This window comes from Petromyzon marinus, chromosome 14, assembly GCF_048934315.1.
Source record: "Petromyzon marinus isolate PM22_M1 ecotype Great Lakes invasive population chromosome 14, UKy_Petmar_22M1.pri1.0, whole genome shotgun sequence".
Lineage (NCBI taxonomy): Eukaryota > Metazoa > Chordata > Hyperoartia > Petromyzontiformes > Petromyzontidae > Petromyzon > Petromyzon marinus.
Window position 1 is genome coordinate 816274 of NC_133680.1, and position 495561 is coordinate 1311834.

The 495561-nt window shown below is 54.4% G+C and overlaps 12 protein-coding genes across 33 annotated transcripts; 8 read left to right on the top strand and 4 right to left on the bottom strand.

Moving 5' to 3' along the window:
• Window positions 1–568: 568 nt before the first annotated feature.
• On the top strand, window positions 569–113808 carry EXOC4 (exocyst complex component 4). Its single transcript, XM_032954491.2, has 18 exons — window positions 569–882; window positions 9424–9613; window positions 10428–10622; window positions 11330–11514; window positions 12640–12734; window positions 17392–17641; window positions 18727–18904; window positions 25279–25427; window positions 28492–28580; window positions 45335–45431; window positions 69064–69283; window positions 98208–98344; window positions 101718–101891; window positions 105754–105932; window positions 107181–107334; window positions 107911–108089; window positions 108556–108715; window positions 111126–113808. The coding sequence occupies exons 1-18, from the start codon at window positions 806–808 to the stop codon at window positions 111361–111363; spliced, it is 2946 nt and encodes a 981-aa protein (XP_032810382.1). The 5' UTR covers window positions 569–805; the 3' UTR covers window positions 111364–113808.
• A 29452-nt stretch (window positions 113809–143260) lies between these two features.
• LOC116942490 (phosphatidylinositol 4,5-bisphosphate 3-kinase catalytic subunit gamma isoform) lies at window positions 143261–158038 on the top strand. 2 transcript variants are annotated; one of them, XM_032954489.2, is made up of 13 exons: window positions 143261–143415; window positions 145953–148544; window positions 150051–150221; window positions 150717–150782; window positions 151050–151275; window positions 151639–151733; window positions 151896–152042; window positions 152776–152866; window positions 153471–153601; window positions 154573–154684; window positions 154925–155082; window positions 155555–155737; window positions 156440–158038. In XM_032954489.2, the coding sequence occupies exons 2-13, from the start codon at window positions 146316–146318 to the stop codon at window positions 156530–156532; spliced, it is 3702 nt and encodes a 1233-aa protein (XP_032810380.2). In that variant the 5' UTR covers window positions 143261–143415; window positions 145953–146315; the 3' UTR covers window positions 156533–158038. The 2 variants fall into 2 exon arrangements, with proteins under 2 accessions (XP_032810380.2, XP_075923090.1); XM_076066975.1 differs by having other exon boundaries at window positions 150717–151275.
• A 952-nt stretch (window positions 158039–158990) lies between these two features.
• On the top strand, window positions 158991–166358 carry NAPEPLD (N-acyl phosphatidylethanolamine phospholipase D). 4 transcript variants are annotated; one of them, XM_032954487.2, is made up of 7 exons: window positions 158991–159089; window positions 162001–162283; window positions 162990–163327; window positions 163743–163925; window positions 164065–164196; window positions 164710–164824; window positions 165595–166358. In XM_032954487.2, exons 2-7 carry the CDS (start codon window positions 162029–162031, stop codon window positions 165727–165729), a joined length of 1158 nt encoding a protein of 385 aa, XP_032810378.2. In that variant the 5' UTR covers window positions 158991–159089; window positions 162001–162028; the 3' UTR covers window positions 165730–166358. The 4 variants fall into 4 exon arrangements, with proteins under 4 accessions (XP_032810378.2, XP_032810379.2, XP_032810377.2 ...); XM_032954488.2 differs by having other exon boundaries at window positions 159006–159089; window positions 162004–162283; XM_032954486.2 differs by lacking the exon at window positions 158991–159089 and adding an exon at window positions 159218–159685.
• A 110-nt stretch (window positions 166359–166468) lies between these two features.
• Window positions 166469–218936, bottom strand: RELN (reelin). The gene is made up of 65 exons (XM_076066974.1): window positions 217290–218936; window positions 213247–213366; window positions 212679–212814; window positions 212041–212111; window positions 211831–211863; window positions 211272–211344; window positions 211026–211122; window positions 207936–207987; window positions 207247–207355; window positions 206674–206923; window positions 206019–206203; window positions 205011–205165; window positions 204729–204841; window positions 204023–204231; window positions 202841–202969; window positions 202252–202361; window positions 201489–201555; window positions 200935–201064; window positions 200183–200286; window positions 199831–199992; window positions 199112–199348; window positions 196524–196758; window positions 195952–196064; window positions 195413–195610; window positions 194479–194683; window positions 193895–194106; window positions 193437–193611; window positions 192532–192738; window positions 192056–192324; window positions 191551–191723; window positions 188113–188341; window positions 187485–187561; window positions 187104–187262; window positions 186665–186865; window positions 186088–186457; window positions 185568–185714; window positions 185285–185462; window positions 182807–182891; window positions 182435–182662; window positions 181926–182130; window positions 180945–181047; window positions 180594–180832; window positions 180100–180323; window positions 179636–179789; window positions 179160–179418; window positions 178432–178681; window positions 177920–178088; window positions 177303–177443; window positions 176696–176873; window positions 176304–176497; window positions 175510–175775; window positions 174657–174823; window positions 173944–174167; window positions 173052–173229; window positions 172767–172948; window positions 172133–172227; window positions 171584–171835; window positions 171307–171491; window positions 170922–170998; window positions 170446–170607; window positions 169691–169893; window positions 168726–168960; window positions 167871–168068; window positions 167522–167620; window positions 166469–166900 (listed from the first exon to the last, which is right to left on the bottom strand). The coding sequence occupies exons 1-65, from the start codon at window positions 217498–217500 to the stop codon at window positions 166810–166812; spliced, it is 10944 nt and encodes a 3647-aa protein (XP_075923089.1). The 5' UTR covers window positions 217501–218936; the 3' UTR covers window positions 166469–166809.
• A 17477-nt stretch (window positions 218937–236413) lies between these two features.
• KMT2E (lysine methyltransferase 2E (inactive)) lies at window positions 236414–264364 on the top strand. Of its 5 annotated transcripts, XM_032954461.2 has the most exons (28): window positions 236415–236874; window positions 239948–240127; window positions 240608–240719; window positions 242442–242668; window positions 243709–243789; window positions 245429–245487; window positions 248001–248072; window positions 249295–249476; window positions 250438–250476; window positions 251071–251193; window positions 251443–251622; window positions 252064–252212; window positions 252735–252852; window positions 253054–253163; window positions 253935–254220; window positions 254716–254817; window positions 256089–256298; window positions 257370–257780; window positions 258193–258489; window positions 258700–258856; window positions 258953–259461; window positions 259590–259649; window positions 259739–260338; window positions 260749–261032; window positions 261320–261426; window positions 261532–261729; window positions 262084–262178; window positions 262480–264364. In XM_032954461.2, exons 2-28 carry the CDS (start codon window positions 240057–240059, stop codon window positions 263821–263823), a joined length of 6183 nt encoding a protein of 2060 aa, XP_032810352.2. In that variant the 5' UTR covers window positions 236415–236874; window positions 239948–240056; the 3' UTR covers window positions 263824–264364. The 5 variants fall into 5 exon arrangements, 4 of the variants coding, with proteins under 4 accessions (XP_032810348.2, XP_032810350.2, XP_032810352.2 ...); XM_032954457.2 differs by having other exon boundaries at window positions 236414–236874; window positions 258700–259461; XR_004402789.2 differs by having other exon boundaries at window positions 236417–236874; window positions 258700–259461; window positions 262084–262288; window positions 262480–262584.
• An 827-nt stretch (window positions 264365–265191) lies between these two features.
• Window positions 265192–294027, bottom strand: SRPK2 (SRSF protein kinase 2). 4 transcript variants are annotated; one of them, XM_032954471.2, is made up of 17 exons: window positions 293760–294027; window positions 293069–293135; window positions 291360–291395; window positions 275694–275818; window positions 275265–275373; window positions 274443–274530; window positions 274004–274091; window positions 273602–273708; window positions 272972–273163; window positions 272360–272470; window positions 271471–272038; window positions 269834–270169; window positions 268909–269009; window positions 268434–268541; window positions 267856–267925; window positions 266940–267032; window positions 265192–266071 (listed from the first exon to the last, which is right to left on the bottom strand). In XM_032954471.2, the coding sequence occupies exons 1-17, from the start codon at window positions 293773–293775 to the stop codon at window positions 265887–265889; spliced, it is 2400 nt and encodes a 799-aa protein (XP_032810362.2). In that variant the 5' UTR covers window positions 293776–294027; the 3' UTR covers window positions 265192–265886. The 4 variants fall into 4 exon arrangements, with proteins under 4 accessions (XP_032810362.2, XP_032810361.2, XP_032810358.2 ...); XM_032954470.2 differs by lacking the exon at window positions 293760–294027 and adding an exon at window positions 280807–281886 and having other exon boundaries at window positions 271645–272038; window positions 293069–293141; XM_032954467.2 differs by lacking the exon at window positions 293760–294027 and adding an exon at window positions 280807–281886 and having other exon boundaries at window positions 293069–293141.
• A 1423-nt stretch (window positions 294028–295450) lies between these two features.
• AP4B1 (adaptor related protein complex 4 subunit beta 1) lies at window positions 295451–305082 on the top strand. Its single transcript, XM_032954474.2, has 10 exons — window positions 295451–296401; window positions 297063–297196; window positions 297764–297911; window positions 298235–298537; window positions 299132–299331; window positions 299451–299534; window positions 299886–299989; window positions 300101–300308; window positions 300757–301050; window positions 301151–305082. The coding sequence occupies exons 1-10, from the start codon at window positions 296061–296063 to the stop codon at window positions 301702–301704; spliced, it is 2370 nt and encodes a 789-aa protein (XP_032810365.2). The 5' UTR covers window positions 295451–296060; the 3' UTR covers window positions 301705–305082.
• A 1294-nt stretch (window positions 305083–306376) lies between these two features.
• Window positions 306377–319130, bottom strand: RAD52 (RAD52 DNA repair protein). Of its 4 annotated transcripts, XM_032954480.2 has the most exons (13): window positions 318782–319130; window positions 315103–315195; window positions 313811–313944; window positions 312668–312769; window positions 312284–312377; window positions 311962–312029; window positions 310836–310954; window positions 310328–310403; window positions 308877–309160; window positions 308500–308636; window positions 307737–307811; window positions 306940–307176; window positions 306377–306814 (listed from the first exon to the last, which is right to left on the bottom strand). In XM_032954480.2, the coding sequence occupies exons 3-13, from the start codon at window positions 313871–313873 to the stop codon at window positions 306753–306755; spliced, it is 1317 nt and encodes a 438-aa protein (XP_032810371.2). In that variant the 5' UTR covers window positions 313874–313944; window positions 315103–315195; window positions 318782–319130; the 3' UTR covers window positions 306377–306752. The 4 variants fall into 4 exon arrangements, with proteins under 4 accessions (XP_032810371.2, XP_032810370.2, XP_032810372.2 ...); XM_032954479.2 differs by lacking the exon at window positions 318782–319130 and having other exon boundaries at window positions 315103–317776; XM_032954481.2 differs by lacking the exons at window positions 315103–315195; window positions 318782–319130 and adding an exon at window positions 314799–315064.
• A 14746-nt stretch (window positions 319131–333876) lies between these two features.
• LOC116942482 (ELKS/Rab6-interacting/CAST family member 1-like) lies at window positions 333877–434652 on the top strand. 5 transcript variants are annotated; one of them, XR_004402790.2, is made up of 22 exons: window positions 333877–334355; window positions 335342–335662; window positions 338029–338138; window positions 339437–339809; window positions 353224–353307; window positions 354022–354096; window positions 354994–355149; window positions 356033–356200; window positions 356445–356612; window positions 361746–361883; window positions 362777–362917; window positions 366597–366737; window positions 371404–371585; window positions 379087–379216; window positions 382067–382198; window positions 386156–386212; window positions 389960–390120; window positions 404820–404976; window positions 409649–409750; window positions 410602–410672; window positions 418926–419186; window positions 430671–434652. XR_004402790.2 is itself a non-coding variant. In XM_032954472.2 (21 exons), exons 1-20 carry the CDS (start codon window positions 334011–334013, stop codon window positions 410626–410628), a joined length of 3168 nt encoding a protein of 1055 aa, XP_032810363.2. In that variant the 5' UTR covers window positions 333877–334010; the 3' UTR covers window positions 410629–410672; window positions 430671–434652. The 5 variants fall into 5 exon arrangements, 1 of the variants encoding a protein (XP_032810363.2); XR_004402791.2 differs by lacking the exon at window positions 386156–386212; XR_004402792.2 differs by lacking the exon at window positions 353224–353307.
• Window positions 434653–434694: 42 nt separating this feature from the next.
• LOC142924561 (protein Wnt-5b-like) lies at window positions 434695–447535 on the top strand. The gene is made up of 5 exons (XM_076066977.1): window positions 434695–436868; window positions 440198–440277; window positions 440787–441037; window positions 442260–442552; window positions 443941–447535. The coding sequence occupies exons 1-5, from the start codon at window positions 436857–436859 to the stop codon at window positions 444397–444399; spliced, it is 1095 nt and encodes a 364-aa protein (XP_075923092.1). The 5' UTR covers window positions 434695–436856; the 3' UTR covers window positions 444400–447535.
• Window positions 447536–460824: 13289 nt separating this feature from the next.
• LOC142924562 (uncharacterized) lies at window positions 460825–472023 on the top strand. Its single transcript, XM_076066984.1, has 6 exons — window positions 460825–461087; window positions 466389–466505; window positions 467568–467911; window positions 469322–469385; window positions 469904–470004; window positions 470299–472023. Exons 1-6 carry the CDS (start codon window positions 461027–461029, stop codon window positions 470605–470607), a joined length of 996 nt encoding a protein of 331 aa, XP_075923099.1. The 5' UTR covers window positions 460825–461026; the 3' UTR covers window positions 470608–472023.
• Window positions 472024–472260: 237 nt separating this feature from the next.
• On the bottom strand, window positions 472261–493470 carry MKLN1 (muskelin 1). 4 transcript variants are annotated; one of them, XM_076066979.1, is made up of 20 exons: window positions 493341–493470; window positions 491159–491228; window positions 490700–490842; window positions 490291–490379; window positions 489851–489960; window positions 489110–489323; window positions 488314–488391; window positions 488139–488204; window positions 487263–487375; window positions 485099–485311; window positions 482712–482945; window positions 481579–481708; window positions 480917–481064; window positions 479691–479808; window positions 479051–479190; window positions 478814–478916; window positions 478048–478102; window positions 473905–477397; window positions 473451–473713; window positions 472261–473380 (listed from the first exon to the last, which is right to left on the bottom strand). In XM_076066979.1, the coding sequence occupies exons 1-18, from the start codon at window positions 493448–493450 to the stop codon at window positions 477276–477278; spliced, it is 2256 nt and encodes a 751-aa protein (XP_075923094.1). In that variant the 5' UTR covers window positions 493451–493470; the 3' UTR covers window positions 472261–473380; window positions 473451–473713; window positions 473905–477275. The 4 variants fall into 4 exon arrangements, with proteins under 4 accessions (XP_075923094.1, XP_075923095.1, XP_075923093.1 ...); XM_076066980.1 differs by having other exon boundaries at window positions 472261–473713; window positions 489110–489302; XM_076066978.1 differs by having other exon boundaries at window positions 472261–473713.
• Between the last annotated feature and the right edge of the window lie 2091 nt (window positions 493471–495561).

Genomic DNA, 495561 nt, shown 5'->3' on the forward strand with positions numbered 1-495561 from the left:
GTCTACATTATAGACTGTCAGTACACTCACCAAACTTAACCATTACTACAGTTTACATTATAGACTGTCAGTACACTCAGTTTAATAAACAGGCTACAGTCTACATTATAGACTGTCAGTACACTCACCAAACTTAATAACCAGGCTACAGTCTACATTATAGACTGTCAGTACACTCACCATACTTAATAACCAGGCTACAGTCTACATTATAGACTGCCAGTACACTCACCAAACTTAATAACCAGGCTACAGTCTACATTATAGACTGCCAGTATACTCCGATTTAGAACCAGGTTACAGTCTACATTCGTGTTTTTTAGTTTTTTCATTAACTTTATTTAAAATTTTCCATCTACGTGACTTTACCGAAATAACCAAAGAATATGCTTTACAGTACCTCGGTTTAAATTTTTAACTACGCCGAAAGCACAAATCGGTTCGTCACGTATTTGCTGTCTCTGTTGCTGTCTCTGAGTAAAAGTTGTTATATTTCCAGTTCTTCGTGAATTGCACGTTAATTTATTAAGCGTTAACTCTAATTAATAATTATTCGCGCTGAGATTTTGCTCGCAACTTTCTGAGCGAATTTCCAAACGGCCGGGGCTGCCGTCCCGTCGTGAACCGCCTCATCCGTGAGGCGAGAGACGTCCGCCTCTCGTCGTGGGGCAACGCCGCCACGACCCACGCAGCCCAGCAGTGGAGAGAGCCTGCCCCGGCCGTTAAGTTAAAATTATCGACGATTTAGGGGGACAAATTAAAGAAATAAAGAGGTTTTCACCGGGGTTTGAGCATAGAGGGCGCAATGGCGAGCGACGTTCGATACCGCAGCGCCGTCAGCAAGTCCAAGGACCCCTCAGGCCTCCTCATCTCTGTCATTCGGTAAAGAATGTTGTCGTCGTTTCTTCGTCGTCTTGTTTTGTTATTGTTGTTGTTTTGGTTTAGTTAATTGGGGTTCGCTAGAGATCAGCGGTGGCTCCGGTGTGAGGGGCGGTGCGGCCTAGTGGGATGCGCCTCGCCTGGAGGCCTGAGGCCTGGATCTCTGCCGTCTCTGTTGCTAAATGTGAAACATTAAAATGTGAAAACTTCAAATGTCGGGCGCTGCAAGTCACATTCGAATATTGTTCGCGAGATTTGTAGCGCTGCATGTGAACTAGAGACCCTGTCGCGGTTCGTCGCGGCATCGCGAGCGGCGATTTTCGGAAGGCCTTCATCCAGCAGTGGATGAACCCTGGCTGCTGCTGATGGACGCGATGTGTCCTGTGTGCGCGCAAAGTTCGCGTATTGTCAGTCGTTTAAATAATGCGGAATTCTGTATTTATAATAGAGAAACATCAAGTCATTAACCGGGGACTGCTTGTCTGTGTTGAGGGCGACGTCACGGAGTCGGCTCTGTTCACTCGTCAAACTGTTAATCGTGTCCAGCAGACCTCTTATCCATCCACTGCTAGCCCATCCCCTTCATTGCGTCGGTCATGTTGGTTTGACCATACTTCACCATTCTGGTCACTGAAGGTAGGGTCCGAGAATCACCGCAGAATTTAACTCGTGTTGCCACCGCTCCGCAGTTTATTATTATTAAACTCTACTGTATGTTGTTATTCAGTTTCAATCGAATCATCGTTATAATCGTCAGATGATTCAAGCATCCAATCATGGGTTATCCTCGTTACGGTTATTGACTCTGCACTGGTGGCTGAAGACTCCCTCATCACCATCAATAACAATTTCCAGTCGCAATGTCATCCATCAGTTATTTTCCATCCACTGCTGGATGAAGGCCACCGCATCCCGTGGTAGTCCCTCCTTGGACTCCTCTTCAGTCACTCGACGTCTCTGTCAACGTCCCATCCAGCAACGGTGCCCTGCACAAGCCCACAATTACTATTCTTAGCTATTCTTAACTGTTAATAGGATGTCTCTGAAGGGGATTTATTCGCTGGTCCATGTGCTGCCGCTTGCTCTTTCTGTCTCGGTGTAATTCCGAGGATGCGTCTCGCCACGCTTCGTTGCACACTTTTCAGATTGTCCTATCTCTAGGTCGGTGTCCCATGTTTTTCATTCGTGTGCCATATTTTGGCGGTGTGTGCCGATTTAAAACTTGTCTGCGAAAAACAACGGCACGTTGCTTCTCGGTATCAAGTTCAGCTCTCTTGTTGTTATCATTGTTGAATATATGATGTTGATTGTCGTCATTGTTGTTGCTTCTAGTGTAACCTAGTTGTGAGCACTTTCTATGAGCCAGCAGCCAGAGAAGGCTGCTACTCAAATGCAACGGTTTCTGTAATAAATTATAAAAACCCACAGCAGCAACAGTAGAATGCGTGCAGGCTGGATTCAAACACGTTAATACCACGCAGAGGTGTACAGCAAAAAGGCATCATGCCTGGCCTGAATATTTTATGATTACCACATCGCATCTACAATGCTCTCAGCCTTGTCTAAACCACCAGAGTAAAAGTTTGGCTGTGTTGTCGTTTAGGCCACCCACTCAAGATGAGCCTCGGCTTAGGCAATGCTGAGAGTATTATACATGCATGCAGTGTAGTCATCACATGACATACATGTGTTGCGGCGTAATCCACAACTCCGAAGCAGATTGCGGTTAGGAGCTCACGCCACGTTTATTAAGGGCTTATGCCAAAGTGTGTTAGGGGCTTACGCCAAAGTGTGTTAGGGGCTTACGCCAACCCACCCCCCTAGCCGATAACTCCCCAGGGGACAGGGGTACAAGGATCCCTACAACCCCGGCTAACTCGGTTCTCCTCCCTGCCCCGGGCCGGGACTACCCCAACCTCGGCCGGTCGGGCGGAGTAGCCTCCCTTAGCCTCGGGTGAGAATCAGCTCCCCTTAGTCCCCACTCCTACCCCTGACGACCCCCCGTTACATCCCGGGTCCCCCTTTAAATACCCCCCCTGGAGCATGACGTCACCGTCCCCCCAGGGTCCGCCTGACGTCACGTTCTGCGACGCCACTCCGAGGGCGAGCGTGACGTGACGTCACCCACTACCCTACACATGCAAGGCATGATGGAAGCTGCTCCTTTTGTGAGCACACATTTGTTTGTTGTTGAAATCTGAAGGCTGCCATGTTTTTGTCCCGACGAAGGGTGCTATAAGGAAACACGGCTTCTTGTTAATGAGTCATCAGTCACGTGCCACACCTGCGGTCATCTGACACACATTGTCTGCCTCGCCTGCATTTGTTTATGCAGGGATACGATAATCATTTGACCTGGCACTACAACATCCTAGCGTGCCGGCTTCCAATTACAAGCAGGATATAACACTCCCATTACACAAATCACAAAAAATCCTTATTCGCCACATTTTAAATGCATCCATTAAATAAATGGATGTTGCCACAGTGTAATGGTCAGCGCACTGGATGTGTAATCCAGAGGTCGCCGGCTTGATCTTCCAGCGCGGAAGTTGAAACAATGGGGGCAATTTTCTTAATCCCCTGCCCCCACCGCCTCTGTCCACCCAACAGTGTAAAAAGGTTCAACCACAGCTAGTCAATCGGCATGCCGCATTCACATTGGGTGGAGTAAAGTGTGGATACTCCAGCATCTTCCAAGACATCTAGCCAGCATGGAAGAGTAGGCCATATCCATATATAGAGGGGCTCTATAGAGCTCATTCGAGTGGAGGCCCCTTCTTCTAGCAGAACGGATAAATGTATGGCGTGTGGCCAATAGCATATAACTGTATTTCCTCAACTCCATTTCTTGTGACCAACCATGGCACATCTTTCTAAGTTTTCCATTTTTTTTTTCAAATACACATTAAATTCTTACAGCATGATGATTATTGCCAAACATACTCATGTGATGTATAGAGCTCTGATTAACTTGCCATCTCTCATTTACATGCCCCAACTATATCCCAAATCAGTGTACAGGAATCAGCAGATGTTTATTAAATGTTTATGTAGCATTGAAATGCCTCAATCATGGAATCATGCCTCGTTCTTTCTAAATCAAAAGGAGACAACTGACTTTAAGACTGACATATCCCTTTAGCCTCCTATCATGCATATATCAAATGCATGAAGGTAATTTAAAACTGAACAATTTACAATCTAGAGGGCCATCAATCAAATAAACATGCTGGGTTTAGGAAAGTTTTTTTTTTATCATCCATCACATACATGCAATCAATCAGATCTAATAACGTTATGTTTAGCATTTGCAGACTCCGAAAATGCATTTGAAGTGGTGGAAATGATGCAGCTATCGAAGCACTCTCAAACCTATGTACAGTGAGGGAAAAAAAGTATTTGATCCCCTGCTGATTTTGTACGTTTGCCCACTGACAAAGAAATGATCAGTCTATAATTTTAATGGTAGGTTTATTTGAACAGTGAGAGACAAAATAACAACAATATCCAGAAAAACGTATGTCAAAAATGTTATTAATTGATTTGCATTTTAATGAGGGAAATACGTATTTGACCCCTCTGCAAAACATGACTTAGTACTTGGTCGCAAAACCCTTGTTGGCAATCACAGAGGTCAGACGTTTCTTGTAGTTGACCACCAGGTTTGCACACATCTCAGGAGGGATTTTGTCCCACTCCTCTTTGCAGATCTTCTCCAAGTCATTAAGGTTTCAAGGCTGACGTTTGGCAACTCGAACCTTCAGCTCCCTCCACAGATTTTCTATGGGATTAATGTCTGGAGACTGGCTAGGCCACTCCAGGATCTTAATGTGCTTCTTCTTGAGCCACTCCTTTGTTGCCTTGGCCGTGTGTTTTGGGTCATTGTCATGCTGGAATACCCATCCACGACCCATTTTCAATGCCGTGGTTGAGGGAAGGAGGTTCTCACCAAAGATTTGACGGTACACGGCCCCGTCCATCGTCCCTTTGATGCGGTGAAGTTGTCCTGTCCCCTTAGCAGAAAAACACCCCCAAAGCATAATGTTTCCACCTCCATGTTTGACGGTGGGGATGGTGTTCTTGGGGTCATAGGCAGCATTCCTCCTCCTCCAAACACGGCGAGTTGAGTTGATGCCAAAGAGCTCCATTTTGGTCTCATCTGACCACAACACTTTCACCCAGTTGTCCTCTGATTCATTCAGATGTTCATTGGCAAACTTGAGACTGGCATTTATATGTGCTTTCTTGAGCAGGGGGACCTTGCGGGTGCTGCAGGATTTCAGTCCTTCACGGCGTAGTGTGTTACCAATTGTTTTCTTGGTGACTGGTCCCAGCTGCCTTGAGATCATTGACAAGATCCTCCCGTGTAGTTCTGGGCTGATTCTTCACCGTTCTCATGATCATTGCAACTCCACGAGGTGAGATCTTGCATGGTTCCCCAGGCTGAGGGAGATTGACAGTTGTGTTTCTTCCATTTGCGAATAATCGCACCATCTGTTGTCACCTTCTCACCAAGCTGCTTGGCAATGGTCTTGTAGCCAATTCCAGCCTTGTGTAGGTCTACAATCTTGTCCCTGACATCCTTGGAGAGCTCTTTGATCTTGGCCGTGGTGGAGAGTTTGGAATCTGATTGATTGATTGCTTCTGTTGACAGGTGTCTTTTACAGGTAACAAGCTGAGATTAGGAGCACTGCCTTTAAGAGTGTGCTCCTAATCTCAGCTCGTTACCTGTATACAAGACACCTGGGAGCCATAAATCTTTCTGAATGAGAGGGGGTCAAATATTTATTTCCCTCATTAAAATGCAAATCAATTTATAACATTTTTGTCATGTGTTTTTCTGGATGTTTTTGTTATTATTCTGTCTCTCACTGTTCAAATAAACCTACCATTAAAATTATAGACTGATCATTTCTTTGTCAGTGGGCAAACGTACAAAATCAGCAGGGGATCAAATACTTTTTTCCCTCACTGTATAAATAAAATAAAACAATCAGAATGATGAAAACTATTCATAAGGATGTAACAGCAGCACAGAGATTACATTTAAAAAGTAACAAAATACAAATCACAAGATGAGCTTGGCAAGGGGATTTTAGGGAATGATTGAAGAACCTAATAAAGACATTTTAACAGTTTTTTGCGACTAATATCCATAATAGAGGGTTTTTTTGGATTAGATCACGTAAATATATCAATGTGTCATTAAAAGCCGCCACCATCCGACACAGCCAATTAGTAAGGGTTGTCACGTAAACAGAACGTGCCAATTCGTCACTAGTACAGCATTACCTGTGTGTTGGAGAGCCAAGCCACAACATTTACAATCTGAGTACGATGTTTTGCCAATAATTACAACTAGCTGCATCAGGCGACAGCCAGATTTGTGGATAAGTCTAATTGTTTCATTCCTTATATAGAGGCGTAGATATGGTGACCATGCTTCTGCGCTCTGGCGCCACGGAGGGGGGGGGGGATTACTGAGGCAACGTACATTATGCATTACGTGAGGCCTTTGAACTTGACCTTCCTGTATATTGTATGTATTCAAATAGCCGTACCAACGGTAATCCCTATTGAAGTATGCTGCCCTTTGTAGGCATGCATTTAAACAATGTATTATTTGATTATTCGCTTCCACGCAGCACTATGGTGGTAGCTATTCGAACGGTTAAAGTTATTTTAATTTTTCGTTTTAAAGCTTTTGTGACTGCAGGGATTCATCTTCTTGGTTATTTCGGTAAAGTCACGTAGAAGGGAAATAATAAAATAATAAAAATAAAACAATCAAATTATCACAGCGCTCCAATGTCATTCCGACAGCTCTGTTTCTTCACCTGAGGACGGCTTCTTGTGTTGTGGCCGAAACGTCGTGAGAATTTTATTTAATGTTTTATTTTTATTATTTTATTATTTCCCTTCTACGTGACTTTACCGAAAGAACCAAGAAGATTATTTTTATTTCTTTCAATTTCGATAGATTATCTAATTAGTCTTGGCCAGTAGTAGCTAATTTTTCACAGAATTTCAACATCAAAATCAATTGAGTGTCCTTGTTGGCACGCATGTTCTGCTACTGCTGACAGTTGTATTTGGGAGAATTTAATATTTCTGATGTTCTTTTAGTCTCTTGCTGATCATTCGTCCTGTTTGCCCAACATAACATTTACCACACGTGCAGTTAATCCTGTACACACCTTCTGTTGATAGCATCGGTAATACATAATTTGTACCAGATATTAATTTATCTTTTTTATGTACCGTGCCAAACATCTGGCTAGTTTATCAGTTACTTCCGCAATGTATGGTATTTTGATCATTTTAATTACTTGGGCAGTTTCAATTCCCGTGTTATTTCATTTGGTTTTGGCATTCAATATCCTGTTGATTTGTGCATCATTGTAACCGAAGTGCTGCAAACGAGCGAATCATCAAATAATAAATGATTTAAATGCATGCCTACAAAGGGAAGCATACTTCAATAGGGATTACCGTTGATACGGCTATTTGAATACATACAATAGACAGGAAGGTCAAGTTCAAAGGCCTCACGTAATGCATAATGTACGTTGCCTCAGTAACCCCCCCTCACGTAGCGCAAGAGCGCAGAAGCGTGGTCACCGCATCTACGCCTCTATATAAGGAACGAAACAGATTTCTCCACAAATCTGTCTGACACATCTGTAGTGGGTTCACTGAAAGACACACAAAATCAGGAGGCAACACGTTTATTCTATGGACCACAACGGGATAACGACATAAACCGGGTCAGGACAGTCGGCACATTGCCTGACCCACGATGCCGAGCACGAAGACTGAAGACCCAGGGGAAGACGTAGCACGGAGGACTCCATTCCAGCAGACAGCCCCAACCCAGCCTCGGGACCTCCCTTTTATGCCCCCCAGCATGGCCTGGTTCCGCCCTCGGCCACGCCCCCTTCAGGAACCTCCAGAAGGTTCTGGGCCATACCCCACGTGTCCCTTCTGTCACCTTTGGCCCACATCCTTACCCTGGCCTATCACGTGCCCTTGCCAGCCAACCGGGGTTGCTATGTCCTCAGATGCCCCCTCTCTGCCAACCACCAGCACTACGCCCCCTAGGGACCCGTTCCATGACATTGCATGCCCTACTGGCAGAGAAGGCTACTACACTCCCAGTTCCCCTCTCTTATCAGTAACTGGCGCGAGGCGCCGTAGTGACCCATTCTATGTCACTACACATCTACGACTCTATATAAGGAACGAAACAGTTAGACTTCTCCACAAATCTGACTGTCGCCTGATGAAGCTAGTTGTAATTACTGGCGAAACATCGTACTCAGATTGTAAATGTTATGGCTTGGCTCTGCAACACACCGGTGTGCTGTACTAGTGACGAATTTGCACGTTCTGTTTACGTGATAACCCTTACTAGTTGGCTGTGTTGGGTGGTGGCGGGTTTTAACGACACATTTATATATTTCGGCGATCTAACACAAAAAAACCCTCTACTAATAAAGACAGCTGGAGAGTTGGGCTCAAGATTAATATGAGAAAAACAAAAGTCGTGTAAAACAAGTTCCATGAAAAAATTAAGGCATTTGTCGGAGAGACAGGATGCATTGGAATAAGTAAACTAAGGACAGCTTCGAAGGGTGACTGGGATAACCAAAATGATGATGTTGAGTCGAGCAGGTAGGAGTGCTTTTGCAAGTTGATAATGAAAGCAACACATCATTGTGGCTCAAGTAGAAAGTTTTCAGTCGGTGCTTATTACCCGTCGTGACATGGATTGGAAACACGGACACCGACGTGGAACGTGAGCGGGCAGTTGTGCAGAGCAGCGTGGAGGGGATCGCGTTTGGTGTTGCGCTGAGAGGCAAGAAAGAGAAACGCTGAGATCACATAACAAATGCAAATTAAATTATCGTATCGACTGAAGAAAACGTTTGTGTAACCCTGCTTAAATTCAAGAATCCTATTAACTGTCGTCTATTATATCTTAAATGGTGCTCTTTATCGCTGGCCACTTGATGATTTGGGCCTTTTGTGCTCAGCCACCATTTGTAAAAAAATGTGTTACACCGATGGCGACAATCAAGTTAAACAAGTTTGATGATTAAAAAAAAACTTTAAGAATGAAAACCAGGTCGAACAATAATACATATGCATTAACTATTTAATGCTTTCCAACATGTGTTTGATTGGAAAGCGTTTAATTAGCAGTACAGAAGCTGATGGGTTGTGTTCAAGGCAAAATACGTTTGGCTATTTATAAATCGTTCTTTTGGCTCTGGCTTGTGTCTCCAAGTGTTGGGCAACGTTACAATCAATTGATATGAGTTTCAAAAATGCAAGTTTCTAAAAGCTGTGCAACGTTGTACGAAAAGTTCAGTTAATATTGAATAATTATTTGAAAAACAATCTTGATCCCATGTTGCATATAGACAGACAAATAGACGCACCGAGCCGATGCATCGACACTTTCACCCATAGTTGGAAAGCGTTGATAAATGATGACAACCATGTTGATAATGGTGATGGTCACGATGGTATGGGCAGGACCCTCTCGACCAGCGATGATGTTCACGACCGGGAGGCAGAGAAGCAGCGGCTGGAAGAGGCATACGACCGCTGTGACCACGAGCTGGACGACAAGATTGTGCAGCACTACACGGAGCTCACCACTGCCATCCGCACCTACAACTCCATCACCGAGCGCATCGCCGCCTCGCGCTCGCGCATCCGGCAGGTACACGAGCGCGCTCGCAGTTTCGCACGAGCGGTGCAACTTGGGTTTGCCGCAATATAATTGTTCGCGACCGGACATTCAATTTGTAGAAGTTGTGTTTCACATTTTGGTCGTGTTGTTTTCGTGTTTTAGTGTACTTCCAAGAATTTATTACGTAGGGTTTCCCGACCAATGTTAGATTTTTGTGTTAGGCCACGTGTGTCATTATGATCCTCCACCCCAATACGGTTGGCACGGTTGACTTCGTCAGGTGGTGGAGGGTTTCCAATGACAGATTTGTTCAGATCATCATTACAAACTCCAAATTGTTTATGAATTGCTTCAAGTACGAATAGAGGTGGCTTGAAAGTTATTCAACGCGGGTTCACTCAACATACGTCTTCTCGTCATTGCAACGTTATGATATATCATGCTTACAACTCGAATGTTGTCAGAAAGTGATGACGTCATGGCGTTAATTACTCTAGGAAACGCTGTAGAAAACACTCATCGAATGCGTAATAGCTTGCTTTTTTACTTTAATGAGCATGGTGAACTTTAATTACTGTTCTTTCGTAAATATTTCATCAGGAAATTAATCAAGAAATGAAATATTTAAGAGAGATTAAAAAAGCGACGATAAATCACTCATCCACCTTCGCCGCAATTTTGTCGACACATCAGAATGTTACGCGAGCCTCGCCCAAAATCAATCACGGATGGTAACGGCTGCAGTACCCCTGCTCGGTGAACGACGACGTCACCGGTTCGACCCACGTCGTCGCATGCCCCCCCCCCCACAACCACATAATTTCCCACCCCATGCTGGCGGCAGGTGCGAGAGAACCTGCTGTCGTGCAAGACGCTGCTGCAGTGCAAGCGGCATGAGCTGCGCAAGCTGTGGGTGGAGGGCGTGGAGCACAAGCATGTGCTCGCCCTCCTCGACGAGATAGAGGACATCCGCCAGGTCCCGCAGCGGCTCGACCGTGCCATGGGCAGCAAGCACTACCTGCGCGCCACCGACATGCTGGTGAGGAGCGCTCTGGCACTCGCCGGCTGCCACGGCAACCGGCCGGCTCGCCGCTTCCTGACAGTGTACGGCCCACCGCCACCGCTTGTCTTGCTGGTTTTACCCATCGTGTAACATTCATGGCTCTCCAAGTGAAGACAGACGAGAGATGGATGAGAGACCTGGAGACAAGAGGTAGACATTGATTGTCACGTGCGGGGACGTTGTGACGTCACGTGGTCCGCCAGCATGCTAATTTTATTATGTAGCCCGCATAAAGTACTATTGAGGAACTCTGTTTTTCCCAGCAAACCTACACGTGCAGCCTACCGTACTATTCTAGTGTGGCGGTCCCCAACTTTGTGGTCCCTTTACTATTGGCGCTCCCCAAGGCCGTGGGAAGGGGTTGCAGATGTCACAATTTTTTTTGCAAAACGCTACATCTTTTTCTGCCCGTTGCATGAGCAATCTCATTTATACGAGTCAATAAAAAGCAAGTACAGTCATTTTTATGTTTTTTTAATTAACATTTTTATCGCGCCTTTAGATAGTTTCAATTTGCAAAAATATGTTATTGGTGCACAGAATTTCCTGAGGGGTGACAGTGATCCAGGGGCTCGGAAAGGTTGGGAACCACTTTCCTCTCGTATATATTTCCTATAAATCCCAGCTCCGTCACGTACTATGCACCTCGAGCCGTGCCCGGTCGCCCGCGCGTGGCCGTACAGGTGTCGGCCGTGGAGGCGCTGGACGGGCACCTGCGCCAGGTGGAGGGGCTGAGCGAACTGCGACTGGAGCTGCACGCCAAGAAGATGACGCTACACATAATGCTTATCGACGAGCTCCACCGCCACCTCTACATCCGCTCCACGGGCCATGCCGCACACCACGCGCCACCGTCGCACCTCCCCGGGTACGGCGCAACTTTACGTGCGCGCTCTGACATACACGGGGGGGATAACGAGCGTGACGTGTAGCACGTGGGATTTGCGACGCGTCGCGTGACGCGGTAGAACGCGGCGCTCAAGAGCTGACGCCCGTAACGGTGTGTCACGCAACAAGAATCAAACTCCTGATGTGACACACGTGACGTGACAACCACATCGGTAGCCGCCATTCACCGACAACGTGGGGGTGACGTCACCGCAGCACTTGTGTCAGGCTAGGTGCACTTTTGGGCCATCATTTGAAGTGTTAAAGGCTTACTGCTCGTAGGAAGTCACGGGAGAGACTCAGGTGTTATGGGTTGAGCAAGATAAACTGACAGATGCACCTCCCGTGCTCCGTTCATTGTGAGCGTTGCTCTTCCGTCTCCAACTACGCAGCAGCGTCCTTCACGAGACTCCTCCACAGAGGCCGATCTGGTGACAGTCGTTGGAAAGTTTGCACGTGTGGCGCGTATAGAATTACACACGTAACGTGACACGCACAACGTGACTTGCACCGCATGACACCACGTGACACACACGGTCAATGCACATGGCCGCACACTGTTCTACAAGGGCGGCGGTGACCACAGACGTGACCTGTAAACCAGCACTGTGGAGGCGAGTGTTGGTGGATGGCACAAATCTTGTGAAACTCCTTTCCCGTGGGCATCGAGGAGCCATGCCCTGGCTCGCTAAGAGAAGGCGGTCGAGCAAAGTGTAGACTATCATCTGTTCCATCTGTAACGGTAGTGTGTTGCCCCCTAACACGCGTGGGTTTTCTCATGGCGATCCGGTTTTCCTCCCACATGTAAAAACACTCATTCATTGGCTGAAACATCTTAATATTTAGAGGACTGGGGAACTTGGGCAATTGTTGGTAGCACCAGCTCACCGCCTGGCTGACCTCCCGTTTGTCTGCGGGTCGTCGGCGATTGTGAGGTGCCATTTGCTTAAAAGGTGACAGTACTCTATGAACATTTCATTAGTATTATTTAGCACACAGGGGGCTCGTTGATGAGTTTGTGGCACGGGTATTAATTTGTGCTCGATGCACAAGTCACCTTGAGTGGTGTTGCCTCTGATGACTCTGCCAATGCCGCCACCCTCAGGTCTCTGGGCAAGGAGACCGGGACGCCCCACCAGCACACAGATGTCACAAGCCCCCCCGCGCCGAGGAAGGCCCCAGACTCTGCCTCTTCGCACGGTAGGGGGCCAGGCGTGGCGATCTAACCCCCCCCCCCCATCCCCTGTTACATCCGCGCACCCTGCCGGGGCCCCACCGGTGCGCGGTTGAGAGCGATGGCATCAGCCGGCCTCGTACGCAGTGCCCGCATCTTCTGCTGGCCGCCCCGAGGAGACAGATGGGCCCAGCAGTGCTCGCTGGCAATGTTAGGGTGAGCATGTGTATTAACACGAACAAAGATGCACCACTCGGCCTTACAGGGTGTAAGAGTAAATGTAAGTGACGTCATTACCCTGCTTGTGCCAGGCTAGGTCCACTGCATGTAGGTGTTGCAGTCTTGCTGGCAGGAGGTCACGGGACAGGCCCAGCGGGTGTTACGTGTTAACAGACACATGTACACACAAAGACAAAGTCACCCCATATAGTCCACACAGACTGTAGGGGTAAGTATTAGTGAGCAGCTGTTAAGGCCCACATGGTGCACGTGGAGGTTTTGTAGCGAGTATCACACACGGCAGCCTTTGTCTCCCCAGAGCTGATGCTTATCCACTGCTCCAGGTACTCGTCTAAGTGGGAGTCCAGGACAGGTTTTGATATCGTGTGCCATTGGTGTTATTTATGCTGTCAACCCCAGGTTACAGGTATCTTGGCACAGTGAACTTAAGCACTGCACATGCATGCAGATACATACACACACAGCAGCAGGGCACATGGTAAATAAATCATCTGGTGAGGATAGAAGGGAAAATACAAACTAAAAACACAATCGGAATTCAAAACCGTAACTTGGAAAAATGAATTACGCGTATCATTACATACGGTGGATTTTTGGAAGTCAACAAGCATGCTCGTTAAAAAAATCAAATCACACTTACATCCATAATAACAATAATCATCGTCTTTGCAGAGCAAATATTATAATCACACATCATCGTTATTACAATCACTCACGAGTCATCATTAGCATCGTCATCATTACGCTAATAATAGTAATGATAATAATTGCGATCCTACACGCTAACAATCCAACTAATCATAACAGCCGTCAAAATAAGTGGCCCCCTTTTATTTTCGCTGGCTGTGCAGAGCGAACTCGTGAGTGTGTGCGGCTCGGCGGCTCCCCAGCGGGCTCTTGCCAAGAGCTTACAGCGCTCCCTCCATTACCCCGTGAAAAATGATTAGCTCGCCTTGCATTTAAAAACCCATTTAGCCGCATTTCGCCCGCCGCACCGTAATGGACTGCTTCGGCATCCATAAATTTAACCCCCTCCCACCGGCCCCCCGCTCCCGCAGAGCTCCCGTGCTGCCAGGACAGCACGGTGCAGGTTCCGAGTCGCTCCGCTCTCTCTCTCTCCGCTGCTGGGGGCGCGAAGGCTCCCGCCATTAGTCCCGCGCGTGAAGTGTGCGCGTTGATATTTATGCGCGCGCGCGTGCGCTCGTGTGCACTGTACGGCGCGGAGGTGCGCCTGAGGGCGCGCGGCGAATTTAGCGTCGGTCTTCGTTCGGGGGAGCGTCTGGCCACGTGGCTCAGTGGCAGAGTGAGCGCCTTGCAATGGAAAGGTTGCGAGTTCAAATCCTGGTCGGGGGTTGATGCGGTCCATCATCAATCCTCCGAGGTTGATGAAATGCTTGTTGAATGTGTTAACTCTTTTTTCTCCTTACTTTGTGGTTGTCCTCTAGATAGACCCATCCTTGCCCGAGCTTTGTGGAATTTCTGTCAGCGGCTCAGGGCTGTAAACAGATGAGCACTGCCTCAATACTCATTTTGTACAGGAAATTACTTCGACTTTGTTTTCACTTCAGTGGAGGGGTTGTAACATCGGTGCACTCATGTGCGTGCAGTAAATCGTCCTTTGTATTTTAACCCTCTTCGTTCCGGGCCTGTATGACCCAGGTCTCCCCGGTTAAATACCCATGTGTTGTCTCAGTGGCTTTTCATTCCTGGCTTTAATGATGGACCTGGCATTCTTTGATTCATATTGATTTTTAAGTTTGCAACGTGTGCATTGAATCGCGTGTGTAATAATGGCTTTGTTTAGATTTGTATAGTCTATGTAATGGGTTGGAGGTGCTACACTTCATTGTAAATATAAAACAAATCTAATTGATTCTTGAATAGAATTGCGAGCCTGCAAGTAATGGTGGGTGGGGGTGGTGAATTATCGCACCCAAAGTGTACAGGTAAATATATTGAGTTTACGAGTGAATATATCTGCAGTGTATGATGTGAAATAAATAAACATATTGATTTACAGACCTTCGCCAATGCACTGCTGATTGAAGGGCTCCCCCACACTGCGGGGGTGGTAGGGGGTTTATTTTTACCATACTTCACCATGCTGGTCAGTGCCGGTTGGTGAAGGGTGTACCCGGCACCGGTTGAGGTATCACTCGCCACTGACGATAGCCTTGGCTAGGAATCAAACTCAAGTCGCCAGGTTCTTGAAACAGTGCTCTGTATATATCCACTGTATGTGTATACATGAGATATACACCGAGCACTGCGCTGTGTTTTTATTGTTGCCACATCAGAAACCGTGCACATTTGATTTGAGTAAAATAATAACCTCTCTAGCTGATGCGCACACGTGGCAACCAGTCAATATCAACGGTAGAACGCGCAAACGCTTGTCAAAGGCATAAATGCGCGTGCCACGTAGATAAACACGCTATAAGAAATCTGCGGCTCCGGTTGAGGGTCAGGCGGGGGCCAAATAGCTGCAAATTTTTGGGCTCCGGGGAGACGGGCCCACAAGCTGATGGCACACTTAAACGGTCGCCAGGCCCCCGGCATTACAGAGTCCCGTCACGCGGCCGGGGCGGCACAGAACGAACGAGGACGCGGCGAGATATTTCACCTGCCGTCTGGAAGTAAATGCCAGCATGATTTGCAGCGTTCGGTCACGGCTAAATTGAGACCACATTACAAAAACGTCGCCGCGGTCGGCGGTGTGTATTTTGCAGGATGACGGGTTTATGCCTCTCCACCGCACCACCCACCCCCGTCCCTCCCAGGCAGCGCGGGCAGCTCGCCGCTCGTTATTGTTATGAGTTTTCGCGTGCCGTTTCACGCGCCGCCGCACGGCGGATTTTCCAGGGCGTCGGAAGCGACGGGTTTGAGCCGGCTAAACCCACACGGCCAAATAGCAGCGGGGTTTTTTCTTTGGGCGAGGGAACGGGAAGGCATTAGCGTGATGTGTTGGCAGTTTCCCCGGCGCACAAAACCAACATTTACATTTAAAGCCAAGTGCATGCACAGTACTGAGCCAACAGCTGTGCACGCAGCTTTGTTATTGGCCGGGACATTTACACAGTGCAGGCTGCACATATTACACACAAATAACAGTTGTTAAGTGTGTATGTGTACTTGCGAAAAGTAATGTGGGTCCCTTAAAAAGGCCTATGTGTGTGTACAATAATACTATGCTCAGAAATCACTGGGTTGTGGCTGCTGCGCTTGCTGTTTCTGCCGCTGTGCTGTGGGTGCGTAGTAGCACGCATGCCGCGTCGCTTGGTGTTCTATGACAAACAGTCGGAGCAAAGAGTGTAAACAGTCCTGGCATTTTTCGGGTCACATTTTCGTGTTTCTAACAAAGTCGGCGTGAATCCCAACGTAAGCTGTGCAGCGATCAGTTTAAAAAAACAAAAAACAATTCTTTGAATCAGGATTGAAGAGGAATCATGCGTGTTGATTTTTACTTATTAATGAAGTACATGTCGGTGAAGATGCGTCACTCATTATTACACGTATTTGAACAGACAAAGACCATTAAATGTTACATGTAAACGAGCATAATTAGAAATGCGTTGCATGCATACGGGCTGGTTCGCCGTAAATCCTCGATCAGGCGCTCCCCCCGCTTGGGCCAGAGCCGTTGGTGGTGAGAACTGCGGTCATTTAGATGCTCCTGCAATGTTAGTATATCTGGCATTCTTTATACATTGGTGGTAATGTTTTCACTGGGGTAATATTTACTACTCAACCAGGGTTTGGCAGATGCAGTCCAACATTTTATGTTATTTTATTTATTCATCCCAATCGTGCTATCGGCGTCATGTTATCAAGAGACGAAGAATCCAATTGTATCTCTCGCAGAGCAGTGCGTAAACCCTTTGTGTTAGAAAACGGCCCACCTCTGGCCTACATAGTATTGGGCATAGTAATATTCATCGCATGACGGTCAAACTGATGTTTTAAAATTATCAGGTCTGGAATTTAACCACGTGATGTTATTGTTTTCTCTTGGTGAAGTCGTCAACTCACTGTTTTAGGACCCAGTTTAGTCACGATCTCTGCAGTGTCAGCTCGGCCTTCTGACATCTGAACAACCTTGGATTTGTACTCCAGAGGTCACTGGTTCGGTTCAATCTCCCGGTACGGTAGCGGAAACAATGGGAAAGTTTCTCAAATCATCCCACCTCCGGTCCAAAACAAAATAAGGTCCGAATTCGAAATTGCTCTTTAAAATTAGTTAATTGGAATAACCAATAGCAATATTGCCCCCCAACTGATGCCCATGTTGCATCACCTTGTACGGCACAGAGACATCTGGCATTGGGGGGGAGGGCGGGGGTGGGTCACCTAAGCTACAGAAACATAAACACGAGAGTTTGGCATTGGAATAAATGTAAATGCCTTAATTTTCGAATTTACCCTAACATCTGGTGGCGGCGGCAGGCAAGGAGGTGGGCGTGGAGATGGTGACGGAAAACCCAGAGGAGCGTGACCCCGAGGAGGACAGCGCCCGCTTCATGGCGGTGTTGGTGGCGGCCCTGGCCAAGCTCGGAAAAATCCCCGACGCCATCAAGGCCATAAAGGAGCGCTTTGAGCGCGAGCTGCAGGCCATCGTGCGCCGCTCCACCACGCAGGTGGCCGACTCGGCCTACCAGCGCGGAGAGAGCGCCGCCCCGCGCGACGCACAGCCCGGGTGAGGCCGCGCAGACTAAACACACTCGTACATACACGTCCCAACCCCTGTGACAATTGCACACTCGTAACGTCACTGTCGTGTCCCTTGACCAGGGAAAACATTTTTTCACCCAGCACATAACATCCAGTATAACTCTAGCTATGGGCTGTGGATTATAGTCACGTGCCAGCTGCTCCAGTCTTCTGTCAGCGACTCGGAAAATATGCAGTGGGAAGTTAAGCCCTGGACATTGCGCGCCGGTTGTTTGTGTTGTTGGTGCACAGCTGTACCTCACCGATGATTCCCACTGGGTTCACACACACACACGCGTGTATCGCAGGCAGCGCTACAGTTACGTCAGGCATTCAATGCATTAAAAAAAAGATTCTCGCGTCGCGTTGAATGTTTAAACTTAATGCTTAATATTACGCGTGGCAATTTTGCCGCACAGAATTGCCACGCGGTCAATAAAGCTAATCAGAATAGCTGTTGTCCTTTTTATTGTAAGTTTTTGTACAGTGTTTCAAAGCAGTATTGCAGTGAAAATGGGAGCCTTCGGCACCGTGGCTCAGCGGAAGAGCCAGCAGCTCGTAATCGGACGGTTGCGAGTTCAAATCCTGGTTGGGGGTTGACTCAGCCCATCATCCCTCCATTGTTACTAAAAATAGTATATCCTTGGAGGGAAGTCAACAGTGTTTGTTTTATGGGTAGACTCACCCCTACCAATGTATTGTGGAATTTACACCACTCATGGCTTTAAATAGGGGATGTGCTCATTTGGGCTTGAAATTACTTTTCCCTTTATCGAAGTTACTCATGGATTCAACATCATGTTGCATTTTACCTCCTGAAAAGGCTCAGAAGGCACATGCTTCTTGTTTCACTCCAGAACTTGTGCCATGAACAAGTCGCGACGCATTCAGATAACGCGGTGGCGCTGTGCTTGACGACCCCCTGCCCTTGGCCCTGCTTGGCCTCCGAGCCACATTCAGGCATCTTGTGGTTTAGTTCTGGCTCGGCCTGCCAAATAGCCCCAGTGTAAAACCGCTCGTTCCATGGAAGGGATGTCTGGTCAATAACGTCGCTCCTACTCCTTCCTGCAGGCTGCTGTTGGAGCTGATGGAGCTGCTGTTTGACAAATTCCGCTGCGTGGCCGATGCACACAGTGTGGTGCTCGCGCATCTCAAGCAGGCGGTAGGGCCGGGCGGGGCCGGGCGTGCCGGCGACGTGAAGCTCTACGACATGGCCGACGTCTGGGCCAAAATCCAGGCCGTGCTGCAGGTAAATGCACCATGAAATTGGGAGCAGTGGCGGGCGTGCGGGCTCGTACGCACGTACGCGCGCGTACTCGAGCACGCGCGTATAGACATGGTTGCGTGCGTGCCTGCACGCACGCACACTCGTGTTAAGGAGGGCCCATCAATTTCGGCAGAGGTGATGGTCAAGAACACGAATTTCCAACCAAAGTTTTTTCGGCACGCAGGAGCGTGTGCATGCTTACGTGCCAAAGCTTGTCATGCCAACGAGCGTGTTGCAGCATGTTCGCGCGACGTCTCGTCTCGACAACGCACCCATGCATTTATTTTTTTGTGCCTTCACCAAGCGGAACATTGGGTGCATTTGCGTTCGCTTGTACATACATGGCTCGGCTCCGTAGCAATGCACGCATGGAATGCCTGGCAAAATGCACAACTTAACCGCGTGCCGTCGCAGAGATACATGTCGCCATCAATCATGGGACAACGGAAACTAAATGACTCAGCAGTACAAGCTGGAAGCAGAAAATAAATAAATATGAGCCGCTTAATTAACTTGTTTTGCGTGGGCTTGTGTTTATTAATAACAAGGAAGAAATGCATTTTGAGCACCGCTGCCTTGGGGAGCTCAATTTGTCGGTAGGATAAACTTGACGGAGCGGAGCAACGGATCGACATGCCGGCGATGTACAAACACGACGCGGTGCCCGACAGCGGTGACGAGCGTCGTGCGTGAGCCGTACCGACGGGGTAATCTTGTTACAAAGCCACGAGCGGACTCGCATGTGCGCCCGCTTGTTTACGCGAGCGAGAGCAACGCCGCCGCATATTGGTTGCGCCGCTGCGCGATGCCCCCGTCGTAACCACCCAAATACTTTGGGCGCCCCCCCGACTCCCTTCTGTGTCACGGGCGAGGGAGCGACGCCGTCAAGGATGTTTTGAATAAGATGCTTTTTCTCCGTCTGCGGAACGTAACGAGACAAAGTGCGGCGGGAAACATTTTTTAGCGCGACGCATGCGAGCGTGCCGCCGGATTCATTTTTCTTGCAGATCATCTGTCACCGCGAACGGGGGCGGCAGGGGCGGTTGTGGCGGCGGCGGTGGGGGGCGTCCATCCGTGGAGATAAATGACGTCGTGCACCAACAGCTGATAGCAATCAAACCCAATAATGTGCCTGGAGCCCTCGTGATCCGTTCCAACATAATAATTTGACAAATGTTTTCGCGCAAGATTTTACAAGATGAATCAGCCCTGCCCTCCCAGCCTTAGCATATACATTTATCTTTTTTTTACTCTCCCTCCGCTCTCTCTCGTGGTTCCACTCTCTCGTCCGCCCGCTCTCACTTTTACTCGCGCACTCTCTCCCTCTCGTGCCGTCATGCATATTGCAATTTGTGGTTGTGGCTTTCTTTACACGATGGGGAGGGGGGTAGAGTGCCTGGAGTGTAAAATGGGAAGTGAAAAAGGTTTAACATTAAAAATGGATAGAAAGAGCCATCGCAGCCTCAGGCAGCAACCACAGTTCTCGTTGGCAGCCATTGGCTCTTAGCCGCAGTAATCGTGATATGCTCCAACTCTTAAATATTAAGCTTAACAAATAGGCTCCACTTACAATGGAATGATCAGCCTTCAGTACAGAAGCCGGAGTCCCTACCCACCACCCCCCTACCGGTTTCGCCACTCCATCACGTAATGTTCCCTTTGTCCATGCTGCAGATTTTCTCGTCTAAATACGTCTCCCAGCACATTGATTCATCTCGGCAAAGACGTTGTTTGTGGCGGTGTTTGGAATCAGCAGGTGGTGCATGGGACAATCTTTATTTATCCACGGGCAGGTTTACGTGGAATTTGTCGGAAGCTTGTGTGCGGCACGCGCATGCATATTTAACCCAACTGCCGGCTACATCATCATTCTTCTTTGTGTTGTATTAATAACATTGACCTTTGCCCAGGAAAGCCTCACTTTGTCACAAGAAGTTTTACTGTTATTGTCACCGAAATGAAGACTTTTCCACGAAGGCCACGCACTGGGATGTTTGGCCAGTCCCATAAATGAGAGTTTTGATTAGTCGCCTTGTATTATCGCTAACCTCACAAACCTTCATCAGCGCTGTTTTGTTCATCTGGTGTTTTGGCCTTTGGGCCTGTGCTCAGCAACTGTTATATAAAAAAAGCCTATATACCTGTCACGCCTTCTTATCTTCCCATGATAAATATACATTTTGGAGAAACATTCGTGAATATTCATTTGTGTCAGAGAACAGAGCTTGTTAATACTAATTAAGCTTGTGCCAGTGTTGAACTGCATGGCCCTGCGAGTCGGCTCGTAATCGTGTCACCTCTTCGCACCGTGCCCCTGTGCCGAGAGGCAGGCACGCCGCGACGTCTGCAGATAATTAATTGGCGCGGTGTCACTCTGTGTGCCGCCGGCCTTGGCGGCGTTTGTGGCTCCGCTGTCAGTGCCAGATATTCTTCGAGGCGGAACACCTTCCCCGTCTCGCACATTCATGGAGGGGGCAAGTCGACAGAGGGAAACTTGGAGATCGCTATTTATCCGTCCATCCGACGGTCGTTGTTATTCATACGTGCTGGAGTCGAACGAGGTCCGTCAAGTGGCGGTCCCTGGGCTACATGTGGCCCTTGAAAGGCCTCAGGTGTGGCCTCCCGAGCTATGGCCCGCCGAGAGATATTGCTCGCAGAGGCATGGAGAGCTATGGATTAGTGAGATGGAAAAGAGACAAAGCAAGATACAGACATGAGAGCTGTAGGAAAGAGATAAAGATTATTGACATGAAAAAGATAAATAATTGAGATAAGAGAGCTGCAGACAAGAGATAATGATTTGTGATATGAAGGAGAGATGAACAATGGATAGAGATAAGAGAGCTGCAGACAAGATATGATGATTAGTGAGATGAAAGTGAGATAAACCCGATAAGAGATGAGATACCTGGAGGCATGCAGTACAGATTAGTGGTCAGGTATATACAGTGAGGGAAAAAAGTACTTGAACCCCTGATGATTTTGTACGTATGGCCACTGACAAAGAAATGATCAGTCTATAATTTTAATGGAAGGTTTATTTGAACAGTGAGAGACAGAATAACAACAACAAAATCCAGAAAAACGCATGTTATAAATTGATTTGCATTTTAATGAGGGAAATAATATTTGACCCCTCTGCATACCATGACTTAGTACTTGGTGGCAAAACCCTTGTTGGCAATCACAGAGGTCAGACGTTTCTTGTAGTTGGCCACCAGGTTTGCACACATCTCAGGAGGGATTTTGTCCCACTCCTCTTTGCAGATCTTCTCCAAGTCATTAAGGTTTCGAGGCTGACGTTTGGCAACTCGAACCTTCAGCTCCCTCCACAGATTTTCTATGGGATTAATGTCTGGAGACTGGCTAGGCCACTCCAGGACCTTAATGTGCTTCTTCTTGAGCCACTCCTTTGTTGCCTTGGCCGTGTGTTTTGGGTCATTGTCATGCTGGAATACCCATCCACGACCCATTTTCAATGCCCTGGCTGAGGGAAGGAGGTTCTCACCGAAGATTTGACGGTACATGGCCCCGTCCATCGTCCCTTTGATGCGGTGAAGTTGTCCTGTCCCCTTAGCAGAAAAAACACCCCCAAAGCATAATGTTTCCACCTCCATGTTTGACGGTGGGGATGGTGTTCTTGGGGTCATAGGCAGCATTCCTCCTCCTCCAAACACGGCGAGTTGAGTTGATGCCAAAGAGCTCCATTTTGGCCTCATCTGACCACAACACTTTCACCCAGTTGTCCTCTGAATCATTCAGATGTTCATTGGCAAACTTCAGACGGGCATGTATATGTGCTTTCTTGAGCAGGGGGACCTTGTGGGCGCTGCAGGATTTCAGTCCTTCACGGCGTAGTGTTACCAATTGTTTTCTTGGTGACTATGGTCCCAGCTGCCTTGAGATCATTGACAAGATCCTCCCGTGTAGTTCTGGGCTGATTCCTCACCGTTCTCATGATCATTGCAACTCCACGAGGTGAGATCTTGCATGGAGCCCCAGGCCGAGGGAGATTGACAGTTATTTTGTGTTTCTTCCATTTGCGAATAATTGCACCAACTGTTGTCACCTTCTCACCAAGCTGCTTGGCAATGGTCTTGTAGCCCATTCCAGCCTTGTGTAGGTCTACAATCTTGTCCCTGACATCCTTGGAGAGCTCTTTGGTCTTTGCCATGGTGGAGAGTTTGGAATCTGATTTATAGACTGATCATTTCTTTGTCAGTGGGCAAACGTACAAAATCAGCAGGGGATCAAATACTTTTTCCCTCCCTGTACATCACGACACCATGTGATGCCACGTGGCCGCCAGCACACGACAATGTTATTATGTGGCCAGCCGGAACGTGGTTGAAGAACCCTCCAACGTTCCAGTGTCTTGCATTTTAGAGTGGGCCACTGTTTTGAGTTGTCGTCTACCGCGTGTCAGCTTCGTAGCCAAGTTAAAGTGCTCACAGAAATGAATATGTTGCACTATATTTTGTGCGCGGTTGCATTTAATTTTGCTCACTCTGTGTTAGCCGCTGAGGTCATGACGGCTTAATTTATTTTTTTATTCCTGTTGCTCTATGCCCCCTGTAGCGTTCCCGTTCTGCTGTAATGTGGACTGATGCCTACTTTGTTGACGGCGATATTGGCACGTAAAATAAAGATTGATTGATTATTGAACATGTGTTCCTACAGTAGACGTAATGAACCCCCATTGGGTCTCATTCAGATAAATAAGGGACGCGGATCAGAAAGCCTGACACTCGCTGGAGTACGATCGGGTGCAGGAGATCGGCGTGTGAGATGGCAGAGAGATGCGGCAGAGTGAGGGTTTGTGTCTGTGACACCTCCTGACCTTATTTGATCACTTTGTTGTTGTATTTTCAACGTCGTGTCAAAATACGCAGAAGCGTCCGTAACTCCCGCGGAGGATTGGAACCATTTGTGACGGAGAACGGTCCGTGGAAGCATATGTCACAGAGCTATCTATGAGATCCCTTCAGGTGACTCTTGTTCCATGCATTAGGGAGCAGCACTTTTCCACCCGCTTTGGATGTTTGAATAATGTTCAGTCAAAGCAATATTTTAAATTTCAGAGCTGGTTTTTGCCCAAATTAAGTGGCAAACAAACGTAACTTCATGCGTTTTTGTTGTACGGTGATTGGTGACTGGGCTGAGACGAATTATTTCCACTTGAGAACCACAGTTAATCACAATGGGCTGAAAACTGGATTCGAACCCAGGTTGTCAGCGCTTCCAACTCGGCGTCTCTGACCTCTGAGCCATCCAGCCACCTCGGCCGCTCCTGATTCTCAGCCGGAGACCGGAGCCGGCTCCTTTGGAGCAAGCGGAGTTTTGCTGCGCCGCTCTTATCTCCGCGCGTCAATAGACGTGACGACGCGACGAGACGGACGCTCGTTTTCGTTTCCCGCCGAGGTTGATGGATTGTCCGAGCCAATCTAACGGACAGAGAGAAGAGGCCAAAAAAAAGGCAAAAAAACATGCCGGCGCTTGCTCCGGCGACGCGCGCGGCCGTGTTCTGGCTATCCTGCCCGATAGAGTATCGGCGCACGTGCACGTCAGGGCGACAGATAACCCGCGCGGGGCGGGGAAGCGGAGGAGAAGGCGCACAACCGCAATCGCCTCCCAGCTGCATCGCCGCGCCGCGGTCTCTCCGCTCCACCCAGTGGAAACGCTGGCTCCCGAAGCCGTCTGCTGGGCCGGGCTGGTGTAATCGATGGCGCTGCTGTGATGAGAGTGGTGATTACGGATGACTAAGGATGGTGATTGATGATGATGGCGGCGGTGATATCCGTGTTGGCGGTGATATTGACGGTGCTGCTGGCGGTGGTGATAATGGCGAAAGTGATGTTTGCGGCTGTCAGGGTGGTGGTTATGGCGATATTGATGGTTTGGGGAGATGGTGGTGATAATGCAGGCGTTCGTGATGACGATGGTGAAAGAGACAGCTGTGGCTGTGTTAGTGATGATGATGTTGTTTATTCCTGGAGTGATGATAATATGGGCGATTGTGGATGATGGTGACGGTAATTGCTGGAATGTAAATTGTTGCGACAGTGACGGTGACATAGATCGTGCAGAGTGATAATGTTGCTTATGATTATGATGATTCCAGTGGCGACTCCCATAGCAGTGATGGTTGCAGCGATATTTAGATGGTTGCTTGAACGCAGATCGTGTGTGCATTGTTTACGATTGTTGATCATGAAGATGGTTGTCGTGATAATGTAAGCACTGGTGATCGTGACGTCGATGGTGGAGTTGGTGAAGATTGTGCACGTGTCGGTGGTGGCAATATATCATCGGTTGCTTTTCGTGGTGATAGTGATTTGACGATGGCTCCTTCGCAGATGTTGCTCACGGATTACCTGGATGTGAAGAACACTCGAGCTGCCGGAGCAGAGCCCTCGGCCCAGCTCCCCTACCCCAGTTCTGGTGGAGACTTCTCCTCGTTCTTCGTGAAGAAGAAGCAGCAACGACAGCGGCCATCGCTGTTCAAGTGAGACCGGCACCGCATCGAAAACCATCATCGCTAACACTCGCTGCCATCGCCACGATCGTCTTATCGATCATCGCCGTCACTGCGATCATCGCAACAGTCATCCCCGTTGCTACTATCATCACAACAATCATCGCCATCACTACTATTATCGCAGCTATCGCAGTCGTCATGGCAACACTTAACAGCCATTATGGCAGCACTTATCCCCATCGCCAACATCGTCACAACTGTCTGGTCTCAACATCATCACAGTGCATCCGTCGCTGCCATCACCATCTTGACAATACTTAACATAGCGCACATCACCACCATCACAGCACTCAACTCCACCATCATCATCAAAAACCTCAATTATGGATCATCACAACCGTCAACGCAACACTCGGCGTATACATCTTCACAACCGTCATCACAACACTCCAATAACCATCACCACAAGAATGTTACACAACACAGGATCGCAACCATCATCGCCATTGTTGCCACCCCTGCCTCAGCCATGACTCTCACGCTTGAGTGGAGCGCACGCAACGCAGCAGCTGAACTGTGGCGTAACGGCACCATTTTACGGACAGGAAGCAGCCTTATTAATCACAGATGACGAATACAACAATATGCCATGCATTTCCATCGTACACAACACCACAATAAAAAATATCACAGCAACGCGTTCCGCAGCGACGGTTCTCAAAAAAACACGGAGCGACTTGACAGTTGACAGTTGTCAAAACGATACTCGTCTTCGGTCAATGGACGTTGTTGCCGCAGCAACGGTAAAGGTCCCTCCCTCCGTGTCTTATTCTTGGCTTTGGAAATATTTGTTTTAACAAAAAAAAAACAGTTGGCTGATTTGGGAAACGACAAACCCTGATATCTTAGGAGGAAGGATATGATTTTATATATTTTTTTATGTTTAGGATGAAACGATTTTTCTTTCGGTGCCGCCACCAGCAACAGAGTGGACGAGCGATTCGGAGAAAATAAAAATGTCAGGAATCAATGCAGAGCCTGCGGAGGTGGTGTCAGCGGCACCTTGCCTTTTTTTTTGTAAAGCCTTTTAATTCAGCGGCAGATTGTTGTGGCCGCGCGCAAGCATTTCCTTTTGCAAATTGTCTGTCCTGTGAAATTGTTTCAATTTGTGCCTGCCAGTCCATCGATTTGTCTTTGAAATGGACGCCGCCGCCACTTGGAATCGGGAGTGCGTGTTATGGAAAATAAAGCATTTAATCTGGAGCGTTATTAAATTTGAAGCGGTATAAGGGACAGTGAGTGATGGCGGAGGATGTGTCCGTGATATTTTACGGGGGAATATCTCTCTTTCTCGCGCGGTAACGCATAATTATTTCGACATGTAAACACCTCCGTGCGGGGAAAAAGTGCAACGCATCTCAGCCCCCACCATTTAATTCCAGATAAAAGCTGCATTGCCACCTGGGTGTCCTGTGAAGCCAGAGGCAAATCAACGTTATCACCATATACCTTGCTCTCTCCACCGCTGGATGAAGCCCTTTCCAAGACCAGTCGCCATCTCTCACCGATTTGCAATGCAACAAGCCCCACCCGGCTCTTCTCACGACTTTTCCTGCCCAAGCCCATTTATTTTGTTATTCATCAGTCAATATGATGCCTGGAATTTGCATATGTTCTCTGAGTCGTGAATTTATCTGCCTGTCTATCAGTGTAATCCTAAACATGCCACACCTCTCTCTTGACAGCTTTTTATTTGTCTTCGGCTGGACAGATGACTTATCTTTTAAAGAAAGTTGCAGGCCAAAAAAGCGAAAGACGATGTTTAGGTTTATATCAAGTCGGTGTTATTCATGCAATTTCCATCTACCTATCGCTGAGAAACTATGGGCAAGTGAGAAGGCGCTGAGCCTCTGCCAATAATTGCCCAAGCTCTACAGTCCTCTATATATAGATATGTCTTCAGCCAATTAATGGGTGTTCTTATCTTGCAGTTACACACCTGGGCTGTGTGTTGGGCTGTCATGCAAGCGTTTAAAGGTTCATTCATTAAAATGTCAGATGCTTCCCGATTGCACTTTGGTGATATTGTTGAACAAAATAAACACAATTTAATTGCTATCAGCCAAACATCCCATTGTTGAAAAAATACCTGCCATCTACTAAATTGGGATTACACATAGCCACAACATCTTGGCAGGACCCTCCTAATAAAGAGTCTTGAGACTCAGTGAGGTTTTCCAGGGCAAACAAGCGTAGTGATAATAATACTGCATCATCGCTCCTGTACTGTTTAATGTGACATCACTGCAGTCAGAGACCACCTGACTCTAACTTTAAGGTCTTTTTTTTCTCATACAGCGTATCTTCAAACGTACGTATCGGACAAGTGAAACGCGCGCACCGTAGGTATTTTGCTTCAAGGCAAGATACTTTTGTGTTTAGGCATGCACCTTATTTTAATTTTAACGCGACTGTGTGTGGGCTTGCACATGCAGCGAGCGAGCGACGCGTGGGCATGGGTGAGACTCCGCGCGGCGCGCACTGCAGCGACGTTAATCGCACTCTCGCACCATTTGTCACGCGGGGCCCAGTGTTGTGGGCCCCTGCCGTTGTTTCGACTCGCAAATTTGTTATACGATGCTCGCGGACCGGTGATGGTGATGCCGATAATGACGATGAAGGGTAGTGATGTTGGAGCACCCCCGGCCCCGTTGGCAGCTATCGTGAGCCGTTGCGTTTGCTTGTGTCATCTTTTTTATTTGCCCGCCCCATCCAGCCGGGATGGCTCGGCGGCAGAGTGAGCGGCTCGCGATCGGAGTCCAATTCCTAGTTAGTGATTGGCAGCCGTGCATCCCTCCGGGGTCGATAAAATTAGCATTGCTCTGTGGTGAAATCAACGGTGGTTGTCCTATGGATAGAATGACCCGATGACGACGACCATGGTGCTGACGATCACGACGACGAGTGGTGACAGCTGACCACGACCCGTTCCATTGGCTTTCGCCCTTGCCGTGCGTGCTTGCCACCCACCGCCGTGTTCAGCAGCGCCACCGTGCGCGCCCCATCTGCCCTCTCCCCTCCACGCCGGCAGGTTCGAGTCGTCGTCCCACGCCATCAGCATGAGCACCTACCTGCGCGAGCAGCGGCAGGCGCTGTACATCAAGAGCGGCGCCCTGCAGGGTGAGTCGGAGGCCTGGAGAAGCTGGCGCAACTCGCACCACCACACCTGTGACACTTCGAAGGCAAAGCGGGTTGGTGGAGCGCATAACGACTTGCGAAACTCCCAAACCTGCTTGGAGATGTTTTTTATATGTATATAAAATATTAAAAACAGTTACTTAGTACAGGCCCAATTCACAAAGTAGCCAGTAACAAACAGCACTTTCTAAGTTGTAAATAGAGACGATGGGACTGACTTCCACAGTGGCGCAGTGAGACGAAAGAAGCAAAATAGAAGTGCTGTTGTGACCTGCAGTGTGGCGGTGGAAAACAGTTTGCATGCAAGATAGCAGTGTATTTGTGAACCCATATGTGTGGATCTTAAGTGTCATCCCATCCGGCATGTTAAACCCCTCGGTGCGTGGATGTGCGACCACCATGCATGGCAGGCTGTTATAGGTTGCGGAACCACTTGGTGGGTGGCAGAGGGTTTGCCATAAAATCAGATGAGAACCAGGACACTTCTCACTTGCAAGGGCGACCTGGGGCGTTAGTCTGCCAGCAGGAGGTGATGATCGCCGCTGTGTGTGTGTGTGTGAGATCCCAATTGGATAATTTGCCTGCAATTTTCTAATTTGGCAAATTTGGACTTTTGACGCCGGCACACGATAGCCCAATCTTGCGAATTATGTCGCAGGGATCTTTAAAGTCGGCTGTGAAGCGGATGGAGAGTGGCGTTGTTATCACACCCGCAGTGTTAATCGGAGTGGCCGCTGGGTTCGAATCGTGACCATCGGCAACAAGCGTCGAACGCGAGGCAACGTCACCAGCCATAGATGCCTTCCTGGATAAATGAGTGCCATTATGGGCAGTATTATTGTTCCCATCAATCATATGGCATTGTGAAATTACATATTCAAATTAATTAGAGAGCCTGTTGAGATTTGTATGTGTTCGACTGGGAAGAGGTGGGAAAGAACGTGTGATGGGATATGGGTGCTATTTGACATCTGTTGGATGAATGTTGGGCTGAGTGGACACTAACATTTACATTCGTTACAAAACTGTCACAATTCAATACACTGCAACACTCTGCAATGCCCTGCAATGCGGTGTAATAGCTGAAACACTTTGTTGCACTGAATTACATAAATACGCCGCTATGCTCTACGCTGCACTGCAATGCACTTCCATAACTACAACACCATACAATGCATTGCAGTGGCACCAACACACTATAACAATGCGACGAAAGCACAGTACTCTGGAATGTGTTTCGCTTCGTATCGAAATGCGGGCGCACGCGCGCCCACACGTGCGTGCGTGCGTTGAGGTGCGAGTGGCGTTCGTCTTTGTCCGTTGATCAGTTCCACCGCCTGTAAAGGTTGCCCTGCGCCCGTGGTATTTGCATGCCGTAATTGCACTTGTTACTCGGCGCCTCTGCGTAAATAAGCAAGGCACGTTTTAAATTAAACCCTCTTAAATAGGCGTTCGCGGGCGTGTCGAGAAAGCACCGTTCCGGCATTATCGAAGGCTCAGGCAGGAAGCTTAAAGTGTTTTTGTAAAAAAAAAATGTTTGCAATTTACATTATGAGTGAGTTGATAAGCACGGTGAGTTTTAATACACCAACACCGCTGCCGCCACCCTGTGCCGACATTCTCGCATGGCCCGGCCGCTCCCGGCTCGGTGCTAATAGATCATCCCCCTCCATCGCAGCTGCCACCAGGGAGCCCAGCTCACCGTATCACCGGGCCAATTCTGTTTGACTTTGTAATGTATATTTTATGCCCGGGCAATATTCCACACCGCCCATTAGGGGCACAGGAAGCGAGCAAACGCGCGCCCCCATGTCACGTCCTGGAGTTACGGTTTATTTTTCATTCCCCTCACTAAGTGGATAATTATCGCTTGGCGAGGGTTTATTAATTAATTTATCTCCATAAAAAGTTGCTATCGTTTATCAACTTCCTCCCTTTTATTTTATTGCGGCTCGGTCATTTCGAATTTTTATCAATTGAGGGCCGATCCTCGATTCGATACCTAATTCACGCCCCTGAATGAACAGCGCAGATTTATCTGTTACGAAGAGCGATGGCTCTTTTTGCGGGCATGTGCGTTTATATCGGTATTTATTTGTGTGAATCAGTAAGCCAGCGTATTGCATGAGCTGACACGGCGTGTGTGCGTGCGTGCGTACGGGCGTGCGTGAGGTGTTCGGGAGCCTCGTGTTTGCCAGTCAGGGGTAATACACTTTTACCGGCTCCTTAATCTGTACGGATACCGCACCACGGCTCAATTTGCAAGCTCGGCAGTAAACGCTCGTGAAATAAATATATTTCACTACAAGCGGCATTACATGGATTTCATCTCAAAACATGTAATTACCCCCTCCACCCTCCACTCCCACTGACTTCCCCCCAAAAAAAGCCAGAGGAGGGTGTAGATTGATGGCTTGTCAGTGTAAATTATGCATAACGAATGGAGAGTGTTTTGGCTGTGATGGATGGCAGTGGCGCATGCAGCTCCGTCGCCCCTTCTCCACCGTCGTCACAAGAGCCCCGGCTGCGTGGCTAGTGCCGCCGCCACCGCGGCAACTTGGCGCCGGCCCACTGCCGGATCGCGTCGCTTTAACGTTGATGAATTGGCGAGCGCCGGGTGGCATGCCCCTTTCACCCCGCGCAGACACCGTTCCCAGGCTGGCGCTGGATGATTTCTCGGTGGCTCGCTGGTGCTTGCACGCGCCGCAGGTCGCCCCCCACACCCTTGCAGCAGGAAGTGACCAGCACCCACTCCGTCGCCTCTACCCCGTGTTCTGTTTGCTCGCGCCCAGCCTGCTTCTCTCTTGCCTGTCGCTGAATCGACCGCTACCTCCCCGCTCCCTCTTCCTGTTTTGCGTCTTCTCCACCTCTCTCGTTCGCTCCACTTGTGCGTGAGGGGTCAGTGTTTGTCGGCGCCGTGGTGAGAGTGATGGGGGCGCCCACTGCTCTTCGATGCACATTGAGCTGGTGATTGCTTACCACTCCCAGCTCACTCTAACACTCAACACTTCCTTCCGCTCACTGCTCTCACTCAGCCCAGTGACCCCATGAATCCGAAAGCTTCAAATGCTTTGAATTCTTGGCCAAAATGTTGTTTTACATGAAAACAAATGTGAGTGTTGTCAAAGTACCACGAATTATATATAGTCTTTTTAGTCTATTTCGTACTAGCTTTACTACCCGGCTTCGCCCGAGACTTGGAATCTTGTCTTGGATAAATACACGGCCTACGCTGAGGGTGGGGGGGGGATGCGTGACGTCAGCAGGCACACTGCGTGACACTGCCGGGTGACATCGCAGATGTGACGTCATCGCTCACTTGCCGTGCAAAATATATCCATTATTGCGCCCCCCCAATACAAAAGTCTATTTTTATACTTTTTGCATTATGTAGTGTACAATCTGGAAGCTGCCCACATGCCACATTTCAAGTTTGTTGCATGTTGGGAAGTATGCTAAACATTTGGAACAGACACACATATTCACAAATTTCCCTTTTATATATATTAGGCATGTGGGAGAATGGTTGTGCAGTTGTTCTATGTACCCAGCCGTGGCTCACATCTGTAGCGAGTGATATCTGAACTGATCCTCGGCCTCCACCAACCCATGCTGATCAGTGTATGGTCAAACAACCTTCATGACGAATGTGGCATGGGAAGACCCTCATCCAGCAGTGGATTGAGATGGGGCTGTACATGTGCATACTTGGAATGCAATTGGTTTCCTTTCTCACCCACCGGGCCAAATGAACTCACCAGTTTTTGAAATTCCACCTGCCTGTGATGGGGGTAAGTTGTACACACATATATTAGAGAGACGTGAGTTTAAACAAGTACAGCAATACCCCGGTTTACGTGCTGAAGCGTGCAACGAATATCGTGCCGACGTAAATAAAAGTGATTGACGGGGTAGGTGGAGGCGAAGGCTGAGGCGACGGACACGAGCAAGGACGGACGATGCTGTCAGCGGCGTGAGTGTGGGGTTGAGGCGACGCAAATCGGGTCGCGGTGTTGATAATAAAGTGAGGACGTATTTGCGAAACGACATAAAAGGGGGAGACGTCATTTGGGGCGTGATCATACAGGGGAACAGCTAGTCAATCGATTGATCGCACAACCGCTGCTGTTGTGCTCATTTTATGTACTGTACAGGACCTGATTAATTCCGCGTCCTCGAGGCAGAAACGTCCTTGTGGGAGCGCGATGATAATTTTGGTTTGTAAAGCGAGCGTCGAGGCACTGCACCAGCTGCAGTGCGTTTCCTGTTGTTGCGGTTGAGCGTTGAGAGTCGGGACTGACATCAATCAGGTTTATACGCGGAGCCAGGTGAGAGCCCATCGAGAAACGATGCCTCTCTCCTGGAAAACGGCTGCCTCCTGGGTTAAGGGCTAAAGCGCAGTATAATTCGCCGTTGATGTCGCGCGCGCGCGCCCTGTTGAAGTGATAGCGTGTAGCCGGCTTGGCTACCAAAGGCGTACACTCGTACCGGTGTACAGATTATTATCATCATCATTATTACTCTGCTTGTTCACTGAGTCTCATGACTCTTGTTTCTGAAAGGGTCCTGCCAAGTTGTTGTTTTTTTCAGTTCGGGTTGGTGGTTGCTGTGTAGATTACAATATGCAGATTATTTTTCATTTGAGCAAATTTGGACCATGAAGCCGGTGGTACACAGTGGTCAGCTCTCGCGAATCACGGAATCATCAATCTCGCTGTGAGTGAAGCAGACTGCGCATCCTTATAGTTGTATGGTTAATACACAGCTGCGAATAACCACGCGGTTCTCCGGGTTTGTAATGCAGTGCGCTCACCTATATACACACTCCCGTACCGCTGGTTCCACCGTTCTTTGTCGGTCGGAGGCAGCAGGGGCCACTTAAGGCGATTCCGGGTCGCTCATAAATCACCGTGAGGCTCCGTGCTGCTGGAGCGTAAGTAAATGTTTTCTATCTGAGCCAGAGTTTGGTTTCTTTGCCCAGGGGATGTTTTTAATGATCTCAATTCTGGCCGAACGCTTCTCCCCCCTCTCCTCTTCACCCCTTGCCTGCCCTACCCCCTGCTCAGCGACCACACAACCAAACCCATCTCGTGGCGTGTCACCCTACCTTACCTGCGTGCCATGGAAGGATAACGCATCCCGCTGGGGGGCAAGGGAAGTGGAGGTGCAGATGGGGGTGTGAGTGTGTGTTTATGTTGCACCGTGCAGATGGGGGTGTGAGTGTGTGTTTATGTTGCACCGTGCAGATGGGGGTGTGAGTGTGTGTTTATGTTGCACCGTGCAGATGGGGGTGTGTGTTTGTGTTGCGCCGTGCAGATGGGGGTGTGAGTGTGTGTTTGTGTTGCGCCGTGCAGATGGGGGTGTGAGTGTGTGTTTGTGTTGTACCGTGCAGATGGGTGTGAGTGTGTGTTTGTGTGTATTTGTGCTGCACCGTGCAGATGGGTGTGAGTGTGTGTTTGTGTTGCACCGTGCAGATGGGTGTGTGAGTGTGTGTTTGTGTGTATTTGTGCTGCACCGTGCAGATGGGTGTGAGTGTGTGTTTGTGTTGCACCGTGCAGATGGGTGTGAGTGTGTGTTTGTGTATTTGTGTTGCACCGTGCAGATGGGGGTGTGAGTGTGTGTTTGTGTTGCACCGTGCAGATGGGTGTGAGTGTGTGTTTGTGTGTTTGTGTTGCACCGTGCAGATGGGGGTGTGAGTGTGTGTTTGTGTTGCGCCATAGTGTAGCGGTTGGCTCGCTATGAACCCGGTGACCCAAGTTCGATTCCTGCCCACGGCCACCACCTGTGACGATTGTCTGAACCGGTCCTGGGCTACCCCTAGGTCGACTCACTTCAAATGAGTACCTGGTGCGGTGTGTTAACATCGCCACAAGGGAGACAAAGCTCGCTTGGGTGTGGTGCTGGCCACCCACCCCCTCGTGTGCCATGCCAGCTATCGTAGGTCCTCGCTTAATAGCATTTTCGCCAACCGTCTGTTCAAGTCATATGGGGGATCTTTGGGTGTGTGTGGACACGGTAGGGGCTTTGTGCGTGTCATTGTATGCGTAGTGCAGTGGTTGCCAATGCACTAGTTGTTTCTGGTGTGGTCTGTAAACAAAAGCACTAGCATTGGGGAGACAAAGGCAGTCAAAGGTGACGCTGGCCACCCACCCCCCCTGTTGGCCTTAATAGATGCCCACTAAGAAGACTTGCCCTAATAGTCTAAATGTCTTTATGGGTGGTCTTTGTACATGAGGGAATAGGGAGCGGTGGTGCAGGGGTTAACACACTGCAATATGAACCCAGCGACCCCGGCTCTGGATGATCTCAGTGGTGAGTGATATCACAACCAGTCCTACTCGCTTATTTGTGTGTCTGAGTAATTGTGATTGTGTATTTATGTGTTTGTATTTGCCCGAATGTATAGCTCTGTGTGTCTTGCTACCATATCAGGCCATTTAGCCTGGGTCCCGATTGAAAAAAAGAGAGCATCTTAGTTCAATGGGCCTTACCCCAAATTGACTGACAGGCTGCATGTGTGTATGCACATGAGTGTGTGTAATTGAGTGTGTTTATGTGTATGCATGGGTGTGTGCATTTGAGCGTGTATTTCAGTGTGATTATGTGTACGCGCCCGTGCGAGCATGCGTTCGAGCGTGTTTACGTGTATGCGTGGGTGTGTGTGTTTATACCGTGTGTGTGTGTTTTCGTGTTCACTGGATATCCTCGTGGTCAACGCACTCACTACGATGCTCAACGTGTATTTGGTCGAGAGGTCAATTTTCACCACAGCCCAGTCATTGCTGTGGGTCATTACAATGGTCGTGCCTCCTGTAGAGTGGACAATAAACATTCCGTAATGCCATAGCCAATACAATTATTTTTAAATAAATTGTTTAAAATCTTTACCTCTAATATATATTTTTATATTAATTTGCATTAATTAGAGATTACATCTAAATGAGCTCTCACCTGGATAAATAATGCAGCTAAATTGGGAAGTGATATTGAATCACAATGAGCTCTCAGCTTGTTAAATAAAACACTTTTTAACGAGCCTAAACGTTAAACTTTTGACCAATGAGTGGGGCGTGCGCGAGCGGAGGAAGGCGACCAGATCTGTGAGGCAGGGCTAGAGTTTCACCAACCCATCATGGTGGACCACAGACCAATCAACTCCTTAACCTTGAGGCCGTTTCCTCTGATACCCGCATAAAAGTTTCATGCTGGTACGAAACGTCACACCGACAGCCCGGTCCCATGAGGCCCCTTACTGAGCTGCACCCCTCCCTTGCTTTCTCACTCCCCCTCCACCCCCACCCAAACTCCCCCTCCCCTCACCTTCCGCCCACTCTACTCATCCCTGGGTCTACGAGGGGGAGGTGGGCCGGCATCTTCCCGTCATCTCCCCGTCATCTCCGCCCGTGCTGGGCGGATGATTTGGCGGGTGTTGGCGGCCGGTGGCGGCCGATGGCAGCGTGCTAATAAACAATTCATGTGCACTTACCGCGCCTCGATAGCTTTACATCGACGGCGGTGCCCTCGCCTGATTGATACATGCCCTCCATTTCATAACACGGCTCCCGTACAATTGATATTGTTTGGTGTCAGTCATTCCGAGGCCTCCTCACGCCTCCCACGCAATCCGCGCTCTACGATGTCGCGTCACGCGGTCGTGGTGGGGTGGGCGGCGGTTGATGGTGGGGGGGGGAGGGAATAACAAAAAATGCTCAACTGATGTTAAAGGGAGCTCGCGTAAGTCATTCAGAACAACGCGCCGGCTAGTTGGGCTAGCGCGAGCCGAGCGATCTAGAAAATTGGCCTAATTGCAGACACGTCCCTGTGTCGGCAGCATGAAGGGCGGCGCTGGTTCCAGACGGAAGCCATGTCTTAAACGGCAGGGTCTCGCCGGCAGGCCATCAGATTTCCCGCGATGAAGACGGGAGCGCGGGTCTTTGATTTCGTCCCGGAAAGACGGATTGTGTGGCCGAGCGTACGGAACCTAAAAATGTCATGAAGACCTTTCAGCGGCTGACACAAGTCTCGTATAACTACGAGGGAGAAATTAGTTTAGGATGCCTTGAAAGAAAAAGGATTGTGGCTTAAAGTGCTGTCGCTTTGATGAAACGCGGGCGCACAAAATCATTCCGAGAGTTTGCGAGAGGTTGGCGCTGGGGGTTCAAAGAGCGCAGTGGAGCTGCAGTCTCTGTTCCGCTCGAGTAAAGCAAAACAGATCTCTGCCAAAGTAATTCCCACAGACCAACGGACGGTAAATTGCATTTAAGCGGTTCGGCAGAGAAAATTCATCCCAAACAGACGCCAACAATTTTAACGAGCCCCATTTCCATCTGTCTCCCTATCATCTCGCGGCGAGACGCGGCGAGCGCGTGAGCAAGGGGCGGCGCTGCCGGCCTTGCACCCGTGGCGCCAACCCTGCGTGGTGCCGCATAAATTAACGACGCCGGCATAGAGAGACCAACGGCTCGGTCTAACGGTGCAGAGTAGCGGCGCCGTCCCCCACCTCCCGCTTCTTAGAGAATCTCGCTCGCGCGAAGCCAATTCCAAGTTCGTTACGGCCGCGCACGGGGCTGCCGGGGGGCGGGGAGGGGGAGTGGGGGGGGGCGCGTCGATTGCGCGCCCCGCGACGCTGCCAGACCCCCACCAGTGGATGAAAGTGCCGAGCGCGGAGCGAGCGAGCGCGGGCACTACTAGTTTCATGAAAGAAAATTGAAAAAAAGAGGCCTTAGCCCCTTCCACTAAATATTTAACGTAATTCTGAGAAACGCTCGCCTCCCACAGGCAGAGGTTATCAAATGTTACCAATTTACTGTGAAACATACATTAGTGTGGCTGCGATTGTTGTTGCGCTGCACGTACCGCTGGTTACATGACAAGTTTCGCTCATTTAAAATATGTTGAAAAGTTAATCTGCAGGCCTGCTCTTCATTCGTTCTCAAGTTTTACTTCCCATTGTTGCTTCCTTTTCAGCCTCGCGGCCGCCAGCTGCAGATTACGTTTCAGGATTTCAACTTTGCAAGCTATCGGAGGGAGAGAGAGCGAGCGCACTTTACCTACTTGTCATCCTTGCGTGTAAAAAAAAAACTCATCAGTGAGGGTTGCTCTGCTCATTGAGAAGAGTACTCAGCCAAGGTCTCTGCCAATTGAAAATTCCTTCTTTGATTAGTTTTTTTTTCAAAACCCGTTGACGCATTTTACGTGTCCTTCTCGTGCCACCTCGCACGTGACTCGCGATGATTCTTTTTATTTCGTCGCGCGCCTCGAGGTGCCCGTTTTGCACTCTTTAGCCAGGTGCTCATTTTCTGGTATGACGTTTGCGTGTCCGTTCCACGTGTCGCCTGGCTCCTCGCTCACCCACCACCCCATTCTCTGCTCTGCCCTCCCCCATGCTCTGCTACGCCCCCCCCCCCATCCCATCAAAGCCTTGGTAATCCACGCATGCCGCCGCATAACCCCAGCCACATTAGGCGGTGGCTCGGCCGGCTAAGCCGTTGACGTGCGTTCAATTATAATGTGTTTTGTTTGCGCCGCCCCCTCCGTCGTGTGACTGACCTGACGATGTCCCGCTGAGGATGGGACCTACACTGCTAGGGCGCTGGCTTCCTGAGGCCTTCACTGCTAGGCTGGTGACATGGCCAATAAGGCCTTCACTGCTGGGCTGGTGAGATTCCCTTTGTCGCAGAGGTTCGTGGTTAGGCTGCCCAGGCTAACACTACCCCTATGTTAAAATTTCCATGGCGTTATTCAATAAGGAGTGGTATTTTGCTGGGATCGCGGTCCAAAATTTGTCACATTTTATATTTCTTACCCGCAAATTGCTTAATTACTATTCAACACACAAGCAAACTATACGTGTCTGTGAAACATATAGCACCTTGCACTATAAGAATGGTGTGAAAACACTTGAAAAATCAGATTAATCATAACGCAAAGCGATTTTCTGTTGACTTCATCACACAGATCTTTAGTAATTGTATCGATCCCGAAGGAATGATGCGCTGACTCAAACCTCAACGAGGATTTAAAGTCGTAAGTTTTCATAACCCGACAAATGAAATTGCCACACGTGTGTACAAGCGGTTCAAGTGCCAATTACAGTATTATTGTTTTTGCTCACCGGTGAGTTGAAGAAAAATTCTCACAACCAAATTGTAGCAAGTCGGTCTGACGTATCGCTTGAAATTGTGGCAAGCATCTTCAGGTAATAAAAAAGTAAGTCAATGTAATCATATTAAACCCCACGGCGAGGTGGCCCGCAGAAAGGGGCACGGCCGCTGGCGTTAACAGGGGCACTAACGGAGTGCTGACAGGCAGACGTGGGGGGGCGCGCCACTGTCAGGCGGGACGGCTCTGTGTTCTCGGGAAATATTATCTCGACGTCAAATAAATTGCCAGCGGGCGCGTGACAGAGCGAGGCGTTGCGAAGGCGCAGGGTCTTTGGAGGTCACCGCACCCACGGGAGAGAGAATCTTCCAACTCACTCGCGGGGAATTTTGTCAGCGTCACAGCGAGTGAGAAAGCCCCCCCCTTCCGCACGCCCCCCTCCTCCCGTTCCATTATCTGTCGGTGTCGAGAACTGGACTTCGTCGGGCCCTGGCTTTGTACCCGACCCCTGTCCTCATCCCACCCTCGATGGAGCGTGTGAGTAGGCGTCCAAGACGGTTGGTCCCTCTCTCTGCGGGTGTTCGCTGACGCGAGAGCGGACACGTGCATGTACGCCCAAGGATCGCCTAAGTCCCGCGTTCGCGTGGGTGCGGGAGGATCTTTGGCCATGGCCAACGGGGTCCGGTCTAGATTTGGGGAATAGAGGGCCCTAGGCGCAGTGAGTGAGAGAAGATTGACAGAGAGGGAGCGACAAGGAGACAGGAACGAGAGATACACGGAGAGACAAGCGCATGAGCACGTGCAGATGAATCACACGAAGATGCAGAGAGAAAGATGGAGAATGTTGGATACCCTTAAAGAAGATTGAACAATTATTGGCTAAATTAAAAAAAAAACTGGATTGAGGATTATGATTTTGTAAGGCCAATGAAGAGCAACGATTAGAGATTCAAATTAATTAGAATTGTAATAAGGCCAAGTAATGAAGGTGAAATGCATTTTAAACATTTAAAATATTCAATAAATGTAATGTGGGGTGGAGTGGTTCCAGTGGTTGGCGCACACTGCACATTACAACTAGCAACCTGAATTTGATTCCTGGCCACGGCTAATATCTGCCTCAGGTGATATCTGAACTTGATCCTGAACTCCCACCTCCACCAACCCACACTGACCACCGTGGTGAAGCTATGGACAAGCAATCCCCATCACCGACATGCCAAGGAGTGGCCTTCGTCCAGCAATGGATAGCCAAAGGATTGTGAATAATTTTACGTTTTATTATTAGAGATTTTGAGGGTTTTCCGTTTCCCATTGAGCGGGAGACGCACACGCTTGAAGACGGCGTTCGGCTTGAGACAAGCGTCGGCGTCCATCTTTTCCGCGGCAGCTTTGTGTTTTTTTAATTGCCAGCGCGCGTCCTATCTCGGCTACGGAATGGATTTCCGCCATTACGGTGTCATTCAACCATCAGTGCCGCCCCACCCCCTCCACCTCCTCCTGGCTCCTGGCAGATCCGCCATTAGTATTGACCTTGGCACGCAGCATCGCCGCGCTGCGGTGTGCACCTGACTGATGGCTTCTGAATGTGTCTCCTCTCTTTGCTGGACCGATCTGTGACTCCCTCCGCAAATGAAAATTAGCCCCCATGTGGAGGTGGCCGAGTGGCTCGTGGGGGGCGGGGGGGGAGGACGGTTGCTGTGTGCAGAGGCGCTGAGCCGGCACGTGATGAGACCCTGGATTTCAATCCGGATTTCGTCCGGCCTGGCGGCTTAGCGGTAGACCGAGCGGTTCACCATCAGAAGGATGCGAATTCAACACTTGGTTGGCGGGGGGAGGGGTTGACTCTCAGCCCATCATCCCTCCTCTCTGGGATCGATAACACGAGTCCCAATTTTCGTGAAAGTCAAGGGCGGTTGTCTTCTGGCAATACTCGTCCCCGCCATATGATAGTAGAATTTCCACCACCGGCTCTGGGCTGTAAACTGGAGACCGAGCACCACTTCAATGTTAATTTGAGCCGTGAATCACGTTCACTTTTCGTTGGTAAATAAACCGGATTTTCAAGTGTAGCGAGTTGATGATCTCAGCCCTGTCACCAATAATTGCGCAAAAAACAGTATGCTTAGTTTGTCACTTTGGCAGATTTGAGGTCCGTGCACAATTATTTTTAGCCATGCACAGGGTAATGAGTTTGTGGTCTGAGGCCAGGATCTGACTGCATCCACCAAACAAACGCATCGTATGTTTATTTTGGCTTATACTGGCTTTGATCATTACGTTAATTAGTTCAGTTGGCACGCAGTGAACCCTCTTTGCAGGACATATGGCATAAAACATGTGCCCCTGGCATGGTGAAGTGACTTGAGATATATTCCCGGAACATCGTTTTCTAGTTTCCACTCTCTGACACAGGGTGGTGCGCTGTTATCTGTGACAGTTTAAAATGGCAATATCCTTTTTCATCACATGATACGGCAACTAATAGTGTAATAAATAGGATTTTGTAGTGGGGAGTAGGGGTGGGTGGAGGTGTTGTGTGAATTGGGGAGGGGGCCAGGGGGGTGGTAAGCGTGGCAGTGGCAAAAGCAAATAAAGAAAAAAAATAAAGAAAATTCGCTCCTCCGCAGCATCCCAGGAGAATGAAGACCCGGCTCGATTCCGCCGAAGAGAGATTGCGGTTTCTCCGGGCTTATCCCGGCGACGATGGCCGGCAGTGCAGCTCTGGTGCCACGGGGCAGAGGCTGGCGGAGAGAGAGTGACAAGTCTGTAAAGAGGCTGATCTGTCGTCACCGCCACGGCCGACACTTATTTAATTTTAACGATCCCTTTATCAGAGCCGAAGTCACCGTGACACGTGGGTAATGCTGGGGCGACTGCGGCACATCTGCGCGGGAGTGAATTAACGTTGATTTATGCCCGTGATGCCACGTGCGCACGCACCGGTGGAATGTTAGAAACTTGCAATTTTCCGCTATGTGTTCGCAAAACGTTGGGGTGCATTGTAGCTGTTGCGCCTGTGCATTACTGAAGCGCGTTTATTTTGAATGCAATGCATGGCTTTTCTCCGTGTCCAACTTTGACGAGAAATATTTTTTATTTAGGCTTTTTAGCGACCCAAATGTAATCGGTACCGGCAAAGTACAGCAACACAAGGGTCAACGCATGGGCAAGGCACAATCCGTTGTAGCGCCAGGCCGTGGAGTAGGGAAATTAAGGAAGAGCCAATGAGCTCGGCGAGCGATGGGGCAGCAGCGGAGGAAAGGGAAGGAGACTCTGGCTGGATGTCCCACTTACCGGAGGTTTCTGCTTTTTGATTTGCCAGCTTGATTTATCAGATGTTCGGCATCCTGCTTTAAATCCGCGCTGTCAGGTCTGGATTAAGGGCACGCGTGACTCTGAGACAGGGATAGTGTTATGGGCCAGCCCTACGGCCCCAATAAATGAAGTGTGCTGCCATCTTCCTGCTCTCCCACAATGGTCCTGGTATCCGCAGGCTTACACCCAGCTGCAGGCATGCATTAATCGGCCTCTGATGATGAACAGCGAACTCTGGGGTCGGTCTGTCCCTGAGACAATTACAGTCGGCAGTGAAGATGTGCTCAGAGAGAATTTCTACTCCAAGCGAGAGTTTCCAAGAAGTGTGATGAGAAGGAAGGTGGCGTATGTGGGGCACGTCCTGAGAGGCATGAAGATGATAGCCCCAGAGACAGTGGAAGGAGGGAAAGGGCGGACAAGGAAGGGAATGGATCGATTGGTGGGACAGTGTGAGACAGTTGGGACAGTGTGAGACAGTTGGGACAGTGTGAGAAAGCCGGTAGGACAGTGCAAAGCTGTTGGTGGGATACTCTTAGGCGGTTGGACGAGGTTCTCCGTGGGAGACGCTGAAAGATAGCGAAAGTTGGAACGCATCCATCATGCTCATCTTCAATCATGAGGATGACTAGATAGACAATTCAAATGTATTCTCCTCAAGATAATGCTCTGATATATTTCTGTGAGCATTAATAATTTGGTATTTATGCAATTAGGGTGATAAGGGGAATGATATTGTACAAATGAGTTGGGGGCAATGACAAACAAGAAATGGTAAAAGAAGAGATTTCAAAAGTAATCGATTGCTCTTTGAATTGAACTCTCACCTCTTGGCCGTGCCAGCCGAGGCAAGCACCGCATAAAGGCCACGAGCTTTTGCACTCGCTGGACCCCCCGCTTTGGATCTCACTTCTTCCGAAGCTACTGAAGGACAAAGACGTCTCTTTCTCTCTCAAAATTCAAACGTGACCTAAACACTCGCCTTTTACCTCGCAGATGCGTGGTGCGCGAGAGATGTTTTTTGACGTGACGGCAGCTTCTTTAAATGTCTGATTGTTTTGTTTGAATCTAAACGTGACAATTCATCGAAGGGCCGTTGGTGGGTGGCGATGCGGGTGGAGAGTTTTTTTACGCGATTATAAATAATATCTCCTTGTGTTCATCAAGCGATTCGGAAATTAGCAAAACCATCAAGAGGGTGGCAGCACTCGTGCGCGTGCGTAGCGTGCGTTCGCTCATGCACGCGCGCACACGCGGGAGGGGGACGGGTGTGTGCGCTCGCTCGCTCGCTCTTGCACGCGTGGGCCTCACGTTAAATATTGAAGCATATTCGTAATATTTCAAGGGAAGCCAGTGGAGGCGCGGCAAGAAAGGAGAGGAGACGGCAAAACGCCCATTGCAGGAAATCACGGCGTATTAAAATGATCTGCTCGCACCGCGCTCCGCCTCTCGCCTTTGTCACCGGCTATACCGTTGCGGCTTCTATCTTGACAGCACAACATTTCTTCACTTTCCATTATAACCGTGTTCGGCGCCAGCATTTGTTTAGCCCCTGTCTGTCCTCGCCATCGCAGAGACGGTATCGCTTCGTGCCGAGCCGCTCGGGGACTGTCATTTAAGAGTGTCACTCCGATTCTTAATTCCTGTTTTTGTTTATTTTCGTCGTTCGTCTTTGGCACAATGAACGGCTGATTATCCATCCCGCGAGTCGGGGCGACCACAACCTTGGCTCGTGAGAGCGAAATAAATAAAATAAAAAACGCGGCGTTATAGCGTTAACCCCTTGCGTGTCGCAGGGACGTGCGCTGCCGCGTCCCCCTACGATCCCGTGGGAGAGAGCGGGCCGCTCGTCCCCCGAACCTCCGCGCGCGTCGCACCAAGGTCGGACAAATTTAGCGGAACGGGTTTTAGCGCCGGAGCGAGCAAGACTCCGTCGACCCTGCCGGTGCTCGCGCGACGTCCGTTGGGGGCGGCCGAGACGCGTGTGTCGCGCGCTGGCCGAGGCCCACCGGGTTTCGGTAATTGCCCCTCGCCCAGTGCCCAACGCCCCGTCGAGTCGCAGTCTCGCTTGCGCCACCGCCGTCCACTGGCGCGTGACGGTTTCAAGGTGAAAAAGCGGAGGTCGCAGGTGGAGAGTGAATACACGAGACCCTTTTTTTTAGGAGTGTTTTTTTTTATGTTTTCTACGTAAAATTTAAAAAAGAAATAAATTCCAGTGAAGCGCAACTCCCAGGGGTTCGCCTGTCAGTCGGGTCGCGACACGTGTTTTGTAAGTGCGCGTGAAGTTGTGAATATTCATGGAAGATTTTTTTTGTCAAGCTTCAAAGCCCTTCCCCCCACCTCCTCCGCCGCCACCCTCCTACCTCCCACTCATCCACCTTGTTTGAAGGTTATTGTCTTGCGCGGTGGAGGAGGGGGGGAAATATATAATAAATAAACACAACAAGACTAGACAAAACAATCGGCTACGGAAATTCTAAATGACCTAGCCGTGTATCTCCGTCGTTCCCCGTGTCCCCGCTGGAACCGGCAACAAAGCGAATTATTGCCATTGTAATAAACACATTTCATGTCGCGCAATCGCGTACGGGCCCGTTCCACTCCGACCTCATTAAATCAGAATTTACACATTTCATTTCCCCAGCTCCACCCACGGGGGCTTTACCGCCACGTGCCACGGGGCCGCGCCGCCACTCGCCCGCCCGCCCGCCCGCCCGCGTACACCACGAGATATTGCCTCTGGATTTTTTTTGCCCTTTTTTTCACCGCGCGCAGTTTTTTTTTTGGGGCCGCTGTAATTATCAGCGCTGATGAGTCCTCGGCCGGAGCACCGGGGGCAGGGCATCGAGCCTTATCGCCCATCCCCACGTGTGCCCCCTCTGACACATCCAATTTCCACGGGTTTGGAGCAAAAGGGACCCCGGCGTGTGCGATAGGTGAGACCGTGTGTTTTGTTTAGCACCGGCTCGCGCCCGGACCCTCGGCATCTAGACGCCGGGGCTGCGATGGTTTCCGCAGCGCCGAGCGCCGGTCTGCGGCGCCGGTCAGGGATGCGCGGCCCCCGTCATGACCCGCGTCCCCCCCCCCTTCCCCCTCACTTAAACAACCACCGTGGTGAGGGCCTCTTAGCCACTGGAGACGTGTGAGAGACAGCTACTGCTGCAGCCGATAGCAAAAGATTACAGCTTGTATTCCCAGAGTGAAGGTGCGGAGAGTGTGCACAGCTGCCCCCGCACACCTCCGCCCGCCTCTGTGCTCACCTCCACTAAACATCACCCTTTTCTCTGCTCCCTCCCTCCCACACGCCCTCCCCGCTTCAGGTGGAGCGGATGACAACCTGATCGAAGGCGGAGGGGTGCAGTTTGTGTGCAAGCCAGGCGCACGGAACATCACCGTCATCTTCCACCCACTCATGAGGTGAGAGATAGGCTCCCTCCCTCCCTCGCTAACGCTCACACATACCGACGTGCGCACTTAGACCTCGCACTGACTGCATGGTAGCCACTGGGGAGGCAGATGGTGAAACGGATGTGGAAACACGTGCACACGTGTGCACACACCATAGCCATAGCATCACACATGACAAAGATCCCCTGTGTACTTCTTCACAGGCTGTTACGACAAAGTGGTTTCAGTGAGTGAAGGTGGTTTTGGAACCAACGCCATGCTTGGCCGCATTTATCTCCCCAGTGGTGGCGTTTGTTTACACAGCACATCAGGTACCTTTTTTGGGCTGAGTTCACCTCGGGGGTGGCCAGGAGAGGTTCACGTACCACTTGGCACAGATGTTATCCTTGGCCCGGAATTGGAATGATGAGGTCACTGCGTTCATCATGCTGTGCACGAGTGATTGCCCCATCGCTCCCCGCATACACACAAGACAAAGATCCCCCATATAACCATAGCAAACTGTAGGAGCAAGTGCTATTAGTGGGCACCTATGAAGACTGGCATGGCACACGATGGGGCGGTGGCCAGGACCATGCCAGCCACCTTCTTCTTCTGAGTAGTGATGTTTACATTTTGCACAAAGTACTTATTTGAGGCTGAGTCGACCTAGGGGAGGCCCAGGACCGGTTCAGGTAATCGTCACTGGTGTTAGCCGTGAACGAGGATCGAACTCGGGGTGCCACCACCCCCACACACACACAAACACACACACAAACATACTTAATCCTGCATTATGTGAGCAGACGAAATCACGTAATTACACCTTCACGCGTGTTTTGAGAATCCACACAACGTGCGCGGAGGCACTGAGCAGAGCAGCCCATGAATGTTATTAAAAGTGCCTTGGTCTCCTCCCGCGTTTAAACGTACATAGTATACCACGGTAGCAATGCTATAAATCTTTCATTGTGGTGGTGGGGATTTAGACTGAATACCTCAACAATTGTGGGTGAGGAAAGACCTCGCCAAGACGACGCTTCCCCAGCCCGGGTGATGTCATATCTGGCCCTTCCGAATACCGCCGGCGGTATTGATAGTGACAGCGGTCGTGGTCGTAGTAGCAGTGTCCTTTATTTAGCTAGGAGATGGGATGCAGACCCCTTGTGTTACGTCAAGTCACAGAAAGTTTTAAAACATTTTAAATCCAACTAAATCTAGACTATATTCAGCAATTGCAAGTGACATTGTTAGAGGATAAGCAGAAAAGGTGAAATTCACTCAAAAAAGTGAAACATACAAGAAATTGAATGTGGGGTGGAGCGGTGGCGTGTTGGTTGGCTGAGTTCAGTTTCTTTTCAAGGCCAACATCAGTGGCTTGTTTTATCTGAACCAGTCTAGGGTTCCAATCCATTCTCAGCACGCACTGACCAGCGTGGTGAAGTATGGTCAAACAATCCCCATGACCGAAACAATCGGTGAGGCCTTTATCCAGGAGTGGATTGATAAAGGAATGTAAATAATATTTTTTCATTATTTTCACTCATTATCATGAATACTTCTACTGAGCTGTGTTTGTAATGAGAGCACTTGGGATTCCAGGCAGACTAGGTTCATATCTCTGAGGCTGGGATTAAAGCCAGACATATCCAACAAAACTAACCTCTCTCACTTAGTTTGCCTGTAGGGGTTTATGATTTATATGTTTAATCCCAATCGAGTAATTTTCAAATTGGTCAAATGTGGACCCTGACACCGGCAGACAATGGCCTACTGCTGTGTGGAGCAGACGGCGCATATTCACACAGCAGTTACACCACAGTAATAACTAGGGCGGGCCACCGGGGTCGAACCGTGAACCACTGCAACATACCACTCGCAGCATACCACTCATTCAGCTGAGTTGAGCTCGTGGTCTGGGTAAGCCTAAGAGCTTTTATACACACATTGCTGCATGCTTTTGTGTGTAGTTAAATCTACCAGCATGGGTGTGCATCTTTAGTACACATCAATACAAATCCGAGACCTTTGTGCTTTTAAGTTAAGTTTCATGCAAGGCCGCAGCTCGTATCTCTAGCCGTGTCACCGGGCCTCCCCACGCCCCCCTCCCCCCCTCGCAGTTCCACGGCCCCCACCCCTGCCGAGTGATGGAGCCGACATTAATTTGCGTTTTAATGAGCTTAGGATTGGGGGAAGATTTCATTACATCCTCATTAAAGCCCTTCTCCGTGCGGGTGACCATGGGATGACGAGACTGCGGTGCAACAGGTTTAACCCCTCGCTCGCCGCAGCCGGTGCTACTGGGAACCAAGGCGGCGGTGGAACCTGGCAGGGGCTGCATGGCGGCCGGTCGCTCGGTGGCGTCCCCTCATCCAGCAGCGGACTGTAGAAAGGGCCGCACTTATTCATTATGGCATTCATTACAGTATAAGTATATATGATATATTTATTTGTATGTGTATGTTTGTCTCTATATATGTATACCCGGGCTGTATGTTGCATCTGTGTGACACCAGTTCAAAGCGTGTTACTCATGAGAAGAGTGACGGTGAGGTTTGGGTGGGCCAGCCACGACGTTACGGCACTCGAGTGATGTCACTGACGTCACTGCCCCACAGCTTTATAACTCGTTACTGCAGCAGCAATGTCGCTCAAATGGCTTTGATGGACCTCCTAACAACGGTTTCAAATAATTTTTTGCATTAACGAAGCTGTAGACCGGTATATGCGCAGCCTGTTAGGTGGATATTCTGCAAGGTCATAGCTTTCGGTTGTTTGGGTTTAAACTGTTTTCAATGATAAATCGTTGAAATATTGCTCACCCGGCATCATCGGCACAAGAGTCGTTTGTTTGTCATTGAAAAAAAAACAATGGGTGCATTTGTAGCCGTCTGTGTTGAGTTCGGAGAATCAATTCGATGGCACCTGGGGTCATCAGACAGATTCCATTTGTGCCTGGTGCAGAAGCGTGCGGGATTGGGCAATGACCGGTGATGTGAGTGATGGATCGCACCACTTAAAAAGGAGACTCGCATAGAGGCCCAAATTCTCACATAAAGAGCAACAGACTTCCATAGAGACCCATGCATTAACAGAGACCCAGAGACGCATTTCGACATAGAGACCCATGCATTCACAGAGACCCAGAGACGCATTTCGACATAGAGACCCATGCTATGCAGCACAATGTGATGCTGCATAGCACTTCACCGCAGTCACAATTAGGCAACTCTCAATATCCCCCACTTAAGGAGGAGGTAGCCGCTCCTGCCACATGTCGTTCTAACACGGTGGTTAACTGCAGAGTCCAGGGAATTGGAGACTAGGAGAAGCTGGGAATTTCTATCACTGACGTGCATTCAGGTAACACTATTCAGTTTCTGCAAAAGCTACTAGCACATAGGGTGAACTGTCGGACAACGTGGCGTCGAACAGTACGTGGCGCTACAAACCCAACACATGTCGGGGAGCCATAGAGCACAACCACAAACACCTGCGCAGTAGGGGCGGTTCTTGCGTTGGATATTTATGCCCAAGGGAGTCGTTGGATCCTGAGTGGCGGCTGCTCGCTTGCTCTCCGGGTGCCCTGGCCTGGCCCCGGTGTGGGTGGCAACTCAGCCGGGAGTCTCTCCGCCTTCTCGCGTCTTGTTCGTGAGCGGCCGTGGTACAACTTCCTCGAGGAGAGGTCGCGAGAAGCGCAGGGCACCGACGACAACGGTGAGCGATGTGGTTCACGTGGCAACGATGGCGATGATGATGATGATGGCATGGTGCCCGGAGAGAGGAGCACGGGGAACGAAGGAGTTAAAGTCTTAATGAGTAAAGCTGCCGGCCTTTGGCCTGGGATGAGAATTTTCACTTAGATTGCAAATGGCTTTTTTTTCACCCAAGACATTCATCAATGAGTGATTGTTTTGCTGATGAGCAGAGAAAGGTAGAGGCGTGAGACCCAACCAGGAATAAATGAAGATTAAGAAGGTAAGGTGAAAGTTTTTTTCCACTTCCCCCCCAGCCCCCCGATCCCCTCTCCCTTTTGGATGAAGATTAAAAACAATGGCTTTAATCAAGCACATTGTCGAGGAGAAAATGCCACCAGATGCTCATTACGCCGACGCTTTCGCGCAGCGGAGTTGGTCCCGTTGGATTACCCGCGTGTGTGCGCGGCTTGCGTTGTTTTTGTTCCCTCGTCTCGCCCCGAGCAATCCTCTCGTTCCGTGGGCGACGTGGCCCATTGCTTGGGTGGCGCAGGCCAGCAGTGGTATCTGTAATCCCCCCCCCGCCCACCGGCGGAGAGCACAGGATGAAAAAGAGAAACTCTTTACTCTTCAAGGCCCCAAGCCAAGGCGCCCCGAATGCGAAAAACGTGAAGATGAAAAGCTGTTCCCTTCCCTATTCCAGTTTATTTATTTTCTCGAAGAATTAAGGGGACAGATTGGGCCTCATTACCACACTACATACCTGACTTGATAACATTTAATCAAAAGAGCAGTGCGAACTGGGAAACGTTAGATGTGTTGAATAAATAACATACATAATGAAATTATACAAAATAAGAAATAATTGTATTATATTAATTTATAAATAAACTGCTTACAAATGTGTGAGAACGTATCAAAGATATTTCAAATGTGAGATAGAAATCCATGTTTAAACAGAAAATCGCCGGGAGGCACACTTTGCTCCCCTTGCAGTACTTTCAAGATTGGTGTTTGTAATAATAATATTACGCAGCAATCATCTCTGCCGGGGGCCGGCTATTCAAAAGCCCCGGCGCCCCTGTCCATCAGTCAGCCGCGACGCCGTCCCTTTCAAACGGCGCCTCCCGCCGCCGCAGGTGAGGAGGAGTTGTGCCGCCGCTCGGGGCTAGCGGCGCGCCGAGCGAGAGCAAACCAGTCGATCCGTTCATCTCCGCCCAGGGCCTGTATGCTCGACAGCGTTCGCACTACACTCTATTTATTTCTGCGATGGCCAACTTTCTCCCCTCCCCCTCCCCTCCCCTCTCCGCTCCCTCTGCCTCCACTGCTTCCTTCTACCCCCCCCCCTTTCCCCCGCGCACCCTCTGCCTCGTGGTTTCTCTCCCAGTAACTTTGTTGCTCGTGCCCTCCGTGCACTTCCCCTCCTGCCTGCGGCTGTGTGGATGCGTGCCGCGTGGAACAGCCAATTTACCGTGAAATCTAGGTCTTGTTTTGCGCTGAGGTTGAGGGGTCTGTGCCGCGGGAGGGAGAGAGCGGTCTGTGGGGTTTTTTTTTTATCCATTTTTGTCTGTTTTTTTTTCTTCTAAAATTATTTGATGCACATTAGAGGGAACAGCTTGTATAAAGTGGGAGACATATGTCCACTAAAAGGCAAAGTGTTCCCGCATCCTCAAATCCTGGTGCCCGCCGGTGCCGCTTTTGTTTTTCCATTGTGCACGCATCCGGTAGCACTTGTAGGCCAGTGCTGTACGTTGAGCACTTGCTGTGAGTCCACAGTTGCTTGTGTCAATGTGGATTCGTGTGCTGGGCACGGAGAACACACGGCTGTCCGAGTCTTTGTTCGGTCTTCTCACAGTCGGCTCGGACTTCACTTGCGGCCGCTAATAAAAAATGCGCCACTTGAGGTGGCGCGGTGGCTCCAGGGGTCAGAGGGTGAGGGTTTGAACGCGATCAGAAACCCGTGATCACAGCCGCTCTCTCGGGGAGCGGCCAGTCGATGCTCTCTGCCCAGTCGCGAAGTAGCGTGCACGTCGTCATCGATTATATTGATTGTTTGATCTCCTTCATTTGTAATCGAAGGATCGCAGAAGTTTAGGACTCTTGGAACGGAATCCGGTTCGGTTTCAGTGGCGATTGAGCCAAACCGATGGGCACGTGCACGCACAGTGCATTCCGCAGTGATGAGTCACGTGGTTTCCGTTGCCAGGCACCAACGGCAGGGCTCGGTGGTCATTGCGTAGTCCATTCAAATAGACACGAAGACGCACACACACACGGGGATGAACTATCTTATTTTTTTATTAGAGATTTCAAAATCTTAGGCAAAGCAATAATTGACTTTTATATATAATTGCTTTACATCCGATTAACTGCCGTGCAGAAAAATGCAAATTGACAACTCTAGTTATAAAGGGTAATCCATTTGTAGATACAGTGAGGGAAAAAAGTATTTGATCCCCTGCTAATTTTGTACGTTTGCCCACTGACAAAGAAATGATCAGTCTATAATTTTAATGGTAGGTTTACTTGAACAGTGAGAGACAGAATAACAACAACAAAATCCAGAAAAACGCATGTCAAAAATGTTATAAATTGATTTGCATTTTAATGAGGGAAATAAGTATTTGACCCCTCTGCAAAACATAACTTAGTACTTGGTGGCAAAACCCTAGTTGGCAATCACAGAGGTCAGACGTTTCTTGTAGTTGGCCACCAGGTTTGCACACATCTCATGAGGGATTTTGTCCCACTCCTCTTTGCAGATCTTCTCCAAGTCATTAAGGTTTCGAGGCTGACGTTTGGCAACTCGAACCTTCAGCTCCCTCCACAGATTTTCTATAGGATTAAGGTCTGGAGACTGGCTAGGCCACTCCAGGACCTTAATGTGCTTCTTCTTGAGCCACTCCTTTGTTGCCTTTGCCGTGTGTTTTGGGTCATTGTCATGCTGGAATACCCATCCACGACCCATTTTCAATGCCCTGGCTGAGGGAAGGTTCACACCCAAGATTTGACGGTACATGGCCCCGTCCATCGTCCCTTTGATGCAGTGAAGTTGCCCTGTCCCCTTAGCAGAAAAACACCCTTAAAGCATAATGTTTCCACCTCCATGTTTGACGGTGGGGATGGTGTTCTTGGGGTCATAGGCAGCATTCCTCCTCCTCCAAACACGGCGAGTTGAGTTGATGCCAAAGAGCTCCATTTTGGTCTCATCTGACCACAACGCTTTCACCCAGTTGTCCTCTGAATCATTCAGATGTTCATTGGCAAACTTCAGACGGGCATGTATATGTACTTTCTTGAGCAGGGGGACCTTGCGGGCGCTGCAGGATATCAATCCTTCACGGCGTAGTGTGTTACCAATTGTTTTCTTGGTGACTATGGTCCCAGCTGCCTTCAGATCATTGACAAGATCCTCTCGTGTAGTTCTGGGCTGATTCCTCACCGTTCTCGTGATCATTGCAACTCCACGAGGTGAGATCTTGCATGGAGCCCCAGGCCGAGAGAGATTGACAGTTCTTTTGTGTTTCTTCCATTTGCGAATAATCGCACCAACTGTTGTCACCTTCTCAACAAGCTGCTTGGCAATGGTCTTGTAGCCCATTCTAGCCTTGTGTACGTCTACAATCTTGTCCCTGACATCCTTGGAGAGCTTTTTGGTCTTGGCCATGGTGGAGAGTTTGGAATCTGATTCATTGATTGCTTCTGTGGACAGGTGTCTTTTATACAGGTAACAAGCTGAGATTAGGAGCACTCCCTTTAAGAGTGTGCTCCTAATCTCAGCTCGTTACCTGTATAAAAGACAACTGGGAGCCAGAAATATTTCTGTTTGAGAGGGGGTCAAATACTTATTTCCCTCATTAAAATGCAAATCAATTTATAACATTTTTGACATGCGTTTTTCTTGATTTTTTTGTTGTTATTCTGTCTCTCACTGTTCAAGTAAACCTACCATTAAAATTATAGAATGCTAATTTTTTTGTCAGTGGGCAAACGTACAAAATCAGCAGGGGATCAAATACTTTTTTCCCCTCACTGTACCCTGCTAAAATATTACTGGAGACATTCTAGAGACATCAACATTTTTATTTCAAAGCCTCTACACTACTCCCACCGATATGAATACACGTATTACTTGATTATCTATACGCTTTTTCACCGAGGAAAGCCTCACCGAGTCTCAAGGCTCATTTTTCAGGAGGGTCCTGCCCAGTGTTTGCAGTCGAGTGCGCGACGTTGCTGTGTTTACTCCCAAGCGAGGGATTTGCAGGGAATTTTTCAAAATTGGGATGCATTGGGATGTTTTGTGTGTTTACGAGCTAGAGGAGGAAACCGGAGAACCTGAAGAACACCCATGCAGAGGGGGAAAATATACAAACCTTGTGAAGAAAAGTGTCTGAGTTGGGAATCTAGCCCAGGAATTCTTGCTGCGAGGCACAAGTGTTACCACTGCGCCACCACCCTACCGCTCTTTAAATAATTTCCCGGCCACCTCTGTAGGATACGTAGCCATCGCTTTCACGATATCAGTGACTTGTTGAGATGAAAATCAGAGAGGATCATTAGCATTCGGTGGGAGCCCTGTGAACAGACCAAACCGTGGTTGATATTATTTTTTCGTTCCTCCTGCCTCCCACATCGAGCGCTCAGGCGAACGAACCGACCGAACGTCCACGCTCGCGTCTTTCAGCGCGCAGAGCTCCCCCCGCTTTACGGGAAGACTTAAGACGGCCGCTTCCGCTGGTACAGCGGTGGCGGCACGATGAATCACGCGGTTCCTCTCCCGCGCCAGAGTAAACGTGGAGCGGGAGCCAAGGGCCGAGATGGAAGCGCTCGTCCTGCGAGGCTGTCGAGAAATTCATACCAGATGCCAGCGCCGATACGCATTAATAACAACCGCACGACGTCCGATCCAACCCACCGCCATCCATTTGTTATGTAATAATAATAAATGATATAATGCTCCTGTGTAGAGCTTCTTTGGTCCATCCACTGCTCATTGAGGGCATTGATCATTGCCAACTTGTCTTTGGCTTCCGACAGGATGAGGCTACCTCGTGTCATCTGTACCCTTTCTTTAACCAGGAGACGACACAAACCCAGTGATACGCATGACACAGCAGTGGCTCTCTTGCAAGGGTGAGCTGCATTACGTCGATACCTGGGGTGTCTCTGATTTGTTTCTTTGTTTTATTTACACCGTTGCTGCGCATTATGCACAAATTACCAAGTGGCCGTCAACAAGCTGTGCCGTCAAAGTGCTAGTAAGAGTGAAGCACCGTTTCTTGAATTGAGCAAGATTTTTATAAAAGCTTGGGGGGAAAGCGACGGTGAACGTGGATTCAGTTAATCATCCTTACAAGACGACAGTCTCCCAGCTCTCCCTGTGCCAGAGACCAAGAGACTCAAGGAAGTTCTTTATCAATACACTGCTGGATGAGGGCCTCCCCACGCCGTGCGGGTCGCCAGAGTTAGTTTATCTTATACCGCAGCCACGCTGGTCAGCACGGGCTGGTAATGGTGGGAAACATAGTCGTGGGCACGCACAAGTGCAGTACAGCATTAGATCGGTCGCGTCTGACGGTGGTTAAATATTTGAACCGTGATAAGCAGGAGATGCATATGAAATGTTACCCAAAAGAACACAAAAAGTGACAGGCGGCCCTGGCATATAAAATGTAACAATATCACATCAATTAATATTCATGTGCAGGGTACAAATGCCCGATATGCGGGCGGCGTAATGCTCACAAATGGGAACGCATCTCATTGATAACTTGCGCGCTGTAATGGATTATTTTGTAAATCGGTTCATTAAACTGAGCTCCGTATTGACTCCTAAAGAAGCAGCCGTGAGCTTTTTATTAATTTTTTTTCATTCTCAGCTGCTACAGAAAAAGAGACGGAACTACTTGTGCGAGAGACGAGGTCACGGGAGCAGCACAGACTTTAAATTCGCAGAATCCCGCGCACCGTGTCCTAATTAGTGGAGCCAGTGGAAAACTTTTTTCCGCACGGCAAGGTAGGGGGTGTTAGGGCAAAAGCGCAGCCCTGCAACGGCTCTCTCGCGCCACCGCTGGTGGAAGCAAGTCAAGCCAATTTTATTTTTGTTTACATACGTGGCATCTTTGTGGCACACACCTGCCACTCAAAGCGCCATCACATTAAAAGTCAACACAAACAATAAATATAGATTTGCATGCTATCTACAATTCAAAGGGACCTCCATTGCAGGGAGCTCTAGAGAGGGACCATCTGGAGGGTATATGTGGCCTACTCTTCTATGCTGACCCAGACATCTTGGAAGAGGTGGCAGTACCCACACTTTACCCCACGTGACTTACTGATCGACCACCTATACTGTTGGGTGGACAGAGGCGGTGGGCAGAATTTAAGAAACTTGCCTGGAGAAAATACAACTCCTACACACCATGGGATTCATAAGGTCACCTAAAATGGGTTCATGAACCTACTTTCTATATTGGCATCTATTTTCCACCTTTGCGGTGAGGCATCCGCAGCAGGTTTGGAAATTTTAACGAATGTCTACGTATTTATGATCCAGCGGTTACTGATTCGTTCCACTCACTCACCGGCGGTCAGTCACCTCCTTATCACTCTTCTGTCACTACTACTACCATGGTCACTGTTACAGTGAACTTCACTCGTTGATTCCTGCTCCCATTTTGAGAACTCATCCACCACAGTGCAGGGCACAGCAACACACTCAACCATCCACTCACCTGCTTACATTCTCAACCACTCACCCACTAACCCACTCACGCATTCACCCACCCACTTACCCACCTACTCACCACACTGCAGGTCACAACACGTCTCTCTATCTGCTTCTTCTTTTGCATTGCACTGCTCCACTTCAGAATTTCCTCCCAACATCCCTTTTTCCAAGCTCTTCAAAAATAACTTTTTTTTTCATTCAAGAAAAGTATTAACTCTCACTTTTTAGAACTTTGATGGTGCTGTTTGTTGCTGGTGGCTTTACGTTTGGGCCTGTGCTAAGCAACATTGTTAAAGGATTTTGTTTTACCCTTGCCTCCAAAGCATTCTGTGTGCCCCCATTACTATTAACAGGCTTCATGCTCCACCTCCGCTAGTTGCTACCCCCCCCACCACCGTCCCCCCCCCCCGTTTGCCCCGCCCCCGGCCCCCCTCCGCATCGCCAGAATTATTCTCACTTCTGTGCCCACTTAGCGTGGCTCCCATCAACATCCTGCGCCCATGACTATGTAATTGTTAATTTAATCTGCTTTTACAGTGTTATTAATATGGCTGCTCTTATTGTTGTTGATGCTGTCTCGTTGCGAGCTGGTGTTAGTTATTTTTAATGAGCGACCGTCGCGAATATTAACGACCCCGAGAGAGCGAACGAGCGGTGCGTTTACGCGTTTGCCACAACGCCGCTTCCAACTGCGGTTGAACGTGCCGACGGATTTTGTTCCATCCGTCCGTCTGTCGATGTTGTCCGTCTGTCGATGTTGTACGTCTGTCGATGTTGTACGTCTGTCGATGTTGTCCGTCTGTCGATGTTGTACGTCTGTCGATGTTGTACGTCTGTCGATGTTGTACGTCTGTCGATGTTGTACGTCTGTCGATGTTGTACGTCTGTCGATGTTGTACGTCTGTCGATGTTGTACGTCTGTCGATGTTGTACGTCTGTCGATGTTGTACGTCTGTCGATGTTGTACGTCTGTCGATGTTGTACGTCTGTCGATGTTGTCCGTCTGTCGATGTTGTACGTCTGTCGATGTTGTCCGTCTGTCGATGTTGTACGTCTGTCGATGTTGTCCGTCTGTCGATGTTGTACGTCTGTCGATTTTGTACGTCTGTCGATGTTGTGCGTCTGTTGATGTTGTATGTCTGTCGATGTTGTACGTCTGTCGATGTTGTCCGTCTGTCGATGTTGTACGTCTGTCGATGTTGTCCGTCTGTCGATGTTGTACGTCTGTCGATGTTGTACGTCTGTCGATGTTGTACGTCTGTCGATGTTGTGCGTCTGTCGATGTTGTACGTCTGTCGATGTTGTACGTCTGTCGATGTTGTACGTCTGTCGATGTTGTCCGTCTGTCGATGTTGTACGTCTGTCGATGTTGTCCGTCTGTCGATGTTGTACGTCTGTCGATGTTGTACGTCTGTCGATGTTGTGCGTCTGTCGATGTTGTACGTCTGTCGATGTTGTACGTCTGTCGATGTTGTCCGTCTGTCCGTGTAACAATAGGCCACGGTAACTTGCCTAAAGATAAACTAATAGGAACTAAATTGTAGGATTGGTTTGTGTAGCTATTATGGACTTAGCCGAGAAAATATCGGTTCATCTGTTTGCAGGGTCGTCCAACTTGGAAATGAAGGATTATGCATGGTGGGCAGGAAGATGGCGTAAATCCGCACGATGTCACCCCGTGAAGTCGCATGCTAAAAAAAATAACGAACCGTGCTTTTATTGTAAACGGCCTCTGGACGCTTGCTTTCCTGCGCGCCGAGTGCAGGCACTCCCGTTTTTATCGCTAATTAAATACCTCCTTGATCAAACCGCATGTCCAAAAGTGTTAAAGAACTCATGCATTAGCACGATTTGTTGTTTTATTTTTTGTTCGTGTTGCGTCATCGCATTTCATCACGACTCGGCGACGTTCCTCCTTTTTCCTGTCGGCTCCGTCGCCCCGTGGGTCTCAAGTGGAGCCTGCCGGGGGAGATGGGGCTGGTACTAAGTGCTGGAATTGCAAGCGGAGGGCAGGGTGCGATGCCAACCTCTGCCAACACGCATTTGAGTCGCGCCCCCCGCGCTCTCACTTGTTGGGTGGCGGGATTCGGACCCACGTCTCGGCGGCACTGGCTCGGTGCTTCCACGGTGCTACCACGTGACATCTCCGAGCCAGGGAATGCATTCATCCAGCAGTGGATTGACATGGCTATAACCCAGATTCGCACATTTCAGTAAGCCGGGGCATCGCTTTGCAGGCAGATGAGCAGGGTTCACTTGCCGTGAGCTTCATGTGACGTCTATATTTAGCACAGAGCTTTTAACTGCCTCCAAATAAAGGTCATTGATTGAGTTTTGAAGGTGATGTTACTGAAGACAGATTGGCTGCCTAGTCTGGTTTAAAAAAAAAATCCCTTATGGCAACAGACAGCAAATCATTTTTTTTACTTCACCCAGTTAGTACTGTACGTGTTATGAATCGCTGCTGATTGTGTAATTCACGAGGTTTCAAGGGTCCAGTTTTATAATTGACAGATGCGAGTGAACACAGGCGATTGGTGTGCCTTAGCGGTTCTGAAATCTCCCCGAACGGGCGTTAACGAAGACGCAACTGACCCAACCAATCCGCGCTTGCATCTCCCACCTCCCACAGCCATGAAATTCATTAAGGGCCCCAAATTAGCCAAACTGCTCCTGCGTCGCAGGCACTTCAACATCACCTTTGCTTTCACCCCGTGAGTTTGTGAGCGCGAGACGCGCGCTTTAAGTGATCAGCGGACGAGATGAGCTTGGGCAGGAGGCGGGCTCGGATCTTTATTATCGAAGTTAGTGGAGAGAGGAGGGCTGTGTGTTTCACCTTGCCTTTTCATGGTGACAACTGAATTCCTCCGTGAGGCCACCACCTGTTTGTATCGTGACGACCGTGTAGAGACATTGAGAAACAAAGACGAGAACTTTAGTGTTTGCGATGAAGCCGTTCCACATGTGCCGCGGTTTTTGGTTTGCCAGCAATGCCTATGGAAAGTAAAATGTAATAGATTTAAAATCACACGAGGCACCCTCTGTGTATTAGTGTATTTTGAACTTATTTGTCACTGTACGTAGCCAACCGTGCTAATCGGAGGTACGAAATCTGATGGTTAACCGTGACCAATTAATCCGGATTGTGCCCTGTCAGATGTCGGAAACTAAGCAGCTTCGAGCCTGGCGAGTGCTCGGATAAGTGACTGCCACGCACACAAGGGTGCTGTAGACTGCTGCCTGGCTACATAGGCGAGCAGCAGAGGACAGTGCAGTTGAAGCCATTGTTGTACTGCACTTCTGACCAACGTGGTGAAGTGTGGTCTATAACCATCATGGTGTGGAGATGACTTCATCCAGCAGTGGATTGACAAAAGGGCTGTGCATTGCATTTATCGATTCCGGATAGTGAAACAAACTTGAGTCCTGGAAGGAACATGATTTGCCATTTGCGGTAGCTGCTGCTGGTAACAATACTCACACTTTGGGTCACGTGCCTCTCAGCATGCCTCAGAAGCGGCGGCCGTGTGTTGCGAGGGGATGGGGAGGCCTCGCCTCCACAGTTTGTCATCAAAGTTTCTTGCGTGGGGTGAAGGGGGTGTGAGGGGTGGGGAACAGCCGTTGCCAGAGTTATAGATCTTCGTTTTCACCTCAAAGTGGAAAGTGGAACGATGCCTCATCATAATTTATTACGACGGCCGTGTTAAGGTCAGCGGTGTGCACGGCCCATCAACTTGGAACAACGTCCGGCGTAGCGGCGCTTTTATTTTATTTTTTTTGTCTCTTTCAATCACGTGCCGGGCGCGTTTATAGGGCGACAGAGACGACCCTGTCCTTGAAAAACTATTGACGCCACAAGCCAGTGGAGCATGCCGACTGAGAAAAACCACACAAAGGAGAGAGAGAAAAAAATAAAATAACACCTCCCTGGCCCAGTGTGATCGAAATGAACGACCCACGATTTCGACATTCCCTCCAAAGCTGGGGGATGGGGGGGCCCTTCTACACAGGGGTTGCCCCCTCCCCCCCTTTCACATGGGGAGGACTTCGTTCCCCCCGGCTTGGATACACTAAACGAATTGCATTGTGGGTACGGACGGTGCCAGCCTTCCACCCACCAGCGATTCGCTCGGAAAGTGAAATCTCCAGGAGTGGCCACCAGCGCACCTTTCCGCCACGTTTTAAATGTTGGTTCAAATAGATAACGGCGGCTAATGGGCACTAGCGGGGGCGTCGACTCGGAGTAGAACAAGCAGGGAAGCTTTGGGATGACGTGGCATCGAACAAAGTATTGTAGGCTTGGCAGGCTCCCGACTCTCTGCTTCTCATCTGTTTGTGTGGCTCCGTACGAAGTGCCCCCATTCTCACCCCTGCCGAGCGGTCCTCTCGTTTCCCTCTGTACTTTCTATCAGTCTACGGCTAACTCCGCTGTGTCCGTTGATAACGTACAATAACACTATGAAAATCCCTATTTAGTTTATCTACAAACGCGCGCCACCTCATTTGTACAGCGTCTTGAAATGGGGCCCGCTATTAGAAGCCTCACAAGTCTGACTTGTATTGGCATTGCGATAAAATGAGTCGTAGCGGTGGGAAAACTTGTAATTCGCCTTGAGACGTTAAGATGCACACACAGCACCGTCTGCTTCCGTGACGATGTCTACACCGCTCCGTACCCCCCCCCCCCACCACTGCCCCCCCCCATCCTACCCGGGCCACTGATAATGGGGTTTTGGGAGTTGACCCCCAATCTCAACCCTTGACCTGAGCCTTTAATGGTCGCTGGGCTTCCACGGTGGAGCCTGAGGGCCCAGCTACTTGCCGTGACGTTGCTCAAACCAGCCAAGTGTGCAGACAGATCATCGCCATCATCAGCAGTGACCTTTCCACTGCTGAATGAAAGCCTCCTTCCCAAGCTGTTACCACCTCTGACATTTGATACCTTATAAATCCTAATTGTATATTGTTAATAACAATTATAAATTTTAACTTCATTCGGGCCATAACATGCCAAGCCATCACAAAGGTGCTGTTGTGGTAATCTTTAGTCGAGTCAAGGAGCCCCCAAGCTAAGCTGGTGTGGTTCATTTATCTATAGGCAGCCTTAACCAGTGGTGTAATTCCACATTGCTGTGGCAGGAGCAGTTTATTAACAGGAAGACCACATTTGTATTTAATTCGTCATCCTTCCCCCGCACCTCCGATTAGTATGGTTGGTTATGTACGGTGCGATAGAAGTTCAACATACATAGCATGCTTACATTTGACTTCCGGCAGCGTGATAGTCGTTTTGATAATGGGCTCGAGTTGAGCCCGGCTGGGGTTTGACCTCGTAATTGAGTGACGAGCCCTCGGACACCGCGCCGCTCACCCCCGTAGAATCGCAGCGATTAGTATGCTTGTTCACAGTGAGTCTCCTGCCACGTCTTCGCAGTCGGAGCAAACGCTGCCACGTGTAATCCAAATTTCAGCATTGGAATGTTTGGCCAGCACCGGTTACATTTGCAGGTTTTTGTAGATGTAGCTGTGGAAGGAACCCGGAGGACCCCATGCAGAACAGGGGACAACATTCAAACTCCACGCAGAAAGGCAGCCAAGTGGGGAATCGAACCCTTGCCCCTTGTTGCTGCGAGGAACAAGTGCTACCACTGCGCCACACCGCCGCCCGTCATAGCGGTAGCAGCTCAGGTAGCATTGTTTGCACCGACCGTCAAAGGACACATTTTACCGTCCGTTTCGCCTGCCAGCTCAGACGTGAACAAAAAAAATAGTGATCGGTGGGGTCAATGAGTCCCTCAGGGCGCACTCTCTCTCTCTCCGCTATTCCAAAACCTCTCGTGCAAATCAAACCCCCAGGGGGAGCGGTGACAGCAAATTTATCTTCTCTGAACCCCAAGCATCACGAGAGACGCTGGCGACGCAGTGATGGCCGCGCCGTGAAGTCTTCCCCCCTCTTCCGCTGGAGAAGCTGCAGGTTTCAAGCGCTGTTTGTGGACCACTGCTGATTTCAATTCACGAGGAGTGGACAATGTTGTGGTGACAGAAGTTTTTTTTTTACCTGGGTCCCTTGATAAACTTGCTAATTAAATAAGGTCATTGCATAATTCACTTTTATTGAGTGATGTAAATATCATGGTACAAGTTGTACAAGCAAGTGAAATATTTGGTCTCTGCCTTTGGCCTAATACCTGTTGAGATGAAAGCTGGTCTCACACCCACTACAGTCACACGTGAGTGTTTGTATTTTACTTGGGCACTAAATTCTATTCCTGGATATGGCAATATATTCAGGAGCTAAATGCCGATGTTGACGTCTGCTCGTCACGAGAAGGCCGCGGAAGAGATTTCGTCCAGTATTGCTATTCCTCCATTGAAAGAGCGCAGACTACAGTGGTTTACTATATGGTGCCATAGTTTGGGTTGCATAGCCACAATCGCACTGCTGTGGCTCGTGTCTTTAGTTTCCATCTGTGAAGGAGATGTGCGCATCATTGACCTGTTGATCTTCTGATATGGTTCATGGTTCCACCAGTGTCTTAGAGGCGGCGGAGGAGGAATGTCAGAGCCAGGAGGACCTTTGGGTCTCGAATGAGGAGGTGTTTCTTCTGGACCACCTCCACGTTGTTCCACTCTGTTGGTCAGCGTTTCTAATGATCAGCCCACCGCACGAGTGGATGCATCTCCACCATTATGGCTCACAGTTCGATTCAGCACCTCGCTGTCATTGTCTGCCTCCTCGGCGGCACGCTGGCTCGCGTGCCATGATACCGTCGTACCGCCTGTGCGTTCAATAGTTGCGCCGCTGCATCTAACCCTCACGCAGTCATAACCCTTAACCTGAATGCACACACACGTACCGATGACCCGTGCGCCTTCTGTTATTCCACGCTCACGGGTGTCCTCCGTGAGCGTAAACTGAGACCCGACGTTTGCCAATTATTGGGAAGGTGGCTTGGCTGTACCGAGCTTGCCACGTTCCCATCGGCGCTGTTGTGCGCGAGCGTGAGCGACGTTCCGAGGGATCCGTCCCGACCCGGTCCCCATCCGGTGCTCGTGCGAGAAACAGTTAACAAGCGCTTGCTTATTACACGTAATTAAAATGTCATTTAGATCAGCCCTCCTGTAATTGAATGCCTTCTGCCTCCCATTACTTATGAGAGTCGTAAATTAGGGCCTAGGCCGGCGGGCTGGCCCCACTAGCCGCCTCCCGGACCGCAGACTCTCTCCGGGTTCCGCCACCGTCCCCCGGCGAAAAATCTTCGAGCAGCCGTAGAAAGGGCAATCAGAAAGAACGTTGAGATGATGACACGGAGCTGATGAGTGCTTGTGATGAGGCTCTACCACAGCTGAGCTGCCGTGATGAAGAGGCAAGAAAATTAAAGATATGGTTAGAAGTCGAAGTGGGCTCCTGATAATCCTGGTCTCTCGAGTTTTCCCCTGGTGAAACAAAATTAACTTGCACTAGCAGGTACCATTCACTGATTTAAAAACCTTCTATGAACGAGTGCTGGAAATTCCACATTGCTGTGTTGGAGGCATTTAAATCCATACGGGCAGACATTGATGACCATCCACAAAACACTACTTGTTATATCTGCCCCCAGAAGGCTGAATGTCTGAGTTCACCCCCGAGGGTCACGTGAATTCTCAGCCGTACGACAGCAATCCGCGCACTTGTGACCACGGCGCCCAGCTGGCGGATGCGCAAATAATGTAAAATCGAGTTAATAAGTAACGAATTTGTGACCAATGTTTCTTCCCCGCGGTGAGTTATTCTCTTATTGTCTGCAGATGAAACAGTTTCGCAGCATTCAATGCCTGGAAATTGGGCGGGGGTGTGAATTGACTTTGCGAGCTCGATCGTTTTTTTGTGATCTTCTCAATTTGGGGGCGGGGACGCCCCTCCAGCACAATTGCTGCTGCTGCCGCTTTAATCCGGCAATCACAAACTCGCGACGACACAGCCGGGTAAATATGCACATTTGTGAAGCGCCGCCTGGGTTTGGCTTTTTATAAGAAACCTCGTTTTGAAATTGCTTCCATATTGGGAGAATTAAAAAAAGAGAACATAAAGAAGCCTCATTGTACAAAGGTTTGCAGATTGTTTAGACTCGGATGTGCGGTGGGAGCGATCTGGGGTGCGGGTATCTCTCCCTCGGGCAGCGAGCAGTAAGTTATCTCGTTCCTGCATTGGGATTTCTGATTAAAGCCGAAATTGAGAAAGCAAGACAATGTGGGGCTGAAAGGCTGTTTGGCGAGTGCTCTGAAAATTGCTAAATCCGTTATCTGTCCGTCCGTCAGACTGTCTGCCCGCTTTAATTCACGCCGCCGCGAGATGCCGTCGGGGATGTTCTGAAAGCAGGGAGATGTGATCGTTCCAGACACTGCGGCAGGCTGCACATTTACTTCCTTAATTCCCTTCCAATCGCCCTGTGCTCTCCTCTTTTTGCTGTTCCATCTCCTCTCCTGCCTCTCTTTGGCTCAGCTTTCTCTCTCCCTCTGCCTTCCTGTGGCTGCCCATTGCCCCCCCCCTTCCCACCTCCTGACCTCCCTCCACCTCCCCATGCCTCGTTTGAGTTCGCTCAGTCTGACTTTTCTAAATCGAGTCTGGAAACTCGCTTTCGGGAGCAACGGTAATAATTGTGCGAATTACTCAATTGGGATCACACAGCAGCAGCAGCATCACCCCCTGCTGCGAAAACTTAGCAGGACCCTTCTAAAAAAGAGTATTGAGACTTTCCTGGGTAAGCAAGCAGAATTTAACTAAGTAATAAAGCTCAAACTGGGTTTTAAAACTGTTTGCTGTACTGTCATCTCTTGGTCATCTGCTAGCCTAGCAGATGTTTGAGTTTCACAAATCTATACGTAAGCCTCCAGCCCTTGCCTCCAAAGCGCCGAGTCACGCTCTTGCCTTTCTTTCACATTAATCTCAATTCACACTCCCTCTGTTGTTAGCTATCTTATGCTGGTTGTATTAATGAAAACAAATTACAGTACAATCGATTGCTTCTGGAGCTCAACACATTCTCTTCTGCTAACACTTCCATGGAACAGAAGAATACATAACAAGCTCAGTGTTTCAGACACTCGCTGTTTTTGTGAGTACTATTTATGTATGTAAGCCACACGATGAGCGTATTTTATATGTGCCGGTGCAACACTGCCAACACATTCTCGCAACGTTGTTTTTGTTCTTATTGTGTAATTTCCCACTGCTGTGAATCTGTGGGTCTCTGAATCTATGGTTTTCTTAGTGAGTCTGTAGGTCTCCGTGTCATTCTATGGGTTTATTGGTACATCTTTGGGTCTCAGTTTGTATCTGTGGGTCTATATGTGAGTCTACAGGTCTCTGTGAGTCTATGGGTCTCCGTGAGTATACGGGTCTCTGTGTGAGTTTATTCATCTCTGTCTCTTGGTCTCTGTGAGTCTATGGGTCTCTTTGTGAACCTATGGCTCTCTGTGTGAGTCTATGGGTCTCTATGTGAGTCTGGGTCTCTATAACTGTCTGTTGTTGTTGTCGACCTGTATCTTCCCACTGCTGGGTAAAGGCCTCCAACAATTACTTTGATTTATTTTCCTCATTTTAGCAAAAAGAAATCTAATTTTGTATTTTGAACAGCAACACAAACAACTGAAGAAGGGCACACACTGTCCAGATGACTTGCATTAACATGCGTAATGGTCGAGGTCCCTAGTTAGGATCTAGGAAACAATGTGGGCCACGGTTGATCTCTTTATGTCAGCTGTGCGCTTGGAAGTGTCTCTCCACACCATTCTGCTCAGTCCGCTATACATATAAATATCTAGGCAGTGGATGGTGGTGTATCCGCTGCCATTTTGGTGGTTATAACATCAAGGGATGCTCTTAAACTCACTCTTAATGCCACACTTGCAACCGTGACTTGCAACTCTGAATCTGCGGGTGTTATTTTTCTCATCTTCGTATGATGGTTTAACAATTTCTGTTATTTTTATTTTCCTCTCTATCATTCTGTTGTTTTGTTTGAGTTTGCGTACGATTGTTCAATTCATCTGACCGTGTAACTTCCTCCGTAATCTTCCGTCATTGGTGACCCCATCTTGGGGGGGTGGGGGGGGCTGGACACCTGAAACCGGAGTCTCGTAGCTCATCAGCCTCTTCCAGCCAACATCAAATACCTCGCTGTCTGTGTGCAGCTGGGGTGAAAGGCTCAAGGTAAAATAAATCAAGCGGGCTCTTTCTGGGAACTTGTTACATAGCGGAGAGCTTCGTGTTTTGTGTTCGCGATGACCCTCAGCCACGCAGCGCTGCCTGGCTCCTCGCGTCTTCTTAATCGCCGCGACACCACCGCTCGTTTGCGCTGTGCCAGCTATACCGCTCCCTCCTTATTAGACGAATCATGGTTCTTTGTGTTGAATCATCTTCACTGATTTTTTTTTATCCTGATTTGTGCTATCGTCGTCATGTCGCTAGATGGAGCATCCGCCATCCGTCCGTTCGGATCTCTCGCTTCGAAGTGAGACCCGTTTGCATTTGAGAACAATGACCCATGCCAGCTGGGTGGCACAAAGCAACCTATCTAAGATGCCTTCAAGTGACCCAAGTTTCACACAGCGGTGGGCAACATTCTCGCACCCACTCTGCCACATGATAGAGTAATTATTCGTCACAGGGTAGTAAGAATGGATACTTTTGGTTCTTTAGGTAAAGTCACGTAGGTATAAAATAAAATAAATCACGACGTTTTCGATTGCAACACAAGCAATCATCATCAGGTGGGAAAAGTGGGAGAGAGATGCCGTGGTAAGAGGTTATATAGGTTAGAGAGGGGGGAGGGGCAAGGGGGGAGAGAGAGGGGGGGTGGTGTGGGGAAGGGTGAGGGGAGCGTTGCGTGGACGCGAGGAGAGGGACATGAAGCTGGACGGGGGGATTTGGGCGGGGCTGGAAGTGGGAGGCCGAGTGAGCTGGGGATGCGAGGGGGGGGGAAGTTAACTCGAAAAAATAGAACAGTACCCTGCAGATATGATAGACAACAACCATAAAGCACTTAGGGTTTTACCTGGCTAATAACATCCTTCCAATGATTTCTCAATTTGTATCCATCTTCTCGGTTGAAGTTACGTCTATGTTTATATATCTGGATGGCTTCATGAACAAACCTTTGATAGTAGCCCGAAGGTTTGCAGAGTACCTTGGTCTCAGAAAACACAATATCATGCCAGCCCACAGCGTTATAACAATGGTCAGCCACGGCAGAGGTATTGGTTCTGCCGTGTTTCAGATCTGCCTTGTGTTCGCGGACACGGTCCGAAACATGTCATTTCGTTTCCCCGATGTAACTGCTGCCGCAGGTACAACTCAGTTTGTAAACTCCAGGATATTGCATGTCAGGAATGACATCCTTCACAGATGGGATTAGATCACGGATTTTGTGTACTGTATTGAATCGGACCTGGGTCTTGTGTTTATTTAAGATTTTGGAAATCTTTTTGGTAACACCTGTTATGTATGGTAACATGATGGTTTTGATTGGCTTCTCAGGGGGAGAAACAGCTTTGCGAATAATGCGGTCCGAGTACCCATTCATCTTGAGGGCCTGGTGTACGTGTTCCAGTTGACTGGCTAGGTGGTGTTGGTCGGAAATGCAGTGGGCCCTGTGGTGCAGTGTTTTGATGAGGGAATTCTTCTGTGCCGGATGGTGGTGGGAATCAGGTTTTAGATAGGAATCTGTGTGGGTGGCTTTCCTGTAGACAGTGTCCCAATAAGCCATCAGGTCTCTTCTCAAACAAAACATCAAGGAATGGTAGCTTACCATCCTTCTCCACTTCCATGGTGAATTTGATGTATGGGTGTATGGAATTTATGTGGTTGAGAAATTGGTTCAAAGCTGGCAGGCCATGTGGCCAAATGACGAAAATGTCATCCACATATCTCTTCCACAAGGAAGGATGTAGGGTGGATGCCTGGATGGCATCTGTTTCAAGTTTCTCCATGAAAACATTTGCTATCACTGGTGATAAGAGGGAACCTATGGGGGTACCTTCATTTTGTTTGTAGAAAGTACCATTCCAGGTGAAGTAAGTGTTGGTAAGGCAGTGCCTAACCAAAGTAGGTACATCAGGATTCAGTCCATGTTGGACGCAGTCTTCAATTATTGCTAAGGTGTCAGGTACAGGAACCTTGGTGAACAGAGAAACTACATCAAAGCTGACGAGCAAATCAGCTGGGGAGAGTGAAATGCCCTTGATTAGCGAGACCAAGTGAGCTGAGTTACGTACTGCTGAGGTAGTCTTGCCTGTGAATGGAAGCAAGGTGTCCCTCTCCTAGCATCCACGCAGCGCTCCCCCTACTCTCCCCCCTTCTCTCTCCCCCTTGCCCCTCCCCCCATACCTATATAACCTCTTACCACAGCATCTCTCTCCCACTACAGCAAAAAAAAAATATTGCTGTGGGTTTCCCACCTGATGGTGATTGCTTGTGTTGCAATCGAAACATCATGATTTATTTTATTTTATACCTACGTGACTTTACCGAAAGAACCAAAGAGTATGGATTCCTACAGTCAATGAAAGCTTCAAATCTAGATTAAAAATGAATAGTTTTACTTTACAGTGTTGACAACGAGCGAAATTAAGTGCACAACCAGATTTAATGTGATGGGATGTTTTTGTGCCGTCATTCGTGACCGGGCTGGGACTATCAACTGGCTATACCTGGGAACCCGTTTTAATCCCAGGTCGGTTGATACCTGGATTGGAACCCAGGCTCTCATCGGTGCCGGTTCACCGCTCTGACCTCTGACCTCGCACAGCTACCTCTAGTTTGAATGATTCTTTAGATGTATGGAATCATGCGTGTGAGAATCAGTAATGTTTGTATTTGCCTCACTGGTGCGCAATGGCTACGCGTGGCCCCCTGCAGCCACTAGATACGCTCCAATTCACCGCAATGTAAACAAAAGTAAATTTATTGGATAGAATCGTGACGGAATCAGGACAGCTGATCGAATGTCTGTGAGGGTGATTCAGTCCACGTTCGCTCCAACAACTATTGGGATGGATCTTTTTAGCGGCGCTTTTCTCTGATCTCGTGGTGGTGGGGGGGCGGGGGAGTTCAAGGGTTTTAATGACGGTTGACTCTCGTCCCGTCCGCCCGTGACGCCCGACTGCTCGCCCACCCGCGTCGCCGCGTCAACCGTCGAGTCCACCTTCCTCCCCCGACTCTCTCCCGCGTGTCTCCTCTCGCGCGAAGGTTCATCAAGGAGACGGAGCAGGCGATGGGCTACGGGCCTGGCAAGCAGTGCACCCTGCGCGAGTTCCTCACGCAGTACGTCAAGAACATCTTCCTCAACCAGGTGCACCTGGAGATCAACAAGGAGATTGAGGCCGTCACCAAGGTGGCCGATCCCCTCAAGATGCTGGCCAACGCCGACACCATGAAGGCCCTCGCCGTGCAGAGGCCTTTGCTGCAGGTGAGTCGCGGCCTCGCGCCCCCGGTCACTCGGGCGAATGCGACTCCTGCATTGGGTCCTTGAGTTCTCAGCTGGTCCAACAAAATCAACTCGGACTTTAAACGTCTGCCCATGTGCTTGCAATGGGGTTTATGTTTATTTCATTTTTAATTAAATTTGTCTCTGTAATAGCATGTGTGTGTATATATTGTTTAATTCGTTCCTGCATTGTGCCTGAATTTGTCCTTATCTCTTCACACCACGCAGCATTCAGGTAGGTTATCTTCTCGTGTAATTTACTTACCCTGTACGTGTGTTACATTTGTAAGCGCACGATCGTGTGCGTCTGTGCACGTGTCTGTACGTGCGTGCGCGTATGTTTAACCTTGAGTGTTGTTTACGAGTTCAAGACATTTGCCGAAGAGGAACAAATAGCCACTCTTCCCAAGGCATATTCGCTTAATGTTTTCATTACATTGTATCAACAGACACACACACATCGACATGTCTTTCTACGCTATAGGTAATATATATATATATAAATGTTCCTTTTAACAAAACCCACATTTGCCAAAGACATTCATAACGGCATACTCTTAGCATTTAAATATACGACACCCATAAAATTAACTTGGTAAATGGTTCCACGTGTGACTGCCAGCGGCGCGATGTGGAGGAGTGCGATGGGTGGGTGGGGGGAGGTGTTGGGAGAATGGAGGCGTCGGGTAGAGTGGGGCGGGGGGTCACTGGGGAGAGAGGCGGTGGTGGGGAAACTGGGCTGGGTTCTAGCATGGGTGGTGGTGGAGGAGGAGGTTGGAGATCGACTGAGGGTGGAAAAGAGATAACGATTTCCCTCGCTCATTCCAGTAGTACCAGGCAGAGTGAAGGAGCAGTTTTCTCGTTAGAGGCGCCACCGCTGCCTGTCGACCGAGTCTCAGCCCGGCTTGCCGTACGTGGGGCTCTGCTGAAAAGTTCTCGCACTGGTCGACGTCATGAGGTCATTGTGTGGTCAACCAGATGAGTTGGGGCTTTCGGAGAAGCCTCAAGTGGGATTGTGGACAGAAGCGTTTTCTGGTTGTACCGAGTGTACGACGTTTCATTCCATGTGCTTAAAGCTTCTTTAGTTCAGTTGCTGAAGAAGCTGGCAACGCGTGAACCGAACCGTCCGACATCACTCCGAGCGGCAAGCGTTGCAACCAGATAATGCGTGGGAGAGCCATATAGCACGAACACCTGCGTGGTATGCACAGGCTGTGATTCATATCGTGAAGGAGGAGGATTGGTGTCTGAGCAGACTCGATTGAAGACTCTGATCACTGAACACTGCAGATGGTGACACTGTGGCCTAGCCTAGCCATGCACACTTACACCGGCAGAAGAAGTTATACCAGAAAAACCACCGCGGCAGAGAGGAACGATATTTCTGGTTACCCAGCGAGTTGCGCCGGCTCGGTTACGTGGCCAGCACCAGCGAGCAAGTGGGTAAACCATCTCACCCGACACGTTGCCCCGGCCGCCCCAGCAGCGTCACCCTCATCGCCGTCTCTGCGGACAGTGCTGAAAAGCGTGCAGCGCAGCTCCTGCGCCCTCACAAGCCGTGCGTCGCTCCCAGTGGGCGATGCGAGCCGTCCGACACGGTGGCTGCTGCGGCGAGGAAACAAAACCCGGGGCCGCTCAACCGTGCGGCTGCTCAGAAAGCCGCTTGCGCTGTGGCTTGGTGGTTCTTGTAGGACGAAGGCCTAGGAGAGTGGGGGGGGCGGTACTGTGTCGCGTACGTTGGCGGAAAAGCGTTCGATGCGCCGTCGTGAAAAAATACGCGATTGATAAGCCGCGCATCCGATTTCCACGCATCCAATTTCGCGGCTCACATCTCCATTGTACGGCTTCCTTCGAGGCAAGATGTATTCTGAGCCCCCGTGTCAAAACACCACATTGTTCCACACAAAACGCGCCTCTTGCGACCTCTATCGTGAGCAATAACTGTGTAATTTGCTGCGCGGGAGCGGCGGTGATTCCGTGTTCCTCCGGCATGCATAACGATAAAAAGCCGCTCCCTCTGCCATCTGCTCGCACGCGTCACGATGGCTGCCGCGCGGTCCCTCTCTCGCCCGTTAACTTCGCCCGCACGCCGCGGTTCGAGCAGCCGCGGCCAGCTGTCGCGCACGATCGGCATGAAGCCGACGCGCTTTCTTGAACAAGGAAAACACGGAGCGGGGTTAAACAGGCGTTTCATATTTGCTTTGCCACCGAGCGACCCCACCCCCCCCCCCCCCCCGCGGATGCGTGCGAGCGAGCGTGCTATTGTGCACGAGCGTACGCGTGTACACGAGGAGGCTCGTTGGCGAGCCACAACGTTATAGTGAGCCACGTGCAATGCGTGGCTCGCTGCAGCGAGCCACAGGACCCGCTGCAGCGAGCCACAGGACCCTTACAGGCTTTTTGCGGTGACCCATCCGACCGGCCCAGCCAATACCAATAACCCGTATATACCCGACACAGCCCAAACCAGTAAGCCACACAACCTATAGAAGCTGTCAGTGAGCCACACAGCCCTTCACAGTGAGCCGCGTGTCCCTACTCGTCACCGTCTCTGTTGCTGCTTCCTGCTCTGTGTGGGGGTTCCGTGTGCAGCAAATCTCACTTCAAGCCAAGCAGCTCAATTTGTTACTCCTGGCATCTGTTTTCCTCCCGTCACCGTGAGTCATTTATGTATTTATTTTGTTGTTTTTCATTACACATTTTACCGAGTCAGCAGCGCCCCCCCCCCGTCCCCCATGGGGGGTCGCCGCAAGCGTGTGCCGATGGTGCGGCACGGCACAGCGGCCGTGCCAATGGCCCCGGTCTCCCCGCACACTTAGAACAATTATTTATTTATTTCTAAATGACTCGATGCCAATTGCGCTATCAGCAAGATGTCACGAAGTGAGAAGTCGTCTTTGAATTCTCACAGATGCGGTGCGATATCCGCTGTTGTTAGAGAACGGCCACGCATGGGTGATGTCACGGATCTAATTATAACCCTGAGGTCCCTTCATCGTTATCATCGCCGTCACCCACGTTAATCCACTGCTGGATGGAGGGCTTCCCAATCTAGGAGGGGCCTAGGAATGAATGGTGCATGGCTGATGATGTTGTTGGTCCAGACAGAGAGGAGCGGTGGCGTGGTGGTGAGCGCACCGCGCTGTGAACCCAGGAACCTGAGTTCAATATCTGCACACAGCCAGCATCCCTGCCACGGTGATATCCGAACTGGTACTGGATGCCGTCCAATTCACCAGCCCTTATGACTGACCAACGTGGTAAAGTATGGTCAATCAACCTTTATAATCAACATGGGCATGAGGAGGCTTTCATCTAGCAGTGGATTGAGAAAGGTCTGTACAATACGGTGTTCTCATTGTCGAAAATGCCATCTCCTTTTATCACTGAAGGGTGGCGGCTACCAATCACTCCGTCGCACCCTTCACGAGCCTCTCTCTCGTTTTGAAGGGGCTGATCCAGACACGGCTGGCACGAGCCGTAGGCAGCTCCGACGAGTTCCAGGTCGACCTGTGCCAAATACGTTCACCTTTTCTCCATCCGACGCCGCACCCCGCCATTCCCTGCTGTCGCACGCGGGACTGATAAGCTCGGCATGTGCAATAATACGCCGTTCACTTGGACGGTAAACCCTCGCGCGGAGATATACTCTTGCACTTCTTCATTATCGCTAATGAAAGAAATGCCTCCCAGCTGTAGCGCATTAATTGTGTGCCAAGATTCACCTCTTCCCCCCCCCACTCCCAGCTCATCGATCACCGAGATTCACGTGTGAGCGTACGGCGCTGCCGAGTGTCACCGCGTGCCCCGGCACTGATTAACGTCCTCCTTATCCGGAGAGAGAGGAGGGGGAGGCGCGGGCGTTGTACAGGCCAAGATCCACATTCCCGCAGTCGGCGTCGTCATCCTCGCTGATTCTTAGCCTCCACCGCCTGCCCCCCGTGCGAACGTGTCTGCTGTGCCATGTGCCTGAAGTGTTGTACGGACGGAGTGGAACCTCGTGAGATGTGCCCACACGAAAGAACAAAATGGGCCGAGAGCAGGCCCAAAGATCCCAAACGTGAAATGGCCAGCAATGAACGGCACCTGGCAAAGTTGTGACATGTAACACGTTTCTTAAATTCGGACAGGTTATCTTATTATTCTCAAGAGCTTTGGGGAAAAAGGCGATTCCAAATTGGAGCAGCAGTGCAAGTAAATAAACAAAAACAGAATCATTTGAGAGTTCTGGATCATCAATCACGCTGACTGAGTAGTATCCAGGCCTCTGCGCAGGGATGCAAATTCATGAAACGTTGCATAAACAAAATACTCACGAGATGACCCTTCTCTTTGCCACCACCCCTTTTACTTAGCCTTGTAAGGATTCTGTGATTAGAATCCTCTCTTACAATCACGATCATCGTCATACGCCATAATCTATCCACTGTTGGATGAAGCCTCCCCAATTCGTCACCATCCCTCGTGGCCTGTAGATACACAATCCGCCTGGCTCCTGCACGCAAGCTGACTTTGTTGCTCCATCTCCGCACTGGGTGTGTTATTGGGCGTTTCCTCATTTGGCTGCTACTCTGTTGTTAGTCTCGACTACCGTCCGTCATTCTCTCCAGCGACGTGGCCTACCCAAGCCCATTTATTCTTCTGAACATTTAAAACTCTTGCTCTAATTTGTTTATGTTCTCCTTTTGACGCATTCCCCTTCTCCTTGCATTCACCTCGCCAAGTTCAGCGTTTGATCTTTGTGGATGTTCGTGTATTCTAATCCTCAGGTCATAGCAGGTAATCTGCACTCCTCGCACGGTACATGCATCGAATTTTCCTGGCAAGAATCAGTGACTGATTTACAATGAATACAAGTTGTGTGTCACTCATTGAAGAAAACTGCAGATTCAGATAACAGTAATAACAATAATGCCAGTTATTTACCTAGGAAATCCTCCTGGAGCCTCAAAACTCGTGTTCAGGAGGGTCCTGCATTGGGATGTTTGGCCATTGCCGTGAATTATAGTTTGTCTTCGTGTGAGACAGAAGCAGAGAACTCGGCCACACCTCGCAGTCCCATGCCTAAAATACCTGGCAAGCCCTGTTGGTCACCAAACAAGTACTAACCAGGCTGCACCTTGCTGAGCCTCCCAAAATTCAACAACGTCGGTCACGTTTACGGCAATACGATGGTTGGTCGATATGAAGCCTGTAGATTCTCCATGAACCACCTCAACCGCAAACATAATAACCACTGCAATTCATCGACGTTGAATCATGAGGCAAGAGGTAGTTAGTGGGGCCAGGTGTTACAAGTGGATGTCCACTCACGCCCACATGCAAACACTATCCCTGGCCAGCGCCTCTTGTCTCCCGAGCCAACACAGATGAAATTAAAACCTTCACCATGTGAAAAACCCACTTCGTTGTCTGATTGATTTGTTTAATCAGCTGCCTGATTGCTTCAATCTGTGCCTGGGGTTGCAAATTGATGGCATGAATCTTCATTGTACCATCTTCTCTGGGGTTACCTTTTCCCCACCGATTAGCTGCCGGCAGGATTTGGCCACCGGTGCTCGCTTCTTCTCGGCGGCACACGCCCGCGTGCCGATCCGCGGTGCTTGCGAGCGGCGTAGCAAGCAGGTAGCAGAGTTTGTTGCCGTTCCTACTGGCCGGCAAACACCACCCCCCTCCCCTGCCCTCTGGGACCAGGCCACCGCACCGTCGACACAGCCGCGACGGCACCACCACTGCTTTTAGCGCCGATCTCTTGGGACACGGAGATTGCGCTTAAACTCAGCTCATGAATAATTCAGGGAGCGCTGTTCACCTGTGCCTGGGATAGCGTTGGCTTAGCCAGAGCTGGAGACGGGACAGCCGGCAATTGGGGGGTTAAACCCGGGTCGCCGGAGCCAGCGTGAGACCGCCGGTGCCGGGTGGCTTGCGTTAAGCGCGGGCGTCGCGGAGAGGATGGGTGGGGGGGGAAATGTGGGGTCGTAAAGGGGGTCGGAGACAGAGGATTGGGGGGCGGGGGGGAGAATGTAGACGGATTGATAGAGAGCTCTTGAGCGAGGTTCTGGCCTTGCCGGGGGGTTGAGGGAGGGGCTGCGGGAAGGCAGAGGGATTTGGGTCGTGCGAGATTTGGGCGAGATAGTGGCATGAGTTCCGGCGCGTCTGCCACAAACGATCGGCGGAAATAATCTGGTTTGACAGGTGTCTGGGCCGATCGCGACGTGGAGGCGCGGAGTTTTCTCTCGCAGTGCTGGCACAAGTTGGGGGGGGCGGGGTGCAGTTCGTGCCTTGTCTAAAGCGAGCTTGGGAGGCAAGGGAGAGAGGCGGAGGCCTCGGCCTGTCCCTTGCCCTGCTCCGAGCTCTCATCCCGTGCTGTAGGGGAGCAGCTGTTTTACCAATGGGCAGTGGGGGAGTTTGCTGGGCAAATCTTAGCATGCACACTTGCCCTGAGCAGCAGCACAGTGTGTCAGTTCAGCGCTTGTTTCTTTACTCCGGACACCGCTGCAGGCTTGCGGGAACACACTTGTTTTTTTTCCGTCCTTCGTTGACATCGTAGTTAGTTCGACATATGTTATTATAATTGTTATTATTTGCCCTCTGTCAGTCAAAACATTGCCTTTTTTGTAGTACAGCGTAAAGTGCAGGACGACTCCTACACTCTTTTCTCCGATCTCGATCTCCATAAACGGCCAGTTTGTTGTGACGGTTGATGAATGGAACTGTGGACGTTGTGCCTCCGCGATCCCTCCAACCTCTCGGGTTGTGCGGTGAGTGCATGCTCACCACCGGCTAACGGCCCCGAAAAATCCTCGTCCACCCGCCAATCATCAGCACTTTCGACCGGTCGAGGCTGCCTGCGGTACAACCCAGGGTTTCTAGCTGTGGCTGCTAGCCACATGCCTGCTCACCCAGTCCACCAGCAACCCGGTTAATTTAAACTCTCAAAGTAAGCCCCTCGTACAGCAGTGGATTTACTGCACTGCCCTCTGCTGCCCCTAGAGTAACTTTACAGCCCTGTGATAACCTGTTGTGCCTAGTGGTCACCCGTACAAGACAAATCCAGACGCAACCTTGCTTCGCTTCCGAGATCTCACGAGATGGGACGCCTTGCAGGGGATTTGGTCATGGCGAAATGGTGGCTCAGCAACTGACCCCGATAGAGAATGTGTCATTGTCATTCGTATTCGCAGCAGCAGCAACAGTCAACATCAATTCAAAGCACCTCGCTGTTCAAACAAGCGTGCAACGCCGCTCCTCTCCATTCACAGCCCTGAGCCAGTGTGAGAGATTCCACGTTTCCACATCAGGAACCAGACAATCCATCGGACGAGAGCTCTCTGCTTCCCACAAACACGACGTTAATTTTATTGCGTCGGGAACAGAGGGACGATTGCCGAGTTTTAAACACGCAGCCTTGCGACTGTCCACGCGGCCGTATTCGTAGCAGCGGCAACTGCGGTGGCGTTATTAATATTGTAATGAAGCGTGTGAAGCGCCGCTTGATTGACAGCGGTGGCGGTTATGGGGGCGGGGTGCGAGGTGCGGTGTCTTGCGGTTGTGTCGTGAATGAGCCCTCGCCGCGGTGCAGGCTCGGCCACCTCGGCGTGCCGGAAAACGCTGAGCGGCACTGAACCTGCCGGCTCCCTCCGACACTGTCAGCTCACGTGTCCACTGACCTTTTCAAGTGTGTGTTTTCGGCACACTTTGCCAGACCGTGTCATCTTCATGCTGTGCCCTTAAGGAGGGACGGGCGCTTACATTTATTATTTTGTCGGCCGGCCAGCCGGCTGGTCGCTCTTTGTGTGTGTGGTTTTTTTCCTCCGTTTTTGTTGTTGTTGCCGTTTGGGTATTTATTTATTTATTTCGGTCGGCCTCTCCGTCACAGCTCGCTCGGCTGACAAGCGTAATTGATTGGAGCTATTGCCGGCGTTATAGAAAACTGCCGCAGGTTCCAGGTCCGAGCCGCGCTCCGACACGCCGAGTTAATCGCGTAGTTCATCATATTTTCGGTGATTAGTCAACCCCAGTCTTTGCTGAGCCCGCTGGCACCACGTCCACCCGCGGCCTTCGCCACACCGGCACTTTGCCTCCCAGCGCCGGGCACCGCTCGCTCGCTCGGAATACTGAGGGATGGCCTTGTTTAAAAATTTAAAAGGTTTTGGCTCATTAGCACGGGGCCTGAAATATACAACATGGAGAAGAGGCGTCGTGATATGGTATATTTATAAGAATGATGCCCCCATCCCCATTATTATGTATCACGCCGTGGTTAGGGGTGCGGGGGCGAAGGGGGGTTCCAAACCCTACCCCGGTGTGCGCGACTCCCGTCGTTCCCGTGAATTATTATGACGTGTCCGTCGAGAGCAGTGGGCGGGAGATTCTCGCCCTCCCTCCCTCCCACAATTTGATGGATTATCACGGTTCAGGAATCGCGATTCTGTGCAAGAATTGTTTCTTCACTGTCCTTGTGGCACGTCAAGGATCTGTGTTGCCCGCAGCATCTCCAAGAACCGCTCGCAGAAAACACGAGTAGGTGCAAGTAAGCGCTTCTCATGTGCACAATCCGAGGTATGTGTTGCGGTTGCTGTGGCGAATCTATGGGGGAGATTGCGGTGGGGGGGGGGGCGTGCTCCTCTAAATAAAATCAGTGCCCCCCATTCAAAGGCAGCTCCTAGGGGTGGCTGGGAAGCACTCAAGTGCAAGAGGTCATCAAATCCATTTCCGATAATGCCACCGCACCTCACCATCGCTTCTTACAAGAGAGAGGAGAGGTAGGGGAGTGTATGGAGCGGGGTGTAGAGTGAGATGAGGGGGAGAGGTAGGCAGGGGTTTTTCCATGGAGAAACGCACACGTACCCATGTGTGGGGTCAATGTCAGATACGCAAATAGAAAATGGTCCCAAGAGATCACGAAATTCCACTGCCAATTTTTCTCTGTGTCAGCAAGCAGCTTTCTTTATAAGCTCCAGTGCTGCGCTTTGCAGTCTCTATGATTATATATTCGTGGCTGATGTCCCTGTACTCCCTTCACCCTTGTAGAGAAGCATCAGAATAAATGTAGAAATATTGTCTACCTACAAATATGATGGTATGATCAAATCATCCGGGATGCGCCATGCCGGCTTTCATTGGTGCTCGCTAACCACGCATACACACGGGGAGGGGGGGGAGAGAGTGGGAACACACAGTTCCCTACAGATAGATTCGAGAATCTACGGCTCTACTGGCACGTACTGGGGGTAACGCTCAACGCTGTGACCTGCTGTCCACCTTGCAGCCCTGCGCTTACAACACCTGGCAAACCCTGGCGGTCAATGTTACGGTAAAATAACTAACGACCGCCACGACATTGGGCACTGCGTTGGGAGGCTCTAATCCAGCAGTGGATTGACAAAAAGTGGCACTCGCGTACGCTCGTGTGCACCTATTGCGTGTCTCGCGTGAGTTATTTCGCAGATGAGATTTGGAAGCCAGCAAGCGGGCGCGGTAATTGGCAGAACACGGAGGCCGCTGAGTGGCCAATCTGTTCACGGTCGATTCCCCGGGCTGCCCGGGCGGCCGGTGCATCTGCAAACGCGGCGGCTGTGCTCGTCGGCGACGGTGTTTAGCCAGGATCCCCGCGCGCTGCCTCGTTTGTAAGGAAATGAACACGCAGGAAAAAAACGCCAAACAAATAACCGCCTCGCTCTCACGACGGGCTTTCGGGTTGCACCGGCGTGCGGTTTGGCACTGCGACCGGGAGCTTGTTCAGGAAGCGAACTTTGACCCTGCCTCTCCGGCCTCTCTGCTCTGAAGAAGGGACGTTGCCCAAAACGTCATCTATTATATACTTTTATAGCCACAGTGTTCCTGATTAATGTCTTTAGTTTCTTTTCATCTATATGTATTCGTCCTTGTGCACCACTGCCAACGCAGCACAATAATTTGTTTAAAATGTAAAAATCATCTAAATAATACGCATGCTGTCATTTTTAAAGTGGTCATCGTTTTATTAGTTCCAGAAGAAGCTCCCGACATGCGGAACGACCCAGAAACACCCTGGAGCACTACGCCTAGCGATGCGGCCGTGTTACCCGTCTGGCTAAGGAGGCTCCGATGAAGCTCCGTTTTTCTTTACTTGCCAAAGCCTCGTTCTCTCGGAGCCATTATCACTGCTGCTGCACAAAACACAGAATCGGTTGCAGTTGGAATCCTGCTTCTGTCATATCTGGGGGGAAGCACCCAGTTCCTACCTCCCGGCACTGGACAGAATTCAGAGTAAAGCAGTCCGGATGATTGATGGTCCAGCACTCGTGGATTCGCTCGCTCGCTCACCAGCGGGCGGTCGCCTCCGTATCGCTCTGCTATCACTACTACCATTGTTACTTGTCTACCAGACGCTGACTGTTTTCTCTCATCCAAACTGTGTTCAACCACCACACTGCGGGTGACAATAACACGCTCACTTACTCACCCAACCACTCGCTCATCCACTCGTACATCGCGGGTCAGGAAGCTTCCCTCTCTCTGCTTCTTCCCTTGCACTGCTTCACTTTGTAATTCCCTTTCCCATCATCATCATCATCATTGTCTCTTCTCTCAAGCTCTTACAATAATAACCTCGCTCAAGTCAAGAAACGGCTGATACTCTTTCTCAATCGCAACGTTGATTGTGCTGTCTGGTGCTGGCCGCCTGATGTGGACCATTGGACCTGTGTTCAGCAATGGTGTTCAAATTAACAAAGACAACACAACCGCAAACACCAGCACAGTTGTGAATAAGTAACCACCTTTCTTAATCGACATGAGGTGACGTCAGAGCTTGCTCGAGAAGCCACTCTCCTGGCCCTTTCCTCGCCGGCGCCGCCACCGACGGTTTGTGAGAAATTACGACAATTCGAGACTTCGACAGCCACCACTCCTACACATCTGCCTCGAATTAGTGCGGCCCACGGTGCCGCTTTGCGACGCGTTGCTGGAGGAACGTCGGCCGCCCACTGCTGTGAATCGCGCTGCTCTCTACGCTGCTCTCCACGCTGCTCTGGAGAGAACAACGCTTGACTCCACAACGTCGTGGAAGGGTGACGCGCTCGGCGGCAGGGCAGCAGGGTGGCGCGGTAGTTACACTTGTGCCTCACGGCAAGAAGGTATTGGGTTCTGTATGGAGTTGAACTAGGGTTCAACTCACTGAGGCTTTACAATCCACGGCTACCGAGCACTCCTTGGCGGATTTTCTCTGAGATGCCTTCCAGGCCTTAACTGCCACTGCATGATTATTGTTGACTATTGTTAGGCGACCTCACAGTGACAATGTCATAATCACCCTAATCGTACCTATGGGGGTGTCATGAAGGTCGTTATCTGTAGTCGAGCACTCACGTTTCCCTCACCACACACTACTCAGCACACACAGTCTCACAGATCTCACTACACGTGTGACATGTCTCGCCACACACACACACAGTCTCACAGATCTCACTACACGCGTGACATGTCTCACCACACACACACACAGTCTCACAGCTCTCACCACACGCGTGACATGTCTCACCACACACACACACACAGTCTCACAGCTCTCACCACACGCGTGACATGTCTCACCACACACACACACAGTCTCACAGCTCTCACCACACACGTGACATGTCTCACCACACACACACACAGTCTCACAGATCTCACACGCGTGACATGTCTCACCACACACACACAGTCTCACAGCTCTCACTACACGCGTGACATGTCTCACCACACACACACAGTCTCATAGCTCTCACTACACGCGTGACATGTCTCACCACACACACACACAGTCTCACAGCTCTCACACGTGTGACATGTCTCACCACACACACACACAGTCTCACAGATCTCACTACACGTGTGACATGTCTCACCACACACACACAGTCTCATAGCTCTCACTACACGTGTGACATGTCTCACCACACACACACACAGTCTCACAGCTCTCACCACACGCGTGACATGTCTCACCACACACACAGTCTCACAGATCTCACACGCGTGACATGTCTCACCACACACACACAGTCTCACAGATCTCACAGCTCTCACCACACGCGTGACATGTCTCACCACACACACACACAGTCTCACAGCTCTCACCACACGCGTGACATGTCTCACCACACACACACACACAGTCTCACAGCCCTCACTACACGCGTGACATGTCTCACCACACACACACACAGTCTCACAGCTCTCACCACACGCGTGACATGTCTCACCACACACACACAGTCTCACAGATCTCACAGCTCTCACCACACGCGTGACATGTCTCACCACACACACACACAGTCTCACAGCTCTCACCACACGCGTGACATGTCTCACCACACACACACAGTCTCACAGATCTCACCACACGCGTGACATGTCTCACCACACACACACACAGTCTCACAGATCTCACTACACGTGTGACATGTCTCACCACACACACACACAGTCTCACAGCTCTCACCACACGCGTGACATGTCTCACCACACACACACACACAGTCTCACAGATCTCACTACACGTGTGACATGTCTCACCACACACACACACAGTTTCACAGATCTCACCACACGCGTGACATGTCTCACCACACACACACACAGACCACCTCAGTCACCACATACTATCGAACCTCTCGCCACGTACTCATCTCTCATCATGCTCATGCATCACATACGTGCATCACGCATCGCCACTGACCGCACACATCGCTTGCCACACACACGCCTCTCACCACACGCACATGCACGCACACACTTGTGTCCCTCACCACGCATGTAGCTCACCACAAACATCACAGTGCACATGTAACCCGTTGAAGTACGCATGCCACTCGTGCCACACAGTCCTCACCACGCACACGAGGTGAGAAACTCAAGAGGCCACGATGTGAGTCTCATTCGCAAGAGCGATCTGGGCTCAGGCACATTTCTAAAGAAGAAAACCCCCCACACAGACTCACCACACACAGACTCGCCACTCCACACGCTCGCCACGTGTGGCGGTGGGCACGGGGGGGTGGGGGGGGTTGTGCCACCGGGCTGCCCGTGGGCCGAGACGGACGGTGCCCCCCCCCCCCCGTGACGATGCCGGATTAAGCAGCTGCTCATCCCGGGGGCATGTTCTTATTTACTGCAAATTACACGGCGCCGCTCATCATAACAAACCACGGCAGATGTTGTCATGATTTAATAACGCCGACTGGAAACTGTTTCAGAATTGCCCACACCCGATAAGTGACCAGACTAATCAGCCTGGCATATTTCTAGCGTGCTCTAAATTGTAGCGTTGGTGCGTGCGTGTCTGCGTGCGTGACTGTGTGTTTGTGCATGCCACTGTGCGTGTCCGTGCCTCGATTGCATGTGCGAATGACTGCGTGTGTATTTGTTCATGCCTGTGTGCGGTTTTGTGTCGTGTGAATTAACATGCCTTTGTACTTGCGGGTGTGCGTGTCTCACCGGTTAGCGTGCTGCACTACAAACCCGAGTTCGATTCCCTCTCGTGGCCAACACCATTGAGGATTATCTGAACCCGTCAACTGATGAGTACCTGGTGCGGTGCATAAACATTTCCACTCGGGACACAAAGGCGACCAGGCGTGGTGCTAGTTACCCATTGCCTCGTGTGCTGTGTTGTGCTTCATAGGTGCTACTCACTCACAACACTTTGCTCCTACAGTCTCTTAAGTCTTTAGGGGGGGGTCTTTGCTGTTTATGTTGTCTGTATTGCCATTGTGTGAATGATCGCATGTGTATATGTGCATGCTTTTGTGCAGCCTCTGTCTGTGTGTGTGGCTGCCTGTGTGTATGTGTGCGTGTCTGCCTCCCGTCAGTGTGCGAATGACTGTGTATTTATGCTGGCTTGTATGTATGTGTCTCTCCACGTATTAATCACTGAATGCATAGCTATGCATGCTTGCGTGTGCAGTCATGTGTGTGTGCATGTCTGTACATGCCTGTGTTTGCATTCGTGTGCATGTTCCTATCTGCCTTTATGCGTGTGTGAGAATACGTTTGAGTGCGTGCGTGTGAGAGTACGTATGAGTGCGTGCGTGTCAGAGTACGTATGGGTGTGTGCGTGTGAGTGCAGGTTTATGCATGACTGCGTGTATTTGATCATACGTTTGTGTGCATGTGTTTTTGTACAATACCCATGCATGTTCATAGCTACACATGCATGTGCATGATTTCATGAGTATGTGTTTATATGAATACATACATGTGTGTGTATGTGTGCACGTGCATGCACACTTATGTCTACGGGGGTATGTCTGCCTGTACACGAGTGTGTATTCATTCACCTCAAACTGCACCTAGCCTGGCACGAGCACTACGGTGATACCACCGCCAGTTAGTGGCGAATGGCGGCATATTTTTTTCCTCATTCATATATGCGCAAGGCTCTTATGTGAATGCACGGACGCATTTGCAAGCGTGTCTGTGCGTGTATTTGAATACGTGCGCGTGCCCGTGTATGCGTACGCGCGAGTGTGAGAGAGAGTGGAAGCACACACACACATGCAGCAGAGGCTGCTTAGCGTCAAACCCTTGGACTGCCTACGTGAGGTTGACGCTGACAGGGCGAGAGCACCGTGTGCCGCCTGTGCGCCGCGGCGACCGCAGACGCGTTCCAACGAAACGGAGAACGCCAGCCGCAGCGCGCCGTAATGACGACAACAACAACGACAACAACAACGACAACAACGACAACAACGACGACAACGACAACAACGACAACAACGACGACGACAACGACGACAACGACGACAACGACGACAACGACGACGACAACGACGACGCGCGTGTAATCGCAACGCGGACGGCGCGACACGCGTCAGATGGACGGAGCGCGCGAGCGCGAGCGGTGATCGCGGAGACCAATGGGAAACGAACTTCGGGAAGCGGCCGCTGCGGCCCGGCTCGTCGTTTAATAATAATAATGATTTCAACTCGTTCGCTCTCGAATGGAGAGGATGATATGGAGGTGCGAGGAGGAACCGCAGACGGACGGGAAGGCAGCCACGCGATAGCCGGCACCAACAATTGCCCAAGCTCTACGGTCCTCAATATATTGAGGTGTTATTGAGGAAAACGCACGTGTGCAAGGGTGGAAACGCTCTATCCCAGACAGACGGCACAGGTGGAGTCCGCATTCTGCCGAGCTCTTCTAGGAAAAACAAGTCCAACGCAAGCCCCTTTACAATATCTCAGCATCCCGCTGTTGGGTCATTTACGCGGCACGTGGGTAAATCCTGTCCCGCAGGGTTCCAGATGGGGGGTACACTTACCCTAATGGCCAATTTTGCGATAGATTAAAAAGGAATAATAACAGCGTGTTCACTGCGCTCTCCTGCCAGCATCTTCTGCACAATATCACCCCTCCTCCTTTTCCATTTCAAGGTTTCTTTGTTTGCTTTAGAAGCTGCGCTTGGATGGGATCCACGCGGTAATCCTGCCGCGAGACAGCTTGGCCACATCTTGGGCTCGTCGTGAGACCACGGCCCCCCCGCTCCGCCTCCAAGCCCCGGGGTTTATCTTTGTGGGGGGGCCTGGTGGCCGTCCCGATGAGCCGGCCGGCTCGAGAGCTTGCTTGCGAGAGAGAGAGAGAGTGGTGAAGCTGGCCGGCCAGTTGGCCGGCCGTCGTGAACCGTCACCACGCGGAGCTCGCAGGATGAGGGGGGCGGTGAAGGGGAATTGCGCACGGCCGACATGAGAGGGAGAGAATGAAAGAACCAGTCTCATTTCGCACTTTTCATTAACAGTTTGAAGTAATTGGGTTAACGAACAAAAATAGCGTTCGCTCTCCTGAATCAAAATTTGAATAGCAGTTTCTCATTCTAAGGAGAGAGGGAGAGAGAGCACGGCGGGGGGGGGGGGGGTGTATGCAGGAAGCTAAAGCTGCTGCAGATTACAGATTTCCACTCTCGCTGGCCCTGACTCAAATATTGTGGAGGGGGGGGGGGGTGGTTGGCTTGCTGGAGGGCCTAAGACCCCGCGTGTGTGCGTACATGTGCACGTACGTGTGCGCGTACGTGTGCATGCGTGTGTGTGTGTGTGTGTGCATATGTACGAGCTCTTTCGTGCCAGCCAGTACGTGCTTCTGGTCCGAGACAATTAGGGCCATTTTCTCAGTAATCCGAAAAAAAATGTGGAGCCTTTAAAAAAAGACTGCATTATGAGCGCTTCTTTTTCGCATCAAGCGTGCAAGGGAGACACACTCGCCTCCCTTGCACACACAAAGACACGGGCTGTTAGCGAGCACCTATGATGGCAGACACTGCACGCAGTGGTGATGTTTACACACCACACCAGGTACTCGTTTAAGGTTGAGTCAACCTAGGAGAGGTCCATGACCGATTCAGATATCTGTCGCTAATGTTGGTCACGAGCGGGAATCAAACTCGGGGTCACCAGGTTCGTAGCACAGTGCGCTAACCACTACACCACCGCTCCCCATAGAAAAATCATTCACATGTAGGTGTGTATATCACATGTCCATTCACACTCGCATGTACACACATTTGTACACGCATGCACTCGCACACTCGCTCACACATCACTACAAAGTGATTCAGTCGGCGATCTCCATTCGCAGGGCGCCTAACGAAAGCCGCTCGTACCGCACGGCCAGCGAGCAAATGCTGCTCGCCATTTCGCGAGACATGGCGCAATCACAGCGCTCCTTTGTTATCGCCGCTGCCCTATTTATAAAATGTCCCACGGCAAAAATGAACAAAACAGAAAAGAGAATCAACCCGCCGCGATGCCGAGCTTTTTGTAGCATCAACGGCTTCTTGGGCCGTGAAGACACCTTGACCTTGACGGCGACAACGGCGGTAACGGCGGTAACGGCGGCTCGGCAACGTCACGATGCGCCGCGGCGTTCCATGCTGTGCGGACGCTACCGTGAGCCAGGGCAGATGCCCGGGGTCTTCGGAGCCACGTGGTGCTCCGTGGGACGGCCACGTGAGTGTTGGCGATGGGCACGGGGTTCTCGCCTTCTGCCAGAAGGCATTTTGCACTTGGCGCATCGTGCGTTGAGCGCGCCAACGAGAAGCGTGCCGCGCACGCGGGAGGTGCACGCGGGCGAGCGCCGCCGTCCGATTATTTAAGTCACCGATGCTGCTTCCGATTTATCGGTTCGATTTTTCGACTGCCCGGATGACACGAAAAGCCTCGGCTCTTCGTTTTCATTTGGCCCGTGTAATCGGCCACCAAAACAGTAATCGATTGCATCGGCGGCCGAGCAATCGACTCAATTCATCGTTTAATCATGCCAGGCGAGGCCGTGCCACACCCGCTGTCGGGCCGTAACGTGGCATGTGATGGTAGGGGGCACGGCGCAAACCTTCCTTACACCCCCCCCCCCCACCTTACGCCACCGCCAGGCACGGATTGGAACCGCCATGCCGTGCCAGCCTCCCTTGTGGCCACAGGAGTGTGTGAATGAACCACTGCTGGATTACACAACCGTGACTGGTGGGAGGCAGGGGGGGCGGGGCTAGATGAGGGGATGGGGGTGCTCCCAACGTCCCTTTTTAATTTTCATTCTGCGGGGCGGCGGCAGGTGTGGTGACGGCGAGCGCTGTAGGGGAGTTCCCGTCGCTCGCTCGCTCGCTCGCTCGCTCTGGAGGGATGATGGCAGCTTCTTGTGTCTCGTCGCCACGCACGGGCAGCGCTCGTGATGTTTACAGGGCCACGTTCCCCACGGAACCTTTCCCCGCACGGTAAAGTTAAAGCGCCGTAGGACTTCAACTGTGAACCTAACCCACGTGACAATGTTTGTCGGTGGCTCATCCACAACCACCTCACCAAGGGCGGCCTTGGTTTTTGGACGCTTATCACAGGATCCTGAGAGATGGCGTTGGCTTTGGGTAAGATTTCATCCAACAGTGGATTATTAATGTTGCTCTGCTTCCATAATATAGGGGTTTTTTTCGGTTAGATCGCGTAAATATAAATGTGTGGTTAAACCCGCCACCAACCGAAAACCAATTAGGAAGGTTTGTCACGTAAACATAACGTGCCAATTCGTTACTAGTACAGCACACCAGTGTGTTGGAGAGCAAATCCACAACATTTACGACGTTTTATTTATGCGATCCAACCCAGAAAACCTATATTATGAATGATATTGGTCGCGAAAGCTTACGTGTTAAGTTGTTCTGCTTGTTTACCCAAGAAGGCCTCGGTATTTCAGGAGGGTCCTGCAAGGTTTTGACAGTAGTTGGTGGTGTTGCTGCTGTGACTGATCCTAATTTGTAGTAATTTGCAGGTACATTTTTTAGCATTTCGATATTTGGCCTATACCAACAAACACATGGCAAACGATGACGGCCGATGACGATGATGATGATGATGACAATCAATGGAGTTCCCCAGCTGCCCCTCCGCCCCCCACCTAAAAATTGTCCACCCCGGGTGGCCGGACTGCGGCCCGACGTGCTTTGTTTGGTAATCCCGATAGAAGTTGTCACCCTGCTGGAAGCCCAAGCGCGCCCCGGCTAATCCCGGATCCCAGGCTTCGGAAAGGGGGGGGGGGGGCCGTACCTTATCTCGCAAGACACCCACGAAAATATAATTTCTCGGGCGGCCCTCGGGTCAGACAACGCGACACCCGCCTTTGGCATTGTTGGTAATTTAATTTTCTGCCACGCGCTCGGCCGGATGAATCCCCCCCCCCCCCGCCGCTAACAGCCCGAGTCAGCTTCGTATCATCGGCACTCCCCAGACTCTTGGCTCGCCGGCTGCCCCCCGCGACCGGAGGAAGCCAATTCGTTTAAAGCGTCAACGAAGAGCCCAGGTGCGATACCATCCCTCCGGCGTGACCGCGGCCGCGTGCTACAGACGACCTCTCGTCAAATTAATTTTGACGGCACGACCTCCGGAGTCGAGGAGTCGAAACGTCTCGCCGCTCCAACAAGCGATCAGTCCAAATTTTATCAGCAGCCCTTAGAGAGTGGTGCCAACAGAGTTGTACTCGCTAAGAGTTAACACGTGTGACTCATACACATGCATAGACTAAGATGCCATATACACACACATTGCGAGATTTTAAGAACTCGGGTAAAATAATGGATGGGAGGGAATTCCAAAGTGGAGCAGTGTGAGGGAAGATAAGTGTTGCTTGGACGGTTGTTGAACACGGTGTAGATGAGACAGAATGGTCGGGTCCTCAATGTGGGTGGAGAAATGAATGAGTGAAGTTCACACAGTAACCATAGCAGTAGCAATAGAAGAGTGATAAGGAGGTAGCTGACCGTTGGTGAGCGAGTGACCGAGTTGGTGCCGGATCATGAATCGTGGTGCGTGCGCGATCTTGAATAAAAACCGAATTCCACTGTGCACGTAAGACTCGTGACAAGCATCTCATGCCAGAAGCGCGAGATGATTGACATCAAACCCGAATGCGACCACGCTGACTTGATAAGAGGTCCTGTGCTTGACGTTAAACCACTACAAAGTGTTCAGACGACTACTCATCTAGACGGGTGGCACCTGCATGAGCACACCTGCATGAGCACACCTGCAAGCAAGCCAGCTTCCTTGGGACTTGCATTACAAAAGACAGCAGTGCCATGGTGATGTTCAGGTGCTAAACGTTCAGGTCACGCTTGTAACCGAGGCACAAGGAGTGCGTTCGCTGGAGAGCTTTTGCGTCGGAAATCCATACCGCCCGCTCTGAGCAGCCCTCGCGTTTCCGTCCTCCCTGCCACTGCCATGCCAGCCTCACCTCGCTGAACCCCGGTACGGTCTCACGGTCCCGTCAACTTACATCGGTGAGCGCCCTATTGTCACCGAGCGGCGGTGGCGGCACCGGCACAGCCTGTGGCGAGCGATTGAGACGATGGCACTGAGACAAAAGGGCGACGCAATGCCAATTTTAGCAACTCCCCCACGGAGCGCATCTCCGCACTGATTAGTTGCTCACCGCTGCCGGCTGACTAGCATCTCAATTTTACGCCCTTGGATGGCGGCCTGGTATGCCGGACCACTCGGCACGGCGAAACCGAAGATGAATCTCATTTACCGGGGTTTTTTATTTCTCCTTCCTTTCGCACGCAGTCAACGTAATTTTTATCACGAACTGCTGTCGACGAGAACCACCGAGGGCCTCGCTCGGCCGGATCAATGCGGCCGGCAGCCTCCACGTGTGGCCCCTCACAAGAACGTTCATTATCTCGCAGAGACACCGCCATTTAAATTGAGAGCTCAATGCGCCGCGCGCCAAGCCCTGCCGAGCCGGCGCTCAGCTTGCGATGCTCGTTACCGAGCGGCCGTCATTATCGGAACAAAACACCGCGGGCGAGCCGCTGTCACTCCGCCTCGCAGCGGAGAGAGCTACGCCGCCGCGATTCCCATCTGCGCTCGCTGTGTTTCCAGCTGTAGATATTATTCAGACACAAAATAGATTAAAATCGCGCGTGATTTTTGGTTGCGATTCTCTCCCCCCCCACCCTCTCTCTCTCTCGTGCTCATTTTTCTTGTTTCGCCGTCGAGAGGGAAAAAGAGCGAGCCGTTATGTATTGTTTGGATTACGCGTCCCGTCCCAGTGCTGCGCTCCGATAATTTCCACTCTGCCAAATCTGGACTCCTTTAGCCGCCCCAAGCAGTGAAAGTGTTGGCAGGATTTTTATTTTATTTGTTATGCAATCCTGTGTTCCCTGCAACGGCTCTTGCTCTGTGTGGAGAGCGACGCAATTTCTCATGGTTTTTTCTTCACCACCTTAACCCCACATCCACAAGGCCGTCTTCACCGACGGCAAGCGGCATCAAACAGAGTCTCCCCCATTTCCCCATCCCCCCCACCGCCCGCCCGCTTGCCCACTCGCCCACCCGCCCACCCTCGCGCCATCTCTTTGTTAGCGAGCGGCACGGGCTGACAAGCCCTGAAAGCGAATCGGTGGCTGTGGCATGAGCTGGGGAGGGAAACAGGAAGGAGGCGTGCAGGGGAAAGGGCTCTCCTTGTTTAACCCACGCAGCTTCAACCGCCGCTCCGTGGCCACGACTGGACGTTGCAAAGGCCCCGGCTGCGCGGTGCAGCTTCCCTTGCAGCGGGCGATGCGGTTCGTTCATTGGGAGGCGACGGGACTCGCGGCGGCGCACACCGCCGCTACCGGAACCTGCGCTGCTCAAGCGTCCGCCCTCCGCGGCCACACCTTGCGCGGCGGTTGCCAAGGTGGCGGCCGTGAGCAATCGGGCAGTGGGGCCGTGCCGAGGAGCGTTAATAACGCCACGGAACCAAGTTTCGACCCAACTATCGTGCAAAGCTGGTTAGAGCGGGCAGCATTGTGACAGCTACTTGACAGCGCCTCCCCTCTCCCCCCTGCCTCCCCCGTCCACCCGCCTCAAAAGGCCTGAGTTAATAGGCTGCCAGAGAGGACTGTCCACTCACAAAAACCTATTCACCTTTCTCTTCCAATTTACGGGAGCTTGTAGCCGCTCGGCAACCCCTCACCTCGCCCTCGCGTCTCTCCCCCCCCCACCCCGCCCCCCGCTGTAACGTTCGCTCAAGTGTTAGGCCATGGAGCCATGAGATTTAGTGCATGCGAAATCCGTGGGCCCCCGTCGTGCGCGTACGTGTGCGAGGTTGCAGTTGTGCTTGTGAATTTTGAGTGTGAGCTCGTGAATGTGTACCTGTGGGCGAGCGTGCGCGTGTGTGTGAGTCAGCCCCGTGCCTGATAAGAGTACATGCGGGTGAGCATATGCGCGCGTCTGTACGCGTACGCACAGACGCGCGCATATGCGTGTGTGGGAGCGCGTCCCCATGCCGCTCACGTGTCAATTTGTGTTTGTTTGTGTACGTCCTTATGAATATGAGGGCATGTGAGTCACGATGCAGATGCATGAGTTTTCATGTGCCTGTGCACCGGTGTCAGTGCGTGTGTACTATATTATTCTGTGTTAGTATGATATCTTAGTCTATACATGTGCACGAGTCTGTGAGTGCGTGTGCGTATACTTTATTACGTGCGTGTCTCCATTTCCGCCCTGCTGTGTGTATATGTACATATGTGTACAAGTGGGGGATCTTTGTCTTTATATTATTCTGTGAGTACGTGCACACGCTCGTCTGTGTGTGGCCAAAGAGGCAGGCGTCGAGTGAAACCTCTGGGGAGCGCTGGTGCTGGCGACGTCCCCGCAGGCCGCCAGCGCCAAACATTTGCCAGGCCCTATCACTGCTACCCGCCACCTCAGCCGGCGTCTTCCCGTGCCGGGCTGTGCCCTGCTGTGGCCTACGAAGCTGTAAATATTTCTCGCAAAACCCCGGAATCCGTGCCCCGTTCGGCGCCGTCCATCCACCGGAACATAAACGCCGGCGGTGGTTTATGGCTGCTTGCGGCAAATCTGAGTCCCATCGCTCGATCTCAATCTGTCCGCATCTCGCTGCGAGTGACGCGGATCTGTACACAGCCGGGGTCCCACGGGCTTCACGCGATGAGAGGGCAATGGGTGGCCGATCAGACTTAATTGATTTTTTTATTTAACTTTTTTTACCCAGTTACTGAGCACTGGCCCAAAGGCTCAAATTGCCAAGCGGCATACAACAAACAGCGCTATCGAAGTTGTAATATATCAGAGTGCGACACGTTTCTTGAATAGAGCGAGGTTATGAATATTATTTCAGGAGTTTTGGAAAGCGACGATGATCGGGAGGCAGTTCCAGAGTGGAGCAGTGCAAGGGAAGAAGCAGAGTGAGAATAAATAAGAGATTTGTGTCAACGCCACTCAAATTTTTCATCTTTATATATTTTTTTCTGGCTCCTAATTAATTAGGTTTTTGTGCAGTGAGCGCCTTGCCACAAGATTATGAACATTCGGTTTGGAACCCTCGCAGAAAGCAGTGCAGCGTCCATACAGCATATCGAAGAATGGTCTTTTGACCATGCCGCCACAGACTTACAATTGCGTCTTAAGCCAAGTAGGTCGTGCCTGCCACCTGACAACATACCCTGCTGTAGATGTGTTCACCACTTGTCTCATTAGTTCACGCAGCTGGACGATGGCCAAGTCAAGTGAGAACTCGCCGTGCTGGAGAACCCGGCTTAATCACGTGCGGCTGAAAATCGGATTCGAACCCAGGATCTCAACGGTGTGTGCTGGCTCGGTGTCTCCGACACGGCCATTATAAGCCCTTGAGTCAATCCGGCCACTCATCACCATTACTTCACAGCCCCTTCGAGTGCTGCCCGCTCACCCAGCGTGGCCCGGCAAAGCTCGTCACCACCCACGTCGGCACTTTGGCGAAAAGAGCCGGCATCGTGGAACAGTTAATTCATTACACGGCTGGCCGGTATAAATATTTAAGAGGCCTGGCGATAGTGATAAAAGGTCTAACTCTTTCTGAAATGCAATGTAAGGGAGATCGGTCCGTATGAGCCTCTCTTTAAATCTTAATGAACAAGTAAAAGACTGCGGCATTACGCCGCTCGCTACGGACCGCCGTAATGCGCGCGGCTAACGAGGATGGAAAAGGCCAGCGATTGGGCCGGCTTATTACTCATCGGGCCTCTTGACTTTCAAATAACTTTCAAGCATTCTCCAGGCGTGGTTGCCGGAGAGAGAGCATCTTCAGAGGGCGACGTTGCACGTAATGCGCTTGCCGCGTCCTGGAGAGAGCGAGGGAGAGAAAGTCATGCACATTGCCGGATGGGGTCGGGGTGCCGCTTGTTGTGGATGTAGCGAGCCTCGTCAAGCCCAGCGGCGGCTCCAAGCGCCACTTAGAGGAGGGAACAAAGCATGCCGCGGGTTTTGAAATCGGGGGAGGCACGGAATGGTGGATTCAGCGAGATTCTGGAATGCGACAATGGTGATGATACTGCGGCAGCTGGTGCAGCACGACCGCCAGCGCCAGCACCAGCAGCAGGACCATTGTCACCACGAGCAGCACGTGCAGTACCAGCAGCGGCACGAGCACCACCAACAGCGCCAATCGCCTTTGCGCTCCACCTACCAGACCGGGTTCTCCTGGGAAACTGCATTCTCCTCGTAGGGTCTGGATATCATAGATGACGGAGGCTCTGCCCGCGCATTCCAGTTTCTCGACAAATTCATCTGCACGTGCAACTTGAGACCAGAAAGTTGCTGCTTGCCTCACGGTTTGTCGCCTCCTCGATCGGGAACCAGCCGAGCCATCATTTCCCTTGCACGTTTCACCATCGTCGGAAGCGCTACCGAAACCAGGCACGCTACCAACCCACCACGCCGACCAGTTCGCTGGAACACGGAAGAGGTCTTGGCCGAGTCATCTCCCAGACGAGCGCCTTATCACTCGGGGATTGACCGCCTGCCTGAGCCAGCACCGCTGTTCACACACCCGGAACCTGGCACCGTGCCACCTGCTCCCACCGCCGCGACTTTGGCAGTAAACGGGCGGGTGGGCGGGCGGGCGATGAGTTCGTAAATCAGAACGTCTTCCTCAAGACCGGTATTCATGTTTTCCTCCGTAAGTGGTACTGAGCCACTGATGGAAATTCCGAATTTCCATCAGTGTCTATTCATTTTGTGGCACTTAAATTACAAATTGTGTTGAAACCAGCTGACAGCAGGACACACAATGAGGAAATACTGGAAGAGAAAATGGTAGCTGAGTGTTGCAGGCAAAACGTTTTTGCTGGGTGGAACGTGTGCTCAGGATGGAGAAGGGCCAGTCACCAAGACAGCCATTGAAGTGGTCTCCATGGATCCGGTGACCAAGGGGAAGAGCATAGAGTAGATGGTGGGATGCTCTTAGGGCAGATCTTGAAGACCATGCGTCTACTGTACACCAGCTGCAGATCTGGGGTAGGGTATAAAGCGTTGGCAAGGTGCGTGGCATCAACATCCTTGGCCACGGTGACGTCTTGATCTTGACTCTTGTTTAGCGTGCGTGCGGTTTGTGGGCCGAGTTTCACGCACACAGCCCGACGGACCACAAAGCCTCCTGCGGTTCACTCGCCGGTCTTGAAAAGCGCGCGTTCTGCGTCCCCATCTGAGCTGCTTGTTGCATTATCCGCCAACTCTCAACCCAGCCTGGCGGTGCTGAGTTTGCCAGGGAGAAAGAAGAACGTAGGCCGTGTGGGGGGGTGGCCGCTACACCGGGGCCGTCGCGAGCGGCGGTGAGGCGCGCGGGGACGCGCCGTGCCCTCGCCACGCTCGCCCGTCGCCGTTGTTTTGCTTGAGCGTGGGCGCGAACGATCGCGTTTCTGGAAGGCAGCGGGTGTCCCCCCCCCGCCTCGCCGACCGGTGCTCCCGAATTCCCCGCGCCCCGCGCGGAGACCTCGCACCCGCCTAATTGGCCGTCTGAGCCGGTGGCGTCCCCTCGCGCCACGTTCCCCGGAGCGACACTCAGGGGCCGATGATCCCGCTGCCCCCTTCCCACCCCCTGCCCCCCCCCCACCGCCCTTTCGCCTCTCCAGCTCCTCACCCCGACCATTGATTTTTCACAAATTAGAGACACGCGACTCGCTACACGTAGCGTCTCTGCTTTGATGTGAGCATTCGCTCGTGAGCGAGTTTATGTTTACGTTGTGTTCTGTTTATACAAGCGTGGTAGGAATTATCCCTCTTGGTGAGGGGTGCGTGTTTACGCAGCAGAGATTTAAAATTCAAAACGTGGGTCGTGACTCTTTTTTTTTTAAGCCTCTGCCCAGTGGCAGGTCCTCGGCTCAAATGCCCACCGCCATTTCTCTCCACGCAACCCCCCAATTTTTCCCTGACGTCACCCAGCAATGGCGCAGAACATCTCGGGTAAATACAGTACAGATTTCATTTCTTTCGCAAAATCTAATGTGACGTTAAATGAATTGATGTGTGTTCGTTCCGAACACAGGTGCCTTCGTGTTCCACTTCCATACGACGCAACCCGCGTGGCGCATCGCGTCACACGGCTTCGAGACGCCATGGCCATCTCTCGCGCTGCACGACAAGCGGACTTATTTTCAAGTCGTACCACGGGCTGTTCGGCAAGATGTTCCACGTTCCGCTCCATGTGCTGGGAGGTTGTTCAGGATCTGAATAGCTACCCGAAGCTCCCAGGACAAGGAGAAAAACGTCGGGCATCGTGCCGAACGGCACGCGGCACAACCCGAAAGGACACCACGAGAGCTGTGCGACGCAACCGCCGACAGCCGCGTGCACAGCAGTGTCCTCGTTCGACTTGTTAGTCTTCAGAGGCCTCTAGTGGGAGAGCGCCGCTATTGCAAGCGATGCTTTCCCTTTCGCTTGACCTCGGCGTTTTCTCTGCTCCGTCGATGGTGACCTTGGCTTGCGCGACGGTGCGAGATGGGACGTGAAGGTGGCAGGGGTTAGGGGTGACGTTCCCCCTGGAGGAGTGAGCGGTCTTGCGGACGGGCGTGATTTAGCGGCGCCACAAAAGTCCAATTTGTTTCCAGAAGCCGGCTGCGTGAGCCTGGCCTTCTTTCAATATCGGCAGAGCTTTGAACCACCGTGAAAAGAATGCATCTTACAATGTAATACAATTTGGAGCTCAAGATGATTGTGTGGACACAGTGGGGATTTCATTTTATCGGGAGAGGCAGTCGATGTGTCACTGTGTGAGTTAATGGGTCTCTGTGTTATCGTGGGTCTATGGGTTTCTACATGGCGATGGGAATATATGTGGGTTTAGTGGCATCTGTGCGAGTCTGTAGAATACAAGTGGGATTTCTATTGCGTATAAATGCGACCGCTTGTCAAGATGCTGTATGAGCACTGTGGGCATGTTTTATAAAACGAGGCAGTCAATCATAGAGACTAAACTAACAGAGCGACCCATAGACTCACATAGACCCACAGGGAGCCATCGACTTTTGATAGAGATCAACAGATTTGCATAGAGACCCACAGACTCGCATAGGGACCCACATATTGACATACAATCAAATTTTGGATTTATACAGGGGGAGTCTAAAACGTGACCGTCTAAACAGCGGCAAACTTATTGAGCGAAGAGCGCTGACGTGCTGAGGTGTTGTAGAGGTGCGTTTGAAGATGGGACAAGAAATAAATTAACGGTTTTCGCTCTGACGGCGGGTACAAAAGTGATGGACCGGCACCCGGCTGCCCAAGGCGACGAGTCTGCGGACGCAAAACAAAACGCGGACACAGCGTGGCCACGCTGTAACCTCGCATCAAATCGGCAAAAATGAGAGATTTTGGTCGGGCCGGGTGGAAAATCGCGCGGAGGAACGTGCCTCCCGAGACACCTCCTCCCTGTCGGTGTGCTGTGTGCTGTGCTGCGTTCGCGTGTGCGTGCTGCGTGTGTGCTGCGTGCGTGCTGCATGCTGCGTGCGTGTGTGTGCTGCATGCTGCGTGCATGTGTGTGCTGCGTGCGTGCTGCGTGCGTGTGTGTGTGTGCTGCGTGCGTGCTGTGTGCTGTGTGTGTGCTGCGTGCGTGCTGTGTGCTGCGTGCGTGTGTGTGCTGCGTGCGTGCGTGTGTGTGCTGCGTGCGTGCTGCGTGCGTGTGTGTGTGTGCTGCGTGCGTGCTGTGTGCTGTGTGTGTGCTGCGTGCGTGCTGTGTGCTGCGTGCATGCGTGCTGCGTGCTGCGTGCGAGCGTGCGTGCTGCGTGCTGCGTGCTGTGTGCTGCGTGCGTGCTGTGTGCTGCGTGCGTGCTGCGTGCGTGCTGCGTGCGTGCTGCGTGCTGTGTGCTGCGTGCTGTGTGCGTGCTGCGTGCGTGCTGTGTGCGTGCGTGCTGTGTGCTGCGTGCGTGTGTGTGTGCTGCGTGCGTGCTGTGTGCTGCGTGCGTGCTGCGTGCGTGTGCTGCGTGCGTGCTGCGTGCGTGCTGCGTGCGTGCGTGCTGTGTGCTGCGTGCGTGCTGCGTGCGTGCATGCTGCGTGCGTGCATGCTGCGTGCGTGCTGCGTGCGTGCTGTGTGCTGCGTGCGTGCGTGCGTGGTGCGTGCGTGCATGCTGCGTGCGTGCGTGCTGCATGCGTGCTGCGTGCGTGCTGCGTGCGTGCGTGCTGCGTGTGTGCTGTGTGCTGCGTGCGTGTGTGCTGCATGCATGCGTGTGCACGCGTCAGGCGCATGTTCCCTAAGGGCGTTAATTCACGAGCGTGCGTCTGTGTGCGCATGTGTGTCTGCAGTAGCGCAACGGTTAACACTACAAACCCGGGGACCCAAGTTCGATTTCCGCTCATGGCCAACACCAGTGACAATTATCTGAACCGGTTCTGGGCCTCCCCTAGATCGACGCAGCCTCAAATAGGTACCTGGTGCGGTGTATAAAAAGCATCACCACTTGAAAGGCAAAGGCAATCCGCGTGGTGCTGGCCACCCACTCCTTCGTGTGCCGTTCCGACCTTCATAGGTGCACGTGAACAGGACTTTCCACAACATTCTCTTAAGGCTATATGGGAATCTTTGTCTTTATTTATGTGTGCACGTGCGTTCTTGTGTCTGCTTATGTGTTCGCGTGAAATGCGGGTATGTACATGTGTATTTTTTTTTTTATGTTCGTATACGTACTAACAGGCGTGTTTGTGTGTGCGTTCATGCGTATATTTACGTGTCCATTCGTGTGTGTGTGTTCATGTTGCTCTCCGGGTGTGGGGAGCGGTGGCGAAGTGGTTAGCACACTGCTATGCAAATCCAGAAACCCGAGTTTGATTCCTGCTCATGAACAAAATCAGTTCCGATTATATGAACTAATTATGATCCTCCCTTAGGTAGATTCAGCCTTAAACGAGTACCTAATATGTGTGTAAAGATCGGTACTGGGGAGAATCCCTACCCTCTCGTGTGCCGTGCCGGCCTTAATAGGTGCTCGCTGACAGCACTTGCCCCCAACAGCCTGTTCAAGTCTACACGAAGAATCCTTGTCACTGTCGTTTGTATATGTGCGCGTGCATGAGTGCGGTCGCACGCGCGTGTGTATGTGTGTACATCCACATGTGTGTGCGCGCCTGTGCGTGTTGTCCCCAGGGTGCCGTGGTTGTGGAGAAGTCAGTCCAGGACCTCATGAACCTGGTGCATGACCTCAGCGCCTACTCGGACCAGTTCCTGCACATGATCTGCATCAAGCTGCAGGAGTACCGCGCCATGTGTCACGCGGCATACAGGTGCGGTGTGCCATGTGTTCTACAGGTGCCGTGTGCCACGCGGTGTGGGTAGAGGTGCCGTGTGCTGCTGTGTAAAGAACTTGACTTACGATTGGATGCATTACCTGGATCACTGTTGTGCGAAGAGAACTCAATATTGGACAAAGCACATGGCTCACTGTTAAGCAGCGAGCTCACTACTGAAAGGTATGGAAGCCGGCTAACAATCGGGCAGCCGGTATATCGTTCAGCTCAGCAACATGTAAACACGATGTGCTTCATGATTAACGGTCGCCGTAGTGGAAGGAGAGCAGACGCAACAGCAGCAATTAATCTGTCATTACACTAACTCGGCTTTTGTCGTGACTGTGCCCTTCTGATTAACGGCCACGGTTAGCACGCCCGGCGCTCCCCCCGTCCCCCCCCCCCCCCCGGCGGCAAGGCCCCTGTAACCTGGCACGCAACAAGAGGTGTGCGGTCGCATTGCATCTTCTCTCCAAGTTGTTCGCCGCTCGAGTCTGTGAACGAATGTGTTGGGCCCGGCAGTCGGGCGGAACGTGACTCGCCAGTGCTCGGCTCACTCGTTCAAATCCCTGTCGGGGGTCAACTCAGCCAATCATCCCTCCCAGAGTAGATTCAACAAGTACCTCTTTGTGAGACGTCTGTTTTGCTGGATAGACTGGCCTTTATCATAGGAATGTGGAATTTTCACTGATATGAGAACCCCCCCCCCCCTACCAGTGCTGCTAGTGGGTGGCTACTGCCGGTAGTGCCCGGGTACCCAGAGGCATTGCATTAACGGGCTGTGACCTGCTGATCAAACTTGCAGCCACTTCCAAGATTTCCACGTTTATACAATGCCATTAAGAAGCATTGATTTGGAAAGCCCACAGGATTTTAGATTAAATTATTTATTCGTCTTCCGGGGATTAAACACCTTTTTTTACATGTATACATTTGTAATAAATTGTCCCTGCTCCATTGGCCCATACGTATGTTTGATTACATTACAATAATTAAATCAGGAGTGCGCTTTATTTGGTCGCAGAAGGATTCCGGTGCCAACAGCCTCGCCGCACGCCTTCACGGCGGCCATTAACAACGACCCCCGTCGTGGTCGTTGGCTAGAGCCGGCCATCGTGCGCCTGCGTCACGACCCACATTTGATAAAATCACCTGCGGGCACCGCCGTGATGAAAGGCAGCGGCCGACACGCCGGGCGATAAGGCGGCCGTCGCCGCCGACATTTTAACACGCATTATTTATTTACTCCGCGCGTTTTAAGAGCGCCGCTTTTAACGAAGCTCTCGGAGTGGCACGCAGGAGGCAGCGGGGCGGGGGCTGTCTGGAGGCCCCGGGGGCGGCCGTGGGCCCCACTCGTCGATCGCGCCCCGCCGTGAGTGCCCGCCTCTCAAGGTTACGCGCCGCCTGAAGGCCGCGCCGCTATCTCTGTAACGGGATATGTCACTGAAGCTAAAGGTTAGCTCCATTAGCGGCAGCCTCTATCGGTTATTGGATTAAGAGCCTGGCGAGGACCGGGCGGTGGGGTGGGGAGGAGCGGACTTAGCCTCGGCCTAATTGACTGAAAAGAAGTAGCTCAACTCCGAAACAATTTACTTACCGGCTGTCATTTTCCGGCGCATCTTATTATGCCGTACGTACGGCATCATTTTGCCAGGATGAGCCACTCGCTCCGTAACACAATTAAAGCGCACGAAATGAAACCAATTACAGCTCGTTGAGCCCGCTCCCCGCTTTATTAACCCCGCGAGCGACGCCCCGTCGCGGGGTGCCACGGGCCGTTCCGACGGCGATACCCGACGGACGCGATGCTCGTTTTTTCCCAGCGGCGGGCGGGCCCGCGGGCATGCCAGGGCACGGGTCCCTGCCACCTCTGCCGAGGGCCGCCGCTGTCGGAAAGCGTGTAGTTGATCTGGCGAGGGCCTCACGGATCGCGGCGGCGCCAGACTATGGCGTGGCGGCAGTTGCGGCGGTGACGTGGTTAATTCGAAGGCGTGTGATTCTCATTAAAAGCCTGTCTCGCTGCTAATCCGTCAGGAGTCGCGTGTTTGTTACTTTGCTGTGAGGAGCGGCGGGGCCTGGACTTATCCGCATCGACAAGGGGATTATCGAGATCACGACGCACATTTAAATTCACACGCATTTATTTATTTAATCTTTTTGTTCGTTCCGTTAAAGCCGCTGTCCCGGGCGCTGTGCGACATGTCGCTCGAGTGCATGTAAAGGGCGCGGGCGCTTGCGCGCGCATGCGGTGTACATTTACTGCGGGCTGCGGGAATGTTTCTGCTGGAGACGGCGTAATGAGCGCATCATTTGTAACCTAATGGAGAAATGCAGGCCGCTAATGTTGGCCGTTAGAATTAAATGTGACTGAAATTATGTTAATGATGATTGTAGCGACCTTAATGAGAGCGCTGTTTTCAGAATTAATGGCACCGCTAATGAAAACACACGTACGCGTCGAGTATCTGGTGCAAGCCTCCGACTGAGCTGTGAATCCAAAACCAGCCGGGGACTGGAACAAATAATCGGTAGAACCGTCGGTGCAAATATGTTCGGCGACAATCTGAAACGTTCCCTAGATATTTAAAGACATCTGCAGGCATCATTAGGCATTCACAGACGTGTAAGTCTATCCAGAGACACCGTAAAACATTCACAGACGTTATTGCACTTTCAGCGACATCCACAGACATTTTCAGACATTGCAAAATAATCACAGACAATCGGACATTTAGATAATTCAGAAACGTCCATAGACATGTTGACAGGTTGAGAGACATTCACAAACTTTCAGACACTTTCAGAGACATAGCTCAAAAACTTTCCTGAAAGATGGCTGAGACATTAAATTACTCCCAACCCACTCACATTAGTCACCATTTGTTCGCCACTCAATAATTGTGCTATGGTTAGCCTGGCACCCACCATAGGAATGTGGAATTTTTGTGAACAGGAGAATGAGTGCCATTCCATGTTAATTTGAACAGCTGTACCATGCCATGTCTTCTCCACACTCCATAATGCATCGACAAGCTCACCAAAGCAGCAGCAGCACGAGTGAAATTGTACGCTCTTGCTGGGCCACCAAGGCTCGCTCCCAGGATCACCACCCTCAACAAGAGGGCGATATACGACGCTCTCGACAAGATTAAAATCCCCAGTCTTGTCAGTTTCATTGTAACGATTAAAAGATTCTACTACTCGGGATGATGTTTTTTTACACGTAGCGCCTCCCCTCTTCCGTTCTTGTCGGACATTCTTCTTCCCATGAAATATTCCAGTTTTTTTTGCGTACCTTAGAGGTGGTGCTCTCCGACTGACCTCTGTTCCGACCCCCTGCCACCCCGTGCCGCCCGCACGGCGGTAACAGGAACATCGTGGCGGTTCACTCGGAGGACCGGCTCGTGATCAGTGCCTCCTGGGCCAAGGACGATGACATCACGCGGCTGCTCAAGTCTCTGCCCAACTGGACCAACCTGGCGCAGGCCAAGCAGCCCCGCGCTCGCGGGCAGCAGGGCGACACCAACGAGGAGGAGTACACGCGGTGAGTGCGCGGCTACAAAGGCAAAAATCCCCCCTATAGCGTTTAACAGTGTTTGGGAAAGTGCTGTTAGGGAGCACCTGTTGTTAACGCGGTGCTCAAGGGGATGGTGGGGTATGGCCAGCACCACACTGGCCACTCGTTGAAGCCAAGGGAGGCCCAGAATCAATTCAATGCAGATATCACTTTCCGCCAATATAAGCCTTGACTCGGAATCAAATTCAGGTCACTCAAAAAGTGACAGACGAGTCGTTATCCAGATGATGTCATGCTGTGGGTGTCACTTGCAAATGTTCTCATGCAAAATGTCCGCAGTGACATCACTAACATCATCGTGACAGATCACCGGACTGTAAAACTTAAGTCTCTTCTTCCCCATTAACCAAACTTCACACTTGTATTTGACAGTTTTGGGACATTCAATCTGGGTGATCATTTCGGAGAAGAGTTTATTTAATTTTTTCCCCCACAGTTTTGTCCAAATCGCGTGCCATTGGCATCACGTCATCCGATGCAGAATCTGAAACTCTCACGGAAGCGGATATGACAGAGCTACCTCCGAGATCCCGTTGTGATCGTTGTTCAACACAGTAAGGAGGGGGCGCGGGGAAGCCGCTCCGCCACCGCCGGCCTGCGTTTAAATCCTCACTGGTCGTGCGGAGCAGTGTAGGTTGACTGGAAGACTTCCGCCTCACCGTGTCCACAAAGACAAACATCCCCCGATAGCCTTAGCAGAGACTGTAGGCCAGTTCTGTTACTGAGCACCTATGAAGGCCGGCACGGCACCCAAAGCGGGTGGGTGGCCGGCACCACGCCCGACCGCCTTAATCTACCCAATGTCGATGTTTACGCATCGCACCAGATTCTCATTTGAAGCTGAGTCGACCTAAGGGAGGCCCAGAACCGGTTCAGATAATTGTCACTGGCGTTGGCCGTGAGTGGGAATCGACATCGGGTCGCCGGGTTCATAGCCCAGCGTGCTAATCACTACACTTCCACTGCCTATGCGCACGCACACATTGATCACGTCCTGCCAAACGCTCGCAAGTTGTTCAGAGGGGCACAGGGGCCCGGTGTTTGTAAGCCAGCAAAATAAACTTGGAGCTGGCTGCAGACTAATGAGGGTTGCTCATTACAGGCCGAGGCTGCCCTTCCTACCGCTGGTGCTGCTGCTACATACTAACTACGCTTTAATCATCAGGTTTTTCTTTAAATAATATCAGTTTATTTTTTCTGAAAGCTGCGAATGAATTGGCCATTTTTACACAAGAACTAAATGAGTTTTGGGTGCAGGACGATATCCTAAATTTGACGAATTGGATTTAATTACCTCTCCCTCCATGGCTGCAAAGCCCTCATGAGCTCTCTCGGCCTGTCTCCGAGACACGGATCGTTATTGTGAATCATCACCATTAGCGCGATTGATACCGGGAAACTTGAGCGAGGCAATTAATGCACGACGAAGGTGAGACAAAGGGTTGCTCCTCAGCGGCTCCAATTATGGAAGATTAATGGTGGAACCGGGGAGGTATGCAACCCTGCTCGCGCACGACTGAGCTCCGACGTTACATTAACCGGTCGGCGGGCGCGCGGCAGCGCAGGCGCGCGGGCCGTGCCATCCGGTTCGCGCCTCCTGCTGCGCCGGCAGCCGACGGCCTCCCCCGTGGGGTCGCTGCGAAAGTCCGGAGCGGCGCGGCTCGGCAGGGGCGCGGTGACGGCCGGGAGGCCGAGGGCCGCCACCCTCCCCCGCCGGATGCTCGATCGTTACCCCGCGGTTCGCGCGACACGTAGGGGCGACGGAAAACCGGCCCGTCGGACCGGAACAGCGGCGCAGCCGAGAGGGCAGTCTCGTTGAGGGGAGCGTTAAACTGTCCGATTGTTTCGCCGTCCCCCAGATGGATTCCCTCCGTCGAGGCCGCGTTGCGGCTAGCAAATAGCAATTTTACAATGTAATTAAATTGAAGATGGGGGTCAGGCCGCGGGTAGGGGGAGGTGACGGGGAGGGAAACGGGCAGAGGAGGAGACCGTCCTTATGGCGCGTGAAAAAAAGATTAATTTTCATAATGTTCTGGCCGCCGCCTTAATTGTAATTGTATTGGTGCCGAGCGTGGGAGACGCGCTCCCCATCGTTAATAACGGCGGGGCGCTACGATTATTCGTGCTTAAGAAGCCGCGGTTGGCAGAGTACTTCTGTTCCTCGTTATAAATAGTGGTAATTGGACTTTACGAGGTTTTAAAAGGCATAACTTTAAAGGGTTTTGCTTGTCCCCACAAGCGCTCCACTCGTTCACTTCGCTACGCCGGCACTTCTCACAACGCCAAGCGCGTGTACCTGCTCCTGGTCCTATACCACGATGTTTCCGCAGAGGGGAAACGGCAGTAAATGTGAGAGGCTTAAAGTGTCAGTGTGTGTGAGAGTGTAAGAGTGTGTGTGAGCCAGTGTTTGTGTGACCCGCCTCCTCGTGTGCCGTGCCGGCCTTCATAAGGGCTCGCTAACTGCACTTGCCCCAAAAGTCCGTGAAGGCTATAAAGGGGACCTTAGTATTTGTTTGTGTCAGTAAACATTGCTGCTGCAGGATCAATAGGTGTCATTCCGTGACATCCACATTTACATTGCGACCACTGCTTACATCCGCACGTTTGTTTTGCTGTGCTCGTACGAGTGGGAGGTGTCCTCCAGGGAGGGGCTCCGGGGGGGGGGGGGGGGGGAGATTTACGCTCGCTCGCACCACGCACGCCAAAACAAACAGACAAATCGCTCAAAACAAAACAAACCTTCTTCGGGAATTCAATTAAATTACCGGTAAGCAAAATGTGCATCATTGGGTCCATTTGTCAGGCCAATTATCCTTGTCACCGGCTTGCCATTAATTACCAACGAAACGTTAGCGGAGCGGTTATCGGTGTGGCGGATGTCAATTTACGTGATGTTCGAGCGACGGCGCACGGCCGATTGAGCGCATAAGAACAAATTCAACGTTCGCCTTCATCTGGCCGTGTTTGACCCCGGCCCGTCGCCGCCTCCTTCGTCTGCGACCGTAAACCTCCCGCGGAAATTCCACGTTCTCATGGCGAGGGTTAGTCGGGCGTAAAGACGACCATTGCAGAATCGCGACGAAAGGTTCTAGCCAGCGTAGCCATTGCCCGTCTCCCTCGTGCACGGCCTCTGTCTCGGTGAGGTTATTGATTTGTGTTGAAATTTTTCACTTCAGTTTGTAAAGTGATCTCACTTGCAATTGAAATGTTTCTTTATAGCGTTTGACATTCCTGTGTTTTACAATTGTTAACGGTTTTTGCAACCCAGGTCTCCCTTAATAGAGCGGCGTTTAGCGTAATTGGGCTGTCTACGTGGCTCTGTCAATCCACTGCTAGATGAGGGCCTCCTCACACCGCACCGATTGTGGTGGTTATATTACCATCCCGCACCGCAATGGTCAGTGCGGCTTGGTGAAGGCAGGGATAACTCAACGTGGAGTCATAGCAGTACAGTAACGACAATAGATGTTGCTGAACTGCCGTGCACTTCCCACCATATAGTACCACGCGCTATAATGCCCCTGCTTAGCTTCTGAGATCTGACGAGATCGGTCGCATTCCAGATGATTTGGTCGGAGGATTTCTCATAAACATCGTCTCTACCACTGCGTGGGATGTTGCGGCCGTGCTGCGCCGTAGCTCTCCGGCACACTTGTGGGTCGTACGTCGTTGGGCACGATGTCCAACGTCTCGCTCTACGTGCCCGGACCTTCTTCATTACTCCCAAATGAATAAATTGCCGAGTCGACCCTTGACCGGGATTTGAACTCTTCACGTTCCGTCCACGAATCCGGCTTGCTTACCGCCGTTATCGTTTGACCGCCTCCAGCGCCATCAACGCGAAGGAGTCGGACGTGCTGACGGGGAACCTGGGGGAGCAGCTCATCCCGGAGCAGGCCATCCTGCGCGACCCCGGCGACCTCAAGGCCCTCGCCAACCTCCACGAGAGCCTCGAGTGGCTCGCCAGCCGCCTCAACGGCTTCCTGGCCGACATCCCCGCGGCCCCCGGTACGCGAGGACGTGGCCGTGAGGCGTGCTGGCGGTGCAACCGTGCCGGGCGGGCGGGGGATGGGCCACTTGCAGGGTGTTTGTTGGGGCCAGTCAATTGTCCAGGGGACGGGGGCCCCGTTTAACTCCCTGCACCGGCGCCCATGGCGACTTCGCTATGGAGCACTGTGAGGGCACGCACGGCGAGGAAGTGCACGCGCGTCACACGCTCGCCACACGCAAGCCGCACACACGCGCACCGCTGCTAACGCGCACTAGACAAAGATCCCCCCTATAGTTCCTAAACGGACTTTTGCGGCAAGTGTTGTTAGCGGGTAGCACCTATGAAGGCCGGCACGGCACACTAGGAAGTGGGTGGCCAGCACCAAGCCCGCCCGCCTTTGTCTTCATTGGTACCTACAATCCAACGTCATCATGAACCCCAATTTATGCACTGCAGGATTAACGTATTTTCGCAAAACATCATCCCTTACTGTGGCGCCACAATCCACCTCGCTCATACACATGACGCGCGCACACGCGCACCTACACGATTGTTGTGACCTGCAGCATGTAACGTGAGCGGGAACCCTTCTTGCACATCACCGTGAGCATTGACACCTCTGCGCTGTTATTTACTCACTTAGTCTCGGCTGTTGAGCTGAGAGAGGCAGCCAGCCTTTACACTGACGCGCTCGCCTGTGAATGGATCACGCGTCTCTGGGAACGTAGCGCCTTTTGAGTGGAATGGATGGATATTTTGCCAGCTTGTGTTCATGTCAACAAGCATCTATACCCTTCCCAACGCTGCAAACAAGTCCCCCCATCGGCGTCACCGGGAATCCAATCCCCGTGTCCGAATGCACACCATCGTTTGTTCCCTTGTGCCTCTGTGTCTCCGTGTCCCCGTGTCCCAGTGTTCCGTGCCCCTTTGTTCCTCGTATCCTAACTCCGTGTTTCCATTTCACCGTATCCCCGTGCTCACATTAACCCCATGCCCCTATGTCCACATATCCTCGCACCCCTGTGTCTCATTCTCTCTGCGCCCTCGCGGCCCTGTGTTTGTTTAGCCTCACGTCCTCCGTGTCTCCACATCGCCGTGTCCCCTCTATCCCAGCGCCGCCGTGCCTCCGCTTCACCACGACCACGTGTCCCCCTGTCCCCATGCCTCCATATCTCTGTGCCCCTATACAAAACCATCACCTTGTCCCTGTGCCCCCATGCCCTCGTGTCCCCACGTCTCCTGCCCGTGCCCGCGTCGCCCCCCAGTCCAGGATACGATGTCTCCCGCTGGCTCGGAGTCGAGCCCCGACAAGGACCTCCTGTCAGTGCCCGAGCAGATCCTGAACACGCTGTGGGGGCTGACGCGCGAGTTCCAGGACATGGCCGATCGCTGTCTGCTCGTGCTGCACCTGGAGGTCAGGTGAGCGGCCGCCACCTTCTCCACCCGCCCCGCCGGTCCTCCGCTGGACTCCGCCGGTGCCACGTACGCAGCTTGTCGTTGCGGGATCGAGAGGGATGGTCCCGGCTCGGGAAGGCCTCCGACCAGCGGTGGATTGATCGTGGCTGGTGATGACGATACAGCTCGTCATCAATCTACTGCGGAGTGTTACCGTGCCACGTCACTTCCAATCCCGACACTGTAGGAGTGCCAAGGCCTTGGTGCTCCGATAGGTCTGAGATCAATCAACCATTGGCTTGTGTGAACAGCCAATATTTACAATCCATTGCTGGATGAGGGTCTGCCCTCCACCATTCTAACGATTGTGGAATGCCTCTCGTGCAAGTCGGGTTCAGTGGGGTAAAGTGTGGGTACTCCCACCTCTTCCAAGACATCTGGCCAGCGTGGTGGAAGAGTAGGCCAAATACCCTCTAGAGGCACTCGTCGAGCTCCCCCTAGTGGAGGCCCTCCCACCAGCAGCAGCGTGAGCAAGCATTTGCTGGGCTCCGCCTTGACCTCTCGTTTGTACGTGTGCGTGCGTGCGTGCATGTTTCCCAGGGTGCACTGCTTCTATTACCTGATCCCCCTGGCGAAGCAGGGCAACTACGCGATTGTGGCGAACGTGGAGAGCATGGACTATGACCCGCTGGTGGTGCGGCTCAACAAGGACATCTGTGCCGTCGAGGAAATGATGAATGCCAGCCTGCAGCTCCACAAGTTCCAGTACATCTTCGAGGGTGAGGCAGCGTGTGCACGAGCATGCGTGCGAGCGTGCAAATGGGGGTGGGGTCTTCACAGATTGTCTTACCCAAAATGTGTTAAATTATCACATTTCGGGGTCACAAGTTTGGAGAAGTAGGCTTCAAAGAAGAGCCGGCGCATGCAGACTGCAAAACTTTGTTCATTACGAGCGAATACGTTTCAACGGAGGTTGAAAGCGTCAACGCGTCAGTTCGTCTGTCTGAGACGGGGGGGGGGGGAGGTCACGATAACTCTCGTACAGCTGATGACTCTCACACGCACGATTCTCTGCGTGTATCCTAAACGTAAAAATGCATTTGAATCCGTGAATCGGCACCGCATCACCGCACGCCGCGATAGACAAACCCGGCGGGGTGGGGGGGGCGGCGGTGGCTCGTCACGTTCGCTGCGTCCCCCGCATCCCCCGCATTCCGTAACCTCTTCCGCTCTCGTCGCCCGCAGGCTTGGGTCACCTCATCTCCTCCATCCTGATCAACGGCGCCCAGCACTTCAAGCGCATCAGCGAGTCTGGCATCAAGAAGATGTGCCGCAACATCTTCGTGCTCCAGCAGAACCTGACCAACATCACCATGTCGAGGGAAGCCGACCTCGACTTTGCGCGGTGAGCGGCCAGGGTTCAGCGACCTTTTGCCGCGTCCCATCGACGGCAAAGTGCGGGCGGTTGGTATGCGGCGCTCTGTGTCAGCGATCGTAATGCCCAGCGCAACAAAGGCGGGGATTGCTCGCTCGCGAGCGGTAAGTTTTTAGAATTAACGCACGCAGAGGTGTGCACAAACGTACATTTCTGGCGTGCGTAAAGCGCACACAGCGAAATCCATCGGCATTTCCTAAAGTGCATCATGGTCCTCTCGTCCTATCTCACCAAAATACATTTGATCGCAGTAGCAGTGATAGACAACTGTGGAGCGCATACTGCGTTGCCAGTGTTGCACAAGCACAATTAAAACATTAATCACCTATTGATTGTGATTCTGCTTATTTACCCAAGAAAGCTTCACTGAATCTCAAGACTATTTTTCAAGAGGGTCCTGCCAAGTTGTCGCAGTAGGGGGGCGATTTTGCTGCTGCCGTGTGTGATCCCAAGTGAGTAATATTCAGGCAATGTTTCAGCATTGGGATGGGTGGCCAATACCGGTTGCATTGTTTTTGTTTAGCTATGGGAGGAAACCGGAGAACCCAGAAGAAACCCATGCAGAACAGGGGGGAGAATATACGAATTCCACACAGACAGGCGCCAGAGTCGGGAATCAAACCCAGGCTCTCGGTTGTTTAACAACTGTGGCCCGCAAAAGAAAAACGTAATTGGCGACGTGATGTAAAATGGCTCTCGTTCACAGCGTAACGTATTTACAAGAGAAGAGTTGTTTGTTTCTTGGCTTGCTCTTTAAGAGGGAAGGCTTCTGATGCTAATGAGCTGATTTACATTAAGGTTCAGACCAAGGTAGAGAGAGATGGGGGAGGTGTGTGGGTGGGGGGGGGAGGTGAATCTTGCGAGCAGCCGGCTAACGGCACCGCTTTAAATTTTAAGCGCAATTTCAAAAACGTTTTTTTGCGTCAAACCCCACGGGAGCCGCCTCCACCGCGCCCCCGCCCGCGCCCCATTTGGCCGGGGGTTACAAACGGCAGCCCGTGTTCGCACTCCATGCCGCATCACCCACGCGGAACGCGGCCTCCTGCGCGCTACCGGTGGGGTGGGGGGGGGGGGCACACTCGGTGAGCCGCGCAAATCACCTCGAGCGCGGAGGCTCGTTACGCCGCTCTGCGCTCGAGCCACGGGCACTGAGCAAACGTATAAAAGACGAGCAGCGGCGCAGCGGCGGAGCGGCGGAGCGGCGGAGCCCACGTGCGGCGAGGCACGGCACTTTTCGCGTGGCGAGGGTCGGCGGGTCGCGTAGAGATTCGTGAGACTCTCAAGTATACAAGTTGGCCAGGACAATGGCGGTCCAGCGAGTGGATGGAGTCCATGTGCACGGAGCTCCGAGTGTTACCTACTCATGATTCGCCGTGGGTTTTCTCCGGTTTCCTCCCTCACGAAGCCAAACTCTCATCAATCGTGGAATTGGCCAAACAAGCGCAGTGTTGCAGGACCCTCCTGGAATGAGTCTTGGGACTGGGTGAGGTCTTCGTGGATGAACAAGGGACATTGTTGTCGTCGTGGTTACAGCCGAGCGGTTCCTCCACCGCCTCCACGACCGGGAGCCGTGGTGGGCGTTTCGTCGGGTGCGTGACGAGGGAGGCTGGACGGGGTAGGGGCATCTGGACAGGGGACCCCACGTGCTAACGAGCGACAGGCCACACTAATGACGCTCACGTGATGCGCGTCAATGATAACGACACGCGCGGGGAGGCGTTCGCCCAGCTGTGGATTGAGAATGGCTCGTGATAAGATGTAAGTTGATGACGATTATGATGATGATGTTGCAAAGCATAATTGTGTAAATGCGGTGTAATTGCGTATGTGCGGAGCACCCATGTGAAAACTGGAATTATATTTTAAAAAAACAATATAACAATAATAATTATATATATAGGGTACATATAATCAATGCTGTCACTGATAATCGCCGTGACAATGGTGGTGCCGACATTGCTGACACCGCTAATGATAGTGAGGCTGTAACGGCGTTGTGTGCGATGCGTATGCCTGTCCAGGAAACACTCTCGCGTGACGCGCGCAATGCACGTGCGTGTGTGTAGTGGGGAGCGGTGGCAGAGCGGTTAGCGAGCTGCGCTACAAACCCGGCGACCCGAGTTCGATTCCCGCTCAACACCAGCGACGATTATCTTAACCGGTCCTGGGCCTCCCCTAGGTCGACTCAGCCTCAAATGAGCACCTGGTGCGGTGTATAAATATCGCCGCTCGGGATGTAAATGCGGCCGGACAAGGTTGGTGCTTGCCACCCACCCCCTCGTGTGCCGTGCCGGCCTTCATAGGTGCTGCTCGCTAACAGAAATTGCCGCCACAGTCTGGCATAGCCTAACCTGCGGTGGTGACGCGTGCGCGTGTGTAGGCAGTACTACGAGATGATGTACACCACTCCGGACGAGCTGCTCAGCGTGCTGGTGGACCAGGGCGTCCGCTACTCGGAGCTCGACTACATCAACGCGCTGGCGCTGCTGCAGCGCAGCCAGGCGGGCGTGGGCGACCAGACGGTGCAGAACGGGCGCATGCAGCGCCTTAAGGAGATCATCCGCGAGCAGAACGCCATCAAGCAGGCGGCCAAGGACAAGAAGATCACCACCGTCTAGGGGCCGCCGGCGTGAGTGACCGTGTCGGCTCGGCCGAGACCAAGGCGTTGTGCCGCGCCGGTATCGGGGGTTGCAGCCGTACGTAGTCCCGTGTTTGTCTGGTTAGGGTTAAGGCTGCAGCCCTTGTACATCAGGGCAGACTCTCGACGGACGGATTGGCGGAGCGGTGGCGCAGAGATCACCGCACTGCGCTACGAATCCCCGTGATCCGAGTTGATTCCGGACCACGGCTAACATCAGTGGCGAGTGATATCCGAACCGGTTCTGGACCCCCTTCTTCACCAACCTGTTCCAAGCCGGTGTAGCCGCGTGTTGGGCAAGACAAGGTGTTGGGATCGTCCGAGCCGGTGTAGGTTCACGCCGGGCTGGTTCACGGTGAGGTTCTAGTTCATCGTTACGGAGCTACAGATTCCTCTGGCTCGGCGTCTCTCGTGGGAACTCGGTTTACGTTCGGTCGCGGCTAACGCTGAAGCCACGGCCCTGACCCCGTCTCTCCCCTCGTGTTTGTGCGGAGAGGACCACCCGCTTTCTCCATCGTTAATGTGGTGGCCGTGTCAAATAAGGACCCCCGACTTACCCTCGTCGCGTCTCTCAATATATCCGAGTTTGGAGCGCGCGCGACTACCCCCCCTCTGCTGTCCCTGCTGTCCCCGCTGAAGCTGCTGAAGCTGCTGCTCACCCCCCTCGTCTCGCCGCCGGGTCGCGGCACGACGCTTCGAGTCCACGCCGGGCCTCTCAATTATGTAAATGGCCGGAGAGAAAAAAACTCAACGTGTTTGCTCTTTTATTTCGTGCTAAAAAATAGTCGACCGTGACTCCATCTGGCGTCTCTTTTGACAGTTCCCGCTTTCTCCCTGCCTCCTGCCACCGTTGCCGTGAGAGTTGGGAGGGGGGGGGGGGGAGCCCCACCGCCACCATCGCACGCCCCCCCACCCTAAACCTAAAACCCGCGATCGCCCCCGATCGCGGGAGGCAGTCGGGCACTGCCGTGCGGCCAGAGAGCAAAAGCAATCAAAAAATCACAGCAGCGGTTGATTAGTTTAATTAAGCGAACATTACACAGTAATTTCAACGTGAAATCAAGCCGCATTAGAATTTACTCAAAGCCAGCATCATTCCAATCAAGAAATGCTAATTCAGCAGAGGCGCGTCGCGCTGAATAAATTACCTCGCGGCCTCTCTGCGCTGCCCTGCGGTTTGACCGTCGCTGCAGGCGTCGCTGGGTTCGACACGGGTATGGGGGGTCACGGGGAGTCCCGGAGTAAGATCACGTGGTGTGGTTGATGAGACTCGGGCAGTCACAGCAGAGGAACAGCCGGGCCACAGGCGTCCCTTGCCACTGGGTGGATTTATGGACCCCCCCCCTCTCTTGGAAGGGGGGTTGGGGGGGGTCACGGTACTACCCACGGTTATTACGGGGGGGGGGAGGGGTCCCTTGTGAAATCAATGGGAACCGTCACCGTACCCCCAACATGGGGGTCCGTGTGTGGTGGCGTGCATTCATATAGACTCTGCCTTTGGCATGTGTAACTTGCGCAACGTTGTTTAGTGCTGCTGTAGGAATCGTCGTGTGGGACACTTTTTTTTCCAGGGGAGTACTTAACTCCGCGACTGGGGTACCAATCAATCCGCAATCAGTGCTACTCCGCGATGTCAAAACGCCACACAGCATAAAAAATCCGTTATCGAAAGATTCAACTTTGAATAGTGCATCGTGTACAGCTCGTCGAGATGAGTCGATTGCTGCATCGCCGACCATCAACAGACTAAAAATTACTGCATCACGGACATTATGTGAGAGCCGGGGTACTATGGTACCCCAGGGTACCGCCATAAGGTTCAAATGTCGCCACCGGGGAGACAAAGGCGGCCGGGCGTGGCGCTGGCCACCCACCCCCTCGTGTGCCGTGAGGGCCTTCACAGGTGCTCGCTAACAGCACTTGCTCTAACAGGTAAGGCTATACGGGGTGTCTTTGTCTTGTGTCCGCACCCGTCTTTAAAAGTGGGCGGTGACAGTAAATATTTGAACCGGTCCTGGGCCCTCCCCTAGGTCGACTCAGCCTCAAACAAGTACCTGGTGTGATGTGTAAACATTTCCACTAGGGAAACAAAAGCGCCCGGGCGCTGTTCTAGGCACGCCACCCCCTTGTGTGTCGTGCTGCCCTTCACAGGTGCTTCTCACCGACGACAGCACTCGCCCCAACAGTCTGCTAAGGCCGTACGGGGATCTTCTTGTCCAGCATTCACGAACGTGCGTGTGACCGCGCACGTCCTGGATGTGTGACAACCGGGTGTGCGTGTGAGCGACTTTCCAGGAGCGTGTCCTATGTCCCGTGTCGTGTCCTGTGTCCCGTATCGCCAAGCCCCCCCCCCCCCCCTCCAGATGTAACGCTTTGTGAACAGCACGATCGATTGCGGCAAATAAAGATTTTTACCTGCAGACAACCACCGTGCACCGCTATTGACTCGCACAGCCAGACAGGCTGCGGCTCGCAACAACAACAGCAATCCTTCCCGCATCAACCACGGTAACCGCATGGATAGCTACAGACCCGAGGGAAGGTGGACATGATGGCAGGCGAGACGGTGTAGTGCGGTGTTCTTCATTGCAAGGCCTGCGGGCCATTGGCCGCCCCTGGTGACTTTTAGTGCTGCCCCTGACGTGTGGCACCCGACACACAAGTGAAAGCTTCCCTTGCAGGCGGAGTGGCGGCCCTCACACTAACGATGTCCTAACGGCGAAAGTGGCCCCCCTCTCAAAATTATTGTGGAACATTGCTGTAATGGCTCTTGGGGCTCATGATGACGGTGTCAGGGACACTGAGCTGCTTCTCCTGAGATCCTGCGTTCAAATCCGAGTCTTGATGGCGTTCTCGTGTGGAGCGGTCTCAGCCCAGTCACCGGTGGTATAGACTATAGAGAGAGACCCATTGGCTAGCATCTACTTGTGGTTAAACGGGGTTCTCAAGTGTAGCGAGTTGATGGTTTTACAGTGAGGGAAAAAAGTATTTGATTCCCTGCTGATTTTGTACGTTTGCCCACTGACAAAGAAATTATCAGTCTATAATTTTAATGGTAGGTTTATTTGAACAGTGAGAGACAGAATAACAACAACAAAATCCAGAAAAACGCATGTCAAAAGTGTTATAAATTGATTTGCATTTTAATGAGGGAAATAAGTATTTGACCCCTCTGCAAAACATGACTTAGTACTTGGTGGCAAAACCCTTGTTGGCAATCACAGAGGTCAGACATTTGTTGTAGTTGGCCACCAGGTTCGCACACATCTCAGGAGAGATTTTGTCCCACTCCTCTTTGCAGATCTTCTCCAAGTCATTAAGGTTTCGAGGCTGACGTTTGGCAACTCGAACCTTCAGCTTCCTCCACAGATTTTCTATGGGATTAAGGTCTGGAGACTGGCTAGGCCACTCCAGGTCCTTAATGTGCTTCTTCTTGAGCCATTCCTTTGTTGCCTTGGCCGTGTGTTTTGGGTCATTGTCATGCTGGAATACCCATCCACGACCCATTTTCAATGCCCTGGCTGAGGGAAGGAGGTTCTCACCCAAGATTTGACAGTGCATGGCCCCGTCCATCGTCCCTTTGATGCGGTGAAGTTGTCCTGTCCCCTTAGCAGAAAAACACCCCCAAAGCATGTTTCCACCTCCATGTTTGACGGTGGGGATGGTGTTCTTGGGGTTATAGCCAGCATTCCTCCTCCAAACACGGCGAGTTGAGTTGATGCCAAAGAGCTCCATTTTGGTCTCATCTAACCACAAGACTTTCACCCAGTTGTCCTCTGAATCATTCAGATGTTCATTGGCAAACTTCAGACGGGCATGTATATGTGCTTTCTTGAGCAGGGGGACCTTGCGGGCGCTGCAGGATTTCAGTCCTTCAAGGCGTAGTGTGTTACCAATTGTTTTCTTAGTGACTATGGTTCCAGCTGCCTTGAGATCATTGACAAGATCCTTCCGTGTAGTTCTGGGCTGATTCCTCACCGTTCTCATGATCATTGCAACTCCACGAGGTGAGATCTTCCATGGAGCCCCAGGCCGAGGGAGATTGACAGTTGTTTTGTGTTTCTTCCATTTGCGAATAATCGCACCAACTGCTGTCACCTTCTCACCAAGCTGCTGGCAATGGTCTTGTAGCCCATTCCAGCCTTGTGTAGGTCTACAATCTTGTCCCTGACATCCTTGGAGAGCTCTTTGGTCTTGGCCATGGTGGAGAGTTTGGAATCTGATTGATTGATTGCTTCTGTGGACAGGTGTCTTTTATACAGGTAACAAGCTGAGATTAGGAGCACTCCCTTTAAGAGTGAGCTCCTAAACTCAGCTCGTTACCTGTATAAAAGACACCTGAGAGCCAGAAATCTTTCTGATTGAGAGGGGGCCAAATACGTATTTACCTCATTAAAATGCAAATCAATTTATAACATTTTTGACATGCGTTTTTCTGGATTTTTTGTTGTTATTCTGTCTCTCACTGTTCAAATAAACCTACCATTAAAATGATAGACTGATCATTTCTTTGTCAGTGGGCAAACGTACAAAATCAACAGGGGATCAAATACTTTTTTCCCTCACTGTATGTAGTTAGCTTTGTAACGGCTCAAAGGATTAAACATTCTTCCCGTTTTATTTCAGACTGCAGAAAAAAGCCATAATTGTAAGGTTCTATTTTGATATGGCTAATTACACAATGTTACAGGTATTGATAAACCTTCTGAAAAAAGAGTATTTGGTCTCTTTGTGGCGCTCCTGGGTAAATAATCATAACAGCTCGACAAAAAGTGAATTTATTTCCTTGCGATGAACACTTCTCTCCATGGCAGGGCGCGTGAGAAGGCGACAGTACCAGGCACGTCGAAAGGAACTCGAAAGTAGTTCTGTGATGTCATGTTCCACAGGCCGTTCTCTAACACATGGAGATACAAATTGCCGCTCCTTTTGACACGCGATTCCTGGAGCGAAATTGGAATATGAGAAGACAAACACAGCAGCACCAGGACGCGTCGGTAACTGTGGCAGTGTGGTGGGTAGGCTCTTGCGAAAGTGAAGGAAGGGTTCCATTTAGCAGTGGATGGAGACAGGTACATGATGGGCGAGGTTGGTTTGCCGTGACCGATTTCGAAGGGGTTTGTCCATCGGTGGTTAATGAGCGCATGCTCTAGTGAACATTAATTTTTGGTTTAAATTGACAAACCTGTGAGTGAGCATCAACTTAATTGGCTCCAATGTGGTGCCATTAATTCACAACCAGACTTATGGGGGGGGGGGGGGTTACTCTCGCGAGTCCTTGACTCTGGTGAGTAGGAAACTCTGCACTGTGTGTGTTGGTGCGTGTGTGTGTGCATGTGTCTGTGTGTGTGTGTCTGTGTGTGTGTCTGTGTGTGTGTGCACGTGTGTGTGTGCACTCCGCGTGTTGGTACGTGTGTACGTGTGTGTGCACGTGTGTGTGTGCACTCCGCGTGTTGGTGCGTGTGTGTGCGCACGTGTGTGTGTGTCTGTGTGTACGTGTGTGTGCACGTGTGTGTGTCTGTGTGCACGTGTGTGTGTGCACGTGTGTGTGTGCACTCCGCGTGTTGGTACGTGTGTGTGTGCACGTGTGTGTGTGCACTCCGCGTGTTGGTGTGTGTGTGTGCGCACGTGTGTGTGTGTGTGCACGTGTGTACTGTGTGTGTGCACGTGTGTGTGTGCACGTGTGTGTGCACGTGTGTGTGCACGTGTGTGCGTGTACGTGTGTGTGTTGGTGTGTGCGTGCACGTATGTGTGTGTGCACGTGTGTGTGTGTGCACGTGTGTGTGTGCACATGTGTGTGTGCACATGTGTGTGTGTACACTCCGCGTGTTGGTGTTGGTGTGTGCACGTGTTTGTGTGGGTGCACGCGTGTGTGTGTGTGTGCACGTGTTTGTGTGTGTGTGCACTCCGCGTGTTGGTGTGTGCACGTGTGTGTGTGTGCACGTGTGTGTTTGTGTGTGTGTGCACGTGTGTGTGTGCACGTGTGTGTGTGCACATGTGTTTGTGCACGTGTGTGTGTGCACATGTGTGTGTGTGCACGCGTGTGTGTGTGTGCACGTATTTGTGTGTGTGTGCACTCCGCGTGTTGGTGTTGTGTGCACGTGTGTGTGTGTGTGCACATGTGTGTGTGCGTGTCTGTGCTGTGTGTGTGCACGTGTGTGTGTACGTGTGCACGTGTGTGTGCACGTGTGCGTGCACGTGTGTGTGCACTCCGCGTGTTGGTGTTGGTGTGCACGTGTGTGTGTGCACGTGTGTGCACGTGTGTGTGCACGTGTGTGTGTGTGCACGTGTTTGTGTGTGTGTGCACGTGTGTGTGTGCACTCGTGTGTGCACGTGTGCGTGTCTGTGCTGTGTGTGTGCACGTTTGTGTGTGTGTGTGCACGTGTGTGTGCACGTGTGTACACGTGTGTGTGTGTGCATGTATGTGTGCGCGTGTGCGTGTCTGTGTGCGTGTGTCTGTGTGCACGTGTGTGTGTGCATGTGTGTGTGCACGTGTGTGTGCACGTGTGTGTGCACGTGTGTGTGCACGTGTGTGTGCACGTGTGTGTGCACGTGTGTACACGTGTGTGTGCATGTGTGTGCGTGTCTGTGTGCGTGTGTCTGTGTGCACGTGTGTGTGTGTGTGTGCACGTGTGTGTTGGTGTGTGTGCACGTGTTTGTGTGTGTGCACGTGTGTGTGCACGTGTGTGTGCGCACGCGTGTGTGTGCACGTGTGTGTGTGTGTGCACGTGTTTGTGTGTGTCCACGTGTGTGTGTGCACGTGTGTGTGTCCACGTGTTTGTGTGTGTGTGTGTGCACGTGTGTGTGCACGCGTGTGTGTGCACGTGTTTGTGTGTGTGTACACTCCGCGTGTTGGGGTTGGTGTGTGCACGTGTGTGTGTGCACGCGTGTGTGTGTGTGCACGTCTTTGTGTGTGTGTGCACTCCGCGTGTTGGTGTTGGTGTCTGCACGTGTGTGTGTGCACTTGTGTGTTGGTGTGTGTGTGCACGTGTGTTTGTGTGTGTGCACGTGTTTGTGTGTGCACGTGTGTGTCTGCACATGTGTGTGTGCACGCGTGTGTGTGTGCACTCCGCGTGTTGGTGTTGTGTGCACGTGTGTGTGTGCACGTGTGTGTGTGCACGTGTGCGTGTCTGCTGTGTGTGCACGTGTGTGTGTGTGCACGTGTGGGTGTGCACTCCGCGTGTTGGTGTGTGCACGTGTGTGTGTGTGCACGTGTGTGTTGGTGGGGAGCGGTAGTGTAGCGGTTAGCGCGCTGCGCAATGAACCTGGCGACCCGGGTTCGATTCCAGCTCACGGCCAACACCAGTGACGATTATCTGAACCGGTCCCGGGCCTCCCCTAGGTCGACTCAGCCTCAAATGAGTACCTGGTGCGGTGTGTAAATATCGCCACTAGGGAGACAAAGGCGGTCGGGCGTGGTGCTGGCCACCCACCCCATTGTGTACTGTTCTGGCCTTCATAGGTGCTCGCTAACAGCACTTGCCCCTACAGTCTGTTAAGGCTATACGGGGGATCTTTTCTTTGTTGGTGTGTGTGCACGTGTGTGTGTGCACGTGTTTGTGTGTGTGCACGTGTGTGTGTGCACGTGTTTGTGTGTGTGCACGTGTGTGTGTGCACGTGTTTGTGTGTGTGCACGTGTTTGTGTGTGTGCACGTGTGTGTGTGTGTGCACGTGTGTGTGTGTGTGCACGTGTGTGTGTGCACGTGTGTGTGTGCACGTGTGTGTGTGCACGTGTGTGTGTGCACGTGTGTACACGTGTGTGTGTACACGTGTGTGTGTGCACGTGTGTGTGTGTTTGTGTGTGCAAGTGGGGAGCGATAGTGTAGCGGTTAGCGCGCTGCGCTATGAACCCGGTACACGGGTTCGATTCCCGCTCACGGCCAACACTAGTGACGATGATCTTAACCGGTCCCGGGCCTCCCCTAGGTCGACTCAGCCTCAAAGGAGTACCTGGTGCAGTGTAAACATTACCACTAGGGAGACAAAGGCGGTCGGGCGTGGTGCTGGCCACCCACCCCCTCGTGTACCGTTACCGGCCTTCATAGGTGCTCGCTAACAGCACTTGCCCCCACAGTCTGTTAAGGCTATATGGGGGATCTTCATCTTTGTCGTGTGTGTGCACGTGTGTGTGTGCACGTGTGTGTGTGCACGTGTGTGTGTGCACGTGTGTGTGTGCACGTGTGTGTGTGTCTGTGAGGGGAGCGCAGCCGGGTTCAATTCCCGCTCACGGTCAACACCACCGGGTGGCGATAATGTGAACCGGTCCTGGGCCTCCCCTAGGTCGACTCGGCCTCAAATGAGTACCTGGTACGGTGTATAAATATCACCACTGGGGAGACAAAGGCGGTCCGGCGTGGTGCTGGACACCCACCCCCTCGTGTGCCGTGAGGGTCTTCATAGGTGCACGCTTAACAGCACTTGTCCCAACAGTCTGTTCAGGCTACACGGGGGATCTTTGTCTTTGTGTGGAGGGATTGGTGGTGCAGAGGTGAACCCTCCACATCTGGCTGTGTCACGTCTCCCATTGTCTCACTCCTATGTCCCTGCTGTTGCCTCTCTGGCTCTCCTCTGTCTTTTTTTTCCCAAGCGAATTCTCCCGCGGTCTCACGGCCTCCGTGTCTCTCTTTAGCGGGCGGGGAGAGGAGCCGGAGCAGTGGAGCTGGTAGGAACGCGAATTTTATTTTTGTATTTTTAATGAAAAATGAAAAGGACCCGTCAAATGAAATTGCTCTGACAAGAGTGTGGAAGTGTGTGGTTGGTGGCTGGGACGCGGCCCTGATGGTGTGAAATGAGATTTCAAAAGAGCGACAGTGCTGAGCGTCCCTCCCCTCCACCCCACTACCCCCCCCAATTTGTCTCCACCGCGGAGAGAGGAAGAGCGTCGCTTGACGGCTCGGGGGGGGGGGGGGACTGTTCCTCTCTGCGCGGTGCAGGAGAAAGGAGGAGAGGAGCCTTTACCAAGGTAACGCCGACATAATTGTGTCACGGCTATAATAAACACAGACAGGCACCACGTGTGGATGCATATCACGACAAAGATCCCCCGTGCAGCCTTGAAACAGATTGCAGATTGTAGGAGTGGCAAATGCTGTGAACGAGCTGCACCTGTGAAGGCCGGAACGGCGCACGAGGTGGTGTGACCAGCGACCAGGCCCGGCCGCCTTTGTCTCCCCATAATTTTACGTCGCTCCGGGTACTCGTTTAAGGCCGAGTCGACCTACGGGAAGCCCAGACCCGGTTCAAATATTTCTCCGCTGTTGTTGGTCGTGAGCAGGAATCGACGGCTCGGCGGGTCGCCGAGTTCGTAGTTCAGTGCGCTAATCGCTGCGGCTCCCCACAGAGACGCGGTCACACGCACACAAGGACAAAGATCCCCCATATAGTCTTTAGCAGACTGCTGGGGCAAGTGCAGTTAGTGAGCACCTATTAAGGCCGGCGCGTTGCACGAGGGGGTGAGTGGTCAGCACCACACCCGACCGCCTTTGTCTCCCAAGTGGCGATGTTTACACACCGCACCAGGTACTCATTTGAGGCTGAGTCGACCTAGAGGAGGCCCAGGACCGATGTTGGTCGTGAGAGGGAATCGAACTCGAATCGCCGGGTTTGTAGCGCAACGCGCTAATAACTACACTACCGCTCCCCACACACACAGTCACACACACTGACCCACACACACTAGAACACTGACCCACACACGCACAATGACACTGATCCACACACACACAAGAACACTGACCCACACACACAAGGACACTGACCCACACACAACAACAACTAAGTGGAGGTGACGTCACCACGACGCTTGTGCCAGGCTATGTGCACGTTGAGACCACGTGAAGTGTCAAACTCCCGATGGCAGGAGGTCACTGGGCAGACCCAGGTGCCACGGTTCGACTGACTGAGATGACTGGCTGATGCACCACCTGTGCCCCCTACTGTGCCAACTTGCTGTGCTTTAGCCACCCGGCGCTCTGCTCGTTGTTGTGAGCGTCGCTTCTCCCCCCTCCGTTGTTGTTGGAGGGCGACTGCCTCCAACTGCCCAGTAGCGTCCTTCACGAGCCTCCTCCACAGAGGCCGATCTTGACACCGCTGGTACCAGTCATCGGCAAGTCCACTCAGTTCCGCATCATCCTGTACCACATCACTCCATCTCTTCTCTAGCCCGTGCCGCGCCCGTTTAGCCGCCCTCGATCCGACCGAACAAAAACTGTTTCGGCATGCGGTGGCTGGGCATGCGGGCGACATGACCCAGCCAACGCAGCCTTGCCTGTCGGAGGAGCGCACTTTCTACAGATCTTTTAATCCAGCCTGGTTAAACCCAAGATAGATCGTCGGCAGGCCAGCTTTAATGTCTGTAACCAACGAAGATGTTCCATTAGGGGGGTCCACGTTTCACAAGCGTTTAGGAAGCGTAGAAAAGGGAGGGAATGACTGTGGCCGAGAAGACCTGCAGCTTCGTGCGGAGCGACAGACCGGGTATCTTCCACACAGCGTTACACAACCGGTCAAAAGATATTGCCGCTCGACTGATTTGGAGTGAGATCTCGGCTGTCAACCCGGAGCCGGTCATGAGCACACTGCCCAGGTATGGAAAACTCTCCACTCTCTCCACAACCGCCCTATCACCAATTGGGAGTTGTGGGGGTGGAGTGTCCGATGGTACAATATACCCAGGCAGGTGCTTAGTTTTGATGAGGCTGATGGTAAGGCCCCATCTCTTAGTGGCAAGCCCCAGGTTCAGCAGCAGCGCCTCCAACTCCTCTGAGTGAGCAGCAATTACCAGATCATCGGCATACATAACATGGTTGACCAATAGGGAACCATCCCTTGACCGCACCCGGTACAGCTATTGAAGGCTTCACGAACTACGTGGTCAAAATAGACGTTAAATAATGTGGGAGCCAGAGGACATCCCTGTCGCACCCCAAGGTGTACAGGGAATGGCTCCGACGTAGTTTTACCCGGGCCCGCTCACCATCATGAAGATCCTTAATGATTGTGAGCAGTGGGTCAGGGACTCCAAAAGCACGAAGAACAACCAAGAGCCAAGGCCTACTGATAGGCCTTAACAAGGTCAATAAAGCAGAGATGTAGGTCTTGTGGGAATTCCCTACACCTTTGCTGTAGCAGACGGACAGAAAATATGGCATCTGTGCAGGACCGCCCTTTCCTGAAACCGCATTGGGGCTCCGCGAGCCTCTCCTCAGCGTGCCTTGCAAGGTGATGTTCAATAACCCTGGCCAGGACCTTTCCCGGCACACTGAGGAGTGAGATGCCCCTGTAGTTGCTACATTCTGTGCGGTCCCCTTTCTTAAAGAGGGGGACCACCAGGGCATCCTTCCAATCCTGCGGAACCCATCCAGTGGTCCAGACTGTTGTTATGATGTCATGTAGGGCAGTCTGTGCACAAACGCCACCGTCCTTCAGCATTTCGCTTGGGAGATCATCTTTGCCCGGTGCCTTTCCTGGTCTCAGGCTCTGGATCGCCTTTAGTACTTCCTCAACAGATGGCACCTCAGCCAGGCACTCACAGGGGGTGACTTCTTCCAACATTTGAGGCACCGCAGCCTCAGCAGGGTGATCCCCACTTTGTCCCACGATGTTTTCCAGGCTGAGGGATTTCCCCTCCCTCAGGACCCCACAGAAATGCTCAGCAAATCTACAAACCTGTTTCTGGGGGTCGGAGATTGGATCAGCGTTCTTTCCCCTAATCATGGCAATAGGTGTGGCGCTGCAGGTTACTTTTTTTAAATAAAATTAAAGAGCGATTTGTGACACTGACCCACATACACACACACGAATACTGACCCACACACTTAAGGATACTGATCCACACACACACACAATGACACTTGCCCACACGCACACAAGGACACTGACCCCCCCCCACACACACAATCACACTGACCCCCACACACACACAATCACACTGACACACACAAGGACACTGACACACACCCACACACACAAGGACACTGACACACACCCACACACACAAGGACACTGACACACACACAAGGACACTGACACACACACACACAAGGACACTGACACACACACACACAAGGACACTGACACACACACACACAAGGACACTGACACACACACACAAGGACACTGACACCCACACACACAAGGACACTGACACACACACACACAAGGACACTGACACACACCCACACACAAGGACACTGACACACACCCACACACACAAGGACACTGACACACACACACAAGGACACTGACACACACACACACACAAGGACACTGACACACACACACACAAGGACACTGACACACACACACACAAGGACACTGACACACACACACACAAGGACACTGACACACACACACAAGGACACTGACACACACACACAAGGACACTGACACACACACACACAAGGACACTGACACACACACACAAGGACACTGACACACACGCACGCGTGAGCGCAATGTAGCATGCTCCGCGCGCTCCGCTCTGCAAATTGGCGTGCACGCGGATTTAAATATCTGTGAAATTCTCGAGCAGATGCAGCCCTCCTCCTCCTGCTGCTGCTCCACCTCCTTGCTAACCTCTGCGCGTCGCGACTCCCCTTGTGCGGGAACGTGATGCGAGGTGACCTTAGCCAAGGTGCTCGGGTTTACTGCGTCACAACAACGAGGGCCATCACCAACACCAACAACCACCAACAACCACCACCACCAACAACCACCACCAACACCAACAACCACCACCATTGCTCGACGGACACAGAACGGCGCTGACACTCACGGAGCCGTAGCACAAGCGAGACGGAGATCTCCCGTGAAGCCTTCACAGACTTGGGGCGAGTGCTGTTATCCAGCACCTATGGAGGCCGGCACGACACACGAGGGGATGGGTGACCAGCACCACGCCCGACCGCCTTTGTCTCCCTAGTGACGATGCTTGCACGCCGCACCAGGTACTCGTTTGAGACTGAGTCGACCTAGGGGAAGCCCAGGACCGGTTCAGATAATCGTCACTGGTGTTGGTGGCCGCGAGCGGGAATCGAACTCGGGTGGCCGGGTTCGGAGCTCACTGCGCTAACCGCTGCCCCACCGCTCCCCACGTAACAAAAACGCGGCTCACGCGCGCGCCCCAACACGCGGGAGAGGCATGGATGGCGAGCCTCTCGGCCGGGGCTCGCCAATCAAAACAACAAGAGCCGTCGTTGTCGAATTCGATGGAACAAAAAAACCCTCAAGATTAAAAATGCACCGCGTGGTGAATCGGAGACGGCGCGCTGCTTAACACCACCACCACCACCTCGCCCCACCACCACCACCTAACACCACCACCTAACACCACCACCACCTAACCCCACCACCTAACACCACCACCACCACCTCGCCCCACCACCACCACCTAACCCCACCACCTCGCCCAACCACCACCTAACCCCACCACCACCTCGCCACACCACCACCACCTAACACCACCACCTAACCCCACCACCACCACCTCGCCCCACCACCACCTAACCCCACCACCACCACCCAACCCCACCACCACCTCGCCCCACCACCACCACCTAACACCACCACCTCACCCCACCACCACCACCTAACCCCACCACCACCACCTCGCCCCACCACCACAACCTAACACCACCACCTCGCCCCACCACCACCACCTAACCCCACCACCACCTCGCCCCACCACCACCTAACCCCACCACCTAACCCCACCACCACCACGCCCCACCACCACCTAACCCCACCACCTAACCCCACCACCACCTCACCCCACCACCACCACCTAACCCCACCACCAACTAACCCCACCACCACCTAACACCACCACCACCTAACACCACCACCACCTAACCCCACCACCACCTCACCCCACCACCACCACCTAACCCCACCACCACCTAACCCCACCACCACCACCTAACCCCACCACCACCTCGCCCCACCACCCAACCTCTCCACTTCCTCCCCCCTAATGTGATGAGGTGAACACGTCGTTACTAAAACAACAACCCCCCACCCCGTCGCTCGTTATCGATACCAGCCATGATCAATCCCCTGCTGGATGAAGGCCTCCCCCCTCCACCCTCCCAAAGCCGCCGCTATCCCTCATCGCCATCCTGAGTTGTTGTTTTTAACAATCCACCAATCCACCTCGCACCCGCGAGTGGATTCCCATCGCTCCGTCTCCACGCGGGACGTCCTTCCCGTCGTACTGGATCCACGAGTAGGTGAACGCCGCCTTCGTGGAGACTGCGTGATCCGTTTATAGATACCCCACTGACCGCAACGGGGCGACGTTACCAAAGCCTCCTCGTGTCTCCCACCAACCTCGCTCCACTCATCGTCGTCGCTATTCATTGACGTTCCGCTTGCTTGCCCAGCGAAGCGTCGCAGAGTCTCGAGACTCTTTTTCAGGAGGTTCCTGCCAAGGGTTCGCTCTCGGGGGCGCTGCTGCTGCTGCGCGTGATCCCGATTGAGTAGATTGCAGGTAATTGCTCCGCATCGGGATGGTTTTGCCAATGCCAATTACGTTGTGTGTTTATTCTAGCTGTGAGATGATAGGGAGAACATACGAATTCCACGCGGAAAGGAGCCCGAAGCGGGAGTTGAACCCAGTCCCTTCTTGCTGTGAGGCCCCGGGTGTCACCACTGCAAATCATAAACTATGTTTACACCCTGCCCTTTCACAATATTCAGAAAGAGAGAGAGCGATCCTGGCCACTCTCCATAGAGAGGCTCTCGAGAGCGGCCTCTGGTGGAGGCCCTTCCGCCAGCAGTGAACAAAGCAGTTGCAGGGCTGCGCCTTTACCCCCCTGCACGCTCGCTCACCTGAGTGCGGATTTGCCTGCATCGATCTCCCGAGACAGCGCAGGATGAGATGGGATGGGATTGGGTGAGTGGGGAGGGTGGAATTGGGGCTCGGGATGGTGATGAGAGTTGTGGGGGGCTACTGAGATGTAAAGAGGGATGGGTGCAGGGGGGGGGCAGAATAACAACCCCCTCCACCCCACCACGAACGATCGAAGTGCCTTTTTTTAGGTTTCGCATTTCCGGCCCTGATTGTCGCCGCCAAGGTCTCGTGAAGAAGACAAACTCCACTTGGCGAGCGCCCAGTCAAGAGACGTGTTACCTCGTTCCTCCTCCTCTCAATGCCCCCCCCCCCACCGCAATGATGCCCCCCACTCCCCCGCTCCTCTCTAAGCCCCCCCCCTCAACAGTGAAGGCGCCCGCCCAGAGGCGAGGGCTTGGAACTCAGGGGTCGATTCGACCTGCGGTGACAATAGACGATGTTGTTGTCCACGTGTCACCGCAACGTCAACTCTATAAATACATTTATATCTATACACACACACACACAGCTGCCTCCACCCAACCCGCAGTGACCAGCGTGGTGAAGTATGGTCAAACTACCCGCGTTAGCGACGCGGGCGTGGGGATGCCTTCGACTATCAGCGCTTTGGCGAATTTTTTTGCACCAGCATGAGTGTCATCATGAATCCAAGCAGACTCCTCGGGGAGTCCCCAGTCTCGAGTCACCGCGGTGTTCTCTTGCAGGTCGTGGGGCCCGATCAGGACCCCTTGCCACGTGGCCAGGTTCATTTTGAGGAGGGGGCCCCATAACTGTGATCGTGTTGACTGTTTCGCCACCACGAGCAGCAGCAGCAGCTTTGGGATGTTTCGGTTACAAGACGGCGCGTGCTGTCTTGTATGTAAATGGATCCTTGTAGCACGGACACACGTTTGAATTGTATGTGCCATGATGAAGGGCCATTGCCCAAAACGTCGCCGATTGTCTATGTTTAAAATGTAAGGCCGCACTGTTATAGACACGGAACGTGTCGAGGTGGTGTTGTCGGTGGTGGTTGTGGCTGTACACCACTGCCAACACAGCAGTGGAGCCTTTCGTGACCAACGTCATCCATAATCGAGGTTTTTTGGGTTAGATCGCGTAAATGGAAATGTGTCGTTAAACCCTACCACCACCCGACACAGCCAATTAGTAGGTTTGTCACGTAAACAAAACATGCCAATTATTTACTAGTTCAGCACACCAATTTGTTCGAGAGTAAACCCACAATATTTACCATCCGAGTACAATTCGAGTACGGCGCCAACGATTTCCCCGAGGTCTGCGGTCCTCTACATATTGAGGTGTTATCGACCAAACTAATGAATGTTTTACCTGCGGGAGGAAACCGGAGCACCTGGTAAATAGCCGACGCGTGTGAAGGGAAACCGCTCGATCCCATCGAGGCGGAACAGGCGGAGTCCACACTGTTGTTGTACCGCCTTCTCCTGCCGGAACCAGGCACGGCGCCTCCTCGACGCCCGCCCATGGCAAGGGGAATTACACAAAATCTGTGCGGTGATCCACAAACCCTCGCTGCTGCCTCCACAGCGCTGGGTGACCGTCCATCGTGCAGCAGCACAGCCCCAACCACCCCCGTGTCGAGTCGCCGGGTGGAGGTTGTGGAGTGGGAGATGGGGGGTGGTGACTCGAGAGAGAGACGGGTTCCTGCTGGACGCGAGAGTGAAGGCCGCCTGCGGGAGTTGGGGCGACAGGAGTGGAAGCGTCGCGGTGCCACGTCTCCATTCTGCGCGGATTCATTTGTTGAAAATGTCTCGCGTTGTATTGCCCGCCGCCGCCGTGCCAGTGACATCGTGTCGGACAAGGTGAATTAAAATGCGCAATGTGGTGGAGGAGCTGTCTGGATTTAATTCCGAATCGCATTAACACGCGGACCCACGCCGCACGCGACGCACGTGGCTCTGGAAATTGAAATGAATTTCATACAACCCTAATTATATCCCTCCACCAATTAACATTCATCGCCATTTCACCCTCGCAGTTAAATTCTGAGCGCGGAAATAAAGAGCGGAAATAAAGAGCGGAAATAAAGAGCGGAAATAAAGAGCGGAAATAAAGAGCGCTGCCGTGTCCAGGGGCAGCTCCTCTTGTCAATCCACTGCTGGATGATGATGAGGGGGCCCCCTCCCGCCGTGGGGTGATGTTTTACTTTGGGATTGGGGGTGTTAGGGTGAGGTTGGGGGGTGAGGTTGGGGGGGGGTGAGGTGGGGGGGGGAGGTGGGGGGGGGGTGAGGTGGGGGGGGTGAGGTTGGGGGGGGGGTGAGGTGGGGGGGTGAGGTTGGGGGGGGGTGAGGTTGGGGGGGGGTGAGGTTGGGGGTTGGGGGGGGTGAGGTTTGGTTGGGGGGGTGAGGGTTGGGGGGGGGGTGAGGTTGGGGGAGGGGGGTGAGGTTGGGGGGGGGGGTGAGGTTGGGGGGGGGTGATGTTGGGGGGGTGATGTTGGGGGGGGGTGAGGTTGGGGGGGGGGAGGTTGGGGGGGTTGACCGTACTTAGAGGGGACACGCAACTTATAAAGTTCTGAAAAGAGAGCGGTGTAGGGGACATGGAGACGGGTGTGACAGGGGGAGGCCTGCAGCCAGGTGCTGGCGATGAGTCTCTCAGAAGACGTGGAGACTTTGTAGGCAGATAAAGACGCATAGGTCGTGGTAGTGGTTATGAGACCGTCAGAAGGGTCCTTGAAGGAGTGTGCCAAGAAGACGCCAGGCCAGATGATGGTGACACTGTCAGAGCAGCCCTTTCGAAGTAGGTCAGGCTGCGACTTTGCAACACACGACAGGATCTGGCAGAAGGAAGGACGCGATAGCGAGGTACGGGGTTGGCATCTGCGTGATGATGACCTGTTCACCTTGACCTGACATAGCCTCGGTCTCTCCCGCAGCGCGACTCCCACACCCCTCCCCCACCTCTCCCACCCCTCCTCCTCCACCCCGGCCTTAATTATTGATGAGACGCCGGTAGCTTGTGCCCATGCGTGTCCCCTATCAGCTCGGAGTAAATGAGGCGTTATGAGTCTCGGGGAGGCTGGATCCGCCAAGCTCCGTGCCCCACGCGGCCTGAGCGCCCTGAACGAGCCCGGCCAGGTCCCGTCTGGGCAGTTACAGTGGGGAAGTCCGCCTGGTTGGTCCGTCGATGAGAGACTGCTCGGGATTTTTTTTTAAATGCCAGGCCTGTATAGTCATGGCACGTTCCGAGAGCATGGTTCGCCGAGGAGATGGAGCGATGGAATCGGCTCGTCGTGTTGCAGAGGCGCTTGGTGGATTGTTAAAACGCAGGATGGTACCACTGAATGTCAAATCCGTGCAACAGAGCGTGGCTTCGCGTCATTTCAACCAGGGCTGCTGAAATGGTGCGCTCCCAGAAGGCCGTGTGGCTGACGGAACGTCTCTCCCCATGGCGAACTGGTTTCGTTTTCATGGAGAGCGATAGAATTTGGATGGGAGGCGAATCGCCCGCTTATTTATCGTTACGTAGATCCTCCTCCACAGCCACGGTTAATTGGCGTTGTGATTAATGTCACGTGTTACGTTGTTCATGTATAATCGTGCGAGAAACCTGAGATTACAAGCGACTCGCCTGGTCTCCAGAAGCCAAAGGAGCCGGGCTCCACCCAAGCCACGCGTTCATCGCGGGCGCCCCCCAAAGTCTCCCCCCGGGCTCGCCACCTCGAAGTGCCCCCACGCCTTGCGCCACCCCGGCTCCGTCTCTTCCTCTTTCTTGCCTCTTCCACGCGCCGTGGTTTCGGACATCGCGAGGGTTCCTAACAACCCCATGCGCTTATATGAGGAAATGTCGGTTCGTGCCGAGACGGCTTGAGAATTGGTGAATGATCATGAGAATAATAATCTCCTTGTGTCGAGGCAGCGGCACGCCGACACTACTCAGCTCAGCCACGCCGTGGTGAGTTATGCTGACGCAGAGACAGGCAGCCAAACACACCAAAGACATAGATCCCCGCTGCAGCCTGTTTAAAGACTGTTGGGGCCAGTGACCACGTGTTTGTATCCCCCCCCCCCCCCCGATGTTGTTGTTTACTCGTTTTCGGCTGAGTCGACCTAGGGGAGGCCCAGGACCGTTTCAAATAATCGTCACTGCTGTTGGCAACAATCCAAGGCGGATTGCCGGGGTCGTAGCTTACAGCTCTCGCCGCTCCCCACGACGCACAAAGACACACAGAGAGACACACACAGACACACACAGACACTCACACACAGACACACGCACACAGACGCACACACAGACACACACACTGACACACACAGACACACACACAACAACCGCCATTCGCCACTAAGTGGCGGTGACGTCACCACGACGCTTGTGCCAGGCTATGTGCACCTTGAGGCCACGTGAAGTGTCGAACGCCCGCGGGCAGGTCACGGGGCAGACCCAGGTGCCACGGGTCGACTGACTGAGATGACTGGCTGGTGCACCACCTGTGCCCCCTACTGTGCCAACCTGCTGTGCTTTAACCACCTGGCGCTCCGCTCGTTGTTGTGAGCGTCGCTCCTCCGCCCTCCGTTATTGTTGGAGGGCGACTGCCTCCAACTGCCCAATAGCATCCTTCACGAGCCTCCTCCACAGAGGCCGATCTTGACACCGCTGGTACCAGTCATCGGCAAGTCCACTCAGCTCCACGTCCTCCTGTACCACATCACTCCATCTCTTCTCTAACCCGTGCCGCGCCCGTCTAGCCCCCTCGATCCGGCCGAACAAAAGCTGTTTCGGCATGCGGTGGCTGGGCATGCGGGCTATATGACCCATCCAACGCAGCCTTGCCTGCCGGAGGAGCTCACCGATTGGATCTTGCCCAGATTTTTCAAGGATTTTTGAGCTCCTCACACAATCCAGCCTGGTTAAACCCAGGATGGAACGTAGGCAGGCCAGCCTAAATGTTTCCAACCGGCGAAGATGCTCCATTAAGTTTCGCAAGCGTAGAGAAGGGAGGGAATGACCGTGGCCGAGAAGACCTGAAGCTTAGTGCGGAGCGACAGACCAGGTAGCTTCCGCACAACGTTACGCAACCGATGAAAAGATATTGCCGCTCGACTGATTCGGAGTGAGACCTCTGCTGTTAAACTGGAGCCGGTCATAAGCACACTGCCCAGGTATGGGAAACTCCACTCTCTCCACAGACACACACACAGATAGACACACAGATAGACACAGACACACAGATAGACACAGACACACAGATAGACACAGACACACAGATAGACACACAGATATACACAGACACACAGATAGACACAGACACACAAAGACACATACACAGATAGACACACAAATAGACACACAGATAGACACAGACAGACAGACACAGATAGACACAGACACACACAGATAGACACACAGACAGACACAGACAGACACACAGACAGCTACCTGGCTGCATTCCCTCCCTCCCCACCCCCATCACTCCGCCCGCGCGGCTCTTCATGCCCCCAGGCAAATTACAGTCGCACGCGTCTCGCCGAGAATCGGTTTAATGGTTTGTGTTTAAAAAGAGAGAAGGGAAGGACGTGGCGGGGGGGAGGTCTGTTTTCACTCCCAGCAGAATTCAGAATAAAAAAACATCTCGCGAACTTAATTGAGCGTATTCCTGGTTGGTCCACAGCAAGCACACTGTGGGGTAAAGGCGCAGCCCTGCAATTTCTGACTCGCCACCACTCCCAATCTATGTTAGACTTGTAAAAAAAGTATTACTTAAATTATATGATACTACATCTGCTTAGACAAAAACCAGACAGGACAAACGAGACAAATAACACAACACACTTCCGAATTCTCTTCAACAGAATTATATCCCACAATATGTTTTAATATCTTACCTGACAATATACAGTATGTGTCAAATGGGAGACGGAGCCTTCTGCAGCCAGGCGCCCCGATTTTGGAATCTCCTTTCTCGGTCCATTCGGGATTTTGAGTCTGTTTCACTTTTAAATAACCGTCTTAAAACTCACCTTCTTGTACTGCCGGCTCTCCCCGTAGCTTAAAATTTTAAGTAGAGGTTATTATTATTTAAATCAAATCTGGAACTCGGATCGATACTCGCCACGGGTTCAATGGAGGTGGGGGGGGGCCACGTGCGGTTGACTCGGGATCACGACCTCCACGCGTAAATGCTGCCCCCTGCTGCCCGCGAGCAGGGACCCCTCAGCGAGGGGATGAGAGAGCAGCAGCAGGAGGGGGGGGGGGGACTCCAACTGGGTCCCACGCGGGGCAGGAGTCCCCCAGTAAGGCGGGGTCATCAGACATCCACCTTCCACCAGGCACTTGACCTGCAAGCCGCGTGAACTCTGACCGAATTCACAACGGGTGCGCCAGATTCTATGGCATCTCAGCTGAGCTTGGCGAGTGTGGCACTCGGCTGGGTGGTGACCAGCACGCAGGGGGCTTGCCAGGCGTTGTAGGCGCGTCGCTGGGGCTGTCTGCGGGGTCCCCGCGCTCCTCCCACGCGGAGTCAAAACTCTCCCGACTGAGGCTCACGGCCAAACGTCCCCAATGTAGCGGGGCCCGACTGAGAACAGAAGTCTCAATTCCAGGCGACGGCTAACATCAGTAGCGGGTGATATCAGAAGCAGTTCCGGGCCTACCGTAGGTTGACTCGGCCTTAAAAATGAGTACCTCGGCGATGTGTAAACATCAACACATGGGAGACAAAGGCGGCCGGGTGTGTGGTGCTGGCATCATCGCTCAGACTGGCCCAACCATAACAGGTGCTCGCTAACAGCACTTGCGGCAGGTGTCTACTAAACCTGCGATATTTGTCCTTTGTCTTTGCGTCCGTATCGGGAGCGGTGGCGCAGTGGTTAGCGCACTGCGCTGTAATCTCGACTTTTATAGGGGACCCGTAAATTGCCGCTCGCGGTGGCTGGAGAGGAGGATGATTGCATCTTCAGGGTTCAATGATCCCCCGGCATTACTCGCAACCAATGAACCTTCAGCATAACCACCACCACCATCATCATCATCATCTCCTCCTCCGCTCATCCCCAGGACCCCTATCCAGGGAACTCGCGGTACCCCCCTTCTGCTGGGAGACACAGCCCCAACCCCTAGGGTTTAGCGGAGTGACTCCATTAGCCTCCATTAGGGATGGAGGGAGGAGGAGGAGGCGCTTGGAGTTTTCCGATCGATCCGCGCGGTGTCCGTGATGAATGTCCCTGACCTCCCCGTGGCTCTTCTGACACCACGAGGCCACCGTGGGCCCATTATTATCCATTAATGATGATAATGGACAATAATAATAATGGTAACTAGGACACTTGTTGTTTCCGTTGCTGTTACCAGGATGGTAGAGAGGTGCTGGGCGCACTGCCCTATATGAAGCCGGCGACCTGAGTTCGATTCCTGGCTAACACCAGCGCCTGGGCTAACACGTGCGCATGGATCCAGTCAGGAGCCTTGGTCGCCCCGCGCCTGGAGATGTTCCACTGTCCCCAGAATTAGTTCGTAAATGCCCCAGGCCACACACACGTGTGTGTGTATGTGTTTATGTACTGCATGCCCGTCAACCCCTTATCCATGCCCTACCTTATTACAGACCAATTCAGACCCTATTGGTCACCCCGTATCCTTATAAATCTCAAGGTTCATCCTCCAAAGTCCCATCACAAGGGAGAAACACAAACAGACACAACATTGGCTTGCCCGTATGGACCTGAAAACTCAACTTCCCTGTGCAAGAATTCGGGTAACCCGTATGGGTTGACAGCTGTGGTTCTGTCGCGCCTCAAGTGAGTACCTGGTGCGGTGTGTAAACATCGCGACTGCGGAGACAAAGGCGGCCGGGTGTGGTGCTGGCCACCCACACCTCCTCGTGTGCCTTGCCGGCTTTCACAAGTGCTCGCTAACAGCGCTGGCTTCAAGTCTGTTAAAGGCCATCTACATATACACTGTGTATAGCTCTGTATATGAATGTATATGCTAGGGTGGAGCGGTGGCGCAGTGATTAGCGCACCGCGCTACGTTGCGCTAATCACTGCGCTAACAACAGCGGCGAGTGCTGTCACGCCGGGTGTTGAACCTTCCCTGAGAGCAGCGCTCATCATGGCGAGGCGCGTGGGCCACTAGCGACTCCTCGTGGCCTTTAGTGCGGCCCACGACAATTCACAACACGTGACAACACCCCCATCATCATCACGGTCGTGCTAGTGTGAACCCCCCAATGGTTTCAAATGTGTGGCGATGTCTTATCGGTGAAAGTGGCCCCCCTGTGAAAACCAGTGAAGAACACTGCCTGATTTTGATTTAAAGCTTTCGTGACTGCAGGGATTCATATTCTTGGTTCTTTCGGTAAAGTCACGTAGAAGGGAAACAATAAAATAATAAAAATATAAAATAATAAAATGATCATGACGTTTCGACTGCAACACAAGCAATCATCATCAGGTGTGAAAGCCACAGCAATACATTTTCAAAAAAGTGGCGGGTTTTTTTAACGTTAGCACCACGGAGAGCGATTTGGCAGTTATTCAGATGGACGAGTCCATCTATGTTCGGAAAAGAGGAAGGGGGAGACGAAAATAATGGACTCGTCCATCTGAATAACTGCCAAATCGCTCTCCGTGGTGCTAACGTTAAAAAACCGCCACTTTTAAAAAAAAAATTGCTGTGGTTTTCACACCTGATGATGATTGCTTGTGTTGCAGTCGAAACGTCGTGAGAATTTAATTGTTTTATATTTTTATTATTTTATTGTTTCCCTTCTAAGTGACTTTACCGAAAGAACCAAGAATATTACACTGCCTGAGATCAACTGATCCTCAAAAGAGTGCCCGACGCAGCATCTAAACATTGGTACTGTGCTCGCTAACAGCACTTGACCCCGCGGTCTATGCGGTCATACGGGGATCTTCTGGCCAGCGTGCAAAGGCAGCCTCTAGAGCCCGCAATAGTGGCAGATTTTCCGCCAGCAGTGGACGAGACCGAGCAATTGCAGGGCTGCGCCCTTATCGTTTTTCACTGATACGTGAGCAGGCAAGTGAACGCGCGCGCGCTACCAACCCGGCTACCCGAGTTCGATTCCCGCTCAAGGCCAGCATTAATTGCGAATACCTTGAAACCCGTTCTGGGCTACCGCTCGGTCGACTCAGACTTGAACGAGCACCCCGGGTTGCCGTGCCCGCTCCCAGCGTCACCCTGCCGAAGGTCTCTCGCCCCACGTGCTGCGCCCTGCCACTAGCAAGCCGCGCCAGCGCTCTTCGTCTTCGTGCGAGCGCGCTCCCTTTGGGGCTGGCGCGCCGTTGACCCGCCTTGTTCTACCTGTGATACCTCGCGATCCATCATCCTTACCCATACAAATGCTATCTGCTCCGTCGTCTCGGGGGACGCGAGCTGGGACCGAGGAGACGACCCCTGATGGATATTGTCTCGAATTCGCCGCCAAGGTGCACGCGCCGTGCCGCTGCCATTTCCCCTGCGACTCGCGGTGAGAAAACAAGAATGTGCACGCGAATATACACACACATATATACATACACATATATACACACACACATATACACACACATATATACACACACACATATACATACACATATATACACACACACACATACACATATATACACACACATATACATACACACATATACATACACATATATACACACACACACATATACATACACATATATACACACACATATACAACAAAAACCGCCATTCGCCACTAAGTGGCGGTGACGTCACCACGACGCTTGTGCCAGGCCATGTGCACCTTGAGGCCACGTGAAGTATCGAACGCCCGCTGGCAGGAGGTCATGGAGCAGACCCAGGTGCCACGGGTCGACTGACTGAGACGACTGGCTGATACACCACCTGTGCCCCTTACTGTGCCAATCTGCTGTGCTTTAGCCACCCGGCGCTCCGCTCGTTGTTGTGAGCGTCGCTCCTCCGCCCTCCGTTGTTGTTGGAGGGCGACTGCCTCCAACTGCCCAGTAGCGTCCTTCACGAGCCTCCTCCACAGAGGCCGATCTTGACACCGCTGGTACCAGTCATCGGCAAGTCCACTCAGCTCCACGTCCTCCTGTACCACATCACTCCATCTCTTCTCCAGCCCGTGCTGCGCCCGTCTAGCCCCCTCGATCCGGCCGAAATAAAGCTGTTTGGGCATGCGGTGGCTGGGCATGCGGGCTACATGACCCCGCCAACGCAGCCTTGCCTGCCGGAGGAGCTCACCGATGGGACCTTGCCCAGATCTTTCAAGGATTTGTGAGCTCCTCACACAATCCAGCCTGGTTAAACCCAGGATGGATCGTAGGCAGGCCAGCCTAAATGTTTCTAACCGGCGAAGATGTTCCATTAAGGGGGTCCACGTTTCGCAAGCGTAGAGAAGGGAGGGAATGACCGTGGCCGAGAAGACCCGAAGCTTCGTGCGGAGCGACAGACCAGGTAGCTTCCACACAGCGTTACGCAACCGATGAAAAGGTATGGCCGCTCGACTGATTCGGAGTGAGACCTCTGCTGTTAAATTGGAGCCGGTCATGAGCACACTGCCCAGGTATGGGAAACTCTCCACTCTCTCCACAACTGCCCCATCACCGATAGGGAGTTGTGGGGGTGGAGTGTCCGATGGTACAAAATACCCAGGCAGGTGCTTAGTTTTGGTGGGGCTGATGGTAAGGCCCCATCTCTTAGTGGCACGCTCCAGTCTCAGCAGCAGCGTCTCCAACTCCTCCTTTGAATGAGCAGCAATCACCAGATCATCGGCATACATAACGTTGTTGAACAATAGGGAGCCATCCCTTGACCGCACCCAGGCATCGATCAGCCTCCCATTGTATCTGTACCAGATGGAGATTCCCCCGGTACAGCTATTCAAGGCCTCACGAACTACGTGGTCAAAATAGATGTTAAATAATGTGGGAGCCAGAGGGCATCCCTGTCGAACACACAACATGCATACACATACACACAACATACATACAAAGACAAAGGTCCCCAGTGTAGCCTTTTCAGGCGTTTTTATGAAATGCACACACAGCTGCTCTATCCCTCACTCTCCCTCGCTCTCTCTCTCACCCCTACTCCCTTACACTCACTCTCATCCTCTCACAACTCTCCGATACACACACAGTGTCACTCTCCCTGTCACACACACAGTGTCACACACAGTGACACAAAAGATCCCCCGTATAGCCTTAACAGGCTGTAGGGGCAAGTGCTGTTAGCGAGCACCTATGAAGGCCGGAACGGTACACGAGGGGGTGGGTGGCCAGCACCACGCCCGACCGCCTTAGTCTCCCTAGTGGCAATGTTTTTATCCATTGCACCAGGTACTCATTTGAGGCTGAGTCAACCTAGGGGAGGCCCAGGACCGGTTCAGATAATCGTCACTGGTGTTGGCCGTGACCGGGTCGCCAGTTTCATAGCGCAGCGTGCTTAACCGCTACACTTCCGCTCCCCACAGTGACACACACAGTGACACTCTCACAGTGACACACGCAGTGTCACACACAGTGTCACACACACAGTGTCACACACACAGTGACACTCACTGTCACAAACAAAGATAAAGATCCCCCGTATAGCCTTAACAGACTGTAGGGGCAAGTGCTGTTAGCGAGCACCTATGAAGGCCGGATCGGTACACGAGGGGGTGGGTAGCCAGCACCACGCTTAGTTTTGGTGGGGCTGATGGTAAGGCCCCATCTCTTAGTGGCACGCTCCAGTCTCAGCAGCAGCGTCTCCAACTCCTCCTCTGAATGAGCAGCTATTACCAAATCATCGGCATACATAACGTGGTTGAGCAATAGGGATCCATCCCTTGACCGCACCCGGGCATCGATCAGCCTCCCATTATATCTGTACCAAATGGAGATTCCCCCGGTACAGCTATTGAAGGCTTCACGAACTACGTGGTCAAAATATATGTTAAATAATGTGGGAGCCAGAGGACATCCCTGTCGCACCCCAAGGTGTACAGGGAATGGCACTGACTCCCAGCCACGTAGTTTAACCCGGTCCCGCTCACCATCATGAAGGTCCTTAATGATCGTGAGCAGAGGGTCAGGGACTGCAAAAGCACGAATAACAACCCAGAGCCCAGGCCTAAAGCAGAGATGTAGGTCTTGTTGGAATTCCCTACACCTCTGCTGTAGCAGACGGACAGAAAATATGGCATCTGTGCAGGACCGCCGTTTCCTGCAACTGCATTGGGGCTCCGCAAGCCTCTCCTCAGCGTGCCTGGCAAGGCGATGTTGAATAATCCTTGCCAAGACCTTTCCCGGCACACTGAGGAGTGAGATGCCCCTGTAGTTGTTACAGTCTGTGCGGTCGCCCTTCTTAAAGAGGGGGACCACCAGGGCATCCTTCCAATACTGCGGAACCCGTCCAGTGGTCCAGACTGTTGTTATAATGTCATAGAGGGCAGTCTGTGCACAAACGCCACACTCCCTCAGCATTTTGCTTAGTCATCATCTCTGCCCGCTGCCTTTCCTGGTCTCAGACTCCGGATCGCCTTCAGTACTTCCTCAACAGATGGCACCTCAGCCAGCCACTCACAGGGGGTGACTTCTTCCAATATTTGAGGCACCGCAGCCTCAGCAGGGTCATCCTCACTTTGTGCCACGGTGTTTTCCTGGCTAAGGGATTTCCCCTCCCCCAGGACCTCACAGAAATGCTCAGAAAATCTGCTAACCTGTTCCTGGGGGTCGGAGATTGGATCACCGTTTTTTTCCCCTAATGATGGTAATAGGTGTGGCGCTGCAGGTTACTTTTTTGATGGAGTTAAATAGAGATTTGTGATCACGGGCCACTGAGGCAGACTCCATCTCCTCAGCAACCCGCGACCACCACACATCCTTGCAGCGCCTCACGGCTCTCCGAACCTCCGAGCGAAGGCTGCGGTAAGCCTCCTCATTCTCTGACGTGGAATTATGTAGCCGATGACAGTGGGCCTGTCGCTTTTTCTCAACCATCCTGAACACCTCCTCTGTCAGCCAGGGTCTCTGGGGAGGTCTGGACCGCATACCCAAAGCAGCCATTGCAGCTGCATAAGTCACAGTCCTAAACCTTGCCCATTTACCCTCGACATCAGGAGGAGTCGGGGACGATGCCAATCCCAGCCACAAGCGATGATGAAATTCTCGCTTGCAACTTTCACAAGATAACTGAGACCAGGCCACTTTCGGTTGGAATGGGGTCCTGGGTGTACACCCACCACCGGAGTGGAAGAATGGCAGGCGCATCTTACAGATGACTAGTCGATGGTCAGAGGGCAGATCAGCTCCACGGTAGGTCCTGGTGTTAAGGACATTGGCTCGCATCCGCTGGTCCGTCACTATGTAGTCCAGCAGATGTCCTTGCTTGGACCCGGCATGCATCCATGATGTTGTGTGGATGCGCCGATGCCGGAACAGCGTGTTGGTAATTACAAGCCCATGGGCTGCACAAAAATCTAGCAGCCTCCTACCGTTGTTATTGAGCTGATCTGGCCCATGCCCTCCAATCACTCTAGACCAGGTGCCAGTATCATGACCAACTCGGGCATTGAAGTCACCCAACATGATGACTCTATCCCGAGGGGCCACTTTAGCCAGCACCTGTGACAGGAGGTCATATAAGGCATCTGACTCATCGGCTTTGCCTGCATCCCTCCACGGATGTTCATCTTCGGTGGGGGCATAAGTAACCACGACTACCATTCCTCGCCTCCGGTTGATGGGAAGGCGTGCCCAAAGTAGCATGGGGCTTACAGCTTCCCACACCTCACCGCAGCGCTCCCACGCCCCCTTCATTCTTTTGTTCAAAAGAAGTGCCACACCCTGTTGTTTGGCAGTCTGCTGCCCCGAGTAGAGGACTGTCCACCCCTCATGGTGGCAGGAGCCAGAGCCGGTCCACCGGACCTCCTGAATGCCACATAGATCCAGGCGGTACCGGTCCAGCTCCCGACAGAGGAGTGGCAGCCTCTCCTCCGCAGTGAGCGTTCGAAGATTCCACGTGGCCACACGAAGTGGCTTTTCGTTGTTTCTGGCGGAGCCCCGAGGGTAGAGATTCAATCTCCTGGCTCCGCCAATTGGGGTTTGGCCAGGAGACGTCATAGACGCCTGTCCCCCCGGGGCCTCCGGCACAAGCTTATTAGTTACATATATAAGTTTAACTCGTGGTGACACACACACTGTGTGACACACACACTGTGTCACACACACAGTGTCACACAGTGTCACACACACAGTGACACACACACAGTGACACTCTCACAGTGACACACACAGTGACACACACAGTGACACTCTCACTGTCACACACACAGTGATACACACAGTGACCCACACACAGTGTCACACACACAGTATCACACACACAGTGACACACACAGTGACACACGCAGTGTCACACACAGTGTCACACGCAGTGTCACACACAGTGTCACTCGCAGTGTCACACACACAGTGACACTCTCACAGTGACACACACAGTGACACACGCAGTGTCACTCACACAGTGACACTCTCACAGTGACACACACAGTGACACACACAGTGTCACACACAGTGTCACACACAGTGACACACACTCACTGTCACACACACAGTGTCACACACAGTGACACTCTCACTGTCACACACACAGTGATACACAGTGACCCACACACAGTGTGACGCACACAGTGTCACACACACAGTGACACACACAGTGACACACACACAGTGTCACACACAGTGACACACGCAGTGTCACACACACAGTGTCACACGCAGTGTCACACACACAGTGGCACTCTCACAGTGACACACGCAGTGTCACACACAGTGTCACTCACACAGTGTCACACACACAGTGACACTCTTACAGTGACACACACAGTGTCACTCACACAGTGTCACACACAGTGACACACACAGTGACACTCTCACAGTGACACACGCACTGTCACACACACAGTGACACTCTCACAGTGACACACACAGTGTCACACAGTGACACACACTCACTGTCACACACACAGTGACACTCTCACAGTGACACACACAGTGTCACACACACAGTGTCACTCACACAGTGTCACACACACAGTGACACACACAGTGTCACACACACAGTGACACACACTCACTGTCACACACACAGTGACACTCTCACAGTGACACACACAGTGACACTCTCACAGTGACACACGCACTGTCACACACACAGTGACACTCTCACAGTGTCACACGCAGTGTCACACACACAGTGTCACTCACACAGTGTCACACACAGTGACACTCTCACAGTGACACACACAGTGTCACACACACAGTGTCACACACACAGTGACACACACTCACTGTCACACACACAGTGATACACACAGTGACCCACACACAGTGTCACACACACAGTGTCACACACACAGTGACACACGCAGTGTCACACGCAGTGTCACACACACAGTGGCACTCTCACAGTGACACACGCAGTGTCACACACACAGTGTCACACACAGTGACACTCTTACAGTGACACACACAGTGTCACTCACACAGTGTCACACACAGTGACACTCTCACAGTGACACACACAGTGACACTCTCACAGTGACACACAGTGTCACACACACAGTGTCACTCACACAGTGTCACACACACAGTGACACTCTCACAGTGACACACACAGTGACACACGCACTGTCACACACACAGTGACACTCTCACAGTGACACACACAGTGTCACACACACAGTGACACACACTCACTGTCACACACACAGTGACACTCTCACAGTGACACACGCACTGTCACACACACAGTGACACTCTCACAGTGTCACACGCAGTGTCACACACACAGTGTCACTCACACAGTGTCACACACAGTGACACTCTCACAGTGACACACACAGTGTCACACACACAGTGTCACACACAGTGTCACACACACAGTGACACACACACAGTGACACTCTCACAGTGACACACACAGTGACACACACTCACTGTCACACACACAGTGACACTCTCACAGTGACACACAGTGTCACACACACAGTGTCACTCACACAGTGTCACACACACAGTGACACTCTCACAGTGACACACACAGTGACACACGCACTGTCACACACACAGTGACACTCTCACAGTGACACACACAGTGTCACACACACAGTGACACACACTCACTGTCACACACACAGTGACACTCTCACAGTGACACACGCACTGTCACACACACAGTGACACTCTCACAGTGTCACACGCAGTGTCACACACACAGTGTCACTCACACAGTGTCACACACACAGTGACACTCTCACAGTGACACACAGTGTCACACACACAGTGACACACACTCACTGTCACACACACAGTGATACACACAGTGACACTCTCACTGTCACACACACAGTGATACACACAGTGACCCACACACAGTGTCACACACACAGTGTCACACACACAGTGACACACACAGTGACACACGCAGTGTCACACACAGTGACACACACAGTGACACACTGTCACACACACAGTGACACTCTCACAGTGACACACACAGTGACACACTGTCACACACACAGTGACACTCTCACAGTGACACACACAGTGACACACACAGTGTCACACACAGTGACACTCTCACAGTGTCACACACAGTGTCACACTGTCACACACACAGTGACACTCTCACAGTGACACACACAGTGACACATACAGTGTCACACACAGTGACACACACTCACTGTCACACACACAGTGTCACACACACAGTGTCACACACAGTGACACTCTCACTGTCACACACACAGTGATACACAGTGACCCACACACAGTGTCACACACAGTGTCACACGCATGACTCCTTAATAACCAGAAGTTTCCGGAGTACGTTTACTCTTGCGTAGTGTAGTGGTAATGTTTGCAGCCTTCCAATACAAGCGGCCCGGGTTCGAATCCCGCGCTTGAATATTTTTGTCATTGTTTACTTTGCAGCTTACATGGTGACGTCACCACGCACATTTCATTCGCAGGGCGATCCCGTGCGCGAAGTGAAATCACTTGGGGCACATCCGGGGCCAGGATCTGTGTGGAGCCCCGGTGGCTCAGCCGTGCTGGGCGAGAGACCGGCGACTTGGAGTGCGCCGAGTTCGAATCCCGCTCTCGGCGTCGGAGAGACGAATATACATCCGCTCTCCCGTGACGGCAACGCAACATAGACGCTTCATCAGACACCCTGGTGAGTGACTTACACGACGCAGTTGTGAATGTATTAACATGCAATGTCGTGTCTCTGTTGTGCATAGGCCGAGCTGCAGTGGCTGATGGAGGAGGAACACACACTGGAACGTCGGCGACACCTGCAGGCCACGAAGAGCTGAGGCCTGCAGACCTGCAGGAGACGGGTGGGGGATAGAGGGAGGAAGTTGATTTTATTTTTGTGATGCACAACAACATTTGTCCACCAGGGGGCGCTGTTCCACCGCCAGGGGGCCCTGTTGCGCCTAGGGGGCGCTGTCCCGTTACATTTTGCCTTGAAAACGCTAATTTTGAAGCAATTCAACGTTTTACCAACACTTTCGGCCGGCGAGTTGCGATTTTACGCGGAATCGCCGAGAAACCAGACGAGGTTTGAAAGACGGCCATGGCGAGCGAATCATCCGAAACTGTTCACTTACAGGCACGAGGCGAACGACTTGGCTCACTGATGATGAGGTGGGCGCGAATGTCGCGCTCACCTCAGGGTCCGCGGGTCCAGATGCAGGGCCCAGGCGCAGAGTCCCCTGGTCCCTGGGTCCATGTGTAAGGTCCTGGGCCCAGGTGCAGAGTCCCCTGGTTCCATGTGCAAGGTCCTGGGCCCAGGTGCAGAGTCCCCTGGTCCCTGGGTTCATGTGCAAGGTCCTGGGTCCAAGCTCAGAGTCCCCTGGTCCCTGGGTCCATGTGCAAGGTCCTGGACCCAGGCGCAGGGTCATCGGGTCCAGGTGCTGAGTCCTGCGTCCAGTCGGAGTACACACGCACACACAGACATACACGCATGCACACACACGCACACCGCTTTCCCTCCCTGTGGCATTGGATGTGAATGAATCATCGGCTCGCACACGGCTGACTCCGCTGCTTCGTCGACAAGAGGTCGAGGAGGCTGAGTGAGAAATTCGTGGCCACCCTCAGGGACACAGCAACGGCGGCCATGCGCAGCTACGTGGCGCCGACGTCACAGGCTTGCTGCGTTTTGAGCCACGTGGAGTGTCGAGGGCTTGCTGCTGGCAGGGGGTCACGGGGCAGACCCAGGTGCCGTGGCTTGGCCGACACGACTGGCAGGTGCACCACCACCACCAACTGTGCTCCCTACTGCGCCAACTCGCTGCGTTTTATCCGCACGGAGCTCCGCTCGTTGTTGTGAGCGTCGCTCCTCCGCCCTCCGTTGTTGTTGTGAGCGACTGCCTCCAAACGCCCAGTAGCCTCAAAGTGCACCTAGCCTGCCACTGACTAGTAGTGTCCTTCACGAGTCTCCTCCACAGATCCTGATTGATACACAAGTCCACTGAGTTCCACATCCTGCAATAACCTCCTGTCATGAGGGCGTGTACGTTACACCACAGTGAACACTGGTCATGGTGGACGCTGTGGTGGACACTGGACAATGATAGAAATTCCCACCACCGGATGATACCGACCAACTCCCCCCCTCCCCTCCCACCTCGGCTCCTGGGCTCCTCCATCTCCACTATGGAGGTCCCCTCGGGAAGGGCGCGTGGCCGCGTGGCGCGACACCGCCCCCTGGCGGCAGAGCACCGCCGTTACACGACACTCGCACCACAACCAGCAACACGACTCTGGAGCGTTGAAGCAACGTTACACTAACGTCTGCCCGTGATGCGCACCCTCTCAACATTCTGGGACAACAAATCTGGCAGAACAAGACGCGGCCTGGACCGGATTCGGCTTTCTGAGCCTCATCGCCTAACTCCTGTAACCGCTGGTGATTTTAAATCTCTATTCGTGTGACCATGGCACCTGGGTCTCTTCCGTGACCTCCTGTCGGCGAACCCTCGACGTTTCACGTGGCCTCAAGGGAGGTGCACCTGCGATGAGCAACGTGCACACCTAGCCTGGCACAAGCGCCGTTGTGACGCCATCGCCACGTAGTGGTGAGCGGCAATTGTTGTATTTGTACCTGTGTGTACGTGTGCCTTTGTGTGTCTGTTTGTATGTATGTTTTCCTGTGTGTGTGTCCGGATGTACGTGTGCCTGTGTGTGTGTGGAAAATGTACCCGCGCGTTTATGCAGGAAACGCGAATCTTTAAAAGCACAGAAACTTGACCTGGCAGTGAACTCAGGGGCCCCGTGCAGTGCTCCGGTCGTCAGCGGCTCGAGTCGGGAGCTTGCGAGTTCGAATCTTGGTTGGGGTTCGACTCAGCTCTTCATCGCTCTGCACAACTTTGTGGGGAAAGTTTAACCCTGGTTCTCTTTTGAATGGACTCACCCCTGCCATAGCAATGTGGGGTTTCCAACAGTGGCTCAGGGCTGTGAACAGGAAACAATGCTGGAATTTACTCTGACTTGTGATCCAGCGCTTTGGAGGCAGGGATTAACGGACCACTCAGCGATTTGCGCTACTCCCAAAACACACTGAGCTGAGCCGAGGCGACCAGGGGGTGGCAGTATAGCAAATCGGTTCGCGAACCGATCCCTCGTACACGCTGTGGGTTTTCTCGGGGTTCTGCGGTCCCCTCCAACACTCCGCTTGTGCGTCCCCCCTTCCCCCTGGCTCAGGCCCCGTTATCGGAGCCACCAGCGCTGCCCACTTCCTCCAGGGCGTCGCAGCGCAAGGCGCGGGTTGAGGAACCTCGGGGATGGTGCGCGGAACGGGGCCCCTCGGCCACTTCCGCTTTGCCTCGCTTGCCCTCGCAAGACTCACGCTGCCACACAGCGGGATCGGCTCAGAGAGGGGATCGGCTCAGAAGTGCCGACGGCGGAGAGGAGTCGCCCTGGTGCCCGATCAGCCTGGAGACGGATCGGTTTAGGGAGGGGTCGATGTGGAGGCGGATCAAGCAGCCGAGCGAGTGAGCGATCAGCCCCGGGGAGAATCGGCTCAGAGGGTGACACAGACGGACAGGGATCAAAGCTGAGGCCGTGATGTTTGAGACGGAGGAGTCGGGGGAGGAGGAGACAGGAGACGTGGCCGATGCAGGGGGTCCGGACGAGAAGGGGGGCCGCTCCGAGGACGCAGGAGGACTCGGCGGGGACCCCGAGCGAGACGGGGGCCCCGGGGACTCGGGCGAGGAGGGCGGCCAGTGGATGGACGCCGACCCCGGCCTCACCGTGCAGCTGCGCCCCGAGTCCAAGCGGCGGCGGGGCAAGGGCGGCTCCCGGAGCCCCGTGCGGGACGAGGGCCCCTGGCGGACCCTGCTGGGGGGCTCCTCCGGCGGCGTGAGGGCGCTGGCCGTGGAGTTCGTGCTGCCCACGCCGCGGGCGCGCGCGCGGGAGGCCGAGCGCGTGGTGGTGGCCGTGCCGCTCTGCGTCACCGTGGAGCGCATGCGGGCCCTGGTGTGGGCGAGGGCGCGGCTCGAGAGCGAGCACCCGCGCGTCTACCAGCGCTGCAGCGCCGACGCCTACTCATTCCTCTACCGCAGCAGCAGCAGCAGCAGCAGCCACAGCGGGGCCCACGGCGAGGACGGCCACGACGACGACGGCGGCACGTGGTTCGAGATATTCGACCCTCAGCAGCTGGTGCACAGCCTCCACTGCTTCATCCGCTGGATGGAGGAAGAGGAGGACGAGAAGAAGCGGAAGGGGGAGATGAATAAGGATGGAGAGGAGGACGTGGAGGAGCAATACGCGTGGTCTCCGGGCTCCAGGAGGATCCACGTGCTCGAGCGGAGCGCGCTCCAGGTGGAGGAGAGCCCTCAGCTGCGCCGCGAGCTGGACGAGCTGGTGGGGGTGGAGCTATCCCAGATGGACGGAGGCCCAGACGAGGAGGTGTTCTCCACGCGCAGGCAGCTCGACGCCCTGCGCCGCACCGAGGTGCGCGACCGCGACCCCCTGCGCTACGCGCTCGACCCGCGGGTGGTCACCTGCGCCCTGCCCGGCTTCCTGCCGCTGCGAGCGCCCGGCGGCGAGATCTTCGTGACTCTGCACCACGGCGCCTGCAGCCAGAAGATGAAGGTCGGCCTGGACGCGCCGCCGCAGCAGATCCTGGCCGCCTTCTTGCGCAAGGTGGCCAAGAAGGGAGACCTCTTTAGCCTGCCCGAGGGAGGCGGCGGCTCAGGCAGCCTGGCGCTCAAGGTGTGCGGCAGGGCTGAGTACCTGGTGGGCGACTCGGTCCCGCTGCGCGACTTCCACTACATCCGCAGCTGTCTGCGCACGCCGGGAACGGACATCCACCTCGCCGTGGTGGAGCTGCCGGACGTGGAGGAGGACGCGGTGGAGGCCGAGTCGTGGCCCCTGGTGGACGAGGGCACGGGCCAGACGGGCACCCACGAGCAGCTCTCGTTGGCCCACAACGACCACGAGCACGCGTTGGCCATGTCGCTGTGGGACTGCGGCAGGAGGTTCCGCGTGAAGGTCGTGGGGGTCGAGATGCCCGCGCGGCCCCGCGACGCGGACGACCTGGACGTCTTCGTGGAGGTCTGCATCTACCACGGCCAGGAGTTGCTCTCGGCCGCCAGCACCCAGCCAAAGCCGCTGGCCGACGAGGAGGTGCTGTGGAACCAGCGCCTGGAGTTCGACATCAGAGTGAGGGACCTCCCGCGAGAGGCGAGGTTGTCCATCTCCCTCCACGGGGTCAAGTCCAGCTCCCAGCAGCGTGGTGGCAGCGGCGGCGGCGGCGCGCCGGACGCTCCCACCATCTCGGCGCCCTCGTCGTCGTCGTCATCGTCCGCAGTCGGGGAGCCACGCGCCAAGAGCGCTCGGCTGATGTTCTACGTGAACCTGCAGCTGATCGATCACCGCTGTCTGCTGCGGCAGGGGGAGCAGCTGCTGCACATGTGGAGGCACCCGGAGCGCGGCGAGGACATGGCCACCATCGAGGCGGACAAACTCTCGTCGGAGCAGAACCCCGAGCGAGACACCGCGGCCGTGGTGTGCTTCCTACTCGACTCGTACGCGTTCCGCGTGGCGCTGCCCAGGGGCAGGGCCGAGAACGGGGAAGGCGACAACGACTGCTGCCCCGAGTCGGTGCTGCCCCCGGGGAGCGCCGAGTGGCAGCGCTTCGAGAATCTGGTGAACGCGGAGCCGCTGGGAGCGCTGAGCGCGGAGGACCGCGCGCTGCTGTGGAGGCACCGCGCGCTCTGCGCCACCACGCAGCCTCACGGCCTCCCCAAGCTGCTGCGCTCCGTGCGCTGGAGTCGCGCCGAGGCCGTGCAGGTGCGGCGGGCACAGTTACGGCCCGGGGGGGGGGGCATGGTAGGGGTGATGGGAGGGGGTGCAGAGCCATCCCTAGGGTACGGCGAATCGAAGTAACTGCCCCGGGCCCTGCGCTTTGGTAGGGGGGGGGGAGGGGCACTGTTTGGCCTCGGGACCCCACGCAGTGGCATTTACCCCGGGCACCACCACACCGGCTATGGACCGCCCTGGGGAGGGGGCATTGCCACGGGGCATTGATGGGGGAAGTGACAGGGACATGCCCCCGTGTTCCGGTAGTTGGGAGGTCAAGAGGTGATGGAGCAATTTAAGGGGCACGTGACTTGCTGCTTCATTCAGCTGCCGCATTATCTGCAAAAAGCGGTTCTTCTCATTACCCAGCTCCATCCCGTAATGCGGGCGTGAGTGAAATCCAGGTGCGTATTGTAATCCAGTTGGTTGTGGTGATACTGATGCTTCCCCACTTGTAATCTTAAATAGTTGCTGTAATCATCTTGGCCGAACCAGGTGGATGGGGTGGAGGCAACGCCCCCCCTCCCCCCACTTTCCAAACATGTGGGGGGGGGGTGGTTTCAACTGCATTTACTGGAGAAACTATATTAAATGTTTGGGTAGTATTATTAATTCTTACTATCTCCCCATCCCGCACCCTCCTTGGGCAGTACCTAGCTCCTCTCTCTCCGCACAGCCAACACTCGGAGAGTCAACACTGGCCCTGGGCTCGCAGCTGAAGACAAATATTGATGCGGGATGTCCGTGGATGATGCCAGGAACCAAATGTGTCCCGTTAAAAGGAAATAATCTGCACTCGTGATATTGGATATGGGGCGGAGTTACCCAATCAGTGGGTGGGGTTAGCACAGGAGTAGGCGGGGTATATGGGTAATGGGCGGAGCCAACTTCAGAAAGTGCGAATCGAATCGCTGTTGGAGGTGCTAGTCGCTGAGTGGGCGTGGTTATGCAAAGTGACGTGGCTTAATCGGAGGGAGGGGCTGACAAATCACCGTGCCGTGTATCTTGGTTGAACCTCTGAGATATCTGGTAGTCCTAATCTAAATACTATAAACTAAAGTCCACTGAGCTGTTAGTTCTATTTTAGAGGTGACCTGGCCACACGTGATGATAGCTCGGGTGACTGACATCACCACACGTGGGAATTTATAGTAGCAAAATTATCTAAACGCGTGGTCGTTTCTAAATGTGGAGGACAACCCCGAAGGAACCCGGAGAACAATCCTCGCCACCGCCACCGTTGAGAGAAAAAAAACACGCGGAGTACGAATATTTAACGACCCACGGCCTCCTGCAGAGCAGGCGAGGGAGATAACATCAGTTCGCCACCAGGGAGCCCTAACCAGACACTTTGAACCCAGAGCATCCCCTCATTATTGTTTTGTAAAAGTAATACCGAATTATTATCTCAAATATTTAGGAAATGCCCAACTCCACCACCAGCACTCCCACGTGTGTCCCCGCTGAGCCCGGGCGCGTCTCTCTCCGCCCGTGCAGGAGGCGCACCGCGTGCTGGCGCGGTGCGACCCGGCCCGCCTCGGCCTCGACGTCGCTCTGCAGCTGCTCGACTGCCACTTCGCGGACGCGAAGGCGCGGGGCCTCGCCGTGCGCCGACTCGAGCTCCTGGGAGACGACCACGTGCAGAGATACCTCCTGCAGCTCGTGCAGGTGAGGGCGCTCACCAGGCGGTGAGGGCGCTCACCAGGCGGTGAGGGCGCTCACCAGGCGGTGAGGGCGCTCACCAGGCGGTGAGGGCGCTCACCAGGCGGTGAGGGCGCTCACCAGGCGGTGAGGGCGCTCACCAGGCGGTGAGGGCGCTCACCAGGTGGTGAGGGCGCTCACCAGGTGGTGAGGGCGTCACGCTTATCCTGGGGGGAGGGAGGGGCGGTGAGGTGTCAAGCATGTGAAGGGCCATGTGCACTCACCTGGGGATGATGATAATTTCTGCAGCTGCTCGTGGTGATGCTGATGATGCAGCCGCAAGAGATGGTGACGATGTTATAGCTGCTATAGTTACGATAATGATGCTATAGCTACAGCTGCTGTAGTTATGATAATGCTATTGCTGTAGCTGCTGTAGTTATAATGCTATCGCTGCAACTGCTATAGGAATGCTGCTGCTATAGCTGCTACTGACGATGTCGACGGTGTGCGTGGCTCTAGGCATTGAAGTTTGAGCCCTATCACGACAGCGACCTGGCGCGCTTCCTCATCCGCTGTGGACTCAGGGTGAGACCTTCCCCATCTCACGAGATTTCCATCATCATCATCATCCATCTACCATTACCCATGCCTCCCTGTCCCTCCATCCTCCTGTCCCTGCAGCGATGTCCCCATGTCTTTGTGTCCAGTGAAGAGTTGACCACCCAGTTGTCCCCGCGACTCCGTGTCCCCTTGTCAACATGTCCCGGTGCCTTGGTGGCTCGCTGTCTCCCCGTCCTGCGCAGAGTCACTTGGCCACCTTATGTTGTCGATCTCCCCGTGTCCCGCGGGCAGAGCAAGCGCGTGGGCCACTTCGTGTTCTGGTTCGCGAGGGGCGAGTGCGCCTCCTCTCCGCGCTTCTCTCGCCGCTTCTCGCTGCTGCTGGAGGCGTTGGTGCGGGGCGCCGGGCGCGCGGCGCGGCGCCAGCTGCAGGCCCAGCTGCGCGTCGTCAACGTCATGCGCGACCTCGCCGTGGAGGTCAAGAGACTCGTGCCGGACCGCACGGACATCCCGCCCAGCGGTAAGGGGCACGGGGGGGGGGGGGGCACACACACCGGGGGAGACGGCGAGACTCAGGGAGGCACGTGGACATCCAGCCCGGTGAATAGATGCATGGGAGAGACACTGGCAGGTGGGGGAAGACCGAAGGAGACCCACCGGGACATCCCGTCCAGCGGCGAGGGACCAAAATGAGCACGCAGGCACAGAGACAGTGTGATACAGATGCCGTGTGACAAGGACCCAGGGAAAAAAGGGACATGTAGGGAGACCCAGAGATGGTGCTACATGGATGCCCGTAACACAGACCACCTCGTGTCCCTGTGCCTCCATCTCCCATCGCATTTTTCTTGTACCTCCATGTCCCCGTGTCTCCTCCGTGCAGCCACGGCCTTCGTGAAGGAGCGGCTGCAGAGGGCCGAGCTTCCGCCCACGTTCCGCGTGCCCTATGACCCCACGCTCATCGCGGGCTCCATCCAGGTCTCCCAGAGCCACACCTAACCGCGTCCCCACAGCCACTGGGAAGCCGGCCGGCCATCCCGGCATGGAAGCCACTTTAATTACTCGTCCACATTTTGCTGCTCGTGGGTGGAGGTGGACTGGACGCAGTTGACCCCCCCCCCCCCGCCGGTGTTGGAACAGGTGGACAAGTGCAAGATCATGGCGTCCAAGAAGAAGCCGCTGTGGCTGGAGTTTAGCAGCGGCGACCCGACGTGGCGCGGGGACTCGTCCATCGCGATCATCTTCAAGCACGGGGATGACCTCCGCCAGGACATGCTCATCCTGCAGGTCCTAGTCTCATCCTGGAGGTCCCAAAAGTATCCTACAGGTTCTATAATCAGCCTATAGGTCCCAGACTCATTTTGAAGGTCTCTCTGTCATCCTGGATATCCTCGACTCATTTAACCCTTTCCCGTTCCGACGACGTACGTGTGCGTACGTGTGCGTACATGTGCGTACGTGTGCGTAAGTGTATGTCATCAGTTCATCTTCTGATACCCCCTCCCTTTCAATTATAACTCCCCAGTGAGATGATAGAAGAGATTGGAGAGACGAGAGATGGGGATGTTGTCAGTTGAGAGACATGTACACCGAGCAGTGAGAAGAGAGATGTCGGTGAGACGGAGACGTAGTGAAGTGAGAGAGATGAAGACAAGAGAACAGGGCTGGAGTTAATTTGAGAGAAGGCGATATATTAATTGTATGTTATGTTAATTAGGATTTGAAGTCGAGGTGACATCTGGCTTACCCTTCTACGTACCCAATAATCCAGGGCCCCCTTGATCTGCTTGGGGCCGTGAGCTTTTTCTTGGAGTGCTCGTGTTCAGCGCCACCACTCCACCACCTCTCACCCAGCCGTGTGCTCTCTCTCCGTGAGCCGCTGGCATCACCCATCACCACTGGGACACCCACCATCATCATCACCCCCACCGCCAAAATAATAATCATCATCTTCATCCCCACCACGGTCGTCACCACTGCCACTGTTGTGACGTCGCTTGTGTCTGGATCACCCGAACAGATCCTTGTGATCATGGAGTCGATTTGGGAGAGCGAGTCTCTGGATTTGGGCCTCCTGCCTTACGGCTGCATCTCTACGGGAGACAAGATCGGTGGGTCTCCGGTGACGGCAGCATCACCACCACCACCACGACAACCATCACCACCACTGCCATTATCACACACTGCCACCACCACCACTACAACCATCACCACCACCACTACAACCATCACCACCACTGCCATTATCACACACCACCACCACCATCACCACCACTGCCATTATCACACACCACCACCACCACTACAACCATCACCACCACTGCCATTATCACACACCACCACCACCACTACAACCATCACCACCACTGCCATTATCACACACTGCCACCACCACTACCACCACCACTACAACCATCACCACCACTGCCATTATCACACACTGGCACCACCACCACTACAACCATCACCACCACTGCCAATATCACACACTGGCACCACCACCACCACTACAACCATCACCACCACTGCCATTATCACAACACCGGCATGACCACCACCACTACCACCGCAGAAACCACCACCACCATCACCTCTGCTACCATAACCACTGTCACAACCGTGACTTCACCACAATCGCCATCTCACTTCGGCATAACCGCCATCACCACCACCACCACCTTCATGCTCACCACCGCTGTTGCTTGCGAGCGGCAGGGATGATTGAGGTGGTGCGCGATGCCACGACCATCGCCCAGATCCAGCAGAGCCGCGTGGGCAACACGGGCGCCTTCCGCGACGAGCTGCTCCACCAGTGGCTGCGCGACAAGTGCCCCATCGAGGCCAAGGTGAGCGCCGCGGTGAGCGCCGTGGTGAGCACCGCGGTGAGCGCCGCGGTGAGCGCCGCAGCCTACGCGCACAGTCTGTGGGAATCTATGCGAGACTGCGTGTGATCTCTGTGTTAGTTCAAACAGAGACCCACGAGTCGTGGGTCTCTATTTGAACTAACACAGAGATTTGAGTCTATTATTCTCTAGGCCAGATTTTGGTCGCTGTGTGAGTCTATGGATTTATATGCGAATCTGTGGATCTTAGTACGAGTCTTTAACTCTCTACGTGAGTCTGTGGGTCTCTACGTGAGTCTGTGGGTCTCTAAGTGAGTCTGTGGATCTCTATGTGAGTCTATGGGTCTCTACGTGAGTCTATGGGTCTCTATGCGAGTCTATGGGTCTCTGAGTCTGTGGGTCTCTACGTGAGTCTGTGGGTCTCTACGTGAGTCTATGGGTCTCTACGTGAGTCTATGGGTCTCTACGTGAGTCTGTGGGTCTCTACGTGAGTCTGTGGGTCTCTACGTGAGTCTATGGGTCTCTACGTGAGACTGTGGGTCTCTATGTGTGTCTGTGGGTCTCTACGTGAGTCTATGGGTCTCTACGTGAGTCTATGGGTCTCTACGTGAGTCTGTGGGTCTCTACGTGAGTCTATGGGTCTCTACGTGAGTCTGTGGGTCTCTACGTGAGTCTATGGGTCTCTACGTGAGTCTATGGGTCGCTATGCGAGTCTATGGGTCTCTGAGTCTGTGGGTCTCTACGTGAGTCTATGGGTCTCTACGTGAGTCTATGGGTCTCTACGTGAGTCTGTGGGTCTCTATGTGAGTCTGTGGGTCTCTACGTGAGTCTGTGGGTCTCTACTTGAGTCTGTGGGTCTCTACGTGAGTCGCCGGGGTGGTTCCCTGTGAGTCCATGCTTCTCTACGTCAATCCAGGAATCCAGGGCCTAGTTTCTCACTGGCATTGTTGCGCCCCTCCCCCCTCCCCCCCCAGTACACACAGGCGCTGGAGCGGTTCGTGCAGTCGTGCGCCGGCTACTGCGTGGCCACGTACGTCCTGGGCATCGGGGACCGGCACAACGACAACATCATGATCCGCGAGAACGGTGCGCACTCCACGCCTCTTGCGCTCCGCTCAGGAATTCCTTCCCACCGTCATCGACCGTCATCTTTAACAGCGCGATGAGCTCTCCGTATGTTCCTGGTCGGTTGGAGTTTTGGGACCTTCGGGCCTGTGCTAAACAACCCTGGTTTAAAAATCAAATAAAACACACTCACACACACGCGCGCACGCGGTGAAAACCCTGTCGATCCCTCGCCCGCCCGAATCGACCGTGCGCGTGCAGGAAACCTGTTCCACATCGACTTTGGCCACATCCTGGGCAACACCAAGAGCTTCCTGGGCATCAGCCGCGAGCGCGTGCCCTTCGTGCTCACGCCGGACATGCTCTACGTCATGGGCGTCACCGGCAAGCGCAGCAGCGCCTACTTCTGCAGGTTCCAGGTGCGCTCCGCACAGCAGGCCGGTGCAGGGGATGAAATGCCCCCCGTCCCATCTCCCCCCCCCCTTGTCCAATTTCTGTCCTCTTCGGCACCTGCACCACCACCCAGTTGCACTGCCTCCACACTCGATAGCCGTGCCACTGGGTTCTGTTCTTACGAGTGTCCACGTAAGTTCTATGGGTCCTATGTTAGTCAAGGTTCTGTGTTAGTCTACGAGTCCTCAACTCGTCTACATTTCCTATGTTAGTCTATGGCTCTCTATGCAAGGTCATAGGGTATCTATTAAAGTACAGAATATGGGTTCCTGTGTAAATCTATAGGCGCTACGTTGGCCATTGGATCAATGGGCCGCTGTGTAAGTCTGGATCTGGGTGATGTCCAGTTCTTGGAATCACCCCTGGTGCAAGGAGGAATTCAATGTCCCAAACCCATCCCATATTTGTTATTTTTCATGTTTGGTGGGACTGGCGCAGGACACGTGCGCCAGCGCCTACCTGGCTCTGCGCCGCCACACCAACCTGCTGCTCACGCTGCTCTCCATGATGGCGCTGACCGGCATGCCGGAGCTGAGCTGCCGGCAGGACGCCCACTACGTGCGGGAGGCGCTGACGGCCGGCAGGCCGGGCCACGAGGCCCAGCGGCATTTCCTTGATCAGGTGCTGTGCCATCCGTGCCGTCCACGCCGCCGTCGCGGAACGCTGCGACGGACGACAAACGTGGAGATTCTCTCTTGCCCGCTGCTGCGTTCTCACTCAAAGCCCCCGCTGAACTCTTACCGAGTCAGAAGTTTGGAAGTTCATTTCCCGAGTGAGACCCTCTGAACTACGGATCTGTCTTTCATTGGGCACTCGGCGAGCAGACGACAAAGTGTCTTAAACATACTGAGATAATCGTTCGCTAGTACCTCAATTAATTATCACCCAACTCCCGCTGAGCGCCACTTGAATTATCTCCTGTTTACTGAATAGTCATTTCACACTTCCTGCACCGTAAACATATTCACGAAACCCTGAGTGAATCCTCATTGAACGCTCACCGAATTATCACTTAACATTTTCTGAACATATCATCATCAGCCCTGATCTAGCCACTGCTGGATGAAGACCTCCCAAAGCTCTTGCCATTTCTCACAATGGTGCGATGCAACAATCCATCGAGCTCCATCTCCGCAGCGGATATCCTCTGGGATGTATTCCATTCCTTGGCTGCCACTCCCTCGTTACTCTTGACCATTACTCTCAACATTCACCAAAAACTGAACGAGAAAGATTAATATTTTATTTTTTATCGGAACCTCGTGTCGCTTGTGATGTCGCCGTCAGAACCTCACAATTGACGCCACCAATCTCCTCTCACAGGTGGAGCTGTGCCGTGAGAAGGGTTGGACGGTGCAGCTCGCCTGGTTCTGCCACCTGGTGCTCGGTGTCAAGCAGGGCGCTAGCAGCTCCTGAGGGCACTGGTCACGGGAAATTCCTGGCAGCAACTCAAACACCAAAGTTCCTGATGGCCCAGAACACCAGAAGTTCCCGAGGGCCTTGGACACTGACAGCTACTGCGGGCCTTGGCACCTGCAGTTTCTGAGGGCCCACGAATAACAGAAGTTCTTGAGGGGCCCCAGGGTTCAGACGCTTGAGGGTCCAGGGCAACCGCAAATCCTGCAAAAATAATTACGTTGAACTTTTTTCGCGCCGTACGTAGCCAACTGTGCTAATCGGAGGTGTGGGGGAAGGACAACAAATTAAACACAAAAGCAGTTCTAAAAAGATCGACACATACGAACACACTGCCACTGTGATTTAAAAAAAACCCACGTTTATCCACTTTTAAATACAAGCCCTTATTCCTGTTCTACCACACAAGAGTTTGTACGTCTCACGTCCCCTAGTTACATAAATCAAACATTCAGATGTTTTGCCATGCGCCTGTATGGTTTTTCACGCTTCAAGTGAGCGTGATCGGTTGGCGATGCTTTGCAATGGGAGTGATGCGGTATCCACGGGTCTCTACGGGCCAATGTTGGTAAATCTCCGATAGAAACTTGACATGCTGTATCATTAAGTCTTCTGAAACGTATTCTGTGTAATCCGTGTCGGTAGGGTGCTTTAGTTTTGCTCTCTGAGCTTTGGGCACTTTCACAACATTATGAAGATGTTGGGGCCCAGACCGAAAAACCAAAGTACTGTATGCCATCGAGAGAGGCAATGCTTATAGCTTGATGCCTTAATCCAACATATTGGGGAAGGAGATATGGGGGGGCAGCTGCCTCCCCTACTCCCTCTACTCCAACGCACATGCTGTTATCATTCATTAAATACAAATTAAAACATTTTACACACCCAAAGTTCTGGTTTTTAATGTTGGAGTTAGGCCATTGTAGAGGGAGTGGTTCTGCAAGGGCTGGGAAGATTAATTTTGGCCTATGGCCTAGTCACATGGAATGCACCAGATCTTGTCGGATCTCAGACGCCCAGCAGAAGTTGAGCCTGGATAGTCCTTGGATGGGTGATCAGGTTGTTGCCATATGCGGTTGTAGGTCAAGGCTACGTGGAGGGCAGTGAAACCATAGGTCATTGTTGAACTATACTTTACCTTCACGAACCCGCACTGACCAGCGTGGTGAAGTATGGTCAAAACAATCCCCGCAAACCGCACTGCTTGGGGGGGGGGGGCTCATCTAGGAGTGGATTGGCAAAAGAGTTACACGTGTACATACGTAAAGCATTACCATCAGTCATTATCCATCCACTGCTGGGTGAAGGCCTCCCAAAAAACCATCACCACCCCTCATGATCCTGCAATGCGATCATTATTGTAGCACCTGTACATAAGCGGATTTCATCGCTCCATCTCCTGAGTGTACGCCACTCGATGTACATTGTTCACCTGAAATAAAAAAAAAAATTAAGGGAAATGTGATTTTGTTGTGAAACAGATGCAAAATAAATATTCAGAGAATATGCCTCCTCCATATACATCTGTCCCTCCACGTAAATATCAACGTTTGTTTTTTTACACATCCCATCAGCCACACCACCTTCTTGGGAGTGCATAATGGTCAGCAGCAGTGGTTCAACACGAGCAAAACTATGGGCTGGTTCCGACATGCAGTCTCATCAGACTGCGGCGGGATTGCTTGAATCAGTGCTGGTGAACTGCCCAGATGTTTGTAGGCGAGCTAGGCCATGTCTTGCATATTACATCGCCGTTCAAGTAGTTATCGTGCGGTGGCGAGATGTTAACTACCTCCCGTGATATGCAGGAGGTCGTGGCTTCGATCACGACCCTGACGCCTGTCGGATTAAACTAAGTGCGGGGCCTGTAGCATATGCTATAAAGGGCCCCTCATTTTTTTTTTAAACCTAAATATTAAATCAAATGTTTAACTTGTGTAGTAACGTAATTGTATGTTTTCACTTGCTATACAGCCAAATAATACGACAAATGGCTAACCTTAAACACCCAGTCGTTCATAAAAGTTGAAGGCGGTATAGTACTATAGTAATTGAGCAAGTGCAGAATCACTGAACCGAAATTAATAGCTTGAAAGCATTTAGCGCGGGGCCCTTCAAAGTGCGGGGCCCGTAGCTACACTGCTACTACTTATGTAGCTACTACTTATGAAGCTACTACTACTTTTTCTACTAGGATAATCCGGCACTGCTGCTGTATATTTGGAGTTTTCGTGTCTCTCTCCCCGTGGTCGCGTGGATGTTTTTCTCCGGGTCCTCCGGTTTCTCCCCTCCACATTTAGAATCAACATCACCCACGCGTTTTGAGTATTTGGCTGCTATAAATTTCCACGCGATAAGCCCCACACTTCGCTGAGCTATCAACGTGTGGCGAGGTCGACGGCGGGCCTTACCCAGTCACATGAAGAGAATTAAACCCAAAAGCGCTCTGGGAGAGGTGAAATGTGAGTGGCGTGGCCGCTAGGAGGCAGTCGCCCACAGCTGCCCGAGCCGAAAGGGGATCACGCAGCCCGGAGCGACCCGGAACTCCCAGGGCTCCGTGAGTGGTTCCGTTGTTTTGAGTCCCCTGCCTGGGACCCCCCATTCTTAGCTTCGAACCCCCGATTTTGGGGTGGACGTGGGCAGGGTCTCAACCAAGTAAATAAAAGTCGGCAAGGCTGGTGTCTGTACGCAGAAGCGGAGAGGCAGGAGACAGGGGGTCTGGCCTGGCCCGTGTAATGAGAAGGCATGCGGGGTCTGGGGGATTAGGGGGCCTGGGGTCTAAAGGATGAAGGGAACTCGGGGTCTGAGGGATTAGGGGGAGAAGGGGATGAGCCGCTGACAGTCTCCTGCCAGCAGCGGAGGCGGCGACTGGGACCCCAGATACCGGGCTGTGCCGAAATAAATACACTGAAAACAGTGCGGGCCTGCGTGTGGGGCCCTCAGGGGGTCTCTGTAACCCCTCAGGGGGTCTCTGTATCCCCTCAGGGGGTCTCTGTATCCCGAGTGAAGTCTTCGGGACCCCTGGGACCCTCTTCCTGTCCCGTACCCCCCGTGTGCCGACCTGGGCGCCTCCCTGCGCTGCCCGATGCCCCCGTGGCTCCGGGTCCCCCCACGACGCCGGCACAGCCCCGGGAGCCCCGCCCGGGGACTCCGGTAAGGGGAGCAGCGGGCGGTGGAGGGGAACACAGCCGGGGGACCCCGCGGCGGGGGTCCGGGACCACGCGGCGGGGGTCCGGGACCATGCGGCGGGGGTCCTGGACCCCACAGTTCGGGACCCCGCGGCGGGGGTCCGGGACCCCGCGGCGGGGGTCCGGGACCCCGCGGTGCGGGACCCCGCGGTTCCAAAGTCCCCGGGCAGTAAATTGCAGCCGTGACCGTTGAGACCACCGGGTACAGGGGGCAGCCTCACCTCGTTAGCACGGAGAGCGCCGCGGTGTGACGGTGAGGAGGGGTGTGAGGAGGTGAGGTGTGTGTAGGTGAGGTGTGTTGTTCACATTTGTGTAGGTGAGGTGTGTGTGGTGGTGAGGTGTGTGTGGTGGTGAGGTGTGTGTGGTGGTGAGGTGTGTGTGGTGGTGAGGGGTGTGTGTAGGTGAGGTGTGTGTGGTGGTGAGGTGTGTGTGGTGGTGAGGTGCGTGTGGTGGTGAGGTGCGTGTGGTGGTGAGGGGTGTGTGGTGGTGAGGTGTGTGGTGGTGAGGTGTGGAGTTCACATTTGTGTAGGTGAGGAGTGTGTGGTGGTGAGGAGTGTGTGGTGGTAAGGTGTGTGTGGTGGTGAGGTGTGTGTGGTAGTGAGGTATGTGTGGTGGTGAGGTGTGGAGTTCACATTTGTGTAGGTGAGGAGTGTGTGGTGGTGAGGTGTGTGTGGTGGTGAGGTGTGTGTGGTGGTGAGGGGTGTGTGGTGGTGAGGTGTGTGTGGTGGTGAGGTGTGTGTGGTGGTGAGGTGTGTGTGGTAGTGAGGTGTGTGTGGAAGTGAGGGGTGTGTGGAGGTGAGGTGTGTGTGGTGGTGAGGTGTGTGTGGTGGTGAGGTGTGTGTGGTGGTGAGGTGTGTGTGGTGGTGAGGTGTGTGTGGTGGTGAGGAGTGTGTGGCGGTGAGGAGTGTGTGGTGGTGAGGTGTGTGGTGGTGAGGTGTGTGTGTGGTGAGGTGTGTGTGGTGGTGAGGAGTGTGTGGTGGTGAGGTGTGTGTGGTGGTGGGGTGTGTGTGGTGGTGAGGTGTGTGTGTGGTGGTGAGGTGTGTGTGTAGGTGAGGGGTGTGTGTAGGTGAGGAGTGTGTAGGTGAGGTGTGTGTGTAGGTGAGGTGTGTGTGATGGTGAGGGGTGTGTGGTGGTGAGGGGTGTGTGGTGGTGAGGTGTGTGTGGTGGTGAGGAGTGTGTGGTGGTGAGGTGTGTGTGGTGGTGAGGTGTGTGTGTAGGTGAGGGGTGTGTGTAGGTGAGGGGTGTGTGTGTAGGTGAGGTGTGTGTGGTGGTGAGGTGTGTGTGGTGGTGAGGAGTGTGTGGTGGTGATGTGTGTGTGGTGGTGAGGTGTGTGTGGTGGTGAGGTGTGTGGTGGTGAGGGGTGTGTGGTGGTGAGGTGTGTGTGTAGGTGAGGTGTGTGTGGTGGTGAGGTGTGTGTGGTAGTGAGGAGTGTGTGGTGGTGAGGTGTGTGGTGGTGAGGGGTGTGTGGTGGTGAGGTGTGTGTGTAGGTGAGGTGTGTGTGTAGGTGTGTGTGGTGGTGAGGTGTGTGTGGTCGTGAGGAGTGTGTGTGGTGGTGAGGGGTGTGTGTAGGTGAGGTGTGTGTGGTGGTGAGGTGTGTGTGTGGTGGTAAGGGGTGGTGTTGGCGAGGGTTGCGGAAGGGTGAGGCGCATGAAGGTGAGGAGTGTGATGTTTAGAAGTGTGGGGTTTGAAGGTGAGCGGTGTGGAGGGGAGGCGTAATGGGGGTGTGTGAGGAGTGAGGTCCCGGGGGTTGGAATACAGAGCCTGGAGAGTTTAGGTTCTTGTTGACCACCTAAGGGCCAATTTGGAGCGAGGCCCTCAATGGCCATCGTCCATCAGCATTGAGGCACTGAGGAGCACCGTTCAGATGTTACTTCCGTTACTCGTTGGTGCCCCGGCTGCCGTGGCTGTCCGCAGGACTCATTGTTGGTGCCGGAACCTGGTATCTCTGTCCTGGGCTGTGCCACGGTGTTGCTCTCCCCCCCGTGGTTCTACGACTCCAGATGTTTTTACTCTATTCTTCGTATGGCTGATATTGAGGTAGAGCAACAGCTTTAATTCTAGATGGAGGTGGTTGAGACGGATGATTTGACTCCGGAGTTAGCGGAGTTTGTGCATCGCTGTGATGATGCCTCCCTCTTTGTATTTGTGAATCGGGCTTTGAGTCGGCACTCGTTCCGTGGTCCGTCCTGGGTGACCGCAGTCGCTCAACGCAGACGATGGAAGGCTCCGCAGGTTCTGTCGCGGCTGCCGGAGCAACGCGGTTGCCGCCTGTCGTTCCAGAAGCTCGCGCTGCTGCCGGGCGCAGAAGATGGCCGAAGCGCCCGAGACGGAAGGGCTCGGGGAACGGCCGGGCAGCTCGGGGGCCACGAACGGTCCCGGGGGCTCGAGGGCGAGGCCCCACGGCCCGAGGCCTCCTCCTGACGACGTCGTCGTCACTCCCTCCAAGCGCAACCCCGACGGCCGCTTCGTCAACCCGTGGTCCACGTGGAAAACGCCAGACAAGAAACACGCTCTCAAGTGGATGCTGACGGAGAAGGACTTCAGCAAGGTGCCGGCGGCCGAGGTACGGGCCAGCGTTGCCAACTCGTCAAAGTGTCAAGTCGTCCATCGGGCCTCAAAGTCACGACTACTTGTACCTTTGACACAATAGATAAGCAGACGTCTCCCTCACAATTCTGTCTCGACATAAATCCGTATGGACCTTTAAGGTTGTCAAAATGTCACCAGACAATTTACCAACAATTAAAACAAGAGTAAACAGATGCAGGGTCCTTCAAAGATCATAAGGGCCTCGTACAAGTTCCATCCCATTGTGCTGTCAGTGTCCACACACTAAGAATCCTTTTGGAGCTCACGCAGAGCAATGAAATGTCACCCCCCCTCCCCCATATTATTATAGAGCCACTTCTGAGATGCGTTCAAGTGACACGGAAGTGGGCAGCACTTTCCCACTTGCCCTATTAGAAGGTGATGTTCGTCGCGTGAGTAAAACCGATATTTAGTAATTTTCTGAATAAAGGCAAATTTTAAGTGCAGAACCAAATGTAATGCCGTGGTGATTCTGTACTTTATTCGTGACCAGGCTGGGAGCATCAGCTCGCCACACTTGAGAAGCCTCGTTTAAACACAGGCGGCCAAAACCACGATTCAAACCCGGATCTCGGTCGACGGCGCCAGCTCGGCGCCCGTGACACTCCGAGCCGTCGGGCGGCCATCTCTCCCCGGGGACGCTCCCTTGCAACCATTCCCTCCTTGGCTCTGCTTCCCAGGAGCTGCAGCGCACGCTGCCGGTACACAAGCCGTACTTCGTGGAGGGAGCCGGTGGCAGCGGCGGCTCTCCTCCTGAGAGCGTGCGGGTCACGTGGCTGGGCCACGCGTGCGTGCTGGTGGAGCTGGAAGGTTTCTCCTTCCTCACGGACCCCGTGTTCAGCGAGCGCGCCTCGCCCGTCGGATTTGCGGGGCCACGCCGCTACCGCCCGGTGCCGTGCACCGTCGCCCAGCTGCCCGAGGGCCTGGACGCCGTGCTCATCAGCCACAACCACTACGACCACCTCGACCACAACTCCGTCGTGCAACTCAACCGGCGCTACGGCACTCGCCTCTCCTGGTACCGGCACTATCGGGAGAGGGTATTGTGACTCCTATGGCACCCTGGGGTTAGAATCCTACTATATAGAAATGTTTTACTGTTAAACCTTAGTCAATCGGAACCTACTCCACGCACAAATTCCTTGTGGGGGGGATAAAAGCTCTTCACCGCCCCAACCGTATGCAGCTGTGGGGGCGATAGCCCCTTTCACCCCCTCTTGTGACGGTGCCTATGTTTAATGGACTAATGGGTGTAATGGTTCCACCAACCTTCCGTCTCTCCCAGAGCCACAATCACTCAAGGCCTCACCTCCATCGGTGTCCAGGTTGCGCTAACGAGGGTGGAAGCTGTCCCCTCCACGAGCGATGGGCATTGTGTGTGGGCAGCAGGGACCCCCCCGTACGCGTGACCGTTCCGCCCTCCGCCCATGCAGGTTCGTGCCGCTGGGCCTGGCCGGATGGATGCAGAACACCGGCTGCGAGAACGTCCAAGAGCTGGACTGGTGGAGCGAGCGGAGCGCCGGCTTGCGGAGCAACATCACGGTGGCCTTCACGCCGGCGCAGCACTGGTGCAAGCGGGGCGCATTCGACGACAACAAAGTGCTGTGGGGCAGCTGGTGCGTGAGCTCCGGTCGTCTCGGGCACCCGCAGCTTCACTTGGGCGAGCGCCAGCTCCGAGTGCGAGAATGCGGGCGAGGCGAGCTCACGTTGGCGCCGTGCGTGCCAACCCCCCCAACCCCCCCCGCCCCCGCCCAGGTGCGTGCTGGGCACTGACGCACGGTTCTACTTCGCCGGCGACACGGGCTACTGCGACGTGTTCCAGCAGATCGGCCGGCGCTACGGCCCCTTCACGCTGGCGGCCATCCCAATCGGAGCCTACGCGCCCAGGTACGTGCGGCAATAGAGGCTGCCGTGTGTGCGGTGTTGTTTATGCAGAGCGTGTGTCGGGGTGCAGTGGATCACACGTACCCTGTGCCATGTGTAAACACCAGCACCGGGAACACATGGGCAATCCGCGGTGGCAGTGCTGGTCACACCAACCACTCGTGTGCTCAGCTGGCATTAGTAGGTGCTTGCCCACAGCACTCGTCACAACAGTTTGTATAGCTACACAGGGAAGCTTCGTCCCATTTGTCCATGTCAATCCATCGGCTCATAATGCGTAACTCCCACTGGCTTACGACAGGGAATTGTTTCCTATAAGTAATTTTGGTGCATGTAGTTCATGCTGTGTGTGTGTGCAATCTGGTACAAACGCCGAGGTGAAATCGCCGCCACTTGGTGACGAATGTCAGTTGTAGTTATTGTTGCTGTGTACACCTAGCCTGGCACAAGCACCGTGGTGCTATTGCTGCCACTTAGTAATGAATGGCAGTTGTCGGTGTTATGTGCGTGACGCAGCTGGTTCATGTCCAGCCAACACGTGGACCCAGAGGCGGCGGTGAAGATCCACGTGGACGTGAGAGCTGGTTACTCCGTGGGCATTCACTGGGGAACCTTCAGCCTGGCCAATGAGGTGCGTCTTTGATTGATGCTTACAGGGTGTTATTAGAAGGCGGTACAGAAAATGTGGCCCCCACCTATTCCATCTGTATGGGATGGAGTGTTGCCCCCTCACATGCATGGGTTTTCTCTGTGTGCTACGGTTTCCTCTCACATGTACAGACACTCGTTAATTGACTGACAACATCTTAATATAGAGGACTGCAGAGCTTTGGGGGGAATTTGATACCGGCTCGCTGCTGGGCTGCTGCCTTCCCGCTTGTCTGTGGTTCTTCTTGCCTCCGTGTCATTCTCTCTCTCTCACTTGGAGAGCGCCTATGTACTGTGAACTCAGCTATCTGGGTTAAATTCCCATCTCAGTCACTGGCGTGCGACATCTGAGCCGGTCCCGCACACCCACGTTCACCAGCCCACACTTGACACGGCGTGGGGAGGCCTTCATCCAGGAGTGGATGGCTCAAAGGCTGCAAACATTATTTTTGATGGATAATTAACACAGCACTGTGACCTTCCACTGCTCAATTAAGGCCTTCCCGTGCCATAAAAGCTCTATACATGATTGTAATTTGTAGACATCAGCTCGGGTGCCTTGTGGTGAGAACACTTGATCATCTGAACAAGAAAAAATGTTTGGGAAAAAATATAAAATATCACGTGCCACTAGATCTGCTAGAACCGCACATGCAGTCCGAGTGAGACTGAGCTGGCATTGTGGGTAGACCAGGGCGTGCGATGCGATGCATGCTCTTGTGACTCCTCCTCTGCGCGGGAGTGCGGTCGCAGTTTTACCTGGAGCCGCCGCAGAAGCTGGCGGAGGCCCTGAGCGCGGGAGGCCACAAGCCGAACGTGTTCTTCGTACTCCAGCACGGCGAGACGCGGGACGTGGGGCCCGGGGGGTGGCGGCCGTTCCCTCGCTAGGCCTTCCGCGTCACGGGCAGCACGGACCAACCCGCCTCTCTCCTGGCAGCCTCTCTCGTGCTCTAAGTTTGACCTGCCCTGACAATTCCCAAGAGTAGGTAGATTTGGAGTCTTAGCGTGCCAAGGGGCGACTTTGGCCGAGGAAGATGCACTTTACTCAGAGATGGTGGTGGAATGACGGATGATAATTTATCACATGATTGTGTTTCTATACCTGTGGTTACCCCCTCCCCCTTCAGCCTGACTCCATGCTCTGTGCTGACGAGCAAGGCTGGGCGGGGCTGGGCGGGGCTGGGCGAGGCGTTATTTAACGGATTACTTGCAAGGCAGCGACACTCCACCAGCTGCTGCTCCCAACTCCCTCGCCTGCCAGTGCCGCACGGAGAGGACAGCGCAGCGGGCGTCTAGGGAAGATGTGAGCCGGTAACGTAATGTGTCCCGTGACCCGATCGTCTGAATGCCCGAGAGCAGGGCAGTACTGCGCAGGCTTGGCCAGACTCGGCGAACAAATAGCAAGCAACGGCCGGGCCCCAGGTTGACCTTATCCAAGATGCTTTTGTAATCTATCAACTGCATTTTACACTTTTCATTTTATAAACGTAAAGAAAATAAACCAAAGTGTGCCTCGACGCAGGGCTTGCTTGTTCACGGGGGTTCCTCTCAAAAAGGGGACAGCTGTCAAAATGGTACTGCGGCATTCTGGGCTAAAAGCGCGTTCTATCGTTTACATTCGAGACGGTTATATTTTAATAGCTTGTTTATTTTGAGTCACGATCTCACACGGGCATCACGAGCCGGCCGTGCGAGCGGTGGCCCCGTGCGTCGAAGGCGCCCCCCCGCACCTCGGAACCACCCGACCTCTCATCCTGTGCCGCTCACTCCGTCCCAGATTTCTGCTTCCCCCGACCCTCTGGGGGCCTTGGTACAGCGGCGTCTTAGACGTCCCGCCCTCCTCCACGTTCCCCTCGAGCCGCGGGTTCAGGGCCGTAACGGCAGTCACGAATGTCCAAACGATGCCCCCAGGCTGCGGCCACCACTCGGGGGCACGGGTGGAGACCGGCGGAGCAGGCGGGCCAGGGGTCAGCCGCGCAAGATGCGGCGGCGGCGACGGCGCACACGCCTCAGCTGCTGCTGGCGCCCCAGGCTTGCCAGGTACCCCTGCCTCCGAGCCCTGTGGGGGGCGCAGACCTGTAACTCGGCAAAAGGGCATTGCGTTCTCGAGGGTCGTTAAAAACCGACGAACAAAAAAGAACGAACCCGCGTTAATTGGAGCCGTACTCTCAGAGCAGCGCCGGTGATCCGGCGAGTGACTAGTTCATTGAGTGAGGGTCTCGTTCGATTTAGCGGTTGTGGGTAAGAGTGGAGGCGTGCAAAGTGTGGGAGCGCATATTGGCGTATAGGCCTTCGAAGGTCTGAGTTTTGATGATTTGATGAATGTGTGTCGCCCGTGTGTGCGTGATCCGGGGTAAGTGCAGCGGTTAGCGGGCAACTAGCGATTACCGGTAGTGCGCTGCACTAGGAACCCTGGCGATCAGAGTTCGATTCCCGCTCATGGCCTATACAAGGGAAGATTAAGACAAGTGGCCTGGTGTGCTGGCCACCTACGCTCTCTCATGTGTCTTGCCGGCCTTCGTTGGTGCTGCTCGCTCATAGCACTTGCCCGACAGTCTGTTAAGGCTATATGGGGAATATTTGTCTTTTTATCAGGCGTAAGTTATTGGGTGAATGCATGCTAGTGACGTGAGTGGTGGGTGGAGTAGAGGAGAGGGTTGTGGGTGGGTGAACGTCTTACTGCACGACCTCCACCTGGTCCAGCGTCCACTGGTCCCGGGTGGGGCCCCCGTGCCGCGGCTGCCACCACCGCAGCATCACCCCCCTTGCCCGCGCCTTCCTGTACGGCCGAGACAATGGAACGCGAGTGAGGATGGCACCACTTCACCCCCAGATACCCCCTGGGCTCAGTTCAACAGCAACCACCCTCTACCGACCAGCGGTGATTCCTCAGGGAGGACCCGAGGCTCCGTAGCCCGGCACTGCCACCCCCATCTCTGCTGCTTTCGAAGGAACCTCACGAGCGCCCGGTGGTGGTGCCCCGGCTCGTGGGTGCAGCCGCCGGCGCCGAGCCGCGGTTGCGCGCCTACCCTGGTACGTCGTACGCCAGGCGTCGCGGTAGCAGGAGGTCGCGCGCGGAGTGCGACGCCAGCAGCTGCCAGCTGGCACCGTTGTCGGCGCTGTACTGCAGCAGCACGGCGCGATCCTCCGCGTCGCCAGGGCCGTCGGCCGCGTTGCAGCGCTCGGACTGCGCCGGGCTCCCGATCCGCAGCACAAACAGCACCTTGCTGCACACGCACACACGTGCAGCAACAACACCATACGCAGAAACACGCACACGCCCGTTACTCACTTGGGATTACACACGGCGATCGTCGGCCCCTGCTGGCGGACTAATGACCGATTGCAAGCCGGGTGCCCACAGAAACAGCTGCAACTGGGGGTGCCCCCTTTCAAAATGTGTTGAGGAGATGTGGTGTTAGTCGCTCATTGCGTGCAAAGTGATCTGAGATACGCGTGCGCAAAGGAGGGCAACTCTATAAAAAAAAGATTCTCATCATTAAACAAGTACACAGACCCGTACAGATACAGGGACACGTATAAAAAGCCAAAGATCCCCCGTATAGCTTTAACAGACTGTTGGGGCAAGTGCGGTTAGCGAGCGCCTATGAAGACCGGCACGGCACGGCACACGAGGGGGTGGGTGGCCAGCACCATGCCCGTCCGCAATGTTTACACACCGCACCAGGTACTCGTTTGAAGCCGAGTGAGCCTAGGGAGGCCCAGGACCAGTTCAGAAAATAGCCACTAGTGTTGGCCTTCAGTGGGACTCGAACTCGGGTGGTCGGGCTCGTAGCACAGCGCACTAACCGCTGCACGACCGCTCCCCACATGTACGTACGCACGCACAGCGCACACACGCGAACAGGGCCGTCGGGTCACACCTGGCCAGCGTGAGGTCGAGGGGCCGGGTCACGGCCTCGCGGACGCCACAGCCGCTGAAGTACAGGGCCTTCCCGTGCGCCAGCGGGTTGAGCGGCCCGCAGCCCTCGGGAAGGCCGCCCCCGGCCAAACGGCCGCCCCCGGTGCGGGCCCAGCCGCGGCCTAAAGACTCCTCCGACTCGAAGCCCTCGCGCATCGCTGTCGCGAGGGGCGACTCCACCGTGCCGCAGTCGTCCCCTGTGGGTGACGCACGGACGGACGCTCGTGTACAGACCGCGGTGACGAAGATCCCCCTTGTAGCCTTTGACAGACTGTTGGGGCAAGTGTTGTTAGCGATGAGCACCTGCGAAGGCCGGGACGGCACACGACGGGGTGGGTTCCAATAACCACGCAAGGCCGCCTTTGTCTCCTCGGGGACTGATGATTGCCGCACCAGTTACTAAGTTTAAGACTGAGCTGAGTTAGGGGAGGTCCAGGACCAGGACCGGTTGAGATATTCGTCAAGGGATGTTGGCTGTGAGCGGGAATCAAACTTTGCTCGGTGTTCTTAACGCAGTACGCACAGACCAAACGTTTGCACACGGAATACGCACACTTGAGTTGGTACAAACGGCAGTGGGCTTCAGAAGGGATGCTGACCAGCGATGGAGACTAGCCACGGACTTGCACGCCAAAGGACGCAACGAAGGCCGGGCGGACGTCCATTACGGAGAAGAAGCGATGGAGTCATCGCGTGTGTAGCGAGCTGGGTGGATCGTTACATCGCGAGACCATGAGAGATGGCAACAGCTTGGGGAGTCCTTCATTCGGCAGTGGATAGGTCACTGGCTGGGCCCTCGGGCTCCACTGTGGAAACAGCGACCACTAAAGGCGCCGGTCAAGGATTTAGATCGGGGATGGATCCCCATAACCCCATTGTAAGTGGCCCGGGTTGGATGGGGGGAGCGGGGTGGGGGTGGTCACGGACCTGTGGAGCCGTCGTCACAGACGCAGACGGCGCCGTGCGTGCACCTCCCGCGTCCGCTGCACAGGCGGGGGCACGGCTCCCCCACGAAGACGTCGTCGAGCCCCCAGGCGGGGGGCAGCACGGCACGGTCGGCGCCGGCGCCGCCCCGCGCGGCTCCCTTGCCTCCCGCGCGCCGCGTCAAGATCCAGCGCAGCTGCGTCGCGCTACGCGGACGCGGCACGCCGTGATGGCGATGATTACAATCGTTACTGCCGACACAATCGTTGATTACCGATGCGTCGATGGACGACATCGGTGCCATCAACATCAATGCCATCGTCAATCAACATCGTAATCCCTACAATATATCATCATCGGCGCCTTGACGCAATACAAATCTACGTGTATGAGTCTATGGGTCTCTAGGTCAATGCATCTCTATGCAAGCCTGTGGGTCTTTATAAACGGTCTCTTTATGAGTCTATGGGTCTCTATAAACATATGGACCTGTGTAAATCTGCGAGTCTATATAAATATACCAAGTATATTTATATAGACTCACAGAGACCCACAGACTCGGAGACCCATTTTTTTTGTCACCCATTATGCTCCTATCACGCACAAGCCCTCACCGAGTCTCACGACTCTTAGTCAGGGGGGTCCTGCCGCGTTTTCTCAGAAGAGGGGGGGGCGACCGTCGCTCCCTATATAATCCCTCTCGAGTTATTTACAACGCAAACCGCGTCGCGTCGTTTCCACTCCGGCCGCGAGCTCACGTGGACGCGGCGCCGTCGGGCAGGCCGAGGGTGACGCGGGTCCAGCGCGGCGCCGTCGCCGCCGAGTACACGGAGGCCTCGTGCAGCCGGAAGGGCGAGCAGCCGGCGCGGGAGGCCCCCGACGGGAGACACTCGCCCTGCACCAGCGCCCACTGGTCCCGGCTGCGTGCCGAGGGGGGGGGGGGGACACGGTGGCGACATGAGCCGCAACGGTGCCACTGTGGCCATGCAACCCAAACTGTCGGCCGCACAGCAAACCCACTGTGCTCTGCGTTCCTTCAACCGAGGAGGAGGAGGAGGAGCGACGCGACACGAACTCTCTCTGTGCTGAAGCCCTCTCGTCGTCGCGAGCAACAGACCCTCCACATTGGCATCTCACTCCTGAACATGTTGAGGCCATCATGCACAAGAATAGAATCGCGCGGAATGGTGGCCGTTGTTGTGGCTGTTGTTGGAGTGCCGGCGAGCGTACTCACCCTGCGTCCGTGCTGTACTCCAACCGCACGGAGAAGTCGTCGGAGCAAGCGTCATCGCCGCCACAGCCGATCGCAATCTGCTCGCTCGCACAGGCGCCGCGTGGACATCACTCGTGGGGGCAGCAGGGGCAGCAGCAGAATACAGGGGCAGTAGGGGAAGTGACATTGGAAAAAGCCACAAAGCAACATCGCCCCCTACTGGCGGGATAATCGTCACTTACCCGGCCAGTGCTGTGTTCACCTTGTGCCACACAGGGACAGCTGCCACCGGTGGTCCCCTTTGGCTAAACTGTCGTGGGGAGCCCCGAGATGTACTGCAAGGGCGGTGCGGTGTCGGTGATAAGTGGTGATGACGATGACGACGAAGTTTGATGAAGTTCATCACCTGGAACTGCACCATGCTGCCCGGCGCGATGATGAGCTGCCGTGTGGTGAGGGAGGCCGGCGTGGGCAGCGGCTGCCCCCCCGGCCACACCAGCGCCCCCCCGGGGCGGGAGCAGAACCCGGCGGCGGGGGCGGCGTGGGGGTGAAAGGTCCACAGGTCCTCGCGCGGCGCGGCCTCGCCCGAGCCTGCAACGTCAGCAGCGCCAAGCCGCTCGTCGGCGATGCCGCGTCGCGGAACCAAGAATACCCGCCCAGCGGCCTCGCCGGGTAACCCTCACCTGTCTGGAAGTCGTCCACCAGGATGCTGGGGTTCACCTCCTCGCCGCCCACCAGCACGTCGTCCAGCGCCCACGTTGCCCGCGCGACGGCGGCGGTGCAGTTCAGCAGCCCCGTGCGGCCCAGCGGGCACGGCTGCCACCAGCGCAGGCGCGTGGAGTTGGAGAGCGCCACGGGCGAGAGCGCCACGTGGTCGCAGCGCGCCGTCGCGTAGCGCTGGGCCTCCATCTCAAACAGCAGGTGCCACCGCACACCTGGGGGAGGGAGGGGGAGGGGGGGTGGTACGGTGTCGCAGTGCCGCACGTTTCTCAGCCAGCAGGTGCCGTAGCCGAGGGGGTAGGGAGACACGAAGCCGCCTCAGCACGGGTTTGAATCCCTGGCTCAGGTAACGGAGCACCGTTCATTCACCTGCCGACCTCCCCACGGCGACAGCGTCTCTCAACTGAGCGACCGCTTTGGCCGGAGCAGCGTGGCGACGCTTTACGTTGTTAACCCTTACACCGTGAAGAAGTTCGCACAACGCAAGCGGCGATGTCGCCGGCGCCTCTCACCGCCGTCCGTTGAGAACTGCAGCAGCACCGAGTCGGAGTGGCCCCGGGCGGCGGGGCCTGCGCCAACGTCGATCCGTGCGCAGAAGCGGACGAACCTGGGCACCGCACGGGACGGCACACACACACACACCGTACGCCCACAGCAGGTCAACAACGCATAAACCAAAACAGAGTGCTCAAGCTACCACATTTCTGGCAGGCGCAACCAGCCCCTCCTACTTTTACATAGCCACGCCCATGCGCCTGCAAGCGCTGCCCACAGCGAGTTGATTTGCTCTTTGTGATGTTAATGCCGCCTACTTCTTATAGGCCTCGCCCACTACTCGGGTAGCTCCACCCACAGGAGCCCTGCTCGCTGCCCTATCACATTTTAACCCTGGGACAAGGTCCTGGATTTTACAACACTTAAATTGGGGACATCGGGACTGTTTCCGGCCAAGCCAGGACATTCGGTAACTTTACAAAGTGTAGGACACCACACAACGCAGCATGGCACACGCAGTTACGAGATGCAACCATGCAGAGCGAGCGACGTGTTCTCGCGGGACTTCGCGTTGCCAGCTGTTCAGGCTGGGTTCAACTCCCAAGGAGTCCAGAGTGCTCGCCGTGACCCCCTGACCCCGTGGCGACTCACGTGGCCCCGCGCAGGTCCAGCTCGGCCGTCGCGGCCTGCCGCGCTCCAACGCCACGGAAGTGCAGGGCGACGCCGTCGGAGACGACGTCGCAGGAGGAGCAGGGCCCCCCGCCCTCCACCAGCTCCCACGAGTCCGGATCAGGGGTCCCAGCGGCCCCCCCAAAGCGCTCCTTCAGCAACGACTGAGACGAGCGGTCACGCACAACGCTCGCGTGTGAACAATCCAGACGCGCGATGCAAGCGAGTGCAGGTGCAGGTGCAGGCAAGTGAGCGCGCGCATCCCACCGGCCCAAGCCGCGTGCCATGGCAGGCCTCGCCGGAGGCCCCGGGGTCGCACACGCACGCCCCCCGCACGCAATCCCCACGCCCCCCGCAGTGGCCCGGGCACGCGGGCCCCACCCAGAAGTCGTCCAGGGCCCACGGGGCCCCCAGCTCCTCCTGCAGGGCCCTGAACCGCACGGGCCTGGCGGGGCGGCAGCAAGAGGGGGGCGAGCGAGTCAACGCCACCACGTGGGGCCGTGCGGCCGTGCGGCCGTGCGGCACAGCGCCCAGTCGTGCGATCGCGTTGTTGTGCCGCCGGAGTTGCCGCGACGTCACGTTTGGCGTCACGTGGGCTGACACGACACGGCGGTGATCCCGACGCCACTTTCCCGTAACTTCGCAACCGCGTGACACATTTTCGCCGCACTGCTTTAGCGCCACGTGAGTCGTGAGAGAGTGAAGGCCGCGTCAGTGTTCTTCACGTGCAGTTCGCCCAACACAGGCCGTAGATCTTCCACTCATCGCCAAGGTCCACTCCACTCCGCTCATACAGCACAAACCAGTACCAGCTCAGTTAGAAAAACTTCAATCACCTCTCTTTATTTACACGGCCAGGGAGAATTAATTTCTTATTGATAGCCCTCACTCAGGTCAAGAGGTTATCACGTGATTCACTGATGTGAAGATCACGTCAGGTGGTACTATATCTGGTCTGGGCTCATGGACTACCACCTTTTGTCTTCACAGTGATAATGTTTGCACACATCGCACCAGGTACTCATTCGAGGCCGAGTCAACCTATGGGAGGCCCAAGACCGGTTTGGTGATGGCCGTGCTAACCGCTGCACTACCACTCCCCACACACGCACACACGCACGCGCGCACGCACACACGCACACACATGCACACACGCTACCTCCCGGTGAGGCTGTCGTCGAGGGGAAAGGTCACCCTCCTCCAGCGGCGCGAGGGGAAGAGGGCCGAGGCCTGCGCCACCGCCCCGGTGCACTGTGGGTCGGCGGGCAGGCACTGCGGCTGCAGGTAGCGCCATGTGACGCCGAAGTCCACGGACGCTTGGACGTGCACGGGGCCGCCCCGCTCGTCCCGGCCCTCAGTGCCGTCCCGGCAGCCCACGACCATCTGGGCACCAAGGCATTGTGGGAAGGCCGGTGGTAACGTCGTTGTTATTTATTTATTTTATCCAGGAGAGCCACACAGAGTCGTAGGGCTCTGGTTCAGGAGGGTCCTGCTGCTATGTTTGGATTGTGTGTCAAGATGTTTTCAGAAGATAAATGACGAGTGTGTTTATTATTATACCACGTGGGTGGAAACCGGAGCACCCGGAGTAAACCCAAACCTTACGCGCGGGGGCAACACTCCATCCCCGTATAGATGGAAAGAGATGGAGGTTAGTCCACACTTTGCTGTACCGCCTTCTGGCGAGCACGCCGGAAGCTAATTTCACAACATCCGAGTGCGATCCACCAACCCTCCCCCGCTGCCTCCGCAACGCTGGGTCACAGGCAGCCACGAGGGGCAGCGTAGCCACCGCCGTCGCCTCACCCTCGCGGCCAGGGGTGCGGGGCTCAGGTTGGAGGCGGCCCCCCCGGGCGCTCCGCGTCGTCTCACCTTGGCGTGGAGCACCCAGCCGGGCCTCGGCTCCATGTCGTGCGTGGAGAGCGCGACGGCGTCGCCGGCGCCGCCCGCCGCGGCTCCTCCGCACAGCAGCACGTCCCCCGGGGCCCCGCAGAACCTCCCCACCTCGCAGTCGTCGTGGAACAGCCAGCCGCTGTGCACTGCGCCCGGCACGGCGCGGGAGAAGAGCCGGGTCAGCGGCAGAGGTGCAGGCCCCACAACGGCTTTGTTCTCTACCCTGCTGCCCGCTTTGCTGTGCTTGTTCTGTGCTCACAGCGCCCACGGATCTCCCCCCCCCCTCCCAGCCCCCCCCTCCTCCTCGCCCCCCCTGCAAATGTAGCTGGGTAACTGGCTAAACAAGACTTTCCCGTCTAACAAATAAATATTGAATTGAATTGCTTATGTCATTGCTTGAGGATGAGCCTCCACTCGAGGCTATTTTGGCCTACTCTTCCACGCTGGCCCAGCCATACACTGCCAGGCTCTCGTATAATTATAATAATTGTGTAATTTTATATAATTGCGTAGTTAATGCGAATTGCATCTCTCACAATCTCCAAGGAACCACGGACAAAGCTGGAAGGCAGCAGCAGCAGCCAGGCTACCAACAATTGCCCAAGCTCTGGTGGGGGTTGGGGTTTGTGGGGGGTTTGTGGGGGCTGTGGTGGGGGGTGTGGTGGGGGGTGTGGTGGGGGGTTTGTGGGGGGTTTGTGGGGGGTGTGGTGGGGGTTGGGGTTTGTGGGGGGTTGTGGGGGGTTTGTGGGGGGTGTGGTGGGGGTTGGGGTTTGTGGGGGGTGTGGTGGGGGGTGTGGTGGGGGGTGTGGTGGGGGTTGGGGGGGGAGCTCACGCTCCACCAGGTGCCGCGTGTCCACCGTCGGCGGCGAGTCGCCGCCGCCGCCGGGGGCGCCGTCGGACTGCGGGAGGTCGAGCAGGCGGGCGAGCGGCACGGAGAAGGAGTCGTGCATGCCGAGCGGCCGCTCCTGGCGCCAGCCGCCCACGAGCACCGAGTCGAGCGCCCAGTCGGTGCCGTCGTGCGCGCCGTGCCACGGCTGCCACCACCGCAGGCGCACGCCGACCGCCCGGGCCTCCTCCTGGAGCACCACGCTCACGAAGCTGGCGCCGCGGCACCACGGGCGCATGGTTACGCCGGCGCACGCCGGCGCTCGTTTGAGGCCGACTCAACCCGAAGCCCAGGACCAGCGAAAAATGATTTGCCACCGGCGTTCACCGTGAGCGGGAATCGAGGCATGCTAGCCGCTGCGCTACCGCAGCAAAGGCAAAGATCCCCGTATAGACTTAAACGACTGTCAGGGCAAGTGCTGTTAAGCAAGTCGCATCTATGAAAGCCGGAACGGCGCACGAGGGGGTGGGTGGCCAGCACCACGCCCGACCGCCTTTGTCTCCCGAGTAGCGATGTTTACACACCTCACCGGGTACTCATTTGAGGCCGAGTCGACCTAGGGGAGGCCCAGGACCGGTTCACATAATCGTCACCGGTGTTGGCCGTGAGCGGGAATCGAACTCGGGGCGCCGGGTTCATAGGGCAGCGCGCTAACCGCTCCACCACCGCTCCCCACGTACACGCGCACACTGACGTGTGGACACACGCACACAACCAGGACGAGGGTCCGGGGATCGTACCCGCCCTGCGTGAGCTCGTGCAGGAGCTGCCAGGTGACGCCGCCGTTGGTGGAGAACTGGAGCAGCACGGCCGGCTCGCGCCCGCCCGCCGGCATGGGCGCGGGCGGCGTGGCGCAGCCCCAGGAGAAGGTGAACTGAACGAACTCGGCCAGCGTCAGGTCGAGGTCCACGCTCACCAGCGTCCGCGTGCACGGCTGCGCGACGCGGCGCGTGAACGCGCGGACGTGCAGAGACACGGACACGAGCACACACCGGTATACACACACGCGCGTGTAGCCTGAACACGCCTAGCGGGTGGCGGTGGGAGCGGTGGGAGCGGTGGGAGCGGTGGCGGCTGCGGTGCTCGTGGTGGTGGCGACGACGATGAGAGCGGTGGCGCGTGGAGAGCCCACCCCGGTGAAGCGCAGCGCCGTCCCGGAGACGAGGGAACCGCAGCCGGCTTCGACGGCGCCGCCGGCCACCTGCAGCCAGCGCTGGGGGGCGGGGGGGCCCTGGAAGGCGTCCTTGAGCTGCGTGGGCAGCGGCTCCGTGGCCTCGTCGCAGTAGAGGCCGGCCCAGCCGACGTCGCACCTGGGGAAGGGGGCGTCGTCGCGAGGCCGCGTCCACGCAACGTTGCCGCTGCCGCATTTCTGCGGGGCTCGACCAGGACACGCGGCGCAGAGCTGGAAGCCCCTCCCCTTTCCCGCCAGCCCCACCCGTTTTCACACAGCCACGCCCACTCAGTCACTAGCCCCTCGTGCACAGCGATCACCGTTCGCCGTTCCCGACGTGGGCCTCGACTATCACCGCTCAGCTCCTCCCACTGCTCCGGCAGCTCCGCCCTTTGCTCGCATCACGAGGCCAGAAGATTTTAACCCAAAGAGAAAAATTCGGGCGGGCTTTCTGAAAGCGCTGGGTTGTCCGGGCCCAACCGGTACATTCGCTAACTTGACTAAACATCGCTGGCAGTATCACCCATGTTGCCCCCCCCCGCCCTTCTCCCGTGCCCCCCTTTCTCACGTGCACGCCCCGCGTGTGCAGCGGCCGTGGCCAGAGCAGGCGTCGGGGCACGAGTCCCCGATGTGGACGTTGTCCAGGGCCCAGCTCTGCTGCCAGTCGAAGGGGAACGGCTGGGACCAACGGAACCTGGTGGCGGGGGAGCTGGGGATGCGTGGGCAGAGAGGGGGGGTACGCAGCGGCGTGACAAGCGAGGCCATGGGGAGACAAACAGGGTCACGGAGGCATCGAAACGGAGACACGTACGGAGGCACGAGGCCCCAAGGTCATTTTGAACTCTTCGGGACAGAGAAACATGGGCAGATGAACGCACGTGAACTCGGGAACACATCTGAACACGTGGAGACACACGGGGATGCTGAAACAAGAGGCCAACAGAGACCCACGTGGGGGGGGGACACGCGGACACACTGACCTGTTCACAAGAGGATACAGATGGAGCGGGCACAAGAGCAAACGGACGGACGCACAGACATACGGTCACGATTCCACCGGGACACGGGGAGACAGCAGGGACATAACGACGGGGACACAAGGACGTAGATAACAATGGGACAGCGCACGGAGACGCGGGGGAGACCCCACGGGGGGAGACACGCGGGGGAGACACGCGGAAGCACCGGGTGGACGGGGGCAGAGGGATGGTGATGCGGGTCCAGCGGGGGTAGAGGTCGGAGAGCAGGGGGCCCGGCACGGCGTGGAGCCAGCAGGGGGCGTGCGGTGCGGCGCAGTAGGGCAGCAGCGGCCGCCACGTCACGCCCAGGTCGCGCGAAAACTCCAGGGCGATCGCTGCGGACACCACAACGACGACAACAGCCACCGTCGCCATTCGCCACCGTGCTTGTGCCAGCCTAGGTGCGCTTTGAGTACGTGAGAAGTGCCAAGGACTCGCTGGTAGGAGGAGGTCACGGGACAGACCCAGGTGTTACGGGTCGGCTGAGACGACCGCTGTGCTCCCCACTGTGCCAACGTAGCCAAGACAAATCCAGAGATCCCTCACGTAGCCTTTTAACGGGCTGTTGGGGCAAGTCCTGCTTGTCGCGAGCAGCAGTACCCACGATGGCCGGCACGGCGAGCGTGCCGGTGGTGCGGCCAGCGCCAGCGCCGGGCCGACAGAGACGCGCACGCTCACCGTAGCAGGTGCCAGCATCGCCGCACGACGCCACGAAGTCGAACTGCAGGAAGGAGTCGTCGCCCACGGCCAGGTCGCCCGTCACGGCGTAGCGTGACGACGACTTGTTCGCGAACACCAGCGCGTCGCCCGCGGAGCCGCACGCGGGGCCCCGGAGCCCGCCCGGCAACAGCAGCCACGCGTCGCCCGGCGCCAGCGAAAAGTCGTCCTCCAGCACCGAGGAGCCGGGCGCGCTGCCTCCCACCACCACCTGCAACGGCGGCGGTGCCGCCGCCCCCGCCGGGGATTAGCGGCCCGAGTGGATCAAGGGGTGTCGGGATAACAAACTCAAAATGTTGGATCGTAAAATGGAACGCAGCCACTTTTAACCGTTTACAAATCTCGTAAATTTGATTACGCTTGGGATCATCACGATTGTAATTTTGTCAGCTTATTAGCCTCAAGTGGCGGCGATTTGAGCCTCGTGAAAGTAGCGCAGCGTGTCCGCCGTGTGATGTTAGTAGCCACGCGATGCTCCTCCCATCGCTATTTCTTTTTGGGGCCCACAATGGGTTGGCACCACCACTGGGGCAGACAGATGCAGCTGCCAACGTTCTGACAAAAGCTCGACCAGGAGCTCGCGACCTTCCGACCTCGAAGCCGGCGACAGCCAACTCGGTCGGACGGCGGAACCGGAAAACACGGAAACCCGCGGACAAAATCCGTAATCTTGTGCCGCCCGGCGTCACCTGGTCGATCGCCCAGGGTGTGTAGAGCGCCGGCGAGAGGAGCGGCTGCCACCAGCGCAGGCGCGTGGCCGGCGTCGCGGCCTTTCGCGGCACGTGCAGCGCCACGTAGCGCGGCGCCGGCCCCGACTCGCCGAAGCTCAGCTCCTGCAGGAGTTGCCAGCTCTGCCCGGCATCCGTCGAGAACTGCAGCAGCAGCGGCGCGGAGCGGCGGTCGGGCGCCGTCTTGCTGCAGCCGAGACGCACGTAGAACTGCACGAAGCTGCGCGGTGCCGCCCAGGGTCAGGTAGAAAGAGTTAGGGTCGGGGTTAGGGTTAGCGTCAGGGTTAGACACGCGGTTCACAGATATGGCGACGGTGAGGCTTTAGGGTCGAGGTTAGGTGATTTAGGTTCAGAGTGAGGTTCAGCGTGCGGGTTAGGCTAGGGTTGGAGTTAGTCTTTAGGATCAGGTTCGTCTTGCGATCGTGCGTGCAACTCACGTGGCGCGCGAGAGGTCGAGGTCGTGGGTGAGCAGCATGCGGAGGCCGCCGTCTCCGTCGGCGAACACGAGGCTGGAGCCGTCGGCGAGGACCCCGCAGCGTCGCGACACGCGCCCACCGCTCCACGCCGCCAACTCGGCCTCGCTCGGGGGCTCTGCGCGCACCGCACGGGGGCAGCCGTCAGGGGGGCGGCCAGCATGGGGCAATCATCCACATTGCAGGGCAGGGAAGGGTGCGGGTAAAGCATAAACATTCCCCAGTGCCATTTGCCAATGTTGTAATGGAGCGCTGCGTGCCGTGGTGGCCTGGGGACCGGTTTAGAGTTTAAACACTTTGGGAATTAGGATTTTTTTTAAATGTGAGGAAATATTTACCCGATCAGAATGATTTGCACCCTAGCATTTCGAGTCTCGCGAATGCGCGACCGCGGCCGCGTTGGCACGACCCGCGTCCCGCCGCGTCACCTTCGAAGTCGTGGGAGAGGAAGCTCCGGAGCGGCGGGCGTTGGGCGCACGTGGGGCCCGAGAAGCCGGCGTCGCACTCGCACCGCGCGCCGCCGACGCAGCCGCCGTGGCCGCTGCACATCTCCTCGCACTGCGGCCCCACGTAGACGCCGTCCAGCGCCCACGGGCTCCCCCCCGCGCTCCCCGGCAGGAAATAGCCCTGGTACCAGCGGAACCGCACGGGCCTGCGGGCATCGACGGAGGATGGACGCATGTGGGGGGGGGGGGGGGGCGAGGTTAAGTGGGGGCACAACTGAAACTGTGGGGGGCGGTGGAGGCTCAAGGGAGCAGCAGGGCAGACTCTTCCAGGGTGGTGGTGATGGTGATGATGATGGTGATGATGACAGTGGTGGTGAGGGCATTGCAAGTGCAGAGCGAAGGTGGTCACGATGGTGATCAGAAAGCTGTCGATAACGGGGTCGGCGTTTGCGACGGCGACGCCGCCGTCTCCGTACCCGCACAGCTGCAGCTTGCCCACGTGCAGCGCGTGCCGCGCCCAGCCGGGCCGGGCGCCGGCGTAGAAGACGCTCGGCGGGTGGCGCTCGGTGGAGCACAGGGGCCCCCCCGGGCGGCCGGCGCCGGCGCACAGGGGCCGCAACAGGTGCCAGGTGGCGCCGCGGTCGCGCGAGAACTCCAGCCGCACCGGCGTGGCCGGAGCGCCGGCGGCGGTGTCCTCGCCACACCCCACCGCGATCTGCGACCGGAAAATAAACACAAAAATGTACACCGTAAAGTATCGAAATTGAACATTAAAATAAAATCATTGGTTGCCGTGAGGGCGGCCGGGGAACGGCAGCGGGCGGCACCTGGAACTGCAGCACGGTGTTCTCCGCCACCACGAGGTCCCGCGTGCACGCCGAGCGCTCGCCATCACCGCCTGCCGCGAACACCAGGGCGGTGGCACCAACCCTGCACGGCACACGAGGGGGTGCTTGGTCAACACCACGCCCGGACGCCTTTGTCTCCCTCGTGGCAATGTTTACACACCAAGTACTCATTTGAGGCTGAGTCGACCTAGGAGAGATCCATAACCGGTTCAGGTAATCGTCACTGGTGTTGGTGCACCGTGAGCGTGAATAGAACTCAGGTCGCCGGGTTCGTGACAGCGTCACACACACAGCAGCACACAGTGTCACACACAGCATCACACAGTGTCACATCGTGTCACACACAGCGTCACACACACAGCAGCACACTGTCACACAGCGTCACATAGTGTCACACAGCTTCACACAGCGTCACACAGCGTCACACACAGCATCACACAGTGTTACATAGTGTCACACACACAGCGTCACACACACACAGCATCACACAGAGTCACACACAGCGTCACACACACAGCAGCACACAGTGTCACACACAGCGTCACACAGTGTCACACAGCTTTACACAGCGTCACACAGCGTCACACACAGCATCACACAGTGTCACATAGTGTCACACACAGCGTCACACACACAGCAGCACACAGTGTCACACACAGCGTCACACAGTGTCACACAGCTTCACACAGCGTCACACAGCGTCACACACAGCATCACACAGTGTTACATAGTGTCACACACACATCGTCACACACGCACAGCATCACACAGAGTCACACACGCAGCATCACACAGTGTCACACAGCGTCACACAGCGTCACACACAGCATCACACAGTGTCACATAGTGTCACACACACAGCGTCACACACACAGCAGCACACAGCGTCACACACGCAGCGTCACACACACAGCGTCACACACACAGCGTCACACACACAGCGTCACGTGCCCAACATACACAGCATCGTCCTCGCCGCCGCCGGCGCCGCCCCCGCCAGCTCCCCCCCCGCGGCCGGCGCAGTAGGACCCCGCGCGGCCCCCCGGGTGGAAGAGCCCCCCGGGGCCCTGGGGGCCGAACGAGTCGAGCAGCAGGGCGTGGCCCGGGCCGCCGTCGTCCCCGTCCAGCAGCACGTCGTCCAGCGCCCACACGTGCGCGTCGCGCCCTTCCACGCGGGGGGGGGGGGGCGGGTACGGGGAAGTGAGAGGCGGCGTAGGGTGGGCAGAGGGCGTCACCTAGGGGGAGAGGCATAGTGCGGTGGTGGAGGTGGTGGCGGTCGTGGTGCTGGAGGCGGTGGCGGTGGTGGTGCTGGAGGCGGTGGCGGCGCTGGAGGTGGTGTTGGGGGCAGCGATGGTTGGTGCTGCTCCTGGGGGGGTGTGGGGGAGGCGGCACCTCAAGGGGGGGGGGGCAGGGGTCGGGGGCATCCCAGTGCGGGTTGCTGTTGGGCGAGGGGCGTGGGGGCTCCTCACCTCCGTGCCGCGGCTGCCACAGGCGGAATCGCGTGGCGTTGGTCTGCGCCGTGTGGGGGAGCGGCGCGCTCACAAACAGCCGGTCCGCGGGGGGGGCCGTGGGGTCGGCGGGTCCCGCGCCGGAGGGGGGCCCTGTGGATGGGGGGCCCAGCTCGTCCAGCAGTCGCCAGGAGATGCCGCCGTTGATGGAGAACTGCAGCAGCACGGCGTGGGAGCGGTCGCTCCAGTCTGCGGCGTGGTGGAGGAGCGAGCGAGGTGGAGCGAGGAGGAATCAGGAGGGTTGGTGTCAAAGTCTGCTGGAGTGCGTCAAAGCCGAGTGGAATTAATGTGGAGTGGGGCGGGGAAGCGAGCGCGGAGTGGGAGGAGGCGCACCCGAGGAGAGGAAGCGCAGGTAGAGCTGCAGGAAGTGCGCGCTGGTGCAGTCCAGGTCACGTGACACGAGCAGGCGGGGCCCGTCCTGCAGGAGAGCGCAAGCACAGCCACTCGTTCGCCAATGGTGAGCGAGCGAGCACGTCGCCGTGTGAGCGTGCGAGCCCCCAGGCCGCTCTTGCAAATGAGACTCTACCCCGGTCTTTGGAGCTCTCAGCTGGTCAAATAAAATCTACTTGAACCTGTGGGTATGGCCGCAGAGCTGCGAGCGAACGGTGCGAGTCTGTGGGAGTGCGTGTCAGTGAGTCACCCCACGAGTGAGTCCTCCAGCATGTCTGTCCCACGCACCTCGCGCGTTGCCACGAGAGTGTGTGTGTGTGTGCTGCTCATTTCGGTCATTCAACCCAAAGCACCTGGGTAAGTCCCGTGACTTCCTGCCAGCGGCGAACCTTACACACCTCACGTGGTGATCTCAAAGTGCACCAAGCCTGACACTAGCGCCAAGTGCTGTGTTGACAAGCAAGTGAGAGTGTGTGTGCGCGTGTCTTTGTGCGTGTGTACAATTGTGCGTGTGTACGAGTGTGTATGTGCGTGGAGGGAACGGTGACGTAGCGGTTAGCGCACCACACGACGAACCCAGCGACGAGTCCGATTCCTGCTCATGACAAACACCAGTGACGATTATCTGAACAGGTCATGGGCCTCCCCTAGGTCGACTTAGCCTTAAATTATCACCTGGTGCAGTGTGTAAACATCGCCACTTGGGAGACAAAAATGGCAGGGTGTGGTGTTGGCCACCCACCCCCTCGTGTGCCGTTCCGGCCTTCAAAGGTGCTCGCTAATAGCACTTGCCCCGTCAGTCTGTTAAGGCTATGCGGGGCATATTTGTCTCTTTGTGTGCACAAGTGTGTGTGTATAAGTGCGTGTGTGTGTGTACAAGTGTGTGTGTGTGTGCCACTAAGAGATGGGGCCTTACCATCAGCCCCACCAAAACTAAGCACCTGCCTGGGTATTTTGTACCATCGGACACTCCACCCCCACAACTCCCAATCGGTGATGGGGCAGTTGTGGAGAGAGTGGAGAGTTTCCCATACCTGGGAAGTGTGCTTATGACCGGCTCCAGTTTAACAGCAGAGGTCTCACTCCGAATCAGTCGAGTGGCAATATCTTTTCATCGGTTGCGTAACGCTGTGTGGAAGCTACCTGGTCTGTCGCTCCGCACTAAGCTTCAGGTCTTCTCGGCCACGGTCATTCCCTCCCTTCTCTACGCTTGCGAAACGTGGACCCCCCTAAAGGAACAACTTCGCCGGTTAGAAACATTTAGGCTGGCCTGCATACGATCCATCCTGGGTTTAACCAGACTGGATTATGTGAAGAGCTCACAAATCCTTGAAAGATCTGGGCAAGGTCCCATCGGTAAGCTCCTCCGGCGGGCAAGGCTGCGATGGCTGGGTCATGTAGCCCGCATGCCCAGCCACCGCATGCCGAAACAGCTTTTGTTCGGCCGGATCGAGGGGGCTAAGCGGGCGCGGCACGGGCTAGAGAAGAGATGGAGTGATGTGGTACAGGAGGACGAGGAGCTGAGTGGACTTGCCGATGACTGGTACCAGCGGTGTCAAGATCGGCCTCTGTGGAGGAGGCTCGTGACGGACGCTACTGGTCAGTTGGAGGTAGTCGCCCTCAAACAACAACGGAGGGCGGAGGAGCGACGCTCACAACAATGAGCGGAGCGCCGGGTGGCTAAAGCACAGCAGGTTGGCACAGTAGGGGGCACAGGTGGTGCATCAGCCAGTCATCTCAGTCAGTCGACCCATGGCACCTGGGTCTGCCCCATGACCTCCTGCCAGCGGGCGTTCGACACTCCACGTGGCCTCCAGGTGCACATGTCCTGGCACAAGCGTCGTGGTGACGTCACCGCCACTTAGTGGCGAATGGCGGTTGTTGTTGTTGTGTGTGTGTACAAGTGTGTGTGTGAGCGGAGCGATAGTGTAGCGGTTAGCGCGCTGCGCTATGAACCTGGCGACTCGGGTTCGATTCCCGCTCACGGCCAACACCGGTGACGATAATCTGAACGGGTCCCGGGCCTCCCCTAGGTCGACTCAGCCTCAAATGAGTACCTGGTGCGGTGTGTAAACATCGCCACTAGGGAGACAAAGGCGGTCGGGCGTGGTGCTGGCCACCCACCCCCTCGTGTACCGTTCCGGCCTTCATAGGTGCTCGCTAACAGCACTTGCCCCTACATTCTGGTACGGCTATACGGGGGATCTTTGTCTTTTTTGTTTGTGTGTGTGTGTACAAGTGCGTATGTGTGTGTACAAGTGTGTGTGTGTGTGTGTACAAGTGTGTTGTATACAAGTGTGTGTGTGTACAAGTGCGTGTGTGTGTGTACAAGTGTGTGTGTGTGTACAAGTGTGTGTACAAGTGTGTGTGTGTACAAGTGTGTGTGTACAAGTGTGTGTGTGTACAAGTGTGCGCCCTCGCCTGCCGGAAGATGAGCGCCGGTCCGGAGGTGACGGCGCCACTGGGAGGGCTGCCCCAGTCGGCGCCGAGGCGCTGGGGCCACTCGACGGCGCTCGGCTCCGAGTCGAAGTCGTCCATGAGCAGCGACGGCAGAGGCACGGTCGGCACGCAGTACGCGCCGCCAAACCCCTCGTCGCACCTGCGGCACGCGCGGCACGCGCGGCACGTACGCACGCCGGTGAGCGGAGATGCCGGCGAGCGCGCGCGCCGGCGAGTGGAGATGCCGGCGAGTGCCGTCGCTCACCGGCAATGCCCCGAGAGGCAGGAACCGTGGCCGGAGCAGAGCCAGGGGCACCCGGAGCCCAGGTAGACGTTGTCCAGCGCCCACGGGGAGCCCCGGGGCCCACAGGGGCCCCCACGCTGGATCCAGCGAAACCGCGTGCGGGGAGAGCTGAGCGCACACGAGCGCACAAAGACAAAGATCCCCCGTGTAGCCTTAGCAGACCGTTGGGGCGCGTGCTGTTAGTGAGCACCTATGAAGGCCGGTACGGCAAATGAGGGGGTGGGTGGCCAACACCACGCCCGCCCGTCTTTGTCTCCCCAGTGGCGATGTTTACACGCCGCACCAGGCACTCATTTGAGGCTGAGTCCACCTAGGGGAGGCCCAAAACTCGTTCACTAAAATAGTCTCCTTGTGGAACACTAACCTCCTGGGGTCGGAAATACTAAGTCTGTGTGTTCCTTGTGGTGATTAAGGCGCTGGAAGTGCTGGAAGTGCGGGTGGTAGCGGTGGTGGCGGTGACCGCAGCGCCAGCGCGCCGTACGTGGCGGCGGGCGGCAGGTAGACGGTGACGCGCGTCCAGGCGGCGTGCGTCTGCGCCGTGTAGACCGAGGCGCGCGCGTAGCGCTCGCAGCCCAGCGCCGGCGGCGCGCACTCCTCCTGCAGCAGGCGCCAGCCGCGCCCCACCGACAGCGAGAACTGCAGCTCAACCGCGGCGCCGCCGCCGCCGCCGCACGCCTCCTCCGCGCCGCCCCCCGGAGGGAGCGGCGCGTCGCTGGCGCCAGGCCCCCCGGGCCCCCCAGGCCCCCCGGGCCCCCCGGGCCCTCCCGGTTCCCCCCCCACGCTGATCTCGAACTGCAGGAAAGTGGAGGCGGTGACCTGGTAGTCCCACGTCTCGGCAAGCCGCGGCCGGTCTACTCGCAGCGGACGGAGGAGCCGGAAGGCGGTGTTCGGGGGGGGTACACAGTGACTTACCAATACACAACTCGACACTCAACAACACAAAGCAGCACTACTTCACGAAGCGCCAATTTGCCCGCACCTCAGCCCCACCGGCACCTCAGCCCCATCGGCGGCACATTCGCACCGCCCGTGGCCAGGCCGGGCCGTAGAGGCCTCACCGGAGTGGCCGCCGAACCGGAGGCCGTGATCGCCGTTGCCGGAGCCGGCGCCGCGAAGCACGCGGCCCCCCTGGATCTGGAACCAGGGCCCCCCGCCACCGCCGGCCCCCGGCTCCTCGAAGCCGTCCTGGAAGCCGGGCAGGGAGCTGTCGTTGACTCCGACGAGGACGTCGTCCAGCGCCCACTGGGCCCCGGCGCGGACTGGCACGCACGGGACAGACGCATTGGACCTCGGTCTCCCCTAGGTCAACTCAGCCTCAAACGAGTACCCGCTGCGGTACGTCAACATTGCCGTGGGGAGACAAATGGGGCTAGGCATGGAGCCGGCATGGAGCAGGCATGGAGCCGGCCCCCTCGCGCACCGTCATTAGGCGCTACTCGCTAACTGCACTTGCTCCAAAAGTCTGCCGAGGATACGGGGAGATCTTTGTCTTTGTACCGTGCTGCGGCTGCCACCAGCGGAAGGCGGTGTGCGGCGTCTTGGCCGGGGGCGGCAGCACGAGGCCCACGAGCTCGGGCAGCAGGAAGGAAGAGAAGTCGAGCTCGCGCAGCAGGGACCAGCTGACCCCGTTGTCCGGGGAGAACTGCACGAGGACACCTGCAGCACAGAGAGAAAGCCAGCAAGAGCCAGCCAGCGAGTGGTTTGTAGAGCGAGTACATGGGAGAGTGAGCGAGTGGCTACGGATACAGCGAGGGTGAGTGAATCAGCGGTTTGAATGAGTGAGCGGTCGTGCAACTAGCACGTGAATGAGTAGAGTTGTAGAGTGAGCGAGCGAGCGAGCGAGTGAGCGAGCGAGTGGTTGAGGCTCCGTGGAGTCACCCTCGTTGCGCGTGCGGGGTTTGGAGCAGGCGGTGCCCAGGTCGGTGCTGCCCACGCGGATAAAAAACTGCAGCATCCTGTGGCGTGGGGCAGCACACACGGCACACTGCGTCACAACGCGGCACACCGCGACAACGGCACACTCGCTCACGCAGCACACTCGCTCACACAGCACACTCGCTCACGCAGCACACTCGCTCACACAGCACACTCGCTCACGCAGCACAGCCCACACAGCACACTCGCCCACGCAACACACTCGCTCATACAGCACACTCGCTCACACAGCACAGCTCACACAGCACACTCGCTCACGCAACACACTCGCCCACGCAACACACTCGCTCACACAGCACACTCGCTCACACAGCACACTTGCTCACGCAGCACAGCCCACACAGCACACTCACTCACGCAGCACACTCGCTCACACAGCACACTCACCCACACAGCACACTCGCTCACGCAGCACACTCGCCCACGCAGCACACTCGCTCACACAGCACACTCGCTCACACAGCACACTCGCCCACGCAGCACACTCGCTCACACAGCACACTCGCTCACACAGCACAGCCCACACAGCACACTCGCTCACACAGCACACTCGCTCACACAGCACACTCACCCGACGCCCGTTGTGTCGACCGGCACGGTGCGCGCCTCGCGGCGCCCGGCGCCGTCAAAGTAGAGCGACTCCCCATCCCCGAGGAGTCCGCAGCCCCGGGCCACGCGGCCCCCCAGCACGAAGGCCCACAGGGGCCCCGGCTCGGGCCCCTCGAAGCGGTCGACGGCCTCGCGGGGAGGGGGCGGCACCAGGCCCAGCGCGGCGTCGCGCACGCACGAGCCCTCGTGGCCTGCGCCGTGCCCACACAGCGACAGGACGGGCGTCACAGTGGGTGGGTGAGTGGGTGAGGGTGGGTGAGTGGGTGAGTGGGTGAGAGTGGGTGAGTGGGTGAGTGGGTGGGTGAGGGTGTGTGGGTGGGTGAGTGGGTGAGGGTGAGTGGGTGAGGGTGAGTGGGTGAGTGGGTGAGTGGGTGAGTGGGTGAGTGGGTGGGTGAGGGTGTGTGGGTGAGGGTGTGTGAGTGGGTCAGTGGGTGAGGGTGTGTGGGTGGGTGTGTGGGTGAGGGTGTGTGGGTGGGTGAGTGGGTGAGGGTGTGTGGGTGAGTGGGTGAGGGTGTGTGGGTGGGTGAGTGGGTGAGGGTGTGTGGGTGGGTGTGTGGGTGAGGGTGTGTGGGTGGGTGAGGGGGTGTGGGTGGGTGAGTGGGTGAGGGTGTGTGGGTGGGTGTGTGGGTGAGGGTGTGTGGGTGGGTGAGGGTGTGTGGGTGGGTGAGTGGGTGAGGGTGTGTGGGTGGGTGAGTGGGTGAGGGTGTGTGGGTGGGTGAGGGTGTGTGGGTGAGGGTGTGTGGGTGGGTGAGGGTGTGTGGGTGGGTGAGTGGGTGAGGGTGTGTGGGTGGGTGAGGGTGTGTGGGTGAGGGTGTGTGGGTGGGTGAGGGTGTGTGGGTGGGTGAGTGGGTGAGGGTGTGTGGGTGAGTAAAGGGGTGTGGGTGAGAGTGTGTGGGTGGGTGAGTGGGTGAGGGGGTGTGGGTGGGTGAGTGGGTGAGGGTGTGTGGGTGGGTGAGTGGGTGAGGGGGTGTGGGTGGGTGAGTGGGTGAGGGTGTGTGAATGGGTGAGGGGGTGTGGGTGGGTGAGTAGGTGAGGGTGTGTGAGTTGGTGTGTGGGTGAGTGGGTGAGGGTGAGTGGGTGAGGGTGTGTGAGTGGGTGAGGGGGTGTGGGTGGGTGAGTGGGTAAGGGTGTGTGGATTGGTGTGTGGGTGAGAGTGTGTAGGTTGGTGTGTGGGTGAGAGTGTGTGGGTTGGTGTGTGGGTGAGTGGGTGAGGGTGTGTGAGTGGGTGAGGGGGTGTGGGTGGGTGAGTGGGTGAGGGTGTGTGGGTTGGTGTGTGGGTGAGGGTGTGTGGGTGGGTGAGGGTGTGTGGGTGAGTGGGTGAGGGTGTGTGGGTGGGTGAGTGGGTGAGAGTGTGTGGGTGGGTGAGTGGGTGAGGGTGTGTGGGTGGGTGTGTGGGTGAGGGTGTGTGGGTGGGTGAGGGGGTGTGGGTGGGTGAGTGGGTGAGGGTGTGTGGGTGGGTGTGTGGGTGAGGGTGTGTGGGTGGGTGAGGGTGTGTGGGTGGGTGAGTGGGTGAGGGTGTGTGGGTGGGTCAGTGGGTGAGGGTGTGTGGGTGGGTGAGGGTGTGTGGGTGAGGGTGTGTGGGTGGGTGAGGGTGTGTGGGTGGGTGAGTGGGTGAGGGTGTGTGGGTGGGTGAGGGTGTGTGGGTGAGGGTGTGTGGGTGGGTGAGGGTGTGTGGGTGGGTGAGTGGGTGAGGGTGTGTGGGTGAGTAAAGGGGTGTGGGTGAGAGTGTGTGGGTGGGTGAGTGGGTGAGGGGGTGTGGGTGGGTGAGTGGGTGAGGGGGTGTGGGTGGGTGAGTGGGTGAGGGTGTGTGAATGGGTGAGGGGGTGTGGGTGGGTGAGTAGGTGAGGGTGTGTGAGTTGGTGTGTGGGTGAGTGGGTGAGGGTGAGTGGGTGAGGGTGTGTGAGTGGGTGAGGGGGTGTGGGTGGGTGAGTGGGTAAGGGTGTGTGGATTGGTGTGTGGGTGAGAGTGTGTAGGTTGGTGTGTGGGTGAGAGTGTGTGGGTTGGTGTGTGGGTGAGTGGGTGAGGGTGTGTGAGTGGGTGAGGGGGTGTGGGTGGGTGAGTGGGTGAGGGTGTGTGGGTGGGTGAGTGGGTGAGGGTGTGTGGGTGGGTGAGTGGGTGAGGGTGTGTGGGTGGGTGTGTGGGTGAGGGTGTGTGGGTGGGTGAGGGGGTGTGGGTGGGTGAGTGGGTGAGGGTGTGTGGGTGGGTGTGTGGGTGAGGGTGTGTGGGTGGGTGAGGGTGTGTGGGTGGGTGAGTGGGTGAGGGTGTGTGGGTGGGTGAGTGGGTGAGGGTGTGTGGGTGGGTGAGGGTGTGTGGGTGAGGGTGTGTGGGTGGGTGAGGGTGTGTGGGTGGGTGAGTGCGTGACGGTGTGTGGGTGGGTGAGGGTGTGTGGGTGAGGGTGTGTGGGTGGGTGAGGGTGTGTGGGTGGGTGAGTGGGTGAGGGTGTGTGGGTGGGTAAAGGGGTGTGGGTGAGAGTGTGTGGGTGGGTGAGGGGGTGTGGGTGGGTGAGTGGGTGAGGGTGTGGGTGGGTGAGTGGGTGAGGGGGTGTGGGTGGGTGAGTGGGCGAGGGTGTGTGAATGGGTGAGGGGGTGTGGGTGGGTGAGTGGGTAAGGGTGTGTGGATTGGTGTGTGGGTGAGAGTGTGTAGGTTGGTGTGTGGGTGAGAGTGTGTGGGTTGGTGTGTGGGTGAGTGGGTGAGGGTGTGTGAGTGGGTGAGGGGGTGTGGGTGGGTGAGTGGGTGAGGGTGTGTGGGTGGGTGGGTGAGGGGGTGTGGGTGGGTGGGTGAGTGGGTGAGGGTGTGTGGGTGGGTGAGTGGGTGAGGGTGTGGGTGAGGGGGTGTGGGTGGGTGAGTGGGTGAAGGGGTGTGGGTGGGTGAGTGGGTGAGGGGGTGTGAGTGGGTGAGGGGGTGTGAGTGGGTGAGGGTGTGTGTGTGGGTGAGTGGGTGAGGGTGTGTGAGTGGGTGAGGGGGTAAGGGTGGTGCTAGCCACCCCCACCCCCTTCTGTGCAGTGCCATCCTGCTATTCGCTAACACCACTTTCCCCAACAGTCTATCAAGGCTATACGTGGAATCTTTGTCTTGTGGGGAGCGGCAGTGTAGCGGATAGCGCACCACACTTGGAACCCGGCGATCCGAGTTCAATTTTCACTCGCGGCACCGGTGACGATTATCTCAACCGGTCCTGGGTCTCCCATAGGCCGACTTGGCCTCAAACGAGTACCTGGTGCGGCGTGTAAACATCGCCACTCGGGAGACAAAGGCGGTCGGGCTTGACGCTGGCCGCCCCACCCCCTCGTGTGCCGTGCCGGCCTTCGTAAGCGCTACCCGCTAACAGCACTTGTTCCGACAGTCCGTTAAGGCTGTACGGGGAATCTGTGTCTTTATGCGTGCGTGTGCGTGCCCTTGCCCGTGTATCCGGCGTCGCACGTGCAGTTGGCGGCCCGGCAGGCCCCCCGGCCCCCGCAGTGGCCCGGGCACGGCTCGGACACGGCCACCTCGTCCAGGGCGAACGGGGGGGGCGGGGGACCTCCCACGGACCCCGAGGTCCCTGTCTCCTGCAGCCAACGGAACTGCACCTTCCTTCGTGACGCACGGACACACGCACGCAGAGACAAAGATCCCCCATATGGCCTTCACCAGACTTGTCGGGGCGCGCGGCCTACGGCGTTGACGTAGTCGCAGCAGCAGTCGTCGTCATAGTAACGGTGGTTCTTGACACGTGCCGAATGCGGCGGCTGCGGTCGCGACGCGTTTGTGTTCGTGGCGCACGAGGAGCGGCCGCGGCGTGGCGGTCAGGGTCGCGGCGTGGCGGTCAGGGTCGGGGCGTGGCGGTCAGGGTCGCTGCATCGCGGTCAGGGTCGCGGCGCGGTCGCCGAGATCGACGTCGCGACGCGGCGTCGGTAGAAGCGCACCGGGCGGCGACGGCGCGGGGCACCACGAGCGTGACGCGCGTCCACGGCGGGAGGTCCCCGGGGAGGAACACGGACGCCGAGCGGAGCTCCGGGCCGAGGCCCTCGCAGCCGGCGCCGCCGGACCCCGCCGGCAGGCACGCCTCGTGCACCAGCGCCCACGAGCGGCCCGAGTCGTGGGAGAACTGCACCAGCACCGCGCCGCTCGCGTCCCCCGCGGCAACGCCGCCGGAGCCCTCCCGCGCGCCGACCGGTCGGCAAGCGATGTTCAGCTGCGGTGGTACAAAGCGGGCACTGGGATTGGCGCTAGCACGGAGCAGCAAGGGCAGCAGCAGCAAGGTTCGGCGTTATTCCCGCCGGTCCGTGCGGGATGGACCCCAGGGTTCTCACCCCGTTCGAGCAATAACCCCCCTCCGCTCACCCCCACTGCCATGCCCCCCCCCCCCAGGGCGGGGTCAAACCTTTGGGGGGGGGGTCACCTTGAACTGCAGCGAGTATCCGGGCTTGACGTCGAGGTCGCGGGTCACGGCGTAGCGGTTCCCCTGCGCGAGGCCGAACACCAGCGCCGTCGGCGACGGGGGGGAGCACAGGTCCTCCTCGTCGCCGTGGCGACCCTCGTTGGCCGTCGTTAACCAGATGCTGGGAGGGAACGCGGCGGCCGGGCGCGGCGCCCCCCTCGGGGTCAGCTGCGAGGGCAGGCGGGAGCGGCGACAACACCACGCAGAGACAAAGTTCCCCCCGGATAGCCTTCGACCGGCCGTCGGGGCAAGTGCCGTTAGCGAGCGGCAGCTATGAGTGTCGGAGTGGCGTGGCCGGAACCATTCCCGGCCATATTCGTTTCCCCAGCGCTGATGTTTGCACGCACGCACATACACGCACACACACGCACGCACACGCACACACACACACGCACGCACACACACACACACGCACACACACACGCACACACACACGCACACACACACACACACACGCACACGCACACGCGCACGCACACACACACACGCACGCACGCACACACACACGCATGCACACACAACACGCACGCGCACGCACACACACACACGCACGCGCACACACACACACTCGCACACACACGCACACACACAGCAACAGGTACTCATAAAAAGGTTGAGTCGATCTAGGGGAGGCCTAGGACTGGAACGGTGTTAGCAGCCGTGAGCGAGAATTGAACCCGGGTCGCCTGGTTCGTAGCGCTAACCACGACACCACCGCGTACGTGGGTTCACAGGCACGCGCAAAGATAATGATCCCCCCCCCCCTATTGGCTAACAACACTCTGTTGGGGCAAGGACTCCTTACCGGTCCCCTCGAAGGAGACCCCTGCGTATGGGGGGTAGGGGATGGGGGGGTGAAGGGAGACCTGGTCCCTGAGCAGCGAGGCCTCGGTGGGGAGGAAGTTGAGGGCGGCCTCCCCGCTCACGATGATGTCGTCGATGGCCCACTGGTCCTGCCCGAAGCCCGAGTGTGCCGGCTGCCACCAGCGGAAGCGGGCGCAGGGGGCGCGGGCGGCCGGGGGCACCGCCTGGTGCACGAACCTGCGGCACGCGGGAACGTGCCGTGCGTCAGCACGGGCAGCAGCGACAAGATCTTCATCATCGTCGCGATCACCAGCAACACGATCGACAACACCAGCGGCACCATCAGTACCGTCATTAACAGCAGTACCATCACCACAATCCTCAACATCGTTGAGAGCACACGGGGAGAACACCACAGCGGGTTCACTACAATCATCCTCATCCACTTTGGCACCGCCACCGCCTCCACCCGCACGTGACCAACAATGCCAACAGCAGAAGTGTTCGGTGCGGCCGGCACCTGGGCTGGGTGTAGTCGCGGTAGTGCAGCTCGAGCAGCAGCGTCCAGGTGGCGCCACCGTCCGTGCTGAACTGCAGGAGGACGCCCTCCTCGCGCCGCTCCGCCCCGGCGCAGGCGGCGCCCGCGGGGCCCCCGCCCAGACGCAGCCAGAACTGCACGAAGTCGGCGCCGCGCGTGTCCATGTCGGCGCTCACCAGACGGCGCACGCCGCCCTGCGGGAGTGCCGGAGACGGCGCGCCGGCGTTGTCGGCGCGGCAGCAACGTTGCCACCGGTGCTACGTGGACTCCTGCGCCCGAACCGAAGCGACGCCGGAGGTACGGCGCCGATAGCGGCGGCACGCCGGCGCCAGGGCCAGTGGTGGCAAGCTGCCCGCTTGTTGCAGAGGCTCGCGGTTCGGGTGCCAGCGGCCACCCCGATAAATATCTCGGCGCGTAACAACAAATAGCTGCCGCTTTGTAGCGAGGTCGACGGCGGCTAGCCTATGGATGCGCTCGCCCCCACCCCGCCACACAACAGCAATGTGCAATTTCCATCACCGGCGTGCGTGCGTGCGTGCAGAGGCGTGCGGAGCGCGTGGCGCCACCTTGAAGAAGTAGATGGAGTTGCCGGCGGCGACGACGCCGCAGGCCCGCTCCGGGGGCCGCACCTCCCCCCCGTCGACGGCCGCCCACGGCGGCCCGGCCGCCCCTCCCCAGGCCCCCGGGGGATCCTCGTCGAAGGTGGCGTGCAGCGACGTTGGCAGCGCCTCCACGGGCAGACAGCTGGGGCCTTCGTAGCCCAGGTCGCAGCTACCGGCATCGAGGACGACTCGTCACGAGTCATTGTCGATTTAACACGTAGGCTTTCGCGACCAATATAACATCAAATTAACATCCATAATAAAGGGATATTTTTGGGGTTAGAGCACGTAAATATAAATGTGTCGTTAAACCCACCACCACCCGACACAACCAATTAGAAAGGAAACACAATTCTGGCTATCGCCTGATGATGCTGGATGTAATCACCAGCGAAACATCGTACCTGAATGCTAAATGTTGTGGGTTTATTCTCCAACACACCGGTGTGCTGTACTAGTAACTAATTGACATGTTCTGTTTATGTGACACATTTACATTTTCGCGATCTAAACCAACAAAAACCTCTATTATGGATTCTCAGCATCATAAGCATGATCATCACAACATCATCATGAACACTGGCCTTTTGTCATCATAATCATCATCAGCATGACCATCATCATCACCAATCATCTTCATGACCAGGGCTTAATTTCTCACTCCAGGTTACAGTTTGACCAGAGTAGGTGGCACGTGACGATCAGGAGCCACAACCACAACGACAGGAGATATACTCGATGTGGTGTGCCGGGGGTGGAAATATTTTCTGGGTCACCAGCCTGGACAGACCCGACTGAAATTAATCACCGATTAACAGCATTGCCCACATAACCACAATCTCCACACCCGCACGCTCGCCACACCCTCACGCTCGCCACACCCGCACGCCTGTCACACCTGCACGTGCCATGGTGGCACTGTCCATGGTTGTGGCAGGCCTCGGGACACTGCTGCCCCACGTAGAGGCTGCCCAGCGCCCAGCTGTGCTCCTCCAGGGAGTGTCCCGGCCAGCTGTGCTCCTCCCAGGTGTGCACCTCCCAGCCGTGCTCCCCGCCAGGCTGCGCCTCGCTCCAGCGGAAACGCGTTGCTCCAGACCTGCGGCGAGTCACGCTCGCTCAGCTACAAGCACGCACAGCTACACGCACAGCTAGGAGTGTGCGGGCACACTCAGAGAGAGAGCGCCGAACAGCATCCACGCTCTGGTGCCAGTATTCGGGGTCCCTCTGCGAATCCCCCAAGCGAGCCCCTCCTTATCCCCGAGTCCTGACAGCAGCGCTCGACCTGACGCAATTCTCTTCCTCCCCCCTCTCCACCTCCCTCCACCCCCCCATCCCCCTCAGAGCACACACGACCGCGGCTGCGAACGCCGCTCACCGGGCGTGCCGTGTGTGTGGGTGAGCTCACCGGGCGTGCCGTGTGCGTGTGGGTGAGCTCACCAGGTGTGCTGGGGGAGGCCGATGGTGACGCGGCTCCAGCTGGAGCGCTCCGACGAGCGGTAGACGCTCGCCGACGCAAACTCCCCGCAGCTCGGGGCGCCCGGCAGGCAATCCTGGAGCGCGGGTCACAAGTCAAGGTTCGGGGTCACGGACCAACAAGCCGCAACCTCCAACTCTCACGGTAGGAGGCCCAGAGGCCTCCGCTGCTTTTCTGCCCCCACCGTCTGGAACTCCCTTCCCTCAGCATTCCGTACCGTCGACTCCGTGTCCCTGTTCGAGTCCAGGCTCAATCTAGATTGAAAACTCATTTCTTTGGAACTGCTTGTTGTTATTGTGTTCAGTTTGTTGTCCTTCCCCCGCACCTCCGATGAGCACGGGTGGCTACGTACGGTGCGAAAAAAGTTCAATAAACATACATACATCAACTGACTCATCCACATGAGCTCAATAATCCATACAAATTGACATGTGAGAGCTGAGGCTGGGAAACAGACAGATCGGAGAGACGGAGAGAGAGATCAGCACCGGAGTTAAAGACAAAGGGGGGGGGGGGGGGGGGGGACAAGCGGCACCTCTTGGACGAGGTGCCACGAGAGGCCGTGATTGGTGGAGAACTCGAGCCGCACGCCAACGCCACCCTCGCCATCGTCGTCGCCGCCGCCGCCGCCGCCGTCGTCAGCGCTGGGAGAGGCACCCCCCCCCACGCAGCCGAGCGCCATCTCGAACTGCAGGGAGTACCAAGCGCCCACCTGCAGTGGTTGCGTCTCCACGTAGCGCGCGCTGGCCCCCGAGCTGGAGCCGGAGAAACTGTGGAGGGGCGCGCGGAGAGACGAGGGCGGGGGGGAGATGCGGGGAAGCGCATGGCGGAGGAGCGGGCAGATGCGGGGAAGCGCATGGCGGAGGAGCGGGGAGATGCGGGGGAGACATGCGGAGAGGCACGCGTCGGTGCGCGTGCGACGTTTTGTGTAATGACGTCGTCGGCATGGAGGGCCACGCACGAAGTGTGACATCATCACCATGGCCGACAAAGCTTGCCCTTGGAGTGCTCGTTTTTTGCTGGCTTGCCCAAGCTTGCATCTAGTGTTGAAACATCGGCAGAGATGTATGTACATCATGAGACCTCCTTTGCCAGTACCAAAATATAATAAGAGGGTTTTTCCCCTCTTTTCTGGCAACAAAACTGAAACCTTTTTACAAGGATTCATGTCTGCATTAACCACAATACCTATATATGATATATACAGTGAGTGAAAAAAGTATTTGATCCCCTGCTGATTTTGTATGTTTGCCCACTGACAAAGAAATGATCAGTCTATAATTTTAATGGTAGGTTTATTTGAACAATGAGAGACAGAATAACAAGAAAATCCAGAAAACCGCATGTCAAAAATGTTATAAATTGATTTGCATTTAATGAGGGAAATAAGTATTTGACCCCCTCTTAATCAGAAAGATTTCTGGCTCCCTAGTGTCTTTTATACAGGTAACGAGCTGAGATTAGGAGCACACTCTTAAAGGGAATGCTCCTAATCTCAGCTTATTACCTGTATAAAAGACACCTGTCCACAGAAGCAATCAATGAATCAGATTCCAAACTCTCCACCATGGCCAAGGCGAAAGAGCTCTCCAAGGATGTCAGGGACAAGATTGTAGACCTACACAAGGCTGGAATGGGATACAAGACTATTGCCAAGCAGCTTGGTGAGAAGTTGACAACAGTTGGTGCGATTATTCGCCCCCTCAGCCTGGGGCTCCATGCGAGATCTCACCTCGTGGAGTTGCAATGATCTTGAGAACGGTGAGGAATCAGCCCAAAACTACACGGGAGGATCTTGTCAATGATCTCAAGGCAGCTGGGACCATAGTCACCAAGAAAACAATTGGTAACACACTACGCCATGAAGGACTGAAATCCTGCAGCGCCCGCAAGGTCCCCCTGCTCAAGAAAGCACATATACATGCCCGTCTGAAGTTTGCCAATGAACATTTGAATGATTCAGAGGACAACTGGGTGAAAGTGTTGTGGTCAGATGAGACCAAAATGGAGCTCTTTGGCATCAACTCAACTCGCCGTGTTTGGAGGAGGACGAATGCTGCCTATAACCCCAAGAACACCATCCCCACCGTCAAACATGGAGGTGGAAACATTATGCTTTGGGAGTGTTTTTCTGCTAAGGGGACAGGACAACGTCACCGCATCAAAGGGACGATGGACGGGGCCATGTACCGTCAAATCTTGGGTGAGAACCTCCTTCCCTCAACCAGGGCATTGAAAATGGGTCGTGGATGGGTATTCCAGCATGACAATGACCCAAAACACACGGCCAAGGCAACAATGGAGTGGCTTAAGAAGAAACACATTAAGGTCCTGGAGTGGCCTAGCCAGTCTCCAGACCTTAATCCCATAAAAAATCTGTGGAGGGAGCTGAAGGTTCGAGTTGCCAAACATCAGCCTCGAAACCTTAATGACTTGGAGAAGATCTGCAAAGAGGAGTGGGACAAAATCCCTCCTGAGATGTGTGCAAACCTGGTAGCCAACTACAAGAAACGTCTGACCTCTGTGATTGCCAACAAGGGTTTTGCCACCAAGTACTCAGTCATGTTTTGCAGAGGGGTCAAATACTTATTTCCTTCATTAAAATGCAAATCAATTTATAACATTTTTGACATGCGTTTTTCTGGATTTTCTTGTTGTTATTCTGTCTCTCACTGTTCAAATAAACCTACCATTAAAATTATAGACTGATAATTTCTTTGTCAGTGGGCAAACGTACAAAATCAGCAGGGGATCAAATACTTTTTTCCCTCACTGTATAATATGATATATTATCATAGTATGTTTTTTGTTTGCATTTTGACTGCAGGTATTGTGGTTAATGCAGGCATGAACCCTTGTAAAAAGGTTTCAGTTTTGTTGCCAGAAAAAAGAGGAAACCCCCTATTATAATGTATGTACTTGTGCAATTTGTACTTTGCACTCCTATCGTTGTATTTGTACCTTTCGATGTTGTAACTTGCTGACCCGCCGCTACTGGACATCTGTGCAAAAGAGCTTCATGGCTCATCAGATTCCTCCCCCAGTCTAAATAAAAATTCTGAATCTGACAAGAAGTTTGACGGCGAGTGAGTCGGAGTGCGAGCCGGTGGGCCGGCCGCTCACGTGAGCGTGGCGCCGCGCCCGCAGTACGGCGCCAGCCGCCCCAGGTGGAAGGTGAGCGCCTGCGCCACGGCGGCGGCGTCGCCAAAGTCGACGCTGACGGCGCTGAAGAGCTCCTCCGCCATCGCCAGCTCGTCCAGCGCCCACACGTCGCGGCCCGCGCCAGAGTGCCGCGGCTGCCACCAGCGGAACTGCACGCCGTAGCGCCGCGCGCCGGCGGGCAGCTCCACCGTCACGATGCTGCGCTCGGGCACGATGTGGGAACGGGTGGCATGCGCGGGCGCGGGTGGGCGAGCGAGCGACGTCATAGGAAGTGACATCACGTCCGTGACGCCATGGGGACAAACGCGACATCACCTTCACTCAGATCATTACAACAGTGCAAACATGTTGGATGTTTAAATCGGTAAACAAAACGAAATCCAATAAAAATTTGGTACAAAAATAAACTAAAATCTAACATCAGGAAAAGTGATATCTGAAACTCATCATGAGTTCATGCACACACGTACAGCAGACAGAGACACAGACAGACAGACACACAGACAAGAAAACCAACAGACACACAGAGAGGACAGGCAATCAGACAGGCGGACACAGCGCGGCAGAAAAACAAATCAGGAGACAGACACACGGACAGACACACGGACAGACACACGGACAGACACACGGACAACAGATCAGTTCGAGGTAGTCGGACACGGAGGGTGGGGGGTCGGTACCGGGGCTCGCGGTAGTCGGGGGGCCGATACTGCGCCAGCAGGGTCCAGCTGACGCCGTTGTTGGGGGAGTAGTGGAGCAGCACCCCCTCCGAGGGAGCGTCCGGCGCCCGGCAGCCGCCCAGCTCGGAGCGGCAGCCGAGACGCAGCGCGAACTGCAGGTACCTGACACCCGCGCGGCACGGGCACCAGCAGGGGAGCAAACAGGCGAGCGGGTGAGTGGGTGAGCGAGTGAGTGGGCGAGTGAGTGGATGGGTGAGTGAGTAGGTGGGTGAGTGAGTGGATGGGTGGGTATGTAGGTAGGTGGGTGAGTGAGTAAATGACTGGGCAGCCGGATGGGAGGGTGGGTGGGTACCTGGCTGTGCTGCTGTCCAGGTGAGTGGTGAGCAGGTGACGTGGCCCGGCCTTGTTGAACACCAGAGACTTTCCCGTGGCGAGCACACCGCACACGAAGCCCACCTGCTCACCGCGTACACCCACATCGTCCGCCACACGCGCACACACACCAAGACAAAGATTCCCCGCGTGGCCCTTAAGACTGGAGAGGCAAGTGCCGTTCGCAAACACCTATTCAGGTGTGAGCGAGTTTGTGGGATCAGAACCACACCCAGCCGCCTTTGTCTCACCAGTGATGATGTTTACACACTACACCAGGTGCTCATTTGAAGCGGAGTTGACCTCGGAGAGGCCACGAGAGGGAATCGAACTCGGAAGTTGAAGACTCTCGGTGAGCCGGCCCTAATTTCAGCCGGGTCTGTCCGGATCGGCGATGCAAATAATATTTCCGGAACTTGGCAGACCGCATCCTGCACGCAGTTGTTCTTGCGCCGGTTTTTCTTTGCTTCATTGCCGTTCCTTTATTTGTATTGATTATGGTTTTGTCATTTTGGAGACTGCAGGCAGTCACTCTCGCGCGTGAGACTCATCCTGCCAGTCTCTCGAGGCGTCACCCGGTCCACCAAAATCACCGTCAACCCGACGCCCCTAGCTCCGGCTGTGGCCGCTCGCCAGCGACCTGGGTGCTATCCGCCGACAACCAAAATCCCTGGCCGCGAGGAGGGGAGCCGCGCCACTCCGCCCGGCACGCACCGGCACCCCGGCACGCACCTGCGCCCCGGCCACGGACAGGAAGGAGGAGAGTCCGGGCAGCGGCGGAGTCTGGAAGCTCTCGGAGAGGAAGGGCGGCAGCACCCGCGACGTCTCCTCGCACGCCTCGCCCGAGAAGCCCGCGTCGCAGCTGCCCACGGGGACACACGGGGACCACGGGGACCACGGGGACCACGGGGACCACGGGGACCACGTGGACCATGGGGACCACGGGGACGTATGGGGGGGAGCGAGTCACAGAGACTCACAGGGCCGGATGGGGATACACGGGGGGCAGGGGAGTAGGTCGCAGGAGACAGGGGGACAGCGGAGGAGGTGACGCGGACAACACACAGGGATGCACCAGGATGAGCGGGGATGCACGAGGGGACGTGTGGAGTTGTGTGACTGTGTAAGGATGCAAAGGGAATGTGGGGATAGATGGGGATGCGAAGATAGATGGGAATGAGTGGGGGTGCACGAGATGTTTATCGGACCCCCCCCCCCAAACACACACACAAAATGCCCCTCCCAAATGCAGAGGTGCAGCAGGAGGGGGCAGCTGCATCACTCACAGGCATCCCGAGTCCGTGCACTGCCCTTGGCCCGAGCACAGCTCAGGGCAGGCAGGCCCGATGTAGACTGCACACGCACACACACAAGACAAAGGTCAAGACATCCCTCTATAGCCTTGATAGACTGTTGGGGCAAGTGCTGTTAGCGAGCAGGAAAACACAAGCTCACAAATACACATGATGCAGACACACACAGGAGGTGGCAATGGTTTTGGTTGTGCTGGCGCTAGTGCTGGTGGTAGCGATGGCGTTTATGATGGTGTTGGCACGAGTTCTGGTGTTGATGGTAGTGATGGTACTTGTGGTAGTGGTGGTAGCGATGGCGTTGATGATGGTGTTGGCACAAATTCTGGTGTTGATGGTAGTGATGGTGCTGGTTCTCGTGCTTGTGTTGGTGGTAGTGGTGGTAGTGATGGTATTGGTGGTATTGGTGGCAGCAGGGGGGAGCCAGGGGGGTGACAGGGGTGACATTCTGCGTATAAGTGTACGACACTCGGTCTGGCGGACTCCGTGCAACTGCATTGTCAGAGTGTGTTGCCAACCGATGGCGTCTAGTTCAACAGCCTGACTCTCTAATCATCCTTGAAATTAAAATTTGTTGAATGTCACCCCGGCCTGAAATCCTGGCTCCGCCCCTGGGTGGCAGTGACGGTATTGGTGGTATTGGTGGCAGTGATGGTATTGGTGGTAGTGATGGTATTGATGGTGTTGGTGAGATAGTTGGCGCCGGTGCTGCTGGTGGTGGTGGAGGCGGCGAGGGCACCGTTGTCGATGGCCCAGGCGGTGCTATTCCCCGGGTGCTCGAGGCTCCAGCGGAACCGCGTCCGCGGGGAGATGGCCACCAGGGGCAGCGGCACCGTCACGCGCGACCAGCTGCAGCGCAACCACGGCACAACCACTCGCGCGTGATCGCACGCAACCGCACGCAACCGCACGCGGGCAACCGCATGCACGTGCGGCATAATCACACCACCACACACAGCCACACACACTCAACCACACAACCACACAACCCCCCAACACACGCACATAACCACGTGCATGTGTGGAATAATAACATGTATCCCAGGGCGCCACAGACGCGGTGCTGCGTCGTGATGTATGCTGCTGCTTTAGTGGTGTGGTATACTTGGTAGCTGTGTGCCAGGCAGATGGTGTGGTGCGATTACTGCGGTATGGTTGGTGCGGTGTAATGTTGTGTGGTTAGGGGTGTGGTTGGTGCGGTTGGTGCAGTACCCCGTGTAGCTGTGAGCCGGGTAGACGGTGCGATGTGGTTGGTGCGGTATGCGATGTGGTTGGTGCGGTGTAATGTTGTGTGGTTAGGGGTGTGGTTGGTGCAGTTGGTGCGGTACCCCGTGTAGCTGTGAGCCGGGTAGACGGTGCGGTGCGGTTGGTGCGGTCCCTCGCACTCCCCAGGGAGGCACTCTGAGATTAGGAGGTGCCAGGAGCGGCCCTGGTCCGTGGAAAATTCTAACTTCACGCTGGGCACAGACGGGGGGGAGGGGGGGAGACGGCAGTCGCGCTTCCACAACCACCACAGAGCGGACTCGAGCCGTGCCGCGCTACGCTTGGGGGCCACGATCGCCACCTGGTTGAAGCAGACAGCGTTGTAGTGTTACTGCGGATATTACACCGCAGCCTTACCCAGGGTGGCCGGTAGATTCGAACCACAAACCTCTGCGACAGGCGGCGAACGTGTTAGATTCCCAGGCCCTGGCTGATGGCATTGTCCCGAGTCTCATTGACAGCGGCACGAGAGTCACTGGCGAGTTGCTGGCGAGTCGCTGGCGAGTCGCCAGTGAGTCGTGGATGAGTCGCTGGTGAGTCGTGGATGAGTCGCTGGTGAGTCGTGGATGAGTCACTGGTGAGTCGTCAGTGAGTCGTGGATGAGTCGCTGGCGAGTCGTTGGTGAGTCGTGGATGAGTCGTGGATGAGTCGTGGATGAGTCGCTGGCGAGTCGTGGATGAGTCACTGGCGAGTCGCTGGCGAGTCATCAGTGAGTCGTGGATGAGTCGCTGGCGAGTCGCTGGCGAGTCGCTGGTGAGTCGTGGATGAGTCACTGGCGAGTCGCTGGCGAGTCGCTGGTGAGTCGTGGATGAGTCACTGGCGAGTCATGGATGAGTCGTGGATGAGTCACTGGCGAGTCGCTGGCGAGTCGCTGGTGAGTCGTGGATGTGTCACTGGCGAGTCGTGGATGAGTCACTGGCGAGTCGCTGGCGAGTCACTGGCGAGTCGTGGATGAGTCGTGGATGAGTCGTGGATGAGTCACTGGCGAGTCGCTGGCGAGTCGCTGGTGAGTCGTGGATGAGTCACTGGCGAGTCGCTGGTGAGTCGTCAGTGAGTCGTGGATGAGTCGTGGATGAGTCGCTGGCGAGTCGCTGGCGAGTCGCTGGTGAGTTGTGGATGAGTCACTGGCGAGTCACTGGCGAGTCATCAGTGAGTCGTGGATGAGTCGCTGGTGAGTCGTCAGTGAGTAACGGGTGAGTTGCTGACCACATTTGGTCAGTAACTATTCACCTCCCACCACTCCTCACCTGGAGTCCGACGTTTCGGCACCACAGCCCATGCTGAGCGAGAACTGCAGGAGGTGCGTGGGGCGCGGGGGTGCGGGGGGCAGCAGCGCCACGCGGTCCAGCGCCCACACGTCGCGACCGGGCCCCCCGTGCACCGCCTGGGCCACGCAGAACCTCACGACGGGACGGTGCCACGCGGGAGGAATCGCCACGGAGACCGGGCCGGGTACCTGGGGCACAGGGACCGGCGTTGCCATGACAACAGCAGCAGAGTTAGATGTGCAGAAACATCCATTGATGTTCTGTACTGCTATGCTCTTACGTCCATGCTCCTCATCTACACGAACCCAAAATGGTGAAGTATGGTCAAATAATCCTCTGCATGACGTGGAGAAGCCCTCATCCGGCAGTGGAGTGACCGGTGGTTGCAGTATGTAACGATGCAGACGATTGGTAAATGCGGTGGTGGCGATTGGGGCGGTGGTGGTGACAGTGGTGGTGGTGGGGGCAACGGTGGTGGTAGTGGGGGCAGTGATGGTGGTAGTGGAGATGACAGCGGTGGTGGTAGTGGTGACGGTGGTGGTGGTAGTGGTGACGGTGGGGGTTTTGGTGATGGTGGGGGGTGACGGTGGTGGTGGTGACGGTGTTGGTGACGGTGATGGCGGCGATGGTGGCGAGCCTCGAGGATCCTGGCGACCACGGGGAGCGACCACGGGGAGCGACCGACCCGGTATTCGCCACGCAGCATCGTCTCCAGCAGAACCTCGTCCCCAGCCGCCCCGCGGATGGACACGGAGACGGCGTGGTGTGGCCAGGCCACGGGGTCGCACGCACCTCCACCTGGGCACACACACACACACACAGAGTGTACTCACGCACACACATCGTGTTATGGCAGGTGGCACCGTGACTTAGCAGCCTCGGCCCTAGCGAGAGGTCTGCTGGACGTGGTGTGCCGGGCGCTCGAGAGACGCGGCGTGACGCTGGCGCTCGGAGCCGGCGTCCCTACCCGTGCTGTAGTAGAAGCGCAGGCTGCCGGCAGCGGTGGTGTTCAGGGGCGGGGTGCACGCCTCCCTGGGCCCCGGGCCCTGCATTACCAGGGCCCTGCCGGACGTCGGCACCCCCCCACACGCGGAGCTCGGCGCTCCTCCGGTCACCGTCCAACTGGCGGGGTTTGAGGGGGGAGGGAGGGCGGGGGTGGGGAAGTGGGGGGGGGGGGAGGAGCACCCCCCAGCACACAACACTTAGCCAGACCTAAGTGTTGAGATGACTGGCAAGATGCACCACCTATGCTCCCCACTGTGCCAAATTGCTGCGTTGTTGTGAGCGCTGCTCCTCTGCCCTCCGCTGTTGTTGGAGGGCGACTGCCTCCAACTGCCCAGTAGCCTCCTCCATTGACACCCATCTTGACACCGCTGGTATCGGTCATTGGCAAGTCCACTCCTCCTGTATGGCATCAGCTCCATCTCCTCTCCGGCCGTGAGCACGTGAGTGAGTGAGTGAGAGAGTGAGTGAGTGAGTGAGAGAGTGAGTGAGTGAGAGTGAGTGAGAGGGTGAGTGAGTGAGACAGTGAGTGAGTGAGTGAGAGAGTGAGCGAGCGAGCGAGTGAGTGAGTGAGAGGGTGAGTGAGTGAGAGTGAGTGAGAGGGTGAGTGAGTGAGACAGTGAGTGAGTGAGAGAGTGAGAGAGTGAGCGAGCGAGCGAGTGAGTGAGTGAGTGAGAGGGTGAGTGAGTGAGAGAGTGAGCGAGCGAGCGAGCGAGAGAGAGAGAGAGAGTGAGAGAGCGAGCGAGCGAGCGAGTGAGTGAGTGAGTGAGAGAGTGAGTGAGAGAGTGAGAGAGTGAGTGAGAGAGTGAGCGAGCGGGCGAGCGAGTGAGAGAGTGAGTGAGAGAGTGAGTGAGTGAGTGAGTGAGAGATAGAGTGAGTGAGTGAGTGAGAGAGTGAGTGAGTGAGCGAGTGAGCGGGCGAGCGAGTGAGAGAATGAATGAGCGAGTAGGCGAGCTCCAATCGATTCACTGACCCTAGAGGCTCCGACTCGAACTCCTCCTGCCACAGTCGCCCCTCGTCCTCCTCTCCCTCCGGCCGCCCCCTCTGCAGGTCGAGGTCGCGAGTCGCGGCGAACCCCCCCGGGCCCCCCCCCTCCCCCAGGCCCCCCCCCTCCATCGCCGGGAAGAACAGGCAGTCCCCGTCCGACTGGCAGCTGTGCTGTGGCAAGCGCGTGCACGCGCACGTGTACGCGCGCGGGCACACGTGTACGCGCACGTGTACGCGCACGTGTACGCGTGCTCGCACACAAAGCCTCAACAGACTGTTGGGGCAAGTGCTGTGAGCGAGCACCGATGAAGGTCAGCGACTACGAAGCCCGGGACGGCACACAAAGGGGCGGGTGGCCAGCACCACGCCCGGCCGCCTTTGTCTCCCCAGTGCTGATGTTTACACAACGCACCAGATGCTCATTTAAAGCCAAGCCAGGATTAGTTCAAATATTCGCCACTGTTATTGGTCGTGAGCGAGAATCGAACTCTGACCGCTGGATTCGTAGCGCGGTGTGCTAACCGCTGCACCACCGCTCCCCGCCCAGCCTCACACGCAAAGACAAAGGTCCCCCGTATAGCTTTAACAGCCTTTTGGGGCAGGTGCCCCACGCGCATGCAAGCACACACGCGTGCACACACCTTGACGACGGCTCCGGGGAAGAAGAGCCAGTTGCCCGTGTGGAGAGGGTCCATGTCGTCCTGCAAGCCGGAGGGCCGCTGGGCGCCGCCGGCCACCAGCACGTGGTCCAGGCCCCAGCAGCCGGCCGAGGCGCGTGGCTCCTCTTGCTGCTGCTGCTGCTGCTGAGTCCAGCGCAGCGCCACGCCGGCTGCTCGCGCCGCCCAGGGCAGCGGCACCAGGTGGACTACGGCACGGGGGCTACCAGGGGCTCTGCACGATCACACACGCGCACAGACAAAGGTCCCCCGTGTAGTCTTTACAGACTGTCGAGGCAAGTGCTGCTAGCGAGCAGCACCTATGAAGGCCAGGACAGCACAAGAAGGGGCGGGTGGCCAGCATCACGCCGGACCGCCTTTGTCTCCCTAGTGGCGATGTTTACGCACCGCACCATGGAACTTATTTGAGATCGCGCTGACCCGTACGTGATCACCACGCATGCACCCTCATACTTAGACTCGCTCGCACATCTACTCGCTCGCACATCTACGCGCTCGCGCCTTGACGCGCGCCGTGTCGTGCGTGCTGCAGCTGACCTGATCCTCTCCAGCTCGGTCCAGCGAGTCGAGGGGTCGAGGGGGTCTCCGTGCGTGAACGAGACCACGATTGGGGGGCCCTCCTCGCCGCTACTGCACTGCCCTGCACCTACACGGAACGGGTGCAGGCGTAGGTTGAGCGAGCGTCTCCACATGAGTATCCGGTGCGGTGTGGAAACATCACCGCTCGGGAGACAAAGGCGGCCGGGCGTGGTGCTGGCCACCCACCCCCCTCGTGTGCCGTGCCGACCTTCATTAGGTGGTCGCTAACAGCACTTGCCCCAAGTCTGTGAAGGCTGTACAGGGATCTTTGAGTGAATGCAAGTGTGAGAGTGTGAATGTTGGTGGGTGAGGAGTACGCGTGCGAGCGTGTTAGTGCTTGTTAGTGCGTTAGTTTGTGTGTGTGTGTGACGTAACATAGACTCACACTCGTGGATGCCTGCACTCACGCCAGACGAACATCAACAACAAGAGCCGCCGTTCGCCATTAAGCGGCAGTGACGTCACCATGGCACCTGTGCCCGGCCAGGTGCACTTTGAGGCCACGTGTCGAAGGCTCGCTGACAGGAGGTCACGGGACAGACCCAGGTGCCAACACAGACCGACACAACTCTCGCACGCACGTGGACACACGCAGACCCACGGACTCCGAGCGTGGGTCTGCGTGTGTCCACGTGTGTGGCGCTCACCCAGGGAGAACTGCAGCACCGTGGCGGACGTGGCGTTGAGTGGCACCGTCGTCTGCAAACAGCAGAGAAGCACAAAACGCCGCGACCGCAGAGTCATGCTCGCTGACTCTATCTCCCGGCGAGGCAGTGTCAACTGAAACTGAACTCTTTTTATTTTTACCAGGTAAGGCCCGCTGAGCTCTTTTTCGGAAGCGACCTGCCCACAAGTGGAGGCTCGAACAAGTGGCTTGTCATCATCACGTGGAAATCTATAGCAGCCAAATACTGTGAACGCGTGAAGTTGTTTTTAAATGAGGAGGGAAAACCGGAGGACCAGGAGTAAAATCCACGCGGTCAATAGGGGCCAAGTCTTTTAAACAGCCCCCCCCCAAATCACCCCTCCCCCCACCCTGCTGTATACATGAGTGCAGCAACCACGACGAGTCTCCATGGGCAGGTGGTGGGGCAGAGCGTGGGTACTCAAACGTTTTCCAAGACGTCTGACTGCATTGTAGCGACATTCTGCAGTATAACGTCGCTACAATGAGAGGTTGTGGATGTGTGGGGGGAGGGGGGGGGCATCCCGTTGGGTCCGGGGGACCCTCCCCCGTCTGTAACGGGGTGGGGGGAGGAGGGAGCGCGTTGGCGACTACGGCAGCCGAAGCGGCGCTGGCTCTCCGCGCCCTGGGTTGGTTTGAGGAAGCAGGCAGCGGAGGTCTGCGCGGTGCCGTGGTGCCGTGGTGCGATCGGGGATCTGGGTAATTCCGAGCAGATGTGGGCGGCACACACCCGGCAGCCGTTCATCACGCACGGACCTCGTTACACCTCCTCCCACCTCCTCCCTTAGTCTCCCCCGAGTCTTCCACCTCCTCCACAGTCTCCCCTTAGCCTCCCACCACTTGCTGCCAATGTCAATGCCTCCCACCATCTTACTCCCGCCCCCTCTTTCACTTTTCCAAATCTCTCACGTTCTTGCAGCAGAACCCTCCACCACCTCCCTCCACCTACCCAGGTCTCCCACCACCTCCCTCCACCTACTCAGGCCTCCCACCACCTCCCTCCACCACCTCCCTCCACCTACCCAGGTCTCCCACCACCTCCCACCACCTACCCAGGTCTCCCACCACCTCCCTCCACCACCTCCCTCCACCACCTCCCTCCACCCACTCAGGTCTCCCACCACCTCCCTCCACCACCTCCCTCCACCTCCTCAGGTCTCCCACCACCTCCCTCCACCACCTCCCTCCACCTACTCAGGTCTCCCACCACCTCCCTTCACCACCTCCCATCACCTACCCAGGTCTCCCACCACCTCCTTCCACCACCTCCCTGCACCTACCCAGGTGTCCCACCACCTCCCTCTACCTACCCAGGTCTCCCACCACCTCCCACCACCAACTCCATCCACCTACCCAGGTCTCCCACCACCTCCCTCCACCTACCCAGGTCTCCCACCACCTCCCACCAACCCTTACCCAGGTCTCCTACCACCTACCCAGGTCTCCCACCACCTCCCTCCACCGCCTCTCACCACCTACCCAGGTATCCCACCACCTACCCAGGTCTCCCACCACCTCCCTCCACCACCTCCCACCACCTACCCAGGTCTACCACCACCTACCCAGATCTCCCACCACCTCCCTCCACCACCTCCCACCACCTACCCAGGTCTCCCACCACCTACCCAGGTCTCCCACCACCTACCCAGGTCTCCCACCACCTCCCTCCACCACCTCCCACCACCTACCCAGGTCTCCCACCACCGACCCAGGTCTCCCACCACCTCCCTCCACCACCTCCCACCACCTACCCAGGTCTCCCACCACCGACCCAGGTCTCCCACCACCACCTCCCTCCACCTCCCCAGGTGTCCCACCACCTCCTGTGTCCTCCTGCTGCCCTCAGGCTCTGCTGTGCGAGCCGCGCTTCCTCTGGAACGCTCCGTCTGCTTTGCTTTCCTAGCTCAGCTGGTTTCCCCCACCGCAGGGAATTAGGGTCAGCGTGAAGTCATAGACGAGAGCGCCTGTTCAGTTGTGTGTTCTAACTTCACAGGTCGGATGATGATGATGGCAATGATGATGGTGATGATGATGGCAATGATGATGGTGATGATGATGGTGATGATGATGGTGATGATGGCAATCGTTTGTTGAATGATGGTGATGATTTGGTAGATTATGATGATGAATTTGTGGATGAAAATAATAATAATTGTGATGATGAGGGTTTGGTGGGTGATGTGATGGTTGTGGTATGGAGGTAGTGGTGGAGGTGGTGGTGTGGTGGTTGTGGTATGGAGGTAGTGGTGGTTGTGGTATGGAGGTAGTGGTGGAGGTGGTGGTGTGGTTGTGGTATGGAGGTAGTGGTGGATGTGGTGGTGTGGTGATTGTGGTATGGAGGTAGTGGTGGAGGTGGTGGTGTGGTGGTTGTGGTGGTTGTGGTGTGGAGGTAGTGGTGGAGGTGGTGGTGTGGTGGTTGTGGTATGGATGTAGTGGTGGAGGTGGTGGTGTGGTGGTTGTGGTGGTTGCGGTGTGGAGGTGGTGGTGTGGTGGTTGTGGTATGGAGGTAGTGGTGGAGGTGTGGTGGTTGTGGTATGGAGGTAGTGGTGGAGGTGTGGTGGTTGTGGTATGGAGGTAGTGGTGGAGGTGGTGGTGTGGTGGTTGTGGTATGGAGGTAGTGGTGGAGGTGGTGGTGTGGTTGTGGTATGGAGGTAGTGGTGGATGTGGTGGTGTGGTGATTGTGGTATGGAGGTAGTGGTGGAGGTGTGGTGGTTGTGGTGGTTGTGGTGTGGAGGTAGTGGTGGAGGTGGTGGTGTTGTGGTTGTGGTATGGATGTAGTGGTGGAGGTGGTGGTGTGGTGGTTGTGGTGGTTGCGGTGTGGAGGTGGTGGTCTGGTGGTTGTGGTATGGAGGTAGTGGTGGAGGTGGTGGTGTGGTGGTTGTGGTATGGAGGTAGTGGTGGAGGTGGTGGTGTGGTGATTGTGGTATGGAGGTAGTGGTGGAGGTGGTGGTGTGGTGGTTGTGGTATGGAGGTAGTGGTGGAGGTGGTGGTGTGGTGGTTGTGGTATGGAGGTAGTGGTGGAGGTGGTGGTGTGATGTGGAGCTATAAGTACCAGTTCACGGGGCCCAGAGGTCTGGCAGAAGATGGCGGCGTTGCCGTGCATTATGGGACCACAGAGGTCACTAACCTCACAGCCGTGGCAGCCGGACCTGCACCCACACAACCACAACACGAGCACAACACAATCGCATTAATAATCCAACAACAACAACAACTGCATCTATAATACACACACAACCACGTCAGGATCTCAACCACAACCGTGCCGCGTGCCGCTCAGCGTGCCGGTGCCACTCACCAGAGGTCCGGGTTGAGGCCGAAGTCCGAATCAAAGTCGTCCCTGAGCTCCACGTCCTGGGAGTGAACTTCAGCTGCCGCCACGGGGTCACGGGAAGGTCAACAACATCAACAACAACCACAACAACAACGACAGCATCAGCGATAACGACAACAACCAGATGCAGTCAAAGCCTAGGCTCGATCTGGGTGAGGGCTGGGGAGAGACTGGGGTAGTTTTATGGATCAAGTTATGGGTATTGTTAGAGTTCAGCTTTTCGTGTGGGGCACTGAGGGAACAGGGTTCGATACAGGGCTCGTGTTTGGGCAGTAAGGATCGGGGATCCTGTTCAGAGTTGGGATTAGGGCTCATCTTCGAGGTGCTGTTAGCACTGGGACTAGAGCTAGAGTTAAGGTCAGGGCTGGCTCTATGGGACTAGCCATCGGGATGCTCCAAGCGCTGGGGCTAGGATTTGTGCTGGCTCTATGGGGCGAGCGTTCAGGATGCTCTGAGCACTGGGGCCTGGCTCCAGGAGAACGCTCGCCCAGCTCGCCATGTGGATCTACCTGCTGCCACTCACCCAGTTTGGGCCTCAGAGGAGCCGGAGTGGGAACTGAGGACAGGGAAACAGCACAGGTCACAGGTCAGGCTGGTAGCAACCAACATCGTGTTTGTGATTACACATGTGTCTGCGTGTGTAATTACACGTGTGTGTCTGTAATTGCACGTGTGTGTGTGTTTGTTCACACGTGCATACGCTTGTGTGTGTGTATGCGAGTAGTGGCCATACCTCCATGCTCGCACAGCTGGTGCACCACCGTGTCCTTAAACACGATCTGCCCACGCAGGGTGGCCGTGGCACTGAGTGAGAGACGGGGGGGGGGGGCAGCATCACCAATGCCTCTCGACCACGACCTCAGTCGGTCCTGCCACAGAACCAGGACGGGCGCCCCACCACCGACCACCCCCCTGACCCCCACCACCGACCACCCCCCCGACCCCCACCACCGACCCACCCCTGACCCCCCCTGACCCCCCTCCTGACTCCCCCAGACCCCCCCTCCCTGCATTATAATCCAAGTGCGGTGGTGCACAGCTGTGCTCCAGGGAGTGGCAGGCAAGCCTGGAGGGGTCTCGATTCCCTTTTCATGCCGTATGCAACGCGTCGCTGTGGAGGGGGCATGGCTGTGATGGAGGGGGGCGTAACTGTGATGGAGGGGGGGCATGGCTGTGATGGAGGGGGGCATGGCTGTGATGGGGGGGGGCGTGGCTGTGATGGAGGGGGGCGTGGCTGTGATGTAGGAGGGCATGGCTGTGATGGAGGGGGGCATGGCTGTGATGGAGGGAGCATGGCTGTGATGGAGGGGGGCATGGCTGTGATGGAGGGGGCATGGCTGTGATGGAGGGGGGCACGGCCGTGCCGCTCACAGGAAGCTGATGCATCCGGTGCCGGCGGGCGGCGCCGTCCAGGTGAAGGTGAGCGCAGTCTGTGGCCGCGGCGCCGCGTGGGACGCCACTACGCTGCACACGAAGCCCGAGCCTAACGGGCGGTCCGACGAGAAGCCTGCAGCAGGGAACGGCGGCAGCAGGGAGCAGCGGCAGCAGGGAGCAGCGGCAGCAGGGAGCAGGAGCAGGGAGCAGCAGCAGGGAGCAGCAGCAGGGAGCAGCAGCAGCAGGGAACATCACGATTCCGTACATGCTGTGAGTCACTTTAAGATGTTTTCTTGTTCGTGTTTTTGTTTTTTTGTTTGTTGTGGTTGCACCCGATTCAAGAGCCGAATGGCTCACAGGGCTATACCAAAATAAATCAACTGAAAACTGAAAAACTGAGCCGTCAGGCTGTCGTGGGATTGAGTGGTACCCGTGCCCCGGGTCAAACTCGAGTTGCGCAGCCACAGCTCGAGCCAGACAACGAAGACAGTGACAATGAAAACCGCGCAGCGGAGAGATGTCGCAGGAATATTCGGGGGGGAGGAGGGGACGGTGGGGCACTCACCGACAGCAGAGAGCCCCCGTGAGCGGAACGCGTGGGGACCCACAGCGGGGCCAGGCCCCGGGCTCGTGTACAGGCCGGTCATGAGGAGGCCGTCAAAGCCGGCGCTGGTGCTCAGGGTCACTGCAGGAAGCGCGCGCACAAAGACAGAGGTCCCCCGTGTAGCCTTTAACAGAATTGTTGGGGCAAGGGCTGCGAGCGAGTAGCACCTGCGAAAGGCCGGCACGACGCACCTATGAGGGGGTGGGGCGTGGTTAGCGCTTCGCCCGGCCGCCTTTGTCTTCCCAATACCCATGTTTACAAAATTGCCGAGTCGACCTAACGGAGGGGCAGAAATGGTTCGGAATTTCGGGACACCGATGTTGGCCGTGGCTGGGAATCGAACTCGGGTCCCCGGGCTCGGGTTATAAATAAGCAGACAACAACGCCTCCTTTGCAAAGCTGTCCCTCCAGGTACAAAATGCTGTACACGTTCCATCAGCCACACGGCTGTGTGAGAGCACATCGATTCAGCAGCATCGGTTCAAGCGCAAGCAACCTCCGGAGCGGTTTCGACATTCGGTGTCTCATCTTTGTCTGGTAAGGACAGTCCGTGCTGCACGCGGCCGGGTCTTTCCCCCCCCCCAACCCCCGGCCTCCACTACTACACACAGATACACGAGTCGCTGGACTCGGTCCAAACACCCCCCACCCACACACCTTGTCCTGAGGTCAGTGAGAGGCTGAGTAGCTAAGAGAGAGATCCCCGTCTTGGCAGCGCTGTGCAGTGATTAACCACATTGGCAGCATTCCTCACACCTCCCCTTCCCATCACAACGCTGTTTGGTAGCGCAACCCTCCAACAACGTTCCAACGGTTTAACACGGAGTCGGCTTTCGCAACAAATATCATCTATAGTATAGGTTTTTTGGGTTAGATCGCGCAAATATACAAATGTGTCGTTAAACCGAGAGCAAACCCACAAATGTTGTGGTTTTGCTTTCCAACACACCGGTGTGCTGTACTCGTAACGCATTGGCGCGTTCTGTTTACGTGACAAGCCTTACTAATTGGCTGTGTCTGGTGGTGACGGATTTAACGACACATTTATATATTTACGCGATATAACCCAAAAAACGTTCCAAGAACACTCCAACAACGCTCCAAAAACGTTCCAAGAATTTTCCAACAACGTTCCAACATTGCTCCAACGCTCTGGGCTGCAGCTGCTAGGCAACCTGCTGCCTTGCTCCAGTCTTTCGAGTGACTCGGAAGAAAAATGCAGTGAGAACTTAATCCCTTCCTGAGCAGGGCCCTCCTGAAAAGGGGACCCGAGACTCAGTGGAGCCATCCTGGATTAACCCATTTAATATTTTGTAGCGGTGGCACAGTGGTTAGTTGTACCGCACAATAAACCCGGCAACCTCAGTGCAACTACCGGCCACGGCCAACACGAGCGGCGTGTGACGTCTGAAGCGGTCTCGGACCTCCACCCCGCTTCTCCAACCCGCACTGACCAGAGCGGCGAAGTATGGTCAAGCGACATCAACCGCCGTTCACCACTAAGCGGCAGTGACGTCACCACGGCGCTTGTGCCACGCTAGGTGCACTTTGGGGCCACGTGAAGTGTCGAAGGCTCGCTGGCAGGAGGAGGCCACGGAACAGATCCCAGGTGCCGTGGGTTGACCGACTGAGATGACCGGCAGATGCACCGCCTGTGCTGCCAATAATTCTGCACCATCCGGCGGTGGCTTGAGAAACGAAGCTGTGTATGTTTTACAGAATCGTTATGATTATTTACATAGCCGGCACGGGCACACACCTCGTCACAAAGAGGGACCCCCTCTCGTTACACAGAGGCGTGGGGTCAAGGGGTCACTTGTGGTCTCGAGCTAAACGTTAACCCACCCGCAGCCCCCCCCCCCCCCCCACACAGCCCCCCCCCCCACACAGCCCCCCACCCCCCCGCCCGTGTGTTTATTCTCCTCTGGGTCGATACGCGCCGCTCACATTCCCCGCGTGCGTTGTGTGCACCGCGGGGGGGTTCGTGGTGCTGGCCACAGCACCCGCTCCGTGTGTCGTGTCGGCCTTCACAGGTGCTGCCACTCGCTAACGACACTGGCTCCTCTCACTCTCGTGTGAGGCTATACGGGGGACCTTTGTCGTTCGTGTGAACTCACAGATGCGGTGGTGTAGCGGTCAGCACGCTTGTGCTAGCAACCCGGCGACCCCAGTTCGATTCCTGTGCACGGCCACCAACACCTTTCACAATAATCTGAACCGGTCCTGGGCCTCCCCTGTCGACGGGGCCTCAAATGAGTACCTGGTGCGATGTGTAAATATCGCCACGGGGGAGACAAAGGCGGCCGCGGGTGATTTTGCCCATCCAACCCCTCGCGTGCTGTTCTGCCCTTCATAGCACTTGCCCCTTACGCCCGTGCAGGCTACACGGGGGGTCTTTGTTTTGTTCGCGTGCACGCCCCAGGTCTGGTGTAATCAGCCGCGCGCTCAGAGCACGTAACGCTCTCAACACGAACTCCCAAAGTCATTCCCCTCTCTCGCTAACGACTCACTCGGGAGGCCCGCACGCACACAAGCTTCTTTCACTTCTCTCACTCGCGATCCGTCTGCCAAAAACTCGGCACGGACCTCTCCCAACATTCCCTGAGCGCAAAACTCTAACCCAGAGGCAGCACCACACTCGCAACAGCCTCACTCACCGCACATGCTCACCTCAAATTTGTGTTTTATAACGCTCACCCACAACTCGCTACCACCACCGATGTTGACACGGACCCCCAAAGCCCCTGCTTCGCTCACTAACTCACCCACCTGCTTCACCCACCCAGCCACTGCTTCACTAACTCAGCCCCTGCTTCACTAACTCACCCACCTGCTTCACCCACCCAGCCACTGCTTCACTAACTCAGCCCCTGCTTCACTAACCCAGCCCCTGCTTCACTCACTAACTCAGCCCCTGCTTCACTCACTAACTCAGCCCTTGTTTCACTCACTAACTCAGCCCCTGTTTCACTCACTAACTCAGCCCCTGCTTCACTCACCCAGCCCCTGCTTCACTCACTAACCCAGCCCCTGCTTCACTAACTCAGCCCCTGCTTCACTCACTAACTCAGCCCCTGCTTCGCTCACTAACTCACCCACCTGCTTCACCCACCCAGCCACTGCTTCACTAGCTCAGCCCCTGCTTCACTAACCCAGCCCCTGCTTCACTCACTAACTCAGCCCCTGCTTCACTCACTAACTCAGCCCCTGCTTCACTCACTCACCCAGCTCCTGCTTCACTCACTAACTCAGCCCCTGTTTCACTCACTAACTCAGCCCCTGCTTCACTCACCCAGCCCCTGCTTCACTCACTAACCCAGCCCCTGCTTCACTAACTCAGCCCCTGCTTCACTCACTAACTCAGCCCCTGCTTCACTCACTCACCCAGCCCCTGCTTCACTCACCCAGCCCCTGCTTCACTAACTCAGCCCCTGCTTCACTCACTAACTCAGCCCCTGTTTCACTCACTAACTCAGCCCCTGCTTCACTAACTCAGCCCCTGCTTCACTCACTAACTCAGCCCCTGTTTCACTCACTTACCCAGCCCCTGCTTCACTCACTAACTCAGCCCCTGCTTCACTCACTAACCCAGCCCCTGCTTCACTCACTAGCTCAGCCCCTGCTTCACTCACTAGCTCAGCCCCTGCTTCACTCACCCAGCCCCTGCTTCACTAACTCAGCCCCTGCTTCACTCACTAACTCAGCCCTTGCTTCACTCACTCACTCAGCCCCTGCTTCACTCACTCACTCAGCCCCTGCTTCACTCACTAACTCAGCCCCTGCTTCACTCACTCACTCAGCCCCTGCTTCACTCACTAGCTCAGCCCCTGCTTCACTCACTCACCCAGCCCCTGCTTCACTCACTCAGCCCCTGCTTCACTCACTAACTCAGCCCCTGCTTCACTCACTAACTCAGCCCCTGCTTCACTCACTAACTCAGCCCCTGCCTCACTCACTTACCCAGCTGCTGCTTCACTCACTCGCGCGGTCCCTGCTTCACTCACCTTGGTACTGCTGCCCCGGCTCGTACTGTGTTGGATTCCCCGCCACGTGCAGCGACATCAGCAGTTCCCCGGCGTCTCGGGCGCCCTCGGGTTCCCCGCCGTGCGAGCACATGAAGAAGTAGGGCGCCAACACAGGAGCCGGGGATTCGCTCTGCCTGGCGATCATCAGCAGGGCCACAGCCCCCAGCAGCCGGGCCCACGGGCCCCCCATGTGTCGGGGCACTCCCCGTCAGTCAGCCAGGCAAAGCCACGCACCCGCCTGCCTCCACCTCCACGGTAGCAGTGGATGGAGACTCGTCTCCCTCACTCGGTGGTCGTTCGTGAAGATGCCGAGGATAAGTTGGGGGTGTTGGGGGTGAGTGGCGGAGGCGGAGAGACTCGGGTGGTTGAGGAAGGTGGAGGTTCTCCGTGGAGAGTGTGGGGAGGGGGCGAGGATGACCAGTGTGAGCTTCACGCTACCGCTGCCCCTAAAATCTCAGCCAATAACAGAAACCTGCAGTTCTCTCTCTCGCTCCACACACACAAATACAGCAACAGGCAAACAGACACAAATATCCCCCGTGTAGCCTGAATATACTGTAGGGGCAAGTGTCGTTAGCAAACACTCATGAAGGCCGGTACACGAGGTACTCATTTGAGGCTGAGACGACCTAGGAGAGGCCCAGGATCGATTCAGATAATCGTCACTGGAGCTCACTATGAGGGGGAATCGAACTCGGGTTGTCGGGTTCGTAGCGCAGCGCTGAACCGGTTCGTAGCGCAGCGCTGAACCGTTGCGCCACCGCTCTCCAGACAGACAAAGATCCCCCGTGTAGCTTTAACAGACTGTTAAGGCAAGTGCTGGTAGCGAGCACCTATTAAATCCGGCACGGCACACGAGTGGGTGTGTGGCCAGCACCACGCCCGACCGCCTTTGTCTCCCCAGTGGCGATGTTTTTAAACACCGCACCAGTCACTCATTTGAGGCTGAGTCGACCTAGGGCAGGCCCAGTAGCGAGTTCACATAATCGTAACGGGTGTTGGCCGTGAGCGGGAATAGAACTAGTGTCTCCGGGTTCGTAGCGCAGCACGCGAACCGATAGACTACTGCTCCCTACGCACACAGACACGCACACACAGACAGACATGCACAGACAGACACGCACACAGATAGACATGCACACAGACAGACACGCACGTGTCGCCCTCACACGTGGAGTGGGCGGTGTGGGTTGGGATCCCTCTGGTCAACTGGATCATTGCCTGCCCCGCACTGCGCGCCCTGCCAGCCGCTGCACCGCGCGTGGGGCTCACGGGGCCAGGAGCGTTCACTCTCTCTGCTCCTCGCCCAGTCGCCCTGCCAGCCAGCACCCTGCACTCACCCTGTGCCCATCCTACAATGCTATACTCATCCACCCTTTCATCCATCCATCAATGCTATACTTATCCACTCACTCGCCCACTCACCTTTCCTGCCACAGGTAGGCACTCATTGCCACTATATGTATATATTGGGTGGGGACCTGGTTCCACAATAGAAACCTGGTGACTCCAACAACAACCAAAACTTTCACAAAACTATTTAAAAACTATTCTACTACAAGGTCAGGTTTCGAGTGGCAATGTCGTATACGAAATATAACGAAGCTAAGAAGGACGCGTCACGTGCAACATACCCAACCACTATTTCACTCACCCACCCAGCTCTCACTCACCCACCCAGCTCTCACTCACCACCCAGCTCTCACTCACCCACCCAGCTCTCACTCACCCACCCAGCTCTCACTCACCACCCAGCTCTCACTCACCACCCAGCTCTCACTCACCCACCCAGCTCTCACTCACCCACCCAGCTCTCACTCACCCACCAGCTCTCACTCACCCACCAGCTCTCACTCACCCACCCAGCGCTCACTCACCCACCCAGCTCTCACTCACCCACCCAGCTCTCACTCACCCACCCAGCTCTCACTCACCACCCAGCTCTCACTCACCTACCCAGCTCTCACTCACCCACCCAACTCTCACTCACCCACCCAGCTCTCACTCACCCACCCAGCTCTCACTCACCCACCCCGCTCTCACTCACCCACCCAGCTCTCACTCACCCACCCAGCTCTCACTCACCCACCCAGCTCTCACTCACCTACCCAGCTCTCACTCACCCAGCTCTCACTCACCCACCCAGCTCTCACTCACCACCCAGCTCTCATTCACCCACCCAGCTTTCACTTACCCAGCTCTCACTCACCCAGCTCTCACTCACCCAGCTCTCACTCATCCACCCAGCTCTCACTCATCCACCCAGCTCTCACTCACCCGCCCAGCTCTCACTCACCCAGCTCTCACTCACCCACTCAGCTCTCACTCACCACCCAGCTCTCACTCACCCAGCTCTCACTAACCCAGCTCTCACTAACCCAGCCCTCACTCACCACCCAGCTCTCACTCACCACCCAGCTCTCACTCACCCACCCAGCTCTCACTCACCCACCCAGCTCTCACTCACCCACTCAGCTCTCACTCACTCACCCAGCACTCACCACCCAGCGCTCACTCACCCACCCAGCTCTCACTCACCCCGCTCTCACTCACCCAGCTCTCACTCACCCACCCAGCTCTCACTAACCCACCCAGCTCTCACTCACCCAGCTGTCACTCACCCACTCAGCCCTCACTCACCCACCCAGCTCTCACTCACCTACCCAGCTCTCACTCACCCAGCTCTCACTCACCCAGCTCTCACTCACCCAGCTCTCACTCACCCATCCAGCTCTCACTCACCCACCCAGCTCTCACTCACCCACCCAGCTCTCACTCACCCACCCAGCTCTCACTCACTACACAGCTCTCACTTACTACACAGCTCTCACTCACCCACCCAGCTCTCACTCACCTACCCAGCTCTCACTCACCTACCCAGCTCTCACTCACCTACCCAGCTCTCACTCACCTACCCAGCTCTCAATCACCCACCTCTCACTCACCCACCCAGCTCTCACTCACCCACCCAGCTCTCACTCACCCACCCAGCTCTCACTCACCCACCCAGCTCTCACTCACCCACCCAGCTCTCACTCACCCACCCAGCTCTCACTCACCCACCCAGCTCTCACTCACCCACCCAGCTCTCACTCACCCACCCAGCTCTCACTCACCCACCCAGCTCTCACTCACCCACCCAGCTCTCACTCACCCACCCAGCTCTCACTCACCCACCCAGCTCTCACTCACCTACCCAGCTCTCACCCACCCAGCTCTCACTCACCCAGCTCTCACTCACCCAGCTCTCACTCACCCACCCAGCTCTCACTCACCCACCCAGCTCTCACTCACCCACCCAGCTCTCACTCACCCACCCAGCTCTCACTCACCCACCCAGCTCTCACTCACCCACCCAGCTCTCACTCACCCACCCAGCTCTCACTCACCCACCCAGCTCTCACTCACCCAGCTCTCACTCACCCAGCTCTCACTCACCCAGCTCTCACTCACCACCCAGCGCTCACTCACCCACCCAGCGCTCACTCACCCAGCTCTCACTCACCCAGCTCTCACTCACCTAACCAGCTCTCACTCACCAACACAGCTCTCACCCACCCAGCTCTCACTCACCCAGCTCTCAATCACCCAGCTCTCACTCACCCACCCAGCTCTCACTCACCCACCCAGCTCTCACTCACCCACCCAGCTCTCACTCACCCACCCAGCTCTCACTCACCCACCCAGCACTCACTCACCCACCCAGCTCTCACTCACTCACCCCGCTCTCACTCACCCACCCAGCTCTCACTCACCCACCCAGCTCTCACTCACCCATCCAGCTCTCACTCACCCACCCCGCTCTCACTCACTCACCCAGCTCTCACTCACCCAGCTCTCACTCACCACACAGCTCTCACTCACCACACAGCTCTCACTCACTCACCCAGCTCTCACTCACCTACCCAGCTCTCACTCACCCAGCTCTCACTCACCCACCCAGCTCTCACTCACCCACCCAGCTCTCACTCACCCACCCAGCACTCACTCACCCACCCAGCTCTCACTCACCCACCCAGCTCTCACTCACCCAGCTCTCACTCACCCAGCTCTCACTCACCACACAGCGCTCACTCACCCACACAGCTCTCACTCACCCACACAGCTCTCACTCACCCACACAGCTCTCACTCACCCACCCAGCTCTCACTCACCACACAGCTCTCACTCACCCACACAGCTCTCACTCACCACAAAGCTCTCACTCACCCACACAGCTCTCACTCACCCACCCAGCTCTCACTCACCATGCTCTCACTCACCATGCTCTCACCCACCCAAACCTGCACCTTCCTAGATTTAATTCTAGATTTAAAGCTTTCGTGACTGCAAGGATCCTTACTCTTTGGTTCTATTCGGTAAAGTCACGTGACTTTACCGAATAGAACCAAAGAGCATGAAACCTGCACCTACTCAGCCACCAGGCACGAACTCTTCCGTCCAGCTACCCCAACCACTCACCCCGCCACTCGCTCACTCGCCCAGCATCCGCTCACCCACTCGGCACTCACTCATCCCACCATCCCCCATTCTTGTTCTTGTTTGACTGTGGAACATTGCCCATCCCCACGTGTTTGCATTGTCCACGAGTAATTATTAACGGTCCCATCCAATAGAACGGCAACGTTACATCTGTACTGTCCATGTGGACACACACAAACGCGCACGCTTTTTTTTTTATTAATTAATGTAACAAAATGATCCAGGAAAGCAAGCAACACAAAGTCGATTTCAGGAGGGCCCTGCTACTGCATTCGGGTGTTTTTTAAATCAAGATTAATTAATGAAATTATTGACGAACAGGTTTATTATTATACCACGTGGGTTGAAAGCGGAAAACTCGGAGAAAACCCACGGCTTGCGCGAGGGGACAACACTCCATCCCCGTACAGACGGATACAGATGGAGATTAGTCCACATGCTGTATCGCCTTCTCCTGGCCAGGCAAGGGAGTTTCACAGCCCATCTGTGTGTGATGCACCAACCCTCGCTGCTGCCTCCACAGCGCTGGGTTACTGAACCGTGCCTCAATAGACGTCATCACTGTCATCGACAATCATTGCAGCGTGCACCCATCACTACAGGGATGCACTGAGTGCAGTGACGCAACAATTAATTGATTACTTAATTGATGAATCGATTCGATGTATTAATCGTTTAATATCGAGAGGGGAGGGACGGGGTGGAGGGGTTCGCATGGGGACGGGGGGAGGGGGAGGGGACGGGGGGAGGGGGAAGGGACGGGGGGAGGGGGGAGTGGGGAGGGACGGCGGGAGGGAGGAGGGGCCCACACAATATCAAGCTTATTGAACAGGGCCCTATATCATTAATAATAAATCAATGTATTTTCTCTGCGAGGCTCGATAAACGACAAATGTTTGGCGTCACGAGGGATCCCAAAGTGTCCCGCTCCTGCCCGCGCCTCGCCCCGTGCAGCCGCTCACGCCTCAGAACTTCTGCCACAGCTGCAAGGCAACAGTGACGGTACAGCGGCGAGCAACCAGGCATCTCGCTGAGATATTCCCCCCGGGGAAAATCAATTTCTCATCGCCGCGTTCTCCACCCGGAGTTTAGCGACCATCCCAATGAGAACATTTTTTAATTCTGGCAAAAATTTCCTTTCTTTATCAAGTGTATGATTTTTAAACTAGGGGCTTGCGTCACCAGTTGAGCTATTGCATATCGTAGACCGAATAAGGAGTACCCGGAGCGGATGAGCCAAAATAATCAGAGGTTTGCATCATACGGTATTTATATTCGAAAAAAAAAGTTTTGTTCGCTGGCTGGCTGCCTGGCGGGAGGGACGGACGGACGGTCACGTCCAAGGAGCGCGTGGGCTGCTGCTTGATCTGAGTTTGAACCGCGACCTCCTGCGGCACGCGACCCAAGCATCCACACGCCTCCCCGTCCCCGTTCCCTGGCATCGGGTGGAGCGGTCTTGGAGGAGTCGTCCCGGTCGCACAAAGGCAAAGATCCCCGTGTAAGCCTTACCGGACCGTTGGGGCAAGTTATGTCAGCGAGCAGCGCCCTTACACACTCACCCCCTCGTCCCCTCATCTACATGCCCCCTTACACACTCACCCCCTCTCATCTACATGCCCCCTTACACACTCACCCCCTCGTCCCCTCATCTACATGCCCCCTTACACACTCACCCCCTCGTCCCCTCATCTACATGCCCCCTTACACACTCACCCCCTCTCATCTACATGCCCCCTTACACACTCACCCCCTCGTCCCCTCATCTACATGCCCCCTTACACACTCACCCCCTCGTCCCCTCATCTACATGCCCCCTTACACACTCACCCCCTCTCATCTACATGCCCCCTTACACACTCACCCCCTCGTCCCCTCATCTACATGCCCCCTTACACACTCACCCCCTCGTCCCCTCATCTACATGCCCCCTTACACACTCACCCCCTCGTCCCCTCATCTACATGCCCCCTTACACACTCACCCCCTCGTCCTCTCATCTACATGCCCCCTTACACACTCACCCCTTGCCCCCCCCCCCCTATCAGCTCCTCATCCCATCAGCCTGTCTCATTCCATAAAGCCTCCACCTCCTCAACCCCTCATTAACCTCACCCTTTGATTCCCTCATCCTCTTTCCTTATCCCCTCGTTCCCACATCCTATCCTCACCTCCTCATATCTTGTCTTCACCTCCTCAATCCTTCATCTCTTTATCTCCTCGTCCCCATATCCCAACCCCACACCCCCAACTCTTCGCCGCCAGTGCAGGGTTTGCGTGTTGAGCAAACACAGGGGACACGGGGGGAGGGGCACGGGGGGGAGGGGCACGGGGGGGAGGGGGCACGGGGTGGGCGGGGCGAAACGGGGTGAGGGGGGGCGACACGGGGTGGTGGGGGGGGCGACACGGGGTGGTGGGGGGGGCGACACGGGGTGGTGGGGGGGGCGACACGGGGTGGTGGGGGGGGCGACACGGGGTGGTGGGGGGGCGATACGGGGTGGTGGGGGGGGCGACACGGGGTGGTGGGGGGGCGATACGGTGTAGAGGGGGCGACACGGGGTGGTGGGGGGGGCGACACGGGGTGGTGGGGGGGGCGACACGGGGTGGTGGGGGGGGCGACACGGGGTGGGGGCGCTGTAAACAACGACAAAGTTTTTGCATATCCTTTAACAGACTGTTGGGGCAAGTGCTCTCAGCGAGCAGCACCTATGAAGGCCGGCACGGCACACGAAGGGGTGGGTGGCCAACTCCACATCCGGCCGTCTTTGTCTCCCCAGTGCTGAAGTTTACCCACATCCACAAAATTACTCATTTAATGCTGAATCGATATATGGGAGGCACTGAACCGGTTCACAACATCGAACTCGCCACTGTCTGCCGTGGCTCAGAATCAAACTCAGGTGGCCAGGTTCGTAAGCACTGCGCCGCAGCTCCTCATACATACACGACACTCACCACACTCACCAACGCAGACTCAACAATTAACTCACCATTGTCTCGTATGCGTGTGTTTGTTTCCCTTCTGCCAGTCATGGCACCCGAGTCTGTCTCGTGACCTTTTTCCTACCAGCGAGGCCTTCGACACTTCACGTGGCCTCAAAGTGCACCTAGCCTGGCACAGGCGTCGTGGTGACGTCACCACCACCTGGTGACGAACGGCGGCTGTTGTTTGTTTACATGCATGACGGTCACGTCCGTTGTTTGGGTCCAGGCTGACACGTGCTTGGACCTGAGACACGTGTGTTAAAAGCCCTATTTATCTTATCTATGCAGGGTTATGAATGAATTAATGAAAGAATAGTGAATGAATACACGCATAACCGAATGTATTTATCAATGAGTAAGTGTATGAGTGAATTAAATTACTGAGTTAATGAAGTGTAATTATGAGGACTGAATGAGAACATGCATGTCAGATAATTAGTGAACGAGTTAGCCAATTAACGAATCAATTGGTGAATGAATAAAGGAACAAGTGAAATTGTTAAGTGAATGATTGAGCGACTGAGTTATTGAGAAAATGCGTGAACTGAATCGGCGAATGAATGAGCAAATGAATCAACGCGGAACTTTGTGAATGAGTCATTCAGTAACGTGGAGTTTCATTGCAGTCGGCGTGAGGTCAGCGTGTGATCGTCTTCTGAACGAGGGGAAACAGCAGCGTTAGCCCGGGGGGGGGTGGAGGCGGGAAGGGGGGGGGGGTTCGAAGGTTCGAAGGTTGGGGAGGGGGGCGATTGGGGGCCTCATTAATCACAGAGAGAAACCCGCAACCGGGGTTTTAACTCCCGGGTGATCCAAATCGACTCCCTCACTCTAGACCCCTCCTCGTTCGTGAGGCGCAAGTATTCCTCGCATCCCCCCGTGCACGCCGCTTGCCTCCCCATCTACCCCCTTACTCACTAGCCCCCCCCCCCTTTCCATCTTCAGTACCCCCTGCATCCCCTTTGCTTTTCCTATGCCCCCCTCCTCCCCCAATGCATCTCCCTTATTTCCTCTGGAATCCCCATGCATCCCCTGTGCATTCCCTACACGGCCCCTCACCTCCCCTCTTGCAACCCCGCATCTCCCCTATACCTCCTCCCACCTCTCCTATAGCTCCCACCCTCCTTGCATCCCCGTGGCCAGAACTCCCTTTAGTGCCAAACCCGACACCTCCACGACCCCGCGCTTGGCGCTGGAGTCTCCTCTATCGGTACTCGGCAGCCCCAGTCGCGGGCGCCCCGCGTCTTCCGGGAGAATTCGAACAGGAATTCGTGTATGGAAGCAATAAAGGCGTTATTAATGACGGGGAGAGCGCACGCAGGATAGAGAGAGAGGGGGAGCAAAGAGCGAGAGCAGAGAGCGAGCGTGCGTGCGGGGCGCGCACCCAGCTTTAACTCCCCGGCGTGCCATCTACGGCCACGTGTGGTTTACAGAGTCCGTCTTTTGAAACAATTTGGATTTATTGGCGGTGACGGTGTAGGGGGCAGTGCCCCCCCCCCACCCATACTTGACTTTTAGAAAGTTGGGGGAAACGGCCAGCAGCCACATGTTGTAGCCAATAAAGTCACATTCTTACTGGGTCCCCCACCACCACCACAATCACTCCCACGCGACTACAGCGGAACGCATCGACAACACGCGAGCCGAGCGAGCGGCCCAAAACAATTCAGTGCGTGAATGAGTGGAGCGAACGAACACATTGGGAGGTTGAGCGAATGGACGGATTTGTGGGCCAACCTCGCTGGTGAAATGGTTGGTGACGAGTCGATTAGTGAATACGTTTGTAAATTAATCCTATTGCACATCTGTGAAAAATAGCTCATCGGATTCCTCCAGTCTAAACGATTCTGATTCTGGATCGGTGCCTTGGCACAAGCATGGCTATTGGAACCGAAACTCAGCATATTCATCAATTACGCTGTGGGCCCTAAAAGGTAGAAAATAATAGACGTTGCGGAAAATGTCCCTTTTTGTTTTCTATGAAGACCCATCGCTTTAAACGTCATTAACCAATGTGTAGGCAACACTGTTGTAGAATCAACACTGGTGGGCAGTGACTGCGCCCTCGAGTTTGATCGTGGGAGTGGTGACCGAACAGAGGACACACAGCGACCCCTAGCGACCCCAGCGCGAGAATGAATCCGTGTTCTCCTCGGTCGCGCAAAGCGAAGTATGCCTGTAAAGTGTAAAGGATTATTTTGTAACACGGATTATTCTGTTTAGCCAGTGTACCGGCTATTTTGCATGGGAGATCCGTGATGCGTGAGTATAGAAACAACGACTTCGATATTGCAGAGAATGAGTACAGGGTCCTTAAAGAACATTGCACTTTATTATATACTAGCTGTACTACCCGGCTTCGCTCGGGACTTGGATCCACCACGCACAGCCGCCTTTGTCGACGTTCACACACCACAGCAGTTACTCGTTTGAGGCTGAGTCGACCTAGGGGAGGCCCAGGAGCGGTTGAAATAATCGTCACCGGTGGTGGCCGTGAGCGGAAATCGAACTCGGGCCGCCGGGTTCGTAGCGCGGCGCGCTAACCACTACACTACAATGCGTTACGCTTCCACATGCGCGGGTCACGTGACAGATTTGACGTCACAGCTCACTTGCCGTGCAAAAAATATATTATTGAGCTCCCCCCTCCCCAAAAAAAAAACAAGTGTATTTTTTAAAATAATTTTTGCATGGTGTACAGTCTGGAAAGTACCCACATGGCAAATTTCAAGTTTGTTGCATGTCGGGAAGTACGCTAAACATTTTGAACAGACACACATATTCACAGCTTTGCCTTTTATATATATGGAGATCGCCTTTTGCCCGTCCAAGGACGGGTGTATTGCAGTAAATCTGAAACTTGCAAGCGAAAAGCAGACTGCGACGTGATATTTATTGCATTAATGCGTGTGCAATTTGTAAAGGCGTGGTGACACAGACCTATTTCATTTTAAAGTGAAAATCCCTTGTTCATCTTATTATTAGGTCTTTAGGGTGTTTTTTTACATATCTACGTGACTTTACTGAAAGACCCAAGAATATGAATTCCTGCAGTCACGAAAGCTTTAAGTCAAGAGTTAACCCTTGTTCATCGTGACGTCCTTTTTACTTTGATGTCTCAACAGCGTCACGGAGATCGCGTGACGTGATGAGGGTTCTGCCCTTGTAGTGAGGGTTGTGAGTTGACGCCGAGGGGGGAGGAGGCGCCTCGCCCCCCCCCCCAGGTGGAGTGACGTCAGCCGCTAATTTTTATGATTGGTGGAGGGGGTGTCCATTCGGAGGACGTCACCTCATGATTATTAATGAGGGGAGCTGTTCGATGTGGAGTGACGTCACCTGCTCATGATTATTAATGCTTCGTGTAGTGACGTCACCTGCTCATAATTATTAATGAGGGGGGTCCATGTGGAGGACGTAACCTGTTCATGATTTCTAGATTTGAAGCTTTCGTGACTGCAAGGATCCATACTCTTTGGTTCTATTCGGTAAAGTCACGTAGGTAAAAAATAAAATAATAAAAAATAAAAATCACGACGTCCCGGCCACAACACAAGTGGCCTTCATCAGGTGGGACAGGACTGTCAAGAGGACAGCGTTGGAGTGAGAACAGCCAAGCCCAGGTCGCGTCCTTTAAGCTGTGTGGGAGGAAACAAAGGCGCCTTGACAAAGGAATTAGCATAACAATGAGCATGATGTACGTAGGAGGTACATGATGGACCATGATGGACCAGGCGCGGGGGGGACCATAATGGACCAGGCGCGGGGGGAGGGGAGTTTACATAATGTTGGTGTGAAGGGAAATAAGCAGCTGTGAAAGTTTGGGATATCACTACTTGAAAAAATATACTGTACCATTGAAAATTAGTTTAATGTTTGGTTTGATTTAGAACATCTTTCCGATGATTGCTTAATTTGAAACCATCCTCTCGGTTGAAATTGTGTCTGTGTTTGTAAATCTGAATTGCCTCGTGGACAAATCTCTGATAAAAACCCGTGGGTTTGCAGAGAACCTTGGTATCGGAGAAAACTATATCGTGATCACCCATAGCGTTGTAAGTGATCAGCTACGGCAGAATAATTCGTTCTTCCGTGTTTCAAATCTGATTTGTGCTCGCGAATTCGGTCAGAGACATGTCGTTTCGTCTCCCCGATATAGCAATCACCACAGGTGCAGCTCAATTTGTAAACCCCGGGGTACTGTAAGTCAGGAATGACATCCTTCACGGATGGGATCAGGTCACGGATTTTGTGTACTGTATTGAACCGGATCTTTTTAGTAACGCCTGCTATATATGGTAGTGTGATGGTTTTGATCGGAGTGTCAAGTGGTTGTTTCTGTATAGAGGGAGAAACGGCTTGGCGGATGGTATGGTCAGAGTATCCGTTCCTCTTGAGGGCCAGATGAACATGTTTTAATTCACTGGTCAGGTGGTGTTGGTCCTAAATGCAATGAGCCCTGTGGTATAACGTTTTGATGAATTATTTTGGGTCGGGTGGTGGTGGGAATAAGGTTTCAAGTAGGAATCTGTGTGGGTGGGTTTCCTGTAGACCAGTGGTTCTTAACCTGGGTTCGATCGAACCCCAGGGGTTCGGTGAGTCGATCTCAGGGGTTCGGCAGAGCCCCCGCCACGGAGGTCCGGACACACTTGAATTATTGTGTAAATTTGTGATGACACACACGGCCCGCTTGGCCATCACTGGCTGCAGATGATCATGCTACACTGCTTGGCCAATCAGCGCTGCGGGGAATTTAGTGCGTACTCAGTAGTCAACGTGTGACTGTTGTCGTACGTCGTGTGATTTCTTTAATATTTTATCCATACTATGTCGGGCAAAAGAAGAAAGTGGTCGGACGAATATGTACAACATGGATTCTCATGTATCACGGAACGTGATGGGAGTGAGCGTCCTATCTGCATGATTTGCAACGCCAAGTTGAGCAACTCTAGTCTTGCACCGGCAAAACTAAAGGAACACTTCTTGAAGCTGCATGGAGACGGGGAATACAAGAACACAACACTTGCTGAATTCAGGGTGAAGAGAGCCAGATTCGATGAAAGGGCCACTCTGCCTGCTCTTGGATTTGTACCTGTTAACAAACCGATCCTGACAGCATCGTACGAAGTTGCTTACCTGATCGCAAAGCAGGGCAAGCCACACACCATTGGTGAAACACTTGTGAAACCAGCTGCATTAAAGATGGCGAATCTGATACTCGGAACAGCGGCCGAAGGTAAATTATCCCAAATTCCCCTTTCAAATGACACCGTCAGTGACAGAATAGAAGACATGAGTAAAGACATCTTGGCTCAAGTAGTCGCGGATCTGATTTCAAGCCCGGCAAAATTCAGCCTTCAACTCGACGAAACCACAGACGTTTCTGATCTAAGCCAGCTTGCTGTTTTTGTACGCTATGTGAAAGACGACATGATAAAAGAAGAGTTTTTATTTTGTAAGCCTCTTACAACAACAACGAAGGCAGCCGATGTGAAGAAGCTTGTGGATGACTTCTTCAGAGACAACAATCTTTCATGGGATATGGTTTCTGCAGTTTGTACGGACGGAGCTCCAGTCATGCTGGGAAGAAAGTCTGGTTTTGGTGCGCTAGAAAGGCCGATGCACCACACATCATTGTGACGCATTGTATTCTGCACAGGCATGCGTTGGCAACAAAAACCTTACCTCCAAAAATGGCAGAAGTATTAAAAACTGTGGTGGAATGTGTGAACTATGTGCGAAAAAGTGCTCTGAGGCACCGCATCTTCAGTGAGCTGTGTAAAGAAATGGGCTCTGAATTTGAGGTACTTCTGCTCCATTCTAATATTCGGTGGTTATCCCGGGGACAGGTGCTGAATCGTGTTTTTGCCATGCGTGTGGAATTAGCCCTGTTTTTGCAAGAGCACCAACACTGCCATGCAGATTGCTTAAAAAATCCTGAGTTCATTCTCATTTTAGCGTACATGGCTGATATATTCGCAGCTCTCAATCATCTCAATCAGCAGATGCAGGGTGGTGGAGTCAATATCATGGAAGCGGAAGAACACCTGAAGGCTTTTCAAAAAAAGCTACCGTTATGGAAACGACGAACAGAGAACAAAAACTTCGCAAACTTCCCGCTTCTGGACGACTGTGCAAGTAAGATCGAAGATGTGTCTGGAATTGGAGATATTTCTGTATCCACGGAACTGAAGCAAACAATTGCCACGCACTTAGATGAGCTTGCAAAGTCTCTCGACGGATATTTCCCTACAAGAGAGTCATATCCAGCATGGGTGAGACAGCCGTTCACGTTTGCTGTTGAAACAGCAGATGTCAATGATGAATTCCTCGACGAAATTATTGAAATTCAGCAGAGCCAGGTTCAACAGCAACTCTTCAGAACAACGCTCTCAACGTTTTGGTGTCGACAAATGAACAAGTATCCAGTTATTGCTAAGAAAGCCCTGGATTTTTTTTATACGATTTGTTACAACATATCTTTGTGAGCAATCCTTTTCGAGGATGCTGGACATAAAAACGAAGAAAAGGAACAGACTTTGCTGTGAAAATGACATGAGAGTGGCACTTGCCAAGGTGAAGCCACGCATATCTGAACTGATCTCTCAAAGGCAACAGCAGAAGTCACATTGATTTCCAGGTATGTAATTTGTTGTGAGTTTATGCATTGTGTTGGTTTTATTCTTTGAACAAGGTAATGTTCATGCACGGCTCATTTTGTGTACCAGTAAAAAACATATCTATGTCTTGAATTTGAAAAAAATCACATTTTATTTTTCACTAAAGAGGGGTTCGGTGAATGCGCATATGAAACTGGTGGGGTTCGGTACCTCCAACAAGGTTAAGAACCACTGCTGTAGACAGAATGAGCCATCAGGTCTCCTCTCATGCAGAACATCCAAGAATGGCAGCTTGCCAGCTTTCTCCACTTCCATGGTGAATTTGATGGCGGGGTGTCTGGAATTGATGTGGTCTAGGAAAAGGTTCACAGCTGGGAGGCCATGTGGCCAAATGACGAAAGTGTTGTCTACATATCTGTTCATGATTATTAATGAGGGAGGCTGGTCGACGTGGAGTGACGTCACGAGCGTTGCACACATTATTGGCTGATTATAGTAGTAATAATAATGGCGGGGGTGTCCATTTGGAGGACGTCAACAGCTCATGATTATTAATGAGGGGGGCTGTTCGATGTCGAGTGGCGTCTCGAGCGTTAAGGACAGACATTCCTGGGTGATTATAGTAGGTATAAACAATCTCAACACATTCATCAATAGCGCTGCTGTAAAATTAAACGTGTGCAATGAGTATATGTTTAAGGCCACAGTGTTATTGAATGTCTAGTTTTTTGGTGTATTGGTCCTGCCTACGCAGAAGTATATCCCCGAATGTTTAATTACTCCACGTGTTTACACAGGAAAGCGTTACCGAGTCTCGTGACTCGTTTACAAAAGGGTCCTGTCACGTATTGGCAGTAGCGGTGGAGGGCGAGTATTGCTATATATGTATTAAAATTGAGTAATGAGCGGTTAATATTTAAAATCTGAACCAGGCCGTGGACCCACACTGGCCTGAAACTAAACTATATATATTTTTTTTATTTTACCAGGTAAGGCCCACTCAGCTACATCTCTTTTTCAGAAGCGACCTGGCCACAAATGCTAGCCCAATGAAGTGACTTACCATATGGAAAAATACAGCAGCCAAATACTGTACTCTAAAAGCACGTTTATAAATTTGCTTTCGCCACTTAAACTTCCACCGTGAAGCAGACGGTCCCTGTAATTTACAGTTAACACCCCCGCAGTATGAGTCAGGTTGGCCGCTGAAATGCAACCGCGAACCGTTCACAACAAGCGGTGAAGGCGCTACCCCTGGGCCATGTCACGGTCCTGAATGCGTCACGCCCAACTGCGTCCACCGGGGGGTAATGCTGGCATCCTCGCCAGGATGCGACGGATTGAAAACAAATCCCACACAAGTATATCAGAGATCGTACCTTCCAGACCCACACCATCTCACCACACTGTCCCTAAATTTCGATTTAAAGCTTTCGTGACTGCAGGGATTCATATTCTTGGTTCTTTCGGTAAAGCCACGTATAAGGGAAATACTAAAATAATCAAAATAAAACAAAATTCTCACTGTCCCTGTTCACCAAACCACACCTACCTACCACACCACATCACACTCACCACACGTGTTCACAATACCATACCTGTCCACCACACCAAACAACACCTGTTTACCAAACAGTTACGAGTGGCTAGTTAGGTAGGGCCAGTACCGGTAGACTAATACGGGTAGCGAGTTGGTTAAGTTTCGAACTATTAGTAATGGCTAGTGGGTCAGTGGGAGGGAAAGTTCTAGTGCCTGGCGATTGTTTCGGGGCAAGGCGAGTATGTGGTTGGCTCGTTGTCTGCACCCACAACCAGCTTGTCTCTTGTTGCGAGGAGGGGTTTGCGGCTTTGCTTGCCCGCTGGTCGATCCACGCTCACAGCGCCACCTCGCGACTCGGTCGCAACTCCGCGTGCGTGGCGCCAGAGGGCGCTGCACTTTCATGCAAGGATGCCCGCTCGGGTACTGTAGTAGTACTGTGTGTACTGTGTACTACAAGTCGTTACAAACTGAGCCAAGGCCTTCGACAGTGTGGCGCACAGCTGTCAACCCATACGGTTTACCCCATATTCTTTTATAGGGAAATTGAGTTTTCAGGTCAATACGGCGTGCAGCCGTTTCAATACGGGCAACGCAATTTTTTTGTCTATTTTTGTTTCTCCCTTGTGATGGGACTTTGTAGGATGGACGTTGAGATTTATAAGGGCACGGGGTGACCAATAAGGTCTGAATTGGTCTGTAATAAGGTAGTGACTGCTTAGGGGTTGACAGGTATGGTGGCGTGGGGGCCTGTCGGAAATCATGGATGTTTTTGGCAGTCCATAAACGGTAATGAACATCGCACGACAATTCTATGACGGGATGCGTGCCAGGGATCTGAAGACTCCCGTCATTCAGATCCCTTCCCAGTCACCGATGGAGTCAGGGCTTCACTTCTTCGGCCGCCACATTCTCCGGCCAGGAGGAAGTGACTCGAGACTGTCTTTGTAGATGAATGTAGGTTCCAACTTAGAAGCGCAGTTCAACTATGGACCGTGTTTCCATTGCATTCGATAACGTCGGTGCCATCAAGAAGACAGGTCATGCACCAGCCTGCCCCAGGGAAGCAGTGCGTAGAACCATCACTGTGACATCCACTAGACATGTGAAAGAGAGCTTCATAGCTCATCGGATTCCTCCAGCATACATATTCTGACTGTGAAGGGGCATCTCATCGCTGACGCTTTGTTTCCTTATTTGGCAGCCAACCTCCCCAGAGCCACGCACGTGGATGTATGAACTTCTTTCGCAACGTACGCAGCGGATGACGAGGCGAGTGCCGGAATCGCCAAGGCTAGCAGCGTAGCCTTTTACAGCCTGGGGCCAACAATGCCGCAGCCAAAGGACGTCATTAGCTTTTGAACCAAGTTCACAGTCTACAGAGATGTCGCCGTCCGACGGCCTACCCTACTGCATGCCTCCGACACTTGGGACAGTACACGCCCGCCGTGCCGAGAGGCCGAATCATCATGATCACGGTGTGCTCGGGGAGGCGCTGCCTCGAGATCAAATGGCATTGAAGAGATCAAGACAGAGGTCCTCGCCACGGCAGACTCGCAAAGCATTCGCACTGGTGGGGAAAGGCACAGATCTGGTAGGGCTGGACATGTAGCCAGGAGGCCTGACAATCACCTCACAAAGACGCGTTCTCAGGTGAGGTGTGGAATGGAACGCGCCAGGGCCGCCCATAGGGAGGTACGGAGTCACCCGACGCCTTCCAACTCCACCGTGACATCGAAGCGCGAGGGACCCCCCTCAAATCGCGGGGCCCGGGGCGGTCGCCACGATTCCCCGTGCCCAAGGGACGGTTCTGGAAAGCACTTTCATGGTGGTCAAGGCGAATGCTTCCAAGGTCACCCTTTAAAGCCTCCCCCTCAAGTCCCGAGACATGGGAGCGCCTTGCAATGGGACTGCTCCACCTGACGCAGTCTCCTGCACACAAGGGCGCTTGCCACACGAGCGGAGTACGATGGAGCCTAAGTGAGGTCCGCAAATCAAGATTGGAAAATTATTCCCTCACGGTCTCAGATCGTATTTGGGACGTGCGGCAGCCGGTTCTTTCGCGCCCGGATTGGCCTCACCACCTCCGGACTCGCCACCACCACCACCACCCGAACCCTGGGTCCCGTCACGGTGCTCATCGACGAGATTGGACTGTTTACAACTGCGTACATCAGTCTACGCACAACACCGCGTGTGTGGCCTACATTGGTGCTCGCTAACAGCACTTGCCTCAAAAAACCTGTCAAGGCTATGTATAGAGGGGATCTTTGTTTAAAACACCGTGCGTGCTGTGTCACGGATTCAGCACTCGCCCCGCTCCATCTTCACTTTAGCGCAGAGCGGCCATCTTTAATGACGTGATTCTTATACAACAGTAAACATTGACGTTGCGAGCACGAATTAACGGCGGCGAGCGATAATAGCCACATCGACGACGATTTATTTATTTTTACGAGCGAAAACAAATAAAATTAAACAATAAATAAAAATGTTGTACCAAAGTAATGGGCCAACGGGCTGCGTCTTTCGCCTCACACCGACATGGGTAATGGCGGCGGCAACACCGCCGCGCTCTCTCCGTCTCTCTCCATTCTTCTTCTCCCCATCTCTCTCATTTCCCACTCTACATCGCCGCTCTCCGTGGTCGCTGCCCGCGCCGCCTCTTCTACGATGTCGCCGTCCCCGTCATCTCTCTCCTCCTCTCCCAGAGTCCCTCCCCACTGTCGCCCCATCTCTCACACCAACACCGTCTCTGTCCCCTTCTCTCTCATACCTCGCCGTGTCCCCGCGTCTCTCTTCCTTTGCCCGCCTCTCTTGCACTCACCATGCCTCTTCTCCGTCCCCTCTTTTCTTAATCTCTGTCTGTGTCATCATTTTTGCTCTCCCTCACGTAACTCATCGCCCTTTCTATTCTGTAAGTGCCGACTCTTGGCTCACCATTCCAATCTACTCACGTCTCTCTCCCATATCTCGCTAGCCTTTCCTCGACTATCTCTTCCCTCTCCATTACTCTCCCAATCTCTTCTAACGCACCCCTTCTCTCTACCCATGTCTCCCCCCCTCTCCCTACCCCCCTCTTTCTACCACCTCTTTACACCCTCCTCTCTCTACCATCTCCTTCACTCTCCCCACTCTACCATGTTCACCACCCCCCCCGTCTCTCCCCACCCCCCTCCCACCTCTCCCCACCCCCCTCTCCTCACCCCCCCTCTCTCCCCACCCCCCCTCTCCCCCTCCTCTCTCCCCACCCCCCCTCTCCCCCTCCTCTCTCCCCACCCCCCTCCTCTCCCCCCACCCCCCTCTCTCCCCCCCCTCTCTCCCCCCCCCTCTCTCTACCATCTCCTTCACTCTCCCCACCCCCCCCCTCTCTCTCCCCCCACCCCCCCTCTCTCTTCCCACCCCCCCTCTCTCTCCCCACCCCCCTCTCTCTCCCCACCCCCCCTTTCTCTACCATCTCCTTCACTCTCCCTTCTCTTTCCCCCCTCTCCCCACGACTCTTCCTTCTCCCTCACTTCCCTCCTCTCTCTCCGTCCCGGGTGTCCGCTCTGCGCATGCGCGCCGCGGCCCCTGCTCGGGCCTCGGGGAGCCCCCGTAGCCGGGCGCCATTTTCGCGAGCCCAGCCCGGGCCCCGCTTCCACTGACAACTCCTGCACTTATCTCTTCCTCCGCCTCTTCCTCCTCAGCTCCTCCTCATCAGCATCTCCCCACCACCTCGTCTCCACTTCTCCACCTGCTCGTCACCAACCTCCTCGTCAGTTGCTCCGCCTCATTGCAAAGCGAGCGGACACTTGAACGAGAGGGAGAAGAGAGTGCAGAGACAGTGAGAGGTCGGGAAGCTAAGCCGCCTCTTCTTTCTTTGCTGCCACACAGCTTCAATTGCTGCTGTTGATCTTCGTCAACACATCGTCAACCTTTCCTCGTCGTCCGCCTCATCCTCGTCCTCTAGGTGAGCGGAGTCCCCCAGACTCAGGGCTGTTGCCAGACGTCAACATCGCTCGCTGCAGCAACTGCAGCAGCGCTACTCAATCTCACCACTCGCTCGCTGTTATTAAACTAATTGTCATTACAAATGTGTCGCCTATCGCAGCTGTTGCTACAAATGCCCAATGTTAAGTTTTTTACGCGGCGAGAGAAAGCGAGTGTGGGTTGGTGGTGGTCGTGAGGGAAAGCGAAAGCGACAGTGACTGGGGCAGTGGCGCCAACAAGACTCGCGAGAGACGTCACTGCGACAGTGGCGATAAATCATCACAACAATAATAATACAACTCGTAATGCAACTTACTGCGATAGCACGACAGTGCGGAACAGCAGTAGCATCATTAGCGCGATATCAGTGGCAATAGAACCGAGGGTAAGTTGTGTTGTAGAGGCGACGTCATCGTCAACCGCAACTCTGGGGGGCGGTTCGAGTCGGTCTCGAACGCTCCGGGCTGACCTGCATCATGCCCCCCCCCCCTGTATTGTGGACGTCTTTTGAACTTCTTTCGCACCGTACGTAGTCAACCACGATCATGTCCTCGTCCCGTCGTCTCTCCAGATGTCTTGAATGCGAATGCTTCTGCCTTGTTCTCACCCAATGCCCTCTTGCTATAACCACCTCCTGTCATCCCTATCCGCCTCAGGCTCTTAATGCCTTGCCCTGTGCTGCTCTGATTTCCCCAAACAATTTCCCGTCATGCCCAATGCCCTTCCTACCTTGTCCTCCCCGTGCCTTGCTATCCCCTGTACTTGCTCTTCTTTCTGGCCTGACAGCTCCCCCCTCCACGAATGCCCTGTGCTGGTCAGCCCTGCCCTCGCCTAGCATTATCCCGCTAATTCCATGTCAGGTCCTGTAATGCATTACTGTAATACCCCACTTATCCCTCCATGTTGGTTTGACAACGCCGACCCCATTGCTTCTCTTCCCCGTCTTCCCTGAAGCCCGTGGCCGCCATGTATCGCGGTCTGTTTATGTTGCGGCTGCTGGTCGTGGTGGCGCTGGTGATTGTCCTGTTGGTTACTGGTGGTTGGTAGTAGTGGCGATTGCCATGTTAGTACCCGTGGGGGTGCTGTTGGTACTAATGCTTGTGTTGATACTGGTGATTATTATGTTGGTAGTCGTAGTGGTTCCTGGAGGTTGGTGGTCGTGGTGAAAGGTGTAGTAGTTCCGTTGTGATGGTTCCTTTGGTACTCGTGGTGGTTCTGTTGGTACCTGCGGTACTGGTGATTGTGGTGTTGGTTAATTTGGTTGTATTTAGTGTGGAGGGGCGCTGGGGCTCCAGGGTTTGGGGGGGAGGGATTCGTGTCAACACCGTTCAGACCCCGACGTTTGGTCGCTCTTCGATACCGTTGCTGCTGCCGCTGTTTCTGCTACGACAGCCGCTTGTAATCACCAGTGCTATTAATACACTCAATGTGCGCCTTACCGCACAGCTGCCTGCTCACTGATTCACACGGTTTGCCAGCAGCTCCCTTGCACAGCCAGAGATCCTGAAGGAAAAGCAGGCAGATACAGTACCCCCCCTCCTCCACCTCTTCTTCTTCACCCTCTTGCTGCTCCTGCTGCCCTCCCGGGGCCAGGCTGTGGGGGCAGGTTGCACGATGGTTCTGCCCGGGCTCTGCCCCCGGGGGGTTCCTGGTCGCCTTCGTCGTAGCTGGGAAGGGAAGAAGCTCTGCTCCGAAAGGCTGATTAATGGCCGTGTTGCTGGGTGCCCTGCTAATGCGTGGGGTCGCGTTGGTGGTCTTGCTGCAGCTGTAGTAGCTGTTTTGATGCTTCTCTTCTGTTCGCCTGATTAATGGCCGCGTATCTCTGTGTGCGAGTAACGCGTGTGGCCGCCTTGGGTCTTGTTGTTGCTTCTCCCGCTGGTGGTGGTGCTGCGGTAATGGTGGTGAACGTGGTATTGGTGGTGATTGTCGTGTTTGTCTTGCTGGTGTATACGGCTGCTTGTTGTGTTGATTGTGAATGTAGTCGTGGTGGGTTGCTGGTAGTACTGCTATTGCTGCTACTAGTTATCGTGGTGATGATGCTGGTTGTAGTGTTCCTGGTGGTGGTGGCGATGCTGTTCATGGTATTGGTGGTGAATTTGGTGGCGTTAACTCGTGGTGGTGCTGGTGGGTTGCTCGTAGTTAGCACTGTTGGTAATGTATTATTGGCGCTCTGGGTGGGTTGATGGTAACGCTGCTGGTGATGCTATACGTAGCGGTGGTCGAGTCGGTGATGGTAGGGGGTTGCTGGTTGTGCTGGTGGTGAAAGTGACAGCGATACGATTGTTGCTGCTGCTGGTTGTGGGGATTTTTTTTAATGGTGTTGCTGGTGGTAGCGGTAGTTCTGTTGGTGCTGGTGGTTCTGCTCACGGTGGTTTCTTTGTTAATGGCGGTGGTGGGTTTGTTGGTGCTGGAAGTGCTGCTGGTTGTGGGTGGTGCTGCTGGGGTTTTGTTGCTGTTGATTGCGGGGGTGGCGGCTTGTTTGGTTGTTAGCCGTGTGCCACGGTGCGTTACCGAGTGTATGTCGCCTACAGTTGTATTCGTGCTCCGTGATTAGTGCGCACCGAGTGCCGTGTTCCTGATGCTGGCCCCACACAAGGCGTCTCTTTGTGCCGCCGGGAGACCAGAGTGGAGGCATTTTCTCCCTCTGGATATGTGGGGGGGGGGGGAAAGGGAGCTGCGTGAATTCTTCACGGTGCGAGGGCGACTCTCTTCTGCGTTGGCCGAGATGCCGATAAATGGGTGAGATTTTAGGATATAGTGCCCTGGAAATCTCCTCGCCATTAAATTGACCAGAACGAGTGGGGAGCGTTGACGTCACTGCGGTAAACGAGAGTAAAAGGCATTCATGGCGTTCGGATGGAAGAGTCTGGGCGAGTGCCACCAGCGAGCAAAAACCTCCCACCCCACCATTGTGGTGCGGAGAATAAAGGGGGAACGGCGTCATGTTATTGTTAAAACTCAAGGCAACATTCCTTCGTGCAGGCCGGCTGCGTGAAGCCACCGGAGCTGTGTTAACCCTTGCCCTACGTGCATGTGTGCGGCTGTTTTAACAGGTTGGTGCATGTAGGCGTCTGCAATGAGAACTGTGGCTGGCTTGCCTCAGTGTTGCAGACACAAATGCATCCAGCCCACTGATCGGAGACTCTTGTACTGGCACACGTCATGAGCATAGTAATTGCAGGAGGGCTTACCGCAGATGCCTCCGCAAGCACTACCATGGCGGCTGGATCAGAGTGAGTATCGCGTCACCCTGTGCGTGCGTGCGCGTTGCGTTTATTGCGTACGTATGGGTGAGGAAGCGTCGTGCGCTAATCCCCCTGCTCGCAGGGGCTGCGCGAGAGCAGTGACTGGGCTCTCAAGCGAAGCTTGTGGCTTTGTTGAGGAAGTCAACAAACAGGTTGGCAGGAAGGCTGGGCGCGCCTTAATCATAATGGATCAACCCCTTACAGTAATACCATGCGACAGGCTGCTTGGCTGATTAATGCCCTAAGCTTGGAAATTTCCGGAATAAAGGAAAATACGCGAGTACATCCATAGCAACGGGGGTGTTTGGAGGGGGCAGCTGCTGTGTGATTTTGAGAGCGGGGCTGTGCTTTCACAAGGCCTGCTTGATCTCTAGATGTCGGCGAGCGCTAGCAAGCGCCAGCGAGCGAGACGCACGCGTGTCGCCGCTCGACGGGCCCCGGTGAGCTGACCTGTGTGCCGTGCTGTAGGCCGGAGTCGGTAGAAGCAAGCCCCGTGGTGGAGAAGAGCAGCAGCTACCCGCATCAGTCGCACACCACCACCACCACGTCCCACCACACGTACCTGGGCCTGCCCTACGCCGTGAGTAGCATCTCTCATCAAAAAACACGTGGAGAAAAAAAACATGGAAGGCTAAAAGCATTGCTCTACATGCCTCACACATAGGTTGAAAGCGTCGTTGTGTACCATCTGAATACTCCGAGCTGCTTTCAGTTGTAACATCTAGAATATCGAAATGTTTTACTTTCAGAAAAACTCAATTCCGTTCATAACAAATGTTTTTGTGACCCAGATATCTCTTGAAAAATCAGCTGTCAACTAGTTTTAATGATAATGTCTTGTTTTCTGAAGGTGATTTTATTGCCACAAATCTGTCAAGGAGACCCTGTTTTGTAGTCAGAAAAATTGTTAAATTTGGATTAATGAAAATACTCTCAATTTTTTTAAAGTTGAATCTTAACGGTGAGTATTTTGTGTATGTTGGTCCAAGTGATTTACTAAAACAGCTGGAGTGTGGGCTGCACAGACCACTGCTGCTGCATGTTTTGAGTGAGACCAATGTTCCCGAGCGTCAGCATTCTGTGATATCAGCTCGCGTTTGTGCCAAGAGCCTCCTTCCGTGTGGGTCCTTGCGAGGAGTAATGGGTGCCTTGGGTTGAACTTGCGCTGTTGCCTTCTAATGCCTCTCACCGCTGTCCTTGAAGAGCGAGCCTGACCATCACGCTCATACACACATACCCTGAAAACGACCAGGAAGTTGTTAAGCCATGGCCGTGGGGCTGAGTTTGGGGGTGCGGGTGAATAGCACAGTCCACGCGCGTGGGTGTGCACGTGTTGGCTTGGAACCGAATGTTAGGGCTCCTCCCCCCACCCCCGGGCGCACAATGGCACACGCCAACTGCTCTACTTTGTACAGCGCCATTTTCCTGCTGCTCGCGCTTGTCCTCTTTAAAGGGAGCCAGTGTGCTGGAATGGGTCTCGCTTAATGTGCTGTGCCAAGGTAGGGGCTTGCCAAGCCAGTGTTTGCGTTTTTTAAGGTTGTGTAAAGGTAAGAACCTCTTAACATAAGTTATAACCGCTGTCCGGATAAGTGATCACCGTAAAATGTGCTGAGCTGGATAAAGTAGCCTCTTGTTCTGTCAGCAGCCAAGAAAAGGCTGCTGCTGCTTGTTAGTGGCTGCCACTGCTTTGTTTCGCACATCTGCTGAATGGTTTCAGTTGCTCACATCTTTTTAACTTTAAGCTCCCTCCAAACAGAGATTTTAGTTTTGGTTCATAAAAGAGGCGCAGCGCCCACGTGTTTGAGTGAAACTTGTGGCGGGGGTTGTGAAAGCGCCTGTACACGGTTATTGTTTTCATTGCAAGATGCCTTATCGTTAAACGTAAATATCTCTTGCTCTAGATCAAGGAAGCTTCTAGAACCATAATATTGGGCAGAGTATCTCTAAACATTTACTGTACAGGCCTAAGCACTGCCTACAACAGCAATGTTTTTGTGTGGCTATCGCGGTAGTCTCAGGGGTGTGGTGGTGTCATCTTAAGACAGCCTGCCTTCTTGCGTTGCCACAGTGGTTGAATGGCTGACCATGACGTGAGGCTGTAATCTAGCACTTTGCGGAGGAGAGAGTTTGTGGATTGTGCAGCTTTACAAAACCTCAACCTGCTAATGTGCATGTTGGCCAGGAGATGGCAGTACACCAAATTACTTGTCAATCAAATTTTCCAAACATCTCTTTGTAGCCGGCTCTCCATCTTTGGTGGAGTTTAAATCTGTCGCGCCGCTTGCCCTCACCGTCCTACCAGGACCACAACTATGGCGCTCCGCCTCCGCCAACGCCGCCGGCCTCCCCGCCACCTAGCGCCGGCACTCACCGGGGAGAAGTCAACGGCTTTACGGCCGCCCTGGATGACACCTCCAATGCCACTACCATCAGCGTGTCGGAGGACGGCAGCTACGGCGTTGACGTGACGCGCTGCGTGTGCGGTTTCACGCACGACGACGGATACATGATCTGCTGCGACAAGTGCAGGTGTGACTTTTGGGGGCGGGGTGTCGACATGCGGCTCTCCATCGTTCAGTGGAATAAAACAAAAACACTGCCACCAATTATTCTGACGTCGTCTCGCGAGCTGAATTTTGCCACGAATTTTTAGAGATCCGTTAGAATGAAGTCGTTGTTTTAGGCAAACGCGAGTCACGAGTGCGTGGTCAGGGCGTTGTCTGTGGTGGTAATAGATGTGGAAGGGCAGTGACGCACCAAGTTACAACATCTTGGAGAAAGGAAAATGCTTTCCTTCCAAGAGTGTGAATGTGTATAATAATTAAATCGATAAAGCGCCTTTCATCGCGGATCTCAAGTGCTGTACAAGACAGCAACAAACTCGTGTGCAAGAACATATATAGACAGTACGTAAGTACACACATCAAGTTAAAAATGCACTTCTACATAAACGCCATACTTGCCTATGACCAAATTACCCAGAATGCAGACCTTACAAGCTGCAGAGTTGAGCCTGTATACTGTTTGGATGGGTGATCGCCATGCGTTTAAGGCAGGTGCAGTTAGAATTGGGGACATTCGAGGACAGTGCAGCAAAATCCATGCCACCTTCAATCCGCACTGACCAGCCTGATGAAGTATGGTGAAATAACCCTAGCAGCTTACACTCTGTGGGGGATCCTTTCATCTAGCAGTGGACTGACAAAAAATGCATGTACGGTGTGTTTTCTGTGGGTCTGACAACCTAAGAACAATTGTGCAAGAAGCCAGGTGCAGAATGTTCTAGAATCAGTAGTCTGACAGTAAGGGCTGTATGTGTGTATGCATTGTCGAAAGCCATTGTTGGGCAAGCAAATAATAGCGAAGCAGCCCAGGACCTTAAACCCCTCCCCACCTTAGTCCAAAATGCAACCTCTATCATCATGTACTAAACACACACACAAAGTACACAAATACATACACAAATGTCACACACACAGATTATATGGGGGTGGGGGAAGGAACTGTTCCTTTTGCCCACCCGGCTGCACGTCTGTAGAGGGGTGACCCTGTGCTTCCATTCCTTGCAGCGTGTGGCAGCACATCGACTGCATGGGGATCGATCGGCAGAGGATACCCGACACCTACCTGTGCGAGTTCTGCGAGCCCAGGTGAGCCACTCCTCCACCGTAGTGGCCGAACTGGGTGCGAGCGGTTGGACCGTGACTCTCAAATGGAATAAAACAAAACCCGCAGCAAACGCACGACAGACAGAGACTGGCATACATATCGGCAGCATCGCAGGGGTTGCTTAGCAATGAGCTCATTCCTTTAGGCGAACCCTTGTCACACTGGCAGGCTTTCCTCCTCGTGGTGGGTGCCGCGCGTGTATTCTGAGCGTCGGCCAGGAAAGTGTGGGTGGCGGTGCCAGAAACCACGACTACTGTGGTTGTGCTCAGGATTGGGTGCGGCTGAGGGAAGCGCCCTGGACCGGGCCTCGCATTTGGCTTTGGCCTCGAGCCACCGAGGAAACCCAACTCCAGGAAATGCGTGCTTCCAGCCAACGGCTGCTGTCCACTGTTTGTCGGCAGAGTTTATGCAACAACACGTAATGCAGGCCCGAAATAAATTGGAAGCCTTCGTCTGCATTTCCTCTTGACGGCTTTTGTTGCGGCGCTGGCAGGTACATACCACTAACAGACAAACTGGAAAGCACTGCTTTTGTTTGAGATACATTTTGCAGTTTCATGAAAATAAAATTCTGGTCGTGGTGTAGCGGGTGTGGTTCTAGAAGACTAGGGGTGTCATCCAAACTATCACAAACCGAGCCTTTAATTAAAAATTAACATTTAAACATCTGATTTATTAAAATGGAACCGCTACACTGAGATTGCTTTAAAATAGCAACAATATCGACGAATTGGGAAAGGATATGTTCAATCACTTGTGATTCACAGCAATGTTCTCTTAAATGGGATGGAAAGGCGTCTGCTAAAACGGAGAAAGTATAACCATCTCCGTTTAACTGGCAAAATAGCCATTGTGAACATCGATTGGAAATTATGAAAACCTTGAATAAGGAATGTTACCAATATGGGGTAAATAATAATGAGCAGACGCCATGTCACATTCTATACAAAAGCCATCATTGTGAAAGGCGGACTCAACAGGAAAACACGAGAGAATGTATAGATCTAAGACCGCTATTGAGGGTGGACTGGGATCAAAATGATGAAGAGGTGAGTGAGAGCAGCGTGGAGTGCTTTTAGGAAATTAAATTTGAAATTGAAACGTGACATACCAATGTGCCTTAGAAGATAGTTTTTTTTCCAATCGGTGCATAATGCCGGCCTCTGAATAAATGGATTTGAAACATGGAGACTGACAAAGAAAATGGAACAAATTGAAAAGTACCCAAATAAGCACGGACAGGTGCATGCTTGGAATCGCACGGAGAAACAGAAAAGGGGAACGTATGTATGTTGAACTTCTTTCGCACCGTGCGTAGCCAACCGTGATAATCGGATCATAGAACAAGAAACATTGGCGGTTAAGAAAAGCGGGCTTGGGCTGATCACCTCAAGAAGGAATGATGGTCGATGAAGGAATGGCAGCGAGAGGACGAACACCGCTGAGATGGAGAAAAGGGTTGGCTCGCAAACACCCACTGGATTTATTGTAGCATCCATGAGATCATGAGTGATGGCAACAAAGTGGGTAGGTGTTCATCCAGCAGTGGATAGAGCATGGTTGATGGTGATGATGAGGGGGGAGTCTGTGCAAACTGATGTTGTTGCGTGTTCCCTGCAGGAGCGTGGACCAGGAGAGGGCCTTCCAGCTGCAGAGCCGGCGCCGCGGTACCATCTCTGGTGAGTGTCCTCGCACGTGTATCCTCCTCAACCTTTGCATGGCAGTGGTGGGGGCTAGGGGGTCCCTTTCTCAATACTGCCACAGACTCTCCTGTGCTTGCACACGAGACAGATTTGGAAAACCAGACGGGAGTCCACAATTGCCAGTTAATACAGAGACAGAAATAAAAATAATACGCACAAATGACGGAAAATCATTGCGGACACGTGCTGGCACACTTGCCAACCGAACAGTTATTTGGTAGTAGGCTGCTGGTTTCTGAACGCTTTTTACTGCTTGCTTAATTTCAAAGCATAAATTACATTAAAAATATATGTATAAACGTCACGATTAACTTTGAAAATTGGTATGCTGTAAATGGGTTTGCAAATCGCCAGACTACCGCTTAAGGGAGTGGCAAGTATTCAGCAGTAAACAGAGCAACCATACACGTAAACTTATTGCTTTATAGCCCACGTGGCAGACGCAGGTCACCTTGGGAAAGTTACTGCCTCAGAAGTGGAAACCCAGGCTCAGCCACCTGAATACGCCTCACGGAAACCCCACACGGCCCATTAGTGCGGAGCAGTCTGAGTACACACGGGAAGGGCGGTTCGGCCTTCTCTTGTACCCTGGGGGCTTGTGTAAAGCGTTTGACGAATCTCAGACAAGTTATCACGTTGGTCATCCCAGTCACCACTAATCCGAGCGTGGTCCCCTGGGTTGGGCCTCGTGTTGAGCATTTCTCCTAAACATTTGCCATGAACTACTGCAAGCAGTTTCAACTTAAGCTCCGGACCTTGGCCATAGGTTGAGAGAAAATATGCTCAACACCTGGTCTCACCCAGAAGACCACACTTGGAATCCCCTCTCATGTTGTTTATATTGTTAAGTACCATGTGTTGTCTACAATTATTCATTGTATTACATTGCAGTGATATTATTCCCAGTGTGGTGTACCTCTCTTATTCACTGCTGAAGACCCAATGGATTATTCCCATAGGTTCTCAAAACAGACACGTGATGATAGTTGACAAACACAAACTCACTGCTTTTGGGCTCTTCACTTCAACTCTGCCACCGAGGCCTTATCTCAGGCTTTTGCAGGCATTCTGTAGTGTGGACACCGATGATTCCCAGAATTCTATGCCTGCCACCCCCTCTTTAAATACAGTTTTGGGTGGAACGCCTCAGCCAATGAGATGCCACATTGCGGTACACATGTGCCCCTATCAATTTCCTTTTCAGCCAGTTGCTTGTTCATGGACATTGGGAAACCAGTTCTTCACGAATAGTTGCTCGATCTCATCAAAGGAAATAATGCAGGTGTATCCACCACCCAATCATCAGGTGCTTAAATTTTGTACTCTACGGCTATTAAGGTTGGCAGAGTGGCGAGCGCACTGCGCCAAGAGCTTAGCGACTTGAGAATAATTCCTGGCAATGGCTATCACCTGTGGCGAGTGACACCCAGACCGGTTCTCAGTCTCCCCCACTTCACCAATATGCTATTACCAGCGTGGTGAAGTATGGTAAAATAATTCCTACGACTGACGCGCGCAGCTTGCCATCAAGCAGCAAAGCTGAGTTGTGTGTCTCGCATATTCAGTGCCTGATATCGTGCATTAACAACATGAGCAGCTGGATGACATCAAACTGTTTGAAGCTGAACTCTGACAAGACTGACTTCATCACACTCGCTGCCATCAGCTTGTTTGGATCAACTGAGTCCATTCGCCTGTGGCTGTGACATTCCAGTATCGAGTGAAGTAAAGTGTCTCGGCGTCCTTACAACATTGAGCTGACGTTCACCGCTGACGTCAGGCGTTTGACCGTACGGTGCTTCTATCAACATCGACAACTGCACACCGACCGTCATAGCGCCCTCACCGTCGAGACTGTTACGATGCCTGTCCACGCATTTGTCGTCCCGTCGCGTGGGCTATTGCAACAGCAGCTTCGGCCGTGCCAGCGCCGTCTGTTAAAATCCTGCGGCTCGTCTGATTGTTTGGAAGCGGAAATTTGATCCTATGACGACCTTGAGACGAGTTACATTGGCTAACTATCGCACACAGGATTGTTAACAAACTGCCTACTCACCTGCAAGAGTCTGCACCAATCCGGTCCGTCCTGTTTCGCTGAGCAGCGAGTCATGCCAGCCTTACTGGACCCCAATCGACACCATCTACGATCATGGTGATCTGCTGCTGTTGTACCCGCGCGCAAGCCTTGTGCAGCGATACTGCCGGTGTAGTTTCACCGGGGTCTCCGGCCCGAAGACATGGAACCAGTTACCGACAGATGTTCGGTAGCATTCTTTGAGTCCAAGACAATTTAGCAACAGACTTAAAAAAATGTTTATATTCCAAATAAGCTTACTGTTTGTTTTCGGTGCGCATTCGCGATGGGCTGGACTCATAAGAGTGCGCGATAACAAGTGTTCAGACTTTCTAGTGGCTTGACACGGGGCTGTAAATTATAATCAATTAACTTATTACATCTATTGGGGTTTATCAACTGTACGGGTTTCCAGGTGCAGCCGTCTCCAATGAACCGTGCCTGTCGGTCCCTGTCAAGTCGTGCCCTTGGCAGATTTCTCACACAGGTACAACTGGGCACATGGTCATGTTCACCTGTCACGCACAGCAGATATAATGCCTAGCTGTTGATGCAAATCTTACATTTCAACAAGCTGTCTACATTATGAGTGTGCACCCACATAGCGAATGGGAGTAGCCATGCATTTATGGTCAGAAATGCATTATTTGCCAGTGTGGAGCATTACGATTAATAAAAAATCTGGTTCGTATATTAAATAAAATAGTTTCATCAGCTTATTGTCCCTTCAGACTTAGGTTAACGAGCAATATTCGTTTACAAGAGAACTCTAGATCCGTTTGGACTCACCAGGGACAATACGCTTGCGGAATAACAAAATGTACCATAGAGATAGAACGGAGGTGTATTTATTTATTTGTGGTCAAGAGGTCATTGCAAGCAGTGCCATTGATGCGAGCACACTTTGACGATTGCACAGTTGTAAATGTGACACTACCTCCAAGGTCCGTCTTACGTTCTCATCGCCGAACTCTGGGTGCCGCTCAAATGACCGTCTCTGTGACCTGCACTCCTCCATCCTGCCCACGGTCTCGCCCATCACAACCTCCTCTTCCAGTTTACAAATGCAATGCTTCCCTCTCACGTTCTCTCACGAAGTTCCAAGTTGCGTAGCCCAATCCTTCCATGAAATTCCATGCATCCTCTCGACAAGCAGATATTTTCAAAGGTCAGCAGCTTTTTTCTGGTAGCTTTTGGCAAAGTCCAACTCTCACTCGTGCAGCAATGCAGACATTCCTCCTGTCTCGAACGTCCCTCGCGCTTGGCGTTAAAAGTTTGCCTCTGTGCTCTTCTGTAACCCATAAAAAAAATCTGCCCTGCTAATGCAATACCATACCTACCAACCCTACACATTTAAGCTGTAGGCTGCCAATATGTAAACCCCCTTGTACCTCTCGTCAAAGATCGAATCCAAGTTTCCTTATTCAATAAATGTATACACCGGCGACGATTAGCTGTTTAAAATCCGTGTGCTTTAAACAGGTATAAACATCGGCAGCCTACCGCTTAAGTCAGTTTGGATTGGCACGTGTGTGCTTTGGGAATTGTTTTATCATTATTCCGTTTACCAAAGAGGGTCATTTATATTTGCGCGAGGCACAATATCATTAATAAATGATGACGCAATGTGCACGCACACGCACCTTGCCACGAATGTTCTTGGGTATGTGCCGACCGTCCGTGTGTGCGTTGTGGTGACGGCTTCGCAGACGGCGACACGAGTGCGACGGAGAGCGGTGACGAGGGCCTCGCCTGCCTCGCCGTGTCCTACACCGCTGTCCAGCAGACGCCCACCAGCCTCACACTCACCGCCAACCGCCTGCACCACCCGGCCGCCAAATCGTCTTCGGCCAAGGAGAAGAAGCGAAAGAAGAGCATCGAGAACAAGAAGGTGAGGCGCGCTGGCCTCCCCAAGACGCCGCGGTGCGGCGCAACAGGCCCTCCGCTTGTGTCGACGCGGTCGGTGGTGTTGCGAGTCATTCCTGGATGTGTCTCGAAGGCGATGGGGTTTTTTTAATGTTGTGTCGAGGTGGGCTCTTTTTAAAATCCAACCACGTTTAGATGTGGTCGTGAACCAATGATTAATATGGATCCTAGCACCGTGCACCATGCGTGCGCTGAATCACTTGTGTGAGATGCAATTACAGTTTGTTAATTATATTGAAATATCCCTTTAAGCCATCGTAGTCAACAAGATGTGTGTCGTTAGCCTTGTGGTTGTAGTCTCATTTTCATTACACAGTTGCTGGGCACAAAACGTCTAGCAGCCAGTAGCAAAATGGCGCTATCACAGTTGTAATTGTGTTGCGAGTTTCATAAATTGTGAAAGGTTGTAAGAACTGGGGAGGGGGGGGAGAGACGAAAGAAGAGGGAATCCAGAGTCGAACAGTGCGAAGGAAGTGGAAAAAGAAGTGTCGTGACCTGCAGCGTGGTGAGCAAGCGAGTGGTGTCATTGTGATCTGCAGCATGGTGGTAGAGCAGAGTGTGGATAAAACGAACCCATCTTTACCTCGACATGGGTGGAGGAATCGATGAAGATCACGGTGACGGCGACCATTGCCTGGACCAGTGATGGGCAACCCAGACTATAGTCAGTGGGCCGCACAAGCAGCCCTCCTTCACCTCAGTGGGCCACAAGCTTGACGTGGTGCTTGTGCACTCATCGTGACCCCCACGCATCACCCTGGACACACTGAGACTAGGCCACCATGAGGGGCTCCACGGGACGCATGCGGCTTGTGAGCCGCATGTTATCCACCACTGGTATGGACAATTTGGTGATGTGGGGGGGGGGAATGTCTTGTGCGAGGTGAGTGTCTCACACGACGTGTGCACGTGTGGGTGTGTTTTAGACGTTCCGAGAGGGTGCGAGGAGATCATCCCGACTAAAGGTCAGTGCAGTGATGTCGCTTACAACCATGTCCAGCTAACTTAATGTAGAGCTTAATGATATTTGGGCGTGAAGTGCATATGAAAAGGTTGCTTCCTCAAGCAGTAACAGTAACTAAGATTTCCGTTAGCTGTGATGTACAGGAAAATCAATTGTGTCCGTTGTGACTGGGAGAACCCCCCTGAGTTTTTGCAAGAGCGAGACCCAGGGGAGAGGGGGGCAGGTATTACAACACCCATCGTACAGAAAGCCTTTGTTTAGTTTTTGCCTTCGATGGGTGTTCACAAACGAGCGGTAACAAAAAGCCGTGAGAGATGACGGCAGCCTGACTGCTAGTGAGACCCAAAAGGTCTAAACCGGTCTGTCGACTTCCTGCCACCTCTTTAAGTCCAGACTCAATAATTTCCTCTTCTGCCTATAAGTGACTCGTTGAGAAAGTATTAGTGTATATGTGTATATATGTACACGGCTCATTTTACCCCCAGATGCATATAGACCAATGTTACGGTGTTTTAAGATGCAATTGCATTCAGTCTGCAAATCCCAGCAGTAATGCACGTGTGTTTGTGTGCGCATTTGTGTTGCACAATTACAGAACTCGGGACCGGACCCGTCTGCGGGCGATGATGGGTGGTCTTGCGCTTGGGAGAGTCGCCTGGAGCTGTGGGCCGAGCAGTACGAGGAAGCGCACAGCAACCACTACAGCACAGACCTACAGGTAGCGTGACAGCCGCCGGGCTTAAATAACTCGTGAAGCATTCTCTCAACAGATGGGTCCGACGCACAATTCTCTCCTCCACGTTGCTGTCTGAAGCTGCTTTCCTCCATCAGTCCGTCCATACATCATTCCTGTCAATGACGCAGGACGACCCAAAAAACCATCGGAGAGCGGTTGCGTGGCGACGTTGAGCGCGGGGGTTACACGGAAGGAAGCTGGGTTACATTAACGGTGAGGCTTTTGCCGCAGGGCCTCCTCGAGTCGCACGGGCGGGGTGTGGAAGGCGCCGGCGCGGACGGCGCGCACGGCCCCGCTCCTACCGCCCAGCCTCCCGGCGGCGCCCAGACGCCAGGCCATCCGGTCGACGGCAACAACAGCAGCAGCAGCACCGTCGGCAGCAACATCAACGTGTCCATCGGGCAGGCACAGGTGCGGTTGCAGCGCTGTTAAAGTTACGACCCAAAACACAAATAACCCTAATCTTGTGAATCGTGAGACAGACTTTTAACTTCTTGATAAAGTATGTCACCATAGCGCTCTGAGGACATCATGCCATTGGCACGATGGTAAAATATGTGGGAGTGATGTCATGAAAGAAGCTTCAAGCTTATGTCAAACAGTCCTGGACACACAGCCGAGATATTCTACCTTCCCATCACAATCAGAATCGCGAAACACAAGTCGTTTAATTATATATCTTTTTGGGGACGCGGCGGGGGGGGACGATATCTCTTTAACCATTACATTTTTATGAACGGAGCAAATGCGTGGATATGTGGAGTGCCGTTGTGATCCGTGTTACACATGGGTCGGTCGAGAGCGCGCCCGCAGCGAGTGTGACACGTTGCGCGCCGGTCCCGCCGACACCAGGTGGCACCGGGCCGACCCAGCCAAGGCCTCCGCAGCACCAAGGCCCTGAAGGCAGCGCGCGACCTCCCCGCCCACACGCTGCTCATCGAGTACCGCGGCATGGTGATGCTGCAGCAGCAGTTTGAAGCCAACGGCCTCTTCTTTAAAAGGTGCCGTGCAGCGACACAAAGAAGCCCTGTGTGGCCTTAGTAGACCATTGGGGCAAGTGCTGTTAGCGAGCACACGAGGGGGTGGGCGGTCGGCGACACGCCCAGCCGCCTTTGTCTCCCGAGTGAGAATGCTTACACATTGCACTAGGTACTCATTTGAAGCTGAGTCGACCCAGGGGAGGGCCCGGACCGGTTTAGTTAATCGTCACTGGTGTTGGCAATGAATGGGATTTAAACTTGGGTCACCGGGTTCGTAGCACAGTGCGCTAACCACTACGCCATCGTTCCCCAGACACGCGCACACACATGGGTGATGGTATTTGCAGGGAGGACTCTTATAAAAAAACTAATATAGGCTTTCTGTGGAGGCCCCTAGTCAATGATGGATTGCGCGTTCTCTTCTGCTGCCCCAGTTGGCTGGAGGAACTACTCTCTCCAGAACATGTCTCCTCCCTGCCACAGGTTAATTCTGTGAGTTTCCTCTTTCAAACGGCCTATGGCTGCTGCCCCTCCCCCCCGCAGGCCGTACCCGTTCGTGCTCTTCTATTCCAAGTTCCTGGGCGTGGAGATGTGCGTGGATGCGCGCACCTTCGGCAACGAGGCTCGCTTCGTGCGGCGCTCCTGCTCCCCCAACGCGGAGGTCCGCACCGCCGCCACTCTCGCACACGACCAGCGACGGGTTGCTAAATTCATATTTCAAGGGTTATTGATGATACCTTGCAAATGAAGTTACAAACATTTTTATTTATCAGTTTACAGACTTTCACCAACCCACCAGCATGGTGAAGTATGGTCAAAGGATAATGAACGAGTGTGATGCGGTGTCCTTGCTCGGATGCAGGTGAGGCATGCGATCGAGGCCGGACTCTTCCACCTCTACATCTACTCCCTGGCCGACATCTCCAAGGGGGCTGAGATCACCATCGGGTTCGACTTCGACTACAGCGGCTGGTGAGGTGTCCCGGCTGCTTGGAGAGAGAGGGACAATCCCTGCTTGTCTGATTATGATGCCAGGATACGCGCTCCACCAAATGACACGTTGACAGCTTCGCTTCTAGCCCTTAAGGACAGGTTCTTGGTTCAAGATCCCCAAGTTTCACCCGATCTTACATTCTCGTTTGGTTCGTCATACGGCACCCACTTTTAAGTTATCGAGCAGTGGATTCTGTTTTTATCCCTTCGCCTTTTTCCCAATTTCATGAACTTCGGCAACTCTTCATATCTTATATGCCCACCACGCATCATATGTTGCTTTCTTTGAATTGTTAAAATTAAACTTGTTTCTTCCTGAGGCCCTGCTCTAGAACCTTCTCGCTAAACCTTCCCTCCGTTTGACGCTGCACCTTTGCGGGCAGAATGCAGTGTAGCAAATCTTGTACATTTATGCTCCCACATCTATGCTCACTGCCTTCACCAACTTGTATTGACCAGCATGGTAGGGTGGTCACAAAACTCCCATGACCCACACGGCTCATGAAGGCAATAAAAGGACAGTACGTGTACCAGATTTTCAGCATATTAAAATCCTCTGGCCTATCCCTGTCACAGCTTATGTTGCCACATCCACAATCATTCGGGTGACAAATGTGCTTATTGCCGGGCGATTGGTGAACATGTGAAGCTGTTCCGTGGAGAAGCGAGCGAAAAGGCTGGGGGATTGTGGGAAGTGCGGCGCGCGTGCCAACGAGTCCAACGACGTTGCCCGTTCTCTCCCCGCGCCAGCCACTACACCGTGAACTGCGCGTGCCCGCGGGAGGGCCTCGCTTGTCCCGTCGAGCGGCACAACCGCGAGATGGTGGCAGAAGGCGGCGAGCTGTTGCCGGGCTCCGGCGGCGGTGCCGCCGTCTCCGGTGCAGAAGCGCGGCGCAAGCGGCCCAAGGCGCGCGACAGAGACAGCAGTGATGTGCCCAACGCCGACTCGGACATCGAGGGCTCCAAGGACCCTGCCGCCTTCGACGGCAAAAACCGGAGGCTGTCGCCGCTACGCATCTCCACGTCCAGCGCGCAGGTGCGCACGCGCCCACGTGCCCACCCGCTCGGCTGCTTGACCGACGCGTCACCCACCATCGTCGTTCCCACACAGCAAATCCACAGCACTGTACTTGTCCATTGCAAGGCGCTACTGTGTAGTTCTGTAGGATGGTTGTAGAGCATGGGACGGCAGCCCATGGATGCTATGTCCCCGCTCACCGCTGTTGGGCGGCATAGGAGGGATAACCATTGGCTGATATCGGTCAACAGGTTTATTTGGACTCTGCCGCTAATCTAATTTGGGAATATTTAGGGGTGTGCACTTAAGTGTGGGAGGAGTGGGCGGCTAAGCCAATGTAGAATGGGAGGGCAGAGGTGATCCAAGTTGATGCCCACAGCGGGAACGGCGCACACATTTGAACACGACATAACCGAAGTTGCCTTGCGAGCGTGACTGAGTGGTACGTGCCTTCGTGGCCTGGCTCTAGCAGCTGGCAGCTCACCCCAGCTCGTGTGTTCATGCGTGTTGCAGGAGTCAGATAGATATGAGGATTTAGAAGACAAACCTGCCATTGTTAGCAGTGAAATAGAGATGGAGTCTGAGGAGCTCATTGCAGAGAGGAGGAGGAAGATGGTAAGTGTGGGCCCTGCATGGCAGGAGGCCCCGGCGTTCTCTGTGCTTGGTGCTACCGTCTGCCTGTGCTGCGCGCGCCGCTGTGTGGGCAGCTCGGCGCCTTGGGAGCGGGGGCTGCAGAAGCTTGCAAAGACACGGGCACCCTTCCCCTGCAGCAAGTCGCCATCGACAAAGCAACCTCCACACTGCTTTTAGATTTTGTGTGCGTGTCGCAACGTCTGCCAAATACACATCCCGAGCCCAATTTTTTCAGCCTTGCCTCGCGGGGGTTTCATTGCGGTGGTCTCGAGGTCACTGCTGGACCTGGCTTATTGGGGCGCTTTGTGTATACTTGCCGTTTCCCTCTTTCTTGTGACAGTGGAACAAATTGTATTAACTAATGATTTGCCAATGAATCTTCCTCTTAAAGATCTCTGCGGGCTTAGGTGATTCTTGGGTGGTTGACTGATTTATCTCCCACATCAATTGAATGTGCCTGTCGTAACAGACGTAATGCCATCGTCACTGGTGGCGCTGATGCTGTGTTTCCATCCAAGGTTGGTTGTAGGAGATCCACGCATCTCGTACTGCAGTAATGGAACCAAATCGGCTAGTGGCCAGGCGGGCAGGATACCCGTCGTCCCCCCTTGACATCTGCCAGCGCCACTCGAGGTTTCCATTTAGTGGAGATGGGCTGCGGCAAACCCCCGAGCCCCAGGAGGTGCCCGGCTATCGAGAGAGAGCGTTGAGCACGTGAATGGACAGGCGTGGCTCGTGGCATGGCTGTGAGACCACGCCTTTCTTTCTAGTGCCGACGTGACAAGCTGCGGACTTCCCAGTCGCCAATGCCACCTTAGTGCCTCCTTCGTTGATTGGGTCTTTGGAATCGCACAGGATATGCTTAATTTAACTTGTGAGCTTTGTATAAATAAAGCTTGATTGAAATGGAATGGTGTGTCGACATCCAGGGCTGTGGCTATATTTGGCAGATGTCTTCTTGGCTTCAAGGCCCGTAGCCCGATTCCAGTATTACCAGTGACAATTTGTACAACTTAAGAGTTCAGTACCAAGTGTGGTAGTGCATTGACAACCATAGAATTCCGACTTCTGTGTCCCCAGATACTTAAAATAGACGAGTGGGCGTGGTGCGTAGCCATGTGGACACTCCAACGTAGAACAAATTCGGGTGAAATAGGAGGAAGGTGACGGGGAAACCCAAAATGCGTGGTCATGGTCAGGCCGAGCCTCGCCCTGCGGTGCCAGCGCCGACGAGTTTTGCTGTCACCGCTCAGACCCGCGAGGAGCGCAAGATGGAGGCCATCATGCAGGTGATCGCCAAGATGGAGAGGCGGGAGAAGCGGAGGGAGCAGGCGCTCGAGAGAATCAGCTGCAGCGGCGCCACCGGCAAAGCGGCGTCCGTGGACTCCAAAGGCACGGACAGCAAGGACGCCACCCCCGACACCGTGGACCCACCCACCCTCACGCTCTCCTCACCCACGCAGGTCTGTTTTTCCGTGGTGTGGCATTTAAAAAGAAACGGTTGATTTTGTAGCTGTGCGTGTGTGGAGTATGTTTAGCCTCTCGATGGCATCTGGGGTCGCCAAACATTTGAACCTCCGGCAAAAGCGTGAGGTGTGATTGGTGATGCGAGGAACGGATTGCGCTTCGCTGCACTCGCAATGGGGGGAGACTCCGTAAATTCCCCAACTTATGGAGGAGACCAGAACTAGCACAGAGATCATAGACTCGGATAGAGACTCGTAGACTCCCACAGACCCATGCGATACAATACCATGCGAGTGGTAAACCACACTTCAGTCAACAATTAGGAAACTCGTCAAGGATCTAGCCGTACCTCCCATGTGTGACAGGTGTATCGGGAGGACAAAAAGCCCAGCAGCTACACTCACCCCTCGCCCCCTTGTAATCACGCAGTTTGATCCATGGAGACCGCTCTATTAGCACTTGTCTAGACCCTGGGGTTATTTTAAGGTAATTTTTTAATTAACACGAGGGCTATGTCGTATATCCATGCAAGTATATGGCATCGTGTTACAGGGTACAAAGCAACAGTTGAAGTATCTTCTTTGGTTCTTTCGGTAAAGTCACGTAGAATGAGAATAAAATAATAAATTGATAAAATAAAATAACACAATAATATTCTCACGACGTTTCGGCCACAACACAAGCGGCCTTCATCAGGTGAAGGGATGATGAAGGCCGCTTGTGTTGTGGCCGAAACGTCGTGAGAATATTATTGTGTTATTTTATTTTATCAATTTATTATTTTATTCTCATTCTACGTGACTTTACCGAAAGAACCAAAGAAGATGAATCATTGCAGTCACGAAAGCTTTAAATCGAAATTTAACAGTTGAAGTAGTTATAATGATGGATATAATCACCATTCATATTACTATCTGTAGATTTAACACTGACCACTGACAACGTTGGCCATCGCCGACCATGAAATGGGCCTTGTCTAGGCACACAATCACTGCGGCGGTGGCTGCGCTAGCAGCCGGCGGCGTGCGCCCGTGCGAAACAGTGTCTTGTGGCGGTGACACCCGCAGGACGTGGTGGTGGTGAAGGAGGAGGGCGCCGTGGCGGGAGGCGCTCCCAGGCCGGTGACAGCGGCCAAAGTGAACCGCGCGAAGCCACGGCGCAGTTTCTCGCGCAACCGCACGCACATCGGGCAGCAGCGGCGGCGCAACCGCACCACGAGCGGCTGCTCGGACCACCCCCCGCCCTCGCCGGACGTTGGGAGCGGCGGCGGCGGCGTCGAGAGCTCCCCGCTGGTGTCCCCCAGCGAGCTGCTCCCCCAAGGCCTGTCCCCCGTCGCCGCCGCCGTCGCTTCCACCGCCGCCACCGTCGTCGCCGCTGGCGCAGACAGGGCGAGCGTGGGAGAGGATCTGGGATCGGCCCCGTCGCCGGTGCCGCCCGGCTGCACCAAAGCCAATGCTCGATACCCGAAAACCAAGAAGGTAGCTCCTCGCCGGGCACCGCTCGCATCGTACTGCCAGGGCACACCTCCCACCTGTAATTCTAGTACCGTTAAGAGCAGTCCTTGAAGGGAAGCCAGGCAAGTCCTTTTGTTGAATCTAAGGACAGTGCAGGTATGGCCACGTTATCTTACCACTGGATATTGACATCTTTCCTGGCCGATAGAGGCAAGGGTTGAGAATGATGTCCTAGACTTAATGGGGTTGGGTGGTGGCGATTTTGACCTGTCAGTATTGGTGCTCTTGAACGCATCCCAAGAGGATAAGGTGAGATGGACAGTAGCAGCGCTCGACCTTGAGGGATGGCGATGGTACTTAGAGGCCTTTGTCCAGAGCAGCTGGACATTTCTGATGATGACGACGACACCGGCGGCGATGTCTCGGTGTGTTGCAGCACTTAGTGAGCGAGTGGCTGAGCGAGAAGCCGGTGGCGGTGGACGGCGCAGGCGGCGATGGCAGCGGCGGCGGCCACGGGGGCGGTGGCGAGAGCCCCTACGACGTGCCGCTGCGCATCACCACGGACCCCACGGTGCTGGCCACCACCCTCAACTCCCTGCCGGGCCTCACGCACAGCCCACAGCTCTACGCCACACCCAAGCACTACGTGCGCTTCGGTTCGCCGTTCTCCGCCACGGCTACGCCGCGCCGCAAGAGGCCCAGCCTGGACAGCAGCTTCGGCTCCTGCAAGAAGGTGGCGGCCCGCGAGAGATGACGCGCGGTTTTCGGGTGGTTTTCAGGCGCCGGCGAAAGCGGCAACGTGCGGCGAGCGCGAGGCTCGGGCGAAGGGGGGGTGACGCGTTTTGTTGTCCGGCGCCGAGGGCGGGGCGATCGGAACGGCGCACGGTGGAGCGACGCGACTTTGTTGTCGTCTCTGACGTTGTTGCGCTGTGGGCGCGTGCAGCGGTGGCTGAAGCAGGCGATGGACGAGACGGCGGCGGGCTCGGACTGCGCGTCCCCCGCGGCGACGCGGGACAGCCCGGCCCACGACGGCGGCGGCGGCGGCGACGTGACCCCAACGGGCAGCGTGTCCCCCACGGAGAGCGCCTCCTCGCTCACGGGTAACGACGCGTTCGTTCTCGCGCGCCGGCGTCCGTTCCCCGGGGGAGGCGCCCGCCTCCTGGACGCCGGCTTGAGCCCGCGCGATTGTCGCGCAGAGCTCGTCACGCCGCTCAAGAAGAGGCGACTGCGCGACGCCTTGGAGGCCAGCGTCGGGGAACCGGCCGCGCCGGGGGACGTGGCGGCGCTGCCGCTGGGATCGGCCGACACCGCCGCGGACCCCGCCGCGCCACCCGCGGGCGAGCCCTCGGAGGCGACGCCGCCGCCGCCGCCTTCGCTCGTCGCCACGATCCCCGGCAAGGCGGCGACGCCGAGCGCCATCCTTCCGGCCACGCCGCCGAGGGGCCCGCCCGGGGTCGCGTCCGCCCCCGTCACGCCCACGACGGTGAGCGCGGCGCCGGCCTTCGTGACGACGCCCCCGTGCGCCAAGGCCTCCGCCGGTCCCGCGTTTCCGGTGCCGCGAGTCGAAGGGGCGGCGGTAGAAGACGAGCCGGGCGTCCCCGCCGGGGAGGAGGTGCTCAGGAATGGCTACGGACTCGTGTGCTCGCCCGTGACGCCCGTCACGCCCAACGCCTGCGCTCCCCTCTCCGCCAGCGTCCAGTACGAGGTGAGGGCACTGGGCCCATGCGCTTCAATGTCCTCGTGCGCAAGCTGTGTGCGTTTGAAGCCACTGTCGGGTGCGCCTGCGTCATCGAACAGCAATGGATTGTCCTCTTGTTGCCCGTTTTCCGACAGAACATCTCTTCTCCTGAAAGCTCCCCCGAAGCCAAGCGATCCATCTTCTGCGGCTCTGAGGTAACGCACCCCGGGTCACGCCGTTTGTTGCAAAGGCGGAGTGTTGTGGTGAAAGAACTTGGGCACTCACCGCTCCGTTCTCACCACAGGAGCTGGGCTGCGCCGCCCCGGCAACGCCGGCCCCTGACCCCGAGGCGACTTCGGAACCGGGTGCGAGGAAGGGGTTGCAGAGGGATGACGCGGAAGAGCAGGAGCGCCCGGATTCCATCTCCGCCACGGATGCCCTCCCTCCGGAGAACTTGTTGTCTTCTCCCATGGAGTGGCGCTGCTCGCACGCCGGCACTCCGCCCAGCCCGGCGCCGATCGGCGACGCCATCCCGGGAGCCGACTCGGAGGGCCCGGGCGCGGCGGCGGGGTACCTGACGCCCGTGAAGGGCGCAGAGCTGCTGGCGCCCTTCAGCTTCTCGCCACTCAACTCGAACCTTCGCGACCTGACGCCCTCGCACCAGCTGGGCGGCGGGTTCCGTGTGGCGGCGACGGTGGGCGGCGCCGAAGCGGAGATCGTGTTTGCCGGATGCCCCGGTGCCGGCGCCGCCCCCCTGCTGGGCCTGCAGGAGCTGGAGGGTGCGTGCTCGCTGGGCGAGGGCGCCGGCGTGGACTGTGGCGCCGACCTGGCACATGAGCTCGAGCTGCAGATGGAAGCGGCGGCGTACGGCCTGTCCCCGCACAACCCCCCGCAGAAGAAGAAGGTAGCTGCTGTTCCCGGACACCGGAGTTTGAATTCGTCCGCATCACTATCCGACGAATCGTCACAATCGTTCTCTACTTGTGTTCGGCTTACGAATAGATGTAATCGATCATCTCCTGCCCGATGCGATGTGTGTATTGCGAGCACAAGGATATCGATATTAATTTGAATCGACGCATAGGTACGTAGTCCATACACATGCATCGGGGCGTCATTGATAAATGCTTGAGAAGCCGAGATGATGGACATGTATGTTGAACTTCTTTCGCACCGCACATAGCCAACCGTTGATATTCGAAGGTGCGATTGCACGTCTTAATTTGTTTAAGCGTGAAACTGGATGGTGCCATTAAAGTAACCGTGGTTGACAATTGTAGAGGGGGGGGGTAACCAAGCTGTGCCTTTGTGTAGGTGTCCCTGCTGGAGTACCGCAAACGGCAGCGCGAGGCCAAGGAGAGCACGAGGCCCGAGGGCCCCGGCGGCTCCCCCTTGCCGTCGGAACGCGGCGCGGCCAGGGAGCCCGCGCGGCTCCCGTCTGCGCCACCGGTGCCCACCGCGGCCCACGAGACCTACGAGCCCATCAGCCCCGCCGAGCCCCCGGGCACGTCGGAGCCGCCTCTTCTCCTCCCGTCCGCCAGCCACGACGCGCCGGTGGCGCCGCCCGCCAAGTCTCACGAGAAGGAGGACGTCCGGTGGTACGAGACCCGGTCCCACCGCATCACGGCTCAAGCTTTATAGTGTGCATGTGTGTCCGCTATTGGCAGCCAGACGGACGTGGTGGCGATCGCACCATCAGCACGTGTGCCGTGTTGACCTAATACGCGCTCGCGAACGACACTTGCAGCCCAAGACGGCACGGGGATCTTTGCGTACGCCCGTATTCTGTGCGTGTGCGCGCACACGTCTTTGCCCGCTACGAGGGGATTGCGGCGCTGCTCAGGGCCGTTGTGCTCACATTGCTCTGGCTGCCACTCTCTCGCAGGATGTCCCCGACGTCCGTGGAGAGAGCACGGGAGGCGGCCGCCTCCTACCACAAGGCTCTCAAGCGAGACCACGGCGCCAGCCCCCGGCCCGACACCGCCTCCGCCGGTAACGCCTCCTAGCGCAGGAGCTGCCGCGCTCTCGGTCGCAACGGTTGTTGGCGAAGCGACGCACGGACTGACGCGGTGTTTGTGACCCCCCCCGCCCTTCCAGGCGGCTCCTCTCCGGCTCCTTCACCTGGCCCGGCTCCACAGGGGGGGGGGCCCGGTGGGGGGCCCCCTCCGGCGCTCGCCACCAACACCACCCCCCGGCGCCTGCGGCTGTCGAACCCTCGCCTCCGTCTCAAGATCCCGTCTCCCTCTGCCTTCCTGGAGAACAAGCACCCGGAGGGACCAGCCACAACACACCACGGTAACACGGGCACAGCAACACAGGAATGCCGTGGTAACACGGCATGCTATGGTAAATAGGATTGTTATATTTGATTTAAAAAAAATTTGGCCATTGTTAATTTAGCACCTTCAGTGGCAGCTGCAGCACCAGTTTTCTAGACCCAGGTAAACAACGTGAATTGATTCTAACAAAGACATGATTACACACCTCACGGTAACGCAGGACACGGCAACGATCGCACAGCACGTCTTCCCCGGTGAACCCGGTGAATTCTCTGGCAAAGAGTGACCGCGGTTTGAGTCTGCGAGAGGTGTGTGGACGAGTGGTGGACAAGTGGTGAATGCGTGGTGAACGTGTTGCCTCTCCGTGCAGATTGGGAGGGAAGTGAGGAGAGCGCCGTGGAGGGAACTGGGTCTCCACGGCACAGCCCCATGCCCGCCGCCCACAGCCCCCACCGCCTTCCACCGGTACAACCGCAGTGACCACCACTACTACTGGATCTCCACGTGACCACCACCAACACCAGCCACCATCGCCACCACCAGCCACCTACTTTTCACCACCTTCCCCATCACTGGTACCACCTCCACCACTAGTCAACCTCTCCATCACCAGACACCCCCATCACCACCACTGCTACAACCGCCACCACTGCCAACACTCACTTTGTTGACTTGAAGCAGCGGACGGGAGAGAGGTGTTGAAGCGTGCGGCGTAGAGGTCGTATAGGTCAGGCTGGTGGTGGTAATGTCTACGCTGCTGCTGCAGGGCCCCCCGGCATCGCAGCCGCAGGGCGCCCCCCGGGTGCCATCTCCGCCGTCCTCGCCCGGGACGCCGCTCACGCCCACGCAGGCACCGGCACTCACGCCGCTGAAGACGGCCGCCCCCACCATCGCGCTGGCAACCCACAAGCAACCGGCGGTGCAGGCCACCAAGTCCACACCGTCGACGGCGCCAGCGGGGCACCCGTCACCCGGCCTCCCCGGCGCCGCGCTGCCTCCGGTATCGCCACTCCGAATGCCGGCTCAACAGCAGCAGCAGGCCAGCTCGTCGCCCCTCAGGCCGGCACAAGCGGGGAAGCAGAGCTCATCCGGGGCGCAACTGCACGGCACCCTGCACCAGTCTCCGGCGAGGCAGAAGTCCCTGCCGTCGTCTCCGCTCCGGGCGACGCTCGTTGTGCTGGCGCAGGGCAAGCCGGCCGCCGCGGGGCCGCCGGCCGCGCATGCCCAGGCCCCCACGACGCCGCAGAAGCAGCAGCCGGCCTCGTTCAACCCCCCGCCTCCGCCGGCGCCGCACGTGCCGCCCGCCCAGCAGCCGGCGCCCGTCGGCTGCCCCATCCCCACGCACCACGGCCAGCAGCCGCACGCCAAGTACCACGGCTACGCGCGTGCCCAGCAGGCGCAGGCGGCCGGGGCGGCGACGTTACCCCGTCTCGCGCCGTCCTTCGGCCAGCTGACGGTGGCGCCGGCGGCCGCGGTGTACCCGCCGGCGGGCAGCTTGCTAACCGCGTCGGTGGCGCATCACGCGCAGGCGGCTCCTCCCGCCGCCGCGACCGCGGTCGCGGCGGCCGCCGCCGCGCAGACTCTTCCGCCGGCGCCCGTGGCGCACGTGCAACCGGCGCAGGCCGTGGCGCCATCGTACCTGCAGCCCGTGGCAGGCGGCACGTACGTGCAGCAGCCTACGATCTACATGGCGGCGCCGCCGCAGCAGGCCGTGCACTACCAGCCCGCGCAGCCGCCGCCGTCGCAGGCGGCGGCGGCCGTCGGCTCCTACCAGCCGCTGGCGTCCTCGCCGGCGTACCAGCCGGCGACCGGCGCGCACTACCAGATGTACCCCGCGCACCCGCCCCCGCCTCCGCCCTTCCCCCAGCCCCACCCGTCTTCGCCATACCACCAACCGGCGCCCACGCCGGCCGCCGCCATAGCGTACCACCAGCCGCCGGCACCTTCCGCGGCGAGTGCCGCGTACCACGCGCCGCCGCCGCCCCCTCCCCCGCAGGTACCGGCCCCGCCCCAGGCGGCGCCCAGAACTCAGCTGACGGCCGCTTACCAGCAGAGCGCCCCGGCGACCGGCGCCTTCCACGGCCCCTCGTCCTACTACCAGCAGCACTGAGCGTGGACGGCGCCACTCGCGTGTCCGGCGCCGTCCAGGCCACACCGCACGCACTTGTAAAAATGTACAGCGTCGTTAAACATTCCAGCGTGCCCGACTGTACAAGCAACAGCAGCAGCAATCAGCACTCTCTCGTTTTGATACGTTTTTCTGTTTGAATGTTCGTTCCCGTTTTTTGCCTGTCCAGCCTGGAGACTGCCGTCACGTCGCGCGAGAAAATGTTTCCATTCGTAGCGTTTTTTACATCGTCCACCTGGGAGCCGGGAGCAGGGCCACGCCCTCCCAATGGGAAGATGTGCGCCGAACGGTCGAGTTGTGTTTGGTTAATGTTTGTATTTGAGCTTTTTAACTTTTCAAAAGGAAACTATATCTATACATCTTTGTAAATATTGTATGTTTGCATCAATGTAGCCTGTAAAAATGTAGTTTTTTATTACAACTGTATTATAACTTCCTGATAGGGATCACACTAGGATAAGTACAGTTGGTTGTGGATTTTAAAATGCAACTCATACCACACCAATAAAAGTTATTTTTGAAAGCCTCGACTCTTGCAATTTATTATCTCAGAACAAACCCATGCAAGAGAGCGGCTCTCATGCCCTGTGTACAACGTTCAAGTATTCCCCATGCAGGTATTCAAGTATCAGTATTTTACCGTCATGCAACAGCGAACAGTAACCTTTGTGAGACCCAGTGGCGCCGAGTTCCTGGACAGACGGCTTGCAGAGAAACACGACGACGAAACGCTCTCGCGTCCGGAACACGTGGGGCAAAGGCTCTTGGGCGAGGGGCCATGCGCACACCCGGTGTTGCACTGCACAGTAGAGAGCGGTCAGGGAAGTAAGTCCAAACGTCACTGGTGCACTCAACCATAAAGCTACCACATTTATGCGAGGCTCAAACAGGACACAAGCACCGTCTGTCTTCCCCACCGAGTTTTACAAAGCCCTCAGTGACGAGGCCGGACCGTCAGTGGCTGTGGTTTCTGATGTAGGCCCTAGCTATTCCTCTGCCAGCCCTGCCCACAACTCGACTAGCCCCCACCCTTTTCCCACACCACGAGCGGAGAATGAGTGCAGGGGCCATTAAATACGACTCAATTTGGATATTCAATCATTTTTCTGAACAGAACAGACTTTCATAAACCTGGGGGGGATGACTCGCACGAACCAATGTCCTGAGGAGTCTCGAGCTGACCGCCTCTGAGCTTTCAGTGTGCAGTTGTAGACAGGGGGCGGCACCCCAGATGCGGGAAGCCACGATCTATTGCAGATAACGCGACCAATTTAAGCAGCAACTCGACGCCACAACCCACATCGCACAGTGGCTAGGAAGTCGGTTTGCAGATGAACACAGGAGCATCGGTTACTAGATAACAAACTTTATTTTGTAAGTCCTGAACTGCAGCATGCTCTAAAGATGGCTGCACTTTAGATTCACAACAAAAAAAACGGCACACGGAATTATTACAAAAAGAGAAGAAATGTGCATGTGAGAATAACGGAAGGCGCAGGCAGGAGGCAGCTGACCAACCCACACCAAGCTCAAGCTAACAGGCGCCACAGGGCGTTCCTGTCGAACCACGACAGGGGCCGACGCTGCCTTCAAAACGCGTTTGATTCCGGGCGGCTCAGGTATTGCTTATTCATCTCCACTGCCGATGTTGCTACCGCAGGCTAGGGTGGGGGAGGAAGGGCTACCCCAGGAGGTTCCTGTCACTTTGTCAGCCGCTCCCCCAAAGGTGGGGGGGGGAGGGGGTCACCGGTGCTCGAGGTTCGGGGCGCTAACGCAGTGGTCGGCAGGACCCTAACAGGCGTGCGGGGACATAGCACAGCTACGAGAAGCGGGCGAGGGAGCGCGCGTTGTGGCGGCGCCTGGTACCGCCCCACAGCAGGGTAAGGGGCGCAGCAGTTCAGCGCGAGGCCCCGCGTGTCGGTCGGCTTGCGCGGAAACACGGCGCCCGTCGGCTTTACGTCACTCAAATGACCGGCCGGCTAGTAAGATCACGCGGGGAGCAGCGGCGAGGCCGACAAACTTTTGCCGGTCCGGGCGGGCCGGCGCTAGCAGCCGAGCCACGCGTGCTTGAGGCACTGCGCGGCCGAGGTTCTCTTCTCGGGCAACACCTCCAGCATGGGCAGCAGGAAGTCGGTGAACATGGCGGCCTGCTCCAGCGGCCACTCGTACTTCTCCACGAGGACATCGAAGAGCCCCCACGGCTTCAGCTTGGTGATGTGGCGCAGATCGCCTGTGGGAGGGCCAGCGTAGACGGTGCTCGTCAATGCCGTCACGCTCGCTGCACGGTCGTTTGCGATGAGGGTCGTTAATGTCAGTTGTGTGGCGTTATCGATAATCGCAAGCAAAGAAAAGATTAAAAAAATATATACATCGAAAGAGGCCAGTCCCTGTTGCGTGTGTGTACACGTGTGTGTGTGTACACGTGTGTGTACACGTGTGTGTGTGTGTGTACACGTGTGTGTGTGTGTACACACGTGTGTGTGTGTGTACACACGTGTGTGTGTACACGTGTGTGTGTGTGTGTACACGTGTGTGTGTGTGTGTGTACACACGTGTGTGTGTGTACACGTGTGTGTCTGTGTGCATCAGACGAGCCCTGCTGTTGGTGCCTGATGGCTGCTGCTGCTTGCCCAACCTCCGTACCGTTTGAAAGTTCGCGTCTGCCAATCGACCCATTACTAAAATTGAACCGGATTTGATGATCAATTCCATGATGTGACCGTCAAACTGATATTGTTATATTCTCGGAGCTGGAATTCAGCTATCTTGAGTTCAGAACAAAAGATAAAAGTGATGGGTTTTTTCCATTGGTGACCAGGCGGAGATGACCTTGCGACTCTTTCAGTCCGTGGTCAATCACAGACGGCAGCTCCGAGCTACCCGGCCACCTCTCATTTATTTTTGTTACATTTCTCCTCGTTCGAGAACACTTCTACCACTACGACACTGCCCATCCCATCGCCTCGTCACACACTTCAAGTTGGCCATTTATCATCGTCCGCACGTTTACAGGTCAGTGAAACTCCTCCGCCTCTTTACGTAACAAACATCATCATCACTGCCATCACCGTCGTCACCGCCGTGGCCACACTCCGCACCTTGTTTGGTGAAGAATTCCTTCGAGTATTTCCCCGAGAGCGCGTACTTCCTGGGAAGCCTCCCCATCAGCTCCGTGATCAGGGCGATGTGGTCTAGGAAAGGAATACAAATTCGCCCCCACCCCGTTATGTCGAGGCACCCGGGGGGGGGGGGGGGGGAGCGCCGTTCCAGCGCCAGCGGACGGTGTTCGGTGCTTCAAGTCGCCGCTGCGGCACCGGCTCTGGAAGCGCCGCTCGACGCAGGGCAACCGGGGACGACGACGCCGGCAGCGTCCCCTCAACGAGGCGCTTCATCGTTGGCGCCGCGGATGCAAACGACGGCCACGTGAGATCGCACGGCAGAAACGGCCGTCTCCCTCACCGGCGAAAAAAACCAAGAATGTGCCACAGCGCCATCTCAAATCGCGGGTTGCGTCGTAACGCCACTACCCGCTTCCATCATTCAAACTATTTAAACCATTTTTTATTTTACCAGATAAGGCCCACTGAGCTCTATAGTTGTTTTTCAGAAGCGACCTGGTCACAAATGATAGCTCAACGAAGTGACTTATCATGTCGACATTTCTAGCAGCCAAATACCATAAACGCATGTTTCTAAATGCGGAGTTTAAAACCGGAGGACCTGGAGAAAAATCCACGTGACCACACGGAGAACATGCAAACTCAAAATATACAGCAGGTTTCAGTGTCGGGATCGAATCCACGACCTCCTGTATACCAGGAGAGGTAGTGAACATCTCATCACCGTGGCGCCCTCATTCATGGGCAGCATCACGGATACTCACCACGAGGCTCTGCCAACCGGGCGAGTGCGAGTGAAAGCGACCGAGCGAGAGAGCGAGTAAGCGAGCGGGCGAGCGAGTAAGCGAGCGTGCGAGCGCGGCCGCGTTGGGAGCGTGCGAGGCTCTGGACCCACCCTCGTCTCGGCAGTAGTCCTCCCCCGAGTGCGGCTCAAACAAGTAGTCGCCCGTTGCCAGCTCAAACGCCTGCACGGCAAACAACAAAGGGACGAACCACGAAGCGCATTACACACCGCGCAGGCAACCAACCGGTCAGACGCGTCTCGCCCACACCTTCTTCATACACGGCCAACGTGGACACGAGTGTAAAGCTGTACGGCGAGGGAGGGGATTTGGCCACGGTGATCAAGGTGTGGGGGTGAGTCCGTGAGAATGAGCCGATGGGAGCGAGGGTCATTATCACGGTTGGCTACGTACGGTGCGGAAGAAGTCCAACATACAAACACACAGGCCATGAGAGTGAGACTGTGAGAGGGTTAGGTTCTAGGAGTGGGGTGAGGCAGAAAGGTGAGGCCTTGGGTATTAGGCTGCAAGGGTGAGACCAAGGGAGTGAGGCTCGTGCATTACAACTATGGGGTGACATCTTGGGTATCACGCTGAGGTTGTTACAATGGGAGTGGCTGTGACGGGGTGATGCTGCTGCAGAGGTGATGGGGCGACGCTGTGGAGATGACGGGGCGAGTCGCTCTCTCACCATGCATGCCGTGCTCCAGATGTCGGCGGCGACGCCGTAGCCGGCTCCAATCAGCACCTCCGGCGCGCGGTACTGCCGCGTCTGTATGTCCTCCGTGAAGTGTTTGTGCTGCAGGGACACATCGCACCATTGGGCCCGACGTCACAATCACCATCATTGCACCGGTATGCCCACCATCACGATCGGTAAGCATTATTTTTATTCATGACGCATGTTTAGCCCAGCAAAGCCGAAGCAAGTCTCAAGACTCTTTATTCAGGAGGGTGGGTCATCATACTTTCGCACCATCTCACTCACCAAACCACAGTGCTCGTGGCACCGTATTGCCCGCCACCACCGATGCCAACCGATCTCCAGCGGCAACTATCACGAGCAGAGTAACCCACGGCTCCCTGACCCCAAGCACCCTCCACGGCCACACCAGCAGGGATGAACGCGGGAGGCGAGACGCGGTGGTGGTGCGGTGGCCACTCACCACCCAGCAAGCGTTGCCGAGATCGGCGATCTTGATGGTGAGATTCTCGGCGTTGCCGGGATCCAGCAGATTCACCACAAGGTCGGCCGAGGACGGCGGCACTGCACGCACGCACCCACGGACATGACACACGCGCATGTTACAAACATGTTACACGCACAGACATCTAAACAGGCACACGTTACACAAACACGCACGTTAGACACACGCGCACGTTACACATTATACCTTACACACGCGCGCACACACAAAGCAAATACAGCACCAGGCATTGACAATCCACCCTACTATTCATACTTATTCATTTGCTTGCATTATCGTCTCACTGTCGTCCCTTTTCTATCATCTCCGTCATTGGTTGACATCAACTTGGACGACAAGGCCTCATCCTTGCAGTGCTGGTTTTTGCCACCAGGTTTTGCCAACCCCCGTCATGAACGTGTCCGGTTTGCAACAGGGCAAGTCCCGAACATCAGCACGACTTGACAACTGTAAGGGAGTTACCGTGACCCCTCGTTGCGGACAACGCGAGCGAACGCTTTCACGGCGACGCGGTGGCCCAGCGGTAGAGGTTCACGGTTCGGTTCCAGCGGCCGCCCTGGTTATTACTGCGGCGTAATAACCTTCACCGTGGACGTTTAAGATCCCGTGACGTCATTCGCAAGAGCGTGCCATTGTGTGCTGGCGTCAGGGTCCAAATTTTGCCAGCAGCGCTCACCGCCCCCTGCTAGCAGACTGGCGTCCCGGGTCACGCTGGCAAACAAGACCCGACCCTGGTAGCTTGAGTTCTCACGACGTCGAGCAAAACCCAGCTCTAAACGTCCGCTCGCAACCTTCGTTAGACAGCTCCGTCAATCGGTGTGCGTGCAGCGAAGCCCCCGGGCAAGCAATGCGAGGCACGCGAGGCACGCGAGTGAGCGCTCACGTTGGGAAGCGTCTCCCGCTCCGGACGCCAACATCACGCGGCTCCGCTCGCCGCGCTCCTCCTGCCGCTGTTGCTCCCCCACCCCAGGCCCTCGCCTCCCCGCGGTCCCCTCGTCTCCCTGGCCGTCGCCGCCGCCCTCCGCGGGCCCCGCGTCGGCGGGGACCCCGGCCGCCGTCGGGGGCCCCCCCCCCTCGGAGGCCGGGGACGAGAGCCCCGACCCCGACCCCCGCGGGGAGAGCTGCGAGGCGGAGGAGGGGCTGTGGGCGCGACCGTTGCACAGCGGGCGGTCCTCCGCGACGTCGTTCGCTCCCTCCACGGCTCCCGCCACCTCGCCGACTGCATTGACAGGGGGGGAGCTTTTAAATCGAGCCAAGGGTCGTGAATTAATTGCGTGCTGATGGAAACCTATCATTGGCAATACGTATATATTGTTGCTGTCGTTGAAGCTGCAGTTCATGCATTGATGATAATTCCGCTACATACTAGTATATTCATGAGTAGTTAAATTAATATTTCAGATATAATGCCTAGAGATAATTGATTGGTTGATCCGGTGAGGACATAACACCTATTTAAGAAGCCAGGTCAAGTATCGTGGCGATTCTGACTTCCTGGATCTTGTGCCGAAGATGCGAGTGCGCTGAAACAATAACCATTGTCGCATCGCCAAACGCGTGTGGACAACGTGACGAAGTAATTTGCTTGACCGTGTCGGGTAGTGGAGGGGTCCGAACGACAGATTTGGCCAGATGGTGACGTAGCCAAAATACGATTGTGAATATGAAAGCCAGCGTCTAATGAAGGGGAGAGCTCCAATGTCTCTGGTCCGATCGCATTTGGCCTTGTGGCTCGCTGGAAAGCACAACCACCTGGCAGACCCGGTGGTGAACTGTCGCTGGCGCGGTCGTTATTTAGATTCCCAGCCATCTGGAGCACAAAAACGTTTCGTAAACCTGAGCGGTAAGCGATTTTTGCGTTCAATGCTAAAATATGTGGCGAGAAAATCGAAGTTCGCAGACAGCTTGGCAACCGTTGCTGAGGATGACATCGTCACTCCACCAGCCAATCGGATGCAACGGGGATTTTGCCGCAAATTTCCATGTATTCTGCTTCTGCTGCAGCATCTGATGAGGTGGACACCCTCGTTTAAGATGCGGATGGCAAAGTATATGTATGTTGAATTTATTTTGCACAGTACGTAGTCAACCGTGTGAATGGAAGGTGCGGGATTAGAATCACACTTTGATTACATTAGAATCGCACTGTGCTCGTATTAGAATCACACTGTGCTTGCATGTAAAGAGTACATAGTGGGGGAGCAATGAGAGGGCAGGGCAAAGAGGTAGGCAGGGGCGAGTCCAAGGAGGATCTTGACGACGCCGAGTGTGACCCTGTCGTTGATCCGGGACAGAAATGGGAGTCAGTGGTAGCGATCGTAGTATTGGGGTGATGATGTCACAACGGAATTCTTGACCAACTCACACGACACGTAGAGCCACTACAACCATTTGCTACACGCAAAGGAGGGAGGTGGACCAAGGCACGGGAGGGAGTGACGACGTTAAGGAGGAGGGGGAGGAGAGGATGGAGGCGCAAGCGGAGGAGAAGCCACCACACGGCAGTCGCACGCCGCTTACGTTCCTCGGCCTCGTCCGCCATATCATCCAGCTCCAGCAGCGTCGCCTGCAGCTGCACGGCATCGTGGGAACACTCGTCCGCCTGCGTCCCTACAGTATCGTGCAGCAGCAGCAGCAAAGCATTGTGGGTCGTCTCTGGGGGAGGCTCAACGTCGAGGGCGGCCCGCGCCTCACCTCCAGGCAAATCGGCCGCGGTGGCCACAACCCCGTCCCGTGCCGGCGCCCCATCGGCGACCTCCTCCTTATCGTCCGTGGCCGCGGCCCTGGCCGTGGCCCTGGCTGTGGCCGACGCGTCATCACGCGCGGCCCCTCGCTCGACGTCCGGGGGGCATCCCAGAGACGTCGCCACCGCCTCCTCCTTCTCCTTCCTCTGCTCGTCACCGTCCTCCTCCTCCGCCGCCCGCCGCCCCCCGCTGGCGGCCGCCTTGTCCCCCTCCTCCTGCTCCATCTCCTCCGGCTCGTCCCTCTGCTCACGCAGGGCAGCGGCGGCGCCGAGGGAGGGCGGCTCCTGCGGCGACTCCTGCGGGGCGCCGGCCTCGCTGGGCGAGTCGCCCTTGACCTCCTGCGCCTGCGGACGGGAGGCACGCAACACCGCGGTCAGTCGGCACACCGGTCGTGCGTCCCATCTCAACGCCCCCCCCGTCCACCCCCCCGCCCCACCGACCTCTAGCTACCCAGCAGTACGAATGGGTGCACGGCGGTTAAGTTGACGGGTCGTGTGCGGTGGGGTAAGGCGGTGTGGGTACTGCCACCTCTTCCGAGATGCCTGGACGGCGTGGAAGAATAGGCCAAGTATACCCTCTCGAGTGACTCTCTGCAGATCCCTCCAGTGGAGGCCGTACCCATTAACCGGCCCGGCCGCGAGCGCTGCGCAGGCTGCCGCCCTCACCTCGCGCTCCATCACCTCGATGTCCTGCATCCGCTGCTCCAGCAGCACCGCCTGCCGCTTCTGCTTCTTCTTCAGCTTCTTCTTCTTGTTGCGCGACAGCTTCCCGTCGCTCTGTGGGACGGGGGTCAGCGTTAGAGCACGGTGCACCGGGGGGTCGCGCGTGCCCGTAGCGGCAGGGAAGTTTAACACCGCACAAGTGTCGTGTGTGGTTTGAGTGGTGGTGGTGTAGTCATGGTAATGTGTTGGGTTGGTGGTGGTGTGATGATAGTGGGGTGGTGGTGGTGCTGCTGGGTGTCGTGGTAGAGTGGTATGGTGTGGTTGATGGTAGTTATGAGGTAGTGTGGTGGTGGTAATGTGTTGAGTGTCCTGGTGGTGTGGTGGTGGTAGTGCTGTGTAGTGGAGTGGTGGTGGTACCAAGCTCACAATGGTAATGGTGTTGTTGACAACACTCTGCTGGGTATGACGACGACAGAGGTACTGCGGTAACGGTGGCACCACACTGCACGCTCGGGTGGCGGCGCGACGGCGCGCATGACGCGGTGCGGTGGGATGCGGTGGGATGCGGTGGGATGCGGTGGAATGCGGTGCGGTACGGTGCGGTGCGATGCGCACCCCCCTGAGCTGCGGCGCGGTCGACACGGCGGAGCCGGAGGGGGGCGGCCCCCCCTGCTGCTGCCACTGCGTGGCCTCGGCCGCCAGACGGCGCACGTAGGCGTCGTCCACGCACAGCAGGATGTTCTCGGGCTTGATGTCTGTGTGGATGATCTTGCACTTGGTGTGGAGGTAGTCCAGACCTTGAAGCACCTACGCACGCGGTAGCCGCCAACAGTCGATATGATGACGTCTCGAACCCGCACGCTCTCGAACCCATAATGATGTCTCTAATCTGAATGCTCTCTTAACCCATGTGGCACAATCCCAAGGCGGATTTTTTTTGCACTTTTTCAGCTTTTTTTCCGTTTTCTTTGCTCACGATTACTCAATCGGGATTGCACGCAGCAGCAATCATCATTGTCCTCGACTAGCAAACTAATGCCCGTTCCCAGCCCAGGTGCAGTCAACTTGTGCCACACAGGGACAGCTGCCTCTAGGGGTGTCCTGTCGAGAGTGTTGATATGAGATGCAAGATGCAATGCACTCCGAGGTGACCCGGCGTGTTACGGGAGGACGGCTCTGTCAAACACAATTCCTTATTGTTGCTGCAAGGAGTCAACGTGAGGGTTGACGTTCGATGGACGTCACCTGCTGGATGATGCTCTTGACGCAGGGCAGGGGCAACCCCTTGTAGTTGGACTTGATGATCCACTTGAGCAGCTGATGGCCCAGCACCTCAAACACCATGCACACGTCTGGGAGCGGCCACGCACAGTCAAGGGAAACCCGCACGGCCAGCGCACGCGCGCAACGCACGCTCGGAACACGCGTGTGCAAAGACAAAGATCCCCCCTGTAGCCTTCAGACCGTAGGGGGCAAGCGCACCATCGAAGGCTGGCACGGCACACGACGAGGTGGTATGGCCAACGCCACGTCCGGCCACCTTTGTCTCCCCAGTGCTAATGTTTACAATCAAGGGGAGGCCTAGATCCGGTTCAAATCAACCATAGGGGCGATTCGCAGGGGGCGGTGGCAGGTGGAGGAGGATACGGAGGCCGTTGACCCCGGACACCTTGAAGTCGTCCACCAGCTGCACGACCTTCTCCCGGTTCGGGTCCTTGGGGTCGCCGTCCCGCACCTGCAAGCAAACGGCGCACGCACAGACGCTGCGACGCGCGCAAACGTGCCAACGGTGGCGCCGTGCGCTGGTGGTAGCAGCGGACCCACGAGGTCCTCGTCTCATACTCGACTGGTGGTGTTGGTGCAGCGGGATGGTGGTGGTGATTGCATCATGAGGTGGTGGTGTGGTATAGGAGCGGTGGTACCTTGTGGTGGTAGCGGTGCAGTGAGGTGGTGGTGCAGTGTGGTCGTATCAGCGGTGTGGTGGTAGCGGTGCCGTGTGGAGGTGGTGCAGTGTGGTGGTGGTGGTGATGTAGTGTGCTGGTGGTGGTATCATCCCGGCGGTGCCGCGTGGCCGCGTTTCACTCACGCATTTCAGCAGCTTGATCTCGTCGAGCGCCGTCTCCGTGTAGTGCGGCGCGCTCTTCACCACCTTGAGCGCCACGAACCACTTCACCCTGCACGGGGGGGGGGGGGGGGGGGGGGCGGCGGGGAACGCGGTGGGAGGGGGGGGGGCACTCGGTCAGATTCGCCCCCGCAAGGAGCGGCAGCGAGACGCCTGAACGCCGGCCGCTGGCGCCGAGGCCGACCCGCCATCACACTAAACGTAAACAACATCAGCAACGCGGCCAGCGGCGAGACCATTCAGGGTGCAGTCTGCAGAGCAGCAGTAAAGTCAAGGGGTAAAGGTGATCATACAAATCAGTGTCGTTTTTAGACTAACAATAGACTTTTACCGGACCCCTTTTTCTAATCTCAAGATAACGAAAAGAATAGCCTCGACTCTTTCGGGCAATATGTATCTATTTGGTGTAATAAGATCTTAACACCTCCTGTATTATTGCTGAAAGAGTTAAGCCTATTCTATTTCATCAATGGCCTTTTGTTTATCTAGGGCAGGCCACCCTACAATACAGTCGGCAATGAGAGAGACTAGAGCAGAACCTGTTGGACTGGGGGAAGGGGGGGGGGTAGCAATAGAGCTGGGGTGTGGGGGGCCACCTTTAACGGTGATGTACCACTAAGGAAAGGTAACTTGGGTGGGCCAAATGGACATTTGGTGGTGCAGGGCTTACCCAAGGGCCTACCAAGCACCGGACCTGGCCTCCAATGAAGAGGCGGGTCTTTGCAAGTTGTGGGTAAGACCATGTGCGTGTGTAAGAGGGGGGCGGGTGTGCTCAGCAAGACTCACTGCATGTCCCAGCAGAGCCACACGGTGGAGAAGTGGCCCCACCCCAACTTGCGCACGACATGGTAGCGTCCGTTGAACAGATCCCCAATCTTCACAGGGTGGTAGCCCCCTGTAGCGCACACACGGTAAACAAACCTTCCCCTTACCTGGACCAGACCATCCTGTATGTAAGCTCCACACACAGCACACAGCTCTCCCTTGCCTGTACCACAACACCTCCTATTCGCATGGTTGGCTCCGTACGGTGCAAAAGAAGTTCAACATACATACAAACAATACCCTGCTAGAAAAACCCGGACGCACCACAACGCCATACACACCACACACGTCGCTCCCTCTGTCCTGTCAGGTGCAGCAGATGCTGCGATTAAGCCGAGCGCTGGCACAGCGCTCGCACGCATACACGCACGCACACACACACGCACGTACCCTTCGTGTAGTCTGCAGGGTCCTCCTGCTCCTCATCGTCAGAACCCACCAGCCCCTCGGGCTCTGAGTGGCCCTCATCGCCCTCCTCGCCTGGCTCCGGGCTCTCGCCCACCCGCGCATCCACCCTGCACACACAAAGACAAAGAACCCCCCCCCCGTGTAGCCGACACAGAGTGTTGGGGCAAGTGCTACGAGCGAACTCCTAGGATGGGGTGGTGTGACCAGCCAAACTAACGGCTGCCTTTATGTCCCCCAGTACTTTTGTTTCCACACTGCGTCAGGTACTCATTTAAGGCTGATTCAGTCGTGGGGAGTCCCAGAAGCCAGTTCAGATATTCTCCACCGATTGAAATTTGACCCAAAAAAAACCTAAAGCGATTAATTTAATTCGTTTCTAAGAGTTCATTGAATCGCTGGGTAGGCCTACAATAGCTCTCCGATATCTTTTCGGTTGCTGAAGCTCACAGAAGGTGCAGCGAAACGTCAGATATCGTGCCGAACAACACACATCCAACATGGCAGGACCTGAATACACATCGGAGAGCCAGACAGCCCTACTGCCAACAGCCATGCGATAGCAAGGCTACACACAGCTCTCTTCTCTCAGCATTACTCCGGTTATTCCCTCCACATGTAGAAACATCACACATTTAGAGTATTTGGCGACTATAAACGTCCACGTGATAAGCCGCTTTGTTGAGCTATCATTTGTGATAGCCAGGTCGCTTTTGAACAATAGATGTTGTGCTCAGGCCGACTGTGAGTGACAGTTCATTCTGAGCACGGACAGCAGTAAATTTCAGGGTTGGCGGGGTCAAGCCGGGAGGTCAAGGGCACATGGGCGCAAGCCGTCTCGCCAGACTCTCCGCGACAACTGCCGCCCACCGTGCACCGAGCCTGTTACCGTCTCACCCGGAGCCAAACTAAACCGGCAGGAGTGGTTACAATCCGGTTCCAGGCCTGTGTCAATCATCGATCAGGTTCTCGCCTGATTAATGATAATGATGGCGATGAGGCAGGTCTGCCTGGCAGCGAGCGTTCCCATCTCTAGAACTGGTTCAAAATCTGCCCGCGGAGGGTTTTATTCTTTGTTTTACGACTGAAAGGATGACGCAAACCAACAAAGCAAACAGCTCTTATCTTGTGGTGGCTTACACAGGCTGTGTCCTGGCCTGTCTGGCTTGAGCATAAAGTTATGTTAGCGACGATAATAATAAGAATGTGTACACGTGCTGCAGCTATCTTGACAATCTACTACTGGATGAGGACCGAGCACTTTCCAGGCTCAACCATGCTTAGATTTTTAAATCTGTCGAGATCGGGTACATTATAGGCAAACTGGCCATGGGGTAATGGTAATAATGGTTATTATTTACGCAGGAAAGTGTCGCCGAGACTCAAGACTCTTTTTGAGGGAGGGTCTTGCTAAACTGGGATGTTTGCCAGTCATAAAATATATTTTTTATAATTCATAAAATAATTTAATTCACAGTCCTATGTCAATCCACTGCTACTCATTGTGTCAGTCATAGATGTGGCTTACCATACTTCACCACGCTGGTCAGTGGGAATGGGGGTTAGTATCTGTTTAGATATCACTCGCTACTGCTAACAGCCACATCCTGGAATTAAACTTGGGTTACCGGGTTCATCGCGCAGTGTGCTAACTCACCGAGCCACTGTTCACCGGCGCTTATTGAATATGCCGTAGCCGAGAGATGCAACTACAAAGAGGAAGTTTGTGGGCCTGAAGAAACGTTCACGCTGGCCGAAAACAAACGACAGGAGCGCCATAAAACTTGTCTTCGACAGCAACAACAACGGAACAGGAATCCCAGCACAGTTCACGAGTCAGGATAACGCACTTGCGATGACAGCCACCAGCTCCAAACAGCTGAGATATCTGCATTTTTTGCACAGGCAGCAGAAGCACAACAAGGAAACGATGTGGCGTTGGGCCGTGCCAAGTTTGTCGCCAGTGTTACGGTGAGGGCTGCCCAATATGCGCGCCTCAGGCACCACAATGTAGCAGGGGGCAATGATTACTACACTGTACTGTGATTAATCTTATTATTATTATCATTAAGCTAAATGTGGACACCTACGGCCTATCTTTCTGTGGGTCGCGATGATGATGATGAAGCTCGTGTATCCATAAAATCATCACCAGTCTCACGAATCTGTTTGTTTTTCAGGAGGTTCCTGCCAAGTCATTCTCAGCGGAGGGCGATGTTGCCGTTTGTAATCCCGACTGAGTAATTTGCAGTGTCATTTTTCTACGTTGGTATTATTTGCCAAGATCAAATTCGGGGAGGGCGGGGAGAACACAAACTCCACACAGGAACGGGCTCCAGTCGTGACTCGAACCCAGGCCCCTTTATTACCGCCACCCTGCCGCCCAAGCGTTAGCACGGATGAAGTTGGTGCGCACGCGCAGCCGCCCTGCTCTTCCTGCTGGCGAGCCGGTGGCCGGCGCAGCGCTGCGTGCGGCACGAGCACAAGGGTGGCCACGTTGTTATCTTGCAATGCAAAGCAGGAGGCCATTCATGTCACATTTTTCTGTTTGAAATGGGGTCACTGCATCTATTTTTAGCGCTCTCCACGATGGCCAGGGCACAGGGCTGCCAAACTACCCGGCGCAAACCCAGACTCCTGGACTATGGAGTCACCACAGCCCCACGCCTCCATCGCCTGCAACCGACCCCGCGCACACCCGACAATGGGATTCATAGCGCCGTACAGAGAAAAAAACCCATCTCTAGTTTACCCCACATATCTCAGCGGTCAGGCGCAGCTCTTCAGGCACAGCTTTCCAAATCTGTGAGGGCCGAGGACCGAAATAGGCGAAACGCTTTTGCTGAAAGCGTGGCTACCTATGGGTCTCTCTGTAGGCCTTGAAGCTTGTGTCAAATGACCTGTGACAAACAATGTACGTATGTTGAACTTCTTTCGCACCTTACGTAGACAACTGTGCTAATCGGAGGTGCGGAGCCGTTTTTTAGGATGCATTATCCCCCGAACCGGGCAGCAATGGGTAAAGAAAAAAGTAATCAATTCAACGACAACAATTATCCCCGCATCTTGCCTCCCCACCCCCGTATTAAGGGGTTACACTAAGGACCAGGCATGCAACGACACGTCCATCCATCTGTTAAAATCGATTCCTCTGCTTGGGTTAAATACACTGAATTGTGCGAATCACCTGCTCGCGACTTATTTATTTAAATGAAATGCAAAGCACGTGTAAGAGTTGTATATAGGGCAAGATCACACTCAATGTGCCCGAACTCACGCCCGATCTCATACGCGAAGCGCATGAGACTCGATGATCTACGTAAACCAAGACGGACATTACATGCAGGCGAGGAGATCGGACGAAACCGTACGAATGAGACCAAACGATAAAAACAACACAAACACTGGCAAGTAAACAAGGAGAAGTATAAAACGATTGAATCACAACGCGTGATCGTGAAGATCAGTTCGCAGGCAGGGTGAATATTTACACCTTCGCAGCAGACGGCATCAGAGCCGATTGCTCAGAAACATCTCGGTTGTAAACCCAAGCTTGGGTTACAGCCGCACTCTATTCCTGGAAGTCTGCCGTCTGCAGAACCAAGGAGCAGGGCAGGGCCCTAGAAAACGCCCGAGTACAATCAGGACAACCGCTCCGTGCAAACACTTCGTGCAAATGCTCCGTGCAACCGCTCCGTGCAACCGCTCCTCACGCCGCACCAGCCACTCGGCAACTCCGCCCAACATCGGCAGTGGCAGCAGCGTCTGCAGTAGCGGTGGCAGCAGTATGACCGCCATCAGTAACTCCGCTCAACAACAGCAGCAGGAGTAGGAATAGCAGTGCCTTCAATAACAATAGCATCCCAAAGTAGTCGCAGCAGCAGTGACAGCAATGGCAACACTATCAGCAGTAGCGCCATCGGCGGCAGCATTAGCAGCAGTACCAACAGTAGCAAGAGCAGCATCATTAGCATTAGAAGCAGTGCCATCAGCAGCACTAAGAACAACCAACTCGTCCGTGCTCCAATGGTTCAGTTGCTCAACAGGTTCTAGCTACCGGCAGCGCCGGGCCAGCTTCCACGGGTACCGGCGACCCCCGGCGCTCACCAGCGGCACGTGTGATACCACGCGAAGAAGCGGCTCTGTCGCACCATGCCGCGGCCGTTCCCGTCGTCAGCCGATGGCCGGCGTCGGCGTAACCCGAGACGGCACCCGAACGCTAACCCGACGGACCGAGCGGCGGAAGCCAGAGGGCCCGTCCTTTCAGCCGCCCACTTGCCACGCTCGCTCTGACGTTTCCCCGAGGGAATGACTCGGCGCTGCCACCACCCGTATGCTCCGGGGATTCCACCTACGGGTGGCGCTGACCCTGGCACGGTGGAATCTGGGACGGGAGCGTTACATTCGCACGACCCGGCGGCACCGAGCACACAGCACTGCGGTCGACGCGAGAGAAAGTCTCCGAGTGTGTGCGGAGTTCACTGGGCGCACCACACGCAAGCCTAACCGGGGGATGTCTGGGTAATGATTTAGTTATTACTGTTGATAATTGCGATTAGAATTGCGTTGGTACACTTCCTAAAGGTGTCGCTAATAATTATGGCGATGACAATCCCTGCTCCTTATGATGATACACATAAGTGAAGATGATATCCCTGTAGGTTTTGATGATTATGATGATGATGATACAAGTAAATGATTTACAGAATTTTACGGCCCATTCTCAATCCACTGCTGGATTAAGGCTTCCCTATGTCGTATTGACCAAGAAAGTTGTTTTGACCATACTTCACCACACTGGATCGTGTGGTGAAGTACGGTGGCCGCGAATCAAACTCAGGTTGCCGGGTGAATGCCGCTGTGCCAACCACTGCTCTACCACTCCTCCCTCTCATACATCTAAATTGTATTTTAGAACGCGATGACGATGATAACAAAAGCCAATCGCACGTGCACACACACGCACAAGCCACTGCACACTGCCACCAGGTTACCAAAATCTCAACACACTGCAAAGCGGGTGCAGTAATTGGGGGGTGGGCAGCCGTCATCCCAGCCGCTAGCGCCTGGCCTACCGGCCTCGTACCGTTATACTGACCTGGCCCCTCCGTACCCATCGCACGGCTCCCACTGGAAGTCCCAATCAATCGCTTCAGCTGCTGCTGGTGCCGCTCCGTCCACGTGGCATAGTGATAGTTCCATTGCTGATTCCAGGGATAGTTCCATAGCATGTTCCAGCGTCGAATCCAGCGTCGGTTCCAGCGCCGGTTCCAACGCCAGTTCCAGCGCCGGTTCCAGCGCCGGTTCCAGCGCCAGTTCCAGCGCCGGTTCCAGCGCCGGTGACGGTGACGAAGACAGAGACGCGGCGCTGGACAGAGCGGGCACCATCGCCGCAGTGCTCAAGTCCTCGTTCAGTCGTTCCCAGAGCTTCTCCCCGGCGTCGGCGTCGAAGCGGCGTGACAGATACCCCCAGTCTTCAACGTTCACCTCGTCGGGCTCCTCGTCAGGCTCCAGGTGCCGCATCGAAGCAAACAGCATCTCAGGAGGGTCCAACCAGAAGTCTTCGGCTGGTTCCGAGCGGCTGCATTCCGGCGGTTTCGTCTCCGGCCGGTGAGTCACCGCGCGTGCCGGGGCCGACCAAGTAACGGGCCCAGTCTTGTGCAACTCGGGGGCGGCACTCGGCTCCGGGGCCGCTGCGGGATCTGGGTCCGAGTTGGCATCTGGGTGGGTGTTGGTTTCAGGGCCCGAGCTGGGTTCTAGGTCCGAGACGGATTTTCGGTCCGAGTTGGAGTTCGAGTCCCCGACTGCATGCGGGACCGCGCACGTCCCCGCGCCCGTCACCGCGCTCGGTTCCGGCTCCGCGGGACCGGCTCCCGCGGCACACGGCTCCACGGAGGCCAGCGGCGGGGGTGTGCGCGGAGGCTCCTTGTCCGTCGGGCGCCGCTCGTTGGGAGGCCCCGGGGGCGAAGGGGATTCAAAGTCAAGCGTGACCGGAACGGCGGGGGGCGCCCCCCTCTTGCCCCCCGCCAGACGGCCCAACAGCGCGCTGAGCGGCGGGCATCCATCCAGCAGCCAGGACAGCGGCATTGCCGCGAGACGGGATGCGCTTGGCTCCCTATGCCTCGCCGCGCCTACTCACAAATCTGCCCGGCCCCGAGCGTCGCTCGCCGGCACACATCTACAAACAACAACAACCACAATGACGACGGCGGTGGCGGCAACAACAACAACAACCAACGCCGACCTTTAAAGTGCCAACGCACTGCGCGGGCCTCGTGACCTTCGGACTCGTAGGAAAGTTTTCAAAAACAACCGCTCAACGTGCGGCACTCCCCCGGGGAAGCCAATCCTTAAACCGAACCGTGCCGAGCAGGTTATTTAAGTCTGACAAACTAAACACGCTGCGCTGCACTGCAACACGAGCGGGGAATTAACGTTGGCTGGCGTACGCCAAGGCAGCACACCCAAAACCGCAGGGCGGCCGTGGCGACCGTGTCATTGGCCGTGGCGCCGGCTGCGTGCGCGAGCAGGGAGCTGGGGTCGCCCGTGCCTTCGAGCCGCCGGCCCAGGGTGGGATCCGCGGCGCAAGCTCCAACACGCACGTCCACATTCCGCCGCGCAGTGCCCTACGAGGCCACTTCCTCCTCTCAACGACGGCAGGCACCGGCCAAAATTTCTCTCCTCTTGTTCAGCAAAGGCTCGGCGCTCCGTGCCACGCCGTGACAATCGCGTGCCGAGGCAGCGCAGCTTTCTCGGCCAAATCAACAGCTTTGGTCAGCCGTGACGAATCGCCCAACTCGGTCGGACAAAGCGCAAAACTAATCAATTGCCGTTTCCCCCACGGAAAGGGTCACTACCCTAGTTTATGATGGGCAACGGCACTGTTTATAGGGTACAACCACACATCTCGTTACACGTAGACTTGGACCCCAGATAACATTCTCCACACAACTTTGAACCCTATGACAAATTCTCTCTCAACGCAGTCCAAAGTGACCTTTTTGTTCAAGCTGAACAGGTCCGCCACGGCTCGTCTTACGGGTTTACAAACCCGCGATCTAACCCAAAAAAAACCTTTATTATGAATAATATTGGTCGCGAAAGCCTACGTGTTAAACTTACAAACCCCGCCGCCGATCCCCCGCGAGAGGGCCCCCGATGAACAAAAGCGGTCTCTCTCCGGTTACGGCAACGTTTACGACGTACCTTGCGGTGCGCGCACACTTCACGCACAGACCTCCTCAGCCGGCCGCCACCCCGGCACACTCTACCCCCGGTTCGTCGTCGCGGAGAGTGGGGGATCCCAGCCCACGCTCGCACCCTACCCACCCAACCAGCTCCCACCCACCCCAGCCAGCACCCAATGAGGTGGCGGCCCAACCCGAGTCTCCCGGTCATCCCACCCCTCCCGCCACTCAGCCCACACACTCACCCATTCACTCACCTACTTATTCTCACTCCCGCCCCCACCCCACCCGACTGGTCGCCCACTCGGCATCTCATCCGCTCGTTCGCCTACTTACTTTCTCACCCAACCATCGCAAACCCACAACCCCCTGCCTGGATGCGAGGTTCGCAGTGTTTTGGAGTTGACGAGAGAAGCGAATTTTTTTAAATCTGAAAAACAGATCATCAAGATCACTGCTCAAAGTCGACTTCAAAATTACAATGTTGACAACCGTACTTTTGATTTTACATTTCGATCAAAGTCAAGTCCAAGTGACTTCCTGCTCAAATGAGCATTGAGCCAGTGTTCATTTCCTGTTTACAGCCAGTTGTTGAATTTCCACATTCCTATGGTGGGGGCGAGTCTATTCATATGACAAGCACCGTTGCCTTCCCCACAAGGTGATGATAATATAATTGTATCGTCGACCCTCGAGACACGATGGGCTGAGTCAACCTGGACCCCCTTGCTAACGAGATATTCCATCAAGGCTTTTGCCATGGAGAATATTGAGTGAAATGTATCAACCAGCATTAGAACCCAAAAACATTCCGACTGTGAACCAGCCGCTCGCTCTACCGTGGAGCCACCTGGTCAGGCGACCTGCTACTTTATTTTTATTAAATGGCACGTTTTTGTTTCACAGTATACCTTAGTTAATATGAGTTGGCAATCTGAAGCTCTTACCATTTTGCTGCTGTGCTCTCTACTGATGACATCGAGGCATGGACCCAGATTAGCACGGCGAACATCAGGACAGTTCGTACCAATAAGACGTGGTGGCAAAAATTGACTGTCGATCTCCAAATCTAGACCTCACACCGACCGACCAATGGATGAACTCTTCTACTCGATCTGAACTCCAGATAAGAGTCAAACAAACCATGACCTCCGCAGTGTTCCTGTCAATCGACTCCTAACAACGCCACGATGCTCTCCAATCCGTTTGGCTCTGCAGATTTCTCCACTCGCTAAATGAATCCCCTAGAAGACATCACCCGCTAATGATGCGGGAGACAGGGCGATCCTTCTGTCGACCAAAGACAAAGATCCCCTATATAGACTATTAACAGACTGTTGCGGCAAATGCTGTTAGCGAGCAGCATGTATGAAGGTAGACACGGTGCATGAGGGGGTGGGTGGCCAGCACTACGCCCGGCCAGCACCATGCCCGGCCGCCTTTGTCTCCCTCGTAGCGATGTTTACATACTGCACCAGGTACACATTTCCAGCTGAGTAGATCTAGAGGAGGCCAAGGCCCACTTCGATCATTATCACTTGGTGTTAGCTGTGAGTGGGCATACAACTCAGATGTCAGGGTGGGAAGCGCAGCGCGCTAACTGCTACACGACCGCTCCCCACTACCAGCAGTGGTCTTACAAACACACACAAGAGGGCCAAGGTAAACCGCTCATTCAACGTGTGTGCATTTCGATTCATAAAATAATCTCAACTGTTGAGTAATTCTTTCACCTTTGCGGCCGAGGTGTTTTACCCCAAGGGCATGAACTAGAGGCCGTTATAAACAATAACTGCTGGGTATGACTGTGTGTGGCTGTGTGTATGCTAGTGGGGGTCAGTAGTGTAGCGGTTAGCGCTACGCTGAGCCACGAACCTGGCGACCCGAGTTCGATTCCCGCTCACGGCCAAAACCAGTGACGATTATCTGAACCAGTCCTGGTCCTCCCCTAGGTCGACTCAGCCTCAAATGAGTACCTGGTGCAGTGTAAACATTGTCACTAGGGAGACAAAGGCGGCCGGGCGTGGTGTTGGCCACCCACCCACTATTGTGCCGTGCCGGCCTTCAAAGAGACTCGCTTACAGCACTTGCCCCAACAGTCTGTTAAGGCTATACTGGGGGATCTTAGTCTTTGTGAAGGCTAGTAACTTTGTATGTGTGTGAGCGGCTGAGTGTGAGAGTGGTTGAGTGTGTGGGTGGCTGATCATTTAACAGGCATAGGTTCAATCCACTGCTGAATGAAGACCTCCCCATACATGTCAAGTCACGGGGGTTGTTTGACCGTACTTCGAAACGGCAGCCAGTGTGGTAGACCCGGTTCAGATATCACTCGCTACTAATGTTAGCCATGACCAGGAAATGAACTCTGGTCACTGAGTTCATAGTTGTGTGTGTGAACCACCACGCCACTTCTACACCCCAGCATTAGCATCAGTAATTTGCATAACCTGCAATACCTGATTGCGAAATGTGCAAAATGTGAAATTCAATGCACCTATCGCAAGCTTAAGAATTAATTTTAATCGCGCGACTGACACAACATCGTTACGAACCAAATATCCACCACTGATCCAGGTCTGCCTCTTTCCAGGCCGACACGGCAGTGCAGTCTCTAACAACAGAACAGACAGCCAGGCCAAGATGAAGTCTGTTCTCCCATAACGCGGTAGTTGCATTTTAATAAATAATGTATAATAAAGGGTAAAGCACAGTCCGCAATAACACGTGGAATGCGTACGCAGGCCGAACAAAGACTGAGGCACGTGGGTAGCATCTAGAAGCATCCAGCAGCATCCCGCCGTGTGTCATGATGCTACGTTGAGGCAGCCGTACGACCGCTTATCCCTACTCACGCGACGTAGTTCCGTTCACTCAATCGCGTTATAACCAACTCGCGTCCGCGTTATGAAAAGTGTGTTCCCTAAAACATTAATCGCGTTATATCCAATTCGCGTTATGAAAACTATGCGTAATAGGAGAACAGACTGTACCCACCCTTTTAACAACACCGAACGCACGGGCACGGTCACTTGACTCGCCGGCACGGCGAGAGAGAGGCCAGCCAGAGGTGGTCACGCTCTGCCCAACCCCGAGACCTCAGCAGGGGAAACACACAACCGTTCGGTGGCCCCAACACTCATCACCTTGCAGTCCTCTGGCCTCCCAAGGGCGCACGACACCTGCCGCGTGTTTGCCAAAGACAGGCGCCACAACGATCGCGAACCGATGCCGCACCTCAAGTGTGGGCATGGAGATTCAAATAAAGACGGGAAGGTCGTGACTGCATGTCGCTGGAAAAAAACCTGGGACAATGCCAAACGTCCCTAACGAGCACCAAATCTCCGGCCCAACGGCAAAGAATCCCGGTTTCAACTTACCCAGCATCAGAACATTGCCAACAGATGCGGCCATCTCCTATACTGAAGGAAAATTAAGAATAGCCCACGGTGCCACTGTGGCCACCGACCTCAAACCATGAAGCACACAGCAGCTCCGCTGCCAAATTCCATAATTCGCCGGCAGAATTACAGATATTCACCAGGAGGCTGCTCCTCTCCTGAAGCCGTCCACTGGCTCAATCACCAATCTCCACGTGATAATATACACGTTGCTGGTCAACTCTTCGCCACAAGAAAGAAGACTGCAAACAATAATTGCGTGCCCCCTCCAAACCTCCACCACAATGCCCACCCCACACCCCAATGGCCCTTTGTCTAAATAAAAAGCGCACGTGCTCGCGGAGAACCCAATGGAAAGTGAACGCCGCCTGTCACACGTCCACGTGGGCCGCGGCTTGTGACCCAGCACGTCGGTGGCGACAGGTGGCCCAGCTGCTCCGACGGCACCAAATCAACAAGCGGCGACGGATGCTGGCACTGCCGCCGCCAAGGATTCACCGCCGAAGCACGGCCTCGGGTAGAAGAGATGCGTCACGTTCCACTACCGGACAACCACACCACCGCACAACACACACCGGCCTCAAAATAGCTGGAACGGCGTGCCGTCATGCTGCTCACGGTACCAAGAGAGGGCTTGCTGCCCAACCTGCCACGGCGCACGCTTTCTTGTGACGCTACAAGTGCCTTCCACGAGCTCGTGTCCGAGACGTTGCTCGAATCAAATGCAGTTTAATGTCAATGACAGGTTTACGACTTAAAAGAAAGAAAAGATGTTGTCACATTCGTCATAAACACTGTTGCATTGACCCTCAAGGAAAGTAAGCGGGCTCGAGCAGAAGGCATCGCCAGATGGGATGATGGCCGATGGATGAGACCGGTGACGGAATTACAGTCTCGGGAGCACACCCAACAGAGAGGACGATCGCTGAGAAGACCGAGTGATGAGATCTTCCCATGTGCAGCAGCTAGATCATTTTTGTGCTATTGTGGGCCCATGTGGGATGACAGCGGCGTGGAGAGGCCTTCACCGGGCAGTGGACTGAAAATGGCTGAGAATTATAACAGAAACAGATATTATCAGCCGATGTTAATGGCACTGGATTGTTTTGGAGAAAGCCATTGTCTGAAATGTTCTGTTATACATTTTGTCTTGTCATAATTTATATTACAATAATTATAACGTACAGCCCTTTGTCAATCCACCGCTAGATTCAGGTCTCCCCATGCAGTCAGTCACGGGGATTGGTTGACCATAGTTCACCATGCGAGTCAGTGTTGGGTTAGCGAAGGTGGGTGTCACGGGACCGGCTCAGATGTCACCCGGTACTTTTGTTGGCCATAGCCGCGAATTGAACTCGGCTCACCGAGTTCGTAGCGCAGTGCACAAACCACATGCACCGGCGCTTGGGTCATAAGTCAGTGCGAATGGCGAACGCAGTGATTGTGAAATTGATGCTGAGACAACACTGCCAACAGGCCCTTGCTTGCTTACATTATTGACAAGAGTCGGAGCAATCGCGTTGGCTTGTATCACTCCCACCAACCAGCAAAGATATACGTAAGCAAACCGCACTGTACAAAGTGTGAGCACTTCAGCCAAATGTATCCAATCTGGGTAAATCAACATTATGGCATGAAACATCGTTTCTGGATGATGATCGGGTAGCACTGCCAGGGTGTTATGTACACACTGTGCACGATTGACTCAAAATAAACCCAGAAGCACCGGGCGCGACCGCTAGGGACGCAATGCAGGAGAGCACACAGCACTGACACCACCACCAAGACAAAGATCCCCCGTACAGCCTTAACAGACTGGTGAGGCAAGTGCTGTTTGCGAGCACCTATGAAGGCCGGCACGGCACACGAGGGGGTTGGTTGCCAGCACCATGCCCAGCTGCCTTTGTCTCCCAAGTGGTGATGTTTAAATACTGCACCAGGTACTCATTTGAAGCCGAGTCGACCTCGGAGTGGCCCAGGACCAGTTCAAATAATAGTCACTGGTGTTGGCCATGATAGAGAATCGAACTCGGGTCATCTGGTTCCTAGTGTAGCGGGCTAATCACTGCAGCATCGCTACCCACCACCACATACGTTATCCCGCAAACGGCACTGCTTAGATCCTGCTATTACTGCACCAGCTCACTGGAGCAATGGCGCTGGATAAATCGTCACTATCAACAGGAGCAGTGGAAACCATTATAAATCCACTCCCCTAACCGTAACCATCTCTCAGGATCATGCGATGCAATGCATATCACTGCTCCGTCTCCTCGGTGGACGTCCTCCCGGTCATGCTCCTTCCCCCTTGACCACCGGCCTTCCCGGATTAATAAAGAGATGCAATCGTGTCTTGAAGAAAAATCAAAATACGTCACCTTGGCATTTTCCCCCATTGTCGGTGACGAAGACATGAACAAGCTGTTGCCAACGGTTGTGTGATCAGGAATGTGGACAAACACATGAAATGAGGAGCAACAAGTCACAACATCACAAAAACCTTGCGGTGGCCTGGTCATTCTGGAAACGGTGGCTGGGATTCAGATCTGGATATCTGTACGTTGAGCGGCGTCGCCGCCTCCGCCCGCACGACAGCAGCGACACCATCGACCGTACCGCGGCAAGACAACCGACGGTCTGCGAGCGATGGGTCATAAGTTGGCCATACAGTACATCCACGTTTCCAAACCTGTCCGGCTGGCAACGAAGAAGGAAGAAAACCGGGCTGCCATGGGGCTATTGCTGGGCGTAAGCGCTGACGTTTACCTGAGCAGCAATAACGACCCGGGCACACCTACGCCCTTGGCTATTGGTACCAGTACTAAACATGCTGCTGCTTTACCTCTTTACATGACCCACAACACTGCGTGCGCATAAATATACTTGCCAAACCAACCAATGTAGAGATGTTAACTACCTCGCCTGGTATACAGGAGGTCGTCGGTTCGATCCCAACCCTGACGCCTGTATATTTGGAGTTTGCATGTTCTCCCCGTAGTCGCATGGATTTTTCTTCGAGTTCTCCGGTTTTTTCCTCCACATTTAGAAAAATTTGTGTCGAGTATTTGGCTGCTATAAATTTCCACGTGATAAGCCACTTCATTGAGATAACATTTGGGGCCAGGTCGCTTCTGAAAAGAGCTACAGTAAAATCTGATTGTTTCGGTATCTGATCATTTGTAATTGAGCATAATTCGGTTTGGCTGCGCTTTCGGCATATAAACAGTATCAGTCATTCGCCACGACCAAAACTGCCTTACCGAATGGTCCAATATTGGCATACACGTGGAGAGACGCCGTGCACCATGACCAAAGCAATGACTAAGTATGGTGGCGGCGCGCGTGGTGAGCGTTAGTGCAGACCTGTTGCTTTGGACTTCACCTTGTTTGTGCACTCTGTGCAAACCAACCCTCTGAGAAATGTCGTCTACACATACATCAAGAAGTAACAGAAAGGAACTGGAGTATAAATCCCTTGGTCTGTGAGAAAAATCCAAAGTTTTGGATATAACTAATGCAGGGCGTGTGTCAATGCGTATCGTCTCGGAAATAAGTTTGCAAAACAAATTTGGAAAAAAAACATGTATTGGGGCAGGAGGCACTGGGGAGTATTATTGTACATAATTTGGACTACTGGATAATTTGGAAAGGCCAGAGCCCCATGTGTCAAATTAACAAGGGTTTACTGTGCATATAGCTCAGTTGGCCTAACCAAGTCAAATACAATCATTAAATAGTAGTTTATGTAAGAGGTAGGCTGCTAATATTTAAAGCCTTTCTCCCGTGCACTACTTTTCCAAATGAATCAAAGCGCTGTAATACATTTTGGGGGGAAATTTTTAAAATGTTTCGAGATGCAATTTTTGCTTTGAACTTCGGTAAGCGGAAGGAGAGTTCGACCATCAATTTGGTCAGGTGGGAAGGAATCCAATGGGACTTTGACTCATCACCCTCAACAGCGATTCAATTAAACAATTTAGGCATTGATTCAATAAAAACCATTGCATCTTGCTTGAATCGCTTCTCATTCTCTCTTTCTCATTTGGCCAGTTTTGTTCACTTGACTTGCCTACGTTTAACATCAATGTATAATTAGCAAAAAAATATTCATAAAACATAATTGATGCATGTGTCTTGAGCAAGAGAACAGGTTTTAAATTGATCAATCGAAGCAGTCACATGTCGAGTGTGCATGATCAAAATTATATATATGGAGGAAATAGTTCACCACCCTATGTATGTATGTACGTTGAACGTCTTTCGCACTGTACACAGCCAACCATGCTAATTGGACGTGCGAAATTGTCAGGATGTGTGGTCACGATGCGATACAGAAATCAATTTGGTTTCATTGTTGTCGAACTGCACGGATAATTATCTACAGTGATATAAACTAAGATGGATCAGAAACATCTTAATTCTTTTTTCATTCTTACACATGTGGTTTGATGGAACACACGTATCTAGTCACGTGTGTAAGAATGTGATTTGATGTATCGTCAGCATGATAATTAAATGTCTCACATGTCTAGTAACATTACTACCTATGCGTGAGGTTGAATTATGACATCATGTACACAACTGATAATGTACATTGCACGTCCTCTGCGAGTGTACATAGTGTGTGTGTTTATGTGTCAGTCCGTTTTTAAAAAATTCTCTTCCCCAATTCTGTTCAAATTGTGCTCATTTTGTCATATGTGTGAAGAGATGAAGACATTTCTGTTTGGGACTCCCACAGAACAGTGCTGCACAGAACTACTCTTATCCACACTCGGGTGTGTGCCCTTTACCACGAACATTCCATTGCAGTCAAACTAAATGTTTTGATTCCAAGTACTGGGATTTAGCAAAATTTGGTTAAAAGTTCAATTTAACATGTGTTTTGTGCAGTCATTGATCACCGTGTTGAGACAATTGAGTAGCCGCCCTGAAGAACCCAGTTAGTTTGTTCAAACCCAAGTCTCAGTGGTGGTGGCTCAGTGTCTCCGATCCCCTGAGCCACCTGGCAACATTGGTAAGTCAGTGCTGTGGAATCGAGCACGGGTGAAATGCTGCGGCCTGACCTGTCATCGTTCCTGCCACTGTTAGAGTTGCCGACCCTGGGAAGAGAGCAAAGAATCAGTCAGACCAATTCCATGTGCTTCCTTAACTAGGAATTATCTCAGGCAGATTCATGAAACTGGCAAAGGTATATACAGAATATATTATAGAATCCAATAAAATGCATAAACGGTCAAACCGACTGGCAAGCAAGAACGTTCAAACTGCATGGTGCATACCGATTAGCAAGGATGGCTATGCATGGTGCAAAAGAAGTTCAACATACTGTACATACGTACAACCAGAACCATTGCCAACCACAAGAAATTACAAAATTATCCATAGCTCTACCAGCACCAAAAAAAACACCACCAGCACAACCACAACTACCAGCATCACCCCAGTAACCAGAACCACCAACAAATCCACCACTAGAACAACCACGATAACCACTAGCAGTACAACACAACCAGCACCACCAAAACCATTATAACCACCATAGCTACCAGCCTCACTGCCAGCACCGCAACCACCACACACTCACGAGGAACCAAATAAAAATATTTTGTTTCCTTAAAGGAGCCTTTCTTAAACCAAGGTGCCAGCACGTAAATTATATCATTCATCAAAAAACCTTTAATACCATGCAGTAAGAAAAACAACCATGCATTTGGCGAGACTTATGTGAATCTTCATCTCATCATATCAAACATTGTTTCACGACAGGAACCACCAACAACAAAGCAACCGCCACCACCAAAACGGCACAACCAATAGAACCACCACCAGCAGCACCAAAAAGATCCCCCGTGTAGCCTTAACAGACTGTTGTGCTGTTAGCGAGCACCTATGAAAGCCGGAACAGTAAGCAAGGGGTGGGTGGTCTGCACCACACCCGGCCGCCTTTGTCTCACCAGTGCCGATGTTTACGACACACCGCTGCACCAGCTACTCATGCGAAGCCGAGTCGACCTAGGGAAGGCCCATTACCGATTAAGATAATCCTCACCGGTGTTGGCCGTGAGCGGGAATCGAACTCAGAAAGCCGGGTTCATAGCGCAGCGAGCTAACCGCTACACTCCCGCTCCCCACGACCACCACCAGCACGACCACCGCAAGCAGGACCACCACCAGCACGACCACCACCAGCACGACCACCACCAGCACGACCAGCACCAGCAGGACCAGCACCAGCAGGACCACCACCAGCACGACCACCACCAGCACGACACCCACCAGCACGACACCCACCAACACGACCACCACCAGCACGACCACCACCAGCACGACCACCACCAGCACGACCACCACCAACACGATCACCAACACGACCACCACCAACACGACCACCACCAACACGACCACCAGCACGACCACCGCCAGCAGGACCACCACCAGCACGACCACCACCAGCACCGACCACCACCAGCACCGACCACCACCAGCACGACCACCACCAACATGACCACCACCAACACGACCACCAGCAAGACCACCACCAGCACGACCACCACCAACACGACCACCAGCAGGACCAACCGCCACCTCTTGCCAGCAGCAGCCGCCAGGGGCAGCCTTGCAGCGGCCGAGGACTAACGGCCGCAAGCGCCCCCCGGGGCCTTCCCGCGACTACCGCCCCAGGCGCGTCTCATACGGCGGAGGCGCTCAGGCAAGAGCGGCGCCATCGCCCCGAGCGCGATCGACCACCGCCTTCGTCGGCTCCTCGTCTCACCTCCTCGTCGTCGCCACCTTGGCTTTCTTGGGCTTGGCGCGCTTTTTCCTCGCCTGGATGGCCAACACTGCAACGGCAGCGAAACGAACAAGGACGCAGAGAGCGACATCGGCGTCAGTTCGCCTCATTGCGACACTAACCGTTGCCGTTAACTGGCGTGGCTCAGTCACACGCTTCACGACGCCGGGCGCTTTATCGACCGCGGAGCGATGATTGGGCCCGGTCAACTCCCCCCTCTAACATGTGGAACGCGACCCCCTCAGCGTGACCACGACGACGCTCTTCGTCGGCCATTGTCTATCCACTGCTAGACGAAGGCCTCTTCCCCACGCCGCCGTTGCTAGCACCATCCATCGCAACTCGCTGACACATTGATCCATCTCCACGGCGGCTGTCCTCTCTAGGCCGCCTTTTCTCCTCTGGCTGCCACTCCCGTCACCAACTTGTTTATTGTTTTCACATCGTAGTCTAATTGCACGGCAGACGCAAAGGCGCGCGCGCACTTCGAGGCGAGACCCCCGAGATAGTTGCCATCTCCCCTTGTGGTTCCCCTCGGGATCCGTAGCCCCTAAATCCTTGGAACCTCCGAGCTCCCACGGCCCTTTGATCCCGCTACGTCCCTAGGCTCCCGCCGGCCGCGGTGAACGCGTCGCATGGTCCATCTCGGGCTCCCTGCCGCGCGCGGCCTCACCTTTCCTGGAGCTCATGGCGACGATGATCCTCGCGTCTCTCTCAGGGCCGCTCCCCGACAAGGGCCGGGCGGATTAACTCCCTCGCTCTCGAGGGGTCCCCTCGCCGCGTGCGCTACCGCTCAAGGGTCCCCCTTGACGCCGGGCCCCTGGGGTTGGACGTGGCTGGGGTTTGAATGCTCACGAGGGGGGTGCCGACGACGCCGCGCGCGCGCGAGACGCGTTTCCGCCGCCGAGTCCGCACGTGGATCCGGCTTCGGGGGTGACTGGGGGGGGGGCTGGGGGGGGGTGCTGGGGGGGGGGTGGCTGGGGGGGGGGGGCTGGGGAGGTGGCTGGGGGGGGGCGGGGGGGGGCGGGGGGGGGACCCCGATACCGACCCCGGCCACGTGGGGGCGGCGGAGACTCCGACCGCGTGGTCGGGGGAAGTCTCCAATGGGCCTTGAGACTCTTGTGCAGCGAGGGCTCTTCACGAAACTGTGCTTATATTATAATTATTGGGCAATTACAATTTTTTTTGGGAGTTTGGCTTCGTGTGAGATAAACCAGAGAACCTGGAGGAGAGCGCGGTTGGCTACGTACGATGCGAAAGAAGTTCAACACACACGTGCATACGTACATACACATGAGAGGCGTTACACCCTAGCCCTAGCTGCCACTGCTATTCATTGGCGTAAAATAAAATAAAATGTTTTCGCTCCGAATGACGCTGCAAAGTATTATCTGTATTTTGATGTAGCGTGCTGATCTTAAAGGTGCATTGAAAATTTTGATACTCCGACTGATGCTTCTGTTGTTGTGCAGTAACTCATGCAGCCAGCTATGGCTCTAGGATTTGGTGTTACATGTTATTTATGTAGTTTATTGTAAAAATTCGGTCACAGTCCCTATGATCACTGTTACGTTGCAATTATGGCTTTATTTTTTGGTGATTTCGAAAACGTTTTTTGGTTTGGACATGTTTGTTTTGTTGTAGTACGGAGTTAGACTGATGGCCTTAATCTAAGTTTTCTTGTGGTTGTTGTTTGACTTGTATCCCACTGGGATTTTTTGCACACAGCGTTGGTGTACGGTGCTTTTTTCAGGAATATTTTGCTGTTTTTCTTCATGGATTTTCTGTTTGCACAGTCACACATAGTCACTTTAAGATGTTTTTCTTGTTCGTGTTTTTGTTTTTTTGTTTGTTGTGGTTGCACCCGATTCAAGAGCCGAATGGCTCACAGGGCTATACCAAAATAAAGAAACTGAAAACACACGAAAAGCCCGCAACAGATGGATTCAATAATCCACGCGTTGCTATCGCCTGCCCATGCTTACAATACCGGGGAGGTCTTCGTGATCGTTAATCCAAGAAATTAAACAGGCCATGGTAGTAAAAGAAAAACAGCAGCAAATATTTCTACATCTTCCAAACAGACGAATGCCCCCAGGTCACTCTTGCAAATGAGCCTCTCTCGCGCCTGTACGAACAAACCCAACTTCGGGATGAAACGGGCAGGCTGACTTATACTCTTTGGTTCTATTGGGTAAAGTCACGTAGGTAAAAAATAAAATAACAAAAAATCACCTACGTGACTTTACCCAATAGAACCAAAGAGTATGGATCCTAGCAGTCACGAAAGCTTTAAATCTAGGCTGACTTATTTTGTGATTCCCCGCTCGGCTCGCGTGGTCCGCCGCCCCCATGGCGCTGTCGCCGACCGCTCCGCAGGTGGCGCTGTCGCCGCGACACCAAACACCGGCCCGGTGCACGAGGAAGGCCCTCGGCGGGGAGAGGCGAGACGGAGGAGGGAGGGATGATGATGATGCTGCTGCTGCTGTTGCTGCTGCGTGGGTAAAGACGGAGCGAAGGCCCTGCCCGGGCAGAGACGGAGGAGACTGGGCCCGGTGGTGAAGCCCGACAGGGGACTGGATGAAGAAGGCCCGGGAGCGAGTGAGTGAGTGAGTGGAGGCCGAGTCGTAGTGATAGAGCGAGTGAGTGAATGTGTAGGCTCGAGTGAGAGCGAGTGAATGAATGTGTAGGCTCGAGTGAGAGCGGTGTGTGAATGTGTGAAGCAAGGACATGCTGCTGGGAGTGATTGAAAACGCTGCCGCTCGTGTTTGAAGGCCCCGCTGGAGAGTGTAATGAGTGAAGGCCCGTCTCGAGAGTGAATGAAGGCCCCGGCCGTGAAGTGACCGGAGGCCTATCCTGGCGTGCACGACCACCGCGGAGAGACGAGCCATCCTCACAAGGGCATTGTGCCTCACCTGAGCTGCCCCGAGGGTGATTGAGCTCAGGCCGTCCTCCTCACCGGGCCACGAGCGTCATGCCGCACCTGCCGGGCGAGGACGACCTTGCCCTGGAGCTCAAGCGGACCTTGAGCAACCCGGCGGTGCAGGGCGACCCCGCGCGCTACATGGCCGCGCTCAGGAGGGTGGTGGCCCAGACGGCCCGCGGCAGGGACATGTCCTCCGTCTTCATGGAGGTGCTGAGGGCCAGCACGGCCGCGGACCTGCCCCACAAGAAGCTCGCCTACCAGTACCTGTGCGAGTACGCGGCCCGCAAGCCCGACATGGCCCTGCTGGCCGTCAACTCCCTGCGCAAGGACTGCGCGGATCCCAGCCCCATGGTGCGCGGCATGGCCCTCCGCTCTCTCTGTGGCCTCAGGTGCGGTGGGCCGCTCCGTGGTCGGGCAAATAAATCATTCACCCTGGTCGTTAGCGCCATCGGAATCATCTGCACTGTATCGCTTGCATCGTCACCCAGGATGCGTCTGCCCTGGTCAGTGCACCTCTCATCGTCTGACGAACGATCACGTGAATCAGTCATCACAATTGTCAGCATCTCACTCATCAATGTAATCTGAATCAGGTACCAGCTTCATCTGAATCATCAGCATCATCCGAATCGTGCACCCAGCACCGTGATCACCATTGTCCATGCTGTGTGGTATGACAACTTCAGTATATAAGCTCACCACTGGTGAAAACAATCTTTGTAGTAAAACACCTCCCCCTGTGTGGGGTGTTAAAGCTCACCTCCATGTGGGTGATTACATCTGTGGTGCGACAGCTCACCTGATGTCACGTGGCAGCTTACCTCCATGGTGTGATACCTCACCACCGTGTGGTGTGGGATAGCTTACCAATTCTGCATGGTGACAACTCACCCAGCGTGTTGTGTTAGTGCTCAATTAGTGGAGTGTGTTACATTACCCTGTGAGGCGGGTGTGATCGCTCACCACCGTGGTGAGCAAATCTGTGGTGTGGTGAGACTCCTCGCTGCATGCGGTGAGCCTGCTCACTGCGTGTGGTGTGTGGCGGTGCAGGTTGCCGGACCTGGGTGAGTACGTGCAGGGCCCAGTGGCGAGCGGCCTGCGCGACCGTGCCGCCTACGTGCGCCGCACCGCCGTGCTGGGCTGCGCCAAGCTGCACCGCCTGCAGCAGCCCGACGCCGATATCGGTGTGGCCGCCACGCTCACCGCACCTCGCGTCACGAGATATCGCCACACTTCGTCACACCGGGATGCACCTCTCCGCACGATCCGGCACCTTGCTCCATCTCACTAGACCGCCGCAGCTCACCATAACTCACCAGATCACGTAGCGCCAGAACACGCCGTACCTCACCTCGTTATCCCACACCTCATCAGACCTCACTGCACCATATCTGCATGTCACCACATCTCACCACACTTTTTATAACCACCACAGGCTTTGCAAGTAACACATCGCCATTAAACTAATTGAACATAAATACAACCATGGTCCAAATCGTCTCGGGTTGTACTGAACCTGCTGCTGGTGAAGCAGCTGTATGGGCTGACATCGATGCCACACTGGCCAATGTGTAATACAGGCCAACATAGCTCGCTGTGACTAGACACAACACTGGTGAGAAATCTATGCAGACTGACATAGCTGCGTATCTAGATATCACTACACTGGTGAACCAAGTCATACCGGCAGACATAGCCGCCACGACACCGGTGAACATGCTTCAAGACTTGACCCAGCTCACTGTGTCCAGACGCCACTCTGGTGAACGAGCTGTACGGGCTCCTGCGTGACAAAGACCCCGTGGTGATGGTGAACTGCCTGCACGCCTTGGAGGAGATCCTGCAGCGAGAAGGAGGTGTCGTCATTAATCGGCCCATCGCTCACCACCTCGTCAACAGGTGTCAGAACACATTCCCCAAGTGCCTCCACGCTTAACCGCCACTTCATCTCGATATTGGCAGTTGGTGGAGGGGGCGGGGGCAGCAATGGGACTTTTGTCTTGGGCCCAAAACTCCAGATGGGTCCCAAGAAAAAAGGACTTCCACTCAATCAACCAATCACTTGGCTATTAAGTCAATCACCGGTCCATCCACTTAATAACTAGGTTAGCCAATCACCGAGTCACTCACCCACCAAATGGGCCACTCACCGCGCCACTTATTAAGTCACCCACTAGGCCACTCGCTGGATTGTTCAGCAATGCGACGCTGTTGTGTTCCAGGCTGCCGGAGTGCGACGAGTGGGGCCAGGCAGCGGTGCTCTCCTTTCTCCTGCGCTACCAGCCCAGATCGGAGGGCGAGACCTTGGATGTGCTCAACCGACTGGATGGCCTGCTGGAGCCGGCCCGGTCGCCGGGCGTGTCACTGGCCGCGGGGAAGCTGTTCATCGCGTACACCGGCGGCCTGGGCGAGGCGGTGAGACGCGACGTCCTCGCCAGAGTCGGGGCGCCTCTGCTGTCGGCGTGCGGGGACCAGAGCATCGAGATGCGATACGCGGCGCTGTGTCACGTGCGTGAGCTACTCGGGTGAGCGGTCCGCGCGCGACACCGGTGGTCACCCCCACCGCACACACCGGAAGAGCGACGCCGGCCATTGTGCCCCATTCGGGGACCTGCCTGCGTGATCCAAACCAGATCAAGAGTTGAAGACCGCACCTTGCCATTGTTTGCTTTATTCTGCCAGATCCCACAATTGTTGGATATTTGACACCTGACCTCCAAGGTCTTGCAGTCTGATAATCACCATCTGGCTTGTTTACACGATTCCACTTGTTTACAGTTGACATATCCTCCAAGAGTTGCTTTTACAGTCCCCATCACCACTTTAGGTCTTCCCCTTCGTCGCCGACCTGCTTTTTGTTACACAATGCCCATCTTCGTAACCGGTCCTCTTCAACCCAACACACGTGTTATCTAAAACCCTTTCCTGCCACGTTCTACTCTGAGCTTCCAAGTCGCTTATCCTGTCCTATTAAATTGAGAGCATCCTCTGCACGCGCTTGTATTTTAAACAACCAAAAGCTTCTTTTCCAGCTGCTTAAAGTCCAGCTCTGACCCGTACCCTAATGCAGACACCTCCTCCTGCCCCACGTAGTAACAAAACTCGTTGTCACGTGGCAGGTGCAACCCGGGCATGTTCAGTGGCCACTACAAAAGGTTCTTCTGCCGGCACGAGGACCCAGCCTATGTGAAGCACGTGAAGGTGGAGCTGCTGAGCCATCTCGCCAACGACCACACCGTGGCCGAGATCCTGGAGGAGCTCCGGGGCTACTGCACGGACGTGTGCGCCAACCTGGCGCAGGCCACCATCCTCGCCATAGGCACGTGGTGTGGGCGCCGAGACATTGCGGCCGTGCTTGCTTGTGTTTCTGGCGGCGGCGGCGGCGTTCACGTGGCATGCTACGCTCGCACTCACCAAGCCGTGCCTGTGTGCGTGCAGGACAGATTGGGAGGACGTACAGCGAGCAATGCCTCAAGATACTCATTGCTCTGGTTGGTCTAAGCCAGGAGCACATCACGTCCGGTAATCGGTCCACACACCCACGCGCACACAGATCCCCGCGTGGTCTTGCAGAGGTCATTTCCACACAGTGGGTGAGCTATCGAGTAGTGTGCATGTGGTATAACTGCACCGGGGCCCACGGGCCAGAGAAGCCCAGGTGTGGGCTACAGAGGGGGGGGAGCAAATCCAACAGGGGGCCCAATTTCATTTCTCACACCAGGGCCCATGCCAATTGTGCTTTGCCACCATTTGCACGAGCCACACAACCAGAGTTTGAATTCGCTTCAAGGACTGGCCTGATATCACTAAGTCAGAATTAAATCGCCAAACGCGTTGTTGGACGTGTGGTTATACGCGGTTATCTCCACTCAGCGGTGCTACAGGCCCTGCGGGAGCTGGTGTGGCACTGGCCCTCGTGTGCGCCGTCCGTGTGCCGCGTGCTTCCGGGCTGCGAGGAGATCGTGACGGACTCAGAGGTGAGGCTTCCCTCATCCTCCTCTCCACTCCCACGGCATCCCAGCCCGCACTACCAGCTTTCCATTTTGCGGTTGTCCGGACTGAGGTTTGCTTGCTTCCGTGTGCCGCAGGGCAAGCGGGCACTCGTCTGGCTACTGGGGCAGCTGGGCAGTGAGGTCCCCGAGGCCCCCTACATTCTAGAGGAGTACATAGACGGCTTGTCTGTGGAGACGGTTGCCTTGGTGAGGATGGAGCTGCTCGTTGCCACGGTGCGCCTCTTCTTGTCACGTCCCGCCGAGTGCCAGGACATGCTGGGCCGACTGCTGCAGCACTGCATTGGTAGGGCACGCACGCTTGTTAGCACCCGTACACTTGCACACTGCTACGCCCTCCCTATATACGAGTACACTCAGCCTCCTATAATTACGCATGTTAGCACGGCTGCACAAGTACGCGCACACTGCTACACTCGCACTTGTTATCATATCTGCACGTGCACATACTGCCATGCCGATACACTCGCTGTGCTCTAGAAGTACAGCCATGAAATGCTACAATCGCCACACATAACAGCACACCTTTGCATGTACAAATCTATTTTTTCGGGTTGATGGTGGACTGGAGTAGGTGGCACGTGTTTAGTAGCCACAGACAAACCAATAAGTATACTGGATGTGGTGTGTTGGTTGCAGAATATATTCTGGGTCGATGACCCAGACAGACCCGCCTGAAATTTAACTGTCCCCCGTGACCTCTCCTCCTCTTCCCCACTCCGCTGGTTTCTAAGAGGAGGACACAAATATGGTGGTGCGAGACCGAGCACTGATCTACTACCGGCTGCTGCAGGCGGGGCCCGAGTGGACGCGCCACGTCGTACTCGGGCCCGGTGGCGCCAGCGGGGACGACGGGGGGGCGGCCTGCGCCCTGCCGCAGGAGCCGCCCTCACTGCCCCTGTCCGCCGTGCTGCCCCGCTTCAACACGCTGGCGCCGCTGCTTACGCCCCCGCCCCCCGCCGCCCTGCTCATTCGTCTGGAGGACGAGGACGAGGACACCTCCGAGACACGGCCGCGCACCCACCCAGGTACAGCGCTCGCTCCGCCAAGCACTCGTCGTGTTAGCCGCGGCTGCTTCACGCGCGTCGATTGAGAATAAACGCCCCGTCGCGCTGTTCCCCTTGCCAGACCTCTCAGGGCTGTCCCTCGAGGGCCCGACCGGGGCTACGCCCCTCTCGCTGGTGACCTCACCCCTCAGCCCAGCGCAGTTTGAGGCTCTGTGGCTCAAGTGGGAGACGGCGCAGACCTTCACGGTTGTCTGGGGCGCGAGCTCGGCGTCGACGGCGCAACCGCCCGATGCAGCGGACACCGGCGGCGTCGCCGTGAACGGCCGGCTTCCCGTGAGCGAGGATGCTGGTGCAACCGGCAGCCGGGTGGACTCGGTAGCTGTGGAGGCCGGGCTGAGGGCCGTGGGAGTGCAAGTGATGGCGGTGAGCGGCGCCGGACTGGCGCCCTGGAAGGCGTTCGTGTTTGCGCACGACGCCGACGGGACGCTGTTCCTGGCCGAGATGGCGCAGGCGGAACGGGCGACCCTTGACGTCGCCGTCAAACAGGGGCCGCCGGACGCGCGACTCCTCGCTGACTTCGTGACGCTGCTCAGGGCCACTCTGCAGGTGCTGGGCGAGGGTGACGTGGCGCTCACGACACCGGAACCGGCAGACGACGGCGGGCAGTGCGAGTGACCGCAAGTGCACCGTGTTGTGCATGCTCACCAAGCCTTAACCCCCGTCCAACCGGCGGTACTCGGGTACGGTCGGCAGCTACACCTCCAAGTATCGGGCCTGCGAATCGAATGAGGCGATGGCTGCTGCACAGTAGACGTGTCCAGCAAGCGGCAGCACCAGCTGAGAATACCCAACCTGCTGCTTTCCTAGTAACCTCGTTGCTAGTCCAGCAGTTGAAAGCAGTCCAAGTCATATCTGCCTTTGCACTACTGTACTTTGAAAATTGAGCAATGCCTTTGCAGTTCACTACTTGGTCCATGGCTGTGGCCGGCGACTGGTTGTCAGCTTTATGCACGGCCGTGAATTGTCGTTCCTTCTTACAGGACAAATGTTACCCGAAGGATGTGCAATCCATCTGTGAGCTGCCATCAGATGTGCTTTATTTTGTATTATATTAACTACTAAAAATAAATGGATCTTGTGTGCACTCAGCCTAGCCTTTGAATGTACGAAACACGGTGGGGGCAGCGGTGGTGCAGTGGTGAACGGCCTGCATTGTGAACCGAGCGACGGGAGCTCAATTCCCAGCCCTGACTAACAAGTGCAGAGCCATATCTTGGGTTTACATAGACAATCTAAATTATAATAAAAAAAACTTAATTAAAATAATCACAGCTACGCAAACACAATTGGGACCCTGGCTCCTATTAAAAACTACACTTGTGAATAATTTTAATATACTTAAATTTTGATTTAAAGCTAATGTTAAAAAATAAATAAATACAAACCGCCACTTTCAAATGTTCTTGCCGTTGGTTTTCACACCTGATGATGACTGCTTGTGTTGCAGTTGAAACGTCGTGAGAATTTAATTGTTTTATATATATTTTATTGTTTCCCTTCAACGTGACTTTACCGAAAGAACCAAGAATATGAATCACTGCAGTCACGAAAGCTTTAAATCAAAATTTAACCGCCTCTACGGGGAGGGTTTCCACATAACTTTAAGATCCTTCAACAAACTCCGGGATAAGAAGGCTCAGCTGATCGAGTCTCTCACCTTTCTGAAGAGATGCCGCGACTCTGGGGTAATACCAATCGCATTTACACTGACCTCTACTGCTGTAATTTCTAATGCGAAACGAATTATTTTCAAAACTAGCTTAGCTCTTATCTCAGAGAAAATCAGACTTATACGCACCGAACTAGATCAGGTAGACAAGACACTACAAATCACACATATCATTGATGGCAACAATGTCCACATCGGATTGGGAACATGTAGACAATATGACTGCCTCTTCAGCTGCTACTATGTCGATCAAATGTAAGGACAACCTGATTTCCAAATTTAACCTCCAACAAAAGACTGGACCCACACACCAAAAACCTAGACGTTAACAAAGTCGTAATTAATCGCAGTAAGTTCTATTTCCGATGGTCTGAAATCCGTTTTAGCTCAAGGTCTAAACTTTGCAGTCACACCTAAACACATACCAGTTAATTATATCATTGCCCAAGTAGACATGGCTGTCAAGGGCCTGGGTCACATCGCTGCAGACGTAGCAAGATCTGAAATCGCTGAAACCCTCAAAAACGCTAAGATGCCAGCTAGCAACCTCAGCAAAGATGAGCGTTTTGAATTATAAGATGAGCGTTTTGAATTATATAAATTCAAAGAGGGATGACATTGTAATCCTCTCAGCCGACAAGGGCAATGCTACTGTCATCATGGATAAAATAGAATATAATAACAAAATTAAAGAATTACTCGACGATGGCAGCTATACAAGAATAAAAAGAGATCCCACCAACAGCCTCGTCACGCAAACCAACAAAATAATGTCTGATTCAACCGCATTAATTGATCAAACTAAAGAGTTTTCGTTGAAACCTTCTGCTGCCAGGCCACCAAGATTATACGGCTTGCCAAAAATACATAAAGTAGATACACCCCTTCGTCCCATCGTCTCTACTATCAACTCCCCCACCTACAAACTGGCTCGTTTCTGTCTGAAATCCTGTGGCCTTTCACTGGAAAAACCACCTCTGCGGTACAAAATTCTACTCACCTGGTATCGACAATCAAGGGTATTTCCCTGTCCCCAGACGACCTGCTTGTCAGTTTTGATGTAGTTTCCTTATTCACCAAAGTTCCTGTACCTGACACCATCGCAATCATTGAAGATGAGACACTGCTTAACCAATACATACTTCACTTGGAATGGAACTTTCTACAAACAAACTGAGGGCACCCCAATGGGCTCCCCCCTATCTCCGGTTATAGCCAACATTTTCATGGTGAAATTTGAGACTGACGCCATCCAGACTGCCACTCTGCGCCCAACCTTATGGAAGAGGTACGTGGATGACACTTTTGTCATCTGGCCACATGGCCGGCCTGCTCTAGACCAATTCTTCGACCACATCAATTCCATACACCCAGCCATCAGATTTACCATGGAAGTCGAAAAAGATGGCAAGCTACTTTTTTGGATGTTCTAATAAAAAAGAGACCTGATGGTTCAATGAGTCACTCTGTCTACAGGAAAGCTACCCATATGGATGCTTATCTGAAACCGGATTCCCACCACCATCCATAAAGACTCTGCACCATAGAGCCCAATGCATATCCGACCAGGAACACATAGGCAGTGAACTCAAGCACGTACACCAAGCTCTTAAGGCTAATGGCTACTCCAACTATACAATCTGCAAAGGTATCACTCAAACCATGAAGGACCCTCTTGAGGAGCCTTTCAAAACCATCACTTTACCCTACATTGCTGGGATCACAAAAAAGATCTCCAAAATCTTGAATAAACACAAGATCCAGGTCCGTTTCAACACATTACATAAAATCCGTGATCTGGTTCCGTCTGTAAAAGATGTGATTACGGACATACAGTACCCTAGTGTCTACAAACTAAGTTGCCTCTGTGGTAGTAGTTACATTGGAGAAACCAAACGACATGTCTCGGACCACATTCGTGAACACAAAGCAGACCTTAAACACGGTAGGACCAACACTTCGGCCGTGGCAGATCACAGTTATAATTCAGTAGGCTCACATGACATTGACTTCTCCAAGACAGAGGTTCTTTGCAAGCCATCTGGCTACCATGAGAGATTCGTTCATGAGGCTAACCACATATACAAACAGACAATTTCAACAGAGAAGATGGATTCTGGCTTAGCAATCGTTGGAAGGATTTGATAAACCATTTCGGGTCTTAATTGATTGTTCACGCTTAAGGTGGCTGTCAGACAGCATACATTAATTTTTCGTCTCCCCCCTCCTCTTTTCCGAACATAGATGGACTCGTCCATCTGAACAAACTGTCAAATCGCTATCCGTGGTGCTAACGTTTAAAAATAAATAAATACAAACCACCACTTCTTTCAAATGTTCTTGCCGTTGGTTTTCATACCTGATGATGACTGCTTGTGTTGCAGTCGAAACGTCGTGAGAATTTTATTGTTTTATATATTTTATTATTTTATTGTTTCCCTTCAACGTGACTTTACCGAAAGAACCAAGAATATTTAATATACTTATTATTTAGAATGGTCCTACTACAGCAATTACATTGTGTTTTTTTGCTATAGGAGGCAAACGATGGAAAAAGTATACTGAGCTGTTCAGGATATTTATGTAAAACAAAAGCGAGTAATCTTCCCAAAGGTACCATGGCCTGGCTGTGGGGGTGTGTTGGAGGCAGTGGTGGATCTAAGGAGATGGGGGAGACAATGGGGCCCCCCTCGAGACCCCGAAAATTGGTGTCTTATTGATATTTACCAGTCTCGGCTGTCTCTCACGGGAAATGTCTCGGGGTTGACTTTTATTGTTTATGTAGGGTTCTATTTTAAAAACATTAAATATTGGGACTGCCCAACCCCCTCTCCTCCCTTGGGAAGTTTCTCCTTCTACCTGTGGTAGGAGGTACCGCACGGGGGAGGCAGAAGCCAAGCGACGGAACACAGGAAATCTGCTTGGCTGCAGGGGGTGTGCGGATAGCGGCTGGGTCACAGGTCAATTCACAGGTTGCCGGTCGATTGCGCCCCTTCGTCAGCTCGCACATAGCCTCGGAGAGAGAGAATATGCACGTCACGTTTGATCAATGAACACATCGCGTGGTAAAAAGCTCAGATGACACACGAGCACCCGTGCCTTTGTGACTAAGAGTGGATTACAATAACGGAGATCGACACTGCACTTAAACCCGACACTTCGCGACATGACTCATCGCAAACACCGCTCAACAGCCAAACGATCACAAACACGCAGATTAAGGTCAGGGGCAAGGTCAGGAGCCAAGGCCTATGGTATTATTTGATGACCTTTGTCAATCCGCTACTGGATGAAGGCCCCTCCCCATGATCATGGAGGGTTGTTTGACCACACCGCACACGAATCGGATTGGCGACCGTGAGAAACATATAAATACAGTACAATGGATATTCCCAGCAATACCCTCTGTTGTCGGCCATCCAAGCACGATTGAGGGGGAAATATTGGACCGGATCAATTAATCTCATTCGCCATTGACGTTAGCCGTGGCCAGGAAACAAACTCGGGTTGCCAGGTTCATCACGCAGGGCGCTAATCAGTGATGTGACCACTTCTCAAAGCAACCCACCACATTTTACCTTGCTCAGGATTAAAGGCATTAATCACAATATACCCGTGTTTAAATGAAAACTTTATTGACACATTGTGAAAGCAATGTCTTATACTATAAAACCTATACACTCTGGAAAAAACACCCTGCCCAACGATGTCTATCGGTTTAAACTCTTATCGGTGTCTCTTTGCGGTCACATGGGCATCAAGTCACGAACCCTTGATAAGTGAGCAGCGACTAATAAACCAACGCGCAGCTAAAAATATGTAATTTTTTTTATTATCAAGCACGGTTAATCCACCAACCAGATAATTCATCGACAGAGATTGAGAGTTCATTATTAAAACTTGTGGTTGCTGATGCTGGTCCACGTGAGCGCCACTTCCCAGCGTCGTGGGCGCCTCCTGCCCTTCCGGCCTGCTCCGGCCGCACCGCCCTCGCTCACAGAGGCTCCACGCGTGGCCTCTTGGCCACGTGCCTCGTGTGGCCAGACGCCCCCACGTCTGCACGGGAACACGAAAGGATGGCGTTGAGCATGAGGCAGGCGGGGATGAGCACGAGGCAGGCGGGGATGCGCACGGGCGCTCGTCAACGCGCGAGACCCCGCGGCGTCGCCCTCCACCCTCACCTGGCCTGTGTCTGGGGCTGCCGTCGGCCGTCCACCCATTGGCTGCGGCCTGCTGCGGCGGTACGTTGGGGCAGCGGCGGTCGGGCCTCTTTGGCGTGCAGCTGCGTGTCACCATGGCGTGGCGGCTGGGCGAGATGGGCAAGGGGCCGGCCGGGCAGGCGTTCGGCCCCACTGCGTTGGTCGGCTCCTCGTACCCGCACATGTCTCCCTGAAGCAGCTCCATCAGCTCTCGGTCGACTGTTCGGACATGACAATTGATCCGTGCTCGTTACCACGCTTCCGGCATTACACTACCGCTTAATTGCACGACATAATATGAACTTCAGCAAGCTGATTGGTTTATTGGTTGGTTTATATTGACCACATTAGAACAATCAGTCAATACCGCTGAAATGCTCCAAATGAAGCCGGGTCTCAGCCGCCCATGATTAAACCAAACTCTCACGTGTAGCGAGTTCATGGTACTAGCACAGTCGTCAATGACTGCAAAATACAACCAACACTGTCGGGAGAAGATGCAGTGCAACTAATGAAGATGAGCGACAATGGAAAGAACCTCAGCAGTCATTCGATGATTTCATTTTACAGAGAGGATTCAAAAGCACGGAGTCATCTTACATTGATTTCTGTGGGTTCCCAATGGAAATTGTCCACATGGAATTGAAGCAAAAAAATGAAAAACATTTTTTTTTTACAAATCTGAAACTCAGAATCGTAAAGTGCTTATCAGTGGCATGTTTTAAAACATGCAGGTAATGAAATGGAGAAACGGTGTACGGTGATGAGTGTGCACTCACTAGATGTGATGTTCTCTGCTTTCTTCACCACGCTGCTGCTGCTGCCATCAGCTCCCGTGGGTACCTTCCCGCTATCTGTAGGGCGACCCGACATGGTATACAGAATCAGGGCGCCAGGCTAACAGTGATGGCAAGGTGGATGTTAAGTGCTCGTCTCAAGGTGTAGTGGTGTTAGAGGGTGGACTATGTGCATGGTTGGTGGGTGTGTGGATAGAGTTCAAGTATAACCTTTAATGGGTTAAATGTAGAGGTTCAAGTTAAGTTGATTTTGTGTAACCAGGCGAGAACTCAAAAGAGATCAGGATGGAGTCTCATTTGCAAGCATTACCTGGGTGACCAAAATGACAAAAAGCAAAACAAATTGGAGCAAAAGCAACCATTTAAGTGGGTAGTGTGAGCGATTATGGATAGGGCGTGTGGGTATTGCATGGGGGGCAGCAGCGAGTATGTAGTGTGTGTAGATGGTGCGCGAAGCATGTGCGCGTAGTGTGTGAGCAGGGCTATCTAAATGTTAAATGGAGCCCCTGTGCAGATGGGGGAAAAGGAACCCTAGAAACAGAGACAGAAAAAACACAAGAGGTTGACGCAGAGACATTAAGAAAGACAAAGAGACGCGGAGAGAATTCGTTTTGGGGGGCACAAAGAAACCGGGCACTGTGCACATGCCATGTGATACCCACGCTGTACGTATTGCACAGCCCGCACGGCGTGGGCAGCGCGTGCGGGCGCCAGTGTTGGGGTGAGGGCAAAGGGGTTTGATTGCCTGTCGCGGCCGCCTCTCCCGATTCTCCGCGCTGGCCTTTGCTCGCCATGCTCTGCCGAAAGCGCTGTTGCTGCTGCTGCTGGAGTTGTTTACGCAGCAGGCGAATGTCGTGCGTGCTCGTGGGGTTTCCAGGAGCCCTGAGTCCGCAGACGCACGCGCGCATACATACACACACGCACGCCAACTCCAGCCACTCAATGCGGTCAGTTCACGCGCAAGGAAGGAATCAATTGCGACTCCTAAGCCATTCATCGAATCTCATATCAACCATTCCGATTTCCATGCTGCCGTCTAGCCAAGGGGATCCCCACCCCCTCAAGTGGCAGCTGTCCCTGTGTGGCAAAAGGTGATTACGGCACCGGCGAGGATTCACGCACCCCTGGTCGGGATTGTCCTCGCTCAGCAGCTCGGGCGCCGACTCCCTGCACGGGGCCGTGGGCTGCGGTCCTCCCGGCGGGACCTCTCCTTGCTCCTCCATCGACACCGACCCCTCCTCTGCTGTTGCTGTCTTCTCGCCAGCGGCAGTGGCAGCTTGCGCTGCAGCGATGTGCCGGGCCGCTTGCTGGCGCCACGACTGGTTGATGCCGGAGACGCGCGCCAGCTCCAGTTGCGCCTCCTGCTTGGGGTTCTTGATATCGGCGGGGTCGTACGCCGGCGCTGGCTACCATACAAAGTAAAAGCAGTGCCACGTGTCCTCAAAACAATTTGAGCAGATGTACCATGCACCACATGGTGCATCCCTGAAAAAAACACGTCCCCTAAAGAACATTTTATTTAAAAAAAATAATTTCACGCCCGAATCTCAATAACTAAACAGCAAGCAAAGATATGGCGACTTGTGACTGCAGACACGCCACATGCCAGGCAGTCACAGTAGGGCACTTGACCATGCAGTGATGGTGGTTTTGTATGACGAGCAACTATTAGCGGTCTAGTGCAGTAATAACTGTGGAGTTGGATTACATGCTCCAGAATTGTCTTGTGATTTTGCATGGTTTCAGTGTTGTTAATAGTGTATTTTAAATAACTACGTCAATCTTATTGCCCTCGCTCATTCTCCTTTTCTGTCCACATTATGAATATGAGCCAAAAATGTCTGTGTGTAACACGCATGACGTCACTCCACATGCCGCACCCCTCCCCTCATTAATAGGCAAGTATTCTGGAACTTCCTTCGCCCAGCAACCTGTGCTGTCGGCACCCTAGCCTATAACCCATCCAAGGACGGGTGCATTGCAGTAAATCTGAAACAAAGCGAAAAGCAGACCGCGACGTCATATTCATTGCATCCATTCGTGTGCAATTTATAAGGCCGTGGTGACAGACTTATTTCATTTAAAGGTTATAAGCCCTTGTTCATCATGACGTCCTTTTTACTTTGATGTCTCAACAGCGTTACGGAGATCGCGTGCCGTGAGGGTTCTGCCCTTGTAGTGAGGGTTATAAGTTGACGCTGAGGAGGGGGGAGGAGGCGCCTCCCCCGCCCCCCCCATGTGGAGTGACGTCACCCGCTCATGATTATTAATGAGGGGGGGGTGGCCCATGTGGAGTGACATCACCCACTCATGGTTATTGGGGAGGGGTGTGGCATGTGGAGTGACGTCACCTGCTCATGATTATTAATGAGTGCCGTCGGCTCCCTACCAGTTTATAATCAGGCTCAAGACCTTCCTCTCCCCCCTCTCGTTATGCCCGACTTCCTCTCTTTACAAAATATATATGCCCAGGGTTTTCTATACAGCGTCTTCAGATTCGGCCACATGTCGATGCTGCACAAATCCACACTGTATTTACTTAATTGGTTATAAAGGTTGTATTTATCACTTACGGGCTTGGGCAGCCTGTTGATGCATTTCAGGTAATCCTTGTCCTGGATGCAGTTACCCAAGCAGTTACCAAAGGACCTGGAGGGGAGAGGGAACAGAGGCAGCGTGAGGGCCGTGTGGAGCCGGCCTGCGTGGCAGAACAGAAGCTGAAGTCGGATCCCTACGTGGCTAAAATTCCCATCGTCAAGGCGGCCACACTCATGCTTGATACCGCTACAGACCTAACCCTGGGTTTTCTATTGGACAAATTCCTAATAGCAACATAACTTTAAACGTATGTTGCGTTCATACAGGATGATCGTTGCGAGTTATCAGACAGAGCTACTGAATGAACACTTTCAACTTTTTCTGGAAAGCTTTAAAATAGACACATCTGCTCAATTGTAACCTCAGTGCGAACCCTACACGAACCAGAAGTAAACCAAAGCCACCATTATGAATTGAGCCACGACCCGAACGTCCCGGCTGCCCCCGTATCCACCGAGGTCAGGTTAATCGAGAGAGCCGCACCTGAGCGACCTCTTGAGTCCGTCCGTCACCGATTCCTTGCGCGCCTTCTCCAACGACAGCGCCTTGGAACGCTGCCCCTCGCTCACCCCGTAGCCAACATCCTCGTGGTAGGCGCCGTCCTACGGCGCCGGCGGAGGCATCACGTGGGAAAGAGAACGATCGGCAGAATCCAGCGTGACACCAGCAATCATCACGTCTGTGACCTACAACCCTGTGGCCTCCAACTCGGTGAAAATTCATAATAAAGGGTTTTGAGTTAGATCGCTTAAGTATAAATGTGTCAAAACCCTCCACCACCCGATATGGCCAATCAGTAAGGGATTTGTCACGTAAACAAAACGCCAAACAAATAGTTACGGTACTACTTCAACCCACCGGTGTGTTGAAGAGTGAATCCACAACATTTACAATCTGAGTATGATGTTTTGGGCGATTTGTCAGAATATTCTGGCAAATCGCCCGATGATGCTGGATGTAATTACTAGCGAAACGTACTCAAATTCTAAATGTAATGGATTCACTCTTCAACACACTGGTGGGCTGAAGTAACTATTTGGCGTTTTATTTACCTGACAAATCCCTTACTGATTGGCCTTGTCGGGTGGTGGAGGGTTTTGACACATTTATACTTATGCGATCTAACCCAAAAACCTTTATTATGAATAATATTGGTCGTGAAAGCCTACGTGTTCGGTGAACATTGTCTGTGGCATTCAAGCCAGTGACCTTCAATGGCACGACAATTTTTGCTGACCTCCAAACTAGTGAACGCTGTCTGTGACCACCAACTTAGTGACAAATTTTTCCAAGACATCCAAACCAATGACCATTATTGCCATGGCCACAAATCCAACGACCTCCAATTCAGTGACCATCATATGTGATCTCCAACATTGCGACCATCCAGACAAAAAACTCTGACCACGTAGCCTTCAACCTTGTATCCTTGACCGCCAACCAACTGACCACCATGTCTGTGACATCTGAATGGAAGTTGGATGACAGAAGATCTGGGAGCACAATCTCCCCGCCACCACTGAACAATCCTCAGGCAGTCCCTCATGACCATTACACACAAACACTGTTGCCTTCGGTGTCATAAGAAATAAGCTTCAATACATCTTACCTTTAACTCCACCTTGACAAAACAGCTGACGCCCACATAGTATTTTCCGTCGACAAAATCTACAAAATCTGAGAGGGAGAGGATATTGATTAACTCAGCTCACCGCATTGCCACACCGATTCAACACTGTCATGCGGTGTGCCATTGCTGCAGCCCCCCATTGCGTGTATGTGAATCACATGTGTGTATCAATCCTCTGGACCTCCTGCAGTAAAACAATGAGCCCTGCAGTGTGGCAGGTGGAAGTAACAAAAATGTAACCATTAGATTAGCCAACTGGCGCTTCCCCGTGCAGTCGGTGGCCGAGCGCCGTGGGGCTCACCGATGTTCTGCTGCGACACGGAGTGGGACCAGCCGTTGAAGCCAAACATCGCGTTGGCGAGGTTGACCACCTTGTGGCCCTCGACATAGTTAAGCTGAGACAACACAGGGGCCGGGGAAAGTGCACGAGGTTGGACCAAAGACAGGGTTCAAGTTGTCACCCCTCGGCAAGTTCACGTGGGGAACCCAACAATCACACTCACCCACAGCTCAGAATTTCAGCAGAACGATAACATTCTAAGAACACAAATACGCCTACAACCCTCACATGACACAATCAGATAAACATAGGTGCACACACAGACACTGGGCAAGAGCACATGTAGCCCAGAGTGGGAGTTGAGCCAGCCGGGAGGAGGCCACACGCCTCAAGGGACTTCCCCACCTTCTGTCCGCCGGGGCCCTGGCGCTGGCTGATGTACTCGGTGCCCAGGCGCTTGCGCAGCGCCGACTGGATTGCCTGGTACTCCACGGCCGTGTACTCCATCTGCACACGCGGCACCGCCAATTAACACGTTTGGCTACCTACTATGCGCACACCCCTCGGGTTGGATGAAGGGTCAAAATGATTATATAATTACGATGTGAATGTATACAGCAGAGTCTAAATGGTACCGCATCTCGACGCTGCACAGAAAAACAGAGGGTGCATTTATTTTATAGAGGCAGGGGGGAAAAGTCAAGTCTTGAGCCTGGACTTAATAAGTTACTTTTGCATAACCAGGTGATCAACTCAAGAGACCAGGATAAGCCTCATTTGGAAGAATGACTTGGGGCATGAGTCCATCCGAAGAGGGCAATGATTGCTACGTATAATCCAAATTGAGTTATTTGCGGTGTAACTTTCGAACATGGCAAATATGGACACTGACGCCGGCACACAACGGCCCGCTCATCAGAATAACGTCGGGGGATATTTAATGTTCCCTATGGAGCAGACGGCACAGAGTAATATTGAGTTCATCACACCGCAGTAACTTGAAGAGGAACAGGTGTGCAGAAATTAGACCCCTGGGTGAATGGGTGAGGTCTACGAAGAAATCACTCAGGATATGCCTCATCTCATCATAGCTCGAAAGCTAAGCAGAGTACTTGGATGGGTGACTGCCTGGAATTATTAAGCATTGTAGGCTTGGGCTTTGTAAACCCATCTGTGCGGAGCTCCGAACGTCCTTCCTTGTATGCGTGGTGTGTTTTCTGTTTTCCCTCCCATACGAAGCCAAACACTCACAAACATCCCAATTGGAAACCCTCCTAAAAAATAATATTAAGACTTGGTGAGGATTTCCTGGAGAAATAATTGGCATTATTACTATTAGCTCCTGCTCAACTGCTCGTCTCCATATCTGTCAACCCCCTTATCAGTGCCCTACCTTATCACAGATCTCAACGTTCATCCTACAAAAGTCCCATCACAAGGGAGAAACACAAACTCCATTTAACTGTACAAGAATACGGGTACAGCCGTATGGTTTGACAGGTAAGCGTCTCTGTCCGGATCCCAGGAGTGCGACTCGGGCAACGTCACCTGGCCGAAGCGCTTTGTGTCTCCATTCTTCATAGCAGCAGCAGCAGCATCCCCTAGGGGCATGGCGCTCGGGGTGAGCGGTGGGGTGGCGTTGACAACTCGTGAAGAGCAGGACGGGTGGCACCGCCACAGTGCTGCCAACAAGACAATGTGGTCAACATGAGCAATGCCAACAACACGATACTGTCTACAACACCGTAGTAATACAACTTTATTATTATCGCAGCTTCCTTGTCAATCCACTGCTCAAGGCTGAACCACGCCGCGTCATAGCAGTACATCAACAACGTTATTTACATGAACCCCAACACAATAAAAAAAACAATAGCATTTATATACTGTATCATATTTGCATAATACTACACATTATTACTGTATTGATATACAAGAATGTTGATGCACTCACACATATCATTTATTATACACGAACACGTCCAAGACGACGCGCTGCACCAGTGGTGCACTGCGTGGTTCTTGCAACGCAGATCGCGCTGTGTATCCGCCAGCCTGGGTTGGATTCCCGGCTGCCATCAGTGGCCACTGTTACCTCACAAAGTATCACGACCGACGTGGAACTGGGGGGGCCTTCATCCAGCAGTGGATTGACAAAACGTCTGAATAGTATCATCTATTCCTGAGTAATACTCGCATTGGCTTTCATCGTCACCGTTAGAGACATGATCAATCCACTGCTGGATTAAGGCCTCCGCCCCCCCAACCCGACGCCACACAAGGAATAACAATTCTCAGAACAAGCGTCCAGGTGAAATCTTCACGATCTTTGGGCGTTAGAGTTCAGGCGGGAACAACGCAAACCGCGAAAACGGCCGCGTCTATCGCCTTGATCCAAGTGGCGACAGCGCAGCAGCCCCACGGCCTTGCCCGGGGCCTGCCAATGACGACCACGACGGTGGTGGTGGTGGCGTTGATGCCAAATCATCAGCTATGAACTATCCACTGCTGGATGACGGCCGTCGCCATCCCTCACGCTGCTCAGCCTGACACTGCTCCTGCCGCGCGTCGAAACAATCCCATCGCTCCGCCTCGTCGCCGATAGCCCCCTCGGACGCACGTTCCCCAAAACTTTACGATTAAAGAGTTCGATTATTAAGTCCGCGGGACGATTGCGAACCCGCTCGTGCGGGTGCGTGTCCTCGTTGTGAACACGAGACGCCCTGCGACTGTCAATAACAGCGGCGACAAACGCCAGCATAGACAACAACAACAACAATAGAGGCACAGCAGCGAGTTGTCAGCCAAGGAATGTAAGGCGTGTGAGAGTGACGCCTTACCGGGGAGACGGAGCGATCAGATCGGCTCTTGTGAAGGCGTCAGGCGGATTCGGAACGTCGCGAGCAGTGGTGGAGGCATGGGGAGGCCATCACCTAGCAGTGGGTAGATCATGGCCGATGACGACGGCGATGATACACAATTAAAATTATAAATAAATGCTCACGCCCGGCAGTGAGTTATTACTATCACTGTGATTGTTTTCGTTGATATTTAGCGGTATTTTATTATTTTATTTTTAAACACGAATCGCGTTTCCCTTTGCCCCGGACGCGGCGCCGACTTCAAAATCCACGCGCGCGCCGCGATTTGTGTCGACTCGTTACCGCGAGCCAATCGGAACGCGCCCCGGCGTTGATTCGTTGCCCGCGGACCAATCGGAACGCGCCCCAGCGAAAGATTCGTTACCCGCGAACCAATGAGAGTTGCGCCTCTGTGTTGGGTTCCCTGGCCCAGTAAATGTGTTAAATTTTTGCGGCACGGATACCGTGCAGGACACTCCACCAATAAGTGACTCAAAATAGAGCGATTTACAACACTCTACATTATATTAACTTAGAATAATTAGAAACACATATTAGTTTGATTTAAAACATGTTTTTTTTATCAGCGTCGATGTGGAGATCTTGAAGAGAGGGACAGCAGAGTAAAGTATTGAGCATGCACTTGAATAGTGGTGGGGAGTCGAGGGCACGGATGGCTGGGGAGGGTTTTTGATCCAGAAACTGAAGGTTCCCTGCGCGAAAAGTCGCTCCTTCTTTTCTGCTTCTGCCCCCACATAGTCTGGGATTTCTTACCGTAGTCATCCGTGCTGTCGTTTCCCTGTCCCGATTCAAGTCCAGCCTCAAGACCTTCCTCGTCTCCCTGCCTGTGACGGCCCCTTTCTCGCCACGGTGGCTAGGAGATGTTAACAACCTCGCCTGGTATGCAAGAGGCCGTGGGTTCGATCCAGACCCTGACGCCTGCTGCTGCTGTATATTTGGAGTTTGCGTGTTCACCCCGTGGACTTTTCTCCAGGTCCACCGGTGTTATCCTCCACGCTTAGAAACGTGCGTTTAGATTATTTAGAGTGTTTGGCTGCTGTACATGTCCACATACTAAACCACTTTGTTGAGCTATCATGTGTGGTCAGGCCGCGTCTGAAAAAGAGCTATATAGCTCAGTGGGCCTTACCTGGTAAAATGCAATAGTTTAAATTATGTATTTTATGACGCGTGATGCATGGCGCCCTACCTAAACATGTAAATACTTTAAACCCCCATTTCGTATTGAGATGCTGTTGAATGCACGTTTGTTGAACTTTCCCGCAGTGCGTAGCCAACCGTGCTAATCGGAGGTGCGGGGGAAGGACAACAAACTAAACACAATAATGATCAGTTATCAAAAACCGTGGATGCAGAATAAATCAACATTGCAGAGTATTGCTGTGCTGCCATCTCCTGGCCACCGTGCACAGCCGGTTGATTTGAACCTTGATCGTCTTTTTGCATTTGGAATATAGGGCATGCGAGAGGACATGAGTTGATGAGATGGAGCGATTTAATCCATTTATGTGCAAGTGCCGGGCAGAATATTATATGAGCAGGATCGTGAGAGGTGGTGGCTGCTTGAGGAGGCCTTCATCCAGCAGTGGATTGACCATGGCTGATAGTGACGATGGCATTTCACACACACAGCAAAATCACATTTCGCAAACCTCTTCGTGATCCACCAACCCTTGCCTCAACTTATGACACCGTCACAGGGTATATAATTCAACGTTGGAAGAGGAGCAATTGGCTATGACACAATCGCATGGGATGCGTGCCCGATCTCGTCAGATCTCTGAAGCTAAGCGGGACTGATCCATGAGAGGGCTTCTTGGATGGGTGACCAACCACGCAGGGGCTTGCCCAGGTGCTGTAGGCGTTGGGGGCTGCGAGGAGTCTCCCCCTGGTGTGGAGCGGCGCGGCGCTGGGGTTGTCTCCGGGGTTTCTCACACACAGAGCCAGAGACTCTCGTTCGCGGGACTGGCCAAACGTCCCAATGTAGCAGGGCCCTATACTGAAAGGTTTTTTTTTAATCCTTAACAGCTTACCTCGAATGCCACGGGCTTTTGCTCCGGTAGAAGCCACCAGAGACGTTCATCCATACAGACCCACTTGTGACCCTGCGCTTTTAAGATAAGGGTTGGTGGATCACGGAGAGACTTGTGAGACCCTGCTGAGTTGCGAGGTGGCCAACAGATAGCAGTGTAGCAAGTAGATTCGTGAACCTGTTTGAAATATATTTTAAGTAAACTTTGTACACACAGAGGGTGGAATGGTGGCGCAGTGGTTAGCGCACTTCACTATGAACCCGGCCACCTGAGTTGGTTTGCGGGCCACGGCCAATATCGGCCGCGATCCTTGAGGTCCCCATCACCAACGCGCACTGACGAGCGTGGTGAAGTATGGTTAAACAACGCCCCATGACCAACGGGCCATGGGGATGCCTTCATCCAGCGGTGGATTTACAACTGGCTCTATATAATGACGCTTGTTATTGTCGTTAGGCTGTGTATTATCGTATTGCTTGCTATACAGGGTCCAGCACGCATTCTCGTGTATTGGCTCTGTGCAGTGCTGCTGCTGGCACAGGACACGCTCCAGACCCAATATGGGAACCACCTCGACGCCCACCCTCGGGGAGGGAATTTCACCACAAACCCTCGCTGCTGCCTCCACAGCGCTGAATTGCAGACGGCCACGTGCAGCGTGTCCACAACCGCCGCCGAGCTCGTAATGGCCCAGCACGCACCGCTTCGATCCCTCTTTGCGCACTCTTCTGCTGCTGCTGATGATGATGATGCGGTGGCCGAGACGACGACCAGCAGGCAGGGTCTCGCCGCCAATCAATGAAGGGCCATTGCCCGAAACGTCGCCTACTATATTTTCTCCCTTTTAAGACCAAAGTGTTATTTACGAATGCGTTATAATCTGTTTTCAAACAGACGAGCAGCCCACACGACGTTTCGACGTGACCTACCGTCCGTCTCTCCCTTCTTCCAGAGGTGACGTCCTGCCAGCCAGCCAGCAAAGCTTATTTAAAAATATATATATATTCGTATAAGCAATGCGGATCCTCTCCATATCTGTTTTTTCCAGATAAAAAATATATATTACACATTCCCATCGACCCCACTGTATTTTTTCAAGGAGGGCATCATTTCAGCAGCATTAATTCGGTTTCGACACGTAGTGTCTCATCAGCATGTCAGGCTCGTTAGAATCAATGCTATTGAACTGCCAGATGCGTATAGGCCCCCTCCCCGACCCCGCACTTTGAAGGTATGGGGGACCCCACTATAACGCAATATTATATAATTACAATAAATAAATAAACAACCCAGAGTAATCATTAGCTCGGATGTTTCGCTTTTTCAATTACGATGTAAGATCTCCAGATTATCTCTCAATGCGTTAAACACGACTCTACAATACAACAGAAGGCGTTCAAATTTACATCCATCAACATCATCACCCGTCGTCATTATGATTTTAATTTACAACACGGTCACGAGAAGAAAAAAAATCCAACGAGCCTATAATATCTCTCTATTGATTCATTATTTCATCCCGGCCAATGAGACCTCTCTCTCTCACTGACACACTCACTGACACACTCACACACACACTCTCACTGACACACACTCACACACACAAGGCAAGCGGATTGCTCAACGTGACGCGGCGCTGGCTGGCCCGTGACGTCAGGCGAGCTGGCCGGACCATGAATCCAGCACGACGGCGCGGCCACGGAGCGCCCGGTGCGGGTAAGGAGGAGCCGCTCGCTCGCCCGCTCGCTCGCCCCATCAGCCGCTCGCTCGCCCGCTCGCTCGCCCCATCAGCCGCTCGCTCGCTCGGCCGCTCGCCCCATCAGCCGCTCGCTCGCTCGGCCGCTCGCTCCGCACGGCGTAGGCGACAGAGATCGGGGTGGGGGGGGGTGGTCGGCATCGAGGAGGTCGCGCACGAGACGCTCCACCGCGCAGCAGCGCCACCGGACCGGTGGAACAGCGAGCAAGGAGGCGGTGGAGGGGGGGGGTGAGGGGGTGGTGGGCGATCAGGGGGGGGGGGGGGGGTTCGAGGCCCCGGGGAGGCAGAGAGAGGAGGTGCGCGGTGGGATGGGGGGGGGGTCGTCGAGGAGGCTGGGCGTACGCGGTGTGCGGTCCCGGGTGGGTACGTGTGATGATGATGCTGCTGCTGCTGATGATGATGCTGATCGTGATGATGATGCTGATCGTGATGATGATAATGATTCTGCTGCTGATGACGATGATGCCCTTGCTGTTACCGTCGCCGCTGCTGCTGCAGATGATGATACAATGCAATGGTGGTGGTGCTGCTGCTGCTGCTGCTGATGTTTCTGATGCTGAAGATGCTTTTACTGCTTCCGCTGCTCTAGCGAATAATGATAATACAATACGGTGATGATGATAATGCTAGCGATGATGATGATGATGCGAGTGATGATTGTGTCGCTGTAGCGTATGATGATACAACACAACAACGTTGCTGCTGCTGCGAGCCGGGATGATGGCTCATGCAGCTCGGCCGGGTGGCTCGGATTCGCTCGGGCAAGCTTAGGGATGAGGGGTTTGCAATAGGGCCAGGGGATACGGTTGGCGCTGTTGTTAGGGAAGCGTAAGCGCTGTGGATATGGGAAGGGTTATGCATAGTGTTAGAGGAAGGGCAAGTGTTGATATTGTTAGGAATAGAGTTGGTGCTAGGGGCTAGCGGTCGGCATGGTGTTGGTGTTAGGGGGTAGCGGTAGGGATAGGCCGGGCAGCTACATCAACGGGTGCTCGACTGCCCCCGTCTCCTCTGCTGCCCCCCCACCCCTCACGCACCTCGGGCGCCCGGTTCGGCGCAGTGCGGCGGCTCCAACCGGGGCGGCGTGCCGGAGTGAAGTATCATCACCATCACTACTATCATCACCATCATCATCACTACTATCACCATCACTACCACCATCACTACTATCATCACCATCACTACCACCATCACTACTATCATCACCATCACCATCACCATCATCACCATCACCACCATCACTACCACCATCACCACCATCATCACCATCACTACCATCATCACCATCATCACTACCACCATCACCATCATCACCATTACCATCACTACTATCACTATCATCACCACCATCACTACCATCACCATCACTACCACCATCACTACCATCATCACTACTATCACTACCATCACTACCATCACTATCATCACTACCACCATCACTACTATCATCACTACTATCATCACCACCATCACTATCACTACTACTATCATCACCATCACTATCACTACCACCATCACCATCACTACTATCACTATCACTACCACCATCACCATCATCACCATCATCACCATCATCACCATCATCACCATCACTACCATCATCACCATCATCACCATCATCACCATCACTACCATCACCACCATCACCACCATCATCACCATCATCACCATCATCACCATCATCACCATCACCACCATCACCACCATCACTACTATCATCACTACTATCATCACTACTATCACCACCATCACTACTATCACTACTATCATCACCATCACTTCCATCACTACTATCACTACCATCACCATCACTACTATCACTACTACTATCACTATCATCACTACTATCACTATCATCACTACCACCACCATCATCACCATCACCACCATCATCACCATCACCACCATCACTATCATCACTACCATCACCACCATCACCATCACTACTATCACTATCATCACTACTATCACCACCATCACCACCATCACCATCATCACCATCACCACCATCACCATCACTACTATCACCATCACTACCATCACCATCACTACTATCACCATCACTACCATCACCATCACTATCACCACCATCACCATCACCACCATCACCACCATCACCATCACTACCATCACTACTATCATCACCATCACTATCACCATCACCACCATCACCATCACTACTATCACCACCATCACCATCACCACCATCACCATCACTACCACCATCACTACTATCATCACCATCACTACCACCATCACTACTATCATCACCATCACCATCACCATCATCACCATCACCACCATCACTACCACCATCACCACCATCATCACCATCACTACCATCATCACCATCATCACTACCACCATCACCATCATCACCATTACCATCACTACTATCACTATCATCACCACCATCACTACCATCACCATCACTACCACCATCACTACCATCATCACTACTATCACTACCATCACTACCATCACTATCATCACTACCACCATCACTACTATCATCACTACTATCATCACCACCATCACTATCACTACTACTATCATCACCATCACTATCACTACCACCATCACCATCACTACTATCACTATCACTACCACCATCACCATCATCACCATCATCACCATCATCACCATCATCACCATCACTACCATCATCACCATCATCACCATCATCACCATCACTACCATCACCACCATCACCACCATCATCACCATCATCACCATCATCACCATCATCACCATCACCACCATCACCACCATCACTACTATCATCACTACTATCATCACTACTATCACCACCATCACTACTATCACTACTATCATCACCATCACTTCCATCACTACTATCACTACCATCACCATCACTACTATCACTACTACTATCACTATCATCACTACTATCACTATCATCACTACCACCACCATCATCACCATCACCACCATCATCACCATCACCACCATCACTATCATCACTACCATCACCACCATCACCATCACTACTATCACTATCATCACTACTATCACCACCATCACCACCATCACCATCATCACCATCACCACCATCACCATCACTACTATCACCATCACTACCATCACCATCACTACTATCACCATCACTACCATCACCATCACTATCACCACCATCACCATCACCACCATCACCACCATCACCATCACTACCATCACTACTATCATCACCATCACTATCACCATCACCACCATCACCATCACTACTATCACCACCATCACCATCACCACCATCACCATCACTACTATCACCACCATCACCACCACCACCATCACCATCATCACCATCACCATCACTACTATCATCACCATCACCATCACCACCATCACCATCACTATCACCACCATCACCACCATCACCATCACCACTACCATCACCATCACCACCATCACCATCACTACCATCACTACCATCACCACCATCACTACTATCACCACCATCACCACCATCACTACTATCATCACCATCACCACTACCATCACCATCACCACCATCACCACCATCACCATCACTACTATCACTACTATCATCACCATCACCATCATCACCATCACCACCATCACCACCATCATCACCATCACTACTATCATCACCATCACTATCACCATCACCACCATCACCATCACTACTATCACCACCATCACCATCACCACCATCACCACCACCACCACCATCACCACCACCACCATCACCATCATCACCATCACCATCACTACTATCATCACCATCACCATCACCACCACCATCACCATCATCACCATCACCATCACTACCATCACTACCATCACCACCATCACTACCATCACCACCATCACCACCATCACCATCACTATCACCACCATCACTACTATCATCACCATCACCACTACCATCACCATCACCACCATCACCATCACTACCATCACTACCATCACCACCATCACTACCATCACTATCACCATCACCACCATCACTACTATCATCACCATCACCACTACCATCACCATCACCACCATCACCACCATCACCATCACTACTATCACTACTATCATCACCATCACCATCATCACCATCACCACCATCACCACCATCATCACCATCACTACTATCATCACCATCACTATCACCATCACCACCATCACCATCACTACTATCACCACCATCACCATCACCACCATCACCACCACCACCACCATCACCACCACCACCATCACCATCATCACCATCACCATCACTACTATCATCACCATCACCATCACCACCACCATCACCATCATCACTACCATCACCATCACTACTATCACCATCACCACCACTACCATCACCACCATCATCACCACCATCACCACTACCATCACCACCATCACTACCATCACCACCATCACCATCACCACCATCATCACCATCACCACCATCACTACTATCATCACCATCACCACCATCACCATCACTACCATCACTACTATCACCACCATCACTACTATCATCACCATCACCATCACCACCATCACCATCACCACCATCACCACCATCACCATCACCACTACTATCACTACTATCATCACCATCACCATCACCACCATCACCATCACCACCATCACCACCATCACCACCATCACCACCATCACCATCACCACCATCACCATCACCACCATCACCATCACCACCATCACCACCATCACCATCACCACCATCACCATCACCACCATCACTACCATCACCACCACCACCATCACCATCACCACCATCACCACCATCACCATCACCACCATCACCATCACCACCATCACCACCATCACTACTATCATCACCACCATCACCATCACCACCATCACCATCACCACCATCACCACCATCACCATCACCACCATCACCATCACCACCATCACCACCATCACCATCACCACCATCACCATCACCACCATCACCACCACCACCATCACCATCACCACCATCACCACCATCACCATCACCACCATCACCATCACCACCACCATCACCATCACCACCATCACCACCATCACCATCACCACCATCACCATCACCACCATCACTACTATCATCACCATCACCATCACCACCACCACCATCACCACCATCACCACCATCACCATCACCACCATCACCATCACCACCATCACCACCATCACCACCATCACCATCACCACCACCACCATCACCACCATCACCATCACCACCATCACTACTATCATCACCACCATCACCACCATCACTATCATCACTACCATCACTACTATCATCACCACCATCACCATCACCACCATCACCATCACCACCATCACCACCATCACCACCATCACCACCATCACCATCACCACCATCACCACCATCACTATCACCACCATCACCATCACTACCATCACCACCATCACTACCATCACCATCACCACCATCACCATCACCACCATCACCACCATCACCACCATCACCACCACCACCATCACCACCATCACCACCACCACCATCACCACCATCACCATCACCACCATCACCATCACCACCATCACCATCACCACCATCACCATCACCACCATCATCATCACCACCATCACCACCATCACCATCACCACCATCACCACCATCACCATCACCACCATCACCACCATCACCATCATCACCATCACCACCATCACCATCACCAACATCACCATCACCACCATCACCACCATCACCACCATCACCATCACCACCATCACCACCATCACCATCACCACCATCACCATCACCACCACCATCACCATCACCACCATCACCATCACCACCATCACCATCACCATCATCACCACCATCACCATCACCACCATCACCATCACCACCATCACCATCACCACCATCACCATCACCACCATCACCATCACCACCATCACCACCATCACCATCATCACCACCATCACCACCACCACCATCACCATCACCACCATCACCACCATCACCACCATCACCATCACCACCATCACCATCACCACCATCACCATCACCACCATTACTACCATCACTACCATCACTACCATCACCACCATCACCATCACCACCATCACCACCATCACCACCATCACCATCATCACCATCACCACCATCACCATCACCACCATCACCATCACCACCATCACCATCACCACCATCACCACCATCACCACCATCACCATCACCACCATCACCACCATCACCATCACCACCATCACCATTACCATCACCACCATCACCACCATCACCATCACCACCATCACCATCACCACCATCACCACCATCACCATCACCACCATCACCATCACCACCATCACCACCATCACCACCATCACCACCATCACCATCACCACCATCACCATCACCACCATCACCACCATCACCACCATCACCACCATCACTACCATCACTACTATCATCACCATCACCACCATCACCATCACCACCATCACCATCACCACCATCACCACCATCACCATCACCACCATCACCATCACCACCATCACCACCATCACCACCATCACCATCACTACTATATCATCACCACCATCACCATCACCACCATCACCACCATCACCATCACCACCATCACCACCATCACCATCACCACCATCACCATCACCACCATCACTACCATCACCACCACCACCATCACCATCACCACCATCACCACCATCACCATCACCACCATCACCATCACCACCATCACCACCATCACTACTATCATCACCACCATCACCATCACCACCATCACCATCACCACCATCACCACCATCACCATCACCACCATCACCATCACCACCATCACCACCATCACCATCACCACCATCACCATCACCACCATCACCACCACCACCATCACCATCACCACCATCACCACCATCACCATCACCACCATCACCATCACCACCACCATCACCATCACCACCATCACCATCACCACCATCACCATCACCACCATCACCATCACCACCATCACTACTATCATCACCATCACCATCACCACCACCACCATCACCACCATCACCATCACCACCATCACCATCACCACCATCACCATCACCACCATCACCACCATCACCACCATCACCATCACCACCACCACCATCACCACCATCACCATCACCACCATCACTACTATCATCACCACCATCACCACCATCACTATCATCACTACCATCACTACTATCATCACCACCATCACCATCACCACCATCACCATCACCACCATCACCACCATCACCACCATCACCACCATCACCATCACCACCATCACCACCATCACCACCATCACTATCACCACCATCACCATCACTACCATCACCACCATCACTACCATCACCATCACCACCATCACCATCACCACCATCACCACCATCACCACCATCACCACCATCACCACCACCACCATCACCACCATCACCACCATCACCATCACCACCATCACCATCACCACCATCACCATCACCACCATCACCATCACCACCATCATCATCACCACCATCACCACCATCACCATCACCACCATCACCACCATCACCACCATCACCATCACCACCATCACCACCATCACCATCATCACCATCACCACCATCACCATCACCACCATCACCATCACCACCATCACCACCATCACCACCATCACCATCACCACCATCACCACCATCACCATCACCACCATCACCATCACCACCATCACCATCACCACCATCACCATCACCATCATCACCACCATCACCATCACCACCATCACCATCACCACCATCACCATCACCACCATCACCATCACCACCATCACCATCACCACCATCACCACCATCACCATCATCACCACCATCACCACCACCACCATCACCATCACCACCATCACCACCATCACCACCATCACCATCACCACCATCACCATCACCACCATCACCATCACCACCATTACTACCATCACTACCATCACTACCATCACCACCATCACCATCACCACCATCACCACCATCACCACCATCACCACCATCACCATCATCACCATCACCACCATCACCATCACCACCATCACCATCACCACCATCACCATCACCACCATCACCACCATCACCACCATCACCATCACCACCATCACCACCATCACCATCACCACCATCACCATTACCATCACCACCATCACCATCACCACCATCACTACCATCACTACCATCACCATCACCACCATCACCATCACCACCATCACTACCATCACTACTATCACCACCATCACCATCACCACCATCACCATCACCACCATCACCACCATCACCATCACCACCATCACCATCACCACCATCACCACCATCACCATCACCACCATCACCATCACCACCATCACCATCACCACCATCACCATCACCACTACCACCATCACCACCATCACCACCATCACCATCACCACCATCACCACCATCATCACCACCATCACCATCACCACCATCACCATCACCACCATCACCACCATCACCATCACCACCATCACCATCACCACCATCACCATCACCACCATCACCATCACCACCATCACCATCACCACCATCACTACCATCACTACTATCATCACCACCATCACCATCACCACCATCACCATCACCACCATCACCATCACCACCATCACCATCACCACCATCACCATCACCACCATCACCACCATCACCATCACCACCATCACCACCATCACTACTATCATCACTACCATCACCATCACCACCATCACCACCATCACCATCACCACCATCACCATCACCACCATCACTACCATCACCATCACCACCATCACCATCACCACCTCACTACTATCACCACCATCACCACCATCACCACCATCACCATCACCACCATCACCACCATCACCATCACCACCATCACCACCATCACCATCACCACCATCACCACCATCACCATCACTACCATCACCATCACCACCATCACCACCATCACCATCACCACCATCACCACCATCACCATCACTACCATCACCACCATCACCATCACCACCATCACCATCACCACCATCACCACCATCACCATCACCACCATCATCATCACCACCATCACCATCACCACCATCACCATCACCACCATCACCATCACCACCATCACCATCACCACCATCACTACCATCACTACTATCATCACCACCATCACCATCACCACCATCACCATCACCACCATCACCATCACTACCATCACTACTATCATCACCACCATCACCATCACCACCATCACCACCATCACCATCACCACCATCACCATCACTACCATCACTACTATCATCACCACCATCACCATCACCACCACCACCATCACCACCATCACCATCACTACCATCACTACTATCATCACCACCACCATCACCATCACCACCATTACCATCACTACCATCACTACTATCATCACCACCACCATCACCATCACCACCATCACCACCATCACCATCACCACCATCACCACCATCACCACCACCACCATCACCACCATCACCATCACTACCATCACTACCATCACTACTATCATCACCACCATCACCACCATCACCACCATCACCACCATCACCATCACCACCATCACCACCATCACCACCACCACCATCACCACCATCACCATCACTACCATCACTACCATCACTACTATCACACCACCATCACCACCATCACCACCATCACCACCATCACCATCACCACCATCACCACCATCACCACCACCACCATCACCACCATCACCATCACTACCATCACTACCATCACTACTACATCACCACCATCACCACCATCCACGCCATCACTACCATCACTACCACCATCACACCCACACAAACACACCATAACCACCATCACAACCATCACTACCACCATCACTACCACCATCACCACCATCACCACCATCACCACCATCACCATCACTACCATCACTACCATCATCACCACCATCACCACCATCACCACCAGCACTACCACCATCACCACCATCACCACCATCATCACCACCATCATCACCACCATCACCACCATCACTACCACCATCACCACCATCACCACCATCACCACCATCACTACCACCATCACCACCATCACTACCACCATCACCACTATCACCACCATCACTACCATCACTAACCATCACAACCATCACTACCACCACCATCACTACCACCACCATCACCACCATAACCACCATCACCACCATCACTACCACCATCACTACCACCATCACTACCACCATCATCACCACCATCACCACCATCACTACCACCATCACCACCAAAACCATCATCACCACCATCACCACCATCACTACCACCATCACCACCATCACCATCACCACTATCACCACCATCACTACCATCACTACCATCACTACCACCACCATCACTACCACCATTACAACCACCACCATCACCACCATCACCACCATCACCACCATCACTACCATCACTACCATCACAACCATCACTACCACCACCATCACTACCACCATTACAACCACCACCATCACCACCATCACCACCATCACCATCACCACTATCACCACCATCACTACCATCACTACCATCACAACCATCACTACCACCACCATCACTACCAACATCACAACCACCACCATCACCACCATCACCACCATCGCCACCATCACAACCATCACTACCACCACCATCACCACCGCCATCACCACCATCACAACCATCACTACCACCACAACCATCACTACCACCACTACCACCACCATCACTACCACCACCATCACCACCATCACCACCATCACTACCACCACCATCACCACCATCACTACCACCACCATAACCACCATAACCACCATAACCACCATCACCACCATTATCACCACCATCACCACCATCACTACCACCACCATCACCACCATAACCACCATAACCACCATCACCACCATTATCACCACCATCACAACCATCACTACCACCACCATCACCACCATAACCACCATAATCACCATCACTACCACCACCATCACCACCATAACCATCACCACCACCATCACTACCACCACCATAACCACCATCACCACCATCATCACCACCATCACAACCATCACTACCACCACTACCACCACCACCATCACCACCACTATCACCACCACCATCACCACCACCATCACTACCACCACCATCACCACCACCACCATCACCACCATCATCATCATCCCCACCACCACCATCATCCCCACCACCACCATCACCACCACCATCATCATCACCACCACCACCATCATCATCACCACCACCACCATCACCACCATCACCACCACCACCACCACCATCACCACCACCACCACCATCATCATCACCACCACCATCACCACCACCACCACCACCATCATCACCACCATCACCACCACCACCATCACCACCACCATCATCACCACCATCACCACCACCACCATCATCATCATTACTAACAACCACCATCAACCACAACCATCGTCGCGAGCGCGAGCACCTGCATCGCGTCTCGCGAGGGGGCGGAGGGAGGGGGATTGCTGCCTGCGAGGGGAGGGGGGCAGGGATGTGTCGGAAGGCCCCGTGTGGATCATCTGCCCTCCGCTGCGATGTTAGACTCTGCTGCTGTTGTTGATGATTTGTTGTCGGTGTGTAATGGACGCGGGGTGCTGTGTGCTCGGTTTGTTTCGCGCGAGACAAAGGAGAGCGCCGAGGCGAATGTCCCCGTGCGGCTGCGACCGCAATTCGCATGCGGGCAGCGCGCGCGCGCTGCGCGGCACGGGAGCGTGTCGGAGGCGCGCCCGTCCCTCCATCGCTCTCCTCCCCCCTCACTCGCCCTCTCACCTCGTCGTCACGATTCCTCATCATCATCATCATCGTCCCCCTGTACCCTCATCATCTGCTTGCTTCCTCAATGCCTCTCTGCCTCTCTCTTCCTCATCCTTCTTCCTCCTCCTTAGCCTTTCCGATATTCGTTCTCCTCCCTCCCTTTGCTTCTTCCCGACATAATAGGAGGCTTCTGTTCGCTCTTCATCAGTGTCACTATCATCATGCTCCTTCCTCCTCCTCCATTCGCTTTTCATCATCATCATCACCACCACCATCGTCCTGTTCCATAAGCGCCTTCTCTTCCTCCTTCTCGACATGCTCCCTGCTCCCCCCTCCCTCCCTCCCCTCTTCCCCCATGCCCCCTCGCCCTCGCGTCGTTATAGCGATGAGAGCGCCGCTCATCACCACGGGACGCGCGCGCGCGCCCCTCCACTCACGCGCGGGCACCGCGCCAGCGGGAGGGGAGGGGCCAGCAGGGAGCACACGGTCCATGGAGGAGGGGGGGCATGGGTGGCATGGGGGGCATGCACACCATCGTGGGGTCGGTGGAGGGGGTGTAGGGAAGGGGTCGCGCCGTTGACCTCAACGCGTGGCCTGGACGCCCTTGAGCGCGGGGATGATGGAGGCACAGGCTGAGGGGGGCCCGTGGGGGGCGGCGGGGGGGGGGTCCAGTCAACTCCCCTCACCCACCCAACCCACTCGCTCTGTCAATCCTTGTCGACCCCCCATCCCGACGACATCGCGTATATCCCCCGCGCCTTCCTGACCCCCACTGTCTCTGTGGCAGTGCTGAACACAGCGAATCGGTTTTGGAGGGGGCAATGTATTGATTAGTTCCATCATCATCATAGCCATGATCGATCCACCGCTGGATGGGTTACGTGATATCGGTTTCCGGCAGGCCGTGACTTTTAATCAATCTCTTCTTCGCGTCGAAATGCGTGAATAACTGATTGATTAATCATTTTTGTTTGGGTCAGATATCGTAAATAAAATGTTTGTCGTAACTCTCCCCCCTCTCCGAACGACACAGCAAATTAATAAAGTTGTCACGTGAACGAACGTGACGATTTATGTCTGCAGCAATGTCGTGAAGCAGTAATAATGCAGTAATGCGTAGTAAGTATTATAATAATGATGTAGCGCCGGGCGCTGACATTGGTGTGCGTGCGGGTGCTGAGTGGATTGTTGTATCGCAGCATCGTGAGGCATAGCGGCGGATTGGGGAGACTTTGATCCAGCAGTGGATTGAACATGTAGCTGATGACGATATCCATATTTGTTGATGATTATCGCGCGTGTGTTGGGAGCGATAGCGCGCTGCGCTATGAACCTGGCGACCCGGGTTCGATTCCCGCACACGGCCAACACCAAGTGACGATTATCTGAACCGGTCCCGGGCCTCCCCTAGGTCGACTCAGCCTCAAATGAGTACCTGGTGCGGTGTGTAAACATTGCCACTAGGGAGACAAAGGCGGTCGGGCGTGGTGCTGGCCACCCACCCCCTCGTGTACCGTTCCGGCCTTCATAGGTGCTCGCTAACAGCACTTGCCCCTACAGTCTGTTAAGGCTATACGGGGGATCTTTGTCTTTATCTTCGTGTGTGCTTGTGTGTGTGCGTGTGTGCGTATGTGTGTGTGTGCCTGTGCGTGCCTGTGTGTGCCTGTGTGCCTGTGTGTGCGTGCCTGTGTGTGCGTGCCTGTATGTGCGTGTGTGTGCCTGTGTGTGCCTGTGTGTGTGCCTGTGTGTGTGTGCGTGTGTGTGTGCGTGTGTGCGTGTGTGTGCCTGTGTGTGCGTGTGTGTGTGTGTGTACGTGTGTGCGTGCTGAGCAGGGATGACCGCGACCCCGCGCCGCGACCTCCCGGCGCGCCACACCCGGCGCTCCCCCGGCCCGTGAGGTGTGCGGGTGCGAGGCTCCGGCTTCAGTAGCAGGAGACGCAGCGGGAGAAGGGGCGGAGTGGGAGCAGAGGGAGCAGGAGGAAGAGCAGCAGGAGGAGCAGGGGGAGCATTTGCAGGAGGAGGAAGAGAAGCAGCAGCATCAGCAGCAGCAGGGTAATCAGGAGCAGAGGCAGTTCGAAGAGGAGCTCGAAAAAGCAGCGAGAGAAGCAGCAGTTGGAGCAACAGGAGGGGAAGCAGCAGCAGGAAGGGTTCAGTAACATCAGGTACAGCAACAGTTGCAGAAGTAAGATAAACAAGCAGCGGCAATATAGGAAGAGCAGCAGGAGGAGTTGCAGCAGCGGCAGCAGCAGGAGGAGTTGCAGCAGCAGCAGGAGTAGCAGCAGCGGCAGCAGCAGGAGGAGTTGCAGCAGCGTCTGCAGCATTATCAGCAGCGGGAAGAGTAGAAGTGCAGCAACACGAGAAGTAGCGCCGGGAAGAGCGGCTGCAGCAGTAACGGCAGGAGGAGCAGAGGCCGTAGTAGGAGCAGCAGGAGGAGCAGCAGGAAGAGCAGCAGGAGGAGCAGGAGCAGCAGGAGCAGCAGCAGGAGGCGATAAGGATCGACAAAGCAGGATCAGCTGTAAGAGCAGCAGCAGGAAAAGGAATTGGGCAGGACTCGCCACGTGACTCTCCACGGGACCCTCCACGGGACTCTTCACGGGATTCTCCACGGGACTCTCCACGGGACTCTCCACGAGACTCTTCACGGGACCCTCCACGAGACTCTCCACGTGACTCTCCACGGGACTCTTCACGGGACCCTCCACGGGACCCTCCACGGGACCCTCCACGGGACTCTTCACGGGACCCTCCACGGGACCCTCCACGTGACTCTCCACGGGACTCTCCACGAGACTCTCCACGGGATTCTTCACCGGACCCTCCACGGGACTCTCCACGGGACTCTCCACGGGACTCTTCAGGAGACTCTCCAGGAGACTCTCCACGGGATTCTTCACCGGACCCTCCACGGGACCTTCCACGGGACCCTTCACGGGACCCTCCACGTGACTCTCCACGGAACTCTCCACGTGACTCTCCACGGGACTCTCCACGAGACTCTCCACGGGAGTCTTCACGGGACCCTCCACGTGACTCTCCACGGGACTCTTCACGGGACCCTCCACGAGACTCTCCACGGGACCCTCCACGAGACTCTCCACTGGACTCTCCACGTGACTCTCCACGGGACTCTCCACGGGACCCTTCACGGGACTCTCCACGGGACTCTCCACGGGACTCTCCACGTGACTCTCCACGAGACTCTCCACGGGACCCTTCACGGGACTCTCCACGGGACTCTCCACGGGACTCGGCGGAGCCATGTTCGGCAGCGGGCGTTCTCTGGGGCAGAGCCCGGCGCGCTCCCCGCGGCTGCCGCGGTCTCCCCGCCTCGGCCACCGCCGCGCGGGGAGCACTGGGGACGGGGCGGGCTCGGGCCGCACCCTCTCCATGGAGAACATCCAGTCGCTCAACGCGGCCTACGCCACCTCGGGGCCCATGTACCTGGGCGAACACGACATGACGGGCCTGCACGCTTCGCCGTTGCCCGTGAAGAGCGTCGTGACGCTGGGCCGAGGGCCCGGAGCGCTCCAGGCGCGCCTCTCGTACGGCGGCCGCGTCACCACCATGGGCAGCAGCCCCAACATCGCGGCGGCCAGCGGGCAGGTGGGCCAGATGCGAGCCAGGTGTGTGTGGTGGGACAGGTGAGGGTGAGTGGGCTGGGTGTGTGTGGGTGGGACAGGTGAGGGTGAGTGGGCTGGGTGTGTGTGGGTGGGACAGGTGAGGGTGAGTGGGCTGGGTGTGTGTGGGTGGGACAGGTGAGGGTGATGGGGCTGGGTGTGTGTGGGTGGCACAGGTGAGGGTGAGTGGTCTGGGTGTGTGTGGTGAGACAGGTGAGGGTGAGTGGGCTGGGTGTGTGTGGGTGGAACAGGTGAGGGTGAGGGGGCTGCGTGTGTGTGGGTGGGACAGGTGAGGGTGAGTGGGCTGGGTGTGTGTGGGTGGGACAGGTGAGGGTGAGTGGGCTGGGTGTGTGTGGGTGGGACAGGTGAGAGTGAAGGGGCTGGGTGTGTGTGGGTGGGACAGGTGAGGGTGAGTGGGCTGGGTGTGTGTGGGTGGGACAGGTGAGAGTGAGGGGGCTGGGTGTGTGTGGGTGGGACAGGTGAGGGTGAGTGGTCTGGGTGTGTGTGGGACAGGTGAGGGTGAGTGGGCTGGGTGTGTGTGGGTGGGATAGGTGAGGGTGAGTGGGCCGGGTGTGTGTGGGTGGGACAGGGGTGGGTGAGTGGGCCTGGTGCCCACTCATCCAAATATTGTTGAGTTTTTATGAAACAAGTGGGAGGAAACCAGAGCACTCGGAGAAGACACACGTGTGCAAGGGGGCAATACTCAATCCCCGTACAGATATAAACAGATGACGATTAGTTCAATTGCTGCACTGCCTTCTCCTGGCGAGCCAGGGTACGGTACCTCCTCGACGCCCGCTGGAAGGGACTTTTACATCATCTGTGCGGTGATCCACCAACCCTCACCTACACCGTTCCAGGCCAGGCGAATGATGAGAATAATCACCAGCAGTCCCCACGTCCCTTGCACGTGACAGTCCCTCCCTCCCTCCAGCCAGCAAAACTTGTTTATAACACGATCTCCGTGTGCAGGTGGAAGCTCTGCACGCAGCCCTTGGGGAGCTCGCGGGACCCGGAGGACTGGGACTGTCCATGCACCACCACCACCAGCAGCAGCAGCAGCAGCACGTGGTCCGGCCGGGTGCGCAGGGCCAGCTGAAGGAGCTGCTGTGCGAGAACGAGGCTCTGAGACGAGAGCTGGACGCCAAGGACAACAAGCTGGGCTCCTCCATGAACTCCATCAAGACGTTCTGGAGCCCCGAGCTGAAGCGGGAGAGAGCGCTGCGCAAGGAGGAGGCGGCTCGCATCGCGATGCTCCGCGAGCAGCTACGGGTGGCTCAGGACGAGCACCAGGTGAGCACGGAGAGTGTGGATCAGAGGCAGAGATCCCCCACCCAGATAGCCCGCACAGATCCTTGGGGCGAGCGCTGCCAGGGAGTAGCGGCCGTCAAGGCCGCGCCATCGCACCGAGCGGTGGGACGGCGGTTGGCGCGCTGCGCTACGAACCCGGCGATCCGAGTTCGATTCCCCGCTCGCGAACAAATGACAGTGGCACGCGCACACGCACGCAACAAAGATCCCCCGTGTAGCCTTAGACTGTTGTGGCAAGCGCTGTTAGCAAGCACCTATGCAGGCCGGCACGGCACGCAAAGGGATGGGTGGCCAGCACACAAAGGGACGGGTGGCCAGCGCGCATGCACACACAAGGAAGCGGTGTGGCCAGCAGCACCACGCCCGACCGCCTTTGTCTCCCCAGTGCTGATGTCTAAACGTCACATCTACAGACACACGAAGACACACACACACAGATGTAAACACGCGTACAGAGAGACGCACGGAGACACACGCAGGCGCAAAGGCCGCAGAGACCCTCCGGGGGTCCTGCACATCCCTGGCACGTGCCCCCCACCCCCGCCCCCCTCTTCTGCACCCCTCCCCTCGCCTCTATTTATAGAGCTCACTGCGCGCGCTCTCCCGACCCAATTATAGCGCGAGCATCCCCTCGGCTCCCCCCCCCCGCCCTTAACACCTCCCACCTCATCATCCATCCTGTGACGCCATCTCCCATCCTCTGACCCCCTCCCCCATCCTCGGAATGCCACCAACATCTTCTGCCCTTAAACGTCCCCGTATCTCCAACCCCTGAAACCCCCTCCACCACCTCGTCCACCCCGAACTCTCCCTCCCCCCGTCTCCCCCCACCACCCCAACTACCCCCCCCCTCCATCCTCACCCGCGGACCCCCATCCATGAGGTCCGCAAGTCCAGTGACACCAACGTCACCGCGTCTCGAGATGACTTCCTTCTGATGAGTCACACAAAGACAACCATGGGCGTGGTGCAGCCGGTAGTGAAGTATGGCCAATTAACGGCCAGCCGCTAGTTTGCTGTCTAATTGCGGGGTCTGTAAATCGTTGTTATTGTTGTTGTTATTGTCGCGGCTGTCTCGATTAAGGACGAATTAGCGCACGACGGGGTGGCCTGGCCACCCTCCTTGCCCCGGCCGGCTTTGTCTCCCCACTGTAGATGTTCACACATTTTCTCAAGGTTCTAATTTTAAGGCTGAGTCGACCTACGGGAGACATAGAACAAGCCTACATCTTCACCCCACACACACACATAAACACAACGCCCTACTCTGACCCCCATCATCATGAGTGCTGGAAGCATCGTGTATGCATTGTGTAAGCATTGTGTAAGCATTGTGTATGCATTGTGTATGCAATACACGTGCACACTAGATAAAGGCGCAGCCGTGCAATTGCCAGCTCTCGCCCCTGCTGGCGGATGAGCCTGCACTGGATGGTCCCTCCAGTGAGTGCTTTGGCCGACTCCCCCAAACAATACCATGAGCGCGTGTGATGCTTTACATATTGTTTACCATATTCTCCGGATTATAAGACGCACCTCTCCCCCACACACGCATGTGAGAGCAAACGTTTGTGGGTGCGTCTTATAATCCGGTAGATGTGCGTGTTGCGTGTGACCAAATTTGTGTAACATTGACGCTGGGTTCATGTTTGGGGATGATGCTCCTGCTGCTTGGCTGTAGTGCAAAGCACAAACAACACATTCCGTGTCAACGACACTGCGACCTTAAAAGGAAATGTATAAAATAGACGACGTTTCGGGCAATGGACCTCCTTCCTTCGTAATCCTGAGAGGGCAGAGGTAGCAACACTTGAGCACAGCGCAACACTGCCATCTGCTGTACAATGCTGGGTACTGCACCATATCCAGCACGGTGCATCATCATCCATCGGTTGATCCACTAAGAATGAATCGACTCTAGAGATCGCGACACGCGGAGCGAATCGCGTGCGTGAGGAATAAGGATTTGATGTCTTATGATTTGTGCGCGTTGGACGTGATTTGTTCACGTGACGATGATGCTGATGATGATGCTGACGATGATGACGGTAATAACAGTGAAGTCGACGGTGACGCTGATGACGCTGACCCTGATGATGTTGATGCTTCTAGATTTGAAGTTTTCGTGACTGCAATGATCCATACTCTTTGGTTCTTTCGGTAAAGCCACGTAGGTAAAAAAATAAAAAATAATAAAGTTAATCAAATCATGACGTTCCGGGCGCAACACAAGCGTCCGTCATCATGTGTGTACAACCGCAGCAAGAAACGACTACTTCAGCAGTTACTTCTTGCTGTGGTTGTACACACATGATGACGATGTCGATGCCGTGTGTGTGTGTGCGCAGACCATGCAGATGACAGTGCACGCCTTGCAGGAGGAGCTCCGCTGCTCGCGCGACCTCACGCCGCTCTTCTCGGCGGACGGACGCGCGCGCTGCTCGGGTCCCGGCGGGAGGTGAGACTCACCTGGCCCCCACCCCCCAGGCCCCGAACTCACCTGGCCCCCCACCCCCCACCCCCCAGGCCCCGAACTCACCTGGCCCCCACCCCCCAGGCCCCGAACTCACCTGGGCACACAGTCGCAACGCGTGAGACACGAGCCGTGTGTGTGCGTGTGTACGCACAGGTGCTCGCTAACAGCACTTGCCCCAACGGTCTAGCGAGGCTATACGGGGGATCTTTGTATTTGTGTACGCATGGCATATGCATGCAGGGAGCGGTGGCGCAGCGGTTTGCGCGCCGCGCTACAAATGTGCGTGTGTTGGACTTACTTCGCACCATACGTAGCCAACCGTTGCTCATCGGAGGAGGTGTAGGGACACGAATCCGACGACCCGAGTTCGATTCCCACTCACGAAGAACACCTGTAACGATGATCTGAACCGATGCTGGGCCTCCCCTAGGTCGACTAAGCCGCAAATGAGTGCCTGGTGCGGTGTGTAAACATCGCCAATAGGGAGACAAAGGCGGCCGGGTGTGGTGCTGGCCACCACCCCCTCGCGCCCCGTGCCAGCCTTCAATTGGTGCTCGCTAACAGCACTTGCTCCAAAAGTCTGTTTAGGCTATATGGGGGATCTTTGTCTTGTTTATACGCATGGCACCTGAGCACATCCTAACGCACCTGCGAACCCCTGCGGGACGTGAAGGCACCTGGGAAGCATCTGATGACGCGTGCCCATGCCACGCTTGGACACCTGTGAACACGCCAGACACACCTGTGAGCTCTTGAGAGTACCTGGCCACGCGTGGTCGCACCTGAAACCATACGGACGCAGCGGACTGCACCTGGACACAACGATGCACCTGTCGGCTCCCCACCAATGCCACCCCACCAGCACTCGCCGTAACGTCTCCCCCTGCCCCTGCCTCCCCAATGTGACCGCCAGCCTTTCCCCCGTGACTGCCACCGCCTCCGTGATTTCCCCACGTGACCAACTCTCCCGTGACTGCCACCGCCTCCGTGATTTCCCCACGTGACCAACTCTCCCGTGACTGCCACCGCCTCCGTGATTTCCCCACGTGACCAACTCTCCCGTGACTGCCACCGCCTCCGTGATTTCCCCACGTGACCAACTCCCCCGTGACCGCCTCCGTGATTTCCCCACGTGACCAACTCCCCGTGACCGCCTCCGTGATTTCCCCACGTGACCAACTCCCCCGTCTTCTCCCCTCCTGTCACGACTGCCCCCCCCTTCCGTGACTCCCTGCGCCTGCGTGTGACTGCCACTGCCGTCCGTGACTGCCTGGCCCCAGCGCGGGGGACCTGCCCTCGGAGGAGAGCGTGCAGAGGCTGCGAGCCGAGCACGAGCGCCAGGCCAAGGAGCTCTACCTGCTGCGTCAGACCCTGGAGGAGATGGAGCTGCGAATCGAGACGCAGAAGCAGACCCTGGGATCGCGCGACGAATCCATCCGCAAGCTGCTCGACATGATCCAGGAGGGGGGAGGGGTTCGCTCCGGAGGGGGGTCCTCGGGGGTCGGCGTGGACCCCCTCTGCGACGAGGGGGACGGCGGCACCACCGAGGGGGAGGAACGGGCGCGGCACCAGCTGGCGGACGCGGACGCGCAGATCTCTCGTCTCCAGCTAATGCTGGAGCAGCGGGAGAGGGAGAACCAGCAGTGCCGAGAGGTGGGGCTTGGGCGGAGGGGGGGGGGCATGGGTCACCCACTATCACCACGACCTCCGACCCCAACCTCGGTGGAAGGAATGATGGAGGGCGTGATGGAGAGGGTGATGGAGAGGGTGATTGTGGTGTAGACGATGTAGGAGGGTGTGTGATGATCATCCTCGCCTGCCATCACCACCTCCACCACCAGGAAATCTCTCCCCAGCAGTGCGGGGCCGAATCGCACCACGAGGGGGCGCTATCGCCCCACGTGGTGCGCGCCAAGCGGCTGATTTCTGGCACATCACGGGGATTCATTGAGGCGGTTCACGATTAAAATGGGATACAGGGGGCCCTTTGGGGGGGGGGGGGGGAAGTCGGGGAGGGGGGTGGGGGCAGGTGGCGGGGTGTCCAAATACAACGCACAAAGATCCTGCATATAGGCCGATACGACACACGAGGGGGTAGGTCGTCAGCACCACGCCGTTCCGCCTTTGTCTCCCCAGTGACGATGTTTACACACACGGCACCAGGTGCTCATTTGAGGCTGAGTTGACCTAAGGGAGGCCCAGAATCGGTTCATATGCTCGTCATCCGGTGTTGGCCATGAACGGGAACACAGCTCGGTTCGCCGGATTCGTGGCGTGGCGCTAAGCGCTGCGCATCCACTCCCTGCTCACCGTTTTATTGTGAGCCCCCTCTCTCGGCACCCATCGCAGCCCCCCCCCCGCATTAGAGCCCCCTCCCGCTCCCCCATCCTCTCCACGGGGGAGGATTTCACACGGGGGGGTCCCTTTGTAACGGGGACCCCACTGCGAATGCCCCGGATGTCGCACTAGGGGTTAGTGAGGGGGGTAGAGAAGGGGATGACCCCCCCCCCCCCACCACGGGGACCCCCACGCACGACGTCACTCCGCTCACCGTGACGGCGGTGGCGATGGTCGCGGCGTTCTGGAGACGAGAATTGGTGGATCACGCAGAGATCAGTGAAACTGCTAAACCCTCCTTGGCTCAGGTAGAGAGAGAGACGAGCACCAGAGATCGGAACAGCAAGTGGGTGCGTGTACACGACTTCTGGCGATGTTACAATGATGTCCCCACGCATGCATGGGGGTACTCTCCGGGAATTCATCTACACTCCGATACCCCCCTTGAATTGCCAGCTGCAACCCCCTCACGCCCCCTCACCTACCAACCACACCTACCCCCTAAAGCACCCCAACCCCCTCACACTCCACAACCTCCACCCCCTCACACCCCCATTCCTAACCCCCTCTCGCACATCAATAATGCAGGATGGGAGTTGGGTTGCGACGGGGAGTGGAGGTCTCCCTCGTGACGCTGTGCGCCTTGTGCTGAGGGGGTCGAGCTGAGCGGTTAGGGGTGAGGGATAAGGGGACACACAGACACACTGGTACACACACACACTGGTACACACAGACACACTGGTACACACAGACACACTGGTACACACATACACACTGGTACACACATACACACACTGGTACACACACAAACACTGGTACACACATACACACACTGGTACACACACAACAACAACAACAACAACCGCCATTCGCCACTAAGTGGCGGTGACGTCACCACGATGCTTGTGCCAGGCTATGTGCACCCTGAGGCCACGTGAAGTGTCGAACGCCCGCTGGCAGGAGGTCACGGGGCAGACCCAGCAGGTGCCACAGGTCGACTGACTAAGATGACTGGCTGATGCACCACCTGTGCCCCCTACTGTGCCAACCTGCTGTGCTTTAACCACCCGGCGCTCCGCTCGTTGTTGTGAGCGTCGCTCCTCCGCCCTCCGTTGTTGTTGGAGGGCGACTGCCTCCAACGGCCCAGTAGCGTCCTTCACGAGCCTCCTCCACAGAGGCCGATCTTGACACCGCTGGTACCAGTCATCGGCAAGTCCACTCAGCTCCACGTCCTCCTGTACCACATCACTCCATCTTTTCTCTAGCCCGTGCCGCGCCCGCTTAACCCTCTCGATCCGGCCGAACAAAAGCTGTTCGGCATGCGGTGGCTGGGCATGCGGGCTACATGACCCAGCCATTGCAGCCTTCCCCGCCGGAGGAGCTCACCGATGGGACCTTGCCCAGATCTTTCAAGGATTTGTGAGCTCCTCACACAATCCAGTCTGGTTAAACCCAGGATGGATCGTAGGCAGGCCAGCCTAAATGGTTCTAACCGGCGAAGATGTTCCATTAGGGGGGTCCACGTTTCGCAAGCGTAGAGAAGGGAGGGAATGACCGTGGCCGAGAAGACCTGAAGCTTAGTGCGGAGCGACAGACCAGGTAGCTTCCACACAGCGCTACGCAACCGATGAAAAGATATTGCCGCTCGACTGATTCGGAGTGAGACCTCTGCTGTTAAACTGGAGCCAGTCATAAGCACACTGCCCAGGAATGGGAAACTCTCCACTCTCTCCACAACTGCCCCATCACCGATTGGGAGTTGTGGGGGTGAAGTGTCCGATGGTACAAAATACCCAGGCAGGTGCTTAGTTTTGGTGGGGCTGATGGTAAGGCCCCACCTCTTAGTGGCACGCTCCAGTCTCAGCAGCAGCGGCTCCAACTCCTCCTTTGAATGAGCAGCTATTACCAAATCATCGGCATACATAAAGTGGTTGAGCAATTGGGAGCCATCCCTTGACCGCACCCGGGCATCGATCAGCCTCCCATTATATCTGTATCATATGGAGATTCCCCCGGTACAGCTATTGAAGGCTTCACGAACTACGTGGTCAAAATAGATGTTAAATAATGTGGGAGCCAGAGGACATCCCTGTCGCACCCCAAGGTGTACAGGGAATGGCTCTGACTCCCGGCCACGTAGTTTTACCCGGGCTCGCTCACCATCATGAAGGTCCTTAATGATCGTGAGCAGAGGGTCAGGTACTCCAAAAGCACGAAGAACAACCCAGAGCCCAGGCCTACTGATGGTATCATAGGCCTTGACCAGGTCAATAAAGCAGAGATGTAGGTCTTGTTGGAACTCCCTACACCTCTGCTGTAGCAGACGGACAGAAAATATGGCATCTGTGCAGGACCGCCCTTTCCTGAAACCGCATTGGGGCTCCGCAAGCCTCTCCTCAGCGTGCCTGGCAAGGCGATGCTGAATAATCCTTGCCAGGACCTTTCCCGGCACACTGAGGAGTGAGATGCCCCTGTAGTTGTTACATTCTGTGCGGTCCCCCTTCTTAAAAAGGGGGACCACCAGGGCATCCTTCCAATCCTGCGGAACCCGTCCAGTGGTCCAGACCGTTGTTATGATGTCATATAGGGCAGTCTGTGCACAAACGCCACCCTCCCTCAGCACCTCGCTTGGGAGATCATCTCTGCCCGCTGCCTTTCCTGGTCTCAGACTCCGGATCGCCTTCAGTACTTCCTCAACAGATGGCACCTCAGCCAGCCACTTACAGGGGGTGACTTCTTCCAATATTTGAGGCACCGCAGCCTCAGCAGGGTCATCCTCACTTTGTGCCACGATGTTTTCCTGGCTGAGGGGTTTTCCCTCCCCCAGGACCTCACAGAAATGCTCAGCAAATCTGCAAACCTGTTGCTGGGGGTCGGAGATTGGATCACCGTTTTTTCCCCTAATTATGGTAATAGGTGTGGCGCTGCAGGTTACTTTTTTGATGGAGTTAAATAGAGATTTGTGATCACGGGCCACTGAGGCAGACTCCATCTCCTCAGCAACCGGCGACCACCACCCATCCTTGCAGCGCCTCACGGCTCTCCGAACATCCGAGCGAAGGCTGCGGTAAGCCTCCTCATTCTCTGACGTGGGATTCTGTAGCCGATGACAGTGGGCCTGTCGCTTTTTCTCAACCATCCTGAACACCTCCTCTGTCAGCCAGGGTCTCTGGGGAGGTCTGGACCGCGTACCCAAAGCAGCCATTGCAGCTGCATGAGTCACAGTTCTAAACCTCGCCCATTTACCCTCGACATCAGGAGGAGTCGGGGACGATGCCAATCCCAGCCGCAAGCGATGATGAAACTCTCGCTTGCAACTTTCACACACACTGGTACACACACACACACTGGTACACACACACACTGGTACACACACACACACTGGTACACACACACACACTGGTACACCCATACACACTGGTACACACATACACACTGGTACACACATACACACTGGTACACACACACACTGGCACACACACTGGCACACACACACACACTGGTACGCACACAAAGATCCCCCGTGTAGCCTAACAGACTGTAGGAGCAAGTGTTGTTAGCGAGCACCTATGAAGGCGGCACGGCACACGATGAGGTGGATGGCCAGCACCACGCCCGGCCGCCTTTGTCTCCCTAGTGGCGATGTTTACACACCGCATCAGGTACTCATTTGAGGCTGAGTCGACACGCACGCTGGTACACACACACGATTACGTAACACATACGCCGCTTACATAACACATCCTAGACATCAACAGCCGCAATTTGCCACTAAGTGGTGGCGACGTCACCACAGCCCTTGTGCCAGGCTAGGTGCACTTCGATCTCGTCACGTGAAGTGTGCAAGGCTCGCTACGAACACGAGGAGGTCACGTGACAGACCCGGCAGGTGCCGTGGGTTGACTGGCTGAGATAACGGGCAGGTGCACCACCTGTGCTCCCCACTGTTTCACCTTGCCGTCGTTTAGCCACCTGCTGTTTTGCTCGTTGTTGTGAGCGTCGCTCCTCCGCCCCGCACTGTTTATTGGTGGGCGACTGCCTCCCAATTGCCCAGTAGCAGCGTCCTTCCCGAGCCTCCTCCGCAGAGGTCGATCTTGACACCGCTCGTACCGGTCATCGGAATGTCCACTCAGCTCCACATCCTCCTGTACAGCATCAGCTCCATCTCTTCTCTAGCTCGTGCCGCGCCCGTTTAGCGCCCCCCCCCCCCTAAACGGAAGCTGCTTGGGCATGCGGTGGCTGGGCATCCGGTCTATACGACACAGCTAACGTAGTCTCGACTGCCAGAGGAGCTCACTGATGATGTGGATTGTGTCCAGATCTCTCAAGGATCTGTGAGCTCCGCACACGATCCAGTCTGAGTAATCCCAAGGCTCCGCTGCTCGCAGACGCACAGAGAAGACAGGCCAGGACTGTGGCCAAGATGGCACGGAGCTTCGTGTGGAGCAATCGGCTAGACACATTCCACATGGCGTTATGTAACTGATAATAAGATAATGCTGCCCGTCCGATTCAAAATGAGACTTCTACTGCCAAACTGGAGCCGGTCATGAGCACACCGCCCAAGTATGAGAACTCCCACCTTTCTGCAATGCCTCATACTCACGGGGAGTTGAGGGGGTGGAGAGGTCGAGGACACAGAGTACCCAGGCAGGTGTTTAGTCTTAGTGGCTCGAACTCCAGGTCTTGCAGCAGAGTTCCCAACTCCTTCTCAGAGTGAGCAGCAATTCATTACCAGGACATTGGCATTTTTAACCTGGTTGAACAATAAGGAGCCCATCCCTTGACCGTACCTGGACATCGATCAGCCTCTCATTGTATCTGCACTATGTGGTCTAAAATATGTGAAAGTGTATGGCGTCCGAGGACATCCCTGTCGCACCCGAAAGTGAATAGGAAATGGCTCTGACTCATAGCCACGCAGCTTTACCCGGGCCTGCCGGCCCTTAATGATTGTGAGCAGAGTGTCAGGGACTCCAATATCACGAAGAATAACCCAAAGCCCTGGCCAATCGATAGTATCATAAGCCTTGGCTAGGTCAATGTAGGTCTTGCTGAAATTCCCTGCACCTTTGCTGATGGACAGAGGATATGGGGTCTGTGCAGGTGTTCGTGGTGACTCGTGGCCAAACACTCCTTGGCAGATCCAGTGGACCAGAATCCCCACTCAGGGAGCCTCCACAAGCAAGCGGCAAGCATTGCGGCTGGCCACATGGGGAAGAGAGGCTGCCATTCCATTGGCAGGCGGTGGACTATTGCCGCCTGGACCTCGGGGATTTCACTTCCAGTCACCACGAGGGATTGGACAGGCCCCATTCGGGACAGGATAGCATCAAACAACAGGGGGTGGTCAATCTGAATAAGAGAATGAAGGAAGCTTGGGTGCGTGGCAGTGAGGTGTGGGAAGCCGTGAGTCCCAGAGGGCTGTGGGCTCACCTCCCCATCAACATGAGGTGAGGAATTGTGGTGGTGCTGGACTATGAACCCCACAGAAGATGAGTGTCCGTAGAGGGACGCAGGCAAGGATGAGGAGGCAGATGCCTTCTATGATCTCCTGTTGCAAGTGTTGGCTAAAGTGGCCCCTCGGGACAGGGTCATCTCATTAGGTTATTTTAATGCCAGAGCGGGTCATGACACTGGCGATTCCGTGGGATGGTTGTAAGGCCATGGGCCAGATCAGCACTCGCACACACACACTCGTACATAAACACACACACACACTCGTACATAAACACACACTCGTACATAAACACACACACTCGTACTTAAACACACACACTCGTATATAAACACACACACACACTCGTACATAAACACACACACTCGTACATAAACACACACACACTCGTACATAAACACACACTCGTACATAAACACACACACACTCGTACTTAAACACACACACTCGTACATAAACACACACACACTCGTACATAAACACACACTCGTACATAAACAAACACACTCGTACACAAACACACACTCGTACATAAACACACACTCACTCACTCCTACATAAACACACTCACTCCTACATAAACACACACTCACACTCCTACATAAACACACACACACACTCGTACATAAACACACACACACTCACTCGTACATAAACACACACACTCCTACATAAACACACACTCGTACATAAACACAGACACACTCACTCCTACATAAACACACTCGTACATAAACACACACACACTCACCCCTACATAAACACACACACACACTCGTACATAAACACACACTCGTACATAAACACACAGTCGTACATAAACACACACACACTCGTACATAAACACACACACTCGTACATAAACACACACACACACTCCTACATAAACACACACACACACTCATTCCTACATAAACACACACTCGTACATAAACACACACTCGTACATAAACACACACTGCTACATAAAGACACACACATTCGTACATAAACACACATACACACACACTCGTACATAAACACACACTCACTCACTCGTACATAAACACACACACACACTCCTACATAAAAACACACTCGTACATAAACACACACTCACTCGTACGTAAACACATAGTCGTACATAAACACACACACACTCGTACATAAACACACACACACACTCGTACATAAACACACACTCACTCGACATAAACACACACTCACTCGTACATAAACACACACGCACACCCACTCGTACATAAACACACACTCATAAACAACACACACACACTCGTACATAAACACACACACACACTCGTACATAAACACACACACTCATAAACACACACACTCGCTCGACATAAACACACACACTCACTCGTACATAAACACACACACACTCGTACATAAACACAGACACACTCGTACATAAACACACACACACTCGTACATAAACACACACTCACTCGACATAAACACGCACACTCACTCGTACATAAACACACACTCATAAACAACACACCGACACTCACACATAAACACACACACACTCATAAACACACACACTCACTCGACATAAACACACACACACTCACTCGTACATAAACACACACTCGTACATAAACACACAATCACACACTCGTACATAAACGCACACACAAAGATCCTCTCGATCGACTTTACAGGCTGTTGGAGCAAGTGCTGTTAGCGAGCACCTATGAAGGTCAGGACGGTACACGAGGGGGTGGGTGGCCTGCGTCACGCCCGGCCGTCTTTGTCTCCCTCATGACGATGTTTAAACAACGCACCAGCTACTTATTTGAGGCTGAGTCGACCTAGGGGAGGTCCAGGACCGGTTCAGATGATCATCACTGGTGTTGACCGTGAGCGTGAATCGAACTCGGGACGCCAAGTTCGCAGCACGGCACGCTAACCACTGCGCCACCGCTCCGCACTCTTGCACATACACAATCACACACCCATTCCCAAGCACAGCATTGACACACGCACCTTTACACATACACACACACTCGCACGCTCTCACTCATTACGCACACATGTCCATACTCTTTCTCACGGATACTTTACATAGTCCCAAACACACTCACACACACGCAGAATTTGACACACAGCTACACACACGATCACATACTCACCTAATCACACATTATACCTCTCTCATGTTGCACACATACACAGCAACAAAGATCCCACGTATAGCCTCTTACATACTGCTGGGGCAAGTGCTGTTAGAGAGCACCTATGAAGCCTGGAACGGCGCACGAGGGGGTGGGTGGCCAGCACCACGCCCGGCCGCCTTTGTCTCCCTGGTGGCGATGTTTACACACCCCACCAGGTACTCATTTGAGGCCGAATCGACCTAGGGGAGGCCCAGGACCGCTCTACACACGCACACAAATCGTCCACCACTGCCTGCGCTCGGCCCCTACCTTCACCACCTCCCCCCCTACAGATTGCCCCCACCCCCTCGCCCACTGGCCCCTCCCCTCCCGCCCCGCGGCCTCCATCTGGCCGTCACGTTGCGTTAGAAGCCGCTCAGAGTTTAACTGCGCCCGAGCTGATTAATTAAAGCCAGACCTAGGCCGTCTCTTCAGCTTAATGCCATTTACTGCGCCATTACAAGCAAGCCCTACCTCCCTCCCTCCCACCCGGCCACAGGTCTCCTCTCCCTCCCTCCCTCCCACCCGGCCACAGGTCTCCTCTCCCTCCCTCCCACCCGGCCACAGGTCTCCCTCCCTCCCACCCTCCCACCCGGCCACAGGTCTCCTCTCCCTCCCTCCCTCCCACCCGGCCACAGGTCTCCTCTCCCTCCCTCCCTCCCACCCGGCCACAGGTCTCCTCTCCCTCCCTCCCACCCGGCCACAGGTCTCCCCTCCCTCCCTCCCACCCGGCCACAGGTCTCCCCTCCCTCACTCCCTCCCACCCGGCCACAGGTCTCCCCCTCCAGCCATGCAGCCATTGCACAAGCAGGCCGCTCGCCAGTGCCGTAATCCTCCAGCCAGTGCTGTTGGTCGGCAAATCAAGGGGGCTTCCAGCCAATCCTCTATCCCAGGGGTCGGCAACCTGCGGCTCCTTAAAGAGCCTCGTGCGGCTCTTTAAGGAGCCGCTTCGTGACCGTTCTTTAATGAGGACCGCATCCTGTCGCGTATTCACCACGCGGTGCATTGCGGCTCTGAGTTTTTTTTGTACCAAATTCGGAGAAAAAAAATTCCCTCCTTGTTATTTCGGTTTCCGACCCCTGCTCGAGCCAGTCCTGTGAGTCAGCCAATCAAGGGGGCTTCCAGCCGATCAAGGGGGCTTCCAGCCAATCAAGGGGGCTTGCAGCCAATCCTCGTGTCCGTCCACTCGACGGTGTCCCCGCTCGCTCTCTCTCTGCCTCGGGCGCGTTCCCCTCCTCCTCGCTGCCGTTCCGTGATTAGTCTCGACCACCGGGCAGCGCGGAGACGCGGGAAGGTGAACTCGAACAGCGAGTCACCGGCTCGGCATTAGCGGCTGCTCGACGTGGGGCTGTGCCAGTAGCCCCCCATGGCCAAAGCTACGAGATCACCCCCCTTGACAACCACCATGAGATATCCATAATATCGTTTTCTTTAGTTAGATCGTGTAGATATAAATGCGTCGTTAAACTTGCCACCACCCGACACAGCCAATTATTAAGGTTTGTCACGTATTTGGCTGTCGTCTGATGAAGTTATAATTACTGGCGAAACGTCGTACTTAAAATGTAAATGTTGTGGGTTTACTCTCCAACACACCGGTGTGCTGTACTAGTAACGAATTGGCACGTTCTGTTTACGTGACAAACCTTTACTAAATGTCTGTGTCGGGTGGTGGCGGATTTAACGGCACATTTATATTTACTCAATCTAACCCAAACAAGCTCTATTATGGATTACATTGGTCGCGACAGCCTACGTGTTAAACTAACCATGAGATATGTTCTCAACAAGAGTGTAAAACAACAAGAGTGTAAAACAACAACAACAGTTTAAAACAACAACAGTGTAAAACTAAAACATTGTAAAACAACAACAACATTGTAAAACAACAACAACATTGTAAAACAACAACAACAACAGTGTAAAACAACAACAGTGTAAAACAATAACAACAACATTGTAAAACAACAACAGTGTAAAACAACAACAGTGTAAAACAACAACAACAACAGTGTAAAACAACAACAGTGTAAAACAACAAGAGTGTAAAACAACAACAAGAGTGTAAAACAACAAGAGTGTAAAACAACAACAGTGTAAAACAACAACAACAACATTGTAAAACAACAACAGTGTAAAACAACAACAGTGTAAAACAACAACAACAGTGTAAAACAACAAGAGTGTAAAACAACAACAGTGTAAAACAACAAGAGTGTAAAACAACAACAGTGTAAAACAACAAGAGTGTAAAACAACAACAACAGTGTAAAACAACAAGAGTGTAAAACAACAACAAGAGTGTAAAACAACAACATTGTAATACAACAACAGTGTAAAACAACAACAAGAGTGTAAAACAACAACATTGTAAAACAACAACAAGAGTGTAAAACAACAAGTGTAAAACAACAACAACAGTTTAAAACAACAACAGTGTAAAACAACAACATTGTAAAACAACAACAACATTGTAAAACAACAACATTGTAAAACAACAACAACAGTGTAAAACAACAACAGTGTAAAACAACAACAACATTGTAAAACAACAACAGTGTAAAACAACAACAGTGTAAAACAACAACAACAACAACAACAGTGTAAAACAACAACAGTGTAAAACAACAACAGTGTAAAACAACAACAGTGTAAAACAACAACAACAGTGTAAAACAACAACAGTGTAAAACAACAACATTGTAAAACAACAACATTGTAAAACAACAACAACAGTGTAAAACAACAACAGTGTAAAACAACAACATTGTAAAACAACAACATTGTAAAACAACAACAGTGTAAAACAACAACAGTGTAAAACAACAACAACAGTGTAAAACAACAACAGTGTAAAACTACAACATTGTAAAACAACAACAGTGTAAAACAACAACAACATTGTAAAACAACAACAAAAACAACAGTGTAAAACAACAGTGTAAAACAACAACAGTGTAAAACAACAACAACAACAACAGTGTAAAACAACAACAACAACCTTGTAAAACAACAACAACAACAACAGTTTAAAACAACAACAGTGTAAAACTACAACATTGTAAAACAACAAGAGTGTAAAACAACAACAGTGTAAAACAACAACAACAACAACAGTGTAAAACAACAACAGTGTAAAACAACAACAGTGTAAAACAACAACAACAACAGTGTAAAACAACAACAGTGTAAAACAACAACAACAGTGTAAAACAACAACAACAACAGTGTAAAACAACAACAAGAGTGTAAAACAACAACAGTGTAAAACAACAAGAGTGTAAAACAACTAAAACGCGATCACGTGATGAGGCAAGAGGAGCTGCGAGATGTAACAGCCGCGAGGTGCGGACCGTCCGAGACAAATCTAAAATTGGAGCCCCCCTCTGAGTGACTACGGCACCCCCTGACCGACTACGGCACCCCCTGAGTGACTACGGCACCACCTGAGTGACTACGGCACTCCCTGAGTGACTACGGCACCACCTGAGTGACTACGGCACCACCTGAGTGACTACGGCACCCCCTGACCGACTACGGCACCCCCTGAGTGACTACGGCACCCCCTGAGTGACTACGGCACCCTCTAAGTGACTACGGCACCCCCTGAGTGACTACGGCACCCCCTGAGTGACTACGGCACCCCCTGAGTGACTACGGCACCCCCGACCGACTACGGCACCCTCTAAGTGACTACGGCACCCCCTGAGTGACTACGGCACCCCCTGAGTGACTACGGCACCCCCTGGGTGACTACGGCACCCTCTGAGTGACTACAGCACCCCCTGAGTGACTACGGCACCACCTGAGTGACTACGGCACCCTCTGAGTGACTACGGTACCACCTGAGTGACTATGGCACCCCCTGAGTGACTACGGCACCACCTGAGTGACTACGGCACCCCCTGAGTGACTACGGCACCACCTGAGTGACTATGGCACCCCCTGAGTGACTACGGCACCCTCTAAGTGACTACGGCACCACCTGACCGACTACGGCACCCCCTGAGTGACTACGGCACCCTCTAAGTGACTACGGCACCCCCTGAGTGACTACGGCACCCTCTGAGTGACTACGGCACCCCCTGAGTGACTACGGCACCCTCTGAGTGACTACGGCACCCCCTGAGTGACTACGACACCCCCTGAGTGACTACGGCACCCCCTGAGTGACTACGCCACTGGTTTGGGCAAAAGCCACTGCTCTAGGCAGCCCCATAGTTGGCATCGGAAGGTTCAGAATTTAAATCCGGTTCGGAGGTTGACTCATCAACAGCGGTGTGTCCTGGCGACAGAGTCGTCCGCATCAATGGAACGTGGAATTTCCACCAATTCCTCCACAGTGCAGCGCACCGGGAGTTGAACACCAATGGCTCATTGCTCGTTGGACCTAGGAGATCCCTCTGGACTTCAGGAGTTTTGTTTAAGGGCCCTGCGAATGTGAAGCGTCACGCTAGACACTCGGGTGGCAAGGGTTGATCGATCGCGCGGAGATTTGTGAAATTCCCCAACGACCCCCACTGGTGGCAAGGAAATAGCAGCACAGAAAGTGGGTTTGTGAGCCCGTCTCACGGCAAAGAGGCCTTGCAGTGTTACCCATTGTAGTGCTGTATTGTGGTGGTCAGTGTAAGGCAGTGCAGCAGTATCCTTCGCCGTACGATACGAATTATAATAATATGAACGATGTCAACTCGTGACGCGCCACGCAGTGTTCGCTCGTCGAGAGAGAGAGGGGGGTGGGGCGACTCAGGGATGCGAGGAGGAAGAACCACAGACGAGGAGCGGGGAGGCAGCAGCAGCAGCACCACCCATGCATGTGAGGTGCCGGCGCCAAACAATTTCCCCAGCTCTGCGGTCCTCTATATATATCTAGATGCCAATGAATGCGTATTTTCTCGTGGGAGTAAAACAGGAGCATCCGGAGAAAACCGGCACGTGCGAGGGGGGACAACTCTATCTCACGCAACAAACGGAGTCCACGTGGTTTTTGTTTTTTGCTGCACTGCCATATCCCGGCGAGCGAGGGTACGGCACCTCCTCGACGCCCACGGGGAAGGGAGTTTCACAAAATCTGTGTGTGATCCACCAACCCTCACTGCTGCCTCCACAGTGCTGGGTTACAGACAGCCACGTGGAGCATGGCCACCACCACGACTATGCTCCCCGCATTCACCAGCCGGCATGGGCAAGTATGGTAAGATGACCCTCCCACGGACCCGCACGGAGTAGGGAGTCTCATTTGCAAGAGTGACCTCGGCCATGAATCTGCTGCCCGTAGGGGGGAGAGGATGATTGCTGCTGCTGCTGCGCGTGTGTGTGCGCGTGTGCGTGTGTGTAATTCCAACCGAGAGTGTAAGTTATAGCAGCTTGGAGTAACGGCCTAGAACTCAAAGACTGAATGTTCGAGAACTAAATGCGAGCGCTCTAGAACCTTTCTACTTGAAGGCTTTAACATCCAGAAGTGACAATCTAGAACTCAGGAGTGACAATCTAGAACTCAGGAGTGACAATCTAGACCTCAAAGAGTTAATGTTCTAGAACTTAAGAGAGAAGCTTTTAGAACTTGCACACTCATCCTCTCCTCGCCCCCCCCACTCCCCATCCACGCCGCATCCATTATGAATGAACTCTCCCCGAGGGAGCGTCTCCCTTGCAGGATCAGGTGATCGGCGTGAATGGAAGAGGGGAGAGGGGCAGCGAGAGGGGGAGGGGGGGAGAGGCAGGGCAGTGAAGAGGGGAGAAGATCGCTCGTGTAGTCGCTCTCCGGTCGCGGTCCCCTCCTTCCCCTTCAGTCTAATCGTCATGATCATGATCGTCGTCATCATCATCGCCGTCCTCGAAGCGTGATGATGTGAGGATGACGAGCGGAGCTCAGCCCCGCGTCACTTTCTACCGCGTGCCCCCCCAGGAGCTCCACCGGCGCGCTGACCTCGGCTCCGACACGGGCAAGACCAAGGCCCTGCAGACCGTGATCGAGATGAAGGCGCGGCCCGCGGCTTGCACCTGCACTCACACACACCTCTACACACACCTGTACACACACCTCTACACACACCTGTACACACACCTCTACACACACCTGTACACACACCTCTACACACACCTGTACACACACCTCTACACACACCTGTACACACACCTGTACACACACCTGTACACACACCTCTACACACACCTCTACACACACCTCTACACACACCTCTACACACACCTCTACACACACCTCTACACACACCTCTACAAAAATCCCCCGTATAGCCTTAACAGACTGTAGGGGCAAGTGCTGTTAGCGAGCACCTATGAAGGCCGGATCGGTACACGAGGGGGTGGGTGGCCAGCACCACGCCCGACCGCCTTTGTCTCCCTAGTGGCAATGTTTACACACCGCACAAGGTACTAATTTGAGGCTGAGTCGACCTAGGGGAGGCCCGGGACCGGTTCAGATAATCGTCACTGGTGTTGGCCGTGAGCGGGAATCGAACCCGAGTCGCCGGGTTCATAGCGCAGCGCGCTAATCGCTACACTATCGCTCCCCACTAGAACCTTTCTACTTGAAGGAGTGTGTACACCTGTACACACACACACCTGTACACACACCTGTACACACCTGTACACACACACCTGTACACACACCTGTACACACCTGCACACACACCTTCGCATGCATCTCGGAACATGTGTTCACACCGGTCCTGGGCCTCCTCTAGGTCGACTCAGCCTCCAATGGGTACCTGGTGCGACGTGTAAACAACATCACTGGGGAGACGGTGCCCACACCGCTTTGCACCATACCGGATTTCACAGGTGCTCTCTAACAGCACTTGCCCCAACAGTCGGTTGAGGCTATACGGGGGATCTTTGTATTTTATTGTACTCGCAGGACACAAAGATCGCGTCTCTGGAGAGGACCCTGCGCGACCTGGAGGATGAGATTCAGACGCTGCGCTCCAGCGGGGCTCTCTCCCTCGAGGAGCGGCAGGAGGAGCTCAAGCAGATGGAGGTGTACAAGAGCCACTCCAAGTTCATGAAGAGCAAGGTGAGGCGTGCACTGCTCACTCCAAGTTCATGAAGAGCAAGTTGAGGTGTACACTGCTCACTGCAAGTTCACGAAGAGTGAGTTGAGGTGTACATTGCTCACTCCAAGTTCATGAAGAGCAAGTTGAGGTGTACACTGCACAACTCCAAGTTCATGAAGAGCGAGTTGAGGTGTACACTGCTCACTGCAAGTTCATGAAGAGCAAGTTGAGGTGTACACTGCTCACTGCAAGTTCATGAAGAGCAAGTTGAGGTGTACACTGCACAACTCCAAGTTCATGAATAGCAAGTTGAGGTGTACACTGCTCACTGCAGCTTCATGAAGAGCAAGTTGAGGTGTACACTGCACAACTCCAAGTTCATGAAGAGCAAATTGAGGTGTACAGCGATCTGCTTCTCAGACTCCCTGCATCCTGGCCACTGAATAACGGGGCATCTGCTGGTGTGTGATGTGTGTGTGATGTGTGTGGTGTGTGTGTGATGTGTGTGTGGTGTGTGTGTGTGTTGCGTGTGTGTGATGTGTGATGTTTGTGACGTGTGTGTGATGTGTGTGTGGTGTGTGTGTGATGTGTGTGGTGTGTGTGTGGTGTGTGTGTGATGTGTGTGTGGCGTGTGTGTGGTGCATGTCTGTGATGTGTGACGTGTCTGTGACGTGTGTGTGGCGTGTGTGTGCTTGCATATGTCCGTGTGTGATGTGTATGTGACCTGTGTGTGACTGACGTGTGTGTGATGTTTGTGACGTGTGTGTGACGTGTGTGTGGTGTGTGTGTGCTTGCGTGATGTGTCTGTGTGTGACGTCTGTGTAACGTGTGTGTGACGTGTGTGTGACGCGTGTGTGACGTGACGTTCGACGCGTGCGTCCCGTCGTGTGGCGCGCGGCCCAGATCGACCAGCTGAAGGGCGAGCTGTCCCGCAAGGACACGGAGCAGCTGGGCCTGCAGACCAAGCTGGAGACGCTCACCAACCAGAACTCGGACAACAAGCAGCACATCGAGGTGCTCAAGGAATCCCTCGCCGCCAAGGAGCAGCGGGCCGCCATCCTGCAGGCCGAGGTGTGCAGGCGGTGCAACTGCACGGAGGGGTTGAAGGATGCTGCACCATTGGGTTCCTACGCGAGCCTCTGTGTCCCCTCCTGCTCCCCCTGCTCCCCCTACGCCTCCCGCTCCCTCTTAATCTCCCTTACGCCTCTCCGCTCACTCAGCATCCGCTGCTCTCCACTGCCGCCCATGCTCCTTCCTACTCCTCCGCTCCCCACTGCTCCCCCCGGCTGCTCCCCCCTCTGCTCCCCCCGGGCAGGTGGAGGCGTTGCGCGCGCGTCTGGAGGAGAAGGAGAGCATGGTGGCGCGCAAGGTGCAGCAGGTGCAGGAGCTGGCGGAGGAGAAGGGGTCGCTCGGAGGGGAGATCCGCGACTTCAAGGACATGATGGAGGTGAAGGAGCGCAAGATCAACGTCCTGCAGAAGAAGGTGTGCACGTGTGTGTGTGTGCACACGTGTGTGTGTGTGTACACGTGTGTGTGTGTGTAAACGTGTGTGTGTACACGTGTTTGTGTGTGTGTTCACGTGTGTGTGTGTGTACATGTGTTTGTGTGTGTACACGTGTGTGTATGTTGTGTGTGTACACGTGTGTGTGTGTACACGTGTGTGTGTGTACACGTGTGTGTGTACACGTGTGTGTGTGTGTGTGTACACGTGTGTGTGTGTACACGTGTGTGTATGTTGTGGAAATATGTAACAAATAAGCTTGTGCCGGAGGCCCCGGGGGGCCAGGCGTCTATGACGTCTCCTGGCCAAACCCCAATTGGCGGAGCCAGGAGATTGAATACCTACCCTCGGGGCTACTCCAGAAACAACGAAAAGCCACTACGGGTGGCCACGTGGAATGTTCGAACGCTCACTGCAGAGGAGAGGCTGCCACTCCTCTGTCGGGAGCTGGACCGGTACCGCCTGGATCTATGCGGCATTCAGGAGGTCCGGTGGACCGGCTCTGGCTCCTGCCACCATGAGGGGTGGACAGTCCTCTACTCGGGGCAGCAGACTGCCAAACAACAGGGTGTGGGTCTTCTTTTGAACAAAAGAATGAAGGGGGCGTGGGAGCGTGGCGGTGAGGTGTGGGAAGCTGTAAGCCCCAGGCTACTTTGGGCTCGCCTTCCCATCAACCGGAGGCGAGGAATGGTGGTCGTGGTTACTTATGCCCCCACCGAAGATGAACATCCGTGGAGGGATGCAGGCAAAGCCGATGAGTCAGATGCCTTCTATGACCTCCTGTCACAGGTGCTGGCTAAAGTGGCCCCTCGGGATAGAGTCATCATGTTGGGTGACTTCAATGCCCGAGTTGGTCATGATACTGGCACTTGGTCTGGAGTGATTGGAGGGCATGGGCCAGATCAGCTCAATAACAACGGTAGGAGGCTGCTAGATTTTTGTGCAGCCCATGGGCTTGTAATTACCAACACGCTGTTCCGGCATCGGCGCATTCACACAACATCATGGATGCATGCCGGGTCCAAGCAAGAACATCTGCTGGACTACATAGTGACGGACCAGCGAATTCGAGCCCATGTCCTTGACACCAGGACCTACCGTGGAGCTGATCTGCCCTCTGACCATCGACTAGTCATCTGTAAGATGTGCCTGCCATTCTTCCACTCCGGTGGTGGGTGTACACCCAGGACCCCATTCCAACCTAAAGTGGCCTAGTCTCAGTTATCTGATGAAAGTTGCAAGCGAGAATTTCATCATCGCTTGCGGCTGGGATTGGCATCGTCCCCGACTCCTCCTGATGTCGAGGGTAAATGGGCGAGGTTTAGGACTGTGACTCATGCAGCTGCAATGGCTGCTTTGGGTACGCGGTCCAGACCTCCCCAGACACCCTGGCTGACAGAGGAGGTGTTCAGGATGGTTGAGAAAAAGCGACAGGCCCACTGTCATCGGCTACAGAATCCCACGTCAGAGAATGAGGAGGCTTACCGCAGCCTTCGCTCGGAGGTTCGGAGAGCCGTGAGGCGCTGCAAGGATGGGTGGTGGTCGCTGGTTGCTGAGGAGATGGAGTCTGCCTCAGTGGCCCGTGATCACAAATCTCTATTTAACTCCATCAAAAAAGTAACCTGCAGCGCCACACCTATTACCATCATTAGGGGAAAAACGGTGATCCAATTTCAGACCCCCAGGAACAGGTTCGCAGATTTGCTGAGCATTTCTGTGAGGTCCTGGGGGAGGGAAAATCCCTTAGCCAGGAAAACATCATGGCACAAAGTGAGGATGACCCTGCTGAGGCTGCAGTGCCTCAAATATTGGATGAAGTCACCCCCTGTGAGTGGCTGGCTGAGGTGCCATCTGCTGAGGAAGTATTGAAGGCGATCCGGAGTCTGAGACCAGGAAAGGCAGCGGGCAGAGATGATCTCCCAAGCGAAATGCTGAGGGAGGGTGGCGTTTGTGCACAGACTGCCCTATATGACATCATAACAACAGTCTGGACCACTGGACGGGTTCCGCAGGATTGGAAGGATGCCCTGGTGGTCCCCCTTTTTAAGAAGGGGGACCGCACAGACTGTAACAACTACAGGGGCATCTCACTCCTCAGTGTGCCGGGAAAGGTCCTGGCAAGGATTATTCAGCATCGCCTTGCCAGGCACGCTGAGGAGAGGCTTGCGGAGCCCCAATGCGGTTTCAGGAAAGGGCGGTCCTGCACAGATGCCATATTTTCTGTCCGTCTGCTACAGCAGAGGTGTAGGGAATTCCAACAAGACCTACATCTCTGCTTTATTGACCTGGTCAAGGCCTATGATACCATCAGTAGTCCTGGGCTCTGGGTCGTTCTTCGTGCTTTTGGAGTACCTGACCCTCTGCTCACGATCATTAAGGACCTTCATGATGGTGAGCGGGCCCGGGTAAAACTACGTGGCCGGGAGTCAGAGCCATTCCCTGTACACCTTGGGGTGCGACAGGGATGTCCTCTGGCTCCCACATTATTTAACATCTATTTTGACCACGTAGTTCGTGAAGCCTTCAATAGCTGTACCGGGGGAATCTCCATATGGTACAGATATAATGGGAGGCTAATCGATGCCCGGGTGCGGTCAAGGGATGGCTCCCTATTGCTCAACCACGTTATGTATGCTGATGATTTGGTAATAGCTGCTCAGTCAGAGGAGGAGTTGGAGACGCTGCTGGTGAGACTGGAGCGTGCCACTAAGAGGTGGGGCCTTACCATCAGCCCCACCAAAACTAAGCACCTGCCTGGGTATTTTGTACCATCGGACACTCCACCCCCACAACTCCCAATCGGTGATGGGGCAGTTGTGGAGAGAGTGGAGAGTTTCCCATACCTGGGCAGTGTGCTTATGACTGGCTCGAGTTTAACAGCAGAGGTCTCACTCCGAATCAGTCGAGCGGCAATATCTTTTCATCGGTTGCGTAACGCTGTGTGGAAGCTACCTGGTCTGTCGCTCCGCACTAAGCTTCAGGTCTTCTCGGCCACGGTCATTCCCTCCCTTCTCTACGCTTGCGAAACGTGGACCCCCCTAATGGAACATCATTTAGGCTGGCCTGCCTACGATCCATCCTGGGTTTAACCAGACTGGATTGTGTGAGGAGCTCACAAATCCTTGAAAGATCTGGGCAGGGTCCCATCGGTGAGCTCCTCCGGCGGGCAAGGCTGCGATGGCTGGGTCATGTGGCCCGCATGCCCAGCTACCGCATGCCGAAACAGCTTTTGTTTGGCCGGATTGAGGGGGCTAAGCGGGCGCGGCACGGGCTAGAGAAGAGATGGAGTGATGTGGTACAGGAGGACGTGGAGCTGAGTGGACTTGCCGATGACTGGTACCAGCGGTGTCAAGATCGGCCTCTGTGGAGGAGGCTCGTGAAGGATGCTACTGGGCAGTTGGAGGCAGTCGCCCTCCAACAACAACGGAGGGCGGAGGAGCGACGCTCACAACAGCGAGCGGAGGGCCGGGTGGCTAAAGCACAGCAGGTTGGCACAGTAGGGGGCACAGGTGGTGCATCAGCCAGTCATCTCAGTCAGTCGACCCGTGGCACCTGGGTCTGCCCCGTGACCTCCTGCCAGCGGGCGTTCGACACTTCACGTGGCCTCAGGGTGCACATAGCCTGGCACAAGCGTCGTGGTGACGTCACCGCCACTTAGTGGCGAATGGCGGTTGTTGTTGTTGTATGTTGTGGGGAGCAGTAGTGCAGTGGTTAGTGTGCTGCGCTACGAAAAATCCAGCGATCCGAGTAGCGAATTATCTAAACCAGTCCTGGGCCTCCCCTAAGTCGCCTCAGCCTCAAACGAGTTCCTTGTGCGGTGCGTGGTGCGAGCTTCTAGTTTCTGTTCCGTTTCGCGATGTCTCCTGCCGTCTCCCGCTGTCTCACTCTGTCTCACTCTGTCTCCCCCGTCTCACTCTGTCTCCCCCTGTCTCACTCTGTCTCCCTCTGTCTCCCCCTGTCTCACTCTGTCTCCCTCTGTCTCACTCTGTCTCACTCTGTCTCTCCCTGTCTCCCTCTGTCTCCCCCTGTCTCACTCTGTCTCCCCCTGTCTCCCCCTGTCTCACTCTGTCTCACTCTGTCTCCCTCTGTCTCCCCTGTCTCCCCCTGTCTCACTCTGTCTCCCTCTGTCTCCCTCTGTCTCCCCCTGTCTCCCTCTGTCTCCCCCTGTCTCCCCCTGTCTCACTCTGTCTCCCCCTGTCTCCCTCTGTCTCCCCCTGTCTCACTCTGTCTCACTCTGTCTCCCCCTGTCTCACTCTGTCTCCCCCTGTCTCACTCTGTCTCACTGTCTCCCCCTGTCTCACTCTGTCTCCCCCTGTCTCACTCTGTCTCACTGTCTCCCTCTGTCTCCCCCTGTCTCACTCTGTCTCACTGTCTGCCCCTGTCTCCCTCTGTCTCCCTCTGTCTCCCTCTGTCTCCCCCTGTCTCCCTCTGTCTCCCTCTATCTCACTCTGTCTCCCCCTGTCTCCCTCTGTCTCCCTCTGTCTCCTCCTGTCTCACTCTGTCTCCCCTGTCTCCCCCTGTCTCACTCTGTCTCACTCTGTCTCCCTCTGTCTCCCCCTGTCTCCCTCTGTCTCCCCCTGTCTCCCCCTGTCTCACTCTGTCTCCCCCTGTCTCACTCTGTCTCACTCTGTCTCCCTCTGTCTCCCCCTGTCTCACTCTGTCTCCCCCTGTCTCCCTCTGTCTCACTCTGTCTCCCCCTGTCTCACTCTGTCTCACTCTGTCTCCCCCTGTCTCCCTCTGTCTCCCCCTGTCTCATTCTGTCTCCCCCTGTCTCCCCCTGTCTCCCCCTGTCTCACTCTGTCTCACTCTGTCTCCCTCTGTCTCCCCCTGTCTCACTCTGTCTCCCTCTGTCTCCCCCTGTCTCCCCCTGTCTCCCCCTGTCTCACTCTGTCTCCCTCTGTCTCACTCTGTCTCCCTCTGTCTCCCCTTGTCTCCCTCTGTCTCTCCCGGTCTCCCCCTGTCTCACTCTGTCTCCCTCTGTCTCACTCTGTCTCACTCTGTCTCCCCCTGTCTCCCTCTGTCTCCCTCTGTCTCCCCCTGTCTCCCTCTGTCTCCCTCTGTCTCCTCCTGTCTCCCGCTGTCTCCCTCTGTCTCCCTCTGTCTCCCGCTCCGCAGATCGAGAACCTGCAGGAGCAGCTGCGTGACAAGGAGAAGCAGATAAGCAGCCTGCGTGAGCGGGTCAAGTCGCTGCAGGCCGACTCGAGCAACGCGGACACGGCGCTCGCCACACTCGAGGAGGCGCTCTCAGACAAGGCGACCATCCCCCCCCCCCCCCTCATTGTTGTTGTTGTTGCTATCATTGTTATTGTTATCACTGTTGTTGTTGCGGTGGTGGTGCAGTGGTTAGCGAACACGGCGATCCAAGTTCCATTCCCACTCACACCTAACATTACCTAAACGGGTCCTGGACCTCGCCTAGGTGTACGTGTTGTGTACATTGTATGTGTTGTGAACATTGTGTGTGTACATTGTGTGTGTACATTGTGTGTACATTGTGTGTGTACATTGTGTGTACATTGTGTGTACATTGTGTGTGTGTGCATTGTGTGTGTGTGTACATTTTGTGTGTACATTGTGTGTGTGTGTAAATTGTGTGTGTGTGTACATTGTGTGTGCGTGTGCATTGTGTGTGTGTACATTGTGTGTGTGTAAATTGTGTGTGTGCACATTGAGTGTGTGTGTGTACATTGTGTGTACATTGTGTGTGTACATTGTGTGTGTGTACATTGTGTGTGTTGTAAACATTGTGTGTGTACATTGTGTGTGTGTACATTGTGTGTACATTGTGTGTGTACATTGTGTGTACATTGTGTGTACATTGTGTGTGTACATTGTGTGTGTGCATTGTGTGTGTGTGTACATTGTGTGTGTGTACATTGTGTGTGTACATTGTGTGTGTGTGTGTACATTGTGTGTGTGTACATTGTGTGTGTGTACATTGTGTGTATACATTGTGTGTGTGTACATTGTGTGTGTGTACATTGTGTGTGTACATTGTGTGTGTGTGTACATTGTGTGTGTGTGTACATTGTGTGTGTGTACATTGTGTGTGTACATTGTGTGTGTGTGTGCATTGTGTGTGTGTACATTGTGTGTGTACATTGTGTGTGTGTGTACATTGTGTGTGTGTCGTGTTTGCGTTGCAGGAGCGCATCATTGACCGCATGAAGCAGCAGCGCGAGCAGGAGGATCGCGATAAGCACGAGGAGGCGGAGGCTCACAGGCGCGAGAGCAAGGGGCTCAAAGAGAGAGTGAACACTCTCCTGGCAGAGCTCACCGACAAGGAGGTGAGAACCACCACCAGCAGCAGCAGCATCATCATACTCAGCAGCAGCAGCACAACTATCCTTATCAGCAGCAGCATCATCACAACCATCCTTATCAGCAGCAGCATCACTATCATCATCACAACTATCCTTATCAGCAGCAGCAGCATCTACACAACCATCGTTATCAGCAGTAGCATCACTATCATCATCACAACTATCCTTATCAGCAGCAGCAGCATCTACACAACCATCGTTATCAGCAGCAGCATCACTATCATCATCACAACTATCCTTATCATCAGCAGCATCATCACAACCATCGTTATCAGCAGCAGCATCACTATCATCATCACAACTATCCTTATCATCAGCAGCATCATCACAACCATCGTTATCAGCAGCAGCATCACTATCATCATCACAACTATCCTTATCAGCAGCAGCAGCAGCATCTACACAACCATCCTTATCAGCAGCAGCATCACTATCACCACAACCATCGTTATCAGCAGCAGCAGCAGCAGCATCATCACAACCATCGTTATCAGCAGCAGCAGCATCATCATCACAACTATCCTTATCAGCAGCAGCAGCATCATCACAACCATCGTTATCAGCAGCAGCAGCATCATCATCACAACCGTCGTCATCAGCACCACATCGTTGTGTCTCCATCATCACCCCGTGCCGCCCCTTGTCCCCGCGCCCCCGTGCACAGTCACGACGGCAATTGTAGAGGTCGCCCCGCCCCCACCCCCCACTGCCCCTCACGCCCACAGTGGGGGGCAGTGGGGGGTGAAATCCCGTGGCGGAGAACCCGAGGCCTCTGTAGATACCGAGACCTCTGTAGTGACCGTGACCTCTGTAGTGACCGTGACCTCTGTAGGTACCGAGACCTCTGTAGTGACCGTGACCTCTGTAGTGACCGTGACCTCTGTAGTGACCGAGACCTCTGTAGGTACCGAGACCTCTGTAGTGACCGTGACCTCTGTAGTGACCGTGACCTCTGTAGGTACCGAGACCTCTGTAGGTACCGAGACCTCTGTAGGTACCGAGACCTCTGTAGTGACCGTGACCTCTGTAGTGACCGTGACCTCTGTAGTGACCGAGACCTCTGTAGTGACCGAGACCTCTGTAGTGACCGTGACCTCTGTAGTGACCGAGACCCCTGTAGTGACCGAGACCTCTGTAGTGACCGTGACCTCTGTAGTGACCGAGACCTCTGTAGTGACCGTGACCTCTGTAGTGACCGAGACCCCTGTAGTGACCGAGACCTCTGTAGTGACCGTGACCTCTGTAGTGACCGAGACCTCTGTAGTGACCGTGACCTCTGTAGTGACCGAGACCTCTGTAGTGACCGTGACCTCTGTAGTGACCGAGACCTCTGTAGTGACCGTGACCTCTGTAGGTACCGAGACCTCTGTAGGTACCGAGACCTCTGTAGTGACCGTGACCTCTGTAGTGACCGTGACCTCTGTAGTGACCGTGACCTCTATAGGTACCGTGACCTCTGTAGTGACCGAGACCTCTGTAGTGACCGTGACCTCTCTAGTGACCGAGACCCCTGTAGTGACCGAGACCTCTGTAGTGACCGTGACCTCTGTAGTGACCGAGACCTCTGTAGTGACCGTGACCTCTGTAGTGACCGAGACCCCTGTAGTGACCGAGACCTCTGTAGTGACCGTGACCTCTGTAGTGACCGAGACCTCTGTAGTGACCGTGACCTCTGTAGTGACCGAGACCTCTGTAGTGACCGTGACCTCTGTAGTGACCGAGACCTCTGTAGTGACCGAGACCTCTGTAGGTACCGTGACCTCTGTAGGTACCGAGACCTCTGTAGTGACCGTGACCTCTGCAGTGACTCGCTTCATGGTCGTACATGGCCACGGCCAGAGTAACGGCGAGTGTTGCTATCATGCTTGACCCACGGTCAATGAGGGGAGAAGGGGATGGATCGATGTGGAGGAACGAGGGGAGGGGCTCATCCCCCCTCCCCCCACCTTGAGCAGGAGGGGGATCAGGGAGGCGTTGTTTGTGTTGAGCACATGGGGATCAGGAAGTCGTTGTTTGTGTTGACCACATGGGGATCAGGAAGTCGTTGTTTGTGTTGACCACATGGGGATCAGGAAGTCGTTGTTTGTGTTGACCACACGGGAATCAGGGAGGCGTTGTTTGTGTTGACCACACGGGAATCAGGGAGGCGTTGTTTGTGTTCGAGAGTCTCTGGTCAGGGTCAACTCCAAGTCGCGTCTCTGGAGGTGGGTGCGGCGTGGCTGTAGTGTGGGTCACGGTGGTTGTGGTGTGGGTCACGGTGGTTGTGGTAGGGGTCACGGTGGTTGTGGTAGGAGTCACGGTCGTTGTGGTGGGGGTCACGGTGGTTGTGGTGTGGGTCACGGTGGTTGTGGTAGGGGTCACGGTGGTTGTGGTAGGAGTCACGGTGGTTGTGGTAGGGGTCACGGTGGTTGTGGTAGGGGTCACGGTGGTTGTGGTAGGGGTCACGGTGGTTGTGGTAGGAGTCACGGTCGTTGTGGTGGGGGTCACGGTGGTTGTGGTGTGGGTCACGGTGGTTGTGGTAGGGGTCACGGTGGTTGTGGTAGGAGTCACGGTGGTTGTGGTAGGGGTCACGGTGGTTGTGGTAGGGGTCACGGTGGTTGTGGTAGGGGTCACGGTGGTTGTGGTAGGGGTCACGGTGGTTGTGGTAGGGGTCACGGTGGTTGTGGTAGGGGTCACGGTCGTTGTGGTAGGGGTCACGGTGGTTGTGGTAAGGGTCACGGTCGTTGTGGTAGGGGTCACGGTGTTTGTGGTAGGGGTCACGGTGATTGTGGTAGGGGTCACGGTGATTGTGGTAGGGGTCACGGTGGTTGTGGTAGGGGTCACGGTGGTTGTGGTAGGGGTCACGGTGGTTGTGGTAGGGGTCACGGTGGTTGTGGTAGGGGTCACGGTGGTTGTGGTAGGGGTCACGGTGGTTGTGGCAGGGGTCACGGTGGTTGTGGTAGGGGTCACGGTCGTTGTGGTAGGGGTCACGGTGGTTGTGGTAGGGGTCACGGTGGTTGTGGTAGGGGTCAAGGTGGTTGTGGTAGGGGTCACGGTGGTTGTGGTAGAGGTCACGGTGGTTGTGGTAGGGGTCACGGTGGTTGTGGTAGGGGTCACGGTCGTTGTGGTAGGGGTCACGGTGGTTGTGGTAGGGGTCACGGTGGTTGTGGTTGTGGCTGGGTGTTGACAGTGACCGGCCCCACTCCCCGAGGCTTGAAAGGGAGATGTTGCCCCAAGCCTAGCCCGAGCAGCAACATAAACCCGGTTCTATCGCGAACCCACAACACTAATACCGAACTCTACCCCTGAACCTATCCCGACACTGAACCTCAACACCAACTCAACCCTCAACATGAGTCCGGACCCAAACACAAACCCCTACCCGGACCTAAACCCAATTCCAAACAGCCTAATCCTAACCCCAAACAATATCCCCAACACTGATCATACTCCCGACAGTACCCCAACGGTAACCCCTACCCCTAACCTGGACCCCGTCACCCTTACCCCGCCCCTTGACCCCTCAAGCCCCGACCTGACCCCTAACTCCTCTCCCCTCACCTATCCCACCCTCACCACTCACCCCCGACCCTCGCCCCCATACTCACCCCGTCATCCCTCCCCACCCCTCCACACCCCCTCGCCCCCCCCCCCCGGGCCGCAGTGCGCCCTGCAGGAGCTGAAGCAGTACTCGGCGGCGCTCGCCTCCGTGGGGATGAAGAAGGAGGCGCGGCTGAAGGCGCTCGAGGCCGGCCTCGAGGGGCGCCGGGAAGACCTCAGCCGCGTGGAGGCGGCGCTCAAGAAGGTGCCCCGCCCCCCGCGACCCCCCCCCCATCCACCCACACCCCCGTGACCCCCTCCCCACCCGCCCCGCCCCGCCCCTCCGTGACCCCCATCAACCCCCGTGATCCCCTTCTTACAACCCCACCCTCCGTGACCTCCCCATCCACTCACATCCCCGTGACCCCCTATCCACCAGCCCCGCCCCTCCGTAACCCTCCTCCACCCGCCCCGCCCCTCTGTGACCCCCCCCTTTACCTACCCCGCCGCTCCATCCCCCATGACCCCCCCTCCTCCCACCCCGTCCCCCGGGACCCCTCCCCGGAACACCCACGAGTTCGTGATGGTGTTTCTGATGGTATGTGATGTGTATGTGATGGTGTATGTGATGGTGTATGTGATGGTGTATGTGATGGTGTGATGGTGTGATGGTATGTGATGGTGTATGTGATGGTGTATGTGATGGTATGTGATGGTGTGCTCCCTATTGCTCAACCACGTTATGTATGCCGATGATTTGGTAATAGCTGCTCATTCAGAGGAGGAGTTGGAGACGCTGCTGCTGAGACTGGAGCATGCCACTAAGAGATGGGGCCTTACCATCAGCCCCACCAAAACTAAGCACCTGCCTGGGTATTTTGTACCATCGGACACTCCACCCCCACAACTCCCAATCGGTGATGGGACAGTTGTGGAGAGAGTGGAGAGTTTCCCATACCTGGGCAGTGTGCTTATGACCGGCTCCAGTTTAACAGCAGAGGTCTCACTCTGAATCAGTCGAGCGGCAATATCTTTTCATCGGTTGCGTAACGCTGTGTGGAAGCTACCTGGTCTGTCGCTCCACACTAAGCTTCAGGTCTTCTCGGCCACGGTCATTCCCTCCCTTCTCTACACTTGCGAAACGTGGACCCCCCTAATGGAACATCTTTGCCGGTTAGAAACATTTAGGTTAGCCTGCCTACGATCCATCCTGGGTTTAACCAGGCTGGATTGTGTGAGGAGCTCACAAATCTTTGAAAGATCTGGGCAAGGTCCCATCGGTGAGCTCCTCCGGCAAGCAAAGCTGCGTTGGCTGGGTCATGTAGCCCGCATGCCCAGCCACCGCATGCCGAAACAGCTTTTGTTCGGCCGGATCGAGGGGGCTAAACGGGCGCGGCACGGGTTAGAGAAGGGATGGAGTGATGTGGTACAGGAGGACGTGGAGCTGAGTGGACTTGCCGATGACTGGTACCAGCGGTGTCAAGATCGGCCTCAGTGGAGGAGGCTCATGAAGGACGCTACTGGGCAGTTGTAGGTAGTCGCCCTCCAACAACAACGGAGGGCGGAGGAGCGACGCTCACAACAACGAGCGGAGCGCCGGGTGGCTAAAGCACAGCAGGTTGGCACAGTAGGGGGCACAGGTGGTGCATCAGCCAGTCATCTTAGTCAGTCGACCCGTGGCACTTGGGTCTGCCCCGTGACCTCCTGCCCGCGGGTGTTCGACACTTCACGTGGCCTCAAGGTGCACATGGCCTGGCACAAGCGTCGTGGTGACGTCACCGCCACTTAGTGGCGAATGGCGGTTGTTGTTGTTGTTACGTGATGGTGTATGTGATGGTATGTGATGGTATGTGATGATGTATGTGATGGTATGTGATGGTGTATGTGATGGTGTTTGTGATGGTGTATGTGATGATGTATGTGATGGTGTATGTGATGGTGTTTGTGATGGTATGTGATGGTGTTTGTGATGGTGCATGTGATGGTGTATGTGATGGTGTTTGTGATGGTGTATGTGATGGTGTACGTGATGGTGTATGTGATGGTATGTGATGGTGTATGTGATGGTGTATGTGATGGTGTATGTGATGATGTATGTGATGGTATGTGATGGTGTATGTGATGGTATGTGATGGTGCTTGTGATGGTATGTGATGGTATGTGATGGTGTATGTGATGGTATGTGATGGTGTATGTGATGGTGTATGTTCGTAGTGGGATGTGTGGGGTGTGTGTGATGGTCTGACCATTATCTGAACCGATCCTGGACCTCCCTTAGGTTGACGCAGCCTCAAATGAGTACCTGGTGCGATGTGCAAATATCAGTAGGTGCTCGCTAACGGCACTTGCCTCAAACACCTGTTGAGGCTATACAGGGAACCTTTGTCTTTGTGTGATGCCGTGTGTGTGATGCCGCGTGTGTGATGCCACGTGTGTGATGCCGCGTGTGTGATGTGATGCCACGTGCGTGATGTGATGCCGCGTGTGTGGTGTGATTCCACGTGTGTGATGCCGTGTGTGTGATGCCGCGTGCGTGATGTGATGCCACGTGTGTGGTGCCGCGCGTGTGATGTGATGCCACGTGTGTGATGCCACGTGCGTGATGCCGCGTGTGTGATGTGATGCCACGTGTGTGATGCCGTGTGTGTGATGCCACGTGTGTGATGGTACGTGTGTTATGCAGCGTGTGTGATGTGATGCCACGTGTGTGATGTGATGCCACGTGTGTGATGCCGCGTGCCCGATCCAACCGGACACCCTGCGACGTTTCGCGACTGGATGTCTCCCACTCACGACGGTGACGGCGATGTGATGGAGGCGGGGGGGGGGGGGTGGCGGAGGTGGGGGGCCCGGAGGGGGTTTTTGTGCTCCGGCGGCCCCCCGAACGATCCCCGCTGAGTCCAGCTCATGGCTCGGGGCGCTGCGTTTGAACTCGACGTGAAACGGGGGACGCGACCCGGCCTCACCCCGGCGGTAATTGGGGGGGGGAGGCGGTGGGGGGGGTCCACCATGTGCGAGTGATTTCTCCGCAGCAGCCGCCGCCACCGCCGCCACCGCCGCGCGGTTCGCGAATATTCTTCACCATTACCGGGACCCTCGCCTCCCTAATGAAGGCAGCCGCTCTGTGTGCTTCACGTTTTTTGGTTCATGTCGCTCCACGGCTGTTTGTGAAAACTGGCGTCATCACAGCCCCCACCGCACACCCCCCGCGACCGCGCCCCCTCCCTCTCACCCCTCCCTCCAGCCCACGTACAACACGGGGGGAGGGGGTTGCTAAATCATAACTCCGGCCTTAGAAGAGAGGAATTTATTTTTCTAATATCACCAAACCCAGGAGAATGATGAACGCCTTCTCGGGCACGGCCACCTGCCTCATGTGAATCACGCGCGGCCCACGCGGGCAGACTTCAAACGCGGTGCCCGAGGGTACCGGGGGGAGGGTGAAGAAGAGGCACAGGTGCGTGCCAGGCGACCCACGTGGGGGGTAACGGGGGGGTGAGGGGGGTGGGCAGTGAGATGTAAGGACGGAGGACGAAGAGGAGCAAGTCTCAGCAAGTATAGTGGTGTTATTGATGTTGTTATTATCGTCATCATGGACCCTTTCTAGCCGTGGATGAAAGCGTTGGGCCCAACGTGGCGTGTCCCGTTTCATCCCCGCACCCTGCCTCGACCTCGCCACGCAGCGATCCGCCCGGCCTCTGCACGCGAGCCGATTCCATCGCTCCATCTCCCGCCACGCCACCTGCTCCTCCTGCTCCCCCCAGCGAGTTCCTCCATCGCCTGGCTGCGACTGTCATCATTAGTCTTGACGACCGGCCGTCAAATCGCTCTTCCGTGTAGCCTGCGTTCGATCCCTGATCCACGCGCTCGCCTCTCTGTCTCACGCGCCCGTCGTGGGCTGTTCAGTGGAGTGTCACTGGCGCCCGGGCAGCAGGGACGGTGTCTGGTAGTCAAAACCTCGGCCAAAGTGACCGGAAGAACGCGTTGGGGAGGACACGGCCTAGGAGCATTCGACTCACGCACTCCGTGTGCCGTGAAGAAGGGCCATTGCCCGAACCGCCGCTCATTCAGGCCCACTGTCGCTGACGAATGTGTAGGCATCACAAAGAGAATTACTTTAATCCTTAAAGCTCAGTGTCTCCGACTCGGCCATTATACCCCCCTACCCACCCACCCACCACCTCTCCTCCCACCACCGCCGCCGCCCCGCCAAAGCCACCGAGCCACATCCCATGGCTTCTCCTCGCTCCCCGTGGGGCCCCCCGCCTCGTCACGCGCACAGAACGCGGTCCCCTCTGATGCGAGATCCTGGAGGGAGGGAGAGGGAGGGGTGCAGGGATGGAGGCAATTAGCCCCCCCCCACCCCCCCCAATCCTCTGTGGCTCCACGCTTTGGCAATTAGCGCTGGCCTGCTCGTTAGAGATAACGAGGGCCTGTCGGGAGCTCGCGGGGTTAATGAGCACGAGGAGAGATGGAGGGGGGTGAGTTTAGAGGGAACCTCGAGGCGCCGAGTTGAAGGTGGGGATCCGGGACCCCCAGTTCCGGTGGATCCGTGTTAAATGACAAACCGTGTCCCTTTAAGACGTCTCGAGTCCACCACCCATGATGGACAGAGGCGCTGTGCAAATGTGTGCGGGGAGCGGTAGTGTGGTGGTTAGTTCACTGCGCAACGAACTTGACCCCCCCAACCCAAGTTCGATTCTCGACCACGGCTAATGTTTGAACCGGTCCACAACCTGCCCTTGGCCTTAAATGAGCATTGCGGCCTTAACAGATGTGTGCTGAGTGAGTGCGCAATGCTCTGTGAATGAATGAGTCAATGAATGATTGTGCGGGGCGCTGAGTGAATAAATAATTGTGCTGGGCACTGAACAAGCGAATGAGCGAACGAGTGAGCAATTGTGCTGGGCGTTGCTGCTGCTGCTGCGCAGGGCGGCGAGGAGGCCTCCCTGCCGGAGCAAGCCGAGCGGCTGCGCCAGCTCGAGTCTGAGCAGCAGCAGCAGAGGGCCGGCGCGATGCACGCGGCCGCCGAGACGCAGCGCCTCCTCGACACGCTGGGCCGCGTGGAGGCGGAGGAGCGTGACAAGGACGCGAGGATAGCGGAGCTCGAGAGGTAATCACGGGGGTGGTGGTGGTGATGTGGTGGTGGTGATGGGGGTGGTGATGGGGATGGTGGTGATGTGGTGGTGATGGGGGTGGTGGTGATGGGGGTGGTGATGATGTGGTGGTGATGTGGTGGTGGTGATGGTGATAGGGGTTGTGGTGGTGATGGGGTGGTGGTGATGTGGTGGTGGTGATAGGGGTTGTGGTGGTGATGGGGTGGTGGTGATAGGGGTTGTGGTGGTGATGGGGGTGGTGGTGATGTGGTGGTGATGGGGGTGGTGGTGATGTGGTGGTGATATGGGGGTTGTGGTGGTAGTGATATGGGGGTGGTGGTGATGTGGTGGTGATGGGGGTGGTGGTGATGTGGTGGTGATGGGGGTGGTGGTGATGTGGTGGTGGTGATGGGGGTTGTGGTGGTGATGGGGGTGGTGGTGATGTGGTGGTGATGGGGGTGGTGGTGATGTGGTGGTGATGGGGGTGGTGGTGATGTGGTGGTGATGGGGGTTGTGGTGGTGGTGATATGGGGGTGGTGGTGATGGGGGTGGTGGTGATGTGGTGGTGATGGGGGTGGTGGTGATGTGGTGGTGATGGGGGTGGTGGTGATGTGGTGGTGATGGGGGTTGTGGTGGTGGTGGTGATGGGGGTGGTGGTGATGTGGTGGTGATGGGGGTGGTGGTGATGTGGTGGTGGTGGTGGTGATGGGGGTTGTGGTGGTGATGGGGGTGGTGGGGGTGGTGGTGGTGATGGGGGTTGTGGTGGTGATGGGGGGGGGGGTGATTGTGGTGGTGGTGATGTGGTGGTGGTGATGTGGTGGTGATGGGGGTGGTGGTGGTGGGGGTTGTGGTGATGATGGGGGGGTGGTGATTGTGGTGGTGGTGATGGTAGTGATGGGGGTGGTGATGGGGGTGGTGGTGATGTGGGGAGAGGGGGGCGAGGGAGTGGGGGGAGATATACGATTGTGTCTCTATGTGTATCGCTAGCAGCCAGCACGTCCTTTGAAGGTGGCCGTCTGTCGATCCCTCCCGGCTGCCAGAGAGCCGGTGACGTTCTCACGTAGAGTGTCGTCGTCGTCATCGTTATTATCATTCCCCTTGTTTGCCTCCAAAAAAGCGTCACTGACTCTCAAGACTCCTTTGTTCAGGAGGGTCCTGCCAAGTGTTCGCAGTAGTAGGGAGGCGATGCTGCTGCCCATGCTGCTGCTGCTCCTGCTGCTCCTGCTCCTGCTGCTCCTGCTGCCCATGCTGCTGCTGTTCCTGCTGCCCATGCTGCTGCTGCTCCTGCTGCCCATGCTACTGCTGCTGTGTGTGATTCCGTTCGAGTGATTTTTGCGGTGTAATTTTTCCATAATTGGAACGTGACGCCGGCACAGAGCGGCCTACCGCTGCGAGTGACGTCACGGGATCTTTAACGTCCACTGGGAGTCAAGCGCGTCGCCGCAGTTTTCGCGGTTAATGCGCACACCGCAGTATTAACCAGGGGCGGACGCTGGAATCGAACCGCGAATCTGTGAAGCGAGCCGTGAGCGCGCTACCGCTGGGCCAAGTCACCGCACGGGAGCGGTGCGAAGGGGGGGTCAGAGATGCGAGAGTTACGGGAGGAGGTGGGAGGAGGTGGGAGGAGGTGGGAGGAGGTGGGGAGCGGTGGCACGACGAGTGAAGTTGTGAGTTCTGGACTGGCTCCGGGTTTCTATCGGAGTCCTTCACAGCGATCCACGGGGACGCGCCCGCACTGGGATCGCGATGTCACGGGGGTCATGCTGTGGGGGTCATGTCACGGAGCGGGGAGGGGGAGGCGCGGGGGTGGGGGGTCATGTTCTCGGAGCGATGTCACGGGGAGGGGGTGATGTCACAGAGGGGTTGTCACGTGCGTCGTCACATCGCGGAGTGACCGGAGCTTAGGTTCCGTGACTGCCTTCAGTTTGTCGCATCGTAGCGTCGTGAGAGATGACGACGGCTTGGGGAATTGCTTCATCCAGCAGTGGATAGATCATGACAGCTAGTGATGACGATGACGTCAAACAGGGGGCTCAGATGCAGGGTGAGGGTGTGGGTGGGAGCCGGGAGGGAGCCGGAATGTACAATAAAGAAAGAATTTGACCTTCATTTGGGTGGAATTTTGCGAGTGGCACTTCCCATTACCCTTACCCAGAGCAGCTGCCTATCGGAGTCTTAGTGGAGGGATCGGGGGGGGGGCCTGGGGTGAGGGGTCCAGACTTGAGTCGATTGTCAATTAGCGGTGTCTCAGTTTAAATTAATTAGCCGAATCTCATTTAATGAGCTGAGTCTCTCCGAGCGTTACTTTGAGATTTAGCACGAACCTCACAATTTCACGTCACGCACTCAATCGCTTAGCCCAGTGGTGGTGGAGGTGGTGACGGTGGTGGTGGCGGTGGTGGCGGTGATGGTGGTGATGGTGGCCACGCTGCACGTGGCTGTCTGTGACTCAGCGCTGTGGAGGCAGCAGTGAGGGTTGGTGCATCACCGCACGAATATTGCAAAACTCCCTTCCCGTGGGCCTCGAGGAGGTGCAATAACCTGACTCGCCAGGAGAAGGCGGTACAGCAAAGTGTGGATTAATCTCCATCTGTTTCCATCTGTACGGGGATAGAGCGTTGCCCTCTCGCGCGTGGCGTGGGGTTTCTCCAGGTGCTCCGGTTCCCTCCCACGTGGTATAATAATAATAATAAACACATTCATCACTAATCGGCTGAACACTTCTTCAAATAGAAACTCCAAAGCAGCAGTAGGACCCTGCTGAAAACGACTGCGACGACGCAGTGTGGCTCTCCTGGATAAACGAAGTGAATTGTGATTATGAGATCGATTCAGTGGTGATTGTTAACCGGATAACGTTGCTCTGCGCTTTGAAACCAAACCCGCCATACGCGTCTGCACGTATCTCTGCTCTCTCCGTCCTTGCCCGACGCGCCGCGGACAGTCTCTCTCCCAGGTCAGTGCACACCCTCGGGGTCACCCCTCACCCTCTCGGCCACCCTCTCCCATCCCTCCATCTAACCCCCCCCCCCCACCCCTATCCCCCGTGCACCCCCTCCTCCCTTCCCCTCCATCCCCTTGCCCAGTATCCCCCAATCTGGTTCCTTCCCAGGGGCCACTTTCTATCGAGCGCCCCCCCCCAACCAACAATGAGCAGTGCCCCCCACCTCACCGGCCCCAGCCTGTCCCATTTCTCCTCTCTCCAGTCTCCTCTCCCCTCTCTTTCCTCTCTCCCCCCTCTCTCCCACCATCTCCTCCCTCCTCTCACCGCTCCCTTCTCCTCCCCCTCTCTCCCCATCTCTCTCTCCTCTTCTCTCCTCCCTCTCTAGCTCCTCTCCCATCTCCATCTCTCCCCCCGCCTTTCTCTCTGCCAACCCCTTGGCCCGGAGCGCGAGTGGGGTTTGATTTTATGAGCGGCCGCTCCTACCCACATCTCGCTCTCAAAATTGCAGGAAACAATTACGGGCGCAGCAGAGAGCAGGGAGCAGGGAGCAGGAGCAGGAGGAGAGGGAGGGGGTGACAGGAGAAGTCAGAGGAGAGCGGACCCCTCCCCCCGTCCCTCCCCCACAACCCCTCACCACCCCCCCCCTCTCCACGGTGCCATCGCTACCATCAACAGCAACATCAACAAGTTCACAATCACCACCACCACCACGATCAAGATCAACCTCGCCACTATCGTCATCAACTTCAACCTCCACCACAGTCACCAAACACGAGCCACTACCACCACCAACATCAGAACCACTACCACCACCACAGGATACACCCTAACCACATACACTCAGCACACCACACTCACTGCATTAAAACTATTTTTCTATTTTACCAGATGAGGCCCACTGAGCTATATAGATCTTTTTAAGAAGCGACGTGCCCACAAATGATAGCTCAACGGCGTGGCTTATCACGTGGAAATTTATAGCAGCCAAATACTCTAAACGTGTGACGTTGATTCTAAATGTGGAGGGGAAAACCGAAGGGCCAGAAGAAAAATCCACGCGACCACGGGCAGAGAGAGACACGGAAACTCCAAATACACAGCAGCAGAGGTCAGGGTCGGGATCGAACCCACGACTTCCTGTGTACCAGGCGAGGGAATGAACAGCGGCGCTCCATATTGACTTGCACTCACCACAGCACACCCACCACACAGCACACTCACCACACAGCACACCCACCACACAGCACATTCACCACACAGCACACCCACCACACAGCACACTCACCACACACCACACTCACCACACAGCACACTCACCACACAGCACACCCACCACACAGCACACTCACCACACAGCACACTCACCACACAGCACACCCACCACACAGCACACCCACCACACAGCACACCCACCACACAGCACACTCACCACACAGCACACCCACCACACAGCACACTCACCACACAGCACACCCACCACAGCACACCCACCACACAGCACACCCACCACACAGCACACTCACCACAGCACACTCACCACACAGCACTCACCACACAGCACACCCACCACACAGCACACCCACCACACAGCACACTCACCACACAGCACACCCACCACACAGCACACCCACCACACAGCACACTCACCACACAGCACACTCACCACACAGCACACTCACCACAGCACACTCACCACACAGCACTCACCACACAGCACACCCACCACACAGCACACCCACCACACAGCACACTCACCACACAGCACACCCACCACACAGCACACCCACCACACAGCACACCCACCACACAGCACACTCACCACACAGCACACCCACCACACAGCACACCCACCACACAACACACTCACCACACAGCACACTCACCACACAGCACACTCATCACACAGCACACCCACCACACAGCACACCCACCACACAGCACACTCACCACACAACACACTCACCACACAGCACACTCACCACACAGCACACTCACCACACAGCACACCCACCACACAGCACACTCACCACACAACACACTCACCACACAGCACACCCACCACACAGCACACCCACCACACAACACACTCACCACACAGCACACCCACCACACAGCACACCCACCACACAGCACACCCACCACACAGCACTCACCACACAGCACACCCACCACACAGCACACCCACCACACAGCACACTCACCACACAGCACACCCACCACACAGCACACCCACCACACAGCCCCCCCCCCACACTCCCCGTGGTTGCCCTGGGGGGGCTCCGCGCCGCGGGCCGCCCGAGAGCCACTGCGGGGTAATGCGACCGCCACTCGGCCAGAATGCCGCGGCTGCTGCGGGGAAATGGAAGCAGCTGTGCGGTTAGAGGGGGGGGGGGGCAGGAGGAAGGAGGGGGAGAAGCCAAAGTGAATTGTTGGATTTAAATTCTCTGGAGCGAGTTCGCCTTTGTCATTTGTTTGACCCAGGTCACCTCTTGTGCCGTACATACAAATACAAAGATCCTTCGTGAAGTCTTCACGTACTTTGGGGCAAGTGCTGTCAGCGAGCAGCATCTGTGAATGCCGACACGACGCACGAGGGAGCAGTGTGGCCGAGATCACTCCCGACCGCCTTTGTCTCCCCGGTGTCGATGTTTACTCCACGGCACGGGGTGTACATTTCAGGTTTCGTCGACGCAGCGGATTCCCACGACCGGTTCAAATATTCGCCACTGTATTACAGAAATTAATTAGTGGACATTCCTGAGCACAACGATGCCCAATCACGTGTGTATGTACGTTCAGGAGGATCCTGCAACAGCTGGGATGGTCGGTCAATTCCTCAGTCCGTGTTTCATTATCACCACAGTTGTATCTCGCAGCCTCGGGGCAGCGTTGTGGGGGGGGGGGGAGGTTGGGAGCCACCAGGAGGCATTGACCCCTCCCCCTCTCCCCCCCCCGTTATCCCCCCCCCACCTCGACTGCAATCTCCGATTGCAGGAACCTCACCGCCCAGCGGGGCTTGAAATTCAATTCCAGACTCACACAGACTCACACAGACTCTCACAGACCCTCACAGACTCTCACAGACTCACACAGACACTCACAGACTCACACAGACCCTCACAGACTCTCACAGACTCACACAGACTCACACAGACTCACTTAGACTCTCACAGACTCACACAGACTCATACAGACTCATACAGACTCACACAGACCCTCACAGACTCACACAGACTCACACAGACTCTCACAGACTCTCACAGACCCTCACAGACTCACACGGACTCATACAGACCCTCACAGACTCTCACAGACTCTCACAAACTCACACAGACTCACACAGACCCTCACAGACTCTCACAGACTCTCACAGACCCTCACAGACTCTCACAGACTCACACAGACTCACACAGACCCTCACAGACTCACACAGACCCTCACAGACTCTCACAGACTCACACAGACTCACACAGACTCACTTAGACTCTCACAGACTCACACAGACTCATACAGACTCACACAGACCCTCACAGACTCACACAGACTCACACAGACCCTCACAGACTCTCACAGACCCTCACAGACTCACACGGACTCATACAGACCCCCACAGACTCTCACAGACTCTCACAAACTCACACAGACTCACACAGACCCTCACAGACTCTCACAGACTCTCACAGACTCACACAGACTCACACAGACTCTCACAGACTCACACAGACTCTCACAGACTCACACAAACTCACACAGACCCTCACACAGGCTCTCACAGACTCACACAGACTCACACAGACTCACACAAACCCTCATAGACTCACACAGACTCAGACAGACACACACACAGACTCACACAGACTCACACAGACTTACACAGACTCACACACACTCACACAGACCCTCACAGACTCTCACAGACTCACACAGACTCTCACAGACTCTCACAGACTCACACAAACTCACACAGACTCTCACAGACTCACACAGACTCACACATACCCTCACAGATCCACACAGACCCACGCAGACTCACGAAGACTCTCACAAACTCACACAGACTCACACAGACTCACACAGGAGCTCACATACACTCACAGACTCACACAGACTCACAAAGACTCTCACAGACTCACACAGACTCACACAGACTCTCACATACCCTCACAGACTCACACAGACTCACACAGACTCCCACATACCCTCACAGACTCACACAGACTCACAGAGACCTTCACAGACTCACACAGACTCACACAGACTCACAGAGACCCTCACAGACTCACACAGATGCCCACATACCCTCACAGACTCACACAGACTCACAGAGACCTTCACAGACTCACACAGACTCACACAGACTCACAGAGACCCTCACAGACTCACCCTGACTCTCAGCGAACGAAGGGCGTGGTGTGTTCAATACTGCGTCCGGCCGCCTTTGTCTCCCTGGGTACTTATTTTGACACACCGCACGGGCAGATGCACCCAACTGCGCTCCCAACTGTGCCCGGCGCTCTGCTCGCTGTTGTGAGAGTCACGTGGTCGCACCATGTGCACACTTTGTGTGCCTGCAGGCTGTTGAAAGAGCAGAACAAGAAGAGCTCCAACCTGAAGCAAAGGGACCAAGTGGAGAAGCGACGAGGAGTGCAGGAGGACCCCAGGAGGAGAGAGAACGTTCCAGGCGAGAGCCCTCAGCTACTCCAGGTGAGACCACAACTGAGAAGGTGTCCACCAGGTGACCTCACTCATGGACACCACTCCTGAGAAGGTGTCCACCACGGGACCTCACTCATGGAGACCACTCCTGAGGTGTCCACCAGGTGACCTCACTCATGGACACCACACCTGAGGTGTCCACCAGGTGACCTCACTCATGGACACCACACCTGAGAAGGTGTCCACCAGGTGACCTCACTCATGGACACCACTCCTAAGAAGGTGTCCACCAGGTGACCTCACTCATGGACACCACACCTGAGGTGTCCACCAGGTGACCTCACTCATGGACACCACACCTGAGAAGGTGTCCACCAGGTGACCTCACTTATGGACACCACTCCTGAGAAGGTGTCCACCAGGTGACCTCACTCATGGACACCACACCTGAGGTGTCCACCAGGTGACCTCACTCATGGACACCACACCTGAGGTGTCCACCAGGTGACCTCACTCATGGACACCACACCTGAGAAGGTGTCCACCAGGTGACCTCACTCATGGACACCACTCCTGAGAAGGTGTCCACCAGGTGACCTCACTCATGGACACCACACCTGAGGTGTCCACCAGGTGACCTCACTCATGGAGACCACTCCTGAGAAGGTGTCCTCCAGGTGACCTCACTCATGGACACCACTCCTGAGAAGGTGTCCACCAGGTGACTTCACTCATTGAGACCACACCTGAGAAGGTGTCCACCAGGTGACCTCACTCATGGAGACCACTCCTGAGGTGTCCACCATGTGACCTCACTCATGGAGACCACACCTGAAAAGGTGTCCACCAGGTGACCTCATTGAGACCACTCCTGAGGTGTCCACCATGTGACCTCACTCATGGAGACCACACCTGAGAAGGTGTCCACCAGGTGACCTCACTCATGGACACCACACCTGAGAAGGTGTCCACCAGGTGACCTCACTCATGGACACCACTCCTGAGAAGGTGTCCACCAGGTGACCTCACTCATGGACACCACACCTGAGAAGGTGTCCACCAGGTGACCTCACTCATGGACACCACTCCTGAGAAGGTGTCCACCAGGTGACCTCACTCATTGAGACCACACTTGAGGTGTCCACCAGGTGACCTCACTCATTGAGACCACACCTGGGAAGGTGTCCACCAGGTGACCTCACTCATTGAGACCACACCTGAGAAGGTGTCCACCAGGTGGTTCAGTGTAGGTGATGGCGAAGTAGGTAATTATTTGGTGGTGGTGGTGATAATGATGGTGGTGGAGGTGATGGTGGTGGTGTAGGTGGTGATGGTACACGTGGTGGTGGTAGTGTAGGTGGTGATGGTACACGTGGTGGTGGTGTAGGTAGTGATGGTACACGTGATGGTGGTGTAGGTGGTGATGGTACACGTGGTGGTGGTGTAGGTGGTGATGGTACACGTGGTGGTGTAGGTGGTGATGGTACACGTGGTGGTGTAGGTGGTGATGGTACACGTGGTAGTGTAGGTGGTGATGGTACACGTGGTGGTGTAGGTGGTGATGGTACACGTGGTGGTGTAGGTGGTGATGGTACACGTGGTGGTGTAGGTGGTGATGGTGCACGTGGTGGTGGTAGTGTAGGTGGTGATGGTACACGTGGTGGTGGTGTAGGTGGTGATGGTACACGTGCTGGTGGTGATGGTACACGTGGTAGTGTAGGTGGTGATGGTACACGTGTTGATGGAGGATTTAGTATCCCCGTGATGGATGGGGTTGCGGGCGAGTGCGGTAATGGCGCTGGCTCTGTGTGGAGTGGCCTCATCCACTCGCTGATTCGAGGGGGGGGGGTCCCTTGATGAAAGCGGACTTAGATTCCCCGTGACAAGAGTGTGCACCCCCCCAACGCAATGGAATGACAATACAGACGCCCCCCCATCCACCCCAGAGCTGACCCCTTGCCCGCCCCCCACAGCCCCCCCAACTCCAACTACATTCATCCCCCCCCCCCGCGCCAGCACCCCCACCGTGTCTGACGGAGTAAATGAGTCCAGTATCTCAGCCTGCAACGAGGAGACATGGGGGCAGCCCGTGGTGCCGAGATTCAGAAAACGTGTTCGAGATGTTTACAAGGGGCTGGAGTAGCCTCGGGGCACGGCGCGTGCAGGGAAGGGCACGTGGAGGCTGCGGGGTGGGGGGGCGGGGTATGCCACGTGGCAGGGCATGGTCGCATTCGTTCGGGCATGGACATGCAGTGTCAATTTGTTGATGAAGGTCATCTTGATTATCATGATCGCGATAATTGTCGCTGTCATCATGATTACCCCAATTAATGGAATTAATGATTGCACAGCTGATATCATCTCGGTCACGATAAAACGTTGGGATCATCGTCACAACCACCATCAGAATAATGTCACTACACCACCACCATCTCCTCTGGATCACTATCTGCACCACCATCATCTCTGGATCACCATCATTACCATCATTGCCACCATCACCACCACCACCGTCACGATCATCACTTCCAAAGGCAAAGATCCCCCGTTTAGCCTGAACAGACGGTTGAGCCAAGTGCTGTTAGCGAGTAACACCTATGAAGGCCGACACGGCACATGGGGGGGATGGGTGGCCAGCACCACGCCGACCGCCTTTGTCTCCCTAGTGGCGTTGTTTACTACACACCGCACCAGGTACTCATTTGAGGCCGAGTCGACCTAGGGGAGGCACAGGACCGGTTCAGATAATCGTCACTCGTGTTGGTGGCCGTGTGCGGGAGTCCAATTCGGGTCGCCGGCATTCGTAGCATGGCGCGCTAACCGCTACACCACCGCTCCCCACCACCACCATCACCACCACCATCACCACCACCACAACCTCGACCGCCCCCCCCCTAGGATGCACTGCGCCGCCGCGAGGAGCGAATCGAGGAGCTGGAGGAGGCTCTGCGCCAGAGCGCGAGCGCCACCTCCGAGCGGGACCTCGCACTCGCCCAGGAGGAAGCGGGGCGCAGCGCGGCTCACAAACAGGTAGGGGGGCGGGGCTGGGGGGAGGGGCTGAGAGAGGGGGGTAGGAGAGGGTCAAGGGGATGGGGGTCAATAGACGGGAGAAAGGTTTTGAAGGGAACGAGAGAGTTCAAGATGAAGATGTTGGAGGGTCGAGGGAAAGGGGATGGGTTTAAGGAACGGTGAGAGAGTTTTGGGGAGATGGGAGAGTTCAAGGGGAGGGGTCTAGAGGTCAAGGGGAGGGGTCGAGATGGAGGGTAGGGGTCACGCCAGAGAAAGGCCGTCAAGAGTGAGAGGCTGCGTGCCCGTGTGTTTGTGTGCGTGGATGTATCGGGTAGAGATGATCTCCCAAGCGAAATGCTGAGGGAGGGTGGCGTTTGTGCACAGACTGCCCTATATGACATCATAACAACAGTCTGGACCACTGGACAGGTTCCGCAGGATTGGAAGGATGCCCTGGTGGTCCCCCTCTTTAAGAAGGGGGACCGCACAGACTGTAACAACTACAGGGGCATCTCACGCCTCAGTGTGCCGGGAAAGGTCCTGGCAAGGATTATTCAACATCGCCTCGCCAGGCACGCTGAGGAGAGGCTTGCGGAGCCCCAATGCGGTTTCAGGAAAGGGCGGTCCTGCACAGATGCCATATTTTCTGTCCGTCTGCTACAGCAGAGGTGTAGGGAATTCCAACAAGACCTACATCTCTGCTTTATTGACCTGGTCAAGGCCTATGATACCATCAGTAGGCCTGGGCTCTGGGTTGTTCTTCGTGCTTTTGGAGTACCTGACCCTCTGCTCACGATCATTAGTGACCTTCATGATGGTGAGCGGGCCCGGGTAAAACTACATGGCCGGGAGTCAGAGCCATTCCCTGTACACCTTGGGGTGCGACAGGGATGTCTTCGGGCTCCCATCTTATTTAACATCTATTTTAGCCACGTAGTTCGTGAAGCCTTCAATAGCTGTACCGGGGGAATCTCCATATGGTACAGATATAATGGGAGGCTGATCGATGCCCGGGTGCGGTCAAGGGATGGCTCCCTATTGCTCAACCACGTTATGTATGCCGATGATTTGATAATAGCTGCTCATTCAGAGGAGTTGGAGACGCTGCTGCTGAGACCGGAGCGTGCCACTAAGAGATGGGGCCTTACCATCAGCCCCACCAAAACTAAGCACCTGCCTGGGTATTTTGTACCATCGGACACTCCACCCCCAACTCCCAATCGGTGATGGGGCAGTTGTGGAGAGTGGAGAGTTTCTCATACCTGGGCAGTGTGCTTATGACCGGCTCCAGTTTAACAGCAGAGGTCTCACTCCGAATCAGTCGAGCGGCAATCTTTGAATCGGTTGCGTAACGCTATGTGGAAGCGACCTGGTCTGTCGCTCCCCACTAAGCTTCAGGTCTTCTCGGCCACGGTCATTCCCTCCCTTCTCTACGCTTGCGAAACGTGGACCCCCCTAATGGAACATCTTCGCCGGTTAGAAACATTTAGGCTAGCCTGCCTACGATCCATCCTGGGTTTAACCAGGCTGGATTGTGTGAGGAGCTCACAAATCCTTGAAAGATCTGGGCAATGTCCCATCGGTGAGCTCCTCCGGCAGGCAAGGCTGCGTTGGCTGGGTCATGTGGCCCGCATGTCCAGCCACCGCATGCCGAAACAGCTTTTGTTCGGCCGGATCGAGGGGGCTAAACGGGCGCGGCACGGGCTAGAGAAGAGATGGAGTGATGTGGTACAGGAGGACGTGGAGCTGAGTGGACTTGCCGATAACTGGTACCAGCGGTGTCAAGATCGGCCTCTGTGGAGGAGGCTCGTGAAGGACGCTACTGGGCAGATGGAGGCAGTCGCCCTCCAACAACAACGGAGGGCGGAGGAGCGACGCTCACAACAACGAGCGGAGCGCCGGGTGGCTAAAGCACAGCAGGTTGGCACAGTAGGGGGCACAGGTGGTGCATCAGCCAGTCATCTCAGTCAGTCGACCCGTGGCACCTGGGTCTGCCCCGTGACCTCCTGTCAGCGGGCGTTCGACACGTCACGTGGCCTCAAGGTGCACATGGCCTGGCACAAGCGTTGTGGTGACGTCACCGCCACTTGGTGACGTCACCGCCACTTAGTGGCGAATGGCGGTTGTTGTTGTAGATGTATCGAAGTTACGTGTATCCATCCATGTGTTATGTCTATACACCTCCAATTGGTACAGTTGGCTACGTACGGTGCGAAAGAACTTCAGCATACATGCGTACATGCACGCGTACAGGCACGTGTCTATGTATGGGGTGGTAGAGTAGCTGTTAGCGCTATGCTGCGCTACGAACCCGGCAACCTGAGTTAAATTCCCGCTCATGGCCAACACCAGTAAAGATAATCTCAACCATTCCTGGGCCTCCCCTAGGTCGACTCGGCCTCAAATTAGTACCTGGTGCCTGTTTAAACATTGCCACTCGGGACAACAAAGCCGGTCGGGTGTGTTTTTGGCTACCCTGCCTTAATCGGTGGTCGCTAACAGCACTTGCCCCAGAAACTCACGTGCAGCTACCTGGGAGACCTTTGTCTTTGGTGAAAGAGTTGCACACCTGGGCGTGCGCGCGCAGCAGCTGTGCAGGTGCGGCCCGGCGCGGCCTCTTTGAGCGTGGAGTGGGAGCGAGTTTCGCCACCAAATCCTCAATTTCCATCCCTTCAATCAGCCCCCCCCCCCCTCCCTCCCTCCCCGCTTCCAACCTGAACCAACCCAGGTGCTTTCTCACTTCAGCGTAAACATCACGCAACCATTCACACCGTCAATTTAAATAACCAGACGATGCCCCTCCACGTCTCTCAACCTTCCACATCAAATAAAACAAACGCGAACTTTTTTTCGCGTTTGTGTGTGTCACGCATCCCATCAGCGACACGGCCCTCTGGGAGTGCATCGTTTCAACGGGCATTGAACCCGTTTCGACATTCACTCAGCAGAGTTAACCTCGCGTGAAACCAACGCTGCAAGATGTTCATGGTCAATGTGCCCTCTGCCTGCGTTAGACCTGGGGGGCCCAAGTTCGACACGAACCCCTGTAACACACCGCACTGAACATTCACGAGCGCCGTCGTGGTGAAAAGTAGGTCACGCGAAACAGATTCACGGTAGATGCCTTCCCGAAGAGTGCGGCATTAAGTGAAAACAGTTTCCCCATAAATAAATGGTGCAGCGATAACGTTGGGCGACATACGCAGCGCTACGCGCGCACACGCAGTGAGATGGCGGGACAGAGAACTGAAGGTACCCCGCCCTGTTGCTGTATCATTCCGCTTAGCTCAAGAAAGTAGTTCGTCATCGACCCCTCAGAAAACCGCGTCATAACGCTGCGTGTTGCAAATTATAACGGTGCACGTTTCGCGTTATAACGGTGCACGTTTAGCCTTATAACGGTGCACGTTTCGCGTTATAACGGTGCACGTTTAGCGTTATAACGGGGCGTGTTCCGTTTTATAACAGTGCACGTTTAGGTGCACAATTAGCGTTATAACGGTGCACGTTTCGCGTTATAACGGGGCGTGTTCCGCGTTATAACGGTGCACGTTTCGCGTTATAACGGTGCACGTTTCGCGTTATAATGGTGCACGTTTCGCGTTATAACGGGGCGTGTTCCGTTTTATAACAGTGCACGTTTAGGTGCACAATTAGCGTTATAACGGTGCACGTTTCGCGTTATAACGGTGCACGTTTCGCGTTATAACGGTGCGTATTCCGCGCTTTACAACGGGCGCGTATCAGGTCCATCCTTGCCGAGTCCCGGCAAAGATGGAGGCAGAGTTGCCGCTCGCTCCGCTTGGTTTACTTTCGTTGTCGTCGTTGTTGTTGTTGTTTAATTTTGTTTATTTGCTGTTTTGCTTTCATTGTCGCGTGTTGTGGACAATCCTGAACCCGCGGGCGCCCCTCCCCGCCCCCACCCCCTCCCCCCGCCCCCCCCCCCTTTCCTCCAAACCACCCCAAACGCACGGGCAGAGGCGAGGCCCCCTGGGCCCCCCGCAGCGCAGCGGCTATGAGCCGACAGCGGCCCAGGTAGGGGTCACGAGGGCATGAGGGGGAATGTTGGGGTCATTCCCCAGCATGCAGGACACGCACAGGCACACACACACGTAGACACACACACACGTAGACACACACGTAGACACACACACGTAGACACACACGTAGACACACACGTAGACACGCACACACACGTAGACACGCACACACACGTAGACACACACACGTAGACACACACGTAGACACACGTAGACACACACACGTAGACACACACACACACGTAGACACACACGTAGACACACACACGTAGACACACACACGTAGACACACACACGTAGACACACGTAGACACACACACGTAGACACACACGTAGACACGCACACACACGTAGACACACACGTAGACACGCACACACACGTAGACACACACAGGTAGACACACGTAGACACACACGTAGACACACACACGTAGACACGCACACACACGTAGACACACACAGGTAGACACACACACGTAGACACACAGACGTAGACACACACACACGTAGACACACACACACGTAGAAACACATACACGTAGACACACACACGTAGACACACACACGTAGACACGCACACACACGTAGACATACACAGGTAGACACACACACGTAGACACACAGACGTAGATACACACACACGTAGACACACACACACGTAGACACACACACACGTAGACACACACACGTAGACACCCACTCACACGTAGACACATACGTAGACACACACACGTAGATACACACGTAGACACACACACACGTAGACACACACACGTAGACACACACGTAGACACACACACACGTAGACACACACACGTAGACACACACACGTAGACACGCACACACACGTAGACACACAACAACAACAGCCGCCGTTCGTCACAAAGTGGCGGTGACGTCACCACGGCGCCTGTGCCAGGCCATGTGCACTTTGAGGCCACGTGAAGTGTCGAAGACCTCGCTGACAGGAGGTCACGGGACAGACCCAGCAGGTGCCATGGGTTGACTGATTGAGATCACTGGTAGATGCGCCATCTGGACTCCCTACTGTGTCACCTCGCTGTGTGTTTAGCGCTCTGCTCGTTGTTGTGAGCGTTGCTCCTCTGCCCTCCGTTGTTACTGGAGGGCGACTGCATTCAACTTCCCAGTAGCAGCGTCCTTCACGAGCCTCCTCCATAGAGACTGATCTTGACACCGCTGGTACCAGTCATCGGCAAGTCTACTCAGCTCCACGTCCTCCTGTACCACATCACTCCATCTCGTCTCTAGCCCGTGCCGCGCCCGTTTAGCCCCCTCTACCCGGCCGAACAAAAGCTGTTTAGGCATGCGGTGGCTGGACATGCGGGCTTCATGACCCAGCTAACGCAGCCTCGCCTGCTAGAGGAGCTCACTGATGGGACGGTGACCAGATCTTTCAAGGATCTGTGAGCTGCTCACACAAGTACACACGTGCACACACATGCACACATTCACAGGCACGCGCGCGCACAGACACACATGCATACACACACGTGTACAGACACACAAACGAACAGGAATGAACAGGCGAACATACACACACGTGTCTGTGTGCCTGTTGGATACACAAGTAGGCACACAGACACAGGGACAAGGACAAACAAGCATATGCAGGTGTCTACACACATACGCACATATACACACCCTCAACACACACCCCGTGAGCACGCTAATTCGTCTCGTGTCGGCAATTATCTCAGTAATTGCATTCACAACCAGCGGAGGCGTTGTGATGGGTGATTGACAGTGGGTGGAGCTGTAATGGGTGATTGACAGGGGGTGGAGCTGTAATGGGTGATTGACAGGGGGTGGAGTTGTGATGGGTGAGTGACAGGGGGTGGAGCTATGATAGGTGATTGACAGGGGTTGGAGCTGTAATGGGTGAGTGACAGGAGGTGGAGCTGTAATGGGTGAGTGACAGGGGGTGGAGCTATGATGGGTGATTGACAGGGGGTGGAGCGGTACTGGGTTATTGACAGGGGGTGGAGCTGTAATGGGTTATTGACAGAGGGTGGAGGTGTGATGGGTGAGTGACAGGGGGTGGAGTTGGTTTCGCAGTGGCTGGCGCACTGCACTATAAACACGCCCACCTGAGTTCGGCTCCTGACCACGTTTGCACAAAAGTGCAAAGTGATATGTGAACCGGTTCTGCCCCCACCCCCGCCTCCACCCCCGCCTCCACCCCCGCCTCCACCCCCGCCTCCACCAATCCGCAGTGACCAATGTGGCGAAGTATGGTCAAACAACCCCCACGAGCGACGTGCAGGGAATGGGGGTGGGGGGTGGCGCTTCCAGACCGGTTAACGTACGGTGCGAAAGAAGTTGAACAGACATACAGCATACATTCAACATACGTACAAGGAATCACTCGCCACTGATGCTCTCCGTGGCCTGGAATCGAAACTGGGAAGGCGGGGTTCATCGCGCAGTGCGCTAACCACTGCGCCACCGCTCCACGCCCCTGACAATGGCCGAGTTGTCCTGTCCCCCCCCCCCTCTTCCCCGTGCTCGCCTCTGCCGTGCAGTGACTGCTGCCTGAGCATTCCCCACTCAGGGCTGTGTCAATGCACGCGACCCCCTTTGTCTTCCCCTCCCTGCGTACCGCGCGGGGTGGCAGCCGTGGCGTGACGTGCCGCTCGTGTGGTTGTGATTTTACTGGAGCGGACTCTCGTCAATGTGACTCCACCACCATCATCACCATCAGCAGCATCAGCGGTAGCGGTGGTTTCATTCGAATCATCATCATCATCATCACGATCAGTGATCACAACCCGAGCGGGATTCGCGAATGATCTCGGAGTCTCCCTCGTCAGACTCACGGACGGAGCCCGGAGCTGACTCCCATGCACAGGGGGAGACTCCGTGACTTGTGTAGCGGAGATAAATAAATAAATAACGCCTCACTCCCGGTGCGCTTCAGAGTTCAATCCGAGAGTTGCTCCTCGCGCCGAGATCGCAATCGGCCGAAAATCTATCGCAAGGCGGCTCTCTCCGAGGCCAGAATTGTCCTGCCAAATAAAAGGCCGTTACCTCCTTACGCAGTGGCCCCGTTACTCCATGGGCACTTTACCCTTTGATCGCTTTACCCGATCACCCCGTTACTCCGTTACCAGGCAGGTGGGAAGAATGGATCGCTCCCCGACACGTGGCACCCCACGCGTAGAGGGACCCCTTGCACCCCCTTTAAACAAGGGGCCCCACGGTGGCTAGGAGATGTTAATTACTTCGCCTCGTATGCAGTTGGTCGTGGGTTCGATCCCGACCTTGACACCTGCTGTATATGTGAAGTTTGCGTGTCTCTCTCTCTCATCATCACGGTGGCTAGGAGATGTTAACTACCTCGCCCGGTATACAGGAGTTTGTGGGTTAGATCCTGACCCTAACGCCTGCTGTGTATTTGGAGTTTGCATGTATGTCTCTCTTTCCGTTGGTCGCATGGATTTTTCTCCGGGTCTTTCAGGTTTTTCCACCGCATTTAGAAACCGCGCGCGTTTCGAGTATTTTGCTGCTATAAATGTCCAAGTGATGATAAGCCACTGCGTTGAGCTATCATTTGTGATAGCCAGGTCGCTTCTGACAAAATAGCTATACAGCTCAGTGGGACTCACCTGGTTAAATACACACAATTTATTTGTAGTTTTAACAACCCCACGTAGACCCCTCTCAGCCCCCGTGTGTCGCCCCCCCCCCCCACCCCACCCCTCTGGCCGTCACCGCGGAGCAGGTGGAGGAGCTGCAGGTGACGCTGGAGCGATGCCGCCACGAGCTGGAGGCGACGCGCTCGCGCCTCGGCGCCACGCAGCAGGCCCTGCGTGACCGCGAGACGCACCTGGCGAGCCTGCGGGCCGAGCGCAGGCGGCAGCTCGAGGAGGTTCTCGAGATGAAGTAAGGTGGCCGGCTTGGTGCGCGTCATCACCACCACCGCCATCACCACCACCACGACCACCAACATCAAAGAAAAATACAAAAATCACTCGCATATCCCAACAGACTGTCGGAGCAAGTGGTGTTAGCGATCACCTATGAAGGCCGGCACGGCACACGAGGGTGTGGGTGGCCATCACCACGCCCGGCCGCATTTGTCTCCCACCACCACCACCACAACTACCACTATACTACTACCGCCACCACCACTACCGCCACCACCACTACCGCCATCATCATGCCGAGGACACGGGAGATACGGTAGAACGTGGCGCTTGATGAATGTGGCGCTTGATGATCAATGATGATGTGATGAGCGCTTCCATGACGATGCTGCTGATGTCGACGGTTTTGTGATGATGAATGCCGCGACGATGATCATGATGTTATTGATAATCAAGGACGTTGAAAATGATGTTGGCCAATGCCGCGATGATGTTGACGATGGAGCCAAGGCGCGTGGCACAAGGAATGCATCTCAATGTTCCGCCAGCTCGTTCATCACCACCACCATCTTCATCACGGTCTGGAAGGCATTACTCATCTGGCAGCTTCGGCCACAACCGCACGGCGTGATGGGCGATGGCCCCGATATCGCGTGCGACGCCCGTGCTAGGGGGGTGGGGTTGGGTGGGTGGATAGGCGGGGGGGGGGCAGTGTCTCCTTTCCAGATCTCACACCCAGCGCTTACCCCGAGGGAGGAACCATGGGGGGGGGACGATTTAATACTGGGATGAGACTTCAAGATCGGACCCTCGGAGGTCTGATGTGGAAATCTGGCAGAAGGAAGGAAGCGATAACAAGATGTGAAAAATATGGTATTGCCCCCCCCCCCTCCACCGCCCCGCACCCCCCAGCGACCCCGGGGAGCTCACTCTGAATGGTTCAGATATCATTCGTCACTGCCGGTAATCGAAGCCGCGTTACTGAGTGCATAGCGCAATGTGCTAACCACTGACGGGCTGTGATGGTCTCTGATGGGCTGTGATGGTCACTGGTGGTCCCTGATGAGCTGTGATGGTCTCTGATAGTCTCTGATGGGCTGTGATGGTATCTGATAGTCTCTGATGAGCTGTGATGGTCTCTGATAGTCTCTGATGGGCTGTGATGGTCTCTGACGGTCTCTGATGGGCTTTGATGGTCACTGACGGTCTCTGATGGGCTGTGATGGTCTCTGACGGTCTCTGATGGGCTGTGATGGTCTCTGACGGTCTCTGATGGGCTTTGATGGTCACTGACGGTCTCTGATGGGCTGTGATGGTCTCTGACAGTCTCTGATGGGCTGTGATGGTCTCTGACGGTCTCTGACAGTCTCTGATGGGCTATGATGGTCTCTGGCGGTCTTTGATGGGTTGTGATGGTCTCTGATAGTCTCTGATGGGCTGTGATGGTCTCTGATAGTCTCTGATGGGCTGTGATGGTCTGTGGTAGTCTCTGATGGGCTGTGATAGTCTGTGATGGTCTCTGATGGGCTGTGATGGTCTGTGATGGTCTCTGATGGGCTGTGATGGTCTCTGACGGTCTCTGATGGGCTGTGATGGTCTCTGACAGTCTCTGATGGGCTGTGATGGTCTCTGATAGTCTCTGATGGGCTGTGATGGTCTCTGATAGTCTCTGATGGGCTGTGATGATCTCTGACAGTCTCTGATGGGCTGTGATGGTCACTGACGGTCTCTGATGGGCTGTGATGGTCTCTGACGGTCTCTGATGGGCTGTGATGGTCTCTGACGGTCTCTGATGGGCTGTGATGGTCTCTGACGGTCTCTGATGGGCTGTGATGGTCTCTGACGGTCTCTGATGGGCTGTGATGGTCTCTGACGGTCTCTGATGGGCTGTGATGGTCTCTGACGGTCTCTGATGGGCTGTGATGGTCTCTGACGGTCTCTGATGGGCTGTGATGGTCTCTGATAGTCTCTGATGGGCTGTGATGATCTCTGACAGTCTCTGATGGGCTGTGATGGTCACTGACGGTCTCTGATGGGCTGTGATGGTCTCTGACGGTCTCTGATGGGCTGTGATGGTCTCTGACGGTCTCTGATGGGCTGTGATGGTCTCTGACGGTCTCTGATGGGCTGTGATGGTCTCTGACGGTCTCTGATGGGCTGTGATGGTCTCTGACGGTCTCTGATGGGCTGTGATGGTCTCTGACGGTCTCTGATGGTCTGTAATGGTCTCTGACGGTCTCTGCCATTCTCTGATGGGCTTTGATGGTCTCTGAATTCCACCGATGGTCTCCGTGGCCCCCTGCTGGGGCGCTTGCTTCACGGGCCGTGATAAGTGAGCGCTCAGACGCCGCGCGCGTCTCTGTCACGGGGCGGCGAGGCCCCTGCCAGTCGCGATCTCAGTAAAGCGGCTCAAGCCTAATGCGATCTTAGGATGCTGGACGGACTCCCATTGTGCTGGACACCTTAACACGAAACACACTTTGCGCACAACACACAAGCACATACACACACATATATACACACGGACATACATACACACGTAGACATATATACACACACGAACATAATACACTTACGAACATACTTACACACATACACATATATACACATGGACATACATACAAAGGCAAAGCCAAAGATCCCCCGTATAGCCTTAATAGACTGTAGGGGCAAGTGCTGTTAACGGAGCATCTATAAAGGCTGGCACGGGACACGAGGGGGTGAGTGGCCAACAGCACGCCCGGCCGCCTTTGTCTCCCCAGTGGCGATGTTTACACATTGCACCAGGTACTCATTTGAGGCTGAGTCGACCTAGGGGAGACCCATGCCTGCTTCATATGATCGTCACTGACGTTGGCCGTAAGCAGAAATCGAACTCTGGTTGGCAGTTTGGCTGCGCGGCGCGCTAACCACTGCAGTAGCACGCCCCACACAGCCACGCACAAGTTCACAGAGACGCATGAAGCAAAGATCCCCCGTATAGCCTTTAACAGACTGTTGGGGCAAGTGCTGTTAGCGAGTAGCTAACCAATGAAGGCCGGCACGGGCACAACGTCCGGTGGTTGGCCAGGACCACACCCGGCCGCCTTTGTCTCCCTCGTGGCGATGTTTACACACCGCACCAGGGATTCGTTTGAGGCCGAGCTGACCTATGCACACACAGTGACGCACTCACCCACTCACTCCGAGTCGCCGCACCTGTCGTCACGTGACCCGCGCGCCACTTCGCCTCGTCCCGGGGGTTCGGCCTCCGCTTCCCGGAGACTCCCACGGGACGCGAGGGGAAGGTGGGGAGGGGGGGGGGCTGAAGGTGGGGGGCGGGGGAAGGGAGGGGCGACGGGGGGGGCACCTCTCCACGTGACCTCGTGCCTCTCCGCATTGCCCACCATGGAGCACGCGGGGGTCACGAGTTCAGGGTTGGTTATTCCAACAGGAACATCCTTGGAGCGGAAACCTCAACACCCCCCCGCCCCTCTAGCCCCCTCCCTCCCCAGCCCCCACACCCGCCCCCCAGTGACACGAAGTTACGCGCTGCGCATCAGCAACTTCTCTCGAGAACAAAGGCGGCGTCGACGGTGGCGGCACTGGGCGCATGTAGCGCGCTTCTAAACAACACAAACACTGCCACAACACAAACACTGCCACAACACAAACACTGCCACAACACAAACACTGCCACAACACAAACACTGCCACAACACAAACACTGCCACAACACAAACACTGCCACAACACAAATACTGCCACAACACAAACGCCGCTGTCGCCAGCCCTTGCTCCAAATTTACAGCAGGCAGCCACGGCTCGGTTTGGTACTTTTTATTAAAACCGCCTCTGGTTCTTATTACGAGTCGGGGTGGGTGGTGGAGGTTTTGAGTTTTTGGAAGTTTTTGGGAATGCGAGTGGGAGCGGTGGTCGCCGTTGTGGTGGTGCTGTGGGGTGCGGGGGGTTGCTTTGCCTGGCGAATAGAAGCAGAAATCTCGCGGTGGAATCTGTGATGAAGATGCAGCCGCGACTGTAACACCCCCTCGCCGCCGCCGCCGCCAGTCTCTTCCACAAAGCTCCCCCCCCCCCTCGCTCCATTATTTATTTTTCCCAGAGAAGACACCGCTGCTGTTGGCTGTGGAGGAGGCCGGGGGGAGCTTTGTGAATGGCCGTGGATTTTGCCGCGCGGGTAAAGGAATGGAACGCGTCCGAGCGGGCGGCTTGCGCGGAGGGCCTTTGTCGATTATTGACATCGGATGGCCGTGTGAGTTAGAGGATTCAGCGGCGGCGGCGATCTTGGGGAGGCCCTCATTCAGCAGTGGATTGACCCTGGCTGCTGCTGCTGATGAAACTGCCTCGGAAGTAAATGCACAGTAGGCGTCAGGTCGCAATCGAACCCACGACCTGCTGCATACCAGGCGAGGGAGTTAGCATCTCGCCACCGTGTGTATGTGAACGTGTATGTACGTGTGTGTGAACCCGTGTGTGTGTGTGAACACGTGTGTGTGTGTGAACACGTGTGTGTGTGTGAACACGTGTGTATGTGTGTGTGTGTGAACACACACACATACACACATACGGGAAAGGTCCTGGCAAGGATTATTCAACATCGCCTTGCCAGGCACGCTGAGGAGAGGCTTGCGGAGCCCCAATGCGGTTTCAGGAAAGGGCGGTCCTGCACAGATGCCATATTTTCTGTCCGTCTGCTACAGCAGAGGTGTAGGGAATTCCAGCAAGACCTACATCTCTGCTTTATTGACCTGGTCAAGGCCTATTATACCATCAGTAGGCCTGGGCTCTGGGTTGTTCTTCGTGCTTTTGGAGTGCCTGACCCTCTGCTCACGATCATTAAGGACCTTCATGATGGTGAGCGGGCCCGGGTAAAACTACGTGGCCGGGAGTCCGAGCCATTCCCTGTACACCTTGGGGTGCGACAGGGATGTCCTCTGGCTCCCACATTATTTAACATCTATTTTGACCACGTAGTTCGTGAAGCTTTCAATAGCTGTACCGGGGGAATCTCCATATGGTACAGATATAATGGGAGGCTGATCGATGCCCGGGTGCGGTCAAGGGATGGCTTCCTATTGCTCAACCACGTTATGTATGCAGATGATTTGGTAATAGCCGCTCATTCAGAGGAGGAGTTGGAGACGCTGCTGCTGAGACTGGAGCGTGCCACTAAGAGATGGGGCCTTACCATTAGCCCCACCAAAACTAAGCACCTGCCTGGGTATTTTGTACCATCGGACACTCCACCCCCACAACTCCCAATCGGTGATGGGGCAGTTGTGGAGAGAGGTGGGGAGCGATAGTGTGGCGGTTAGCGCGCTGCGCTATGAACCTGGCGACCCGAGTTCGATTCCCGCTCACGGCCAACACCAGTGACGATTATCTGAACCGGTCCCGGGCCTCCCCTAGGTCGACTCAGCCTCAAATGAGTACCTGGTGCAGTGTGTAAACATTGCCACTAGGGAGACAAAGGCGGTCGGGCGTGGTGCTGGCCACCCACCCCCTCGTGTACCGTTCCGGCCTTCATAGGTGCTCGCTAACAGCACTTGCCCCTACAGTCTGTTAAGGCTATATGGGGGATCTTTGTTTTTTTGCGTGTGTGTGTGCCATTGGTTATATGATCGGGTTCGCGGCGCAGTGTGCTTCCCACTGCTACGCCACCGCCGAGTCACGTGCCGGCCTTCATAGGTGCTCCTCGCTGAAGCCTATACGGGGGATCTTTGTCTGTGTATGTTTATATGTGTTAATGTGTGTGTGCGTGTGTGCATGTGTGTGTGTGTGTGTAGCGGTTAGCGCGCTGCGTTACGAACCCGGCGACCCGAATTAGATTCCCGCTCACGGCCGCCAACACCGAGTGACGATTTTCTAAACCGGTTCTGGGGCTCCCCTAGGTCGACTCAGCCTCAAATGAGTACCTGGTGCGGTGTGTAAACATCGCCACTGGGGAGACAAAGGCGGTCGGGCGTAATTCCGGCCACCACACCCCATCGTGTGCCGTGCCGGCCTTCATAGGTGCTACTGGCAAAAAGAATATGCCAGCGCAGTCTGTTCGAGGCTATGCGGGAGTTATTTATCTTAGTATATGACACACGCTATCCGCTCCCTCGTTTGCCGAGCCAGAGTCAGACACAACATGCACATGGACAGGGGGCTAGGGATGGGCGCTGTGAGTGGAGGGGTCCATCTACGCGGCGCGGCCGAGCTGTCACCAATGAAAGGTTAAAATAAGATCCCGGCCCTAATTAATGACTGCGGCGAGGGGCCGGGGTGAGGGGTGAGCGGCAGGGTCAGGGTGGACGCCACTTCCCATAGTGGGATAGCCCCCCCGCCACCTCCCGTCCCTCCCACCCCGCCCTCGCCTCCCCCGCTCCCCCATTCATCTCTGAGCTCTCTCTCTCTGTCCACGAGCAGCGAGCGAATCATCTCTCTCGTTACGCGCCCTCGCGTTGTGGGCGACGCACACAGACAGAGGAATGCAATCATTCCTATGTCTGTGTGTCTCGATGTGATTCTGTGTATCTCTGTGTGAGTCTATGGATCTCTATGTGAGTCTATGGTTCTCCGTGTGAGTCTATGGGTCTCGATGTGAGTCTATGGGTCTCGATGTGAGTCTATGGGTCTCGATGTGAGTCTATGGATCTCTGTGTGAGTCTATGGATATCTGTGTGAGTCTATGGGTTTCGATGTGAGTCTATGGGTCTCGATGTGAGTCTATGGGTCTCGATGTGAGTCTATAGATTTCTGTGTGAGTCTATGGATATCTGTGTGAGTCTATGGATCTCTGTGTGAGTCGTTGGGCAGAGTCCTCCCCCACTGCCCGCTCCTCTCCCCGGTTGCCCGTGTCCGGCTGGGACCTCCGAACTCTGTGATGTCGCTGCTGCTGCCGCCGCCTCATCCTGCGCTGTCTCCCCTCTTCCCTTCTCTCTTTCTCTCTCTGCCTCCACTCGCACGGAGTGCGCTTCGTCTCTCGTCTCTCATCAGCTGTTCTCAGGACGTGTGCGGGTGGGCTGAAGAGGAACAGAGACCCAGGGCCGGTTCAGATATAATTCGCCACTGATGCTAGCCGCGCGAGTGTGTGGATGAGAGAGAGAGAGGGAGGGAGTGCATCGGTGTGGCTGAGCTTTCCTGAGGGTTCTTTCAGCATGAAATCCTTCACCTCTGCCAGGACCCCCACCCCCACTTCCTCCCACCTGCCCCTCACCTAACACTCACCTGACCCTCACCTGTAGTTCACCTCCCACCTGACTCTCACCTGTGTAAGTCTCACAGGGGTCGCCCGGTCCAGTTGTCACGTGTGCATTGGCGTGCGTCGATGCGAGCGATGTGAGTATGGAGACGGGCAATGCTGCGTGACATTCGAATAAAGGCAGGGAGACTACGAGAGGCAAGGAGGAGGGGTAGGAGGGGAGGGATGATTAGAATAGAGATGATGGAAGCGGAGAGGAGAAGAGACGAGATGGCGGAGAGAGGGAATGGGTAAGGGGGGTGGAAGAAGAGGAGAGGGAAGAGAGGGGGGATGGGATGGAGAGTAGAGAGGGAGCAAGCGAGAAGGATGAGCAAGGGGATGGGTGATGGAAGTCGAGGTACGGGTGAGAGACGGGGGGAGAGGAGAGGGATGAGAGAGAGGCAATGGGGGGGAGAAGAGGAGGAAGGGAGGTGGTGTTCGAGGTGGGGTGAGTGCGGTATTGGTTGAAGCGCTCTCTCTCTGTGAGCACGGGAAGGCAGCCACGTGGGCGCGACTCTGTCGGAATGAGGTGGAACCTCTGATCGTAATGAGATTTCCCCGAGCGATTGAGTGGAAGTGCAGGGGAGGGAGAGGCAGCGGCTGGTCAACACGTGGAACGTTTTTTTCTGAGTAAACTTTTGCAGCGTAATCCGCGCTCAGAAAACAGAGCACACAAACACACGCGCACACAACACAGACAAATACCCCCCCCTCCTCCATATCCTGAACAGACTTTTGGGGGAAATGCCGTTAGCGAGCATCGATTAAGGCCAACAAGGCGCACGAGGGAGTGGGTGCCCAGCACCACGCTTCGCCACCTTGGTCTCCCGAATATGTACACACACTTGTGTATGGTTAAGACTTGTGTATGTACACACACTTGTGTATGGTTAAGACTTGTGTATGTACACACACTTGTGTATGGTTAAGACTTGTGTATGTACACACACTTGTGTATGGTTAAGACTTGTGTATGTACACACACTTGTGTATGGTTAAGACTTGTGTATGTACACACACTTGTGTATGGTTAAGACTTGTGTATGTACACACACTTGTGTATGTACACACACTTGTGTATGTACACACACTTGTGTATGTCTGCCTGACCTGGCGCAAACGCAACCTGACCTCAATCTGACCCATATCCGATTCGGTCTCAACTACAACCTGACCTAGTCCTGACCAAAATCTAACCACATTCGGATCGATGCTGTTCCAACCCCAATCAGGATCCGACCTCGTCCTGACCCCGAATCGATCCCGATCCGACCTCATTCTAACCCCGATCCGATCCCGATCCGACCTCATCCTAACCCCGATCTCATTCTGATCCAACCCCGTCCTGACCCCGATCCGATCCCGACCCCGATCCGACCCGATGCTCGCGTCTCAATCCGCTCAGGCAGGAGGAGCGCATCGCGCCGTGGCTGCTGCTGCGGCTAAGCCGAGAGTCGTGGGTCCCCGGGACGGGGTGAGATTAGGGGTCTTAGCAGAGGGTGCCCGCCCATATGTGCGAGGCAGGGGTCGCCTAGGGGATGAGGGGGGACGAGGGGGATGAGGGGGGTGGTGGGGGGAGGCACGTGATCAGAGGCGGCAGAGGTCGCGTCACGAACTCTTGCGGCAGCTACGTGATGAGGGCCAAGCACGTGATGATGGGTGATTAATTACGGCTGATGGACCCCCAATGACCTCCCCTACTTTTGCTACCCCCCCTCCACCGATATAAGCACACGTCACCATACACACGTCACCATACATACGCACCTTAACATACTGTTGGGACAAGTGCTGTTAGCGAGCACCTATGAAGGCTGGTGATGTTAACACACCGCACCAGGTACACATTTAAGGCTGAGTTGGCCTACGGGAGGTCCAGGACCTGTTCAGAGATTCGTCAATGGTGTTGGACGTGAGCGGAATATCGGGTCGCCGGGTTCGTAGCGCAGCGTAGCGCTAACCGCTACACTACCACTCCCCACACACACACACACGTACACAGCAACACAGGTAAACACATACAGAGCAACACACCAACAGCAATGAAGTTTCAAGTGTATTATTTTGAAGCAGGTGGGAACCCGGGAGACTTGGGTAGAGTCTAATTTGCGATAGTGACTTGGGTCACCAGCAGGACAAAAGCAAGAGCGTATGACTCATTTCCTTCAAACTGCTTTGTGTTGTGTGCTCGTTTGTCGTCCTTCCCCCGCACCTCCCATTAGCACGGTTGGCTACGCACGCTGCGAGATGAATTCAACATACACACACACACACGGAGCAAATATAAATCCATGCAGAACAGAGGGAGAACGTAAAAAGTCGTCCGAGTCGGCACTCGAACGCAGGTGGTTCTTGCTGTGAGGCCCGAGTGTTCCCACTGCGCTGCCAACCCTGCCGCTCATGATCCCGAGAGACAAAGACAAATCCCCTCGATAGCCTTCAACAGACTGTTGGGGCAAATGCTGTGAGCGAGTGCCTGCGAAGGCCAACTTGTACACGCGCGCACACTCTGACACGCGCGCGCACACTTTGACGCGCGCGCGCACACTCTGACACACGCGCGCACACTTTGACGCGCGCGCGCACACTCTGACACACGCGCGCACACTCACGACTAATCTCGTAACCCAAACATCGCCGTGTGATTTGGGGTTGACCTCTGACTCCCCAAAGCAGCAGTCCTCAGAGGCTGGGGGTGCGTAATCCCGCCAAGAGCCGTGACAATCCACCCCGGCGTCCCCCTCCATCACTTCCCTGGCTCTCTGCTCTCTCTCTCTCTCCCCACTCTTTCTCTGCTCTCCTTCCACGCTCTCCCCTCTCTCCCCTCCATCTTTCTCCTCTATCCACAAACTGTCGGCCCCCCTCCCCTCTCTCCCATCCATCTCCTCTCCACTTCTGCTGCCCGCCCGCCTTCTCTTTCCGCACTAACTCTCCCCACTCTCCCCTCTCTCCCCTCGCTCTTATCTCTCTCCACACTCTCCCCTCTCTCTTATCTCTCTCCTCTCTCTCTCCTCTGCCAGCTCTCCGTTTTGTCCACAGCCCCTCTCCTCTCTCCTTCCGCTCTCCCCATCTCACTCTCTTATCTCATCTCTCCCAACTCTCTCGTTCCATATCCCCACCCTCTCTCTCTAGCTCTTCCATTCTCACGTCCCTGCCCATCCTGTCGCTCACCCCCTTCCCACTCTCTCTCCCGCTATCTCTGCCACTCTCTCTCCCACTCTCCCCTTACACAGCACGTCAGCGTGCCAGCGCGCGCGCCGGATTATGTCCGGATTCTGCAGTCTCCTCCCACACGCAGACGAACTCTCCACGGAGGATTTGGTTAAATTTCCAAGTTTGTAGCAGGACCCTCTTCGAAAGTAATCTTCAGACTCAGTGAGGCTTTCCGAGGTTAATTTAAAACACTGCTATTACACTATCACTGTACTTACTTACCAGGCACGCCCCTGCTTAGCATCGGATATCAGCTACGTTGAGGATGAGTGTATCAGCTCAACACCAACACTTCGGAAGCTAAGCAGGGGTTGTACCTTGTTTGCGCTTATATGGGAGACGGTCTGGGAATACCAGGTGCTGTAGGCTCGGGGTTGCGAGGGGACGAATGGTAATGCATGTCAGCTGAGTGCTGGATTCTCGAATCTATCTGTGTGGAGTTTGGAGCGTGACACTGCCGAGTACGCGTGCGGGTTTGGGGTTCCTCACTCAGGGAGCCAATCGCTCGCGTGCTCAAGGGATGTCGCAGCGCCCCATCTGACGGAGAAGCTTGAGACTCGCCGACGACTTTCCTGGAGACGAACGTCGCTCGTGAGGCTGCGTCGGCAGTGGTGCACCAGCACAAATAACAAAGATCCCCCGTCTAGCCTTTCACAGACATTTGGGGCAAGTGCTGTTAGCGAGTAGCACCCATGAAGGGCGGAACGGCACACGAGGGGGTGGGGGGAGAGTGGGTGACCAGCAACAGACCCAGCCCCATTAATCTACCTCGTAAATCATTTGAGGCTGAGTCGACCGAGGGGAGGCCCAGGACCGGTTCAGAGAATCTTCACTGGTGTTGGTGGCCGTGAGCGGGTATCGAACCCGGGTTGCCGGCGGTTCGTAACCGAGGGCGATAGACCTTCTTGCAATATGGGGATGGATGAGGTCGGGGTCTAGGATTGTCTGTGACTATCGAAGCAACTTTGTTTAACGGTGGAAGGTTCAGGGGAGTGGGAGTTGGGGCTGGACGGGATGGGGGAAGTATGGACGTGGGGGATGAGGGTGGGGGAAGTATGGACGGGTGGGATGGGGGTCGGGGAACAACTTTGAAATTAAATAAATTAATCTGACACCGCGTCCTGGGGGCCTTTCCTGTGGAGTGCCAAGCACGCGTGTGTGATGTGAGTCTGAGTGTGTGTGTCTGAGTGTATGTGTGTGTGTCTGAGTGTATATGTGTGAGTCTGAGTGTGTGCGTGTGTGTGTCTGAGTGTGTGAGTGTGTGTGTGTCTGAGTGTGTCTGAGTGTATGTGTGTGTGTCTTAGTGTATGTGTGTGAGTCTGAGTGTGTGTGTGTGTGAGTGTGTGTGTGTCTGAGTGTGTGTGTGTGTGTCTGAGTGTGTGTGTGTGAGTCTGAGTGTATGTGTGTGAGTCTGAGTGTATATGTGTGAGTCTGAGTGTGTGTGTGATTCTGAGTGTGTGTGTGTCTGAGTGTATGTGTGTGAGTCTGAGTGTATGTGTGTGAGTCTGAGTGTGTGTGTGTGATTCTGAGTGTGTGTGTGTGAGTCTGAGTGTATGTGTGTGAGTCTGAGTGTGTGTGAGTCTGAGTGTGTGTGTGTGTGAGTCTGAGTGTATGTGTGTGAGTCTGAGTGTGTGTTGTTGAGTCTGAGTGTATGTGTGTGAGTCTGAGTGTATGTGTGTGAGTCTGAGTGTGTGTGAGTCTGAGTGTGTGTGAGTCTGAGTGTATGTGTGTGTGAGTCTGAGTGTGTGAGTCTGAGTGTATGTGTGTGAGTCTGAGTGTATGTGTGTGAGTCTGAGTGGTGTGTGTGTGAGTCTGAGTGTGTGTGTGTGAGTCTGAGTGTATGTGTGTGAGTCTGAGTGTGTGTGTGTGTGAGTCTGAGTGTGTGTGTGTGAGTCTGAGTGTATGTGTGTATCGGAGTGTGTGTGTGCATGTCGACTCAGCCTCAAACAAATGCCTGCTGCAGTGTGTAGTCAACATCGCTACTGGGGAGACAAAGGCGGTCGGGCGTGGTGCTGGCCATCCACTCCCTCGTGTACCGTGCCAGCCATCATCGCTGCTCGGTAACAAAACTCGCCTTAACAGTCTCTTAAGGCTGCATGGGGGATATTTGTCTTGTGCAGTGAGAAATCGGGCACCGGCTGAGATGAAGCCACCTCAGCTGCCTGTCGTGCAGGGTGCAGTGACCCCGCCGTACAGAGTGCAGTGACCCCCCTGTACAGAGTGCAGTGACCCCCCTGTGCATAGTGCAGTGACCCCCATGTGCAGAGTGCAGTGACCCCCCTGTGCAGAATGCAGTGACCCCCCTGTACAGAGTGCAGTGACCCCCCTGTGCAGAGTGCAGTGACCCCCCTGTGCAGAGTGCAGTGACCCCCCTGTACAGAGTGCAGTGACCCCCCTGTGCAGAGTGCAGTGACCCCCCTGTGCAGGGTGCAGTGACCCCCCTGTACAGAGTGCAGTGACCCCCCTGTGCAGAGTGCAGTGACCCCGCCGTGCAGGGTGCAGTGACCCCCCTGTGCAGGGCGTGGGATCCCGGTTGTGCGGGGTGCGGGAATGGCAGTAATCGAGGGCCCTGGGTGATCCCAGCTAATTCCCTAGACGAAGATAATCCCGACACCGCCCCTGTCTGGAGATTAGTGGGGGTGGGGGAGGGAGCGAGGTGGGGGGGTGAGACTGAGTGGGTGAGGTAGAGGCGAGCGGGGCGACGCGGGGGAGATGGAGGGGTGAATCACGCTGATCGCAGGCGAATGCGTGCTCCTTCTGGTGAGGTCACCCTCCTGGTCATGCGTCCAGCACGTGTGAGCGAGCGATTTCCACACACGTTCTCTCGGGGAGCTGCAAAGACAAATAAATGGGCACAACTTGTTGTAGAATCTAATATCAGGGCTTCATTTTCTCATGGGACACTGCCCAGGTTCCACACTCCCCCCTCCCCCACCTCCCCCCTCGCTACTGTGGGCTGTGAGGAATTTTCTGGTGGTCAGCCCCGCACATCTCCGGCTGATTTTCAACCCCGCATATGTGATCAGCATACGGCGGTACAGTGATGGATTATTGAATCTATATGTGCGGCGGTGATTCGAGTGTCTCCCCCTCGTATACAAGGCCGTGCTGTTCCCCGGTGTCTCCGGTTCCCTCCGATCACTCCTCGTGGAGTGAGGGGGGCTTCCCTGGGGCTCGAACCTCGCTTAGCTTCACAAATATGACGAGCTCAGATGCACTCCAAGTGCATCGATGGCATCTGTAACCGACACGCGGAGCAGAGGGGCCATTGAAGGACCCTTACGTGGAGCGTCGGTCCAATGTTGCCCGGGCTGGCTTGATGAAGTGATTATCGGCGTAAGGCAATTACCTAGCACGAGAGTGCAAGGTGTGCCAGTCATAGTCATTATTTTATTATTGTACCCTACAATCCTGCAATGCTATGAACAGCTTGATAGGAATAATGCGTTGGCCATGAGGACAAAATGAGGCGAGATGGATGTGGTAGCCAAATAATCCACGGGAGCGCGTTCCGTGCAACCACAGGTGATGGAGGTCAAGAGGCAGGTGATGGAGGTCAGGAGGCAGGTGATGGAGGTCAGGAGGCAGGTGATGGAGATCAAGAGGCAGGTGATGGAGGCAGGAGGCAGGTGATGGAGATCAAGAGGCAGGTGATGGAGGTTAGGAGACAGGTGAGGGAGGTTAGGGGGCAGGTGAGGGAGGTGGTTGCTGTGCGTAGCGCCGCTAGATTCCTCACCACCGCTTGCCCCGTTTGTGCCACGGGGCAAGGACAGGGAAATGCGGAGAGCGCTTTGAAGTGTTGGGGGCAGTGCTGCTGTCAGACAGTGAAGTCATCTGCCAACGCGTGACAACCTCCTCCTCCTCGTCTACTTGCCGCGCTCTGCTCCTCCTCTTGCCTCGTCTATCCTCCCTCTCGTCTGACTCATCTCCTTCTTCCCCATTTCCCCCCACCGCACCATTCCTTCACTCCCCCCGAACTCTCCCTCCTCCTCCCTCTCGCCTAACTCGTCTCTTTAGATTCGCTCTTTACCGCTCTCTATCGCTCATCTTTCACACTCCTCCCCCACTCTCCTTCACTCTCCCTCTCCGCTCCTCCACGGTGTCTCCCTCATCACTCTCTCTGTCTCTCTCACACACTCGTCCCCCACTCACCCACACGCTCCCTCTCACCCCCTTCCACTCTCTATCTCTCTCTGCACTCTCTCTCAGTCTCTCTGCACTCTCCCTCACTCTCTCCCTTTGTTGTCCCCCCCCCCCCCCACCTGCCGCTCTCTCTGCAGGCAGGAGGCTCTACTGGCCGCCATCAGCGAGAAGGACGCCAACATCGCCCTCTTGGAGCTCTCCTCCTCCTCCTCCTCTAAGAAGAAGAAGGCCCTGGACGAGGTGGGGGGCCTCAGGCAGGAGAAGGACCGCCTCGTGCAGCAGCTCAAGCAGCAGGTGGCGCGGGGGGGCACGGGGTCACTCGGGGGGCACGGGGTCACTCGGGGGTCACGGGGTCACTCGGGGGTCACGGGCTTACTCGGGTGCTCATCCGCAAATGTCAGGGTCATAGGTCGTTTTGGGGGTCGTTTTGGGTGTCACGGGTCAACCGGGGTCATGAGTCGCTTTGGGGTCACGGGCATAGGTCAGAGAATTTGTTAACATGGCAAGTGTTAGAGTCAGGGTCAAAATTGTTAGGATCAGGGTCCGTCTATGATAAAAGTGAGGGTCAGGGTCATTTGCATGGGTTAGGGTAGATGTCAGAGTCGTGCGACACCGTTATAATTTAGAGGTCAGGGTTAATGACCGTGTCTAGGTGAGGACCGGGGGGGGTCATTGGAAACGTGAGGCTTAGGTCAATATTGGTGGACAGGGTCAAGCTCAGTGTCAATGTTAGGGTCAGGTGATTGTTAGGTTTAATGTTCGTGGTTAAGACAAGGGGCATTGTTACGGCCAGGCTAAATGATGCAAGTCACTGCTGGGGGTTAAGGCGAGGTTAGGGTGAGAGTTGAGCTTAGGATGTAGATGTGGGGTTTCGGTTAAGGGTTGGGATTGTGGCTTGGGATTATGGTCGAGTTTGGGCGTTAACGCTGCAGTTGGGGTTAGGGGTTAAGCACCGTGGTTGAGTATGTGGGTTAGAGGTCAGCAGTTAAAGTGAGATTTGCGGTTTTTGTGTGGAGGTTCGGGTGCAGGGATTTGGGAGTTGCGGTGAGGATTAGGCTGTGGTTTAGGGTGAGGGTTTAAGCTGTGGACGCGATTTGTGGTTGAGCTAGGAGGATGGTCTCGAGTTGGGATCCTTATTGGCGATGTGGCATTCATCACGAGTGTCAGGGTCAGGGGTTAGGGTCAGGGCCAGGGGTTAAGGCTCCCTGAGGCATCACCGCTCCCGGCTGTCATCCTCGCGTTCTGCACCCCCCCTGTCCCCTCCCCCTCCCACACCGTCTGCCATCAAAGCGCAGCTCCATCCGGTCCCTCCTCACCCACACTCACTCCCTCCCCACCCACTCCACCCTCACCCACACTCACTCCCTCCTCACCCACACTCACTCCACCCTCACCCACACTCACCCCACCCTCACCCACACTCACCCCACCCTCACCCACTCCCTCCTCACCCACACTCCCTCCTCACCCACACTCCCTCCTCACCCACACTCACTCCACCCACCCTCACGCCGCCCTCCCCAGGGGCCGATATAGACATACAGTGAGGGAAAAAAGTATTTGATCCCCTGCTGATTTTGTACGTTTGCCCACTGACAAAGAAATGATCAGTCTATAATTTTAATGGAGGTTTATTTGAACAGTGAGAGACAGAATAACAACAACAAAAAATCCAGAAAAACGCATGTCAAAAATGTTATAAATTGATTTGCATTTTAATGAGGGAAATAAGTATTTGACCCCTCTGCAAAACATGACTTAGTACTTGGTGGCAAAACCCTTGTTGGCAATCACAGAGGTCAGACGTTTCTTGTTGTTGGCTACCAGGTTTGCACACATCTCAGGAGGGATTTTGTCCCACTTCTCTTTGCAGATCTTCTCCAAGTCATTAAGGTTTCGAGGCTGACGTTTGGCAACTCGAACCTTCAGCTCCCTCCACAGATTTTCAATGGGATTAAGGTCTGGAGACTGGCTAAGCCACTCCAGGACCTTAATGTGCTTCTTCTTGAGCCACTCCTTTGTTGCCTTGGCCGTGTGTTTTAGGTCATTGTCATGCTCCTCCTCCAAACACGGCGAGTTGAGTTGATGCCAAAGAGCTCCATTTTGGTCTCATCTGACCACAACACTTTCACCCAGTTGTCCTCTGAATCATTCAGATGTTAATTGGCAAACTTCAGACGGGCATGTATATGTGCTTTCTTGAACAGGGGGACCTTGAGGGTGCTGCAGGATTTCAGTCCTTCACGGCATAGTGTGTTACCAATTGTTTTCTTGGTGACTATGGTCCCAGCTGCCTTGAGATCATTGACAAGATCCTCCCGTGTAGTTCTGGGCTGATTCCTCACCGTTCTCATGATCATGCAACTCCACGAGGTGAGATCTTGCATGGAGCCCCAGGCCGAGGGAGATTGACAGTTCTTTTGTTTGCGAATAATCGCACCAACTGTTGTCACCTTCTCACCAAGCTGCTTGGCAATGGTCTTGTAGCCCATTCCAGCCTTGTGTAGGTCTACAATCTTGTCCCTGACATCCTTGGAGAGCTCTTTGGTCTTGGCCATGGTGGAGAGTTTGGAATCTGATTGATTGATTGCTTTTGTGGACAGGTGTCTTTTATACAGGTAACAAGCTGAGATTAGGAGCACTCCCTTTAAGAGTGTGCTCCTAATCTCAGCTCGTTACCTGTATAAAAGACACCTGGGAGCCAGGAATCTTTCTGATTGAGAGGGGGTCAAATACTTATTTCCCTCATTAAAATGCAAATCAATTTATAACATTTTTGACATGCGTTTTTCTGGATTTTGGTCTTATTCTGTCTCTCACTGTTCAAATAAACCTACCATTAAATTATAAACTAATCATTTCTTTGTCAGTGGGCAAACGTACAAAATCAGCACGGGATCAAATACTTTTTCCCTCACTGTATCAATCTATTTAAATAAGGTCCTCCTACGTCCATAAACAAGACGTAGTACAATGAATTGTTCTCTGCTAAATATCAACATCAATGCTCGCGCTCTCAATGGACGGGGCTGCCCCCACCCCCGCTGCTGCACCCTCACCGACTCACTTAGCCCCGGCCCCGCTCCTCGCCGGGCCGCCTCACCTGCCCCCCCCGCTCGCCCAGCCTGACTCGCCCCGCGCCCACGTCGCCGATCCCTCTCCATCAACCCCGCGCTATCGGGGGTCCGGAGGCGCGCGCTGATAACGACTCCCGCCCCCCACCCCCCGCTCGCTCGCTCGCCGTGACGCTGAGCAGGCGGCCTCGGGAGTCACGCCGCGCCCTCCTCCTCCTCCTCCTTCCTACCTCCTCCTCCACCACCTCCTCCCTGCTGCACCACCTCCAAAGATAAAGATCCCCCGTATAGCCTTTAACAGACCGTTGGGGCAAGTGCTGTTAGCGAGTAGCATCCTTTGAAGGCCGGGGTGGGTGGCCGGCACCGTACCCGGCCGCCTTTGTCTCCCTAGTAGCGATGTTTACACACCGCACCAGGTACTTATTTGAGGCTGAATCGACCTAGGGGAGACGCAGGATCGGTTCAGATAAGCGTCACCGGTGTTGGCCGTGAGGGTCACCGGGTTGGTAGTGCAGCGTAGCGCTAACCACTGCGCCTCCACTCCCCATCACCTCCTCCGACTCCGCCACTCACAGCCCCCCCACCCGCTCGCCCCCACGCCACAACGTGCCAAGGAATGTGTTCATTCATCACCATCAGCCATGATCAGTCCACTGCTGGATGGATGAAGGCTTGCGATGTTGAAGATCCACCCAGTCCCCACCTCTGTACGCGCCCATGTCACCATCGCTCCATCCCGTGTGTTTCACATCGATTAGAATAAAACTGTAATCAAACTTTGCAGTCCCTCTGCTAATCCACTGCTGGATGAAGGCTTCCGTTAAGATATGTCTCGCCACTCATGGTTGCCGTGGCTGGAAATGTCAGTCAGGATAGGCGGGTTCATAGCCCAGTGCGCAAGCCACTGCGCCAACGCTCCACCCCCCAGGTGTTTTTCTGCCAAGCGGCCAGCAACAAACAGCACCATCAAAGTTGCAATAGCTAAGAGTGTATTGCGCGTCTTCAATTGAACAAGGTAAGAGCCTGGAGGGGAAGAGACGACGACGGGAGAGGGGATTCCAGAGTGCAGCAGTACGAGGGAAGAAGCAGAGAGAGAAGTGAGGTGGCCTGTAGAGTGGTGGTGAGTGGGTGGGTGAGCATTGTCGTGACCTGTAGCGTGGTGGTGAGTGGGTGGGTGAGTGAGTGGGTGGGTGAGTGGGTGGGTGGGTGAGCATTGTCGTGACCTGTAGCGTGGTGGTGGGTGGGTGGGTGAGTGGGTGGGTGGGTGGGTGAGCATTGTCGTGACCTGCGGTGTATTGGTGAGTGGGCGGGTGAGGGGATGGGTGAGTGGGCGGGTGAGTGGGTGGGTGAGTGGGTGAGTGGGTGGGTGAGCATTGTCGTGACCTGCGGTGTGGTGGTGGATGAGACGGCACAGTCGGTATCTGTCAGAGACCGAGTCCTCATCGCGAGTGGAGGAACCAACAACGAGTGAGGTTCCTGGGAGCAGTCACCAGGGTAGTCGTGGTAGTGGCAGCGATAGCAGAGTGATAGGGGGACCACTGAACCGCGGGTGGGCAAGGTGAGTGAGTGGAGGGAATGGGCGAGTGCCGGACCACCACTCGGCCCGCCTGTTGCTTCACTCTGAACTCTGTCCGGCGCAGCAGTGAGGCAGGAGCCGGATGCCCCATCCCAGCAATGAAAGCAGCAGCAGCAGGAGGAGGTAGAGGATTCAAACTTGGGCCCAATCTGTGCTGTGTTACTGCAGTAGTGACGATCGCATTATATCAGTGTTTTGGAATCTGCAATAAAATGATGGACTCCACCCCTCGCCCCCCCCCTCGCCCCCCTCGCCCCTCCCCCCTCTCGTCCCCCCCCCCTCGCCCCTCCCCTCGCCCTCGGGTTGCCTGGAGCAGACACAGAACCGCATGAAGCTGATGGCGGACAACTACGATGACGATTACCACCAGTCACTGGGTCGCGGTCCCGTGTCCAACCAGGGACCGTCTCCTGACCAGGCACGTACCCACCAATGCCACCACAACCGCGATTCGCCACGAAGTGACGGCGACATCGCCACGGCGCCTGTGCCAGGCTAGGTGCACTTTGAGGCCACGTGAAGTCTCGAATGTTCGCCGATAGGAGGAGGTCACGGCACAGACCCAGCAGGTGCCATGGGTTGACTGACTGATATGACTGGTAGATGTACCACCAGCTGTGCTTCCTGCTGTGCCAACTTTCGTACCAACACACAGACATACAAGATACATACACACAGAAATATACATATACATCTATACAGATACATGCATACCTATACAGATACACACGTATATATGCTATATAGATACATTTATATACAGCTATATACAAATGCGTTTACAGTATTGTGTATCCATACAGATGGGGAGCGGTGACGCTGTGGTTAGCGCACTGCATACTGATTCAGTGGGCAACATCAGTAGTGAACATGTGCACCGGCTCTGGGCCTCCTCGAGGTCGACTCAGCCTTAAAAGGGCTGTCTGGTGCAGTGTGTTTTAAACATCAGTACTGAGGAGACAAAGGCGGTCCGGGCGTGGTGCTGGCCACCCACCGCCTCGTGTGCCACGCCAACCTTCATAGGTGCTTCTCGCTAACAGCACTTGCCCCAACACTGTGTTGAAGGCTATACGGGGAATCAGCCCACCTCACCCTTCTCTCTTCGTCTTTCTGCCCCCTCTGCTCTCCTCCCTCTCCCCTTCTCGGCCCCGCTCGCCTCTCCCTACGGTGGCTTTCACTGCCCCCCCCATTGCCCCCCCACTGCCCCCCCATTTCCCCCCCCCCCCCGTCTCAAACCCCCATGCCCCCCCCTTTGTCTCCACCTCGCAGGACGATGAGGAGGGAATTTGGGCCTAAACAGAGGCGCCGCGCCCACCCGAGCAGCTGTTTTGTTCAGAGGGGTGAGAAATGCATGACCCCAGCGCCCTGTGGGTGTGACCCCGACCCCCCCCGCACCCCGTCCCCCTCCACCAGCCCCCGCGGACTTCACACCTTGCCTACCTCCCACACCCACCCCACCTGCCCACCTCTACCACCCTCCCCACACCCACCCCACCTGCCCACCTCTACCACCCTCCCCACACCCACCCCACCTGCCCACCTCTACCCCCCACCCCACCTGCCCACCTCTACCACCCTCCCCACACCCACCCCACCTGCCCACCTCCCCCCACACACCCCACCGAGTCCCTGCCATACGGAATGTTCGTTTGCGTTCATGTGCATTTGTGTCATCGCCACGAGGGAGACAAAGGCGGCCGGGTGTGGTCCTGGCCGAACCGCCGCCTCGCGTGCAGCACTTGCCCCAACAATTAAGTCAAGGCTGTACGGTGGAACTTTGTCTTTGGAGTGTGTCATTGTCTTTGTACCTGTATCATTGGTGACACAAAGACAAAGATCCCCCATATAGCCTTGAACAGATTGATGGGGCAAGGGCGAGCAGCACCGGCGAAGGCCGGAACACACGTGACTCGGCGTGCAGCGTGGTGCCGTGGTTGGCATGCGGGAAGTGTTCAACAGTGAGGTAGAATGGTAGGTTAGTAGTTAGGTAGACATGTAACAAGTAGGCAGGCATGCAGGTGGACAGGTAATTAGCTAGGTATGCAGGTAAATAAATAGGTCTTTAGGTCGACAGCTTTACAGGTGGAGAGGTAAGAAGGTAGGTATCTAGACCGGCGAACAGGTGAATCGCCAGGTAGATGGCTAGGTAAGTCGACAGCTCACTGAACAGGCAGGTATGAGGAATCTCACCCGGACCACGCTCCCTCGGTCACGTGACACGCCCCCCTCCCCCCACCGTGGGGCCCAACTGGTTTTGTTGGCGGGCGCGCGTCACAAGAGAGCGGGGTGGAGGGGGGGGTCACAGCCACGTGACATGGGGGGGGGGCGCCAGCTGGGCACACTAATTCACTCATTTGGGGGGGAGTGCCTGGTGCCTTCACCGAGGTCCGCGTGACAGAGATAGCTTCATCGCTCCACATCGCATGGAGACACTGGGACACAGGGGCATGGAGACACGGGGGCATGGAGACACGGGGACATGGTGAGGACACAGGAGCACGGATACACGGTAAATGGGACCCACGGGAACACAAAAACAAGCAGCGAGAGACACGGGGGAACACGGCGAGACGAGGAGGCGGGAACTCCCATCAGTTGTAGGCTCCAGGTTAGAACCAGAGAAGCCTCGTCCCCACCACCCCTGGGACCCGCGCTGCGTTCGTACCGGGCCGGCGGTGCCGCGCGTGCCCTGCTCCCCCTGCGCCCACTCGGAGACCCCCTGCGATGTTGCCGGGTCGGGAGTCCGTGAAGATCTCGGGGGGAGCAGAGGCCCAGGCGGGAGGTCCCCACCCCCACTCCAAAGGGTCCCCTCCCCCAGGAGTCCCCTCCCCTCGACTCCTCGTGGCCCCACGTGGCCAGCTGTGCCGTGATGACGTGTGGCTTCCCCCCCCTCCATCCTCCCAAACTCCATGGGAATTCACGATACTTGTTGGAAAATCTCCTTGGAGGGGAGTGGGGGGGAACTGAGAAGAGGATGGAACGCGCCTGCCCCGCCATACGGGACGTCTCTATGGGGCAGCCAGGGCAGCTGGAGGGGGGCCGGGGCAGGGGGTAGGGATTTGGGGGGGGGGGGTGACAGACACGGCTACGCAGCCGCTTTGTAGCGCCCGTGGCTTAATTTCTCACTCAATATTTACGCGTCTCTCTAAGTCTATGGTTCTTTATGTACGTCAGTGGGTCTCCGTGTAAGTCGGTGAGTCTTTGTAAGTGCAAGTCAATGGGTCTCTGTGGAAGTGTATGGGTCTCTATGTAGGTCCCAAGGGTTCTATGTGTGAGTGTGTGTCTCTTTGCAAATTTCCGGGTTAAATTCCCACCGAACGTTGATTTTGTGGTCACTGGTGTCGACTTGAGGAGGTGGCTGGCGCGTGGTGGAGTAGCCGCAGCCCAAGCAAGTGCGGAAATTTTTGTCGAGTTGCCAACCGCAACAGGTTTGGCTGAAATGAAGCCCTCGTCATATCGTTAGTGGGGTCCCCAGTGCCCCCCTACACCCCCCCCCCCGCTTGTCCTGTCATCGTCGTCGTCATCATCAAACAACACGAGGCTCCCGCTCATCATCACCTCCCTCGTGCGTGCCACGTGGTACCAGATGCACGACGCGTGCACAATTGGCTCGAGGCTAACCACGGAAGCCTCGCTGAGCTCCAGTGTCACTACTGAGTGTCACTACTGAGTGTCACTAATTGTCACTATATTGTTACCTTGGTTTTTATTTTGGGGGGGAGGGGGGTGGTGAATCCAGTAAACGAGGACGCGATTTACAGTGCCCCCCCCCCGCCCGTATCCATCAGGAATCAGCACGCGTGAACCTACCTTGACCTGCGACCCTTGCACACGTGACCTCCAGGTGTCAGGTGGAATGCAGAACCCCCCCCCCCCGCCCGCTGCACACCTGTGGCCCCCTCACTCCTCACCCTCCACACCTGGCCCCCTCCCTTCCCCCGCCACCTGGCCCCTCACTCCCCTCCACACCTGGCCCCCTCCCTTCCCCCGCCACCTGGCCCCTCACTCCCCTCCACACCTGGACCACCTCCTCTCCTCACTCCCCTCCACACCTGGCCCCCTCCCTTCCCCCGCCAGGCCCCCCCTCCCGTGACACCCCCCCTCCCCTGCCTCCTGTCACGTGGTTGCTCGTGTTTAGTCTGAGCACGGAGCGGGATCTGATTCAATGGGCGAGACACAAAACAACAACAGCAGTAACAACATGGCCATTGAACAGCAGCGATGCGAGGGGAGGGCGTAGATACCCCCCTCCCCACTCTCCCCTCTCCACCCCCTCCCCACTCCCCCCCTCCCCACTCCCTCCCCACCCCCTCCCCACCCCCTCCCCACTCCCCCCCTCCCACCCCCCTCCCCACTCTCCCCTCTCCACCCCCTCCCCACTCTCCCCTCCCCACCCCCTCCCCACTCCCCCCTCCCCACCCCCCTCCTCACTCCCCACCCCCAAACCCCCCTTACAACCTCCGCCCCCCCAAACCAACTAACTACCCCCACCCCTGATCCGACATCAACCCTACCTCCCTAGCCTCTCTATTGATGTGCTATGAAGTAGGGCTATTCCCCGAAACGTCGACTGTTATATACGTTTGCTTTCAATGACAAAGTATAATTGACGAATGATTGTTTTTTTATCCAAATAAGCGCTGTGTATTCGAGTGTAAAACAGTTTAAATTAAATTATAGTTAGGCTATGTGGTTGTGTCTGGTAATGTGGTGCGGTCTGGTTGTGTGTGGTGTGAGTGGTGTGAGGGGTTGTGTGGTGCGGTGTGACTGTGTGGTTGTGTGAGTGGTTGTGTGTGGTTTGAGTGGTTGTGTGTGGTGTGAGTGGTGTGAGTGGTTGTGTGTGGTGTGAGTGGTTGTGTGGTGCGGTGTGACTGTGTGGTTGTGAGTGGTTGTGTGGTGCGGTGTGACTGTGTGTGGTGTGAGTGGTGTGAGTGGTTGTGTGTGGTGTGAGTGGTTGTGTGGTGCGGTGTGACTGTGTGATTGTGTGAGTGGTTGTGTGTTGCGGTGTGACTGTGTGATTGTGTGTGGTCAGCGTGGTTGGCTACGTACGGTGCGAAAGAAATTCAACATGTGGTGTGAAGCTATGCAAGCACGTAGTGGTGCTCTCGTCCTGTGGCCGTGTGGTGTGGCCGTGTGGTGTGGCCGTGTGGTGTGGCCGTGTGGTGTGGCCGTGTGGTGTGGCCGTGTGGTGTGGCCGTGTGGTGTGGCCGTGTGGGTTGGCCGTGTGGTGTGGCCGTGTGGTGTGGCCGTGTGGTGTGGCCGTGTGGTGTGGCCGTGTGGTGTGGCCGTGTGGTGTGGCCGTGTGGTGTGGCCGTGTGGTGTGGCCGTGTGGTGTGGCCGTGTGGTGTGGCCGTGTGGTGTGGCCGTGTGGTGATGCGGGCACTGTGTGTACAGAGGCCTGGCTCGCCCCCCCTCGTTTGCCCCCCCCCTTTCTCCCCCCACCCCACCCCTTTCTCCCCTCGCGTCTCCCGCACTCAGCGCTAATCCCTGCCCCATTGCCGCCCATTGTGGATGTGACAGCACCGGGCCTCGCTTATCCCGCGTGGGACGGAGGGGAGGGTGCCGAGTCTGGTGGGGGATGGAGGAGAGAGGGAGGGGGGGGTGGGGGGAGGGGTTACCCCGCCCGGCCCCAGGGAGACGAGGAGTCTAATCGCCCACTTGGGAGTCATCTGGCCCCCCTCCCCCATCTCTGTCACTCTTCCCCCCACCCACCCGCCGCCTTTACTACCGTGGCACGAGAAGTGTTAATGCTCTGTGGGTCTCGCGCTGTGCTCGGTTAGTGACACCCGTTTGCGGAGGGGAGCGTGGGGGTGGAGAAGGGGGAGGGGTAACCGGCCCTGCCCCGCCCCCACGTCACAAGTGGTGCAGTGACGAGGTCACGTGCGCTCCCGCCCGCCGACTGAAGACAATTGAGGAAGAAGAACGATGCACACGCATGGGGTTCGGAGACGCGGTGGCCTCCCTAAGCGCGATTGTCTCCGGAAACACTTAATTAGCAGTACGGAAGCTCTGAAGGCAAATCGAGTTTGGAATTTTGGTGTTGCCCTGGTTTGTGTCTCCAGAGTTTTTGACACCAGCCACCCCCCCCCCCCCCTCCATTACTGTGGCCGGATCCCTCGCAGCAACAGGAGGGAAGTCTCTGTGATTTTTGGATCATCCTTACGCGGGTTATCGTGGCGATTTTATCGGTACCAGTCGTGGCCATCCCGTAGGTCTACTCAGCCTTAAATGAGAGCCGCAGTCTGTTTGTTGAACTTCTTTCGCACCGTACGTAGCCAACCGTGCGAATCGGAGGTGCAGGGAGAGGACAGCAAACTAAACACAAAAAGCAGTTCTATGGAAATTAGTTTGCAATCGAGTAGTACCTGCTGCGTTAGGTAAACAAATACTCTGTCTATGCAAGTCTCACAATCCTCCTGTACTCGGAGCACAAAGAGTAATCCAGATTTTGTTTTAATGTAGTAATAAAATGCCAAAGATACTATATGTATAATGAGGTTCAAAACAAATATTTTCTCAATTATTTAAAGAATATTTTGGCGAAAAAAAGCACGTTAACAGGAGCACGAATTGAAACGTTAGAGCGATTTTAATTGAACCGTGGTCTTCTGTATTCATTACCCTCGCCTCTTCGGTGTCACTATCCATCATTATTATTATTAAACGTCTTACGAACTTCATTTTCCACCAGTTCAATCCAACTCAATGTTTACCTGCAACGCCCGCAACCCCGTTTAGCCAGTTACCCAGCTAGTTCCGTCACGCAGCAGCGATGTGTGTGTGTTGAACTTCCTTCGCACCGTACGTAGCCAACCGTGCTAATGGGAGGTGCGGGTTAGGGTGCGGTAGAGAAGGAGCCCAGCCAGCAGCCAGCCAGGGAACTGGAGGCGGAGATTCTTTGTAGCGGTGGGGCGATCGCTCGCGTGGCCGTTCGGATGGAACAACCCCGCACGTGGCTTTTCGCTCCTTGCCCGGAAGGGGAGGGGGGCGGTGGGGGGGGGCGGTGGGGGGGGGGGCGTGTTGATGCAAGTCCCCATTTCTCAGGAGGGGGTATAGGCGGTCCATGTACGGTTGTGGCGGGGGGGGGGGTAACCGTGGTGTTTAGGGGGGGTGGTGATTCTGCGTGCCGACAGAAAGGCGATAGAGGTCGCGGAAGGGACCCCATCCCCATGCCCCTTTGAAGTGAGGAGCCGAGCCCATCAGGACTCAAAACAATACCTTACCTACTGCTGGCGCAGCTATGCGGGCTATGCGCGGGGCTCACCTTACAGCGCACGCCGGGCCCCCTCTACCCATCCCCCCTCGCCCCCCCTCCCCTTGCCCGCCCCCCCCCCTTGCCCGCCCCCCCCCCCCCCAATTGTCACAAACAGCAGCCCGAAGGTTACAGTACGGCAGTAGAGAAAGTAGGAGCGTGGTAGTGCGGAGGGAGAGAGTGGAGTCGGCGGGACACACTGATGGCCACTTCGCGTCACCGCCTCCAGCCGCGAGAGGCCGCGATGTTTCTCCGCGATCTTCCGAGTGCAGCAGCGGCTGTTGAATGGAATCGCGATTTACGAAACGCGACGATTCGTGAAATCACCGGCAGAGGATGAAGGTGGTGGTGGGGGAGGGTGGGGGGAGGGCGGGGGGGGTGATTCCCCCAGTGCTCCCCGGGGGTGCCCCCCCCCAACCCTTACAGCTCCCTCACCCCATCAAAGCGGCAGCACTGGAGATGGGGATGGGGGCGGGGAAGCCATCACCAGCGAAGCTATTTCCCTACAACCAACAATTACCGCTCAGGTGCCCTCTCCGTTCGGACGGCCTCCTCTCCCCTCGCCATGCAACCCCGCAATTACCGGTGCCAATTACTGCGGCCCAGTCTCGGACCCCGGGCGCCGCGCTCGCAAGCGGCTCCCGATCTCCCCCCCCCTCCTCCACTATGACCCCCCCTCCCTCCCCCCAGCATTGGTTCCAGCAAGCCCGACCCGATACAAGGAGGGACGTCTGGACCGCGCCGCGCGTGTGTACTTTCAATGTATGCGACGGTCACGCGTCGAGCTATGGGGGGGAGGGGGGGGATCTCTCGTCTCCAGGCGGCGTCGGGCAGCTCGGCAGCAGCGGGTCCAGCGAGCGAGCCAGGGCCCTGCTGCCGATGAGACGCTGCGTGTCCACACCGCTGCAGAGTCTGTGGCCGATTATATCGGACTCACTTCCGGAAGGAAGGCCGTGTGGCTGGTGGGATGTGAAAAAAAACAGATACTTTGTGTACGTAGAGAGAACAAATCCGGGACGTTTAGATGTTAAGTTTGCTTTGAACATTCTCCACAACGACTCCTTAATCATAGCTGTGGGCGTCCTGGCGAACCTTTCAATAAAGTTCCAGCCTTTATCCGTAGCGCAATAATAACGATTCAACACGTGTTTTGTGTGTGACCAGAGTGAGAACTCGAGAGAGCAGCACACAGAGTCTCTTTGCAAGGGTAACGTGGAGGCATCCGCCTGGCAGTAGGGGGGCGATGATTGCCGTTGTGTGGTCTAGCCTAGGGGTACCCCCAGTAGCAGCTGTCCCTGGGCATGAGTCTGCCAGTAGGGGGGCGATTATCCCTGCTGCGTGTGTGCGTGTGATCCCAAGTGAGGAACGTGCGGCGTCGTTCTAGACAATTAGGAAAACTTGGTCCATGATGCCGGCACACAGTAGACCACTCTTTGCGAATGACGCCACGGGATCTCGAACGTCCGTTGTGAGTGAAGCAGACGGAGCGAAGTAGTAGTAGTAGTGTTATAGTTATCACTCACTGCTGTAATAATCAGGGCGGTCGCTGGGTGCGAACCCGGAATCTCTGCAACGACCACATGGAGCTCTCCCCCTGCTTTTGTGAGAAATCTTCCGATGTGTCCCGATTGTGTGTAGCTCAGAGGTGGCAACCCTCCCCCAACTCCCTCCGCCACCACCCTTTGACCCCCCCCCCTCCATGCCCCCCCCCCCCGCGACTCTGATCCCCTCCGTGAATGCGAACCCAGAATGTTCTCGGGTCTCCCTGCAGCTGTGGTGCGATAATGATGACGATGATGATGGTGGTGAGAGGCAAATTTACCACCAAGTACATTAATCACCAGCGCTTAGCCCTGGGTCATGTGGCAATGGGTGGATTCATCGATCTGTTCTCGAATCGCGGTGTGACGAACCGGGGATGTTTACCGGACACCGGTAAAGAGGTAAAGGTGCAGCCCTGCAAGTGCTTGCTCACGCCACTGTTGGCGAGCCCTTCTATAGAAGGGGGGGGAATATTTTGCCCACACTTGCACACTGGGCAGATGTCTTGAAAGAGGTGGGGAGTGCCCACACTTTACCCCACCACGCACGACTTGCCGATGTACCGTCTCGTACCCATGTATAGTGCCGTGGGGTCACGAACGAGGCCGTGTGACTGTAACGAACGTGCCCACTGCTTTAACTACCCCCATGGGATTCGCGACTCGGAGTCGTCACAATCTGTGATCATGAACATCACGACGCGATGTTGGGGGGGGAGGCGATGTGCCCCTCCCCCCCGTTTGACCCCTATGACCCCTCTCCTGTGTCCCCCCCACTGCCCCATCCCGCCGACCCCTAGATGAGCCACGTGAATCGACTCCACCTACAACCTCCTCCCCATGACCCCGCTCCCCAGCCAGCGCCCAGCCCCGCCATTCTGCAGGGACCCCCCCCCCCCATCCCAGAATTGAGCCGCCCCCCGAAAATCCCCTCCTGCCGTCTGACGATGGGGGGGGGGCGATGTACCCCCCACGAGCCTCACCCCCACACGCTCGAGCCCGCTCCTCTTTGGCGGCCGGGACCCCCGGCAGATGCGAGGATCGAGCGCAGCGCGGCGCAGGTATCTCCCCACTCCCCTCTCCCACAACACCGCGCCCGGCCACCTTTGTCTTCCCTGTGCTGATGTTTAAACACCGCACCTAGGGCAGGCCCCACATAATCGCCGCTGATGTTAGCCGTTGTTGGGTGTCCAACTCGGGTGAGCGGGGTGTGTGGCGCTGCGCCTTAACCACTTCGTCACGTGACCCGTGGGCGCCGTGTCAGGGTGCAGCTCCCGTGTCAATCCGCGCCGTGCCGCTCGTGGAGGTCAGTTGACCATACTTCACCTCGCTGGTCAGCCTGGGTCTACGTCTCGTTTAACGCTGGGGTTGAGCTACCCCCCCCCCCCCCCCCATCGTTTAACTCGAGGAGAGCGATGGGGAGCTGAGGTGATGGGGGTGAAGGGGTGAGAGTCGTGGCGAGAGGGGAGAAGTGCTAAGGAGGGCAGGGAGTGACGCGGGGGGTGGAGGGGAGGGGGGTAACGGGGGGGTGGAGGGGAGGGGCCGGGTGCCCAGGGTTGTGGGGGAGGGGGAGAGTTCAGATCCCGCTCAGGTCAAAATGTCGACGGCAGCTGTTGGAGCTGCGAGCTCGGGGATCTGTCAGGGTCAGGGAGCCGGACACGTGGGCGTGGAGGGCGGGGGGGGTGGACACGGGGGGTGGAGGACGGGGGGTGGAGGGCGGGGGGGACACGGGGGGGGGGGGGGGGTCTGGGTGCCAGTGCAAGAGGGGAAGGAGGTTTCGACTGGAAGAAGGAGACACTGCGACTGCCAACTCGCACGCACACACAAAGACAAAGATCCCCTGTATAGCCATACCAGAGTGATGGGGCAAGTGTTGTTAGCGAGCACCTATGAAGGCACCACACACACACATCCACATAGACACCACACACATATCCACATAGACACCATACACACGCACACACACATCGACACCGTACACACACGCACATCCACGAAGACACTATACACACACACACATCCACATAGACACCACACACATCCACATAGACACCAAACACACACACATCCACATAGACACCACACACCACATCCACATAGACACCACACACACACATCCACATAGACACCATACACACACATCCACATAGACCCCAAACACACACACATCCACATAGACACCACACACCACATCCACATAGACACCACACACCACATCCACATAGACACCACACACATCCACATAGACACCAAACACACACACATCCACATAGACACCATACACACACATCCACATAGACACCATACACACACGCACATCCACATAGACACCATACACACGTCACCCACCACACACGCAAACAAACACGCCCGCACACACACACACGTCTCACACTCGCTCTACACACATCACGCACACAGGCACACGTTTCACACTCCCACTACACACATCACGCACACAGACACACGTCTCACACTCGCACTACACACATCACACACACACGTCTCACACTCGCACTACACACATCACGCACACACACACACGTCTCACACTCGCTCTACACAACACACACACACGTCTCACACTCGCTCTACACATCACGCACACACACACGTCTCACACTCGCTCTACACATCACGCACACACACACACACGTCTCACACTCGCACTACACACATCACACACACAGACACACGTCTCACACTCGCTCTACACATCACGCACACACACACGTCTCACACTCGCTCTACACACATCACGCACACACACACACGTCTCACACTCGCTCTACACACCTCACGCACACAGACACACGTCTCACACTCGCTCTACACACTCACACGTCTCACACTCGCTCTACACACATCACGCACACAGACACACGTCTCACACTCGCTCTACACATCACGCACACACACACACACGTCTCACACTCGCACTACACACTCACACGTCTCACACTCGCTCTACACACATCACGCACACACACACACGTCTCACACTCGCACTACACACTCACACGTCTCACACTCGCTCTACACACATCACGCACACACACACACGTCTCACACTCGCACTACACACTCACACGTCTCACACTCGCTCTACACACATCACGCACACACGTCTCACACTTGCTCTACACATCACGCACACAGACACACATCTCACACTCGCTCTACACACTCACACGTCTCACACTCGCTCTACACACATCACGCACACACACACGTCTCACACTCGCTCTACACATCACGCACACACACACACGTCTCACACTCGCTCTACACACATCACACACACACACACGTCTCACACTCGCTCTACACACATCACAAACATACACACACGTCTCACACTCGCTCTACACACATCACACACACACACGTCTCACACTCGCTCTACACACATCACACACACACGTCTCACACTCGCTCTACACATCACACACACACGTCTCACACTCGCTCTACACACATCACACACACACACGTCTCACACTCGCTCTACACACATCACAAACATACACACACGTCTCACACTCGCTCTACACACATCACACACACACACACGTCTCACACTCGCTCTACACACATCACACACACACACGTCTCACACTCGCTCTACACATCACACACACACACGTCTCACACTCGCTCTACACACATCACACACACACACACGTCTCACACTCGCTCTACACATCACACACACACACACGTCTCACACTCGCTCTACACACATCACACACACACACGTCTCACACTCGCTCTACACACATCACACACACACACACGTCTCACACACACATCACACACACGCGCGCGCTGTCGGGGCAAGTGTTGTTCGCGAGTAGCAACCCACGAAGGCCGGGGCGCCACACGTAGGGGGTCGTGTGGCTAGCACCGCGCCCGGCCGCCTTTGTCTCTCTGGCGCTGACGTGTACGGGGCGCACCAGGTTCTCATTTCTAAGGCTGAGTTTGGGGGATCGCGTGTTGGCAGCTCGTACCCCTCACAAGACGTACTGGGCAGTGTGGAAGAGTAGGCCGAGTACTCTGTACAGGAGCCCTGGAGTGGAGGCCAGCACGGGCAAGTACTTGCGGGGCTGCCCCTTTATCTGCATACCGTACAACAGCACGAACGACAGGCAACCTCAACATATTCGTCAATGACACCACCGTACTCTAAGTGCAAACCAATGTAATAGGCAACGTTTTGGGCAATGTCCCTTCTTCATAAAGAAGAGATGGAAGATTCCAGAGAGATTGCCTGAATGACGACTACGATGACGATGGTGATGGTAGTTGCGGACCGATGCCGGGTGGCCAGACTCTGCACTCAGCTCGGGCTGGTGGCAGAGAGGGGGGGAGGGGCTGGGGGAGGGGCTGGGGGAAGGGCTGGGGGAGGGGCCGGGGGAGGGGCTGGGGGCTGCGTCGGCCCGTGCACTCGCGCTGCAATTCGCGCCCCGATGCTGGAATTTGCATCACAAAAAGAGAGACAATGGATGAGACATCTTAATCCCTGTGGGTCTACCCCCCCCCCCCTAACTACCCTGCCCCCTCCTCCTGATCCCCCGTCTCTCTCTGCTTCCACCGCGCACACATAGCCCCCCCCCCGACCCCCCACATCCCCCCTCCCCCCGTGTTTGTCCCGCGAGCTGAGTGCCGCCTCATTTACCAGGACAAACAGGGGGGGGGGGGTGCTCGCCCCCCCATCCCCCACATCCCCCAGCCCCACCCCCCAACTCCACCCCCACACCCCCCACCCAACTGCGCTGCCTCTCAGTGAGCTATACAGCCCCCCGCCCCCTCCTTGTCAACCCATAATAACCCCCATCGCGCAATGGGGGCTATGTGACCATACTTCACCACGCTGGTTGGTGCGGGTTGCAGTGCGGAGAGACACAGGAGCGATTTAGATTTGGCTCGCCACTGATATGAGCCGTGGCCAGGAATCTAACTCAGATAGTCCTCTTCAGAGCGTGGAGGTGCGCGCATGTGTCTGTGTGTGTCTGTGTGTGTCTGTGTGTGTGTATCTATGTGTGTGTGTGTGTGTCTGTGTGTGTGTCTGTGTGTGTCTGTGTGTGTATGTGTCTGTGTGTGTCTGTGTGTGTCTCTGTGTGTGTATCTGTGTGTGTGTCTGTGTGTGTCTGTGTGTGTGTGTCTGTGTGTGTGTCTGTGTGTGTCTGTGTGTGTGTTTGTGTGTGTTTGTGTGTGTGTCTGTGTGTGTCTCTGTGTGTGTCTGTGTGTGTGTCTGTGTGTCTCTGTGTGTATATATGTGTCTGTGTGTGTCTGTGTGTGTCTGTGTGTGTGTTTGTGTGCGTGTCTGTGTGTGTCTCTGTGTGTGTCTGTGTGTGTCTGTGTGTCTGTGTTTGTGTGTTTCGTAGTTTCGTTTATTTGGTATAGCCCTGTGAGCCATTCGGTTCTTGAATCGGGTGCAACCGCAACAAACAAAAAAAACATGAACAAGAAAACATCTTAAGGTGACTTTGTGCATGTGCAAACAGAAAATCCAGGAAAAAACATCAAAATATTCTTGAAATAGCACCGTACACCAACGCTTGTGTGTCTCTGTGTGTGTCTCTGTGTATGTCTGTGTGTGTCTTTGTGTGTGTATGTGTGTGTCTCTGTGTGTGTGTCTGTGTGTCTCTGTGTGTGTCTGTGTGTGTCTCTGTGTGTATATCTGTGTGTGTGTCTGTGTGTCTCTGTGTGGGTCTGTGTGTCTCTGTGTGTGTCTGTGTGTGTGTCTGTGTGTGTATCTGTAACAACTACAGGGGCATCTCACTCCTCAGTGTGCCGGGAAAGGTCCTGGCAAGGATTATTCAGCATCGCCTTGCCAGGCATGCTGAGGAGAGGCTTGCGGAGCCCCAATGCGGTTTCAGGAAAGGGCGGTCCTGCACAGATGCCATATTTTCTGTCCGTCTGCTACAGCAGAGGTGTAGGGAATTCCAACAAGACCTACATCTCTGCTTTATTGACCTGGTCAAGGCCTATGATACCATCAGTAGGCCTGGGCTCTGGGTCGTTCTTCGTGCTTTTGGAGTACCTGACCCTCTGCTCACGATCATTAAGGACCTTCATGATGGTGAGCGGGCCCGGGTAAAACTACGTGGCCGGGAGTCAGAGCCATTCCCTGTACACCTTGGGGTGCGACAGGGATGTCCTCTGGCTCCCACATTATTTAACATCTATTTTGACCACGTAGTTCGTGAAGCCTTCAATAGCTGTACCGGGGGAATCTCCATATGGTACAGATATAATGGGAGGCTAATCGATGCCCGGGTGCGGTCAAGGGATGGCTCCCTATTGCTCAACCACGTTATGTATGCTGATGACTTGGTAATAGCTGCTCAGTCAGAGGAGGAGTTGGAGACGCTGCTGCTGAGACTGGAGCGTGTCACTAAGAGGTGGGGCCTTACCATCAGCCCCACCAAAACTAAGCACCTGCCTGGGTATTTTGTACCATCGGACACTCCACCCCCACAACTCCCAATCGGTGATGGGGCAGTTGTGGAGAGAGTGGAGAGTTTCCCATACCTGGGCAGTGTGCTTATGACTGGCTCCAGTTTAACAGCAGAGGTCTCACTCCGAATCAGTCGAGCGGCAATATCTTTTCATCGGTTGCGTAACGCTGTGTGGAAGCTACCTGGTCTGTCGCTCCGCACTAAGCTTCAGGTCTTCTCGGCCACGGTCATTCCCTCCCTTCTCTACGCTTGCGAAACGTGGACCCCCCTAATGGAACATCTTCGCCGGTTAGAAACATTTAGGCTGACCTGCCTACGATCCATCCTGGGTTTAACCAGACTGGATTGTGTGAGGAGCTCACAAATCCTTGAAAGATCTGGGCAGGGTCCCATCGGTGAGCTCCTCCGGCAGGCAAGGCTGCGATGGCTGGGTCATGTAGCCCGCATGCCCAGCCACCGCATGCCGAAACAGCTTTTGTTTGGCCGGATTGAGGGGGCTAAGCGGGCGCGGCACGGGCTAGAGAAGAGATGGAGTGATGTGGTACAGGAGGACGTGGAGCTGAGTGGACTTGCCGATGACTGGTACCAGCGGTGTCAAGATCGGCCTCTGTGGAGGAGGCTCGTGAAGGATGCTACTGGGCAGTTGGAGGCAGTCGCCCTCCAACAACAACGGAGGGCGGAGGAGCGACGCTCACAACAGCGAGCGGAGCGCCGGGTGGCTAAAGCACAGCAGGTTGGCACAGTAGGGGGCACAGGTGGTGCATCAGCCAGTCATCTCAGTCAGTCGACCCGTGGCACCTGGGTCTGCCCCGTGACCTCCTGCCAGCGGGCGTTCGACACTTCACGTGGCCTCAGGGTGCACATAGCCTGGCACAAGCGTCGTGGTGACGTCACCGCCACTTAGTGGCGAATGGCGGTTGTTGTTGTTGTTGTATCTGTGTGTGTCTGTGTGAGTCTGTGTTTGTGTGTGTCTCTGTGTGTGTCTCTGTGTGTGTCTGTGTGTGTCTCTGTGTATGTCTGTGTGTGTCTCTGTGTGTGTCTCTGTGTGTGTCTGTGTGTGTCTGTGTGTGTCTCTGTGTGTGTCTGTGTGTGTCTGTGTGTCTGTGTTTGTGTGTCTCTGTGTGTGTCTGTGTGTGTCTCTGTGTGTGTCTGTTTGTGTGTCTGTGTGTGTCTGTGTGTCGCTGTGTGTGTCTGTGTGTGTCTCTGTGTGTGTGTCTCTGTGTGTGTCTCTGTGTATGTCTGTGTGTCTCTGTGTATGTCTGTGTCTCTGTGTGTGTCTGTGTGTGTCTCTGTGTGTGTCTGTGTGTGTGTCTGTGTGTGTCTCTGTGTGTGTCTGTGTGTGTGCGCGTTAATGATGGGAGCGGTAGTGAGCGGTTAGCGTGCTGTGCTACGATCCCGGCGACACGAGTGCGATTCCCGCTCACAGCCAACACCAGCTACGATTATCTGAACCGATCCTGGGCCTACCTAGGTCGACTCAGCCTCAAATGAATACCTGGTGTAGCGGTGTGTAAATATCGCCACTAGGGATACATGTGCTGGCCACCCACGCCCTCGTGTGCCGTTAATAGCACTTACCCCAAAAGTCTGTTGATGCTATACGGGTGATCTTTGTCTTAATGATGGGGATAATGGTGACCGTAATCATCGTGATGATGATAACGATGATGAGTCTTAATTCGATGAAGTTGACCCCGTGATGTTCATGATAATTATTGTTGTCATGATGATGATGAATCTGATGAGGCTGGTGATCGTGGCAGTGCCGATGATAACCGTGATGCTGACAACGATGACCTCGATGCTCATCATGCTGATGATGGTGACGACCATGAAAATGACGATGATGTCGGTCCCCCCCCTCTCCCATCCCTGCCGCTGCCACCGCTGCTGCTGCTATTACCGCGTAATGGCAGCTTTCGAAGCAAACCCCCCGAGCAGGGCCTGTGATTTGGGTCTCTGTGAAAAGGGGAACAATTGAGGTGGGGGCTCCCCCCCTCCCTCACATCCCCACACAACTCCCATCCATCCCCTTACACTGGCCAAGAGGGGGGGGGGGGGCAGCCGTTCGTGGTTGCCGTGGCCACGCAGAAAGCATTCTGGGAATTCGCGGGGCGCGAAGGTAACCCAATCTGAGACCAACTTGACCTCTGACCTGTCGTTTAAAAAATAGAGAAAAAACCCCATCGTGAGCAGGAGAGGAGGAGCGGAGGGCGCGGGAAGCAAGCGGAGCAATTTGTGCCGCCGATCCCCCCACCCCCACCCCCCCCCCCCCAAGAACGATCGCGCACGCGAGGCAGCGGAGCGACACGGTTGGAGCCACCGCGTCGTCTAAACAGTCTCCATTCGTGTTGTGAGCCCTCCTCCACCCGACGCCGCCAATTAAATAAAGTTTGTCGCGTGAACAAAACGTGGGCTGATTTATGGCCCGCTTCAGCACCACCCGGTAGGGTTAAAGGGCGATCCACAAGCGTTGAACAATTGGGTAGTCCGACGTTTCGCATCCACACACGTTTAACAATAGGGGATTTTCCGATGGCTCGCTGATAGTTACAACCAGAACGATCACGCAAGTTGCCAGATTTGTTGCCAGAATTCTCACTCCCCATTTTCTTCAATTAATTCCGCCCAATGGAATTTTTTTCATTTTCTGGTAAAAAAAATTATTGGTCATATATTTTGTTTATTTTTAACCATAATTTTGGGGATGTTTGGCCAATACCGGGTCACCTTTCTCAACCCCCGCAGGTTATGGGCGCTCCCAGCTCACCGCGAATCGCCCGACGGGCGAGGTCCCGCGTCAACACCCCGAGCGGTGTTCGAGATTCCTGGCAGACACAAAGAGGACAAAGATCCCCCGTGTAGCCTCGAGCAGACTGCTAGGGCAAGGGCTGTTGGCTGGCGCCGGGTACTGGTTTGAGGCTGAGTTGACCTAGGGGATGCCCAGAACCGGCTCAAATAATCGTCACTGATCAAGATCACCAGTATAGCCTTTACAGACTGTTGAGGCAAGTGCTGTTAGCGAGCACCTATCAAGGCCGGAACGGCACACGAGGGGGTGGGTGGCGAGCACTACGCCTGACCGCCTTTGTCTCCCTAGTGGCGATGTTTACACACCGCACCAGGTACTCATTTGAGGTTGAGTCGACATAGGGGATGTCCAGGACCGGTATCAACTCGTCACTGGTGTTGGCCGTGCACAGGAATCGAACTTGGTTCGCCGGGTTCATATCGCAGCGCACTAACCACTACACCACTGCTCCCCCACGCACGCACGGAAACACACACCGACAAACACACGCACACACATAGACAAACACGTACCCACACACACCCATAGACAACACGCGCGCACACACAAAGACAAACACGTGCACACACGCACACACGTGCACACACACACACTACATTATAGACAAACACGTGCACACACGCACCCACGTGCACACACACATAGACAAACACGTGCGCACACGCACACACACACACGTGCAAACACACAGACAAACACGGGCAGACACTCACACGTGCACATGTGCACACACACACACACATAGACAAACACGCACACGTAAAACACACGCGTCGAAAAACACGTGCACACACGCGCGCGCGCACATCGCCAATTCGCTAACAGCTTCCTGCCACGGCTGCCGCTCTAATGGCTGTTGTTGCCGCTGCTGTTGCCACGGGAGATTTATTGGAGCTGGAATTTTGCACCAAACTTCCTGAGCACTTTTACGGGGAGAGGAGAAAAGGGGGTGGGGGGGGCGACCTGGGGCGGGCAGTGGGGTGGAGGGGGGCGGGAGTCAAGGGGCTATCGTCTGTTACCGGTTTCGACATTCAGTGTCTCATCAGCAGAGCCGGGCTTGCTTGAAGCAATGTTGGCGAACTGCCCAGATGTTTCGTGGCGAGGACTCTCCCTATCTGTTAGATATGGGGCCTCGTTAGCTGGAAAGCCAATAGTAGTAGTCTGATGGACTAAAGAGGGCAGTTTTGTCGTGGACACAGAATGGATTTCCGATTATATTTTCTTCAACAGATAATGCCACACAACAACGCATAGTGAGATTGCGAACTGCAAAAGACAAAGACCCCCCCCCCCCCCCATGGCCTTCACAGACTGTTGGGGCAAGTGATGCTAGCGAGTAGCAACTATGAAAGCCGGTAAGGCACACGAGGGTTTGTTTGGCCAACAACCACAGCCAGCCGCCTTTGTCTTCCCAGTGATAATATGTTTTCTTTACGTGTGTAACGCATCACATGTTGTATTTACACATCGTACCAGATACTCGATTTAGGTTGAGTCAACCTAGGCTATGCGCAGGTCGTAGCGTAGCGCGCGGTTGGCTACGTAGGGTGCGAAAGAAGTTCAACATACATACACTAGCGCTCTGAACATTGTAAGATCTCACTGAGACGAAGGCCATCTCTGAGACTAAGGAGACTCGGGGAAGCAACCCAAGTTATTTCGACCAGCAAGCCAAATATATTTCCGCGCATAAAACAAACAGACAGACAAGAGGGGCTTACAAATGTAAAATGCGACTCCCAGCAGTAGAATGTAAATAATTTACAAAAATCAGAATGGATGATCCACGGTCCTATTGCGCAAGGCGCCACGGTGTCTAGGAGATGTTCACTACCTCGCCGGGTATACGGGAGGCCATGGGTTCGATCCCGACCCTGACGCCTGCTCTATGTTTGGAGTGTGCGAGTCTCTCTCTCCGTGGTCGCGTGGGATTTTCTCCGGGTCCTCCGATTTTCCCCTCCACGTTTAGAATCAACATCACCACGCGTTTAGAGTCTTTGGCTGCTATAAATGTCCACACGATAAGCCGATTCGTTGAGCTGTCATTTGTGGCCAGGTCGCTTCTTAAAAAAAGAGCTACATAGCTCAGCGGGCCTTACCTGGTGAAATAAAAAATAGTTTATTTTTTGTAACGAGCCAGAGATTCACCAACTCAGGGGCATCGCCACCCTCCCACGTGTTTGACCGATCGGCTCACACACGCTGCACGTGCCTGTTGATAGGAGGATTGGTTGGGGGGGGTGGGGAACCGGGACACATCATGGGTCGAAGAGGAATCAAATCGACCTCACAATAACAGGAGGTGAACTCCGCGTTAATGCTTGAGGCGGTGACGTGGCCTAGCGGTCGCGCGTTCTCTGTGTTCGTTGCAGAGGTTCGCGGTTCGAATCCAGCGGCCGCCCTGGTTAACACTGCGCTGCGTGGTGTTAACCACGGTAATACTACGACTGCGCGCACATCTGCTTCACCCAGTGCAGTATACGTTCGTGATCCCGTGAGGCACATTGTGTGCCAGCGTCAAAGTCCGGAAGGTTCACGAAAATTTGAAAAATTACACCGCAAAAATTGCTCCGTTTGGGATTACAAACAACAACAACAGCCGCCATTCGCCACTAAGTGGCGGTGACGTCACCACGGCAATTGTGCCAGGCTATGTGAACGTTGAGGCCACGTGAAGTGTTGAACGCCCGCTGGTAGGCGGTCACGGGGTAGACCCAGGTGCCACGGGTCGACTGACTGAGATGACGCTCACACACAGCAGCAGCCACAATCATTGCCCCGACTACTGCGAAAACCTGGCAGGATCCTCCTGAAAGAGAGTCATGAGACTCAGAGAGGCGTTCCTGGTTGAACAAGGAGATGGATGCACACGCACACACACACGTGCCGCGTGTGTGCCGCGTGTGCGTCCATCCATGATGCTACTGCTTTGGCAATGGTGCACAGACAACAAAAATAACAGCCACTCAACACTCTCCTTGTCAACAACCTGTCAACAACAATAACTCTACACGTTCCTTGTCAATAACACTCTGGCCTTAAAAAGAAAACGTATATAATAGGCGACGTTTCTGGCAATGGCCCTTGTTCACAACACAATGAGAGGCCAGGGAGGTATAGCGGACGCGAGTTGGAGAGAGCACTCTATACCATGGGGCCTGATGCGAATCCAACTTCTTCTTCTTTTTAAAATAATGCAATGAAATTGGGATCGTAAATCCATCTGTGCGGACCTCTTTCTCCTCCTCCCCCGTCCCTCTCTCCCTCAGCTCTCCAAGGAACAGAGTCCCTCCATCGGGACCCCGTCCAGGGGAACCTCTTCAAGCCCCGCTCCCGTCCTCCCCTCCGCATCGACCCCGCACGGACCCCCTCAGACCCCATCATACCCACTCGGACCCCGCTCTCACAGGGCCCCCCACCGACCCACCCACGGCCGCAAGCCTTGAGGGGGGACACAGCCCCCGCTCCCCCGACCCACCGCGAGTTGCTCCTCAGTCGAATGCAAAAGCAGACCACGGGAAACGAGACCCCTACTGCTCCACCAGATCCACCTGGAGCTCCACCAGATCCACGTGGAGCATCACCGGATCAATCTGGAGTTCCACCGCGTCCACATGGAGCTCTACCAGATCCATCTGGATCACCACGGGATCCACCACACACACCGGGTGCTAAACCACAGAGGCCCAGTCACTGTGAACCGGTGGAGCCTGAGCGCTTCACGGCTCCACCAACTCAACCACATTGCAAATACAGATGCATACACGTACATACAGGTATACACGCAAACAGATCGTAATCCACGTAAGCAGATAACCCACGAAAGCAAGATCATCACCCACGACACCAGATGATCACCCATGAAACCAGATCGTCACCCACAAAACCATATCATAACCCATGAAACCATATTATCACCTACGACACCAGATCATAACCCATGAAACCAGATCATCACCAACGACACCAAATCATCACCCACGCCAGAACTCACGCAACCAGATCACAGATCACGGACCAAAAAAAAACCAGAGCACAAACCTCACGAACGACCCACGACGGGTGGCCAGGTGGACATATCATCGTCTCGTTGATTCGTCCCATCGCTGGTGACGAGGAGGAACCGGACACGTGCGAGTTTTTTTGCGCCTACAGAAAAAAAATCAAAAATGGGACGGAAAATTGACGATTCTGCCGACGCGTGGCCATGCTGATGATTATGATGACGGTGAATTCCAGAGGAGGCGAAGCTGTTCCCGGGCCGGGCTCTCCCCTGCGCCTGGTGTCAATGTCGATATGTGTTTGTGTTTTATAAGATGTAACCCAGAAACATGCAACAACAACAGCAAACACGCGCACGCACACACACATAGCGGGGGTGGGAAGAGAGGGGCGACTATTCTCATCGATCCCGAACGGAGCTTCCCTTGTGAACAGAAACAGCTGCTCAACCGAATAGAGAAAGAAGAGACTGAGATGCACCCGGTTGGACTCTGGGCGCGGGTGCGTCTCGCGTCGCGCGAGTGAGGGAGCGGCCGAGTGTGCGCGCCGCGCTATTTGCATGGTCAGTAGCCGTACGTTGTGTATCGACGATGCAAGCAACCCCGACTCCCACGCCCTCCCCTCCCCCGCCCTCCCCACGGATGTGACCCCCCCCCCCCCACGTCCTACAAAACCCCGTTTGTATCAGGTGTCTCTTTAACACTGCGTTTTGTAAGCGCATGTTAAGATAGGGATGGAGATGCGTGGTGTGGGGGGTTAAGGTGGGGGGTGTGGGCAACTCAGAGGCGATGCCACTTTGACGTCGCCTTTGGTGCAACGCGGTCGGCTCCGTCGCTGCTGCCCAGGCGCTGAGCGGGGGGAGCCTCGCGGGGGGTGGCCCCCACGCCCGGTCCGCGCGGCGCCGAAGGGGCCACCGGGGCTGCGGGGGCTCTGGTGGCGAGGTCCGCGGTCCAGGCGGATCGCTGACCCCGGCAGTGGTCGTAGCAGATCGCCCGCACCCCCCTCGCCTCTACCCCACCCGCCCTGTCCACGGCCACGACGCCGCCGCCCCCCTCGAATGGGAAGAGTCGACACGAGCGACTGCAGGCGGCTGCCTTCTCGCTATGCACAGCGCCCGCCCGCTCCGGGGCACCCGGGCCTCTAACCGGACAACTTTTTGTCTGGAGCGGAGTCGGACTGAAACAAACTCGTGCCAAGTCGGTCGCGTGTTCCCCAACCCTCAATCTCAAATCTCTACCCTCGTACCCCCCCCGTACCACCCCCCCGTACCCCCCCCGTAGCCTCCCCCCGACACACAACCTCGTTGCCCCTCCCTCCGCAGGGGCCACCTGGCAGAACGGAGTGCGCGGAGCTCCGAGGCGACGGGGTCCGGGTGAGAACTGAACCGCGCGACCTCTCGGGGCCACCGTGCGCGTCCGGTCCGCCGTGTGTTCGCGTGTGTGTGTTTGTGTGCGTTATGTGTGTGTGTGCACGTGCGTGTGCTTGTGGAGAGCGGTGGTGCAGTGGTTAGCGCGCTGCGCTACGAACCCGGCGACCCAAGTTCGATTTCCGCTCACGGCCACCAATAGTGGTGAACATTTGAACCGGTCAAGAGCCTTTCTTAGGTCGACTCAGCCTTAAAAGAGTACCCGGTGCGGTGTGTAAACATCAGCACTGGGGGGACAAAGGCGGCCGGGCGTGGTGTTGGCCACCCACCCCCTCGTGTGCTGTGCCAGAATTCATAGGTGCTCGTTAACAGCACTTGCCCCGCACAGCCTGTTAAGGCTTTTCGGGGGATCTTTGTCTGTGTGCGTTGCTCGCAGCCCACGGTGCTCGCCCCCCCTCCCCGACCCCTCCCTTCCCCCCGATCATTCTCCATCCCCGCCCCTCGCCGTTGGTGATGACGGTGGTGGTCGTGGTGGAGATCGCAAATGCGTTTTCGCCAAAAAAAATCTGGATGAAAGTCGCCAGCAACAGTCGCGGCAGCCCGCGAGGGTCGGGCAGCACGAGAGGGCAGAGGAGGGACGCGGATTCGAGTCCCCGCGCTCTCAGCCACCGCTCCCTCCACCACCACCACCGCCACCACCACCGCCTCAAACTCACGGGGCGCGGGTCTGCCAGTGGTGATGTCGAATTGATCATCGTCATCATCATCACCCTCGTTATCATCATCACCCTCATCATCATCGTCGTCATCATCATCATCATCCTCGTCGTCATAATCGTTATCGTCGGGGATTTTATTCGTGGCCATGATGTTCGTGATGGTGATGCTGCTGATGATGATGGTGATGATGACCACCTCCACATGTGCCACTGACGCTCATAACCTCGGGCTTGTAGCGGTCACGTAACTGCCTTAGCGGTCACGTAACTACCTTACCGGTAGGGTAGCTGCCTTAGCGGTCATGTAACTGACTTGGCGGTCACGTAACTATCTTAGCGGTAACGTAATTACCTTACCGGTAGGGTAGCTGCCTTAGCGGTCACGTAACTGACTTGGCGGTCACGTAACTGCCTTAGCGGTCACGTAACTACCTTACCGGTAGGGTAGCTGCCTTAGCGGTCACGTAACTGACTTGGCGGTCACGTAACTATCTTAGCGGTAACGTAATTACCTTACCGGTAGGGTAGCTGCCTTAGCGGTCACGTAACTGACTTGGCGGTCACGTAACTGCCTTAGCGGTCACGTAACTACCTTACCGGTAGGGTAGCTGCCTTAGCGGTCACGTAACTGACTTGGCGGTCACGTAACTATCTTAGCGGTAACGTAATTACCTTACCGGTAGGGTAGCTGCCTTAGCGGTAACGTAACTGACTTGGCGGTCACGTAACTATCTTAGCGGTAACGTAATTACCTTACCGGTAGGGTAGCTGCCTTAGCGGTAACGTAACTGACTTGGCGGTCACGTAACTGAAACGACTGCATGGGTGTTCGCGGTTGTGCCGTGTAGCCTTGCGTTGCGTTCTCTCCAGTTCTTGGGCACGATGTCCGACGTTCCGCTGCCCGCTACGGGACCCTCTCCAACCAAACAATCCAGCGGCACAACCCCCCCCTCCCCCCCCGCAAACGCATCGGACGGAGATGAAGCGTCACGTTCGGTAGCTACGCGTTCACGACTCGGGTTGGAGTTCAGTAGCGGTGACGTCGTTGGGTCATCAATGTCACCCGGGTCAACACGGCCTGGGGGTCGGGTCGGGTCACGTCGGGTCGCACCACACCGTGGGATCCTCGCCCAGGTTCCACCATTAAAGGTTTGCCTCAAGCGACCGCGTCTCGCCCCCCCCCCCCCCCCCCCCGCGTGCTTCCTGGACGTGCTTCTCCGGCGAACCCGCGGGGCCCAGCGGAGAGGGAATGAGGAGGGGGAATGAGGAGGGGGGATGAGGATGGATGTGCAGAGATGGGCAGAGATGAGGGATGTGGCGGCATGTGGAGGGATGACGAGGCGTGAGGAGGGATGTGGCGGCATGTGGAGGGATGCCGAGGCGTGAGGAGGGATGTGGAGGGATGACGAGGCGTGAGGAGGGATGAGGAGGGATGTGGAGGGATGTGGAGGGAGCGATCGGCTTCGGTTACCCGCGGCACGCATTGCGTTCGCTGTCGCGCAGCCTCGCCCCAAGCTGATGCCGCTGTCTCCCTCTCCCTTCCTGATGCCGCTGTCTCCCTTCCTCCATCACTCATTCCCACACTCCCTCCCTCGCTCTCTCCCTCATACAGTTGCCTCCAACACTCGCTCGCTCGTTTCGAATATCATCCCTCTATCACTCCCTCCCCCCCCCTCGATCACTCGCTTTCTCTCTCCCTCCCTACATCACCCCCTCCCTCTCCCCCTCCCTCTTTCCCTCTCTCCATCAATCGCTCTCCCCGTCGCTACCTCCCTCCCCGCTTGATGTGACCCCCTCCCTCCCCCGCTCCCCCTCCCTCACCTCCCCGCTCGCCCGTACGGAGCTCCGCTCGGGGCCGCCTCGCCACTCTGCGCGCCCCGTGGCCGCGATGAGACGCGTCCCCCCGAGAGGAGCGCGGGCGACGCGGTAGCGGGCGCCGGTGCCGCTTCGGCGACAAGGGGAAGGGAGAGGGCGGCGCGGGTCCCCGTGTCTCTTCGTGTCTCCACGAGTCTCCCCGAGACTCCCCACGTCTCCCCGAGTCTCCCCACGTCTCCCCGAGTCTCCCCGAGTCTCCCCGCGTCTCCCCGCGTCTCTACAAGTCTCCACGAGTCTCCACGAGTCTCCACGCGTCTCCACGCGTCTCCCCGCGTCTCCACGAGTCTCCCCGCGTCTGCCCGTGCCCTCCAAAAGTCTCCAAAAGTCTCAACGAGTCTCCGAATCTTCCCGAGTCTCATTGGCGAGTCTCCCCGCCAGGGTCTTCTCAACGCCGCTCCTCTCCCGGCGGGAGCGCGGTTCACTCCGCGGTTCCTCCACGGAGGGAACCGAAAAGAGATCGGGGCAGGGCACGCAGCGTGCGCGATATTTACAAAGACAAAGGTCCCCCGTATAGCCTTAACAGACTGTTTGGGGCAAGTTCCCACACGCTTACATATAGACAACATACATACAGAGATTTAAAAACATACACACATACATACACACACACTCAGCCGTTCACTCACTAACTTACACACTGACACAAACGCTCGCTCGCTCGCTCACTCACCAACTCACACACTCACCAGCTCACACACTCACGCATTCACAAACTCACCCACTCACCAGCTCACACACTCACCAGCTCACTCACCAGCTCACTCACCAGCTCACCCACTCACCAGCTCACTCACCAGCTCACCCACTCACCAGCTCACTCACCAGCTCACTCACCAGCTCACCCACTCACCAGCTCACTCACCAGCTCACTCAACAGCTCACCCACTCACCAGCTCACTCACCCTCTCACCAGCTCACTCACCAGCTCACCCACTCACCAGCTCACTCACCAGCTCACCCACTCACCAGCTCACTCACCCTCTCACCAGCTCACTCACCAGCTCACTCACCAGCTCACCCACTCACCAGCTCACTCACTCACAAGCTCACCCACTCACCAGCTCACTCACCAGCTCACCAGTTCACTTACCCACGCACCAGCTCACCCACTCACCAGCTCACCCACTCCCCAGCTCACCCACTCACCAGCTCACCCACTCACCAGCTCACCCACTCACCAGCTCACTCACCCACTCACCCGCTCACTCACCCACTCACCAGCTCACTCACCAACTCACCAGCTCACTCACTTACCAGCTCACTCACCAGCTCACCCACCCACACTGCGAGCAACCCCAGGTTGAAGGCGACGCTGCTCTGGGCGACGACTCGGAGCGTGGAGGGAGTTGTCTCCTCCAGACGGGTGTCCCCAAACCCCGGGTCCCCTGAACCTCGCGGCACCCCGGGACCGCTAGGGACCAAACAGGACCCCTCAACCACCACTAAACTCGCCTACCCCGGAGCTGAGCCACGACCGCGCCGGCGCAGCGGGCATGGGCTCCCAGGTGAGTGTCACACCGTGAGTGGCACCCTCGGGCGGGATGTGACACACAGACACTCGTCAGAGTGATGTGACACTTCTCCGTTGTCTCTCATATGCACAGGTGTGTCGTGACACGCTTGGGCTGGGTGTGACACCTTTGGACGGGACGTGACACCCATCCGTTGCAGTGACAAATGTTTGTGCAGTGTTGTGACATCCTGAGGAATGGATGTGACACCCGACACGGCGGCGTGACACAAGTCGGCGGGATGTGACACTTGCCTGTGGCGATTTGACACACGCTGTGTCTGTGATTTGTGATAGTGTTGCCAATGCTGTGACACCCGTCTTGTTGTGATGCCCTTAAGGCCGGGTGTGACACTTGTCTGTAGGTTGTGACAGCCTTCAGCGGGGTGTCACACTGGAGAGTGTTGTGATATCCGCCAGCGGGGTGTGACACTCTGCTGTTGGTCATGACACCCTCAGGAATGTGGCGACACTCGTTCCTGGAATGTGACAACCCATCGGTGTGGTGACCTGAAGAGTGATGTGTCACACATGGGGCAGGGGGTGACACTGTGATGTGACACTGCTAAGGGGGGGGGGGGGGGTGGGAGGAGGCAGAGCCCACTCAGTCACCCGCTCACTCACCCATTCACTCACCCAGTCACTCAGTCAAACTCATTCACTCATACACGGGGTGGACAACACCACGCCCAGCCGCCTTTGTCTCCCTCGTGGCGATGTTTACACATGACACCAGGTACTCATTTGAGACCGAGTCGACCTCGGGGAGGCCCGGGACCGGTTCAGATAATCGTCGCTCGCATATTTGTGTGAGCAGGATTCGTAGCGCAGCGCGCTAACTGCTACACTCCCGCTCCCCACACCACCACCACCACACTGTGTTCAACTACTACCACCATCACACTGTTCAACCACCGCAACCACTATCAACCTTGTGTTCAACCACTATACTGCAGGTGACAATAACAGTCACCCAGTCAGTCACCCACCCAGTCACCCACCCAGTCACCCACCCGGTCACCCACCCGGTCACCCACCCGGTCACCCACCCAGTCACCCACCCAGTCACCCACTCAGTCACCCACCCAGTCACCCACCCACCACACTGCAGGTCTCCTCACTTCTCTCGCTACGTCTTCCCTGCCACTGCTTCACTTTGGACAATTATAGTAATAATAATAGTATAAATAATACTAACAATAGTCATGATGATGACGTTGTTCGCGAGCACCTATTAAGGTTTTCACTGCACTCGAGGGGGTGGCGTGGCTACACCACGCCTGGCCCAGTGCTGATGTTGACACTCAGTCGACCAAGGGGGAGGCCACCAGGAGCGATTCAAATATTCGGCCACTTGTTACTGGTCGTGAGCAGGAATCGAACTCGGGTGGCTGGGTTCGTAGCGCAACGCCGTAACCACTGCGCTACCGCTCCCCACGTACACAAATACACGGATGCACACAAACTCGTGCCCACACACACTCGTGCCCACACACACTCGTGCCCACACACACTCGTGCCCACACACACTCGTGCCCACACACTCGTGCCCACACACACTCGTGCCCACACACACTCGTGCCCACACAAACACGTGCCCACACAAACACGTGCCCACACACACTCGTGCCCACACAAACACGTGCTCACACACACTCGTGCCCACACACACTCGTGCCCACACACACTCGTGCCCACACAAACACGTGCCCACACAAACACGTGCCCACACAAACTCGTGCCCACACAAACACGTGCTCACACACACTCGTGCCCACACACACTCGTGCCCACACACACTCGTGCCCACACACACGCATGCATGCACAATAACGCGTGCATTACCGCATCGAGTACAAATGTGATTGCCGAAGCGCATTCCAGTTTGCGATACAATGGGTTAAATAGACCGATATATCAAACTGTGCATGCGTGTGTGTGTCTGTGTGTGTGTCTGTGTGTCTGTGTGTTTGTGTATGTGTGTCTGTATGTGTGTCTGTATGTGTGTCTGTGTGTCAGTGCATGCGTGTATGTGTATGTGTGTTAGTGCATGTGTCTGTGTGTGTGCGTCTGTGTGTCAGTGCATGTGTGTGTGTGTGTCTGTCTGTGTGTGTGTGTGTTTGTGTGTATGTCTGTGTGTCTGCGGTGGCGAGCGGTGGCGCAGCGGTGAGCGCGCCGCGATACGATCCCAGTGACACGAGTTCGATTTCAGACTCAGCCTTGAAATTAGTAGCACCTGGTTCGGTGTGTCAACATCAACACTGGGGAGACAAAGGCGGCCGGGAGCGATGTTGTTCAACCAACACCCTTGTGCGCCGTGCGGGCCTTCAAAGGCGCTCAATAATGGCACTTGCCCCAACTGTGTAGGCTACACGGGGGCTCTTTGTCTGTGTAGATCAATGTTTGCAATTAATAATCGAGTTTAATTGATCCAAAACACGCCTGTGTAATAGCTCATCGGATTCCTCCAAGTATAAATAAATATTCTGACTCCGTAACTGTGGCCCTACTATGGAGATGTGGATCAGAGGCAAAGCGACTTCGAACGGCAGAGCAGCTGAGCAGTGCGCGGGGAGGAGGGGCACGGGAGGCAGAGTCCATCGGAGAGTTTCGGGAAGTCGCGCGGACTGCGCGGTCCAAGTCGAGAATTCAAGAGGCGAGCACGAGACGCGCGCGTCAGAGTGACCGGTCAAGGTTTGGCCCGGGCATGCAGGGCCGTCCATAGGTGGGGGTTCGGAAGGGGACCCCGGACAAACCCCACCACGTGCCCCCCGCCAGACATCTTCAAACTAAACCTGAAGGGTTACATCGGACACCGTGGCGTCGAAGCGCTCTGGCCCCCTCCCCTCCCGAAAGCGCGGAGCTCGGCAGAGATGGAGCCATGGAATGAGCTCGCGTGCGGGAGCGAGACGGATGATTAATGTCGCGAGGCGTGAGAGACGGCTTGGGAGGAGCACAGAGACCTTCAGCCAGCAGTAGAGAGATCTTGGCTGGTGTGCGTGCGGGTGTGAGTGCGCAATGGGGAGCGAGCGGTGGCGCAATGGTTAGCGCACCACGCTGCGAAAGCCCGCTCACGACCAATAACTTGTGGTGAATATTTGAACCGGCCCTGGGCCTCAACTAGGTCGACTCAGCCTCAAATGAGTATCTGCTGTGATATGTAAACCTCCCCACTAGGGAGACAAAGGCGACCGGGCGTGGTGTTGGCCACCCATCTCGTCGTGTGCCGTGCCGGCTTTCGTAAGTGCTCGCTAACAAACACTTGCCTCAATCGGTCCGTTAAGGCTATACGGGGGCTCTTTGTCTTTGTGTGTGCGAGCGCAGGGCGCTGTCGCGTCGATGTGGGTGCGCGCGCTCGCGATCCTCGCGTGCACGCGCAGTCTCACGGGGGCGAGCACGTGGTGGTAAGGGGCACCCCACACACACTCATACTCACATTCGCTCAAACTCACACACACTAATGCACTCATAGACACTCATACATACAAAAAGACAAAGAACCATCGTATAGCCTTTACAGACTGTTGGGGCAAGTGCTGTAAGCAAGCATTAATGAAGGCCGGAACGGCACACGAGGGGTGGGTGGCCAGCACCACGCCCGGCCGCCTTTGTCTCCCGAGTAGCAAAGTTGTTTTTACACACCGCGCCACGTAAACATTTGAGTCTGAGTCGACCTAGGGGAGGCTCAGGACCGGTTCCGATAATCGTCACTGGTTACACACACACACTCATACACACTCACAACGCCCTACCGGAGTGTACAATCAAGGAGTCTGTGTCTCTGAGTCTACGGCTCTTCTCTCTACGAGTCCTTTCTGTGGGTCTCTACGATCACCCCATCCTCTGAGCGCACTCTCAAGTCTCGCTCGCTCACGGTCCCCAACCCACCTCGTGGATGGTGGAACGAGCGCAGGTCGCTGGCGCTGAGCCCCGTGCAGAGGCCCGAAGTGTACATCCTGGGCGCGCGGCCGCTATGCGCGCAGCTGTCGGGGCTATCCCCGGGCCAGCGCAAGCTGTGCCAGCTGTACCAGGACCACATGGTACACATCGCGGAGGGGGCCCGCGCCGCGCTGCGCGAGTGCCAGCACCAGTTCCGAACGCGCAGGTGGAACTGCTCGGCGGTGGACGGCTCCAGCGGCGTCTTCGGCCGCCTCATGCACATCGGTGAGTCCACGGAAGGGGTAGTTGCTACAACGAGGCAATCGAGTTAGGGGCGCCACGGTGGCTAGGAGATGTTAACTACCTTTGCATGGTATACAGAAGGTCGTGGGTTCAATCCCAACCCTGACGCCTGCTGCTGTGTATTTGGAGTTGGCGTGTCTCTCTCTCCGAGGTCGCGTGGATTATTTCCGGGTCCACCGGTTTTTGTGGGCACGAGTGTGTGTGGGCACGAGTGTGTGTGGGCACGTGTTTGTGTGGGCACGAGTGTGTGTGGGCACGAGTGTGTGTGGGTTTTTCCCTTTGAGCTACGGAGCTCAGTGGGCCTTACCTAGTAAAATAAAATAAAAAAGTTTCATTTTTTTACCAGGTAATAGTTTAACTAGTTTAGTTTAGTTGACACGTCTTGTTACCAACGACAATGACAACCACCGACCCCAACCGTGATAATCGCACCGCCGATCAGCACAGTTGGCTACGTACGGTGCGAAGAAAGTTCAACATAGAGTAACATACATACGGATAATCATTTATTTGATTTGACTGATTGCATTTGATTCGCGTGGGTAAGGAATATGCAGCCGGCAGCCGATTTACAAAAATCACCCACGGTGAAGATTGGTGACAGTACGGAGGAGGTTACAGCGGAGACTAAATCACAATACCGCAGGCAGTGAGTAGCCAACCGGGGCCAGGCACCACTCAGCGAACACCCCCGGCAGGGCAGCGAGCGGGCGAAGTGCATCGTCGACAGCGGAGCGCCCACACGCGCAGAGGCCCCGAGCGCGGCCCGACGTCGATAGTGGAACGGTGACTCGCGCCGAGTTCGCTGACGGTAGACGGGAGATCTTACATCAAGGACGGAATTTAAAAAAGGCAGGGAAGGGAGCAGGGAGTTTCAGCGTTAGGTGCTACCCGCTAGCAGTACTTGCCCCTACACTCTGGCCAGGCTAGACGGGGGATCTTTGTCTCTGTGTTTGGTAAATGAAGAGTGCAGAGGAGTTATTACGTCTCCCCGTGTCTTCAACTATCTCTCTGCATTTCCCAACATTTTTCAGTGTCCGCTCCCATCAATCCACACCTCGCCGTTCCTCCCAACATAATCTCCCCACGTTTATCCACTTCCCCGATTAAGTCCACGTGTCTCCTTACACAATCTCCACATTTCCCCGTGTCTCTCCTCCCATCGAATCCCACCCCCCCTCTCCTACCCCCCCCCCTCCCCAAGGCTCCCGTGAGACCGCCTTCATGTACGCCGTGTCGGCCGCCGGCGTGGTGCACGCGGTGTCGCGCGCGTGCCGCGAGGGCGACCTGGCCACGTGCGGCTGCAGCCGCGCCGCGCGGCCGCGCGCGCTGCAGCGCGACTGGCTGTGGGGCGGCTGCGGCGACAACACCGAGTACGGATACCGCTTCGCCAAGGAGTTCGTGGACGCGAGGGAGCGCGAGCAGTCGCACCCCAGGGGCTCCGCGGGCCACGCGCGCGCGCTCATGAACATGCACAACAACGAGGCCGGGCGCAGGGTGAGATATACTTGGAAGGGGGCGGGAGGACATTGGTTCGGGGGGGGGGGATGTTGAACTTTATTGCCGTCCTCCGTAGCCAACCATGATACTCGGAGGTGCGGGGAAAGGACAACAAACTAAACACAACAAAGTAGTTCTCAAGAAATGAGTTTCCAATCGAGACGATGTAAAAGTGCATAGCTCCAGTGGCTTCCTCATATCGGAGGAGGATGTCGGAAGGGTATGGAGGGGAGGGGGAGAATGGGGGATGTGCATTATGACCAACGCATTTGTCGCCACCATCATCATCAATGATCGTTGTTGTCGCCATGATCACCGTCATTAAAATCCATCACGACTGTCATCAATACGATCATCATCTTGGTCGCTGGCATCATCAGCATCGTGGCACGCATGAAGACGCGCGTCGCGGTAAGTCCACATTGTTCACTCACCCAGTGCAAGGTGAGAGCGCAGGGATGTGGAGGGACCCATGGGGATAGGGGCCGCGGGAGTGGGGAGTAGCGGGATGGGGGGGGTGTGGAGGCCTTCATCCAGCAGTGGATCGACACGTCCACATTAATGAACTAGAGTGACACATTGTGCAGTAATTGCACGCTGTTTTTCACTTAGTACGCTGTCACATTACAACAACATCATCATCGCGGTGGCGGAGGAATTATGTAAATAAATATATATTTATCTATTTGATTCGCCTTGGCGGGTCCAACACGCACAGTTGTGGCGTGATGCAGCTCCCAGCTCCTCACCCAGCACTCCAGCTCCTCACCCAGCACTCCAGCTCCTCACCCAGCACTCCAACTCCTCACCCAGCACTCCAGCTCCTCACCCAGCACTCAAACTCCTCACCCAGCACTCCAGCTCCTCACCCAGAACTCCAGCTCCTCACCCAGCACTCCAGCTCCTCACCCAACACTCCAACTCCTCACCCAGCACTCCAACTCCTCACCCAGCACTCCAACTCCTCACCCAACACTCCAGCTCCTCACCCAGCACTCCAGCTCCTCACCCAGCACTCCAGCTCCTCACCCAGCACTCCAGCTCCTCACCCACCACTCCAACTCCTCACCCAGCACACCAACTAACCCAGCACCCAAACTCCTCACCCAGCACTCCAACTAACCCAGCCCACCGACTCCTCACCCAAGATTCCAACTCCTCACCCAGCACTCCAACTCCTCACCCAACACTCCAGCTCCTCACCCAGCACTCCAACTAACCCAGCACTCCAACGCCTCACCCAGCACTCCGACTCCTCACCCAGCACTCTAGCTCCTCACCCAGCACTCCAACTCACCCCCACACCTAGACACGCGCTCCCCACTCTCCCTCGCTCCATGTGACGGCTCTCCCGCATCCCCTCTCCCCCACCCCACGCCCCGCAGTGGGTGTACAACCAAGCCGAGGTGGCGTGCAAGTGTCACGGCGTGTCCGGATCGTGCTCGCTCCGGACGTGCTGGCTGCAGCTCGCCGACTTCCGGGCGGTCGGCGAGCGGCTCAAGGACCGCTACGACGGCGCCACGGCCATGCGGCTGGGCCGGCGCTCCAGGCTCGAGCTCCTCAACGGGCGCCTCAACCCGCCGACGGCCGACGACCTCGTGCACCTGGACGCGAGCCCCGACTTCTGCACGCGCAACGAGTCGACGGGGTCGCTGGGTACGGTGGGGCGGGCGTGCAACAAGACCTCGGCGGGCATGGACGGCTGCGAGCTCATGTGCTGCGGCAGGGGCTACGACCAGTTCAAGAGCGCGCTCGTGGAGCGCTGCCACTGCAAGTTCCACTGGTGCTGCTACGTCAAGTGCAAGCGGTGCACGCACATGGTGGACCAGTTCATCTGCAAGTAGCCGCGCACCTGCGCCTCCCGTCCTTTACCTCGAGAGCGCGTGGGCGCGGCCGTGCCCACAGTGGAAGTCGGCGTCGTCGACTGTCACCCGAAGCGATGCTTGGCAGGAAACCTCGCGTGCAGCGTCAACCAACGAGACCCCCGCCCCACACACCCGACCGAGTCACGGCGTCTCGAGCCCGGCTTCTCACACACAGGGACGACGGCAACCCCGGGAGAGAGGGGAGAGGCGGGGGGAGGGGGGCTATGGAGCACTCCGACTTCCCTCCCGGGCAGAATAGAGCAGCAGCGTCCCATCGCCGAGACGTCCGCCCAGGTCGCCCCCCTCGTCGCGCGACGCCAGCCGCCGCCTCGCGCTCTCCGAACAGCACCGCGTGTCCGGCGGCGGCGGCCACGGAACACGCCGCGAATTTGCCGTCAGCATCCACCGGCCCAGGAGGGGGTTGGGGGTGGGGGGGTGCCGGCCATGTACGAAATTAGAATACATTGGGGGTGGGAGGTGTGGCGTCAAGTCGTAATCATTCATGATTTATACCGCGCCTCTCCCGTGCAGTACACACGGAGGTGCCGAGTTGAGCGTCACCCCATAGCGAAGGTGACGGCGCAGCCCTGCAAGTGCTCCCTCACGCCCCTGCTGCCAGAAGGGCCTGCGCTTCAGGGAGGATCCGCGGAGCTCCTTCCACACCAGCCAGACGTCTTGGAAGAGGTGGTGGTACCCACACTCTACCCCACCACACGCGACCTGCCGACTGATTCACTCTGCAGTACCAATCTATACCGCTGGGGAGATAGGGAGCGTGGGAGGCGGATAAAAAAAAAACTTGCTCCATTCTATTAACTGCCGCGCCGAGAGATCGAGAGGGCGACCTACGACTGCAAGTCCAGCGGTGGGCCGACCACGACACCGCGGAAGCGTCCCTGCGTCAAACCACTGCAGCAATCGTGACGAGGCTGCCAATTATTGACGAGCCTGGAACGCCTCGGGGAGTCTCGAGGGTCGCTTTCGGGAGCGGACTGGCCAAGCTCCACTCGGACAGCTTGGCCAGTCCGAGTGGAGTCTCTGGATCCGCGTGCGAGGAGCGCGGAGACTTCCTGTTGGGGGAGGGGGGCAGACACTCGGCACCGCCTCATCCTGGCCACGCGCCTACAACACCTGGCAAGCCCCTGCGTAGTCGGTCACCCATCCAAGTGCCGTACACCTACCAGGCTCAAAGCCTGCTTGGATTGTGTGATCCGATATGGTGGGGAGGCTCGTTCCGGGTGGTTGTAAAACTCTGCGAGTGGATTGACTACAAGGGGAGAACATTGGTGGACGGGTGTCGCCTGTCCAGCTTCTCGTGGAATCTGACAGCGGGGAGGCAGCGATGGCGAGGTGGCAGTGGCGGTGTCAGCGGCATTGCTCGTCATGATCTTCTGACCTTGAACTTGAGTTGCTCACCAGCGACCACCAGGAGCTGCCTCTGAACGGGGGGGGGGGGGGTCGAGCGAGGCCCCCTAGCCCCCCCCCCAAAGAATCGCAAGTGCCGCCGGATGCCGAGATGAACACAGCCCCTCTCACGCACGCTCTTAAACATATATATTAATATATACACGATACAATGACAAAAGATCCCCCCCGTATAGCCCATAGACTGTAGGAGGCAAGTGCTGTTAGCGGGCATCTATTAAGGTCTGCGCGGCGCACGAGGCGGTGGTGATGGGCACAGCACCACGCCCGGCCGCCTTTGTCTCCCCAGTGCTCACGCTTACGCACCGCGCCAGGTGAGTTTTCACTCTAGGTCAGAGAGAGAGAGAGAGTTCGACTCACAATTGAGAAGTTGTGAGTTGAATTATCGGTCCGGGTACCGACTCGGCCCCATCCTCCCACTTAGGGATTATAAAACGCCTACCACTTGGCGGGGTGCGGGCATGAGGGGTGGCGGGGGGGGTCAACAGCAATTGCCCCGTCGAATAATTTTCCCCCGTCGTAGGAATGTGGATTTTCCCCACATTGACGACTTACGGAAGCAAGTGGAGAGAGAGAGAGAGAGGGGGGAGGCAGCATGGACTTTAGCTCAGTGTTGCACCGAGTCGCGTCTGTCACAACCAAAGCGCTTGGTACTCTTTGGTTCTATTCGGTAAAGAGTATGGATCCTTGCAGTCACGAAAGCTTCAAATCTAGAAAAGCGCTTGGTGTTAAGGGCAATTATAGGGCAATTGTGGCACACAAAGGTCGCCTGCAATATCCGCTGGGAGGTTGTCGCACCGCGTGCTATAGTTGTATGGACCGAACTTCGTCACTTTACGCCACCGCCTTATACAGTTGCTCTTAGTAAACGCGTTGCCGCGTGAAATTGCGTGCGACAATTGCCCTCATGTATCGTAACCTTGACGACAATAGCACTGTCAAGACGGCTCAAATATTATAGTGTGTAACAATAATAACAATCCCACGCCGTGTCAGGCATAGAGGCTGCGTCACCACTCGTCACCACGCTGGCCAGGTCGGGTTCGTGAAATTGGAGCCGCACCGGAGCGGTTGAGTGATCACTCGCCACCGATATCCGCCGTGGCCAGGAATCTGACTCTGGTCGGCAGGTTCATAGCGCAGTGCGCCAAACACTGCACCACCACTCCCTGCCATACGTATACAGAATACACTCCGCCACGCGGTAGCTTTGAAGCACTATTAAGATAAATAGCACAAATGTTGAACCGATGTTGTCCTATGCTCCTATGGCCCTGCTGCAGTGACTGCGGCGTGTCAGTTGACGTGTGCGCGAGTAACGACGTTGGGTCGACGTTGGGGCGGTCAGATATTTATGCCAAGGTCGAGACAGTCGTAGACCACCAGTTTCCTACATGGTCAGATTCGAATTGCTCCGTCGCGGCGAGTGATTTGAACGCCGAAAACTTGAGATTTTAAATCAACTCGAGACCTCCGACAACTGTCATGCCTGACGTTACGGGACATGTCACCCCCCCCCCTCCCCGAGTCCTGCTCGACTTGAGACTCCCACAGTCGCCACTACCCATTATTATTACTACTACCCACAGCACTGCGCCTTCAGAGCCATTCCAAATGTTACGCTTAACCCCCATGATTTCGGAGCTCGTGACCAATCTTTTTATAAAATAAAGATGATCTTTATAAAGCCCATGCTGGTGCCAGTGTTGGTATCATCTCGTGGCGGTCATCATGCCACGAGTCCACTTCACTGAAGAGTCCGCAGGAGCCAAAGGACAGCACACGCCCGAGGGACGTCCACCGGGGAGACGGAGCCATGAAATGCAGGACCCCCTCATGGAGAGATTTTTTTCGGAACGTATATGGTATTATCATCATCATAAGGATATCAAGCAGCCAGGGTCTATCCACTGCTGGATGAAGACCTCAAGCCGCCACCACAACATCTGACGATCCTGTGACGTAGTAATCCACCCAGCGCGTGCACACAAGCGTCCTCCGTGGCCACACTCTCCTCGGATGCGTTGCAGTCTTTGGCTGCCGCTCTCCTATAGACACCGGCCACCACTCACCTGATGTTCACAGCGCCTGTAAAGCCTTCTCCACCTTCACGAAAATTCGATGCCTCGGATAAACGGTCAATTTCGTTTACAGAAATCGATTATTAGTGCAATTGTGGTTTCAAACACTGCAATAACGTCAACATTACTAATCGCCCTATAGTGGTTTCTATCAAGTAATATATATTTTAAATACGCATTATATGCTTTAAACTATTATTTTAAAGCGCGTCGATGCACGAATCGTGACGTTAATGATATATCAAGAATCGATTCTTCATCGCCAGGCGCGGTTGGGCGCCGGGCCCTCGGGTGCCGCTGTCCGCGGTGCTGAAGTCTGTGGTGACGTCACCCTCGCTGCTGGATCCACGGGCGAAGAATAGAGGGGGGGGGGGCATGATCACAGCCCCCCACCCCGCGTACTTGGTTTGTTAACACGTTGTGCACGTAGCGCCCTCCCGTGGCTGGAGAGGGGGGGGTCACGTTAACACCCCCCCCCCCCGCATTACATAGACACTGTACACGTTGAAGAACACCCGGCACACCACACCAAGTATGTCCCTAGCTATGGCCGTGGTTAATAGGTCACGTGACACATTTCAGTACAGGTACTCTTCTACTTATGAACGAGTTAGGTTCCAGAGGTCTGTTCGTAAGTCGATTTGTTCTTCGGTGCAACTTTACTCATGTCGATTACAAACGTGTTGTCGGGCATGTGCACTAAAACACGGGGAGTTGTATATCATCTCCTGTAGATGCCACTGGTTCTTCATGTTCTGCAGATGCAGGTTACAAGTTGACATCATTAATGACATTAACGATGTCAACTTGTAACGCTGCGCCGCTGCAGCAGTGTTTGCTCGCTGTCCGAGAGGAGAGAGGTCGAGTCAAGAGGGGCTAGGGGGGACCACAGGCGAGCGGGAAGGCCGCAGCAGCAGCCGCGCGGCGCTACCAACAATTTCCCAAGCTCTGGTGGTCCTCTATATATGAAGGTGTTATCGGCACAGCAATGAGTGTTTACATCTGGGAAGAAACCGTAGCACCTGGAGAAAACCCACACGTGCGAAGGGGCACACAATATCGACACAACATGTGGAGCTTAGTCCACACTTGCTTGTACCGCCTTCTCCTGGAGAGCCAGGGTACGGCACCTCCAGCAGGCCACGAGAAGGGAGCGAACTACGACTCGCGTGCGGTGATCCACCAACCCTCGCTGCTGCTGCCTCCAAAGTGCGGGATTACAGGAAGCCACGTGTGTAGGCACCACCACCCCGATTATCCACGCCTCCCCCCCCGTTTAGCCCCCTCGATCCGGCCGAACAAAAGCTGTTTAGGCATGCGGTGACTGGGCATGCGGGCTACATGGCCCAGCCAACGCAGCCTTGCCTGCCGGAAGAGCTCACCGATGGGACTTTGTCCAGATCTTTCAAGGATTTGTGAGCTCCTCACACAATTCAGCCTTGTTAAACCCAGGATGGATCGTAGGCAGGCCAGCCTAAATGTTTATAACCGGCGAAGATGTTCCATTAGGGGGGGTCCACGTTTCGCAAGCGTAGAGAAGGGAGGGAATGACTGTGGCCGAGAACACCTGAAGCTTCATGCGGAGCGACAGACCAGGTAGCTTCCACACAGCGTTACGCAACCGATGAAAATATAATGCCGCTCTACTGATTCTGAGTGAGACCTCCGCTGTTAAACCGGAGCCCGTCATAAGCACACTGCCCAGATATGGGAAACTCTCCACTCTCCACAACCGCCCCATCACTAATTGGGAGTTGTGGGGGTGGAGTGTCCAATGGTACAAAATATCCTGGCAGGTGCTTAGTTTTGGTGGGGCTGATGGTAAGGCCCCATCTCTTAGTGGCAAGCTCCAGGTTTAGCAGCAGCGCCTCCAACTCCGTCTCTGAGTGAGCAGCGATTACCAGATCATCGGCATACATAACATGGTTGAGCAATAGGAAGTCATCCCTTGACCGCACCCGGGCATCGATCAGCCTCCCATTGTATCTGTACCAGATGGAAATTTCTCCGGTACAGCTATTGAAGGCCTCACGAACTACGTGGTCAAAATAGATGTTAAATAATGTGGGAGCCTGAGCACATCCCTGTCGCAAACCAAGGTGTACAGCGAATGGCTCCGACTCCCGGCCACGTAAAAATTTGATTTAAAGCTTTCGTGACTGCAGGGATTCATATTCTTGGTTCTTTCGGTAAAGTCACGTAGAAGGGAAACAATACAATAATACAAATCAAAAACAATATCCCGGCCACGTAGTTTTACCCGGGCCCGCGCACCATCATGAAGGTCCTTAATGATCGTGAGCAGAGGGTCAGGGACTCCGAAAGCACGAAGAACAACCCAGAGCCCCCTACTCCACGCCCCCGCCCCTACTACACGCCCCCCCCCCCACTCCACGCCCCCCCCAACTCCACGCTCCCCCCAACTCCACGCCCCCCACTCCACGCCCCCCCCACCCAACCACGCGAGGCGACAGATCACGGCTCGAGCCACAGCGACAGAGATCTTGCCAGCCAGCAGCAATGCCTCTCGCGGATTGTCCAGCGAGGGACGAGCGCCAACCAGTGGCGTAGTAACGACATTACCAGTGACGTAGTGACGACATTACCAGTGACGTAGTGACGACTACCAGTGACGTAGTGACGACATTACCAGTGACGTAACGTAGTGACGACATTACCAGTGACGTAGTGACGTAGTGACGACATTACCAGTGACGTAGTGACGACATTACCAGTGACGCAGTGACGACATTACCAGTGACGTAGTGACGTAGTGACGACATTACCAGTGACGTAGTGACGACATTACCAGCGACGTAGTGACGTAGTGACGACATTACCAGTGACGTAGTGACGACATTACCAGTGACGTAGGGACGTAGTGACGACATTACCAGTGGCTTAGTAACGACATTACCAGTGGCGTTGTAACGACATTACCAGTGACGTAGTGACGACATTATCAGTGGCGTAGTGACGACATTACCAGTGGCGTAGTGACGTAGTGACATTACCAGTGACGTAGTGACGACATTACCAGTGACGTAGTAACGACATTACCAGTGACGTATTGACATTACCAGTGACGTAGTGACGTAGTAACGAAATTACCAGTGACGTGGTGACGTAGTAACGACATTACCAGTGACGTAGTGACGACATTACCAGTGACGTAGTAACGACATTACCAGTGACGTAGTAACGACATTACCAGTGACGTAGTGACGTAGTAACGACATTACCAGTGACGTAGCAACAAATTACCAGTGACGTAGTAACGACATTACCAGTGGCATAGTGACATTACCAGTGACGTAGTGACGACATTACCAGTGACGTATTGACGTAGTAACGACATTACCAGTGACGTAGTGACGACATTACCAGTGACGTAGTAACGACATTACCAGTGACGTATTGACGTAGTAACGACATTACCAGTGACGTAGTAACGACATTACCAGCTCCGGGGGTGTGGCAATCGGTGAGGCAGGGGCCTCCAGACAGCAGGCGGTGTTTGATTCGTCTCGTACGGTCGCACCAAGGCTTTCTATATCGCGGCTGCTCTTGCCTAAATCAATGTTCGGTCTCGAACATTTTAACGCTGTAGAGGCGCTCGCGCCGTCTTCGCAGAATGCAGCCACTACAGCACCGTAGTCACCCCCCTTTGCAATATAAACCTCTCTTATGGATGATATTGGTCGCGAACGCCTACGTGTTAAAGCCTACGTGTTAAATGAAAGAAATAGCCGAGTTCCACGTGAAAGCATTTTCATGAAAATAAATTTAAACCGCGCTTTAAATAAGTGTTTTGTTTTCGTACACTCTTGTTGAAAACATCTCGTGGTGCTAGTCAAGGCGGCCCCAACTCGTAGCCTTGGCCACCGGGGGAGGCAAAGCACCACCCCCTGCCCGCCCTTCGCTCCTGGGAACGCGACTGTCGCCAACCGAACCCTCAGACCGTCGTCGTCCCGTCCCACGACCGCCTCCTGCCCGCAGCGACGGCTCGAGGACGACGTCTGTGGCACAGCGCGAGGTCCTCGTAACGGGGGCAACATCCCGAAGCGGATTAGGAAGTCGAATGCAAGGATAATGCGACTGCAATGGCATCTCAAGACAACACGTGACCTTTCCTGCCAGTATCAAAGTATAAGAATTGGTTTTACCCCTTATCTGTTTTATTGCCAGAAAGGGGTAAAATATATTCTTATACTGGCAGGAAAGGTCCCATGTTGTAGCTATAAATGCCCTGATAGTGGCATTGTCTTTGTGCTGTTCGCCTTTTGTTCTAACACTTTGAGACGAGGGTCTACAGAAGGTTGTCTGTGGTGTAGACCAATCAGTTTTAAATACAATGCATACATAATTACCAGAGCATGTTTTTGTTTGAATGTTCACCAGAAGTACGTGTGGTTAATGCAGACAGGATTCCTTGCACGCCGCCTGTTTTAATGCCAGGAAGGGTAAAGCCGATTCTTAGATACATCCCCAGACGCTGTCGACTCCAGACATTTAGAGTCGCACCAATTAACCCTCCTCGCAGGCTGCTCAGCCTCCTACAAATCCGAGGATGCCGCCCTTCTACTAGTCGATTCCAGAACTCCTCCTCGAACTGCCCCAAGAATCCGTTCCAACCTTCATCCCGGGGCTCGACGTTGGACGCGGGGCGAGCGAGCCGCTTCCTTCCCCCTCGCCCCGTGCCCCGTTCCCCGCGAGCTTGGCGCAGGGAGGGGGTCAGGGTCAGCCGACTCCGGCCCCGGGGGACGTTCCCCACCACGCGCGTTCACGGCCGATGCAATGGGCGCCGAGAACATCGCGTTCTTCTCCTGGAGCGCCCCCTCTAATTAAAGGGGGGGGGTGTGGGAGAGGGCGCCTGGCTGTAGCATTCATCCGCGCGCAGACGGGGGTGCGGTGTAATGTGGCGCAAGACGGGGGTCGAGCGATGTCACCACGCTCACTCCTGTTGCCCATCCACTTGCTGCTGCCGTCGCCTTCCTGGCCCGGGGGGCTCTTAATCTGTCTCCAGCCCGTGATCTGTCTCCCCCAGCCCGTGGTCTCCCCCAGCCCGTGGTCCGTCTCCTACAGCCCGTGGTCTGTCTCCTCCAGCCCGTGGTCTGTCTCCTCCAGCCCGTGGTCTGTCTCCTCCAGCCCGTGGTCTCCTCCAGCCCGTGGTCTGTCTCCCCCAGCCCGTGGTCTGTCTCCCCCAGCCCGTGGTCTGTCTCCTCCAGCCCGTGGTCTGTCTCCCCCAGCCCGTGACCTGTCTCCTGCAGCCCGTGGTCCGTCTCCTACAGCTCGTGGTCTGTCTCCTCCAGCTCGTGATCTGTCTCCAGCCCGTGGTCTGTCTCCTCCAGCCCGTGGTCTGTCTCCTCCAGCCCGTGGTCTGTCTCCAGCCCGTGGTCTGTCTCCTCCAGCTCGTGGTCTGTCTCCTCCAGCCCGTGGTCCGTCTCCTCCAGATGATCCAAATAACTACCGACCTATCTCAATTTTGTCCCCGTTGATGAAAATTTTTGAAAAATTATTGACCTACCAAATTAGCAGTTTCCTGTCCACCAGCAATCTACTACATCTAAGACAATCTGGGTTCCGAAAAAATACAGCACCACATCTGCTGCATTAGACTATCTGAATCACATTTACAGTAGCCTTGATAATAAGCAGTACTGTGCCTGTCTTTTTCTAGACCTGTCCAACGCTTTTGATACAGTAGACCACAACACCCTGCTTAGTAAACTAAGTTCCCTCGGTTTTTCCGAAAACACAGTAAAATGGTTAAAAAATTACCTCATTTCTCGCACCCAAACTGTATTCACAGGTGGTTGGAGGTCGAACAGTGTTAATATAACAAAAGGGGTTCCACAGGGTTCCATCCTCGGCCCCCTTTTGTTCTCTCTTTATGTCAATGGCTTGGGCACTGACCTGGATCATTCCAGGGTAAATCTTTTTGCAGATGACACGATACTGATTACTGCTGGCCGCTCTCCGGATGACGTGATTGCTAAGCTACAGGGTGATTTCAACATACTACAACATCAGCTAGTTGCTCTTAAACTAGTCCTGAATACCTCCTAAATCAATGTGCTATGCTTCTCACCAGGACTAAAGTAGGAAGTTATTTTTCAAAAATTACATTCCTTAAATAATTGTCAAATAGAGCAAGTCAAGATCTATAAGTATCTTGGGGTCATCCTGGATTCAAAACTGAATTTTGAAGATCACATTGATTATATTGGTAAAAAGACAAGAAAAATTGTTTTTCTGTATCGACACAAGCACTGCTTCCCCCAATGTACCGTTTGGAATTGATAAAAGCTACCATACTGCCTCTACTTGTCTACTGTGACATTGTGTATAAATCAGCCCTAAGTAATGTACTGAAGAAGCTTGATTCCATCTATCACTCGGCCTTAAGATTTACATTGAACTGTCCATATAGGATTCTCCATTGTGATCTCTACATTGGGTCAAAATTAACATATCTTAATGTTCGACGGCTTGTGCACCAGATCTTATTTATTCACGATGTACTTACAAAAAAATCCGCAGACTACCTGCTGGATCTCCTCTCTATTTCAAAAGAACAAATTTGACCTCAGGTCTTCGCTCATTTACCAGCTTCACATTCCCTATTGCCGTACAAAAACTGGAGGAATGGCCTTTGCTATTGATGCCCCCAGAGTCTAGAATGCTATTGCCAATAAACTGCAACTTTAATCGCTACCAATGAGATCTTCTCTCAAAACTGCTCTAGAGGAGTTGTACACCCCTAGCTGCCACTGCTATTCATTGGCATAAAATAAAATAAAATGTTTCGCTCCGGATAACGCTGCAAAGTATTATCAGTATTTTCATTTATCGTGCTGATCTTAAAGGTGCATTGAAAAATTTGATACTCCGACCGATGCTTCTGTTGTTGTGGAGTAACTCATGCAGCCAGCTATGGCTCTAGGATTTGGTGTTACATGTTATTTATGTAGTTTATTGTAAAAATTCGGTCACAGTCCTTGTGATCACTGTTACGTTACAATTATGGCTTTATTTTTTGGTGATTTGGAAAACGTTTTTTGGTTTGGACATTTCTTGTGGTTGTTGTTTGACTTGCATCCCACTGGGATTTTTTGCACACAGCGTTGGTGTACGGTGCTTTTTTCAGGAATATTTTTGCTGTTTTTTTTCATGGATTTTCTGTTTGCACAGTCACATAGTCACTTTAAGATGTTTTTTCTTGTTCGTGTTTTTGTTTTTTTGTTTGTTGTGGTTGCACCCGATTCAAGAGCCGAATGGCTCACAGGGCTATACCAAAATAAACTGAACTGAACTGAACTGCAGCCCGTGACCTGTCTCCTTCAGCCCGTGGTCTGGCTCCTCCAGCTCGTGGTCCGTCTCCTTCAGCTCGTGGTCCGTCTCCTCCAGCTCGTGGTCTGTCTCCTCCAGCCCGTGGTCCGTCTCCTGCAGCCCGTGGTCCGTCTCCTCCAGCCCGTGGTCCGTCTCCCCCAGCCCGTGGTCTGTCTCAAGCTCGTGGTCTCCTCCAGCCCGTGGTCTGTCTCCTACAGCCCGTGGTCTGTCTCCTCCAGCCCGTGGTCTGTCTCCTGCAGCCCGTGGTCTGTCTCCTGCAGCCCGTGGTCTGTCTCCTACAGCCCGTGGTCTGTCTCCTGCAGCCCGTGGTCTGTCTCCAGCCCGTTGTCTGTCTCCTCCAGCTCGTGGTCTCTTCCAGCTCATGGTCTGTCTCCCAGCGCTCCCAGCAGGGCCTAATTGGCGGCGCGTGATGAGTTGAGACCGCGCGCGGGGACACGACGTGTCAATGAAGAGCCGCGTTAATGAATCCATCCCCCTCCTAACCTCCCCCGCCGCTCCCTCCCTCTCTCTCCCCCAGCCCTCGGCGATTGTATTGTCTGGTTTCCTCCCACACCAAGTCTATTGAATTGGTATTTTGGTCAGTGACGTTCCGCTGTGTACACGATTGGCACTACTATTGTTCTCATTACGGTATTTCGATGTCAGTGGATCGCACAAATATTGTGAATCTCCCTTCCCGTAGGCGTCGAGGAGGTGACGTGTAACCGGTGTGAGCTCACCTGCGTTTTAATCGCACGTACAATTGTGCACTCTGTAGTATATGTGAACCGAATAAACCAATTTGTATAGCTAGGGGTAGCCAGGTGGGTTGTTATTATAATTATGATAAGGCAATGGGGATCAGGGGTTGCACTCAAGAGCGCCACGTGCACGGTACGGAGCACGCCTGCAATGCATTCTGGGTCTGATTCCTTACTGAGAAATTCAGCTGCGCTGTTGTGACGTGGTTGACGTTGCTCGTAGCGATTGCAGATACGCAACTGACAACCAGCTTCATCAGGCGACAGTCATATTTGCGGAGAAATCCTCCTGTCTCGTTCCTTAAATAGAGGGATAGATTTGATTACGTCATTTGTGAGCCCGTCACGTGCGAAGTCGGGGGGGGGGGGGGGTTAATGGTTAATGAATGCATCTAAATTGCAATGGGTATCCATTGCCGGCTGGATTAATCACATGGTAATTATCAACGTACATCATGCATGTATATTATACACATGCATGTATATTATACATGTATATTATACACATGCATGTATATTATACATGCATGTATATAATATACATGCATGTATAATACATCATGCATGTATAATGCATGTATAATATACATCATGCATGTATAATATACATGCATGATGTATAATATACATGCATGTATAATATACATGCATGTGTATAATACATCATGCGTATCGTGAGCTGAAAGGACAACAACAGGTCCTGTTATTTTATAGTAACGTCAGAACGGCAGGAGGTACAATAACAATGTGCATGTATAATATACATGCATGTATAATGCATGTATAATACATCATGCATGTATAATATACATGCATGATATAATATACATGCATGTATAATATACATGCATGTATAATACATCATGCATGTATAATATATATATATATTATACATGCATGTATATTATACATGCACATTGTTATTGTACCTCCTGCCGTTCTGACGTTACTATAAAATAACAGGACCTGTTGTTGTCCTTTCAGCTCACGATACGCGCAAACGAGTCGCCTGTGCTCCAATCGATGTTTCAATTTACCCTCATTTGGGGTCAACGGACGCCTCCAGCCACTCGAGGTCGCATTCACCACTATTTTTTTACAGACATAATCTATAAAACAATGTTTGATTATAATTATGGATGCTTTGCCCATGATGATGAATATGATGCTGAGAGGATTGCAAGACGAAGACATTTATGATGATACGCATATAATGAAGCTACTTTGACGAAGATAATGGGTGTCCAGTGATGATACTTAGAATATGATAACGCCTATAGGACAATGATTGATTATGGTGATTCTAGGAGGATTCATATTGATAGTGCTTCTCGTCTGATTATAACGTCCGGCAATTCTAAGAATTAATAAACTAATTCACAAAGGTTCCCACATTCATAATAAGACTACCATTCAATGTTTTTAATCCAGCAATGTGATTTTAATTGGTAATTAATTATCAATTATCGGCTCCTCGTGGCCACACTGCGGGCGGTGAGACCTTGAACGATTCATCGAATCTTTGTGTCTCATTGTTCCCGTCTCGTTAGTATTAATCATCGTTTGTTGCAAAATAACCCAAATATACGCGTACATATATACAGCGTGCTCCAAAAATATGTTAACATTTACATGGGACTATCGTTTTTAATGGGAAAGGAACGGATAATACGACACTGCAACATGATAACAATTGTCATGTTAACAGCTTCATTGACACGTGGCCTGGAGTCTTCTCCAGGTGGTCTCCATAGCCCAGAGGTAGCAGCACGTGTCTTGTCGTTTTGTTGCCGATTCTCAGAAGTGTGAACATTTTTTTAAGCGCCTTGTATATGCTGAATGTAAACTGTGTAAATTTTGATTTAAAGCTTTCGTGACTGCAGTGATTTATATTCTTGGTTCATTCGGTAAAGTCACGTTGAAGGGAAACAATAAAATAATAAAATATATAACACAATAAAATTCTCACGACGTTTCGACTGCAACTCAGTCATCAAACAGTCATCATCAGGTGTGAAAACCAACGGCAAGTACCTGATGATGACTGCTTGTGTTGCAGTCGAAACGTCGTGAGAATTTTATTGTTTTAATATATTGTATTATTTTATTGTTTCCCTTCAACGTGACTTTACCGAAAGAACCAAGAATATGTCAACTGTGTAGTTAAATACTTGTTAAATGGTGCGTATTTTCTCAATTCAGTATCATAAGGAGAACCTCTTTATTTTCTTTTGAACATATGTTTGGACAAAGCGCTGAGGTGATGACCAGCCTGATGGAGAGACTTCACGTGAACACGACCACTGATTGATTCGTTTCGGTGTGATCGATACGGTGTAAAAGTGCGTACTACCCAGAAACCTTTACAATGAAGGTTTGGGAGATTAAATTTGGTTGTGAGAGTTTCAAAATGTTAATTTTGGTGTAAGTACAAATAATTCAAAACCTGCAAAATAATCCCCCATTGCGCAGATATTTGGTCGGTGAGGCATGGGGCGTGAAGTTAACAGCGAATTTGGTCGTTTCAGGTACGAGATTAATAACGTGTTTATTTAGAACTCATTGTTCATAATAAACTAGAACTCATTGTGTTAACGGGCGGGGTTTGCGCGGGAAACTTTGTGAGGACGTTAATCGTGTGATGGCATTTTATATCATTATTTTTACTCGTATTTGTAGCGTGTTTGAGTGCACAGGGGAGTCATCCGTTATAACAATCAATGGATGACTCGAATACTGGTGACGAAAACAAGTTGTTTTGTGATAAGTTGCTTTAAGTTCGTATCGTTTAATATTATTAAGTGGTAAAGCGGAGGCCTCAAAATAGCCGCTCGGCGGCTTTTGAGTGAAATCGTCCAGAATCGCATGGAGTTGTGGATTTGAGAATCTTTATATTGGTAGGAACCTCCTGCTTACACCACCAGCCCACAGGGGATTATTGTGTCTGTCCGTCGTGCATCCAAAAATGGGAGGGGTGGGGCTGGGTGGAGAGGGGAGGGTGGGGAGGGGCTGGGTGGAGAGGGGAGGGTGGGGAGGGGCTGGGTGGGGAGGGAGGGGCTGGGTGGGGAGGGGAGGGTGGGGAGGGAGGGGCTGGGTGGGGAGGGGCTGAGTGGGGAGGGAGGGGCTGGGTGGGGAGGGTGGGGAGAGGCTGGGTGGGGAGGGTGGGGCTGGGTGGGGAGGGGCTGGGTGGGGAGGGTGGGGAGGGGTTGGGTGGGGAGGGGAGGGGCTGGGTGGGGGGTGGGAGGGGTCGGGCTGGGTGGGGAGGGGCTGGTCACCCCGTGGTGCCCTTATAAAACTCAACGTTTAACCTACTCACGCCGGCTTGTGCCCGCCCTCACAGTCGGGCATATTTGCAGAATACACCACGCCGCCGTTGACCCTGGCCATTGACCGAGCAACCCAACGTTCCTACCAGCTCCCTCCGCAGGAATGTGTTAGCCCCCTCATAATTGCTTAGGGCCAGACAGGCTGCCGTCTGTCAGGCCATCAGTCACCCCTCATGCACGTCTCCATGTGCAACACCTCCGGTCCGCACCTCGTGTGCTGATCTTTTAAGGTGTATTGACAAATGTTGATAACTGCTGCCGATATGGAGTGGCTGTTATGGAGTGACCCATTCAGCCAGCTAAGGCTGCAAAGTTTGGTCGTACATGTTATGTATATCATTTATTGTTAAATTTGAATCACAGTTCCTATGATCACTGTTACATTGTTTTTATAGCTTTATTTTGGTGATTTTGAAAACGTTTTGTTTTAGCCATGTTTTTTTGTTGTAGTACAGAGCTAGCCTGATAACTTTAATCTAAATTGTCTTATGGTTGTTATTGTTTGACTGGCATCCCACTGGGATTTTTGCACACAGCGTTGAAATACGGTGCTTTTTTCTGGAAGACTTTGCTGTTTTTTCCTGGATTTGTCTGCTGCGCGTAGTCACTTTAAGATGTTTCTTGTTCATGTTTTTGTTTGTTGCGGTTGCACCCGAGTCTAGATCCGCATCGCTCACAGGGTCATACCTAATACATGAAAATGAAACTGAAAACCTGCTTCTCCCCGTAATTCGATGGCGGTTTGCCCGTGCAACGTAATGTTGCAAAACGCGCATGTGTTGATCCTCGGCCAACAGTGTGCACCACGCATTTTCACCACACTACACATACATACATACGAACAACAGTGCATAGATGTTGTGCAGATAAAGCCAGGCACGCATCACACACGCATGGCGCATGCACACACGCGCATTGAAGGACGTCAACCATTAGCATCATCGCCATCATGTGCTCTGAAGAAAGGCCATTTCACGAAACGTCGCCATCTATGATAAACATTCATCGTGAACTGGCTGAAAACATCGCAACACAGAGAGGCAGGAACCTCCTGCCAAAGAGTCATTGGACTCGGGGTGGCTCTGCTGGATACATACGCAACGTGCGTCAACAGTACTTTCATTTTTTGCATTTTTGTAGAACTTTTTATTAGTTCCCATCGGCTTACTCGTCGTAGTTTATTTAGCCATAGTTTATAATGTATTTAGCCATAGTGTATAATGTATTTAGCCATAGTGTATAATGTATTTAGCCATAGTGTATAATGTATTTAGCCATAGTGTATAATGTATTTAATCATCGATTATAATTCGTGTCATCACATATATTCTCGGAGGTCGCCTTGGAGGTGGCTAAAGTAGTCGCTGGAGAAGAAGGCATGGAGTTGAAGACCACCAAATATCCCCCCCCCCCGCTTCCACAGCCGTAGTGAAAGAGCGGACGTGACGAGACGCCCATCCCCGCCATCCCCTCGGTTCACCATCCTGGCTCCAATATAAAGGGGGACGCTCCCGTCCGGAGTTGTGACGGAACAAGCTACGGAGCCGCAAGGGTGCGGATTTTGGATCTCACAACGCACGAGACGGTGACTTCACAACTCACCGTGCCAATCCCAGGAATTCGTGACCCCCGGATCGGGACTCGGGTCACTGGGTCATCGCTAAATCGACAGCAAGCCAGGATGCGTTACACGGAGACGGTCAGAGTGACGATGGTGGTGCCGCTGCTGCTGCTGCTCTTGGGTGAGTCTTCATCAGCAGCAGCAGGATCTACAATGCATCATCATCAACGACATCGGATATCAAAATAAATAGTTCGATCTGTTATTTTTTATATTTGCATCACCCTCCTTAGCAGGAAAAATCACGGTCATCAAAGAGCATGATCGTCATCGTCGATACGTTACCATAATCGCGGTCAACACGGGGACTGTCTGTTTTGTTGTCTGACGAATCACACAGACACGCACACGAACCTTTAACAGATTTGGCGACAACATATGATGGTGGGCACCTCCCACGAGACCCACGGTGGGGTGGTCAGCACCACGCCCAGCCACATGCGCCTCGGTGCCAGGTCCACTCATGCAATACCCAGGGCAGGTTCGGAATCACTCGCCACTGATGTTGGCCGTGGCCACGAATATACTTCAGGCTTCGTAGCGTGAGTTATTCAACCGTTGCGCCACCGCCCCTCAACACAAAGACAAACGTCACCCGTATAGCCTTAACAGACTGTAGGGGCAAGTGCTGTTAGCGAGTAGCACCGACGAAGGCCGGCACGGCACACGAGGCAGTTGGGTGGCCAGCACCAGGCCCGGCCGCCTTTGTCTCCCCCAGTGACGATGTTTCTACACCGCACCAGGTACTCGTTTAAAGGTTGAGTCGACCTAGGGCAAACCAAGGACCGGTTCGGACATTCGCTACCGATGTTGGCCGTGAGCGGGAATGTAACTCGGTCTGCCGGGTTCGTAGCGCAGCGTCGCACCAACCGCTGCGCAATCGCCCACCCACTCCGTCCCCCTCCTTGTGTTGCGCCCTCTCGCGTCTCGCGTCTAAACTAACATTATTTAAACTAAATTTAGTTTTATTTGACCAAGTAAGGCCCCACCGAGCCGTAGAGCTCTGTTTTTTCATGAGCGACCTGGTTACCACAAATGATAGCTCAACGAAGTGGCTTATGGTCACGTGGAAATGTATTGCAGCCGCATCCTCTAAAAGCGTGACGTTGTTTCTTAATGTGGAGAGAAAATCCGGAGAACCCCTCGCGAGCACGGGGAGAGAGGCACGCAAACTCGAAATATGCAGGCGTCAGCGTCGTCGGGATGGAAGCCACGACCTCTTGTATATCAGGCGAGGTAGTTAACATTTCACAGAAGTGGACATTGGTGATGGCGTCACGGCGCTGGGTGTTATCGATTGTTCAACCACATCCTGTCCATAGGCCGGCTTGAATCAACAATTTGTGGGAATCACTGCACGACTATAAAAAAAACTGCACGACTATAAAAAAAAAACCTGCATTCTTAGGATGCCGATCGGTATACGCGGAGAGGAAACAGCCCTCAATGTGCAGTACTGTACACTGTTGTACCATAGTGCAGAGTGGTGCTTGATTATGTATGCGGATGATCTGGCGATTGCTGCTCGCTGAGAAGCAGCTGGAGACGCTACTGCTGGAATGTGCTACTGACGTTCCTTAGGCAACCGTTGGGCACGCTTGGCTACGTACGGTGCGTAAGAAGTTCAACATACATACATGGGGCCTTACCACGATCCCTACAAAAACAAAGCACTTGCCTGGGTGTTTTATATCATAAAATGCTCCCCTACCTCAACTTCTCATAAGTGATGGGGCACTTGTGGAAAAGTGGAGAACTTCACGCACGTGGGCAGTGCGATGTTTGAAACATTCAGACTGGCCTGCCTACGATCCATCCTGGGTTTAATCATACTAGATTGTGTGAGGATCTCACAGATCCTTGAAAGATCTGTACACAGTGCCATCAGTGAATTCCTTCTGAAAGTGAGGCTGCATTGCCTGGGTCATGTAGCCCAGCCACCGCAAGCCAAAGCAGCTTTTTCTGTTTGGCCGGATAAAGGGGGCTAAACGGGCACGACACGGGCTCGTGAAGAGATGGACTGATGTGGTACAGCGGTATGTGGAGCTGTTTGCACGTCGCAATAACTGGTGCCACCAGTGTCAAGATCGAGGACGCTGCTGGGGCGTTGGAGGCAGTCGCCCCCCAGCAACTCCGGAGGGCAGAGAAGCGACGCTCACAACAACGAGCGGAGCGCCGGGCGGCTAAAACGCAGAGAGTTGGCAGAGTTGGGAGCACAGCTGGTGCATCTACCAGTCATCTCAGTCAAGCCATGGCACCTGCTGTGTCTGTTCCGTGACCTCCTGCCCGCGGGCCTTCGACACTTCACGTGGCGTCAAAATGCACCTAGCCTGGCACAAGCGGGACACCTCGTGGCGGTAGAAGTTCGGCGGAGTCTGTGGGGGGAGCACGGGGAGGCAACGCCCCTCCCAAACTGCACACTTTTATTTATTTACACTACTTTACAATTAAGAGTACAAATACATTTATTAATTTATAAACGTATGTGCGCCCGCGATTCCTGATGTGAGGGACACAGCGAACCCCCCCCCCCCTATATATAGTAGTGAAACTCCGCCTGTGGTGGTGGTTGTTGTTGTTGGCCCATGCGGCATGAATCGCAACAATCGCGGTAGTGGGTGCCCTCGTTCTGTCTGTGGCCGTGTGGCCAGATACTGTGGCCTGGCTGTGTGAGCGTCATACGTGCCCACTCACAGCACTTGCCTCAACAGTCTGTTAAAAACTATACGGGAGATCTTTGTACGAGTGAGAGTGTGTACGTGTGTGTGATAGGTCGACTCAGCCTTAAATAAGTACCTGGTGTGATTTGTAAACATCAGCACAGGGGAGACAAAGGCGGCCAGGCGTGGTGCTGTCCACTCACCCCCTCCAGGGACATGTGTGTTATTGAACTTCTTTCGCACCGTATGGAGCCAACCGTGCGAATCGGAGGTGCCAACACCTTCGTGAGGTGCTCGTAACAGCCAAACCGGTTTAGATATTCGACACTGCTTCGTCGTCGACGTTGGCTAAGCGCGAATCGAACTCTGGAAGTGCATTGGGAGAACCGCTACACTCCCGCTCACCACATGGAGACAGACGCACGATCATAGATCTGTGCAATATCTCCCCTATAGTCTTAACAGACTTTGGGCAAGCGCTGTTTTTGCGTAGCACCTATGAAGGCCTCGGTTGCGGTGTGACCAGCACCACATCCGACCGTCTTTGTCTTCCCAGCGTTGCTGTTTGCAGGATAGGGGAAAGATCAATTCTGGTTGAGATATCCGCCACTGATGTTAAAGCCCTGGCCGGAAGTCGAAATCGGCGCGCCGGGTTCGTAGCGCCATGTGTGCTAACCACTGCGCCACCGCTCCCCCACGTACGCAGTCTGTAGAGTGGGGGGGGGGGGGCGTTGGGGGGGCGAGGTGGGGTTGGTTCGGGAAGGGCGGGGAGGATGGGAGCGCCCTTCCTCGCCTTAACTGATTGTTTACTCAGATGCAGCGGTGGTCTGCCCCCCACCCCATCGACCCCCCACCCCACCTACCGCCCGCCACGCAGCCCTAGAGAGGAATCGAGAGTCCTTGATGTTTATCGTCTCTATCTGCAGAGATCAGAGTGGAAAATGTGACCACTCGGTGTGAGTCGATGCGCAGCGGAGGCTCGAGGGCCGTCTTCGCGAGTCAGGGTGATCTCCGTGCCGAGTGCTGTAGAGGCATTATCCAGTGGTCGTAGTGATGATGATAGTGAAGAAAGGAGATGGGATGATTCAGGTAATTGCAGCGAGTTTCCATGAGTCGCCTAACTCGGGTGGAGTCGTGTTTGCTGTTCTCCGTGCAGGAAATCATCCTCATCATCATCCTCATCAGGATTAATACGGACTTGAGTTGAGTCACCTCTGCACGGCGTTGCAGTCCACTCTGATACATCCCTGAGATTGCTTCCCAGCGTCCCCTTTCCTGTTTGCCAGGGGACCCTAACCCCTCCCGACCCCTCCCGCCGTCATATCACGGGGGAAACACAAGGACATGACAGTACGAGGCTGTAACGCTCTCGCGTGTTCCGCTTGTCAATTAAAATGCTCCACGCCGACACGCGCGGCGTGGGGGTGTGCGCCATCGCCATTATCGTGACACGAGCGGCATCGACATCGTCCACGAGTGAACATCATCAACAGCAGCATCATCGGTCAAGAAGCGCCATCATCATCATACAAATGCAATGTTCTAATGCGCATCATGGTTTACGGACATAAATGAGAGTAACTGTTCTGCGCGGAGCCAAAGATCAGTGTGGCTAGAAAGCCAGGCGAAATAAGGGGCCTGTACGAAAGAGGTGGCTTTTAAGAGAAAGATTGGCCTATAGGAAGAGTTGCGCTTGAAGAGGTGGCCTTTAAGAGACAGATGGGCCTATAGGAAAGAGTTGCGCTTGAAGAGGTGGCCTTTAAGAGACAGATGGGCCTATAGGAAAGAGGTGCGCTTTAAGAGGTGGCCTTTAAGAAAGGTGGCATTTAGCCCCGTTCCAGACGGCTGCTTCCAGATAAATGACAAAGAACTGAAACTAATGTACATGGGTAAGTGACTGAGTCACGCCCTGATTTAAGTTTCCACCGGATGTGGTGCTGGTTGGTCACCCATCTTGTGTGTGGTACGACATTCCATAGGTGCGCGCTCACAGCACTCGCTCCTACATAAAGGTTTATTTTTAGGTTAGACCGCATAAATAAATACTTTTTTACGCAATCTAACCCAAACCAACTCTTATGGATCATATTGGTCGCGAAAGCCTGCCGACTTGTTAAACTCACTTGCTCCTACAGTCTGTAAAGGTTATACGGGGGAGCTTTGTCTTTTTCGTCCAGACGGCCCCCACCTCTACCCCCCCGTTCCTGCTCGCCCCAAGTCTCGAGATAAACCGAGCTGCGCACAGCCAGACGAGCGAGGTCTACAGACAGTCACCCCCTTCCTCCTGCAGCACACCTTCCACCCCTACCCCTCTTCATCCCTCCCTCTTGCCATCTCTCCCTCCCTCCCTTTCTCCATCCCGCCTTCTATCCCTCCAACCATCCATTTCCCTCTCCTTTCACTCCCCCTCTGCTTCCCAGTCCCCTCCGTCTCTGCCTCTCCCTCCCTCTTCCAGCGGCCCTGTCACGTGTTTCACGCTTGAACCTGAACAAAAAAGTTAAACATTATTCCAAGTGCAGAATAAAAGCGTTTGCAATCAGTTCCCATTTATTTTAGACCACCCCAAGAAGCATTCACCCTTACCCCGGGGCTCCCACCCCCCCGGCCCCCGACCACAATTTATATTTCTCCATCGCCTGTGAGCAGCAGCCATCCCTGAGACGCACGTGTCCCAGGCACTGAGAGTGAGGGATACCCCAAGGGTACTCGTTACTACGTCTTCACCTCATTAGAGATCCCCCCCCCTCCCGCCCCCCATTAAGCTGCGCGCTGGAGCCTCGCGGAAGACACCGACATGCCAGACCGCACCGAGCCCCCCGCGACCACCAAAGCCACGGGTTCCTCCACGAATCCCACGTCCTCGACCGCGACCCCTGAAGGTGCAAGCGTGTGCACCACCACAGCACACCCGCCACAACCCAGTCGAACTGTCTCCACGTAAACCATGGCTCGAGTCCCTCAGCCTCGGGCGCCACAGTGGCAAGATGTTAACGACTTCGCCTGGTGTACAGGCGGTCGTGGGTTCGATCCCAACCCTGACGCCTGCTGTACATTTGGAGTTTCCGTGTCTCTCCCCGTGGTCGCGTGGATTTTTCTCCCGTGTCCTTCGGTTTTTCCCTCCACATTTATATCAACGTCACGCGTTTAGAGTTTTTGGCTGCTATACATTTGCCATTGATAATCCACTTCGTTGAGCTTTCATTTGTGGCCAGGTTACTTCTGAAAAATAACGACATAGCTCAGTGGGCCTTAACTTGTAATCATTAATATATATAGTTTCAGCGATGTAACCCAAAAAACTCTCTATTATGGAAAATAGCTAAAACTATAAATATTTTTCGATTTAAAGCTTTCGTGACTGCAGGGATTCATATTCTTGGTTCTTTCGGTAAAGTCATGTAGAAGGGAAATAATACGTGACTTTACCGAAAGAACCAAGAATATCTATAATTACAAGTTAAGGCCCACTGAGTTAAAAATATATATTAAACATTTACGCGATCTAACCCAAAAAACCTCTTATGGATGATATTGGTCGCGAAGGCCTGCTACGTGTTAAACTCTTTTAGCTATCTGCCTTCCATATCGAAACATTGCCAGCAAGCGTTTTGTTTGAGCGAGACAACTCTGAACTGGTTTCGACCTTCTGGGTCTCATTGGCAGAGAATTCAGGCTCGTTGAGCAATCGCAAGAGGAGGTTTGCACTCTATGTAGACCACGCGACCCCGTCCAACGAGAAAATAAAGGCACACCGCGTGCAGTATTACCCCGGAAGGTCTCGCTCAGTCTCAGGGCCCTTTTCACGGGTGGCTGAAACCGGGATACGAACCCAGGTCTTTGACACGATGGCCACTACGAACCTAGCGAAGCCACCGCGTCTCCACGTCTCGGGTGCGAACTCAGGCTATGTTCTTTCCCGGCTGTGTGCGTTCCGTTTCCAGGTGTACCCTCGGCGATTTCAACCTCGGTTATCGTGGTGGCGAAGACCGGGAGTCCAGCTTCTCAGATGTCGGGAGTTCCGACAAACGATGTGAACTCCTTCAGCCCCGCTAATCTGATGCCCTTAGAAACGAAAACCACTGTGACATCAAAATCATCATTGCCATCATCATTTTCATCATCGTCATTTATACCATTGTTGCCGTCTTCATCATCACCATCACCTGATGTCACATCTGTGCTAAATCCAGGAGTCACTGAAACCATCTCGCCACCATCATCATCCCCACCATCATCAACATCATCAGCAGCATCAGTCCACAGGAAGGACACCCAAGACCCAAAGGTGAGAGAGACCACGTGGTTATTCAATCTCACGTGGCACCAGAGTGCTGTCAATGTTTTATGCTTCTGTTTTATTTCCACTTGCTTCCTCAGGGAAGCCTCACTGAGTCTCAAGACTGTTTTTCAGGAGGGTCCTGCCCAGGTTTTAGCAGTGGGGGTGAGGGGAGGGGGGCGATGTTACTGCTGCTGTGTAACCATAATTGAGTAATTTGCAGATAATTATCCAGCATTGGGATGTTTGGCCACTACCAATTCAACAATGTGTGTGGGTTTAACTTCGGGAGAAAAACCATGCAGGAATACGGGGAAGAGAACACAAACTCCACACAGAGAGGCGTCCGAGTCTGGAATCTTTCTTGGTCTCTCAGAGCTGGATCTAGGCATTGAAATGTCGAATCACAATGATCACCTTCATCCCTTTGCCGAACCACTGCTAGATGAAGGTTACCCCACGCAGTGTCGGCATTGGGTAGCCTTCATCAGTCGCCACTGACGCTAGCCGTGGCCGGGAATTTATTTTGGGACGCCGGGTTCGTGGCCGAGTGCGTTGCTAACCGCTGCACCACCGCTCCCCCACACACACGCACCCCGTGTACCCACGGGGGAGGAAGCCGCCTCCGTTTCACTCGTACGGCGCCCGCGTTGTTATTGTTGGGGTCCAGGGAAGTTGGGGGGGGGGGGGGGCCCTCCCGGCCCGACCCCTCCCAGGGTCCCTGGACCGATGAGCTCCTTGGTTCCTGTGTGTGAGGGGGAAGTGGGGGGTCTGCGAGGAAGGGGGCGGGGTGCGTTCCTAAAGTGAAGGCGCACAATGCGGGAGTGACGGGGGAAGGGGGCGAGAGGGTAGGGGGCAGCCCAGCCGCCCCCCGCCCTCTCCTTCACCTTGAATCGGGGTTCAGGGAGGTGAGAGGAGAAGGGAGGTGGTGAGAGGTACAAGGGAGTGAGAGAAGACAGAGAGGGGCGTGCAGCGTGGTGAGGTTAGAGAGGGCATGGTCCGATGCGGGAGAAGCAATGGGAAGGTGAGGGGATGGACTTGGGGGTGGGGGTGAGGAGAGTGAGGCGAGGGTGGGGTGCACGGGGGGGGGGGAGCACGTGGCACCGCTTGATAATCATGGCTAACGGTCCCGCATGCAGCCTTAAACTGTCGGGGTAAGTGCTGTTAGCGAACGCCTATTAAAGCCAGCACGGTACACAAGGATATGGATGAACAGCACTATGCCCGGCCGCCTTTGTCTCCCGGATGCTGATGTTTACGCACCGCATCAGGCAATCGTTTAAGGCTGAGTCGACCCAGGGGAAGCCCAGGACAGGACAGGTTCAGATCATCACTCGCCCGCCGATGTTTAGGGAGCGCGGCCGGGAATCGGATTCGGGTGGCACAGCTGATGACGTGGTTGTGTTGGGTGCTGCACAGGAAAGAGTTCTGGAGGCGTCCACGGCAGGGAACCCAAACACAGCCCCCAGCGGCAGCCGTGCAGGTGAGACTCTCCTCGCTTGGAACAGGAGGAAGATGATGCCAGTGATGACGACGATGTGGTTCACAATGATTGTCTGTGGCTCCATTTGATGATAAAAAGTTGGACATTGACAGCTTTCATAATTACGGTTTGATTTTGGGTTAGATCGCGTAAGTATGAATGTCGTAACCCACCACGACCCGACAATGAGGTACTACGAACTTCAGCCCACCGGTGTGTTGGAGAGTAAATCCACCACAATGTGCCGTTTCGCTGGTAATTACATAAACCAGCATTATCGAGCGATTTCCGTGACAAACATTACTGGTTGGCTGGGTTGCGCGGTGGCGGGGTACGGCACATTTGAATGTACGCGATCTCACTCAAAAAACCTTTATTATATTGGTTGCGAAAGCCGACGTGTCTTTAGCATAAGCAGCTTGATGATTATGCTAAAAGATTTGCTGCTGCTGATGATGATGATACTGAAGATGGTGATGAGGTGGGAGATGATGGTGCTGCTGCTGATGTGTCTGCAGGATCGGCATCGTGGCATCCAAAGGCGCTCCCCCAGGAACCCAGCAGTGGAGGCAAACCCAGACCACGTGACTCGTCTGAGTGGAAAGGGCAGCAAATCACGGTACCGTCCCCTGCTCCTATACCGGTCACGTCCCCTATTTCAGTCATTCCTTATAGACATCCCATCCCTTTATACCGGTCCCCACCCCTATACCAGTCCCATTCCCCTATCCCAATCCCATTGCCCTGCAATTATTTTCATATGCCATAAACAAAAGCCTCATGTTATATAAAATATATAAGTTAAGGCATCGTACGGTGCGAAGGAAAATAAATCTGGGAATATAAACGGCTGGTCCCAATGATCCCCGTGACACCCCCGCCCCTCCCGAACCCCCCATGCGCTCTCCCCCAGACCACGGAATCCCCGCCGGCGTCCGCACCGGTGTCCCCCACGACAGTCGTCTGGGGGTTCCTGGGCGTGGTGGCTGTGGTGGGCGTGATCGTCATGATCATCGCCTACCTCAAGCGGCCGCGCTGCTGCTACCCCTCCTCCTCGAGGGACCACAACCTGGAGGTGATCCCCAAAAACGGCTGCCCCGACAGCCCGGGCCGGGGAAGGGGCCACGGGGGGGGCCGCGGTCCTCCTCCGCGGGTCGCGTTGAACGGCTCGGGGGGCCCACAGAGCGGCCACGCTTACGACGAGGAGGACACCACCTTGTGAGCCCCCCACCCAGGCCCGCAACCGACCAAGACTGGGACCACCGGTGTCACGACGATCCACGTGTGTGTGTGTTGGGGGGGGGGGGGAGGGCACGCTTGTCCTGCCATTCAGGGTCGGGGGGGGGGGAGACATTGGAATGGGGGGGGCGGTGTCAGTGTCTAGAGTGGCAGAGCGCGAAACCGTAGGGGTTCAACGATGAGCGGTAATTGAATCGTTGCGTCATTTTATTCCATTTATAATTCGTCACTGACATCTAAATAACACGACCCAGGGCATCACGAGCTGTGGCGGCCAATGAGTCATGCGACTCGACGAAACGTCACTCCAGCAAGGCGTTATTTGAATGTATTTTGTTGATCTCGGCATAACGGGTCCACGTGGCGTAAGAAAGGGGGCCCCCGTCAGGAGAGGATCGAGTTAGGCGAATGGATAGGGTTGGGGTTACGGTAGAGTTGGGGTCAGGGTAGAGTTGGTGGTTAGGGTTTGGGTCAAGATCAGATTAGCGGTTCTCCACACAGCTGCGCTTCTGATCGCTGGCCACACCTGTGATGCCGAATGGGCGCTACGAGTGAGTAGCGATGGGCGTGTGTGGCGAGGTTGGGCGATACTCCACGTCCGCTGCCATCGTGCGCACGATACAATTAATCCACTCCGACGACGACGCGGTGCGCGCGTGAACTCCGCTCTGTATGAGTTTTCTGCAGTTATATATATTTTTTTGTATCTTTGTAAAAAAAAATCCAAAATGCAAACATCGCATATACGGGAGGTGGACGGACAACGTGGACACAGGCAGCTGGAAGTCACGCTCAACTCTCATCACGGTCAACAGACGCGGCGCTGACGATTCCCAATGCCACGCGAGTGCCAGGCACAAGAAGATGCGTTCCCGGGGAGAGGTGGGGATGGGCAGCTCCGTGCCTGCTAGCCCAGCGAACTTGAGCTCAGCGGACGCTACCCCATACACAACATAACAAGCCAACTTGCACAGATGTTACAGGATCAATGCTAGACAACTGCACGGGTAGCCAACTTGCCACCAGCACTCCCCAGATTGGAAACAAATGGCCAAGCAAACGCTACAGACGAGACAACCCCTATTACACCTCATCCCGAATACGGACTAGCTACTACCACTCGAAGGAACCTGCCACTCGTACCAGCCCGGGTAGTCAGCAGAGGGCAGTACAGCAAAATACATATATTTTTTATTCTACTATACTTCTTCACTCCTTGCTCCCAGCGCTGACCAGCGTGAAGTGTGGCTGGATGACCCCCCCCCTTCCCCCACTAGGGAGGGAGGCTCTCATCCAGGGTTTTCGTTTTGCGTTACGGGCGTCTCACTCGGAACGTGCTTGCTCCACCCGCAGTCGCGAGATCTCGGCAAAAAATAAATGCACGCTGTTAAAAAAATAACCTGAACGCCGCCTCTCCCGTGTGCCTCGCAAACGACGTCAAACGACGTCAAACAACGTCGGTGTAGTCGTGCGGAGATCGCAGGGACCGTTTGCGATGTGCTGTCCAGCACGCGTTAGTCCGGGGGACGCATTTACAATAGCCCAGCACGTGACGCAATGACCCGTTTTCAAAATCGCACGACAGGCGTGTGCAGTTGGGTCTTTCTTAAAGATGAAAAAAAACGCAACGCCTTCGTCAATAGCACTGTGTGGCTTTAAAGAAAAATTACAAACACAGGTGCAGTCCTCGTTTAAAGCGGTAGACGCGTTCCTGAAACGTTCCGCGTTGAAGCGACAAACACATTCAGCAAAGACAATCTCCCCATAAACAACGTCACGATCACGTTTGGCGAGATACGACGAAGAACCGCATTATAGAGAAAATACGTTGTGCGAGCACCACGCGTTGAGCGAGGCCTCGCCGCGATATGCGAACTCGCGGGCAATAGGCCTCCCCTTCATGGCCGACTGTGTTAAGTTGCTTATTTTGGTGGTGCACCACTGCCAACAGCAGCAGCGTCAATACCAAGTCACTTGCGTCATAGCAATGGCAGCGAGAGCTGCACCACGCTAACCAACCAGAAGTTCCGTTTGCAACTTTTATTACGAAATAATACTGACGAAAAAATACAGCCTTTACAACTTATGTACAATACATACACGCGAAACGTGCGGGATCCCGCAAGCGGTGAGTAAATTAAATCATTGAGGCAGAGCGTAACTGACCAGTCTGATCCAGACACCTGTTCGCACAGAGACCCCCCGTGTAGCCTTAACAGATTGTTGGGGCCAGTGCTGTTCGCGAACACCTATGAAGGCACACGAGGGGGTGGGTGGCCAGCACCATGCCCGGCCACTTTTGTCTCCCTAGTGACGATGTTTACACATCGCACCAGGTCGACTCATTTGAGACTGAGTCGACCTAGGGGAGGTGCAGGACTAGGTCAGATAATCCTCACTGCTGTTGGTGGCTGTGAGCGGAAATCAAACTCGGGGTTGCCGGGTTCGTAGCGCAGCGCGATAACCGCTGCACTACTGCCCCCACACACAATACACCTGCATCCACACACAATACACCTGCACCCACAATACACCTGCCCCCCCCCCCCACACACACAATACACCTGCTCGCACACACACACACAATACACCTGCTCGCACACACAATACACCTGCGCCCACACACACACACTACACCTGCGCCCACACACACACAATAGACCTGCGCCCACACACACACAATACACCTGCGCCCGCACACACAATACACCTCCGCCCACACACACAATACACCTGCGCCCACACACACAATACACCTGCGCCGCACACACACACAATACACCTGCGCCCACACACACAATACACCTGCTCGCACACACAATACACCTGCGCCCACACACACAATACACCTGCGCCCGCACACACAATACACCTGCGCACACACACAATACACCTGCGCGCACACACAATACACTTGCGCGCACGCACACACACAATACACCTGCGCCCGCACGCACACACAATACACCCGCACACACAATACACCTGTGCCCACACACACACAATACACCTGCCCCCCCACACACACACAATACACCTGCGCCCGCACACACACAATACACCTGCGCCCACACACACACACAATACACCTGCCCCCACACACACAATACACCTGCGCCCCCCCCCACACACACACACCTGCCCCCCCCACACACACAAATACACCTGCGCCCACACACACACAATACACCTGCCCCCCCCCCCCACACACACAATACACCTGCCCCCACACACACACACACAATACACCTGCCCCCCCGCCCACACACACACAATACACCTGCGCCCACACACACACAATATACCTGCGCCCACACACACACAATACACCTGCACCCATACACACACAATACACCTGCCCCCCCCCCCACACACACACACAATACACCTGCCCCCACACACACACACAATACACCTGCCCCCCCCACACACACACAATACACCTGCCCCCACACACACACAAAATACATCTGCTCGCACACAAGCTACCTCCTCAGACATAGAAACCTGCTTACACACAAGACACCTGTTCATGCACACAAACAACTGCTCACATAGATGTCTTCTGACACAGACATCACACGAAGACAAAGATCCCCCATATAGCCCTAGTTGGGGAAATGCGGTTAGTGAGCACCTCTTAAGGCCGGCGCAGCACACGCGAGGGGTGGTGCGGGAAGCACCACGCCCAGCTGCCTTTGTCTACCCAGTGATGATGCTTACACAATGCACCAGGTACTCATAAGGCTGAGTCAACCCTAGGCAGGCACAGCAGCGGTTCAGATATCACTCACCACTGATGTTAGCCGTGGCTGAGAATCAAACTCAAGATGCTGTTAGTGGTGCAGTGCACGAGGCATTGCACGAGTCACAGACACCAACACACAGCGACACTAGCCAACACAACTACTCGCTCACACACACCTACTCGCAGACACCTCTACACACAAACCAACACCTCCTCTGCATGTCCTGCCTCCCTCCTCAATCCAATACCTCCTTCATACAATCGAGCAACAACCCAAAAAGAGATGACCTCCAAAGATGGAACCAGTCTTCAGTTTTGGTGGAAAATTAAATGGACGCCACACAATGTCACGTTTTTAATGTGGCTCGCCTCCCTCCCTACCTCTAACATTCTCATTTTAACGAGCCTCTCTCAAGAAACGATGCAGATTCAAATCCTCACGAAAATGCCACTGATTATGCGGTTAATGTCCAAAAGTGCATGCAAGGGTCACACGCACGCACACGGAACGAGCGAACCGGGATCCTCGCTCTCGAGCGTGCTCGGGGAGCCGTGCCGAGCGTGAGAACTCAACCACTGGTGGCGGGGGGGGGGGGACACGGTAGGGGCACAGCACCACGTGGTGTCCACGGTGGCACCGGTTCTCGTCTCCGGGGTGGGGCACCACCATTTGACAATGTGGAAGCAACGATCGTTGGGTACACCTTGGTAACTCCCCAGTTGAATGCGGCGTCTCTGAGCGCTGTAGCCGAGGAGTTTGGGCGCAAGCAGCTGGCGCTTGGCAAATGAAGGCAAAGGGTTTGACCAGTGGCACACAAAGTGTGTTTGGTACGAGCTCTGCTACAAGGAAAAAAATGGGCCACTTTTTCCAACTTCTCCCCCACCTTCCAGCCCGTAGTAGCCAGTGCAGTTCCACCACCTGCACAACCAAATGGGTTGGACTCTCTGGCTCAGGCTAGAATGCACTATTTTTTAAGGGTTCAACATTACTTTCTAAGCTTGTAGCTAACACACGCGAGTATACGATGAGTATTCATTAGGGTTTCCTTTCCCATTGAAGAGAAACCCAAATTGTTACTGGAGCCATGTAAGGTACCCCGCAGCATTCTTCTGCCAACGTGTCACCCCCAAGTGTTCCGTCCATCGGCTACAGCGTCTCTCCCCTCCGCTGCAACAAAGCCGACTTCAACTTCATCGACAGTAAATTCAATCCGTGATGTACTGTGGATTTAACAATAAAAATGTACGTAACCAGAATAATACATACAAGTCAAGGTTAAAATTTGAATCAGCCGACTCCTTAAATCTGTATCCACCCACCCACCCTCTTACCTGTAAACTCTACGGTTCAGAACTCCTAGTCTGCTAGGTAGAGGGGCCAGCTTCAGTCCCCCACCCCCCCCCACCCAAGACCAACTTGCCCCCGTTGGGCCTTCACGTGATGCGGCACTTTTTTCGCTGTGCCAAGTCTCATCGACGTCTCTGCCACAACTAAATTGACGCACAGCGGGCGTGGCACCCACGGCTACTACCCCCGCAGCAGCAAGGGTGGTGTCACGCTTGTGCTGTGCCGCAAGTGGCCTGGCTCGTCCCACTTGGACGGTGAACCACCACCTCCCACGCTGCACTGTCGAGCAGCGGGCCACGGCGGCAGGGCAAATGCCCCGCTCCGATCGGACAAACCATACCAAGAGAACTTCACCACGTGGTGAGATTTTTTTCCCACAGCGTTTTGTAGTGCAGTCGCCCATTACCCCTAAAAATAATGGAAACGCGCGGTCGCTGTACTGAACGAAAATAAAAGAGAAAAATTTTGATTAACAATCCCAATACAGAAACGACGATTGGGTGGTATGACGCCTGAATTAGCTACATGATCTCATGAGGTCGCTGTGGCTTTCGCCGCACTCGCAGCGCCACTCACCCCGCCCGACTCCTGCACGGACATAAACATTATTAACGCTCCAGTAAATTTCAGACACAACGTCAAGGCAGAGTTCACAGCACTCAATGTCCCATGCCCCAACGGTACAGCAACGCCCAAACACACCCCCCCACCTCCCCACGCGCACCACCACACAATTTATTTATACTTGGCAGCAATCAAATCAAAGACAGCACTGGCCACTCAAAGCCAGCCTTTTAAGCGCAAGCAAAGATGTGTCAATTTCACGCACGCAAACAAAACTGTGTGAGTTTCATGCCTTTTGAAAACAATTCTTTATAAGGGGGGAAAAAATAATTCATTGTCAAAATGTTTGTTTAAAATGTTACAATATACACGCGTGGAAGCCCTCGCCCTGCCGTGGCGCAAGCCTGCCCAGCATTGTGTGGCGCCAGTCGACGTGATGAGATGAAATGTGCTTCAGCAGCAACAGCTGCAGCATGACCATGGTAACCATCGCGCCACGGGTCCGCTACGCAACCCACGGCACGCGCCGTTTGTGCGCACAGGTACCGGGGCTTGGCTTCAGCCGGGTCTAACCACGCCGGTGACCCGCTAAATATTTCCGCTCCCCGGTCCACCACATCCAGAATACCTCTCGCGCTCTGGCCATGGCTATGAGTCAACGACTCCGTTCTGCCAGCGACCTTGTTGTAATTTTGTATGAACTGGAGCCCTGGGCTGGATTCACCGACCACAGACCGCGCATGCACACAGGCGGGCGACCAACCTCTGTTCGCACGCTGAGCCGGCCGCACGGGAGTCTGCTTCTACGCTGGCTAACTGCACCTGCAGGAGCGAGCGAATGACCGAGCGAGGCACTGGGTTTGGTGGTGGTGGCGGCGGCGGTGGTGGCCACTTCTTCAGCCCCACCCGTAGCTCCGCCGGCGCTGCCGCCGTCCATCACCAGTGGTGGTGGTGGTGGTACTGGCGCCAGACGGAGCCTGAGCGGCGAGCATCACAGGCTGATGAGATCCACGAGGTTCCCTTTGGGAGGGGTCATGCTCTCGGGGAAGAAATTGACGAGCGTGTCGAAGAGCTGCGAGCGGCGGGCATACGTCTCGTCCACGTCCGAGTAACCTGCGGGGAATGTGATGGGACGGTGATGGGGGGGGGGAGTCCAGCAGGCTCAGTGGCGGGGGTGGTGGCAGAGGGGCCAGTCCTCTCCGCTGAAACCGTCCAGATTGTGTCTACAAAACGTGACTGTTTTGAAAGGCTTAAGGCATCCTCACGGAAGCCGCCGATGAAGATTTAACGATAGCCCGCCAATTTCAAACTGCAGGGCGCATAGCAACTACACCTGCCGATTTCAATCATTCATCGGCAGAGTTTCACATATTCATAATGAGACTCTTGCCGAAACTGTCCACCTGGCTCGCTCAGCAACCTCAACAGGAACCATCGCTCAAAAGCTATTGCCTTGTGGGTCTAAGTTGGTATGTAGCGATTCACCTTCCCGCCGAGTCAATGGAATACCACGATTCGGTGTCATGTTCTTACAGCTCATTAGTCCAGTTTCAACCGGACAGTTTAATTCGCTCCCTCGTCCTAAACATTAACATGGGCACAATCACTTTCGTACAACTGGCATGAATTCATGATAGTCCTAAATCGCAACAAAGCCACCGCGTGCAGATTTCTCGGATGAATGAGCGCTGTTACGAAATACGACTCGTGGACGTCACGCCGAGATGGGGGTGCCGGGCACGCACGTGCGTCGCGCCACTCACCCAGGGGGATGAAGTCTGACGTGGTTTTGAAGAGAGACGACGTCAGCAGCTGGAACTGTCAAAGAGAAACAACACGGCAATGCACTGCTGGACGAAGGCCTCGGGCGTGCGGTAACGGTCACTGGAGTTTGACCATACTTCACGCCACTTAGTGCGAGTTGGTAAAAGGGGTGGGTGAGCAAGGAGGAGGTCCTTGACCAGTTCAGATGTCACTCGCCACCGATGTTAGCGGAGGCCGGGAATTAACCTTCGGCCGTCGGGTTCATAGCGTAGCGAATGAATCATCGCACTCCCCCTGGTTATCTCACGGCCTCTTGGTAGCTGGAGGGCGTGCAGATCCCATGCAGGTGAAAGGTGAGAGATTATTCCAGACGGTAGAACAAAAACATCTGTTCCACACGGGCGATACAAACGAGCCGTTCCACTCACATGGGTGCTCATCTGTTCCCATAAGCCATAGATAACAACAGCCGCCACTAGTGGTGGTAACGTCACCACACCACTTGTAAGAGGCTAGGTGCACTTCTAAGGCAATCACGTGATGCGAGTAAGGATCGCTGCTGGCAGGAGGTCAAAGGACAAACTCAGGTGCCATGGGTTGACTGAGGTGGCTGGCAGATGCACCACCTGTGCTGCCCCTTTGTGCCACCTCACTGCGTTTTTTTCACACCCCGCGCTCCGCTCGTTTTGCTGCGTCGCTCCTTCGCCCTCACACACGTAGAGCCTGCTCGCAACTCGGCTGTTGCCCCTGATGAGAAGCCGCTACCTCTTTCGTCTCGGTGGGGTCGGAGTGATCCACGGTGTCGGCCAGCTCCGTCTGCAGGTACGTGAGCGCCGCCACGGGCTCCGTCACCGCCTTCTCCTGGAACCTGCACGCGCCACCACCGGCCCCCCCGTTGTTAGCTGCGAGACTAGCTGTGGAGCGAGCCCGGCTGCGAGGCGAGACTGTGGCTGGTGGGCGAGCCGAGCAGAGCGGAGAGCCTAGCAGTAGATCGAGCCTGACCTGTGCTTGCGGATGAGGTATCGGCAGCGGCGCAGGAGGTCTTCGCGCGCCGGCCGGCACAGCTTGAGGGCCCAGAAGTCGTCCAGTCGGATCTTGGGCAGGGACGGCTTCCCGGGGTTTCCCCCAAACAGATAGTGCACCTGCCGGAAACGTTTACGTCGGTTCACATGCGGCCCACGACGGGAGGTGGCCGAGCGGCTTGGAGGTGTCATGCCTGAGATCCCGGATTCGAGAATCTGGGATTCAGCCACCTGTGATTAACTGGGTTTCTCAAGCAGAGCAGGTTGATATGTCGCATACAGAACGGCACTCGCGCGAAGTGAGGCCTACTTGAAATTACAGAACCAGGGACCACATGGATTACACATTCTACGCAGGTGGATGACACCATTAGAATCGTTGTGTAAAGTAAGCGGGGCTTGGGCAGGACACGTCACTGTAAGCGGAAACGGCTGACGGTTGAGAATAATGAAAGAGTGGCAGCCTGGAGATGAGACGCGTCAAGGTTGGACATCCACCGAGGAGATAGAGCTGCGAGATCAGCTCGTGCGCAGCAGGGTGGCTCGCCAAATGATGACGGCTGCTTGTGGATCGATCGTGGCCGATGCTTAACGGTGAGCATGGAGGGGCTGCTGCTCACCTTGTGCACCTCGTCATACACGAGCTGGTGAGCAAAGCGAGGGCACGGCTCCTCCTCCACGCTGCCGCGTCCGGCAGCCCCTTCCTTCCCGGCCTGGAAGTTCTTGTAAACGCACGACCTTGGGGTGTACAGCACACGGTGCACGCAACTCAGTAACTTGCATAACAAATAAGACTAGGTTTAACCCTTTCTGGAAATAAAACTGGTGTTAAAATGTTCAAACACCAAATAGAAACCTTTGAAAGGAATCAAGTTTGCATTCTTTGGGTCTTTCGGTAAAGTCACGTAGATTGGTTCAAAGAAAATAACCAAAAACTACGACGTTTCGATCGCAACACAAGCGTTCGTCTTCCTGAAGACCTTCCTGATGATGAACGTTTGTGTTGCGATCGAAACGTCGTAGTTTTTTGTTATTTTCTTTGAACCAATCTACGTGACTTTACCGAAAGACCCAAAGAATATCAATTCCTGCAGTCACGAAAGCTTTAAGTCAAGATTTAATCAAGTTCGCATTCACCGCACGAACTTGTGGTGAACACATGCAAACAAAGCATGCTCTGATAATTATCAATGCATATATTATGATATATGCATTGTCTTTGAAACTGATTGGCCTATACAAGAGACAGCTTTCTTTCGCGCCTAGTCTCACCAGTGTCAGACCAGAGAACGTCAAAAGGCGAAGTGGGACCTCGCACTGGACACAGACGCTACTGGCAAGTGGCGACCTGCTCAGCGATCGGAAGTAACGTAATTCATCGCCATGTGACACGGTTGCGATCCACGACGTGTCGTTAAGATCACAAATAGGCCGCGTGTACAAAGCAGTCGTTTGGTGACGGGAGGATCAGGTTGCGTGATTCCTCAGCCTCGTCGCGTAGACGAGTCCAAGAAAAAGGACATCGGGTGACCCGTCCTTGCGCATCCGTCTGTGGCAAAATCGCACCGATCACACGGCTAACGACTCTCTCCAAAGTTCAACGAAGATGACATGACGGGGAAGCGAGCCCTGGTGTGCGGCGTGGGTCGTAAGGTTTCGAGCGGGGTACACGGTGGACCCCTTGTCCCGCTCGCTTCCCGTCGGTCCGCACCACACGCACCTCCGATTAGCCCGGCTGGCTATGCACGGTGCGAAACAAGTTCAACATACATACATAGGTAGGCGGACGAAGGGAAGGGAGGCACGCGGGGTGTCGCGGCGGGTGTGGTGGCGGCTGCAAGCTCACCAGGTGTTGTGGACGATGTGGTAAACCCAGAAGGAGTTGCGTACGTTCTCCTCGCGCTTCTCCTTGTCCTTGCTCAGCCCCGACAGCACGTGGATCTCGTCCAGCTCGGGGTCGATGGTGGCGCGCTGCGTGAAGCCCGTCATCGGCACTGCCCGGGCACGTAATCGCCCGCGCAACAACCGTGAGGGCACGACCGGCATGAGACACCAACGCGCACACACGTACGTCAGGAATGGCACGGCACAATCGTTACGGCATTACCGGCAGCAGACACAGACACATCACAACCGGCACGGCACAACCGTTTCGGGATGCACACATCACATGGCACACACACACTATTACGGCACAACAGTCACGTCACGGCACACACGAGACCACCTCGTATGGTATACATGCGGTACTTGATGTACGGCACGCACCCTATAACCACTTTTGGTTACGCAACAAATCGTTTAGCATAGCACTCTATTTTACAGCTAACATATCTCTGTTTCGAACTTTGATTAACAAGTTTGTGGTTTCATAAACTTTTCAAAATATAAAAAACGATCATCACAACAAGCGATAGTTTGCAAAGTGGACAACACGGGGTAAGGCGTAGCCGAGAGCACCTCATCACCTCGGCCACACCGCACGCGCCGCGTCTCACGCCATCTCACCCATGCCGGACTCCTTCTTGGTGCCGTCCGAGATGATGTCCACATGGTCCGTGTCCACGTTGTAGCTGAAGAAGTCGTTGAGATACGTTTTGGCCCGCTGCCCACCAAACACGTACAGGTGGCGGTTCTTCTGCGGACACACAAGCGGACACACAAGCGGACACACACGCGGCGGACTCTCACTCACTGGGCCTGTCGCTCAGCGTAATGAGCAAAAGCGCAGAGAGGTGGTCGCTCAGTGCCGTGACCTCGAGGGTTATTTATATCTCACATGCGTGCGTCCAAGTTTATATATTCCTGGCCCCACCAGCCCCTCCTATGCCTTACCGGCCCTAATGAGTTCTCACCAAAAGCACTTTCCCCAACAGTCTGTTAAAAGGCAATACGGGGGGGCACCATTGTGTTCGAGGGGAGCGGTAGTGCAGCTTATAGCATGCTTCGCTACAAACCTGGCCACCCGAGTTCGATTCCCACTCACGGCCAATGCCAGTGACGATGATATGAACCGTCCTGGGCCTCCTCTAGGTCAAGTCAGCCTCAAATGAGTACCTTGTGCAGTGTAAACATTGCCAATGGGGCAATAAAAGTTTTGAAGCATGGTTCTGACCACCCACCCCCTCGTATACCGTGCCGGCCTTCATAGGAGCTCAGACCAAGTACAACTCTTGCATGAAAAATCTAAATTATTCCACAAACATAAATCAATGCTCAATAATAAATTCCCTGTAGCGTGATCAATCGGCTCAGGCAGATTATTTTTAGACTAATAAGAGTACAATTACAAATTCAATGAAACATTAAATAGGTACAGGGTGACAATTGTGCTACAATATACGAGTCAAATGCAATTGCAAGTGCAGTTACCATTAAGGATCGACAGCTTAGCATAAAATTACGATTGAGATGGGAGATGTTTAACCGGGTACATGTCTGAAACAATTCAACACATTCATCAATAACACTGCCCTCTGCTTAAGGCCGCAGCGTTATCAACGAACGCGGCGGGATAATTTTTCCCGTTATTCGTGCATCCACTGCCAAGCAGCAGCATCGCCACCACCAAACAATTGGTTGAATGTTTAGGAAAGGGAATCTTTTGGAGCTGCGGGAAAATCTCGCTTGTCGCCGCGCACCGTGTGGAAGAGCATGCAGTGGCCGATTCGGGACTGGATCTCCTCAGGCCCGGCGTTGCTGGAGTCCTCGCGCAGCAGGCGCCAGCAGCGTGTGGGGCAGTGGTAGGCATACAGGCCGCTGAACTGAGCCTCCCCGCCACCGCCACCGCCACGGTTCTCGTCGCCCTGGCCCCCGCCGGTCAGGATGCGGCCCCCGAACGTGTAGACCGTGTGCCACTCCGAGTCCATGCACATCTGGCGTGGAGAGGAGGGCACGGGGAGAGACGATCGGCGTGGGACGCAAATACCTTGTGCCTGGTGCCAAAAAAGATTTTACGAATCTGCTCTCACGCCGACGCATCCCCCAACTTTTGCTTTAAGGTACAAGAGAAAAAAGTGCATCTTATAATCCAGAGAATACGGAAACACACAAAACGCAGTGTCCAGAAAGTAGCTTTTGTTGCGAGTAGATGGAGGTAGGTAGAAAGTACAGCCCCTGTCAATCGACTATTGGATGAAGGCCCCCCACATGCCGTATCAGTCACGAGGTAGTTTCACCGTACTTCACCACGCCGGTAAATGCAGATTGGTGCAGGTGGAGGAGTCCAGGACCGGTTCAGATATAACTCGTCACTTACGTGAGACGTGGCCAGGAATTGAACTCGCTGGGTTTACAGCACGTGAACCGCTGCACCAATCAAAGCACAACTGACAGAAGAACCTCTACTCTTTCAAGAAGTGGCAGTACACACTCTTTAACCCACCACGCGTCCTACCAAACCACTGACTGTGGTGTACCCATTTATACTGCCTGATGGACAGAGGCGGAATGGTGGATTTGAGAAACTTGCACCGTTGTTTAAGCAGCTAGGCAGGAAGATGGACCAAAACCAGCGGCCAGTGTGATCACCAATACAACCAATGCAAGAGAGGTGATTCGTAAATCAACAATATTTCTTTCTACAAACACCTTGCTGAAAATCTCACTCCATAAAGCACACAAAACTGCTGTGTGTATGCGGGCATACATTGCGTGCGTGGGTGGGCAGCACTGTGTGGGGGTACAGTGGGAGCACAAACAACCCATTAGGCCAAGGTCATTGCCAACTTCAGCTGGCCAGGGCAAAGGGTGGACCGGGGATTTCAGTACAAAAACAACCGCAGTGGCGGCGACGGCGGCGCGCAATCACAATCGCTCGCGCTAAAACGCGGCACGACCGCCGAGCACGCAGGCGGTTGCCAACTCCAAACCCAAATGGACTCGCTCGGTCACTCGCCTGCAAAAATCGTCACCACTGACGCAATGGAACGCACGAAAATCGCCGACCAGCGGGCGCTGGCCCGAATCACGCGCGCAAGAGATTCCCACAGTGGAGCGTGGCAGGGCTCTGCCGAGCGCTCGCTAACCACTTTCAGGAAGAGTCGGTGTCCTTTTGTCGGCTCGGCACCAATTAAATTCATCTTAAATTTTGATTTAAAGCTTTCGTGACTGCAGTAATTCATATTCTTAGTTTTTTCGGTAAAGTCACGTTGAAGAGAAACAACAGAATAACAAAATATAAATAAAACAATAAAAAATTCTCACGACGTTTCGACCATAACTCAAACGGTCATCATCAGGTGTGTCGGTTTGCATAAATGTATTTTTAAAACGGCATATTTATTTATTTAAAAAAAAACGTTTGCGTCACGCGCAGCGATTGGCAGTTTGCCCAGGACTAGTCCATCTATTTTTTGAAAAGAGGAGGGGGGAGACGAAATTTTTTTTTATGTATGCAAAACGTCGTGAGAATATTATTGTGTTATTTTATTTTATCAATTTATTATTTTATTCTCATTCTACGTGACTTTACCGAAAGAACCAAAGAAGATGATTTCTTGCAGTCACGAAAGCTTTAAATCGAAATTTAAACCAATTAGATTTGTCCACCCCTCTGTGTACTCATCTCCTATCGCGCCTCTCTTTATCACATTCCTTTGTCTACCTCTTCCTACTCTTCCCCTTCTCTCCCTTTCCTGTCTCTTGCGTTTCTATTTCCCTTGTTTGCTGGACCACTGTTGGGGGGGGGGCACCTATTTTCCATGCATCACATTCTCTGGCTCGGTTCTTTCCTGTGTATGTTGTTCTAGTAAAAAAAAACTCTCGCGGATGATGATGTCACTGCCTCGCCTGGCGGCCAACGACTCGACTGGAAACATCATCGCTGGCGGGAAAGGGAGTGGGGGGGGGCTCAACAGCCCTCCGTCTAATCAACAGGGGTGGAGGAATCAACGAGGGAAGGTGACGAGAACGATAACAATGGTAGTAGCGATAGAATAGCGACCGAGCCGAGTGAATTAGTGAGCGCATGAAAAGAGCTTCCGGGCCTGCCACGTCTTCCCTCTCCACACCGCCGCCGCCGTCTCACCTGGTGGTCGAAGACGAGCTTGGGCCCCCCATCGGCCGACGTGTCCTCGCTCAGCAGGCTCCAGCTGCTGCCATCAATCGAGTAGCGGTAGAAATCGCTCTTGAGCGCGTTACTGCTACGCACCAGCGAGTCGAGGTAGCGCCCCAGCGTGTAGATGTGGCGCCGCTCCACGTCGATGCACATCTTGTGGCACGAGCGTGCGCTGGGGCCTCCCTGTGTCGTATAGGGGCGCCACGGTGGCAAGATGTTAACTACCTCACCTGGTATATAGGTCACAGGTTGGATCCCGACCCTGACGCCAGCTGTATATTTGCAGTTTGCGTGTCTCTCTCCGTGGTCGTGTGGATTTTTCTCCAGATGCTCCAGTTTTTCTCACCACATTTAGAATCAACATGCATGATGAGTATTTAGCCGCTATAAATTTCCACATGATGATAAGCCACTTCGTTGAGATATCATTTGTAGCCAGGTCGCTTCTGAAAAAGAGCTATATAGCTCGGTGGGCCTCCCCTGAAAAATATTTCAATCGCAGTATAGTATACGACATGCGGGATGGGTGCCGGATGGGGGACGGCAGTAGGGGAGACGGGGTGAAGGATCTACACTCACAAGGCCCTCCTCCTGGAGCATCATCATCAGCCGTTGTCATTCCACTGCTGGATGAGCGCTTCTCCCCAAGCTCTCACAATCCACCAGGCACCTGCACGCGAAGTCCATCGCTTCATCTCCCAGTTGGACGTCCCCTGGGATGCGACCCGCGCCTTTGTTGCTACTCCCGTCACTATTGACCATCGTCCATCATCCCATCTAAGTACTAGGTGCGACGCGCCCTGCCCAAGCCTTCTTAGTCGTCGAAACCATTAACCCACGTATGGTCTTCAATCCACGTGTTCCTCTTTCGGTCTCCCTCCAGAGCAGGGTTTCTAAATTTCGAGTGTTGGTTACCAAACGACAGTCTGCCTTTCCCCATTTTCCAATTTACGTCCGTTCCAATACAATTTTAGTTGTGAAACACGACTCCCGCATTACGTAGAGTGGATCGAGTCAAAATAAGATAAGAGATCCTGTGTGTGTCTGTGTGTATGTAAAGAGCTCATTTACATTAAAACCGAGTTACATATGAACCAAAAATGGGCTTGAGCTAACTTCACCAACCCGCATTGGCCAGCATAGTGAAGTATAGTCAAACAAACCCCTCGAAAAAACACATTGGGAGACTTCATGTGGCAGTGGACTGCAACTGAAATGAATGTTACACAATTGGTTTACGTTAAGCCTGCAGCCACGAGTGGTGGACATTCACATCAAGGTAAAAATAATTACGTTGCTTCGGAATCGAATCGCCACATGGAACTGCAACGACTCCTGGAATGGCTGAGGAGTTCATTGTCGAGTGCTTGTGTTAACAAACAAAAAAATTCTGCAATTGAAATGTTAGCCCAGTAGAGAGCAGGCGTGAGAAACCCGTTCCGTGCCCCGGGGTTGCTGCATCAGACTCTCAAATGCCTTTGGCAACCCCAATAACAGCTGCCATTCGCCACTAAGTGGCAGTGATGTCACCACAGCGCTTGTCCCAGTATCGGTTCTTAATTCCTTTGGCACTTCTGGCCGTGTTTTATACTTGCGCGATATCCAGTAATAAATTATGACGGTGGACCTCATGTGGCCCGTGGGTCGTATGATGTGAAGTCTTGGGGTGTATCTGGCAAGTGGGCCGTAGATTATCCATCCCTTTATCGGTGGCCGGGAATCAAACTTGGGTCGCCGATCAAGATGCCACTGCTATACCGCTGAGATCCTGGGTTTAAATCCAGGCAGCTGGCTGTAATTAAACTAGGTTCTCAAGCAAAGCAAGATGATGATGTCAGCCTGGTTAACAATGATTGCATCACATTAAATATGGTTCTGCAATTAATTTGGCTATGTCCTAGCTCTGGGAATAAAAAAATACGAGTTTGACTGTCACGTGACGGACATTAAAAGGCAAGGCAGGTGGGAATGTGGTGCCACCTCCTGAGGTCATTTGATGGGATCTCAAGACGTAGCTCTGCAATATCCGCATCTGCGGACCAATTGCCGACAGAATGGGGTTGTGACGTGACACTTATCGCACGTTCGGGATAAAACCGTTTTTTTGCCGGTAATTGGAGAAATAAAACCTCACCTCCTTGGCGGTGTCCCTGGAGATGCACGTCCACTGGCCGTTGGAGACGCTGTACGCCCAGAAGTCCGCGAGGTCCTGAGTTCCGTCCCATCCTCCAAACAGGTAGACGGTCTCTGTGGTACGCGAGCGGCCAGGAGAGCAAAACATCATACCTCTGCTCTGAAGCAGGTTGCATTTCATCAACATCATCAGCACGAGGTTACGGGGCAGGCACAAGTGTTATGCGTTGACGGACTATATTGATTAGTTAGATGCACCATCTGTGCTCCCGACTACACCAGCTTTCTGTGATTTAGCTGCCCGGCGCTCTGCCGGTTGTTGTAAGCGTCGCTTCTGAGCCTCCAATTGGACAGCCATGTATATACACATATGCACACGGGATTTGACCTTATATTGAATCAGTACACCATGTCAGGTGGGACATGTATGTATACACACGTTCTCTATCTTAATTTCAATCAGTGCTGTCTTAATGGCAACACAAGTTATTAGATTTTTCATTTGTATAAAATCAAGTGGCAGCCAACCCACTGGACTACTTGTGCGAGTTGACAATCAGATTACTTATTCATTCACTAAATAAAGGTGACCTCTCTAAATGTTACAGACTTTTGTCATTTAAAGCCACGGTGTTACTGACTAACGAGTTGAGTGTTTTTGTTATTTGTGCTTTTGTGCCACGGGAGTGTAGCAGCATCACCCAAGTAATTTGATTAACTTCACACGCAGCATCATCATCACTGCAACTCGGGAGTTAGGCGAGACGTGTTTCGCAATCCCCAGGCACAATCAGCGCGCTATCAACTTAATTTACATTTTAACGGCAATCGCCAGTTAGACACAGACAGGCCACCTTACGGGACTGTCCGCCCTCACCTGTGTGGACGTCGATGACCATCTGGTGGCCTCCACGCATCCCAGGTCGGCTGTCATCGCCGTCATCTTAAGGACACAACAGCAGATGAGGTCAGTGCCCCATTGCCCACAAGCGAGACTAGGGATAATTCCTGCAGGGCAGCTCCCGAACGCATAACAGCTGCAAGAACCCCACCTTTGTAGCTCTTAGGTGTGATCTGCGCCCACCTGGGCTTGTACTCTTGCTGGCTGATGTAGTGGTTGAACAGCCCCTCTGAAACGACAAGCAGTGTCGAAACAACTCACAAGATGTCACGCACTTTTATTATTTGCAAACCATAATTATAAATTGTCGTGGACCAGTGGTGCAGGCGGTTAGTGCACCATGCTATAAACCCAGCCACCTCAGCTGAATTCCCGGCTACAGCTTAAATCAGCGGCGAGTGACATATCGGAACTGGTCCAGGGAGTGAAGTATAGCCAAACGATATGGCATGGAGAAGCCTTCCATCCAGCAATGGATTGGCAGAGGATAGTAAATAATAATAATTTATTATCTATAAACTCGCCAATTAAAGTGCGAGTTCAATGCAGGTTTGTGTTACTATGCAATGGGAAAGACATTTGCCCAGCAGTGGGAAGTTACAGCAAAACAACAAAAGCAGAAGCTGACAGGCAGTTGTCAGGGCAAAACACGTTGAAAGTACAAAGTCGCCTGAGCACTAGTTTGTGTGCCCAAGGTTTGGGAAACCTTTTGATAATTTTTCCAGTTTCCAACACAGTATATTTCTAAGAGCAACACAACTTTATACTCAGTTTGTTCGCGCTGGATCATCTGTACCAGAGTTATCGTACCTGCCGTGTTAAGAAACGATGGTCAGTGCCAACACAAACACTTAGTTGCAAAGCGTTCAAAATCAAACTGTAACGGATGATTCACTGCACACCTATCATACAGCGCTGCACTAGAAGTGTGTGCGCGGTGGCCTCACCGCCGACGGATTTCTCCACGAGCTGCTCGCAGGCGGCAAAGTCGCCCTTGAGCACGAGGCGGTCGTGCAGCTCCGTGAGCGTCGGGTGCTCCAGGGCGATGCGCGTCTTTTTCTGCAGCGACTCGAACGCCTCCGTGTAGTTGTGCTGACGGAAGTGCTTGAGGCACAAGCGGATCGCCTCCCGCTCGCGGTACTGTGCGGACGGAAACGATGGCTATGTCTCCTAGTCAACTACCGCCTACTACTCCAGGCCACCAGCAACCCAGAAATTGTGAAATTAAGCCCCGGTTCTAGCCGATAAAAGAGACGCCGAGATGTCAGTGTGTGCATTTGTTATTTCTTGGTTAGATTGCTCCAACGCGTTTTTTCTAGACTCTCTTGATGTAAAATAACGTGGGGTCACACTGCCTCGTAATGCTGCAGCTTGCGGAACAGCCAGATGGCCTTGTGCTCCCAGCACTCGTGGATTCACACGCAACAACAGCAGGAGATAACGTAGGTTTCCTGCCATATGGCAACACCATGATACACTGTACAATACAAAATTCACAATAATCACATCGTCAGTTCTATTTGCATTAGTTACATTTTCAGCAGTGTGGATTGGCCAATTACTTTGCCTTATTTTTGTTGCAAAGCACCCTGGGATGCTCTGTATAAAGATCGCTTATAAAAGCAATTTGTATGGAGTCTGCCGACATTTCTAAGCGAATCATTGGGCGTCTTTATCACGAGACACACCTTGCTGTACCAATGCAGGCAGGGCAGCACCACATCAGGAGAGTCCACCCCGTGCATCTCCACGTACCAGATGCTGAAGTTGAAGCTGGGGCCCCATGACAGGATGGGAACTGAGCACACAAATAAACAATTACAAGAACAATCACGCATATGTATGGATTATATAAGGCTTTCCAAAATGTGTTTGTCTCTGGAATTATTTAATTAGCGGATTACAGCAATACATTTACGAGCCGCAAAACGAGATGCTGTCACACAATGCATGACGGGTGACGTCAGGAGATGACATCACACATGACTTCATCGCCTTAGCCAACCAAGTGAGATGGTCGATGGCTCAGGTAAATGATTGATCATGGCTGACAATATGATCGGTGAGCTTATTAAAAATCAATATTCATAAAAAAGGTATGCATCGACGCAAGTGTCCAAGCCCACACCTATTTTAATCCAGCGGCAAGGAAACATCTGATCTTCGATCTTATGCTTCAGTGAAAAGGTCTCCTTGTTGTGGTCATTCTTCAGGCCGCTGCAAAGCACACAAATGCGTTAAGTGGATTTTTTTTTTTGCCACAGTGGGAACTAAAAGAGGAAAAACAATAAAATACAATCCTCAACCACAACGATGCAGCTGGATTCATGCACTGAACACTTAAGATACTTTTTTTACAGAAATCTACTACAAATTCTATATTTTTCTAATGTAGTATAACTGATAATAATAGAAAAAAAAGAAACATTTACAACTCTAGTTCTGTTTAACACAAAGGCTTAGTTCTTACATCAGCCTCACAATCCAAACCATGACCCCTCTCGACCCCTACAGATTTCCGGAACACGTAAACCGACCTAGCCAGGAGCTCCGTCATGTTGTCCTCACTCATGCCGCCGTAAATCTTGAACTTTTTGAGGTTGCACACATGCGTCTTCTCGTACTTGCCAAACGTGATGCTCTGCACCACGGCCGTGCGTGCCAGCTTCAGCAGTAGGAACTGAGCGAGATCAGAATGCGCAGCGGGGGAAAATTACTCAACGACCACACAAGTTTCACAGATTAATTAAATTCTTCAACCGGCGGGATGCTGCTGTATGGTCTAATGGTTAGCACGCTGGACTTGCAAGGTCTCTGGTGCAATCTCTGAATGTGATTTAAGTATCGTAAGAGCCTAAAACTAGAATTCAACCGACCAATTGATGAATCGTGAATTTCCTAGGGAAACCACTTTTATGCACCTGGCAGTTCACCAGCAATGGTTCGAGCAAGCCTGACTGCTGATGAGAAACAGTCGAGCAGTGTTCCCTCCACACCTGCGGAGGGTGGTTGCTGTCCGAGGACCATCGTGACGACTGGTCGTTGGAGATGTCCACGAGGATGTTTCTGGTGGGCGACGACACGGGGAGACACAAACCTCATCAAGAGAAACCCACAGAGCGATGGCAACCCACGAAGTTGCCTGTTCTCTGCAGCAACTCTTGAACAAAACGAGTTCATTTTCTTGAGCCAAGAAAAGAAACTGAAGCGGCATTTTCCACTCTGTATAATTTTTGCTGTTGCATACATTTTCCAAGCTTGACAATCTGTGTTTAAGGATGTTATGCTCTCCCTGGTTATGTCTGTATTTCACTGTCCTCTAACATTAATCCAGGTCACCTTTGCAAACAAGGCATGATGCAGGCATGAGTTTGCAGCTGGTGAAATAAAGTCTATTGTTTCTTATGATTTAATATGCAGATAAATGTTGCATCGCAAGGGATTGTGGCTCTGGGAGGCCTTTATCCAGCAGTGGATTGACCAGAGCTGTTGATAATTTGTGAAAATCAAAATAGCTTATGCCCCCATCCAACTAATGTGCGTTACAAACAAATGTGAAACCACTTACACTGCTGTATGAAATCGCTCGTTATTCGACATTGCTCATTTAAACACCGAACCTCATTTATATCGAACAGTCCTTGCCTAAGTTACAAAATAAAACCACTCAAGCATTTACAATCTACTCGCTCGCTAAGCGACGTTTCGTTATGAGGGTGCAATCCGAGTTCAGTGACACAAGATAACACTGCAGACCACGTGCAGCTATTCAAGGCGTTTGTAAAAAGAATGCATTGATTTGTATTGCAAAAAAAACACTCGAGTAGTTTTACGATACTACTTACGAACCTTTTACAAGCCACAATGACATTAATTTATACCAAAGAGTGCTCTCCGACGCAAACTACGTAAACCGACTTCAGCTGCTGTACGCATCCGCTCATTAGTCTGCATTACAACGTGAAACAATCACTTAAGCTCGTCAACGTCGCCCTGATACGGAGACGATCACATAGCAAACTATCTTCCTACCTCTCTGGACTTTATTTTGATACGAAGGGACATTTGGGCAAAACGTCGCCTTTCATATACGTTTCGTTTTAAGGCAGTGTTGCAGACGAATGTTAATTTCAGGTTTTTTTTATATTACATGGCAGAACGACTCGAGTGGTTTCCAGAAAATAAAAGTAATCCTGCGTCTTCACAAGTGAATAAAAACCCGTTTTGAGTCTATCAGCCTATACAGGCTTTCCAGACCAAACTATTCAGGAGCATGTGTTTAAGCATGCAAACTATGGACCCGTTTCGACTTTCCCGGTCTCATCAGAAGACAGACTTGCCAAATAGAAGTTGCTGGGTTGACGGATGTTTTGGCAAGAGCACTTCATATACTGAATATACACTCTTGGATCCCATTCAACGCATAAAACGTACTATACCGCACACTCGTCAAGCGTGGTCGTGGAGTGGTTGATATGTACACTACTCGCTCGGTAATACACACTGCCAACTAAGCGCAACCACTTACGTTGTTTTTTAAGTTGTATTATATAGACTGCTAAAGGCTCAATTCGTTTTACAAAACCGGCCACCAACCTCCCGCTACAAATGAATTAAAGCCGCTTCAACGACTTTACACAAACACGAAGGACTGATTTCGTCTGCGTACTTCAGGTGATTTGTAATAAAAAAAAAACACAAATCCACCAAACGGCCACACACTAATTCTCCCGTCTCTGCCTCTCTCTGTGGGACGCGTTGCAACCTTCGGCTTCCACTCCGTAATTATTCTTGACCGCAACCACACGCTGGCCAACCCTCCCCGCTCACGAAGCGCATCGACCCGCTTACGTTACTTTGCACGTACGCACAGCGATCTCCAATGTGCACCAACTAAAAGCGATTAAACTATTGTACAAACATTTATATTTACCCCCCCCCCCCCCCCGCAGAGCTGCGACGGCTCTGGGATGGATCCCTCGGCTAGGGCTCGTGCGCCTCAAATCGGTCAAGCGGCTCAGGCAAGTACGGAGGGCGTAGGCCGCGATTAGGCCCAAGCAAGAGCGTAATGGCGGCGGGGTGGCAATGTCAAAATATCAACGCACGAAGCAATTGGCGTCACTTCGCACTGGCGCAGGGGTAGACAGCAACCTCGTCGCGGCGCGATCACAGACTCACTCGGGCACGTAGGAGGCCGAGTAGCTCGACCACTTGTGCACGGAGTAGGCGAGGCGGCGGCCCACGGCCTCCATCGCCAATGCTAAGCGCCGCCCTCCAACGACGCCCATTGGCCGCGAGCGCGCCCACGTGACGGGCGAGAGAGACGCGCGTGGTTGGAGCGGCCGCTTTGGATTTGGACCAATGGGAGCGCCGATTTGGGATTTGAAATTGGGACGCACGTGGTGGCGTGCCAGGCTCAGCAGCTTCCAGCCTGGTCAATCAATGGAGCTGTGGCTTTAAAAAGGCCGCCTTTCTTGAACCAAACACATTATTTGGTGATTGTGCTAGCTAAGTAGTACCACTGTAGACTGGGCTATTTTCTTATACAAGGATATTTATTTGTCTGACCTGTTATTACCATTGGACAGTTCCAAAAGTCTGCGACGCGCGTCTGATTGTCTGTTAATAGTTCTTAGATTTTGCAAAAGCATTTAATGTAGCTGCCCCAAAGTTTTGGAACCACTTAGTTTCGTATCTTGGCATATCCGTTCTGCCATCACTCTCCTCATGTAAACTGACTATCAAAATAGCTAGAGTTAAGTGTGAATATAATTTTGCAACATAATTGCTGTTATTAAGTTTGTGTTTTAAATATCTAATTGTGGTATGCTTCTTAGCTAGATTGGTTTTCCTCGGGAAATACACTTTTGATTATGTGTGGAGGAATAGCAAAACTACACGAATTCTATACTCTTTGGTTCTATTCGGTAAAGTCACGTAGGTAAAAAATGAAACAACAAAAAATCACGATGTTTCGGCCACAACACAAGTGGCCTTCATCAGGTGAAGGGACCGGACTGTCCAGAGGACAGCGTTGGAGTGAAAACAGCCAAGCCCAGGTCGCGTCCTTTAAGCGCCTTGTCAAGGCGCTTTTGTTTCCTCCCACACAGCTTAAAGGGCGCGACCTGGGCTTGGCTGTTTTCACTCCAACGCTGTCCTTTGGACAGTCCGGTCCCTTCACCTGATGAAGCCCACTTGTGTTGTGGCCGAAACGTCGTGATTTTTTGTTGTTTTATTTTTTACCTACGTGACTTTACCGAATAGAACCAAAGAGTATGGATCCTTGCAGTCACGAAAGCTTCAAATCTAGAATACACGAATTCTCTCGTGAAGCCCTCTAGTGGCTAGCAGACCTCAATATTGACATTTTGCTCCTGAAAAATATTGCCACGCAATAATCTAATTGCCAGGCTCAGCAGTTTCCTGCCTGGTCAATCAATCGAATTATATTGCTCCAAAGGGGCCTTTCTTGAACCAAACACAGTATTTGTGGCTGCTGCGTTGGCAGTGGGCCAAAAGCACAATTAACAACAACTCAATACACTTGACACCGTGATGTAAACAAGTGCAGTCTCCAACTCTTGTTATCTCTGTGGACTCTCTGTGTACTATGAAAAATGGTCATTGCCCGAAACGTCGCCTATGATATTTTTTTTCTTTTAAGGAAATATTATTGAAGAATTTGTGGAGGACTTTTTTTTTAAACCAAGGCATCTGTACATAAGTTATTATTCTCAAATTCAAATTTAATACCATGCAGCAAGAATATAAATCAGGTCAATATCAAACCTTACATTTGTCGAAGGGTGTTCATCTTTATCTCTAAATGCTAGGCTGAACCAGGTGTGTTTAAACATTTTTTAAAGCACTGGCCATAGAATCGTTTGGTGCACATTAATGAATAATCTATACAAAATCATTAAACTCAAAAGTGCGTCAATAATATTGCCTTCAAGTGAAAAAATATAGAACAAGCAATGTGTCAGGCAATGGTCAATAGGCATTACTCTTTAGTATGTTTCCTTTTAAGGCAGTATTATTGATGAATCTTAAGTGATAATTATTTTTTTTATTTTTTGTAAAAAAAATACTCACGTGTCGTTGTGGATAAATATAAATAATAAAATAACCCTTGGCCTAGTTTTTCACGATGACCACACTTGACCCCACCACACACCGCCTGCCGAGTAGACTAACGGTGGTGCACCCGGTCTGTATTACTGTGAAAAGCAGCTTCATAGCTCATCGGATCGTGGAGGATGGTAAAGGCGGAGGAGCATAGAAGTACAACACAATAGATATTTGCCGCCCCACAGCTCACAGCATTTGCTGCGGTGCAGTGGTGATGATCGCACTGCGCGTTGACTCTGGCGGCTTGAGTTCAATTCCCGGTCATGGC

Bases quoted from the DNA above. Each gene is read 5' to 3' on its own strand.
- RAD52 (XM_032954478.2), bottom strand. The intron at 309,161-310,327 runs GTAAGTGATAAA...TTTGTATGGTAG, and splicing joins TCAACAGGCTGCCCAAGCCC to CCAGCGCCGGCGTACGACCC. The intron at 307,177-307,736 runs GTGAGTGCACAC...ATGTCCGAACAG, and splicing joins AGCAGAGAACATCACATCTA to TCGACCGAGAGCTGATGGAG.
- AP4B1 (XM_032954474.2), top strand. From the start codon at position 296,061: ATGCCGCACCTGCCGGGCGAGGACGACCTTGCCCTGGAGCTCAAGCGG. The intron at 297,197-297,763 runs GTGTGGCCGCCA...CACTGTGTCCAG, and splicing joins GCAGCCCGACGCCGATATCG to ACGCCACTCTGGTGAACGAG. The intron at 297,912-298,234 runs GTGTCAGAACAC...GTTGTGTTCCAG, and splicing joins GCTCACCACCTCGTCAACAG to GCTGCCGGAGTGCGACGAGT.
- LOC116942490 (XM_076066975.1), top strand. From the start codon at position 146,316: ATGTTTGAGACGGAGGAGTCGGGGGAGGAGGAGACAGGAGACGTGGCC. The intron at 148,545-150,050 runs GTGCGGCGGGCA...CCGCCCGTGCAG, and splicing joins GTCGCGCCGAGGCCGTGCAG to GAGGCGCACCGCGTGCTGGC. The intron at 153,602-154,572 runs GTGAGCGCCGCG...CTCCCCCCCCAG, and splicing joins AGTGCCCCATCGAGGCCAAG to TACACACAGGCGCTGGAGCG.
- LOC142924562 (XM_076066984.1), top strand. From the start codon at position 461,027: ATGCGTTACACGGAGACGGTCAGAGTGACGATGGTGGTGCCGCTGCTG. The intron at 461,088-466,388 runs GTGAGTCTTCAT...CCCCCCATTAAG, and splicing joins GCTGCTGCTGCTGCTCTTGG to CTGCGCGCTGGAGCCTCGCG. The intron at 469,386-469,903 runs GTGAGACTCTCC...ATGTGTCTGCAG, and splicing joins CCCCAGCGGCAGCCGTGCAG to GATCGGCATCGTGGCATCCA.
- LOC142924561 (XM_076066977.1), top strand. The intron at 440,278-440,786 runs GTAAGGGGCACC...GAACGAGCGCAG, and splicing joins ACGGGGGCGAGCACGTGGTG to GTCGCTGGCGCTGAGCCCCG. The intron at 442,553-443,940 runs GTGAGATATACT...CACGCCCCGCAG, and splicing joins ACAACGAGGCCGGGCGCAGG to TGGGTGTACAACCAAGCCGA.
- LOC116942482 (XM_032954472.2), top strand. From the start codon at position 334,011: ATGTTCGGCAGCGGGCGTTCTCTGGGGCAGAGCCCGGCGCGCTCCCCG. The intron at 356,201-356,444 runs GTGTGCAGGCGG...CCCCCCGGGCAG, and splicing joins CCGCCATCCTGCAGGCCGAG to GTGGAGGCGTTGCGCGCGCG. The intron at 386,213-389,959 runs GTAGGGGTCACG...ACCGCGGAGCAG, and splicing joins ATGAGCCGACAGCGGCCCAG to GTGGAGGAGCTGCAGGTGAC.
- MKLN1 (XM_076066979.1), bottom strand. From the start codon at position 493,450: ATGGGCGTCGTTGGAGGGCGGCGCTTAGCATTGGCGATGGAGGCCGTG. The intron at 490,843-491,158 runs GTGTGGAGGGAA...GATCTCGCTCAG, and splicing joins ACAGCAACCACCCTCCGCAG to TTCCTACTGCTGAAGCTGGC. The intron at 479,191-479,690 runs GTGAGCAGCAGC...CGTTTCCGGCAG, and splicing joins TGTATGACGAGGTGCACAAG to GTGCACTATCTGTTTGGGGG.
- NAPEPLD (XM_032954486.2), top strand. From the start codon at position 159,618: ATGCCCCCGTGGCTCCGGGTCCCCCCACGACGCCGGCACAGCCCCGGG. The intron at 159,686-162,000 runs GTAAGGGGAGCA...CTGTCGTTCCAG, and splicing joins AGCCCCGCCCGGGGACTCCG to AAGCTCGCGCTGCTGCCGGG. The intron at 164,825-165,594 runs GTGCGTCTTTGA...GTGCGGTCGCAG, and splicing joins CCTTCAGCCTGGCCAATGAG to TTTTACCTGGAGCCGCCGCA.
- SRPK2 (XM_032954467.2), bottom strand. From the start codon at position 281,795: ATGCCGCTGTCCTGGCTGCTGGATGGATGCCCGCCGCTCAGCGCGCTG. The intron at 272,471-272,971 runs GTGCGCATCGCA...CCCGTCCCACAG, and splicing joins CCGCGCCGCAGCTCAGGGGG to AGCGACGGGAAGCTGTCGCG. The intron at 267,926-268,433 runs GTGAGAGAGCGA...TTTGCCGTGCAG, and splicing joins TCTGGAGCACGGCATGCATG to GCGTTTGAGCTGGCAACGGG.
- RELN (XM_076066974.1), bottom strand. From the start codon at position 217,500: ATGGGGGGCCCGTGGGCCCGGCTGCTGGGGGCTGTGGCCCTGCTGATG. The intron at 187,562-188,112 runs GTGAGTGTGCTG...CCCACGCCACAG, and splicing joins GTCGACACAACGGGCGTCGG to GATGCTGCAGTTTTTTATCC. The intron at 182,892-185,284 runs GCGAGGGCGCAC...GCTCTCCTGCAG, and splicing joins CGGCGCTCATCTTCCGGCAG to GACGGGCCCCGCCTGCTCGT.
- EXOC4 (XM_032954491.2), top strand. From the start codon at position 806: ATGGCGAGCGACGTTCGATACCGCAGCGCCGTCAGCAAGTCCAAGGAC. The intron at 17,642-18,726 runs GTGAGGCCGCGC...TCCTTCCTGCAG, and splicing joins CCGCGCGACGCACAGCCCGG to GCTGCTGTTGGAGCTGATGG. The intron at 98,345-101,717 runs GTGCGGTGTGCC...CGGCGGTAACAG, and splicing joins ATGTGTCACGCGGCATACAG to GAACATCGTGGCGGTTCACT.
- KMT2E (XM_032954457.2), top strand. From the start codon at position 240,057: ATGAGCATAGTAATTGCAGGAGGGCTTACCGCAGATGCCTCCGCAAGC. The intron at 251,194-251,442 runs GTAGCGTGACAG...CTTTTGCCGCAG, and splicing joins ACTACAGCACAGACCTACAG to GGCCTCCTCGAGTCGCACGG. The intron at 257,781-258,192 runs GTAGCTCCTCGC...GGTGTGTTGCAG, and splicing joins GATACCCGAAAACCAAGAAG to CACTTAGTGAGCGAGTGGCT.